This window comes from Calypte anna, chromosome 17 (assembly GCF_003957555.1).
Source record: "Calypte anna isolate BGI_N300 chromosome 17, bCalAnn1_v1.p, whole genome shotgun sequence".
NCBI lineage: Eukaryota > Metazoa > Chordata > Aves > Apodiformes > Trochilidae > Calypte > Calypte anna.
Window position 1 is genome coordinate 4,637,453 of NC_044262.1, and position 454,328 is coordinate 5,091,780.

The following is a 454,328-nucleotide window of genomic DNA, read 5'->3' on the forward strand; positions in this document are numbered from 1 at the left end:
GGCCTGTCGCGCCCCTCTCCTTCCCGCCGCCATCCCGGGAGCGCTGCGAGATTTCCCCTCCAGGGCTTGGCTGCGCATTTCCCCTGAGGGCGGGAGAAGGCACCGGGACCACCTCCTGACAGGGGCGGGAGCCTGGGCTGCGGAGGACCCCGCGGGGCGGGGCAGGGCGGGGCAGGGCAGGGTCGGGCCGGCGGGTGGGGAAGAGGAGGCTCCCCGCTCCCGGAGGGCCGCCCGCAGGCTGTTCTCCCGGGTCCGCACCCCACGAGAGGGCGCTGGCGGCGGCACGGCCGCTTCCCGGGGAGGCTGAAGTTTGAAAAAAGTGCCGGTTGTTGGCAGTGCCGTACGGAGCAATGGCGGCGGGGACCCCGCAGGTGAGCGCCGCGCTGAGGGCTCGGAGGGGCGGCGGAGTGGCGGGCGGGGAGAGCCTCGCCTCAGGCGAGCGGGGCTTCCCCCTCCCGGGCAGCCCCATCTGCACTCGTAGGGGCACCCAGTGGGTGGAGAGGGCCCCTCCATCCTCCCCCCGGGGAAGCACAGCTCTGCTCCGCCGAAGCCTTCGGCTTCCCTCCTGAGGGAGCGGTGCTTCCCGCTGCCTCCTCCGCCTCCCGCGCTGGCCGCGCCCCGGGGAGCTGTGCGAGGCTGTGCGAAGCAGGTGGGATCCCCTAAAAACGTCCCTTCTCGCCTCAAGGAAGTGGAGTCCGGGCCAAGTTGGTGCCCGCTGTGAAACTTCCCCGCTCAGCATCTAGGGGGGGGTGGGAGGCGAGGCGGCCTCCGGGGCTGGCAGTGGGGAGCTGGGGGAGGGCAGCCAGGTCCGTGCTGGGAAAAACATTCATTTCTGGAGTAAGCTCCCCGGAGTGGGAGAGGTGCCCTGCCTTCTTTCCTTGAGGCGTTTCAAGCCTAATCGGAAGAAGGGATGGAGAGAGCAGCACAAAGAGCCGTGGCCAGGCCGGGCTCTCGCCATCCCGGTGCCTCCGGGGCTCGCTGCTCCCCACGGGGTTTGTCTCCAGACAGGGTTGCAGTTGCCTTTTCCCAAAGTTTGCGGTGGCTTTTTCTCATAAGGAGTGAACATGGTTATCTGTGTGTGTCAGACAGGCGGGTCTTGTCCCTACAACATGAATCTGCTGTGAAAGATGCGATTTTTAAACATCCACGCGTGTGGTTTGTAGGATTGAGGGGAAATGATCTCTTCATCGCTAAAAATCAGACTGAATCAATTTCTGTGCCCCTGGTGAGACTTGCAAGGGTCAGGTCTGCTCTGGGCTTCGTGCAGGTGAAGCTCATTTCCAGGCTGGGCATAACTGAGGGGAGGGAATCTCCCTGGGCTGCAATGCAGAGGACTGAGTGCAGCTTTGATACTGCTGAAAGTTTATGCTCCCTGGGAAGCAGCCTGGATACTTTTGTACCACAGAGCTTATCAGAAGCCTGGGTTAGTTTTGGCAGCTCCATTGCAAGTATCAAAAGTGATTTCAGCTAGTGTGGGTATTTCTCTGCAGTGTGTTTTTAGGATTGTGTTGGAGACAGACCCTGAAGGACTGACCTTCCCTTGGGAACCCAAGAACAGCTGCAGCATGGGCTGTGGCAGTATCCCAGCACTCCTCTGAAATTCCTGGGTCAGAATGCAAAACCCGAATGCAAATTCAGCTTTCCTGTCCTCCTGAATAATAGAATGTTTTGTTTTCCTGGTGCAAACCATGCCAATGTTGTGGCACTCTGATCCATAGAGGGGAAGAAGGATCCAGTAGAATACATCATGCTTACATTCTAAATATATATACAAAAAATTCACATGATGCAATAACTGGTATTCAGACTAGCTTCTGGCAGAGAGTTATGGGGAGGAAAATTGACTTCAGAACTGCCCAGACTATATCTGTTCTCTGAATCAATACCCAGTTCTCTGCATTCAGCACCCTTGGTATTACTTTTGCACCAGTACTCATTCCTTTTCCCTGGGCAGATCCAGGCAGGGGGTGGACTGCTTGCAGTCATTTACTTAGTTTGGAGGGAAAATAAATCTCCATGCTTTTTCCAATTATCTAAATGAGAACTGCAACGAGCAACCTCCTTCTAATCACTTGCTACAGACTGGATAAAGAGCTTTCTGATTTTCCAACTTAGAGCTGGTTAAGGTTGCCTGTGACTCAGGAACTCCATGATTCAAGTTCTTCCTCACAAAACTCTGGATGTTTTTCAAAGCTCTGGCTCAGTTCCTGGCTTTACTAATTGGGCGAGAACTTCCTGGAATCAGGATGTTAATATGAACCTTTTTGTTTTGTTACCAGTCTGAAAAACTCCTATTTTGGCTATTGTGTATCTCTTGCAGACCCAGCTTGGTTTTAGGCCAATTCTAAAATAGATTTTTTTTTTTTCCTTCATCTTTATTTTTCTATTAGACTGAAACCGTAGGAAAAACTGCATGAGGATGTTTGGTTGGGTCTTTGAAGTGCATAACAAAAATACTAATATGAACAAATAATTATTTTTGTGTGAGTGGCATAGGCTTTGGATGCATAGCATGCTTTTTAAGTAACACAAACCCAGTGTGGTTTATTATTGGAAATATGGTCAACTGATGAAAGAGTGTGAAAGCAAGTTGGTATTTCTGAGTTCTGTCTTTAGTCACTGATGTGCTATGTGACATTAAGTTGGTTTGTGTAGTGGAGCTCCTAAAAAAGCTCTAATGTGTTCATCTTTGTCTTTGAACAGTCAGCATTGAGACACAGTCAGATAAAAATCTGTATCATCACACTTGTGAAATCTAATGTTGATCAGCCAAGGGCAAATGTTGATAATTGGCAAACAAAGATGTGTGTAGACATTAAATAACAAGGACAAGAGTAAGCTGAAGGTTTTTCTCAGTTATGGCTTAAACCCAGATTAGGCATGTTGAGATCAAAGTTGTGTTCTGTCTGCAGTTTAAAGGTTGGTCTGGTCTTCCTGAAAATTTGGTGAAAAGGCTGGCTTCAGGATTTGTGTGAGCCAGGTTCTAAATGAATGAAGGAATGGAGTTTTGTGAGGGTATTGCTAGATCATAAAAATGGCAGAACTGTTATCTCTGAAATCTTTTTGCCCAATGCTGCTTGATTGCAGGGCAGCTGCCTCTTGCAGCTGGGCAATGGTGTGAACTTAATGGATCCAAGTTTCCAGCAAAAACTGGAGGGTGAGAAGGAGCTGCTTCGCCGTGCTATACAGAAAGAACTGAAGATTAAAGAGGGAGCAGAAAACCTGCGCAAAGCAACAACAGACAGGAAGAATCTTGTTCATATAGAGCATGTGCTGAAATCTTCCAACAGAAAATTGGAGCAACTGCATTGGGATCTTCAGGAGCTCAATGCAAGGATTGTAATAACAGACAAAGAGGAGAGTAAGACAGGTAGGTCTTGGGTCATGATTGACTGGAAAGTTTATTATAGTACTCCAATATTCGTATATATTGAATCAATTAATTTTTCTGATGAGGGCTCACAAGCAGTAGGAGTTTCTGCTGTTGGTATTTAGCTGATGAAATTGTGTAGTAAAAAAGTTGAGACTAGTACAACAGAGGAGGGAACATGAAATCAGTGTAGGAGGAAACCAGAGGCACATGCTGGGCATGGGCAATAGAGTTTCTGGTTGAACACTCAAGTTTCTTACATGAGTATAGAGTTGGAATAATGCTTGCTAGGATGGGTTAATTGATAAAATAAGACAAATTTACATGATATGAGCTTGAGTATTTTGCAGTCAGTTTTGCAGACAAGACCTTATTGTACCTTGTTTACTAGCCTGACCTTCTTCTATAGAGTCACCCATCTATAACACAGTGAAATGACCCAAGAAAAGTTGACTGATTGTATTGATTGTACTGTTTGTGCAGATGGATCTGCATCTCCAGATCCTTGTCTCTGGGACAGAAACCCAGACCCCATGGCAAGAAAGGTTGAAGCTCTGAAAAAGCAGCTGCATGTTGAAATGAAAGTGAAACAAGGAGCTGAGAACATGATCCAAATGTATTCAACATCCAAGGTAAGCAGGAAGAAGCAACTATTTCAGAAAATGGATTCCTGGGTCAAAATTTGTATTTCAGTTCTATACCCAAAAACTCTCTGGTAATTGGTGTGTGAAAGCAATTCATTTGCAAAGCAGGCTTGGCTGAATCCTAGTGCTGCATTTTGGTGCCCAGCATAGTGACAGCATGTCACAAGCATGGGACAGGCAGCACTCTGATTGTGTGTCAGACTTGCATGTTACAGATTTCAGGAGTTTAGCAAGAATCATCAAGAAATTGGATGGTGCATATTTCATTTGTCAAGAACTTAAGCCAGTTGATAATTACCACATGTTAGGAAAAGGCTTTTCTGAAAGTTTGCTCCACTTGGACCCATGGTGTGGTTGCCCATGCCTTTTTCTGAAGCATCTGGTGGTGATCACTGCTAGGGAGGAGTTATTGGACCAGACAGACCAACATAGTCTGGCAGTTTTGATCCTTTTTGGCAGTTCTTACATGACAGATGTTAATTATACTTTGACTCTTGAATGTTGCTTAGTGATATTAATGATAGAGTTGGGAATGATGTTATTTAACTCAGACATGTAAATCCTTCTGTAGTCTCAGTGGAAGGTGCTGGGTACCTGTAGAAAAGCTTCTGTTACCATTATTAAACAGCTGATGGCCCTTTGGAGAGACCTGCCTTTCTCTGCCAGCTACAAACTCTACATTCAGTCTAGATGCTTATCTTAGCTGGTTAAATACCAACACAGGTCTTAATGCATTTAATTTCAGTCCTCATAGTGACTCTAGATTAGAGGCAGATTTGAGCAAGAGAAAAGTATCTCATAGGCAGTGGCATCTCCAGGGAAACTTGAAAGCCTGGGAAGGTAGTGAGGGTAATATAAGAGCTACATTCAGTCACTGACTTGAAGAAAGAAAGTTTAAAAAGTGCTGGTGTTGTACACTGAGTTGGTGTGATGTTTTGATATCACTAGGTTATTTAGGACAGAGCACAGCATGTGGTATCTCTTCATGTTAGAAAAAATTTCTGAGGTTTATTGGTTTCATATTTATCCTACTTTGTGAGTTTGACATAATGGTAATTAAAATTCAAGGGATAATTTACAAAAAAATCCAAGCTTATTATGAATTTTAATTCTGTAAGACTAGCAGTGTAGAGGGTTGTGGTGTTTTGATTTGTTCAAAATCTCAGCACAGTTAACCAGTGAACCACAAGTCTCAGTGACTGCAAGATTTGGTATTAACTGGACATGTCCTTGACCTGTCCTTTCCCTCTACAAATGGAGATGGTGATCTCAAAGTCCTTGATCTTTAGCAATGTCTCCTTTACATAGCTGCTTATTTCTGCCATTTCAGGATCATTTATGACCCTTCTTGCCAGTACCACCTTAACCTTGTTTGTGACCATGTTGTCATAATCCATTTTTAGTGAGTGTGGCTCTCTCTGCACATTCTTTCTCTTGTGCAGGAGAGGAAGCTGCTGGCTACAGCTCAGCAGATGCTTCAGGACAGCAAGACAAAGATTGAAATAATCCGCATGCACATTGTGAAAGTCTCCCAGTCAGCAGGAGGGATGGAAGATCCAGTGGATCCAGCAGGTAAAGTGTTTTTAACTAACTGATACGCAGCCCAGAACAGATGTGCCCAAAGCCCCAAGATCCAGAGTACTCCTCCAGTTTTCATCCTCATCATATTTTATCTCTAAAACGCTCAGTGAGGATGGGGACCACCATCAGTGCTTTGGAGCTGAGGATTGAGGAGCTGAGACATCACCTTCGTATTGAAGCTGCTGTAGCTGAGGGGGCAAAAAATGTGCTGAAGATCCTAGGAGGGAGTCGGGTGCAGGATCGCAAGTTCTTGGCTGAGGTAAGCACTCCTTCAGGCCTTCTTGGAGGGTTGTTTCATGCCCCAGTATTAGTGATTTAGCATGAATGGGTAGAGATAACCAAGAGTTATTAATTTGGGAAAATCCTGCCTCTCTGTGGGGACAGACAGACTGAGATCACTTTCCCTTCCAGGGATATAATTCCTTGCTTTGGTGAAATTTCTCAGGAACATCAGAAGTGATACTGATGGGGTGGCCAGGATCTATGGGAAACTATTTCCTCTTGTTTCCTTTGTTAGTAAGATGTTAACTGGTCTTTTTTTGTAGCTTGATCTGATAGTTCATATAGAATTAATAGTACCTGGACTGAGGCTGTACATTGAAAATTTTTATCTGCTTTCTGTTCTATTTCATATTGTTAGGCTCAGAGTCGTTTGCAGGAGTCTTCCCAGAAGATTGACCTGCTGCGCTTGTCTTTGGAACATCAGCTTAGTGAGCTTTCTCCTGATCACCCAAAAAGAGCACTCATCAAGCAGGAACTAGTAAATACTTCTTCCCTGGGAGCTCAGCATAGCAGCATCCAATCCACTTCAGTCATCAAACCTACAGCCCTCACAGGTGTGTAAATCCTGTATGTTGTTATGAGAACAGAGGGAACAATTAATTGATTTCTTCTCATAGTTGTGATGCCTGTTCTTATATGGACTTTCTATGGATTTGCTAGGAAACTGGCTGACTTCTTTAAGGCCAGCCAGTGCTTTCTGATCACATGGATTTGCAGTCTATTACTCTGCAGACTATTGCTCTGTTACTTCTTAACCAAGAAATCATTGAATCCGAGAAATTCTTGGATCCCTGTGGGCACGAGCTGAACGTAATCACTTCATCTTCTCCACAATAATATTCTTCACTCTCCTAAAATTCCTCAGGAACATTGGAAGTGAGACTGATGGGTTGTCAGGATTTATTGGAAAATGTTCCAGGACGTTCCCGAATGACGAGTTCTTCTCCCATCTCTGGCAGCCCAAGTGACCTGAGGTCTCTTTCCCGAGCGCGGGTTGGGCTGGGAATCCACGGCCGTAGTGTTGCAGGGAAGTACCTGAGGAATGAGGAGCCCTGCAGTGAGTATGGGGTTTCCTGATGAATCCTGGGTGGCACGTGGGAGCATGGGGTCTTCTCATCTGGGTACTAGGTTAGCCTGATGTGAAGGTAATTATATGAAACCTGGCTTCTTCAAAGCTGGGAGAGAATTAATTGCATTATACCTTGTCTTCCAAGTACTCAAAACTACATTTTATTGGGATATTCACCTTCAGCGTGAGACATTTTGATTTGGTAAGAGATTATAATACGTTTTCTCCTTTGTTCAGATGAGGTCCTTGCTGTGCTCAAAGTGGACAATAAAGTGGTTGGCCAAACAAACTGGGGACCAGTTAACAACCAGGCATGGGATCAGAGCTTTGTCATTGAGCTGGACCGGGTAAGTCTGTCCTAGATTCCCTGGTGTTGTATTTGTTTTTCCATTCCACTTTACCTAATTTGCTTGTTTAACTGCTATTCTACTTGGTTTAACTGTGTGTTGCTGCTGTCCCCATGTCCTTTTCTGTTCCAGTTATCTTAGTCTTCCCCTGGAGGCAGTGCAGCTCTGGCAGTGTTTCAGCCTGAACAGCATCTGTTGTCCTTCTCTCCTTATCTGAGCAGTTTTATTTCATCTTACCAGCAGTGTGGCTTTCACAGGGGTTTCTGAAATGGGGAGCCAAGACAGCAATCCCCAAGAGGATCTGTGGCTGAGATCATCTGAAAACAGCAGAGAAAGTGGGAAACAGAAGGATTATGGAAATTTCTTATGCACACTGTTTAATTTACTGAATTTTTACAGGATCTGTGTGCCTTGTTTCCAGAGAGTGGAGGGCAGTACATAACTCTTCTGCTTTTTTTTTTTTTCCCCTTCCCCATCCCAACAGTCTCGTGAGCTAGAAATTGCAATTTATTGGAGAGACTGGAGAGAACTTTGTGCTGTGAAGTTTTTACGTTTGGATGATTTCCTTGATAATGAACGTCACGGGATGTGCCTCTCACTTGAACCACAAGGAATGCTTTTTGCAGAGGTATAAATGTCAGCTTTGTTTCTTTCTCAGAGAACTCCCTCTGTTTAGGGTGCCTGCCCTGCAAGCACTTGTTCAACTCATGATACAAGGAGAGGAAGGAGCACTACCCTGGAAGGGTTACATCAATATCATTTATCAGAATAAGGAACAACATGATATAAAAGATATACACATGCCATAGCCTGAAGTGACTCTTCAGCAGCTCCACTGCAATTATATGTGTGTGTGCTGTGGAATCCTTTCATTTTTATTTGCTTTCATTATGAGTCATCGTTGACACTTTAATTAAACATATGGCTTAATGGTCAGAATTGAATCACAGAGCCTGTATGATCAGAGGCATTCCCTCTGGGTATGCTTATTTTATCATCTTTCTGAGGCTAATAATAGTTTGAAGTACCATCAATGAAGAGATCATCCAGATAATCCCTGAAAAGCCACAGAACATTCGCCTCTGTTTTGTGATGAAAGTTCCTGTGATCGCCTTTAAAAAAGCAGGATCTTGACCTCATGTACCCAAATTTCCCTTCTCTCCATACCTTCTTGGGGTTTTCTGTGGTTTTGTTTTGTTGGGGTGGAAAGTAGGTGTTTTTTTGTTTTCTTGTTCTTGTGGGGTAGTTGAGTTGGAGATTTTTTTTCTTTTTTGTGTGTGTGTGTTTACACCTGTGCCATGGACTACTAGTTTGGGGGTTTTTATGCTACAAATGGCTGTGTTCATTATGTTTGGTTTTATCAGTTAGATTAATTTCATTTGGAATATGAATTAGTTGTAAACTGGGGTTTTTTTTTTGCATTTCAAGTAGCAGAAAATTTCAACATCTAAAACCACAGCTGAAGTAACAAGTGTTTAAAGGCTGAGGCTAGAGTGGTGTGGTCTGGAGTCTGTGGGAGTGACTCCTAACTTACCTGACAGATACGAGTGGAGAACTTGATGGGAGAACACGTGCAAGTTTGTGTTCAGAGTGTAACTGAATTATCTTGACAAATCCCCTTTGCTTCTCTGGCAGGTGATGTTCTGTAATCCTGTCATTGAGAGAAAGCCAAAACTGCAGCGACAGAACCGCATTTTCCCCAAGCAGAAAGGTGAGCTGCCTCTTTCCTGTTATCCTGTGTGTGTAGGTGAGGGCAGTGGTTTGCAGAGGCAGCCTGGCATGCATCTTATCCCATTCAATTTGTCAGACATGGAAATGTTTGCTAATTGCTGTGTAAGTACTTTGGCTTCATCAGAATGTAAAAGTTTCTTCAGTCACAAGAAGTGCAAGCAGCCTGGCTGCAGCATAGTGTGTAATGTTGTGATATTGTTGTGGTGTTTCTCTTCACAATTAGCATTGTTACAGAGATCTAATTAGTTATTTAGTAGACTCCTCAGGAAGATCCAGGACTCAAGCTGTTCTAGCTTAACCAGCAGTGCTGTTAAAAGATGAATGGATATTGAAAGGTTTCGTGGAGAATTCTGAATTGTAAAAGACTGTAGTATGAACAGGCCACTGACTGTCTGTCAGGTCTCTGGCGCTGGCATCTCAGATTAATAGTTTAGGGAATGAGAAAAAATAATGAAAACATCCCAAATGTTTTACTTTTTTTAAGATGTCTTTGGAAATTTTGTGTTAACAGTCTGTGTGATTAAAATGCAGTGTTGAAACAGAAGAAAACCTGACAGAATAAAATAAATATTTAGTGTTTTATGCAATTGCTACTTGAGGATTGTTATGATATTATATGGAACTATTATACATGAAATAGCTGATCTGTATTGTCGTAATTATTAAACTTTCTTCCCTGAAAGAAAGCTCAGTCTCCCTGTGGTGAGCTATCTTTCTGAATAACTCGTGAGTGTTTGGCTGAAAATGATAATTTAACAGTATATGAGGTTGTAAATTGTCTGCTGTAATCTCACTGATGCTTTGACTCTGACTCCTCCAGGGAAAGAATTTCTCCGAGCTCCTCAGATGAACATAAATGTTGCTGCCTGGGGTCGCCTGATGATGAGTTTCCTCCCTCCATGTAGTTCCTTGAGCACTCTGAGTCCTCCACTTCATGATCCCATTCAGACAGGATTCTCTCCAGTTCCCCCACAAAGTCATGTTTATTCAGTGTCCAAACTGAGTGGGTAAGTCATATTCAGAGTGCTGGAATGTGAGTCCAACCCTCACCAACTTAATTTCTCCTTTTCATTCCTTGATACTTCACAGACTTGTGGTGTCAATCAGGCAGTTCTGTTGTCCAGTGTTGGTCTGAACCTTATACAGCAAAGGTGATACAAAGGTGTCTGTGTTCAGCATTCTGCCCTAAGAAAATCTTCAATTTTGTCTTAAAAATGCAGTGACTTTCCTGTGGCTAAGCTTACATTTGCTGATGAAGCCCCCCCCAAGCCCCCACGCCTTTTTCTGATGGCCAACTCCAAAGAATCAACACCATCTCCTGCTGATTCTCCGGTAAACATCTGGGTAACAGGGAGAATTTTCTCTGTTCTTGGTAGTCTTTCAAAGCCTTGTTCTTATTAATTGTTTATTACTGGAGAAATTAACTGGACTTCAGGCAGGCAGTGTTTTGTTAGCTGGCTGATCTCTGGGGATACAGAATGCAGTGAGCTGTTGTTGATATGAGGTCTTTACAGAAGTGTGGCACCTCTTTTTATTTTTAATGTTGAGCTGCTTTTCTTGCATAAGTAAGGTGGGAAGCAGGTCAGCATGGAGGGAGTGGAGAGGAAGAGGAAATCTCATGATTTCACAGAGAGAGCAGGGAAAGAGGGTTAGTAGGCTTTTTTAGGACCAGATGAAGTTCATTGTCATTGAAGAAACGGGGCAAAACCAAGAAGTGTTCTACTTTTATAACAAGAAGGAGCAGTATTTTTTTTTTTTTTTGTAGTGTAATGGTTAACAACCTGTGTTCTACCACATCTTGCCCTTTTTCATTTGGCTTTGGTGATAGAGGAAACTGCATTCTTTGGTCATTTTGACTCTTTCTGGGATACAAGATACCTCTTTCTCTAGAAAGGAATTATTTTCTCCTAGACTAAAAGTGTTTATTTTAAAGGGTTTGACTCTGTCAAAATAATATTCTACATGGGAATAGTTTTGTGTGACCACACAGATTTTCATGCTGCTTCCCTCCAAGCAGAGACAATGATCAACTGCAGGAACTTGTCTGTGGTTATGGTGGCTTATGACAGAGGAGGAAATTTGGATGTGGGTTATTCAGGTCTGACTTGGTGATTCCAGAGGATGAAACTGTAATTTTCATTCTGTTTCTAGTGTCTAAAGAGGCTGCATGTTGAGGAGAAGTCTTGCAGATCTGCTATTAGAGAATTTCCAATCCCAGCATCTCCAAGGTAACTCTGGGCTGTCTTGGGTCACAGATTAAAGACACAATGGGCTGAAATTTTTGAGCATGCAGTCTAAAATTCTGCTCAAGGTCTGCTTTGGTTTCTTAGCAGCAGACTTCTAGTGCTCAGTGCTTCTCTGAGGAGGGAATTGAGTCCTTCATGAGTTGGTACTTAGCCCTTCATTTCACTTGGAGGCATATGGAGTGTCTACTGCCTTTTAAAGATGATCCTGGACTCTAGAGCATTTAGGGTGTGGGTTGATTTTTTTTCTTTTTCTTTCTTTCTTATTTTTTTTAATTTTTTTTAATTTTCCAACCAATTCTACAGCATGGGTTTCCTTGGTAACACCTTGTGGTCGACACAACATTCTGTTGCCTCTCTTTAGTCAGCTACTTTTTTCCCAGAAACATGTTACATCTGTTGTCTCACCATGTTTCATTTCCAACTCCCGTTTGAGAACTTCTCCTTCTGCCCTTGTCCTGCCATAGCCCTTGATATAAACATGTTCATGTCTGCTTAACACAGTTACTGTTGAGCCTGATGAAAGGACTGTAGGCACAACTAAATTTTGTTATGCAAGGATGGGGTGGAGGGGAACTAAACCTTTTAGGCAAAGCAACAGACAGAGCAAGCCTCAGAGAGTCAGGATTGTTGCTTCTGTTTCCCATACAGATGGAAGTCACTGTGCTGCCACTGGAAGCAGTTTCCTCACCTTATGGTTACCTGCTCCTTTCTTCAGGGGCAGAACAGCAGCAAGCCTGTTTTCAGGATCTCTGCTTAGTGGAGGATTGGCTGACACAGCTGTTTGCTTTCCCCTTTGCTATACAGAGCTTCCCCTGGAGCAAACACACACACACTCCTTTGTTATCTCTTTATGCATCTTTGGGGTATTGTCTCAGCAATTCTTCTTCATATGTCTGCAGGAAAAGGACAGTTCAGCTTGAGGATTTTCACTGCATTGCTATGCTGGGACGTGGCCACTTTGGGAAGGTACCATGGAAATCTGCAGTCTGTGGGAGGAGGGCAGTAGGAGTCAAGATGGGAGTCTGGATAGAAACGTTGGAGTATGGAAGAGATGTGTTGCAATGCAGATGTAGCAAACAAACCCAGCCCAACCACACAAGCAGCTGATAACTGTTGTTAAAGTCAAAACTCCTAAAGATTTGTGGCTTCTGAGCCTGGAGGAAACCATCCTGGGAGTGCTAAATCATTTCATAAAGCACAGCATTACCATTCCTTTCATTATTTCTGTGATCACTAGTGTAATAGCTCCATTCCCAAGCCCTGTGTGCATAGTTGCTTGCTGTGAGAGCTCTGAGGTGCTTATAAAGCTCTGGGCCAGCTGTGATACTGCTGTTTGTGGAAAGAATATAACTTGCACTGACATCCTTCTGGAATGATGCAGCAGCACAAGGAGCAGAAAAAAACTGCTCAGTTTCCAGAGTTCCCTTAGCTTGGTTTTGAGAAGGAGTGTCTGGAGTGGATGGATATGGTCTGTGTCCATGGGAGTCAAAGCCATTCAATAAAGAAGTAACAAATTTGGTTGAGGTACAGCTTTTTTGTTGTCTTTTTTGTTCTCTTTCAGGTACTGCTGGCCCAGTACAAGGCAACGGGGAAGCTGTATGCTATCAAAGCCTTGAAGAAAAAAGATATTATTAGGAGAGATGAAATTGATAGGTGAGCTTTATTTAGAGATGGTGCTATTGCCAGAGGCTTACAGGAACACACCTGTAATCAGATGTTAGTAGGTATGATGTGTTCTGGTCATGGTGCTACTAAGGTTAAATGTGGCCTTAAGTCTTGGGTAACTGAAATCAGAAATAAGGAAACTTGTTACAGTGATGCTTTCTTACTTCTGGTGGAATAATGGCTGAAGAACACTTTAAAACTCAAGGTTTGGAAGTGTGTAAGATAAATATTGTACTAGCCCTCACCTTTTATTTCTCTAACTTAAGATGTAAACATTTTCTTTTACATCCTGTCTTCCTCAAAACAAGATTTCTGCTGAGTTTTAACACCAAGTTTAACACTGACAGTTTTGTTCTTTGAATCCTGGCAGCTTGCACTGTGAGAAGAGAATATTTGAAGTGGTCAATTCTTCTGATCATCCATTCCTTGTGAACATGTTTGCATGTTTCCAGACACCTCATCATGCTTGCTTTGTGATGGAATATACCCCAGGTGGTGATCTGATGATGCGCATACATGAAGATGTCTTTCCAGAGCACGTGGCACAGTGAGTTAGAATTAGAATTAGTCTGGTTTCTAGACATTATAAAGTTTTTATCTTGATTCTTGTATTTCTTGTAACTATTTCTCTCTTTTAGGTTTTATACAGCCTGCGTGGTCTTGGGGCTGCAGTTTTTGCATGAGAAGAAAATTGTTTATAGGTAAAATGCAGCAAAGAATCAAATATAAGACAGTTCAGCAACTTGAAATTTTTTCCTCCAGCTATATGCTATCAGTCTTGCTGGGGTTTCCAGTCCTTCTGTCTGTCTTTATTTTCCTGTTATTAGCAGCATGTTCTTTGTGCTTACAGTAAATAAAGTCATCTAGCAGCTATTCATCTGACATGCTGCAGGTGATTAATCCTCTGGGACATGTCACTACATCTGAGGGGGCACCTGTAAGTCACTGCTTTCTTTCTTACTGTGATATTCAAGTAATTTGTCATGCTGTTGTGGGATGCTCTTTTCCAGATGAATAAGCCCCACCTAGCTCCACATTGCTTTATGAGATTTTCATTGAAAGGAAAATACCAATAAATTAAGGGGTATCTTCCAAATAATACATTATTTAAACCAAATGTAGATTCTGTTCTGTTTAGATTTGTTTCTCTTTATTTAACATCCAGCTTCTGCCTCTTGCAAACAAGATGTTGAATGGGCATCCTCAGGCTCCACCATTCTCTTTCCTCTCCTTTGCCTCCAGGGACCTGAAGTTGGATAATCTCCTTTTAGATGCTGAAGGATTTGTGAAGATTGCAGATTTTGGATTGTGTAAGGAAGGTGAGTGACTTCGAAGCTGAATCAGTTTAGTATTGGGGCTTTAGCAATTTGTTCACAAATGCAGGTGGCTGTGTGTAGTATTTATTCATCCCTGTTTTAAAAATAACCCCCCAAGACCCCCAGCTAGCCAAAAAAATAAAAAACCTTCATCTGTCTGGCTATGGTGAACTTGGAAAGAGTACTTTGTCCTTTAATCTTCTGGAAACTTATGGATGAGTTTACAATGTGCTTGTTTGCTCAAAGGAACCAGAATATGGGACTACTAAATATGTATTTCAGCAATGAAATCTACAGGAAATCTACAGGCAGTTTCCTTTGTTTTGCTCTCTATTTAAGTATTACTTGTATATTCTTATTTGGAGTTCTTAGAGGCTTCAGGTTTCATACTTCATAGAATCATAGAATCATAGAATTGGCTGGGTTGGAAGGGACCTCAGAGATCATCAAGTCCAACCCTTGAACCACTGTTGCGGTTGCTAGACCATGGCACTGAGTGCCACATCCAGTCTCTTTTTAAATACCTCCAGGGAAGGAGAATCCACCACTTCAGTGGGCAGTCCATTCCACTGCTTGATCACTCTCTCCGTAAAGAAATTCTTTCTAATATCCAACCTAAACTTCCCCTGACACAACTTAAGACCCTGCCCTCTTGTCTTGTTAATACTCTTGTCTTCCTACTTGGCTTCATTGGCATTTACCAAGCACTGATGAGAGTCCTTGCCTAGTTAACAACCCTGTATTATCCATTTAGCAGTGGATTTTTAAAAAGTCTTCTTTTCCTACAGGAATAGGTTTTGGAGACCGTACAAACACCTTCTGTGGTACCCCTGAATTTCTGGCTCCTGAAGTCCTGACAGACATCTCGTACACTCGGGCAGTGGACTGGTGGGGATTGGGTGTGCTCATTTATGAGATGCTTGTTGGTGAGGTAAGGCCACCACCTTTCTCTAACAGAACCTCCCTTACTCCCTTACTCAACCACCTGAAATAAAATTTTTCTGAATGTAGCCAACTATTTTAGTACTTAAATTACATTTTTCACATTCGTAGAGCTTGCCAAACAATAAATCCATATACCTCCCTGCTATTCTCATCCCTGCTTAATAGTTAGGAACGGGTGCTATGTGGATTAAATAATAAAATCTCCCAATTGCAGTCACCATTCCCTGGAGATGATGAGGAAGAAGTCTTTGACAGTATTGTCAACGATGAAGTCCGGTATCCACGATTCCTTTCATCTGAGGCACTTTCTATAATCCGGAAGGTAATGGGCTTGATGGGTCTCCAGGAGCCTGAAGAATTTACATTTACACTGTAAGTGGGTCCAGAGGGACTCTGTTAGGACTGGATAGCATTTGTGTGAGTAATCTGTGGAGCTGCCCACACAGTCTAAGGAAAAATGTAAAATTTTAGACATATTTTTCCTTCCCTTCTCTTTACCTAAATGTCATCCCTCTGTCTGGGGGTGACGATGGAGGCTTTTTACTGAGGTCTGTTGCTGCTAACTCTGAAATGGAGAAATGATGATTCAAGGGCAGGAAGTGCCAGAGTAATTCAGTGGAGATGGCTTGATTCAGTGGTTGACCCAGTAGCCATAGGTGCACAATTAAGATGAGATGCTTCATGCAGTTTATACCAGGTGTGTTACCCATGTTGACAAGTTGTTTACAAGGAACTAGGTGTAAGCTATTACCAGCAGATGATGACCTTGCTGCAGAGTGAAAATGAGAAAACACCGAGGGGTCACTCAACCTCCTTCTGTTTTTCTCTCTGGAACATGATTTCTGTCCATTCTTTTACCAACTGTTTGATTTTGAACTGATATTTCCTTTAGCTTCTTCGGAAATGCCCAGAGCGTAGACTGGGAGCAGGAGAAAAAGATGCAGAAGAGATTAAAATCCAGCCCTTTTTTAAGGTAAGAACTCTGTTATCCCTCCCCCTCATCTCTTATGTTTGAGCTTAGAGTGATTTGTTTTCTGTTGGTAGAAAGAGATATTTCCATTAGTTGTCAGTGAGATCTTAGTGACAGCTTCTGTTACACCTCATTGCTCTATTCAGAGATTCCTGTTTCAATTTATGTTTGAAATTAATGCCTCAAGTGTGTTTTCTGGGATCTGTAAGTTTTCAGAGCCAGTTTGTGCTGCTTCTGTGTACAGATACTTTGGGGCCATCAACAACTACACTTTTTAAAATCAAACTGCAACAGTCAAAGATGCTGTCCAGTGATGACAGTCACTGCCAGTCAGTCTATTTGGTGGCGTCTTCATTTGCAGGATACACTTGAATCCTAAGAGAAAATGAGGTTAAAGACAGGTTTGCTTTGAGTCAAGGGTATAGTTTGTTCAAGGCAAAAGTGTTACTGTTGCTCCTTGTCATTACCCATCTGTCAGTAATTAGCCTTGTAGCCCCTGGCTGGCTTTTCAGGGGAGTTAAGAAAAGAACTTGGATGTCACTAGAAGTTGCTGGCAAGTCCACAGATCCACCTGGCCCCAGCTGGGCTTTAGTTCTGTCTCTCCTAAATATCATTTGAGCTGTAGCCTTGTTTCCTGGTGTTTTGAAGAGCAGCCTTTGATTGTATGGAATCTTTGTACTGCCTGGCCTGCACTCACTGGCTGTGCATTTTGCTTTTGGTGGTTTGGGTTTTCAGTATTTTATTTTTTTTTTCCTAATCTAATTTAAAATTAAATTTCTAATTTTATTTTCTAATTAATTTTTTTTCTAATTTTTCTAATTTTTTTTCTAATTAATTTCTAATTTGAAGACATGTGCAAACGATCTGGAAGGGAGGCTGCAATCCTCCCTCTTACTTTCATCTTTCATACATTACCTTCACAAATATCCATCTGGCTCATTGGCTTCTTTTTCTTACAGGGAATTGACTGGGGTGCATTGCTTGCCAGGACTCTGAAGCCCCCTTTTGTGCCCACTTTAAGAGACCCAACTGATGTGAGCAACTTTGATGAGGAGTTTACTTCACAAAAGCCAATCCTCACTGCTCCTGAGGAGGCTGCTCTGCTAACCCGCAAGGAGCAGACTGTCTTCAAGGACTTTGACTTTGTCTCCAGACACCTTTTAGAGGTTTGATTCTTGTGCTGTAAGAAACATGAACAGATTCTTACCACCTTGAGAGCCTGCAGAGAGGACTTGGCCTGAGCAATGGAAAAGTCAACAGAATTCCTGGAACTGGTGGTGCTGATGACCCCGGGACTCGGTGCCTTGCAAGCTGATTTAACCTACTGTGTTTTTTTCAGCCTCGTTGGAGGGCTGCTGGATGTCAGTTATCTTTAAGGAATAATTAATGTTTGACTGGATGTATCATCTTCTGTCATGGAAATTTGGGATATGAGATGGACAGGATGTAGTGGAATCAAATCATCTCTGCAACCCAGGTTATTCTTTGCAAAACACCCAAGTAAGTAGCACAGCTTTTTAAAGGTGAATAGTAATAAGGGGAATGGCCACTTCTCACCTATTTTTTTTAGAAAAAGCCATGCAGCATTCCATCTTTGTAAAGATTTTATGCCCATTCTGACTCATAATTATGTATTTCAGAGAAGGAATAGATTTTAATACAACCAAGATAATTTTAGGTTTGATAATGATCCAAGTGATGTATCTTAAGGAAAATGAGTCTCTTTCTACTTCTTTGAGGATGCTGAATCTTACTGGTTTTAATTATATAAAAAAGCCACTGCTTTGCACATGTTATTTTTTTGTAATTTTTTTTTTTTTACAATAAAGATTTCTTTTCTTATCATGAAATTTCAGCTTTTCATCTGCTTGGTGTTAACTGAATATTTCATATTAGGGCTAACCATATCCTGCTCCACAGGCAGGACTTTATTTTTCTGTGTAAATGTCAATAGTAATATTTTCCTTCATTCCTCTATCTCAAGTTGTCTCTGTGTGGATTGCTTGGTGTCATCAGCTGGCACATACAAATGGTTGGAGTCAAGTTGTCTCTCCACAGATTTTATCAGTGTCTATGTCCTGTATCTTTTGGGGGACAGATAAATGTTGAAAGTGTTAGAATTGGAAAATCAGTCAGTTGAAGGTGATTTTGTTTGCCTGGCAACTTATTTTGTCATTTTACTTTAAGATTTTAAAAAAAAATTCATAATGTTTGCTTGTTGGGCAAAAAAAAGGAAGGTATCACACTGACAGGGAGGCACAGCTATGACTTTCATTCTGTCTTCAACAGAGGTATACAGAAGTTGAACCAATTTGTGCTGCAGCTGCAGATAAAGTTCAGGTGCAGCTAATGAGTCATTATTAAATCCAGGCTGGTCTCAGTGCTTCAGAAAACAGAGGGGTAAGAGCTCTGTTTGTGCAAACCAGAAATAACTCAGAGCCAAGTACAAGTGCTTCTGAAAATTCCTGCATAACAAATATCCTTTCAACATCCTGCTCTGCCTCCCAGCCCAATGGCCCATTGAAAGCAGGATGCACATTTTCCTCACCCTTGTCTCAATGGTAGTGGTTGGCTTGCTCTGTGATTTGTGACTTTTCTAAAGGTCAGGGCCTCTGTAAAGTAGGAGGTAGCACCCTGGATTGTTAGCACAGGGAAAACATAGAACTTGGGTTTGAAGACAAAAGACCAAGAAAGTGTAAAAGGTATATTTATTTATTTTACAGTTTGTAGTAAGTTAAAAAGGCTGTAAATTACCATCCCAGTGCATTAAAAAAAAAAAACAAACAAAAACTGCCAAACAGAGCAAAACTGTGTTTTGAGTTGTACCTGCTGACAAATTTTTATTTGACTGATAGGTGAAGAACCAGAAATTGCTGTGTGGCAGATGAGCCATACTGACACAACTGCAGAGTCCTTTCTGGATGGTACACCAGTATTATGAAAGCAATTTAGTGTTCTGATATACCTCTAGTAGGAGTTTCTACCTTGAACAAAACCAAGATGGGCACAGATTACTGTAATTGTTCAAAAATGGGATCCTTCTGCTGTTTTGAAACTGCTTTTGGACTATAGTGCTGCATTCACAACTGCACTGTCCTTTCATGAGTGCTCATCAGCTTTAAACCCTGAGTGCATCCTGCCAGCTTGCCAGATGTGCTCCTGAGCTGGTGTTAATTCCTGAGCCAACACAATTAAGACAAGGTTTAACTAAGGTTTTTAACTAAGGTTTGTCTGTGGTGCTGTTTATTAGTTTTGTTTTTGGTTTTGTTTTTTTTTTTTTAAACAGAAAGGGTTAGGACTGAAATTCATATCACAGCCTCTTCTGCTTTTAAAGCTAATTTTGGTCATACCAAGTTTCTTTTTGGTTCCTAGTGGAAACCTGACCTTTTATTACAAAGGAAAACAAGCTTTCTTGCCACTACCTAGAAAGCTATCAGCACCCTCCACTTCCAAAGAAAACAACAGGACCTATAATCTTTCCTCTTGTGCTGAAACCTGTATTCTTTCATTTTAAATTTTCCTAGGATGTTGAGGTAGTAGTATTACTGACACTGTTACTTGCTCTAGGCAGGAAGTACCATGCTCTGCTGCTTGTTCTCTCCCCAAAATCCATAAGAAAGGCCAGAGCATGAAGTTATCCACCAAAAAAAAAAAAATTCAGTAGGCAAATATTTTTCTGTTCAAAGAAAAAGTGGATGGTATCATTCTTTGCTGACTTCACTTGAAATGGTCTATTAATTGTTAAGCACTATCAACTTACAGAAAAAATGGTTAGGAAGCTGGTCAGGGCACCACAAATTACAAATTTATTATCTCATAAGCTGAATTTGGTGCCTTACAGCTGTTTCTCATCCACATTAACACTATTAAGCCTCAAATCTCAGTAAAAAGCATTAAGTTGAGGCATGTGATCAAAACGAAGTTTGCATTTGACTGTCCAAATATTTACTCTAATATTTCTAGTATATGTCCAACACCACTGACAAAAGGCACCCTGGCTCTTGCAGTGAGAACTATGTTGAAGAAAGGCCACAGGAATTATATTGATTCTGGCTGTAATAGCTCCTGTTTCCTAGCAGCAAAAGGAGAGGGAAACTTTGGGGAACAGAAGTGAACATGGATGCTCACAGTCCTCTTGCATCTTTTCAGGAGAGATGTGGATTCAGTTAGCAAAGGAAGTGAATCTGGAAAGAGAACTCTGCTCAGTCCAGAAATCAGCTCTGCTGGCCTTCCCAGAACCAGTGTATCCCCTTTAACAGTGATATTGATATATAAAAAAATAACCCTGACTATCCTTGAAGTGTAATTTGCAGGATGAACAGGTATTGAACAGGTTGCATAGTTCATGGTGTACTCAAGTTCCATGCAAGGCAACAGCAGCAAAGGTATCAGGAAAGCTTCACCCAACCCCTGCAGCTGCATTGGCACTCTACCAGGTAGGTACCACTGGGACTAGACAGGCTCATTGCTCCTGTGATAGTAGATTTTCTCCCATGCAGTGAGGTGGCATGAACAGAAAAATCTCCAGAGGTTGAGGACTACCCCTTGGTCAAAGGGATTCTCCAAGTCTGAGTGTCTCAGGTAGGAGATGCGGTGATGTGACATGAACTCCCAGGTGGTGGTGTTGCAGGAGATCAGATAGAGGTGTGAAAGCAGCAGCAGCAGGACCACAGTGGTGAATATGACTATCAGGAAGAAGGATATGAGGAGGAGGATGTTGTGCTGCAGCCAGTCCCAGAACTGTTCAAAGGAGAGGCCTGACCTTTCAATTCAGAAAGAAGAAATAAGTTAAATGGTTAAAGGTGTAGAACTAGTTACATAAGCCAAGCAGACATGCTGGCACATTTAAGTGTGATTCATAACTAGTGAAGTTCTGAAAATCATGGACTGCATTGAGTTCATACACTGTAACCTCTTAAGAGACTGCACCAGTAGTGACTTAGTGACTGAGGTTCTAAGAAGCTGAAAAGATGCTGATTCCTCTGACAGCTGAGAAAGAAACCTCTTCAGTTAACTTCTCTCCTGAGCAGTCATACAACTGAAACCAGTATTTCCAGTACTTAGATCTGTAAACAAAGATCATATTCTGGTAACGGAAGCAAAACCAGCTTTTTTACTGCTCTTAATTTTGTTAGTTTAAGCTTAAAACAAAGCTGAACAATGAAATCTAAGCTATGAGACTGTTCAACTACTGATCAGCTGTGTTGTCCCTCAGCAGGTTGCAGGGCTTGAAAGAGGTCATCTCCATGCTGCAAAAGAGGGTGAAGACAGAAAGCCAAACCAGTCACTGCTATGTTCTACAGAACAGTGGGTCTCTAGGAGCACCACAACTCCCAGCAATCTCAGAAGTCAAAGTGCTGCCTCCAGGTACGTTGCCTTACCAAGCAACTTGACCTCCCCACAGCAGAACTAGAAGCTGCACGCTCAGGTAGACAATGAAGAGGGGGTGATTCCTCTCTCCTACACAGTTCTCAATCCAGGGACAGTGGTGGTCGTAGCGCCGCACGCAGTGCTGGCACAGCTGGCAGTGCTTGGCTCGCATTGGCTGCTGCAAAGAAAGAGAAAAACACTAGAAATAGTCCACTGGTTCAACTCAGTTCATCTCCCTGTTTGGGAGAAGAGGAGATAATGCCAATTTGTCTTCCTCCACAGCAGTGCTGTCCTACAGTCACTTTTGAGATAATAGCCCAACATAAACGATGCGAAAGGGGAATCACAATTCCCAAAGAAGTGACATCCAAATTAAATTACTCTCACACACTACTGCTATATGTACACTTTTTTATCTACCTATTTATAAGAAGTCCAGTGTGCAAAGCCAGCCTGTCCTATTCAGGAAAGCATGAGCAGTCTTGAAGTAAGAACCTAGGGCCACAGCTATTAAAGAAAACATGCAGGGAGGGATTGTCTTTAGGGGAATACACAGAGGAGGGAAGTATCTCTACTGGGTGAATACAAGACACTTGCCTAGAAAGCAGCTTAAGTACCAGGAACAGAGGAGATGAAAGATCTGGCTGAAGAAAGTAGTACAAGTGTGCTTCCTAGGATTTGTTCCCTGAAGGATATACACTTGCTTTGCCAGCTTCTCCTTTGGCAAGCAGCTGATATTTGTCAGGATAGGGAAGGTTATGGAAGTTGGGATAATGCTGGATTTTATTGAACTGATAAGGATCACTCTACAAACAGGCATTTCTATGCTTTAGGCAAACTGTTTTCAGAGCTAGTTTAAGTGTTCTAATTTTTCCTTCATGTTATCTTTTAAGAGTCAGACTAACGTTTTGTTGGGTTTAGGCCTCCAAACAAGCTCACAGCTACTGTCAGTTCTTGTCTATCTCATGCTCAACCACTTTTCTCTCTGTCAAGATACCTTCAAAATAACCATTTTTGACAATATTGTAAGGTCTGAATGGCAGTGAGAATGTAGAATACAGTTTTCCCACAGCAAAAGATGACCCTTGTTTCTGTGTGCCAGCAGGGGCTTGCTTCAGCCCTGGAAAACTAGCATGCATGCTGATGTCCATCACTCCTACATCTTTAGTTACACAATTCATTTGGATCACTTTTCCATTTCAGGGCTGCATCTGAATTCAATCTGCTCTTTGTACTTACTAGTTCTGTGAGTTTTTCAGCAGGAAGGTGACCCTAAGACAGAATTAAACAGACCTGCCATGCGTCTAAAATACTGAGCAGGGCAATGATAGAGCAGAAACACCACCAACAACAGCAGCTGAGTGAAGATATTGCCAAAAATAATGTAAGTTTGCAAATTGTTCATCCCATTCTCTTTCAGTGCATTGTGCATGCCTACCTTCACCATGCAGTAACCACAGCGCCTCAGCTTAATAAGACTTGGAGCCTGGGGTATCACCATGCTTTGTTCTTCACTCTTGTCTGCCTACAAAAAAGAGAAGGGAGTGACTAAGGAGGTTTTGTGTGCTGTGGTCTTGGTGTGGCTGAGCTGTCTGGATCCTTTTACTTAACAGTTACACAGTGTTATCTCTATCATTAGGAAGGTTAAACAAAAGAGTTCCTTAGAATTCCTACAGAAGCTGCAGACAGTTAAGGTACTGTGGGACAGAACAGGCTTCTGTAACCATCAAAAGAATGTTTGCACAGAGGCAGAAATAATTAAGATACCACACTGATCTCAACACTAAGCTTTGGGACAAAAATAAACAAGTTTAGTCTTTGCTTCCAAACATTGTCTTTCCAGTATAAGCAGTGCTTCTTGTTCATAACACAGCCAATGTTTAGATTAATGTTGATATTTTTGTCCTATGGTGTAGATGACCTCTCAGTGAAATGCTGCCTCTCCATTTACCTCCCTGTAACTTGTTTGTGCATGTGTCCTCTGAGAGGGCAACAAACCTATAAACAGTTCAATAAATAGAGCTGCAGAGAGCACTTTCTTCCAAGCTTGCCATTCAAGGTTTTTTTGCACGTGTACCACTTGGGAATGGTTAGTGTCATACTGGTCATGTATATATTCCATAGGGTACTGCAGCCAAGACAAGACTTAGACAGTACAATGTGGTTACAAGACGAGTGTGGTGTAACAGACACAGGTAATGTCTGTGAACTGCTGCAGTTACAGAATATGAATTGGGGACTGCATTGCTTCATCTCCAAAGCTCTGTGTAGGTTTATGCACAGCACAACAGAAACTGTTTCAGGTTTTTCTCATCTAGCAGAGTGAGGGGGGGAGGGGGAAGGAAATAAATAAAAAAAAAACCTACAGATTTTACATCCCCACCACTTCCATTCATGAAGTGATATACCTCCTCTTCTTCTTCAGACTTTACAAAACCTGGATCCATGAGAGAGACCTTGAAGTACAGCAGGACAGAGCACAACACCAGCAGGACGAAGCCCAGCGGCTGCAGCAGCTCTCCCCGCTCCTCTTGCTTCTGCAGGTCTGAAATGCACCCCCCAAAAAATAAATAAAAACAAACAAACAAAACAAGAGAGAGCAGCGATTCCTGGTGAGGAGCTTAGGATTCTCCTCTCTTTAACAAAGGGATCCCACACCTACGGGGAGAGGCCGCGGGGGTGAGAAGGGGAGAGAGGAGCAACAGAAGGGGCTCTCGAACTCCCCGCAGCCCTCAGGGCACCTCGGAGGGCCCCGAGGCCGGGGCAGGGCGGAGAACCCCCGGCATTTCCCCGCTTCCCCGGCACAGGACCCGCTACGCCCGCAGCCGAGGCCTCCTCCGCCGCCTCTCCTCGGGCCCGGCCCCCGCGGCCCCCCCGGCCGGGGCTGAGGGAGGGGCGCGGCGGCTCCGCCTCACCTGTGGGGTGCAGGAAGAGCCCCAGCGTTATGGCCCCGCTGAGGGCTGTGTGGGCCGCCCTCACCCACCGGCCGGGCCCCATGGCTCCCGGAAGGCGGGCAGCGCCCCAAGGCGGGGCTTGGCCCGGGCGGCTGGGCACGGCACGGCGGGCGAGAGGGACCCGCTGCGGGTCGGCTCCGGGCCGTGCCCTTGGGTAGTGTGAGAAGGGCGGAGGGCTCGGAGCAGAGCCGGGAGTCGGTAGCTCAGGCTCGGCTCCCTGGGGTGGGGAACCGGGGTCTCTTTCGTCCCTGTTTGCAGGGGGCAGCCCGGCCGCGGATCAGCTGGCTGGGTTTAACCCTGCGTGCTGGCCCCACACCCCGCGGAATCCTCCCAGGAGAAGGGCGCTTCCTGCAGCCCTTCCTGCTGTCCTCCCACCCTGACTGGGGGGAACCCCTTCTCCCCCGGGCTCTACCCCACTCCCCCAGCCCGGTTTCAGTTCAGTTCGGTTCTGTGGAGGAGCACGGTGCTGGGGCTTTTGAGGCGCTGGTACCGCTGAACCCACGCGTGAGCTACAGGAGGGGCCTGGCAGAGGTGAGGGCTCGGGGTGAGACCGCAGTTCGGGGCTGTCACCCCTGCTCTCGCCGGTTTTGTCATTCCCTGCGTTCATTTCCATCCCACCGGGAAGAAACGCGGAGCTTGCGCCCGGCTGAACGCCTTTAGAATGGAAACAAAGTGCCTGGTGCCACCTGGGGAGGAGGCTGCGGGGCTGAGGTTGGATCCAACTTCAGGTCCTTGCAGTGGAGATGTTGGTACCGGAGCGAGGTCACCGGAGTCCCCCGCCAGCTGCAGAGGGAAGCAGGAATTCCTAGGGAATGTCCACATCTGGATGCAGACATCTAAAAGCAGTTGAATTGCTCCCAAGGTGTGTCTTTATCTTTTGCTGACAATAATAAAACCAATCCAAGACGACTATCTTGGGTGTACACATTCACACTTTGAGTGACTGTTTATTTAGGGGAGGTAAATTTCACCACAGGCCTGCAAAAGTTCTGAAATTGGTGTTATTTCTTTAGAACTCTTCAGTTTTAACATAATTGTATCTTGCTGCTTTTCTAATCTTCTTTCTCAGTAAAAGTAGGAAAGAAAAATATTCTTTGCAAATTCATCCTCCAGCACCTGCAAAGCAGCTGATTCCTTGCTATTGTTTGACCAGAAATGGTCTGTTCTTGATTATTAAAATCATCACTTTTAAGTGACTCAGAGGCCACTTGCTAGGAAAGCACCTAGCTGCACAGGTCACTTAAATGATTTAACTGAAACAGATGTGTTGAAATGGTAATAAAAGTTGTAGTTAAGTTTTCCACAATAATTTAAAAATATTTCTTTTTTCTATTCTAGGTAAATGAAAAACCTCCAGAAATCCTCTCTCAGATGTCTTGTAGATTGCATCAGTGCTTGACAAATTGCACATACAGTTTGTGTTTGAGAGAGCCCCACCAGTCTCTGCCTGCTTTAAATATCATGAAAATCTTTCTGCTCCTTGAATTGCAGAGGAAGCCTTTCAGTAGGAAGCTCTCAGCACAATAACATCAGGCTCTCTACAGACAGAAAAGGTGGGTAGTGTCTTTCTGTTCTTTGCAGAGAGGTGTAAATGTTAAATCTTAATGAAGGTAATTTGAATAGTAATATTACCCACTAGAAAGTAGAAACATTGTGGTATTCTAGAATAATCTGTCCTAAGGAGTGACTCCTCACACTCTATGTGATTAGAGTAATTTGGTGCATGTTCTGCTTTTTATCTTTTCTTACAGTTTTGAAACCTGTCTTGCAGAGATCAGAGTTTGTCTCAAGGGTTTCAAACTAGGTGACTGCTTGAATTTAGAGTTTGTATGGCATTCCAGCTAGGAATTTCATGCTGCTGGAAGCCTACAGTATCTCTCTATGTTTACAACATTGCCCATTTGCAGATTCCTAGATGCAGTTCAGTTTCACAAGATTCCTCCTCCTACTTCACTCACCTACTGTCTGATCCTTTGGAAAGTTTACAATTACTATTTAATTAACTGCAGTTGAGCCTTTGCAGGACTAGAGTCTGTAGAAGAAAAGTCACACCTGGCCTTAAAGCAGAGTGAGTGTTCTAAGCTAATCTCAGTTTGTGCCCACTTGCAAAGCTTATGCTGTGGAATGCAAGCCACAGATCTGTCACAGATCTGTCATTGTTCAGAGGCAATCTGTAGAGTCAAATAATCTGTTTTGTTTCTTCTCCTCTCACGTAATTTCATAACAATACACTCTTCCTCCACACTTCTTTTCTGTTGACAAACAGCATTGTATCCCTTGGAACTCAACTGCATCATCACCACATGGCAGCTCCTTTCATTTTTAATGAAATAAATGACAGCAAATGGACTAATGATGTACCTAAGTCAATCACATTCATAGACCAAAGGAAGAAAACATTGTTAAGCACTAGGTTTAATACACATCAGGTATCCAATGGATACAACAGAAAAGTTAATTCATTCAGAATTGTAAGGAAACAACAATTGTGCATCATTTTTCTTTTTTTGCTTGGTTTCACCATGTACAAACATTTGAACCAGGTCTCTCACCATTGGGCAAGGTCAGTGGACAGAGTAAAAGCAGACACTTGTTCATTATAACCGAGGTTATTTTCATTAAGCAAAACAAAGAAATACATATTTGGTTAGCATAAAAACTTCTTTTAAAAAACAAGAAAAGAATTACAGAGAGAATCAGTGACAATTATAGGAAATCAAAATACAGCCTGCTAAAGCAGAAGTGTTTCAGCTTCAGCAGGAAATCTCCCTCATTCCTTTTCCAAGTGCTGTCTCTCATACAGCCCCCATGTTGCTTTTCCTCCATTCCTGATGGCCATTACCCTCTGTGCCTCATACACATGGGTGTGATGAAGATCAGATGTTTCCCTACTTAAAATTCTTTTTTTTCCAGCCCAAGCTACCCTCTAGTACCTGAGCTGTGGCAGGGTCCTCCCTGAACAGTCTCAAGGCATCTTTTCTGTGGAGCAGTGCCTGAAGTCAGTGCCCCTATAGCTCTTGCTCCACTGGTTATCAGTTCCCTTCTTCAAATGATGGGAGGGTAACAGCCTCACAGCTCCAAGACTTTTCTTCCCACTCATCTTTGGCAAAAGCCAGAGTGACTGCAGCAGAAGCACAACTAAGGACAGGAGCTGGAGAGGATTCAGTGCTAAACAAACAGCATTTTAGCCCATAGGTAGGTGCAGGGTTATGGCAGTCATGATGCAGATGGATTATCTACAACCTTACAGATTGCCACAAGTATCAGTGCTAAACTTTCTTGGCTTGGTCTAGGTGAGAAAGCCTGGTGCTGCTAGGTGTTAAGCATCACACAACTAGATGCCAGTTGTTATAAGCAATTCCTCACACAGATCTTGTGGATGGAAGCACTTGTGGAAAGTTGCCCACCAGTTTGCTCTTATCTGTTCCAGAGAAGGTGGCAAATATCTGACACCCTGCAGATGAGGGCTGCTGTACCACTGACTTTGGCCACCAGGAAGGAAACTACACACAGTCAAGGTAATGGGTTCCTTTGGTGGCACAGTCTCTGCACAGAACTACTGAATTGTGTTTGTACTCTGCTTGCCAAGCTTTTGAATATTAAAGGAAATGTAGTAGTGAAAACATGAGAGAGTCTGAGTGATACAACAGCTGTGGAGCACAAGGAGCCTCTGCCATATCTTTACACACTATGAACTTCTCTCCAGATGGATTCTTGTTTGACTGTTAGAACCCTCTTCTGGTTTTCTGGGCAGGGTTGGTTGTTTGCTCTACAGTTCTGTGTAGTGTTGGAAGTCTTCTGGTTCATTCCTTGCTCCAACAAAGCTGGAAGTCCTGAGAGGCTTCTCTGTAGCAGTCAAGTATTTCAGCATATCCAACTTCCCCTCTTAGATCAGACCTTCATAAAAAATCAGCCCCTCAGCCCTCTCCTCCTTTGCAGAATATTGGCAGCAGACAACTCTCCTGTTTTGTCCTGAGTGCTGGATCAATGGCAGCAATTTATTAACTCCTCTTTGCCTCCAAAAAGTTTCTTTAGGTCATGGTACATGAATTCTGCCTAGGGTGCAACAACTCCTCTTGTTTCAGTTAGGGAAACTGAGGTACAACCTAGTTTCAAACTCCTGATTACAGAATTTCTGGATTGTGCTCAGAGGATACCTTTTTCTCTTTTGCTTCTTACTGAAAGTAAATGTTATTTTCCAGCTCCCAAAGTCCATTCATTGGCTTGTAGACGTTGAACCTTATAGCCATAGCTCATGTTACTCTAACAAGGATGCTGTTTCTTTTTCAATGCTGCCTCAGGAATTTACTTTGCTGGTGGCTGCCTCAAACTCTTACGTGTAGCTAAGGACAACAGACCAGTAATAGTTCCTCTTTACCCCTGGGGTTGGTGACAGATTTCAGAAGGCTAAGCCTTTGGCTGGCCTGACTCCATTAATCTTTAGGTTGCTGGGAATTTGAAATCTTTTCATTCTGGTTCAGGCTCAGGTACAGCTTGATGAGGATGTGTGAGCCGTGAGGGACAGAGGTTATCTCCATAGTGTGAAACAGAGGTCTGATGCAGTTTGGATCTTCTTAGTTTGGAATACCACAGTCCAGCTTGAGGTGAGACCTTGGTAACAGCTGAACTTACAAGGGCATTGGTTTGAAGAACCCAAACCTTTGGGGTCTGGAGGAACCAAGTCATCACTTGTCCATTAAACTTTGTGCCAAAACCTCAGTGTAAAGCCTGACTGTTTGGCTCAGATACAATGCAAGGCTGAGGTCTGCTCCAGCTGAGATGGGAGCTCCTGAGCTCCAGTATGGCACCAGTTTCTGATACCTCTCACATCTGCCACGTGTCCCCTTCTGCTCCACTCCCACTTTGCCAACAGAGTCGGAACTCTGAGTGCTCTTTGTCATGTGATTCAAAGTTTTAGTAGCAGGAGCTTTCACTATATGGGCATTAGAAAGGAAGAAAGGCTGGTGGGGTGGCATTGGCATGTGAAACCACTTCAAAAGGATAGCAGCACAAAATGGAGAATTAAATGAGCAATGCTGGACACCCCTAATGCTCTGAAGCTGGCAGTACTTGCAGCCTCTCTTAGTTTTGCCTCTAGAAGGAAGATTAGCAAATGTTATACACAAAACAGATCTTGAAATAAGCTTCCCTGTCTCAAAGCTGATAGGGACACAAAATCTTGTGGAACAGGAAGAAGAGAGTAAAATACATTTCAATCAAACGACTGCAAAAAAAAGTATAATTTGTCAAGTTTTGCAAACCATATGAAAACAATTCAAAAGTGACACAAAAATATATATAAGTTTGAAAAATACTTAAGAAAAAAGTACAGATCTCACAATATCAAAACAAATGACGTATGGTTAAAAATAAAAGACATTGAATTAACACCATAGTGGCAGAAAAAGTAAACCTCTCCAGGGCAGCTGTGTTCTGTCATTTAAAGTGTCAGTTTGTGTATCTAGGATCTGTCTATATCGTGCTCAGCAATGACAGCATCAACTCTGAGCATTAGAAGAACCTCATAGCAGCGAATCAAATCTGAGAGCAATGTGTACAAGGGAAGAGAGCAGCAAGGCTGTGCTCAGAGGCCTGAAATGTCCTAACACACCTGGCCACAGTCTCCAGACACAAAATCTTTTCTAAACACCATTCAAAGGGAAGATTTGTGATTTGTGAAAGAGCTGTGGCAAGCAGAGGGCTTGGGTGTGCCCTGTGCACTGTGTTGAGTGTCTGGCTGTGAGGCAAACCTTGGCCTTTGGCTTCTTCAGCCTTTCTAGGTATGGAGTCTTACAGGTGAAGACCACCTCAGTGGGACTTTTCTCTCACCTTCATCACCTAAGCTGGAGTAATGCTGCTGATGTGAGCAGGTAAGTGCTAGTGGGAGTTAGGTAACAACACAGCCTTCTGCTTCCCAGAAGAGGGGAAGCTGCTGGTGTGGAGCAAGAGGTGCTGTTTCATGGGATCACACTCCAAAGGAGGTCTGGAGACTCCCCAGTCTCAGAAGAGGACTTTAGCACCTCCAGTTGCAGCAGCTGTGCTGTTGTGAGCTTTCTGTAAAGGGAGATGACTTTGCCACTGAGCATGGCTTGCATGGATGCAGGATGAGAGGAGCAGAACAGTTCCAGCCCATGACTGGGACTTGTACAAATGGTACAGGCTGCTCAGGACTGGGCCCAGCAAAGCTTATTATGCAGAGGGGAAATAACTCTCTCTGGAATTTTTAGCCCTTCCCCATCAAACAGAACACAACTAAAAAGGTGGTGAAGGACTGGAATGAAGATGTGTAGCCCTTTGTGAACAAACCTTGCTCCTTGATGTACAGGCCCCCTTAGAGAGAAAAACTTTATGTTGCCAAGGATGTGTAACTGGTTTTACTGGTCATCCCTGACCTTACCAGGCTGGGTGGGCTGCCAAAGGGGACAAAACAGACCTCTTGACTTTAATGGGAATGTTTTACTTCTGAATGACCTACATACAGTTAGCAGTGCTTCCAGTAATGAGTCTGCTATTAAAAAAATCCCTTAGGGGAGTGACTTGAAAAAATCTTTCTTCCTCATTTCCTCCACATTTACAAATACCACTAAAAAGGTCAGTTCTTTTTGGTCTAACTCTCTGGTATTGTGTCCCCCAACCTCTCCAACCAAATAAATAACTCCTCGCTGCCTGTAACCCCAGTGAGCAGCCAATTCAGGGCTGGTGTTCTTGCAGACATTACAGGACCTCATGCAATACAGCAAAAGGGGATTTTCTAAAAAGGGGGAAATAAAAATGTCACACTAGTGATCACACAGCTAGGTCTTCAAGCTCATGATCATTTGAGGCTCTCTGTGTGTTCTAAAATAAGAAGGTTAAATACATAATGTAGTTGTCTTGGTTTTCTTTTTATACAGAAATCATAACACACAGAACTTCAACCTGAAACTTCATAACAAAAAAGTCCACTAGTTTAAGGAAAGCATTTTGTTGTGCAAAAAGTCCCTCCCCCTTCTCCTCTTCACCTTCATCTACTGAGGGTCTCACACACACATAAAGTTTCCTTCCAACAGGCGAGTTGGTAAGAAAGAGTCCTCCCTATGTACAGTGAATTAGAGAGAAGCTGGATACAGTGCTGGCAAGAGGCATGAGATGATTGCCTCTATCTGGAAGTGTCCATGTTCTCCTCCTTAAAGTTACTGCAGTGCTCTATAACTTTCCTATGAATAAAACAAGGACAAGGAGAGAGGGTTTAGTTGAAAGAGTGACTCCAAAGGAAGATCAAGTAACAAAGTAAGCCAGGGAAGATCACAATGGTGTTGGACTCTCCTCATTTGGAAAAATCCTCTCATTTTAACTGTGCAGGCAGCAATTTTACTGGCAAACCAATATGATTCTGGACAGGGAGCCCACACAAACAGGGAAAATGACCATGACTGGAGACTAGTGGTGTAATTTGCAACTAGCCATGCAGCTCCTCTGTCCAACTTCTGTAACTAATTTGCCCAGCATCCATCAACCCTGAAAGCTGTGTCCACCTAGAAACACCTCTCTTCTATTTTCATCCTCTTTTTCCTGCTCTTTTCCTGTTTTACTTTCTTAGCCCTCATACACATCAGCACAGGCCTTTCCTTACTTGATGTAGAAGAATAAAAACTAAACTAAAGCTAAACTGAATGTTTGATGGCAGTGAATTGGTTTCCTACCGGGCCATTTCCTTGGTCTCTTGTCGTGCTGAGGCCATTTTAATCATGTCCTTCAGAAGGGGAATCCCTCCTTCTTTGATCAGCAGTGGGCAGTACTTGTCAGCTGCAGAGAAAAGAATAAATCAGGTCTTTGTGATCCTTCACAGGAGTGGTACAAAGGGTGTCAGGAGGGTAAGGAGAAGCCTGTAGCCTGAGAAGCTGTAAAGATTTTCTTTTTCATGGAGCCAGCCTGGTAGGGCTGCCCTGGCTGTGAAAACAACAGACACAGAATGGTTTAGAAAACAAAAGCATGGCCAGAGGGATCAAACCACTGAAGTCTCAGGAACTAAGTCTCTCTGGTTTTTGTTTGGCTGTGCTGCCTTGGACATTCTTCCATCATTCCAAGAAGGTTCTCTCTACCTACACAGCTAAACTGGGAAGACTAATTCTGCTACCAGGCTCAGATCCACACCCTCAGCTTCTACAGTGCAGTGGATGGGACTGCAAAAAGGGAACTTACGGTAGACAGAGACCAGGTTATAGAGTGCCCAGGTAGCCCAGTGCTGGCTGACTGGGGAGATCCCTTGTGGAAGAAGTCGAAGGATTGGTTCAAATGACCTGCAGAGAAATATTGCAGTTGTTAAAAATCAGCACCTTTGCCACTCAAAGCAATACAAACTCTGTCCTAGTAGAAACCCTGGCCGCAAATCCATTGGCATGTCAAAGATTCTGGCATCAAGGACTAAATGAGTGTCACATGGCACTGCTAGCAGGCTACAGGCTCTGCCACCTCAGCATAAACATGCTGCCCAGACAAAGAGCTGCAACAAACGCAACCGAGTCCAAGAACTGATTTCCATCCTTTCAACAGCTGAAACCCAGCAGCACAGATCTTTCTGTAGAGGGGCCAAAGCAAAACTACACCCAGCCAAAGCTGGCTGCTCACATGTGATGGTTGCTGTCTCTTCTGACAACAATAATGTGTCTGTGCTGTAGCTCAGTCATTGGAATGCCATTTGTTCTGGATCCCTGCCAAGCACCAAGAGGAATGAAGAGCACCTGATACCCTCCTACAGGAAGGGCTTTGGAGGACTCTACCACTTGTATTAACCCTTGAAGGGATTTCTGGGAACTGTGTCTAAAACATCCCCCAGGGAAGAGTGAGAGCTACAGCAGTCCACAGGACTTCCAGAAGCAAACAGATTTAAGGAGGTGGCAAAGGACAGCACTCTCAGAGAAAAATGTTTAGGCAGTCCCAGATAGTCAGATTGTGGTTTCCTAACTATGCAGTGTCACCAGAAACATGCAGGAGGAATTCTGTTGGGCTCCCACGCTTCTCCCACAGGAACTGCCAGGCAAGCTGTCTGATTTCAGCAGCCTGTGCAACATGTTTCAAAGGCAGCTGTGAAACTCACTAAGTGTGTCCCTGAGGATGTTTCTCCTTCACTCTAAGCAGAGCCTCTATGTTGGGCTATGCCCCTTCCCTCCTCTCTGCTGGTGCTGGACTCCTGTGACAATTCTGGCTCCTCGGTGAGTGGGCCAAACTCTTCCTCACCTGTAATTGATATTTCTCCTGGAGTTGATATCCCAGCTCTGGATGGCTGCCCACATCCTCTTTACAACTTCCTCTCGGGGGGGCTCACATATACCCCAAGCCTCTGGACCATCAAACATGATATGGGAGAGCACCCCACAGGCATTATAGGACACCTCAATCCCATCTGCTTTGCTCTCCAGCAAGTTGCTGCCAAGAAAGAAAAGATCATTTTTAGAGATGCTGATGCACCAGAGGTTTAAAGGTCTCCAGGTGATGCCAGAGCATTCTCCCTGCCCATCTGTTTGTTATCCAGGCACTCACCTGAACACACTGATGAACTGGGAGGTCATGAGCTGCGGGCGGAGCTCCCTCACCTCTGCCACATTGCCCAGGAGACCCAGCATGTTACGGTGCAGCTCCTGCTTCTCTGGGAATTCCTAAACAAGCAAAGAAGAGGATTGTACAAAACCAGGTCTGTGATAATGCTGAGAACAAGTCAGCCCTGGAGAAAGATTGTAAAGTGTGTTCAGAAAGGTTGAGTATTTTTGGGTAGTCAGCCATGGTTCTTTAGCAGATGCCAAATGGGATCACAGGTGTTTGAGATTTATGTGAAATGAGATAATTGAGTCCAGGGCCCACCCTTCCCTGCTGGTCTGCTTCAGGGAGCCTGCATGCAAGATGGGGAAAGAGGAAGATATGTTGAGTGTAAGTTTCTTTGTTCTTCTAGTTAGGTGGATAGATGTAAGAAGAAAATATGCAAGTTTTTTCTTTTCTGTTTGTGCAACTTAAGAAGTGCTGCATCTCCACTGGCAGCATTCCTCCAGAGGAAAGCAGACACACTTACTTTCAAGCACTCCAAGAACAGTTTCATGCCGCTGTAGTTAAGGAACATCTCACAGTTATCAGGAGTTTCATCAGTGATATTCCAGAGGGCACTCCAGGAGAACTCCATCACCTGATCACACTACGGAGCCAAGGAGAAAGGGACAGAAACTGAGCTTTGCTGATGTGGGAGCCAAGTGCAAACTAGCCACTTGTGTTTCCTCTCTGGTATCACCCTAGATGCCTCCAGAGGTAAGGAAACCTTGTCATTTACTTTCAACTTGTCAGTAAGTGGGATTTTTGTTTAATATTTTTGCTTGGGTCAAGAAATGCTGCAGCACCAGCTGAGATGTCTTGTGTTTTTAGAGAAGCTGAGCTGGTACATTGCACCGATCTCCATGCCTATGTCAGACTGAAAAGAAATTTATACATTTTGGGGGAAACACTCACCGTTTTATCAGCCAGCTTCTTCTGAATCAACTTTAGCATTGTCTGTGGGCAGAGGAAGGCAAAGAGTGAGAAACAGTTCAAGCTGCTGTAGTCCTGCAGGGCTGGCTGCAGCAAATTTTCAGGCATGTGCAGTTTTGATCTTTTGTAGAGAACCCACTTGGTATCTTTTTTTCTGAGCCAGTGGGACTGGGTTATGTTCAATGTTGCAAGCACTGACAGAGCTGAACTATGTCACAATTCCTGAGCTGCTGAGTTTGCAGTCAAATCAGTTTTGACATGTATGACAAAGTCTGGAATATGGTGACAAATGGTGGCCATTGCAGCACTTTTTCAGGTCATTGAAAAACCCTTTTCAGGTCTTTGAAAAAGTGAGGTATGGGGCGACACAAGTTGGGAAGCTGATGCAAACTCTGGGAGATGCAGAAGGAGCTGGTCACAAGGTAGTACTAGTTCTGGAAAGAATATGATGTGGTAAAGGATGGTGTAAGGTTACACTGCTTCCCTGCTCTCAGCCAGCCTGTCTCTGAGACATTGCTGGCAAGCCAGTAGAAAATGTCAGCAGAGGACAGGTTCAGGGGGGGTTAGCACTGCTGGGACACGAGTTCCCTCCTGAGATAGCGTGTGGTTGGATCACTGGCTGGATGCATTCAGTGGACTGCTGCAAGGGAAGTGTGCTAGGCTGGGTTAAGGATAAGGAGACACCATGGGACCATACCAACCATGACAAACCCCATCTTGCCCACAGCCTCTTTATGATCATTGTCCACTTGGCAGACCAGAGCATTGCAGAGGTGCACAGCGATGCGCTGGATAGACTCATCCTGCCGGCTCTGGTTGAGGATGTTCAGCAGCAGCTCATTGACCCGGCGGTACTGGAACTCCAGCTCCTCAGGAATGCTGAAGTTACACAGTGTCAGGCAGCAGTTTCTCTGCACCTGGGTGAAAAGGAAGCAAACACTGGGCCAAGTGGCTATGAAAACACAGACCATCACCTCACACTTCCTTGCTGCTTGGTACTGCAAATTTCTCACTTGACCACAACCACTAAAATTTGTTACCCTCCTATCTAGCACTGTCTTTGGTCATACCTCTTCTCTCCCTGTCATTCAAGTCTCAGGGGCCACAAAATGACCCAATGCCCATCACTTTCCAAGTAATTTCCTTATTGCCTATAAGCTCTCTACACAATAGTCACCATTCTCAGTCCCAGTGACATCATAACATCAGCCAGTTCCCAGGACAGGGGCTTGATTTAGCTTGCTTTCTGTTGACTCAACATCCCCAACACCTGCACCCCACAGGCAGTGCTGGACACCCTTTGACCACATCATAAAATAAAAAGCAGCCTTCCTATCATCATGTTCTTCCCCTTGTTCTGGAGAACATCACACGGATAAGGAGCACTCTGCATGTAATCCCCATCACTGAGTGAAGGCAAGGAGCAGATCTGGGCAACAGCCACTCTGATTCCTGCCCTAACTCTCATCCTGGAGATTTGGAAGACCCAGATGTTGACACCAGGGTGAAGACTTAATACAGGGAGGGGGAACTGGGATCTGAGGGCTGCTGGGCTGCTCTTACTGTGACTTCCTGGTAGGATTCCATGCCATTCAGCACCACCTGGATGACCTGGCGCCGCAGCTTGACGCTCTGCTCCATGCGGTACTCGGAGTTGGTCAAGTAGAAGAGTGCGGCGCTGCCAGTCACCTGGATGTTTTTGTCATCCTTGTGGCACTTGAGGGCTGTGATCACCAGCTGCAGAGAAGCAACAGGAAGCATCAGTGCCACTGACTTGCTGCGTTGAGTCTTAGTGTGACAGTTTATGGCTGCATTGGGCCAAGACTGCTACAGAGCCTGCAGGGAATGGGTGGCCCAGGGATCGCAGGAAGGTGTGAAATGAAGGCACCCGGTTCCACTGCACTACTGGAACTTTCTCCAGAATGGAGACCCAGATGTGGAGTCCCAGGGTAAAGAAAAGACTGGGAGTGCAAAATTTCCCCTGTGAGGTAAATGCCAGCATGGGGCTCACCTGAAGGGCTCTCAGCAGCTGGCTGCAGCGCTCGATCCGGGCAATGTCAAAAAGGAGGTTGATGGCTCTGGAAGTGATTTCTGGCCTGTGTTCAGTGTAAGCCTCAATGGCATTCAGGACTTGCTCTTCATTCTTGTCTCCACTCACCTGGCAGGGAAGGAACACGAAGAATAAGGGAAGAAATGGTCAAGGAGGAAAACCAACACGAGAAGGGAACTCTGAGGGTAGATCTGGAAGGCTGAGGGGTAAAACTTCCCTTTGCCTTGCTAGCAGGGTTAGGCCTAGTATGACAGCAAAGAGGTTGAGTCACTTCTTAGCCCAGAGGGAGAAGAAATGGCACCTCTGGAGCAGGAGTATGCTGTTCAAAATCACTCTTATTGTCTTAAATCCCTTTCCTGCTTTCACAGACATCCTGCTCCTTCAGGCAGGATGATTTTTCCATGCCCTTCTCTAAGAGGCATGGTCTCTAACCCCTGCAAAAGACACTTGGTCTTGCCTTCTGGCAGTTTTCCTACATCATCAATAGCTATTAAAGGTCAGAGCTCAGCCATCACACCTGAGACCCTAAGTACTCTACTACTGGCAGACAGTAATTTTCAAGTTCTACTAAGTGCCTACTGGCAATATTGTTACAGCCTCATTACCTTGTAGGCTGGAATATGTGTCAGGCGGCAGAGGGATGTTTCAAAAAGCCCCAAGAACTGGAGTGGTCGTTTCAGACCCCGGAAGGGAGCAATGCTGCTCTTTGCTGGCTCAATGCTGGTGGGAAAAAAAAAAAAAGAAATCACTTGTGTCAGAATTGTTGTTTTTTTCATGTCTCCTGCCACAGAAACAGCTATCAGCTCTCCATTCACTCTGTACTGCTCCATCACCAGAGTAATAGCTGTGCTTCAGTTCTGTTCCATACTGGACATTCATCCCAGGTGCTCCTAAATGAAGGACTGAGTGTTCAGCAGAAACAGCAGGAAGAATTAATGCAGACAGAATGCAGCTTTCCCAGGCAGAATTTGTCCTGGGAATTCACTAGCCAGAGTGAGCATTTCCTCTGAGGAAAGGGCTATGGGTTTCACTGATATAAAACTACTGGACTCTAGTTTTGCTGCCATATTCCTTATGGACCAAAAGCCAGTGTTTTTTCACCAGGTCTGGAAAGGACTGGGTTTTGTCTTACTTGTTTTGCTTTTATTCAGTAAGTGCTCAGGGAACAGGAGGGCAGAGCTCTTGGCTGATCTGGAAATCCAGACCTCTAGGTGTGCCCCTGCTGAGGTGCACCAGGATTTTCAGAGGTTGATCTGTACTATTCCAAGGTCAAATCTGAAAATCTGTCTTTAGGTTCTGAGTTCCTAAATCTTCTCAGCCCTCTTTTGAACACTGAGGTACAGACCCAGTGTAGAAATGTTCTTTCTCAGGAGAGCCTGGATTTCAGTGAGGCTAAGAATGTTTTGTGTAGAAAGTACATAAAGAATCCTGGAGTCCTTTCAGAAGAAGTGTAAACCACTGCAAGAGATTCTTTATTACTCTTAAAAGTCCCTAGATGTGTAACATACTGGGATCAGAGCTGATTCTCATACCAGTCTTTAGCATCAGGAGAAACCAGCAACAGCCATATCCTGTTTTTTTAGTATTAATTAGTTCTACAGAATTAAGAAGCTTGGGAGAGGGAGCTCTTCATAACACACACGTTTGACTGATCTATCCATCCAGGCAGACCTCAGCAACTGCTGTTTCCTTACCTGGTCTGGCCCATCTTCTCCTCCATGCTTGGGATAGTGCAGTTCTCCAGCATGGTGTGCCCTGAGATATCGAGCGAGGTGAGGTTGACCAAGTGTTCCACAAAGAGGCTTAGAACCCGCCGGGTCAGCTTGAATTTGTAATAACTGGAGAGATGGTCCCTGGAGATATCCAAGTGTCTGCAAATGACAGAAAGGAGCTCAGAGCCTGGAAAGCATTAGCTGCAGCTTCTGCCTCTCTACCAGAGGAAGATGACAAGGCAAGTGTGATTATAATTTTTATTTATTTATGATGATGATTATTTCCTCCACAAGATCCAGGAATGTGGTTCTGTAAGCTCTGGCAGCAGGATCTGGCCCTGTGTCTAACACAAGCACAAGAGACATCTGGTACAGGTCTACCTAGAATGGAGCATAATTAATCATTTTGGCCACACATCACAAAGGAAATTGCTCCAGGATCAGCAACTGCCTTTCCCAAGCTCCATCACAGCAGCCACCTGAGCATTTCTGGCAGGAGATAAAGATCCACCAGAGGATCTTTGCATCCCCCAAAACATATGTTGCTTCATCCCACAAATTAAGCTGTAAAAGTTTTTGTCTGCTTCCCCAGTCTTATATTTTTTCCACCTCAGGCTATTATTCTGCCCTGATTTAATTTATTTTAATGTATTGAAATACTTAAGTTTTGGGGAAACCCTGATGCTAAGGGAGTGGTTGGACAAACTGGCCAGCTATCCCCTATGGTTGGGGTCCCTTATAGGACAGGGGCTCCTCTTGCCTGCCTAAGACAGAAGCCAACATCCCACTCACAAAAAATGTCTTCTACCTGCTGTAGCCTAAGTTTAAGTGCAAATCATTGGGAGTTAAAGTACTTGGATTCAGGAAATGCTAGCAAGAATGTTTCCTGAGACTCCCAGGTCCTATGTTAACAGACCCTCTACTGTCTGTAGTCTGGAGAGATGACACTAAAGCCACTGCAAAGCAGCCTGCATGGGAACAGCAAGGCCTCTCTCCTTGGCTTGGGAAGTGCTGGATCCCTTTCCTAATACCACTGTGCAGTCTCAATAGCAATTCTCTCAGCTCTTATTTCAGGAAATCATTTCACTGTCAACACTGTTAGGTGGGGAGTGCCCATTTATTTACACTGCCTGTTCCCTTGGTGGCACCAGCCACGCATGCCACGATCCCACGGAGCACGGAGAAGACAGTAGGAGCTCAGAGTTTTTCCCAGTTTTATCTCAGAGCCAGGCTTAAACTTCAGACATTCCTGTTTGACAAGTGGTCCAGAGGACTGAGTTTCACAGTGTGATTATCCCTGTATTGGTGTATGTGCACATCTGTAGTAATTTTTCTGCCATCTCTCAGGTATTGTGCTGCTTTCTTTGTGTGGCTGGGGGGTGGTTGGTTTTGGTTTGTTGTTTCTTTTCTTGTGTTTTTTGTGCAGCTGTGGTTTGTGGGGTTTTACATGGTGTGTGTGTGTGTGCACTTTGTTTTTTCAAGAGGGAGTTTCTTTTAAGTGGTGTTGTTTTGTAAGGAAAATGCAGGCTGGCTCAAGACATGTCAGATACGTTTGGTGATTCAAAGAGTGAGCCTGTTTGTGGGGAGGTTTATGGCTTGAAACCAGCAGTGGGTGGCTCTCTGTTATCAGACAAGCAGCCCTTTCCCTAGCAGTGGGAAAAGGATAAAGAAGGAAGAACAGATCTGCTGACCTGAGCTTGCGAAGCTGCGCGATCACTTGGATGTGCTCCTCTGAAAGGTCCATGTTGTAAAGCACTAAGGAAACCAGACTGTCCTTCCACTGGGTCAGAAATCCCACATCATTCAGCTGGATCCCAGAGAGATCAAGAGCTGCAAGGGAGGCCAAAGGCCGGAGCAAGGTCTCCACGTTTACCCCTTCAATCAAGCGGCCCAGGTTCAGGAAGCGCAAGCGGCTGAAGCCTTCAAAAGTAAAGTCCTTGACCAAGACCTGACGAGTGGGGTTCACCAAACAGTCATCTTCACAGCCCCCAGGGTTCTCCTCCTCATAGAAGATATTGCAGCAGCCAAAGAGGCTAAGGGAGATAAGTGTGTGGCTGAAGCTCACCAAGGTTTGCAGACTCTTGGCTGTCAGCTTCTCACAGTTAGTCAAGTAGAGCTCAACAAGATCCTGGAAGATGGGAAATCAAAGTCAGAAATATTTCACAGGTAGAGTGCCCACCCTGTTTACTACAACCACCTCCCACTGGGAGAGTCTGGGACCACGGATCACTGAGCTTCACCAGGATCCCCCGTGCCCTACGCTGGCTCTGGGAGCTGAGAAGGGAGAAGCTGAGGTTCTCCCAAAGAAAATGTGACCAGTGAAGGGCAGAGTCTTGGGAATCTGTGGGATTCTAGCTGATGCCCATGCAGCAGTGCTGCTACATGAAGTGGCAGCTGCAGGCTGTCAGTGATATATCACCTGCTTCTTGATGGCTTCCAAGTCCTGGTCCTGCACAATCTGTTCCCGCAAGTGGATTCGAGCAAGCCTGGTGCTCCGGGGGTCTGAGAAGAGGGTGAAGAAGCTTTCATGGGGTTCAAAGATGCTGTCTGTCTTCACCAGCTCCACATACCTGTATTGAGGCAATGGTGTTAGCACAGCATGACACAAAGGCTAAGCTACAGCTCTAGCACCTTCTCTGGCAACAGGAAAACCTGACCCAGGCCACAAGCACAGGCAGAGTCCCTCCTGATTATCCACAACAGCCTTTGGGGTTACAGGATCTGGTCTGCTACCTCTTGCACAGAACTAAGGAAATCCTTAGGAAAATCTCAGGCAAAGGTTTGTGCAAGGTTATGTGTGTGTCTGAGCAAACTGGAGTCTGGCAAGCACAGACTCTGGGATTCATTCAGTCGTTTAAAGCCCAGTAATTTGATTTTTTCATTTTCAGAAAACTACTTGGCCAAAATTCTCTGCCAGACTTTGTGGGCAGGAGTTCAGCTATGAGAGATTGTGATAGGCAAATTATAAATCCCTGGAAACAAGAGGAAAGCTATGGGAGCAGTAACCTTGAAATTTAAGATCTATTAGCACTTTGAACTCTTATTTCTCTGACTTGAGAGGCAAGTCTTGTAATGCTCCTGTGGCTGTAAGTTGGAAGGCTCCTTTGTTGCTTCCTGATGTTTTTGGAAGAAGCTGTGACTGTGTGTTTCACTCTGGGTTTATCTGTGTGGAAATGGTGATTTCCATGGAAACTAGGATGATCTACAGCAGCACACCAACCCCTGGGGATGATTCCTTCTGAAGGTAACACAAATCCTTATTTCCAACATGAAACTGGAAAAAAACCAAACAGCCCTATGAACTCTTCCCTACTTTTCCCTTTTCCCCTCTCTGTTTCAGAGAACTGGACTCCCCCAGCTCCTCCCCAACCAGACAACAGCTCCTCCCCAGCCCGTACTCATTGACGAGCTTGTCACAGATCTCGCTCGGCAGGAAGATGTCAGGATGGAGCCGCAGGGTTTCGTTGTCCAGCAGGTAGCAGAGAGTCTCCTCCAGGTTCCGAAGGCAGTAATCGGTACACAGGGCCATCAGGGACTCGGGGCTGTCGGATGCCATCTTGAGGGGAGTTACAGGAAGGGCAAAAGCAAAAGGAAGCTTTCGATTCAGCAGACCCTTTCCTCAAATGAAGTTCCAGGATGATTTTACAGGGACATCAGGACAGCTGTGAGCAGAGGGGGAGAAAGAGAAAGAAATGCATTGAGAAAGGTGTGCTGGCACCTGTCCTGCAGGGCTGTTGCACCAGGAGGATGTCGATGGTTGTATTTACAGCCCACCACTTGCTGACCTCAAAGGAACCTGCAGCATTTTGCCCTTAAATTACTCAGCGTCCCCACCCCCAGGGGACACTGCAGGAATGAGTTAACGTGAAAGATGTTTGGAAATGAGGCTGCACAGGGAGAAAATGTTTCCTCCTTGCAGGGCTTATCTGGCTGACAAAGGCTCTCTGGAAAGGGAAGTGGCAAAAACCCACATTGCTCGGTTTTCTTCAGCGTGGGTTGTATAAACCACCAGAAAATTTATTGTTGGGACAGTTGTTTGTTACAGTCCCAGTGGGATGTGGTGAGCCCATACCTGGTGCCTGTAATTCTGTGTCATCATTCCAAGTGAAATTTCATGTACAAGCTGAATGTTCCTCTGTAGAGCCAAGCCAGGAGCTTCGTGCAAGCCCTTCAACTAGCCCATGAAGTGGATCAGAAGCCAGAGGGAAATGTACAGACCAGTCTGGCCTCCTGTTCAGTGCAGTGTAAGGTTTATGCCTGTGCTGCACACCTGCACATCCAGCTCCCTGGGATTTGCTCACCCAAACCATTCCAAATCTGTCACAAAAAAAAATATGAGTGGATGACCTGGAAAAAAGTGAAGACATTTTTTTCCCTTCTTAATTTTTAGACCAGGATGAAGAAGGGCAGGTGAGGCTGATAATTAAAGGGAAGCTGTTCCTGTCTATTTTCTTATTTGATAAAATGTCATGGGTCTGGTATTAAGCCTCACTCACTGGCACTGAAGGAGGGCTTGCATGAGCCTTGGAGGTGTTTAGCAGCAGTGACTGAAGATCAGCAACATCATTTCACTTCCAAAGGGTGAAATCACCCTTAGATAAAAGCTTAATGTGAGCTCCTCTGTGTATCTCCATGGACACACAAAAATGGGGTTGAAATGTTTATTTTTGAGTTAAAATCTGTGTCTTATCAATAGGTATGTCCACATATTGTCTGTGCCACAGCTGAGCAGCCACTGCTAGGGAAGTGGCTGCAAAACCTTCTTTATCTGCGTTCGGTTTCTGATCTTTATCCTGCAGCTGCAAAGATCAGGAAACTTGTCTGTGTCTCCAGCTGTCTGTTTCTCTAAAGCCACCAGTGCCCTCTCTTTCCTTCATTCCTGCAGAATCAGAGGAGTTTCACTCCCTTTCCTCACCTTAATCACTATTCCCGTTGGTAGCTGGGGTGGATCAGGCACCTTCCCTGCTCCCCCTTCAGATGCTCTGCTCGGGCCATGACACCTGTAGGAAGGCTCAGTTCAGGTTGTGGAGGAGAGAACCTTTCCAATTTGAGCACCCCATGGTCTCTGGGGGTGGCAGGAGCACAGCTGTGACTGAGCCTGCCCAGCAGACCAGGCTCCCAGCCTTCTGATCCCTCCCTCTGCTGATGATTTCCATGCAAACATGAAGGCAGGACAAATTTCCTCCTTCTGTGTTTCATGAATTCGTTTTATGAGGGTGTGTTTCAGAGCCAGGGACAAAGAGTTGGCCAAGGAATTAAGCCAAACACAGAAAGAAGTCTCTAAAAAAATCAAGTAGAGATCAGAACTTCTCCTTGCCCAGGGATGGAGGAATGACCATGCTGGGTCACTCCTGCACTGTGCCCACCACAGCCCTCACCTCCCCTGACCAAGCCATGAAGATGGTTGATGGTGGATCTCCAGTTTTGAAAAAGAAGGAAATCCATAATCCACAGCCTGCTCCTTGTGGTCCAGCTCATCCTTTACCTCTCCTAACTACAGAGTGCTGGGTATTGTCTCACTGGCCATGAGGTCCTGGCTAAGGGAATGCAGGTGGGAGGAAGCTGCTCTGCACTCTGCTTTGAAGACCAACCCACTTCACCTCCAGAACAAGTCCCTCTCGTAGATTTTGCCTGGAGCTTGCTTGAGAGAATCCTTCCAGAAAGGCAAGATCTACAGGAAGATCTCAACCAACTGGGAAACATGTTCTGCTCTCCCTACCAGTTCCCTGGTGCCATGGGACAGGAGGTCCCTGCAGCCAGTGCTCTTCCACTGTTTACTACTGATGGCCAGAGAACTCAAAAACAAATTCCCATTGACAGCCCATTGTCACGTGCAGCTGGAAATGGCCAGTGCTTGGGACTTGTCCAAGCAGCTTAGAGCACTAAAGGGCAAGGACTGCCTTCCTGTGGCTCTGACAATCCTCTGTCACCCTTCCTCCCCCTGCTGAGACCAGCACAATGCAGCTGGTTGATCCCAGCCCTGGAGAAATCAGCTGCCCTTTAACTTCCCAGCTCCCCGTGATCCACCAACAAAATCCCACACGAAGTTTATCTAGAGAAAAGGGGTCAAACTGTCTCAGTAAAATAACACCAAAGAAAAGTGTTTGTCCTCATGATTTACTAGGGTTATTTAAATAGCACCCAGACCTTCTGTGACCTTCTGTAGGGGACATGATCCAAGCTGGTCTTGGTTAGACTCAAGACACAACATGTGGACAGGGACAGATGGCAGTAGGAGTGCCAAGAGCTGCACTGATCAATATTGTCTCTAGTTACAAGCTCAATGTGTTGATAAAAAATGAACTAGAGATGCTGACAAGTCCTTAGCATTTGCCTCATCACTCTCCTTGGGCAGCTTCCCACAGGCACAGCTGGACCAGGACATCACCTGCCTCCCAGACTGCCCCCAGTGCTTCCCACTGAGAGGCAATGAGCTCCCCAGTGCTTATGTGGCTTGGAAGGGGCAAAGACAGAGATGTGAAAAAGGCTGAAAATTCAAGTGCAAGATCTGAGAAGTCACTTGAACTACTGCCATTTTTTTCCAAACAGATCTGTCTCCATCTTTGGCTCCAACAACACTTCAGGCTGCAGTGGCACATGAGGCTGGGGACCACTCCCGTGCCTTCCCATGCCAATATTCCCTACCTTGGACTTCAGACCAATCTTCTTTCCCTGTCTCTCTCCCTCGCTGGCTGCCCAAAGCCAAGCCTGACTCACCCTGGCTCCAAGCCAACGACATAACGTTTCTGCTGTTGCTACACACACACAGGACTGGCAGAGCTGACTTTTCCAGCACCAGGGCCTCGTCCAAGGAGAGGGCAAACAATACTCCCTGACGTGAGCTGATTGCAGTGACTCCAGAGTCACAGATTTAATGTAAACGCAGAGTTTGGCACTGGTTACCTCCTGAAGAAAAGCTGCACTGTCATTTGGGCTGGCAGCTGCAAATCATCCTCTGTTTATTAATCAATGGGAAAATGCTACCCCTGCCTTACAGCAGGGAAACCACAGCAGGAGCTGATTGAGCTGCTCTGCAAAGCCTGTCCCTTCCGAACTTGCTGGGACTGACACCCTACACGAGGTGACCCCTGCTCACCGGGGACACCTCTTGATCTCTGTCCCAGCCGGCACTCAGGATGCTCCTGGGGCTCACTGAATTCTCACACGGATTTTCTTTCCTGACCAAGAGGAGACCCCCGGGGAACCGCTCCCTGGGGATCCGCCCCCCGATGGTCTCTGACAGCCCCGGGAGCCCGGTGTCACCGGGAGCTTTGTGTCACCGAGAGCCCGGTATCACCGGGAGCTTTGTGTCATCGGGAGCCCGGTGTCACCGGGAGCCCTGTGTCACCGGGAGCTTTGTGTCACCGGGAGCCCGGTATCACCGGGAGCTTTGTGTCACCGGGAGCCCGGTGTCACCACCCCGCAGCAGCTCCCCCGACACCGGCCCCGCTCCCCAAGGGGCCTCTCGCCGCTCAGAGGTCACCTCACCCGGCAGCGCCGGAGCTCCTCCCGGGCGGGCTGCGGCGGCCCAGGGCCTTGCTCGGCGGAGCCCAGCTCCTCCCGGCAGTCCCGGGGAGAGGACGGGGGCTCCACCGGGCGGTGATGCCCCAGGGGCGGTGGTTCCGCGGGGGACGGCGCCTCGGCGGGCAGGCCCGGTGCCCCCGGGGCAGGGCGAGCCCCGCGGGTCGGACTGAGGAGAGAGAACGGCGGCACTCACCTGTGTGCGGGCCCCCGCCCGGCGGGGCGGATGGGGGGCGGCGGCGGCTGTCCCGGGCGGGCAGGGGTCGGTGTCCGGCCGGGCCCGCTCCCCCCGCCGCGGCCTCCGCTGTCAACAAACCCGACGTCACTTCCGCCAGCCGGGCCGCCCGCACCGGAAGAGCCTCCGCTACCCCCTCCCGCCCCCCTTCCCGCACCGGAAACACCGGAGACCTCGGGACGCTCGGGCCCTGCCCGCGGAGCTGGAAACAGCGCGGGGGTGTCGGCGGCTTCACACAGCGTGACGTCACCGCCTCCCGCGGCAGCGGCGTGACGTCAAGAGGTGACGTCAAGGGGTGACGTCAAGAGACGGCGTCACGGCCGCGGCGCTCGGGCGGCCCGAGGCGGAGCCACAGTGGGGGCGGTTCCGGGGGCGCGGCCTGGCCTGACCCCCCCCACCCGCTCCCCCTCATCCCCCCCGGGCAGGGTCTCGGGGTTTCCAGCCGGAGCGTTTATGCGGCGCGCGGGGCCGTGTCGCGGGGTCCGCCATGTCGCGACTGCACCAGAGCAGGTGGGTGGCGGGGCCCGGGCTGCGGCGGGGAGGGCTCGGCGGGGCGGGAGAGTGCCGGTGTCCGTGGGTGTAACGGGGGTGCCGATGTCTGCGGGTGTAACGGCCGTGGCTCCGCTCCCCGCAGGATCGCGGATTTCCAGGAGGTGTTGGGCGAACCCACGGTGGCTCTGGCCAAGCTCCGCGATCTCTGCTTCAGCGGTGAGCGGCCCGGGGAGGGGACGGGACCGGACCGGGCCTGGGCAGGAGGGAGGGAGGGAGGGGGGGACGGGTCTGGGGCTGCCTGGAAGCGCAGGCACAGGGTGGGGGGTTCGGGCCCCGGGAGGTTCGGGGGTCACCCCGGCTACCGCAGGGAACCCTCCCCGGAGCTGTCGGCGTGGGGGAGCCGAGGTGGCTGCGTTCTCAAGTCTGAGCCGCAGCGCTTTCCCCCGTGGTCTTTGAGCACAGCCCCAAACTTCACAGCAAACCCTTCCTTCCCCCTCTTCCGAAGCGCTGCTGGGTTCTGCTCTGCCCTCTCCATCACCTGCACGGTCCCCAGCTTCCAGCACCCACCTCAGGCGCCTTCCCCCCCTCCTCCCCCGGGGGTGCACCGCGGGTAACCCCTGTAAACTGCTCCAAAAACTTCTTGGCCCTTGGGGAGGAAAAGTGCTGCCTTGCCCGGCGGTGTGGTGAGGAGAGCGGGGTTAACATCGTTGTTTCTCTGCCTGCCGTTCCACAGGAATCCCCTTTGATGGTGGTTTGCGCTGCCTCTGCTGGAAGGTGGGTTTTGCTTGGGGCGCTTTTGTTTCTTGCCAGCGATGCTTGGGGTTGCTGGAGTGGATATACTGGGTTTGGGTACTTAATACTGTAAACAAACAAACAAACAAAAAAATCCAGGGCTTAAAAGCTGCTCAAAGTCAACAGTAATTTGTGGGGTTGAGTGCTGGCAGGATCACAACAGCACTTCCCAACACAGGGCAGGCATTGCTCTGGGTGGTAGGAAAGGACTGTCTGCTCTCTGCATCAGAGCAGCCCTCAGTATTGACCTAGGAGTGCATTTCAGTCAGGTTTGTTATTGATCACTCCTGCAAACAGGCCTGTGCCGAGAATATTCCCCCCAAAATATTCCTGACTGCTGCTTGGCAAAGTATGAGGCTTTCTGCAGAAAGCTCCCAGTGCTTTCAGAGAGCAGAGCCAGCTCTAGTTGCTGCATTGGGTTTGTTCATCTTACAGGTGTAACAGCTCATTCTCCAAAAACTAATTCATCTGTATCTGTTTTCTGGACAGATCCTCCTGAACTACCTCCCTTTAGAGAAAGCCTTATGGAGCTCTTTGCTGAAGAAACAGAGGTGAGGGTGTGGGCACTGGCTCCTTTGTTTCTAATGGTATCTGTGGAGAAGGAGAACAGTTCCTTAAATAATTAAGTACCTTCACAGAATGAATTTTTCTCCTGTGGAATGTACTGTTCTGTAGCCTGTCTCCTGGGTCTGGTGGATTGATCTCTTCAGCTGAAGAGAAAATGAAATGCCTCCTGGCTGAGGAAGGGGTTACTGAGAGATCTTCTGGAACTTTTGTTGACTTGATGTTCTGCTTCATTGCAAATTCCTCTTTTCTTCTTTCAGGGATCTGTATTCCCAGTTCCTAAAGGAAATGATCATTCAGCCTGGAATTGCCAAAGCAAACCTGGGTGTTTCAAGGGAAGATGTGACCTTAGAAGATCATGTAAGTACTGTTTTGCAGAAAATTCCCCAGGGCTATAAACTCTGGACCCCTGGACTTCTCTTGGCTCTGTTCTTGGACTGCAAACTTTGCCCTGCTAGCAGGAGGAATGGTTCCTAGGTACCAGTCTGGTGCTTGTGTCTCCATAGCCTTCAGTAAGAATTACTGGCAAAGCACTGATAGAAAAGAGCTGTTTTCAGCTATGCAAATCCCTTCTCCCCTCCTGTGGGGCTTGCTGCCCAGCTGCAGGTCTCCTAGGGAAAGGAAACTGCTGACAAGAGGTGCCTCTTGCAGAGACAGCTTCTGGGAAGTCAGGGGTGTGGGTGGACTCAGAGCAGGCTGCTCCAAACAGAGGAGATGAGAGGCAGGAGGGTCCAGTTGGGTTATAGAATGGAAGACAGAAGATTCACTTACTTCTAGTTAGGCTGCTACTTTTTATTTTTTTCCCCTTAATTATTTCCTGAGTTCCTTGGGTTTTTTTCTTCTCTGAAAGTGCTGTTAAGGGCTGTGTGTTGGGGGAGGGAATGAAGTAACTGATCAGAAGATGCTGTAAAATGATACAACTGCTTCCATGGCTGGTCCTGAACATGAACTTCTCTGCTAGCATGAGGTCCTCTGTGCTGCTGTGATCTCTGGAGACTGTCAAAGCAGTGTGTTTGTAACACCCCACTTGTTGGCAGGTTATGGTCATCTTTGGATCATTTGGGTATCACTTTGGAATGTTGCTTTTATTTTTTCCCCTCCTCTTGCTTAGTTGTTCACTAACTGTGCATGGATCCATCTCAGCTGTAGAGGTTGGAGCTGCAGTCAGGAGGCTTGTTGACAGGGGATAGGATTCCTGATTTGGGAACAAAGTCATGAAGGGGCAGGTGAAAAGGGCTTGGAAATGTTGGCTTCTGTCACTGCTTGCTCATTCATTCCACAAGCTCTGAGCCAGTTCCTGCACACTGAAGGAACAACACTACGTGTAGCTGGTGAGAGAAAAACTTAACACCTGAGGTGCTAGGAGTGTGCTGGCACTAGGCAACAGAGAAACAGGACAATTGTTAAATCAATGTGTATTTAACTGAGGATTTTGATACATGTGAGACATGCTTGTTCTCTTTCTGTGTTTTATTTCTTCAGCCTCTCAATCCAAACCCAGACAGTCGATGGAATACTTACTTCAAGGACAATGAAGTGCTTCTCCAGATAGACAAAGATGTCAGGTGTGTGAAGCACAGTGCCTCACCTTTCTGAACCCAGCTGGTTTGGTTAACCCTTCCTACTTTTATTAATATCAATATCACTATTAATATCAATATTAATATTAATAAATATTAATATTAATCTGAGCCTCCCATTCAGCAGAGGACACACGCTTCCTCCTTCTGACCAGTTTCCTTCTGACCATTTTCCTTCTGACTCCCTCCTAGGAGGCTGTACCCTGACATGGCATTCTTCCAGCGCCCCACAGACTACCCCTGCCTCTTAATCCTGGACCCCCAAAATGAGTTTGAGACCCTGCGCAAGCGGGTGGAGCAAACCACACTCAAGTCACAGACAGTGGCACGGAACCGCAGCGGGGTGACAAACGTGAGCTCTGGCTGTGGGGAAGGCACCTTGGTGATAAGGGGAAGGATGTTTCCTGGGTTGTGGGTTTTTTCCCTGTTTTGCTCTCTGGTTGTGGAGTTGAATTAAGTGTATACTGCAGCAGGTGCTGTGTGTTCTGGTGGCCAGGCAGCTTTATGGGAGCAGCTGTAGTGTCTGATGGTTGGTAGAAGGTTAAAGGTGTATTTAATTTTAAGGTTTGGGTTTTTTTTTTTCCTGACTTCTGGTGGAAGTTGGCATTGCAGGAAGATGTCAGAGTTTTATGCTTGGTGTGCCTGTGTTTGGATGGGAACAAACCACTGAAGGATGGGAGCAAAACACTGAGGGGTTAATTTATTGAAGTTGAATGTACATAATCTTCCAGAACTGTATCTCCTAAACCTGCAGTTAGGAAATGAGCTGGGTACCTGCTGGAATGTGTGTTGTCTCTTTCCTCTTTCATGAGCATTACAGCACGAGTGCCACACGCTGTTGGGGAAGGTGGGTTGCTACCACAACAGATCTATGCTTTTCCTCATACTTGTAACAAAGAAGAGGAACTGCTGTGGTTTCACACTGCGTGGGGTCAGGTGGTGCAGTGGTTCAGGGAACTGTTGCTGCAGACTGCTCTTTTCTTCAGGGCAGAGCCAGCACCAGGAGTTCAGTGCCTTTGTGATTCCCGAGTTACTTGTGGTTTATGTCAACACCTGCCTGTTTGGTATGAACTGCCCAAATCTTTTGGGGGCTCAGTCTAATAAAAGCCAAGCTTGTCATATGTACAGAATTACCCGTGCTGCTTGGTTATCCCAGATCAGCCTTAGTCTTGCCTTGCTCTTCAGGTGAGCTCCCCTCTTAAAACCACACCTAATTCTCTGAGCGAGTACGAAGTTCTGCCCAACGGCTGTGAAGCTCACTGGGAAGTGGTGGAGAGGATCCTGTTCATCTATGCCAAGCTGAACCCCGGGATAGCCTATGTTCAGGGGATGAATGAAATCGTGGGGCCTCTTTACTACACCTTTGCTACAGATCCTAACAGTGAGTGGAAAGGTGAGAGACTCTTTTGGCTGCTCAGGAACGGCCGTCGTACCGCATGTTCTCTGCTGTGGGAATAAAGCTCTCTTCAAACAGCTCTGTGTGGACTGATCAGAGCCAAAAAGCAAATCCAGGAAAAGATGAGTTCTGGGGGACCAGAGCAAGTTGATAGAAACTGAATGGGTTGTGAGTGGTGAAAACATGGGAAGTGAGGATTATTGAGGTGTGTTTGTTTGGGTTTTGTGGATCTAAGTCACACTTCCTGAGACTTAAATTCTCTTTAGAAGCTCTTGTTTGCTTGTACTGTATATGCCTGGCAAAAGAATGGGATGGGGGGTAGTTTGCCTTTTGCTTCTGCTCCATGGGAGCTCCAAGGGTGTGTGCTGTTAGCAGAGAGAGCAGATGGTGTTCTTAGGCACAGATAAATGGTTTGTGACCCCATGTCATGAAGACCTTGTGTTGCACACAGGGTCCAGGTCTGCAGTGACTCTGTAGATGTCTCTAGTTTAAAAAAAAAGTGTTTTGTCTTGTCCTAGGCCAAACAAGTTTAGATCTGGTGGGATCTGCTATTTGAATCCATTACAGCAGCCAGATTATGAAGTAGGAATAGATTTGAATCTCTCTGCCTCTATCAGTGAGGGCTTCCTCTAATACTTCCATAATTTTTTTTTTCTTTTTCTAGAACATGCTGAAGCAGACACATTTTTCTGCTTTACCAATCTAATGTCTGAAATTCGGGACAACTTCATTAAGAGCCTGGATGATTCTCAGTGTGGTATTACCTATAAAATGGAGAAGGTCTATTCCACCCTGAAGGAAAAAGATGTGGAGCTGTATTTGAAACTGGTGAGGAATTTGGTATTATCTCCGAGTCTTGGCTAGAAGTGGAGGAGTGGAGCTTAACAGTGCATTTGAATGTCAACCAGCTTTGTTAAACCTACTGAACAGAGGTTGAGAGAGTGTAGGAAGGGCTTTGCCTACAGAGCATGGAAGCTTTATCTATGAGCTGTAACAACCTCTCCTTGGAGTAAACCTAGAGCAAGCTGACACAGCAAGGTTTTCCTCCTCTGCCTGACTCTGAAAGCAAACAACAGTCATTGCAAAACTGCCAGCTGTGAGTTCAAAGTGATTTGGCCACAGTCCCTTGTCTTTAATGACTTCTAATTATCAGGCAGCAAAACGTGAGTTTTGCTGTAGATTTTCTTGGAATTTGAGGTAACAGGAATTGTCTCCTGTCTTTAAGAATAGAGCAGAAACCAGGCCCTCCCTCCACACATGCTTCTGTTGCCACTGGCAGCCCTAATTTAAACTGAATAGAGGTTATTGCAGATGTAAACTGAAATCCAGCAAACTGGACCATCCCACCCACCTAATTGTCTCATTCTCTTTCATCCAAGGTTCTCAGGGTGCTTTGGGTCAATGGAAGATTTTACCATATGCTGAAAACATCTTCAGGTCTTAGAGTCCATTTTGTGTGAAAGTCCAAGGAGAATTTGGAAGGGGAAGGTGTTCTTATCTCAGCCTTCACCAGATCACACTGATATATATATATTTTGTGTGTGTGTGTGTGTGTTAAGAAAAATCAGGATCCATTTCCTTTATAATCCAAAAGATGGTTTGTCAGCACAGTGACATGACCCAGTGTTGGTTGGTGGCTGATTCAGTGGAGAGAAAATGAACTGCTTACTATTTGGCTGGCAGGAAATGGTCTTGGCCATGCAGCAGCTGGTCCTTAAAGAATATCAGCAGGATCCTGTGCTTGTTTGACCTTGATTAAACTTACAGTCCTTAGGATTTAACAGCAGAAAACAAGAAAGCTTCAGGCTAGAAGTGCTTACAGTATATTTTACTGAGCATCACTGTGAACTCTGTTCCATCTTTTGTTTCTTTTTGTGAACAGTAAACCTTTTGATAAAGGGTTCTGGAAGGGAGAGGAAATCCTGACAAAACAAGTGCCTCTGCTAGAGGGGGAGGGCTGCTGCTTTGCAGATAAAATGCTGTTCAAATGGGAATGTTAAAATGACTTGGCAAGTTTAACAGAACTAACATAAATAGTGCCTTTAGGGAGAAAAGCTTCCTTTACTCCATGTTGTGGAGAGAAGAACATTTTTTTTTGGCTTGTCTGTAGACATGGGGCATGGCTGCACTGAAAATTTCTGTCTAGCTTGAGTGTGAGAGTCTTTGGGAGGAGGCAGTGGGTTTGCTGATGCTACAGCTTAGAGCTGTGTCAGGGTGGAGATGGGGATGGAAACACGGGGCTCATCTCTTGCTTGTAGGGAGTTGGCTGAGAGCACGTATTCATTCTTTGCCTGGTGCATGTCTGACAGCAAGAACAGAACATCAAACCCCAGTTCTTTGCCTTCCGTTGGCTGACACTGCTCTTGTCCCAAGAGTTCCTGCTGCCAGATGTCATCCGGATCTGGGACTCCCTCTTTGCTGATGACAAACGCTTTGATTTCCTTCTGCTCGTCTGCTGTGCCATGTTGACGTAAGTACACAGCACAGGAAGCCTTCCTGCTCTTCTTTTTCCCTCCTTTACCTAAATCCAGGGTTCCAGGAGGCCTCTGTAGGCATGTGTTAAGGCATCTGGTGAATAGGTTATGGTCACAATGGTAGCAAAAGTGATTTCAGGGGTCTGGGGTGCAGTGTAATCTGTTTTTTAAAGTTCCAGTTTAAAAAAGTTCAAAGTAGCTGGGATGATTTCCATCTTTCAGACTAATCCGGGATCAGTTGCTGGAAGGAGACTTCACTCTGAACATGAGGCTGCTACAGGTAAGGATTAAATACAATTGGCATGGGGAGCAAATTGAAGAGTCTTGAAGTAATGCTGTGAGAGCAGGATGTGCCTGGCTGAAGAGAGGTACCAGACTTCTGGTGCTTGCATGCAGAAAAATCTTCAGGGATCTTACAGCCTGCTCCTTACTGGAAGTGTGATGCTTTTGCTTGTGCACCCATTCTTTCCTACCAAGAAATTGTCATAGACTAGAGGTTTTTGGTGCCTTTTGGCTTGCAAAAAATAAGTGTTTTCCAACAAAGATATGCAACCCTATGTAAGAGTGTTAAGGTTATTGGCCAAAAGCTTTTGTTTAGCTCTGAGATCTGTGAGAGCTGCAAACAGCTGCATTGCATGGTAGGATATCTCTGCTTCTGCCAGTTCCTGCTTTGAGTTGTGCAAGATACTGGCTTTGATAAGGCTTTCTGGCATGAAGATAGCCCTTGTAGCAGGCCAGCTTGTACCCTTGGAGGACAAATTCATAAAGAAAAACCTTGAAGGGTGTTGAGGCTTCATCAGTTACAGAACAGGAAACTGCTATCAGTTAAAGGATTAACTGAAATGGGCTGTATCAAGAATGCTGTTGGCAAGGTTTGCCCTGCTTAAGTGAGTGTGTGCACAAGAAACCCTCCATGGTCACTTACATCACTTTGTTTCTTTGACCCAGGATTATCCAATCTCTGATGTTCATCTGATTTTGAAGAAGGCAAAGGAACTTCAAGATTCCAAATAGTCCATGAGCATAACAAAAGATGTCAGAGAAACTGGCAGTGGATCCCAGGAGATGCCCCCATGCAGTGGGGTGCATTAAAGCTCCTAGTGGTCTCTGCAGGACTTCAGGTTTTGTGTCTGGGCTACTGGCCACCTTGAAGACTTCTTCCTACTCTATTTATTAGGTCAAGGACTGATTATGTCCCCATCTACTTGGGTCCTGCACTCCAGAATTTTTCAAATCTCAAATGCCTCTGTGCTGCCAAAAGCAGTTCTTTGTATCTTTTTTTATGACTGAGTTGGGGAGAAAGGAACCATCTGCTTGGATATCCCTGAGGGGGTGGACTCCTTCCTGGAAGAAGCTTACATGGAGTAAGTTCTGATGGGGAAGGGACAGGCTGAGTCCCATGGATTTTGGTGGTATAGAAGGATCTTCTTTCTGTGAATAGAATGTATGCCAATCAAGTCACACATCCTGTCACTCAAATTGCTTCTGGATTCTTCTTCTTTGTGTCTGCACTTGGCCATCCCTGGGGTGTCCAAAGGAGATGATTGCATCAGCTTCTGGTGATTGTCATCTGTCTGTCTGGACCACTCTGCCTGAGAAAAAGACCTTGAGAAGCTGAGATGGGAGGACACAACTACAGCTGGTGGCTTTGTGCACTGAAACTGCCTGAATCCAGACTTGCCTTATCAACAAGGTCTCCTTGGAAGCAAGACCATGGTGGTTTTAATCAATGAGTCAAGAGTAGTTCAAAGTCAAGCCTTATTACACCCAGCCTTAGAGCAGGAGCTTGTTGCTGCAGGGAGGCCTCCAGCTGCTTTCCTGGCTCTGAACAGGAGCATATACAGCTACAGTGAGGATTCTGAAAGACAAGAAATGGGCATCTAGTTGTGTGCAATGGAGACAGACCTATTTATGGGCTTGTTACAGGCATGGCACTGGGGTTTTCTGCCTCAGTGGCTTGCACAGTTTTGCCCTGAGTAAGCTCTGGTCACAGTAACCTTGAAGACATGATACAGGTCCAATGTACAATTCAGAGTCCTGTTCTGGTATAATCCAGTGGTCATACAAGCATTTCAGTCATTAGCTGACTGCTGGGGCTGATCCACTTCTCTGTGTACTGATTCTGTTGGGAGTCACAGTTCTACGTTGGACACTTGTCCCTCTTGAGAGGGGGAAACTTTTCAGAGTTTCATTTCAAACACAGCAGAGCAGGCTCAGGAGAACATCACTTAATACAAACTATGGAGAGAACTGCTAACCTGCCAGCAGAGTCGAGCTGATCAGAAGCTGCAATCCTTGGAGGGAGAAGCTGCCAGCACCCAGGTGCTTAGGTGGTGCAGAAGCTCTTGGGTGAACACTAATCCAGCCTGCTTTTCCCTTTCTTTCTGTGCTCTGCTGGCTCACCTCTGCATAGCTGTTTGACACTGCAGTTTTTGGTATTTATGGGTATTGATTTGTTAAAGGTCAGTCTTCTTTGTAAGATCTGCTTAAGCTGCTGGTGGCCTAGAATTGCCCTAGCAGGAGGGATGTTGTCAGCTTTCAGCTTTTTTACTAGTGCTTTATCTTTCACTGAGGGCCAGTGCTTTACGTGCTATTGTTATTTTCACAAGGGTGGTTAGGGAGAAGAGGTTGAGGCATGTGCCTGTGTTCATATTGTCAATCCCAAGCAATCTCTGCCTCTTTAGATAAAAAGTGCTTGAGTGACACTGGTGCAGCCAGGTGTTGCTGCTGTAGTGGATCAAGAGCAACTGAAGACTTCAAACAATCTGTAATTAATACTTGTAGCTAAGTGTCCCTCTGCTGCAATCCTTTAAAGAGTAGTTTTTCTCCAAGAAACATTGAGTGGATAGACCAGGACAGCTGTGTGATGAAACATCCAGTTTGCTGTAACTGCTGGATAGATCTCTCTGCCTTCCAGGTGGTCTCATGGGCTCAGCTCTTGGGTCCTCTGCACTAGAGAGGGAGGCCCGTAGTCAGACCTCTGGTAGGCACAAATGTAGAACCAGAGGGCTGAACTCTTGGGTAGAATTGGATCTCCTCTAAGCACTTCTGCCTCAGAACTGCTCTAAATACTGTTTAGCTCTCACATTCCATGTAAAAGCTCTGCTTGCACCTCCTGAAGTACCTGGCCTGTCCATTTTGGGTTCCCTTGGTGAGTGCAGGGTTCCCTTATCCTGTGTTTTTTTACTGGTAACAGGATCATTCATGAGGGTTCCTGCTCTGGATAGCTAGAAATCTCCTTAAAATAACCTGAGAAGGTAGCAGACCAATCAGGATTAAAACTTTACTTGGGGGTCAACTTGTGCTTGTTTTCAGGGTAGTGTTTTGGGTTAACCTCCTGCAGTGGTCTTGAGCCAGGTGCTGGTCTGAAGTGTTACAAACACTCAAGGAAGAGAGCAAAGAGATGGCCACTCAAGCAGCAGTGCAGGTAGCTGGCTGGGGACAGGAATCATGCTGCCTTCTCCCTTCCTAGGTGCTGAAGGGCTTGTGTTGTGCCATCCTCTTCAGGGAGTGATGGTGAATTAAAGGGAGTCTGCAGTGGATTCATGGGATGTGATGAGAGCTTTGGCTACTGGGGAGTTCTCTGGGATAAATCCAGGTGGTGGCTACAAAACTGAGTTCTCTGGGGAGAACTTGTAACACCTTTGATCCAGGCAGGCTGATTCCTTCATGAAAAGCTGTTTTGTGCCCTTCTGTATCCCCACCTTTGTGGTAGGACTTCTGCCTGGCTGATGAAAGGAGTTGTACTTTCCTACTTGGGACATCAATTTCTTTATTCCAAGATTTTCTCCTTTCTTTAAGAGCAAAACCAGATGTTCGGAGGTGGCAAAAGAAAGCCTTGTTACCAGATTTTTAATGTCCTCGTGAGCTTCCTTGGTTTCATGCCTCAAAAGGCTTTTGGTGATTTTTTTTGTTGTGGATGTCAGGCAGTATTTAATGAGTGGTTCCCTGCCAGTGTGGCCAAGTAACAACTGCTGCACCCTTGAGAGGTTTCCACCTCTCATTTCTTTCCATCCTAATTCCCTGCAGGAGCAGCGGGGTCAACAGAAGCAGCATTTCTTTGGGTCAAGAGGTGTTAGTCAGGGGTGCCTTTAGGACCCTAAACAGAAGGTGTTTAAATAGCTCTTCAAACACATTCCCCACAGCCCCAATGTTGCCAGGCAGGGGAAGGGGGACCCGGATCCATCTCCATCCCTGGGAAGCAGCAGGACCTGCGGGAAGAGAGGAGCCTTCCCTGGGGAAAGGGGTTTGCTCTGCTTGTGCCTTGCTGTAGTTCAGGCTGTGGGAAGCTTTGTGGCTTTGCCAGTGAGGTGGAAGCAAGGGGACAGCAGAGATGAAGGTGGTGGTGGCAGTCACTCAGAACACTGGGTTTTGTGTTTGAATATTGTGACCTAACCTGGAATTATTCATGCATTGGTGGTGAGCAGGATGAAGGCACTGGGGAAGGCAGGGGCAGTTTTCCCTTAGAGAGTGTGGCTTCATCTGTTTAGAGCACTTCTGAAACTGCAGATCATTGTTGTGATTTTGTTTCGTTTTTACCTTGTCTGGAAAGAATTTCCAGAACAGGCTCTAGAGAACACTTCACCGCTCTAAACCTCTTCCTTTTATGCTTCCTTTTAAACACTATTTTTATAATGCTTCCTTGAGCGAAACGGGTGGCTTTGTGCACACATCTGGTGCTGTGACTCCCTTGGAGTTACCGCTGCTGCCGGTGATCACCACAGCGTTCAGCAGCGGCCTCGGACCGGCACCGAACCGCCGGGTTCTCCGGGGCGCGGTTGCCGGGGGAGCTGTGGCGTTCCCTGAGGAATCCCAGGGCTCTGGGGTGGGGTGGCCGGTTGGGACCCACTCTTTATTTGTGTACCCTCTCCTTCGAGCCCTCCCTGTACCCCCCCGGGACTCTGTCACGCTGCTCTCACTCTCCCAATAAAATGGTTCCTCCGAACGCCTGGGGCTGTCCTGAGGCGCCCCCTCGCCCTTAAAGCGGCGATGTCCCCGCGGCTGGCTCGGGGCGGAGCGGGGAAGCCGAGGCCCGTTTAAAGCAGTGGGTCCGCCGGGGCTGAGCGCGGCCATGCTGGGGGCCCGATGGGTGCTGCGGGACCGGTGGGTGCTTCCCGCCGCCTCCCTGGCGCTGGGCGCGGGGCTGGGAGCCGCGCTCGCCACTCGCCGCCGGTCCCAAAGCGATGAGGCTGAGGGGTTGCTGGCCCGCTTGCCCGTGGTGCCCGTGGTGGCTGCGGCCGGCCCGCCGGCGCTGCCGGGCTCCGGGCGGGTGGAGCTGACCAAGTACGGGCTGCCCGGGCTGGCGCAGCTGCGGAGCCGTGAGTCCTACGTGCTGTGCTACGACCCGCGGAGCCGCAGCGCGCTTTGGGTTGTGGAGCAGCTCAACCGGGAGACCCTCAGCGGCACCTCCGACCGCGGCGCCTGCGAATTCCTTGAGGATGATTCGGTCCACGAGTACCACCGAGCCACCAACGCCGACTACCGCGGCAGCGGCTTCGACCGCGGGCACTTGGCCGCTGCTGCCAACCATAAGTGGAGCCAGAAAGCCATGCGGGACACCTTCTACCTCAGCAACATCGCCCCGCAGGTAGGAATCACCCCCCTGAGGGGCTGCGGGAGGGATCGTGCCTCCCGGGGAGGGGGGAAAGGGGAAGGCGGAGCTACCCGCGGTCAAGGACGGGCGCTGCTCCCCGCTCCAACCCTGCTCGAAGCCTCTGCGGCTCTGGCGTGGGTTTGTCCTTGTAGTGTTTCAGGCAGAAAGAGTGAATCCATAGTCGCTGGAGGGTGCTGGATTTCCTGCTAAACCCAACCAGAGTGATCTGCAAATGGGCCCGCCTGAGCGCTGCTTCTCTCAATCTGAGAGAGACGCTGCTCAGCACGGGTGATTGCAGGAGCAAAACGGAACAGGAAGGCAGATTGTTGTTGCAAAAAATCGTGGTCTGAGGTGAATGGGTTCTGTTCTTGTGTATGCAAAGCAGGACCTCGTGTACACAGTGTCCAGAGCTGAAGCAATAGTGGAGATGACCTGGAACGTGCTTGGAGTGCTGTGAGATGTGTTATAGAAAAGGCAGGTGTTATTACTCTTCTTAACAGTGAGGAAATTCCCTACTGATTGACTTTGCTGCCTGTCTCACCCTGGTTGTATTTCTAGGATCCTCATTTAAACCAGCATGCCTGGAATAACCTTGAGAAGTACAGTAGAGGCTTAGCAAGATGCAACAAGAACGTCTATGTCTGCACAGGACCCCTTTACCTGCCCAGGTAAAACAGGAGGGCCAGGCTGGGATTGTGCTTGAAAGATGCATTGTGCTGGGCAAGGAAAGAGCAGGCTGAGGGGTGCAGCTCCCACATGGGAGTGATCTGCCAAGTCCCTCCTCTGTCAGTGAGACCAGCTGTGTGCAGAGGCTCTGTGGAAGGATACTTGCTTAGGATTGAGATTAGTTTGTGCATGTCTCATTTCAGCTCATTATTTCATGAGTAAAGGCATGTTTTCTTGAGTTACAACAATCACAGTATCATTTTTGTTTGTAGTCTTCAGCAATCAAGTGCATTACTAGATTATTAGGCTAACATTAGACTGCACACCCTTTTTCTGTAGAATAACGCCTCCAAGTTCTCCACTTCTGAGCTTGACTTTATTTGCAAAGACCTTGATGCAGCACTAAGAGCTGTTGTCTCGCATTGAGATCTCTTCAGGAAACAGCTTGGAGAGAGACTGCAGGAAAGGGATTGGGGGGAGCAGACCCATCACACAGCTCAGGCCCCCACCATGTCACGTAGCCTGTGTTTTAGTGGTGTTTTTATACCACTGCTTCTCCCCCATGCTATGGGGGCTCTTTTTGGGGGGGTAGTTGAGGGCTGAGGGGGTGGATGTGGCATCAAGCTGGGAAATAACATGGGATTTGCTGTTGGTGCAGAATGGAGGCTGATGGGAAGATGTATGTCAAGTACCAGGTGATTGGGAAGAACAACGTGGCCGTCCCCACCCATTTCTTCAAGGTGCTTATTCTGGAAAAGGAGAGTGGGGAGATTGAGCTGCGCTCATATGTGATGCCCAACAGCCCTGTGGATGAGAAAATCCCCCTGGAACGATTCCTGGTTCCCATTGAGAGCATTGAGCGAGCTTCAGGGCTCCTTTTTGTCCCAAACATCTTGAAAAGAACAAGTAACTTGAAAGCCATCACAGCTGGAAACAAGCACTGAATACCAACTCAACAAATCCAGGTATCCCCTGGGGAGGGACTCACAGCAGTTGTCTGCAGAATAATAGTTCCTTGTGTAATTTTAAATGTGGGAAGTAAGAATCAAACCAATGCCTCTCTTTACCCTTCCCCTTGTTTCATGTAAGAGTGAAACATGCACGGGTGGCAGGTCCCTAGGGAGGTCCTGCAGAAGGCTCCTGGGTACTTCACACCAGTACAATGTACCCCTGTAACTGGTCCTTTTATCTGTGGCTTGTTAAGATGCAAAGGGAAGTTACTGAATTTATTCTACTTAGCAAAGAAGGATGGGAGCAAGATGAGTACGGGGGAGGAGAGCTTCCTATTTTTCTGTGGCCAAAGGACTGTTTGATTGTTTACTTTCAAAAGATGGTTTTAGCAGTAAAGCTTTGAACCCCCAAAGTATTGGTTGCTTCTTATCTGCTATTACCAAAGCCCTGAATATCTCAGCAGGTGGGGGCAAGACAGAGCCAACTTTTCCATCTGTTTTCCTGTTTGAGCTCACTGTAAGCAGAGCTTAAGGCATTAGAAAGGGAGCCCAGCTGAAGCTCCAGCCCTTCCTGCTGTTGGGAAGGATGAAGCTTTGGAGTTGAAGAGGGAGCTGGGGAAGCTAAGCTAACTGTGACAGGAACAGCTTCCTGGCATAGGGATTAAGTTTTGACTTAGTTTAAGTCTGAAGTCACATGGCTTTGGGGGCACTGAGCATGCAGGATCTCTGACACAAAGTGCCCATTCTCTCCACCAAGACACACACAGAATTCCAAGGCAGCTGGGGTTCCACACTGCTTTATTCCCCACCCCAGGCTTGTCCCAGCTGCTGAAGGGCAGCCACCAGCCCTTGGCTGGCCCCTGCAGGCAGGAGGGCACAGACTTGCTGCACTGCCAGCTGTAGTCACGCTGTGCCTTGGCCCTGCCAGGCTCTTGGAGTGTTTTGACCAGCAACCCAGCTTCAGTCAGCCCCTTCCCAAGGCACTCCTCAGCTGATGCCAAGGTCAGTGTTTTCCTCCCCTCAGCTCTCCCGGGGTGTCTTCACAGCCTCATGGATGTGGGGTCTCAGTGCAGAGAGAGAGATCAGGAGCGCTTCCTGGAAGAGACCCGGGTGACAGTCAGAACCACTGGTGTCTTGGGAACAGTGGGCAAGCCAGCTGCTCTCTGCTGAGGTGTCACCACAGGGGACACAGGCTGTGTCACTGCCCCAGGCAGGACCAGTGCTGCTCTGCACACACAGGCACTGCACCCTGAGCCACCTGCCCTACCTCTGTCCGGATGGTTCGGCTGCCTTGGCTGGGACAAGTGTTCAGGTAGAAGTCAAACAAGACACTTGGGTCGGTGACCTCCAGGTTTGGATCCACATCAACCCCAGCTTCCAAACCCTCAAGACCTCCAAAGACAACAAGGGCATGCCTAGGGAAGAGCACAGGGACAAGGTGAGAAGGGTGAGCAGTTCTTACCCCTGTACCAAAGCAGATGCTACAAGCTTTAAACATCAAACCTTCAAATGGATTAAGAGTTGTCTTCACAGAAACAGCTCTGTCTGCTCTTGCAGGTGAAGCTGACTCATTTATTTTGTTCAGGTATTTGGGTCTGTGTTCAAACCCCTCTGTGCTACCTTTACTGGCCATGATCATTGCAGCCCCAACCCTAACAAAGCCCCAGAGCACTTGGCCAATGTGACAGTCCCTTCTATCAACTCCAGAAAGCAAGAAAAGAATTGGCTTTGTCCTGGGGTGCTTCTCCCAGCTTCTGACATGCAGCAGAATGTGTCTTGCTGTTAAAGGGAGCAGGGGAGCCTGTAGGTGAGTCTTGCACTTGTATCTAGGAGCATTCCTGCCTAGGAGAGCACTAAGGGCACAGGACAGATCTGCTACCCCCACCAGGCTCTGTGTGGGACCAAGCAGGCAGGACACAAACCTGAAGGAAGGGAGAGTGGCCTGGTCCACGGAGCTGCCCCTCTCTGAGGTGCCAATGGAGAGATCGTAGCCTTCCTTGAAAGGGCACTCTGAAAACACAGCACCTGGGAAACAAACACAAGATGGGGTTGCTCATGTGGTGCCCTTGCCCATGCTGTTTGCCTTCTGGATGGGCTGCACAGGTGAGTAGCAGCAGGAGGAATTGCTTTTCAGTGCCACTAGTGCATCAGAACAATTTCTTACATAATTTGGGTGCTGCAGGAGTGTCTGGCACCTTCTGAACTGCAGCACCTTTTCCTCAAAGCTCAAAGGGATGCTGGAGCCATTCCTTGACTAATGGCTTACAATTTTATTTGTAGGAGGTCAAATCAATCAGAAAATAGGAGAAGGATTTTGCAGGGCTCTTGAGCTCAAAGTTACTGCTGGCTTTGATGTGAAGGAACAGGAGGTAGTTGTCATGGAAATGGAGAGCACCAACTCATTTCCTGCTACAGCATGGACAACTGGTGCAATGGTGAGTGGAAGTACAGGGTACAGTACCAGTGGGTGACTGGGGTGATTCATGCTCCTAGTTTTAGCCCTTAAATCTGATTGCCATGTGGCTCCTAGCTGCAAGTGAGAGCTGCCTTTGAGACAAAACAAGATTGCTATAAGTTATGTCAGTGCGTGCTGCAGACATGCAACCAGTAGGCCTGAAATGGGCAGAGCCATGGCTAAGAATTTCTGCAAATACTCACTCAGGCAGGAGGCAAGGCGGACGCTGTAACCCCAGTACAAGCCTGAGACTGTCCGAGGGTGGTGGGAGGACACCACGGTGCCTTTCCTCACCTTGGCTTCTGGAAGGGAAGCAAAGAGATGGAACAAGCCCTGGGATCTCCTATGGAGAGCTGGGTTTGACCAGCCACATGCAGCAGTTTCTTCTGGGGCAGGGCACTGCTTGGGTGTGCAACCAAGAACTGCTTCTTTTGAGGGCATTCTGGAAAGGGTGTAAGTATGTTTGGTCTGTTTGTTGTTGGGCAAGGAGCTGGCAGTTCTTAACCAGTTAACCAGGGAGTACAGTAAGGGTGTATTAGAATTGTGTGTTGGGTGAAGGGCACATGCAGAGCTGTTGGGTGCTTTCAAACAGGAGGGATCTGAAGGCTGTTGTATGGAAGGACCATGCTGCAGGGCTGCAGTTTACAGATCCAGTAGAGCAGCAGGTTACCTGGGTTCTGGGGTTCCTCCAGGCGCACAGTGACTCGCAGACCAGGGTTCAGCTGTTTGTCAATCTGCACCTCCTGCAGGGACAGTCAGTATCAGTGCTGGGTACTCTGGAAGTACTGGGGAAGAAGAGAACCCTCTGGGGAAATGGGGGTCTGTCCTGGCCCAGGGCTGGAATGGCTGGAATGAGGAGCTCTGTGATCTGAGCCTGCAGAGTAGGCTCAGGGGGAGCTGGGTCAGCAGTCTGAGACTTATTTTGCTGCTCCAAGGTTCAATTCCAGCAGAGAAGGAATGATGTGCTGGAAGGGGAAGGCTCACCAGCACCTGGGAAGCCCCAGCCATTAATGAGCCAGAAAGGACAAGACAGTAACAGCATAAAACTTCATGCCAGCTTTCCACAGCCTTCAGAAACCCAGCAGTGCCCACCCTGCCTGCTTCACATCTGCCAGACAGAGGGAATTGTTCTGGGATTTGTGGGTTCCAGATGGACATACCTTCCTCATCCCACAGTTGACAAAAGAGCCTCTGCCTGGCTTAGTTGGCCGATCCAACACGACCCCTTCCCGGTATTCCGAGTCCTCATCCACACGCATGTGGTGGGGGCTGTCCAGGGGATTGAGGAGCCCTAGAACAGCACAGAGGAAAAGAGCTGCTAAGGAGAGGACACAGACTGTGGTAACACGGGGGTAAGTGCAACTGTTCTGCCTGCACCATGAGGTGGGGAAAAGCCATGCAGTTCTGTGCATCCCATGGAAAACAAGAGCCAGAGCTCAGGGAGGGACAGAGAGAATGTTACCTGCAAATTGCAGATCCTCATGTTTTGGAAAAAAGGATTTCCTCAAGTACCTGTTGTCAGAAAAAGCTGAGATGTGAAACCAGTTTTTTTCTCTTTGGAATCCAAGCCTCAATTCTAGCCCTGTATTGATTCAAAGTACTTTCTCCAAGTCCTTGATCTATCACTGACGTAGCATGCAGCTTGTATCCTGCACTTACTGTATTTCCAGTTAAAACTCCTGAACCAGACATGGAACAATCAGATCCTGCATAACTGTGCAGGATAAACAGTCTGGCTCCTGCTCCCATAGCCTCTGGCAAGTCAGTTCTGATGTGCAGTGTGACCACTGGGGACTTACTGAGGGCATTCCAAGTACTGGAGGATCCGAGCAAGCTGCACGCACGCCTTTCCTTTCCTCCCAATTCCTTCAAAATCTCCTTCTACAGTCCTGAAAGAGAAAGAAAGCAGCTTATGAATTCAGCAAGAGACTGCACAGCCCCACATAGCCAGGTTTCCAGAAAACCAAGCCCCTTGCTCCTTAATCTGAAAGGTGCCCTCCCTTCCTCCCTGAAAAGAGATGGGACCACTTGTAAAAGGGCTACTCCAGAGCTAGGGACTTAAGTTGTATTTGGAACACTCTGTAAACAAAACACCTTTTCCACTTTTGTTTTGCTTTTATCTTTGTGTATCTGTGTATTGATACATCTGTGGATGCTACAGAGCTCCACTGCTTGGCCAGTGAAAAGCTGAAGGAACAGGAATTCATCTCTATTAGCATATAGGCACACCTCATCTATCCATGGCAAGCCATAAGAGTACAGGGCTTGGTCCTCTGCTGCTCTGTCATCCCCATGCTGATAAATGATCCTAATTGCCAGGGCAGTTGGGTCAACATCTTTTCCCAGTGGCACAGGGATCTCTTTAATCCTGGCATTTAAGCATTTGCTTGAGAATGCACAGTTCTTCCCTGGTCTCAGTTTAAAAGACCGAAGAAACAGAGAGAAGATGCTTTCTGCAGAAGATGGCTCCTCCTTACTTTACATTTTCTCCCTCCTCGTCAAACACCACGATCTCATCCACACAGAAGATGGCACAGGCCCGAGCAATCTGTCCAGCAAGGTAGGTCCTTAGCTCCAGGGACTGAGCATTGTTCAGGATGGAGCCTGGCAGGGCAATGCTCAGCGTGTAGTGACGCCCTAGGGGAAGGGAGTGTGATCAGAGGAGAGCCAGTGGTATATAGACAGCATTTGATTTACTGCTTTAAATGTTCAGAGGGGAAGGACAGAAGAAATTTTCCCTTTAGGAATTTCTTCTCGGCCTCTGACTTGTCAGCTGTAAGGGGCAGGTATCCCTTTAAGGAGGAAACTTACTGAAAAATCAGTTTGTACCCTCTTATTCCAGGAAGTTCATAAAAATTCTGTCCTAGCTCAAACCAGGTCATGGGGAAAAAAAACAAACCTCAAACAACTGCTGTTTCTTAGCTTTTAGCCACAGGTTTTCTCTTAATAAGAGAACATGTTACACCATGTTCACACCTGTGGGATGCTCTGTATCAGACCTGGGCAGCAGAGCATCACCTCTCCTCTCCATGCACAAAACTGACTTTTCAGACCCAAGTTCTTCGGCTCTTCCAGCCCAGACCTCCCCACAGGGGCTCAGCCGCCTCACCTTTATCTTCCTTTTGCTCCTCCTCTTTCTTAGCTTGTTTTTCTGCCAGCTCCCGCATCCGCTGCTTTTCCAGTTTCTTCAGCAGCTTCATTTCCTTCCATTTTTTCTTCTCGGCTTTCCCTGCAACGCGGGATGTTTTGCACAACGACCGCACAGCGCAGGGCAGCCCCGCTTTCCTTGCCCTCCCCTCACCCCCCCAGGGCAGGGGGATGTCCCAGCCTTACTCTCCTGCTTCCAGCGGCGCCAGTCCACCTTCCTGTCCCCAACCTGCGGGACACAGACGCCTTTACCGCCCGGCTCCCGTCAGGGACCGCCCGCACATCCTCCCCTCCCCGCACCCCCCGCACCTCCACGCCTCTGGGTCGCTTCTCCGCCATCTTCCGCACGCTCTTCCCCCTCCTCCTCCGGGCACGCCCCTCGGCGGCGCTGATTGGTCCAGAGGGGCGCTTTGTGCCCGCCCTACAACGGGTGAGCCAATGGGGAGCAGGGGGCGGGGCCGGCCTGAGCCTCCCCTCAGAGGAGAGCTGAGCGCTGCGGGGGAAACTGGGGCAGAGAAAAGCCGGGAAGGGAAGAGAAGGGTTAAGGGAAACGTAATGACGATGTTCCAGTATTGGAAGGTCAGCTACAAAGATGCAGAGTCCCCATTGACAAGGGGCACCGAACACAAGTTGCTGCTGGGGAGGTTCCGTTTGAAGAGCAGAGGAAAATTTTTCCCCGTGAGGACAGTGAGACACTGGAATGGCCTCCCTGGGGAAGGGGTGGATTCCATCGCTTTAGGAAGTTTTAAGTCTCAGCTCGACGGGGTTTCATGTAAACAATGATATCAGAAGGGTTGGACCAGAGGATCCTTGAGGTCCCTTCCAACCTGACATTCCAGGATTCTATGAAATTCCCCTCTGCGGGGGAGCTGGGGTGGCCTAAAGCTGGACACCCACATCAGGATGTGTGTTGGAGGGTGAGGGGGGATGCACCCTGTGTGGTGTGAGCAAGGGTCTGCACCCATAGGGGTGTTGCAGTTGATCTGTGTGTTAGTAATGTCAACTCCTGGCTGTGTGTCTTTTCCAGGGACTGCAGCTCTCCCGGCATTTGGCAGGAGTAGGGAGGCAAAATGTCCTCCAGTAGCACCCTCACCCACCCAGGATGCTCCAGCAGGTGAGAGGGGAAGCCCCTGCCATGGGTGAAGGCAGGAGGTGGGTGTTTGCTTCCTTCCACCCCTCCTGTGGGACAGTGCAGCTCTGGCCCCAAGGGATCAGAACCACTGAAACAGAACATCTGTGGAGCTGCTACCCACTGACCCGGGTGGGACAAGCACCCACCACCACAGGACACAACACATGTGTTGCACAGGCAGCCCTTCCAGAGAGCTGTGTCAGTTTGGTAATCATTACAGAGCCATTTAGTCTTTAATAACTGCAGTAATTAATCTTTAATAAACCTCCACAAACATCGTACGGGCTGTTGCACATCACTCCTGCGTGACTGATGATGCTGGTTTACATTCTTATCCAGTTTTAAATCAAGAATGATGCAAGAATTACCTTCCAAAACACTGCTCGTGTTACCCCACCAACCTGGTGGGTGGGAGGCTGTGGGGGTCACCAGCAGTAGGAGCAGCCTGAGCCCTTCCTCCCCAGCCACTGCCTGTGCTTCTCAAGCCCTGACAAAGTATGGGGAGAGGTTTGGGGGTGCACAGGGAAGGTTTGACAATAGCCAGGCTATTTATGGAAGCCTTGGGAGAGCCAGTTACCAATTCTGTGATCACTTTCTTCTGAGATGCAAAGTAAAAAAAAAAAAAAAAAAGCCAATTATGGAAAACAGCATTCCACTGGGTTGATAATTTTCAGGTTCATAGGAATCAACCTGCTGATGAGCACAGTCCTGTGAGAATGCTGGTGGAAATGCTGTCCTGCACCTGCACCCTGGGGTATGTGAGTGAGGATGCGGAGCCAGAGAAGCCCCAGTAACCAGAACAGCCTTCAAGGTAGGTTCTAAAACATCTGTGCAGAATTTGGTGGAGAAAAAGACCCCAGGAGCCATCCTTACCTTGTGTTTTGCTGGATGCACCCAGAATTGATTAGCAAAGTCTTTAAACATACTAAGCAGGAACACTGAATACTGGCAGCAGATGTGGAGACTCACTCTCACAAAATGATTGTGAAAGTGCAATCATTTCACAGTGACAGAAAGTGTCCCCCAGACTCAGGGCCTGGCAAATCTCTTACCCGTTTGTCTGACAGAAAATGTAGTTGAAAGCACAAAAATAAGAATGTCCCAAAGTTTGTAGCCAAGCAAAAGAAGAGGAGGAAGAGCAGTTGTGGCAAGTGAGGATGAAGGAGAGTCTGGTTCACTCTCCAGTGTGCTCAGGGGCTGGTTTTCTCCTGTTTCCATTTTTGCAATATATCATTAGCTGCCTTCAGTGTGGCTTCCTCCTAAACAAAGACAGCAGGTTCAGTTGGTTCAGTTCAGCCAAACCCCTCTCCCTCTCTGCAGCCAACATTTATAAAAAACCCTCCTGTTCTCATTCTGAACATCACAAATGCCTTTTGTTCAGTATGAGAGGAACAGTACCATTGGGACAGGGACAGCCCCTGGGCAGTTAAACACACACCAGGCAGGCTGCTTGCCTTGGGATGTGGGATGCTGAGGGGAAAAGCTTAGGGTGGCACTGCCACACCTCTTGTCCCCGGGTTGATTCTTGTGCCTGCAGGAGGGGGTTGGACCATCTGTGATGCTCCTCTAACACCCAAGGCTCTCTGCATTACTTCTTGGCATTCATATCACTGAACCAGCACTGGTTGTTACTCCCAACCTCACCTTCCTTCATGCTGCCACAGATCTCACCTTTGCGAAGCAGAACCGGACAAAATGGTTGTAGTTGTTCTTGTGGGCCTCACAGTAGAAAGCAGAGAGAGGGATGGCAGCAATTCCCTAGGAAGGGAAAACGTGGAGCTGAGGTTACTCTTTCTGAGCTGGTGTTAAGCCATCCACTTACAGCTTGCAAGTCTCTCTAATGAGCTTGTAGGTGCTCTTGGTGCCCTGTCTGCTCACTCTGCTTGAGGTCAGGCTGCTGGGGTTGAGGCCAGCTGCTGACAGACACACACCCTGGGTACCCCCTGGATGAGCTGCAGAGCCCAGAAGGTGTGTTGTGCTGCTGGCTCCTGTGAGCACAGCCAGCAGGGAGGGCACAAAGCCACCCGGGGCAATTGTGGCAGAAAGGGAGAGATGCATTTACCTTGTTCTTGACCATCCACTTTGCAAATCTGTAGTCATAAGGCTCCTTGGAGTTGGGGACATCAGGGACATCAGATTCTGCAGAAGCACAGCAGCATGGAGGTTGGGGATGCTGCTTGGTGCCTCAGCCAAGCCCCAAACTCGTGGGAGCTTGGATGGGGGACACAACTATTGTTGGTCCCTGCTTCATTGGTGGTTTGTGCAGGTCCCTGTCCCTGCTTGTGGTACCACTCTGAGCTGTTCCCTCCCCATACTCAGCCCAGCTGGAGCAAAACCACTGCTCCACCACTCACTGAACTCAGAGATGTCTGCCACCAAGAAGTAGGTGCCCTCGGGGATGATGGGTTTCATCCCCACAGCATCCAGGCTCTGCACCAGCCAGTCTCTCTTCTGCTGCAGCTCTTTGGCTAGTTGGACAAAGTAGCTTTCTGGCTTCCCATAGAGCTCGAGCTCCCTCTGGAAACTCTGACCCACAGCCTCCTGTGAGGAGAGAGGAACGTGATGGGAAGATGGTCAAGGTGTGCTGGACAACTGAGGTCTTTGCTCTGATGCAGTTCACAGGTGATTAGGAAGCAGGGGATGATTTCTCACTGCACCAAGCTAAGCTCTCTGCCTCCAGCCCTTTCAAATGTCCCCTTGATTTTGTCAGTGCAAAATAAGGAATATACCCCAAGCAGGCTGGACTCTCCCCTTTCTCTCAGGCACAAGCCAATGGCAGGGAGAGGAAAGGAACCTCTCCAGGGCACCACACATCACCCTGGCTGTGCCTTTCAGATCAGCCATGGGCAGAAGGACCCTCCCACTGCTGCTTTGTGCATTTGGGAACTGCAGGCCAGTTGCAGGGAGCCACCTTACCTGGGCAATTGTGGCACAGTGGTACACTGAGTTTTGGTGCACGGTTCGGATGTGCTGCAGCAGCTGGTCAGGTCCCACAGTCCAGCCCACCTGCAGCCAGGAGGAGGAAGGGGATAAGTCTTTGGGTACCTGCTTGGGCTCCCCTTTATTTGCCTTTGCTGGCTTAATTGGATTTTCCAGACAGGGCTACCATAAATCAGCTTTGGTACTTTCAGACCTGACTCAAAGCTGAGGGTGTGGCAGCAGAGTGCCCAGTGCCACACTGTGGCAAGGGGACCCACGTTCTGGAGCAAAGGGATGGATGGGGTGATGAGGTGGCACACAGAGGAATTCACCTTCCATCCAGTGGCACTGAAGGTTTTCCCAGCACTCCCGATGATCACCGTGCGGTCCCACATCCCTTGCAAGCTGGCTGATAAGAAAACAAAAGAGGAATAATGATATCACAGCTCAGCATGCTCACTTCTGGGCTGCATTACTGACACGGTGGAAGCTCTTTGCCCACCATAACCCGTGGTGGCCTCTTGTGTTCATAGCACATCTTTCACCTGGATGAGCTCCAGAGCACATCCCGAGCAGGCAGCCAGGTTTCTCAAGAGCATCTCTTTGTAATGAAGTGTTTTCATACGCATGTACCCAGCCCCAGGGGTTTCCAGAGGTGCCAAGCACCTTCACCCTGCAACAAGGTGATTGCATGTTACTGCAACAGGAAGAACAGGCCTCTGAACTCATGTTGAAACGAATGTCCCAAAGCTAGAGACACCCAGAAAACTGTGGTTTTACAATGTAAGGGGGGAAAAAAATAATCGGCTTCACTGAAGCTAAAGGGCTTTTTGCTCTGGATCTCAGTCATTACCAGGAGACCCCAGCTAAATCAATTCAGTTCCTTCCCTGAAGATGCTGCACCCTGAGATGACACCCAGGCTGAGCTGAGCCTCTCTCCGTACCGATGCGGACGTGCTCCTTCCCGTCGTACACCAACCACTCGTACACCTCGTCACTGATGCACAGGGCGTCGTGTTTCACACACAGCTCTGCAATGAGCTCCAGCTCCCCTCGGCTGAACACCTGCAGCAGGCAGGGAGGGGAGCAGAGATGCAGAAGGAGCATTTCCCAGTCTCTGCCTGCCCCTTCTGCCTCTCCCTGCCAAGCCTGTGATGGTCTCACAGGGCAAAGCCACTGCTGGCACAGCAGGACGGGCTTAAAAACACTGTAAGAGTGTGTGCAGCATGCTGTATTCCTACAACACCCATTTTCCTTGTGTGCAAGGATGGTCTGGGACACTGGTACGCTGCAAATGTGGCTGGGTGAGCTGTAGCACCTCAAGCAAGATTTGGGATCAGCCCCAGCAAGCACAGAGGCATTACCTTGCCCAGAGGGTTGTTGGGTGAGTTCAGGACGATGGCTTTTGTCCGTTTGCTGAATTTAGAAGCCAGTTCAGCTGGGTCCAGCTGCCAGTCTGCACTAGACATCAATTTTTTATCTTTTGAAGGTTTCTAGAGAGAACAGAGGGGAATCTCGGCTTGCTTTGCTACTGCTGCACTTTGCTTACCACTCATCTCTTCACTGTGACTTTCCCCTCCTTGAGGGCTCTGCTCTGACCCACTCACCGGTCTCAGTGGGACAAACACGGGTGTCCCACCAGCCATTTTCACCATGGGCTGATAGCAGTCAAAGAAGGGCTCAATGATTATCACCTGGAAGAAAGGAACATGGCAGCACCCTCCTGGCCCTGCTCAGAACATCCCCAATGGGTGAAGAGACAAATGAGAAGGACAGGAAATTTTAGTCCTTTTTTTGCCATATGTAGGAATAAGGCAGTGCCTTGCAGCAATTTCTTTTTTTTTTTTTCCTTTGGAAGCTCAAATACTGTAGAATTGGAGATAAAATCCTCCCTGCTTTGCAAAAGGACTATGAAAACCTGCCCTTTGCTGACCCACAGCCAGGACGGGCTCTCCTGGGAAAGGCTGCCTATGTAACAAGCCCAGTTCTTGGATTACCTCATCACCTTCATCAACGAAAGCCTGGAAGCAGCAGAAAAGAGCCTGGTATGCCCCAACAGTCACCATCACATTGGTCAGAGGATCCAGGTCTCGTCCAAGCAGCTTCCCAAAAAGCTGTGCTAGGATATTCACCAGAGGTGGATGACCCTGTGGGGTGAGAGGAGAAGTGGGAACTGAGTTGCAGAAACCTCCTTAAACATGGAGGAGTCCTTGGAAGGGGCTTGGGCAGTCAAGCACCCTGTGACCAAGCATGCAGGGCTGCTGGTAAAGCAGGGTGTTACAGCCCTGGGTGCAGGGAGCCTGGGCTGAGGCTGGTGCATGTTTTGCCTTATATGGTTTGTTTTGTGTATTGCTGCCTGGTGAGCCCTGAAGCAGCCAGGGCTAACGGGGAGAGAGGGGGCATTGCTGAGGAGGGGGTCTGTCCACGCACGAAGACACGGGTGTACTGGTGCAGCATGTATTTCTCCTTGCTGAGGGCTCTTTCAAATGCTTCCTTCAGAAAATCTGGTGGTGGGAAGTCAGGGAAGCCCTGGCCCAGGTTCACTTTGGAGTAGGTGGCAGCCAGCTTTACAAACTCCACCCTGGAGAGAAGAAAGGGAGAGAAAGACAAGCATTTTGACGTCCAAGGAGTACGCTGGTGCCAGCTCCATTTGCCAGCACCCCTTTGGAAGTGAGTGAGGTTGGTGTCCCTGCTGTGGAGCCATCCTGCTGCTCACAGGCAGACAGGACCAAGCACAGGTCATTTCAAACCTGTTTCAATTTAAACAAGGATGAGGTATGATTGCACTGAGGGTGGCTTTGATTTGTTCTAGAAGGAAACAGCCATTGTGCTGCCTGGGTCTGTGGTCGCAGCTGAAGCTGCACACCACTTCTGAACAGTCCAGATTCAGCAGGAGAGGTCTTTTCAAGCTCATAACAATTCTACAAAATTTAGCAACTAGACACTGTAAAGGCCTCTGCAGATGGAAAGGCAGGCTGAGCTCTGTGCTTCTCTCACCCAAAAGCTGGCTCATCAGCAGTTTGTAGGCTGAAACCAGGCACAGCAGGGTTTTAGGGAAAACCCATTTAAAGATCTTCAAGCAAGCAGTTTCCCCACTGCCATACTGTGCCAGGCAGGCTGGGAACAGCATGTGCACCATCCCTTCTCTTGCCTCTCTGCTTGCAGTGCCCTGGAGTGGGCTTGAAGCAGACACCAAGCTGCAATCAGTGTGCTGCAACCACTTGGCTCAGATTTGGGTGCTGCTGGCATCATTCCAGTGGATGGGTCAGATGGAGTGAAACACACTCCAAGGTGCTCCCCATCTGCCTTCCTGCAGCATGGTGTGGAACACCTGATACAGCATAAAGTGTGAGCAGCAGGTACAGAACTGAGAGCAAACTCTCCCAGGACAAAGAAGCCCCGATGCACTTCCTGAGCAAATGCAAAGCAGCTGAAGTAGGCTGCTGCTCGCCTCTGCGTGGCTGTGGTGGTTCCTGTCTGCTGTGAGGCTGCCTAAAACCACATCTACCACCAAGGTAAACCAGATATTCTCTAAACTCACCAGATATTCTTATCTATGCCCTCGAGCCTCCGGGCTTGCACTGGTCTTGACATTTCTGCCTGCAAAGAGAGAGAAAGAGAGTGAGTTTGAAGCTTTTCCTAACGGCAATGGGGCCGCACGTGAAGGGGACGTGGCCTCCCCAGGTATGCTTTTCCCAACAGAAGGGGTGCCCTGCAGTATTGCTTCATCTGCTGTTGCTGACCAACCTTAGAGCAGGAATGCTGCTGCAGTGGTTTCTAGAAAAAGCTTCATACTCTTTTTATGAAAGATCAAACAGATGGGAACTGGCAGAGGAGGATGTTTCATTTACAAGTTTCAACAAGAACTGAGAAAACAAATGAACAAAAGCAGCGTGTGTACACTCACTGGGGAGCTGGCAATGCCATAAACCTCATTTTCAGATGGAATAAATCATAGAGTCAAATGAGCTCAGCTAAGCTGTAACAGCCAGGCCAATGTCCCCAGACCACAGGCTTTTGCCTTCCACAGCTTCTCTTGTCCTCCATTGGAAGGACCTTCCTGTTCTCTACAGTCTACCATCCTTTTTCCTAGAAGACTGGTTTTTTTTATTCCACACTGCTCTAAGGAGCAGCAGGAGTATTTACTACTTTGGCTTGCTGGAGCCTTTAGTGCTCTATATCTTAAAAATGCTCATTTCTGTACTTGAAATTCCTACCCCTACCACTAGGTAGGGGTAAGAGGAGAGCACAGCAGTCAGGTCACTCTGATGTATGGAAACACCAAGGTACCATTCCCCTGACTGACCTGCAATTTCCAAGTGAATCATGGCTGGGAGGGGTGAGAAGGACAGTAGGAAACGTTCAGAGCAAAATCCTCCTTCCAGATGGATAAGCACAGAGGGAGAATGTCAGATGTGCTCGGTGAGGAATTTATTACAAGGATGATGAAAAGCAGCAGAGGCAGAATTTAATAGCTCAACAGTGTGGGGCAAGGGTAACCAGGCAGCAAAGGGACTGGAAACCAGAGACAAAAGATGCTCAGTGCACCAAGAAAAGAGAGCGTGGGGACGCGAGGAGGGTGTCTGAAGCAACGAGCCAAGAAAATGATCGTCAGCACAGCACATGGAAGATATTTGAACAGGAGGAGAACACGTGAGAGCAGCGGAGATGCGAGATGCAGGCCTGGGATTTGTCAGGGTCAGGGCTCTGCCATGCTGGGATGGTGGGGGATACCAGGTCAGCCCTCCTCCTCCCCAGGCTCAGCTGCAACAGTAGTTCCCCACTTACCTATTCACCTCTTGTCGTTCCCAGGGGGTTGCACCAGACTTTGAAAAGTGACCCAACGATTTTTTGTGTTGAGATCTTTGGATTTTTATACAGCTGCAGCCCTCACTAGGGATCTTTGCAACTAACTTGCTGAGGAGCCCTGTGTTTCAGAGGGCACTGGGTGGACTCTGTGCTCCCCCGTCGTGCCGGGCAGGCAGCCAAGGGTGAGCAGAAGTCGCTGCCTCCCTGGGTTTAGGGGAGCCCCACTTTCTGCACAAGCTCATGGATACAGTTAGCAAGACCTGGCACCTGAGCTGATTTTGATGGGAGTAGAAGGATTCGTGGCTTGGGAAGCAGCAGATAGCTGGAGATGACATGTTAACAGCTCCAGCACTGTTCTCATGTGGTGTGGCTGCTGCTGGCTGCAGTTCAGAGAATTTAACAGCATTGGCAAGTGTGATGGGGGTCAGTGGGAGGAAGGTGCTTTAAGCCCAGAAATTCCCAGTTCAGAGGAAAGGCCCTGTCTCCCCCATCCCTTTCAGAAAGAAAAATGACAAATACTTTATTCTTTTGACATCCCTTCTGTTCCCAGCCTACATGATGGTGCCATGGGCAGCTGCCCATCAGGCTGGAGAGCAACACAGGCCATGCAACCTCCAAATCTGTTTGGGCCTGTTCTGCTCCACAAACCAAACGATGTATTTCTCCAGTTACAATCTGCCTGTTGAGTGGAAATGTAGAAGACTTAACAACCACAACCTTCCACCACTGGCTCCCTGATGCATGTCATTTCCTTGCTTGGTGTGTTTGTATCTCCAAGAGGAATGCTGATATTTCCCAAGTGCTTTGCAGCTCAAAAGGCTTTAGTAGAAGAGACTATCAGGTGAGACAACCCCACAAACAATGAGCTTTCATCTGTATGAAGATTATCCTCTTGCTTATGAGATGTTCCTTTTAAACAGGCTGCCTGGGAATAAGTGGGTACAGAGGAGATTGCACCAGTGTGGATTTTCCTGACGTGCCCTGTCTGCAATCACTGCCAAGGCCAACTCCTGGGCTCCACACCGCTGCAACCTGAGCCAGGGATCAGGCTGCTGGCCAGAAAGAGTCACGTTGGGCATTCAATACCTCATTGGAGTGTGAGCTATATTCAGCACTGCTCTTCCACTCCAGCAAGAAGTGACGCAGAGAGGGTCCCACTCTCCTGAGCATGCCACAGCTCCTGCTGTCTCACTCCTGCGGGCACGGACCTGTGTTCCACGGGGAAAAAAAACAAAACAACAAAGGGGTGTGAGATTCAGTCTACTGCTGCAGGGGCAAAGCAAATGCTCCATGTACCTGGGGATGCAGTGCAGGCCCAGACCCAAAGCTGTGGTTATTCTGCTACAGATAGGAAAAGGGGGAACAAGCTGCTTTGTATTTTGTCACTGCAACACCAAACAGCACCAAGATTGTATTTGTGCCCACGACACACATCAAGTCAGGATCACAAGCGCAGTGATGGTTTCTGCCTCCTCTGTCCCCAGTTCCAGGCTCCCCCTGCTTTCCTCTGCACCAGGGAAAGCATAACGGACACCAGTGAGAGGGCATCCTCTGGGAATTCAGGATTCAACATCATCTTCCCACCCTGTTTCATTGATCCCAGGTCTCTCTTGTTTCTGCCTTTCCTTCCCTACAGCACCTCCACTTTCCTTGCTGGTGGGGCTGTCACTTGGTGGGGCAGCTGGGAGTGAAACAAGGGGCCTTAGGGATGGGTGCTGGACAAACCTACTCCACATCAACTCACCTCTTCATCTTTCATCTTGTTCTTAAGGTTACAAAAAAGAAAATCAAAGCAAGAGTGCTGCTGTTTTTGGGAACCTCTTGTCTCTCAGCTGATGCAGCCACAGGCTGTTTAGTCACAAGTTTTATTCTGATTAACAAGATGTCACCTTCCATCTCTGAAGCTATTTTGGTGTTTATCTTTCCTTCAAGGCCCCAGAAAAATTAATTTCTGTGTCTGATGTAGCCTACAGGTAAGTTCTCAGTACTCTTAAGTGTGCTTCCCATCCTTACATGCAGGATGTGAGTCCTCACGGTTTATATTTTGTTATTTCTAACACAAGTGCAAAGCTGCTGCCAGCTGAGACCAGAGGGATTTCACATCTCTATCCAGGGGGGTAAAAAAAGCTCTACATATGGAAAAATGGGAAAGCACAGCATGGGTGCTGGGATGTGGAGGGACACAAAGTAAATGTCCTGGAGTACTGGAATGAGGGGACTAACCTTGAAGGTGACAAAATGAAAGGATGGCAGTGAAAAGGGCTTCACTGGATTACAGAAAACTACAGCTCTGGGCTAAGAGCTGTACACAGTACTCCTGCAAAAGATCTAGAGGCAGCACTGGGGTCAAGGTAGAGGACTAAGGGCAGAGGACTCTGCCTCACCTCTGCAGCCCTGGACAGTATTTTGGAGTGAGATCAGTCACCAGAGAGTCAAAAAGCCTGGGAAAGGCTCCAGGAGCCTCTCACCTGGTTGGGCATTTCAGACTGGACTGTACATATGCTCTCAGGAAAGGAGCCGGGGCTTGTGCTGCCCTGGTGGGGTGCACAGTTGGGAGCACCCTGAGGATTTCAGAGGTGACACCTGAAAGGTCACTGAGGGGACCTACCACTCACCACCTCCTGCCAGAGGTCACCACCTTTTGTCCCAGTGCTCCCCAAGCACCTCCATGGTGCTGGGGACAAAAAAACCTCTGTGGGGTCAAGGGTCTCCCTGGAGGGGTCACAGCGTGGGGTGGGAAACCACACCGGGAGCACGGCTGAATGCAGCAGCAACCGCACACATGTGGGCACAGGGCAGCTCCCAGAGGGGATTCAGAGGGGAGGGGGATAAATCCGACTTACATCAAGCTGGGCCACGCTGCCTTACGCTGAGAAAGTCTGGCACAACCGCCCAGGTTTCTTTGGCTCTCATACCGCCCTCTCCCAGGCCCTGGAATGCTTCATCTGCAGCGGAGACTTCCTGGGAGGAGTCGGGGAGGCTGCGGGGAGGCAGGAGTCGAGCTACAACACTGATGGGGAAAATCGTACCGGGGAGTGGGAGGGCTCGGGTCGCTCTCAGAATCACCGGGATGCAGGAAAAGAAGGATTTGGGAGCAGGTCCCTGCCTCCCAGAGGAGCCAGAGGAATTCGGCAGCCTGGGAAAATATCTCAGCGTATTGTGAAGGTGGAGGCTAATACTGGTGTGATTGTAGCAGGATAATTTTTGTGTTATGGGTATAATTACTTCGGCATGGCAATGGCAGGGAATTTCGCTTTGAGTAAAGCCTTCAGTTATTTTGAAAAACGAATTTTTAAGTCAGGAAGACACTCTCAGTAAGCCCACCCTATGGGCTTAGTATTATTAGGGAAGAGAATGGATCACAGGTAGAGGAGGTGAAGGTATCAGTGTTAGGTTCATCAGGAGATTCAGGCAGGGAGGCAGAGGGGGTTTCAGTGCATGGATGTGGGACCTGAACTCTCCATTAGTTCTTTGAGGGATGAAAATTGCTGCAATGAGGAGGAGAGAGCTGTCTCAGCTTCCCTCTTCCTTTTGTGACGAGGCTTTACGTGCACCAATGAGTCAGGTTCTGTAGATGAGTGGGTAACTACTGTCTCCCTTTCACAGCAGGAAAAAGTGAGCCACAGGGAAAGGAAGAGGCTGAGTTTGCTCTGCCAAAGGTTCCTGGAGCCTAACTTGATGTCCATCCCTGCCATGACTCAGCAGGAGGGAATGTCTGTGCAGGAAGATGCAAACTTTTTTTTCTTCTAAACTTCTCTTTAACTCAAACATGGAAACAAGCAAATACAAGAAAAACTTGTATTTGCTTCTGTCAAAATGTACATAACACTCAAGGAAAATGATGACTTTTTTCAGGTCGTTCAGTTTAACATCTAGACAGGAATAATTTTTCTGAATTATTTTTTTTTTGTTCTCTTTAAATCTAGCTATTACACTGGGCTAGTGAGTGTCTACAACACTGTCCCCTGGCAGGTGGGATCATAGGTCCTGTGCGTATGCTGACAGGAGGATGCAGAGAGCTGTAATGTTCCTAGAAAGACACCGATGTACTTATTTTCTATAGCAGTGATCACTGCTGTATACAAGTGAAAATTGGCTGCACTTTACCACTCAGAACTGCCTCTTGTACACTAATGAAATCCTAACAAATGCCTTTGAACCATCCCTTATGAATTTTTAAAACAATGATGGTGCCCAATGTCCTCCAGTGCATCAGCCAAATGAAAATAACCATTAGTGAATCAGCCTGCTTTTTTCAGGTCCCACAAAATTACTCTTGGATATATCCTCATAACACACCAGCGTTACTATTCCTGCTCTGAGGAAACAAACGCTGTATTTTTCCGTGGCCTTAGTGTGATGAGCTGTTGTTACAGAAATGGATGGGCTTTTCAAAATATTCCACTTCAGAAATGTTGCACACGTTGGCTCTTAAGGAAGAAAATGGTAAAAGCAGTGATTTAAATGATTTTCATTCTCTTATTGCTAATTAGCCTTTATGTTGATACTAGTTGTATCCCCTGTTTTTCATTTGTGACATCCAGTGAGAAGTCCACTCGATTTTCTCCACTCATCTGGACTGAGTGCTTCTAGTCCCTAAGTATGGATGATGTCTGTGGTCTTGGTTTATTGCTTGATTATTCAAAGGATGAGAACCAGGTGTGCATCAGTTTTGCTGTGGGTGTGTGCACATCCCATAGCCATGGAGTGAGGCAGACATAGCTGATTTAAACCATGTGCTGTTATTATATCTATTTAATCTTTGTTTATTTATTTAGGAGATAAGGGGAGATTTTGTTGTCACTTGAGAAGAGGATGGGCCCAAACAGTGGAAGAGGCAGCCTCGTGTTCTGTCTAACACACCAGGAGCAGCCGCTCCTCTCATGGCTTTGTATGGCTTGAATCACGAGCAGAGGGGCTGAAACTGCAGACATGTGAGGTCAGGGCATTGGTGCTGTCATTTTTTACTCTTCTGTGTTTTCACGGCAGGGACACTGGACTGAATCAGGGCCTGAAGCTGTCCTTGGCAGGCTTGGCTGCCCTCCCTTCTTCCTGAGGGACAGCGGCTGTCACCTCACCCCTCAGCACCACATGCTGAGAGTTGTGCATGGCCATGTACGAGGGATGTACATGCTGTACATTAAACTTTTTTTTTTTTTTTTTTACAAAATTAATCAGTCCTGGCCTCCAAAGGCAGCAGATAAGTGCACTCATCTCCCCATCTTTCCTTTCACCTGCCCTGCGCTGAGGCTGGAATTGCGGCGGCTCCTTTAAGTCTCTCACCATCTTGCGCGCTGCCCTGCACCAAGATGGCGCCCCCGCCCTCAGTTTCCCCTCCTCTTCCTCTCGCCCCCTCCTCCGCCGCCATAAATGCCGCCCCCTCCCACCCCCCCCAATGGGCCTCTCCCTGCACAAAGATGGCGGCGCGCCCTTCTTCCCTCCTGGCTATGGGCGGCGGGACGGGCTGATGGCCACCATGCCGGCAGGGTGAGGTCAGTTCCGGGGCGGAGCGGCCCCAGGGGCGGCTTGGCGAACAAAAGGAGCCGGAGTCGGCGAAAGGGAAGGCGGGGGCCGAGGCGGCCAGGTGGGTGCTAGCGTTCGGGCTCTGCGGCACGGCTCACGCCGCCCTCCTTCCCCTCAGCTGCCCCGGGTGCGGACTCGCGGAGCTGCGGGGACGCGTTTCCCCCCCCCCCCCCCCCAGGCCGTGAGAGGGGAGCGGGATGGGGTCCCGCGGTGGGCAGGGCAGGGCTGGGGTGGGGGGTCCGGCGCGGGGAGGGAGCGCAGCCCTGAGGGGAGGGCAGCGGCCACGCGTGGGGTCTGAGCGCTCCGCTGCTCCTCTCGCACCATCGGGGCAGGCGGGCGGGGAGAATTTGCTGACTAATTCGTCAGTAATTCGTTTCCTCCGTGCCCCCTTCGTCCCTCCCTTGTCAGGCGGCGGGGCAGGTGGGTGCCTCACGTCTGTGGGGCGAGGCAGGGGGATCCCGTCGGTGTCTGTGTGCCCGCTGTGCCCTCCGGGGGACACCGCTTCTCCGGCAAGGGGAGAAGTTCTGTGTTTGTTACCTGGCAGCAGTGCTGGGGGCGGAAGCTGGTTGGGTTTTTATTTATATCTTCTAGAGGTTGTCTTTTCTGTTTCTGGAAGGCTGAGGCGGTGTGGCGGGCTTGTGGGCAGAGGGGGCTGATGCGCGGGAGCCGGTGCCGCGGTGTCCGGGGTTTGGGCTGGCGCTGAGGCCCTTCCTTGCCTGAGGAGAGGTGTGGGGAGAAGGTCAGGGAGTCCTCTCGCACGGTCTGTCACACCTCAAATAGAGGAGCTTTGATCACAGGGATGTTCCTTCAAAATGTGTCATCATATCTTTGGGGTCTGGAGAAATATATTCTTGAACATCTTCAGCAGTACGGGATTGTTTTTCTTTTGTTTTTGCTGTTGTTGATGTTTCCCCCCCGTTCCCCGCCCCTCCACTGATATCTCTCTTAATTTTTCCTTGTTGACAAAATCCGTTCTGGGGTTCTGCAGTCCTCTCGCACATAGCTAGGAGGCTGAACGCTTGAGAGATCTCTCAAAGCTTTGGTCTGCTCCCTTGCCTGTTTTCCCATGCCCCTTGCTGACAGGCAGGAAGCAAGAAATAAAAATAAAACCCAAAAACTGTTACAGTTCTTGTTGGTGGTGCTAAATTGATGCCAGTTGAAGAAGATACATGTTGGTAGATATGTCCCCAGAGGGAAGGGGATAGTTGATTGACTAAAGTGGTTAGGAATGGGATCTGCCTTTCCAGATGTTCTTGATGGTAACATTTAAAGAAACAAAACCAAAAACATTTAGGCTTTTCAGAAACTAGGTAGCAAAACCATTAATACTTTTCCCATTTGAAAAATTTTGTTCTTTCAGGAGTTAAACTGTTTCTACCAGTTTAGGCTTAGTTCTAATACTAATGTTCAACATCTCCTTAGTTGCACACTTGCTTTTTTGGTGACTTGGAATAACAGATTCGAGATTCATTAGCAGTTGGAGATTCCTTCCTCCTAAGAGGTTTAGTTAGCTCCTAGAGCAGTTACCATCTTTCTAGGTATCAGTGTCTCTTTTGGGTTCTGAGCAATCCTGTGAGTTGTTCCTTGTTTCTTAGCTGTCCTTCAGCAAGCTTTTACATGACATGGTCTCTCTGCGAACTTGATCCCCTCTTCTTTGCTGATAATCTCTGTTTTGTTTCAGGGAAGCTGTTTCCATGGCGTGTGGGGAATGCAACGCTTCAGCACGCGCTCAGGATCCAACACGCAGGAACATCATCCACTTCCAGCACAGAGAACTGAAGTACAGATAGCAGAACCCAGCTGCAGGGTAAGGGCTACAGGCCAGCTCTGGAGTGGTAAAATAAAGCAAACAAACAAAACAAAACCCAACCAAACTAGTACGTTGTTTGAACATAGTTGCACATCACAGGGCCATGATGAGATTGCTGATAAAGAGCAAGGTGGTTGATCAGAGCATGAGTAGGTCCAGAGAAGAGCAACAGGGCTGTGAAGGGATCCAGCACATGTCCTATGAGGAAGGGCTTGGGGGAGCTGAGGGAGCCTCCTGAGAAGAGGAGGCTCAGGGGAGACCTCATTACTCTCTACAACTCCCTGAAAGGAGGTTGGAGCTGGGAGAGGTCAGGCTCTTCTCCCAGTAAGACACGAGGGCATGGTCTTAAGCTCTGCCTGGGGAGCTTTAGGTTGGATATTAGGAAGAAATTCTTTTCAGAGAGGGTAAGCAGATGTTAAAATGGGCTGCCCAGGGTTAGGGTTAGGATGGTGGATTCTCCATCCCTTGGAGGTTTTTAAGAAGAGACTGATGTGGCACTCAGTGCCATGGTCTGGTAACCATGGCAGTAGTGGTTCAAGGGTTGGACTTGATGATCTCAGAGGTCCTTTCCAACCTGGCTGATTCTATGATTCTATGATATGGGGAGAATGGTGCTATGCCAGTTATGCCCTTAGTCAGCTTGAAGAGGAAAAAAGTGTACAGGAACTGAGCACTGTCCATATAACTGTTCTGTGTTCACCCATACATGTAATTCCTGGCCACATAAACCCTGACTTCTCAATGCACAAAATGGCAAATACTTAAGACTGTCCAGTTAATGGTGTGGTGACTGCTGCCTAAAAGGGATGCAGCTGAGAAGCAGCAAGAACCATTCAGTTAGGTAGGTGCTTCCATTCCATTTCCTGCAGGGTGATGTTTGCATTGCTGTATAGGCATCTCCTAAGCAGTTTTTCACACTCAACTCTTAGGACTGCACTGACCAGTCACCTGTGTGGGTGTCAGGCAGTGACAAACTAGTTGCAAGAAGCTCCATGCTTCCTTGGGTCTTCACTAGAATAATGATGAAAGGTATTGTGAAATTCTGTGATGAGAAATGCTGTCCATGTTGTGTTCTGAGCAGCAAGATGTGCAGTATGTTGCTTCCAGCATGCAAGTATGCATTCTGGAACGAATGGTGTTCTTGCAGCTCACTCATCTGGTTTTTGTACTGATGGTATTTGGAAATTTAACTTTATTCATGTAGGTCAAAGACAATGTGCATAAACATTTCCTTAAAGTATGCCAGAAGCCATATATTAAAAGCTAATGTTTCTGTGTTTGAAATGTGGAGTGCCTGAAGCCTTCCAGTGATGACTTACTGAATGCATGGAGTTGATTACACTCTAGCAAATGCTTCAGGCATCCAGAAAGATGATCTGTGCTTTGAGGTTCTCTGATACCTGTTTTTTAAATTTTAAATAAGCAGTAGATGTCAAATGTGTAAGTTACTGTATTACTGCTGTGGGATAGGAGCAGGCCTTCATGTAATTGTTCTACCTTCTAAAGACGGAATTTTTGTTCAGTTAGAGCACTTGAAAAGGAAATGAAACTTGCTTCTGGTGTGAAATTGAGCCTAACTGGAAAACAAAAGGGCAGGTCAGGTGAGTGCTAGTGGAACACAGAGAAGAGTTTAGGAGTTTTGTGTGGGGCTTCTTAATATCAGGGGGAGAAGAGAGCATGCATAACTATTGTTTTGGTAAAGATTAAAATTTAACATATTCAGCTGCAGTGTGGGGAGCCTCCTTTATGCATTTTTTTGAGTGCTTTCAAAAATAGCTTGTTTGATATGCACACTAACACTGAACAGGTGTTCAGCAGTCTACATGCTTTTAAGAGCTTATTTTGAATGCTTTTTCTTTAAACTGTTGATGTGGTGCATGTATTTTGTATTACCACTTGTGTTGCCAGCTACATGAACTGGATTTCATATTCCTCTCCTGCTGCTATGAAACTGCATTTGAAACTAAAAGCTCTTCAGTCATGACCTCCCTGCTGAAATAATAGTTCTTCCCTCTCCTTGTATACTGAGCATTGTTAACATTAGCTATAAAATTACCTTGGCAATTCACAAAGCTCCTCTTGTGACAATTTGCAAGCTGCTTCTCTAGCTGCAGCCTGCCTCTGGGCACAGTAGAGCTGTGTCCTGATCTAGTCAGCAGCCTCTCCTTTGGGGTCTTGGTTTTATCCAGTCTTGGTGACCAAGGGTTAGATGTCCTACCCCTTATTAATCAACTCAATCAATCAGAAAATGTTCTGAGTTGGAAGTTGTAGTCATTTTGGAGCTCGTGGTCCTGAAAGCAAGGCTTAAAAAGTATGATGAATATATGAACAGGTTAATATGTACTTGTTCCTCTTCATTCTCAGACTACATATTGTTGTGATGATAGCTGATGTGATACATATCTGGTTTTGCTCTCATCTGTATCTTCTTTAATCTCAACTGGCTCATCTCTTTGAGCTTGAATACAGCTGTGGCAACACCCGTGGATTTGTGCATGTTGTGACAGTCTGTCACCAATCAATTAAGGTCGTTCTTGCTTAAAAGTTGTTTTTCTTATGTGGAGTCTGGTGTCTTGATTTCTTAATCTGATGTGAGTTATGTCAAAGTTCTGCTCTGTCTGCCATTTCTGTCTTTAGCTGGAAATAGCTGGTAACCTATTCCTCTTCTCAACGCTGAAATTAAATGCTGAAAACCTTCTTCTGCAGATAATTTAGTGCTTAAAGCTCTTCTGGTTGCTACAAGCTAGTGCTGTTGGTGTCTGTTTATCTTAAATAGTTACTAACAGAGTAAATTCAAGTGCTTACAATAGTCAGTAGAAGGGAGTGTTTCACAGGGTCCTGTTGGAATAAGGCAATCCTTTCCAGTTCAAGCTCCAGTGCCCTTGAAACATCTTTTTAAGGCAAAGAGAAAATACATTTTGGATAGGAAGCCTGTGATCATGCATGTTCATAATTTATAAGCTGACACAGCTTTTCTGGTTTACATCACTGTTGCAAGTCATCTTGTAGCACTTAAATTTACACAGCTGCATGACACCAACATACAGTTCCTGCTTCAAGTGTCAGTGATGCAGAAAACTCCAGACTGTGGAGTTCTGGGGCAAATTCTCTGAATTCTGTGGAGCTGGGGCAAAATGCTGTCAGAGGATATGGCTGGCCAGCCCAGGTCTCCAGCTGGGGTTGTTCTGATAGTGCAGGTATTCTAGGTGCAGGGAAGCTTGTGTGACAGTAAACAGGAGCTGTTACACTAGACTGTTATGAAAAAAAAAAAATTAGTCTTGGATCTGACAGGAGGAGTCAAGTAAGGGATAAAGATGATGAAATGCTATCCGTAGTGTGGGTGGGTTATTTTTTTTTCCATGAGCATCAGTAAAGATGATGTGTCCCTATTGGTTCACTTCATCCTGCTGTGTCTTGTGGCTTGAGTGGGACAGAGTATTGCATACAGCTGCTGTTGTGTGAAAACCAACCTACCTTGTCTAGTTCACTGGCTCTTCCACTTAGTGAAAAGTATAAGTTCTGTCAGCTGCTGTTGCACTGCTCTATCTGCTAGTTTAAATTATAAATGACCTCTTAAACTTCCCATATTCACTTCTCTATCTCAGAAGACATTTGTCCCACAGGAGGGAATTTTTTAATTTTTTTTTTTTTATAATGCAGAAGGGCCCTGATGTAGGGATAATGGTTGGTAGGGCTTTGGCACCTGGCATCACTGCTATTTATTTCTAAACAACAAAGGACAAAATAACTTAAATTGTACTATCTCTTGTCTTGGACTTTTCCAGTTGATTGCATCGCTCTCCTTGTGCTCAGATTTTTTTGAAGGGTGACTGAAAGCAGCTCTGTTTAGTTTCCCTTTTCCTTTTAATTCTGGACCTTATAAACATGGGGGAGGAGACACATAAATTCCCAGTACCATTTCTGACCAGCAAAGCTCTTACGTTTCCTGGTTTTTGAACAAAGAGCTCTGTGTCATGCCCTTCTTTAGGATTTCAGGTGGCAGCATGCAGTGGAGAGAAGCTCTGCTCTGTTGAAAATTCACTGTAACATGTTGTAGCTCGTTAATAATCTGGGCTATAGTCTCAGCATCATGAAGATTTTTCTTATCTACCTCTGATGCTGTCAGCACAAGAACAAATGTGTCTTTCTCTGGGCTTCTGAGAGGTAAGAAACTCTGTCAGCAGTGCCTGAATCCTGCTTTGCAGTCTCAATCTTACAAAGAAATCTGTTGAGAATTAAGAATATGTGTAATGGAAACTCTTTATTAAAGAGTTGCAAAATCCAACATACAATGCATCTGTGTTTAGTTACCTTTAGTAGCATGCAGCAGTCTCTTAGAGAGTTTTAGGTGAGAACTTCCCTGATTTCAAGCAGATCCTGGAGGTAAAGGGTGAAAACTTTTAAATTCTTGTGCATGTCCTGAGATGTTTTTGTGTAGTCCTGTTTTGTCAGTAGAAAAAGAATGGCCAAAAGAAAGAAGGAAGACTGGATAAAGTAATCAGTAAATGATGAACTGAGCTGACAAACTAGACAGTGAAACAGAACAGTGGTGTTGTTTCTGCTCACTGTCCCAAGCTGGATGTGCTGGCCAGCAGCTGCGGGCAGGAATTAGAAGTGCTGCTCAGCCAGGTGTCTGTCAACAGTAAGTCAATCTTCACTTGTTTAGGTTGGATGATTTTGGCTAGAGGAATTGTCCAGATCAGAGGATGTTCCTGCAGCTGTTGCTTTGTTAATACCTTGAACTTATTAAATATCTCTGGAGTCCTGGGCATTGTGGAGAGCACTCGTGCTCTCTGTCAGCCTTTATCTGGGTAGGTACAGGCTGCTTTCTGATGTCTCTGTCAGCCATATACGTTTAATCTTGTTCCTGGACTGGTTTTACTCTTTACGTGTGGTGTGCTCAGGATGTCCCTGTTCTTCTGACACAATTGATTATCTTCCCTCTCCAGGTGTGTCTGGTAAAACATAAGATTAGATTTTGGTGATGCTTATGGTCAGCTGCAGTCTGGGGAGGTTTGTCAGGCTGGTTACTTAAGTCTGAAATTGCTGTTTTCTTCTGTTGTCTCAGGTGGTTCAGCATTACCAGTGAGGTTGTGCTGCACATGGTTGGGATGTGCCCAGAAGGCTGAGGCAGGAATGGGTGTCTGGGAAAAGGAGCCCATGGTGTGATGGGAACTTGGACCCAGGTGAATCTATGGGTGCTGAAGAGCTACCTGGTATCTAAATGTATAATGTGCAAAGATTTGAGGAGTGAATTTATTTAGGCTGAATTGATCCAGCTGTCCAATAGTGAGGTTTTAGGGTACAGATCTTTCTTGGTACAGTCTCAGATACTGCTTCTAGAAGCTGTCCTGGGGTTGTTCAACATTGGATATGAATAGCAGTGCTGCTTTGGTGTAGCTGAATCCCTCAGAGGTAAAGTGCTCCCTCTTACTGTTGTTCTTCTAGGACTTGAACAGGGTCTCCACTGCTGCCAGGACACGTGGGGACTTGCTGTGAATGTCCTTTTCTTCCTCCAGTGACTCTGGCATTGTTACTGGAAGGCAGGAGATTTCCTGCTCCACCCAACCGGGGTTTAATCGCTGACACTGAGCTGTGGTGGGACACTCAGATGGTTTTTTTAATTTTCTTTAAACTGCCTTGTAGGTGCACACTGTAAAGGGAGATTTTCTACCCCATGTAAATGGAGCCTACTAATTTCTTGTTGTTTTCCCTCCTATCTATCTAGAGATATTAATCAAAGTGTGAGCACAAGGTAAATTTTTTGTGAGAAGAAATCGGGCATTTCCTGGATAGGGCAAAAGTAGCAACCCAGCCCTGCAGCTCAACTCTGAAAGTGCCTTAACCATGAGATCCCAATTGCTGAAAAGAGATCTTCTCTACTTCTTGAGTCAGTGAGGGGTAACTGTGAAGGGCCTGATGATTCCTGCAAAAGTTTCCCAGCTAAGAGTGATGAATCCTGGGAAAAGGCTCTTTGGGAAGAAGTTTTATTTAGGCAAGAGAAGGAAAGAGCTGTTTTTTTTTAACCCTCAGTGTGGGGTAGGAGGAGTAAGGAGCTGTTTTAAGAGGAAGCAGTTCTTTCATGAACAGCATCAGTATTTTCACTGGAAGTTTCTGAAAAGAGGAGCAGGATCTTGCACAGCATTTATGGAGAGTAACAAATGGCACGGCAGCTTTTGTTACCTCTTAGATGTAGTTTAGAAGGAGCCAGGACAAAAGCTTTCCATCATGTCTGACAAGAGTGTTTAAGAACAATGTGTTCTTGTTGGAAGACTGCCTTTAGACTCTGACAGAACCTTAGGGTGGTGTGTGGTAAGGTCTCTGGCTCTCAAAGCCCTCCCTGGGCAATGAATCTGGTAGAACTGAAGCTCTGCTCACCTGGAAGCATAGTTGGGTTTCAGAAGGCAGATACCTGTTCCAGCAGATAACAGGGTGGCTTTCAATGTTCCTCTTTCACAAAGCTTTCCTGGCTTTCTCTTGTTTGGACTTGGGCAGTGCAGGACTCTGCTCCCTCAGTCTGATGATGGTGGGAGGGTTGCAGGGTGACAGAGAGGACGTGTGTGTTCTTGTCTTTGTGTTGCTCTCTGGTAGAATGTTAGCAGTCTTGCCCTGGCTCTCAAAGCTTTCAGTAGCTGAACTTCTTGGTTTCTCAATTAATTGTCCTGCCTCCTGCCAGGCTGGTGTGCTAGGGGTGCTAATAAAAAAGCAAACAAAGAAAGAAAACAATCAGATATATGTTTTGATGCTTCTGAAGAAATAGAGAATAGAAGGGTGAGAGGCTTGGGATAGTGTAAGGCTTCTGTCAGTAGTGATTAAAAACCTTTGTCAGAGCTATAGATTCTGAAAAAAATGCAGAAATGGAGTTTGATTTGGAATTTTCTTGTATGTGTAGACAAACTGGGAAAACATGGGTCACTGGGAACTGTGATTCAGGGAACTGTTTTACTCCTGCCTTTATTAGAGGTGTTAGGAAGTGCTGGGGATGTAAAGAAAACTTCTGTACCCAGTGTTATCCTGGAATTAGTCTTTCTGCAGTTTGCACAGACAGTTCTTCTCAAATATATCTTGCAAATGGACTGCTCTCCCTGAGGTGGATGTCTTATTTGGGGAGGGAAGCTGAGGCATGACTGAAATCCATTGCATAAGGCTTTGCAGCAAGATAGCAACAGGACTGGCTGGAGGGCTCTGAACACCTTGTCACTCCTCTTTCCTCTTACTCAAGCTGCTCAGGTGGTGTTCAGAAGAAGTTCAGTTTTGCCTGTTCTTCCCTTTCTCTGGGAATGTGCAATCCTCTTGCCCTAATCTGCTCAACACAGTCCATCCTGCAGAGGCATGCCAGCCACGCTGCAGCCTAACAGAGCAGCAGTTGCTTCTGACAGTGCTGTATGGGGCAGTTTTCATCCCTTGTTTCTGCATCCAGTGCTAGGATTGCATGTGTTTACAGGCTGATAAATTAATAGATTAGTTGTTCTTCCTTGTTTTATAGAAATTCTGAATAGGGGATTGTTATCTCTCAAAATTCACCACTCAGGAAAAAAAAAGGTTTAAATTTGTACATAGAGTTACTCTAGTCTGTCTTCTCTGATGTGAATTAATGTAGTACTGGAACTGGATGGGCAGCAGGATAAATGCTGCTTCAGAGATTGCTGTCATCTTTCAGTCTGCCACCTCTAGTTGCTTGCAGCCTTCTCTAGTAGCACTAAGTCCAAGCTGGCATTTTACCATTTATTGTTGTAAGCAGCAAACCAGGGAATAGAGTTCTGTATTCAGTGTCCCCAGGGAATGTGGTGCTTGTTGAGTTCATATTTGGAAGGATTTCCTTTGCAGTTCTGGGCTGGAAATTAATTTTAAATACAAACTTGAATTCCATCAAAGCAGGTGGTGTGGGTACCCCACTTGTCAAAGAGCTTTCTCCCACCTAGTGGCATGCAGAAACTTGCTGTGAATCCTGCAGCCCCCTGACTTGTTGGGGCTTTCTGTCTAAATGATGTTTTATGGATTGGGGAAACCTGATTTAACTTTTGCTTTTCCTCCTTTTCAATTGAATTAATGGGAGTTTCAAAATGACTGAAAGATTAGTGCTTGTCCTAGTCTGGGACTTCTGTAGCAAGTATGATGTGATGTTACTGAACTTTTCACTGTCATTAAAACAAGTTACAATGACTTCAGGTTCTTTTGAATTTTGTGAGCTCATGGTTATCCATCAGCCAGGCTTCCAGGCTTTCCATGAAGAATGTGCTCCAAGTCTCATCTGGAAGTCTGAAGGACAGAACAAGCACTGCCATGAGGCCTCTGCTTCCCAGAACCTTTTGATTTCCTTTGTGACACTGAAGTCCCAGCTGAGATGAACTCTAAGTGGGAGTGGTTGGTCAGGGAAGTGAATTCTTTCAACTATGTCTCCCCTTTCCTCTATTTCTGAAGCAAGTAAGACAAAGAGCAGCTGTTACGGGATTTCAGTACAGATTCTGTCAGAGGGCAAGTAACTAATCTTTCCTTGGAGAATTAAGGCAAAGGAGGAAGCCAAAACTAATTACATGGAAGGAAAAGTCATTATATCAGGCAATTTTGTTTTATTTCAGTGGTTCTAGGAAATAAAATTATATTGTTTGTAAATCTTCTTTGCCCCAGCAGTTGGAGAACCACACAAATGCTCTGTAAAAACAGCAACCAACTCATGACAGCTGTGCTCTGTGTGTGGGTTTCGCCATTTCTAATGCTGCATCCCTGAAATAAAATCCCCAGGAAAAAAACCCAGTAAACTCCTGGTCTGGCTGGGGTAGTTGAAGTCTGTCCACAAGCTTTCTTTAAAAGTGAAGTCTTGCCCCACAGACTGCTAATAACAAAAATCAGTTGTGGTGTTTTGTGCCAGTTCATCTGTCAGGGAAGGCAGCAAAACCAAACTCCAGTCCCAGCTGTGGCAAATTACTCACAAGGAGCCCCATTCATTTTGCCTCAAAGCCACTTTGAAATTTGGCCTCAACTAATTCCAGCCTTGCTGTGGCACCCTGAGTTTCCTCCTGCCCTCTGAAAAGCCAGAACCCAAGAGTTCAAGCTCCTAATGCTGCTTCTGGTTTCCTTCCAGGTGAATCATGATTCCAGTCACTGAACTGCGCTACTTTGCTGACACCCAGCCAGCGTACCGCATCCTGAAGCCCTGGTGGGATGTCTTCACAGACTATATCTCCATCGTCATGCTGATGATTGCAGTGTTTGGGGGGACACTCCAGGTCACCCAGGACAAAATGATTTGTTTGCCCTGTAAATGGGTTACCAAAGACTCTTGCAATGACTCAGTCAGAGGCTGGACGGCTTCAAGCCCGGAGCGTACCTACTATAACTCTAGTCTTGTTCCTTCTGCTGACATGGGGCCCACTGGGATCCGATACGATTTGGACCGGCACCAGTATAACTACGTGGACGCGGTGTGCTACGAGAACCGCCTTCACTGGTTTGCCAAGTATTTTCCTTATCTGGTGCTGCTACACACTCTCATCTTCCTGGCTTGTAGCAACTTCTGGTTCAAATTCCCAAGGACAAGCTCCAAGCTGGAGCATTTTGTGTCTATTTTGCTTAAGTGTTTTGACTCTCCGTGGACCACTAGGGCATTATCTGAGACGGTGGTGGAAGAGAGTGATACCAAGCCAGCATTTGGGAAAATGAATGGCTCCATGGACAAGAAATCCTCCACGGTCAGTGAGGATGTGGAAGCCACTGTTCCCATGCTGCAGAGAACAAAGTCTCGAATTGAGCAAGGAATTGTGGACAGGTCTGAGACTGGTGTCCTGGATAAAAAGGAAGGTGAACAAGCCAAGGCACTTTTTGAGAAAGTGAAAAAGTTCCGCACACATGTGGAAGAGGGAGACATTGTTTATCGCCTGTACATGAGACAGACCATCATCAAAGTGATCAAGTTCATCCTGATAATCTGCTACACTGTTTATTATGTCAACAACATAACGTTTGATGTTGACTGTAAAGTGGACATTGAGAGCTTGACTGGCTACAGGATGTACCGCTGTGCTCATCCTTTGGCCACTCTCTTCAAAATCTTGGCCTCTTTCTACATCAGTCTGGTGATATTCTATGGTGTCATCTGCATGTACACACTCTGGTGGATGCTGAGGCGGTCACTCAAGAAATACTCCTTTGAGTCCATCCGGGAGGAGAGCAGTTACAGTGACATTCCTGATGTGAAAAATGACTTTGCTTTCATGCTCCACCTGATTGATCAGTATGACCCCCTGTACTCCAAGCGCTTCGCTGTCTTTCTGTCAGAGGTGAGTGAGAACAAACTGAGGCAGCTGAACCTCAACAACGAGTGGACTTTGGAGAAGCTGCGCCAGAGGATCACCAAAAACTCCCAGGATAAGCTGGAGCTGCATCTCTTCATGTTGAGTGGCATTCCTGACACGGTCTTTGACCTCATAGAGCTGGAGGTGTTGAAGCTGGAGCTTATCCCCGATGTGACTATTCCCCCCAGCATTGCTCAGCTCACCAGCCTTAAGGAACTGTGGCTCTACCACACAGCTGCCAAAATTGAGGCTCCAGCCCTTGCCTTCTTGAGAGAGAACTTGAAATCTCTCCACATCAAGTTCACAGACATCAAGGAGATTCCTCTTTGGATTTACAGCTTGAAGACACTAGAGGAGCTCCATCTGACAGGGAACTTGAGCGCTGAAAACAACCGGTACATTGTGATAGATGGACTGAGGGAGCTGAAGAGGCTGAAGGTATTAAGGTTGAAGAGTAACCTCACCAAACTGCCACAGGTGGTGACAGATGTTGGTGTGCATCTTCAGAAGCTTTCCATCAACAATGAGGGCACCAAACTCATTGTTCTCAACAGCCTTAAGAAAATGGTCAACTTGACAGAGCTCGAGCTGATCCGCTGTGACTTGGAACGCATCCCCCACTCTATCTTTAGCCTCCACAATCTGCAGGAGATAGACCTGAAGGACAATAACCTAAAGACCATTGAGGAAATCATCAGCTTCCAGCACTTACATCGTCTCACTTGCCTTAAATTGTGGTACAACCACATTGCCTATATCCCCATGCAAATTGGCAACCTCACCAATTTAGAGCGCCTCTACCTGAACCGTAACAAGATTGATAAGATCCCCACCCAGCTCTTCTATTGCAGAAAGCTTCGTTACTTGGATCTCAGCCACAACAACCTGACTTTCATACCACCAGATGTTGGGCTTCTTCAAAACCTACAGAACCTAGCAGTGACAGCCAACAGGGTAAGTGAGCCAGGAGCAGAGCCAAAGTAACTGAGTAAGTCTTATCTGTGTGATTAAACATGCTACAGTGGTGTGTGAAATGCTTCTGGCATTGCTGCTTTATTTTAATTCTCAAGCTTTTGTTTCTCTGAAAGATTCAAACAAGCAAGTGCAAAAAACTCCAGGGGCAAAGCCTTTCTTTGAGCAGCCCTGGTGCTGTAGGGTTTCTTCTCTTAACAGGGAAACTGCTTAAAAGAGGCAATTGGAGGCTGTTTAGAAATGTTTGCTTCTCAGTTGTTGTTCTGCAGTTGGGAGCTTGTAGTCTCTAGTTTGACATCAGTTTGGGGCTTAAAATGGACATCTGAGGAAACTAGTCTTAATCTAGAACTATGCACTTAAACCTGTGTACTTCAGACATGTTCATGCACTGTGGCAGCAGCCATCTAAATGCTGCCTGTTTACCACAAGTTGTTTCTTGGCTTGTGTCAGAGGGTGTTTATTTGCTTAAAGCAAACTGTACCCATGTTTTTTCCTGAATCTTGGTTCCTGAGTTCTAAATTAAGGAGACTTAACCTACTGTGTATCACAAAGGAGATCAGTCTGTGACTTTACAGGCTGGTGCACTGAGCTGTGCTGGGCTGGATGTCTTGTTGAAGCTTTCATTCATTCTGCCTGCAGTTCCTTGGAGGCTCTTTTTCTCTTGGAGTTTATTACCACCTGTAGTTGGAAAAAGGCTTTAATGTAACTCCAAATTGTAGACAGATCTAATTAGTGGCTTCTGAGCTCTTCTGGGAACAAGCAGTAGACTTGACCTGGAGCAGTCCTAGTTTTCACTACTATATATCAGGATCCTTTCTGTTATTGGCAAGATGTATTCATAAATGAACACTGTCAAATTTGCCCATGAGAGGCAGACAGAGCAGCTTGAGTACTCCTCACATGGGAAATGCTCTCAAGTCAAGTATTTAATTGCTAATGCAGTTCAGTATTCCACAGGGTTCCTAATACTCCAGCCAGATTTTGAAGTTAATGGCTGAAAGTTCAAGTCTGTGCTGCTGAGGAGTCTTGGCAGACAAGCAGGAGCCACCCAGTGATCCCAGTTCAGCTGCTGCTCACTTGACTGGGGGGCTGTGCATGTTGGTATGGGTCACTGCAGCTCTAGTGAACTCCATGATATGCACTCATCATTTCATATTAAGTTAAAAGTCATATTTTCTCTGGGCAAGTGGAGCTGAGTTTCTGAGGATGGCCTGAAGCAAAAATGATGGAGCTGGACAGATTCTTAAAGCTGCTGTTCAGAACTCAGAGAATTCTGTGCCATTTGTCTTCTGGCAACCTTCCCAGCACAGTTTCCTGAGGGTTAATCTGCAGTGTGTCCTCTGCAGTCTTGGGGTGGAGCTTCTCTTGGTTGAAAAGGAGTTGGAGGCAGCTCCATTTTCTGCAGCACAGTGTGGCACCACCCATTTCTGTCTGGAAAAAAAAAAAAAAGCTAATGCAATGGGGAGGCTGGAGTAACCTTCCCTCCAGTGTCTTTTTGAAGCAAAAGGTGGTGAGGACCCAGTGAAACAGCTGAGCTGCTTTGTATCCTCTGCAGGTGCTTGAGCCAGGGCCACAGTTGCCCTGAGGCTCTGAGGTTCTGGTTATTTGTAGTAAAGTGACTGCAGGAAACACAAGGACTGGTAGGCTGGAATTTCCCAAGGCCAGGAATTCTCAAATGTCCTCTCCTAGCTCTGCAGTCCTACCCAGTAGAGACTTCTGGAGCTGGCTGGTACCAGTGTGTCATTCTGGGAAGCAGGCTGTGTTCTAGCACATAGTTTGCTTCCTCAACTATTATTTGTCCCTTAAATAACCCTCTCAAGAGTCTGTGATCATTTGATTGCATGTTGCTGTTTGCAAACACTCAGCAGTACCAGTAACAATGAATCCAACTGTCTTTAACTGGTTTGGTCTTGTCTTGGCTTTTCCTTGGACTCCATCTCATTCAGAACTGATTACAGTCTAATTTAGCCATGAATGATCTCATGCATAATTGAAGACTTAAAGAGGACTTGGTTGCATTTAGAGGCAAATGGTGGCCTCTAAAATAAGGCTTTGAATTAAGGACATTGTTGAATTGCAATGTTTTTAGCAATTTCATAGCCCAGTGTTTGTTAAACCTTAACCATATTGTTTTCCTAGAAACTCTTCGGGACACCTGGACTATTAAGAGGCTTTAATAAAATAAGTCTTATTAAATCAGCAACTCATGGATACTTGCAGGTGGGAAAGCTAATACCTGGTGGCTCTTTTTGTTTTTTGTTGTTGCATTTTGGCAGTACCAAAACAACTTTGTGCTTTGGAGCCTGGAAGGTTACCTGGTGACTTTGCTTGGTATACTTCATTTTTTTTACTTTTTTTTTTTTTTTTTCAGATTGAAAGCCTCCCACCAGAGTTGTTCCAGTGCAGGAAGCTGAGAACCTTGCACTTGGGAAACAACGTGTTGCAGTCACTTCCATCCCGGGTTGGAGAGCTGACAAACCTGTCCCAGATAGAGCTGCGAGGGAACCGCTTGGAGTGCCTGCCCGTGGAGCTGGGGGAGTGCCCTCTGCTCAAACGCAGTGGGCTGGTGGTGGAAGAGGACCTGTTCAACACACTGCCCCTGGAAATCAAAGAGAGGCTGTGGAGAGCAGACAAAGAGCAAGCTTGAAAACAGGAAAAGCCTCTGACCAACTAGAAAGACACAAAAGGCTGTTCCAGTCCCTTTCCCTCCCCTCTCTTCCCTCTGATCACTACCAGACTAGCCAAGGAGTCCCTGAACAATCATGACTCTGAATGAGGTGGCTTCTTGCCTCAGATGCAGGATGGGGGAAGCTTGGAAACAGGATGAGGATGAAGACAGAGTAGTTGACCTCTGAGCAAGGGCCAGCAAGAGTAAGAGGTGTTGCTGTTCTTCTGGACTGGAGCTGGGGTGTGGTGGATGGTGCTGGTGAGAAGGAATGACCTTTGGAGGAGAAAGTGAAATGTAGGCATTACTCCAAATGGGGCTTGTGTGTGTGTCAGGGACTGAGTGTTCAGTGTCCTGCAAGCAAAGATCAAGAGGCTGGGAAACCTCTTGAGCCTCCATCTCTTTCTGTGACACCTGGTACTGTTCCACTCTGACCTGGCAGTTCAGTCAGTGAGGCCCCACAGTGGGGTGGAATGGGACACAGCTGATTTTATCTAGATGCTGGCATTAGTATTTGGGGGATAGACTTATCCCAGACATCAGCCTAAGTGCAAGATTTTTTTTTTCTACTCATCTTTCCCCTTTGCACTGCACACCTTTTCTGCTGCTGCTGCTGGAGAAGAAGCCAAAGTCCCCAAACTGTATCTGCTGGTTTAAGATTACACTGTTTTAACAGTTTCAAGCCACTTGTGCTGATAAGTAGATCACATAGCATCCTCCTCCAGCTGATATGCTGGAGGCACTAGTGACAATTCCAGAGATGAAGTTCATTCTGAAATGGGTGCTTATAGTGCAAGTGGGAGAAGATCTGGATAAAAAGCAGTTGAGCTAATTCGCTTTCCCAGAAGCACTGAGTTGCTTCAGTATCTGACTTTAAGATTTTAAGCTACCTTTAAAGTCCTGGTATTTTGTCACATATCAAATACAAACATAAAACAAGACAGTGTGTTGAGATTGTTCCTGAGCTTGGTGAAGTTAGTAAAGAGGAACATCCAGGTTTCCTCTGCACCTCTTGCCCCTCAGTATTCAGTTGTTAGATGCTTTGCCAGTGTTTTTCATGAATGCAGTTTACAGAGCTGCTCAAATGTTCTTTTCTATTGTCTTCCTCACTTCAACAGCTGTCAGTTCCTGTTGCACCTTTTGATCTAAATAAGAGGCTAATGCTGGCTCAACTTGGTGCTGGAAAAGAAACCTGTCCTTCTCTTTCTTGTCCTTTTCATTCCCTTGGTGTTAAGGAGCAGCATGGACTGAGCTCCCCATGATCCCTGGAACAGAGCAGTCTTTATTGAAACAAGTCTGACGTGTTGGGTGTTGTTTGGCACACAAAAAAAACCCCAACCTTCTGCACTGGTAGGGGTAGAGAACCTGTAGTAGTTACAGATAATCATGTCCTTGAGGTGAGGTAGTTTAGGTGTGCCTACAACCCACCCAAAGTCTGCTCTACTCCATCAGAAGGCAGAGGAGGCTCAGGGACCTGCAGGTCCTGGCTGTGATCCTGTGTCCAACAGGTTGGCTCCAAGGAGGAATGCTGCAAGCTGAGGCCATGGCAGCTTTGGAGGCTTCCCATGGGTACAGCTGGGTGAAGTTGCAGCCATCTCCAAAGCAATTCCTGGTGAGCTGCCAGCCAGGGCCCTGGCTTCAGCAAATCATGGTGATCCCTTTGATGCTGGGGCAGCAAAGCACCCTGTGGTTTTCTTCATCAGATGTAAGATATGAAATATATACACTAAACATGCTGAAACCATGGACAAATGTTAACTGGGCTCTGGATTTGTTATGTTCAGATGCTTAAATAAAGCTGCATTAAAATTCAGCAGATCTGTTTATAAAACTGCTTTTAAGAAAGATGTAAATTATGCCTCCCTTAGTCCATTCATTTTGACAAGTTTGAACAGGAAATAATCTCTTTATCTGGAAGGCAAGGTACTGTAAAAACTCTTCTTACTTCTAACAGGGTCAGGGCTTTGATATTATGTTAGAGTTGGGGCCACTGTTAAAAGGATGGGGAAGGATTGATGTGGATTCTTCTTGGATTGTACTTGTTCTATTTGCACAAGCATTTTGGATCAATAAAGAGGACAGACATTGCTAGGTGGGCTTAATGCTGCTTAAGGAAAGCAGGAATAGCCTGAGTCTTATTTACAGTAGTACTGTTTTCCAGTCAGTTCCTTGTTGGTGGGTGTGAGGGTCTGGATTTTGAAGGAAACTTAACTTTTCCTTACTCTGTGCCAAAATATTGTACTGGGGAGTAATGGCTGCTGAAAAGAGGCTTGGATTTTGTTTTGTATTCAAGACCACAGGGTAGCTTGATGGTTTACAACACATGTTCTAGACTAGGCAGTGCTGAAAGGGTGAGGTACCTCAGGATTTTCACCCTGCTTGCAGGAGCAGAGGTTTCTTCTGTATGTCTGGATCATTGTAAATGAGTACTTTGATTTTTTGATTCCAAGTGTGGTCTTGGTTACACAAACTGAACTTTACACAGCTAGGTTAAAAGTTCTCTTAAGTCTGCACCAGTGCTTCTAGAAGCTTCCAAGCCTCCTCAGCTGTCCTGTCTCTCAGTCCATAGGACAAGTGGACAACAGGCTATTCAGCTACAAGTCAGAGACTGTCTCTGACTTCTGATTAAATAACAAACCTATACTCCTCCTGCTTGCTAAGTAGAGACTGCCCTATGCCTGAGGTCTACAAAGCAATTATAAAACAGGCCAGTATTGATCATGCATGAAAACACTAGCTTTCTGCTGCTCTTACAATATTCTAAGCGGTTTTGGGGTTTTTTTTTTGTTTGTTTTTTTTTGTTGGTGGCTGCTGGGGCTTGAGATTGCTTCCTGTTGGGCAAAATTGGGATGAGCAGTTTGATAACTTCTACTAGAAACACAGGTGGCACAAAAATACATTGCCACTCTGGAAGACAGCAATATGCATTATTTACTTCTGATCTGTGCTTCTTGGTCTTCCCTCAAATAGATACTGATTCCAGAGTATCAGTCTCCTATGATGAGCTGGAAGAAGCTTTAAGACTTCAAGGACAGGGTCTAAAGAAAGCATCAGGTCCTGAATGTTTACTGCTCAGTATTCCTGCAAATCTCATCCCACAGCAGAGTGAGTCATCCCTTTCCTGTCCTTGTCTGGATTGCTCAGTCTTTGAAATCTGAGCTTCCATCATAAATCCTTCCTTATTTGCAAGTATTCAATCAGTTCATATTATATTTTTCCTTTTAGTTTCCATCAAACTGAAGGTTGAGTATTTTATTTCTGACTGATCTTTTAAGTTCAGAAAAACTGTTCAGTTTAAGCAGACAATCAACAGTCAGGTCAGTGTCTTGTTCTCCTGTCAAGTTTTTCAAAGCACTCGAGTAGTAGCAAACCAGATTATTTATTAGCTGCTAAACCATACAACAACTTGAATTAAAACCATTTCCTTAACAGCACTTCTGAGCTGAACAAGCTCTTGGAGCCCCTGTAGATAAGAATCATGCTCATCCCATGTTAGGATTGAAGGTTAGTAAAGTGTGATCATACCTTTCTTAATAAATAACCCAAAAATGTAATTAATTTCAACCAATTATTTTGAACCAGCTGAAAAGCAAGGAATACCAAACCTATTAAATGTGTTAAATCTTGCTGTATCTCTGAAACTATGCACTGGAATGTTAGCTGAAGTTGTTCTTTGTTTAAGATTGTTATCTGGTTTTATTATTTGGTCCCCAGTTAATTTGTCAGCTGGAATTAATTCACTTTACCAGTCTGAATGGTTAAATGGCTGTTACAGGTATCTTTCATGATGTGGTGTTTTTAGGTATTAATTGTCACTTCCTGATAATATCCTACCTCATTTTTTATTTTATTACTGTTTATACACTCCACTTAGCTCACTTCATTTTAATTAAAGTTCTTGATGTTCATTACCATAAATAGTATTAAGTGGCTTTCTGTTGCTGAACCACACTGAGGTCCTCTTTGTGTTTTTGGTTTGTTTGGGTTTTTTTCCTCTAACAAATGATTCTAGGAATTCTGAGAACAATGACATATCCTTTGCAGAGGATGAGGTATATGGAAAAACTTCAAATATTGATTCAACAGCTGTGACATAGTTTCCTTTCCAGAGCAGAAAAAAGGTTAAGAAATGGAATTGAATGGTTTGAGTTCTTTGGATATTTTTTTTTGTCCCCCTTTAGGGGGTGGGGGTGTAGCTTTTTTTTCCTCATTCATAGCCTTGCCTTCTCTAGAGGTGCATTAATGTAACTTCTCCACTGAGGGACTTGCTTCTTCAAGTGTGTTTGTAATAGTCTGCCTCAAGCCTGTTGTTCCTTCAGATTCTTTCAACCATGGAGAGATTTCTTAGTTTTTGTCATGACTTCTTACTGACAAAACCAATATTGTCACACCATAAACAGTGGAGTCATCTACTCTGAAATGTTACCTAAGGTAAGGCTGTGAATGCTAACTAGTAAAACTTGATTAAATTTAATTATTTTTTTTCTTGCTGCATTTTAAAAGGAAAATTTTTCCCCACTGCTTGGCCACACAGTGGATCCTGTAATTTTACTAAGCATGTGCCAAAACAGAGGGAGTTTTCTGTCCTACCTGCATTTTAACAGTATGCAGAACTGGAACTGGACAAGAGTATTGTTTGACTTGGACCTTCCTCCCTCCAGCTGCAGTGGCAGGTTAACATTCAACTTCTTTGGCACTATGAAACCTGCCAGAAATCTCATCTCTCAAATTGTTTTATAGAAGCTGTACTTGAATTGCTGGACCCCAATAACCAAGGTGAACTTTGTGAATTCTTTTGGATTTCTGGCATTGCTGTTCCTCCTCCTTGATCTCCTTTAAAGGAAGTTTATGGAACAATGAGGAAAATTTTTTCTGGAGGAGACTGAGTGAGAAGTGGGCTAATTAGCCTGAGTAATCTTTTACAGCTGAGAAACATGTCCATTTAAGTAAGACACTACTTGTGGCTTAATCATTGTTCACTCCCATTTTGTAAATGCATGAGCAGGGTTTGGAATCTGAGACCTGCAACTCGATGTAACATTTCAGAACCTTGACATTCACTTTGTATGGGGGATTGTTTGGGCAGTTGATCAACAGCACCTCCACCTTACACACTGAAGGCTGCTATTGTTTTCTCTGAAAGACTTGTAAGACTGGACACTTTAACAGAATAAAAGTTCTAATTTTTAATTTGCATTTTCCTTTTATGGCTGCTTTCTTTTAAGTTTCCTGTAGGCAAAAGCACACTTAGCCTTACACAAGCCTGCTTTTCAGAGACAGATGTTAATAATTCCAGCTATTGTGTAGGATTATTGAGGTTGTTGGGGTTTTTTTTACTCATCACATGGGTCCTTGTAGATGACATTTATCTGTGAATAAGTACAAAGGTGTACAGTGAAACCCTGCTCAGTGACAAGCCCAGACTGCCTTGTGTGTTTCACCATCACTTTAGCAGAAGGATACAGTTTACCTTGCCAGTTAGAGGGCTGCTGGAGGGTTGTCTTGTAGTCCCATGGAAGTTCATCTGGGTTTTCAAAACATTTGTTGTGTTCTTCTTCCCCAGGAAAGGGACAGGAGCTGCAGTCAGTGGAGAAAACTGCCTGTTGCCATAGGAGTAGTGTCTTCAGCCAGCTGCTAGTAACAAATAATTTGGGTTTCCTAGCTGTATGCCTACCCCAGGCACTACTTTTTCACCTGAAAATACTGGCAGAGTCTTTCCTACTTGAGCATGTTCATGATGTGTTATAGACAATCAACCTCTAACTTTTCAAGGTTGGTTTTGAGTTTCTGTGCAGCTTCTTTACTGCATAGAAATGTATTTCTTTTGCCTTCCCTTGCTTCCTTTGTGTGAGGGACTACTTGACCACAGTGACTGACCCTGTTTCAGTAGCACAATGTGAGAAGGGTGTGAAACAGGTGAAATGAGGGGACCTGTGGTGCTGCTTGTTGGCACTGATGGCTTTTAATGAAGCACTTTGTGGGACTGAATGCAGCAAACAGGACAAAATGTCCCATGTCATTTAAGGCTGACTTAGAACTCCAGCTCCTTTTGGCAAGGATTTACCAGCTCTGAATAGCAAAGGGAAAGAATGAAAGGTGCTGTCAAAGAAAACTGGTGCTTGCTGAATTCCTACAGGAGGAGAGGTTAAGAGTTGATCTTTGTTTTAAAAAGACTTAATCCTGATCATTCCAAATTTTCTGTGTAGCTCTCTGAAAAACAAGGATGCAGTACAGGCAGCTGGAAGTACATTGGTTTTATTCACTGCACCATAAACATTTTTCTTTGCTGTTTTTTGAAGAAAGTAACCATCTTATTTAATTGCTGCATTTGTGATGCTTCTACTAACTTGAAAGAAAGGTTTCTCAGCAGAGGGAAAACAGAAGTGTTCAAATATCTATGTAATTTTAAATCTCAACATACTCTTTATTACAATTTAAATACTCATTGTTCCTGTGCTCCTTGTTTCTCATTAAATCAACTGTCACTTGTTGCTGAGCAGTTTGAAGACTTCAGGAGAGGTGATGAGATTTGGCTGAATCTTTTCCACACCTGGCAGTCCAGCAGCAATTCTGGTGAGTGCTGAGCTGCTTAAGCTGGTTCTGGAGAACCCTTGAGCTGGCTTAGATCCAGATGGTTTCAATAGGAACTCATATTGAGGAAGAAATGAGGGTAATCATGCCAGCCAAAAAAAAGCATTTGAAACACTTGTGCTTTGTTTGCTGCAGGATTGTTCAGGTTCCAGATGTCACTCATTTCTCTACCTTTCATAGACATAGGGGATGGGCTTTGGAAGCCTTCAAAGGAATTTGCACCAAGTGCACTTTTCTTGCAGAGCTGGCAGGAGAAAATGTTTAATAGTCTGCAAAAGAGCTCTTGTAGGAGGAGGAAGGGAAGGAAAAAGGGGCCATTTCCCTGTTTTGTCCAAGTATTTTCTACCTTCCTTATTTAAACTTACTGGAAGAGAAGGTTTTTACAAAGATGACATCCTTATCTGTGACTTCTGTGGGGCATTATGTGGTTTTCCTCTCAGTGCAAAGGTCTCTCTAAGGCTCAGAATTGAAGCTTGTCTGGAGTGGCAAAGAACTGAAGGACTCAAGGACAGACTCATGAAGGCTCCTGTAACCAAGGGGGTTTGTCTCTCCTGGCTTATGCAGTCATTTATCTTCTGGTATTTGTGTTGTGGGCTGCTGTTTATATTGCTCAAAACAATCCATGAGCGGGAAAGCTGTGGTTTTCTGTCAGGCATTGAGCTAAAGGAGGTTCTGAAGTCATCGAGTGGGGGTAAGGTGGGGAGTGGAGAAAATGCCAGGCTAGATTGCTGGAAAAAATGTCTGGGAATGAGAAATACATCATGTTATGAATGAGCTGGGTAACAGAGGCAGACTGAGGAGTGGCATGGGAGTGTGTGTAAAAAGCAGTTTTCTCCAGGCTTGCTGCCATCCAGTGGGGTTGATCTTTGTGAGATCAACTTGCAGGCACTAGCCACAGCAGGGATGTTTTTTGTTTTTTTCTTTCCTGATGGTTACACATCTTCCTTAAAACCACTTCAGCTCTATCAGGTGGTGACACTCCTTTAGAAGGAAGGAGGAACTGCTTGATTACTTTGTGAGTTTTGCAGCATTGTTTCCCCTTCATGTTTGTAGTCCAGCAATTAAATCATCTTGCAAAATTTAGCTTTTTAAACTGTCAGATTCATATTTTGTGTGCAAAGAAGCTTCAAAAGCTGTAAATGCTCAAAACCTAAAAAGACTTGATTCCCCTGTTTAGTAAAAACTAAAGCCAACCTTGAACAAAGTGGGAAGGGATTCTTATCCAGAGTTGATTCCCTTCCAGAACAGAAGACTTGATTTTTTCAAACAGCATCTCTTCAAGATGGATTTTCAGCTGCTAGCAGATATAATTTGGCAGAAAACACCTTCCCATGGGCATTTTCCTCCACTTTGTTTTCTTGGGGTGTTAGTTGTTGGGCTAGGTCAGTGATGCATAACACCACCCCCATGGTGTTGTTTTTCCATGGAAGTTTTGCAGTGTTTCCCCCAAGAGCCAAACACTTTTTTCTCTGGAGAGAAGGATCTTCCCCAGGGGTTCCTGTGGGATGGGCAGGATGTGCTGGCAGGGAGTGCCACTGCTGGGCTGCCCTCTGTGCCTCCATCTTCTGCCCCTTCCATTAATTTTCTGCATTTTCTATCTCTGATTTGAACTTTGGCTTCAGCTATTTATGCACACATCTGGAGTGAGCTGAGGAAGAGGTGCACATCACCCAAAACCACCTGGGAGTGAAAATAAGATACACTCCCTATGGATTTTACCAAACCCTTAGTGGTTTTTCAGCTTTTTTACCCTGTTAATCTGACATTTGCTGGCTCCTGGGTTGCTAAAGTCCCCTTTAAATGCTGCAGCACTGGCAGGATGTCCTGGCTGAGCAAAAAAAAAAAAAAAAAAAAAGGCTCCGTGGGGAGCATGAATCACCACTTTCAATTTGCTTCAAAACTTTTAGATCCTTTCATCCCACTTGCATCTTACTTTACCTCCCTTATGTTTTACCAGCATAACCTCTCCGTTGTTTTAAGCAGGGTTATTAATTAATCACTGATAACTCCTTGGAGTGTGTCATCACATGGAAGCAGAACAGTTTTGTGTGCTTGAAGCTGACACCAAGAGTCAAAGCAAAACTTTGCATCCTCGAATGTCCCTGCCAGGGATGGATGGGGCCAATATTCCTGGAGCAGCAGCTCCGCTGGCTGAGCCTGTGCTGCTGTCACATGCTGGGGAAAGGATCACAGGAAGAGGCGGGGAGTCAGCCCTGCAGAGCCCTGGTGCCATCCTGCTGCTCCTGGTGGGGTCCTGATGGCTTTTGTAACCCAGTCTCAGATCCAGAAGGTAAGGAGCTGCACCCCGGGGAAGGAGCGTGTGGGGAGTGCAGACACTGAACTGCTTGTGAGACAGGGGCACTACTGGGTAGCCCTTGGCCAGGTCTAGCAAAAATCTGCTTTGCAAACACTATTTTTCTCAGCTACTCGTATTGCATTCATTTTGAGTGTGTGAGGACTCTGTCGTGGCTACAAACTCTTCTGGAGGGGAACTTATCCTGGAGAAATTCCTCTCATGTCCTCTCAGCCGTGAGCTCAGAGTCTGCCTGTCAAAGGATTATCTCCAGGGTGTTCTATATAAAGAAACAGTCAGAGTTCGCTTCATTTTGTAAGGGATTGTGTAGTCAACAGTGAGAAACCACCCAGGGGTTTTTCCCATAGCATAAACCACTTCCCAGCTTGAAACAGAGTCTCATTTTTAGGTGACATGTAGGTGTGACTGCTCTGTTCGTGTCAGCAGACTTTGTGATTTCATGGTTGCTGGTTGCACAGCTTAGATAAGATATGCTGAAACCATGAATGCTGTAGTGATACCTTCTCTGCTTTGTGGACTTATCTTCACTGCTTTGTGATATGTTGTTAACTGTATAGAATCCAAACCTGCTCATGAACTGTCTTTTTTTACAATAGCAACCACTCCTGAGATTAAAAATTAAGAGCACTTTGTCCAGCTGCAGGGAACTGTTTTCTCTTGCTTTGTGCTGCCCCTGCCCCCTCCTGCCTGAGGACTCTGGAGGAGGGCAACCACCCTGTCTCTTCCAGTTCCATGAGGATGGTTTCCTTGTCCTGGAGCATTTTTTCACCCCAGAGGAGTGTGACAGCATGAGGAGTCAGATCCAGAGAATCGTAGCTGAGATGGAGGTGCCCCCACACTGCCGCACCCAGTTCTCCACCAAGGAAGAGGAGCAGCTCCAGGCACAGGTACTGAGGAGGACAGGGCTGTGCCCTTCCCAGAGCTGAGAGGAGGGAGGGAAAAGCCAAAAAAGCTGCTCAGGACTCACTCTGCTCTCCAGCTCTCTGGAGGGGTCTGGTGTGGGTCCTAGCAGAGAGTGAAAGGAGAAGAGGGTACGTGTGGCACTGCCCTGCTCCCAGCAGCTCTCTCAGAACACTTTGTACTTGTTCTGCAGGCAGAAAATAGGTTGTTTTCCAGGCAGCCAGAAAAAGAAAAGCCTCAATGTGAGAGGTTCTTGTATAGTCCTAATCATTGCCAAGACATTTAGCATTGTGAAAAGCCTTACCATGAGTGATGCCCATGGGCTCTGTTTTGTTTGTGCTGCGATTTGATGGGAAAAAGATGCAGGTGAGTGTTAACATTCTGATCCAAGGTTCATTTATGGTTTTTCAAGGATTCTGTCTTTACTGGGCTCTTATCCCCTGCAGGGTAGCTCGGATTATTTCCTCACCAGTGGAGACAAGATTAGATTCTTCTTTGAGAAAGGTGTTTTGGATGAGAAAGGTAAGACCTGGCCTGAGCCACAGGGAGTGGACAGGAGAAAGCTGAGGGAGGAGTTAGAAGCCAGTTCTAGAGAGACAATTCCTGCTTGACAAACAGTGTTAAGTTCTGGCTTTGTTTTATAGGTAACTTTCTCATTCCAAAGGAGAAATCCATCAGCAAGATTGGCCATGGTATGTTTACAGGATGGGCTTTTGAGAGGGATGGACAAAAGGGATGTGTTTTTCAAATGTGAGGATTTCTTCAGACCAACTCACTATAACCTTGGTCATCTGAGTTTAAACCTTTCTGAGCAGGGGAGCAACTTTTTCCCTCTTCTCTTGCTTCTCTCTGCTTCCTGGGGACCACTGCTTGGAGTAACTCAAACCTCACCCCCTCTTGCAACTGTGGCCATGCAGCTCTTGTCTTTGTAACCTTAGGCTGGTTTAGTCTGATTTTCTGCATTAAATTCTTGAACTTTCCACACCCCTGCCTGCTTTGCATCACTCTGTCACTGTCTCTGCAGCTCAGTCCTTGCTGCCCCTCACTCTCATTAGTCTTAAAAATCTTACATTACAAAAAAAAGCCCTTCTGGGAGTTTTTTCAGCTGTGCATAGCTCAGACTCCCTGGCATGTGAAAGTTGGGGCTTTGTCTCTTTTTTTTTTAAGAGATTCTTCTAACAAATTTCCCACCTAAAAACAGTCACATCCAGTACAGATCAAACTGTCTGCTCTGTCCCGTGCAGTGAAAGGTTGCCAGCACCAGATCTCCCTCCTGGGATGTCACCAGCACTTTTTCTTTACCCTTACTGGTTACAATTTGTCTTATTTTGTCTCTCTCAGATCCCAAATTTGAGTTTTGATCCTTTTCATTTTCAAACAACAGAAGGAAGACACGAGTGAGTTTTGCTGCACCCCCAAGCACATGAACTTTGCTTAGATGAAACTTCACTAAACTTGTAGATTCAGTACTGAGAGTTCTCAGCTCTTTGGTTTTCTCAGAAAAACTCTCCCCTTTCCAGCCCCCTTGCCATTCTTGTACAGTTCAGTTTTTCCCCAGGGGAAGTGAAAAGCCAGTAGATTCCTGCTGACTCTGCAGCTTAACAATTCAACAGGCTTCTTCAGACTTATTTTGAGTAATTATTCCTTTTGATTGAGTCTTGCTTTATTTTTTGCTCAGGAGCAGCCCCTGCTGGACCTGCTCCTGTATCCTCGTGGTGAATTTGATGTGCACGGTTGTAGGAAGCACAAACAGCTCTGTCCCATGGGCAGTTCCTCTGTGAAGGGCACCAAAGACAGACCCTAGCTCATTTTTAAAGTAATTACTCTTTTAGTAGGTCTTCAGAACTGTGATTTGAAAGGGTGAATTTGGCTGTCTGCCTCAGGGCCATGTATTTGGTTGTCATTTTAGGAGGTACATAATACAATACTTCATAGCATAATACTGATTTTTTTTCTCCCTCTGCTCTACACTATTTTTTTTAAATAAAGCTGTGATTTGTGGCCAGTAATTATTTCTTTGTCCTCTAAAGAAAATTGTATAAATCTGCAAGTGTTGTACCACCTTAGGTGTGATTAGCCATCTGTGTCCACTCTTGGGAGGGATGGAGATTTCTGGTGGCAGTTTATCTTGCTTGGCTGCAGCTCATTGCTGTGTGCTGCCAGGTTCTCTTCTGTGAATTAAATCTCTTAGTCCAAAGCTTTTTCTTTCCCCTTAGCTCTACATGCTTATGATCCTGTCTTCAAGAAAATCACCCACTCCTCCAAGGTGCAGGTGAGCTGTTACTGTTTCCTAGAATAATCTAAAAAAAACCTAAATTATGGAGTAGTTAATTGAAGTATTCTAGACTCTGAAGTATAGTAATTTTGTCCTTAAAAGGAAATGTAAATATCTTCAAGGAATTATACTTTGTGGTGTCCACAAACCAGCATGCAAATTTTGGGAAGTTTTTTTTACAGGAATTGGGACGAAAACTGGGCCTTGAGAGACCAGTAGTTGTGCAGAGCATGTATATCTTCAAGGTAGAGTCATGCAAGTTGTCTTGACCCTTGAGAAATAAGACCCTGTTAAGTGGGAAGCTGTGAGTCTCCTCTCTTCACCCAACACCTTTCTTTCCTTGCAGCAACCTGGCATTGGTGGTGAAGGTGAGACTTGTGTCATCTCTGTATCACACTGCAGATAAGGCTCCTTTAAGGAAAATTACTAGGAAAAAGGCTCAGGATCAGACTTAAGCCTGTGGGTTCTGTGGTCCAAAACTTTCTAAAAAAATTATGAAAAAGCATCCATGTTTTCCAGAAATGTCTCTACATCATATGTACCTTGAACAGAAAGCTACTTTTATAGTTGCAGAGCTTAAGGTGGTGCTTTTATATATGATTTAATCCATGTGACAGCTGGGTGGGCAGAGTACCTCAGGTTGAGGAATCAGGGACAATGAGCCTGATGTCCTTCTGGGGGTACTGAGTTCCTCACGATGCCCTAAGGACCATCTCTCTTCTTGCAGTGACCCCACACCAGGATGCCACCTTCCTGCACACTGAGCCCCTGGGCAGGATCCTGGGGTTCTGGATTGCCCTGGAGGATGCCACACAGGAGAATGGTTGCTTGTGGTTCATCCCTGGCTCTCACACCAGTAAGAGTTGGGGTGTTTTGATGTGTGGCTGTGAAACACCTCCCATCTTCTTGTTTAAGGGTAACACAGACCATGTTAGGTTCTCTGCACTGCTCTGTGCCCTTGCTTGTAAAAAGGAAACTTTATTTACTGCATAGATCTCCTCCTGTGCTGTTGTCAAATCCACAACCATGTTTTTCAGCAGGTTCATAACTGCTTCACTTTGCTCTTAGCCCCTGGTTCATCAGGTGAGTTTAATGTTTAGTTTTGAATCAATACCTAGCCTAAAGAATCCAGGGCTCTGGGGAGGGGAAGGACAGGACTCCTGAGGTTTTATTCACTACAGAATCTGTTAGATGAAGCCCATTAAAACTGCTCCTAGATCTTTTATTTTAACTCTGGTATTATTTCAGAAGCTTCCCTTGCAAGGTTCAGACTCTGTCTTGCCAGACCACTGCCATTTAAGACTTTCATTGATAAAGAAGGTCCTAAACCTCTGGGTTCTTTCTCCCCATAGTAAACTAGGTCATTACTGCATGTGAGTGCTTCTTCCACAGCAGCCTTGGAAATGTCCATCAAGTCTGATCTGAAGTGCAAAGAGTAATAATCCTTCATTTGCCTTCCAGAGTAGGAGTACACTGAGAAATCACTTATTTGTTTTTCCACATTCACTCACAAAACTTTTTATTTTTCCATTTGCATCCCTTCCACAAAGACTCATCCCCTTTTTTTTTTCCCTGGCTGATTAAATGTTTAATCCTTTTATTTTTATGGAGGGGGAATAATAAACCCCCTCTTCCACAAGCACAATTGTCAAATATTGGTCTGAATTTCAGTAAATAAGGAATTCCTTCACACAGGTGCACAGATCACTTGGACATCACCAAAACCATCAGAGAACAGCCAAGGGAACACACAGACAGCACAGCCCTGTGTCATGGCTGTGGGGGAGACCCATGGTTGTTGCTGTGTGTGTGTAACCACCATTGGATCACCAACAATTTTCTCTTTTTCACTGCTTCTAATCACCTTTCAACTGTTGCTCACCTAAACTTTCACTCAGGGAGTTTCATCACAGCACATTTAAGATGTGAAGGCACTGATCCCACATAAACCCTGGAGTCAGCCACACTCCAATTGCAGTTGATGCTCTTGTAGAAAGGAGAAATGGACCAAAGGTTGGCTTTGCATAGATATATGACTGTGTTTCTAAAGGACCATGTTGCAATGCACAGAAAGGCAAACAGAAGGGAGTTGCTTATCAGTTTCTGCCCCAGATGGAAAATCCTATTTGCTGAATGAAAAAAACCCCACCCAAATTCCCAAGGAAAAAAACCCTCAATATACTGTAATAACAAAGTTCCTATCATAGCCAAAGGAAGTGACAGATCTTGTTCCTCTGTAGTGCAGAATGTAGCTGCCTGATTAATTTTTGTGTGTTTGCTTGTCCTGTGAATTTGCAGGTGGGATTACCAGGAGAATGGTCCGTGCAGCTTCAGGTGCCTCAACCTGTGTGGAGTTTGTAGGGTCAGAGCCAGCCTATGAGGACAGCCAGTTCACACCTCTGCCTATAAGTAAAGGTAAAAACAACCCCCAAACGACTCTGCTTTACAGCTCAGGAAAAGCAAGAGAGTTAAAATTGTATTTTAACACTTGCAACTTCCTATGTATTTTACAACCAGCACTCATGATTTGAAAAAAAGCAGCATGGGTGTTTCTTTCAAACAGGGGGGCTCATTCTCATCCATGGTGAAGTTGTCCACAAGAGTGAACTCAACAGCTCAGAATCTTCTCGTCATGCATTCACCTTCCATGTGATGGAAGCCAAAGGCACCAGTTGGAGCAAAGAGAACTGGTAAGGTCACCAGCAAGCAGCTGAGGGGACCAGAGCCTTTGCACTGCAATGGCCAGGATCAGCTTTCCTTGCTGTTCTTGCATGCCACACACTTTCTGTTGGTAGTGCCAACAGAATTGATTTCATACCTGCAGCACTGGAATAGTCTCTGGTTTGCTTTTTTTTACCTCTTTCTTACTTCCTAGGCTCCAACCAACCCCTGAGCTGCCTTTTCCACCACTCTACACTTGAAGCTGGTGATTGGCTTCTGGAGTCAATAGCTGATCCATATTCCTTTCTGATCATTTGTTCATAGTTCCTTTAAATATAACTCAGCAGATCAGCTTTCAAGATTAATTTATCCTCTGTCCAGAATCAGGACCCTCAACACAGCTGAATACACCTGTGTTAGACTGAAGCCTCTACTGCAGCCTGAGCCCTACTTGTAGGAGAATAGTTGTCCAGTTCTTTTGGTAAGGAAACTTCTTCAGTCTTGAGAAGAGACCATTTAAAACCACTGCATCTTGACTGGGACCAGTTGAGAATTATTTCTTCTTTCAGATACTCAGTATTTTCTTCTGTTTAAGTCAAGAGCTTATCTAGTGCACTTCTTGGCTCTGTTGATCCCAGCAATGGAGGTGAATATGTCCTGTGTTTTACCCTTAGGTCTCCATCCTATTGTTGGAATAATAGAATCATAGGATCATTGGGCAAAATGAAGCAGGAAGTTACTTTTATAATCAATCTTCTAAGTATTTCTAGCAAACTGTAGCTGAGTGATCTCTGGGTGTATTGTCCTTTCCTGCTTTTCTAGTTTGAAAGCTGTGAGCAGGGTGGAAGGAAAATGACTTTTAATTCTGGTGTTATTTAATGATGTTGATGGTGAAGGCTCATGATGGAAGCAGCTAAAGGTTTCTCTGTATCTTTCTATTAGGGGAATTAATAATTTAGAACGGAACCATTCTGCTGAGCAGGGATAGTCTGTCCTTTGATTATATGCACCACTGCCTGCAATGTATGAAACTATCTAGTTCAAGTGCATAAATAAAAGCAAAAAGCTGGACTGGATTTGCAGGATTTCCTCTTAAAAGTGAAGGAAACTCAGCATAGCACAATTACTGACTTTGATTTCCTAAGAAGTATCTGATAATTTATTGTGTAATTAAAAAAACAACTCTGGACAAACCTCAAGAAAAGCAGGATCAAACCTCAGGAGCTCTGCCCAGGCAGGTGGATAGATTGGGCAATGCTGCCTCTCAGCTATTGGAGTCTCAGTTTATTGCAGGGACAAAAACAATTATGGATTCTGGGTCCATACAGCTCCACCCTTCATCTTATTCTCACTCCTAAGGCACTTTCTCAGGGCTAGGACTGCAGCTGTCCTGGACTTGCACAAAACTTGTGAAAATTGTGAAAATAAAAAGTGTCAGAGGTGAACTTCAATCTGCAAACAAGAATACTGGACTGAAAATCTTCACTTGGACACTTCAGAGAGGAAGGGAAGAGGCAGGGAAGGCATGTGCTGTGCTGTGGTTTGTTCTAATGGACACTTGGCAGCCTGGCAAGAAGAGGTTACCAATACAGAAGGGTTTAATGCATAAAAATCAGGTGTTTTCCACAACATGGTAGTTAGAATCTGAAATGGGCAGCTTGCTGATAAAGCATTTTTAAAAGTTATTTTTAAATCTTCCTGAAAAAATGGACAAACTGCAACAGTTATTAGAAAAGTTTATTGACTTCAACAGCTTCTGCTTTTGTCAGATGTAATTAGTTCTTTGTGACTTTGCCTGGTCTTTCCCCACTATTAATTATTCCAAATGGATTTAGAAATTAAAATGTTGAAGATAAAGCAGTTTTTTTTTCTTGTTGCATAAACCTCCAGGGCTAAAACTGCAACCTTCTTGTTAGTACTGTTTGGAAGAAACAGTCTCTTTATGTTCCCAGATCTCCTGCACCTGCCCTGGGTAGACTCAGCTCTAGAGCCTGTGAGTTTGGAGCTGTGTTCATGCATCACTTGGTGCCAGTGTGGCTCTAGGTGATGGTGCTGGGACACTTGTCCTCCCTTGGTGTAGAGGGTGGCCACTCTTATTATAAAACATGCTTTAAATGGTGCTCACACAGAGGTGAGGAGTTGGCAGGGCTCAGGGCAGTAAAACAAGTTTTGGCTCTGATGCAACAGAGAGGTGGCACCACCTCTGAGAGGTTTGCTTACTTTTGTTTTCTCTCATCCACTTAACCTCTTCTCCCTCTACCTCTGAGCACCCAGAAGAGACTTGAAAATAGCATTTGTGTTTAATCAGTGTACAAGTCACATTTATATTCTGTTTCAAATGGGGGAGAAAATGAGACCAAAAGAAACCCTTTATTTTAAATAGGTCTTTTTCATTTCTCTCTTCAACAATTTTGTCTGCTGCACCAAGAGCAGCTCTGAGCTCTCATTACAGTGCATATTACCACCTTTTTAGAGAAATACTTGTTCCTGAAAGTGCTTCTATGCCATAAACATGATCTGGAGGTAGAGGGGCAACAGCAGATTATCAATCTGGGTTGTGTAAGCTTCCAGCAGAGAAACTAAGGTCACAGACACCAGAATCCAGGCATAGCTGGAGTTCAGATTCACACTGCTGTCAAAGATCAGAATAAGAGCCACAGCAATGATCTGAGCAAAAATAGCTGTCATGGTCCCTTCAACAGTCTTCTTTGTTCCTGGCCATTTGATTTCCCCCATTGTGCTGCCAAAAACAGAGGCAATGGTGTCTCCTACCCCTACTGCCAGCACCCCAGAGTAGGGGGCCAGTGCTCCCACCCCAGGCAAGGTACCCTTAGGAGCACAAGATCTGGGGAACAACCACACTGGGAGGGACATGCCAAGGAGGAGGTAAATATGAGTCAGGATGAGAGGTCCACTGTCTCTTTCATCCAAGAAGAGAGACAGCAATTGCCTGAGGGTTTGGCCAAAGGGTTTGATCCTGAAGTACCGAATGTACTCTAAGAAGATAAAAACTGCCAGACACAGAACTGCAGCAACGTGGAGAAGCTGTCGGTCGTAAATGAGTCCAGGAACATAAGTAGCTACAACAATGAAATGGAAATATTTCCTGGTTACAGTTGAGGCCTGGTGTTTTTTACATTCAGATGATCTCTTAGCATTCTGATAGAAAACCACACCGCATGCTGAAGCAGCCAAAAAGGTCCAGTAGAGCAGAAGGTAAACTCTGGCCTGTGTCTGAAAGAGAAACTGGAGCAGCCAGAACAAAGGGTTCCTCTGGATCAGTCGGTACAACCAAGGCATGATCACCCCTAAGCCAAGCACTGCTGTCATCATATGGAAAAACATGGAGGAGATCCAGGTGCAGGAATCCATGAAAATGAAGAGCACGGTGAAAAAAAGCCCAAGGAGAACGACTCCAACAACTGCTACCAGGAGGAAGAAGTCAATGGGATCCCCTCTGCCCTCCACTACATTCAGTGAGCGTTTAATGAGCTGATTGAGAACAAAACTGGTACCTCCCAGAACCAGCAGTGCTTCTCCAGGAGTAAAACATCGGGGCAGCAGGTACAGCAGGATCATGCTGAGGTAGACAAAGATGAGCAGCACTTCTAGGACCTCGATCACTTCTGAAACAGTCAGAGAGTGCTTCATGGTGTAGATAATTACACTGCCAGCAACACCAGTCAGGATGCAGGTGTTGGTGGGCACGGGTTTTGTGACACCCACTGCTATGACAGACAGAAAGAGAGCAACCAGCATGCCCGTGGAGGCCACCACGATCCCAAAACGTTCGAAGTAGACAATGCCAGCAGACCTGCACCTCTCCTTCATCACTATTCCCAGCAAGGGGATGACCATGCTGGCAGGGAGGAGGCCGCTGTTGGCTCCTGTACGGAACTGGAACACAGCTCCCCCCAGCTGGAGGAGATGATCCCATTTGAACTGGACATAAAAAGCCTGGAGGGCCAGGGCCAGGGCACACCAGGAGTACCTGTCCCACACCACCAGGTGCAGCAGGAGGACGATGGTGAAGACGAGCAGGGATTCCACCAGCACTGGTTTGTTTAACATGATTCCAGCCCGACGTGGCTCCAAAATCTTCCTGGAGAATCCTGGTGTGCTCAGCAGTTGTCCATTAGGAAGAATTCCCTTCCATGCTACTGCAATCCCTGCTTAAAAAAAAACACAACACAAGGCAAGGAATTAAAGGGACTACTAGAAAACCTGAAGCTTCCAATCAGCTGTTTTGTTCTGAAGCTCAGTTTAACCAGATAATGTGACAATTGTTTACATCAACACCCAGGTAAATAAGAAAAAAACAAACTCAGTGAGACAAAGGGAAGTAAACCTTGTAAGATATTCCTCCTCCTCATCTAAAGCTGCCAGTGCTTTCTCTCTCCCCTCCTTCCCTTGTCTTACTAACACTTCTGCACTTTACTTTCTCTGAATCAAGGCTCATGGCCAGTGACAGCTGCATTACAAACTAAACTTCCCTTTCAATTTTTGACCTGAGATAAAAAGCCCAAGTAATCAGCAATGCATGTAATGACTTAGGTTAAACCACACCTTAACTTCTTGCAGGTTCTCTGGATGTATCTGTTCCTGTATTTCTGTCTGGCTGATCAGTTGTGGTATCCCAGCTGAAACTCTGGATTGCTTTATCCTCTCTGGCTCACTCTGAAGCTGATTAGCAAGCACATTCTTATGAAATTCTGCTCCCCCTGTCCCATTATTAATGCCTACACCAGCTCCCTCGTGGAAGGCTGTAAGTTTATTTGAAGTTCTGCTTTGGATTTGCCTCCAGTGTTGAATCTTGTCACCAAATTACCCAGCTGAGGGAGAGCTCAGTAATATCCACAGTTTGCACTGCCAGACTCCATTGTACTGCTGGTCTGGAGAGTTTAGTTATTTATGACCTCGTACTGAATACTCTTAATTATTAATAGAGTGTTTTTTGACATCCTTATTCATAGTCTTGATTGTTACACAACTTATTGCAGTAAATGTCATGATTTTTGCCACCTTAAGCAGATCAGAAGAAGAACTGGTCATGCAGTCAACAAAACAGAACTGGCATGGGCAAATATCTCCCTCTGACCACTAAAGGCTTTGGGGTCCTTTGGGGTCCAGGGGAGGAGGAAGCTTAAGGCTTCTTTGAGAAGGAGGAGGGTGAAAACCCCACTGGAAAAGAATCAAACTGGCAGCATTAGGGTTGCAACCCAGCTCTTACTCAATCAGGACAGCTTCCCCCAGCAGGCAGCCTGCCAGCCGGGCCATGAGACAAGAAAAGAAGTCACCGTGTAACACGGAGCTCTCCTGCTCTGACCCCACACCCGTTCTGGGTGGGAAAGCTTCAGGAGGATCAGCTCCAGCCGGTAATGCTTTCACAGCTGCTGCCCCGGGAATCTGCAACACGATCCATTTCACAGCTGAATTATTCAGTTTCTCTGTCCCCGCTGTACTTCACACCTTCTTTCAGGTCCGGTGAAGCTCTCCAGCAGTCCCGTTCCCCCTCAAACACCCACCCCAACCCTTCGCCCCTCGTTTTCTGCCCCTTTCGGGCTCTGCAGCCCGGCAGCTGCCGGTGAGGAAGCTGCCGCGCTCCCAGACGCCCCTCAGCTGCCTCCTCCCTCTCTTCCCCGCATCCTCCGCAGCTCTGCGGGCTTCCCCCTCCTTCCGCGCCGCCCTCCTCCTCCTCCTCTCCCTCGGCCGCGACAGCCCGCAGCCCACCCTTCGCTACCGGGAACGGGGGGCCGCAGCGGGACCGGCAGCCGCAGCACCCTCGTAAGGGCTGGGAGCCTCTCGGAGGTTTTGCCCAGGTGAGCCCCGAGTGCCGCCGAGAGGCCGCAGCCTTTCCCGGCCGTGTCCCCGCCGCCGGACGCGCACCCACCTCTCAGGACGCCGCCATCTTGGCGCCGCCGCCGGTCACATGACACAAGGGGCAGCGGGAGGGGCGGGGCCGGGCCGCGGCCGCCCCACGTGACACCGGCGCCGGGCGGGGAGGGCGGGAGGTGGGCGGCCCCGCGGGGCGGGTCACGTGAGAGGGGAGCGAAGATGGCGGCGGGCGGGCTGCGCGCGAGGTGCGGGCACGCGGCGGCTGCCGGGGGGGGAGGGGAGAAGAGGAGGGGGAGGGGCGGTACCGGGGGTCTCGGTGTGCGGGAACCCCCCGGGTGAGACGGGACGGGACGGGACAGGGCCCGGAGAGAGGCCCGGTGGGGATCGGGAGGAGTGGGGGGGGGGGGGGGGGGGGGAGCGGGGAGGGTTAACGGCAGCGCGGCCCGCGCCGGCCTGGCCCCGCCCCCTCCCGCGCGCGCAGCGAGGCCCCGCCCCTCAGTGTGAGGGGAGTCGTGTCCCTCCCCCCCCCCCCCGCAACCCCGGCGGTGAATTCCGGTGTTATTGGTGGTTTTTGAGTGTTTTGGGGTGTTTTGTTTTCACGTTTTATGCCGCCCCGTCAGTGTGTGTTGGAGCGGGGGGTTCTGTGCGGGGCTGAGGCCTCGCGGGGCGGCAGAGTCTGTCAGGGACCTCCTTGTCCCGCAGTGGCTGCTCCTGAGGAGCCTGCGGGAGGGTGTTGGGGGTGCGGGTGGTCTGTCCGCTTCTGGACAACGCTTGGGAAATGTAAAGGTTAAAATAGAGACGTGGGAAACGTATAAAGGACTCGGTGCCTCTCTGAATGACCCCGGGGTCAGCGCTGTGAAGCGGTGCCTCCTGTGTCCTGAGCTCGTTTCTCTGGTGTTTGGTATAACGATTGTAGGCTGGGGTGTTCCTGGGTGTTTAATTTTATTAAGTTGGTGTCTATAACGGGAACAAGGACACCGCTGTTACATGTGATCCCATAAAGGGAGCTTTCCTTCCTTTGTTGTCTTGCAGTCTCATTAATGAACTGGCAGCAAACCGGGCTCTGGGTTATTCCCAGGAGAGCTTGGGAGGGAATGAGAAGCAGAAGGGTTTGGCTCTGCCAGGCTTGTCCTCACTTCTACAAAACCATTCTATTTGCAGCCTGATTCTGTGGCCTTTTGGGGGGGTTCTGTGTGGGCTGGAGAGGTTGTACCCCCAGCTGAGTCAGGAAGAGTTCTTTATCTTGGACACAGAGAGGGGTCAGCAGGTAGAAATGGTGTTGGTAGTGTACTGGAAATATTGGTTCTTTACATTCTTGTGAGTGGCACCGTGTGTCACAACTTGCAGATGCCTTTCAGTGCCATAGTGAGTTATTTTGATGAGATGGTTCTAAAAATAACCTAATGAGTGTTCCTGCTTTTGCAGACAGTGCTTGCGTGGGGAGCTGGGATGTTTAACTCCAGATTTGTATTATGTTGCTATCTAATCATGGTTTGTCTCAAGTTCCTGGAATACTCTTTTTGCAAATGAGCTTTTTCAGAGCTGTTGTAGGGAAACTCCTCTTTCTGGATGCCTAAGCCAGGGTCTCAGGGTTTGATCTGTAGCATCTTACAGCACAGATTGGCTTTTCTACAAAGTTCTCCAGTAGAAACCAGAAGCTCTGGGTAAATGCTCTCAAAATCTGTGGCAGATCTTCCTACCTTACGTAAAGGTGTTGCAGTTTTTCACTTCACCCAGTTTTATTTTCCACTTAAAGTGGGGGAGGAAACTGTTACAGAATAATTTGTTTGGAGCAGAGCATTGAAAGTAACTGAATAAATTATTGCTCTATACATTCATTAGCTTGCTTTTTGCTAACTTCCAAGTTGTGAGTTAATGGCAGCTTTGAAAAGGTGTGAGCTAAAAGGAGGTCTGAAATAGTTTGTCATTAAAATACTCTCTGCCTTTTCCTACTGTGTGCAGGAGCAGCAGAGAATTGTGGACAATTCTCCTGGGCAGATCAGCTTTAAGAGAACCAGTAAGTCCATGTCTTTCTAAGCAGCTTTACCTGTCACTGAGTGGGCTCCATAACTGAATATATAGTTTGTACATCTGGTTGAACATTAGTGAAAATATGTTTTGCTGCTTTTCCCTCTTCCTCAGTGCAATTTTTGTTCCCCTGTCTCTGCTACTTGTTCATTCTCCCACTCCTTGTTTATAGCTGCTTCATGAACTGCCTGGAAGTGTGCATGTGAAAAGGTGGTTCCCTTTCTGGAGTGGACACAGGTGCTGCTTTCTAGCCTGGCTGGCCTGGGGTATTCAGGAGTGGTACATCCTGCTTCCTTATTTTCTGGGATGGAGCCCGTGCTTTCAAGAATTTGGCCAGAGGTTGGAAATCCAAATATTTCTGAACCTAGCCCACTGCCCCCTGGTTATCTCCCTCCCTGCCATCAGCCAGGGCAGTGAGCTTGCTCATACAAGCTGCACCTTGAATCAGTCTGAATCATAGGTGTGTGTCTGGTGCTGTTCTTGTCTCTTTGGTGGTGGAATTTCTTTGCTTCACTTAAATTTAACAGATCTGATACTTGGCAGTGTATGTTTGAGGAGCTGCTTCATTAGTATTTGGTTCTGTTCTTTTTTTAGGCACAGATTGCAGCAGAATTGAACAAGCACTGGCAGAGATTGTTAGAGGGACTTTCATACTATAAACCTCCAAGGTATGGTAACTGCTTCATATTACAAGTTAAGCTTTAGAATGGGACCTTCTAATAAGTAAAGGAGCATGTTGAATATTTCTCTTTGATTACATAAAGACAGATTTTTTTTATTCTCTTGCATGACTTGAGATTTCAGAAGAGTAGTAAGAGAAAGTACTTAACCCACATAACATTTGGGGGCATGAAGTAATAGACCAGAAAGAAGTAAAATCCATTTCTGTTGTTGCCACTGATGTTGAGTAGCTCTTAGCCCTATGTTCAGTTGAAACTGATGAAACTGAAAACTTGGAAATTATCCTCTCTAGTTCATTTCTTGGGATTGCTGCATTTTTCATGGTTAACATTTATTTTTTTTTTTTTTAGTACAACTTCTGCTGAAAAAATAAAAGCTGACAAAGATGTAGCTGCTCCTCTGAAAGAGCTGGGTCTGAGGGTCAGCAAGTTTTTGGTGAGTGATGGTGCCATCTGCTTACCTTTTATCCTTTAAATTGGAATGCATTGGTTTGGGAGTTCTGGTATCTTAATTAAGCTTCTTGATGTTGATGAATAGAGGCAAAGTTAAGTTCCTTTCAGTTCCAGATAATCTAAAGGATGTTAGAAGCACATGTTGGGGCTGTGGGTCAGAACTTTCAAGTGACTGGTGACCTTGAGATGCTTTAGTTTTTCTGATTAACATCCCTTTTTGCTTAAAGGGCCTTGAATTTAAGCAGCAGTCACCTGCTTTTGGTCTTTTTCGGGTTCTTTCAAGACATCTGAAAGTGCTCAGCTAAAAAGCTGTGTCCCTTAAATCAGTTGTCATGTTTGGGAATGCTGTCAGTTTACCTGTAAGGTGATGTCCCTTTGAGCCAGCAGCTCAGAATTCAATGGCTGGTGTTGGGACTTTTCTTGTGATTGTTGTGCTGCTGAAATTAAACTGGCTGCATTGAAATGGATTTATTTTGCTTCAAGCAGAAGTGCTGACTAAAGGAAGCTTCTGCGTGGTGCATAGAGGTTTCCTTTGCCAGATTTTGGGAGTTACTTGATTTGAAGAGGACATTTGTAGACAATCTTTAATGAGATCAGTTGCTTTCTGTTAATTTCAGAGCATCTTTGTTTTTCAGGGTCTGGATGAAGAGCAGAGTGTTAAGTTGTTACAGTGTTACCTACAAGAGGATTACAGAGGAACAAGGGACTCCCTGAAGGTCTGAAGTTCCCTTTTATGTTTGATTTACTTCACAACTTTCCTTAATACCAGTGTTTTGTTGATGCATATGATCACATGTGAGTCTGAGTTCTGATTTGGAAGTGGCTTTGTAGCTTTTTGGCTCTGAAACTGTGATGCTTTAAAGCTGCTTGAAAGAAATGGGATAGCAGATATCCAAGCCTGCTTGACTGTCTGCAGGAACACAGGTCCTCTGCCTCACAGGAATACCAGAAACCTACAGATTTGTGAAGAGGAGTGAGTGCAGATAAAGAAAAATGCTTAGTTACAAATGAATAGTTTGGCTTTTTGTTTTAGGGATCTGTCTTTCCAAAAGAAATTGAAAAAAAAAATTGTCTTTAGTTTATTTCAGTCTGGTTTTGGGGAGGATGTATTTTGTCAGTAGATATTTGTGCAGTAGATGATTCTTGATTTTGTTGTGTTTTGCTTACAGACAATTCTTCAAGATGAAAGGCAGAGTCAGGCTCTAATACTGAAGGTCAGTCATTTCTGTTTGCATTTTCTGATGAAAAGATGTGTTGTCAGGGATCCAGAAAATCTTGGAATACCAAGTATTCCTTCATATAAAGAACAACTTTTAGAAGAAGCTTTTGTAACAGAGGGATGTGCATATAGATTTGAACAGTGTTAATGGTTGCTACAGAAAGGAAATTTTAGGCTTACTATCGGGGAGTTTATCTGGGAGGGTGTCTGAAGTGACAGCTCTGAGATGGAGACTGGGGATCATACCTACCAGAGGATAATAGGATGAGGAATGGCAGATCACATCTCTGTCTTTCTGCCATTCTTTTCCACCTTTTTTCATTTAGCAGAATAATTACAGGCACATCCCCATGGATGTGTTTTATCAAGCACATTAATTGTTGGTTTTTTCCCAAGAACTTAAAAACTGCTGAGTTGAAGCTCTACCTGTAGTAGTGTTTGAACAATGTATGTTCTTGTGATGAGGACCATTGTATGGGAGAGGAGAGGGGGAGCTGGGCACTCTCAAGATGTTGGTGCTGAAAACATTTGATATTCACAGGTTGCTGATTATTACTATGAGGAGAGGATCTGCATCCTGCGCTGTGTCCTCCACCTCCTCACTTACTTTCAGGATGAGAGGCACCCTTACACAGTGAGTACAGGGACCTTTCCATGGGTCAGATGTCATTAAAATAAGCTAAATTTGTAAGTTGTGTAGTAACTGTCTGCTTGTGATTACAAAAAGCAAGTGACTGTGTGTGTAAGGAGTTAATTTGTTTGTTTAAGGCACAGTACTTCCAGTGTGTTGAGAAGTTGGACAAGGAACTAGTTCCTAATTACAGGAAGCAGTTTGAAGCCTTGTACAAAGCAGAAGCTCCTACGTGGGAAACACATGGAAATCTCATGGTATTTTGTTTTCTTCTTCTGTTTATTAAACATTAAAAGTCTTTCCCTACATGTAGTGTATTGGAAAATGCATAGGTGCAGATGCAGTTAAGAAGAATGTTTGTCCTTGTCTTAGCAATCTAAAATTCATTTTCTCTCTAACAGAACACACTTTTACTCAGAAACAAAGAGAACTGCATGAAACTGTTCCTTGTAATAAATCCACTCAGATCCCTGGGATAACAGATCCATTTCTGCAGAGCTGTTCACTGCAGTCTCTGCCTCAGCACATTCTGTGTTTACAGTGGCTTTCCTTGCCACTGATACAACCTGCAGGCTACACAAGCTGTTGAAATGCTTCCTCACTTGTCTCAGTGCTGTGACTGAGCTGTGGGTTTCAGGAGGTGATGGTTGGACTTTTCCTCCTGCAGACGGAACGCCAGGTTTCCCGTTGGTTTGTGCAGTGCCTCCGTGAGCAGTCCATGCTCCTGGAAGTCATCTTCCTTTACTATGCATACTTTGAAATGGCACCTGAGGAGCTTCTGGCATTTGCAAAGATGTTCAAAGAACAGGGATTTGGAACTAGGCAAACCAACAGACATTTGGTAGATGAGAGCATGGATCACCTGGTGGATCGGATTGGGTGAGTATCATGTGTATTCCTGAAGTGAGGGTGGAGCAAAACTATTGCTTTTCTCAGGAAGAAAAAGCATTTAGAAGTCTTGCTGCTGACTCTTCAGATCACTGCTGTTTCAAGCTCAGCTTAGTGTGATGAAGGCAAAATAGCATTTCTGGCTACATAGGTTTGTGACAAAATGGAGGTATCTGTACACTAGCTTTAATCCAGTACCTAATCTTTTTGTAAGTGATGGCCTAGTGGTAAAGCCAAATCTTCACAGTCCTGTGCTGTAGTCTGGCTGCTCCCTGCCTGGGGGTGAGTGCTGTCTCTGACATGCAGTGTTGCCTCAGTTCCAGCTGCTCTGGAAACAAAACAGCAGCAATGTCTTTGTTTTGCTGCATGGGACAAAACTCAAGCTGCAGGTGGAGGAGTTTGAAAATCCTGCCAGGCAATAAAGAGTTACAGAGGTAGAAAAGCTGTCTTCAAATTTCAGTGCCTTTTTTTGTCTATTCAACCAGAAATGCTAGTTCTGGAGGTTCTAATCTATCATACACTAGCATTTCAAGACAGATTTTGGATTACCCACTGTTAATTCTGTATAATTTCTTACTGCTTCAAAGAACAGGTGAACAAAAGCAAACTAAAGGCTGGTTTTTTGAACAATTAATAATTATTTTTTTAAATCCCTTTTATAATTCTTAAATAAAATTTCTGACTTATTGTTTTTATTTTTTTCCTGCCTGTAGCTACTTCAGTGCTCTTATTCTGGTGGAAGGCATGGAAATTGACTCCCTCCACGAGCGTGCTTTGGATGACAGGACAGGGGAGCACAAGTTAGCTAACAGTGGGCACATCCACCAGGTAAAGCATGGGCAGAGAAACCCCTGGTCAGGCCTAGCAATACAGAGCTTCCTGTGATTACCCAGAGAGTGTTGTTTAAAGATGATGTCTGTAAGTTTCTTGGGTTTGTTGGCCAAGCGTAGGAACCAGCATCCACATAACATTCTGGGGAAAATAAGGATGAAATTAATTACTCTTTCCCTTATATTTCCTTGGTTATCCTGGGCCTTTCCCTATAGAAAGATGTGTGCCAAAAAAGTGGGTGGGAATGAAACAAATGATTTGTAGTGTAGAGAACATCTGAGGTTTGACCCACTGTAAATCATGCAGAAAACCAGACTGAGGTTGGAAGTATATAATTTGGTACATGTTTGAAATAATTAGCTGCAAGGAAGAGGTGAAAGTTAGCAAGCAGAAGCACTCAGCTATGATCTGTTCTCAGAAGATCTCAGTTATTTTGTTTTTTCTGCACAGGAGATGGACAATCAGCTGCTGCAGCTGGGGGATGTCTCGCATCATGCTTCAGTGCTTCTGGCCTGGGCTCTGCTCCGTCACACTGTAAACCCAGAGGAGTCAGCAAGCATCATCAGGAGGATGGGCAGCACTGCTATCCAGCTGAATGTTTTCCAGTACCTGACAAAGCTGCTGAGATCCCTGAGCAGTGGGGGAAAGAATGTGAGTTCCTTATGATCATATGCACAAACTCGAGGGGGTTTAACTACTAATGGCAAAGAGAGTGGTGATTTTGAACCAGTGTTCTTCCAAAGTAAAACTGGCTTTAAGCAGAGTATGAAGTAAAGCACCTTACTTTATTTTAGTTCTAGCAGAGGGGTTGGACTAGGTGATCTCCAAAGATCCCTTCCAACCCTTACTGTTCTGTGGGATTTCTAATGATAATGGCAATGGCAAGATTTCTCTTTCTGATGAAATATTTCATGTTATTGTGGAGCTTAACTAATGCCTGCTGCCTGTTTTGCTGTCCCACTGCTGACTGCAGCAAGGATGTGTAAATGTGGCTGCTACTCAGATGTGCCCATAGTCTGTAAAGCAGACTGAGCACTGTTACAGTGTGTTCTTTAATTCATAATATTTCTCTTAATTTCTTTCTGCTGTGTTCTTTCTTCCCAGTGTACTGCCAGCACAGCTTGTATGTGTATTTATGGGCTTCTTTCCTTTGTCCTGACATCACTGGAGTTGCACACATTGGGCAATCAGCAGGTAGGCATCCAAGGCTCCTTGTGTCTGTCACCTAATTTAAAATAACCAGTCATAACTGATGCTAATTAACTTTTCTTAAATTGTAATCCTCTATTTGAGACCAAACCTTTATCTGACTTAGATCTAAAAGAGTGATTTGATGTTTTTCTAGTGCATTTATACAGTGCAAACTTAGTAAATGCCTCTGCAGATCAGCTGTTTAATAATGGAAGAGTTTATCTAAAACTAATTGTTGATGGGTAATTTCTGAAGCAATGAAAATAATACATACTCCATTTCCAAGTTTGAGAAGAGATCAGAGAGCTCTTTGCAGATACAGGGGACATGTTTGTCCTGGCCAGTCCATGCATGATCAGGAGGATGTCTTTAGGCTGCCTGTTCTGGGTGTTTCTTTCTGTTTTGACTAGAGGAAGAAGTTACATCTTGGCTTGTAAGCATGGAAACTTAAATTCCAAAACTGTGGTGACACTTGGTGAGGATGATATTTCTGTGTGTAAAATAAAAGTTATTTTCTCTGTCCTGTCTTCCTTCGAAGGATATAATTGATGCTGCATGTGAAGTTCTGGCAGCTTCCAGCATTCCTCAGCTCTTCTGGAAGACAGTAAGTGCACTGACAACTACTTTGACCTGCCTTGCTTGTAACTAAAACCTGATATGAGATCCCTTTTCAGGAGAGGAGCAGACTGAGTATGTTTGTGTATTTAGTCTCTAGGAAGGCCAGAGGAGTTAGTGTTAATTTTTTTCTGTCTTTGATTTACTTTTGCCCTTTCCTGCCTTTTAGGTACAGCCTTGGCTTTACTCTTGAAGGATACTGGAACAAGTTTTAATATAGGTGATAGTTTAAACCAGGGCTGGGGTTGCAGGGATTGAACTAACTGCTGGCAAAAGCATCATGCTTATTTTGTTGTTGTCACAGAAATAGGATGATCTGTAATGCATTACAGTCTTACTTCCTGCCTTGTACTTGCACACTGCCTCCTGCTTTAGTCTGTGCAAGGACTGGAGTGATACTTTTGTGCATGTTTAATGTTAAATGTACAGCTTTGAAAGGAAATATCCTTGTGTTCTACTGACACCATTGTAGCACTTCCTGTTAGCAATAAGACACCTGTTTTCTGTTTGCACCACCAGGAACCTACTGCTGGGCTGGGTATTATCTTGGACAGTGTGTGTGGGATGTTCCCCCATCTTCTTACTCCTCTCCTTCAGCTGCTCCAAGCCCTTGTGTCTGATAAATCTACTGCCAAAAAGGTACAGCATCTCTCCTGGTGTTTGGGAGATGATTTATTTCAAGGCAGGGCTAACATGCCATGTTCTAGTGTTATCCATTAATCTGCTTATGTTAATTGCAATCTTAGATAACAGGAATTAAGTTTTTTTTCAAAGAATAGAGGACAGGGATCCTTTTTAGTCCTCTGCTGTTGTAGAACAGCTGTTTTCTAGCTTTTAGAGAACTTCTCAATTCTAATGGCTGAAGATAAATACACTGCCTGATTTTTCAGGTTGTAAGGAACTCATAAGAAGTTCCTAATTCATTAGATGAGACTCATCTGGACACGTGGACTATTTAATGATGCTTCAGTAGGGCTGATGTGTTGTTCATGTCAAGTGAACTTGTCTGTTCCTGGAAATGACCCCACTGGTGAATTTCTGAGAAGATTTGGCACTTTGGCTCTATTGTTTAAACTCTCTCTCTCTGCAGGTGTACAGCTTCCTGGATAAAATGTCCTTTTATATTGAACTGTACAAACATAAACCTCCTGATGTGATCTCTCATGAGGATGGCACACTGTGGCGAAGGCAGGCTGCAAAGCTCCTCTATCCTCTGGGTGAGAAAGCTGCAATCATAGAATCCTAGAATTGTCTGGGTTGGAAGGGACCTCAGAGATCATCAAGTCCAACCCTTGATCCACTCCCCCCGTGGTTCCCAGCCCATGGCACTCAGTGCCACATCCAGGCTCTTTGGAAATATCTCCAGACACGGAGAATCCACTACTTCCCTGGGCAGCCCATTCCAATGCCTGATCACCCTCTCCAGAAAGAAATTCTTTCTAATATCCAACCTAAACCTCCCCTGGCACAACTTGAGACCCTGCCCTCTTGTCTTGCTGAGAGTTGCCTGGGAAAAGAGCCCAACCCCCCCCTGGCTCCAACCTCCTTTCAGGGAGTTGGAGAGAGTGATGAGGTCTCCCCTGAGCCTCCTCTTCTCCAGCCTCAACACCCCCAGCTCCCTCAGCCCTTCCTCACAGGACTTGTGCTGGATCCCTTCACAGCCTCCTTGCTCTTCTCTGGACCTGCTCCAGCACCTCAATCTCCTTCCTGAGCTGAGGGGCCCAGAACTGGACCCAGGACTCAAGCTGTGGCCTCACCAGAGCTGAGCACAGGGGCAGAATCCCTTCCCTGGACCTGCTGGCCACGCTGTTCCTGAGCCAGCCCAGGATGCCATTGGCCTTCTTGGCTACCTGGGCACACTGCTGGCTCATGGTCAGCTTCCTATCAATCCAAACTCCAGTGAACCTTTTCTTGTTGAACTGCTTTGGGGAGTTGAGTTCTTCTGTCTCAGGAGTAAATTTATGACTTGGTTTCACCTGGTTCTTGAATCTTTAGGACTTGGTCAAACGAATCTGCGCATTCCTCAGGGCACAGTGGGCCAGGTGATGCTGGATGATCGGGCTTATTTGGTACGATGGGAGTATTCCTACAGCAGCTGGACACTATTCACCTGTGAGATTGAGATGCTGCTCCATGTTGTGTCCACAGCAGGTGAGATAAAATGGGATTATCAAAGAGAATATTTCATAGTTCATGATCATCGATTTGAGATCAATACTAGGATTGAACAGCTCTGAATAATTTTGAAAAATCATGGAATCCTTTCCTAGAACAGGATTTATTTAAAATTAAATTTAAATAATTTAAAATCTAAAAATTATAATGCTATAAAATTCACTCCAAAAATCCAAGGCCATGTAGTGAGATGAAATAAATTCTAGGTGTGGGAAAAGTTGAGATAGATAAAATAAATGTTTTTTGTGTGTTAAAGGGGATGTGTGGTCAGATTAACATGTGTTGTTCCAGGCTTGATTACTGCTGAAGTATGATCTTGCATTCTAGTGTTCATTTTCTTTGCTCAGATGTCATTCAGCATTGCCAGAGAGTCAAGCCAATAATTGATCTGGTTCATAAAGTCATCAGCACTGATGTATCCATAGCTGATTGCCTGCTGCCAATCACCTCACGGATCTACATGCTCCTGCAGAGGTAAGGACTGGTGTGAAGTCACCAACAGCAAAGGTATCTGAGAAGATGTAATGATCTGGAAAAACGGGTGGTTACTGATTTTGCCTTGCAAGAAGTGCATCTGAGTGCTTGAACTCCCCAGGACTGGTGTTCAGTTCTTAAAACTGTTCTGGCTGCACACTGCTAAATGTTTTGCTGCAGCAGAATGGCTCCTGTTCCACTTCTCTCCTGAATGTTGTGCAACTTTATCCCTCTAAATACATTTTTTTATTGGTAGCTATATTTACATGAAGGAGCAGTAAAGCATATAGTTAGATCAATAATTTCCAGATGTTAGGAAAGTTGTACTTAATTAACTCTGTATTAACTACCTGTGAGTGATTATTCTGCTGCATAACTGCTGTTGGCTGTGACACTCTGCTGTCCTGCCAGCCTCTTGAGCACCTTGATCTGACTCAGGTGCGAGGGGGAGGTGGCAAGTCTAGACTGGAAGTGCAGACTCTGGTGTCTGTATGTACCTGGTTAGGTTTTATACTTGTGTACTTCAATGAAAGAGAAGCTTTTTCGATGCCAACAACAGCATGTGGGCTAGAGCATGGATGGCACTGCTTTTTATGCATCATATTTCTTTTCCCTAGGCTAACAACTGTGATCTCTCCCCCTGTGGATGTTATTGCTTCATGTGTCAATTGTTTGACAGTGCTGGCTGCTCGGATGCCAGCCAAGGTGAGGAAATTAACTTCTGGCTTTGCTGGATGGAAAACTGGGAGTCATGGATAAGTGAATGAGAGGGAATGTCTGTACTTTTCTCTTGCAGGTGTGGACTGACCTTCGCCACACAGGGTTCTTACCATTTGTTGCCAATCCAGTGTCCAGTATGAATCACATGATGAGGTATTCATCACCCCCCAGCCCTTGCTTTTATATTTTTTTTTAATTTTTTTTTTCCTAACCTATTGATAATGTCATGACAACTTTTTCCCACTGTGAAATCTGTGCCTCTGAGATCTTTCACTCACATCAGAGTCCTGCTCTTTGTGTCATAAACCCTTTTGCTTATTTCCCAGTGCAGAGGGGATGAATGCTGGGGGCTATGGAAACCTCTTGATGAGCATAGAACAGCCTCAAGGGGAGTATGGTGTCACCATCTCCTTCCTGAACCTGATCACAACTCTTGTCCGGGTGAGTGCTTCTGGAAAGTTCTGCATGTGAAGTCAGCTGTGGGCTGAGAAAGTGAAAACCCAGCTGTGACTGAGATCCCTGTGGTCTCTGTGAGTGACCATTTTTTGAGATTCCTTTCCCTTCTACTCTGGGTGCTTTCTCTGCAGTCAGATTATTTCACAAAACTGTGTGGATTCATCTGATCCACAAAAGAGTAGAAGTTGTTTGTAAATCCCCATGCTCAATAATTTTTTTTCCTTTAAAAGACATAAGTCATAACTTCTGCAAAAGGTTTCTTGTCCATAGAAGTGGAAGGGAGACAATAACATTTCTGTTTCTCCTAGGGACAGCTTGGTAGCACCCAGAGCCAAGGGCTTGTGCCTTGTATTGTGTTTGTCCTGAAGGAAATGTTACCAAATTACCACAAATGGCGTTACAACTCTCATGGAGTCAGAGAGAAAATTGGTAAGGATGTTGGTGGGGGGAGTGAAGAAGGAGGGGATAAAAAGGGTCTTCTTGAACAAAATGTGTGACTTTTTACTCCTTTTTTATCACAGCTTTTCTAGCAGCCATTTGGGATTTGCTTTGTTGTATGTCTACCACTATTGCTAGGGGTTGTGATTTGATTGAAAATCTTAGGAACTGGGCAACAGATCTTCCTGAACTGAGCAGTCCATTTCTTTCCTGCTCTAGGATGCCTTATTCTGCAGCTGATCCATGCTATACTGAATTTATGTCCTGAAATGGATCCTCGCAGCAGGTAGGGCAGGTGATGCATTTCAGATCTGCACCAGACAGGTTTACAGTGCAGGAGGACTCTCTTGCTATGTGTTTGTTTCATTTTTTTTTAATATAAATGTCTAGGGATGAACTGGGATGGTTGTGTAGTTTTAAGGGCTAGGTGAGAAAATCCTGCAAGTGCTCTTAGTGCCACTGTCCTGTGTCTCTGCATCTCACAGCAATGCCCCCAGCCTTCAGTCCTTGTGCATCTTCAGTCTGGCCAACACTGAAGCAGGACAAGCTGTCATTAACATCATGGGGATTGGTGTGGACACCATTGACATGGTAATGGCCTCCCAGCCCAGCAGGTGAGTGGTGTGTTTTGTTTCAGTAGTGTGAGTACAAAGAAGCAAATGATAATTCTTGAAATGTAGCTCCAGGTGATGGCTCTTTACCTCCTTGTGTGGTTGCTGAAAGTTTGAATCTTCAGCTTTAACTGTGGTTGAATTTCTCCTCCCTCCTCAGTTTGGTTTTTTGGCCAGCTTTACTTGACACATGGCCAGACAAACTTGCTATCTGGTTATCCTGATACAGTCTCCTGTTTGATTTTCTTTCAAAACAAGTCTGGAAGGGAATCCAGACTTGTTGAAGGGGAAATGAGACCTATTTGAGAAGCCTTTTGACTTTGTTACCTTTCCAGAATGTTTATCTGATAAGGAAAATCTTAGGAAAATACCAGACTTAAAGCAAATTTTCTCTCAGTTTTGGTTCACTATAATTTCTGTGAGGTAGGATATCTAAATGTTTCTCCCTCTGCCTTAATACATTTTAAATCCCTGTATCCCAAAATGGGGGTGAAAAAAAGTGACTGTAGGCTGTCAGGCTCTTTTGTTTGATGCTGAAAACTCAGGGCTGGGTAGACAATATTTTTGGTAGGTATGTGAGGGTTTGTATTTCAGCAGCTGTTACATGATGTTGTGGCAGCCTGAGTAAAAATGAACCCCCTGACTGACAGAGATTAGAACTCTCTCTTGGAATGCTCTGCAAATAACAAATGCTGGTTGTCAGCACACTGACTGACTTTGGTTTCTTTTTGGAAACACAGTGATGAGTCACAAGGCCAAGGTCAATTGCTGATCCAAACAGTTAAGCTGGCATTCTCTGTCACCAACAATGTCATCAGGTTGAAACCCCCCTCCAGCGTGGTGTCTCCCTTGGAACAGGCACTTACTCAGCATGGTGAGTATTTCTCCCTGGGGGAAGCTCTGCTTTCTGTGAGTGTGTGTCTCATTACTAACAGGAGTTAAGATTTCAGGGTTCCAAGGTGTGGTTTCAAGTGATAGGAGAAGGCATATTTTCCCTCCTCTAGGGTGTTCTTCTCCTCTGGGACAGCTTCAAAAGTATGAAGCAAATGTGGCTTGTTTGCTGCTTTGTAATGAGAGAGCTGTAATTACAGACTAAGTAAATCAGCTGCCCCTGGCTGGGCCCATGCCTTATTCCTCTGGAAGACTGACCTAGTTCTTATTTACTGCTCTGGAAATTGGGTAGCTTGTTATCTCTTGTTGCAGTTTCTTCTCTCTAATTTTAGTTGTGCTCTCTCTCCAGGTGCTCATGGAAACAATCTTATTGCTGTCTTGGCCAAATACATCTACCACAAGCATGACCCTGCCCTGCCACGCTTGGCCATCCAGCTGCTCAAGCGACTGGCAACGGTGAGATGAGACCCTTGTGACCCATCCCACCACTGAAACTCTTTCAAGATAATTTCTTCAGGCTTGCTGGTGTCAGGGAGCTTAATGCAAGTCAGCTGAAGGCAGTGTGCACTGGAAGTGAGAGCACATTCCAAATCACATCAAGGGCTCCTGGTTTTTAAACATAATTTTCAGGAGTCCTGTCAAGAGGCTTCACACGAGTGAGGTGTTTCCTGCAAATTATGTACAGTTCCATTTGTTCTCTTTCCACTTTTTAAATAACTTGCTCAAGTCACACTCTTAAATACAATTCCTACATCTTCTTAACTGGAACTTCAGCATCTTCCTTAGTGGAAGTAAGATCCTGTTTTAAGTTTTAAAGAGATTTCAGCTTTGCCTCTTAGACTGTTTTTGTACTCTTCTGGGAACATATTGGCGGTGTTATCAGAGCATATAAATCCAGCTCTGGGTTTATTTATTTCAAGAAACATTTCTCTTTGTCTTTACCATTTTTGTCATAACCCTTGAGAAACAGGTGAAGGACAAAGCAGAATTGCCAGAGAGGAAAACATGGATTATTTTGCAGGTTTCTTACTGTTTAATGACAATGTCCTTTGGAGTTCCATCACCTATGTTTGTCGGTTCAGTACCAAATATTTTGGAGTTTTAATTTGAAATACCAAATTGCCTTTTTTAGAGAGAAGAAACATTCTGCTGGGTTGCTTCTGATGTTTCTTTCCTTTTGCAGGTTGCTCCCATGTCTGTTTATGCCTGCCTGGGCAGTGATGCTGCTGCCATACGTGATGCCTTCCTCACCCGCCTGCAGAGCAAGATCGAGGACATGAGGATCAAAGTCATGATACTGGAGTTCCTCACAGTTGCAGTGGAGACACAACCTGGGCTCATTGAGCTGTTCCTGAACTTGGAAGTGAAGGATGGCAGTGATGGGTCAAAGGTACAATAGCAGACGTTTGCCCAAAGAATCACTGGTCTTTTTTTGTAGCATTCGTAGTGTCCTCAGAGCACTAGTCTTTAAAATCTGGTAGTTCTTATGTGTAACCTGATGTGCTTAAGGTAAAGATAACTGCAGATTGTGCTGGCACTTTTGGTACTACCACAGTTTCACTTGTCCCTGTAACCAAAGAGAAACCTTCCCCAATGATCAGGCAAATACTGAATTAACATAAGAGCATCTGCTGGGTCAGAGCAAAGGTCCCTGTGGCCACTCTCTTCACTCTGGTAGTGGCTTGTCAGTGAGACTGAGGTACTATGGTCAACATCAGTTTGCCAGAGTACCCATTCCTCTGCAGCACAGTTCAGGGTCTTCTTGGTTTGGTACCTTTAGAAGGCTTAGCTCATTTTTTATTCCCCTACAAATGTTTTTTCTCTCTTGTGTTATAACTGAATTCTTTGGAGTTAAATACAAACTATGTGGTGGCATCATGTACTTGAGATTTATTTGCCTATTGTTCACAGAATCACAGAATGTTTAGGTTGAAAGATACCTCTAAGATCATCCAGTCCAACCTTTGACTAACACCACAGTCAACTACTAAACCATGTCCTTAAGGTCCAGGTCCAAACAGTTGGTCCTTAAGGCCTTTTAAAAATCCTTTTAAATGCCTCCAGCGCTCAGACATTTAATTAATTCAAATGAGGCATTTAATTAATTCAAACAGAATCAAGCACACTGTGGTTTCATAGGTTCTTCCGTGGCCCTGTAACCTTTCTGTTTTCCTTTTGCTTTAGGAATTCAGCTTAGGGGAGTGGAGCTGCCTCCAAGTAGTTTTGGAGCTGATAGATTCCAAGCATCAGGAGCGGTACTGGTGCCCTCCCCTCCTGCACCGTGCTGCCATTGCCTTCCTCCATGCTCTCTGGCAGGACCGTAGAGACAGTGCCATGCTAGTTCTGAGGACAAAGTGAGTTCTTGTTTTTATAGAATGCGTTTTCCTTCCTTTTTTCCCAAAATGCTGTTTCTTTAGTTCATCAGTTTGCAGTCATTTGTATCTTAGCCTGTGTGTGCGGCCTGGATGTGCTTGTAGAGAAACAAATATATTTAGTTGTGGTTCTTTCATACAAAGCTCTGTAAGGTTGTATTTACCCAAGCATGTTTTCTGTGAAGTTAGAAACAGTCAAAATGCTGCTAGGCACATAGCAGGGGTAGGTAACTGATACTTATCTCTATCTTTTAGGCCAAAGTTTTGGGAAAATTTAACTAATCCACTCTTTGGGACTCTTCCTCCACCTTCAGAATCATCAGAGGTGAGTGACATCCAAACAAACTGATGGTAGTTAAATACTTCCCAGACAAGGTTTCCAAGTGATGTGGCTCTTCCCTCTGCCTGCAGTTTTCTAGAAGAAAGCATGACCAAGTGGTTTAAACACAGATAGATGAGGTGAATGCTTTCTGGCTTTGCAGAGACTGTAGGGCCATGGAATGTTTTTTACAGTTCTCTGCTTTTTATTCATATATGAACCAAAAATTGGTGTTACCCAGTGGTAACACTTGCTCCTTGGAAGTTCTGCTGTCTGTAGTGTACCCATACTATAACTTCTGTGCTGTTCAGCAAAAGAAACTTGGGTTGTTTTTGCATAACTTGGGCTGACTGGTATTACAGAGGAATTGATTCAGTTCTTGCTGTTTTTCCTTTCTATGGGAGTTTTTCCCTTCATTATAAAAACCCTGTGCTCTCTCTCAGGCTGCTTTGAACACAGCATTCTTTCCACATTATCACCAGTCTACAGTCAAATGACATGACTGTTGTTATCATGGGAGAAACTAAACTGGAGTATCAGTTTATTCCAGTTTACTGGGTGGGGATAAGTCAAAACTCCACCCTGCACAGCTAGGTGCTCAGATTTTTTAATTTTATTTTGTTTTTGGTCTTTCTAGCTCAGTGTCTTGGATACCTGTGCCTTAATCATGAAAATCATCTGTTTGGAGATCTACTATGTTGTCAAGTGAGTCTTAGCTAGTCTTTCCTTCTTCCTTGTACTTTTTACTTACCTAAACTATGTGTGTTAAATCTTGATAGACCATGCAGATTTTGAGGGAAAAAGTACATGTGGATGTACTTTTCAAATCCTCTGAAAATGTGGGAGGAACAATGATTTATAAACAAATCCCAGATCTACATTTGAGATTCTTGTGATCTCCAATTGCAGAAAGAGATGTCACAATCTTTCTGCTGCCTGTAGGTGAGAACATTAGTTTAGTGTTTTCCTTGTATCCTGGAATGAGAATATACAGTATTTATTAAAACTACTTGTAAACTAAGCTAAGTACACCCACTGCAGTGATTGCTGAAGAGCATTTTGGTAGTGTTCTCTCACTCATTTTCCTGAAAATAACTGCCCTTTAATATTTTGAAAAGTCAGGATTAACTAAAACCTCTGGGGAAAAAGGAAAAAAAAAAAATCTCAGGTTTTCTTCAGGGCTCATGTGTTTCCTTCACATTTGATGCAAAAAGTGGGATTCCCTGCACAGGTTTAATCTGTGGAATAACCTTCACTTGCAAGCTGTGCCCTTGGCTTTCCTACCTGAATCTCAGAAGAAGTGTAACTTCTGACCAAAGAATAAATGAAGGTAACTTCTCCTCTTGGTTTGGTCAGGGGCTCACTGGATCAGTCCCTCAAAGACACACTGAAGAATTTCTCCACCAAAAAACGCTTTGCCTATTGGTCAGATTATGTGAAGTCATTGGCACATCATGTGGCAGAGACAGAGGGGAGCAGCTGTGCCTCTGTGACAGAATACCAAATGCTCATCTCAGCCTGGAGGATGCTGCTGATAATCTCTACTAGCTATGTAAGAGCTACCTCTTCTTTTTCCTGATAATCTCAAATTAACATTTTAAATAAAACATCATCATCTCTTTCGGGGTCTACAAAGCCAGAGTGAAGAATTCACTGGGTTTTTTTCTTCCAGTTTTCTTGTGTGCTTACAACACAAGTTGGGCACCAGCATGGTACAAGAGGTTAGAGTAGGTGGTGTTTTGCTGTTTGATCAAAATGAGCATATTGTCTGTCTGAGCAGAGGAGGGAGGTAGTAAATAATTTTTATAGCAATTTTAAGCAATTCTGTAAGCCTGAAGAGATTTTGCTGAGTCAAGTAAGACAGGAGTGCACTATTAGGGAATTTAGTAATTGTTGACTTTTTGTCAACTGTTGGTATAATACTTCAGTGATTTCTGTAAAACTGCATTATTCAGCAGGTAATTGTAAATTTGGTGATTCTTAGAGTAATAAATTAAAACAGTAGACTGATGTTAGGCTGCTAAGAAGGTTCATCTTTTGCTGTGCTTGATTGATCTCTGTCTTTGTGGCTCTTAGGCAGATATCATGCATCTGACTGATCCTGCAGTTCATCAGCAATTGTTTCTGGATGTACTAAATGGGACCAAGGCTTTGGTAGGTGCTGCTTCCTGTCCCTTCTTCAGTTTCCCAATTGCTCATCTTTGTTCTCTGAGGAGTTTTAGATCCTGTGAAACTGGGCTGAAACAAAGCCTCTCTCCCTGAACTGATGAGCTTGTTATAAATCTTTATTTTTTATTTGTTATTCCTGTCATTACTGGGTGACCCTGCAAGGGGTCCTGATTCTGGTTCCTTCAGTGCTGCTCTGGCTACTGAAGGGCAAACCTGGACATTTGGTGGTGGTGCTTGGATGAGGATTTAAGTGTTCTTTTATGTGACTGCTGCAGCTCTAACTCTTGCAATATTTCTTAGCTCCTCGTTCCCATGTCAGTATCCTGTCTGCAGCTGGGGTCTATGCTATGCACCCTTCTTCTGATCCTGCTCAAACAGTGGAAGAGGTGGGTATTTTGTTTGGATAATTATTAGCAACTGCAAAATATAAAAACTTGGGGGATTATTTTTGAGTGTTTTGCTGTAGTGAGATTCCTTCAGTGATCTGGGGAGTTCACTGTAGCCTTATCATAGTATTCACTTATGAGCCTTATCATAGAACTGCCATTTTGGGGTGGCAAATATCTGTAGGTTATTGATGAAATCTCTTGTAGTGATGCATTTATGGTTTGGCTTCCTGCTTGGTGGTGAAAAGTATATCCAAAAAGTTTTTGTGATAGTCCTGGATTCTCACTGGACTGTGGAATGTCTTCAGTGTGATCCAGGTGGTGACTTTACTTGGAAGAACTGCTTTTATTTGTGTGGATCATACAACTTATGATGAAAGAGTCAGCTGAGTCAAGCCAATGTATTGAGGGATCCTGTCTAACCTGAAGAGCTCTCCCTTTTTGTTGTCAGCGAGTTGGGTTCAGTGGATAAAATCATAAACTCCTTGACGCAGATCCTGGAGGGAGTGCTGCAGGCAGATCAGCAGATGATGGAGAAAACCAAAGCCAAAGTGTTCTCAGCTCTCATCACTGTGCTGCAAATGAAGGAGATGAAAGGTGAGGTGGTGAATACACAAGTGCCAAGAGCAGGGCTGTTGTGACACACCCTGACACTTCAGTGTTTCCAAGATGAAAATGCAGTTGGTGTTGGTAGTGCAGGGTGCTGAATAGTGTCACCATCTTTGGGACTTCTCTGCTTTTTTTCTTACTTGCTGTAGCTAGTTTTAGAAAGGGATGAGGTTTATCACTGACAATATGTGTGCTTCTTCCCTTGTCTTTCCCCAGCAATAACCTCTGTGTTTGATCAGTTGGATAGAGACAAATAAAGGTTCTTGAAAACAGCTCAGCAGGTGTGAGAGGGACACCAGCAATGCCATCCCACAGAGTGACTGTAGAGCTTTGATTCTGGCATGTATTTCTAGTTAGAGGTAACAGAAGATAAAACCAAAAGATAGATAAACCAGAACAGAAGATAACCCAAAACCAAGAAAAACTTCTGAGAGTACATTTTTGTTACAAGCCAGAGAAAGCAGTTTGGTCATTACTCCTGTCACTTGTTGAGCGTCTTGCACTGCAGTAGCACTTGGAGACCCTCAGTGGAATCTGGGCAGTATTTCTCTGTACCAAACATACAAAGACAACTGTGGTGTTGGGAAGTGCATCATCTTCCCTCTGCAGGTAGTCCTTGTCCCACTGCTTGGGCCCTGAAAGCCCCCAGGTTTTTGGAAAAGGAAAGAGAAGGATTATGGTTTTTTTAAATGTTTTTTTTTGCTGTTGATTTTGAGTTTCCAGTCATTCTGGTAAAAGGTGGTGCAGTTTATTATAATGGTTGATAAGAATGTAGTATTTATACTGACTCACAGAACACAGACTGCACCCAGTCTGGACACATGGGTGGAAGTGCTGTAGTGAGCAGTTAGGAAATAATCTGTCCGTAGTAGTGCTTGATTTGTGCCTTGAAATGCCATGAGTTAATGAGGCTTCTTGGTAAAACTACATGTTTTTGTTATAGAGATGATCATCTAATCCCTTATTATATATCCTCTCAAAATTAATCCTCCAGTTTAGTCACAGTTCCTCACATTCTGTTTTGTAGGTTTTGAAAACAGAGTAAATACTAACTCCAAGAAATGTGTCCCAGTGATGCTGTCAGTTAAACTGGAAACCCAAGCACAAGGACTGTGTGCTAACTGTTGTCTGTTGTGTGTGTCCCAGTGAGTGAGATCCCACAGTACTCCCAGCTGGTGTTGAGTGTGTGTGAAACACTCCAGGATGAGGTCATTGCCCTCTTTGATCAGACTCGACACAGCCTGACCTTGGGAGATGCTACAGATGACAAGGACAGCATGGAAACAGATGATGCCTCCAGAGTTAAACACAAGGACCAGAGAGATGGGGTAAAGGTTCATCTCCTTTGCAGCTGTGTTTCTTCTTTAAAAATTCTCTTGTGTGTTGGAACAACTTTCCCTTACAACCTCCTGCCTTGAAAGGCAGTTTTGGCAGTTTCTATTTCAGGATCATTCCTTGTCTTTTTGGCACACATCAGTCTGGGAACTTGGCTGTTGCTGCCTCTCAGATCTGTCCTAAAAAAGGTTATCACAATTGCTAATACAGGCAGGAGGTGTGCAGAGTGTAGTGTGAGGGATACCAGGTGCTTTTATTTATGATTCTGAGAATGACTGAACTTCAGGCTGTGCTAGTAAATGCTTTCAAGATTTTCTTGGTACCTATGTCAAGCCTGGACCTCTTTTTCCTTTCCTTACCACTGCAGGTGTGTGTGCTGGGTCTGCATCTGGCTAAAGAGCTCTGTGAAGTTGATGATGATGGAGACTACTGGCTTCAGATTACTAGGAAAGTCCCAGTGCTTCCTACCATCTTTGCTGCACTGGAAATCAGTCTGAGAGTTAAACAAAACCTTCACTTCACTGAGGCCTCATTACATTTACTGCTGACATTAGCAAGGACTCAACAGGTGAGAGATGCAGAGAAATGAGAGCATATAGCCATACATTTTTAATAGGAACTGTATAGCTCATTATTCTGTCTGCAGTGCAGCTGAACAGTCATCTGTAGATAAAAGGGATTTTTTAGAGGCTGGCAAGCAGAAGGTTCTGAATGTGTCCTGCCTGCTTTGTCTTGTGCTTCTGAGTAATGGGTTGCCTTGGATGGAAGACCTGAGCAAGCCAGAACAGTCCTGTAATTTAGAGCAGGCACTTTCACTAAATATGTTCTGCAAGGTAAATTTTCCCCCCCCAGATAAAACAGCATGAAGTGTTGGAACTGTCTCTCTTATTAGCTGCAGTGAAGTGTTAATTAAGTATTAGAAATTCATCTTTGTGTGAGGCTTTAGGTGAAAGCAAGGTCTCCCCAAAGCCAGCCTGTTTCAAATATTATGTATATATCAAACCAAGTGATACTGAAATGGAATTCATAGTTCAGTTGTGCAGGTCAGATTTTACCAGGCAGTGTCTCTTCATATTGAATTTATGACATGACAGAAGAATTGTGTGTCAATGAAAGTTCTAGAAGGGTGGTGACAGGGACAAAGATCCCTAATGCCAAGTGAGTCTCTTCAGTCTCAGAGAGGCCGTGCAGATTTTAACAGCAGTTTGTTCTGTGATTTGCAGGGAGCAGCAGCAGTGGCTGGTGCTGGTGTCACACAGAGTGTCTGCCTGCCCCTCCTGAGTGTGTACCAGCTCAGCACCAATGGGTCCATCCAGGTGGGTGCCACCTCCTTTTGGGTGGGAATGCAGGAGGAGAGTTCCCCACGCTGTGGTTGGAGCAGAACCTTCCTGGGCTGGGAAGGACAACAGCCACCCCTAGAGCCTGGAGGCTTCCAAAATGGTGCAGAGAGTTTGTGGCACATGCCACGCTGGGCAGCAGTGTAAATAATTAATTGTGGGTTTTCTCTGCTCTGTTCAGACCTCTGGTTCATCTCGGAAGTCCCTGGATGCCCCCTCGTGGCCAGGCGTCTATCGGCTCTCCATGTCCCTGATGGAGCGGCTGCTGAAAACGCTGCGGTACAACTTCCTGACAGAGGCACTGGACTTTGTTGGTGTCCATCAAGAGAGAATTCTTCAGGTATGTCACATTTCTCCTATGTGATGGTTCTCTTAGTTTCTGTGTTGGATGTTGAGAGAGGTCAGAAAGCATAATAGCACGGAAAAGAGGCTCCTGACCCAGGAAGATTTAGGGTAAAAATAATTCAATACAGCTGCAATAATTCAGTGTGATACTGGAGTACCTGTACTGGCTGTACAGTGTCAGTGCAGACAGGAGTCCTGTTCATGGGGCTGAATTACCTGTTGGTAAGCACACTCCCCAGGTAAAGACCTCTCTTCTCCTGTGACAGAATATGCATGGAGTGCATTGACCTCTGACTGAGACTATAAAGTGCTCTGAGTCTGACCCCTGTGCTGTGTGACTAATGTTGTGAATGCATTTGCTGTTCCTAAGGGCAAATCCTCTGTGTCTTCAGCTTTTTCTTCTGGAGAAGGGAATGGTATGTTCATGATCTAAGTGTAACCATCCTGATTTACTTCTCTCTTTTGCAGTGCCTGAATGCAGTCCGGACAGTACAGAGCTTGGCCTGTTTGGAAGAGGCTGATCACACTGTTGGCTTCATTCTTCAGCTCTCAAATTTCACAAAGGAATGGCATTTCCATCTGCCACAGCTTATGAGGGACATGCAGGTAGGAATCAGGACACTGCTGGGGGTAATTCATTGCCTTGGAGTGCAGGGATTTGTATGTGTGGAGAGAACAGCACTGTGCCACCTTTTTGTGGCTGTTCTGGTAGGAACTATTGCTGAGGTAATTTAAATGTCTGTTCTGTCAGTTCTGTGTCTGAATTGAGTGAGGAAAATTTAACTGTTGGGGATAGCCAAATGGAAAAACAACTTGAGGAATTCAGTGTCTTGCTTTCAGTTCTCACTGCCAGATGACTCCAAGAAAACAGTGGGAAATGAAGCAACTGCACTGATCCTTTGTGATCACAGTGGTTTGTTTTTTTAACTGGATTTTTTAGCTTCTACCAATGACAGGGAATAGATGGATTTTGAGCTTTCAGAGATTTCTCCTTCACCTTATTTATTTCAGGTGAATCTGTGTTACCTGTGCCAGGCCTGTACCTCCCTCCTGCACAGCCGCAAAATGCTCCAGCACTATCTGCAGGTGAGGATGGGGATGTGAGCCCAGCTGGAGGTTAGAAGTATTGCCAACTGTTACTCAATATCTAGGCACTTGGATATTGAATTAATTGTCTGCACTCCTGGTGGTGATTATTGGCAATCATCATCACTTAGGATGTGCATTTCTCCACAGCAAAAAAAAATGTGCAAAGAGTGGGTAAAATCTCTGGACTGTGTAAAGCCAGTCTTGGAGAAACAGCAGCCTGGGCTTGAATGGTGCTTTTGTCATTGTACAGCTGCCTGTGCTGCAGCAAGCAGGCTGCATTGCTGTAGTGCTCTGTAGTGCCATTAATTAAGCCACTGTTGACCTGCTGTCCTTGATCTGATGTGATTTGTTTAAGAGAGTGAACTCTTTGTCTTGGGGAATTCTTAAATTTATCAGGTGGAGACAATGCATTGCTACTGATGTGTTCTTTCAGCATGGCCAAGGCTTGCTGTGTTGATTGGAGATTCTTTTTCCAGAATGTGGGATCTAAATAGCCTCTGCAGCTGCCTCCCTGCAATGCAGTGCCTCCCCTCATGCACACTGAGCACAGATTCTTGTGCTTCTAGCAGGTGACAGACTTTGGGTGCCTTATTTCCTCATTCCTTTTGTTCATAGTGGGGTTTTTTTTTCCTGAAAATAGTGCAAAATAATCATAGCTGTATTCACGACTTTCTTTTTCTTGTTTCTCCACAGACAAAAAATGGTGATTCCCTTCCATCAAGTGTGACTCCACGAGTGCAGCGTAATCCCCAAACCTCCTCCAAACATCCCAGCCCTGAGTCAGAGGCAGCAGAGCAGAAGGCATTGCTCACAGTGCAGTACAGCCTCTTGAAAATCCTCAGCAAGTCTCTTGCTGCCCTGCGCCACTTCACCCCTGATGTCTGCCAGATCCTCCTCGATCAGGTAGAGGCAGAGGAGGGATTCTGCCCCTGACCTGGGGGTGGTTTCCAGCATTTCCAGGGATGTTCTGGGTCTGTGTGGTGAGGCAGTGGCACCACCACACCTCTGTCTGGTGTTGGGCTGCAGAGAGCAGGAGGGCCGGACACAGGGGATTCCTTTTAGGAATCAGGCACTGATCAGTGGAGGGTTTGGCTGATCTTGTGTGTGATCTGCACAACTCTGAATGTATAACCTTGTTGGAGCAGACCCAGACCCAGCTGGGATATTAATCTCATCCTTCTGAAAAGGTGGCTTCTTGTAATCCTCCTGTGTTAGGGTGACCAAGTGGCTGGTCTCTCAAGTTCAGAAAAGGGAGGTTTAATCCTTGGTGCTGGCAGTGTCCTGCTGCCAACTATTGGATAATTAGCCCTCCTATGCCTCTGGGTACATAGTTTTGGAAAACTATCCAGAAACAGTCATTCCTGAAGTTTGCCACTTGGTGGCAAGATGCACGGCTTGGGAGTTGGAAAAGATTGATTCATCTGAGGAGAGCCCTAAGTCTGATTGTGCAGCTCTGTGCTGCTCCTCTGTCTACCTGAGATGTGGGAAATGTTCTCAGTGCTTCTGGTTCTCCTCACAAAAAGCATGATACAGGGAGCAAGTGTTCCTAAGACAATACCATACTCATGGCCTTAGGGCTCACTCACTCTTTCTGTTTCCCTGCAGTCTCTGGACCTTGCTGAGTACAACGTGCTTTTTGTTTTGAGTTTCACCACACCAGCCTTTGATTCAGATGTTGCACCTTCCTTTGGGACCCTCCTCGCCACAGTCAACGTGGCCCTTAACATGCTGGGAGAGGTAGGAGCTGTTTCTGTGTCTGGGGGAGCACAGCAGCTGCAGTGATCTCAGGGCACTCATTCAACTGATACCTTGAAGAGTTAGGGGTGTTTGCAGCTCCTGTCTCTAATGCCTCTCTTTCTTTCTCTTTAAGCTGGATAAGAAGAAGGAACCTTTCCCTCAGGCTGCAGGGCTGAATATGCAAGAGGGAACTAAAACCCTCAAGTAAGTTTGTAGCATTTTGATTTAGTCCTGCCCAAGGAGCAGAGCCAAATGCTCTTCAGATCAGAGCTGAGGTTTAGAGGCCTCTGTGTAGCCTCAGAGCTGCTCACTCAGAATCCACGGAGTTCAGAGAGCCCACCAGAAGCTCTCTAAAGCAAGCAGGGACTTGGAGGGGGGAGGGGAGGGTGTTTGAAGCCATCCCATCGTAAGTAAACCACTGAAGATGTATGTAAGGAGTTGTTTGATGCTTATTTACCAGGATATTTAACTCAGTCTTCCCTGATCACTTTGGGTGTCGCAGCTCGAGCAAAACGTGGGCAGCAGCAGCAGCAGCAGCGTGTGTGAAGCCCTTCTGAAATTCTTTAACCTTGAAAGGAGAGTGCCCTGACCTTTCCACGGGGCTCCTGCTCATGTGCTTTTCTTTGCTTAGGTCTCTGCTCATGTTTACAATGGAAAACTGTTTCTACCTGCTCATCTCCCAGGCCATGCGGTACTTGAGAGACCCAAGCGTGCACCCCCGCGATAAGCAGCGGATGAAGCAGGAGCTCAGCTCTGAGCTGGTAAGCAGCTTGTGCCTGCATCCCTCCCTCTCTCCCTCTCTGCTCTACGTGTGGCTCGTGGGAGGAGGTCATCTGGTTTTGTCTGCCCTGTAGGGCCCATTCCTCAGTGGGCTGCATGCGCCCTGTTGCACCCTGTCTGGGGAGGGGGATGGAGGGGTGTTTGAAGGAAGCTGATTGCTCACCTGCTTCTCATTTCAGAGCACCCTGCTCTCCAGCCTGTCTCGTTATTTCCGACGTGGTGGTCCCTCTTCACCTGCCAGTGGGGTTCTGCCTTCTCCCCAAGGAAAATCTGCCTCCAAGCTGGGTCCTGAGGGGCAGGAGCCTTTGTTCCAGCTCGTGCAGGCTTTTGTCCGACACGTGCAGAGATAAATTCTGTCCTGCCCCTGCCTCCCTTTTCAGGACTTGCACCAGAATGATTCATGTCCACCTCAGAAGGCATCACCTGTGGCAGAGCTGGTGACAAGGAATGGGAATGGGAGGGAGGGCAGGTGTGGGCAGGGGTGTAAACTGAACTGGAACATCAGCAGCCAGATCCCCTTGAACTCTTTGCAACCCAGCAGCAGAGTGAATGTAAAAAGGGAAGCCAAGAGTGGCTCTTCAGCCATCAGCCCCTGTGCACAGCCCGCTGCTGTGTCCTGGCTGAGTGCAAGTGCTGAACAGTCAAAACCTTTATTTTTATAGCTTGTCCCTCAGCTGGGGAAGCTGTGGCTGGATGGAGAGAGGAGAAAAACTTTCCGCTGGGCATTAACTCTGCTCTTCACACAAGGTGCAATCTGCCTCTCCCTCCAGTTAAGGCACAACCAAGGGATCAGCCAGCAATTCAGAGACCATCTTTCTACTGCTATTTTTGTACTGAGTGGTTCAAGGCAAGATGGTGTATGTGTGCTCATGCCTTCCCTTCACCCTGCAGTCTGTGTGTTGTGTGTGTTTCTGAAGAGCAAGGCCTCACTCGACGTTTTTAAGTCAAAATTCCATTGCTCCAGTCTTGCAGTTTTTTGTAACTGTGCCCTATTTATACTGATATTAAAACCTTTATAGACAGCAGTTGGGTTCCTGGTTTTGTATTGAGTGCAGCAGCCTCCAGCTCCAGTCATTCAGCTGGCAGTGATGTGACTTGTGAGTGAGGACCCAGAGACTGTTGGGAGTGAGGATCATCTCAGGTTGATTCTCTTGGCTTTCCCACACCCACTTCTTTTCTCTTACTCTCACGGGGAACTTGTAGGAGATTTTAAGCAAGCATCACAATAAAATACTCCTCAGGAGTGGTCCTTCTGCACAGGATGGTGCAGGTGATGGGGTTTGCTCTGTGCACAGGTCCAAGCTGCTGCTCTGTTCAGCAGCAGCAGGGGAGGGCCTGGCTCCAGGAAAGGGAAGGTTCCACAGGGAAGGTGGACTGTGCTGCTGCAGCTTTCTCAAGTAGATCAGCAAACTTCCAAGGCTCAGTGTGTGATGGAGACAATCAGAAGATCAGCCTGAACTGATAGACTTCTCTAAGGTAAGAAATCAAATGTCAGTGGAGCTGTGAGCTAGCATCCTACCAGTTCTTTCCTAAAGAGGCACTTGATTGCTTTACCAGCCAGAACCTTTTTCATCTTGATGGTTTTATGAGACTGCAGCAAGAAAATGAATTCTGTTGCTTTGAGGTTGGTTTTTGTTTGTTTTTGTTTGTTTGTTTGTTTCCTGGTAAGCCCAAGTGATGGTGATACCCTAACACAGTTGTTTGATAGAGTTTTACTTGTCCTGAAATCTCTGGAGAGATTTGTATTAGCTGGGAGGGAGCAAAGTGGCCTTTAAAGAAGAGAGGAGATGGGTTTAATAACTTTCCAAACACTGAGGGGAGCTGCTGTGACAGTGAGGGAGGAGGTAACACCTCCTGCCCCAGGGCAGTATGAGTGTGGAGGTTACAAACTGGGAATAACAGAGAAATGGGGATGTCGCTGGCCTGAGGGGAAGGCTCACATGCTGTAAGGAGGAAAGGAAGGAGATCTGGCAGGGATAATCATGGCAATTGTAAAACTGAAACAGCAGCACAATGTGATTTCCCTGTTCCCTGCCATTTGAGTTTAGTAAATCTGAGTGCTGCTGCTACACTACAGAGCATTTCAAGAACTGCTTTTCCCTGGAGTTCTTTCCAAGCTTGGTGCTCAGGACAAAGCTTTAGGATTTGAAACAAGCAGCAGATCCAGTTTCCATAACAACAAAAAAAGTGTTAGATCTTAGAATAGCATTTCCAGTCTCTCAGCAGCTAAAGCCACACTGCTGCTGTAGCTTTGTGTCAGGTTCAAGAGGAGCTGTTGTTTCTTAGAGTTCCTGAATCTGTAGTGCTGAGGTCTCATCTGGGGAAGGAACTGCACAACCTCAGGGCATGTTGGCAGCTTCAGCTTGGACAGGAAGGATGAGCAGCTCTGTTTGGCTTTTACACCCAACTCCCAAGTCTGGGATAGCAGAAGGAAGCAGCTCCCACCCCAGCTGCCTCCCTGCCCCTGCTGCTGAACAGCAGCCCTGAACCCACACCAGATGCTGAGGCAAGAGGTCAGGCAGTTTGTTTATTGGCAAATAAGTGCTGAAAACCATGAGCCCTACATACACAGGTGCTCAGTGCCCTGTTACATTAGAGTGGTCACAATACCAGTGGGGAAAGTGCAAAAGATAAACAAGCAAAGTTAGTTGTGACATACCAAGGGGAAGGTTGTGAACAGAGAGCTTGGTGCAGGTGAATTTCTCTTCCCTCCAGCTTGAGTGGAAAACCAGTGACCCAGCAGTGGGAGTCCTTTAGCTGAGCTCTAGGTGTGAAAAAGCTCCTTAGGGAATTGAAAGATCTACAGACCCAAGCACTCCCTTTGAGCTAAACCAGCACAAACAGCAAGGGCAGCCTGGATTGTTGTGTGTGTGTATGGCCAAGAACAGCTCATTGGTAGAGACAAGTGGGACAAAACCTTCCCTGTACTGCACCAGATCTGTTCACTGCTGGGGGGGGGGCATCACTTAAATCAATGATCTGAGGTGAAAATAAAGTCAGGCTAAAACATGCCTGGAACAGACACAGTGAAAGAAAAGCCTGGACAATCAACACAGGGAGCAAAGCTCTGTAAAAAGGCTTGTAAACTGTGCAGTCCAAGAGCAGTTTCTCAGAGGAAATGCAAGCAAGATGCATGGTCCCTTGCACTGAGGTTCTCAGGTTGGTCATCACCAATTTCCTTCTAGCTACAGACAGTTGTACATGGAAGCCATCAGGCATCACAGGTGGCTCTTGGAAAGCCTCATGTGCCTGTTCTCCCACAGGTGAGCAAGGGAATGGGTTAACAGGCTCTTAAATTCAGCCTCCTCACCTCAAGAGCTACAACAGCTCAGAGGGTTTGTGTGGGACCCATCCCTGCTGGAATGCTTGATGGTTTGACATGGGCAATTCTGCTGAAGGAGGGAGGGTGGGAGGGGGGAGGCAGGCACTGACCCACAGCAGACACAAGGGAAGGGTAAGAAACTCCAGCAGCAGCTGCAGAGGGAGCAGCAGCTCTTTGGCCCTGGGAAAGCCACTGCCATACACACGGCGAGGGGAGGGAGGAGAAAGGAACCAAGGAATCTTGCAGCATCCAGACTGACCTCAAAGCAGGCTGCACTGGTAGTTAACACATTCAGTCTTGGGTGCCACCAACCCTTTCCCAAAACCTTACTGAAAGAGTTTTGCCACTTCTTTCCCACAATTCCCCTATTAGCAATGGAGTGTCAGCCCTGAAGAGAGCAATGGTCTCGGATGAAGAAATCCGTGTTGGAAGTGCCAGGAGATGAGGGGTGCATTCTGCTTGTACATTCTGCTTCCTGGAGATGTTTAACTCAACAGTTCCAAGTAAGTGACAGGAACTTTCCCTTTCTGGTTCCCTCTTTCCCCTATGAGCCAGTCTGGATCCATACCTGGCAGGCTGTACACAGTGATCATCTGGGGAGAGAAGAAAGCATTAGCCAGGAGCTTGCTCTGCAGACAGAGCTGAGGAGTTCAGTCAGATGGATCCTGAAAGAACAAAAATGCCTGAGGTTCATGTAGGGGACACCTGTGCCCTGTCCCTGGAGCTGTCTGCAGCTTTAATAGAAGAGCTACAGCAATTTGTCCAGTGTGTCCCTGTTGCCTTTTCATTCTTCAAATTGACTTTAAGGTGTTTTTGCACACAGGATGGATTGATATTGCCATGTCATCCCTTCTGGATGGTTCAGCCAACAAAAGAGTGCTACTTGCTGACTTTCCTTTTTGTCTGCATGCTTAGAGCAGGCCTCTAGCCAGCAGCTTATCTCCATCTCAGCTAAGGCAGCTCTATTTGAGGGTCACAGTGAAAAGACCAAGAACTGGGGTGTTAGTTGGGTTCAGCTGGATTCCCAACAGGACCAGAAGAGTTATTGGGGTGATATTCCTGAACAGCAAATGTCCATGAGCACAAGCTCATTGCAGCTCGGTGGTTGCCAGCATCAAGGAAAAGATTCTATTAGCACTTCCATAAAAAGGATTTTAGGAACAGGAAATGTAACAGAGATCCTGATGAGCATGCAAGGGGCTGCTGGGCAATTACAGCAAAATTCAAGAGGAGGTAAAGCCACCAACCTCGTCTGCAAGAAGTGCCAGCTCAGTGCTGTCAGCTGCTTCATAATCATAGAGGACTCTGGCCTTCCGTGTCCCACTGGCAGGAGGTTTGACTTCATTTGGGTTCAGCACACCCTCTGCCAGGGTGTTGGGCACCCCAACAACTGTGGGCACAACTGGAATTGTAGGCACAGTAGGAACTGTGGCAGCAGACACTGCTGGAGGAGAGGTAGCAGCTGCAGGAGAAGATGTGGAGTCTGGGTTGCCTATGAATGTGCCTGAAAATCTGACACAGGAGAAGAAAGCAGAATTCTGGTAAGGAACCAAGAAAAAACTCAATTCTTTCAGCAGTAACACTGCACAAGTGGCCTTCAAGAGCTCCAGCTGACAGCTGTGACATCTGAACTGCCCTGTGAGTAGGGAAACATCTTACTTACATTTCTCCTTTGGAGCTGCCAGCATGGAAAAGAAGGGAACAGGAGTAGTGAGTGAGCATGCAGAGACAACAACAACCCCTCCTGGGTCAGACCAGCCCCCCACACTGCTGGGACAGCCCTGTCCCTGTCCCTGCCCACAGGGTGTGCAGCAGCACAGAATCAGGACTGCACTTGAGCTTGCTGCTTGGCAACAGGAATTGGTCTCCCATGTGATTTAATTAATTTAGAGGAAGAGTGTTTGAGCTCTCACAGCCATCACGTTTTGGGAGGGATGTATAAAACCCCAGTGAATCCCATGGCAAAGCCTGCTCCAAACGCAGCAGTGGTCACCACTGGGTAAGCTCAGCAGCTCTGTCAGAGCTTGGAGGGGGCTTTAAAACTTGTACCCCATCTTATAATGCATGCTGGGGAAGGAGGCCTGAGCTTGGGGTGCCCAGTTGAGGGACCTTTAGAGAAATTAAAGCTGTTCTCTTTCTCACCTGCCCAGCTGCTTCTGCAGGTCCAGCATGTACTGGTAACACTGGGCATAGTAATTGGTCTGGGACTCTACAAACTCATGGAGACAACGAAGATGATTCACCTGGAGGGAGAAGGAGATCAGTTTGGGTGCCAGGCACAGGAACCCTCTTCCTGCAGCTACTGCCTCCCCCCACAAGAAGCAGAGTTGTGCACACCAGGATTTAAGTCACTTGATTGTCTTGAATACACTGATTTGTTAAGGCTGGGAATGTTGCATAGGCCCAAGGGTGGTCTCAGAGAGGAGGCTGTTCCTGGCACTTTATCAGTGCCCTTGTGGTTATTCCACAGCTCTGGTGAAGAAAAAAAAAAACAGTTTTTTCTGGCTTGGAAGCATTTAGAGGACTGCAGACGTGCAGGTGCCACAATGCACATACTTCACTATGTTTTTTGTTGGAATATTCCAGGATTTAGGAGGAAGTTGCTGTAGCCTCCAAGTTTCTGACCTCTCCTACCTCTGCTCCTAGTGCAGGGCTCCAGCATCCTCTTGGCACCCTTCAAGAAAGGATCCAGAGTCTCTGTAGTCCCTGTCCCCCCCCAGTTACCCAGGAAGCCACTCACATGTGTGCTGCTGATCCCCTCCAGCAGCAGCCGTGTCACCTCTGCCTGCCGATCAAACTCTGTCTGGGTCAGCCTCAGCTCGTGCTCTGCCTGTGGAACAGCACAGGGGGTTCAAGACAGCACCAGGCAAGGACCCCCCTTCTGCTTCTCCTAGCACCCACCCCTCCCACCAACCCCTCTTTTGGCACTGAGACCAAGTGCACCCTGTGAATCCCCTTGCACCCGTGACACTGAACATCAGGCACAAGAGACCCTGGGTCTCTGGATGTATTTCCACTTGATTCCTGCTTGAGCCTCCACTGGATCACTGCAGGATGTGGGATGGCAGCTCAAGACTGATGCAAGAGGCTAGGAAACTCCTGCTCCCACAAGACTGAATATGAAGGTGGAGAGGCTCTGGAAATCAGGAGGGATGTGGGAAGCCAGTCCCATGCCAGCTCCTCTCCTCAGTGCCTGCTGAGGGACTCAGAACTGGGCAGCTTGTGCTGCTCACTGATCCCTGCAAAGGCAACACTGGCAACTGGACCATCCCCAGGGTCTGCATCTCTCTGAGTGCTGCAAGAAAAGTAGCTCTGGGAACTCCACCTCTGAGCCTGCAGGCAGAGAAACAGAACATCCTCCTCATGCTCCCCAGAAGTGCAGCTTGGGCTGTTCTCCTTTGCACCACTGCAGCACAAGGGCTGAGGCCAGGGAGCATTGCACCCAAGTGCTGTTCCTCATTTACACTGCTCCACAACAGAGATGAAAATCCCAGCACAACCCAACCCAACCCAACCCAACCCATGGCTCTCCTCTGAAGCTCGTGACTTGTTTTGAGCTACAGAGTTAAACAATGGTCAACAGAAGGCTGCTCAGCAGCAGACATGGGTAATTCCAAGACAAACTGATATTGGAGACCCCATTTACCATACAGACAGAACATCTCTCCCCCACCACAAACACTGGGACAGTTTTGCAATACCTAGGGGGGTCCTTGCAAAAAGTTCCAGAAGCACAGGAGCAGTCAGGGGCTCTGGAACCTGCTCTCCCCTCCTGCTGCCAGGGGCAAAGGGCTGACAAGCAGGCACCTTGCTCCTCTCCAGCATCCAACACCAAGTGGAACACACCAGTTCCCTCCAGCTTCACCTTGCTGGAAGGAGGAGCATGGGCTCGGTGTCCTTTTCCCCTTCTCCAGGCAGTGCAGCAGCAACCAGAGGGCTCCCTGCCACCTGCACAGCTCTGCAGCACTTCTGCTGCTTTGGAAAGGCCCCGATGCTTTTAGTGTCTTTTAATCAGATTTGTCTCTCAAGCTGCAACTGATCTATTTTCTTGCATCCTCTGTATAAAAGGGATTATTTAAAGGAGAAGGGGAGGATGTAACAGGGGTTGTGTAATCCCTCACTGAGCACCCAGGGGTTCTTGCTCCTGGGAGCTGTGCAGATTCCTCAGCAGCAGCTGCAGAGCTGTGAGAGGCAAACCCAGACCCATTTGGCTCTGGATGTGGTTTCCCACCAAGCCAGGACCCAGGAGGCCCTTTCTTGTCCTTTGCTTCTCCAAGGCAGGGAGAACTTTGTAGTTTACTGACAGACCTTGGTCTATCCAAGCAGTACAGACCAAAGAGAGAGGAACAGAGCCTCACATGCTCACAGCTGCCTGCAGTCAGTTTGTTTGTTTGAGGGACTGAAGGATTTAAGGTACAGGATGAGCTGGGCCAAACTCAAGTCTGCTCTGGTGAGGCATTTGGAGTATTTGGAGGTTGGATGAGGCATTTGGAGGTTGCTCTCATGCACAGCATGCAGGAACCTTGCTGTTCTGCCACCCTGCAGCTCAGGCTTGTGTCTGCTGCTGGTGTTTGAGGTATGACAAGGAAACAGGATCCCAGAAGGTGTCTCTGGAAGCTCCATACCATGCTGGAGCTCCACAGAGCTCACCCTGCTCTGTAGCCCACTAGCAGCCCTCCATCTATCTTCATGGACAAGTCACACTCCTCTTGTGGAGCCCAGAAAATAACCAAAATCTGCTGCTTTGCCTCCAGAGATCCACTCAGAAGGGTAAGTGCAGCTCACCCAGACACAACAGGCTCCAAACCTCCCACCCTGCCCTCCTGACAGAGCTGTTCCCTCCAACAGCCAGGGCTGTTCGTGGGGAAACCCTCTGTCCATGCTCCAGCTCTGCTCAGAATTCCTGCTTGGAGCCAGCACAAGCAGGCAAGGGGCTCCTGGATGCTGTGATGCATGGCACATGCAGAATTGGAGCAGGCAGGGGCTCTGCCCCAGGAGCAAAGCTGAAATCACCTCACAGGGCATCACCTCTGCTCCTGGGATGTGGGTGCAGGGCTCCCAGAGCTGATTTTCATCACAACCCCCAGAGCTGCCTGGGCAATCCCACACAAAGTACAGCCAAGGTCTTCCCCAACCCATGGGTGTCACACTTGGAGCAGGGCTGACAACAGCAACATCCCAGGGATCCTTCCCTGCACAGGAGCAGGAAAGGAGCCTGCAGCCCTCTCACCCCCACCCCCTGAACCACCCCAGAAGGGCTGAGCACCATCTCAGCTGGGTACTTACTTTTTCCACCTCGTCGTTCCACAGCTGCAGGGGCCACAGAGCAACAGGAAAGGAGATCAGTGTTGGAGACGTCGAGAGGCACTCAGCAATAACACCAACTGGCAAGGATGCTCCTTGGACACAGCAGGCCAGCTCCAGGGACAAGCCAGCCCTTCACCCAGCAGCAGCTGCCACATCCCTGTCCCTGTCCCTTGGTTCTTGCACCCTTGAGCTCGGTTTCACAAATCCCTGCCAGCTCTGCTGCTCCCTGCCAGGGCTGCCACAGCAACTGTGTTCGTGGGGCTCCAGGAAGAAAAGGATCAATCAGCAACATCCCCTGAGCATCCAGAGTTATCCTGCTGAAGGCTGCAGAGGTTGGTGTTGCAGGACAGCCCTTCTTTTAGGATTAGGGAGAGGCAGGTGAGCTGCTTGAGCCCACAAATAGGACCTGGGAGCTGCCATGAGCTCAAGCCAGAAGCAATTCCTCATCCACCAGTTTAGAGAGCTCAGGTTAATGGGATCATAATCCAGCCAGGCCGTGCTGCCAACAGCAAGGAGTAAATAAAGGCTGGATTTGCAGAACGTTTCACTGCTCCTCCCTGCTCTCCTCACCCACAGGGGAAACTCTCAGGGCAGCACAACACTGCCAGCTGCTTGCTGGGATCTGGCTCCAGGACATGAAACAACTGACAAGAATCACACACAGTGATGGGACAGGGAGAGAAGAGGTAGAAAAAACCACATTGATCCTTCCCAGAGGTCCTTGGCTTGGCCATTCCTCAGCAAAACGACTCCCTCAGCCCCAGCCACATAAAGAGAAATCATTGTGATGGGAGCACCCCAGCCTGCCAGCAACACCCCCAGCAGTGGGGACAGGGGAGATAGCATCTGAGGACTTCAGCTTCACCCTGAGATGTCCCCTTTGCAGCTCAGGGAGGTTCCCCCCAGCCCTGCACTGCAGGCAGCCCCATGCTGGGTGCTGTGGGATGCAGAACATGACCCAAGCTCTCCCAGCTGAACCTCCCCAAGGTTTGCTCCCCAGGAAATGTCCTCAGGTGGGGCTGTGGGTGCCACCTCCAGGTGCTGAGACAACTCCACAAGGAGCACCTGGAGGAGCTGCCTGCTCTGGGGAAGGACTGGAGGAGGAAGGACTCACGCCAGGCTCCTGGGCTTGCAGCTCAGCTCCTGTTCCATGGTATGTAGCCTGAGTGGCATTTCTTCTTCTCTGAGCTGGTGTTGGAGGTGGTGTCCTTGGTGCTTTCTCTGATGTTTTGCTGGATGTTTTGTTACTGCAAACCAGGAACTGGTTCACACAAAGCCTGGGCAATTTCAGCCATGCAGATGGGGCCCTTTGTCAGTGTAAGAGCTCCTGCTTTGGAAGGCAGAGATGGGGAGATCCTTGCAGGCAGCTGAGGAGCAGTTCCCAGCCTGAACTGCTGCTCTGGCACGAGGCCTCCACCAGCAACTTCTCATGGTTCTGGGGGAAGGTTTATTCCAGGGGCCATGGGGCTTTTCCAGTCTGGCCATAGGTCTTCCTACTTAAGACAGTACTTAAGTCATTTCAGGCCCATTTAATAATTTCAATTCTGAATTTGTAGCTGGATTTATTTTCTCTCCTGTTTGCCTTGCTGTGCAATCTCCATCTCCACCCCTGTGGTGACCTGGGGCAGTTCAGCTTTGCCCAGATCCATCCCTGAGCCAAGGCACAACGTGGCTCTAGTCAGAAGTGTTTTAGGGAGCAGAAATGCCCATGATCTGCACTTGCCTTCCTCCCCCCACAGCTCAAGCCAGAGGAACCCTCTTTAAGGTACTCAATATGTTTTTTTCCTTAGAATCATTCCTAGGAGAACAGCACATGACAAGTGGCAGGGTCTGAAGGAAAGGGATATTTAGGCTTACACAGCCCACATTACACCTTACACAAAAACAAAGGTCAGTGTGGGAGAGAGGAGAAATGGCTCCTCAGCCTCCAACTCATACAAAAACAAGGGAGGTGCTTTGTCTCCAGGTGGATCTAATTCCACCCAAGCCCTCCTGTTACAGAAGGGGGAAAAAGAATGAAAGCACCATGTTATTCACCTCTCAAAAAAGAACCCAATATAAATTTAGAATCCAAATCAGAGCCCTGCTGTGAGGGCACGTGGTCCAGGAGAGAGCTGACCTCTCTGCTCACCTGTAAGACAAACATTTTTACCTGGGCAGAAGCAATTCCTCCCCCAAGAAGGGAGCAAAGCTCAGCAGCAAGGTGAGCAGCAGCCCCTGCTCTCCACTGCCAGCACTAAGACTAAAGTAGCACAAGGACTCTGGCCTGGAAGAGAAGCAGAGCAAGAGGATGAAGAGCTCCTACCTTGCTGACCCCTTGGGATGAATGCTGGGATTAGGGAGCTTCTTGCACAGTATTCCTGCCTGCAAAGAGCTGGGGAGCAGCCTGGGCTCAGCTCCTATTTTGCTATTTAGAGATGTCACTTGGTATTCAGGTCACCCCTGCTGGGCTTCAGGTGACACTTCCACCACCAGCTCCAACTTCTGACAGAGTTTTGGGAGCCCCCAGGAGCACTGCTGGCTGGGTGCTCCTCCTGGTTCTCCAGGTTTCCTCCTGGCACTCCTGTAGCAGGTTCTGCTGTGTGACCAAACGTGTTTAAGGGATCCAGGTCAGTGCTGGCTGCTTCCCTGGAGCAGTCAGAGCCCCAGAGCTTTGCTCCCTCTCTGGTATCACCATCACTGCTGTCAGAGCTCTACAGGGGCACCACTGAAGTGCTTGGCATCTGTTCCCCAGGCAGCTGGGTGATGGTTGGACAGGTCCAGCTGAGCATCTGGCACTCTGTGAGCTGCTAATGGATGTTATAGACAAACCTGCCTTCAGGTCTGCTTTAGAAAGCCCTGGGGAATGGTCAGGATGCTCTGTATTAATCAGAGCTATCGAGAGGCAGGGAAAGGCCATTTCTCTCCTCTGATTCTCCTGGAGCTCAGTATGAATCTGTTATTGCAATACCTGCACTCTGCTTGGAACACAGCATTCCAAGGGAGAAGCCAGAGCCACAGCTGCTGTGCCAGGAAAGGTGGAAATGGAGCAATTGCTGCAGCTTCTTCCTAAGGAGCCTCAACACCAGGCCAGTTATCTATGGAATGAGTTTTCTGGCTTTTGTACAAAGCTACTTCTGATCCCAGCATTGGTCTCCAAGAAGGTCTGGACAGATTCCCCTGGGAACTAACACTGATGCTATCAGCTCAGCCATTCCTCTTTCTTTCTCCAAATGGGGTGAGTTACCCATTAATCAAATCCAACTTGCTTCCATGATGTTGGTTGTTTGCTGGAAGGCTGGGCTATACTTTTTCCTCCCTACAGATCCCCTCCCCAGCCCTTCCACTCCCCAGTTATTCTATTAGCAGGCATCAGTGTTGTTCTGAATGCTATTTAGGAAGCAAGGTGACCAGTTTTCAACATTTTAATGAGAAATGTGACATTGTGCAATGGGGAGCCATGAACACAGCACAAAAAGCCCACTGCTTGACCACAACCACTTGACCAGTGCAACACAGAAGAGATGCAATGGGTTAATCACCCACCCCCAGCACATCTGACTGAGGAACAGCCATTGTCAGACAGGCCCCAAGATTAAAGGAAAATTGGAGAATAAATCAGCCTACACTGGCATGAGGGGTGGCTGAGAGATTCCTCTCCCTTTGCTTCTCTTGCCCAGCTCTGAGCACTGACACTACAGTACTGATCAGGCAGTGCTGTGTGTGATGCTGCCAGCCTACACCACCCAGAAAGGCCAACCATTGAGGGTGTTTTCCTTTTAATTGTTCCACTAGCAATATGGAACAGTTGGATGATTCCCATTGGAAACATGGACAAGAACTGGCAGAGAAACTGGGGAGCAAACTGAGCAGCAAAAGCTCCAGCCCCTGACCATGAGAGGGGTTTTGCATCCTTCCGACTGAGTCAGAGGAGCCCTGGGCAGCCCATGTCACATTAAAATGTTGAAAACAGCAGAGCACTAGGTCTGAGTTTAAGTCAGGTGAAGAGAGGGGCAGGAGGAGGTTGGAGAGGCAACATCCAGGAGGAGGCAATCTTACCGCTGAGGCGCTGGCGGAGAGAACGTAATTACGAGGTCTGGTCTCCTGAAAGTCAGGCACAGCCTGCAGTGGGGAATAGAGCTTCAGGTACAAGGCATGCAGCAGAGCTGGGAGGTGTTGGGTGGGCCATGGATGGAAGAAGGGGACTAGTGGTTTGTTGGTTTGTTTGTTGGTTTGCTTGTTTTTCCTGTCCGTGATGGGAGTTTAGTTCGAATTTACAGGGGGTGGCAGGAGGGGTCTCACAGTGGTGTGTGGAAGCCAGGATTGTGCAGGAGGTTGTGGCCTGGCTTGTGCCTGAACACCAGATATTTCTACTGCTAGAAACTCTGCCCCTACTTGCAGCCATCCCCTCCCACAGCAGCTACTTGGAGGGGAGATGGGGCAGCACAATCTCAAAGGTATTTCTCATCCCCTTGCAGCCAGCAGGTTGCTCACCTCATGTTGGCTCAGTCCAGAGGGTAGGACCTTCCTTTCCCCTTGTTTCCTGCCTACAAGTCCTGGATGTGTCCCTGGACAGGGCCTTGTCCTTTGGGCACCAGAGCATCCTTTTTCAGGGGCTTTAAAGAAATGCATCTACTTCTTTTCACTCTCACCAAGCTTCTGGGCATGTTTCCTCCTAACAGATCTATTTTCAGTCAGAGGCATGGCTCAGCCAAAGCAGATCTTGTCCAAAATCTTGCTATTGCCAAGGGTAGTGTATGAGCTGTAATCCCAGAGGTCAGGAAGCCTCCAGGCTACCTTTTCCACAGCTAAACCTCTGCCTTAGGGCAGGAAGACTTAATCTCTGTGGAGGCTTTCTCAGGGGGATCCAGTCCACCTCCCCAGAGGTGTGGGCTTGCTGACCATCACATAACATGGTCTCTTTATTTTACTAAACTAAGCTGAGGCCTTCTCCTGGGCTGGCCTTTGGCTGTAGTGTTGTCCAAAGAGATCACCCAAGCAGCTGGCTTACATCAGGACCATTGCACTGGGGTGCTGGGTCAGAGCATCCTCCTGGTGAGATGTTACAGTGCAGTGGCTTGGTGTGCAAGGCTGGCAAACAATCCAGCTGTCACCCAGCCAGGCTGTTAATCCCCTCAGGCCCCACATTTCTTCTCCCAGGTTATAATCTCTTTGTAGCTCCCCCCAGATCTACTTAACCACGCTGAGCCGATTCGCTGGAATGAGTGAGCACAGTGTGTGGAAGAGCAGCCAGGCAGTCCCAAAGATCTTTTAAACCATCTAGGAGGTTTGGGAATGGCTGGAGGAAGGAATAAGGAGGAGTGATTCCTAATACAAGTCAAGCCTGACTAGAGAGAGAAACATTTACAGTGAGATCTGAGGCCAGCACGGCCACAAGGCTTGACTGCTCCCTGTGGGGCCAGGAGATGTTTCCCAGAAAAAGCTTCTTGGCTATTTTTTACAGATCAAAAGCAGGTGAAGTAACCTCTCCTCCCATTCCTTGGTGTCCAGAGAGTCCCCAAACTAGTCATAGCACATGGGATGAAGGAGGCAAGCTGCTCCTGCACTCCTGGGCATGGACACGTTGTATTTGCAAGCAGTGGTGAAAATGGAGCCTCCTCCCTCCCCCTCCTGCTCTCCTAAAGGGGAAAAGGGGCAGAGCCCTGGAGCCTGGAGGACACAACAGCACCACAACCAGATCAACCTGCCTGTCATTGTCTCTGGGCTGCCTCCCTTCCAGGAGGGGGAACTTGCCAACCCCACCTGATCTCCTCCTGCCAGCAGCTGGAGGAGCCTGAGGGGGTGTTTCTGGGAGGCTCTTGAGCACTGCTTGCAAGCAGTGTTGCTGGAACCAAGCTCCAGAGAGGGGCTCCAGGCAGCCAACATGATCCCATCTTTCTGGGACACCTTCCCCAGGCAGCCACAGCCCTGACCATGCTCCAGGGCCAGTCCTGATGGGACAAGGGCAATATGAATTTTCATTTAAAATGGGAAAGAGACAATGAGAGGTATTAAAGGAAAAAAAAAATAATCACAGCACTGTTAGCACAGTCAATACTCACATCTCCCTCACACTGAGCAAATTACAAAGAAACAAAACAAGAAGGTTAGTAAACAAAACAGCATCAACAGGAAGGACAAAGCACAGAGTCTGAGGGAAATGCAGAAGCCCAGAGCAGCTCACAGGTCTGGGCAGCAGCGCATCTGGAGGGTCAGACAGGAGACAGAAGCTGTGGGAACAGGAGTTTGCAGGACAGAGAGGGGAAGAGCAGCAAGAGAGGGGTGAGCTGGGAGACGTGAGATACTTCAGGCCAGCTTTTGGGGAGAGGTCAGGCACCTGACAGGGAAGGTTGTGGTCTAATGGAGGAGGAGTTAACACCCCCAGAGCAGAGGCAGCACTTCTCCATGACATGCTGGAACCTTCCACCTCTGCTTTGTCCTCTTGAGGACAGGGACCCCACCTTTAAGCTGAGCTGGGGAAGAAGTGGGTGCCCACAACAGCTGAGGTTTCTCTTCTCTTGTGTTATCTCTGTTTTCAAGAAGCAAACAGAGTGAAATGTGGCTTGGGGTGAATACCCTGGAAATCCTCAGCTGGTTTTGCACCCTGCCTGGGGTGCTCCAGCCCTGCAGTTTCTGCAGGAAACCAAGCTTTGCTTTTCCAGCTACAGGGAAGTTTTTTATCCAAGAGTCTGTGGGCAGCTGAGAGGCTTTGAGATCACTTCATGTAGGAAGCAAGGTAAAGAGGAAGAGGTTGGAAAGGGAGAGGAATCACAGGAGTTGTCTGAATTCCTGCTCTGATTTGAGCTCAAGGCAATGGCCACCACTGAGACTGGGGGAGCCATCTCCTTCAGAAGGGGAGTTGGGGATCCCTGAAATTACCTTCAGTGGATCTACCTGACCTGACTGATGAAGGGAAGCTCTTCCAACAGGGCAACTACTGCTTTTGTCCACCCAAAGCTTTGTTCAGGGCTTTTCCACATAGGCCTGAGCACTCTGTTAGCCCTGATGGAGGTGTTTGAGCTTAGCACAGCTTCCCCATGTGGAAAAGGGAAACCACCCAGGGAGCTGCAAGGCCAGAGGCCCAGCTGAGCAGATGGCTAGAAAGTGGTCTCATGGCAAGGCTCCTAGGCTGGTATCCCAGTGTGTCCCAGAGACTGAGAAGGATTCCTGCCTATTCTGATTGCACACATTTGCTAGCTGAGCTTCTGGCTCCAGGCTAGAAGCAGAAATTGGCAAGTCCTTGTGCCAGCAGCCAGAGCACTACAGGATGGCAATCTGCTTCACCAAGGCCCTCCAGGGAAGCCATCAGTGCTCAGCTACATTCTCTCTGCCTTCTGCTCCACAGCCTCAGGCCCAGGGAGAGCCCAGCTCCAAGAGATCCCTCTCACCCAGGGGGTACCCTGAGCTGACAGACCTTGTCAGCCCCAGACCAGCACCCACTTGTCCCCACTGCTCAGACCTGTGGACAGTGACACTGACTCACCAGTCCCTTCTGCACTGCTCTGACCTGGAACCTTTCCTAGTTTGTGTGCCATGGTTTCCCTAAAGTCAAGAGGGCAAGACTACCTTGTATCTAGACAGCACCATGAATTAAGTGAACAGGAAGGCTGAGGGAAGGGCCTCTTTTGGCAGACAGTCTGACGCCAGCCACTCCTTAAGGCTCCCCCAGCATTCCTGTCTGGGGAAGACCAAGTTTAGCTGCAGAGCCCCAGCCTTCTTTCCCCTTTTGTACCTCCCAGCTCAGCTCTCTCTTGCCTTGCTTTGAGACCCCCAGGGAAACTGAGCAAGTCCTCAGAAGATGCAGCCTTTTAGTTACTAGCACAAATTGTCTGGTAATCACTAGGAGACAGGAGTCTGGTTCAAGTAGAAGTTTCCAGACTCTGGAAGCTCAGAACAATTTGTTTCATCAACTGCCCCATGGGAGAGCATCTGAGGAACCAGCACATGGCTCCTGCTCCAATTTCCCTTGTGTACAGGATGAGGAATACCCCACCCATGCCTGCCAGAGCCAGGACATAGTAGGGTAGCCTAATTTTTGTCCAGAGAACACGTGGCACTGCTCATGTGAGCCAAGCCCTGGGTTCAGAAGGACAGAGAGGTGAAGGAGGGAAAAGTTACCGCTGCTTTTGCCTCGGCAGCTTTGGCTTTCTTCAGCCTGGCTTTGCAGGCATCCAGATCCAGGCGGCGATTCTGCAGGATCCTCCTCTCTTTCTGGAAGGGACAGAGAAGGAGGTAAGAGCAGACTGGTCTGGGGAGGTGCTGGGGAGGGAGAGGGATATGGTATCATCTAGGAATCAACTGTATTTCCTTATAAAAAATGCTTGGGAGAAAGGGGCTGTTGCTGCGTTCACCTCGTTAGTAAAAGTTTCGGGCCTGGCTGCCAGGGACCCCAGGCCAACCTTCTGGAAAGGGGAGAAGGCAGTCTATGGGTGGGTGGTACCCACTAAGCTGCAGAAAAGGAGGCAATTTCCTCATGTACTTCAACTGACAATCCTTCCCTGCCCCTGAGGGAGCCCTGAGCAAATCAGGATTGGTATTCCCTCGCATTTCTTGAGAGTAGAGGTCTGGAGTCCCCCGTTCTCATTGGGAAGGAAAATGAGTTCTCCCAGCACTGTCTCTCTTCCTCTCCTGTTGCCCTCCCTGTCTGCCCTTCCCTGTGCCATACTCACAGAGATAGTTCTCCAGTCCCCTTCCAGGAAGTTGCGCAGTGGGGTCAGGAAGTTGATGGAGGCAGAGTGGATGAACTCCCGTTCCGCTGCACCCAAGCGCCTCTGAGTCTCTCCAACTTTTATCAAGGTCTTCCCTGCAATAACAGAAACCTTTCACTCCAGGAAAAAAACAATCAACCTTGTGGTGGCTTCAGCCAACTCACCCAGAGCTACCAGGCTCCAGTTCTGGGGGACAAAGGCACAGAGTAGCCTGGTTGGATGAGATGCCCGTGGCTGTTCCACCCCAGCTTCAATCCCAACTACGTCTGCTTTTAGCCTGAGCTCTCTTCTCAGCTGCTCCCAGGGCAGCTTTGATCTTATCTGCTGAGGCATTATTTCCACTGATGTCCTTTTACTGCTACACCTGCTTGCACAGAATGATCTTTGTCCCATAAAACAGAGGCACAGGAACAGAACAGCAAATTAAAAAGCACCAGAGCAGAAAAAAAATGAGTTGATTAGGCAGTGCTGGCTATAAATGCAGCTACAGCTGTTCTGCCTGTAACAGGACTCACTATTGAGCAGCTATTGATTTGGAGAGCAATAACAAAGCTCGTGGCAGAGGCAAGGACAGCTGGAAGTTGAGGCTGTGTTTCTGTGCAGCTCTGTTTCTTTGAAAGGGGCAACTGTTAGGATCTGAGAGCAGAAAGATGTGCTGTGGTCAGGAAGGGGCTTGTTGAGGCTTAGAGCCAAGCACCAACTTTCCCAAGATATTTTCCTATTTTCTTTCTGCTAGAGGAAGGTTTCCACTCTCACCTTGCAGGACACAGTTTAAAGGATGGTTCTGTTCAGAATCTAGAGAAACTCTCTGCAACAAGATACCACCTTAGACTGAAAATGAGCTCAAACTGGACAAAGCCAAAGCTACTCATTGCAGCCCCCTCTTGAGGCTAGTTTAGAAAGCCACAGAAATACCCCAGGATGGTTTCTGCATCCTGTAACCAGCTGCACTGCTACCCTGGCTCCATGTATCTTTATTTCTTCTCCAGCTCTGCCAGCCCTGAGGACTGTATTAGGAATGGGAAGACCCCTGCCCCTTTTCACTTCCCAGCAAGGCATGCTCCATGCTGGGGGAAGACTTCCTACTCCAGGTGGGTTGTTTGCTTCTGTGCTAGAGAAGCTCCTTCTCTGGCAACAGCTTTGACATACTAACAGGCAGACTGCCACCAGAGGAGCAGGCCACTCTGTCCCCTCCAAGAGGAATGCTGAGGAAGTTTTAACTCAAAACAGTGGTGGGGATGCTCTTAGGAAGGGATGGATTCCCAGGGCTTGTAATTGACTTACCATAAGGTGTCCCTGGCCCAAAGTCATTAGCTGCCTCTGTCATGTACTGTGCCAGCAGCTCCCCGTTGGTGACCCGGGAAGGAACCTTCCGGTCAAGCTTCTCATAGAGGAATTCTTCTACTCTGGCACCTGGGATGAGGATGTCACCAGTGGTTACAGGATGAAAGATGGGCCCTGGAACTGGCATTCTGGGTGGCCCACCCCCTGCAGCCCTCAGTCATGCACTGAGAGAATGTGTGAATGTGTTCCTTGCCCAGCCCTTGGGAGCTGCCCTGCACAGGCATCTCCCAGCTACACAGGGAAGGAAGGAGAGGCCCTGCAAAAATAGGTTTATTCCAGCTCCCAGAGCCTCAGTGGAATGGGGCTCCCTGCCAGAAGGCATGTCCTTTAACACTGAGTATTTCAAGCATTAGAAGAAGCTGGACTTACTAGGGTTTGGCTGTAGCAGGACTTCAGTCTGACGCAAAATCTTCTCTGTCCAATTCTTGGTGCTGTCTGCCCTGGCCAGGAGGTTTTCAAAGTGAGCATCTAGTTCAGTTTTCTCAGCCTGACCCAGCTTTTCTTCAGTAAACTGCAGGCAGGAGATAAGTCATGAAGGTTTGTTGTACTAAAGCAAAATGAGCATGCTACAGAGCTATCATGAGACACTGAGGCTTCTCCCATCTCATGCATTTGTCTTAAGAGTAGAGCTAAAAAGCCCTCAAGGTGTCATCCTTTGTTCACAGACATCTGTCAGGGTAAAAGAGCAAATTTTTGCTCAAGAGTTTAACAAGCATTGAGATAGAGTCCAGGTTTGAGAAGTGTTCTGGAATAAGTAACTTTTAATAAGGTCTGGAGGTGTAGCATGAGATGAGACGTCAGGACACTCCTCATTGCTTCTGAGAGAAGATCCCATTGCCTCTCATCCCATTCCCATTTTCCACTCACTCCTCTCAGTAATGTTGGCCAAATTTAGTGTATTTTTTAGAACAATTTCCTGCTCTTGATGGAAGCAGCATCTTGTTGGATCACAAAAAAATCCCCTTTAGGCACTGGGGATCCTATAGAGGTTGCAGTTGTCCTTCTATCCCCTTGTTTCTGGCTCCTGGTGCCACTGTTATCAGGACATGGTGCTACTGTACAAATACCTGGTGCAGTCAGGTGTCAAGAGATTAAAGCTTGGCTAAAACTCTTAAATGAAACACAGCTCCTGTACCCTCTGCCCTCCTGCATCCCACAGCTCAGCTCCAGATGGACCAAGATGCCCTTCATGGGCTCTGATGTCTGCTGCCCCTCCTGAAAGCCTTTCTGGCAAGCTCCATTCCTGTGGCTGCCCAAGAGCCCCAGCTGCCTTCCCATGCAGCACAGAGCTGGGAACAAAGTGAGATAAGGAGCACAGAACCAGGGCAAACCAACCTTTAGGAGTCCTGTTACCAGCCCTGTGTGCAAATGTTGCTAGATGTCCAAGATATACAAGCCCTGCAGGTATGTTTACACAGTGACCTGTTTGGGCAAGACTGGGGAGGCAAAGCCAGTGCCCTGCTTTGCATGGTGATGGTGGGGACAGACACTGAGCTGCAAGGACAGTCACACTCCCTCCTGAAGCCCCGTGGGGACAGGGGACTCACATGGCATGGCCAGGGATTGCTTCACAATTCCTGGTGCTCATTTTCATCTCAGTCTTGCCCTGGCTCTGTGGGTAAAAGCAGACTGGAGGTGAGGTGGTGTCTGTATGGCTTTGTACCTGGATGGTTGTTTTTGGGGGACCCACAGGACTGTCAGACATGTGTGAGCAGCTGAGGCTCTCTCTCTGTCACTGCTGGAAGCCCAGGGCTGTGTTCAGACTCTGCCAGGCTGGGCTGAGTCACGGCCATGCAGCAAACTGGGACTTCCCAGGTATTTGGCACCAATTCTCCAGTCATCTGTTTAAGAGCTCCCTGAAACAAGCCCAGACTCTTTGATGCTAGCATTACAGTCTCCTTCACCCCTCCCTTTCTCAGAGATCTTTTTTGAGGTCTCATCTCACTTTCAAATCGAGCTCTTCTTCCTGCAGTTTAGACTCATCCTGCACCAGCACCTGCCCTGGAGCTGTCAAGCCTAAACCCAGTTTCTGGTTGGCTTTTTACAGCATTGCTGCAGAGTCAGATCACTGCTGAAGCTCCAGGCAGCTACTGCTCATCTCTTGAATTGCTCCAGCTCTGGGGTCCTTTGCAATATTCACAGGAATCACTGTCCTTTGTGGGTGTTCTCTGCAACCCAGCCCTTCACCCACTGCAGTGGAATAAAAGGGCTCATTTTGCACAGCACTTGGCCAGGGAGCAGCCAGGACTTGGTCACTCAGTTCTTAGGTCAGGCACTAAAGCTTTTTGTCTTGCAAGAGGGCTGAGGACATGCACCATGGTCACTACAAGTCTGGGCTCTGCCAGAAGGAGAGGATGGGCAGGAATCTATCACACCTTGTGGCTCCATAAGGTCAGGCCAGAAAACAATCTTTATTCAGGCTTTCTCTCAGCTGGAAAGCAGGGCATAAATGTCATGGAGTGGGTGCAAAAGGCATGGGAGGCTGTGGTTCACATCCTGGAAGACTGATGCTCCATTTCCACCTAATTCCCTTAGTGTTGCCCTCACCCTGTCCAGAAAACAGCTGCAAAGTCCAGAGCTGAGCAGTTTTGGGGCTCTTAGTCCCACCTCACTGCAGGGTGCTCTTGTCCTCCCCTGTAACACACCCCTCTGCCTCACCTGTGCCTGGGGACACTGATCCAGCTCACTGGGACCTCTAACATGACTTTTTAGATGGATCAGAGAACTTGCCCAATTTCACAGCACTGCTGGGGATGTGCCATCAGGTGGAGGGGTGAGCAGGAGCAGCTTGCAGTGAGCTCAGCTGAAGCTTCTGATGACAGCAGAGCCAGCACTGGAGATGAGAGGTAAGTTACACTCCTCACCCTATCAGCTGCTTTGTTCTTTCTTCTGCAAGTCAGAACACAAGTGGAGGGCTGAGCTGGTAAGTGCCAACAGATCTCAGCTGCTAAGCCCCTCAGATGTTGCTCCCCAAGCCCATGTCCCCAGGGAAAAGCAGGGCAGCAGTTCAGGAAGTTGGGCTGCTCCAGCCTTTCCAGTAGAACTCCCCCCATTAATGGACTTCTGACCCTAGGAATTTATTTTATTTATTTCATTCTTTTTCCTTCCCTTCAAAGGCTGTGAGCAGGACTACAACCTGATGGTTGGGTCACCACTCCTGCCCTGAACCAATTCCAGGATCTGTATTGTGGGATCATGTGGCAGGTCAGAGTGTGCCAGGCTGTGCTGATCCTGTCCTGCAGGAAAGGTCCCTGCAGCTGAGCACCAGTCCCACCTTTGTGCAGGGAAGCTGAGGAAGTGATGAATAATGCAGGGCAGGCTTTGTCAGTGCCACTCTCCAGGAAGGGGAGAGTCCTGCTGCATTCCAGGGCATCAATAATTCAGCCAAAGGTTGGGTTTCCTCTGGGAGGCTTGGCTGGCAAGCAGGAACATGAGATGCATTACCAGAGCTTGTGGGCAAGCAGGCTGACAGGTCTGGGAGAGCAGCACTTGGAGGAGAGGACCAAAAAAAGCAGGATTAGTTCTGGACTGCAGTTATGGCAGCTGCACAGCTTGGGAGAAATTCCCCTTTCCCTAAGAGAGTTGGTAGAAATGCTGTTGGCAAGGAGAGCTGAGCTGGATGACAGCTACAATATCAAAAAGGTTGTGCCTACAGCCCTACAGCTTTGAGGCCCTGGAGGTTAAGCTTGAAAATAGGTTCTAATGCTTTGGTGCTTTCTCCCCTTTACAGGGAGGGCAGTAAAATCCCAGTGCTCCCACTGAGTTATGCCACCACCACAGCTGTTTTGCAGAGTGCAGCACGAGTTGGCTTCTGTCTCTGCCAGGCTTCTGGGATTTATTTTTCTTTTCCATCCCTCTCCCCTCCAGCTGGCCAAGGCCTGGGTGCTGGGAGCTTGGTCAGGGAGCTGCAGCCCCCTTGCAGAGGATCTGGTGGCAGAGTTCAGGCCCTTGTACCACTTGCAAGGTCCCCAGTTTTTCCAGCTGGACATTATTTATGATTTTCTACCTTAAATCATGAAGATCAAACCAGGGCCAGGAGTCTTAAAGCAGGAACAGTCTCCTGCACCTGGCAGTAAGTTTGGGCCATTGGATTTTCTGAAGCCTCTCAACAGCTCCTGCTGCCCAGGCCATGGTAATGTTTGTTCTTTTGGTGATCAGAGGCACAAAAAACCTCAACTGAGGCAAATCCCAGCTTGTGCAGGGTCACGTTAGGAGAGGAGCTATAGCCACTCTGTCAGCATCTAAAAACTACCTGAATTGCAGTGGCTCTGGACCAGATATGGAGTATGCTTCAAGTATTTGGTCACCAGGAGTCAGGAAAGCTGGGCTGGGAGCCAAGGGAAACTGTGCTAGAGGACAGAAGGAAGCCATTAACAGGACAGCTTGGTTAACTCATGAGCAAGGCATTTATGAGAAGGGAAAAATACTGCCCTTGTGGATCCATAGGGGTGTTTCACATGGAAACATGCTCTGGCCTGTACTGCTTGCCCTCAGAACCCTTATCTTAAAGTCATTCCTATTCTTTTGACTTTTAAGGTGTCCAGCACCCAAGATATCAACACCCCAGCAAGGTCAGCAAGCAGAGAAGAGGCTGTTTTATCAGCAGAGCTGAGAGATGGGGGAGTCTGTCTTCCTTCAAGGTAGGATAAGTCAGCCTCCAGAGCTACAGTAATTACATGAGCAGTGGGATAAGCACCCTGAGGCTGTATTCAAGCTTGGACAATTTCACCCAGAGCCACTTTACATCAGAAGTGACAAAAGACAGACACCTACAATTATTTCCAGACATCCCTGAGAGAGCCTGGCTTGTATTCTAAGAACAGAGACACCCAGTGTGACACCTCTGGAAGGAGAGGTGCCAGTTTAGTAGGGAGGTGGAGGTGTTAGCACAGCTTCCTCTGCAGAGGTTTGGGATCAAACCCATGTACTGGTAACTGGAAGGTGCAGCTGGTTAAAGACCTTGCTCTTCTTCAGTGAAGATGAAGAGAATGACCTGTTTGAAGTCTGTCTGCAGGTGCTGCAGTGGTCAAGGGCTGTGTGCTGGGTCCCCTCTGAGGACACCAATTTGATCATTGTGACAGGTGGTGCAAGAGTCAGTGCAGAGTGGGATGCTGAGTCCTACAAAAGCTCTCCAGCCTTGCAGCTGCCCAACCCTGGAAGCTTGTTCTCCACTCCCAAGATGGAAGAGATCATCACTGCCTTTCTCTTCTACATCATCTGCTTCTACCAATTTTCCTTTCCTGAAGGAGAGCAGGAGAGATGCCATGAACCCCACATGAAGCCACTAAGCTGCAGGAAAGCCACGCCAGAGGCTGTGGGGTGGAGACTCCAGTGTACTGACCATGCTCTGCCTCTTTCTCCCTTGCTGAGCAGAGCTACAGCCCTTCTTCCAGTTCCAGTTTAGCCCTTGTGTGTTGGGCAGACATCTCAGCCAGACAGCAATAGCTAATGCTGTCTGAGTGGCACAGCACGTAATGGTCAGTCCATTTATCTCCCAGTCACTGCAGTTCCAGTAAAACATCCCTTTGTTAAATGCCTGGAGCCAAAGAAAGCATTTCCAATACTACAGAAAGCTGAGCTTATCCTAGGCAGGTCTATGCTCCTCCTGGAAGATCTGCCCTGCTAAGAGTGCTACAAACCCAGTCCTTACTGCCAACAGCAGACCTCAACTGTTCATTTCTGGCTCTTGGTGGAGTTAGGGTGATGTTCACCCACACTACCAGCAGGACTCTATGGGGACAGCCCAAACAGACCTAATTCCCCCAGCAATTACATCTCAGAAAGTAGTTTTTAGCCTCAGTGATCCATTTCCTTCTAGTCTCTCTTCCTTATCCAAACACCTGCATGCTCTCCAGAAATCCACAGTGCCCATTTTGTTTCAAGAAATTACTACTGTGATTAGTCATATGAATATTCATGTAGCAGATAATGTGGAGTAGGTGTAGCAGGCAGAAGCCACTATTTATAAACGCCTCCTAGCTCTGGAATCACTGTGTGCAGACACTGTTCCCATGCCTGTCTCCTTCCTACGCCTTGAAGCTAAAAACCACTTATCAGAGACTTACAATAGGGCTTCTAAACATGAGATTTCTCCATAACATTTCTTCCTTTCTTCTGCTCCCAAGGTCATTTACAGCAGAACAACATCTTTAAGCTCTCCATCTGCTCCTTATTTTGCACCTGTAGTTAATATCTCTCTTTTTCATAACATATGACTCATTGGCAGAGGTACAGGAGGTGATATCTGTTTACAGGAGACCAGTTCTTAAGAGAGCCAGAATCACTCCACTGCACAGAAGGTCTGGAACAAGACAGCACCACTCTGTTTATGAACCCCCACACAATAGGTAGGGCAAGAAGCCCAGTCCCAGAGTCATCACCTGGACTTGACCTTTCAGGCAGGATCCCAACCCTCTCTGACTTACCTCTCCTCAGCTGTCCACCCAGGAACAGTTTTCCCATTATCCCACACCCAGGGAGTGGGCAGACTCAGCAGCCACTTGCTACACACTTAGCTCCTCACAGGTCACCAAGTTTCCTCACAGCTCTCGGGGGTCACTGCATCCCCAGCAAGCTCCTGCTCTCCAGTTTGTGATGGGTGCTCCTGATCCCACATCAGCCCTCAGGGACACTGCCTGCTCAGCCTCAGCAGCTCCTGCCCCTTCCTGGGTTTTCTCAGGGCCTGGGAGCTCCATCACCTCCCGAGGGACTGAAGCACAGACCATCTGCAAGGCCACCTCTCCAGCAAAAGGCCACCTCTGATGGCTCTGGGCAGGGCTAACAGAGCTGCTGGTTGCATGAGAAGCTTTCCTCTGAGAACAACAACCCTCAGACAAGCACTGTCCCTTCCACACTCCCCTCCCTCCCTCCCCAGCCACCTTACAGCTTAGGAGCAGCTCTGGGGCTCTTTGCCACATGATTCTCACCGCAACAGCACCCGTGGCTCCGGCACACAGCACGACCCAGTGCCCGGAGGTGGCCGTGACACCCAAGCAGTCTCCAACCCCTTCTCCACCCTCCCGGTGCCCCGGGAAGGCTCTGACAGGGCTAGGCCCGAGCCCCCCCTCCCTCCCTCCCTCCCTGCTCTGATGAAGGCGCCGTTGCCATGGTAACGCGCTAAGGCCCGGCCCGGTCCGGCCCGCCTCACCTGCATGGCACGGGAGAAGAAAACCCCCGCGTCCGACGCCAGTTTCTTCATGTTGAAATCCATGGCGCTGCCGGATCCGCCCTCGGCCGTCCCTCACCCCCGCTGTCACCGGAGGCCGCCGCACGCCCGCCCTTTATAGAGCCGCCCGGTGCCCTCCTCCCGCCGTCCCGCGGCCTCTTAAAAGGGCTCCGTGTCACCGGGAGGGCCCTACTGCCTCCCGGCCGGGCGAGCGGTGCGGTGCGGCGGTGGAAGGAGAGCGTTGTGGCGCGATGGCAGCCGGCGGGGGGATCCGGTGTCCCCGGGGATCGCCTCAGGAGGCGGGGGCGGGGGCGGGCGGGGGGCGCGGCCCCTTTAAGCCGGGGGGGGGAGGGTCTGTCAGCCACCGCCCAATGGCCGCTCCCTCAGCTCCCCCCGCCCCTTCCCCTCCCCGCTCCGCCGCACTCCGCGCCGCATCCAGGCCCGGAGAAGCGCCGCGATTGGTGAGCGGGCGGGCAGCTCCCCGCTCTTATTGGCTGGAAGGTGGGAGGTGGCTCCGCCCCTCCCTTCCACCGCCCTTGGCCACGCCCCCCGCCCCGGGTAGGCTGCGGCGCGGGGGAAGGAGACGCTGCCCTTCCGCGGCCATGGCGCCCGGCGGGGGGAGAGGGCGCCGAGCGGGGCCGCGCAGCCCCCCCCGCCACGGTGAGTGGTGCCGCCCGCGCTCCCTCTCCGGGGACGGTCCCGGTGGGCTGTACCATCGCGGGAAGGGGGGGTGTGTGTGGGGATACGGAGATGGGGACCCCCGAGTAGAACGGGGCCTGGGGGCTCGTAGGGACGCAGCGGGATGCAGAGGGTACGGGAGCCTCCGGGAGGCTCCGGGAGCGGGAGGGTTGGGGATGCCTGAGGCGCGGGTAGAGCTCGGGGGTGGAGGAGGGCGGGAGGCGCGGGGGATGCGCCAGGGGTGCGGGGCATGGGGGTGGCCGGGGGTGCCGAGGGCCCGCGGAGCTCTCCGGTTGCAGAGCTGTGGGGAGGTCCCTGCCTGGCCAAGGGGTTTGACACCCCCGGGGGTCCCGGCACGGGCAGGGCTGTGGTGAGATGCCCGTGATGGAGAGATTTCCCTGGAATTTCACTTCGGGTACCCTTCATCCCGGCATCGTCACCCCCATGGCTGTTTGCTGTGCCCCACATTTCTGGAGCTTTGCTCTCCTCATCTCTGCAGTGCCCAAAAGGTTGTGTTTAACCTTGTGGGGAGAGCCCATCACCCGTGTCTGGTCCCCTGGAGACTCATTCCAAACGTGGTTCCCAGGGGGGGTTGCACCAACCCAGGGTCCTTGGGGACCCCCAGGCTGGCAGGAGCAGCTCTGACACCCACGGTTTGTCTTGTGAGGAGGCAGCAGAGCCCAGCATGGCCACACAGGGGGTAGGAGCTGTGTCCCCTCGGGCCAGCTTGCTGCAAAGGTCAGCATGGCAGAGAGCTGGGACAAAGGGTTTGTAACTTTGTGGCGTTTAAAGGATGAGCATCCCTGGTTTCAGTGCATTCTTCTGTAGCTCTGTCCTTGATGTGAAGGAAGCACCTCCCTCCTCTCCAGCTCCCTGCAAAGCTCTGAGCAAACTCCAGCAGCACTGAAACCTCCTGGGCAAACGCTCTTTGATTGGTCTTTGATGTGCAATAAACTGTAAAAGCAGGGTTTTAACAATGAGAATGTATATTTGGTTATTTGGAATAGTGTTTTGTTTTGCTTTGCTTTGTTTTGTTTTGTTTTGTATGGGGATTGCAAACAGAAGCCCTCCAACCACGTGCAGACAGTTCTGGTGGATGTAGAAATGTCTGGCAGCTCTCAAGCCCAAGAATGTTGTTGCTGTTTGGGAATATTTGCCCCTGTGGTTGGCAGGACAAGCGAAAAAAATGCTGCTGTTGAAGAAGATACTGTGTACTTTCTGCTTGCCTCTCACAGCAGTGCTGTTGCAAGGCACCTGGTGTGTGCTCAGTGGAGTACAAGGAGCTGCAGCTCCCTCCATTCACCTGAATTTTCTCCTCTCCCTGCAGGAGGAGGATTGCTGGATGAAGGCTGAGCCCAGGACTCTGAGCCAGAAGTCAGAGAAAATTTGGATTTCTTTGTGAGCAGCTGACAGCATCCACAAGTGTCCTTCCCCTTTGTGGCTCCTGAGGTGCCGAGATCCTTGTTCAGCCATGGCTTTTAGAAGGACAGAGGGAATGTCCATCATCCAGGCCTTGGCAATGACTGTGGCAGAGATCCCTGTGTTTGTTTACACAACATTTGGGCAGGTACAACATGCAGAAAAGGCTTTTCTGTCAGGTTCCTGTGTTTTTATCTGTAGAGAGAGAAGAGTTTGTGTTAGTTGTGAGGGTCAGAAGCATGATGAGGAGATGCTGGGGGGGGGGATCTGGGCAGTTTGAGGGTTTGAATTGCATGGAGAGTTTGCAGGGGTGGATGATTGTTGTTTAGGGTGGGCTTGGAGCTGGGAAAGAAGAGAGAAAGGCTTCCCACATCCCTCCCTTGCGGAACGCCTGGGCTCAACCTTTCCCTTCTACAGAGACACTAAAAAAAGACTTTTGTGTTTATGATGATTAACACATCTCCCTCTTGTAGTAATGCAACACCCGGGGCCATAAAGCTCAGCTACATCCCAGGGTTTAGGAACTGAGTTTGCATAACCTGCAGAATCTGCTGGGGGCTGTGTGCAGGTTTCTGCAGCGTGTTCTGGAGCTGAGAACGGAGCCCAAATTCCTCAGGTTCTGTCAGAAGGAGGCTCTGCGGTGAACTGCGTAGCAGGGGCTTGTGTGGGTGGGAGGATGGGAATGCTGAGGTGTCTTAGGTTGAAGATTGCTTTAAAAAAAAAAAAAAATATATATATATATAACAAAAAGCGTGGTGGAATTGGCTCTTCATTGTTGCTCTCTTGTATCTTTTGTGTTCAAAGTCTGTCTTCTCTCAGCTGCGGCTCTCCCCAGGCCTCCGTAAGGTGCTGTTTGCCACAGCCCTTGGGACAGTGGCCTTGGCTCTTGCAGCTCATCAGCTGAAGCGTCGGCGTCGTAGGAAGAAGCAGATTGCTCCTGAGAAGTGTGGCTTCAAGGCTGGAGGGATCACAGTGCCCATCTTGCCAACCAGAAGGGTCTCCTCCGTGAAGAAAGGTTGGCTTTGCAGGGAGAAAAAAAACAAAACCAAAAGAAAGGGAAGAACCCCCCAAAAGCTTTTTGTGAGGGAGCAAAAGGGGTGTGCAAGGAGCAATGGGAAGTTCCTGACAAAGCCATTTGTGTAGTGCATTGGTGCAGAATTAAATTAGAAGCCTAGAGTGGAGTGCTGTGAACAGGGGGTTTGCAGGGTAAAGGGAGAGACCCTGAGCTCGAAGCCCTTGTGAGGAAAAAAAAGTGACACTGAGGTCTTCACCAAGGTTTGCAGTTCCTATCTCTCTTCCTACAGAAAGACCCAAAACCCCCCTCTCCCCTTGATGAAGCTCAGGGCACAAAGTGACCTTGTTGTCTATTGATCTGGGTGATGACAATAGGATGCCTGACCCAGGGGTTCTGTGTGCAGCTGAGTCAGTGAGGTTGGGGGGGAGTCTTTCCAGCTCTGCAGTGGCTCCAGGACCATGGGCAGGCAGTTTCTTCACCTGTTTGTATTGCTTTTTGTGGTAGGGCTGACCCAGGTCCTCAGCAAAGCACTTTGGGAAGTAAGTATTTGTTTTGTGAAAGGTGCAAATCATGAAGTATTTTAATAAGAACCAAGGGAGTGATGTCTGTGCTCTGTGTGGCCTGAGGGGAGCTGGAGGAGTTCTTCCTAATGCTTTCCACTTGTGCTTCATCCATAAGCAGTGAACAAATGCTCATTCCTCAGCCTCAGATCCCCACTGGTATCAGTTTTCTTAGTGTCTCAGAGCAAAACAGGAGATCCATGACTCATTTCTAAATATTGGATATTTCTTTATACCCATCTGGGGTCAGACCCGATAGGGTGACTTTCCCCTCTGTATTCACAGCTTCAGCTGGGCCTAAAATCCTGTTTTTGTGTGACTTTTCCAACTGCAGGATACACCAGCAGGAGAGTCCAGAGTCCTGGCAGCAAGAGCAATGACACACTCAGTGGGATTTCCTCCATTGAGCCCAGCAAACATTCCAGTTCCTCCCACAGCCTCGCTTCGGTAAGGACCCCCTTGGCTGGGCTGGGCACCCACAAGATCACCCACTCCTTGGGATTGCACTCACCAATGGATAATGCCAAAGCTGTTGGAGCAGAACAGGTTGCAGCTTAATTGTAGGGTGGGTTCTGATATTAACCTCACAGTTACTGTCTGGAGTTTTCTGCATGAAAGCAGAGCAGCATTCTCCCTGTGGATGAAAACCCCGGGGCACATCCCAACCCTTTTGGCACACGGGGGGCTGTGGGAGGGACTGGTGTGTGGGACATGGTCCTGACTCCTCAGGGCTCTCTGTCACCCCCCTTAAGAAGTGAGGCTGGCTTGTTCTTGGGTTTTGGAGCAGTGGGGAGCTTGTTTGCTTCCCTTCACAGCAAGGGTTTGGGTGGCCCAGCAGCTCCTCCTGTTCTGGGGTGTTCATGGGTTGTTTGGTTAAAAGCAAGTCACCTACCAAAATCTGACAGCTCTGTTTGGGAAACAGTGCAAGTTCTACCCCCTCCAAAGCCAAAAGCAACCTATAAATACAGGTAATTCAGGCTTGACCAGGCAGGAGAAGCTGTCATTGCTTATATCCACCTCTTGCGAGACCAAATGCAGAAGTGCTGGGGAGTGGTTGTGGCTTCAAGACTTGTTTTACATCCCTGTGTGCTGCTGCTGGAGCAGTGGGCAGCACAAATGAACTTCTGTGGTTTTGTGCTCTGCAACTTAATGCAAAACACCCTCTTGGTGTCACCCAGCTGGCCTTGGTGCTTGGTTACCAGTGGCTGGGGCAGGAAGGGGAAAAAAAATCACCCCTTTGAAGGGAGCTGTTGGCCAACAGTGCCCTGTAGCACAGCAGTGCTGTGGTTCTGATTGTCCTGGAAGGTTAAAACATCCCAAAGTGGCCAAAAAAATCTGTGCTGGCCAAAGTGTGTCTCCAGCAGGCGGCAGTGGTGGCACGTGCAGCCCTGCACCAGTATTCCTCTGGGGTAACTGGGATGTGATCCAGCCTCTGTCCCCTTCCAGAATGAGAAGAAGGACACAGCGAGGATGCAAGAAGGATGTAGGGAGGATTAGGTTGGATATTAAGAAAAATTCCTTTACTGAAAGAGTGGTGAGGCATTGGAACAGGCACAGGGAGGTGGTGGAGTTACCATCCCTGGAGGTGTTCAAGAAGCAGTTGGATGTTGCACTTCAGGAGATGGTTTAGTGGTGTGGTAGCTGGATTGCAGTTGGACTGGATGATCTTGGAAGTCTTTTCCAACCTTAATGATTCTGTAATGGGATGTGTCAGTGCAGACCAAGCCATGGCCAGCTCTGGCCTCCCTTCCCCTGCAGGGACTCTATTTAATTCCCCTGTGGCTTCTCCCTTCCCATAGATGCTGTCCAGGTTTTGTGTCACTTAACTCTATTTCTCTCTAGATAAAAAAAAAACTAAAACTTTTCCCACTGCACAGGTGGGGAGATCCACACAGTGAGGGATCTGTCCCTGTACCCCCTTCCTCGTGGGGGAGCTGAGCATCTGTGACTCTCTGCTTGCTGCTTTCATGTTACTTGATGGGAAGGCAGCTCATCCTTCACACAGCTGCAGTTTCTGCCAGTTCTCTGCTTCCTGGGGCTGCTCATTGCCATCTAGTAAGTCAGTCAGCAGCAGTGAGCTACTGATTTGCAGTTCTGGATCTCCAGGTGATTTGTTAATGCTCTGCAGAGATTAATCACTGGAGGCAGGGCAAGAATTCCATCTGTCAGATGATTGGTGTGGCTTTTTTCTAGTATCAGGCTCACATTTGGATATCTTTCTCTGAGCCACATGAAAACACTGGTCACTGACAGTGTTTGAACCCAGCACTTGATTGGGTCAGACTTTAAAAAGACATTTATGCACTGGTGTGAAACTGGAGAAAGCTGACAATGTGCTGTGGGGATCAGATTGCTCAGCCCTCCCAGGGGAAGGTTTGGTTACAAAGAGAAAAGCAAGGATGTCCCTGGTCAAAGTCCCTGGATGTATTTTTGCTGGTAATCTCTTCCTTGGTTTGGACTGTGGTTGCTTCCCCCTCCATTTCCAGTGTTTTTTGTAAGGACAGCTGGGCTGACAGGAGCTTTCTGTCAAAATCCTTGGACTTTTGCAGGGATCACTTTGGAGCTTTCTTGGGCTGCTGCCTCCACCTGTGCTCTCCTGTTAGTGCTCCCATTATGCAGCTCACCATTTCCTAGGGAAGCTTCAGTGGGAATTGGTTGGAAAGGTGTTTCCCACACAACTTTCTTGTGCTCCCAAGATGCTGGGTGAAGCAGAGGAGGACATCTCACTGTGTTTATCCTTCCAGCACTTTGCTGCTCTCAGCAGTTGCCAGCACAGTGTGAACCCAAGCAGCAGAGAGCTGGTAATCCTTGATACCTCCCCAGGCACTGAGGTGGGGAAGCACAAGGGCAAACATGGGGAAGAAAAAGGGTTTCTCATTGCAAAGCAACTGGTGGTGGTGGTTGTCTGGTCTTAACATTAATCCTCAGAGAGAATTAAAGAGGCACCTGGTGTTCTCTGCTCCCTTCCTGCAGATGGTAGCAGTCAACTCCTCAAGTCCAACCCCAGCAGGGATGTGGGAGGCCCAGGCAATGGGGGATGCTGGAGCCATTGGTGATTCCAGTGCAGAAAGCCTCTATGTTCAAGGTAAACAAGCACATGGGTAACACCACCCTGGGAAGGCTGTTATCACTGTGACAGCAAAAAGGAGGTGTAGATTGACAGAGCATCAGCAGCTCAAGCTGACCATGAGCCAGCAGTGTGCCCAGGTAGCCAAGAAGGCCAATGGCATCCTGGGCTGGCTCAGGAACAGCGTGGCCAGCAGGTCCAGGGAAGGGATTCTGCCCCTGTGCTCAGCTCTGGTGAGGCCACAGCTTGAGTCCTGTGTCCAGTTCTGGGCCCCTCGGCTCAGGAAGGAGATTGAGGTGCTGGAGCAGGTCCAGAGAAGAGCAAGGAGGCTGTGAAGGGATCCAGCAGAATTCCTGTGAGGAGAGGCTGAGGGAGCTGGGGGTGTTGAGGCTGGAGAAGAGGAGGCTCAGGGGAGACCTCATCACTCTCTACAACTCCCTGAAAGGAGGTTGGAGCCAGGGGGGGGTTGGGCTCTTTTCCCAGGCAACTCTCAGCAAGACAAGAGGGCAGGGTCTCAAGTTGTGCCAGGGGAGGTTTAGGTTGGAGATGAGAAAGAATTTCTTTCTGGAGAGGGTGATCAGGCATTGGAATGGGCTGCCCAGGGAAGTAGTGGATTCTCTGTGTCTGGAGATATTTCCAAAGAGCCTGGATGTGGCACTGAGTGCCATGGGCTGGGAACCACGGGGGGAGTGGATCAAGGGTTGGACTTGATGATCTCTGAGGTCCCTTCCAACCCAGCCCATTCTATGATTCTATGATTCAATGTGGGGCTCTAGTCAGAGGCTGTCTCCCATTCTCAACTTAAACACAGTCACTTGTTACTTACAGAATTCCCATCTTTTCCTAAGGAAACATATCACTGTTTTCTCAGAGAACAATTTACCCCCAGTGCAGTGTTCTTTGAGTAACTCACTTTGTGTGGGGAACAGTATTTTGGAAGTGGCTGATGTTGCAACCAGTTTGAGGGTGATCACTTTGACTTCTAATCCAAATTAAAATCCAAATCTAAAAGAAAAAGAAACAGAATGCATTTATTCTTTCTTGAGAGGCTTCCATCTTTGCTGAATTGCCTGAGTGAGCAAAGACTTGTGCTGTATGGCTTTGTTCCTGGGTGTCCTGGAACTCTGACAGTCTGGGTTTGGTTGCATTGCCAGGCATGGAGCTGTTTGAGGAGGCTCTGCAGAAGTGGGAGCAAGCACTGACCATCAGGCAAAGGGACAGTGCCAGTACCAGCACCCCTGTGCCCTGGGACAGCAAGAAACAGCAAGACAGCATTTCTGAGAACATCCCAGAGGTAGGACCCCACTTTTCCCTTGCTAAAATGTCAGCCTGGGTGCTGGAAGCAGTAATTAAATGAAGTTAAAATGAAGGGCAGAGTTGGGCCAGACGATTTAAGAGCTGTCTGTATCTCTGGCTTCTTTATGTAATAGGAGTGGGTGTTTTTAATTTCTTTTTAATAAGTCTCACCCCCTCATTCCTCAGCCTTTTTACCCACCCCTCAGCACTGACATGTCAGGCACTGTCATGCAATTCCTCCAGCAGCAGAGGCTCTGGTGGGAAAAGGCTGTAACCAGTGCAGCCCCAGAGAGGAAAAAATTGGTTTTTTTGGCTGGCAGTGTTGTGTCTGTAGCTTTTTAACACACTTAAAAGTGAGGATCTTGATGGTCACTGTGGCTTCCTAGGAAGCTGGGTGGAGAAGCAGAGGCCAGTGTGTATTAATGAGTGTGTATTAATGAGTAAAGTAAGTTGGCAGGAGCTAAATATATGTCCCTGCTCACTGAGATGTGTAAATTGTTCATTCTAGAGCTATAAAACCAATATTTTAGGACAATGCCTTGCTGTCTTGGACTTGAGGACTATGCAGGGAAAACCTCTGATAAGAGGAGATCCAAACTGGAATGTTTTGATGACAACCATGAGGAGCAGCTGTAGCTCAGGACTGTGGAAGGAGCTAAACTCCCAATTCTCTAGGAGTTATTGAGACAAAAAATGTTCCCTCTTATAAACAGGGCCTGGTGTAATAAGTCTGTGGCATATTTATCTTTTGTGCTAGATAATATTTATTCAAGTCAAATCTGGATTCTCCTGTTCTTGTCACTCCTTGGGGAATCCTATAGTATTTCTGAAAATGACTTAAAAATGATTGATCTGTTACCAAAATAAATTTAGTGCTTCTTGTTAATGCTTCTGTCTTCTGGGTGAGATGCTCATGCAGGCACAAGGGTATGAAGGCAAGATGCTGTCTTTGTCTTCCCTCCTTTTTTTTTTCTATCCCCTGTGCTGCCTACAGCAAACTTTGCTCCTGCAAAAGGACTTTTACTCTGTTGTCCAGTTCTGTGTACTCTGTTATATTCAACACAGATTTTCTGATGTGATTCGCTCTTGAAATGAGGCTAAAATCACAGATCAGGAGGATTAAGGGATCTGTAAGTCATTAAAACACCTGTTTTTCTGGATGGCAGTTAAGGTTTTCAAGTTCTTTCTTCCTTTAATAGAAAAACAAAATTGTGAAGCTAAAAAGCCAGAGGGTTTGAACAGACTGTGTAGAAATTTCCCTCCCCTTGATTAGCTGCATTGCAGGATTAATGATTTCTCTCTGTCTCATTTTTTTTTTAATTCATTTAATCTGCAAACTTAATCCCATTTTACTGAAAATTTCCTCCCATATTTGTGCTGTCAATCTGTCTCTGCCCAGCTGGCTAACTAAGGGTGACTTTTATGTATGTTCAAGGAGGAATCCCAGAAAAGAGAGTTTGCTGAGAAGCTGGAGTCCCTTTTGCACAGAGCCTACCACCTCCAGGAAGAGTTTGGGTCTTCACTTCCATCAGACAGCATGCTGCTGGATCTTGGTATGACACCTGCCTTAGAAATGCAGTATAATGCCAGGTTCCTGCCTGGTTTTATGGCTTTTCTGTAAGCTAGGCAATAAGATAGTAACCAAGTGCTGTTTGAAGGGGTGGGATAGAGAGCACAAGCTAAGAGGAATGATATTCTGTGAACTCCCAACACATGCAGCTGCTTCTTCTCCTCCAGAGAGGACTTTGATGCTTCCACTGGCGGATGGGTCGCTGCGGCTTCGGACGGATGATGAGGACAGCTCAGCTTCTGAGGATTCCTTCTTCTCTGCAGCAGAGGTGACTTTTAAGTTTTAGCTGTGTGTCACAGTCCAGCTGCTTGGAGGGGAGCCACAAAGGCAGTGGAAACAAACACATCTTGGAAGAGCAAGGTGGTTAAACATGGAGCAGCAGCCCCAAGCTGGGAGGTTCATGATGGGTGTTAGGAAAAACTTCTTAATTAGGGGTATGGTGCTGCCCTTACCAGCTAGCACTTCCATGTCATCTTCCTATCCACTGTGGAAAACATGCCACAACAGCTAGGGAAGTACTGCTAATCAAATGTAAATTTTAGGGGATATTGAGCTGTGTCAGAGATGAGCCAGCTGTGAAAATGGTGGGAGAAGAAAAAATCTTATCAGTGCCAATTATGTCATGCAAATTTGCTAGCTGCAGAAGGCACATCTTCTGTGTGGTCTTTGAGTATTTGCAAATATTTAACAAGGCTGTTTTGTTCTTCCTGTGTCTCTTGCCACCTCTGCAGCTCTTTGACTCCCTCCACTTTGAGGAAATACCATTCCCCCTCTCTAAGCCGGTAGCAGCGTACGAAGAAGCTCTGCAGCTGGTGAAAGAAGGGAAAGTTGCCTGTAGGACACTGAGGTGAAGTGCCAGCTGGAGCTGTGGGACTTTGTCTTTGACTATATATTGTCTGGAGGTTCCTTTGAGCAGTGTTGACACATCACTTGCCTTCCAGCAGCCCTGGAAGCAGAATAACCCTTTGGGGTTGGAAACTCTCAGCATCCGTCTCGCTGGATCCAACTTCCCAGGGAACTAGCCCTAGATTTTAAGACATGCATATTAAAGGAGGGGTAATTGTCCCAGGGAATTAGTCATGGGAAATGGGACTGTTCTGGCATAGTCTTGTGCTGTAAACAGCCTTTGCAGAGGTGCTGTAAGAAGGAATGCAGTTGTTACTTTCTCCTAGGCACAGACTGGGAATTTCTGGGAATTTGTTTTTTAAGGAACTGTAGTTGGTAGGAGCACAGACATCAGCAGAGCTGAAATTTATGCAGTCCTTTCCTTTTCCCTCTAGGACAGAACTCCTTGGCTGCTACAGTGACCAGGATTTCCTTGCAAAGCTGCACTGTGTCAGGCAGGCCTTCCAGGTGAGGACAGGTTGAGGCTCTCAGGTTTCTCCTCCACCAGCCCAGGTGTGAAACCTTTGCTTCTCTAGAGCAAGTAAAAGCAGCAGCCCAACTTCCCCCTGCTTAACTTCCCTGTGCCCAGCTGGGACAGTGGTTATGTGGCCACTGATGCTGGTTTAGTTCTGGGAAGTTCAAGTTAGGGAATCTGGGAGCTGCCCAGAAGCTGGGACTCACACAAGAGCTGGAGCTGGGCTGGAGTCAGACCTGTGAGGTTTCCTTCTTACCATAATCCTCTTCTTGGCAATGTATCTCTGGGGTCTGAACTGCAGATTTTGTGCCCTGGCCCTGCTGCCAGCCACTCTCTGGCTCCTGTGCTTCCATTCTTGCTGCTTCCAGTCTTTCAGCCTAATTTTAAATTTGCTTCCTGGAGAGGGCAGTTGTGTTTTCTAGACTTCAGCTTATTAAAGGTTTATGATAGTGGTGTATGCAGCATTCTGCTGCTTTTTGTACTGTCCTGTTTTTCTCCCAGATCAGAATCTGTGTGGGTGTAGCCACTCACAGGAGACTTCTTGTGTTCCCTTTGCAGGAGCTGCTGGAGGACGAGAGCAATCAGCTATTTTTTGGAGAAGTTGGGAAGCAAATGGTGATAGGACTCATGACAAAAGCTGAAAAGGTAAGGAGTGGCTCTGTGCACCTCCTGTCCACAGCCTGATGCTGTGCCTGGAGCAAACAGAGGGTACAGGCTGTGCATCAGCATTGGCATCATCTTGAGAAACACAGGAAAGGGAAAAGATAATCAAACTTTTGCATCAACAGTGTTCCAGTTCTCTGATCACTGGCTTACTCACTGCTCATCCCCTGTACAGGGAAATTGTCTCTTGCCCAGTATTAGTCTCTTAGGTGGCTCAGTTTGTGTACAGGTGTCTCTAGCTTGAGGATGTGTCTGTTCCTTGAATAAAGTGGAGCAAAGTAGGAGCTCTGAGTCACACAGCTGAGCCTGGGACCATCCATGCCTCCCAGAAAGAAATTCTTTCTGGACAGAGTGTTAAAAACTGCACCCAGTCACATGCACTGATATTGCTGTTATCTCAAAACAGAGTAGTCAGACTTTGGTGGAAGGTGTCTGCAGCTGTTGTATCTTCTGAAGTGTTTTGTTTCTCTGCTCTCCCAGAATCCCAAAGCTTTTCTGGAAAGCTACGAGGAGATGCTGCGTTATGCACTGAAGCAAGAGACCTGGCCAACTACTCAGCTGGAGCTGGAAGGAAGAGGGGTTGGTAAAGACATTATCTCTAGACAGTTGCAAAGGAGTTGGAAATTAATGGTTATGCAGGAACAGTCCAGGAGTGACAGAACTGCTGCTGAAATACACATAATTCAGCTTCTTACTTTTTGTTGCTTCAAACCAAGAGCATAAATTTCATCTCTCTCTTTTTTTTTTTTCTTTTTTTTTTTTTTTAAGAGCTCTTCCCTTTACAGACCGTTCTGCTCTCTCTGACAGGTGGTGTGCATGAGTTTCTTTGATATTGTGCTGGACTTCATCCTCATGGATGCTTTTGAGGATCTGGAGAACCCCCCCTCCTCGGTGCTGGCTGTGCTGCGCAACCGCTGGCTGTCTGACAGCTTCAAGGAGACGGTGGGTGAAAGGGGGGAGTCCTCGTGCTGAAGTGTGAGATTGCAGTGCTAAGGCTAGGAAAAAGTGTAACCTCAGCTGTCCTGGCCAAGCTGTATTTTTCTCTTTAGAAATACCATGCTTTCCTGAAGCTCTAAACAGCAATCTTCTGGTACTTGTAAATTGTCTGTAGGAAATGCTTGTTGCTTATTTTGAAAGCAGGTGGTTAATTGCAACAGGCTAGAGAGCAGCCTTGATCAGCAGCATCATGGAGGTATTAAAATATGAAAGCACATTTTCATGAATGAGAATGAGAGGATCAAAACACAAGAGAAAAACAACTGTTTGTTTTTTTTTCTGCACCCAGCCATTCACTCTGGTGATACCTCAGCAGACACTGAGGCTCAAATGGTGACACTTTCCTCTAGTCCTGGCCTCTAGCTACTCATAGCTTTACTTTCATCAGCTGAGATGGTTGGAGGGTGCCTTTTAACCACTGCTTACAGTGTATTTTCTGGGGTGCTTGACAACTCTGTCAGATCATATTAGCAATCTTCTAAACCACTTCGGCTTCTCTCGAATGGATTTGTAGTGGCTAAATCTGCTTCCAGTTCACCTTGATTTTGTCACTGATTTTACAGTTGTTGGCACAACAGGGACACTGCTTTGATGTTTTGATGGCAATGTGTTGGTACTTTTTTGAAAATAATCCCTGTAACTGATTGTCTCTCTCCATTAATTGTAGGCTCTAGCAACTGCCTGCTGGTCAGTTCTGAAAGCAAAAAGGAGGCTTCTGATGGTGAGCAAAAATAATTAAAAGGGAAAGAATCTAATGTGTTTGAAGCTGAAGATAACACCCAGCTCTTGACAAAATACAAAATCAGAGTGGTGTAAGACTGAACTAACAGCATTCTTTGTGATGCTTTAGAGCATCAGGGTTCTGCCATCACTGCACTGTTGATTTGTTTCCCCTAAATCTCTGGCTTTCTGAAGTATCACAGCAGATGAGTTCATGGGGAACAGGAAGCCACAACTTCACAGCCCCAGTTTTGCCACAGGGTCTGTGGACTTTGGCAAGTTTTCAGCTTCTATCCCACAGGCAGCTGGTACCATTGGGTTTGCATTGTGAGGAGGTACAAAGAGAAGTGAGAGCACTGGAAGATGTATTGGTGCTGTCATGATCTGTCTTGGATATTTCCATGCCTTTGCCTGGCTTGGTCCAGTGATTATAAGCAGAGTCTATAAAGACTGCCTGATGGTTGCTTTTAATTTCCTTTTATTTATTTTCCTCCTGAAATAGTAGTGTAGAAACACAAAGATAAAGCTCTTGTCATCCTGCAAGGGATCTGAAAGATAAATACAATTCTGAAGGAAGAGATGCTCTTCAGTAGCTCTGAAGCACTCTGAAGCACAGTTCTTTCTGGCAGGGAATTCACTGATACAGAATAAGCTGCAAAATCTGTCTGAGAACCAAGCCCAACCTGTTCTTCCCTTCCCCATGGCAGGTACCAGATGGCTTTATCTCTCATTTCTACTCCGTATCGGAGCATGTCAGTCCTGTTCTAGCCTTTGGTTTTCTGGGGCCCAAGCAGCAGCTGTCAGAAGTCTGCAGTTTCTTCAAGGTAAGATGGCTTTTCTGTACCCAATCTGTGTGGGACTTCTGCTGTCTTCTGTTTTAAAGCTGCAGATGTGTGCTTTTGGTGCCTGATGTGGCATTAAGAAACTTGGCTCTGTACACAAGCCTTTGAAAAATCACTATTTCTGGAGATACAGATTGCCAAATTCAGATTGATAAGAATTCCCAGCACAATTTGCCACAGCTGATAGCAAATCTGATGAGATCAATTCATTCCATCAGTATTGGAAAAGATTATAGGTGCATATGCTGAAAGAACACCTTGTCTAAGAGCACATGGGATCTTACAAGCTAAGTATTTGGTCTTAAAGCCTAAATCCTCTTGTTCTTGTAGATAATATTGTGAGAGGCTGTGTTGTGTTCATGAAATGCTTGCATGGATATTGCAGTGGGTATCAGCATTGCTTCTCTGACTTAAGGAGCTCTGCTGTCCTGCTTCATGAGGGGATTTAGCCACAAAAATCACACCCAGCCTGAAGCAGATCTTTCAGATCTTTGCTTGGATGGCAGATGCTCAACATTTTTTCGGAGCTTCTCCGCTTGCCGCAGTCCAGGCAGGTGGTGTTGGCAGGTGGGGAGAATCAGAGAATCATAGAATTGGCTGGGTTGGAAGGGACCTCAGAGATCATTGAGTCCAACCCTTGATCCACTCCCGCTGCAGTTCCCAGCCCATGGCACTCAGTGCCACATCCAGGCTCTTTTTAAATCTCTCCAGACATGGAGAATCCACTACTTCCCTGGGCAGCCCATTCCAATGCCTGATCACCCTCTCCAGAAAGAAATTCTTTCTAATCTCCATCCTAAACCTCCCCTGGCACAACTTGAGACCCTGCCCTCTTGTCTTGCTGAGAGTTGCCTGGGAAAAGAGCCCAACCCCCCCCTGGCTCCAACCTCCTTTCAGGGAGTTGTAGAGAGTGATGAGGTCTCCCCTGAGCCTCCTCTTCTCCAGCCTGAACACCCCCAGCTCCCTCAGCCTCTCCTCATAGGGTCTGTGCTCGAGTCCCTTCACCAGCCCAGTTGCCTCCTTTGGACCTGCTCCAGGACCTCGATATCCTTCCTAAACTGAGGGGCCCAGAACTGGACACAGGACTCGAGGTACTTAAGGAAGTCCCTCTAAACCTTCCTCTGTTTTTTGCAGCACCAGATAGTGCAGTACCTGAAGGACATGTTTGATTTGGACAACGTGAGGTACACAACAGTGCAGTCACTGGCAGAAGACATCCTGCAGCTCTCACGGCGCCGCAGCGAGATCCTCCTGGGCTATCTGGGCACTGAGACTTCCCCGGAGATGAATGGCACAGTTCCTGGGGAAAATGAGCCACTGAAGGAGCTCATCTGAGTCAGTCGGGGGAGGAAAACAGTTTTGTACAAGGACCTTCCTTCTCCCTGAGATGGATAAAATGACCTGCGAGTTGAAGTGGTGGCAGCAAGACTGTCTCAGCACACAGCAACCTGGTGGGACCATCTGCTTTTTAGAGCCAGTAGTGTTTGCTGGGATGGATCCAGGACCACTTGCCAGCTTATGGTTTGAGTTTCTTCTTTGTTCCACCTTCCTGTTCTTTTTATTACTGTTATTTTTAATGTGTCATAAACCACAAACTGCCTGGGCCCAGTTTTTTGCTCTTGAATAGGGCAACATATGTACCACTTTTGTCTGTGTGTTTTCTGGGAGATAATCCCTGATGTTTATGATTGTGTGTGGGAGCAAGAATATCACTGGTAAATTCTCCACTTGACCCTTAGCTTCCCCAGGAGGCTTTGTTTGCTTTGGGATTTTTATTACTGTTCTCTGCTGTGTTTCTGCAGACATTACTGCTGATTTTTACCTTAAGTGTTTTAACACCTGCAATGTAACTAGCAAAGATTTCTTTCCTAGGAAGGAAGAAATACTTCTAGAAAGCACTGAAGTAAAATGCAGGCTTCTCTAATGAGTCTGAAGCTCTATGGAAATTGGTCTGGTCCCTGATGCTGCTCTTTGCAGGCCAGATGATGGGCTCTGTGCCATGGTCATTGCTTAGGACATTGCTGAGGTCTGTGTTTGCCCCTAAGGCAAGTTAGTGGGAGGAAGGGAGGGTTTTGCATCCTGCTTGTGCATGCACAAAGTCTTTACCACCCATCAAAGTGCCTTGCTTGATTTCAGAATGAGCAAGCATCAATCTTTGCTGGGTAGGAGGTGTGGGGTGTGCCCATAGAAAGAGGGAAGCAGAATAGGGTGGTGCCTGTTCCTATTCTGCACAAGGCAGTGGGAGGTGGAGGTGTTGGATGTGGTGTCCAAAAGGGATTCTGTGTGCAAATAACTCTGGGATCATGCTGCTAGGGAGGAAATGGTCCTTTATAGTCTAGGAAATGTGGTGTAAGTTTTAGGTGTGGATCCAGTGCATGTGTGTGCATGATTTGGGCTCTTCTCAGGTGGTCAGAAGTTGACTGCAGAGCCAGCACCTGAATCCTGACTGCTGTGGGGCACGGATAAGCTGGATGTAGGGAAGCAGCAGTGGAGCAAGCTGGGCTTGAGGCAGTCCTGAGGTTTGTGGTGGTTTGCTGAGTCCTCTGTGAGTCCATCTGAGGGCCACAGAGGAGGGTTGAGGGGCCAGCTTGTGTTTTGTTCTGTTTCAGTCCACTAATAAGTTCTAGCCTCAGACTGAGATGAAAAAGGAGAGCAAAGTAATAACAAAACCATGGGATTTGGTATTTTGGTTTTGTTGTTTTTTTTTTTTCTCCAGACCAAGTAGTTATCCCTTGTGTTGGTTCCAGATTAAAGGACTTAAGTCTTACCTAGCCATATCTAGTCTTACTCTAGCAAGGGGAGGAAAAAAATAAATAAAAAAGACAATCTGGAGCTTCTGTACGAGTGCAAAGTCAGCAGAAGGGCTTGGGGAAACAAGTGTCTTCTTTCTTTCTCTTCAGCTATCTGATGGTTCTGGTGGTGAAAACAAGAAGGAAGAGAGCAGAGAAAAAGTAAAAAGGAGGATGTGGATGTAAAAGGAGCAGTTAAATGCTCCTGAGATGGTTGGAAGAGGGTGAGTGTAGAGCACATAACATCTGTTGCTGTGTCAGTTCATCAGACTGATCCTGAAGAGCCCATTAATGCACTGAGCACACGAGAGCTGAGGGAGAAGTGAGGAGCAGCTGAGCCCAGAGAGGCTGAAATGAAATAAAACTGTTGGGATTTAAGAGACAGCAATTGAAACTGGGGAAGGTTTCTGAGTTGTCTTGCTTCTGGCTGCATGCAGGAAGAGAGGGAACAGGGTGTTTTATTAGCATGACACATCTGCTATAGGTAAAGTGTGATCCAAAAGTGTGTTAGGTTCTGAAAGCAAGTTACTTTGCCAAAAATATGTGTTTATAGTGTTTTGTGCTCTTGTATGGCTGATTTAGAAGGAAGAGTAACTTTGTATAGTGGTTAAAAAGATGCTAAAATGTAAAGCTTGATAAGGTGGGGTGTAATTTTAAACAATCACTGCTGTTAATTTCTCAGTTTTAGAGTTATTTTATGTGTATTTATTTACTCCTTTGAGTGTCTTCTGGCCTCAGTGTTTGTGTACAGACAGCAACACTGGCCACTAGGTTTGGTCTTTCACATCCTTCTGGGGAGGCTAAAAGTCCCCACGAAGCAAACACTGACTTGCACTGTGGCATTTTAAACGAAGAAACTGTAAATTCCTAATCAGCTGAATGGCAGAGAGACAGTTTTATTACAACTTGCTGCTTTTCCTCAGCCTTTAGTGCAAACAGGGCATCCCAGTGGGAATAAAGAGGGATCATCCCCAAGAACATCTGCAGCTTCTTGAGGGCTGAGTTCTCCCCCTCCACCTCCCAATGCTCCCTTGCTCCTGCACAAGCCAAGAATGTCTGCTGAGATAAACTGATTTTTCTCTTTATTGGGGAGGATATTAAGCTTCTCTACATTCCCCCCCCCCCCCCATTCCATAGCTGCTCTTTCTCCCTCCCCAACCCCAGCATAACTGGAGAGGAAAGGCAAAAGGTGTTTTCTGAAGGGAAGTGTTAAGATCAGGGGGTCCAGAGGAGTTTTCTGGGTCAGAAGCTCTCTCTGACCCCCAAGGGGTGGTGGCCAGTGACCTGCTGTGTTCAGCTCCTTTGGCTGCAACCCCTGATCCCATCCCTACAGGGTTTGGCTGGATTGGCAGCCACCTCAGGCTCATCTGTTTTGCAGGGAAGAGAAAAAGGTTATGACAGAAAAACTGCCTGCCCTCTGGCTTTGTTAAGAGCTCACTAGAAACTCCTCCTTTCCCCCCAGCATTTTGTGTTTAGCAAAGGAAATTCTGCACTATTAGAAGCAGATGAGGTGTGTGTTCTGGTAGGATCCCTAGAGAGAAGAAATTTGCCTTTTTTAATAATGAACCCTTATTCTCAAGGGGTTAAACCATTCTGGGCTGTCACTTGCAAGATTTTAACACTGATGGGGATTTAGGGTGGCTTAGCAGCTGTGAAATAAAATCCTTCAACAGTTACTGATGCTTACACAGAATTTTCAATATGCATGACTTTTTTTTTTTAATGTTTATGTGAAGGTTGTAGCAATTTTCACCAGGAGGGACTCAGAACTGCAGTATGCACATAGAGGCAGCACCAAATGGCTCTGGGAGGGTCTTGGTGATCTAAAAAGAGCAAATGTATTAATTTAAAAAGTGTGGGGAAAAATCTGCTTTGTTGTATCTAGGAGATCAGTGAGGGTTTGAAGAGCATGACTTGTGCTGTCTCATACAAGGAGGTGGGAAAGCAGGATTTTATTTACCCCTCTCCTGTAGAACATTCCTCTGCCATATCTGAAGCTAATGAATGTAAACTTGTGCCTGTTTTTTTCTTGATTTCCTAAAGGTGTAAAAAATCTGTTTGTGTTCTGCTCCTTTCTTTTTCTTTGCAGCTATTTTTTTATGATTTATTTTTTTTAACACCTTTAATCTTAGGATCTGGGCATTGCAAGTCAAATAAAACTTTCCTCCATTATTGTGGTTTTGTTTCTAAACTTAATGGCAAAGCTTGCTAGAAACTCAAGTGTTTGGTTTCTGATTTAGGTGACAGTTGTGGTGACAACTCTGGCACTAGAGTGATGGTGTAAAAAACAAGGTTTGCTCTTGCTTAGAGTCAAAATTAAAAACTTGGAGCAAGTAAACTTAAGGGGTTTGTTGGCATGGGGAATTGTCCTGGTTCTGCTGAAGACAAGTCCATAGATTAAGCAGGCTCTAAAATAAACATCACAATGCCTGGCACTGGGAGCAGTGGTTGAAAACTGTGAGGTTTCATTTTCCAGATTTTTCTTTTTCCGTGGTGGTTTGGTTGTGTTTGGGTGTGGTGTGGGTTGGGCTTGCAGCCTGGGGTGAAGTGGCAACAGAAATCCCAGTCAGGAGGAGAAGCTCTTAAAAAATTGTCCAAGTTCTTTAAGCATATTTCTCTGCCTCCCAACAGATGAAACAAACCCAGGGGAAAGGCTCTTGTTGCTGTGTGTTGCTATCAGAGATGCCCATCTGCTGAGCAGTGTGGGGAAACTCTTCTCCTTCTTCTGAAGCAATTTAAATAATTCCATTTTCAAATGATACAGAAACCAGACTGAGCCAGACAGGTTCTTTGCTTCCTCAGTGATGAAGGTTTCAGCCACACGCTTAAAAAGAAACAATAAAAAAAAAAGCCTCAATGAGCATTAATGCAAAACCTGCCATGAACTGTGATGTATGCAGATGAAATGTTCAGGAAGAGGAAAATCTGATGTCTCATGCCACACCCTGAAAGAGTTAAAAGGAGTTTGTCTCTGTTTCCATGGTGTCAGACTGTATACTCATTGCAGCTCCAGTGCTGAAGGAGCAGAGCAAAGGCTGCTCTGTGTATTGACACTTTCTTCTCCTCTTCAGGAAGGAGTGGGTGAATACAGCAATGAAGCCCACAATTTTCAGTGCTTGTCATGGTACACAGATCAGGTGTAATCCACTCTGCCAGCAGAACTCTATATTCAATAGCTTGGAAAAGGAGGAGATTTATTTAACTTGAATAATGAAAGCAATATATCACTCATGCTACCTTGTAGCAGCCTGCTGCAAGGAACTGAACTTCTGCAATAAATATTTGCTCTTTCTTTCCAAATAGTCAAGACTTTAATGCTATTTTTCACCTTGAAATAGCAGGAAGAGTGGCAGCTTTGAAGGGGCTGGTGGAATTAATGGGGCATAATCATAGCTGCTACCTGAAAACAGGTTTGTGGCTGCAGGAAAGGAATATCCCTGTTTGAAATCTTACTTTAAGGTCAGTGTGTTAAGGGATTGGAGCCCTTGTGCTTTCCTGTCAGACAAAAACCAAAGTTAACTCCTTGCCTGTGTTTATCACTTCTCGAGCTGCTCTGGATTTCTTTTTCTCTGAGTTTTATTTACTTTGAAAATGAATTAACTCTGATGGTTTGGTCTGAAGTGGTGTGCTTGCCTTCTACAAGCTTTTCTGTGGAGTTCTGCTCACACCTCCCTGTTCTGAAGGGCTGCTCTTTGTGTTCTGCTTTTTTTCCTCAGGCCAGCACCATTCTCTAGGAATATCCATTTCGGTTTGGTCTTCAAAGGGGCTGATTTCAGTAGCTGGAGGTATTCAGGGAGGCAAAAAAAAAAAAGGTATTACCTGGAGCAGGTGTTTCCTGGGCTCCAGAACACCATTTAAGTTATGTGCAGAGAATCAGCAGCAGTTCCCTGGTCTCCCTTGAGACTCTGCAAGGACTTTATGTCAGGATTTATTTTCATGTGCATGTTCACACAGGAGCTGCTGATCCTTTACAGAGCTGTGGCTGTAAGAGCCCGGATTTCTCATCGTGGTATTTTTTAAAAGAATAATAAAAAGACCCCACAGTTTTAACAACGTTCAGCCCCTCATCACTGCTGTGGCAAGCAGGAACGTGTCAGTGATATGGAATTATAACATAAAACGCTCCTGTTTGTGGTAAGATCCGTAATAACACAATTTATCAAATGAAAGGCTCCCTTTTTAAAACCAAACCAAACCACTTTGCACCTCGGGAAAGGCTGAGAGGGACGGGGAGCGGCTTTGGGGCCAGAGGAGGAGGAGGAGGAGGAGGAGGAGGAGGAGGAGGAGGCAGCCCCAGGCTCTGCCTCCCAGCAGCTGCAGGAGCCCATGGGGAGGGTGAGGAGGAGTCCTGCCCTGGGCACTGCTTGGTCTGGTCCGGTCCGGTTCTGTTCGGTCCGGTTCCGTTCGGTCCAGTTCGGTTCCGTTCGGTCCGGTCCGAGCCCCCTCAGCCCCCGGAGCCATTTTGCTCCTCACGCGCCCCTTCCTCAGCCCCCCCCCGGTGCCACCGCCGCAGCTGATTGGCTGAAAGCCAGCAGCAATGGAAGGTGGTGATTGGCTAATCTGCATCTCCCCTTCCGCCAATGAGGACAGGCTCTGGCGCCCGCCTTTCTTCCGATTGGCCGTCACGCTACCTGCGTCCTCCTCTTATTGGACAGCGCTGCCGGCAGCCCATTGGCTCCGCTGCTCCCCGGGCTGGATTTTTAATTGGGTGTCCCTGGGTTGGCCGGCGCCTCACCTGCCGCGCAGCGTCATTGGGCCGCGGCTTTCCGCTCCCCCGCCCATTGGTCGCACCGCCCCTTAAGCGCGCTCCGATTGGCTGGGAGGGCCCGGCCCGGTATCCGGGTAAGATGGCCGCAGTCGGAGAGTGCTCGCTCCCCGCTCCGTGGCGGCCGCTCTCCCTCACTCACGTCGAATACCCCGCAGGTAACGCTCCGCTCCGCCTCCTCCCGGGATGCCGCCGCCGCCACCTCTTCCTCCTCCTCCTCCGCGCCGCTTTCCCGGGCGGGTCCCTCCCTCCCTGGCTGCGCTGCGGGGCAGCCTCAGGGCCGTGCTGGCGGCTGCCAAATAGTGAGCCCGGGGCGGGCCCTGAGGCGCCTGCGCGCTGCGGGCGCTGCCGGATCGTGAGGCGCGGGAGGACTCGGCACCGCGCATGCGCCCTGGCGGGGAGCGGGGCTGCAGGGGCTGCCGAGCCCCGCGGGCTGAGGGGCTTTATCCCGGGGACACCTTCCCCGCTCAGCCCCTGTCTCTCCCGCAGCTCCCTGCAGCCCGGGGTCAGCTCCTGGAAGGGGGGGTAGGGCTGCGAGTCCCCTGCCTGCCCTGCTGAGGGGGTCGGGGTTGTCCCTGAGGCTTCCCGGGGAGGTGGCCCTGTGGGAAATACCCGGGGTCAGCACTTGGCCCGGGTGGGTTTGAGTCAAAAGAGCGCTGAGTACGTGGGGTTGGGTCCCCAAAGGTCCCCAAAGGTCTGGTGGCACCGAGTGCCAGCAGCCTGGGCCACCCTGGGGGGAATCCCTGACCTAGCAGTGTGCAAGGACAGAGGGGGCTGTGGTCAGATTGCAGCTCTCTGCTTTAAGCAGTCTCATCAGCTGTGGTCTCCAGGAGTTCCTCTTCAGGTGCTTCGTGAGGGTGAGGTGAAAAAAAAATATTATATTTTTCTTAGCTGCTTGTTGTAATCAGAGCTGGTGGCCAAAGCAGGGTGTGAAGTGTCAGAGTGGTAGTATGGGAATAATTTGGTGTTAGCACTGTTCTCAGTGTTGTTGGTTGTAGCAAGTCCCCTCTCTTGCCATGAAGTGTTGCTCTGTGTCTTGTTCCAGTAGCTGCATTTTAGTTGCTGATGAAAGTTCCTCTCAGAAGTGTACCTAAAGCTTCCTAAATATTTGGGAGTTTTTGGGGTTGAAAATACTTATTTAGCCAGAAGACTTGGAAAGTGATAACACTGTAAGGATCTAGTGCAGGAAATACATTGTTTCTTGTGCCTCCCACCCCCCTGTATGGCTGTCTTGTGATTTTCTGTGATAATTTATGTGAAAGGTTGGCATTTCCTTTTCTGTCTGACATTATCCTTCACTGTCTATGTTCTTCAGCCGTCCCTCTTCTTTAATATATTCATCTAACAGTTTGGGGGAGATGAGACTAATTTTTCCAGTACTGATAAAGTATCTGTGTATCTTCTGTCCTTATCTGAACCTGTCTGTACATGTAGAGCATCCTGTGCACTTTTTCTTTGATTGGTTTGGGCAAGGAAGGTTGTTGAAACTGCTGCACCAGGGTGAGCTCTCAGATCTTAAGGAATGTGACAGAATGTGGTTATTTTCTCTCTGCTCAGAGTGCTTCTCTGCAGGCAAACAGAGAAGATGATTGTCTGTGGAGAGGGTAAAACACCATCAAGAGCAGGGTTAGATATTGAAGGGATGAACACTGTGTTTGTCTTGGGTAAACCTGGTAATTATGGAAGCCTATAAAGTGGAGACAAAGGACTGAAGCAACCAGAGGTGCAAAACTTGCTTTATTTTGGTCTGGCAAAATGAGCTGCAGTAAGATGGTAGGTTTGATACTTTTACTTGGATTTGGGGAAAGTGCTCTACCTTTTATTTAGAAAGCTGTTTACATTCTGTACAGCTTAAGCCCAGGTCCCTAAAGCTCTGCTGGATAATGCATATTTATAAAATAGTGATGCTGGCAGCGTGCATGGAGTCAATGGAGCCTTGTGCTGATAGAGATGGCTCAGAATGTGCAATAGATCCTGCTTTTACCCTCATCAATTATTAAGCTGTCTTGGCATGTCCCCCAGTGCTGAGTGGCAAACATCTTTTGCTCTTGGCTGATCCCAGGGGCTGCTGGCCTGGAGTACAGCACTGTTGCAATCTGCTCTTAAAATCTCACCTCCTTAAAGACTTCCCCTGGGGAGCTGCTGTCATCCCAGCTTTCAGCTGCCATCAGTGATGGTCCCTCTTGCTGTCACCAGGTGAAATCACTGCTGATTTCTGCCTGCCAGATGAAACACATTATTTGGCTTCTGCTGGTAGCTCTGAAGGGAAGAGGTGTCTCCAAAAGGGTGCTCGTCCTCCCTGTCTTTATCTAATGTTCCCTTATCAGCAGTGATACAGTAAAACACCAGACACCCATCCTTCTGCTCAGTTCTCCAGGGCTTTGTGCTGTGCCAACTTTGAGCAAGACCAAATAGGGAACAGTGGTTGAACTCTGTGGAAGTCAACTGCAAAGGGGTCTGAATAACAGAGTGATGGGAGACCTGACTGAAAAATTATTGATAGTAAATGTCAAGATCAAGCACAGGGAGAAGAAACCAACAGTGACAGCATAACTCATCTGTAAGGCAGGCAGCTGAAGAGGACAGTCTGTAAAAATAATATCATCCTGACAGTGCTTTCAGAAATGTTTGTTCCTGGTGCTTTTCATGCAGCTGTACCTTGGTGAGCCCAAGGAATGGTCTGGCATAGTGCTGAGCTGCTGGCAGGTAGGCAGGAATAATCCTTTTGCTGTGCATCTTTGCAGTAATGGGCTGGTGATTGCATCAGGATTGTTAAGGCCTTTGATGGATATCTAAATGCTGTGCTCTGAGTGGCTCTAAATTGCTCTTTGAACCCATTTCCCTTTTGGATCTTGGGTGTCTTTGGCACTGAGCTTTGTGACTCAATGCAGTGGTTGTTTCTTTTCTGCTTTTAAGTCCCCTGCTCAGTAATTTCATCAAACACTTATCTCATGTTCAGTGAGAGGTAACAAATGTTTGCTGTCTGTTTCTCCCTGGCATTCAGGATGACTGTGTCCTCTTGTTTTCCTTTTTCAGCTGGAATTCTGAGTTGCTCAGTATTTTCTGAGTGGCTGCAGTTTCATGCTTGTTGTCTTTGTCCCCTTTCTGTTTGTCTCTTCTGTGTTTATTATCTCTTTTTAAGATGGTTACACCAGAAATGCATAATAAATTTTTGCAGTGCTGTAACAATAACTTCTGTTTTGCTCTTAAAAATGTTCTTCTTGCCTGCTGCAGGGGTTTGGATGTAACTCTGAGGGTATTGGCTCACACAAAATCTGAGGAGTTTTTTTGTTTGGTAACAACTGAACTAAATCCTGTCATGTTGTCTGTATAATTAGGGTTGTTTTTTCCCTGTGTGCATTACTTTGCATGGGATGACTTTGTGTTGCAGACTTAGAACTCATCTTCAGGGACTTCCTCGCTGTATGGTGAGTTTCACCAGAGAAACATTGAGTTCCTGGTTTGTTGGGGGAGGTTTATTAGTACTATAAGGAAAAAAGAAATAAAAAAATTACCTCTCTTCTGGGATTCTTCAGCCTCTGGGACCTTCTGGAACTCCTTACATTGGACAGATTATTTAAGGAGAGAAAGCTGGTGTGCCAAATCCTTTCTCTGGGGAATGCCAGGGAATTTTCCTGTTTTCTCCCTTGTGAAGGGTGTTTCCTGCAGTCAGGGTTGGATGGGCAAATGTAGAGAAACATTGTCAACCAGGTGCCTTGAGTTTCCAAAGAGTGGGTGTGAGTCCACCTGTGCCTGATTAGGACAGGCCCCTATTGGGCATGAGCAAGACCAGGGGGCCAATAAAGGTGGGACCCACACCCACAGAAGGCACCTCAGCTCACTCTGGTGCGAGGCATGGAGAGGCCCGCAGCTCGTTGAGCCTCTGGAGCAAGAAAGGCTCTTCCTGCTACACTTCTACCCTGGAAGTGCTGTGTGGTGGCTGGAGTCCTGGAAGAGACCAGCAGCTCGTCGAGCTTCAGGAGCAAGAATGGCTCCTCCCGCTACAGGCAAACGTGCAGAATCAGTCAGTGAGAAGGTGCAGACCGAGGTGCTCACACTCTGCAGGTACTTGGGCTCAGCATTTTTCTTTGCTATTCAGTATCAGCACCTCTTGCTCCTCTAGAAATGTCCTGCTTCTTTAATGCAGGGCTTTTTCTGTTTCATTTTCCAGCAGGAGTTTGAGGTCTGATGTGCACCTCTCATGCCATAGTTTCAAGCCTCCTAGAGATAATTTTACTGCCCCACAGCTTGGATATGCAGAATTAGAGGAGATGACAGTCCATCAGGAATGTTTTCTGGTGTAAATGCTTGTGACACACACACACTGCATGTTGTCTGTGCAACTTGCACACATCCCTTTAGTCAAGAGCACTTGACCTGCAGCAGTGCCTCAAACAGATGCTGCAAGAGGAAGCAGTGGTGAAGCCAGAGCTGGTGCTAGGATGTGGTTAGAGTGCTGCTGGTTCACATTTTTACATTATGTACAGTCCAAGTGAGTGTGATCAAGCTTGGATATTTCCACTGAAAAGAATGCTGGGTAAAATGTTGAATTGGAGCAGAAGTAGATGCTGAATGAAGGCTGAAAAAAAAATTGCATGCTGCTGAGCTATATATAGTGCTCCACCTATTTATCTCTTGGGTGCCTAAAAATGAGGCAGTTGGGTTCTTTATTTTTTTCATCTCAGGCCCTAGAGGATGCCCAGAGAAGACTGGACTTTAAATAAAGCAGAACTTAAAGCAAAACAGACCTGGGGTATATATTAAATAGATTTTTTTTTTCTGGAGGGTTTGTCTCTGTTCTTACTGGTTGGAGGAATTGCTTTAAAATTCCCAAGTTTAGTGAAATGAAAAATGAATTTTTTAAGGTGGGGGATGGGGGAGGGAACCTGCTGGCTAGATCTGTCTGGATTTCATACTGTCAGCTCTCCTCCAAGTCTCACATTCCTGGGAGTGAATCTCTGAGCCACAGCAGTGCCAGAAGGAATCAGGCTCTGAGGCCCCAGGAGTGCTGTGCAGTGATCAGTGCTGCCCTTTCTCTCCCAGCTTCTTCCCTGGGGATTCCCAGTCATTTCCGAGCTGGTTTATTGAGTGCAGCTCTGCCTTGAGCTGTTCCTCCTCTACATTTCTGATGGCATTAGTGAGTTCCTGGGGTGCAGGGTGAGTGCTGCCTTCAATCAGTGCCCAGCTATTTATTTGCCTCCTGCCCAGGGCAGTCTGGCTGCAGCTTGTGATTCTGCTTGGTTGCTGTTAGCTGGAGTGATGTGAAATATTATGAATGCCATTTCTGTTCCCTTTTAAATGGGCTGTTTGAAATATCTGGGGAGCTGTTGTTTTAAGGCTGTCTCAATTAATTAAAAGGCTTGGGACCTCTGCCTGCAGGCAGCATCTGGGGGGGATGGTTTCTGGTTCTCCACCTCCGTTTCAGCTGTGGGTTGTGCGCTGGTGAAGTAGTTGGATTTATTTGGTTTGTTATCATGTATCATAAAGGAGGATCCTGAATATGGATGCTATGATGCTATTTAAACCAAAATACTTCCTTAAATATTCTTCCACCATCTACACAAGAAATAGAACCCACCTGAGAGGATTATTAATCTGCATTGGTTTCTTCTTGACAAAATCAGGGCTTTTGGTCTTGAAGTGCTCAGGATTAAGAGGGTGAATGATCTGAAACATGGTGGTTTCCTGATGGTCAGCTATCTTCAGCTGCCAACACCCGAACTGAGGCTGTTGGAAAGGCTTTCAGAGTAGTTTTGATTGTCTGGTGGTTGTCTCAGGAACTCCCTCATCACTGAAGATAGGCTTCATTTAGTTGGGAATTTGTGACTGGTGTAAAACCATCAGGGGCTCCATTCACTGTTGCCAGGTAACCCATCCTGTCACTTCACCCATGTGGCATTGCCATCATGCATTGCTGCTCTGCTTTGGGGGTGTTTGGAAGCCCCAAAGGAAGGAAAGTGCAAGGAAAAGTATCACATTCAAAGTCTTCAAACACTTTAAGGACAAAAGAGAACTTCCCTGCAGTCAAACCCAAGGTCCTTGGGGATTTTGTCCTCCAGTTCCTTGGAATTTCACTGGTTGCAAGTGATCCATGCTGATGATGTTGCTGGTTTCCAAATCTAACCCAGAGTCTGGAATTCAGGGGGGATGTGTGCACAGTACCTGATGTAACCACAACCCTGGCAATAGCATAAGGAGGGTGAACTTTTTATCAGTGGAATAATTTTTTTTTTTTTTTTAAAGGTCAGCTCCAGCATTCAGAGTTTGAGGTTCAAGTCCATTTTGCCAAGTGCTGCTTTAAAATGTGGGTGTGTGGGCTGGGGAGACTCAGTATCTTGCAGTGGAATTGATCTAGGAATGAGTCCAATGCTCAGCCTTGCAGAGGCATCCTGTTTCCTTTTGGGAGGAAGGATAAATTCATGTGGGGGCTGATCCTCTCGTGTTCAGTGGTCAGGTGGAGAAGATTCAGTTTCTGAGAACCAATACACAGAGTACTGTGTCTCTTAAGTCACTCCCTGGGTTCATACAGTGGTTTTTATAGCACTTGCTGTCTTTAAAGGTTTTTCTGGTAGATAGTTCTTACAAATTGCTGAGCTTGGAGGAAAATTACTCAGGGTTTTTTGTTTCCTTGGAATTTGTCTTCTCTTCCAATGCATTTGTATGACAAGAGAAAAATCAGATAAAAAAAATACATAGCTGCTCTTTGCTGCTGTGTGTCTGTGATAAAAGTCTTGAGGTTCCTTATGGGATCTCATGAGGTGCCATTGCTGCTCCCCAGTCCTCCCAGTGGGATAACTAGACTGGTAGCTCTTTGGGATGGAGGCCCCAAGTCCCTTCTGGGTGATACCAGGGGGCTGCTGGTTCAACAGCAGAGTCTCCTTTTTCCCCTTCACCTCCTGCTGTGGTTTGCTATTTATTTCCTCTCCACTTTGCTAATGGTAGTGTTCATGCAGACACATGGGGAGACAGATTAGGGAGCTGATCTAACTGAAAACTAACCCATTATAGTAAAGGAGTGGGAAAGGCTTTGTTTGGGGAGTGTTTGCTGGGATTTGCTGGCACAAGGAGGTGATATGAATGAGGGGGAGGGAAAGGGGCTGCTTCTTTTGCAGCAGCCTGTGCTTATGTTGGATTAAAGTGACTGTGGGCCCACACCCCCATGGTCATTGTTGCAGACTGGCTGGCAGTCATCTCTGCTGAATGATGCCACACTCCTCTCATCCCTGCTTTCCAGCCTGCATGGAGGCTCTGCTGTCTCTCATGCCTGAGCTCCCCTCTGGCTGGAGCAGTCTCTGAGATGGAGATTTGCTGCAGTGATGACTTTGCCTCTGCTCTCAGCATTTCAGGGCAGCAGCTGACCCACACTCTGATGGCACACCTGTGAAGTTCAGACTGATTTGTTTCTCTTGTTTGTTTCCTCAGGTGATTTCTCGGGTCAGCTTTTAGCTTATTTGAGTCTTGGTCCAATATTCATTATTGTTGGCTTTGTAACACTCATCATATTCAAGAGAGAGCTTCACACGGTGAGTCCTGCTTTCCCCTCCCAGCTTCTCCTTATGGCATGAGTGTTTTCCTTTGTCACCTGGTGCTCCTGTATTCACACTTCTTTTTCTCTCTTTCAAGAGCACTCTTAGGTAAGGTGATGTTCCTGTCAAAGAACAGCAGGAGACACTTAGCACCTGTACCAGGTTAAAAGACTGCTTAACCTTTGACTTTTCTGTTACTCTCTGGTATGTTTTGGGCATTATCTGTCCAAAAACATTGAGGGAGATGTCTGAGGAATTAAAGAATGCTGTTGCAGAGTGGGAACACTCCTAGGATCCAGTAGGATCATAGTAGGTTCCTGCAAGGTGGCCAGCTTCTGTAGGAGATGGTGTCTGTAACTCAGTAGGATGTGCTTTCTTTGAACTACTGAGGCAGAAAAGGGGATACAAAATAAAACCTACAGATTCCCAAGGGAGTGGATCTGTCTATAAGGGCTGCTTCCCAGCTGTGAATCAAATACCAGGGACAGAAGAGACTTGGTTTTGTCCAAATGACCAACAAGGGCTTTTTTTTTTTTTTTTTTGTAATACATAATGTTTTCTGTTTGCTCTGACAGGTAGGTGGGAGTCAGTGGCATGGATAAATACAGGTATAAACCTCTTGTAACATTAAGGTTCAATAAACAGATAAAACAGTGGCCAGTTAAAGGATTTTGGCAGCAGATTTCTAATACAGGGCCATGGTGTCATGGGAACCAGTGGCTCAAGAGACCAGGGAATGGGACTTAGAGGTTACCAAGCTCAGGCTAGCTAGGAGGGGCAGCTGCTAAGTTTTGGCAACCCAAAATTTGCTTGTTGAGCCAAACCAGAGAATAAACCTGAGTAACTATTGCACAGATGTGTAGGTTTTGGAATACAGGAGCTTGTTAGATATTGGTGAAGAGTGTGGGAAGTCACCACAGAGCTGGAGAGGGACAGCAGCTGACTTGCCTGACCCATAGCTGGGGACATGGAGTGAAAAATTGGCTCATCTGGAATGGGACTGAGTGTTAAGGAGAGTATCCTCACCAGCTGGGGGTTTGGTCACAGCATCAGCACTAAGTTAGGGGGGGATGTGGACTGTTGAGTTAAAGAGCAAAAATTAATGCTACCATGCTCAGTTCAGAACTGTGATTTTATTTGAGGTTGGAGGAAACGACTTCAAGATGAAAATGTTCACTAGGGAAAAGCCAGAAAGCCTAAAAAGTCCCCTTTTTTAAAGCTATTTACCCAAATAACAGTGTGTGCACTCCCCCTGTTGGTCGCCGGTGAATGACAATCCCTTAAAAGCCCTGTTAAAAAAATGTCACTTTCTACCCTTGCTGCTGGAAGTATGCTAACAGAATTGCTATAATCTCATTTTTGTCATGAATCATCTGCTGAAAAGCTGCATGTACACGATGTGTTGCCAAATACACAAAGTGGGCTGAAAAAAAAAAAAAAAAGCTTTTCTGCCTCAGGTAGAGAATTTTGAAGCTGTTTGTGTTAACTTTAGTAGTCTAAAAAAAAAATAAATTAGAAACATATCTTTTGGTGTTTTGTCAACCAAGTCTGGTAAGTAGATAGATCTTTTAGAGAGGCTGATGTGGGTTGTTTTGTCTCCACAGATCTCTTTCTTGGGAGGGTTGGTGTTCAATGAGGGAGTGAACTGGTTAATAAAAAATGTCATCCGGGAGCCTCGGCCCTGCGAAGGTATGGAGTGGCCTTTGGGGGTGGTGGAGTTTTAAGTGGAATGTTCACTGGGGAGGGGGTCAGAGGGGGTTTTCCCCTTTGCCTTTGGATGTTTGGGTGTGAGAAGGCTGTCAGAGGCATCTGAGCAGAGAGGTGTCCTGTGAGCTCATCTCCAGAGTCTCCAGCAGAGCAGTCTGGCTCTGTCTGGAGCTGCTAACTGCAGAGTGGACCCTGACCATGCTCTTTCTTCTTCTCTTCCCAGAAGCCCATTCAACAGTGACCACAAAATATGGGATGCCGTCCAGCCACTCCCAATTCATGTGGTTTTTCTCTGTCTATTCCTTTCTGTTCCTTTATTTAAGGTAAAAAAAACCAATCCCTGTCAGGTTTGGGCTGTTAGTGTGTTGAAACACCTGGAATAGATGGCTCCCTTGCTGTGTGCCACTTCTCTGGTGTAACAGAATTATATCTGGAGGACTGCACAATTTACTGTGGTTAGGTGGATGAAGCCATGTGTATCTTGATCTGAATATAGGACTAAAAAAACCAGAAGGGGATGGGTAGGACTCCTGCACCTGTCTGGGTTCAGGTCTCTTGAGCTGTATTTTCTAAGCCAAGATGATCCATCAGCATGAGGGAAGAGGGGAGGGGAAGAGGGAGGAGGAAGAAAAGAGCTGCTTTCTCATGTGTCTACTCAGTTTTGTCAGTGGGGTGTCTGCAGTCTTTTAGGGTAGTATCTGCTGCCCACTTGCATGACCTTTTAGTTCATCTCCTTTACCCAGGACTGGGTTTACATGCTCTGCTCTGCTTTTCCCCAGCTTCTTGCCGGGGCATGGCTCTGTCTTGTGGCTCCATGTGTGGAGGAGGACAAAACTCAGAGTTCCTCCCACCTTTGTGGCTGATGGAGGGACTCTGATGTCTTGGCTCCCTGTTGCATATGCTCAGCATGTGCCTCTCACATCAGATGCAGTAATTGTGAGCATTCTGCCTTCCATCCCAGCAACCCCTGGTAACCATAGGAGAGAGAGAGAGAGCGAGGAGCGTGGCTTTCTGGCTTCTTTTTAACCCCTGCCAGCGGGACAGATTGCTGCTGGGATGGTACTGAGCTGCCCAAACCCCACTGGAGTAGAGCTTTCCTAGGGTTTCAGAGCTAGTGAGGAGGTCAGGATGGCTCAGCTCCCTGCTGCTGTGCTAATGGCTCTCCATCTCTTTCAGAATGCACCAAACAAACAATGCGAGGTTTCTGGATTTACTATGGCGACATGTGCTGTCCATCTGCCTCGTCACAGTGGCTTTGCTAGTCTCATATAGTAGGTATGGAGCAACTGTTTGTCTTTCTGCTCTCATACAGTCCTGTGGCCTTTAGCAGCCAGCAGCCCTCTCATCCCTTACCCTGCTCTTCTGAGCTGACTCTTCAACGACTGCCCTGTACCACTCAGAGCTTCGTGGAAGCTGCTGTGTTGCCCTGAGACCCTGCCAAGAAGCAAAGGTGCTTCACCTGTGGGGCTTTGTGGAAGCATTTATAAAACCCAAGATGAGCTGAGCTGCTACCAGTTCCCTGCCAGCTCCATTGCCATGCTCCAGCCTCACTGCCTCCCCCTCTTTCCAGCACTAATCATGGAAGCATTGCACCATGCCTTGGCACAGCAGCATCTGCAGCACGAGGATTGCTCCAGTTGACCAGTCTGATTGTTTTGCTTGAGCTTCAGTTAATAGAAACATTTATAGCTGTTTGAATTGCAAGGCTTAGTTGCATTAAGATGAATAATGAAACTTTGATAATGAGATTTATTTTTTTTTCCCCCCTGTAGTAGCCTAAAACCAACAATAATAAAAAAAATACACACAAGCATACAAAATGAGCTCTAGCTATTGGAACCTAGACAAATTCAGGCTAGAAATAAGGCTGTGTTTTCCACAGGAAGGTAATTACCTGTTGACACAGTTGACTGTACACTAGAGCTGCTTATTACTGGTTACTTTTAAGATTTTGACAGGACAATTTTGTAGGAGATGTGGTCTAATTCAAAGAAAAATTAATTTGAGGAAATCCAGTGGCCTGTGCTAGGCAGAGGGGCAGATGAGATGATCTTAATGGCTTTGTGATACATGGGTGAAAATAATTTTGAATGTGACTCCTGTAGCTTGTGTGCACAGTTTAAGAGCCCATTAATACATCTCTCTGAATGGCTGCAGTCACAGTGAGCATGCTGTGCTAGTGCAGCCTTCATGCTGTCACATTTGAGTGGCAAAATCCTAACAAAAATGCTGTGTTCTTAAAAAAAAACCTGTTTTAGTGGTTTGGAAGGGACTTGTCCTGTGTCCAAGTCTCTTGTGGGAATCCCCTGTAATAGTTCCTCAGCTCAAGACAGATCAGCAGTGGAGGGTTATTGAGTTAAGCTCAGTAAGATGAAACTGCTATGACAAGGAAGTCTGGTTTTCCCATTTTTTCCCCCCCACTCTTTTTGCCAGCTTTTTAATGAAAAAGTCAGATATCCACTTGTAAAATCTGGAGAACTTCCTTACATCTGAGGGTCCAGTGAAGCATCAGCTGTTGATTCAGGCATCCTCTTGTTTTAAAGCCTGTCTGGTGACTCTTCTCTTCCACTGCAGGGTTTATTTGCTTTACCACACCTGGAGCCAAGTCTTATATGGAGGTGTGGCAGGCAGCATTATGGCCATAGCCTGGTTTGCCTTCACACAAGAGATCCTAACTCCTCTCTTCCCAAGGATAGCTGCATGGTAAGTCTCTCTCCAGTGGAGGTTTTATTCCTGCAAGTCTGCATTCTGTGGGTTTGCTCATTAAATGAGTCCCTTGCAATGAGCTTGGAAACACAAGTGTAGGAGAATTACCTGGCAAAAGAAAATCTTCCTAAGTGCTGTAAAAACTGGACCATGCATCTGAGGCACTACAAATGTCAAGATAATTCAGTCTCTAAAGTTGCAGTTGTGAGCCCCAGTGGTGAATCATCTGCTCAAGCTTTGGTGGGCTGCCAGTTACAGATGTTAGAAATGAGAATTCCTGGGTTCTGCTCCAGTTTGGCATTCTGACTGGTGTGTAACCAATTCCTCTGTGTTTTCTTGTTAATGCATTCACCAAGGATCAGATATCCTCACCTGATAGGGGTGGGGGAGAGAGAAGATTAAGCTGCTGTTGCATATGTAAAGCCCTCCTGAAGTTGTGAGGTGTGGCAGAAGCTTTCCAAGCTGCACAGACATTTCCTAGTGAATGTCTGATGACCTCATGAAACTGCAGAGCCCATTAAATGGGGGTAGTCTGGAAACATTGTGTAAGGATAGAAAAAAAAACAACAACAAAGGCACAGATGGGGGATTTTTGTTACTTAAGTTAAAAAGGATCTCCTTTCCCAGATGAAAGGGTAATAGAATAGTGATTTTAACTCTGGAGCAGTTTTTGTGCTATTTTTTTATTTTGATCAGAATTGTTGTGCAGAACAAGTCTAATTATTTTTCCCTTTCCACTCTCTTGTCCATTTCCAGGCCAATTTCAGAGTTCTTTTTAATCAGAGACACCAGTCTCATTCCTAACATCCTGTGGTTTGAATACACAGTCACCAGAGCAGAGGCAAGGTAAGTTTTATGGGGGGAGGAGGAGCTGGAGCTGGTTTGACCTGTCAGGTGGTGCAGTAATTAATTTATTTTCCAATCTGTAGCTAGCAGCTGTGGGTAGAACAGTGCAGAGTAAAGCAATACCAAGTTGTGGGTTATATTGGTTGTGGTTATATATGCGAAGATGAGTCTGTTGGGGGATGTTTGGGACTCGAGAATGTTTCATTTAAAGAGCACCTCAGCTTGCTGGCTCCTGTTCTTGGCAAACATTTCTGGTGTTGCACCCACCCGTGCTCACTTCAGATGGGATGGATCACAGAATCATAGAATTGGCTGGGTTGGAAGGGACCTCAGAGCTCATCAAGTCCAACCCTTGATCCACTCCCCCCGTGGTTCCCAGCCCATGGCACTCAGTGCCACATCCAGGCTCTTTGGAAAGATCTCCAGACACGGAGAATCCACTACTTCCCTGGGCAGCCCATTCCAATGCCTGATCACCCTCTCCAGAAAGAAATTCTTTCTCATCTCCAACCTAAACCTCCCCTGGCACAACTTGAGACCCTGCCCTCTTGTCTTGCTGAGAGTTGCCTGGGAAAAGAGCCCAACCCCCCCCTGGCTCCAACCTCCTTTCAGGGAGTTGTAGAGAGTGATGAGGTCTCCCCTGAGCCTCCTCTTCTCCAGCCTGAACACACTTCTCCAGGCTGATCTCCCTGTGGAGCACGGTGGGGGCAGCTTTATCCTCGTGTGGATCTGAGCAGAGCCTTCCTTTCATCCTCTGCTTTTTTGCTCACTGTTTTGCCACAAAACCCTGCAGTGGGCCTGGGGGGATCCCCTCTCTGACTCTGCCTTCTCTCTTCTCCTTGCAGAAACAGACAGCGCAAGCTGGGCACGAAGCTCCAGTGACGTGGGCAGCGTGGGGACCAGGGTGCAGGTTTTACCAGAGACAGACAAGAGCAGAGAGACCTGGGAGCAGCAAGGAGCTTTTTAACAGACGGACCAAAGGAACAGGCAGGGACCATACCCAAAACCTGAAAGCCTTTGCTCTGCTTTAGCAGCTAGCTGGATGCTCCCTGATGCATGTGGGACCGTGCAGGAGTAGAAACTCATTTTCAACACAGATGCACATTGCTGGTTGGAATGTACCATCATGTCTACGTCAGGGGAGGGGGGAGAAAATGCCTGGTGTCATGTTTGGGGGAGGGAAAAAACCAAAAATGATTCCTTTCTGTGACTTTTTTTTTTTTCCAGCATGAAATATACACACTATTTATTTATTTTTTTAAACGGAACTATTGTTTCTGGGGTGGGTGAGGCATTGATTGTGTGTTTTTGGTTTTGCTTTTTGTTTGGGTTTTTCTTTTTGGAAGAAGATGACAAAACTGATCTCGAGTTGGTGATGCCTAATTAGGGCTTTTTATTTTTAAAAACTTAGGAGGGAGGAGGGGAACTAGGATGGGGTGACCTAGGCAGATGGGTCAGGAAGACTTCCTTTCCTTTCTGCAACCAGTTTGGGAGATAAAATCCATTCCAACTGCACTTTGTACAGATGGAAAGAAAGACTAAAGATCTGATTTTTAACACTAGTGATGGTTCTGCAGGGAAACCTGCATGGATACCATTAAGGGGAATGTGTGTGTAAAACAAAGGAAAAAACTGAAATATACTGACTTTATTTTTTTTTCCACTGCTCCTGTTGTGTAATTAGCAAGACTGTCTTTCTCAATCTCTTCTAGGTGGCAAGATTATCACACATCTCACATTTATTCCATCTCTTCCTTTATACTTTTGTTACCTCAGGGTTGCTGTGATCTGTACAGCTTTTGTTGTACTCAGAGTGCTGCTGCTGGCACTAGAAAGCCCATGGTTATTAGTGCTGTGCTCCAGTAAGAGGCAGCCTGAAGCCTTACAAAATTCAGTTGCTAGTCTGTCTTAAGCACTGGATTTTACTTTTTTTTTTTTTTCTGTTAAAAACTTCAGTGAGGGATTTTTAAGAATGAACACAGTGACAACCACAAATGAGTAGCAAGGTGATTGATGGATAATTAGCTCAGCTGCTGTGTGAATTGTTTCTCAGAGTCCTGTTAGAATCCAACCATCAGCTCAGATAGTGGAGGCTCCTACCAGTTGTGACAGTGGCTTGGTGGGGGTTCTGCAGTTGTAAACTTGCATGCTGAACTCCTACAAAGCAAGTTCTGCTTTCCATCATCCTTCTTGCATTCTGGTTCTTCGTGTGGCCACTCAGCTCTCTGGATGCTGTGTCTCTGGGGGGTGTGCCTGCCATCTGTGTGCTGGTGATGCCTACAACTTCTGTCACTCATGAGTTGAACTTGGCAAGGGCTATCCTCAAAGTGCTTCAGGGCTGTGCATGGACACTTTTTTCTGTATTTCTAGTCTGTAATGCAGCAGTTCAAGTGTAACTCCAGAGAAGTATTTAATTCAAAGCACAACTGACTTGAACTTTCACAGATAAAAGGACAGCTTCTGAACTGGCTCAAAGGTGATCGCTGTGCCTTCGATGCAGTCATGTGAGCAGAGGTAAAATGACTGTCACATCTCAGTCTTGCTGCCTGTTTTACTATCTCCACTTCAGTCAGACTCCTGCATTACAAAGCTGCTTCAAGTGAGATGTGTTTCTGTTCATCTTGATTCTGATTGTTTTTATTTTTTTTTATTACTTTTTAAGTTTTCATCCGTGCCTGTCACCATAGGAGTTTGTGTGTTTGTATGGAGTTGGAGCTGCTGTTGGAGATCAGGAATGAACCCTGTTTAAACTTCTGTGTTTAGGTAGCTATGGGTAGTAAGCTGTTTTCAGTTGTTAGAGCAAATATATACATTTTTCAAGAGTTACTTAGTATTTAGCATACCGTGAACAATCCTGTTAACATCTGAAGGACCTGAGCACTGGATCTGCTTTCAATGTGCATCAGAATAAAGAGGCATCTCACAGCTTTCACAGAGACATTTGATCTTGGAACAGCTCCATTACAATGTGACAGGACATCAGATAGGCCACATGCTGTGGTGGTGCTGTATGTTGTGGGTTGAAAGCTGGTACTGATCACTAATGTCTCTCCAATGCATGTCTTTGCTCCTTATATCTCTTGTAAGTTAACTTATAAAGCCAGAGGGGAGATGACAGCTCTCTTCCCCGAGGCTGAAAGAGTGGATTGTTTCAAGAGTGGCTTAGCCCTTCCCTAGCCTCTCTGAAGCTGCTGTGAAAACTGTGGAAGCACCTCTTGAGAAGTAGAGCAGAGGGAAGAGGCTTCATCTCCTGGTGGAGAGCAGTGTAGTGGATAAAGCTGTTCCACTTCAAACCCAAGCTTCCTACAGTAATTCTTGGGAGTAAGGGAAAGGAAGAAGAGCTCTTGTAAGACACTGTAATAAACTCTCCCCTGTTCTCTGTGAGTTGTTTGTAATCTGCATCTTCTGCCTACTTTTGCTGTACCCTCCCAGAAATCTTTGCAATACTTGATATAGTAGAAATCCCTTAGTGATCCCATGGATTTTTCTTAACTTAATGGTGCTGTGCCAGACAAAGATTTGAGGTTTGCCTTATTATCCTACACCTGTATGAAGTCTCCTGCCACTAGTTTTCTGAAATGGAATGTTTTCTTTGGAATATGTGGCTTTGCAAGCAGATGCTTTCTGTTCCTCCCCTGTACTCAAGGGGGCTGGATGGAGATTCTAAGACAATAAAAGGAAGGTGACAGAATGCTGTGCTTCACTGTTCTTGCTGTCCCCACACAAACATCCTCCCATAAGGGTAGTTATGGAACTTCTGCAATATCTGAGAAGTCTTAAGCTGTTTTGTAGCACTTAGTTGTTTATTGCTTTTCTTTTTTTTTTTTTTTTTTTTCCAAAGAACATTTCAAAGCTTTGCACGACATGGATTACACTACTGAAACAGCATTTAACACAGCTAACCAGCAAAGCATGCAAGACTACCAGGCTGGGTCAGAAACTGCACTCCAATTGCACTCCAGCTGAATATTTCCAGTCTATGCATTTCTTAAATTATTTGCTCCAAATTGGTAGTTTTTTTGGAACTTAAGTTTCTTGTACTTAATGGGCCTTTAATGGACATCTCTTAACAGAGCAATCAGAAACAGGGAGGAGAAGAATATGCAGTCAGTTGACACTGAAAAGGAAGGTAGGAATCAGGACACCACATTTTAGAATGTGTGCAATAAGAAAATACTTATTAAAGGAAAAACTTGTAATGATTGTAGTTCCATATCCAAGCACTTAAAAAAAAAATCACCTTAATTCATCTGAATTTCAGCTCACCATGTCTTTAAGGATGCATTAAGTGGTTTAGGAGTCTTGTACCTCATTCAATGTAGGAAGTCTGCTTCTTGCAGCTGGACTCTGCTGAAGCTAGGGGGATATCCAGATTTAGTTCTGGAATAGATCAATCCCATCTTCTGAGATGGAGTCCCAGCAGCATGTACTTCTGCTTAATCTTTAATAGGCACTTTCCTTGGAGAGCCTTCCCTTTGATGAGAGGAGTAGAAATACTTAAGTGGTAACACTTTAGCATCAATGGTTGAAGGCATTGTAGCTGGGGAAAAATAACTCATCCCCTAACAAAAGAGGTTGATTTGAGCAGGCAAAAGGCATATTTTTCCAATACAAAAGGCTCTGTAAACCCAGATGTTATTCCAGCAAGGTTTGGTCTTTTATGAAGTGTTTGAACAAACACACTGTGATAATCCCAAGTATCCTCCTGCAGTTTTCAGTCTTAATTCTCACAGGAGTCAGCAGAGCAGGGCTGTGTGCTCACAGACTTGGAGTACTCCTGGTGGTGGCTTTTTTAGACTATCTCACTCCATTCAGGATTCTTCTAAAAGATCAACTAAATCCATGTAGATGATGTGAAAGTGGTGGCAGTTCATACAATCACTGGCTGTGCAGGTGAGTTTCAGTTAAATTTTCCTTTTTAAGGTTTATTTAGGTACATGAATGGTATTTCAAAGCTTTTTTTTTCTGTAGGGAAAAAATGCAGTAGTGTTGGCTTGGCTTTCAAGAAGGAAATTAAAGATTTTTTTTTTCTATTTTAAACAAATTTAGTGCAAATTTCTTCAGATGTTCACCAAGGCACTTTGATCATGTCCCTTGCTGTTCTGCCATCAGAGAAGTAGCAATGATGATTAAATATTTCCCTGTTATACAACAGGCCATCAGACTCCTCATCCTTCTGCTTTATGATGTCCCAGCAACCACATCTTGGAGGGTGTGTAATTATGTACTGAATTCCTGTTGCAGAAATAGCTCCAGAATTCTTCCTTACCCCATATTTTAAGGAATAGAAGTATAGTCAGGAGCTTGGATTCTGACAGAGCCACTGGAATTAGTGCTTACAAAAGTTCTTATGCTACAATTGGTAATTTTTCTCTTTTACTGCCTTCAGTTTGTCAACTGAACATGAGAACACACTTGTGGGATTGCTCTCTTACAGCTGGCACAAATCTGAGTAACATGGCAGTAAGAAAAAACTCCCCCAAGAGTGGCAAGAAAGGTGCTGTACAGGAAAAATAATTGCCACAATCATCTGCTGTGTTTGCATGGCCTTGGCTTTCTTCCTGCTTTTCAAACTCTTCAGCCTTGTTAAAGCAGAGTGATAAGAAATAAGGGTGATTCTGCAGCTGTTCTTCCTTTAGTTGTGAAAGATTGAATTCTGTGGGAAGTATGTTCTGGAAAACTCTTAATTGTTTACAATTTAGGCATAATTTATTCACAATATTTATTCATAATTTATTCATTGTTTCTGAAAGCAAGTTCTAAAACCACAGTGGGTTAAGGTGTGCCCTGAAGGAGATGAGGCATGTGGCCTTCTGGCTGCTGAAGAGGCCATCAGCATCTTGTTTCTTTTCCTTAATTCCAAAGAAAGGTACAAGGAAGCAAGTGTCCTGCTAAATGCACAGGCAATCCCTTCTCATCTCTGCACATCTTCAGGTGCATAAAGCAAAGCTGGCAAAACCTGTGTGACAGAGAAGTTCTGTGGAAGCTGTGTGGGGAAAAAGCTGAGCCTGAAGATCCACGGATAGAGCCACAACAGCAAGCTTAACAAAAACCCCAGAACAACAACAACAAACAAAAAACCCCATGGTAGCAAATTGGATTCTGTTGTTAATAGGGTCAGTGCAACAGAAAGGAGATCCCAGCATCATGAAATGAGGGGAAGGGAACATTCCCAGGCCTGTAAAGCATTCAATGGTTGGAGTGCCTGACAAGTAGTGCAGTGTGCTCTCCTGACACTGGGTCTGCTCTGACTGAAGAACTTCTTTGCCCCTTGCCAGAGTTCACTGGTGATGTTTTCCTGGAGCAGCAGAAAGCTCTTCAGTCAAATCTGAAAGATGCTGCACTCTTCAGAAGACTAAACCAGTAAAAAGCCTTGGTTTTACAGCAGTTCCATAATAAACATCCACTGCTTTCTCTGGAGAACTACCTTCCTCACCAAAAGGATTTAGATTCTGGTAAGGACCGTGCTTTCTGTATTCCTTTACAAGTAAGTTCCATGAAAATTGCATTTGGGTCCTCTCTGAGGACAGGAAGGTGCACTTGGCATTGCTGGCAGAGGATCAGTTCTGCTTCACTTTAAGTGTTTCATCTCACCACAAAAGTCTTAACATCTGCAGATGACCATTCTGCAACTTCTTGCTAAAAACAAATGGTAGATGCCCTCCTAGGTCCCAGTCTGGAGAAGCCATCCCCTCAATCATTTTCTGAGGAACTGGGAACTTCAGTGCAGGAGGGACAGCCCCTCTCCTTGGGAGTTATGCATCACGTTGGCCTCTTACAGTTTGGATTTTGGAGTGGACTGCAGCAAGGTCCTCATGTCTAGCAGGGCTTTCTCAAGATAATGTGCCATCTGGGCTGCATTTGTGTCAGCACAGCTGTTGAATGCTGAAATGGCAAAGTTGATGTGTTCTTCCATAGGGTTGTAGCAGACTCCATATCCATCTGGAACCACGGGACCAAAACACATCACACAGTCTGTCTTTGCTGGGACCTGTGGAGAGAATGTGATTAAAAACTTCAGAGAAATGGAGCCATCAAATGCTAATGGTGCTGTCAGCAGCAGAGGACACTGCTGTCTTCTGAAAATGTGCTAGCAGAGGGGCTGTTTGGTCAGACTTCTCTACCACCACACTCGTGCTGCATTCTGCCATTTAGTAGCAATGTGTTTTCTCACAACAACAGAGTATTTCTCCCCAAAGTAAGCTTGTAGGAAGTCACAAGCAGAGCTATTCCCAGGAAGAGCCTCAGCACAGCAGATGAACTTCAATTGGTATCACTTGGATTTAAACACCAAAAACTTCTGGTGGTCTTGGCCTTGGATATATTTGTGTTTTACAGGGTTGAGAGGGACAGTGGCAGCTTTAAGATCAGCTCTCCAGCTTTATGGGATTGGTAGCAGGCTTGAAAACTTCCGTCCTCAAATGAGGATCGGTTTTCCACAGAAGGGAATGAAGGAGAAATACAGAGAAGAAAGGCAGTGAACAGAAACACTTTCCATTTTTGCTCAGATGAGTCCTACCTGGCTGGTTGAGAGATTGAAGTGCATTGCAACAGCATAGGCTGTGTCCATGAAGAGCTCAGGCATGCTCACCAGGTCCTCAATAGCCTGAAGCTTCAAGCCAAGGAGGTGGCGATCGATGGCATTGCCCCTGATGGCCTGGAAGGAAGGAAGATAAAATGAAAATCTGTCTAGCAGGCAAGAGGGCAACACTATCAGTTGGTTAACCACTATTTTGGTTAAAGAAGTGCTTCTAAAAATCTCTAAATCTAAAAAATTCTAAAAAATCTCTAGAAGGAAAGTAGATCTTGCCTTTAGGACCAGGAGTCAGTCTTGTTTGGGTTGTAAAACTGTGAAATTAAACCCACCAGGGAAACCAACCTTACAGTTCCTGCCTACAGGCTCCCTCTGCTTTAAGGAGTCCTCTTGCAATCTTGGCATTGATCAGCAACAATATCAGTGAGAACTGAAGCCATTTTCATATTTGATTCTCTCCTTTGGCTGTCACAAGGGACAAAAACCCACCAGCTAGAGAGAAAGCATTCACTCTGTGGCCTAGAGCTCTGTCAGATGAGTTAGCCCTGTGCCAAGCAGTAATGGACACATTGCTGTGCCAGCAGAGAAAGCTCTTAAGGTTTTATCTTTCCCCAGAACCCTCACTTGCTCTGTAAACCCCACCTCTGCATGCAGACAGGACACTCACCATATCGGTGTATTCCCTGTGGGCCTGGGTAGCTCTCCTCAGCAAGTCTGCTTTCTCCTGGTCCTGAGAACACACAGATTTAAGTGTTACTTCAGAATGGAAAACCTCATTTTAGCTGTTCCTCTAGGACAGAGGGCTTTCCTGTGTCTATGCTAGACATTTTTAGATGTACTAAACTTAATTTTTAAACACTGTTTTTCAGCTGCCTTATTCTGTATGGAGTTGCCAATCCACCAGTAAGTAGCAGAATTTAGTTTGAGCAGCTAAACAGACTTTTAGAAGGGATAAACTACTTTCTGGTGGGATAAGAAATGTCCAGGTGTTGCTTCCCAGGTTTCCAACACGTGTGACAGGAAAGCCAAATGAAACCCCAGGTGTGTAACTGCATCCTCCTTCTCTTCGCTCGGGCTCCTATCGGGTGCGCTTCTGCTTAGCTGCATCCAGCTGGCCCAGGCTCAGCCAGATAAGCAGCTTCCCTCTTTTTTCTGGAGTCCTCTGACTCCTCTGACTTTCAGATCCTCACCGATTTATCCGGGCTGTCCATTGACTGCACAAACTTCAGAGAGGCCACAGAAGTGGAGCGGATGGTGTCGGTGCGGCCCAGGCGGAACATGCGCAGCGAGGCGCTCTCGTAGGTGGCACAGACGTGGCCGTACATCCTGAGGGGGGGAGAAGAAAAAAATCACAGAAAATTTGCCCTGGGAGGAACAGCCTCGAGTGAAGAACTGAGGGGAAGACTTCACGTGACTCAGTCCCACTGACAGCTGAGGTTTCCCTCCACAGGGCTGTACAGACACAGGGTAAATCTCGCCCGCTCCCTGGCAGCTGCCGCAGGTGAGATCTGCTCAGCCCCAGGGCAAGGGGACCAAGGAAACAAGAGGCTCAGCAGTGCCACCTTTATCAAACTCGCATATCTGAGCTCACTGGTGAAGAGGTGGAGAAGCTCTACCTGTTGGTGGTCTTACCTGTAGTATGCTAGCTGCAAGGCCACCTGGATAAAAGCATCAGGACTTATCTTCTCTGACTTGGGGAAGTTTTTCCCAAATTGATGAAAGACTGAGACTTTGATATCCAGGTCTTCAACCATTCTGCAGGGAAAGAGAGAAGTGTTTCTTCACCTCTTGTTTTTTCTTGGAACAGAAACTTGCTTTCACAAGGCTCAGAGAACATGCTCTCTAGATCTGACCTATGCAGGGACAGAGAGCTCCATCTCCCACAGATGTGTTGGGACAGCACCAGGGATGGGAGCTTTTTTTGGTCACTGCTGAAAGTCTTCACTTTGTTACAACAGGCTCTTATGTGTGTGTTTGTGGTCCAGTATCTCTAGTTAAATCCAGTAAAGCCTTGCTCTTTTTCAGGAAATGGGATGTATCAGTAATTACCCTTTTCCAGCACCTTTGACTTTATTCCTGGCAGGTGGCTGTAGTGTGCCTTTCAGAAAAGTCCAAAGTCCCTGGCTGCAGTGGGGGGAGCATCGTTTAAACCATGTTCCAAAGAGGGATGCGAGTTACTCAGTCACTCAGCACTCTCCACTGCTTCACACTTACATGTTGAGGTTCTGCTTTGCCTTCTCTATGTCTGTCTTGATTTCCGGGGTGATGTTAAACCTCAGCTTTTTGGGCATTGGCAATGGGACCATGGGTGATCTCACCAGCTCAGGCTTCTTCCTGCACAGAGAAATGATGATGTTTAGCCAGACCTTTAACACCAGGCTCAGCTAAGCACACTAGAATCTGAGTAAAAATGCTCAGGAGATCTTCCCTAACACCTCGTGCCACGAGTCACAGGCCAAAAATCCTTCACAGTGCCATTATAGTGTTTTTTGAGGGGTACAGATGAAACATCTGTGCCTTCTGCCCAAAAGAAATGCCAATTCTGAGCACTGCAGTTCCCTGAGAATGGAAGCAGCAGCAAAACTCATGGGAGAAGGTTGGCCACTCAGTTCTCATCATGACTACAAGAACTGCAATAGCTGATTAGCACACAGCTGCTCTTCCTCCAGAACAAATCCTGAGGTGGTGAGCTGTGAACAGGAATGTTCTTAGGTTTTAAACCACCTTATCTCCAACTTTGAGGAAAAGCAGAGGAGCAGGACTCACGTGTACTCCACGATGTGATCCAAAAGAGCAACAATGGGTGGGCCCTCAGCAGGAGCATGCTCATACACCAGCCCACAGGAGCCATCTTCAGCAATGATGAACTGTGAGAGAAGCAGGAGAGGACAGCACTGAAGACAGAAACCAGCATGTGGCTCAGGAAGCACCCAGGAGAGATGTTAGCATCATCTCCCTGCTCTGTATCAGGATGGTGAAACTGAGGGATTTATTGGTGTGCTCCTGGCATCACAGTGGGGCACTGGTTTTGATTTACTTGGATGCACACATAATCCAGGAATAACATCACCATGTGTTACCTTACCCTTACTTTTCAATTAGTTGGAACATTTTATCCCATCAATGAAGAGTTCCAAATAGGAACAAAATATCTGGAAACATGAAGAGTTCAGCAGATAGGAGAAAAATCCTTTAAAGCACCCTTGCTACTATCTACAAGCCAGGATGTGCCAACTCAAGAAGGAAAAGCTTGAATAGCAGCTGCTGTTGAAGGCTCTTGACAAGGCTGAATGGAGATCAGAGGGAAACTGCAGGATAGCAGCTTGTGTTTGAAAAAAACCAAACAAAAAGCCATGGGGCAGCTTCTGGCAGAAATGGGAAGAGTGACAAGCTGAAGGGAGATGGAAGGAACAGACCTCCCTGTGTTTGGGCTGCCTCCAAGCAGAGGAGGCATTGTTCACCGCAGGCAGAAAATTGATTTACAGGGAACACAAAGAACTCTGCTACACTGAACAAGTGTGGGCAGAGGGAGTAAAAAAAAAAATAAAAAAAATCCCTGAGGCAGGCACAAGAGTGTTTGTGGTGACTGCCAGGGAAACTGCAGGAACTCCTACAGTCACCCACCGCACCTCGTCTCCTTTGTTTCCTCACTCTCTTAATATGAGGAAAACTTTCCCTCAAAAGCTTTCTGGGATTTCTTGGACCTTTGTAGTGTCAGGGGGAAAATCATCTCCTCCAGGCCCACGTCTTTAGAGCAGCAGCACTTACTTGAAGGGTTTTGTCAAACCATCTGTTCCCACTGTTCTGCTGACTGCCGCCGCCGTGCAGCATCTGAGCGGCCACCTGGCTCTTGTAGATGTCCTCAGACACCCGTGGGATGGGACCATCCAGGCAGACAGTGCAAATGCTCTTCTCAATGGCACGCACAGATTCCTTGTTGGTCTTGTCTGGGAGAGAAAAAACCAGCAAATAAGGAAGGGGAATTGGCAAACCTTGGCTTTTAATTGGAGGGAGAGAGAGATTTGCGAGAGAGGTCTGAAGGAGCCAGGGTTGGATTCCTGTTGTAGCTTGGTGCAATTCTGGTCATTTAGGGGTGTGAATAGTCATGAAATTGTAACCAGCTGGGTGGGTAGAGATGTGAGCATGCTGAATTCACTCTTTTTTTCATGTTTCTTACATCCCACCCATTTGCAAGGCAAGAAAAGCTAGGATTTCAGGTCTAACAAAAACAACCCTCAGATTTCACCTGTCTCTAAACCAGAAATAACAACATTTTGCAACAAAATAAAGTTGTTTCTTCAGGATGGAAAACTCATCTGTCCAGGACAAGCTTTTAAAGGTAAGAACTGAGCACAGCAGTGGGGTTGGTAGTTCAAACACTCATGGTGTTTGTTAGCACTTGCATCTTGGGGCTCTGCAGACCTTTCAGAAGGTTGTTGTAGGCTTTTGCCCAGCTGTTCCGGTGGTTGGTGGTGAGGATCCCAATAGGTTCTTTGTTTGTCTGGAGGGAGGTGTTCCATATCTTCTCCAACTGAATGAAGATCTGGTCAGTGGTAAGGGGAGTTCCATCACTGTTGTAAACATCCAGCTCAAAGAACTAAAGGCGAGGAGGACAAAGAGGGAGAAAATATGAGAGAAAATCTATGTTGTCTAGACACAGAAACAGGAATACTACTTTGAGAGAAGGTAAGACATGGCCTAAAAACTCAGCTTGTAAGAAGCCCTTTGAAGGATGCTCAGAATTGAGGGACCTAAGTCCAACTTCCCTTGCAGGGCCTAAATACAGCCCAGGTTTTAAGATGCTCAGAAACCCCAGCAGGGAGGGCTAAAACACTAGAGGAATTCCTGTATCTGAGACTCAGCTGTGGCCAGGGGGTTTACTATCCAATTTCCACTTGGAATTTCCAATTCTAGATGTGATCTCTGGGCTTTGAGAGAAAGGAACTGAGGGAAAGAGTTTCTCTCTTAGTCTATTGCCCACACCTGGCAATCCCAGCTGCTGGCCAGGGAGCAGGAACGAATCCTTGGTGAAGCAAACCTTGTGGGCAGAGCTTTTCTCTTGTTCCCTTTCCTTTGGATCCCAGCTAGCTGAAAGGGAGAGCTGACTGCAAACCAACCTGCAGAGCTGCTGCTGTACCTGGAAGTTGTGAACCACTGTGATGTGCCTGGACTGCTTTTTGCCTCTGGCATAGTTGACGATGGAATCCCGCTTGGGCCCGGGGATGCGGCAGGAGGAGAGGATCTGGTAGTACTGGTTCATGCAGAGGGGCTTCCCACCCATGTATTCCACTGGGAGGGTCTCACTGGAGGCACAGCAAGGTAAGGAGAAAAAGGGGGAGGAAAAGAGATCAGTGAGAAAGCCATCACTCCCCACACCAGCCAGGCATGGGTGTAGCCATGCTCCATCGCTCTCTCCAGTCAGATCTGAATGGTGGGATAAAAAAGGGGGAGTCCTTTGCCATTGCCACCAGATTTCTTAGCAAGGACTACAGAAAGTGCCTGTTTGCCAGCCTTTCATTTGGGAAAAACACTGGGTGCCTGGAGCTTTCACATAGCACAGCATCCACTGTCATGTGCAGAGGAGAATCCAGGACACAACTGAGGTGTGTACTGGGAGATGTATTATTTCCAGTGAAATGATAGAAAAAGGGTTGAGGCTGTAATATTGAGTGGTGAGTGTCTGAGGGTCTGTCTGTGACTCATGAACTAGACTGGGAGTCACTTGAGCAGTCATATTCCAAGCACCCTTCTCACAGTTGGCCCTGAGCCTATTCTGGACGTGGATGTAAAGGTGTGATGTTGGTAATGGGCTGGTAAACATATTTTTGGAACATAAATAAAGCATGTTTAGCAGAGGCTTGTTAGTGAACAGAAGAAAAAGGGTCAGGAGGAAGAAGTTTCTCTAGAGCTCATCCTGTCTAGCTGAGAGGTGAGAAACACCAGAAACCCAAAATGAGGGAAGCAAATTCCTGCTGCCTGAGCTGTAGTTTGTTCTGTGGGCAAACAGAATTCTGTAGTTCCACAGGACTCAGAGTCAGGCTCACTCCCTCTAAGCACATACATGTGCCAATGAAAGTACTGATGTAAACAAAGACCAAAAAGAAAGTAAATTTGGGGTTTTTTTCCAGTGGTGGTGACCTTGTCAGCAAGCAGTGATGTTGATTAAAATAGCTCTTTTTGAGAGATATTTTCCTTTGCCTTTCTACTGGAAGAGAGAGGTATTGACTGGGCTCAGCCTTCCTATGGCAGCAAGGAACATGAGAGAAGTCAGGAGAGTCACTCACTCACTTGTCAATCATGGTCTTGAAATCCAGGATGCCCTCGATCAGCTTGGCAGCAAATCTGGAAAAATATCAAATATAACAAGTTGTGATTCCAACACAGAACATCTGGGGCTGAGGAACCAGCTAAGGAGGGTTAGCAGAGCTGCTTTCTGCTCCCTGGCAAATTCAGCCTTTCTGCCAAGCCTGTGTGGTGCCCATCTCTGGTCAGTTGATACAAGCACTCTGGGCTTGTCATCTGAGATTGATGAATAGTCCCACCATGTGGCACTTTCTATTTTTATGTCTCTTACTGTATAACCAAGGAACTCTGGACAGCTTTCAAGAAAGCAGTGTCTATTCCAGATTCAGAAATGACCCTCTGACAGCAGCATATTGTACTGACATGTTCTGATTTTATCACACCCTAGTTCTGAGTCTTAACATTGAACCAGCATCAAGAAAAGGGGATTTCTGCCCTTCCTTGGCCCTTGAATTTCAAACTGTGAAGACTCAGCACTCCTTAGTTCCTACCTGAGGAATATTCTGCTGCTCATGCAAGTCTTAAGATCATTCCTCTGGCACTAAGGGATCTGACACAGCTGCAGGGATGCTGCCTGTGACACTGAGGTGTTGTGTTTACCAGGATCAACATAAATGGTGCCAGTGCCAGCTGCCAGCAGGGAGGCTGTGAGAAGCCACATCAAACTGCTTGGCTGGGAGCAACAGGTTGGCTTTCTCTGACCTGGGAGCTCCCACCCAGGTGCGGGAGGCAGGAGGTCAGTGTGACAAGAGGGTGCTGTCAGCTGAGCTTTAAAGTCTGAGCATTTGGCATTTGCAGGCAGTGTCATCTGGAGCTGCTCAGCCTGCCCATCCCTAGTGAAGATCAAAGCCCAAGAACCTGGGGCTGTTAAGCACAAGTGTTCAGTGAAAAGCTCCCAGCCCTATTGCAAAACATCCGGGTAAGAACAGCCTGGGAGCAGCATTAGGGCTTGAGGGGGGCTGAGGAGAGGGAGCTGACCTTGTTGTCAGCCAGCAGTGTTGCCTGATTAAGGAATGGAGAACACTTCCTAAACTTGCCTTTTGGTTTCTGAAGCTTTAGGCTGAAGCCACTCTGTCAAACTTCTTTCTGCAGCCACAGACTACACAAACATGCATGAAAATTGTTTTATATGGGAGCCCAGATTTTCATGCAGCTGCTTCATTTCCCTGGCTGGGGCACTGGCACTCCAGATTTTATCTTCCAGTTGGATAACTTAAGAGTGAATAATATGAGGGAGAGTTTCAGAGATCTTTGTCTGGTCTTGCACTGTCCCTCTGGGGTTCACTCACCCTCCCTGGCCCTGCTCAGGTGAATCCAAGGGACTGCAAAGGGAGGATTTGTTCCCAGCTGGTTGGTAGTTTTGATCTGCCAGAGCAGTGATGGTAACTATGGCAGAGGGAACCCTGCATAAAGGTCAGTGCTGAAGTTCTTGTAGTTAAAAATTAAAGGGTGATCACAAGGAAGAGACAACATGATAGGGAAAAATTCGAGGGCGGAGAGATTCTGCTGACTGTTTCATTTTCCAAACCATAAATCCTAAATGAAATGACACAATAAAGGGACAGCCCCTGCTGGAACAGGCTGAGTGACAGTCCCTGCAGCAGGCTCCCCCAGCCCTAAGAACCAGCAAACCCTGGAGGTATTTCTGGTTGGTATCCCTTGTCTGCCTGGGCTACACTTTATCCCTTCTTCATCTGCACACAGAATCCTAGTGCCTCTCCAGTGCTAGAAAAAAGACCAAACCATAGATTTTTAGCCCCTGTTTAGTACCTGAACCACTGGACTCTTGGGTTTTCCCTCTTGATAAAATATTTGGTCTGGTGCAACCAAGATTTTCCTTCCAGCCTGGCAGCCTCTCCTTACCTGTCCAGCCCTCTGGCAGGGCACAGGCAGATACCAAATCTGGGCACCACGTAGTAATTTCTCTCTTTCCCAGTCAGCCTAAACACCCTCCTCCCTGCCCAGCAGAGATGGCTCATCCCACCTGAAACCTAGGAAAAGGTAGGAAAGGGCCTTACCTGAGCTGACCTTGTCGATCCAGAAAATCCTGCTTGGGTAAAACCACCCCTGGGCTGGAGTGGACCACAACAGGCAGGCGATACTCCAGGTAAGCTGTCTTCAGCCACCAGTCTGAGAGCTGGGATGGAGAAAAGCAACATTGCAGGCATGGCATCTGCTGCTGTTGGGACCCAAGCCTGGCTGAATGGGCCCAGCATCCTTTCCAGTTGTGTCGCCCAGTTTGGGACCAAACCCGTTTGGGTTTTACCCTTTGCACGCAAAAGGCGTGAGGGGGATCTGAGCAAAGCAGCGTGGGGGTTCTTGGTGCAGGGTTTGAGCAGAGGGTTTCCCTCAGTCTGGGGTAGCTGTGTGATGCTAATGGCTTAGAGACTTCAGACAGGGTCATGGGGACTCCCTCTTGGGCCATGAATCTCTCTGCTCACTCAGCTCCTCTCGAGGAGCTCGAACAGCTCGGGCAGGTCACCACCAGACTGCTCATGGAGGTGATCCCATAAAAACCCCAGGTTCCAGCAGGTGCAGCCAGGGCACTGGAGAACCCTCAGGCCCGAGTCTCAACCTACCCAGTTCTCTGTTTTTTTGGCTCTTCTCTCCAAGCCTCTCTGCAGCCTCTCCCCGACGCCTCCCGGCTTGCGGAACTCGGCCACCAGGTCCTGCGTGTGGCTCAGCTCCTCCTCACTGATGATGGGCTGCAGGGCCAGCAGGTACCGGTCCAGGGTCTGCTGGAGTGGTGGCACTGGGAGATGGGGCAAAGCTTCCTGATGAAGTTGGAATCTGCCTGGGATCTTGGCTAAAGCTGTGGTTTTCAGCAGGCTGTGGGGCCTGGCCTGCAAAGCACAGAGCAAATATTGAGACCAGAGCTTCCCCCCCACGTGTGCGGGAGGCAGGAAATAACCTGGAGCTGGGAATCTCCATCCCAAGCCCTCTGAGGGCACCCAGCTGGCCCAGGGTGGGAGCAGAGTACACAAAGAGCAAACAGAAGGCACGGGGCTGCTGACTGCAGGCTGGAGGTAGTTGTGGGACAGCCAGAAAAGCTGCAGAAGAGAAGCTCCATCTTCCCAAGACACCAAGTCTCGGATCGTGAGAGGAAATTCTGCCAGGATAATGACACATCCCAACCCTCTGGGTGCCTTCCAGTTGAGCCTCCGTGCATTTGGGAAAGTCAAACCCTTCCACCCTATGGTAAGTGGGAAGAAAGTAAGTTGTGAAAGGAATATTCTTATGTACTGTCAGAAAATGTCATTACAGAATGATTTTTGTTACCTCTTAGAGCAGCAGAAGGCTGGAAAGTTAAGCACAACCCTTGTGCCTAATCAAACCACCCTTGGGGCTTGAGGATGCAGAATTTATGTAAATTTGGGGCAGGATAAAAATGCCTCTTCTCTGTACACCACCAGTGATGGTCTGTGATGTGTCGGCCCTGGGGCAATGTTCCTCTGTGCTTGGGAACCTCCCAGTTACTGGAGGACCCAGCATTGGTACCAGTATGGGAATGGTCGGGTTATAGGATCAGTGAGAGCTGTTTGGGGACCTGTGGGTGATGCCAACAGGCTCCTGGGATCTGATGGGGTCATGTGGAAGTGAGAGAAAGGATGGTACTATTTCCCTGGGTGGAAAAATGAAAGAGAGCAAACCCAACTGCTAACCAGGAAATGAACTTGCTAGTTTTACCCCCCAAAAATAAAGATATCCTCTTGGATGAACAGGGTTGGACACCCTTTGGCTTGAAAATATCTAAATTGTACTCTGGAGGTTTTCAGTTCCTTCTGCTCCTTCCCCTTGGTTGGATTTACTAAATCAGAGATTCTTCTACAGGACTCTGGACTTTGCATCCTCAGCCCCAGTGAGAACATGCCCTTTGATTTCCACAGCACAGAGAAAATAGCTGTCCCCCCACCTCCTCCTGGCAGTCAAACACGGAGAAGAAGGAAAAAAGAGCAAAATATGCAAGGTGACAAAGCCTCTGCGTGGTGCTGAGCCCCCAAGGAAAACACCCTGTGCTTTGCAGGACCTGGTAAGAACTACAGAATCCAAGTTTGGTGGAGGAATGTTAAAAACAAGAGAAGGGGGGAATTACAGAAGCATGAAAGAAGAGTGGGGCTGGAAAAGAAGGGGTGTTAATCACAGCAGTGTGGGCATACTGTACCTTCTCTGCTTGCTTCTGCTTCCTATCCATGGCTGGAAGGACAGAAATGATGACAAACCTCTCCCTCGGCCTCTCTGGGTTTCCTCTTCCACCTGACCTGCCCAGGCAGGGCATCAGCCCGTTAGCAAACTGCCACCTGATTGCTCTGATCAGAGGGCTCAAGGCCAACACAAGGACCAGGAGAGGCCGGGGGTGATCAGACCATCACCTGCCATCAGGGCACCTTTCTGGGAGGCCCTCCCGTGGACATTGCCCCTGCTTGCTGATCAATACCACGTGGGCAAAGTCTCTCTGATCAATAGCTCTGGGCCTCCAGCCATGGCAGAAGTCAAGATACTGGGGACATTGAGCCCTTCCCTCAACCTACAACTCCAGTGACCACTTGTGAGAGCAGCCTCGACATCTCCAGGCAGGACAGACCCCAAGCTGTGTCCTGGAAGTAGGTGACACTGTGGGCTGGGACAAGCTCCAGGGAGCATTTCTGTGGGTGATGGGGAATTTAGTCCCTTTGCTCAGGAAAAGGGTCACAGCAGGTTGAGGATAATTCTCCTGCAGGAACTGGGCAGTAACCAGCACCACTGTAAGGGATGGAGGACTGGTTGGTGCAAATACAGTTTGGGGCTAAAGGTGATATCTTCCTGTCCTCATGCTGACAACTCTGTGGGATTCTCAGTTTGTCACCCCTTAAAAATAAAATAAAATGGGTATCTCCTAAGTGGGGGTTCCTAAGAACACAAGTGTGCAGTCACAAGGCAGATCACCCCCTCCTTGGTGTCTGCCTCATCTTTTGAGGGGCAGGGCAGTGCTAAGCTCAAATATGATGATTCCAAACAGGTTCAGCTTTTTCCAGAGGTAACAGTGAAAATCCCAAACCAACTTCACTGCCAGCACCACACAGTAAAGTGGGAAGGGGGGAGTTTGTATCTTTTTTTTCTTTTAGGTCCTCTGCTTTTTTGTTCTGAGGTGAAACACGACCTTTTTGTGGGAGGGGGAACAGCGATGGCAGCAAAGAGAGCAAAGCAGCTGCCCCTCTCCCCACCAGCACCAGGGAACACAAAACCCCCGTGGGGTGAGCAGCAGCTCCCAGCCTGGCACTGCTCCCCAGCCACATTCCCAAGCAGCAGCTGAGCTTTTCCCAAATCTTGCAAAGCTGGTGGGAGATCCACCTGGAGCTTGGGGTTGAGGAACAGGAGGAATTGCAGGGCAAGTGTCTGCTTCCCAGCATGGACCCCACATACAGTGTCAGAGGAGAGAGGTTTGTCTTTTCCTTTTATTTTTAAATTAGAAGCCAGACACCCCTCCAGCCCAGAGACAACCAGTGCTGCCTGGCTCCTCAGAAATTCCCTCTGGGATTGAATCCATCATGTGGCTGCTGTCATCCCACTCTGCCTCCTGCTCCTGCTCCCCCAGGATGGGTTTGGTGTTCGCAGTAAACACTTGCTGGGACCAGGCAGGGAGCTGGCAGCTCTCTGGAGCCTTCCCTCTGGGAACTGCGTGGTTTTTAAAGGTGAATCCCCCAGGAGCTGCTCCTTGGGCTTCCCTCGCCCGTGGCCACCAACATCCATCGGGGACAGCACGGGAAGGAACCGAGGCAGCCCGGAGGAGAAACTTCATCAGCATCCCTGCCCCCAACCCGGGACAAACTCCTCGGGCTCCTGGAGCCGAGGGACCGATGGTCACGGGGCTGGTGGCCAAGGGGCGAGTGGTCACAGGGCTGGTGGCCAAGCCCCTTCCTTCCCCCCCTCCTCTCAACGGGGACCCTTCTGGAGGCTCTGCCTCCCCGGTGCTCACGGAACCCGTTCCTCATGTCCCGCCTCTGGGTTCGGGGAGCGGTGCCGGACCCGCCCAGCAGCCCCGCGGGGATGGCCCCGGGATAGCCCCGGGTGCTGCAGCCCCGGCGGTGCCACCGCCTCCTCCTCCTCCCCCTCCGAACGCTGCCCGGCACCGGGAAGCAGCACCCGGTGCTGGAGCTGACAAACACCCCCAGGGCGGGGTCCTGGCCCGATGTCAGGTCCGGGACCGTGTGTCACGGCTCGGTACCGCCAGCCCCTTCCCTCCCGTCGCGCTGTCACTCCGGCGCGGCCCGGCCGCCATCTCACACGCACACACAAACACCCCCACACCCCTCCCGGCCCGGAGGTTCCCCCCCGCTGTTCTCCCGGTACTTTTCCCGGTACTCACCACAGCCCTGGCCGCCACCCCCAGCATTGCTCCGCTCCCGCCCGCAGCCCCCGCCCGCCCCAAGGACACCGGCGGCACCGCCACCCGCCCCGCGCGCCCGACAGGGGGCGGGGCCGCCCCGCCGCCATCTTGGGAAAGGGCAAGGGACGGCTGGGAGGGGAGGGGAGCACCGGCACCGGAGGGGACGGCCGGGAGGGGATGGGATGGGAACGCCGCAGTTCGAGCGGGGATGCGGCTCTCCCAGGGGTTGTAGAGAAGCGCCCGCCGGCTCGCCCAGCGGTGCCGCCTCCTCTCTCCTCCTCTCCGCGCACGCTTGGTCACTCTCCGGCGGTGCCCGCCACAAACATGGCCGCCCTGGCGTCCGGTGTGGGCAGAGGAGGCCGTGAGCCACAGCCGAGGTGAGGACGGTGGCCGGGAGGGGCCACACCTCCCCCTGACAGCGCCAGGAGCCCTGGGGGCGGGCGGACTGCCCTGCTCCAAGATGGCCGCCGGCGGCTTCGGTGTGTCCGGAGGTGAGAGGTGAGGGGTGGCGGCGGTGGCCGGGCTGCGGGCTCCGGGAAGATGGCAGAGAGCGAGCGGAGGACAGGTGAGCGGCGGCCGGGGGGGCTGCGGGGCCCTGTGGGCTGCGCTGGGCGCTCTGGAGGGTTCCTTAGGGCCGGGGTTGGGCCGCTGGGCCTCAGGCAGCACCGGGGTCACTGGGCCGGGGGTGCCGGAGCTCAGGCTGAGGGGAGGCGTTGGGGAGGGGGTGGCAGAGAGGCCGGGGCTGAGGCGGGGTGAGGTGGAGAGAGGCTCTGCTGGGGTTATGGAGAGGCCCCGGAGCCCCCGACCCTCGGCCCGTGGGGGGTTGAGGCCTGAGGCCTGCGGGGCCTCTGGTGCGGTGCGGGCCCGGCCCCGGGAGAGAGGAGGGAGGGCAGGGTCCCCGCAGCAGGAGGGGACGGCTCTGCAGGGATTTAGGCTTTGGAGCAGGCAGGGTTTGGGCTCCCCGTTTGGGCTCACCTGTAGCCCATTTTCTGGGGTGCTGTTTCTCCTCACCCCCTCAGGGTGGTGGGTGCTGGGGTGAAAGCTCCATTGCTGGGAGCCACGAGAGTAAGGCTGAAGTCCAAGGTGCTTCTCGTTGTTAGATGAACCCATTCTGCTCCTGGATCCATCACATCATTGTTTTGGGACTTTTGCTGATGTATTTGTTTCTATAAAAGGATTTGTAACCCCTGCAGCACGTGCTGTGTTTCCTTCCCTGAGTCCCCGTGGTCTCCTTCCCAAGGGGAAATGCACAAAATGTGCATCAGAAGAAGTGAGGGTTGAGAAACAAATGCAAAGAGATGAAACAAGTGCTGTGAGGAGACAGAGGGCAGGCTAACACTTGGATCCCCTTGGTCCAGGACACTGCCCTGGCAGCATCTCTGATCTTTTTGTATCATCTGTCTCAATGGACAAGTCAGTGTATTTGCCTTTTTGCACCCCTGCTCTGGAGTTTCCATTGGTTTCATGGTGTAGGTAATTTTAGAATAAAAGCTCCATTTTTAGGATGCTGTTCACTGTGAGCTGAGTTACCAGAAGAGAAACACCTGTGTCTTTTATTCACATTCCTCATGTGTTGTTCCCCTAATCCTTCTACCTGGCAGTGTCACTGTAACTTTTACTGTAACTTTAGTGTAATTTATGCTCAAGGATGAACCAAAAGCTGTAATGCCCCAGGCAGGTGATGAAATAGTTCTGTAGAGGGAGAGTTTAAAGGGAAGAATAATTCAATGGGTTTCTAAGGTGAGGTGAGGGGTCTGTAGCATATTCTGTTCTTCCTTTGACTCTGAATTCTTTTTTTTATCCTGATCTGCCTGCTCAGTGCTGCAGGAAAGGCTGCCCGTGCTTCTGGGTAGTATTTTCTATGTAAATGCAGACAATAATATTTTATAATAATATTTTAAGGATCTGGAGTTTGGTGTTTTATGTCAGGGAGCCAGTGCCTGAGGTTGCAGTTGCTGAGCAAATGCCTTCAGATTTTCTAGGATTAAGAAGATCAACTGGGTGACTCCTGCAGAACCCACCAATTCACACTGCCACCTGGTTTCCTTAATAATGGTTTGCTGCTCTACTTCTTGCTGTTAAACTTGCACTTAGAGGAACACATTCCACATTATCTCCAACCCCATGGAGTTTTTCTGGCTCTGCAGTGTCCCAGTGTGGGGACTGCTGAGTGAGAACAGAGCTCTGGAGAGCCTGAGGAAAAGCTCAGCCTTACAGAGGGTTGGATCCTGGGATCAGATGCTGGGGAAGGAGCTCCTCTAATGCATCCCCAACTTGTATTTGTGTTAAATGTTCCATCTTGGGCTCTGTGAGGCCTTTTAAATGAAAGTATTTTCATGGTTTCCACCTGGAAGAAGCTGTGTCCTGAGGGCTGCAGCTCTGGACTGCCATCTATTGAACTGCTCTAGCTCTGCCTTTGCAGGATTTGTCCTCTCTGGTGAATCCTTCAGGATGAACACACTAAAACCCCAGCACAGCTGATTTGTCAGTTCAGCCTCATGCTTCAGCACAGCCTGGAGCTTCTCTTCCCCAGACAGAAATAAACAAACCAGCTGGGTGCTGGCTTTTTGAGTTCCTGCACCTCCAGTGCTGCCTCTTTAGGAGTGAAAACAAACATGATGCCACTTCTTGCAGCCTTGCAGTGTCCTTAGGATTGTGATATCAGTGAGGGGATATTTTTGGGATATTATTTGGTGAGGAGGATGTGGTGAGCTGATGGCTCAGGCTGAGCTGGTTTTGTTTGTTTTCTGTCTCCTGAGAAATTAACACCATTTTTTTTACAAAAGGATTTCTTCTACTCCACACTCTTTATTTTACCTTTTTTATTTTTTTTTTTTTTTTTACATCCCCCAGGTGCCTCTGAGGAGATGGCTCCTCCCCTCCAACAGAACTTCATGATCCCCAAAAAGGAAATAAATGTGGTTTCTGACATGGGCAAGTGGAAACGCTCTCAGGTACAGCTCTGGGGTTAGGGAGCCCTGGGAAGGGTTTGTTCTGCTTCAGTGGCAGCCAGGCCTGGGCTGGGCACAGCCATGAGGTAAAGCAGGTGTGGGCAAGTAGTGGGAAATTAATTGATTTGTGTTTTAAAGCAGAAGGATTGCTGCCTGCTTGCAGGAAAATGCCTTGGCTGTGAGGTGTGGAGTCTGGCAGCCAGCAGCTTCAACAAGGAGTGAGCCAGGGAGAGCCCAGAGGTTGAGGGAGACAAAGGGTGTTAACAGATGTTTGCTGCTCCCTCTCAACAGTCTAGGCAAGGAGGTGGTAAATATTTCATCCTATCTAACCTGCACATTATATCAAAACTGGATTTACCCAGTGCTGGTTGAACTCAGCTTGAGCTCATAGCACCTGGCTGGGTTGGCTCCTCAGCCTTCCCACCCTGCTGTGCTGGAAAGGGCTCTAGAGGGCTTAAAGGGCTTAAAGTTTCCTGGGTAATTTTTATTTACAGCAAGAATGAAGCTGGTGGAACAGGGAAGTTCTTCCAGGCTCTGCCTTGGAGGGATTGGAGTGTTAACCCAGACTTGTCCCACCTCTTAGGAGCAAGTTCTGGCTTGATGAGTGTCTGTGATGTCTTAAGAGAGGCTGAAGTTATAGCCAGGTCTGAAGCAAACCTCTAGGTGCTGCTTCCTTTAAGTCTCCTGGATTTAAGGGATTACTCCTCAGGATTTCTGGGCAAGAGGTGCCCAAGGAGTGAGAGGGTGGCAGCCTGCTAATCCAGTGTTTTGAAAGACTCAGAGCTGTGGGCCTGGACTGGATACAATGCTTCAAACCCAGGAGATTTAAAGAGGAGAGTGGTGAGAAGCCTGGGCTGTTTCCCACTTCATGCATAAACATGGGAGAAGAGTAGATAAGGAGTAGGGAGTAGATAGGAAGAGCAGGAAGATACCAGTGCAGGTCTGGGAGGAGCAGGACCAAGCAGAATGTCCTGGCACAGCTGAGAATGCAGAGCCCAGGAGTTTGAATTTGACCTGACAGGAAGCAGGGAGCTGAGGGAAGGATTTTGAGGGCAGTGCAGGCTCTTTTAGAACTTTCCTCTCTGTCATTTTTGCAGTGCTGCAGAGTTCTTAGTGCAATCATCAGCTGCCAAAAATAGCAATAACCTTTCAGCCAGCCCTGCACCCTTTTTGTGTTGGGAAAGGTGCCCTGGGTGTGCTGGGGTGCTCCCATGCCATGCTGGGGTGCTCCCCATGCCATGCTGGGGTGTTCCCATGCCATGCTGCCTCTTCCAACAGACCATGGGCATTTCCTAACACCCTCTGCTCTTGGGTGTCCTTACAGGCATATGCAGATTACATGGGCTTCATCCTCACCCTGAATGAAGGTGTCAGGGGCAAGAAGCTGACCTGTGAATACAAAGTTTCAGAGGTAGGAGAAGAGTTTGGATGCTCTTGGTTTTCCTTTTCTGACTTTGGTTTGGTTTGAGTGTTGGGTTGGTGGGTTTTTTTTTGGCAATATTTCCTAGGTTTGAAGATGTGGTATTCCCTCCTGGCTGCAAGCAAAAGGCTGGAATGTCTGTGCTGTTCCTGCTGTCCCACTGGAATTTCTGTGGGACCTTTGGCCTGTCCCTGGGCTTCCCCATTGCTAAGATGGTGTCCAGTCAAGGGTCTGGACATGAGTCTTAGGATGAGTGGCTGAGGGAATTGGCCTTGTTTAGTCTGAAAAAGAGGAGACTGAGGGGAGACCTTGTAGTTCTCTACAGCTACCTGAAAGAAGGCTGTAGTCAGGGGGAAGTTGGTCTCTTCTCCCACATAACTGGTGATAGGATAGGAGGAAATGGCCTCAGGTTGTGCCAGGGGAAGTTTAGATTGGATATTAGGAAAAATTGCTCAATAAGTGTGGTCAGGCCTTGGAACAGGCTGCCCAGGGCAGGTGGTGGAGTCACCATCCCTGGACACATCAGTTCAAAAATGATGTGGACGTGGTTTACTTGGGCTGAGGGTTGGACTTGATGATCTAGGAGATCTTTTCCACCCTTCATGATTCTGTAATTCTGAGAGCACTCATCTCCTCACCTTGCTGTCCCTGAGCTGTGTGCCAGTGTCACTGGTGGGACCTGCTTCCCCCAGGGTGCTGGGGGGGCTGTGGGGCACACAGTCCTTGGGGCAGGGTCTCCGTTTCCCGGGGTGTTAGCAGGAAGGACCTGATGTGGCTGTCTGCCAGCTCTCTCTGCTGTTCTACCCAGTTTCAGTGCCTGTTCACCTTATCAGGGCAGAGCAGGATGGTTGGGAGCCAGGAGGGAAGGGGAAGCATCCTTGGGGGTGTCACTGCCTGTCCCCAGCTGTGCCTGAGGTCCCTCTGGGTGCTGCCATGGTGTTGGCCACCAGCTTTGCTTCTGTGCTGCCTGCTGGATCCCACTCCCTGATTCTGCACTGTGGTGTGGTTCTTCAGTTCATTTTTCCTGTTCAAACTTATCAGGGCTGTGTGAGGAAGCTGGGAATGGTCTGAAAAGGTTGGGCCCTGTGTGTTTACAGCTTGATTTTTGGGAAGGCAGCTCAGTGATGATTTGATCCAGTCATTACTGTTTGAAGGAGGCCAACCACCCCTTCTAGGAGCCAGTGTGTAAATGAGAAACTTGCTTGTCGTTCACTGGAGGGGAGCAGGGATAATGAGTCCCTCCCTAACAGGCTTTGTGTCCACCTTTTGTTCCTTCAGTTCAGGAGAAACTGCTGCCAAATGCTCTTCCTGCTTTCCACTGGTTGTGTTGCACCTTTGAGTTTTGCCTTTGTAGTGATCTCCCTCATTTCCAACCATTCACAGAGCAGCTGTAGGGAAACAAAAGGGGAAAAAAACCCTAAACAAACCTCTTCCACCAACCCCTTTAGGAAAAGCTGTTTCAGGGCTGCATTGGCACAGAAGATCCCTCTCAGAGTGAGTGTTTTTCATCCGTGGCAGTGCAGGTGACAAACAGGAGACACAACCCTGAGTGCCTGGGGAGTGGCAGAGGTCATGTCCCATTCCCCTGGCACTGAGGAGAGCAGAAGTCTGTGACTGGAGGCACAGGCAGAGCATCCCCAGGGTCTCCTTGTTGATGAGGTTGCCTGTTGGCTGGGGCTCGTTTGTAGATCAAACTGCTGATCTCTGCTTTTAAAGGCTCAGCCCCTTGTGGCCTCTGCTTGCATCTCTGCTCTGCTTTCTTCTCTTTTGCTGTACCTGCTGCTGATTTGCTTTTGTGCTGTCCCATCTTCCTCCCTGATCAAATGCTGGGGACAGCCTTCCTTTGGCAAATGACCCCCTGGAATCCTTTCTGTTGGATGTGTCTCCCTTCTCCACGACTTCCTGGTATTGCTTTGCCATGCAAGGAAAAAAAAAAGAAAAAAAAAAAGAAAAAAAAGAAGTATAGTCTGCTCTGCTTTGAAAAGAGACAGCTTAATGGTTTCCAGAGGAGTGTGTGTTGATCCCAAATTCTGCTGGAGTGAGAGCTGGATCCTTTGGGGGCTGAGCCCCCTTCTGAGACTTTGCTGAGTTTGCTGTGCTCTTCCTGAAAAATTACATGGAGCTGTCTGGGGTTTTGCTGGAGGCATCTGACAAGCAGTGATAGCTGAGCTGTTGTGCAGGGTTCTGGCACAGAGGCGGTGTCTGGCACAAGGTTGTGGTGACTGATAGGCTGTGACCTGCCTCCTCCTCCTGCAGGGACTGTTTTCCAGCTGGGGATCCTGGAGCTGCAGCCCCGAGCAGATTTTTCCAAGCTGTGGCTTTGATCGGGGGAGCAGTGCAGCAAGGAGGAGGTTAATTTGGGCCACGAGAGGAGGAGACTTTCCCTTCAAAGGTCCTTTGGGAAGCTGCCTGGCCTTGAGGCTTGCTCTGGGTCTTGCAGGGGAGTGGAGGAAGCAGCAAATGCCCCGATTTTAGCAGCTTTCCCCTCTAACGTGGCCCCAGGTGCCCGCAGGGGCAGGCTGGGTCCCCAGGGGCAGCTTTGGCTGCTGTGTTGCCTTCTCAGCACCTTTGCCTGCCTGGCCCCTGCTCTTGAGAGATGCTGACAGGTCCTTGCTCTGTAGGAGGCTCTGGGGTTTGCCTTTGGGACCAGTGGCAGACTCAGGGTCAAGGGGATGCAAAATCAGCACAATGAGAAGAGCCAGGATAGGTGGGGGGAGGGAGGGAGGGAGAGAGGAGGGGGAAGGCTGCCCTTGCTTTGATCACTGGAAAGGTAAAGCAAAAATAGAGCTTAAAAACCCAGTCAGGCAAAACAAGGCTGCAGTGGTGCTGATGGTTTGGTTCCTGTAAGCTCTGCCCTTCCCCTCCTTTTCCTCCCCCCCAGCTGGGATCAGCCCTGGATGCTCAAGTTTTCCTCTGCTGGACAATGAGGAGCTGCTGCTTTCAGTAACCCCCTTTTCAAAGGGCCTTGAGCCCAAACCCAGCTGCATCTCTTGAATTATTGATTGGGTTTGGCTGAGCTGGCAGCTGGGTTCTGCTCCCCCCTGTCCAGCAGGGATGGGCTTTTTAATCCCCTCCAAGCAAGCCAGTGGGGAAGGGGGGAGGTTGGGCTCCTGTGCTCCCCAAGGCAGATCTGGGGAGGGGGAAGGAGCCCAGTTCCTTGCCAGCCATTTCTCCAGGCAGCAGTGAGTGCTGAGAAGGGTTTGAAATATGGGAGCTGCTGGTAATGAGCTGCTGGTGCTGGTGGATAAATCACCAGCACGATTTAATTATTTATTGCAACCCAGTGCTGGCGATGCTGTTGCTTAATTGGAGGGAAATGCAATAGCCAGGAAGGAGGAGAACAGAGTCCAAACCTGGCCCAGTGCAGTGTTTTGGCTTTCTGCAGTGTTTTGGGCAGCAGGGATGTGGAGCAGAGGGGGCTGTGCTACCTCAGCCCATCTGAACCCAGGGCACTGAGTGGCTCCAGCTTGTAGCCTCACCAGGGCAACCAGAGCTCCTGCCCACTCCCTCTGTCCAGTGCCACTTGGGGTTTTTTGTGTGTTCTTGATGTGCTCAGCTCTCTTTCTCTATCCCAGCCTCTGGCCTGGCTCAGTGGCCAAGTGTTAAGGTCCTGGGGGGAGGGATAGGTGGATCCCTCCCCTGCCTCATCCCTCTGGTTGATCCCCCCATGTCCTCTGCTCCTGAGAAGCCTCTGTCCCGGCTGTGTCTGCCATGAAACCTTTGCTCCTGGGAGCAGAGGGCATGGGGTGGGATAAGGGGCAGCCTGGCTCTGCTGTGTCTGCCTCTCCACCCTCCCTCTTTGAGTGACACTTCAAGGGCTGGAAACTTGCTGGGCTCGGCTGTTTGCTCCTCCTCCAGGCAGGCAGCATGAAGGATTGAAGCACAGCCCAGGAGACCAGCTGGCTTCACACGGTCGATGCCTCCAGCAAAGTCAAACCATCCACTGCTTCTGCTGTCCTCTTTGTCCCCTTGAAGGAGGAATCCCCTCTGGAGACAGAGGAGCCTCCATTGCCCGGGGCCTGGCCAGCTGCTGTGGTGCCTCACAGCTCTCTGGATGCTTGGAGTCTGGTGAGGAGAATCACAGAGCCTCTGGCAGGCTTGACCAGTTGTCAGCAGAGCCTCTTAAAACCCTTTGGAGCTGCTCAAAGTGTTGGCTGAGGTGCTGCCTCGTGGTGCATGAGGTTGAGCCATTCCCCAGCTGTATGGACAAGGCAAGGAGGAGGCTGTGTGCAGCACTGCTCCTAGCAGTACAGCTTGAGACACCACACCTTACTGTCTGTTTTACCTCCTTTCTTTTCCTTCATGGCCACAGCAGGGCCTTCTCCAGCCACTCTTGTACATCCTACCCCTGCTTCTCACTGTCTCCTTCCAGCTCTAGGTGTAAGAAAGATGGCTCTGTTGCTTTGCTGTTGGATTTGTCTGCCCATCAGCTTTGCTTTTGTATTGAGACATTTTTCTGAGACAGGAGCTTCTCATGCTTGCTCTGATGAGACCACTGGTGGGCAATCCAGGCTGCCTCTTCCCATGGGGAGGTTTTATTTTGCCACGGGCAGTGGGTATCTCTGGGATGGAGCTGCTGTAGCAGTCTGGCTGGTGTGAGAAGGCTGAAGCTGCACTGGGTGCTGTACAAACCCTGACACCTTCACTGCTAATCCTGACTCTTAAAAGAGACTTCAGGACAAAGATTAGAGACCTTGAGAAGGGCCTTGAAATCCCATCAGCAGCCACTGGTGAGGAGATAGAGCCAGTGCTGTGCTGTGTCTTGGGGGGATGCAGGACCCTCGAGATGCAGAGCCTGAGTTTGGTGTTGAAGATCCCTGAATTGTGTAGCACTTCCCTGCTTCTCATCCCAGCTCAGCCTCCAGCCAGGAGCTTGCTGTAGCTCTTCTCCCAGAGGTTTTTGAGCACAGTGCTGTTACAGCACATGAAAGAGTGTGTGGGTGAGTGGAGAGCCTGCCTCAGGCTGGGCTCTGTGCTGGCCTGATCTTCTGAGGGAAAGGACACTTTTCCCCACTCCTCTGCATTTGGAGGAGGGTTGGCACATCCCAGTTTGCACTCACCAGCCCTAGGCAGGATGGTGTGGGCTTCAGTGGCTCCAATCCAGGGCAGGGATGTCAGAGCCTGAGGAACTGCTCAGATTTCTGTCACTGTGACCCCCTCCTCATCTTTGTCTCTGTAGCCCATTGAAAAGCTGGTGGCTCTTCTCAACACCCTTGACAGATGGATTGATGAAACCCCACCAGTGGATCAACCTTCTCGTTTTGGGAACAAAGCCTTCAGGACCTGGTATGCCAAACTAGACCAGGTGAGCACCTCTCTCATCTGCAGGGCTGCATGCAGCTCCCAGCCAGGGTGCCAGAGTGGCTCCAGCATTGTGTGGCAGCCACTGCAACCCCCACTCTGCAGCAGTGAGCAGAGGAGGGGGACTTCTTGTTCCTGTGACAGATCTGTGGCTACTCGAGGGATTCTTTTGTGTCTTTCAGGAAGCAGAAAAGTTGGTGGCAGCAGTCATTCCCAAGCACTTGGCTGATGCTGCCCCAGAGGTGGCTCTGTACCTGAAGGAATCCGTGGGGAATTCCACCCGCATCGACTATGGCACAGGTACTGGGAGACACTCTGGGCTCTCTCAGAGCCTGCTGACCCTTCAGGGCCTGGTGCTTAATTTATTCAAAAGTGGTGTTGCTACCAGATAGATACAAATACCTTCTTTCTGGAGCCTCTTCACCCCTCTGCCCAACGTGGGTGACCCTGTCAACCTCTGTGGGTGCTGGGGTGGCAGCAGGGCTGTGCTGCAGCTGGGACACCTTTTTCATCTCTTATTCAAGGAAATGTGGGCCAAGCTGTGCAAACTGTTCTGGGATAAGCTGGAGGAGCTGGTCCTGTTCCTGCTGGTCTGCAGCAGGCAGTTTAGAGGAATTAAATATAATTGCTTGAATTGGAATGAGAGGGGAAACCATGCTTGTGCTCAGTGGGAAGTGACTTGAGATCTGGTGCTCCCTAGAAGTGACATCACTGCTTAGAGAGGGGTGTTGAAATCTGGAGGCAGGAACAATTTGCACCTGAGGAAACACTTAATTACAGCTTGGAGTAACTACACTGTCTTCATTTAAATCCAGAATCACCTCCATGCTCTGCTCCCCTGTCTGGAGGACTGGTGGTGGTGCTGAGGAGAGCATCCTCTCCTGAAGGCAGGAGAGCAGGATGCAAGGAGACATGACTTTGGAGCTGGGCTGGGAGAAGAGGAGGACGTGGGTAGAAGGCTGAAGAGCTTGAGCTGTGCTTGGCAGGAGAGCTGCGGCTCGCCGGCACCAGGGGGAGATGTTGTCTTTGAAAAGGGACCCACTGGCTGGGGTATTGTTGGCTCAGGGAAGAAAATTTCGGCTGTCCTCCCCTCCTGTGTGTCCCAAGCCAGTGGCCCATGTCCCAGCACCCAGTGGCTGGGCCATAGCTGCCCTTTTTTCCTACACTGGGAGCTGCATTTCTTCATAGTGTGGAACTGCTGAGCTTGTACTCTCCCTTCTTCCCCTGGAAAACATTGCTCTGGCTTTGCTGGTTGTTTCTTTTTCTTGCTCTTAGCTGGGGGACCAAGCTGCAAGAGGCTCAGCCTGAGATCCCAGTACCTTCTGTGACAGACAGTTCCTGGCAGTGTCCTGGGATCTGCATCCTTCTGACACAGGAGAAAATCTGTTTACTTGCAGATGTGAGGCTCTTGCATCCCTCAAGCAGACAGCTCTGCTGTGTTCCACTTCCCTGCTGTGCTGAGCTCCTGGGAAGTGTCCTTGCTCCCAGCATGCCCAGTGTTGGAGCTGTTTTTCCTCAATAATATAATTTTTTTCCCCTCTAAGTTGACAATCACCTTATGAATGTCTAGAAGCCATAACTCTGGGTGGGTGCTGTGTGGGGATGAAATATTGCCAGCCCCTGGCATTAATAGGATGAGGTAACACCTTAAGGACAGCTGTCCCAGGGCTTTTGACACAGAGAATGTGACCACTGTTATTTCTGAAATTTTGGTGCACACAGAAAGGTTGTGTTGGGGACCAAAGACACCAATCTCTTTCTGTCTTTTAATTCCAGGGCATGAAGCTGCATTTGCAGCCTTTCTCTGCTGCCTCTGTAAAATTGGTGTGCTCAGAGTGGATGACCAGATGGCAATTGTCTTCAAAGTATTTAACAGGTGAGGTAATGGAAGGAGAAGGTTGGGAAGCACTGGGCTGTTTGTGTCCCCTTCAAACTGTCTGAGGTGTGTGAGATGTTCCTGCCTGCTCTGTACCCCAGACTCCTCCTCTAGTCTGGGCTGATTCTGCCCCTTTTCTTCCTCTCAACCCCATGTTTTTGGGAGGGAGGAATGGTCAGCAGAGCCTTCCTCCTGGGAGCTGGGCAAATCCAGGGCTTCCCATGAAAATGTGTAATGAGATAAGGTGGGTGCTGAAGGGCTTGCTGGCCTAGGAGAAAAGAGTACAATGGGAAAACTGAAGACAAAGTCAGGAAAAATTCAAAAGCAGATGCACTTTTTAATGAACTGTAGGGTGAACCATTATAAATATCTCCAAAAGAAGCAACAGCACCTCCTCTGTTAGAGGCTGAGTGGCTTTCTGGGAAGTTACTTTAGTTGAGCACAAGTTCCTGAGCTCTACAGAGGTGTGTGGGTGAAGCTCTGTGCTTTGTGATAGACAGGAATGTCTGATCAGAGGATCTAACATCTCTTCAGCCATTAAAAAAAAATAAATCTGTGAAACTGGCAGGTCTCCACTGCTTCTCTGGATGTGTTTCCAGCCCAGGAAGTTGAGTTGGTAGTGATGAAACTGATGGAATGGGTGTTTAGAGCCCAGAGATCTAATCCCAGTTGTATCACTGTTTGGTGACATGGAAACCATTTCCCCCAGTAGTACTCCCAGCTTTAATTTTCCACCTGAAAAGTGGAAGTAGCAATTGCAGTAAGGTAGAAAGCTTTCTGAGCTCTTTTAGAAGTTGTAAAAGGAGAGTGAAGTGTCAGTGTTTTCTAGCAATAGGGCTGGGGAAAGCTCTGCACCAGCATAAGACACTGCAGGTGCAATAAACCCCTGCCCCTTAACTTGTTAGTAAATTTGGTGTAAAAAAACCTCCAATATTTTAAAGATCCTGGTATGTGCTGCTCTGTGCACCATCAGGCACCTTGCTGTGGCAAAGGAGCTGAAAATACATTTTCTGCACTGTGAGGTCTGTGGAAGCCCTGCTTGCAAGTGATAAAGTTTTGTCCTTCTCCAGACTGGTTGTTCTTGTCCTCATGTAAGTCAATGAAGGGAGGCAGGAAAAGGCCTTGTCTGAATCCTTCCTTCTCTCTTTGGTCTCAGGTACCTGGAAGTGATGAGAAAACTTCAGAAGACCTACAGGATGGAACCTGCTGGCAGCCAGGGCGTGTGGGGCTTGGATGACTTCCAATTCCTGCCTTTCATATGGGGCAGTTCCCAGCTGATAGGTACTAATAAAAATTTTCTCTAGTCCCAGCCTGCCTCCTGCTCTGTCTGTCTAGGTTGTAAAGATGATGGGGCTTGGGACTGACTTTTATATTCAAATATGTCAAATTTGTGTGTATTCCAGCAGAAGAGTTTGCTTGGGGCTTGGATTTTTTTCTTTTTCTCTCCAAATGAAGTTAGTTGCTCAGGTTGGGAGGTGGGAGGCTTCCTTGTACACTACATCTATCTTCATTGCAATGACTGGAAGATTTTTAGGAGAGTCTTGGTAGAAAAACACATTTTTTGCTGCAGGGAGTTTACCAGGTGTGTTCACTGCTGAGGCACTGGAGTGGGAGATGAGATGGAAAGGAGCAGCTCTAGGCTGCCTTTTGAGGAGCTCTGAGGAGAGGATTGTGTTTCTTCTGGAAGAGGGGCAGGACAAGGCCTGGTTTAACTTGCTCTCAGAATGGGGGTGCCATACAAGTTACTTCCTGTTGTCTCTTACTCCTTTTAGACCATCCAAATCTGGAGCCTCGACACTTTGTTGATGAGAAGGTGGTAAATGAAAACCACAAGGACTTCATGTTCCTGGAGTGCATCCTCTTCATTACAGAGGTGAGGAGCAGGAGGTTTGTGCCACTGGGAAGTTATCTTGGGATTAGACACTTGGCTCTGTCTGTGGTTTTGCTCTTCCTTTTTTGCTTTCATGGAACTGCGTGGATGAACCATTGGTGCATGTCTGAGATGCTCTCCTTGATTTAGTTAAGACAGGGATGTTGAGGGGAAAGTCTGATTAAGCTGGATGGGGTGTGGATTGCAGTTGAAGGCAGCTGTAACAAGAGCAAACATATAACCTGGGATCAACACTTGGATCAGTCAGTGGGAACTTGTATGCAGAAAACTGGTGGAAGATGAAGTAGGAGCTGCAGAACTGCTGGGCTTGCCAAGATAACCTCCCTTCCCTCCAGCCCTTGGGTGCTCCCTTGCAGTCCCTGGGCCTCCCCTTGCTTAAGGCAAGCTCCCAAACCTCTGTGCAGCTTGGTCTGCTCCAGATTCTACCAAAAGAGTTGCCCTTTAAGTGTGCCTTAATTCCAAAGAATCTAGAGCAGAGGTGGTGTTGAGGTTTACCCTTACCCACTGACAGCTCTGTCAGGGCCATGTTTCTGCTCAGGGTGTGGAGAACCCTTGGGTGAGGGACTGGGGATGTTTGGGCAGTGTTTCTCAGGGAGGGAGCTCCTGGCTTTTTACTCTCAGCTGCAGGAGGTGACCTGGCTGTGTTTCTGCTGTCCCCTGTGCTCCATGGTCTGGGCAAGGAGAGCAAAAGCCACGTGCTCTGTTGTGTTGAGGGATTTCTTGTCTCTGGCAGGAGAGAGCTGATGGGATTAATTTTGAAGGACAGAGCACAGTTCTGTTTGCTTCTTGCCCCCCAGTCTCCTCTCTCATCTTGTGATTAGATGAGAACTGAGGTTACAGAATATGAATTTAACCTTCCATGTGGGGGATTTTCATAGCAACCTTTGGCCCAAACCCCAGGAGGTGCTCTGCCAAGTCCTGCTCAACGTAGTAGGGTTTGTTGGTAGGTAGCACCTCACGGGGTTTAACCCTTAATGAGGAGATAAATCATGTCACAGGTAGTAAAGAGGTGCTGGCAGAAGAGATCAAGATGAGGGTAGGAAAGCAGGAGCCAGGATGCTCCAAGACTGATTTCAATTTGTGCCTCTGTGCTACGTCAGTGCACGAGCCTCTTGAGAGCATAAGAACTTAGATCTCTGGACTCGTGTAGAAAATTCTGCAGTGCACAGATAACAGGTAAAGTTTCAAAATGCACAGCACCCTGCTGCTGCTTCAGGTGGCTCTGCTTTTCCCTGCAGAAAGCCATCTTTTTAATAGGCTTTTAAAATAAGTGATTTCACTTCTTTCCCTGCACATTTGTTGAGGCTCATGGAATTCGGGGTTTCTGCCGAGTTCCTCAGTGCCACCTGGTGGCAAGGAGCCCTCCTGGCGTCAGCCCCTGAGGGCTGGCAGCAGCCTGGCTTGTCAGGTGCAGGGGTTTTCAATCCATCTTTGTGCAAACGCTGTTTCTGGTTTATGAAGATTTTTGCTTTTAAGATTTCATATTTTTTTTTTTTTTCCTCTCCCGAGTTCTGGCAGGGCTGGCATAGCCACCAGGGGGGGCTGGGGCAGCCTCCAGTGCCTCCAAAAGGCTTTCTCTCCAAAATCAACAACACAACAAAATAGCAAGGGGGAAGGCAGAAGTGATTAAAAGACTTGAATAAATGAACGATATTCTTTTCTTCTGAGCTTGTCAGAGGGAAACAGCCTCTCCTAAAGGTGTGGAACACCCACCAAACACCACCACAGTTCCCATCATGGCTCTGGAAAGTCTTCTTGACACAAGAGCAGGTTTTGTTTCAGCAAGCTACAGCCAGAGGAGGTTGTTTCCTTTCAGCCAAAAGAATATTCTCTTTTCTCAGCCTCTGGGTGACATTTCAGGAGGGTGTTGTGGTGTTTGCCACCTCTGTCTTTAAAACTCGGGCTCTGAGAAGCAGCAGGGAGGTGATGAACCCACTGAGGCACCCTCCTTACAGCACCCACCCCCCTGCATGGGGCATGGCAGGGAGCTGGGACAATCCGTGGGGTTATTTGGGACCTGGATGTGAGGTTCTGGAAGAGGGTGAGCTTTATGGAGATGGATGGGACTTTGGAACTGTCCCCTTGCTGCCACCTTGCCTGCCAGAGTGTGCTGCAGGGGGTGTGAGGATGGGGATGAGGATGGGGATGAGGATGGGATGAGGAGGGTTTGGGAGATGGGGATGGGAATGAGGATGGGGATGAGGATGAGGAGGGTTTGGGAGGATGGGGATGGGGATGAGGAGGGTTTGGGAGGATGGGGATGGGGATGGGGATGAGGGTTTGGGAGGCTGGGGATGAGGATGGGGGTTTGGGAGGATGGGGATGAGGATGAGGATATTGATGAGGATGAGGACGGTTTGAGAGGATGGGGATGGGGATGAGGATGAGGAGGGCTTGGGAGGATGAGGATGAGGTTTGGCTGCTGTGCCTGGGGGTGTGGAGGGCAGAGCTGTGTGGGTCTGTGAACAGGAGGGGTGCTGAGTGCTCCCCAGTTCTTGGTGTGGATCCCTACGATCCCCCAGGTGCTTCTCCCAGGGCCCAGTGCAGGCAAGCAGGAATTTTCAGCTTCAATCTGGCTTCTAAATTTGGAGGTTTGGGAAGGGAGGGCTCGGGTTTCTGCTGGAAGGGAAGGAGCTGACAGGAAAGCACGGCCTCAGCCGTCCCCCTCCCCCCGGCACTGACAGAGGAACCATTTACAAAAGGCCGATTCTCTTGGGAACCGAGAGGCAGGAACGCCGCGTCTGTGAGTAATTTCCTGCTCAATATGGCTGCTCTGACTCACTGCCTTCCCCTGGGGTCACTGCGGGACTGCAGCGAGCTCGCTGCTGCTCTTCCCCCCCCCCACGACTCTCCCTCCTCACCCTTTGTGGCTAGGAGGAGATGGAGGCTTTTTTGTTTTGGTGTTGGGTTTTTTTTGTTGGGTTTTTTTGGTTTGTTTTCCATTTTTAAGGGTTTTTTTTATTTGTTTTGTGGTTTTTTCCTTCTCTTTCCCCCTCTCCCTCACACTCCTGTAATTTTTCTCTCTCCAGTCTGGAGCTCTGGCCCAGCCATCCCTCTCGAGGCACCCCAGCTGTGGGGCTGCTCACCTCCTCCCCATGCTCTCCATCACGCTGGCTCCAGCTTGGGAAGGGGGAGCTGCAGAGTGGCTGATGGAAGCTGTGCCCCTGCCATGCTGGAGGGAGGTTTGGTTGTTGAAACAGAGGCAGACAAATCCTCTGTGTGGAAGGGGATGCTTTGAAGGAGCTGCCTGGCACTGGGGTGCCCGCTGGGGCTGGTTCCTTGCTCTTTATAACCCTCCAGCCCAGCTGGGTAACCTCGTGCTGTCTGTGTCTGTGGGGTTCATCTTGGATCTGCCAGGAGAGCTTGGAGATGAGCTGCTCATCTGTCACCCCCCCAGCTCCTCAGGATCTCCGTGGGGATGTGGCTGAGCTCTCCCCGCAGCAGGCAGAACTGCAGACCCACTCCTCCTGGTGCTCCAGCCCCAGGGTTGGAAACTCATTGTCCTCCAAGCAGTGGGGATTTTGGGTTCTCCCCCATCCCCACTTTCTCCTCTTCCTTTCTTTGCTGCAGGCTGGTGCTACGCAGACCCTGCAGAAGGGCAGCAGCAGTTTCCCAAAGCAGATTGATCAGCCTTGCTTGCTTTTATACTAGGCAGAGAGGTGGTTTTGGAGGCTCTTTTCCCACCCTGGCTCCAGGCCTGTGCGTGCCTGGAGGGAAGGGGTTAGTTGTTCAAGCCCCAAGTTGAGGAGTCCAAGAGATTCCTCTCTCCCCACGCTCCTCCTTAGCGTGAGCTTCGGCCTTGTGGTTTCTGATGTCATGGGAACTTTGCTCAGTCAGAGTGGCTCTGTTGTATTTCTTTCTCTCCCCGAGGGTCTGTTTTTGTTCATGGAGGAGAAGAGGAGGCAACTACCCAGGGAATCAACATGCAACTGTCCCTGATTGCAGCTTCCCACTTCTCCTCCCTCCTCCGAACCCCTCACCCTGGGAGGAGGAACACTGGAGTGTAAAAAAACAACAACAACAAAAAAAACCATAAAGAGTCTGCTGCAAGCTCAGAACTCACAGCTCTGGAGCTGGTGTGGGGAGCAGGGCTGGAGCATTTCCCTTCCCCTGGATCCCCACTCCCCCAGAGGCAGGTGTGGAGTGGGCTGTAGACACCAGAGCTGCTGCCAACCCGTGCTGCCCTCTGCTCAGGGGTTGTCACTGTCACTGTTTGTTGTTGATCTGAATGGGGAATGAGTAATTTTCTTGGAAAGCCCAACAGTGCTGCACTGGGAGGTTTCTGGGTAGAACAGGAACAGTGTTGAGCCAAGGTCTGCTTGGAGGGAGAAGGGGATCTGTGTGGGGCTTTTTTAATGCAGCCATTGGAAAGAGAGGTGTGCAGGGGGAGGTCTGATGAGGGAAGCGTGATAGGAAAAGGTTTGGATTTATCAGGGAAAGGGGCTGAGGGGGAATATGATTGCCACAGTTTCGTGTCATGTGGCCACAGTGGAGGGAGGGAGGAAGGGAAAGCACAGTGAGGTGGCTGCTGCGTGGGTCACAGGGCTTGGTGGGAATGTTTGCTTGGAGAGAGTGTGAGCGTGAGTCACTGCTGGTGCATGAGCTTCCTGGCTGGCCCAGCTCCCTCAGCCCTGCTCCTGGGTCTCTTGCAGATGAAGACAGGTCCCTTTGCTGAGCACTCCAATCAGCTCTGGAACATCAGTGCTGTGCCCTCCTGGTCCAAGGTCAACCAGGGCCTCATCCGGATGTACAAGGCAGAGGTGAGCCCCGTGGGCAGGGGGAGGTTGCTTGGCCACGTGCCTCCTCCCTCCCACTTTGCTGTGGGTCAGCTCTTCTCTTCTGCAGCTCCTTGGTGTGGGGGCCTCGTCACAGCTGGTTGCTCCTCAGTGCTGATTGTGGCTTGAGAGTCCTTGGCAGTTTGGGTGCTGCTGGCTAAAAGTCTGCCCAGTGTTTGCCCCCAAAACAGACATTCCTTGCAAATGTGGCTTTTGCCATTTCTTGTCTTCCCACAGTACAAGTTGCAGGTCTCCAAATTAGGGCTAATGTCCTCACCTGCTTGTCCTTCTGGTGCCTGTGTTATCATTTTACATGGGTTATATTTTCATCTCATTTTTCAAGAGCCCCAGAACAGGCTGAACACTTCCCATCTCCCAGCACATGCCTTGTGCTGGACCAGTGAGGCCACAGCTACCCCCTGGGCTTGGCAAACCTCCACCCCCTCCTGGCTCTGCTGGCACTGCCCCAGAAGGTTTTCCTGGTGAACCCTGACCCAGGGAACCAGGCAGTTTTGGCTCTCCCTTATCTCTCCTTCCTGCTTGAACTAACCCTGAGCTTGAGGAAGCAGGACAGGAACTGGGTCTCCAGAGGGAACTGCTGACAGGCAGCATCTCTTGCTGGGAAGGATGGGACCCTGCTGGGAGTCACCCTGGGAGGAGCAGGGATGGCAGAGCAGGGATGGCACAGCTCCCTGAATGCACCTGGGGATGCTTGGAGGAGTAAATCCCATCCTGGGTCTCTGCCCCAGTCAGCCATGCTCCTCTTGCACTCAAGACTCAGTGCACAAAGGGTTAACTGTGCCGAGCTCTGTGCTCCCTCCCCCAGCCCTTCCTCTGCACTGCACATCCTGTGTTTAGGTTCCAGGCCACATACCTCTCTAATCTGTGAGGTGTCACTCCCAGGCCCGCTGGCTCCTTCTACCCCCAGCTCAGTTTTCCTCCGGAGGAGCAGAGCTGGGGGTTGATCACCCCTCCACCCCTCTCCACTGGCTGCTCCTGGGGGGTAGCTGCCCCCCCCCCAGGACTGCCCCTCACTCACGGGGGGGCTGGAGATGTGGGAAAACCTGAGCTGGAGGCTCTGGTATGAGGGCTGGGGGGGGCTGGAGGGAAAACCCTGGTGCTGGGAGCACTGTTGAAGTGCAACACGAGTCCTCTAAAACCTACAGCCTGAGCACAGTTTGCTGCTGCCTCAACAGCCCTGCCTTGGTTCTTGCTTTCATAATATCCTTGAGGTTGGAGAAGATCTTAAGAACATTCTTAGGATCAGGTCCTTCCCACGCTATTTGGATACTCCCCTGGCACCTCAAGTACCCCTCAGGGTTTGGGTTCTCCCACCTGGTGCCTCACATGTGCTGTGGGGTTACCCCTACCTCATGCACCACGAAGCTTGGCAGTGATGTGCCCAGGGTGCAACCTGCATGTCCACTGCATGGGGCCACCATGTGCTGGACAAGCTGCCTGGCCTGCTGGGGACCTCGAGAAAGTTGGAGATTCTCAGGCTCTTCTTAGGTGAACCCAAGATATGGACATTTCTGGAGGCTGCAGTCTATTATGAATAGCAGATGACATTCTGTGGAAATGTCAGATCCAGTACTGTTCAGTTTCTAGAAATATCCAGAAGGAGAGAAAAGGGGAGAAAGCAAAAGCTGCTAGGAAGAATAACAACACAAATTTAGGCTAAGGTGTAGAAAACACTGAGTCAACCAAAGCACTTTAAATTTAGGGGTTTTTTTTCTCAAAAAAAAAAAAAATTTGTAGATCTTAAAGTGCTATTCCTGAACACATGGTCCTCATGCAGCAAATGTCTTCTGGCACTGCATGGAGCCTGGGTTCACCTGGATGAGCAGAGGAGAGGGAGGACTCCTACTGAGGAGTCTTCTCTTGTTCTTTATGTCTGCTCTGGGAAGTCCCAGCTCACTGCTGGCTCAGCTGGTTCCTGGTGAGGAGAGGAGCCTGGACATGGCAGTGTGGCTGGACAGAGTGTTCAGTTATGGTGTGATTGCTTGGCCATGCAGCTGGCTGGCTCCTGGAGCAAGTTTCTGCTGTGTTCCCAGTTATGTTGCCTTCACCCTTCTGATCTTTCTCCAATTATCCACTGCCAGCTTTAGCAGAAGATAAATGAGCCAACAGACAGGGACTTCATCCAGCTCAGACAGGCAGCTTCTGGGGCAGAGCTCAGGGCATGTGGTGCTGAAGAGAGGGAAGTTTTGGGCTTGTGGTGTTGCTTACTGTCTGTCTGTGCAAGGTGCAAGATTTCCTTTTTTCTTTTTCTCCCCTCCCTCCTCCCTGCCCCTCTGATCACCCCTTGCTCTTAGATCAGGTGAAATCAGACACTCAGGTGGAGGCTCCAGCTCCTTAACACATCTGGGGAGGCTTGAGAAGTGCTTGGGGCTGATCAGACTTTGAGTGGAGGCAGCAGCAGAGCCAAGGGGTCACTGGTTAGAAGCAGCCCAGGAAAAATCAAATCCTCACTCTCAACCTGCTCTCACTTGGCAGAAGCAGAGCAGTCCCCAGACCTCCTGCATTTAAAAACCACTCTGGATGCTTTGTCTCTGCTCTGTCTTCTCTCTGGGGTGACTTTCAACAGCCAGCAGAGAGCTGAGGTGGGTGGGTGTGTGGCTGGGAGCTTGAGTCTGGATCAGACACTCCAGACCCAGTGTGCTTGCTGCAGGGTCTGTGGATGGGCAGCAGACTGAAGACAATGTGTGTTTATGAAGTCTTAAATGTGCCTACTTATAATATAAATATAATGGGTGGAGATGTGTTAGCTTGCAAGTGCAAGGGCTTTTCTAATTCTCTCCATCAAAAGCAAATGAAGAAGTTAACAGAATAGAGTGTGGTTAAAGCTGCAGCCTTGATGTTTTTCCCCTGAGCCTGCTTTTGAGTCTCCTGACCTTTCCTTCTCTGCTGCAGTCAGTCAGGAGATACTTTCCATTGTAACTAATCTAGTCCTAGGTCCATCTTTAAAGGTTGGACCTGATGCATCTTTCTGCTCCCTGGTTCAGTCCTGAGCACACCTGCGATGTGATCAAGATGATGGCAAGAATAAACCTGTCCCCTCCTCCACTGAGCTCGTGCTGGCCAAGTTTTACCCACAAGCATTGCAAGGAGATTCCTGTCTCTTGGTACCTCTTGATAATCCAGTAAATTTGTGCTAATGCTGCTGGATAGAGGAGGAAAAGTTTCTCCTCTTGTCTCTGGTTGGGCTGGTGAGGTGTTAAGTGGAATTGATGCCCATTCTTCCCACTGCTGGTAAAGTCTTATCTCTGGAGCCCAAACTCATCTGATCTTCCATGGCTGTCTTGGAGCTGGTTGGGCTGACATTTCTAGCTGTCAACATCCCCAGTATTCATTTTCTGAGTTCCACCCTCACATCACTGCTCTCCAGCACTGCTTCCTCTGAGGGTTTGTCTGAGTGGTTGTGCTGGGAGATGGCAGCTCCGAGCATCCCACGCAGGAGGAAGGTTTGAAAGTGATGTGTCCTGCTGGTCACAGGAGTTCTTCTTTTCTCCTTCCTGCCTTGCCCTGGAGGTTCATGGCTTTCTGCTGGCTCTTACTCCCCAGGAGCAGATGGAACTGTCCTGAACTTGCACCTCCTCCAAACTTGCTTTGGCTCCAGTGTCCTTTCAAGCAGTTGAGTTGTCCCTGCAGCAACGAGGTGGCCACCATCTCGCTGCCACCCTGGTGGATGGTGCCCTGTTGCAGCACCACGAGGTGATCTGCAGCCCTTGTTTAGCACAATCACAGGTGATGTGGATGATGTTGGCGTAGCTGGGCTGGTGCACAGCTGCTGCTGTACCTGGTGTTGACACGTGTGACTGATCTGGGGTCTCTGCTCTCTGCCCTTCCCAGGGCCAAGGAGTTGTTGGGAACAGGATCGTGTCCTAAACTATGGCTGCTTCTCTATCAAAAGACCTGAGAATCCAGAATGCAGTTTTGGGCAGCTCCTTCTGGCTGCAGGATGGTGCCTGGGGTGTGGGCACCATCCTGGGGAGGAAGAGTCTCTTCCCTAGGGAGTTTCTGCAGCTCTCAAAGGGTTTGTGGGGTGAAACCCTTCAAAGAGATCAGCTCAAGCAATGAGAGGTGGGGAGGAGAAAAAGCTGCTGACATAGATGTGGCTCTTCTCAGGCTTCAGGCCTGGATTTCAGCAAGAAAAAACCTCTGCTAAAAGGAAGGGGATGAGGTCATGAAGTGTTCCTGTGCTGAGGAACCTGACAGGAACATGGTGGGGGGTGACATGGGACTGATCCTTCTCCCTGCAGCAGAGCCGAGCGGCCCCAAGCTCTCTGCCCACTGACCCCGGGGCAGGATGTAGCTCTGGCTGCCTGCGTAAGGTGGAAACGTCTCCTGAATTCACCCCTCTTTATCTTCCCTCCTGCAGTGCCTGGAGAAGTTTCCTGTGATCCAGCACTTTAAGTTTGGCAGCCTGCTCCCCATCCAGCCTGTGACATCCTAAGGAGGCCGCAGGAGGAGTCGACGCGAGCAGAAGCGAAGCGCTCAGTGTTCTTCCTCCTCCTCCCTCTCCCCCTCCTCATCCCCTTGTCCCTTCATTCCTGCACATCCTCATCAGCAACCACGGATCCAAAGCACTCGCTGGCCTTGCACGGGAGATGGGACCTGGAGTGGCTCCTCCTGCACGTCCCCAGCACGGGGATGTCCTGCCAGCACCCGGGCCAGGGCTGTGCTGCTCTGCTCTGCTGTGTCCCCGGGCAGCACCATGGCCATGTACAGCTCTGCTTCCCTTCCCTGGGAGGAAGGGGGTGTGGAAGGAAGGCACGTGTGTATGTGTTGGGCAGTGGTAACTGTGATTTCCCCTTTATCAATGTCATTGAAGTTTCCTCTTGCTGGTTTGGTTTGGGAAACCACTGGGGGGGGTGAGGTGTGAGCCTGCACGTGTCCATAGGCAGCCACCTCTGCTTGCACAGGGAGGTCTGAAGTGGGAAAAGGAAATTGTAGGGAAGGTCTGTGGGTTGCTGGGGTGCCATGTCTCCCTTTTTCTGGGTAAGGAAAGCTCCCTCCACTCTTCTTCAGAGTTCCCTGGGTCTTCCTTTCCCGCTACTGCCTCTTCTCTAGGGAATCTCCTGGGCTGTGGGGGTCTGAGCTGGCTCTGGAGCTGGAGACAAGGTCCTTGGAGGGACCCAGCTCTGTGGGAACAGCTATGCAAAGACACTGCTTGAGCAGTGCCTGCTCAGGCTCCCTCTTAACGGGCACAAAACCTCATGTGTTGGCACATGTTCATCTCTGGGTCCAACCTCTCCTCTGTGCTCCCCGTTTCCTCCTCTGTGCTTTGCTGCCCCGGGGCTGGGCTGGCCTCAGTGGCACAAGGTGACTGTGGTTGCTACTGCTTGGTTGTAAATTGTAGTGAGAGCCCCACAGCAAAGGGATTTCCCCAGAAAAATGTATGTTCCTGGGGAGGCATCCCTGGAGCAAAGGCAGCATGGGGGCTGGGGGAGCAAGCATGCAGCTTTACATGCTTTTATAGACTTGTGCTGGAAAGAAAAAACCTAAATAGCCCAGGGCAGTGGTTTATACCTGCAGAAAGCTCTTTCCTTTTGTTATTCCCTGCTGAAATTGCTGTGCTGGACCTTGGGCAGAGGGACCACTCTTCCAGTGCCACCAGCAGCAGCATCTCAAGGGCAGGTGAATGAACAGGGACACAGCAGCATCACCAGGAGGACAGGAGCAGCTGGGGCTGGGTTTGAGAGGAGCTGTCATGCCCACAAGGTCTTCACCAAAGTGGTCCACAACTTTGCAGCTGGAGAGGAGATGTTTTTTCTTGGGGTTCCCAAGGTGTTCCCAGGCTGTGTGTGGGGGACAGGGCTCTGGGCTGGTGTTTGCTGGGGTTGGGGCAGCAGGAATCCTTTTGCTGGTGCACTGTTTTATTGTTGGGGACAGAAGAAAACCAATCCTGCCTGTGAATCTTTTTTTTTTTTTTCACAATTTTCTTTTTGCCAGGCTTGCTCCCTCCTGTAAAGGTTCTTGCAGTCACTCAGGGGAGGGAGAGTTGAGAAAAGAGTCTTAAATGAAGAGGCAGTGAAATGCAGGTGTCCACAGAGCTGAAGCAGAGCTTCCTCCTGCTGCTAATGTCCTGGCTGCTGCTGGCTTGGCTCTGGGTGGGGGGCAAGGATCCTTGGACCTGCCTGAAACAACTCTATAAACTTGCATTTTTAATGAAAATGGAAGAGTGAGGTTAAGTCTTGATTTACTCCTAAATGGGACATGTGTCTTGACTTGGCTTTCCAAAGGGTCTGCTCCTGGAGTGGTGCTGGGAGCAGTCAGTGCCTGGAGTGGAGACTCCAGACATCTCCACCAGAATTCCCTCATGTTGCTGTGTGGCTTCTGGCAAGTGTCACCATGCTTCAAGTGGCTCTGCAGCATGTGGCTGGCAATGGCTGAGCTCTAAAGCCTCTGGTTTCCCAAAGCTGCCCAAAGGTTGGGAGCACATCTCTCCTGCTCATCTTAGGGGGTTTCCATGCAAAAGGATGGGTGGAAATGTTGACATCCATGCATGGGAGGGACACCAAGAATGTCCAGCACTAAAAAAGAGTGGGAATGTGGGAATGTGCTTCCTTCCCCTGCAGTCCCTGGGCTTGGGACCTGCTGAGGAGGTTGGAGGAGGCTCACCTGGAGCTCTTGTTTTTTGCTTGCCTGAGTCTGCACATCTCTTCTGCTAGGAATTTTTGGACTTCAAGCAGCTAATTAATTCTTGTTGGAGAATTGTTATCAGCTCAATTGGGATTGTGCCCCTGTTGCATGGCAGTCAGCTCTTTGCCTTCCTCTGCCTCCCTGCAATGCCCGTCACTGGTTCTTGGGGCTCTGCTCTTCTCCTGGGGGGATCCACACACTCAGCAACCCCCAGGGCTGCTCCATCTCTGAAGCAGCACTCTCCCACTCCTCTCGTGTTGTGGTTTTAATTAAAGTCTCTGTGTTTTTCACTGCTGACTCTGTTGGTCTCTCTTGGGCTGGGGGTTTGTTCCCACTTTGGGAGCAGAGCTGGGAAGGCTGACAGGCTGGAGCCTTTGCTATGGGAAGAGGCTTTGTGGAGGCACTTTGTGTGTCAGTGGTTGTTCTCTTGCTTGCACCAAAGTTGACTTGCATGAAGCAAGCATCCCCAGGCTGTCTGTATCCTTCCCAGGTGTCTTTCTGTCCCACACACTGTGTTTCATTTATTTATTTCACCTTTTTGCTATGTGCACCCCTCTCTCTCTCTCTCTCCCAGCTTGGATGTGGCAGGTGGGTGATGGATGAAGCTTTGCTCCCAGGTCAGCAAACACCTCTTGAACCCCCCTACCTTGTTTCTGTGGCAGGTGAAAACGAAACTCTCTTTTTCTTCAGATGTTTTTCCTGTCCTGGTGTAGAGACCGACCCAGGACCTCCAGCATCAGTTTAACTCAGCAGCTTTGTGGGATTTAGACAGAAAATTAGACCTGGACCCTCTCACGGGTGCTTGGAGCTGGTGTAGATGTGCTCAGCAAACACCAGTGTGCTTGTCACTGGGTTAGATCTTCTCTGTCAACACAGGCCAACTGGCTGCATGTTGCTAAAAGTGGGAGCAGTGAGGAGGGATGGATGGATGAGCAGCAATGTCATCCTGGAGCTCAGGTGTTGTCTTTGAATCCATCTGGAACCCGTGTCCCTTGGTGAGGATGAAGGGAACTTGGTCCTTTGGAAGGGAAGCAGACGTAGTGTGGGTTTCTCAGCATCTTCCCACTGACCAAGCCAGTTTTTCTAAATTGGCTTCTCAGAACTTCAGGGCTGCAGTGTGTGGGCCTGTGCATGTTTCTGTTTTACAGGTTTTTCCTTTGCACGGGGCAAACCACTGACAACCTTCCCCCATCTCTTTCTTTGCACCCCTCTTTTATAAATGATCCTTCTGGCAGCCAGGAACAAATGAAGTAAGAGTTAAGAGAAGCAGCTTCATGCAGTGATAGTAGTAAAAAGAATAAAAAAATAGAAGTGTTTCATGCTATTGTTGCTGGGTTAAGTTGTCCCTGGTGTGCAGCTCAGTTCCATTACGTAGAGCTGGGTTCCTGCTATTAAATAAACAAAATCCCCACTGCAGGACCAGTGTTTGGGAAGCACCAAAATCTGAGCTGGCAGCTGCCAAAACGAAGATGGAGTTCATGCCCCAAGGAACTGGGGTTCCAACCCAAGAGCCCTGGGTGCCACACTGGGTCCCTGCAGTGGTGTTGACTTCTGAGAGGGAGAAAAAGGCAGAAATGGGGGGGGAGAAGGTGGAATTTCTGGCTAATGGTAACTCCTGATGGATAACTCAGCTCTCCTGCTGCCAGCATGCTGGTGGGAACCTTCTACAGTTGAGAAGCTCACAAGGATCTCGCTGCTGCTTCAACAAGGATGAGAATTTAGACTTGAACAGGGCTTTTGGGGGTTATTTCATGCTCTGGTTTCCAAGAGGAAAGGTCTTCATCCTTGAGCATTGCTTCCCCTTCGGGGGATGAGCACTCTTCCCATAGACATTGGAGCAAACCCTCCTTGTGTCCATCCTGGGGGGATGGATATGTCTTCCCCTGGTCTGATTTTGTCAAGATTTGTCCCAAACTTCCAACTAGGATGAGCCAACCTGAAAAGGGCTCCACATCAGACACAGCAAGGGCTGAGCCCATGAGGGGCATCTTTAGCTTGGAGATAGTTTTGTTGTGAGGAGCTCAAGGCTCTGAGCAGGCTTTGGAGGTTAGGAAAGGCTTTTGAGGGGGTGGGGTGGGTGCTTCTGCTTGCTATAAAAAGCCTGGGCTGGGGAAGGGCTGCACAGGGTGTAAATGCAGCTGTCACTAAAACTGGAACGGGTCACTCCCCGTGTTCCCAGTTGCAACTGGAAGAGAGAAAATAAATATCATGGAAACCCCTCATCAGGATTTGAGCTCCTTCGTGGTTGATGTTTGGAAACCCATGGTTTGTAAACCCCAGTTGCAACTGGAAGAGAGAAAATAAGTATCATGGAATGACACTTATGATGAGGAGTGTCAAATCCTCATCAGGATTTGAGCTCCTCCGTGGTGTTGGCAAACCCATGGAAATGGGAGGGGGTTTTGTGGGGAGCTGTGGGACTCTGGCCCAGTGGGCAGCAAGGTGTTTAAGTCCTGAGCACACACTCAGTGCCTTTTGTAAAACCAGGTGAAGGATGGACTCAGAGATTTGCTGAGCCTGGAAAAGGGGGAAGGAGAGAAAGGGGAGGAGTTCCTTATCAGTTTTGTTTCTAAGACCTTGGGGTGAGAGAAACCTGAGCAGAATGCACAAGTCCAGGTACCCAAAGTGCCCCTTGTTGTGAGATGAATCCCTCCCAGTTTTATGTGTGGGAAGAGTTTTATTTGTGTGGAGGGGGTGAGGGCTCTGGGCAGGACCCCAGCCTGGTGGTGGCTGAGCTGCAGAGCAGTTTTTGTGCAGGGAGTTGAAGTGATGCCCCAGGACTCTGCATCCCACATTTGGGATTTCCAGTCCTGGTGTGCTGGGTTATTGGTAGCAGAGCAAAGGCTGAAGATGTTCCTGAGAGCTGATGCATTCTGTGGTGGCTTCAAATGGTAGAAAATTGACTGGTGTGGTGGTTAGAGAGAAATTCCAGCTGAATGGTGAGATACTGGAGGGTGTTCTGGTAGTGGGTACCAGATGATCACTGAAAGCCACTGCTCTGCTTTGCCGTGTTCAGAGCCTTTACCTTTAAAAATATTAGTTTAGGTATTACACATCCCCTTTGAAAAAATTCCCTTGTAGGCAAGAATAAAACTTACAAAAAGGCTGTTACAGAGATCATCAGCTCTCTATTAGATAGCTTGGAATATGCTCCACTAGCACCAGAGTTTAGTCTTCTCCAAATTACTGTAGAGGATTTGACTGTATCTTGCTGATCCATCCACATTTTAATTTCCTCTGCACGGATACATATTGCAGGATGCTGGAAATCCCCAAGCCCACTGGAGCTGCAAGCCTGGATGTTTCATCCTGTAACACCAATAAAATGTTAATGCATACTAATAGCAACAGCAAAGGGGTTTATGGAGCGAGCTTGGAAGTATTTTAGAATTGCCAGGGTAGCTGTGTGGCAGAGAATTTGGGGTTAGACTCATCAAGTATTGCACTTTGGCAACATGGGGAAAGAAAAACCCCTCTCAAATATACCTCAAACCATCTTAATTTTTATAATTAAAGGGAAAAGATAGAAGATGAGTCCCTGGAGAGAGGCAAACAGGAATTGCAGATACATGAGAGAGCTGCCCACTGGGTTGGATGGATTCAGATGTGGGCTCAGTTGCTGCAGGACACCCCCTGTAACCTGAACTAAGGACAGGACCCCACCTTAGTGTCCCACCTGAAAGAGACCAAGAATAAAGGCACTGTCCCTCTTTATTGTCCAAATAAATCCAAGCACGAGGTGATGGATACATCAGTAGCATGAAATCCAGAGAGCTGGGGCACTGCTTGGCTTCTCTGCATTGCCCAGCTGGAGCATCTCCCAACTTCCAGCAGCTTCTTGCATTTCTTCTCAGCCCAGCTGGGTGGTGTGATCCTGTTTACCACAACTTAAGATTAAAAAAAAATATTAAAAAATCAAAAAATTTGAATTTGGGCTCAGAGGGACAGGGGTTCCTCCATCCTCCAGGGTTTCTGTGTGCTGCTCTGGCTGGAGCTGGCAGCCTTTGGATGCTCCCCTCATCCTGCCTGTCCCATGCCCCTTTGGGATGATTCCGTGGGTGCTGGAGGACACTGGGATGGGTAAAGCAGCAGCCCTGCTGGCAGCACCACTCCAGGAGCTGCTGATCCACCCTGTCTGGCACTCTGCTCTGCTGCTTTCTCACGCTGGACCCCAGCACGTGGGCTCTGTGGTCCAAGCAGAAGAGCCTGGGTGACCACAAGGCTGCTTGTTTGGAATCCATGTGCTCCAAAACCTGGGGATTTTCCAGGGTCAACAGCTCCCAAGCCAAGGTAGAAGGCAGAGGCATTGCCCAACCCAGCAGGCACCCAGGGCCAGGCTGCTCCAGCTTTGCCTCTGAGCTCTCCTTAAACAATGTGGGGCTGAGTTCATCCAGCAGGAGCCTTGGGGGGACAAACTAAAGGTTCAGTCCTCCCCCTTATCTCTGCTCATCACCCAGCTGGAGGATTCAGCTCAGAACTCCAGAGCCTGGGGATATTCTTGTCCCAGCTTTTGGAGGATTTAACCATCTTCTTGCCTTCTGGTTCATACAGAAGAAGAAGAGTTTGGGATGTTCATGGTGCCACAAGTGGGGCTTTTGTTGGGGGGAGATGCGTGAGGGAGGAGAGCAGGACATGGGCATCATTCCCTAGTCCTGGGGGTTGTCCCCTTACCCCTCAAAGTCCCCCAGGCTTTTGTAGGACCAGCCCCAGGGTGCTGCTTTGCTGCTGCCCGGGCTCATCCTGCATCCAACCCAAGTCCTCCTGGGAGCTGCCCAGCTTTCCCCTTGCCTTCCAGCAGCTGAGGGGTTGAAGTCCATCCCTGTTCACACCCAGATTTGGGGGGTTGGTGTTTCCTCCCCAGCACTAAAGCCAATGAAACAGGAGGTTTCTGTAACACTGCCCTGGAGCTCTGCATCCCACCAGCCCTGGCTGGCTGCTAGGGAGGAGTTTTTAGGAATATCCCTAAGGCTGAGCATCCTGACACCCTGTTTGCCACCAGCTTAGGAGCAGGAGCAGGTTCCTCCTCGGGGTGTTCAGCCCCAAATGGTGCCAAGAGAGTGCAAGGAGCACTGAGATGTTTGTGGCAGCCACGGGGAGCAGAGGAGAAACAAAAGCTGGAGCAGCAATGGGCACCAGGCTGGCTGGGTGAGAGGACGAGGGGAGAAAGAAGAGAAGAGAAGAGAAGAGAAGAGAAGAGAAGAGAAGAGAAGAGAAGAGAAGAGAAGAGAAGAGAAGAGAAGAGAAGAGAAGAGAAGAGAAGAGAAGAGAAGAGAAGAGAAGAGAAGAGAAGAGAAGAGAAGAGAAGAGAAGAGAAGAGAAGAGAAGAGAAGAGAGAAGAGAGAAGAGAGAAGAGAGAAGAAGAGAGGGGAAGAGAAGAGAAGAGAAGAGAAGAGAAGAGAAGAGAAGAGAAGAGAAGAGAAGAGAAGAGAAGAGAAGAGAAGAGAAGAAAAGAAAACAATTAAAAAAAAGAATTGTGCAGAATTTCATCAGGGAGCTTGAAAAGAGGTGATTTTTGTGAGCAAACAGTCACCTCCCAGAGCAGAACTTCCCCGTCTCCAATTTCAAAATTCCATTCACATCAACATACACTTTCATGTTGTAAAACCTGGAGAAAAAAAAAAAAAAAAAAAAAAAAAAGCAGCAGCTTCATGCTTTTCAATGCAAAAGCCTCGTTTTGGTGAGGAAAAGAGCAGGGGGGGAAGCACTGCTTTGGGGGTAGTTTTAAAAAAAAAACAACAGTTCCCAAAAATAAAAGTGTGGAATCACTCAGGGCACCTCCAGCTGGGGCTGGGCCCAAGGGGGCCATGAAACAACCACTGGAGTCCAGCCCTGAACTTTCTGCTTTATCCCACCTGGAGAGAATGAAAAGTGGATTGGGTGGGGGCTGACTCCAGAAGTGCCTCTGCCTTCACACCAGGGCCACAGGACCCGTTCCCCACATCAGGAAGGTGACACCAGGAGCAGAGGCACTGAGAGCTGTGAGTCCCCATCAGTTTGGCACCACAGGAGAAGGGGGAAAATCTCCTGGCCGTGGGTCTGGTCTGAGGGGAACCTTTAGAGAGGAGAGGGGAGCTAAAAAAAACCCAAAATTTAAAAAAAAAAAAAAATAGGGAGGGGGGTGTAAAGGTTGGGTTTGCAAAACAGGGGTGAGAGCACCTTTGGTGCCACGGGAGCAGCTTTTAGGAGGGAAGCAAGGATGGGCCACAGCAGCATCCTGGGTGGCTCCTGGGGTTTTAGTCCATCTGGGAAAGCCCTTGGAGTGGGATTTCCAAGCAGCACATACAGGGTTAATGCTCTGCCCCGTCTCCACAGGTGTGGGGCAGGTGCTGGGCTGGCCCAATCATGAGGTGATAATAAGAGCAGGGTTTAGGGGAGGACTCTCTTCTTCTCCCTCTGTAAGACCTGGAATTGTTGAGTGCTTTCCCTAGGGAAGAGCAGCCAGGGCATCTCTGCCTCCTGGCTTGGCTGCTCCCTCTCCTTGCTGACCTCTGCATCTTGGCACTGGGCAAGATCCTGGATGTGGCTCCTTTGCCTGCCCAGCACAGAATCCATGAGAGCAGCTCAGCTGGAATTGCCTTTGGCTCTGAGGAGCAGCTGGAGGAGCACTCAGCCTCCCAAGCACTGCAAACCTTCCCCAGGTCCCTCTGCAAGGGGACCAGGACCCTCATGGACAGCAGAAACACCTTGCCCAGGGTCAGGGTCTCACCCCAGGACAGCTGGTGGCCAGGAGAGCAGGTAAGACCACTGCTGGCTCATGGATTTTTCTTGGCTGAGCTGGATTAGCCCCAGTGCAGAGATGTTAGCAGCTGGATTTCCTCGGATCCCAGGTTGTGGGAGTAGCAGGTCCTTCTCTGGAGACCCCTTGGTGGGTTGATGTGGTAGAAGGGTGGCTGAGGAGGTCTGTGTGCCCCTGTTTTTCTGCAGGCATCTTCCCAGCTTGTGTCTCTGACCCTTAAAGCATTTGGGGTTGGCATCTTCCGAGTGCTGGGGGAGGCTTTTGCTTCTCCTTCTCTACAACTGAGATACTCCTGGGTCCGTGGTGGTGTTGTTGAGATGGCTGCTCTGCACTGAGTGGCTGCTGCTTCTGTGCAAAGTTCTTTTTACCCTGTTTTTTCCACAGCTTTGTTTTGCTGTTGGAAATAAGGTGCAGCATCTCCCATCACACAGGGAGCTGCCCTTACCTTTCCTGGTGTGTGCTGGTAAATCCAGGATGGGCTCAACTCAAGTGACATTAATAATCAAATCTATAAGCAGGATAGAGACAGGCCAAGTGTGAATAATTACTCCTCAGATGCTAATTACCCAGCCCCAGACCAAACCCAATGTATTAAACATGATGCTAACAGGAGGGGTCTCTCAGCCACCTCCCTGTGTCCCCTGCAGCTCTCCCACTGCTCTCTCCACAGGGGACTCCTCCCAACATCTGCCAGCACGTGCAGATCCCAAAATGTGCTTCTGCTCCTTGGTATTTGGGCTGGGGAGATGAGGTGGAAGGGGTGGGAGTTGCAGGTGGCATGGGGATCAGCAGAGCATGAAGTTGTTTTTCTGGGACTGGTTGCAGTCTTGCTCTTGACCCTCTTGGTTTAGGAGGCCACAGCCCAGCTCCATCTGTGGGTCACTGACTGGGAACCAGTGCCTGGCTCATGGGGCACGGGTGGGGTTTTTTGGGGTACAGATCCAACCCCTTCCCCTTCCCAGGGGAGCTGGGGGCAGAGCTGGGCTGGCAGAGAGGGGTTGGTTCTCCATCCCTATCCCAGTCCTTGTCCTTCAACCACAGAGGAACCAGCCAGGTGTGTGGTGTCCTCTCCCAGGCTGAGAGGACAAAGACCTGGCTGGGCAGGTGGCTTTGGTGCTTGGTTTGATGCACGGTGTCTGAGCTCTACAAACCCCTGTGGGGTGCTGCTGGTGGCTGTGCAGACCCCTGCTAATCCTGCAGCCACCTCTGCTATTGCCTGGAGGTCAGAGGAATGAGGGCAAGAGCTGTGCTGGACCCTCCTGGGCTCTGCAGGCAGCTGCCAGCTGCTTTCTGCCCCTCCTGCTAAGGTCCTGGGAACATCGGGGTGGGCTCAGGAGCTGCACCACCTTGGGGGTGAATTTCTCTCAGTAGGATCTCTCCCTGGGGCAGGGTGACTCTACCCCCAAACCAAGGGGGCTCAGCAGAGAGGCACAGAGGGCACCCCAAGAATTCGAGTCATCTCTGGGGAGCACTTTGCATGGTGAAGGGAAGGCCACAGCTGGTGGAACGAGCTGTGTGTGCAGGGAGGCAGCTCCCTCTGCCATGATGTGGTCCAGGAGCCCCCTGGCTCCCCTTGCCCACCCCCCAGCAGCTCTGTGCCAGCCAGACCCCCCCTGCCCCTCCCTCAGGACCCCTCAGTGCCTTGCTCCTGCTCCGGGGCTGCCGGGCACACGGACCTGGTGATGCCGATTCAGCCCCGGCCCAGGGAGCACTGGTGGGAAGCACATGGGAGGATTTTTGGGGTCAAACGTTTTGGTCTCAGCAATGCCAGCTCTGAGGTCGGGCAGGCTGAGCCCGGGGACAGCCATGGGAGCAGAGCTTGTGTCTGGGCTTGGGGGGGTCCGATAGTGGCAGTTGAACTCCCCAGGCTTGGGGTCTTGCTCCAGCCCATCTGTTCAGCATCTCCCACTGGAGACAGGGACCGGAGGGGTGGGGGGGCTGAGGCAGTGGGTGCCTCCTGGGGTGTGCGGGGGGCACAGCCCCCTCCCCAGCGAGCGCTTGGCAGGCGGTGTTTCAGCTGAGTTGCGAAGGGATCAAAACATTTTGCGCCTGGAAGACGAGAGGCGTGTGTGAGAGTGAGGATGGGCTTGTGTTGGGGGGTGCAACCTTCCCCTGTCACCTCCCTTCTAGCCTGAATGCTTCTGCCATCATGATTAATTTATCAGGTACTTATGAATATGCTGATGAGGCTCTGGTTTCCAGGCTCTGCTTTCAGGAGAGAAGCTGTGTGATGGGCTTTCTGCTGCTGCTGCCGCCTTCGTAAAGAGAGAAATGTCATGTACCGGGGGTTAAAATAAATAAATAACTGCGCTGCCGAGAGCGCTTGAGTCTCCGCGGCTCCGTGGAGCTGCGGGACCTCCGCGGTCCTCAGGGTCAGGGATATTTGTGAGTGTCCTCCTGGCACATGCACCCCCATTTCCCCCCCCTCACCAGTGGGTACCGGTGATGTAGAATCCCCTTTGCCAATCCCAACCTTTGGAACCTTGACTGAAGCCCCAGAAACTTCCACCAGGAGCCGGGGCGAGGTGAGGGCCCCCCGAGGAGAGAGGAGTTTCGGAGGGATGGGTGCGACTGGAAGTGGGGGGCTCAGGCCCTGCAGGAATTGGGGGGGGGCGGCTGTCTCCTGCTGATGGTCTCCTTGTCATTTGGAAACCCCAGGGTGTGGGAGATGGGAAGTGAGAGGTTTGGGAGGTTGATGGGTGCGTGTGTGGGGCTGCTGCCCTAAAGCAAGGTCCCCCCTTCTCCAGGAGGGGGGTGCGAGGGGCAGGAGGGGGGTGCAGGGTTTGGAGGGGGGTGCAGGGTTTGTCCTTCAGCTCTCGGCTGTGCTGCCCTGCGGGAACCCGCAGGAGGACCTGGGTTTTGGAACTTCCCCCCTTCACCCTCCCATCCCGTCTGCAGCTGCGGTTTCCCAGCCAGGGCCGCACATGCTGGAGCTGCGGGTTCTGCTCATCTCCTCGCCCCCCTCCCCCTGTGAGGGGAGACCTCGGGGGTCCCATCCCCAGGGCTTGGAGCAGGGACAGGGGCTTCTTGGATGGACCCCCCCACCACACCCCCGTCTTGGTAAAACCATGCCCCCCTGCCTTTCGCGGGGTGCACCCAGCAGCGCGGGGGCTTCAGGGGGTTTCTATTTTGAATTTTAATTTATTTTCGGAGGCTTGGGAGGAGCAGGAGAGGGAGGGGGGAGCGTGGCTCAGCCGCGCAGCCCCTGCGCAGGATGGGGTGTGGGGGAGTCGGACCTCTGCCCCTTCCTTTGCCCCGCAGTGGGGTCGACTTCGACCCCCGCCTCCCCAACCCGCCCCCTCCTCGGTCCCGGCGGGCGCTGCGCGTCCCGCGGCGGGCGGCAGGGGGCGCTGTGGCCGCGGAACGGGCGCGGGCGCGGAACGGGCGCGGAGTTGGGGTGGGGGGTGGTGGGGGAGCGATCCGCGCTTCGGCTCCTCTCCGGCTGTAAGGCGTCTGCGGAGCCCTCCCCCCTCCATCATCCCTTTTTTTAGGGGGTCTGTGGGCGGGAGAGGGGAAGGCTGCGCGGCCGCGGTGATGAGCAGAGCTGGGGAGGGGGTTTTGTCCCCAGAAGAAGGGGTTCTGGTGATGCTGAGGGGTCCCGGGTGGGGGTGCGGTGGGTAGAGGAGCGGTTCTGGCTGCGGGATTTGCGGTGGATGCTGGAAACTGCTCGTTTTGCACGGGATTTAAAAGGAATTAATTCTCGTGGGGAGGGGTGTGGGGGGGGTGGAAGGTGTGAGGAGCCCCCCGCGTTCGTTTTGCGTGAAGGAGGGGAAGGAAAAAACAAAAATACAGATACAAAAAGGGGAGAAAAAAATAATAGAAAAATAATAATTAAAAAAAAAAAAAAAAAAAAAAAAAAGCAACCCTCCCGCACCACCCAGCGGCCCCGCGCGGTGATAACAAACTCCAACTTAAAAAAAACTTCCCGAGCGCATCGGGGGACGCGGAGAAGCTGCCCAGGTGCGGGATCTGAGCAGCCCCGCGCAGGTAGGGGCAGAACCGGGGGGTCCCGCCGGCTCGGGAAGCGCGGAGGGGACACAAACCCCACCTGGGTCTCGCTGTGCGTGGCACCTCCAGACCCCCGGGGGGGCTTTTGTTGCCTCCTGCCAGTCGAGGGGGGCTCCAGGGTGTGTGTGGATGAAGCTGGAAGGTGTTGGGGAGGGGACAAAGGGGGTTTAGAGGGGCAGGAGGGGGGTGCAGAGGGGGGGGGAGGCTCAGCAAAGGGTCCCCGGTGCGAAGGGGAAGTGGTGGCTGAGGAGAGGGGATTCTGCGGGCTGCGGTGTGAAGGAAAAGGAGGGCAAAGCAACTTTATAATCGACTTTTTATTAAGATTATAAATTTAAACAAATCTGAACAGTTTTACCCGGTGATATACAATTCCATATGCACAAAAATACAGGATTACAAACAAAGAAAAAGGAAAAGGGGAAAAAAAAAAAAAAAAAAGACCCCAACAGACCATTTGCATCCTTGTTACACAGAGTGCTGATACCGTGAAGTTGAGAGTGGGTAGGCTGAAAAAATAACAAACCAAACAAGGGGGGGCACAAGCAGAAAACCCACCTTTTTACAACAAAAGGTTTTTTTTTTAAAAAAATTATATATATATATGCATATATATATATATATATAAATCAAGAGACTCTACAGGAGACAGATCGCTTCACAGGACCAAACAATGCTGTGTTATGATTCGTGAGGCTGAAACCAGAATAGTTGAACTTAAGAAAAAAAAAGGAAAGGTAGAAAAAGAAAAAGGAAAGATAAAGAGTGAGACCCGACACAGCACAGCGGGTGTTACACGGTTACCTGCGGCATCACAAACACACCCCGGGGCGGGGGGCTCCGAGCTACCGGGGGCAGCTCTCCCCCTCCCCGGGGAGCATCCCGGAGGGACCCCCGACCCCTGCTTTTCCCCCCTCCCCCCTTCTTATTCCCCCAAATTCAGTTCTTGTAACCCTCCAGCGTTACCCTGCAGAAGCGGTGGGAAGGAGAAGTCACATCGCACACGTTTCTTCTAGGAGGAAAGTTGCAATGTTTGCATTTCTGCCTTTTTTGTTTGTTTGTTTATTTGTTTGTTTTGGTTTTTTTAGATCTAGAACGAAACGCACGAACGGGTAGCGGCGGATTTCCTCTCCCCGCACCCTGAACGCAGCCGGCCCCGGAGCGGCGGGACCCTGCGGGGCAGCCCGGGGTGAGGAGGGGGCCGGGGGTCCCGGCTCTCACGTGGCGTTTCCCCGCCGCCAGCACCGGCCCCGGGAAAGCCGCTGTAAAGAGAACCCGAGCGGACACAAAGAGGATTATTTAAATAGGTGCTTCGTTGTTGCCTTTTTTTTTGTTTTGTTTTGTTTTTGTTTGTTTGCTTTTTTTTGTTGTTTTCGTTTTGTTGTTTTGTTTTTTTTTTTCTCTTTCGTCTCTGCAAAAATAAAGTCCCAAGATCTTAGATTTTTTTTTCTTTATTGTACAATTTATAAAACACTAGCGTGGCTCTGCCCTCCCCCGCCTCCCCTGCGAACCCCTCGGTACCCCCCAACCCCCCTCCCCTCTTTCCCAACCCCCCCCTCCCTCCTTTGTTTCAGGGTCCCCCCCCTTTGGAACCGCTGTCCCTCGGCTCTCACCCCCGTTTTGCAAACCCAACCTTTACACCCCCCTCCCTATTATTTTTTTTTTTTTTAATTTTCGGGGGGTTTTTTAGCTCCCCTCTCCTCTCTAAAACGCGACGATGGCCCGAGTCCAGGCTCCCAGGCTCGCCAGCGCCTGCTTGCTGCACAGCTGCCCGTTGAGGGGCTGCTCCGAGTCCGCCTGCTGCCGGCTCACCAGCCCCGTGAAACCGGAGCCGAAGATGGAGATCAAGTTGGAGATGTTGGAAGAGTCCTGGGGGTGCTCGGCGCTGTACTCCTCGAAACGGGCGCGTTTGGTGCACGGGGCGAAGGGGGGGCCGCCCGCCACCCCGCCTCCCCCCGGCTCCCCTTCCTCCACCCCCTCCTCTTCCTCCTCCTGCCCCGGGTAATACTTGCGCTTGGTGCCCGGCGTGGGCGGCGGGGAAAGGAGCCCCGGTGCCGGTTGGCAGCAGCAGGGGCACTGCGAGCAGCAGTCCTGGTGCAAGTACCCGTTCTCCACCGTGGTCACGACGTGAGTGTCCAAATCCAGCACCGTGGTGCGGCTGCTACAGTGCGGTGCCCCGCCGCTCCCGAAGTCACACCCGGCGGCATAAAGCAGCCCCGGGGCCGCGCTGCTGCTGCTGCTGCCGCCGCCGCCTCCTCCTCCTCCTCCGCCACCACCGGGACCGGCGCTGCCGGCCACCCGGTAAAATCCCGGGGACGAGTCTCTGCAGGGTGCTCGCTGCAGCTCCGGGCTAGCTGAGCACACCGACCCTTCCAGCAGCTCCGTACCGCCCCGCATCGCCCCGCAGCTCCGAACCTCTCGGTCCTGCGTGTCGGCGGGCAGCGGGAGCCCCGCCAGCTCCTGCGGGGCGGCGGCGGCGGGCGGCGGGCAGGCGGGCATGGCGAGGAGCGGGGCTCCGTCGGGGTAGTGCTGCTGGCGGCGGTAGAGCTCGGCGTAGCGTTCGCTCAGGTAGAGCTGGCGGGCGTTGCGGAGCACATAGGAGACGAGCAGGTTCTTGTGGAGCTTGATGCCGCCTCGCTGAGTGCGGGAGCTGTGGATCTTCCGCAGGGAAATACTGATCAAACTCTGCGCATCGAGGGTGCACTCCATCCTCCTCCGGCCCCTCAGCATCTGATCTCGCCACCCGCGCAGCCAGGCAGCCCGGGCCGCATCCACACGGCAGCCGGGGAGGGTGGTAAAAAAAATATTAAAAAAAATAAAAATAAAATAAAAAAAAAAAGGCGGATAAAGAGCGAGGGGAAGGAGGGGTGGGAAAGAGGGAAAACAGAAGGGGAAAAGGGGGGGGAAAGGGGAAAGGGAGGGGGGGAAGGGGGGAAAAACAAGAGCCTGAGGTCGCTGGAGAAAAAGGGGTGGGGGGGGGGGGAAGGAAAAAAAAAATTAAAACAAAACAAAACAAAAAAAACCCCAAACAAAACAGAGAGCGGTGTCTTTAGGGGGCGGCCAGCGGCGGGAGCGGAGCGGGGAGCGGAGCGGGCATCGCCGGTGCTGCCGGTGCTCCCGCTGCTGCTGCTGCCGCCGCGCTCCGAGCAGGCACGGCGCGTGCAGCCACCGCCGCGCGCGCCCCCGCCCCCCCCCCTCCCTTACCCCCCCCCCTCCTCGTTCCTCCCTCCCGGTGCCGCCCCCGCCCGCCCTCCCCGCGCGCGCACGCTGGCCCCGCCCCCTTTCTTTCGCTCTCTCTCTCTCTCGCTCCCCCCTCCCGTTCCCTGCCCCGCCCACCCCGCACCCGCCCGCTACCTGTCGCTCGGCGGTACTGAGAGCCCGTCCGCCCAACCCCCGCGTTTTATAGCGCGAAGCCGGCCACGCCCCGCCCACCCCGCCGGCTAGCGGCCCAACCGGGTTGCGGTTAAGGGTCTGACGGACGGGTGAGGCGGCCAATAGGAGAGAGGCGGGGCTCTGGCGCAGTTCAAATGCTGACAGCACCGAGCTGCCCGGGAAGGGCTGAGGGGAGGTGGCGGGAGACGGGAGAGCACCGGGGAAGGGGGGGAGAGCACCAGGGAGGGATGATGGCGATGATGATGATGATGATGATGATGATGATGATGATGATGATGATGATGATGATGATGATGATGATGATGATGGTGGTTGGGGCCGGGGCACCTCCTCACCGAGCCGCTCCCCTCACCCAGGTGAGCGGGAGGGCGTCCCCTAGGGACCCGGTACCGGGACCCCGCTCCCCTCTCACAGTGACACCGCCCCGGTCAGCAGCACCCGTAACCTCCCAGCACCTTCTGGGAGCCCCTCCCTTGGGGGCTGCCCCTCCTCCCGGATGCCCGAAACCCCTCACCCCCCCCCCCCCCCCCGGTGTTCCTCCCCCCGCCTCCGGCTGCCCCAGCCCCCCCGCCTTTAAGGGGTGCGGGGGGCTCCTCAGCTCTGCCCGTTGCCCCCGTCCCCCCACAGCGAGCACCCCGCAGCAGGAACCCCCTTGTTTCTCCCAGCCCGAGCTTGGCGGGCTCAGGTGTTTCCCCTCGGGGAGAAGCAAGTCCTTGCCTCAGCCAGTGCTGAGAGAATGCCCCAATCACACCTGGTTTTCCCCCAAAAGTGGGGGTGGGGACGGCGCAGGGGGTTTTGTTACCAAAGGGCTCCCCTCCCACCGTGGTTCATCTGCAGGGTGAGCGGATCCCGCTCCAGCGGGTGCCCTGAGGGGATGTGAGGGGCTGGGGGCTGCGGGGTCTGGGGGTTGCGGGGGCTCGGGGGTGCTCCCCGTGCTGGTTGCCCAAAGGATCTGGACTCCAAGGGACCCATCCCAAGGAGCAGCAGCGCTTGGAGAAGCCGGTGCCACCGCAGAGGAAGAACCCTTGGCCAGCAGGTAAGAGTTTGGGTTGGGGTTACAGCTAGGGAGGGGATAGGGGGTCTTGGGGGAAGGGGGTTGTGAGCTGTGGAGCTTGGGGAGGGGTTTCAGCATCTTGTGTAGAAAGCAGAAGGTATGGAAACAGGAAGGGGGGTTCCCCACTGGTTGTAGGGGTCCCCCGTGCTGGGTGTCTGCTCTGGGTGATGTGTTGGTTTGCATGCCTGATGGTGACTACAGGCAGCTGTGGGAAGGCCACTGGCTGGCAAACCTTCCCCCCTCCAAGCTGAAGAGGCCATCGTGTAAGGTGGTCAGAGGGCTTATCAGCTTTGGGGTGCAAAACCTGGGGCTTTGGAGGGATGCTTGGAGGGCTGGGGGCTTTGCTTGCTCCCCAGTCTGGCTGGACCCTCCTGGTTAAGTTCACCCAAGGGAAGGGTTCAGTACCATGGAGGATTTTCTGCCTGTGGAAGGGTTCTTGGAACAGCAGCGAGGCTGGGGCAGCTTATTGTCCCCTGAGTGGCACCTGGCAAAGTCCTCCTTGCTGGTGAAAAGTTGCTTGTGGAGCAACCTTCTCCACAGTCTTCCCTTGGCTGTGCAAACTGGGGGGGAATGACATCCTGTGTGTTCCCAGGCTCTTGTAGGATGCTCTTGACCCGATTTTCTTGTCTGGAATGTGGAGAAAAAACACAACCCTGTCCAGAGAGTGGCTGTAGCTCAAGGTGGTGGGAAAGGGCAGCATCTTAGGTGTGGGACTGTGCTTTCTCCTTCCTCTCCTCCACCAGTCTCTCCCTTCCAACCCTTCCTGGCTGTGCTGCAGATGGAGGTTTGGGAGATGATACCCAGAGCTGTTCTGTGCAGATAATATAGGGTGCAGCAGGGCTGAGGTTGGAGCACATCACACAGAGCAGTGTTGAGCTTTGGGTGTTTTGGTGGCAGGAGCCAGGCCTTGCTCCCACACAGTGAGATCAAAAGCTCTGCCCTTGCAGGGTGTTGGTGCTCCGTGGGCTGAGCCCCAGCTGTGGCCCCCACAGTGTTTTCTGTGGCCTCCTGGGCACTGGGCAAACAAAGCAGTGACTGCTGCTGCCCCTGCCAGCCTCTGCCACATCTTCCACCCAACCAGTGTGGGCAGCAAGTGCCTCTCTGGCCCATCTCCAGCTGTAATCCAGGCTCAGAGCCTGGATTGCCCATCCTAGGGGATGTCTTGGGCAGGATGGATGGTGCCAGATGCAGAGCATGGCCCCTGCAAGACCCCCTCTGCCCCACACTCCTGCTTGCAGCCTGGCCTGGAGACACTGCCCAGTGCTGTCCCTCTGCTCTTTAACCCTCACGTGGCTCTGCTGGCCTCGGGTTGTGGCTTTAAGCAGAGGCTCAGGTGGATTTTGCAGCAGCACCAGTTTTGTGGAGGTGCAGAGGGGGGTGAATCCTCGGGGCTGTTTGGTGGGACCAGGAGATGCTGCTGTCTCTGGCTGCCAGGGAAGAGCCCTCTGCTGTAGCTGTCTGAGAAGCTTCGTGGCACCAGGAAAACCCGAGAGTGCAGCAGAAGCCTCTAGGAGATGAAGATGGAATTAAAACTTTAATCTTATTTAGGCTCTGGGTAATTAATATGAAGGCTATAAACCACGGGCCTGATCCTCTCGCTGGCTGCCGGGCACCACGGTGTGGCTGGCAAGGCTGATGGCAGCTGCAGCATGGATCTCTCTCCTTCCTGCTTGCATCTCCTGGTGGGTGTGAGTGTTTTGTTTGCAGCCACGGTGGCTTTAATCCTGGAGCTGGGTCAGGCTGTGAAAGCTGAGCTGCTTCAGTTTGGCCAGTGGACTCCAAAATCTCCCAGAGACAGGAGTCTGGCTGATACCTGGCTTGGCACATGGCTCTAAGCTCTGCTTTTTAAAAAGACCATAATGAGTCCTGTCCTCTTTCTGGCTCTGGAGTCCCAAACTGGGGCAGGATGAGTTTGTTGGGTGTTTACTTTTCCCAGGAAAATCCCTATGTCTTCTCTAGCATCCCCATTCCCTGCTCTCCACTGGGACTCGTGTGCTCTTCCCATGGGAGAGGGCTCCAAGGACTCTGCTGCTGTAGGGGACCTTTGGTCTGAAACCATCTGGGTTTAAACGTAATTGCAGCTTTGAAATGGCCACTAAATGGAGAGTCCCATTATTTCTCCAAAAGAGAGGAGGATTTGGTGTCTGGAGGGTTGTAGGTGGGGATGGTGCAGCTGTCCTACACTGGGTCCAACCCTGCTGGTGTCCTGGTGCCAGGGCTGCTCTCCCAGCCATGGGTCCTGCAGCAGAACCTGGCGGTCCAGTGCTCTCAGCTGCAGAGTAAACAAGCTGGCAAGAGAAACCATTTTGCTTCAGCTAGTGGGAGAAACCCTTTTTAGGTAGCACTTCCAACTGGCAATGTTCTCCTTCCTTAACCCCTTCCTTCCCCTTCCAATGGAAGCCAAGTTGCAGCAATCAGGGCTCAGGTGCTGGCTGGTGCAGCTTTGCCACCCAGAGCAATGAGCACAGACGTGAATTTGCTGCTTGATCTCATAATTTCAGTGCAATTAGACTGGCTGCTAGAGAGCAATTTCCCCTTGAGCCTCAGAGGCCTGGGCCTGGGCATTGCCCAGCTTTTCTCAGACGAGGAAGCAGAGACATTTGGGTATTGGCTGAAACACAAGTTTTTTTGGGTGCACCTGGAACTCGACTCCCTGGAGATGCGTCTGCAAGTTGGAGCTGTGGGTGCCTGGCATGTCTGAAAAGGATCCTGCTTTTCAGGCTCACTTATTACAAGTCAGGCACCCAAAGCTAGTGGGGAAACAAGCCAGGACAAGGTTTTCAGGCTGAGCTCTGAGAGCAGGGCTGGCCTCTGCTTCCCCCTCCCCTGTGCTGGCCAAGCTCAAGGTTTCCTGGCTCCCCAAGCTGCTCCCCAGCATGGGGGGGATGTGTAGGACAGATCCATGGGGTCTGCTGCAGCAAGGAGGGGACAGAAGACAGGGCATATTGGCTCCAGGAGCTGTCAGCCCTCAGAGCAGTGTCCCCCCCACAGTGATTGAGGGGACTGTGGGTAAGGCTGTCACTCCACTGTCACTCCATTTTGTCACTGCTCTGGTACCACAGTCAAATGCATCGTGTAAGACCCTGGATAAGTTAGGGACAAAACTATATTGAGAAATCATCCATTTAATTAATTTTTTTCCCCCTTTGCTTTTAGCTGGGGAGGTGTATGATGCCTCCCAAGCACCATCATGGCACGGGGCATGGATCAGGTGCTGAATGCTTTGTTCTGATCTGTTCCTCTCTGACTACACCATCCCATTTCCCACATTTCTTGTCCCCTGGGCACCCCTCTGCAGGGTATGGGTGCAACCTGAAGCTTCCCTCTCACTGCTGTGTGACCAAGCACATCCTCACCCATCCTTGTGCCCAAAGTCATGTGGAAAGACACTCCTGGTGCTTTCTCTGCTCCTACCAAAGTGTTGTGAGGTCTCCTTGTCTGGGAATTGCATGGTTTGCTTAATCCAGGGAAGGTGGAATTGAGGAGGTGACTGCTCACAGGATCTTACTGCTGATTGCCTCTGCAGTGGGCTCAGCTTATCCTGCTGTGAGAGGGCAAATGCTGACTGTGTGGGGCAGCTGGGGATGTGACCCAAAGGAGAAGGAGCCCTTGTCTCTTTGTTCCTGGCATTTGGAGGGCATGGATTTCTTCCAAAACCATTGCAGGATGCTAAAGCTGCAGGTAAAGCTTAGGAGGAAGCTTGAGAAGAAGTGCTGAAGGTGATGTCCATTCCCTGCTGTGAGGTTGTGTTCTGAACCTTGGGCTTGTGCTTCCCTGGACCCAGGGAACTTGTGACAGCTCCCTGTTGGACGTGGTGCTCACCCTCCTGTGGAAAAAAACCCAAGAGAAAGGCCCCCAAATTGTTTGCTGCATCTGATGTCAGGTCTCCAGAGATGGTTTTATGGGAGGCTGTGGATGTGACCACCATTTCCTTGGAGAAGGCAGGTCTGTGTGCTGGGGGCTCCCTGGGTGGCAACTGGCTCTCTGGAGACATATTTGGGTTTTGCTGCTGCCATCCCAGAGCATCACTTCCAGGAGGAATGAGGTGCTGTTTGCTGTGGTACCCAAAAATGACTCCACTGAGCTGCTGGATCAAATATCCTGAATCTTTAGTGCTGTGCAGCCAAAGGGTGGTCCTGGAGCTTGGTCTGCTGCAGCTCTAAACGTGGCTGTACTGGAGCACAACTGGAAGTTCTGTCTCCAGCAGCAGTGTGAGGGATGTTACCTTCAGATCCCTGTCCTGTCTGTCCCTGGTGACAGCAGGATGGGACTTTCTGGTGACAGGATTTGCAGCTGTGTTCCCTACCAGCAGTGGGGCCAGCAGGTCCTCAGAGGAGCCTCTTGAAGCTGTCCTATAGTGATGGAGAGCATGGAGACCTGTGATCTAGGGCTAGTTGTATCTCTCTGCCTCAGTTTCCCCTCCTATCTCCTCTGCCCTGTGGTTTCTAGGTACTAACAGTGCAGCAGGGTTTGGTGTGAGGGTCATTGGGTGACTCCTGGGACAGGAATTGCCTGCCTTGGTGACACCAGCCTCCCAGTATCAGGTGGTGATGCTTGGCACAGAGAGCCAAGCAGATCCTTCCCCTTGGCTTCCCAAGCCTGCCAGGAGGGTTGGCAGGGCAAAAAACCCCAAACAAACAAAAAAAACCAAAAACCCAAAAAAGTATTAAAATCGGAGCTGCATCTCGGCTGGGGAAAGAACTCCGGGATGGTGTGTGGGACCTGCCCAAGGCACAAGGAGGGTTTTCCTTTCTGCCTAACCCTGAGCTGAGGTGTGTGCAATTAGTGCTGCCCGGTGATGTGGGGCTCTGAAAGGGTTAATTACTGCTTGTGATGGAAACTGCATCCTCCCCCCAGCAGAGCCCTTCCAGCAGGGAGGAGCAGCCTGGCCTTGGCGTGCCCTGGGCATGGATGGATGGAGGGATGGAAGGACAGAGGACTACAATCCCCGGCAGGGAGCAAACCCCCCCGGGGCTGCCCGCGGGATGCCGGGACTGGTAGTCCGGGGCTGGCGTGGGGGTCCCCGCTGCCACTCGTGGGTTGGGGCGGGGGGACCCGGAGGGAATGGAGAGGCTCGGGGAGGAGCCAGCGTCTTCACCCACTTTGTTGTTAAATACCTTAAAGGAGCAGCGGCTGTGCCCGAGCGAGCTCCCTAGCGGAGCCTCAGCAACCTGGGCTGTGGGCTTTTTAAAGATAAAAATCACTCGCGTGGCCTTCCTTATTAATGACATCTCCCGAGCTCGGTAACTCTTTCGCTGCCTCTGCGCCGGCAGCCGGGCCACGGAGGAGGTTTTGCCTGGGTGGGGGCGATGCTGGACCACGGCTTGTCCTGCATCCCTCCGGAGCATCCTCTGTGCCCCCTCCCAGGGGCTGCCCGGAGGATGGGGACAAAGCGGCCGCTGCTCTCCGTGCCCCGGGAAAAATCGGCGCCGTGGTTTTTGTTTTGCTGGCAGGGGAGGGAGAATCCCTGAACCCTGCTCTGTCTGGAAGGGGGAGCGTGGAGCTGCGCCGGCGTGGGCAGCGAGGCAGATTTTCTCGTGGCACAGCCGTGACCTGGAGATTTCTTCCTCCCTTCCGGCGGGATGCAGTCTGGCACCCGGTGCCTCCAGCCACACAACTTGGCCTGGCCCTGGCGTGTACCCAGCAGACACCCACATCAAAGCCACCGCCGTTTGCCTGGCCCCTCGCCAGCAGCTCCCTCCAGACAGCTTGTGCAAACCTGGAGGCAGGTGACAGGGAAGCATCCAGCACCCCACGGCAGCTGGGGATGGATGGATGGATGGATGGATGGTGCGTGGTGGGAGCCAGGGCTGGGTGGGTGCCCCTGTGTTGGGATGGTGATGGGGAAGGGGTCTGTGAAACATCAGCCCTGGCAGAGCTGGGCAGCAGCAGGCACCTGCCTGCCTCGGGTTGCTTTGTCCCTGTGCTCCCTCTCGGAGTGCAGGGGGATGGAATCCCTCTGGCTGGCAAACACGCCAGAGAAAGGCTGCTGGAGTGCAGCAGGAAAACCTCACTGACTGGAAAAGCAGGAATAACCACCAAAACGTGACTGGTAGAGAGGGCTGTGCCAGGGCAGGGAGAGGGCAGATGAGTTGGTTGGTGCTGGGTGCTGACCCAGGCCTGGGTGTCACCTCTGGCTAAGGGAGGGTTGGGTGGCAGGGCTGAACCAGGTCCTCTTGGTCCAACCTTTCTCTCCTGGGCTGTGGTGAGCAGCTCAGCCTCCTTGCAGCCCAGGGGTGGGTGATTACCTGCCAAGGGGCTGCACTCAATCCCTTCTCCCTCCTGGTTGCAGGTATCAGAGGGAATATTGGGCACACCTGGTCATAGAAGCATAGAACTGGTTGGGTTGGAAGGGACCTCAGAGATCATCAAGTCCAACCCTTGATCCACTCCCACTGCAGTTCCCAGCCCATGGCACTCAGTGCCACATCCAGGCTCTTTGGAAATATCTCCAGACATGGAGAATCCACTACTTCCCTGGGCAGCCCATTCCAATGCCTGATCACCCTCTCCATTAAGAAATTCTTTCTAATCTCCAATCTAAACCTCCCCTGGCACAACTTGAGACCCTGCCCTCTTGTCTTGCTGAGAGTTGCCTGGTCCTGTCTGGGCTCCAGTTCAGGGTTGTGTCCATGCAGCTTCCAGCCCAGTGCTTGGTATGGCACATCTGACAGCAGGCAGAGCTGCTGGTTTTGCTTGGATTTGAGGTTGCCTGGGTGAAATTCTTACCCAGAGCAGCTGAACTCTTCCCTGGGGTGCAGAAGGCTCTCGGCACATGTGTGGCACAGGGGGAGTGGAAAGTCTGAAGCCCATCAGAGTTTGTGGCTGCAGAGGGACCTGCAGTGCCAGGACCTGGCCAGGCCCCTGTCCTCAGGGACTTGTGTGGTTGAATGCTGGATCATAGCCTGGGCAGCTGTGACCTCCTGGATGCATCCAGAACAGCAGAGAGACCCCTCTGGGCTGCAGTAGGGGCTACACCAGCTCCTTTTCTTCACAGAAAGAAGGAATGGAGTGGGAGAGGCTGCCTGGCTGCTGCATCCAGCGAGGAGCCCATGGTGGTTTGGGGCACAGGGAGCCCATGCTGCTTCTGGACTGGGGTTGCAGCCATCCTGCTGCCTCATGGATGCTGAAATAAAAAGCTTGGAGGGTCCTTGTCCATCTGCAGCCAGCCCAGAGCAGTGTGTGTGAGCACAGAGTGAGCAGTGCATCCATTACAGAGAGGTGTGAATGGAGATGATGGTGTAGAGGGAGATAAATCCACCTTGCTTGGATGCAGGAAAGAGGCTGGGGGCTCAGCTAACACCTCCTCCTCTGTCTGGAGGCTCTCTGGGGGCTATCCCAGGGCCAGGTGAGGTGGTAAATGCTGGGCTGCATGGCTCCTCCTGCAGCCACCCTGCCTGACCTTGGGCCAGCCACTTACTACCTGTGCTCCTTGCACAGTTGCTGTGATGCTAATCCAGTTGCTGTGATGCTGATCCAGTTGCTGTGATGCTGACACTGGCTGCCTGGCAAACAGCTCCTCTGTTTGTCTGTGCTGTGCCTGGCCCAGTGGGGACCTGCCTGAGGGGTTGTGTGAGCCCTGATGCAGCATTTGAGGGGGGGCTCAGGGACCTGATGAAGCTGTCTGGTGGAGGAGGGCATGGAAAAGCTTTCCTCCAGGCCTGTCTAGCTCTGCTGTTTGTTTCTCTGCTTTTTTCATCCCTTGCCTGCCATTTGGGAGCTCTGTACCAGCAGCCTCCTGGTTGCCTAACACATTAGAATGGTTGTGTTGCAGCAGGTGCCTTGGAGGAGCCCTGCACTGAGCCCTCTGAGGAGTTTAACCCTTGTTCCCCTGAGCTGTTTGCTTCTGACCCAGTCCTGCTTGGACCCAGCCCAAGCCTGGAGCTTTCCTGCTCTGATGTTGGAGCAAAAGCCCCAAAGGATGAAACACAGCTGGGAGAGGAGGAAGCAGGAGCTGTGGGGTGGGGGTCCTGGAGGCAAAGCTGTTTGCAAACAGCTCCTGGTGCAGTGCCACAGGGGCATTCCCAAGGCTGCAGAGAACTTTTCCCACTCTGGAAAGGGTAGAAATGAAAGGTGGAGAGCATTGCTAGGCTAGCGTTGCTAGAGGAATTAAGATCCAAGCAACTGCATCCATAGGAACCTCAGTTCTTCCTTTATCCCCTTGCACATCCAAGTTAATTGCATTTCCAAGTGACACATCAAGCTGTCCTGCCACAGTCCTGCAGCAAAGTCAGCACGGAGTGGTTGCTCTGGGATATAAACCTCACCTCTGGTGTCTCACTCTCTCAGGGGGATAATGTCTTTCCCAGGGCTGTTTCTGCTCTAGCCAGGTCCTGGGAGCCAAAGGCTCAAGCTGAGTGGCTTGCCAGGTCTTTACTGGTATCTCTTGAAGGGGAGACTTGTCAGGCTTAAGCAATGGATGAAATCTTTTTAATGGGTGTTCAGCAGCCACTGTGGAGATGCTTAAGGGCATAAATTTTTGAAGAGCGTAATGGATGTTAAGCTCTCAAAAATAAATCCTAAGTCTTCCCTTGCTTGTGTTTCCCAAGGTATTGGTGGCTCTCTTGAAATGAGAGAGCAAGTGAAAGGTTTTCAGGTGGGGCAAAACACCAGTGTGGAGCTTCTGCTTGCTTTGTGGGAGTTACCACTGGGTTGTCAGGAGGCTGATGTCAGGACAGCAAGGTCTTAATCCCTGGGAGGTGCCAGAGAGCAGAGTTAAGGGTTTCCCCCCCAGGGGTAAGGCTGCTTGGGCAGAGCCAACACCACCAGGCTCTAAACCCCTCCTGCCCTCCAGAAGCTTTATTGATGGCATCCAGAGAGTCTGATGCCAAACTGCATGGAAACTCTCCTGATGAGCAGAGTCTGTGTGCTGGGAGTTGGGCCAGCACCTTCCCCCCTCCAGCAAAGGGCTGGAAGACCTGGACCCAGCAGCCCAAACTACCAGGATGGAAATGGAAAGTACCAGGACCTCCTGGTACCACCTTGTAGCAGGATCCTCCTCTTCCACTTTGGATGAGCCCTTCTTGGGGAAGTGACTGCTCCATCTGGGGGTTTCCCCCTGGTTCCTGTTGCACCTGGAGCTGGGGCAGCGGGAGGAGATGCTTCCCTCTGGCTTCTGCAGTGTCCTGGGGTTTGGGAAATGAGGAGGAAGTGGTTCCATCCTTCCCCAGCTGCTGATACCCCCCAGCTGGGAAGCAGAATTGCTCCTTCTCCTTCTGCAGAGGCAGCGATGCCGAGGAGGGCAGGAGGTGGAGGAGCTGGCAGGGGCTGCACTGCTGGGGGTGCTGCCAATCCCACAGCCCAAGACTTGTTGGCTGCTGCTTTGCTTTTCCTGCTGCTGGAGCAAGGCAGGATGGCAGGTCCAGGAGTGCTGAGCTCCTGCTTGTCTCCTCCTGCCCGGGAAGGTTGGGCTCAGGGAAAGGGGGAGCAGCTCAGATCCCCTGCACAACCCCGGGAGGGTACAGGTGAAAGGGAGCCCTGGCATCCTCCAACACTGAACCCTGGCTCCTGGAAATGCTCCTGCCTTCCCCTGGAGGTCGGGTCTGCTGTGACTCTGCTCTCCGAGGTCAGTTTGGAACCAGCTGAGGGCTCAGCCCTGTTTTATGGAGCTTTAACAGGAGGTGTGCCCTGGGGGTGCCCTCTCTTGGGAGATGAGCAATGGCACTGCCTTTGGCAGGATGGTGAAGCTGGGGTGCTGAGTGACTTGTGTCAGGTCTTTCTGCTCCTTGCCTGGGTTTTGGAGTGGGTGTTGTCCTGCTCAGAGGTGAGAAGCCCTGAAACACATCATTTGGGAGTGTCTTGCTGCTGGGAAGAGGCAAGAAAAGTGGAAGGTTTGGGAAAGAGGAGGGAAAATTGAGTCTGATAAGTTCACCCTGGAGAAGAGGAGGCTCAGGGGAGAGCTCATCACTCTCTCCAACTCCCTGAAAGGAGGTTGGAGCCAGGGGGGGGGTTGGGCTCTTTTCCCAGGCAACTCTCAGCAAGACAAGAGGGCAGGGTCTCAAGTTGTGCCAGGGGAGGTTTAGGTTGGAGATTAGAAAGAATTTCTTTCTGGAGAGGGTGATCAGGCATTGGAATGGGCTGCCCAGGGAAGTAGTGGATTCTCCGTGTCTGGAGATCTTTCCAAAGAGCCTGGATGTGGCACTGAGTGCCATGGGCTGGGAACTGCAGCGGGAGTGGATCAAGGGTTGGATTTGGTGAGCTCTGAGGTCCCTTCCAACCCAGCCAATTCTATGATTCTATGAAATTTACGTCTTTAAAGCATGGGTTGATGCAGAAATGTTACCTGCTGCTTCTCTAACCCTGTGTCCTGGTAGGGATTGGTGTGTATTTTTCTGGTATGGAGTGGGTTTGCTCAAAGGACTCTTGTTTACTGAACCCAACTGCCCGAGGTCACCCCAAGGGCAGCTCTGGATTCTGTGTCCCCATCTCTCCTGGGCCTTGGGTGGTCGATCACAGCTAACCCAGAGGATAAAACTCTCTCTGTCACCCTCCTCCCTGAAAGCTGTGAGGATCAGGGCTCTTGCTGCTCCTCAAAACCTCGAGGTGTGGCTGCCCCAAGAGCCTCTGGCAGGAGGCTGGCACGAGTTGTGAGCAGCCCCTGGTGCCTCCTTACTCTGCTTTGCACATCTGGATTTTCTTTCCTGTTTCTCCACCCTTCTCTGAGCACTCCTCACATCTGCTTGGCCTGGGAGAGCATTTTGCTGGAGAGACCAGGAGCAGGAAAATGTTCTCCCACCCAGCATGAGTTTGCAAGTTCTCTGAGCTCCCAGCTGCTTTGGCTGCTGCTGTCTCTTAAAGAAGGGAAGGACTGAACAGGACTGAGCAGGAGTCTCTGCTCCTCAGCACAGCTGCACCGGGGCTCTCAGGGGCTCCCAAACTCAGCAACTCTTCCCCAGATGGAGGATGGAGCCCTGGGGGTATTGGGCTGTCTGCTGCTTTGCTGCCCAGGAAGGTCTGGAGGTTGTTTTACCCTCCTGCTCTGCTGTTACCCACTGAGTAACACCGAAACCCATCCTCTCCCCTGTTATCCCTAAAGATGGGTGCAGATGACTCCCCTCCTGACATGTGCGTGATCTCTGCACGCTTGGCTCCCCTCTCTTCCTGGGCAGCTGGCAGGTTATTTTTGGTTCTGGAACGGCCCAGATCTGGTTTCTGCCGGGGTGAGTCCCTTCCCTGCAGAGCTCTGCATCCCCTGGGCTGGCAGGAGGTGTGACCATCCTGGATTCCCTCACCCCTGGCTCTGCTGGAGCCCTTGGGGATGCTCTGGTGCTCACCTGCTGGAGGGCTGCTTGAGCATCTCCACGGAAGGGCTGGAGAGAAGGGGACATTGTCTAGATCTCTGGGGACTCACCTGGATGTTGTGGCCTGGGAAACCTGAGCTCTGGGCCTCTTTGGGGGGGAGAGGGACAGGCAGGAGCAGCTGGTGCTGTCAGAGGGCTTGGAAATCCAAGCCAACACCTCGTCACGTGCATCCCCCTTGGCTGGCAGGCTGGAGGAACAGCAGCCCCTTCCCTTGGCTCCTGGCCTCAGCCCTGCAGTGGGAACCCCTTTGTTTTAAGGGGGTTGAGGGGGGCAGCAGCTCTGAGGAGATGCTGGGACCCTCCTGCCCTCCCCTTCCTTGGGAAAGGCTCTCAGGGGGGAGAAATGTGGGGGCTGCTCTTTACCCACCTCCCCGTGAGGATCATCCCTCCTCTTCAGCCTCCCCTGGAATTCCCAAGGTGTTGGAGCCCTGGCTTAAAATCCAGGATCATTCCAGCAGTCCCAGTGCAGGGTGGAAACTGGGGAGGGGGGCTGCCCAAAGCATCCTTCCCATATCTGCAGATTGGGGTGCTGGGGGGGTACCTCCTTTCCTGGAGGAGGAGGAGCAGAGGGAAATGCAATCAGAAAGGGCTTTCCCAGCAGGTTAGACACAGGCTGAATGTTTGCTGGGCACCTTGGGCCCCAGGGGAAGGTGGCTGGGTGCTTGTTCCTCAGCACCCAGCTGGCTCTGGAGGAGGTGGGTGCCTTGCTGGAGCCCACAGGAGGTATTTTGAGAGAGATTTACTGCCTTCAGGAATCTTTTTCCAAGGTTTTTAGTAGGCTGGTGGCCTCTGTATCCAGCTCTTTTCACCTGTTCTCTGTATGGATGTTTGAGAATCCATGTGCCTGGCAGTGCAGGTGGGGTCAGAGCCCATCCCAGGCAGTGCTGGCTGCTGTGGACACTGCATCCAAACACACTGGGTATCCAACAGGGAGAAGTGGATTAAAATCCTGGGGTTTGTACTGATTTACAGGGCAATGGCTGGCAGGGCTGAGCTGCCAGAGCTGCTCTGGTTTGATCTGAGCTGCCCCTGGGTGGCAGGGGAGGCTTCAGCAGTGCCCACCCAGTGCTCCCTGCACAGCTGCTGAGCCAGGACAGCATTTTCTCACTGAAAACTCTGCCCTTATCTCTGGGGAGGGAGCATCAACACATCCTCCCACACTCCTGCTCATCCCCTCTCAACAAAATGCTGCTCTGATGTTTCTCTCTGCTCCTGGTAGGGAGTGAAGCTCTTTCCAGTCTCTAACTATGGGGCTCCTGGGGCAGGCTTGCAGATTTGGGCTCCAAACATCTCCCCTTTCCTCTCTTTGTGGGCTTGCTGACTCTTCCCCCCAAGACCAACCTGGTTCCTAATTCTGCAAGATTGTCTCCTGCCAAGTCTTGTGTGGGAGAACTCCTCTCCCTAAGGAGCCTTGAGGGTCTCAAATGCCACCAAAACCAGACCCAAATCAGCTGTGAATAGGCTTTAACTTACTATTCAGGAATACAATAGAAAATCAAATAGGTGCTACATCTCCTTCCAGTCTTTTTGTGCCTGGGTTTCTTTGTTGCAGGTGATGGGGGGAAGGGGGGGAAGAAAATGGGTTTGTTATGAAAGCACCAGGTCCAAACTGCCCTGTTCTGTTAATCTGGGAAGCAGAGGGCTGGTGTGGCCCAGGACTGCTGTAGGTGGGAGCAACACGAGGCTGAGGTTGGTGGCTTTTCAGTCTGCAGAGGGGACCTGGGCACAGAGTTTGGTGCAGGTGGCTTCATCCTGCTACTCATCCCTCCCAAAGCCTCCTTGCTGAGTACATTTTGTGCCTCTGTGCTCACCCGTGCTCTGCTTTTTCCTTGCCACTCTGTTCTGCTGGACAAGAAAAAAATCACCAAGATTGAAACTTAAATGCACAAAGCAAAATATTTGGTGTGAAGCACCCAGTGCCACCAAGATGGCTCCTGGGGGGGGTAGGAGAGCCAGGGCTGTGCTAGGTTCTAACCTTAATGATGCACGAAGCTGCTGCCAGGGACATGGAAGCAAGGCAGGAAGCTCTTCCTTCCCAGCTGATTTCCAGGAGTTCTGCTTTTGGGCTGGGCTGGTTGGCAAGGGGTTGAATCCCAGCTTTGCAAAAACCCCCTGGATGATGCTCCACATCCCAACCTTCTTCTCATCTCTGGCTAACCCAAGCCATGGATGGGCAAAGAGACTTCCCAGCTCCGGCTGCAGGATGGGGAGGCAGCAGAGTTGTTGGGTTCCTTGGAAGTGACCAACTCGTTGGGTTTCATGTCCTGGGTTCCTGCTGGCCCGGGTGTGGGTGCAGGCAGGAGCCTGTGGTTAGGGAGCCAGTTGGACATGAATACCATGTGAAGTCAGGCTTCCCTTTTGAAGTTTGACACCCGGGATTTTCCCCACCCACTGGGAGGACTGGAGACAAAAAAAGAGCAGAAAAGAAACAGGGAGGGGGGGGGGTGTGGGGTAAAAACCCCAACCAAGCGTCTTGAAAGGGCTGGTGAGGGCACATCAAGGGGGCAGCAGTTAAAGGGGGATGTGGAGGAGGGCTTGGTGTGTGTCTGTGCAGGTCCAGCCCTGCTGCAGCCAGGTTTTGGGTTGAGCTTCTCTTCCCAAAGCTGTGAGGGGTTTGCAAAGGAAGGAAGTGGGGAGAAGGGAAGAGTTATCACTGCCTGGTATGGGATGGCCCCAAATCACGTCCCCTCTCTTGCCACTTGCAGGTGTCCTCTCCCTTCCCAGCTGCATCCCAACCTTGGGTGAATCAGGAGAGCCAGGATCTGGTCCCATTGATGTAAAGGTTCCAGGATCAGGCTGCCTTAGACACAAAGTCCTGCTCTGCCTGTCAGATGGATACCCCAGGGGCAGACTGGGAGGGTGTGGAGTGGAGGCTTCTCCTTGCAGAAGTAGGATGGGAATGTTTTCTGGTCCTGCCTGGCTGGTTTAGCACTCCTGGCTGGGGCTTGGATGATCCAAAAGGGAGCTTGATCTAAGACACAAGGCTGTGACTTCTTATTGTTTAAAACTTCTTAAAGCTTGAAGCTGAAAGTTGGGCCCAGATTCACCTGATGGACCTGATCTGCCAGGGATGGAGTGGTGGACACGGGGTTGGATGTGAGCCCAGCCTCTGGAAGGCTCTGCTGCTGCAACTTTGAGAAACCTTCAAAGGAAGCAACAGGATCCCATCCTGTCCCTTGCCTCCACCCAACTCTGGGCCTCAGCTTTAGGTTTGAAGTAAAAAAAAAAAAATTGGGATGTTGAAGTGGCTGCCTTGGCATCCCAAAACCCAGGCTTGGCTTTCCCAGGGTCTGCTGTGTCCTAATGGAGAGAAATGGGCTGAGTGTGGCCAGACGGGTCCTGCCAGAGCCTGAAGCAATCCCTGCACCCACACGCAGTGACTCTTGGTCCAGCTTGTCCTTCAGCACCATGAAAAGGGACAAAAGGTGACATTTCAGTCCCCTGCTTCGCAGGTGGCAGCTCTGAGGCTGTGCCATGGGTTTGTTGCTTGAGGTGGAGAGGAGCCTGATCCATGCTGCAGGAGAGGGGAGCTGAGCTGGGGAAGGATTCCTACACCTGGCAGATGCTGGGTTGAAATAGAAGGAGTCTCTTCCAAGGCAGCCCTTGATGGAGCTCAGGTGACATGTATGGTGGCTGATAAATTTAGGGGAACACCATTTTATCAGTTGTCTCCTTGTCTGGTGTGATCATGTCCATGGCTCACAGCCTGGGCCTGCCCCAAGCCTGTGAACTCCATGGTGAATTTCTGTGCCCATGATTGGGAGCAGTTTTCTCTCTTCCAGCTCCCCTTGTGTATCCTCGAGACCTTTAATCTTTCACACTAAACCAGTCCCCTTGGGGAAGGGGGTTGGTAATGAGCCCCTTCTCTCCTCACTTCTCACTGCCCTGGTGAGCCCCTCTGCAACGTCTCTGTGAAGCTTCTTATCTGCCCTGTACAGATTTCCCTGGTGGGAAGGAGAGGGGATGCTTCAAAGGCTCCAGCTCCAGTCAACGAGTGCCTGCTAAGGTGTGAGGAGCCTGGATTGGGAAGGAAATGTTGGGGCTGTTCCCTGGACCCAGATCCAAGATAAAGTGGGAGGATGTAGTCCTTGAGCAGTCTTGGTCCTGAGATAGTGCTGGACCTGGATGGGATGGAAGCTGCTTGTTCTTGTTCATAATGGGAAGGCAGGAATCATCCCTTGGATTGGTGGCACTGGCACTTGGAAAGGAAGTGGGATCCTTAAAAGCTGGGCTGCTTTAGGGTCTTCTGTTGAGTACCATGGGGAATGGTGGTTCCTCTCTCTCCTTGCCTGTCCTGTTCAGCTTCAGGTTGGGCCCTACATGAAACTAATCCCTAATAGGCTAAAAAGCAAACCCCTCACCTAGAGCTAGCAGCTGGCCTGGTCCCTGAGGGGATGAGGGGATGCTGAGTGGATGAAGGGTGCTGAGGGGATGAGGGGGGATGAGGGGTGCTGAGGGGATGCTGAGGGGTGCACCCTCAGCACCTTACTGAGGGTGTCAGAGGAGAGAAGGAAGGAAAAAGGAATCGGATCCATAGGTGAGGATCCAGCAGGAGCTGGAACTGCTGATCCTGCCAAGGGCCCCTCTCCCTCCCAGCTGTGTGTGTGTGCATGCAGTGGGGCACCCACACCTCACCCTGTGTGATGTGCAGGGAAATCAGCACGGGTGGGCTGTGCAGGGTGGGGTGTCCAGAAGAGGGGTGCTCTGGGTGGGCTCTGCTCCCCCTTCCACACCAGGGTGAATCCCCCCCCCCCCCAGCAGCATCTGGTGTGGCTGGGACAGACCTTCTGCAGCTGGGGTAGGGGAGGGAAGGAAAGGAAGGAGGAGGTTGTGCACTTTTTCATGGAAAGGAAAGGCTGAAAGGAGCAGGAAGGCTGCGGAGCAGAGGAGGAGCCCCGGTACCACCTGCCCCGGGTCAAGCAACCTCCTCCCGGTCCAGATGCTGAGCTCAGCACTGCTGAGACGCAGGGAACGGTGCCCCTTGAATCCCCCTCCCCAGGCAGCACTGCTGAGGGTTTGCAAGAAACCCGAAAAAAAAACCCCCTCCTCCTAGAGCTCCGGCTCCTGCCAACTTCTCTTATCAGCCCCGGCGCTCTCGCCCGGAGCCGGCAGCTGCGAGGATGGAGCCGGGGAGAGGAAAAGGAGGGGTGTGAGGGGGGTACCGGCTGCTGTCACGCTGTCGCCTGCAGCCTGTTTGCATTCCCGATTGCACATCCCTGCATTAAAGCCTTTGGAGCTCCTCGTTACCCAAGTGCAGGCTCTGAGAGTTTTAACGAGTCACCCCTGGGAGCTGGGAGTGGGAGAGACGGAGCCGCCGTCCTGCTGAACCCGAGGCAGAGCTTGACAACAGGCACCGCTGCCTGGAAACGGTGGGCAAAGGCTTTATTGACCACTGGAGGTCACTTTTTCAATAATGCAGTACAATCCAACTTTATTTTTGTCAGTACCTTTCATGCAGGCTGCTCCCGAGCTGCTCGGCAGCCTCAGTGCAAAAGGAGAGAGGAGGAGGAGGAGGAGAAAAGATTTCTTGCTGGATCCAGGGGGGTGGAGGCTGCTCAGCAGCTTGGGGTACAGAGGAGAAGGTTCTGGGGCTTCAACAAAAGGGTTAGAGGAGAAAAAAAAATAAATGAAGCAGTCTGGATGCTGCAGATGCACCTTCAAGCTCTTCGTACACAAATGTGTGTGTGAGGCAGGGCTGGGTGCTGGGTGCCACACAGGGAAGGTCGGGCTGTGTTTCTCAGCTGGAGCCAGGCAATGGTTGGGAAATGAAGGTCCTAAAGCAGCCTGGCCAGAAATCCAGCTTGCTGCAGCTGTTTGCTGCTTCTAGAGTGAAGGAGCTTCAGAAACCCTGTGATCTGAGCTGGGATACGGGCAGGCTCAGACCATGCCTGAGCCAGGAATTGTGCCTCAATCGTGCTCCTTTGCTCCCTACCTGGTGGCCAGCAGGTCCTGAGATGGGGCTGTGTCCCTCCTGCCTGCTCCAGGTGTTAAAGGAAGTTTTGTGCCTGGCTGGTACCCCACACAGGCTTGCTCAGGTTTGCAGCCCCATGCAGGCAAAATCCTGAATGCTGTCCACAGAGGAGCTGTGGGGAAATGGGAGGGAGTGTCATGGGTCACTCCAAAATCCCATCCCAAAGCGAGGAGGGGAGCCTGGGACTCTCTGATGCCAGCAGCTCTGCTTTTGTGAAAGAACTGAGGGAGTTTCTGCACTGGGGAGGAGCGAAGTCCCTGAGCACAGAAAGGGATGGAGGCTGGAGGTGGAAAACCTGGCAAAAGGGTTTTGGAGGACTTTAACAATAAGGATTCAGTGTCCATGGCTGGCACATGAGCTCTTCTGTCAGGCTGGGTGCTTCCTTTGCAGGGTGATGCAGTTTTCAGCCCTTCTGCCTGTGCTGAGCAGCTTGGGGTGCTGGATGTGCTTGCCACGGATGTGACCTTCAGGAGTGACACCACTTGTGGGGCTTTTCTGGAAGCTTTCTGGCCACTCTCAGGGTCACAGTGTGCAGCCTTGGCTGTGCCACAGGCAGGGATGAGCCCCATTTCCTGGGAAAAGGGCTCCTTGTCCTTCAGCCTCAGAAGGAGCTGTGGTGGGAGATGCTCACCTGGGGCAAGAGGAGCTCTTCTGCCTCAGAGCAGCCTGGGGACAAGGTGCCAGCAGAGTTCCCCCTTTCAAACAGCAGCAATAGGGCCAGAAATCTGGGATATTTGCACATGGGTGCCTGGGCACGTTGGGGGTCACTGGATGGGGACAGAGAGTGGCCCTGGAGGGAGCATTGAGGGGTCTAATCCAGACCCTGGAGGTTTTATTGGCTCAGAGGCATCCAGGGGACAGGTTTGTGTCCCTCTGCACCACTTCCCATTGCTGCCTGTCCTCTCCTGTGCATCTCCTTGCTCTCAGCTCTTTCTCTGGCAGGAATGTAAACTCTAAGCTGTGTCCACTGTGCTTTGGGCTCTCCTTGTTTTGGGGTCTCCAGCCTCTCCTGGGTGCCCAGACTTCAATTCCCACCTTCTGCCTGGGGAGCTGGAGGTCTCCTCCTGCTTTGCCTGAGCCTGCTGGAGCTGCTTGAAAGGATCCCAGGGTTTCAGCAGGACTTTGAGAAGCCCAGAGGCATCTGGCCTGGCACTGGAGGAGCTCAGCCTTCTCATGTTTCTTTTTGGAAGCTGCTCAGGAAGTTGGTTGTGCCAGGTCTGTCATGTGGGAACCACTTCTCTCTGCTGCCCTTTGAGGACCTGGTGTTCAGGCTTGGCCATAGGTGACCTGGGGGGTCCTTGAATCCAGACCCCCAGGGCAGATGTCAATTCTGGTGATGTTGCTGCTTCAATTTGCCACCCCTCATTTTTTAATTCTCTTGTAGCTGCTTCAGATGGTGATGGTTCCATCCCCAACATGAGCAGATTTGGGTGGAGTTGGCTAACTAAAAATCATCATCTTTGAGAGGTAAGAAAGAGATAACTGGTTTTCACATCTCTTTCTTCTCCAGCTTGGGGAGGAAGGGGCTGGGTTTGCATGGGAAAGGCAGGGTTGCATTTGGAGACCCTTGGGCTGGGCAGGGAATTGTTGCCAGTCTGGAGCCTCCTGCCCCAAATTCCTCTTGGGACCTGGATGTGCACGAGGACCTCGAGTGTTGAAGTGCCCCAGCAGATCAAGACACATCAGGGCAAATATTTAAAGATCCACTTTTATAAAGCCACTTTTTTGCCCTATAAACCACCTGCCCCACACCTCCCAGTGCCCATTGCTCTGAACTCCACTGTTTGCTGCTCCTAACCCAATGTGCTGCCATGCTTTAGGGATGGATTTTGGTTCTTTCCCCCAACCCAGGGTTTTATTTTATTTATTTATGTGTTATATTTATTGAAGGGATTTTCTTCCTCAGGGCAGAGTGGAATGGGAAGTGCTTGGTCTGGCAAGGGAGGCTTTATCCCACTCCCTGCCCATCCTTGTCTCCCCTTCCTGTCCATCCAACTGTTTTTACTGTCTCAGCTGCTGTTACTGGAGCAATAAATGGTGGATTTCTTGTGCTGGAGGCAGAAATGCTCCCTCCCTCTGCTTCCTTCCAGCCCTTGCTCTAGGACAGATGGAACTGGAGGGGATGTTGCTGGAGAGGAGCTCTGAGTCTCCCTTTTATCCCCTGTTACCACCCCATGGGGTTCCTAGGATCAGAGCCCAAGGCTCAGCCAGATCCTGCTGGATGACTTCAGCCAAAAGGCTGAATTGAGGAACGTGTCTCCAGGGGGTGGCAAGGCTGGGATGTCTTGTCCCCTTTCCCTCCAGAATAGGTCAGGCACAAGTGTCAGGTCCCCAGGAATGCTCCTGACCTTCTTTATGCAGCGTGGAGTGGTCCCTGGTTTGCTCTTCCCTTTGATGCTTCATCCTTCAGCCTGGGTCCTATGGAGCCAAGGACTGTCTGGCTGCTAACACAGGCAGCCCTGCTCCTGAATGAGCAAAAGAAAAATAAATAACATCTCAAATTGCAGCTTGTGTGCAGTGGGCTTGATTCCTGCTCTTTTTCCAGCTCTGCAACTCGGGGTGGTTCCTTCTGCCTTGGATCTGCAATCAAAGTGAAGATAGTGATGGGGCCCTGGAATGTTTTGGGTTAGACCCAATTGGATCTCCTGGTGCTTCCATTTCTGCCTTGTATCAAACCCTGCTCAAACTCCCCTAGGAGAGCTGCTAAGGGATCCTCAGGTGTGAGTGGTTTCAGCAGCTTTTAACAGCACTTCTGGAGCAAAAGTCCAGAGCAAGGGGAAATTCAGAGCTGATAAGAAAAGCCACGTTGGGATAAACCCAGAATTTTGCCCTCTAACTATTTAGTGGTGGCCTGGGCTGTGGAGGGATGGGTGAAGATGGGATGGTTGAGTTCTGCTGGATGGAACCTGGCCTTGATTTTAGTGCCTTTTTGATTGCCATGGGTATTGAAGCAGGCAGAGTGATATCAAACAGGTTAATCAGAAAATAACTTCAGGTTGTCTGACATGGATTTGTGTCCCTGAGCTGGGGCAGGCAGAGGAAATTGGGCAGCCAGCTGAGGGAGGTTGTGTGAGCCAGCATGCCAGCCACTTGTCCCTCATGAAATGGGAGGGATGTCCAGTGACAAAGGCATTCAGGGAGCTGGGATGGGGTGGATGGGTCAGGCACCTTCCTTCCAGACCAGGAGATCCAACGTGAGCCTGTGTCCCTCTCCCACCTTGTTCCTGAGTGGGTTTTAATGCAGAGGCTGCTGTGCAGGGTTGTGGTTAGAGGAGCTGACAAGGGAAGTGAAATTTGGGGTGATGTTGTGTTTTTAAGGCCATGCTTCCAGGCTTCTTGCTAGAAATAATTTTTTGTTTGTTTGTTTGTTTGTTTTCTTTGCAGCCCTTGGTGTATCAAGCTGACACCTGAAATTATTTCTGCTCTTTTGTAAACTGGGCCCAGCAAGAGGAGTGCTGGATGGGGAAGGATGTGCTGGGGGATGTCAGAGCTCAGGATGACTGTTTGGGGGACTGTTCTTTTGAGGCTTGAGCTTTCTGATCCTGGATCTGGATATGTTGGCAGAAAACCTGTTCTGTAGCATGGGGCATGATTCCTTTCCAAGGATCTCCAGGGAATTTTGCCTGGCTCTTGCAGGAACATGAGATGTTTGCAATGTCCTTGATCTCTCCTGCTCTGTGGCTCATTAGCACTGGGTTTCTTGAACTTTTTTTTTCATTTGGCAGTGCCTGGGATAGCACACAGTCATGAGCAGGGGCTGGGAGAGGTATTCTGGGCTGGGACACGGATCTGCAGTAGCTGTAGCATCACCCACCTCTCTGCTACTGAATTTATCTGCTGCTGGGGATGCTCTGCTGAAAGTGGTGGCTGCTGCAACGTGGCTGGCTCTGAAACAGCTCCTCCAGCAAAAACCTGAAGCTCAGGGTCTCACCTCACTTCTGCCCTTGCAGATGAAAGGTTTGGGATGTGCTGCTTTGCAAGGCTTGAAGCCCGATTCCTCCAATTTTATTCATTTTATTTTTTCCTAGCAGTTGCATTTTAAACCACGAGCTCCATCTTTGAAGCTTCCTCTGTTTTGTTTCCTTATTGTTAGGGGGGAAAAAAAAAATTGGTAGTTTCTTGTTGTGTGTGCATTTCATGAGGTCTGAGTGGAGTTTGCATCCCAGCCTGGCCCATTCCTGGCTGCAGGAATGTTATCTCCAAGGTCTCCATTGCCCCAGTAAACTTGGCTGGAAGTGGGGCAGTAGATTGAAAGGTTCTGGGGAGAGGTGTTGTGCTGGTATCAGCATCTGCACCATGAAGGCAAAAAAGCTGCAGCCAAATTCAAGGCACCAATGGAAAACTTGGAGAGGAAGGGAGGCAGCAGATGCAGAAATCCCTCTGGGTCCTCTCGAGTGTTTTGCCAGTGTTAAATGCTGAGTAAAATATAGTGTCTGAGAGATCAGATCACTGGGTATTCCCTCTGGACAGGGAGACCCTGCCTGGAATAGTTCTCCAGTGAATCAGCTGCTGGAGCTCTCGGAGCAGGGATCTGGCACAGGGTCCTTGCTGTGTCCTGCCTGCTGGAGGTGACATTGCTACCAGGCTGCTTGGGCAAGGCCACTTGAAGACAGCAGAGAAATAGCATCATGCAGCTTGCTGCTGCTAAACCTCAGTTTCCTGGATGCTTGGATTCAACAACAGCAAAAAAAAAAACAACCCAAAAAACCCTTCTGGGATGGCTTGAGCATCCAGAGCTTTACAGGGGAAGAGGCAACCAGAGGGGTTTGGGCAGGAGGCTCCTCTGCTGCTGCTGCTTTGGACTTTGGGCAGACCAAGCTGCAAATCTTGCTTCACAGAAGCATCCCTGGATTTTGCAAAGCCAAGCACAGGGCTCTCCAGACCTCCAGCAGCATTGGGTCATTTGGTTGGAGCCCTTGAGCTGAGAGGTGGGACCCTGGCAGCCCAAACCATAGGAGGTGACTACAAGAGAAGGAGCCAATTGTTGAAAGATCTTCCTGGAAGCTGCTGAAGATGTGTGGCACAGGGGGATGGAAAGCTTTCCTCAGAAGGAGATGGTCCAGTTGGATTTTTATTTTTTTTCCTAGCTTTTTCCTTTAATCTGTCACAGAGACTCTTCCAAAGCAGGGAACAGCTGTGAAAAGACCGTCTTATGTTGCAAGAAAGCATGAGAGGAGACAGAGAACCAATCAGCCTTCATGATGCTGTGGGGATGGGGTTTTCTTCTCCCCTGAGCCTGCTCCTAGGACATGTTGGGATGTCCCTGCTGCCCCTCTCCCTGGTTTTGGGGAGCCATGTGTCAGCTGTAGCTGGTTTGGGGGATGCTTGGCTCATTCTTCATTTGGGTTTTAGGAGTCAGAGCCCCTCTGTGTGGACAGACCCTCAGTGTGGACAGCAAGAGAGCTGCAGATGCTCTGTTTGCAAAGCTGGGGAATTCCTGGGAAGGGGTTGAATCCCATCTCCTCCAACAAAGCAGCACAAGTCTGGGCCTCCCTACCCCCATGGGTGTTTGTAGGAGAGCAAATCCAACCCAACCCAACCCAGCCTTTGCTTTGCTGCTTCCTGCTCAGGTCTGCCCAGCCTTGCACCAGGACAACTCGAATCCCCAGAACATTTATTTTCTGCAGCAGTGAGGGAAGCAAAGCTTGGGCTGTTCTGTTTGGAGTGCAGGCAGCAAGCTGTTCCTCTGCGTGGGCTCCCATGCCTGCCAGGAAAGCTCTTCTCATTCAGGAGAGAGAAAAAAAGCTGTGCAAATAAAAAAGCAGGCACATCTCTTGATCAGCATCCCCTGCCCTTCAACCTGGGGTCTGAAACAGGGGGCTGGCTGGGTAGGTTGGATACAGGGATGCTTGTGGGGTCACCCGTTGGACCATGCTGGTGCTGAGAGAGGATTTTCCTGGCTGCTGTGGCTGGATTGCTATTCCTGAGTGGGATGCTGCAGGAATTACCCCAGGAAGAGAGCAAGGCTCTGCCATGTGCCACAGTAGAGGACACAGTCCCTTGTGTGTCCTCTTGGTCTTAAAAGAGATGTCCCACTGCTACTCCCAGTGCATTTTCATCCCTTCTGGCCCAGAAAGAACAACTGTACAGAGATGCCTTGGGCTGCTTTTGGGGCATCTTTAGTCTCTTTAGTGTTTTTGCTTGGGTGGTGTTTGAAGCTTGCTGAGGATGCTGCCCTCACGCTGCACAAGGAAGGGATTTATTTTATTTTTTTTCCCAGCCCTTCTCTTACATCTTTCAGGAGGAAACTCCTGAGAGTTTGAAAAGAAATATCGACCTTGACCTTTCCTTTTTGGAAAATTTTGGCTCCTGGTGGAGGTGTCTGTGTGTTCCAGAGCCCTGGAAGCCACAGGCTGGGCAGAAGGTGCTGGAGCCTCTCAGAGCTCTGTGTCCAGGGCTCTGATTTTGGGCAGCACTGAGCTGTGGGAAGGCTCTGTGGTGAGCTGGTACCTCCTGCAGCTTTGGGATCTGCTGGAATGTGACTGCCCTGATGCACTTGGCTCTGCTTGGGCTGCTCAGAGGGTTTGTGCCTGCCCTGCAGTCCCTTGGTGGCTTTTGGAGACCCGTGGGATTGATGCCTCCCCCAGTTTGGCACTGGAGAAGAAGGCAAGGGGAGCCAGCCAGGGAAATGGGGAGATGCTGAGCCACGTGGGAGAGGAAAGCTCAATTCCTTGTGTCTCATTTCACCATATCCCCCACCTCCTCCCCCCAAAAAATCCTCCAGAAGCAACGCAAGGAAGAGGGAACCACCTCTTCCCCTTCCAACCCTGAGGATGGAGGAGACCCTAACTCTGCTCTGCTCATTGGGATGCAGCCCCCTCCTCTTCCTCATCCCCCCACCATGCTGGAGGCCCCTTCAGCCCCATACCCTCCCAGATGTCAGGGAGCCAGACAGGCTGCCCCAGCCCAGCTCCCAGCCCCAAACAATGGGACCATTGAGGGACTGGAGCTAAGGGTGAGCCTGGGCCAGCCCGGCTGTGGGCTGGAGCTAGGGAGGACAGCTGAGCCCTCTTGTTCCACCCTGGCTGAGTTACAGCCCCAAAATAGGCACCTGGTGGCCATTTGGAGGCTTGGGCCTCTCTGTCTGGAGGCTGCAGCTTGTTTGGGAGTGGGGATTTTGTGGAGTATTTATGGCTTGGAAGGGGGAAAGGAAGGAGGGAGCCTGGCAGTTGTGTGAACTTATTTTTATTTGTTTTTTCGCTGTTAAAAGGGCAGGACTGCTGGTATTTTTATCCCCACACCTTCCTGTAGGTGCTTACTCTTCCTCGTGAGCCAGACACCTCCATCCAGGAGCCAGAAGCTCATCCTGCAGCTGCTGTGATGCCTGGGCAAGGGGGACAAGGGACAGAGAGGAGGAAAACCCCATGGTGGGGTCCCAAAAGCCCTGATCCATGGTGAGTGAGATGGGGATGGGGAGATGATGCTGTCAGCAGCTGGTGAAGGTGAAACCATTGGAGGGGTTTGCCCATCTCCATGTGCTGTGCTGGTCACTGGTCCTGGGCTCCTCCGTGGCTGCCAGAGCCACCTCCTGCCCCGTGGGGTGTTTGTGGGTGTCTGCAGACAGCTCTTCCCCCTCCTCCCTTGCCATTCCCCCTCCCAGCCCCTTGCCTGGAGCTGAGATGGGTGCTGCCTGGCTCCTGTAGCATCTGCTGAGCCCAGTGACTCCAAAAATTGTCATTTCTATAGCCACGTGTGGATTTGAGGGCTGGAGGTGAGGTGGCTGTGGAGGTGGCCGTGGTTTGAGCCTTGCTGGTGGGAGCAGGGGTTGTGTCTGCCTTGGGAAAGGGTGAAATTTGTGTCAATCAGCTCCTTGACAAACTGGGCCTCTCCAAACCTTGCCACGGGTGTTGCTGCCAGCACCACCAACATTAAAACTCTTCCCCAGCACAGCCAGAAACAGGATTTGGCCTCTTTATATTCATGGTGCAAAAAAGAACTGAAGGATTAACTGAAGGAGCCCTGGGTGCTCATCTCAACAAAACACAGGACAGCCCAAGACAAAGCTTTGCAGCAGAATCCTCCCAGTTCCCTCTCCCACCTCCCCTGTGCTGGAAAATTCACTGGCAGCTCTGCCAGGGGCCAGCCAGCCCTCAGCCTGGAGATGAAACCCCTCCTGGTGCTGCTCCCAGCCCACCCTGCCAGGTTTTTTGGGAAAAAAAAAAAACACCTCAATCCCTCCACCTCACTCCTCTCCCCAACCTGGGCACGGTTTGGAGTCGTTTTGGTGGAGCCTTGGCTGGTCCCTACCTGTGCCTGTGTCTGAGCATCCTATTTCCCCCCCCCCCCTTCCCTAAAACGGAGCCTGCGCGTTGGATGCGGTTTCTATGGTTACCGCAGCTCCCGGGCCCGGGAAGAGCAGTTGGATGCTGGAGCTGGCAGGACCCGACGTCTCCCTCTGGATCAGCCAGAAACTTGACAGGGAGTTGGTGTGTGAGGGAGAGGCAGAGGGCAGGACAAAGGGAAGGAACCCAGGAGAGAAAGCTGGAGTCTGCTGGGATGCCCCCAACAGGTTATCCCCTGAACAGGCTTCAACCAGGAATTAAAAAAAAAAAAAAAAAAAAAAAAAGGGGTGGAGGGGAATAAAGGATTGTGAGAAAACTGCAGTTCTGGTGCTCGCATGAAGGTGACATTTGTTGTAGCATCTCTGACGATTCAGGGATCTGCACACATGGAAGTTTTAACTGTTGCCAGAGCCTGACTCTTCTACCCACGTTGTTTTCTCCCAGCCCTTCTTCCCTCTCATTCAATCCATTAAGGTGATGATGATGAGGATGATGATGATATTTCCCTATCCACCCAGGGCTCCTCCCCGTGCCCATTTATCCTCATCCTATTGGTTAAGCTAAAAAATTCAGGGCTTACTGAAGCCCTCCCCACCCCGAGTGCTGGTGGCACTGGGAACCAAGGGAACTTTTTTTGGCAGAGTTTTTCCCCATCACCACCTGGCTGCAGGGGCTGTGCTGGCAGCTCCTGGTGGATGTGAGCACCAAGCTCAGGGTTGGCAGGGGGTGCAAAACCCAGCTGGGTGGCTGCTTGGGGACCTTCCTCTTGTCTGCCCCAAATCCATCTGGTGCCTATGAAATTGGGTTCAACCTCACAGGCTGGACTTGCAAATCCTTCTCTTTCCAGCTTGGCTGCTTTGCCTCCTCTAAACTCCTGGCAGCCAGGGCAGGGCCTCTGAAATGTGTCTGCTGTAATAGACATCCTGATCCCTGCTGTTATGGGCAGGGTGTGGGGACAGGAATGAAAATAATTAGACCAAAGGCTTGGGTGATGAAGGGCCCTCATCCTGACCTGCTTGGAAGGTAACTGGGAGCACAGGTCTCCTCCCAGTGCTTCCCAGGTGAGGAAGGCTGCTCTGGGTGAGCCTTGAGCCAGTCAGACTGGCTCTGCCATCTCCCTGGGGCAGCTCTGAGCACTCCAGCTCCATCAGATGAAGGGTTGCAATGGGTTACAGATGGCCCTGGCTCCAAGAGGAGAGGGCAGGCAGAGAGGGGAAGGATTTGCAGGGTTCTGGTTATCTGCAGGACTGGCAAGCTGCAGGAAAAAAATCACTGCAAAGCCTGGAAACAACACCAGGAGTTGTGCACTGTCTGGAGCCCTGAGCCTCTGGGGTGGAGAAGGGATAGGGGATGAGAATGAGACCCCTGGGCTTGCAGCAGAGACTTTTGGTGCCCAAAGCAGCACTGCCTGGCCCTGCCTGTGCTGTACATAGGGTGGCAGGGACAGCATGGGTGGCAAATGTCATCCACACAGGGCCAGCCTTGCCCTCCCTGCAGAGGAGAGAGGTGGTGGTGGCTGGGGAGATGTTGCATGACCTTTCCCAAGCTGTGGCCTAGTTTAGAGGGAGTTGCTGCCCTCCCCTGCCTGTCCAGCCCTTTCCCTTTGCATTCCTGCCCTCCATTGGGCTGAGACCTGATTCACCCAGTCAGCATACCCTGGACTGGTTGGCTGGGCAGGTTCCCAGATCTTGGCAAGGTTGAGGATGCTTCTTCAGTGGTGTGGTTGCAGATGGAAAGTCTCTCTCTGTCTTAGGTGCATCTGTCTCTGCTGTTGGATGAGGACCCAGCATCTGTGGGTCCTGAGCTTTTCCCTCTGCAAACTCTGGACTGGGGTTCAGTGGGGTTCAGCTCTGTTTTGGGAGTCCCCATGTCCCATCAGAGCATCTGGAGGTGGTGTCTGGACACTGGGTAAGAAAAGCTGGTCAGGAGTCATCAGCTTATGTACCAAAAGCATTCAGCAAATTCTGGAAGCAAAATGGTCTCGTTTTTCTTGATTCCTCAGGATTTTTTGGGGTAGGCTGATGGAAGCAAAGGCAGAAATGAGCTTCTGCCTGGTTGAGCTTTGTCTCTTTCCTCCTGCCAAGGGTGAGGGAGCTGCTGATCCTGGGATATGTTAGTGGGAAAAGTTGTTGAGCAGAGAAGCTGCTGGAGCTGCTGTGGTCCCAGAGTAATGCTGAGGGAGCTGTGTTTCTGTAGGGGCATTGCCTTGGAGATGTCTGTGGGGAGGCTGCAGCAGGATGGATGCTTTGCTGGTGCAGGACCTGCAGCTCTGCCTTGCTCATCTTGGGTGGGATCAAGTCTTTGCAGGGAGGTGGTGAAGCAGAGCAAGAGGCAGGAATTTCCCCCAGGCCCTGCAGCACAGACCACCTCTGCTGGGCTAGTGATGGCCCCAGCAGCCAGCACCTTCCCCCCCTGGCAGTTCCCAGACCACAACCATCACCAGAGATGTGGTGGGGAGGCAGAGGACAAGGTGTCTGCAGGCCCCCAGCTCTCTGAACCACCCCAACCCTTCAGTTGCTGGGACTTGCAGCTGCCTGAGCTGTGTTTACCCTTCCCCAATCGCTTTTCTCCCTTCTCCCCAGGCAGGTTAAAGCCAGACAAGAAAGGGCAGATGTGGCTCCCCCTCTACAAGTCACAGCAGGTGAGCTGGGAGCTGCTTGGCATGCACACCTGAGCCACCTGGTGAACACCATTCTGTGCAGGCAGGAGCAGGGCTGGGCAGCTGGCCAGGGGCTGCGTGGGAGCAAGGGGCTTGGGGGATGCTTCAGGGAGAGGGAAGAACCCCAGTGAGGATCCTCTTCCTGCAGGCATCAATCCCAACCACTCCCAGTCTGGATGGGCGGCCCATGGCAGCCTTTGGAAATGGAGCATCAGGCCCTGAGTTTTTTCTCTTTCTGCTCATTTCTCCCCCTCCTCCTGCCTTACACTTTGCAGGAGGGAACCTCAGGAGAGCTGGGTCTGGCTGGGAGGAGGGGATGGGAGGCACTGGGGCAGTGAGCAAAGCTTTTGGCATCCCTGGGGCTGGGTGGGAAGTGCCACGTCTGCTCCTGGTCCAGCTCGTGTGTCCCCAGCTGAGCAGGACCCAGACTGGTCCCCCAAAAGAGCTGTGTCCTGGCTTGGCATGGAAATTGGAGGGCATCCCATCTCCTGGAGAGGATCACACCTCCAACACCATCCCCCTGCTTTCCTTGGGTTTCAGGGAGGCTCTGTGGGCAGCAGGAGGAACCCCTCAGAGCTGGGTTCAGCTCTTCTAGCTGCAGGAAAGCTACCTGGGAAGCAGCCCCTTATTCTGAAAGAACAAAAGTTGTACTGAAAACATAAGACTTTCCCCTCCAATCATTTTTTCCTTGTCACAAAGGAGCCATGGTCACTTCTGTTGATGGAAACAAAACCTCGTTTTAGTTCCATGTTCTGAGAAATGTTTGAAATACCATGGAGAACATCTCTGAATTGGTTCTGAGCTCAGCCAAAGGGCAGGAGCTCTTGATTGATTTATATTTCAAACCTCTCTCACCCCACTCCTCTTCCTGGAGCTCTGAACCCCCAAAGTGCCCTCGCTCCAAGGAAAGGAATATTTTGCACTTGGGATATTTTGGGTTAAATTCAGGGCTGTGTTTGCTTGAGGCAAATGTCATTGGGCTCCTTTTGGTGTCACTTTGCTGTTCCCAAATCAGTTCTTGGAGAAACAGTCAGAAGCTGAACATGTACATACATCTCCAGAGCACTCGGGTATTTCCAAGTGATGCAACTCCAGATTCCTTTCCCACCCCCTCCCCTTCCCCTTTGCTTCAAAACCCTTTTTTTGGCCTCAAAGATCAGCTTGGTGTTTTGTTTTTTTTTTCTTTTCTCATTGTTACAGATGACTTGAGGCAGAGCCTTGCCTGCTAGGAGGAGGTGATGCAGGAGGGTGGTTGGGAAAGGAGATGCTGACCCTTTGGGGAGACTTCGTTCCAACCTATGACTCTGGGACCAGCTCTGTAATTCTCCCAAGGTCAGAACCCACCAGCAGGTGAGAAATAATATCAGGTGTTTCCATGCTCATGGAGCAGGCTGGGGAACACACAGTTTCACACATGAGACCTGTTACCTTTCCCTGAGGAGACCTCCTGCTCCCTGTGTTAAACCAACAGTCTTAAAGTCATCCCCTGCTTAAATGCTCCATGAAACCTGGCAATTGCTTGCTGGGAATTCCTGCCTTCCCACCTGACCATCACCTTGAGCTGCAACACAGCTTCTCCCTGCCTGTTGTGGGGATGCTCTGCTGGAAGGTTTTGCTTTGCTTTCACCCAGGCTTTTTTCTCCCCACACCCTGCTGCTGAACCTGTGCTGGGAAACCAGCTTGGGGAGGGACCCTGCAGGTTTCTCTCTTCCTCCAGCCCTGTAATCAGCTGGCAGGGATGTCAAACAAGACTTGTCCCTGTAGATGAAGTCATGCTCGACATCGCCGTAATTAATCCGATTCCTCGAGGTCGTGGTTGGAACACAACCTCATTGTCTGGGGGAGGCAACGCCCTCTGGATCTCCTGGTGTTTCCTTGCAGGTGGAGGTACTCTGGGAAACCTGGGAAGCAGCTGAGGCTTCCAGCCCTGCATTCTCCCACCCATTCTGGAGACACTGGGAGAGTGGTTGGGGCTGGAGTGGAGCTGGGGGGGTTCTGCCTTCCTGCTGCCCACCCTCCTGTGCAGCTGGGTCTCCCCAGGAAAGATAAATGGAGTAAAATCTTTGCTGCTGGGAAAAAAAAAGGCAAGTTGGGAAGGCTGAATCCTTTGGTCTACTCTAGAGGGATGTGTGATTGGAATGGTGAGCTCAGAGAGGGCAAGGAGAGATGGTTTCCTGTCCACAAAAATCTTACAAGAATAGGAAGAAAAACCCTGTCTCTCACTGCATAGGACAAACCCTTCTGAAATAACCTGTCAGAAATTTCCAGTGGGACTCAGGCTTCCCGAGTTCTTTTCTGGGATAACCAGTGATGATGTCTCTAGCCCTTGTGTGGGTTGAGGGACCCAAGTTTCACCTCCTTGATGCTTTACATGGGCCTGATGTGCTCTGCTTGCCCTGAAGGCTCCATCCTCCACCAGACAGACCTTGGTGGATGTTTCCTGGGGTCCCAGTCCTGGGAATCTTGGGCTCCTGTTGTCCTGAGTGGCTCTGCCCCTTACAAAGGGGGACATGTGGTGGAAGGGATGGGAAAGTCCAGTGTCTGGGTTCTCTATTTCATCAGTTTTATTTATCCTTGCACAGGCAGTACCCTGCTCTTGGAGCCCTCAGGCTGACTGGGTGGTGTTGGGCCCTGATTTTTCCAGCTGCCACGCTCCTAAAGCCCTCGGGGGGAAGGAGTTTGGGCTCCCTGCTTGCAGAGAACAAGAGTCCCAGTGCCGAGGCTGGGATGTGGAACAAGCTGAGGGTTTTGTTTCCCAGCTCCATCCGTGGCAGCGTGGCTAAAGGCAGAGGCAGATTTCAAGGCACGGTCGTTTTAACTACACTGAGAACGTCTGATTCCAGGCATGCTTATTTCACAGATTTTAGTTGCACATTTCCTGGGCAACAGTTTTGCAAATGGAATTCTGCAGGTAGGCTTTGGGGAGGCTGAGGGCTGCGGGTGCAGCTGGGAAAAGGTTTGTTAAGCAAAGGAACACGAAACCCCCCTGTGCCCTGGGAGTTTGGTGTTTTTCCCTCTGAAAATGAAGAGCTAATAAACCTCTGTGACCAATATTTGGGGATGGAGTGGGAGGAAAGGGAGATTTTAAAGTCCTGGTCAAGTTAAGGGGGGCTTTTTTATTTATGGGCTGTGAGTTTGCTTTCGTAGCTTGGCTCTGGTTTGTTTGCAGGGAGCAGGGTTTGGCTCCCCCAGCCTTCAGCAGCAGCAAAGCTGGAGCCGAGCAGCCCTGGGTGCTTTATCTCTTGCTGGGCCTGTCCTCTTGCCTTTTACTTGGTCAAATTTTGGAGCTCTGACTCAGCCTGAACTTTCGGTGGCTTTTTGCACCTGGAGATTTAAATATCTGTCTGCAAGGGAGGTGAACACCAAACGGCATCCCCACTCCCAGCTCTTGCAGACGTTGCCTCCCCCTTCACCCCCTCCAGCTGTTTAGTATTTTCCCTCCCGTTGCCACCTCCTCGGCTGAGTCAGAGGAACGGGACGCGAATGCTCCCACCTCAGACTCTTCAGTACCAAGTCTGGCAGCCTTTTCCTTCCAGCTTCTGGGAAAAAAAAGGGGGTTTAGGCAAAGCTGCCCAGGAGGAGAGCCCCAAGAGCTGTTCCACCGGTACCGTGGAGCCTCCGGCAGAGGGGAGCAGATGAAGGAGCTGCCCGGGGTGGCAGCGGTGATGATAACATCGGGACCCACCCGAGGAGAGCACAGCTCCCCACGCCGTAAGTGCAAGGTTGGGACCTTTCGCAGCCGAGTTCACCCGGAGTTCAGGGTGCTCAGCATCTCCCAGGCGTGGGGTCCTGCGAGCCGCCGGCCTCAGGTTTGGTAGGAGCTGTGCCCAGGGGGAAAAGAGCTGGGACTGCTGCCCGGTGGGCTGGGCGAGTCTCTTTGGGTGCCTCCTGACAAGTTTTGTAGGCACAACCTACTCCAGTGCTAGAGGGAATCCAGCGGAGCCAGCTGCTGGGCTGCGAAGCTCTTCTTGGGATGAGAAGCTGGTTTAAAAAAAAACAAACACAACCTCAAAAAACCCCAAGCAGCCTTTAAAAAGGCGTAGCTGTAAGAACAAGAGTCCCAGAGGAGGTGGAGCCTCCATCCACCCCTCTTTGGTGCTGGCGGGGGGGCTGTGAGCGAAGCACCCATCGCACCCCGCAGGGCTCCGAGCTGGGGACGGTCCCGTCCCCGGGGCTGCAGCCAGGGAGGGATCGCTGCTCTGCCAGCTCCTTCTGCCCTGCCTTTCATCTCTCTTTCCTCCTCCCCTGGCCCCCCGCGTCCGTTCCCCGCCCCGGTCTCAATCCATCTTGAAAAAAAAATCTCAAGGCAAAAATCCTGCTAAATCGGGAGATTTTCGCCCAGCTGCTTCCCTGCCCTCCCCTGCTCTCTCGCTCTCCCTTTGCTGTTTCTGGCCTGCTGGGTTTTGTGTTTCAGTTGTTATAAATAAAGCTCCAGGCACTGATTTGGGTATACAATGACACCTTGTGTTATTAGACAGCACAGGACAGACTTTGCAAGGGGAATCTCTGCTCTCCCTCCCTCCTCTCTGCCTGCGGTCTGTGGGCAGCCTGGGATGGAGCTCTGGGGCTGCAGGTGCCTCCCTGCCTGCTGCCTAAAATCACAGCCCCCAGGAAAAAAAAAAAAAACAAAAACAAACCAAAGAAATAGGATCTCAGCCCTTGATTGGACCTGGGTTTAAAAACAGGTGGTAAAGGGGGAAGTTTTACACTTGAAGAAGGGAGCCTGGTGGAGGGTGCTGGGGAAAGCCTGGGGTTTTGTGCCTTAGAAAAGTGGTGGGGAGTGTTTGCTGGGGTGAAGTTAGGGGTAAATGTCACCTGGCACATCAGCCCTGGTGGGGGTATGTGTGTGTGTGTGACCTGTGTGGTCCCAGATTTCCCTTTGCTGTGGTGCTGGGCAGGATTTCACCCCTCAGCTGTGCTGCCCGACCACTGGGTACCTGGAAGAGATGGGGTCTGAGCATCTCTCCTCCCCTATCCCATCCCATCCCATCCCATCCCATCCCATCCCATCCCATCCCATCCCACCCCATCCCATCCCCACATCTTCACTCCCCTGGAAGGAATTTGTCTTGCTATGGCCACCTCATGTCAGCTGCTCTCTTGTCCCTTCACCTCCCCCCAGGGACATGGGGAAAAACTGAGGCAGATGTTGGGCCCCATGTGCCTCTTCTTTGGCTTCTCCCTTAGCATTTTCTCCCTTGTTTCCATTGCAGCAGCCACTAAGAAAGGAGGGAAAGGCAGCAAATAAATAGGGTAATGGCTCACAGGATGTCAGGACAGCAAGTGCTTGGGCTGTGGGCTCAGCCTTGCCCTGCTGAGGCTCAAATACTGCTCTATTTTCTTGTCTTGGATATTTTAATTTTTATTTTTCTCCCCAGCTTTAAATAAGAGAGGGAAATGCTGTGAATTTCTGCTTGGGGCATCCAGCACAGGTGTCCCACAGCACCAAAATGCAGTCACCTAAAGCTGCTCACCCAGCCCCATTGCTGATCCCCTGAGAATTCCTTTGCCTTGGGACCTGAAGGAGATGTCAAGCTGATATTTGGGTACAAGACCCCAGAGCAGCTCCTCTGAGCTCCTCCTGTGTTTCACCACTCATCTTCTCCCTGAAGGGACCTGGAACCAGGTTCTTGGTGCCCACATTGTGCAGTCTTTGAGGCAATGATGTAAAGGCAGATAAATAAAAGTCCAGCCTGCAGAGTGAGGAAGCTTGGCCTCTCATCATCAGGGCTGTGCTGACTTATCCAGGTTATTTTAATTCTTTTAAAGACTTTTAGAAGTGGGGATTTTGGTCCCTTTACTACATGGCTCTCATTATTACAATTTTGAACAGTGTTGGAGAAGTCAAAGATGGAAAATTCCCTCTTGGAAACTGCTTCTCTGGGGTTTTTTTTTTGTGTTTTAGCTTGGTTGGTTTGGTTGTTTTGTTTTTTTTTTGCATTTCCTCTCTTCTCTGTCACCTCTGGGTTTGGGCTGGGAGGAAGGGGCACCCCAAAACCTCTTTCCAGCCAGCCAAGCGATGCTTTGCACTCGCCAGCTGTCAACAGGGTTGGAAAACCAGACTGAGATTGCTGCTTGCAAATTGCCTGTCCAGATTCCTCCTGAGCAAACCTGTGCAGTGGCTTTGGTGCCAGGATAGCTGCTGGTCCCCCCTTCTCCCCCATCCTCCCCACCTCTCAGCAAAGAAAGATCATTTAGCAGGTGGGGTTTGGGTTTTATGGATTCTGTTCCTTCAGTTTCTGGAGCTGCAGACATAAGGAGAAAGTACTAAATATCCTCTTTTTGTGGTTTTTGATGCCCATGTTACTTTCTAAGGTAAATAACCCAAAATAACCAATAAAATTCCAACTCTGCACCTTTATAAAGTAATGCAGATATTTAACATATGCAGTAAAGCTGCTATTCCAGAGCCCTAGGCCTGCTTTAGTAGCTATAACAGGAGTGAATAAGATCTTTTCCTGCTTTTATTTATACACATATAATATCAAATATTACTGAGTTTTTGCTTGTTAATGTTAGCCAAGGGGGATAGGAGAAATAAAAAGGGATTTTGCAAACATATCAGGGGAGAAGAGCAAAAAGTAGGCCCATTAATAAATGAGGGAGCTGAATTCAGCAATGATATTGAAGTGCCTGAGTTACTGAGCTGCTTTTAAAATCAGTCCCTGGTAAAATCAGTGGAGACAATTAGGAGACTTTGTCAGATCCAATCATGGGCTCCTAACTAGAGAAGCAGCCCATGAGGGAATAGAGAGGCCAAGAGGAAGAGGAGAATGAAGGCAGTGGCAGCTGAAGCCAGAGGAAAGAGCTCCCTTTGGATCCCTGCTGGGATGTGGTGGGTTTGGGACATTCCCTGGAGATCCCTGAGTGGAAGGGAGATGCTGTGAGAGTGATGGGGAGCACCCAGCACCCACCCAAGGTTCTGGCTGCAGCTCCAGCTTCATTTAGGAGGTCACATCCTGCCTGCTGGGGTTTTGCTCAGCGTGGTCCATGTTGGTGCTCACAGCCCAGAGATCATGGTGAGCTTGGTCAGATGGGAGGAAAACAGAGAAACCAAGGAGGAAAAAAATACAGAGAAGGGCTGGGAAGCTGTAAAAGGGCAGAAAGAACCCTACAACCTCCAAAATGGCAAGTGGACCAGAGATCCTGAGGGAAAGAGCTTCTTCCAGAAGAGCTGAAGAGTTGGAAGACTTGGAGTAAATGTCACCACGGGACTGGTGAGTGCAGTGTAAGCACTGGTTAAAATGGTTTTGGTAAGGACCCAGGTCTGAAGCTGGCTGTGGTCACAGAAAGGCTGAAACCTCCTCTTGTGCAGACCTTGTGTAAGTGCAAGATCTGCCTTTTGATTATTTTAATTTTTTTTTAGATGGGGGACAACAACAAATGCTGTGGCCACGTGTCAGGCAGCCCTGGAGATGCTACCCTGGTCCTTTCTCTCTCCTTGTACTCACAGCACTGGTTTCCAGTGCCCAAACCGGGATCTGAGTGTAATCCCAGTGGGAAGGGGTTTGAAGGAAAGCACTGGAGTGACACAGAGCCTGAGGGAGAAGTGTGGGAGGAGAGGTTGGAAGAGTTTAGGTGCTGGGTGCTTTGCAGGGGTGTCTGGGGTGTGGGTGCAGTCTATAAAAGAAGGGTGTGAATGCAAGGAGAGAGGCTTGGGGGTGCTGAGCCTTTCAAATTCCAAGCTAAGGTGGGAATATGATTGAATTGCACAAAAGGGAATGGAGACTGAATTGTGGTTTAAAAAAAAAAATAAGAAAATAAAACCAACCAAGCAAAGGAGCCAGCAGCAAGAAAGAGACTCTCAAGTGAGAGGTTGGCAGTGCCAGGTTTGAATTGTTTACCAGACAATTATGGGAAGCTCTTGGATTGAAAGATGCTTTGCAGGAACGTGGGGAAGGGGTAGCTTTGCACCAGGCTTTTCTCCTTGCTTGCCTTGAATTCCTTTGGCTAAATTGTTTGGCATGGGAGGAACTCGTTCTGGTGGAGCTCAGCCAGGGCTTGCATCTGTGTGGAGGGTGGAAAAGCTCCCTTGGAGTTCCCCAACTCCTCCTGGATGGGAGGCAGGTTGGCTGGTTTGTTTATTTTGGTGCAGAAGGGTGGGATTTGGGATCTGAGCTTCATTCCCACCCTGTGGGCTGTGAAGTAAATATCTGCATCTCCATTCCTTGCCTCTCCCAGCTCTGTGATGGGGATGATTCCCTTCCCCTCCTCCTGAGGTCCCATCCAGTGCCTGCTCCAGTCCCTGGGGTGGCTTCTGCTCCCCTGGCCATGTGCTGGGTTGAGCTTTCTTGTGGGAGGGGAAAACTGGGAGAGTGGAGCCCAGATCTCCATAAAAACCTCCTTCCTCCTGACTGCCTAAACCCACCTGCTGAAAAGGTTTGAAGGCTGCTGGATAAGCTGCTTCTGAGTGCTGAGTGCTTCATTTGCTACCAAAAAATTCAAGGAGAAGAACTGGTGAGGTTTGGAGAGATTCCCCTGGAAAAGTAAAACCATGGAAGGGATAAGTTGTTGATTATATTTTTTTAATATCATTGTGAGGATCCTTGGAAGTATTGCAAGACAAGCAACCTTTTCTCTGGGGTATGAGACATAATCATGGAGCTGGGGTTGCCAATGCAGGGAGGAGCCCTAGAGAAGTCTTTGTAATGTTGGGGAGCTGCATCCCAGCTCTGCCAGCTTTTACTGGGGTGTCACAGGGGTTGCAATGGCCACACTCAACCCTTCCCTCCACTTTATCCCATCCTTGCTCCTCTTCTTCCTCTTCCACTCTTTGTTTAATGCATTTTATGCTGTGGCTTCCCTGCATGCAGGTTTCCTTCTTCTGTGCTGTGCAAACACTTTTCAAGCCCTGAATGTCCCTGAGCTGTACCCAGTGACCCAGAGCCAGCATTGCCCATGGGGAGTTGTCCCCATCCTGGGGACTTCTGAGGCTCAGTGGCTTTTTTTTTATTCTCCACCACGTGGCTGAAGTTTGTGTGAAGCTCTTCTGGTTTAAATCTAAAATATGCATTTGAGGGGTGGGAGGAAGAGAGGCACACAGACCTCACTCCTCCAAGCCCAACTCATCCCTGCTCTCCGGCTCCTTCCAAAAGGAAAGGCAAAAACCAACCCTGACCCTGGTTTCTTCCAAGTCTCATGATTTCCAGCAGAGCCTTTTTGGCTGCTCCACAGGGGCTAAACTTTTGGTGGATACAATTTTCTAGTGGTTTGTCCACCTGGATTGCCTCACAGAAGCCATCAGAGCAGCATCTTGGCCATGCACACTGGAGCCTCACGTGTGCCCCTGGGATGGGTTGGAAGCATCAGCTGAGCTTGGTCTTTGCGTGGCTGTCCTGCCTTCCACTGCCTCCTCTTTCTGGGTGGCCCCACCTGGGAACCAGGCCATACCAGATGACAAGTTCTGGACTTGCAGAGCCACTGAATTTTGCTCGATTTGGCCCCTTTTCTCTCCTCTGGCACCTGGCTGGATGGGTGCAACCTGGAGATGTCCCCACTCCCAGCTCCCCTGCTAAGGAGTGAGTGGCTCTTTCTGTCTCACTTGAGTTTCCCAGAGATGACAGAATCCCTGGGTGGCCCCAAAGGAGCTGCCTGTCCCTTTTTTCACCCCGCTGAGCACCCATCTAGGAGTCCACTCAGGAGCCCAACACTTGCCCAGCCTCCTGCCCTGCTCCCTGCTCCAGCCCCGACTGCTCCGGGAGCTGCCTGGTGAGCTGGGGAAAAAAAGAGGCTGCAGCAAAAGATGGAACAAACAGAATTTTTTTTTGCATCTAGAGGGGGAAGCACAGAGCTAAAAATAAAACGGGAAGATCAGTATCTGTCAGGCTGACGGCGGATTGGCTCTGTGGAAATGCATGTAATTACCAGGCTGTAGGTAGACATTTGCATGGAGCGAATAGCAAGCTACTGAGACAAGGTTATGCTTTAACCTTTAAGTCCTGAATCTGCTGGAAAACTAAGACAGAACTGCAGGAAATTAACGGAAATTAATGGAGCTGCTGTGACTCTGCCACACGTTACTCCTGTGCCTGTCACTTCATGGCACCGAGGGTCTCACTGCCCCTTCCCCCCAGCTCCTGGAGGAGGGAGATGCTTTGGAAGCAAGTTTGTCGTGTGTGGGTCTCCTCCCTTGTTTGGGAATTCAGAGAGAGGAGCTGAGGGTTTTTTGTGGTCCCTGAGCTTCCTTCTCAAGCATCCTTTGGGTTGGCTTGAAGGAATACAGGCAGAGGGACCTGTCCTAGGGGATGCTGCAGGGTTGGGCACTGGGTGCAGGTGAAATCCCAACTCTGCTGTTCCATGGCTGCTGGCTTGGAGGGCCAGGAAAGGGGTCATGGGCAGGGGATGGATGTTTTGTTGAGAGCCAAGAGCCTGAGCTCTGTGTGCAGAACCCTGCAGGCACCATTCAGTGCTGAAATTCTTCAGATTAGAGCAAAGAGGGTCCCTCAGTGTGTGTTTGTGGGGTCAAACGCCCTGAGTGCAAAAGGAGTTCAGTGAAAAACACACAGAGGAACCAAACCCGTGCCAGACAGAGCTCCTGTCCATGCTTCTCCATGCTCTTGGTCTCCATGCTACTTGCTTACCCCCCAGAAACTTTGCTCTGCCCCTGCCCATCATCCCCAGGTCAGGCAGGGGCAGCTGGGGGGGGTGTTTGGTGATGGGAGGAGAGGGCTCTGCACCAGGAGGGGGGATGGAGGTGCCAGGAGCATCTTTCTCATTCCCAGCTGGCACAATCCCTGGAGATGCTGAGGTTTGGGATGCAGGTGTGAGCAGCTGAGCCAAGCTGAGGATGGGAGGGGGAACAGGAGGCTTTGAAGTCCGCTGTGACACCCTGCCTGATGTTGTCACCACGCTGCCTTGAACTGGGGGTGTGGTTTGGAGAATCTCAGTATTCCTGGCCTCTCTGCTGGTTGTGATGATGAGACAATACTTGTTTCCAAAAATGCTGCCTTCTCCCCTTCAGCCTGGGGATAGTTTTGTCCCCTGTTCCTTGCCTCAAGCTGAGTGTGCTCCTGTTCCTTGTAGCAGAAGTTGAAAGTAGAAGCTGTGTGATGGAGTAGCAGAGCAGGACCCAAAGGTTTAGGCTACCAGAAGCTCAAGCTGCTCTTCTGGCTTCCCAGGAACATCTGAATGCAGTTCAAGGCTCTGGCCCTAAGCTTCAAAACAACCAATGGAGGAAGTGCCAATGGCATCAAAGGATGAAATTTGTTGTGATTCTGAGAAAGTCCAGAGCATGGAGTCTGAATGAAACCTAGGAGAGCAATTTCAGCTGGTCAGGATGTGGGAAGGGTTGCCAATAGTCAGGGCTCTTGGCTTGGATCCTGGAATTCTGGGTTTGGTTCTTTGCTCTGGGCCCAGGTTCAGGTGCCTGAACACAGTGAAGTCCTCAGCCCTTTGAGGAGTTTCTGCAGAAGGAAACTGGGGCTTTGTTTCTCTGCCTCTGGTGACCCAGCTGTGAAACACAGATAAGTGCTGCCTCACTTCTTGGGGCACCCAGAGGACAAGAACATTGGAAACTGGAAAGGCTGTGAGTTTGGTGGCAACCTAGGATGTGGTTTAGGCGTGAAAGGGATCAGTCTGCTGGATGAGACTGGGCAAATCTATATGGCACTTGTCATGGAACAACCCATCTTCTGCTGCTGTGTTCTTTTGGCAAATGGAAGGGACCCTCATACCCCCAAACTGGGCAGTGCTGGACCCCCAAAGGCAGCACTGCAAAGTTTGGGGGATGTTGTAACACCTGCTGTGGAAAGTGCTCCCATGTTCCAGCAATGACGTGGGATAAAACCCCAATTCTTTCTGCCTGGCTGTTGGGAGGTGGAAGATTGAATTGTTGGTGATCAAGGTTCAAGGCTTGGCTGTCCATGTGTTGAGTCCTTTTCATGCCTCTCTACCTGCTGGGAAAAAAAAAAAAAAAAAAAAAAAAAAAAAGAGTTAAAACAGCTCTGTGTTGGCTTCAAGGAAATTCTGCTTTATGAGGACTTTACAAGGAGAGTGTTGTGTAAAAGGGACCTGAGGTTCAGATCTACCTTTGTGCTTTGTTCTTAACTCCAGCTGAGCCACCTGGACCTGTGCAGAAGGAGTGGGGACTGAGGCAGCTCCATGCCCTGACACCAATGTTGTCTTGAAGTTGTCCTGGAGTCAAATCTTGGAAAACTTCCCCTGCCCAAACAGCACCCCACGCGCTGAGCTCTTTGGAAATCTTCCTTTGATGGTTTCTTCCCCACCTTTTTGGAAATCCCCCTCTTAGCTGCTTTCCTGTTTGAACTCAATGTTTTTTCCAGCCCTTCAGCCAGTGGTGTTTTTAACTCAGGGTGCAGCCTAGGAAAAAAAAAAACCAAAACTGGAACACCCTGTCTTAACTACAGGCTACTCCTGCATGCAAGAAACACCTTGAAGAAAGCCAGTTGTGCCCCAAATCGTTTTTCTGGCTCTGTCAGTCGGCCTGATAAAAGCTGTGGCCTCTGCCTGCAAGCCCTGCCTGCCTCTGATCCATCTTCTTTTTGGTTTTTTGGATGTTGGTTCCTCATCAGGAAGCAGCAAGCAGGAGCCTCTTTGCAGCAGCACAAGGTGGAATTGAAGGCTGTCGGATCTTTAGGATTAGGAGAAGTTTGGGACAGGTTTTGGAGAGGGAGGTGCTGGCAGCAGGACTGGCCACCAGCTTTCCAACATGTCTTTGTCAACCATACACCAGGAAAGGTTTGTCACCCTCACTTGTCCCTTGGCTGTAACAAGCTACTCGTTCCCACAGCCTTTACTATCGTTTTGTCACCTCCTTCCAGGGTTCCTGCTTTTGGCAACTGCTTGTGAAATCCTGGGAGAACTGAATTGTCCCTGGAGTCCCAGCCACAGGATTGTGCCCTGGAGTGGGGGAGGACAAGTGGAAGAGGCTCCTGCTCTGCTCACACCAAAGGAACACCCATCAGCACCACGCTGAGGACCCTCCTGGCGCTGTTGCCACCTCCAGCAACACCCACCAAGAAACCATCAGGTCGAGGTGCTGTGCCTGCAGCTTTGTGTTTAAATAGCCAAACTTATTTATTCTTGGTGGCTTGTGGCACTTGTGTCTCACAACTGCTGGGTGCCCGAGGCATGGAGCAGTAGAGCCTTTGCTGTCCCACCCATCGTGTCCCCAGCTCCTGGCCTGCCCTTTGCACATTCCCTGGGCTCTTCACACAGGGCTGTGCTCTGGATCTTCCCATCCTTAATCCAACCTGGTCACCAGGATCAGGTGCCACCACTTCAAACCCCTTGACAAGCCTGGGGAAAGCTCAGGTTTGACCCAAAGCACCCAGCCCTTGGTCCTGGCCTGGGTTGTTGGGTGTCCTTGTAACTTTGACGCAGAGCTGAATTTTATTTTTTTTTTTTTGTGTGTGTGTGGAAATGAACCAAAAGAATGAGGGGAAGTGCTTTCAAACTCATTTTTAATGAAAAACCTGACGTGTGGGCAGATCCTTTGTCCAGATAGGAATTTATTTATGCCAGTGGCACCTTGCCATCCATAGAGCCACTGACACATGAGAGGATGGAGTACAAAAGAGAGATCCCTGAGAGATCAGGGCTTGGTTTTTCCTTCCCCTGCTCTTTGTGGGGTTACACTGGCTGCTACCAGCTGGGGAAAAGGTGTCTTTATTTTTCCTCTTGTGTTTTTGGAGGAGCACTCAGCCCCAGTCTACACCTGAGGGACCATTGTGTGAGTGGTGCTTGGTACAATGAACCCCTGAGCTTCACTGCAGTCAGGATTCTGGAAAGAGGATGAAAATCCCAGCTTTCACCTTTTGTCACAAGTAGTACCTGAAGGAATTTGTACTATTTTTACTGTTTGTTTTTGTTTCTCCCCTCCCCTTTTAACTCTGCACCTTAGCTTTTTCTCTGGGCCCTGTCACTGGGCTATCTCCATTTGGACTTTGAACCAGATGACTCAGCTCCATGGCTGTTTAGAATAGTTGGAAGTTATTTTTGCCATCCAGCCCCATTTTCTAGCATCGTGTTGCTTCTTCTAAACAAATGGTTTCCTTTGGAATTAAAAAAAAAACAACAACCAGTTTATAGAAACATTTCTGTGGGCCTTTGATTATTAATTTATTGTGAAGAGTTACTAATTCTATTTTGTAAAACGTAATGAAGTCTTAATTTTAGAAACCTTACATTTGGAGGCAACTTTTGAACTGAGGCAGTTGCTGAAGCAGAGACTTTGGGGTGTGTGTGTGTTTCCTTTTAAATGGCAAATCTGCCTTTGGCTGCTGCTGTGTTATGTGGTTAATCCTGTTGGGCCTGATCTGATCAGACTGGTGCTGGAATGAACCGACTGGAGCTTAATACTGGTGTGGGACATCTGATCTTTACTGGGAGGACAACGTGGCCCTGGGGCAGCCTGACCACCCCCTGCCCCAGAGCTACTCTGGGTTTCGGTCATCCTGGCTGGGCTTGGGGGGGGGCTTTGGGTTTTCCACTTATATTTAAAAAAAAATTAAAAAAACCTATATATATAAAGAAAAAGTGTTTGCTGTCACGTGGGATCCATAAATGTGATTTTTAAGGTATTGCAACTCTGTCTGGAGACTGCTCAGACCACTCTGGTTTCCAGGTGGGGTGGCACAGCCTTGCCTGGGGTATTTTTATTCCATCCACAGTAACACTTGGGTGCTGCTTTGTCAGAGGTGAGCTGTGCTGGGTCTGGAGGTGACATGCCACCTCCTCCTGCCCCAGCTCTTGGGGACAATGCTCTGGTTGTGCCCTGCAAGAGGCCGGGGCTCTCAGGGGGGAGAGAACAAGAGATTTAAGAGCAAAATGAGAAAGGGGCTGGGAGTCAGCTCAGGGTGGGGACAGATTGGTTTTCCCTGGGGCACCTAAGGGTGTCAACTGGCTCTTGATGGGTGCAAAGTGCTGTTTTTGCTGGGGGATTCACACCCCCTGATGGACCTGAGAGGAAAACCTGAGCCTCAGGGATTTCTCCTGGGGATGTTGATGAGAAACCCTCCCGGCCATCACCACCATATCACACTGGGAATGGAGAAAACCCAAAATGCTGATTTCTGGGGTGCAGAATGAACCTGGCCAAGCTCTGGCTGTCCTTGGGTCCTCCATGGGACCCATCTGCCAGGGTAAGGGTCTCCCAGGGACTGAGCCTGGGTGTGAGGGTACCTCAGGCACCAGGGAGGGCTCCTGCGGATGTGCTGGATTCTGGGAGCACTGATGGCTTATGGCCAGGGGTCAGGATTGTCCCTGGCCTCCCAGGACCATGGGAAGGGGAAGAGGAGTGCTGCATTCCCAAGGATTTTTTAGGAGTGCTGGGATATTTTTTTTCCTTTTTTTTTTTTTTTTCCTTAAGGGAGGGATGCAGCAAGCAGGCTGCTTGGCCTTAGGGTGGATTCCTTTCTCCTGCTGCCTCCCAGCTTCTGGAGGAACCTCTTAGCTGTAGCAGGGAAGGGGTTAAGGCTTCCTGGCTGGCCTGGGAGCTCTTGCTGGCTGCTTCATTCCCCTTCCGGGGCTGCTGGGCTGAGGTTTTATGGTATGTGTGCAATGCGGCGCCGGCCAGCCCGGAGCACCCAGCCCTAACTCAGCTCTTTGAGAACCTTCCCGGCACGGCCTCCCCTCCCCTGGTTCCTTCCTCCAACGCTGAGTGATGGGATTTGGGATCAGGGACCCACCGGGAGGGCAAAAGCTGAGGGTTGGAAGAATCGAGGTGCCAAGGAGCAGCCTGAGCTTCACAGCTTGAGTCCTGTGTCCAGTTCTGGGCCCCTCAGCTCAGGAAGGAGATTGAGGTGCTGGAGCAGGTCCAGAGAAGAGCAAGGAGGCTGTGAAGGGATCCAGCAGAATTGCTGTGAGGAAGGGCTGAGGGAGCTGGGGGTGTTGAGGCTGGAGAAGAGGAGGCTCAGGGGAGACCTCATCACTCTCTACAACTCCCTGAAAGGAGGTTGGAGCCAGGGGGGGGTTGGGCTCTTTTCCCAGGCAACTCTCAGCAAGACAAGAGGGCAGGGTCTCAAGTTGTGCCAGGGGAGGTTTAGGTTGGAGATTAGAAAGAATTTCTTTCTGGAGAGGGTGATCAGGCATTGGAATGGGCTGCCCAGGGAAGGAGTGGATTCTCCGTGTCTGGAGATCTTTCCAAAGAGCCTGGATGTGGCACTGAGTGCCATGGGCTGGGAACCACGGGGGGAGTGGATCAAGGGTTGGACTTGATGATCTCTGAGGTCCCTTCCAACCCAGCCCATTCTATGATTCTATGAGATGCTCGGGCAACACTGGAGCATCACCGGGATCTCCTTGGACCAGCCCCAGGTCTTGGGGCTTGTTCGTGCCTCACCTCTTGGCCATGGGGTGAGAGGCTGGCAAAAAGCTTTGGCTGCTCCCCTGGGGTTAAAGCTGCTGGGGAGGAGCTGTGTTTTCGGCAGGCAGAAGAGAGGGTTTAGTGTAGGCACAGGCAGGAGGTGGAAAACTGCAGGCACAGCAGTGGTGTTTAAGGCAAAACCTTGTGAGAAGCCTTGGAGGGAGCTGCAGATTGCCTGAGTTTTTCTCTGCCACCAAAATTTATGTCCCTTATATAACTGGGGAAAAGCAAACAAAAGAAACTCATCTCCAAGTGGGAACACTGGGAGAAATCCTACAGCAAGGATCTCCGGGTTCCCTCTCAGGGCTGTTCCCTCCTTGCCAGAAGGACGGGGCTTTGGTCACTCAGATTTGCAGCTCAACAAATCTTAAATCTTCCTGAGGATGGGCTGTGGGGGTTGCCTGGTTTAGGCAAATGGCAGGAATAATTTTAGTTTGCTTTGGAGCTTTTTGGGGTTCAGTGTGGGGCCTGGGGCAGGGACTGCTCATGGTTTTGCTGGATCCCCCCCACCCCAACCCCTTTGCTGGGGCTGAAGGGCTGAGTTTTGCCTTTAATGTGCTGCAGCAAGGCCACTGCCCTGGGCAGGAACCTTCTTGCAGCCCAGGGCTGTTCTATGGTGCTAATTTTATGGTCTCAGATAACGGAGCCTCTTGAAAAATGTCATTTGGGGCCATTTGTGGGGTGAGTTTGACAGCGCTGAGTCCTGCTGGGAGGACACGGGTCCTGCGGGAGGACGTGGCACCCGTGGGAGGTGACACAGTGTGTGTGGCTGGGGGAGAAGTTTCTCAGCAAAAGAATTTTTCTTTTTTTCTAGTCCCTCTTAAACTATCCCAAAGTGACAAATAAAGTCCTTGGCCCTTGGTTGCTCTGGGATGTCAGGACGATGCCAAAATAAGCTCAGAAGTGTTCATGGGGGGTGGGTTTGGATTATGGCTATCCCATAACTTTCTTATTAATTCAAATTAAGTTAAAAAAGGAAATTGATTTAAGCAAGGGAGGCGTTTCAGATGCCAGTGGCAATAGACTTGATTGTATTTTTTTTTTCTTTCTCAGCACAGGCAATTATCAAATTAATCTCTTTTGATATGAGCCTAATATCAACACAACACTAATATATTTATACTTGCTCAATGACAGCTATTGGGGAAGTTGTTTTCCTGGTGTTTTTCACCTTCTTTAGCCTTCATCTTTCTCTCTCAAGGCAGGAGCCTTGTTCCTGGATGGAAATCCCCAGGTTTCCCCTTCAAGATTCTCACCACTGCCCTTTCCCAGGGAAAATCACAAAGATTTATTGGGAAAAAAAAAAGGAAAAAATGGAATCAGAATATAATTAACAGCCCCAAATGTCTCCAAATTGTCACTTGCTACTGGGAACAGGGCCACTCGTGTGCAGGGCTCCATAGAAACACTGGGGTGGGGATGAGCCAACCCTCCCCTGATTATTTGTGTAAATCCCCAGCAGCTGAGGCTGAGGGCTGGGCTTGTGGGGGGCACAAGAAATCCAACAGCTCAGCTGGTCCACGATGCCCCTGTAGTCTTATTTTGGTTTTCTGTTCCCCCTCCCCTTTCTTTAAGAGAAATGGGCCTCCAGGATCCAGCCTGTGTCTCCGTGGCTCTCTTTATCTCTCCATTTCTTCCCTCCTCCCCCTGTTTGTTTGGGTTTTTTTGTTTGTTTTTTTTTTTTTTTAATTTTTTTTTTACCCAGCAACGAGTTTCAATCACGTTTGGCTGAAGGACAGAGCTCTGGGATGGCTCCCACAAGGCTTGTGAAAAATGGGTGGGTGGGTGAAGAGGAGAGAGGCAAGCACTCAGCAGCTGCATGGGAACTCAACCCTTACGAGACACCAGAGAACCCCCCTTGGAAAGGCCACTGGGAAGAACATTTCATTTGCCTTCCCACCCTGGGACTGCCTTCTTTGGAGGGAAGCAGAAGGCAGTGAAATGCTGCCTCAAGTGCCCCAGGTTGGGTGGACCTGGAAGAAGGGAACCTGGAAGAACCCCAACCAGGGGTTGGTGGGAAGGGTTTGGAAAGGTTTGGGTTTGGAAGCCCAAAGCCAGGCAGGTGGTGCTGGCAGCATCTTGGTGTCCTTTGGGCTACAGGTGGAGGTGAGACAGGCACAGAAACATGAGGCTGGGTTAGATCTGGCCATAGCAGGGGAAAACTGGAGAAGGGAGGAGAAAGGAGGTCAGGAGGAGGAGGAGGAGGAGGTGGTGCCTGCACTAACAGGACACAGCACTTGGGGAGGTCTCAGCCCATCCTCTGTCTGCAGCTTTGGACCTGCAGGGATGGACAGCAGGTTCCTGGCTTTCCAGAAGGGAGCATGGCAAGGAAAAGCTGGGAGGATGTGATGGAAACCAGGAGCTGCTGATGCATCCCTGGGTCCCTCCTTGCAGGACCTTTACACAAATCAAGGTGTCCACACTGGACCCATCCTTGCCATTGCTGCCTGGGCCTGGTCCCACCTTTGCTCTCCACCTTGGTGGTTTTGGGTGCTGTGGTTGGGAAGTGAAACCTGACACAAGTAAATCTGTTGGCAGCCTCTTTGCAGGCAGCAGGGAATGCAAATGATCTCATTTGAACAAGGCTAAGGCAGAATCAAGCTGCTGGTCCCAAATATCCCTCGTAAGTGCAGATGAGAAATATTCATGGTACCTTCACTCCAGAATATTGCTTTTATCTTTGTGGCTCTTTGAGTGGCAATAGAAAATCTCCTGATTTTGCACTTTTTCTGCATCTGAACCTGCAGGCTTTGAAATCAGTAGGTTTGCCTCTGTGATTGGCCTCGTTAGATCTGTCCCTAGGAATGAGCTGCTCCTTCAGCTCCATAAACTCCCCTGCACCCACTTGGGGTGGCTGTAACATTCTATTTTGGGGATGTCCTTAACCAGGGCATTGGGACAACTGGAGGTGAGAGTTAGGTTGGGTCCTTCCAGGGCATGTGGGTGCAGTGTTGTTGTTGTGAGCTGCGTGGTGCAGTCAGATGGTGCCTGGTAGGGTGGATGAGAAGCTCCATGAGGCCAGCAATGGGATTTCCAAAAACTTTGGACCAAAGCCATTCTGGGGACTCCTGCTCCCTAGGTTTATTGCTTTGCTTTCTGGAGCTTGTGGGCCAAAGTAACACAACGCTCACTGTTCAGTTGGTGAAGGTGTTGGGATACAGAGGTTGGGTTTCTACAGCACATCCAGGTGTCACGCATTTCATCCATGGAGCCCAGCTGAGAATGCTTTAGGGAGCTCTCCCCCACCTGAGGGAGGGACTGATGATGTGAGAACATCTTCCTCCAGCTCAGGCTGCCTGAGGATGGGGTCCCACCAGCTCTCCTCCCCTTGGTGATGATGGGAAGGACCAGAGGCACCAGTGAGAGGTGGAAACTCCTCCTGGGCTCTCCCCCTCCTACGCCCCAGCCTTTGCAGAGCAGCTCTTCACCAGTGAAGGCAGAAGGTCAGATTGTCTCACAACCTTGACCGTGTTTGCTGGCAGACATCTCCCTGGCTTTGCTTTTTGCTCCCTAACTGGTTTTTTTTTTTGTGTTTTTTTTTTTCCCTTTAAGAAGGCAGAAGATTGATTCCCTTGCAGGGTGCATCGCTGAGGCGAGCCATGTCCAAATGGTTTGCACGTCTGCATTTTTTACTGCTCTCCTTTAATATGTATGCAAATGCAGGCTCTCCTGTCCTCACTCTCTGTGTGGGTTTGCACAGTCAGGAGCACATTCCCATTACTGCTGCCCATCTCCTGCTCCCTTCTGCATTCGAGGAGACTGCCTCGGCAAGGCTGATAGATGGAGGTGCAAGGGAGAAAGAGAGAAATGACAGATTTTTGTAATTTCTCGGCTGAGGAGGGAGGAGAGGTTTGGGGAAACCAGAGGAAGGAGGTTTAAATATATGCAAAATTGTTTATTGGGAGGGAAGAGGTGGGAGGGGGAGGAGGCTCTGACTTGGAGAGTCAGGAAGAGCATTCCGGCTGCTGTTCCAGAGCCTCAGCTCAGAGGATTGGAGCTGGAGGTTGGGGAAAAATCCAGGCACTGGCAATAATCTTGTAATAGCAGAAAGATTCAGCTTTTCTCCTGATAAATAGATGCCTGTTGTAACTGAAGTTGGGATTTCAGGCCTGCAAAGCATTGCTGGCTTTTTGTTTGTTTAATAAATAAGGAGCAAGGTGCCCGGAGTTGTTCCCTGCAAAGGAGCAATTTATGGCTGCTGCTACTTTCTTTTCCTTCCTTTTTTTAATGGCTTTATCTTTCCAAAGCAATTCAAAACCAGCACCCATGATACCTGAACACTCATACACCAACCATGATCTTTGTATAAATTAAATGGGTGTCTGTGTGCCCCAGCTAAGGCCAGAATGTGGGAACCACCTTTAGAAACACGACCAGGAGCAGGGGAGTTTCTGTTGTCCCCAGTGATGGCATTTTTTTAAGGTTTGTTATTTGAGGTTGGGGATCTCCACTTTTCCATCTGCTTGGAGGCAGCCAGGAAGGCTGAGGGGGTTCTTTGCTCTTGGTGTGGGAAGCAGGGGCTGACACATCCTGGCCAGGAGACTCTGGAGGGGAAACAGAGCCTCATGCTGCATCCCACCCTCTTTGCTGAAGTTGAGGTCTGGTAAGTGCCAGGGGACCTGATTTTCAGGTGTGTTTTAGGTGCTGCACACTGTTCATTATTTTAATCTTTAAACACCTTGAAGACCTGGCTAGTTTTGAGCCCCTTTACAGAGTGCCAAAGCTTTCCTGACTTCCCTTGGCTGGTGCAGGATGCAGGGGGAGGGCAGGAAGGCTTCAGGGAGCCAAGGGCAACGTGCCCCAGGGTGAGTGGTAGCCACAGGCAGCCCTTGGGTCACCCCTTCAAGCCTGGGTCTCTCCACATGGATATTGTGGCTGGAGCCAGTTCTTTTCCAAACTCTTCCAGGAGTTTGTAGGCAAAGTTACTTTTCTTTCTAGAAGCCAAAGGGCTCCACGTGCTGGGAAACCCCCTCTGCTGTGGCACAGACTTGCTGGATGAGTTTCCTTCTGCATCTTCAAGTTTTGCAAGAGTGTTTTGTGTCTCTGGTGCTGGATGTTGTGAAACCCCTTCCCAAGTGGTACCACCCCTGTCGGGGAACAGGCCAGAACCAAGGCAGCCCCCAGACCTTGCACTGGGGCTCTGCTCCCTGAAACTCAGAGCTTGGCCTTTTGGCCTGAAGTCAAAGGGACCAAGGGGTGATGTTCAAGAGGGAACCTGGTATTTGAAGGTGCCCAACCCCTAAGGTGATGGGCAAGAGCTGGTTTCATGCACACATCATCATCATCATCATCATCATCATCATCATCATCATCATCATCATCATCATCATGGCGTGGCTTGTGAATTTCAGAATTCAGAAAGATTTCAGAAGGGCTCTCCCCAGGCTTGCTGCAAGGCTGAAAAGGCCAACGTGGGACAGCAGAAAAGCCTCCTGTGAGGGGACAGCCAAGGTACAGTTCTTTCTGTGCTGTTTCTTCTCCCCAAGACTCATTTTCTGTGTTTTCCCAAAGGCGGCAGCAGGGTTATGGATGGTGTCTCCATGTCTCCCAACTGGAGGCCAGGGTGGACCCCTGATGGCAGTCAGTATGGCCAAGGCTGAGGGATGGTTTCAGGGAGTCCTTGGATCTCCTCTGTTGTGGCAGCCTGTGGGAAGTTCACCCACAGAGCCCAGTTTTAGGGATCCTCCTTTAGGATCCTCCATCCTGGAGATGTGTCCTGCCCAGCACAGCTGTGTCCTCAGTCCCATGGCCTCAGTACTTCTGACCCTGCCTGTTCAGGGACAGTGACATTGGCCACGCAGTCATTCCAGTGGATGTTTAGGATTTTATGGAGGCAGCACTGATGGAAGTGTTGAAGGAGGTGGTGGCAGCAGATGATCCCTGATTCAGACCCACAAGAAGCATGGAAAATCTCCCTGCTCTAGGGATGGACTCTGGGGGTACTGCCTGCACCTCCCATGCCCAGGGCAGCCTGACCTTGGCAGCTCCCTGGAGCATCTGGGGAGCATGGGTTGCCCCACTCATTGGCTCCACAGCCCACATTTAGGGTTGTTTCTGCTGCACAGGGCAGCTCTTGGGGCTTTTTTTCTCCCCATTCCATTTGGGATATTATTCATGTCAGCTGGGTCGCCACAACCATCCCAGCTCTGCCTGTCCCTCAATTCCCCTTGGAAGGATTTTTGCTGCAAAGTAAAGACCTGGTGTCCCCACCCGGGTGGCTTCGTGTTGCTTGTGATCACAGCCTGCAAACTTCCCTTATTACTGCTGCTTTTTTTCACAGCCTCCCTTGATTGGAGAGTGGCTTCGTGGAGCCTTTCTACTTCCTTCATCTCTAAATTGTCCTCTACATAAGGAAGAAACTGTTCTGACTACGTTTTGATGTGTTTGTCGCCCAACAGATGTCTGGGTGGTTAAAGTGCCCCCTGAGTACAAGTATCCTGTGTTTGTGAGTGCTTTGATAGTTGGTTCAGGAATCTTTTTGTTCTTTCTTTCTCTCCCCGAGTCCTGGGGGTCTGTAGCAGATGCCTGCTGCAGCCTCTCCTTTGTTTTCTGCTCCTGATATCCATGCCCACGCTGTTATTCCTTCACCACCTCCCTTATCAAATTAGATAATCTCCTCCTTGTAAGGACTTCTGACACGTGGGGCTGTCCAAAGGCACAATCAGAGGATTGGATTGTGCTGTTGTGTGTCCTTTATGTCTCTGGTTCTCTGTTGCACCTTGTCAGGACCTTAGGACCAAGGCCACACGTCACCTTCCAATGGTACCAGTGAAATAAGGCCAGCTACCTCCTCTTCCAGCTTCCAGCCAAATCCCAGATCCCCTTTGGGACACTGCCACATCACCCTGGGTCCATTTTGTCCCAGATCTTTGCATCATGTCACTCCAACCCTCATGTCATCACTTCTCCTCCCTGCTGGTCTGTGTCTCCAGCATCTCCTCTTGTGTCCTGAACTTGACTGGTGACACTTCAGTTTCTTCCCAGTGTTAGAGGCTGCTCCTTGGCTCCCTGCCTTTCCACTGGCTTTCCTGGTTTCTACGTGTGATCCAGAAAACCCTCTTTGTTATTCTGTCCTTCCCCCTCGTCACAAACCTGTGTTTCTGTTCCATCTTTCATGAAAAGGTCTAAGACTGAAGGTGAAATGTGATAACAGCCTTCAGAAATGTCAGTGGCTGCTGCAAACAGGAGAGGAATAAACGATTCTCCGTGTCCTAAGGTGGGTAGGACAAGAAATTATGGGCTTAAACTGCAGCACAAGGGAGATTTAGGTTTGGTGTCCAGATATCCTGGGGGTGAAGCACAGAAGGAGGATGCTGGAGGGGCAGGTCAGATGGGCAGCTGTCAGGAGAGACCAAAGAGCAGTTGAAGGGATAGCAGAGTGATCCAGAAGATCATTTTTCATCCTCTCCAGCTCTCTTACCTCCCCTTCCATGTGCTGGAAGCCTCCAGCTAGGCAAGGAGCTTTTTGTGCCTTGCTCAGCCAGGTTCGTGCCTTTCTCTCTCATTGCTTTTTGTCTCTGTTGCAGCAGTTCTGGCAAAAGCAATTGCAGCGAGCCTGAAAATAACCACAGCAAACCCCTCTCATCCCAGAACCTTTCCTTTGTGCTTGGTGCCTCTTTTCAAACCTTGTATATTGGTGGAGGGATTGGCAGCTGCAATCAGAGCATCGGGACGTGTGACAGTGACCCAAACAAACCACTTTGTTGTACCCAGAAGGGTCAAGACCATGTCTGGGGACAGCCTTGGAGATGCTCCTCAAGGTCCTCACTGGGGAACTCCTGCCAGCTCTGCAGAGGACTCTGTGGTGCTCGTGTCAGTGTGGAGGTGGAGATGCAAAGGTGAGGATGGCTCCTGGGAATTCTACCCCAGCCACTGGCATGGGGTCCCAGTGGGCTCAGCTCTTTGGCTGGCAGGGATGAGGACAGGAGCTGTGCCACTGCCTGCATGTGTCTACCTGGCCTCGGGGGGTTCAGTGGGGGGAGCAGAGCTCCTTGCAGAGCTCCCCATCCTCACCTTCTCCAAAGGACACTGCAGGGCAGCAGCCAGCCCGGTGGAAACTGCTGCTTTTGCCAAAACAAAAATCTTGGTTGAAGGCTCCATCCAGGAGCAGCTGCCTTGTTTCTGACACCTCTGGCCAGGAGGTCTCTGAGTCCCCAGGGCACCTTCATCCTTCTGCTCCCAACACCCACCCCTCCCGACCCTTCCCCATCTGCCATCATCTCGGGGTCTGGTTGCATCTGTGCCGTGTCCCCGTTTCCCTCCTCACCCCTCCCTGCCTCCTCTCCTTGGGGTGCTTGTGGGGGGTCCTGGCCAGCCCTGACCCCCTTCACCCACCCCTCACCACCCTCTCCCCTTCCCAGCTCCCAACCAGGAGAGTCGGGCAGGGAGAAAACAGCCCGATGAATAATTTATTATAACGATGCAAAATAGCGTTTTAAAACTCTCCCCGTATAAATATTTATTTTTGACTCGTTAGCACCACAGCCGCCTCCATTCCCCCCCCCCCTCAATATCCTCCCCCAAGCCCTTCCCATTCTCCTTTCTGAAGACCCCCCCAAGCAGGGCTGCTTCTCCTCTCTGTCCCTCTGTCCGTGTCCTTCCCGCTCTTCCCATGATCCCAGCGTTGGTGCCCAACGCTTCCCGGGGAAGAGAAAAGCAGCAAAAAACCCAACCCAACCCAACACAACCTCTTTCTTGTACACACACACACACACAAAACAACAACGGGAGGCGGGGGGAGAGATGGAGGAGCAGAGAGAGGCACAAAACCCTTTGAAGCCTGAGCAAGGGAAGGGCTGTTTCTGTGGTAACGGCGCGGGGATTGGCGGCGGTCGGCGAGGCCTCCATCCCGCGGCGGGGCCGAGTGATTAATGAGCCATGTCTGGGCTGCTGGGGGAACCTTCGGATGCCACTGGGCCCCCGCTGCCTCCTCATCCTCGTCCTCTTCACCTGGTGGTGCCTGACACCTCCCTCGCCACGCTCGGGGTCTTGTAGGGTGTTGGCGCATCAAGGGATGAGGTTGTGGTCTTCATCTCTCCAACCAGGCCTGGTTCCCCTGCACCAACGTTGGTCCCAAGGTGGGTCCTTTAGAGAAGAACCATGCTGGGACGTGGTGGCATCAGTTGAGGCAACCCTGGGATGTGGTCACAGGTGACATTTTGGGGAGCGTCACTCACAGCCTCACCTCAACCTGTACCCAGCTCACCTCAACCTGCACCCATCCAGCCTCCCAGGGCTGTGGGGTGGCTGCTGGCTGAGCAGAGACAGGGGTTGTGTTGTCCCCATCCCCTTTAGTGCCACCACCCCTCCACCCCGATCCAGGTGTCACCCTCTAAGCAGGACTCCCAGGGAACCCTCTGCATGGAACTTCCCCTCCTTTTGCTCTCTGTTTCGCAGAGGAGAAACCATTCCCATCTCTGGGGTGAGCAGTAACAATCCCAGCCAGCCCCTTTCCCACCTCTTTCCCCCCATAAAATAGCCAACCCAGAACACGCAGAGCCTTCCCCAGCCCCAAACAGATGTGCTGCCAGTGAGCAGCTATTTATAATGTGCTGCCTTCCCTTTCCAGCGACTCCCAACCCTCGGCAGCTCCTTTTGAAGCCTGGAGCTCTAATCCAGGGACTGTTCCTGGTGCTGCTAAAAATCTCCTCGTAAACCTGCCAGGATGTCAGGGAGCCAGAGCCCTGCCTGCTCTCTGTCATCAAAGGGGATTTATCACCCCCAGAGGCTGCCAGGGTGGGACTTGCCCCATCCCTGGGTGTCCCAAAATGGGGTGGGACAGCAAAGGGTGCCCTTTGGGCACCATGGTTCTGATGTCCTCCCAGCTGAAGGTTGTGCAGAGCATCCACCACCCTCTGCTGCAGGGCTGGGGCTCAGACCCTTTCCCAACCCTGAATTTGAGAGGGTTTGTCCTACAGAGGATGAGGGGGGGGTCAGGACACTGTTGCTGGGGGGCTGATGTGGGTTTGAGCCTGGCAGGTTTGCTGTGGTCCCCACTGATGGCTTGGGGGAATGCAAAGGGTATGGGATTAAGGAGGAAAAAGGGGAATCCAATGGAAAGGAGATTTGAGGGGGCTTGCCAGCTATGGTGTCCACACTTTGAGGGGATGTTTGCTAGCCTGGGGGTCCTGCAGCAACCCTAGAGTTGTGCATGGCTAGAGGATGGGCACCTCGGGCTACCTGCACCCCCAGGGCTTTGCAGGACCTGAGCACCCATTTCAGCCCCTTGCAGGGCAATGGAAATGTGCTGGTATGTCAGGGTGGGGAGGGGGGGTTCAGCAGCCCTACACCTGGAAGCTTTTTAGTGCCTGGGCTGCTGCAGACCCTGCTCTGCCCCCCACAGCCACCCCAAACAAGCCAGGCCAGGGGGGGAGCAGGGCCAAAGCAATTACTGAGTCTTGAGGCTGGTTGGGCTGAGGGGTTTGCTGCTATCACATCCCCTGTTTGTTTTTCTCCCCAGGAGGGTGTTTGGAGATGGGGAGATTGTTTGGTTTGGATCCCAGGCTCTGGGGATGGCTCAAACCTTGCTTTTCCTTCCTGGGTGGCCCAGAGCATTGTCCCCAGCCCAGCACAGGGCTGGCCAGGCAGATGGGTTTGGTGGTGAACTGGAAGGAGCTCCCTGCCCTTTGGAGAGAGAGATCCTGAGGAAAAAAAAAAAACAAACAAACCACAAAGTGACATGGAATGGGCTGCTTTGGCTTTGCTCCTGTGCTGCTCTGCAGATGCCAGGATATGGGGTTGTGTGTTGGTGGGCAGCAATCACCCCCAAACTCTGTCCTTTAACCTCCAGATCCCATCTTGAGGGGGAGCATGAGTTTGTCCTCCTGCCTGGCAAGTCAGCCTGGAGGAGAAGAGGGTGGTGATTTTAAAAGGAGTTGTCTCTAAGATATTGGGAAGGGGCTGAGGAGCCTTGGTGGGGCCCCCCTTGTCTCAGCTCCAGAGAGTGATGGGTCAGTGATAGGGACAGGAGAGAGGTTCTCACAAGGACAGCATCCCTGGCTGAGCCCAGAGCCTGTTTCTAGTGGTAACCAACAAACCTTTGCTCCTGGAAGAGGAGGGACTGTAATGCAGCCCGTGGCAGTGAAACCTCTTAAAAGCCAGGCTCGTTGCAGTTGTGTTAATTATTAATAGGATGTGGGGAAGAAAACACTGGAAAACCCCAACTGTTCAAGGCAAGCTGCCACTTCATATGCATCCAGCAGCATAGGCCTGGCTTTCCCCTGACCTGAGGGGACATTTCCTGGTGCCTTTTCCAGTGTCACTGGTGTCAGTGAGAACAAATGGAGAGGCTCGACCATCCCTCTGAAAACCACACAAGTCTGAAACCGAGGAGCTAAATGAGTAGTGCAGGGTTTAGCTTGGTCTGTAGCAAAGATTCTTCCCCCTCAAGAGGTTGAAGTCTCTTCAGGCAGAACTGGCAAGATGCTGGAATCACAGGGTCTGTCAATGTGGAGGAACTGGGGGATCCCTTTCCCAAGCAAGAGCTGTGTGAGCAGGCCTGGAACCCCAAAGTGGTGCTTGGCTGCACCCATGTAGTGAGCTGGGGAACTCAGCAGGCAGTTTGCATGAAAAACAAGGTATTGGGCACTTTTAACCAAAAAGCCTTGTGGACATTGAGTGTTTCTTCCTCCCCATCTGACACTTCATACCAGGGATGTCTCTGTTTCCATGGAGGAGCCTCCAGCACTGCTGCAGAAGCACTGATTTGGTGGGGGCTCTCAGGGCAGTGGTGCCCTGGCTCCATGGTGTGTAACCAGGAGACTCTTTTCTCTTCCATGGATCCTCCATGCAGGGAGGAAATCCCAAATCTCAGGGGCAGCAATGGCAGGAGGTGCCACCACCTTCCCACCACCCCCTCCCTCCAGGAGCCTTCCCCCGGCTCGCTCCCTTTTCTCCTCTCCCTTTCCATTCCCTATTCCCTTTCTCTCCCTTTCTTCTCCTTGCTCCACCCCCCTCCAGACCCCTCTGTGGGGCATTGATTTTTCCATCCGTCAGCACAACGCTTGAGGAAAATGAAAGAGCATCTTCATGATCGATCTGGAGAACTCTTCAGCCTGGGGTCAGGAAGGGTTGGAATCAGCTGCTCCTCTGCCATACAATCACCCCCCCTCCTCCTCCTCTCTCCCAAGCTGGGGCTTTTCACACGCTGCCAGGAGCAGCTGGCCCAGGGTGGGGGGATTGGAGAAAACCTCCACAGGGTGCATTGATGCTGGGAGAAACCACCCGTGGCGTGGACACCTCGGGTTTTGCTGTCACCTTTGGGCTGGGAAGGTGTTGGGGATGCCTGAGCCTCTCCCTGCCCGGCATCGATTGCTCCTTGTGTAGCTGATTCTGTGCTCTGCTCGGTGAGGAGCTTTGAGGCTGGGAGTTTAAAGAAGCTGAAAGCAAAGTAAATGCAGCAGGAGCTGGGTGCCCAGCTCCCTTCTCTCTTTTGAACATCTCGTTTGCAGGGAGCATCGGCTGGGGCGTGCCGCACATACAGACCGAGCTGTAGCAGCCTGGAGATGCCTGCTGGAAATGCCAGAGTTTGCCATCTGGTACCATGCTGGCCCCTGAGGTCCCCAGCACTCCCTGTCCTCCCCCGGAGAGTTGACAAAATAGCCTGAGGGAGCTTCTCATTCCACCGGGGGGGGCCTGCATGCAAATGTTGACTTCTTCATGGCAACCAACGTGAGTCATGCCGGGAGCCGGAGGGGGATGTTGGTGCCTGAAGCTCTGCTTGGGGACTTTTGCCTGGATCCAAGGGGCTCCTTACATGGAGGAGTAGGCAGAGACCTCCCAGCAACTCTTGCTGGAGCTCCCTTTCTGCTTGGTTCTTGTGCTTGGTGCTCAGCCCTTGGTGTGTGCCAGGTTTGCAGCGTTCGTGTCTGGGGTGGTTGGGTTCAGCGGTCAACGTGTGCCAGGCAACGTGGGTCTTGGGATTGGCAGGGGAAAATGCATCCTTTGGGCTCGTCTGAAGAGCCCTTGGGATTGCTTCCCCACCTCTACTTGGGGACACCACCACCCTCAGCACATCACAAAGCTGACAGGTTTGGTGTCACCCATCTCCGCTGACCCTTTGGCTCCTCACTCCTGAATTCTGCTCATTTCCCATGGATAGTGGTCACCCCATTTCCTGAGCTAGGTGCAGGGGGTTCAGATCTTGGGGGGGGGGGCACAACACGTGGCTGGCTGAAACTTTGGAGGTCCTAGAGTTGGTGTGTATCTCAGCTAACACCTCTCCCTGGGCAGAGGGACCATGGAAGCATCACCTTGAGAGCCATGAGGAAGAGTCAGAGAGAGGGGGAAATGCAAACCAATGCTCTGCTCCCTCTTCCTTCTTGGCTTCTGGCCCTGGAGGGCCTGGCTGCAGGTTGTACCTTCACCCAGCTGCCTCCAGCAGTATTTGCAGCCCTCTACCCTAAGGTCTGCAGCAGACCTGGGCTGGTTTTTGCTCCATGTTGTGCCCCAACCATGTGGGACCTCACATCCATTTCTTTCCCCTGGTCTTTCTGTGCTGGCCTGGGAATGGAAAGCAATGAGGACAATAAAAGGTCCTCATTGGGGGAGAAACCAGAGCAAGGAGCTCCTGCTCCCACCACAGCCAGTTCAGACCAGAATGCTGTAGGAGAAGACAATGCAATGGCTCTGGATTTTTCCCTGCAAAGCAGCAGGCAGGGGTTTGCTCTGGCACGGCTGTGATGCAGATGTGCTGCTGGCAGACAGCTGAGTGCTGAGGCTGCTGTGGAGGAGCTGGCTCTGGAGCTGTAGGTGAGGCTGAACTGGGTTTATCTGCCCCACAGATAATGTTTTCTGCTGGAAGCAGCTGGAGCAGCTGCAGCTGGGTTTGTTGCAAAGTTTATTTTAGGATGGGTAATCAGAGTTTGCCTCGTGTCCCTGGTACAGCCTTGCCTTAAAGCTCCAGGGGCTTTCCCCTGGTGGGATTTGGCATCAGGATGTCCATGGGGGGGACACTTTGCTTATCCTGGGAGTGTAGAAACAGGGATCCAGCCCAGTTTGCTGTGTGTCACTGTGATGACAGCAAGGGAGAGAGGGTGGTTGATGCAAGGGGGTAATCTGGGATCTTCCCATTATTCCTTGCAGACAGAATGGTTTGGTGAGCTGTCACCAGGAAATGTCACTGCTGGGTGAGGACAAGGCAGTGAGGACAAGGGAGACTCCCAGAGCCTCTCCATTGCTCTGCCACCTTCTTGCTGACCACCCTTAGTTATGTTCCTTGGTCTTCTTGCTGCCTTCTCACTCCCAGATCTATAAAATGAAGAATAAATGCTCTGACTTGCTGAGGAGCCCAATTAAGAAGGGCACATTAATTAAATGAGCTCCTCTGTTCCTGTTGATATCCCCTGCCCATTGATGGGGAGCTGGAAAGCTCTGGGACACGGGAGTGTGAGGTTGAGACAGCAACCAAACAATACCCTCTTAGACTGCTGAACAGAAAGTGGATCCATGTGTTAATCTGGGGAAAGCAGTGTGAAAATAACTGCAAATCCTTCCACCACTTTGTTGTAATTTCTCCCAGACAGGGTGCAGGCAGGAAAAATGCAGGCACCACGCTCCAGCCTCCTTGGTTCCTGAGTAGTTACTGAGCTAAACCTGTGGCTGAGGTGAGGGGAAACCCTGTCCAGGGATATTTTCCACAGCCAGAGCAGGACTAGAATCCCCATCTGATGGATTTTTGCACCTCATCCCCTGTCCTGGCTGCTGCACATGCCACACGTGTGCTGAAGGGCTGAGAGGTGCCTGGAAAGGCAATCATGGGCCCATGATCTCAGCAGGCACCAGAGAGCAAATCTGGGCTTCAAACTGGGGCATGATCCCTCCTTCAGGGTAGGTTTTCTATCATTAAGGCCTCTGAAGAACCCTTGTGTCCTTGCAGAAACAATCAGTAAAGCTTCAGGACTGAGGATGGGGGCAGGATTTGACCAACAGCTTTTGTACTTGCTCTGTACAGGGTTAAGAAGAAGCAACATTTTGATTTTGCTGCACATCTTCTGCGTTCTCTGGAAGGAGATGCTCTTCCTGGTGCTTCGGCTGTTGTAAAGTCCTTCTTCTTCCCAAGGTGTCTTCTGAAAATCAGCTCCAGCATGGCAGTGTGGAGCATGGCAGAGCTGATTATGGAGAAGCCAGCTGCCTGGCCCCTCCTGCCAGCTCCCAGCAAGGCAGCAGGAGGGGTGAGGGCTCCTCTGGGTGCTTGCTGCTGGCAGCAGATTTCCCAGTGCCTGATCCAGGCTCTGGTGGAAGTGGAGAGCTTCCAGCTCTGGCCATTTCCATCATTTTCCAAGGGCAAGAAACCATCAGGCAGTGCCCAGCTCCGGTGCAGCCTCCAGCAGTGATGGTTTGTGTTTCTTGCAATAAGAAAGTTGTACAAACCTTTCCCCAAACAGCAGCCCTGCTCAGGCAGCATGGAAGGGGTTTGGCTTCAGCTCCTGGATTGTTTTCTCTGACTGTCCTACTTCTTCATGCAAAAGGAGGGACTGGAAACAGGCTGAAAGGGAAGAGGATCTGGCTGGGTGCCCCAGAGACCTCACCATCTCCAAGGACAGCAGCCTGGCTTTAGCTTCCTCTCCCTCTGTCATTAGCACAGAGTTAATTTTATTTGGTTTATTACCCATGCTTCTCCACCAGGCTTCAAACACTGCCCCAGAAATGTCTGAGCCCACTGCTGGATCACAACCATCCGGGATGCTCCAGCCAAGAGGGAGCTGAGCTCCACACCTGCTAGGACGGGGGGGGCTGTTGCAGCAGATGCAAGCTCTTCCCCAGCTTTTCCTCCCCCTTCCCCTTGCCCTAGCCTCAGGCCAAGCAGGAAAAATCCTTCAGCAGGACCTCAGCTGGGGCTGCTGGCTGCTGGCTTTCCATGGCAACAGTCCATCAGGGGGTCGGAGTCGGCAAGGAAAAACTCTGCCCCCTCCTTCCCTGGCCTGGGCTGCTGGTCTCTTGGTCTCTCTGTTGATTGCATTCCTGGGGAGCTGAGCTGCAGATGTGCTCTCCTTATCTTGGGAAGCTCTGAGTCAGTTTTTCCCCGTGTGATGGAGCAGGCAGCTGAGGGTTGGAAAGAGGAATAAATAGCTCCTGAGGTGTACTGGGGACATCTGTCCCTGGGGACAAAGTGATGGGCCAGGAGCCTTCCACCACCCACAGTCCTGGACCTGTGGTGTCCACGTGGCAGGGGATGTGTGTAGGAGATGTGGGAGATTCTCCAGTGAGATGAGGAGATGTCTCCCTACATCTTAACCAAGGGAACTGGGGACTGGCTCAGGGGCACCTTTGCTGGGGGGCTGGATCCTGCCCTGAGAAAACCTGAGGGATGCATCCATAGGGAAGAAAGCAGAGTGGCCCCATCAGGGACACGTGTTCTTGCCACTCCTTGGCACACACTGATGTGTCAGCTCAAGAAATTACTCCCTCCAGCTTTACCCCAGTGTAACTGAGAGCAGGATCCAGCCCCGTGGACCAGAGATGTCAGATGGATCCAGGTGCCACCAGCAGAGCTCAGGTCATGGTGCACTGCCTGGCTCTGGTGTGAAGGCTGGGGACAGTCTGGTGGAGGTGGGACAGTCACTCTGGGTCCTTTGGTTGCTTTACTGGAAGGGAAGCTGCTGCTTTCTTCCTTTTTTTTCCTCATGGTCGTGGTGTCCTCTGATTCCTTCTCTGCTGAAGGAGCCAACTCCTGGCTGCTCCACATGGAGAGGTGATGTCTCTGTGCCCAGCAAACCTCTTGAGGTGAAGCCAGGTCCAGGTTTCAGGCTGTAAACTGAGCTTCTTCTGCAACCCAGGACTCATCCTGCTTGAAGCTGAGGGAAGGTTTTGTGGAAGGTGCTGGTATCAGTCCAAAGCATTGGTTGAGCACTGACTTGTTGTCAGTCCAACTCAGAGAAAAAAAATAATTATAACCACATCAGGTGTTAAACACCCTGCAAGTTTTCTTGTGATGGTGGTGAAAACTGGTGGGGAAGGGTGGAGGGCAGAAAAGACCCTTTAGTGATGGGAAGGACCTGGAGGAGGACAGGACACCTGGGGCTGGCTGGACCTGGGGCACCGTGTGCCATCCCAGTGCCACTGGGGCTTGAGTCTGAGCTGACTCCAGTCTCTCCTCTCTGAGCTGCTGGCAGGAGGGAGAGCCAGGGCTCAGGAGAGGGTTTCTATAGCAACAGCTGCCACTCACTCCCCATCTTGGATGTAAATTAGTCAGGATTTTATTAGTGTGCAGAATTTCAAGAGGCCTGCTGGATTCAGGACAGGAACATGCATGGGGAGCCTGTCCTGGCACCCATCAGGCAGGGCTGGCATGGGAGCATCTCAAAGAGTTGGGACCAAGGGAGGTTTGGGGTTTTCTGACTTGCCCCAATGGCCTGGCTCTTCATCCCAGTGCCAGCTCCAGTGCTGGGTGCTCCATGTCTCAGGCAGGAGGCAGAGAGGGCTGCACTGAGCTCAGGAGGAGCTGGTGTGGGATGGATTGCCTCAAAACTTGGGGAAGAGAGAGCTGTGGGGTGATCTCCCTGTGCTGGGTGCTGGGTGTGTGACCCTGACAACCCTGGGAGGTGAGAAAACCCAAAGCCCCTGGGAATCTCCATTGGGAAGGCCAACCAGGACATGGGAAGGGTGGTGGCTCTGATCGTGTTCCTAGGGAACTCATCCAGCTGCACTCTGGGGTTTCAGGCAGCTTGGTGCTCCTGGTCTCAGAGATTTTTCCAACCCAAACTGAAGCCTCAGGTAAGGAAGGAGTATGGGGTTCAATATGGGGTCACCTGGGGCATCCTCCTGCCTGAACTGGGGGGATGCTGGGCAGCCCGGAGTCTCCAGGTGGTTCCTCAAGGGTGTTAATGGTGTGAGGACCATCCTGAGGGAGCAGAGCTGGTGCAGCTGGTGCCTCTGAGGGGTTTTAATTAAAAGCTTGATGAGGAAGCTCCCTGGGGGTTCAGCAGAAGGGGTGAGGGCTGCCAGTGATCTCCTGAGCCACAAAGGTGAGGAACTGGGGCTGCTTTTTGGGAGGGGAGGACCTAGCAGGGGTTCTTGCTTGGTCAAGGGGTCTGCTGGGTGTTTGATCCCCCTGAGCCATGAGGTTTGTGTCTGGGGTTAAGGGGGGGATCAGCTCCTGCTTAGGCTGCTCCAGGTTTTTTGAAGGAGCTGGAGCTGTTTGCAGAAGTGGTCTTGGGGGGGATCCATCCTCTTTGCATCCTCAAATATGAGCAGACAAAGAGAGAGGTTGTGGTGCTGCTGCTGCTGCCCAAAGACCAGAAGTCTGTTGTAAAACTTGTGTAAAAAAAAAGAAAAAAAGAAAAAAAAAATGTTGCTTTCTCTGTGCTTTCCAGTTGCTGTGTGGCTGGGAGCCATGTTTTCAGAACTCATATTTTCAGCTCTTTGCCTCTAACCATGGGGGTTGTGAATTTTCCTTTTTAATGAAAGAAGAGGGTTTATTTTTTATTTTTTTTTTTAATATTTTTTTATTTTTTTCACTTTTTCTCTTCCCTAATTTCATGGCTCTGGGATCAGGGGCTTTGTGGAAGTCAAAAGGTTTCCCAGCCTCTTGTGATGCTGCTGTGATATTTCTCAACACTGGGTTGCAGTTCAGTGGTGATGTCTGAGGGTTGTGGAGATATAATATGAATGTGCTTATGTGCAGCAAAAAAAAAAGAAGGCTGGAAGAGTCCTTGAAATACTAAAAGTGTGGGGCTGGGCTGGCTGGTTGGCAAGTGCCTGCTTCATTTGGAAGGAAAGGGGTGGGGAAAAAAAAAAAAAAGCCAGAGTTTTGATGTTTGGGGAGTTTGTTGTGCTGCAAAACAACTTCCAGGGGAGTGATGGATGCTCAGCTCTGGGGGTTGTGCTGGGATCAGACTGGGAGTTTTCCTGCCTGCTCCTGGACTGGTGAAACTGGTTGTAGCCCAGTTGCAGTCAATGCTTGGGGACCCTTTTTGGCCTAATCTCGAAATACTGATGTTGAAATGACTACAAAAACCTTCTGGGCTCTTTCTGTCTGGGGTTCATCCTCTGGGCTTAAGCTTTTTTTAGGTTTTTTTCTAGTTGATTTGCCCCTTTCTCCTTACCCCCTTTCTCCTTACCCCTTTCTCCTTACCCCCCTTTCTCCTTACCCCCCTTTCTCCTTACCCCCCTTCTCCTTACCCCCCTTTCTCCTTACCCCCCTTTCTCCTTACCCCCCTTTCTCCTTACCCCCCTTTCTCCTTACCCCCCTTCTCCTTACCCCCCTTTCTCCTTACCCCCCTTTCTCCTTAACCCCCTTTCTCCTTAACCCCCTTTCTCCTTAACCCCCTTTCTCCTTAACCCCCTTTCTCCTTAACCCCCTTCTCCTACCCCTCAGCAGACTGTGGAAGCCCCAGTTAATTAAGGTAGTGGTTATTATTCAGGAACTGATCTGCTGGTACTGGTGGGGTGGTACTGGTGTGAATCACTGAACCAGGGAACAAATGGCTCAGGTGATGAGAAATCCAGGTGGTTGGTTGAGCTGGGGCTGGTTTTCTTTAGCCATGGAGGATTTTGGTGATGCTCTGAGGTTTGCCAGGACTTCTCCAGCTGAGCTGGCCCAGGCACTGCCTGCTGGAAGGTGCAGCCTCTAAGGCAGGCATTTGCTTTCAAGATAAATTGGCCTTTTGTAGGGGACCATGTCCTAAGCATGATGAAAATGCTGAATGTGCTGATAATGCAGCTTGAAACAGATCCACGGGGACTTGGGGCTGGTGGCTTGAATGTTAGTGTGAGCAGAAAAAGGACTGGGGGGATGTGGGGGCTGTGAACCCTGCTGGGGGGTCAGTGCTGGGCTGGGTGCAGGGGTGCTGGCTGGGGAGCTGCTCCCCTGATTTTGATGGATTTGGTCCCTCTGAGGTGCAGGAAAACAGCCTGGGTTGTGTCAGGCTCCTGGAGCTCTGGAGACTCTATTTGTGGTGTTGAATTTTGGGTGAAGGTCTTGGGGGTGAAGTGACACTGAGATGGTTGGATCTGTCCCACTCGTGGGACATTCACAGCTCCTGAGATGCAGCCTGGCTGGGAGCTGAGGGAGACCATCCAAGCCTTCATCCTCCTGATGCCTTCCAAAATTAGACTGAGACCTTCTGGGGCCACAGAGCTTGGGCAAGCAGCTGCTCTGCTCAGTGTCTGAGCTGGGGATGATGCAGACTTTTTGTGGGAAGCCTGGGGGGTTCTTTGTGCCTGGTGTTCACCAGGGGTTTAGGGGATGAACATACCCAGCAGCCATGGGCTTGGTCTGGATTTGCAGGAGGGAGCTTGGGGACATCTGGGTGCCCTCCTTGGGGTTGGGGAAACTGAGCCCTGACCCTTGCTGGCAGCAGCTGATCATGTGCTAACCCTTGAGCACGTCCTTCAGCTCCATCCAGGAACATGGACTTGAAGTGCCTGGTTAAGGATGTTCCTATTCCTGGGTCTTGGATAGGGTAAGGATTGCTGTGGAGAAGATGGATGGAGAAATCAGGAGATAGTGTGACAACACAGCCATGAGCTCACTCCTGCCTTGCACGAGGATGACTTCAGGGATTGGCATCCACGGCTTTGTGGCTCTGGATCTTCCCCACTCCTTTGCTGTCCTGGGAAGCCTCCTTGCATCCTCCTCCTCCTCACTGGCTCCATCCTCCCCTTCTTCCATGCATCCCTCTCCCCAAGGCTGCTCCATCCCTCCCCTGCCACCCTATTCACCGTGGCCCAGATATTTTCCTTCACATCAGCACAAACCCAACCCAAACCCTTTCAGAACCAGCCCCATGGCCAGGCAGGAAGGGGGAGACCCCTGGGGTGCCCCTGCCTCCTCACTCCGGGGTGGCAAATCCCATTCTGTGGCCATGCATCTGCCTGCTTTGGGCTGGTTGGGGAGCTGGAAATCAGCTCAGGAGGCAGCAGCAGCCTCTGCTTTTCCACACGTTGGTATTTTTAGCTCTGCTGTGCATTAGCGTGCAGGAGCTCAAACTGCGAAGCCTGGCTGAGGTTTTATCTGTTGTGACAGCCCTTAGGGCTGTAGTCAGACACTCTCTTGCTTGCTCGCTCCCTCTCTCCTTTTTTTCTCCTCCTTTTTTATTTTTTTTTTTTATATTTTTAAATTTTTTTTTAAGTTTGCAGCTCAGCTCTGCTCTCTCCCCCCGGACACACGGTGCAGGTGTCAAGCCGAGGGACAGAGGGTGGGGAAATAGGGTCCAAACTGTGGATCTGAGCCCCTTTAGGAGGGGGCTTTCTTCAAGTCCTTTCTGTATTTTTCCATTCCTCCTTCCTGCTGCTGCTGCTGGCAGGGCTGGAGTGGTGGGAGCTGATGTTGCAGGATCAGGCTCTGGCTCACATCTCCTGCCCTGCCCCAAAGGGTCTCCAAAAACCTGCACTGAGTGACAGCTACACAACTACTGGGGACAGCAAAACAGAGAGCAAGGGCCAGCCCAGTCCAGGGCTCAGCAGATCATCTTCTGCTCTCACTGCTGCTGCTTTTTTTTCTTTTTTTTTTTTTCCCAAGCTTTTTCCATCCACACCATCTGTTTAGAGCACAAACGTTGCCCCTTGTGGGGCAGTTCTGGGCTCCAGGCATCCCAGAGCACCAGGGAAACAGCAGAATCTCTTGCAAGCTCTGCTGGGCTTCAACCCCCAAGACTTTTTTTTTTTTTTTTTTTTTGTGCCTAAATGCCATTTCTGACCTCCCTTGAGAGGAGAGGACTTGTGAATCCACCCTGGCTCTGTACAACCCCCCAATGCTTTGGTTTGGTTTTTAAGGAGGGTTTTCTCCATTGCCTCTCTCCCTGGATACCCCTGAGCTGTCCTGGAGGAGAGGGACCAGAGAGCTGCCCAAATGTGAGGCCTCTCCTTGCCACCTCAATATCTCTGAAAAATTGGCTGGGAATGGGATGGCAGAAAGGCAGCACTGGTGATGCCCTTCAGAAGGGTGAGGAACTGAGGTGCTGAGCAGGCTTTGGTTTTCCAGCCTGCTCAGCATCCTCCCTGCCAGGTCAGGCTCTGCTCAGCTAAGTCCAGGCCCACATGGGAGCAGAAGTTGCCTGAAAAAAATCTGGTGCCCCTGGAATTTATCCAAGGTCACGGGGGGGAAGCTGGGGACAGAGGCAGGAATGGGATTTGGCTTCCTGTCCCACATGTCCCATGTGTTCCTCTGGAACTCTTAGCACGTGCCTGCTCCCTGTCTTTCCAGATGGAGCTTCCTGAAATCCTGCATCCAGATCTTGGGGTGTCCATGTGAACACTGATGTCTCCTGGGGGGCAGTGCAGACCCCAGGCAGGGAGGGCTGGGTCCTCCTGTTTTGGGTTTTTTTTTTTCATATTAAAGGCTTCTTCTGCGTGCTCAACCAGAGGGTGTTGAGGAAAACTTTTTTTTTTTAGGTAGAAAGCAATGACTTGGCATTTTGGGGGCATTTTCAGGAGAGCACAGTGGCCCTGCAGCTCTCCCAAGGTGTGCCCAGAAAGAGAGAGGTTCTGGGGGGCTGGGGGAAAGCAGGGAGGGGCAAGAAGGTTTTTTGGGGGGTTTTCCATGTTTCTTTCTGGAGTTTCTTGTGACTTCTTTTCATGTCACGAGTGCAGCAGGTGTAATGTGCCACAGCTCCCAGCTTCTTGATGGGGCTGGTGGAGACACAGAGGTTGCTGTGACAGGTCAGGGGATGCTGGGGGCTGCCAGGAGCCAGGCTTGTTATCCAGTTAGCTGGGTACAAACCCAGTGGGGAGCCCCAGATGTCACCCTGGGTCCTTCTGCTTGATTAGCATTGAGGAGGCATGGAGGGACATCCCAAAGTTTGCCTGGCAAGCCTGCATCTTGGGCAGCTTTTCTAATTAACTCACTGTGTTTGCTCTGTTCTTTCCACCTCCCCCCCTCCACACACCCAGTTCCTCCTTTTTTCTTTTTTTTTTTAGCTGGCAGCAGCCACGAAGCCCAGAAAATATCAGCACAGTGCTCCCAGCTCAACCTGCAGCAGGGATGTCTGGAAATAGCTGGTGCTTTACCCTTTGGCAGAATGTACCCAGGGATGAGGCTTTTGGAGCTGAGGTTGTGGTGCAGAGCAGGGGCTGTGGGGCTTTGCTCAGGCAGCATTTGCTTGGTGCAGTTTGTGTGTGGTGGCTGAGCCCAGAGCATGGCAGGCACCTTCCCACAGAGCTTTGGCATCCCCCAAACAGCCCCTGAGCAGCTCTGGGGGGTTGGGATCCCATCCCCTTCTCCCTCTTCTCCCTCCTTCTCCCTCCTTCTCCTCCTTCTCCTCCTTCTCCCTCCTTCTCCCTCCTTCTCCCCTCCTTCTCCCTCCTTCTCCCTCCTTCTCCCTCCTTCTCCCTCCTTCTCCCTCCTTCTCCTCCTTCTCCCTCCTTCTCCCTCCTCTCCCTCCTTCTCCCTCCTTCTCCCTCCTTCTCCCTCCTTCTCCCTCCTTCTCCCTCCTTCTCCCTCCTTCTCCTCCTGGGAAATCCCCACTTGTGGCTCCAGGAGATGGATGCAGATACCCAGCAGCAGAAAAAAAAACCCCAAAACCAAACCCCACAGTCCAAGAGCCCAGGCTTGGAGCTGCTGAGGGAAGCAGCTGGAGGTGGCTCCTGTCCCTCTGCCACTGTGGCATGGGGACAGGAATCAGCCTTCCTCCAGGGGCTTTGACACCTGGGTTGCTAGATGAGGTCTAGGAGAAATTAAACATTGCTCCTTTTATTTCTGGACATTAATCTGGGAGATTAAGGACTTTCTGGGGGTGATAGAACAAGCTGGGACTTCAGAGGTTCCACCCTTCAGTGCCCATGTGAATCCCACACAGAATCACAGAGTTGTTGTTAGAGGGAAAAAAACCCCAACCCTAAAATCACTAATTGTCAACCAAGAAAAAAACCCCACCATGCCCCCAGGAGCATGATGCATCTCCCTGTGTTAAGAGAAGCCCTTACAGACTTCCAGACACCCTAAAAACTGGAAGCAGTCTGAAGCCAACAGAAAATCCCGGTGTGCCCTGAGGGATGCTCGCTGCCCCAAGGTCCTTCCCTCCTCCAGCCGAGCTGTCCCCGGGGACCAGCAGAAGTCCCAGACTTGCCAGCCCTTTGTCCTGCCAGGGGACAAACCCCAACAACTCCCTGTTTGCTCGATTCCATAAAATTCTCTCCCCAGCTCCTTATATCCCGGAGCTCCACAAGCTCCGAGCGGTTCCCCCGCTCGCACCCGAACCCTCCCGCTTTATTTTTTCCTCCTCCCACTCCTTTGCCTCCCTGCTCCGGAGCTGTTTTAGGTTCTCTGTAGGGCCGATGCTGGCAGGAGTTTGATCTCCAACTGGTTCCCGGCCCCCTCCTGCATGTGGGCACCGGGAAGGGGGGCTGGGAAAACGGGGAAGAGCTGAACAGCGGGAGGGAAAAGTCTTTGGGGATGGGGGAAGGATGCAGGAAGCAAGGAGGAGGGAGAAAAAAGTGAGAACAGGGAGGAGGAGGAGGGAGAGAGGATGCTGCCTTGTCTCTTCTTGGATTTATGTCTCTGGAGTTGTCCAGGATTAGCCCAAAGTGGTGCAGAGCTGCCTTTCCCCCTCCCCTTTTCCTCCGGGCAGGCACTCAGTTTTGGGGTTGAATGCCTTAATTCACTTCAGCTTCAACCTGCTCCTAATTGACTTCAACCACATGGAAAAGAAACTCTGCTTTCTCAGCAAACTGCTGCAAAATTGCACCTTTAAGTCCCTGAGATCCTGCATAGGAAGAAACCCAGAGGGTGTGTGCAGGGAGAAGGGTGCCAGGGGTTGTGCTGAGGGGTCCCCAGCCCCCCAGGATGCTCCTCTCCAGCCTGAGCCTCTTGGGGTTTGGGGGGTGGTGGGGGGCTGTGAGTGGGATCTGGCTATCAGGAAAACTGCTGTTCCTTTGCATTCTTCTCTCCTCCATCCCTCTTCTCCCACTGCAGATGTCTGCTATAAAACAGAGAAGAAGAAAACCAAACCAAACCAAACAAAAAAAAACCCCCAAAAGCCCAACCCTCCCCAAATGTCGTGCTAACGCTTACTGGAGGGGCTGTTTCTGTTTCTGCTGCACATCTGATGTGTGTGACAGGGTCAGATTAACCCAGCCTCTGATTTCCAACCACAGCTATTCTGAAGGCACCAAAACTCAATGCAAACCCCCCCCCAAAAGGGGTCTTGGGTGGGCAGGAGGAGCTCAGGGTGCTCTGGGGATGTGCCAGCCCAGTGCTGGGCAGGGCTAAATGTTTGGCAAGGAAGATGGAGCTGAATTTGGTCTCCTTCAAGTCAGGCTTTCAAGGGGCCAGAGACTTTCCTTTGTATTTAAGGCTGGGGCTTTCAAAGGGGAAAAGGAGAGCAGGGATGTGAAGTGGGAGGAGGCATCTAATGCCACGGGGTGCTCCCAAACCCCCTCTTCCTTATGGATGGCTTTTGTGTCACACCTGGACATGCTGTCTGCACTGAGAGCAGGAAAGGATTTGCTTTTTTTTTCTTCCCTTTCCCTCCTTTTCCAGCTTTGCTTCATCCTCCAACACCATTTTTGCCTTGTTAGATCTCTCCCTCCCTGTTTAAATGTAAAACCACTGAGTTACCCATGGTTTCTAGCTCAGCTGTTGTTGTTTTGTTGGTTTTTTTTTAAATGAGACATTTAACCATCTTGGGCCCTAGAAATGGGGCTGGAGGGAACCTTTGCAGCCTGACATGCCCTGGACTTACACCCAGCTGGAATTTAACTTCTCCCCAGCCTGGGGCTTCTCCCTGGGGCTCTCTGGATGAGCTCTGCATCCCAGGGCAGAACCCCTCCTGCTAAAAAAATTTGATGCCTGCTTTTTTGCAATGGGAGGTGTTTTGGGGGCTGAAAATGCTGAAAGTGAGAACGTTTCCCATGGCAGAGGAGGGAAAGTGAGAGGTGTCTTGGAGCCCTTGGTGCAGATCTCTGCTCCCAGTGCTGGTGCTGAGCCCCTCCAGGATTGGGGCTCGAGGTAGGTGCCTGAGTGAGAAAAAGGGGTGGAAAAAAAAACCCTGCCCAAAATCCCCATGGAGCAGGAAGTGGAGCTGCTCAGCTGCTGGGGTTGCCATGGTGATGTGGCAGTGAGGAAGAGGAAAAGGCAGAAAATAGCCCAGTGCTGGGCTGAGACCTGTGGGAGCCCAGGCCTGGCAGCCTCCAGCATCCCTGGCCCTATTTCTGGCCTCCTTTCTTTCTCTTTTTTGCTTGCCTACCCTCCTGCTATTTGATTTTCCTTGGATGAGCCATCAAGAGAACCAGTTTTGTTGTTGTTGTGTTTTTTGTTTTTATCTGCAGCATTGGGGTGGAAAGCTGAAGGGGCACATGAGGGATCTTCTGTAGGGCTGGACATGACCAAGTCCATTTTCTTTGGGTGTGAAGGTGTAGAGGAAGCTCCATCACCCACAGAGAACTGGAATGAGTCCAGGATTAGGGTCACATTGATGAAGGAAGATCTGGGGTGGTACCTGGAGATCCATAGGTTTGGAGGAAATATTCTTCTAGCCGTGCAAGACAGGTTTGGTTTCCCAGACTGTGTGTGGGTCAGGTTGGGTTGTCTGTTGTCTGTTCCCCTGAAAGGTGATGCCCAGTGTTAAGGAAAGGGGTTTTGTTTCACGTGTTGGGTTGTTTTCCTCTTTGGGCAAGTGATGCTTTGTAACCACAGAGTCATTTCCCCTCCATGAGTCACTCTGGGGCCTCTTGCAGGGTTTGTCTTGGGACCAACTCTTGAGGACAAGCTTGCTGCAAAGGAACAGAAACCCAGGCTGGCTCCAAGGAGAGAGAGAATGTGTCCTTCTGCCAGGTCCTGAGGCTTTGCCTTACAAAATGCTGTCACCCACATGTGGTTTTTTTTTGGTTTTTTTTTTCATTGGCAGCAAATACTTACTTTAAAGGTCCAGGTCAGAGAGCCTGGTAGCCAGGAGATCTCAAAGAACAAAGGTGGTCTTTCCATCTCTTGCAGGCACAGCAAAAGCAAAGAAAGGCTCCTAAAATATCAAGAAAATTGCAGCATAAACCCCCCCCCCCCCCCCAGCTGAGCACTCTTTAGACACAGCCCCTCAGAATTTGGGTTAGGATTTGGCAGCTCTGGTCTCCAGTAACTCCAGTTGATGCTTGGTGTTCAGATGGTTCTGCTCACAGGGCTTGGAGCAGAAAATCCCCAGGGCTGTGCTCAAGTCTCAGCATCCTCCGTGTGGCCCTGACCCTCAGCTCATCCCTGGGAGGCTGGAAGGGAACAGGAGGAATTCCTGCTGATGCTGGGGATGCTCCTGGCCCAAAGGGAAGCCTTGGGTCCTCCTGACCTCATCAGGTGTTATTTTGGCTCCTCTAGGAGCAGTTAAGGTTGTTCCTCCTTTCCCTGTAATTCCCAAGGGTTTTTTCAGACATCCTGGCTCTACTTCCCAATGGAGCTGCCTGGAAAACTTTATCTGGAGAGCTGCATGAACACCCTGTAGAAACTGTCCCTGTGTTCAGGGAGATCCATGCACAGGGAGGTTTCCAAGCTGAGGTTTTTAATGGGAAAGCATCCCATGGAGGAAGGAGAAAACTCCCTGGGATTGAAACGACCTCAGGGCTGTGGCAGAAGGTGTGGGATCAACCATTATTTCCATCAAATTCCTCCCCACAGCCTGGAAGTGTTTTGAACACGAGGATTTCTCTGTGCAGTCTAAATATTAAGCAGAGCTTGGCTAAGAGTTCACTTCAACCAGGGCTGGGCAAATATCTGAAGGTCATAAACACTTGGCTGAGTAATTATTTAGAGTGGTCTAAGGGATGTAACTGGGTAATGGGATGAAAAGAGGAGAGGGAACTGCAGCCTGGTTATCAGAACCTTCTCCCCACCACCCTGCTTCGTGCTGCAGAGGGAAACCCAGAGGTCCTTGGGAAACCTGGAGTGGGGATTTATGGATTGGTGTCTGAAATGATGGTGAGGTCCCCAAGGAGAAGCAGGGAATGGCCCCATCTCCCCAGCCTCTGCCAAGGCAGCTTTGTAAATCTGGTGGAGCAGGGGACAAGGAGAGGAGAGGGGAGAGGAGCTGGGGGGTGTTTGTTGGCAAGGCACCAAATGACAAGAAAATGCCCACATGGAAGTTGAGGATGAAAACTCTGGAGTTGGTTTCTTGGGAAGGGAGGGATAAAGCTCCAGGCCAGCCTCTCTGGAGCAGGTGAAAAGCCAGTGGGTCTGGAGCTATTGGAGCTTTGGGGCAGAGCTGGTTGTGTGACCTGGATCCTTGCATCAGCCTCCAGGCAGCCCTGAATTCCTGTCCCAGGAATGTCCCCTGAATTCCTGTCCCAGGAAGCCCTAAATTCCTGTCTGCCATGCCCTGGGAGGCCAGGTCTGTCCTCCTGTCCCCAGTGTTATGCTACAACTGATAACCAGAGCTCTGGGGGACCAGCAATCTTCCTTGGCAAACATCTTGATGTTTCCTAGAACTTCTAACTTTGGTGGATGGTGCCTCTTGGAACATGAGGATTTCTGTCTGTATTTTGGGAAAATGTGCCTCAAAAACTTGCTGGCACTTGGCTGAGGGCTGGGCTGAGTTACCTGGGTGGGCATTTCTACCCAGGAATCTGCTGTCTTGGAGCTGCCCTCTGCCTGGCAGTGAGATGGGTACCAGGCACCCAGATGGACTCTTCTCATCTGATCTCCCTTTCTTCTAAAAAAATAAAACCAGGATGCTGTTTTTAGAAAGCTCTTTGTGCAGCTGAAAGAGTGGAGGACCTGTCCTCCCCTGGCATGGGATGGGAGAGTTTTCTCCTTGGGCTTTCTCCTCTCCAGCTGAAAAACATCTTGAAAAGACACAGGGGGATCAAGGGCTGCAGGGTGAGGAGTGAGGCCAGGGGCTGACATGCTCCTTTTTGGTGTCATGTTCAGCTTATCTTCCCTCAAGTAGGTGTGAGGGATGGGGAATTGATCAGCTTATAGCCCAGATGGGAGGACAGACAGCCTGGGACAGACAGACTGTGGGAAGTGAGGAAGGAGAAGGAAGGGACTTCAGGGGCTGATTCGTGAAGGTTTTGGTGTGCCCTGAGCATCCACACTGGTGCCTTCCTTGGGATCTTGGATCCTGGGTGGATCATGCTCCAGCTTCCCCTCCATCCCAGTAGGGTTTTAACCACCTGGGTTTGTGCCACTTTCCTGCTTCCCTGTCCCCACTGGTGTTTTGCATGTCACTCAGGTGATGCTCCGTTCCCTTAATAGTGTCTCCTGTGGGATTTTTATCAAAGGCTTTGGGACAATCCCAATAAATGATATCTCCTGATTTCCCTTTATCCATTGTTTTGTTGATTCCATCAGAAATCCTCTCCCAGAGCAGACGTGTGGGCTTGGCTTTTCCCTGCTCGTTCCATTTCCATTTGAGACATTTCAGGTTTCAATAATTAATTTTGAAATACTGAATTATTGTTCTGGAGAAGCTTTGGGAGGGACAATCTGAGGAGCAAGGCTGGTTTGCATGGAGCTTGGGACCTGAATGTAGTAATGATAATTTTTGGTCTTGGGCACTGAGTGAAGATGCTTTTGGTGGGACCTTTGGAGAAGCAGTGCTCGTGTTGGAGACACCATCTCAGCTTCCAGAAGCTGGGAATCTTCCAGCAGGAAAGGGATGCATCTGAAACAATCCAAGCTCCCCCAAAACCAAACAACCAACAACAATAACAACAAAAAAAACCCCAACCACAGCTCATTCCTCCCACCATTGCCTGAGCCCTGCACGTGCTCCAGCCTTGTCCTTGAAACCCAAAGCATGGGAGCTCGGCACAGAGCAGGGAAGGAGGCAGGAGCTTTGGAGGAGCCAGCCCATCAAGGGTTAATCATTTCCATTGCAATTGTGTCATCTCTTTGGGGACCTCTGGCTCATTTTCTGAGCAGGCTCTGGAAGCTGAGGCGTGGGGGCTCCTTCTTATTCAGCCGCACGCAGCTCCGGAGGCACCGGGCAGCCACGCAGCTGAGCTTGGCCACCACGGCCCCGTGGATGGATGGATGGATGGATGGATGGATGGATGGATGGATGGAAAAAAAGGATTTCTGTGCTCCTCTGCTTGCCTCTGTGTGTGTCTGAAACCTCACTGTCTGCTGTCTAATCCATCAGGCAGGGGGACAGCTTGCACCAGCCTTCTCCCTGGTCGATCGCCACGGCCCCTCCGCCATGGGGTTTTTTTGGGGATGGGGTTAGGATCTCCAAAGGTTGGACCCCTGGGTCCAGCCAAGCTGCCAGAGGGGTCCAGAGTCCTGGGAAATGGTGTTTGGGAAAGTGCCATGAGGGTAACCCCAGTGCTGGAGTGGGTGAGGTTAAGGGTGGCCGCGTGTCACGGTGAGCTGGTGACATCGAGAGTGGCACTGCCTGGTCCTGCTCTTATGAACTTTGCTTCTTGGGGAGGGGGGTTTTCTGCATCCCACAAGACTGGCCTGTAAACACACTGGATGCTGGGATTTCGGGATCATCCAGGGTGTGACACAATGTGGTGACTTTGGGGTGCTGGCTTGGAGATGTCCCCTGTCACCTTCAGTGTCAGGAGCTCTGCAGGGTGTCCCCTGCCCATCCCTCCCTTTCCCAGTGTCCAGCACGGATACATCTCTCCAGCCCTTCCCAACCTGAGCACATGGCAGCTGAGGGACTCCTGGGTCAGTGGCATTTTGTCTTTAATACCCCCCGATGGATTTTCCATGAATTTGGCTGGTTGATTTTTGTAAACACCAAAGCTTTAATCATCCCCAGAGAGCTGTGGCAAGGACTTCCACTGCTTGCATGCCACACGAGGAGCTATCTCCTGTTTCTTTTGAACCTGCTGCCTCTTAATGTTATTGGATATCTCCTAATTCCTTTATTGGGAGATGCAGTGAGCAATCAATCTCTGCTCACCTTCTCGAGGCCCCAAATGTGCCTCTTTAGCTGCTTCTTTTCCAGGCTCAGATCTTTCTTTTGGACTTGTCGTCCTGCTCCAAACCTTTTTCCAGCTTTGCTGGTGATGTCAGGACTCTGCATGTGGTGACATCCTCATTTTTTATGTAACTGAAGGTGATGTCATCATTACAGCAGATGGGATTTTGGGATTTGCATCAGCATTGGTTGCTTCGTGCATGTCAGGAGGTCCCTGTGTCCTGGCCAGTCATGAGAACTTCTCACAAAGGTCTTGTTCCTCAGCCTAGGGCTTTAATATAATAATGTTTTGCCTGTGAGTTCCTGGATGAAAGGGTCAGGACCCAGTTATTATTTCTCAGGGATCACTTGCTGGGCTTTGTAAGATATTCCTGACTTAGAGGAGTGCCACATCCATACCATTTCATCCACTAAATGCAGTCCCCTTCAGGTTGGTGCCCACCAACTCTTCCTTTGTAAACATCAATCAGGTTTCAGGATGGGTGATTTGAGGGAATTAGCAGATGAGGGATTACAGGACTTGGGCTCCTTCATGGCTGGAAAAGAACTGGGTGCTGCTGCTTTATCCCAACCTGCAGCAGAGTCCTGCTGGTGCCACAGGGTCTGGAAGCCAAAGGGCAGGACCAGGGTACCCAAGCCCAGAGCTGGGTCATGGTTTGGCACCTTCACCCTGTGGTGAAGCCCATGGCTGTCCCCTGCCTGGTGCTTGGGTGGGACCATGGTGCCCCAAATGACCCCATCCCTCCTCTTCCCCCTCCCTTTGCCCTCTCTTGGTTTCTCTTTCCTCACCTGCTCCTCTCCTTCCCTCCCCTTTTCTCCTTCCTTCTCCTCCTCTCCTCTATCCTCTTATCTCATTCCCCTTGTTTTTCTCCTCTCTGCCTGGCCAGCTGATTTACATGCAGGCTGCGTTGAAGCAGCTCAGCTGGATCTAATGCTCCTGCTGAGAGGAGCAGAGCTGTCTCTGGACTCTCTGTGGCCCTTCCCCACTCTGTCTGTGGACCCCACTGCCTTGCCCCATGCTTTGGCCCCTTTTTCAGCATTGCCTTTTGCTCTTCATCATCCCCTCTCCATCCCTCATCCTGATGCTCTGCCCTCCCTGCTCTCCCCATCTCTCCTCCCAGCTGCCTTTCTCCATCTCCCACTGCCCAGCTCTCCTCCAGCTTCCCTCCTGGGTGGGTTGCAAGGGGATGGACCCTCACTGCCAGCCCAAGAGCTGGGGGTTGCTTTGCTGTAACCAGGGCTGTTCTCGTGGCCTTGGTGCTACTGTTGACCTGAAAACTTGATGCTGGATATTCCTGGGGGTCCCCCACACCTCTGCACCTCTCTCCTGCACCCTCCTGGCCCTCCCTGCTCCTGGAGCTGTAGTGCCCACTTTATTCCCTGGCTCTAATCACTCCTCTTTCCATTCTGCTGATTTGCATTTCCACAAGAGGAAGATGCCCTGATTAATATCCCCTCAGAAGAGCTTTGTTGCGATGGCTCCTGCCTCTCTAATTGGAAAGTGGTCTTAACCTTTCATGCAAGTGGCTGGGACATTCCCTGCCTGTCAGAAACCCCAGGAAGGGTCTCACTTGTTCTGAATTCCAGGGTAGCGGGAGGTCTGGAGGATCCAGCTCTACCTCTGAAATGGGATAGGAGTCCCTCTGTCCAAGGGGGACATTGCTGGGCATCAGATCCCTGAGACCAAGTGATAGTCCCCAGCACAGTGGGGTTTTTGGGATGGAAGCTGAGGTGGGGATGGCAGCAAGGGGATGTGCTGAGATGAGCCAGCCCCTAGCTCACCCCCAGGTGCTAATTAAGGGCCCACGGAGGAGCACACCCAGGCGGTGGGGATGGAGCCGTTCCCCTTCACCTCCCCGCAGCTGGGATCTGAGCTGGCAGCCAGGATCCTCCAGCTCTTGCTCCCTGGGGAGTCCCAGGCCCACCACTAACCCACGCTGGCAGCTTGAAAGCCTGCCTTGCACTTAACTGCTTTCTGATCTTCAAAGGCTCCGAATGCCCAAGGAAATCAGACCTCGTGCCTTTGCTTCTCGTGCAGTCCCCAGATCCGGACTCTTCAGACAATTTCTCATCCCCGACACGTGCAGCTCCCTCCCCAGCCATGCATGGGGTGAGAGCATCACTCTGCCTCTCTTCCTGGGCTACCAGAGCCTGGCTGCCCTGCCTGTGGTGCCAAAGTGCTGCTCTTTGTGTCCTCCCAATGGCTCCCACCCGTGATGCTGGCGACAGGGACAGGAACCAGTGTAGGCGCTGCTGGCTTTGTCCTGGTTTCCCAGCCATGTGCCCACTGGCAGCTGCCTGCTCCAGGCAAGTCCCTCGGTCTCCTGCCAGCGGGTTTTGCTGCTCCATCCCTCCAGCTGGGGATGTTGGTCCCCACAGGGGTGACTGCAAAACCTTCTTTACCTGTGGCTGGGTTATTAAACCCCCGACTTTCCTTCTGTGGGTGCTTCAACCTCCCCTTCCCCAACCCCTCTCCTTCCAAGGTTACAGAAAATATTCTTCTTTTTTATTATTTTTTCTTTTTATTATTATTATTTCTTAATTTTGGTGTTTAAGCTGGTTTAGCAGCTGCAGCAGGGAAGGTTCCTGATAAACAGCCCGGGAGATCCAGAGAATAATCTCTCTGCTTGGTGACGGCAGAGGCGCCCAGCGCAGCTGCTGCCAGCATGCAAAAAAAATCCCTCCTCATCCCCTGCCTCCTCTGTCAGTCCAGGGAGGGGAGAAATTGCCTCCATCCTCGACCACGGAATTTGAAATCCCAGCTACTTTGCACCTTTTTATTCTCCAGGTCTGCAGGTTTTGCTGTGTGGGCAGGGGGAGGAAGGAGGAGCAGGAGTTGGAGAAGGGACTGGGAAGAGGTTGGGTAAGCAGCAGCTCCTCTCCCTTTTGCCAGGTTATCTCCTGGATTTGCCACCCCCCAGCACTTTCCTGGCAGCTTTCTCTTCAGGGAGGGGGGTTAAGGTTGTGTTTTTACTGCAGAGTCAGAAAACAGTGTGATGACTGCTGTGTGCTGAAGGTCTGGGTGACCCTGCTGTGGCTGGAGAGGCTCCGTGTCCCTACAGACACTTGCAGGACACAGAGAGGTGTCAGGGAAAGGTGGTTAAAAAAGGTGGATGAAAGGACAGCAAAACACAGGGAAGATGCTGGAGATGCTTTGCTCTTGCTTCAGATAAACACCCATCAGCAAAATGCTCAAACTCATCCCTGGGTTAGACACCAGGACACCAGGTTTGTGGCAAAGGAATGGCCTGGATTTGTACAGCTTGTCCTGGGAAGCTGCTGTGCTGGTGCTGGATGGTGAAATGCTGAACCTCTGCCTGGAGAACATGGGATGATGAAGCCTTAATACACCCATTAGGGGGTAGCTGTGGGGTGCAGGGCACCCCAATAACCTCAGGGTGACCCCAAAGCAGCCTGCGGGTGCCAGGGGCTTCTGCTGCCTGCTTAGAGCCACTAAAGGAGAGTGTGACACCCTTGGGCTGTCACTGGTGACAGGAGGGGCAGCCCACGGGTGGGAACACAAAACCTTCCATGCTGGAGATTAATGAGAGAGAGAAAGGAAAGTGCCAGGAGAAGAGGGGCTGGGGGAGCTGTGACTTTCCTGGGGTTGCGAACAGAGGAGAGGTGAGCACAGGAGGTGGGAATTTCATGTGGACTTGGAGCAGATGGGTCCTTCCCAGTGCCTTCAGCAGGGATCTCCCAGTTGGGTGCAGAGGAGGAGGGTGTAAAGCAGATGCTTTGGGTCTCCAGGTGTGTGATGAGCTCTCTGTTCTTTCCTCTCTGCTCCCTTCTCTGCCTGGGATGGGTTTTGAAAGCAACTTCCCAAGTGTCTCTCATGGATGCTGATGGAAATCTCAGGGCTGGCTGGGCCATTGGCAATCCATCCCAAACTTTCCAGTGAGTTTGCAGCATCTGTGAGCTATTTCTGTAAAAATCCTGTGCTGGGTCAGGAGGCAGGAAAGGAGTTTTTGCTCCAGCCAATTCTGTTCTTGAGCAGAAAGTGTTCAGCACAAAAAACAAAACAAAACCAAACCCAACAAAACCCACCTCCTGTTTCCGACCAAAAAATGTTCAGATATTGACTCTCAACGTGAGCAGCATTGCTCAGGCAAATGGTGTTTACACCCTGAAGCCTTCAGACTTTCTAGATTTCACCTGCTTCTCAGCAGAACCCCCTTGAGAAAATGTTACCAAACAAGGCAATACTTGGGTGGATAAATTGCCTGGAACAAACAAGCTGGAATTTGTACCATCCCATTCTTCATGTAAGAAAGATGTCACTCCTAAAGCAGCCCTTAGGGAAAGAGGAGCATTACCCAGGGCTGGCTGGGTTGCCCATCCCCTGCTTTGGACCCACTTGTTTGGGGTTTCCACAACCTGCAGTGGTTTTTGCCATCCCTTTCCTGGAGTCGTGGGGTGAATTGTAAACAACAGCAAAGCAATTTATTCCTTTTTTATTTCTTTTTCCTTTTTTTTTTATTTCTTTTTTTTTTCCAGACCTGGGTTGCAGGTACGTGGGGTTTGGGGAGTGCTCTAAGATCAGCTGAACAGGGGTGTGGAGAGGGAGGGTTTGGTGCATCCTGCAGGAGCTGATTCTGCTGTCAAAGGTGTTTTGGGTCACGTTCCCTCCAGCCATTATTTTTTGTTCATCTTATGGTGCAGCTATTTCTACCTCTACTTTCCAGCAAGCTGCCTCAAACACTTCCCAGTTTAAAACCAGGCTGGTTTACAGAGCTGGGTTCATCCTCCTTTCCATGTCTCATCTGCATATATTTGCATAGCACACAGGTTTCTGGGAGGGGAGGAGGTGCTGGAGAGGCACATCCTTTATTGGTTTTGTTTTCCTTTCCCTTTTCAGCAGAATTGTATTTATTTGAACCCCACTGCTGCTCCTCACCAAGTCTCAGGGGTGACTCAGTGGTGGACAGAGGTGTCTGCTGCCCCCAGGCCCCATCCTGTCACCTTTATTCTTCTTCTGGTCCCATTTCCAAAAGATTTTCCTGGTTCCTGCCCACTAAGTTAAACATCCTGAGGTCCCCAGGCTCCCACTATGGAGCATGAGTCCCCATGGGTGCTGGTCCAGCATCTTTCCAGATTGGAGATTTGATTTGGAGGGAAAGAGATTTGGGAGTTGATGGGCTGGGGAGATTGGCTTCTGAGAGCTGTATTTGTTTCCCATTTCCCAGTTAAACTGGAAATACAAACACAACCTTCCCCTCCAAACTCTGGGCAGGAGGAGCTCCTGTTTCTCTGGCAGTAAAACTTCCCTCCCAGGGATGCTCCCAATGTAAAATGCTTCTAGGACCAGATGCAAGCTGGGTGTAAAATTCCTGGAACTGCCTCTCACTCCTGGTGATGTTGTGGTTCCCAGTGCACACCTGCACCCCCATAGCACCTCCAGGCCTGGGCAGGGGAGGAAAGGCTTCCATTGCCCAGCTCCCACCTTGGGATGGCCTTTTGGGAAGGAAAGAAAACACCACTCTCCTTGGGTTTGATGTTTTTTCCCTTTCCTATCCAGTCCTCCTCAAGGTTTGGTTGCTTCCCTGGCCCCCTGAAGGGCTTTTCCAGCCCTCCTTCCACTGCAGAAGGAGAAGCTGAGAAGGTTCTTCCTCTCTGAGAAGGGAACTCTTTATTTCCCTCTTGCCAGAGCCCCCCTGACCTTGGGGTGCTGGGAGGGGGGCAGCTGGGACAGCACAGGGTCATGGGGATGTGACCCCCAAACAGGTTCATGGGGATGTGACCCCCAAACTGCTCCCTGTGTGGGGACAGCCACTGCTGGGAACCTCCAGAAATTGGGCTGAGAGGTCTTCAGATCTTGGTTCTTATTTGCTGGTGAACCCTGAGAGAGCTTTGGGGGTTGGCTTTGCCTTATGGGCCACCAGTTCAAACCTTTCTCTGAGGTTGTCTTGCTCAGCTGGGGGGGGTTCCAAGCCAGGGGAGATCCCAGGCTGGATGGTTGGCAAAATCCTGGGTGCTTTCATCCCTGGTGGTGCTTGGACACAACCCCTTTGCAGGGTGGGCTCATCCTGAACTGATCATTCCCAGTTGTGTGGCCATCCCTCTCAGGCTGTAGCACTGCTGGGGTAGAGCTAAAATTGCTCTTTTTAAAGAAATTTCAACAACTGGGCCCAAGCAGCTCCTTTGGTGGGTTCTTTGTCCTCCCATGGACATGTCCCTTCATGTCCCTTCATGTCCCTTCATGTCCCTTCGTGTCTCTGTTAAGTATCCTTTTCTGTAAGAGGATTGGGATCAAGGTACCTCCTTCCCTACTGAGGTGGAAGGGCAAATCAGGCAGAGAACATCATTTTTGGGATGTTGGGATGTCACCAACTGGGCTGTACAGGCACTGGGCTCCTTTCAGCTGGATTCCTTCCTCTTCCAGAGCAAGACAAGGAGAGACCAGCCCAGAGGCATGGATGGGGACAGAGAGAGAGGGGAGATGATGAGGGCCATGGGCAGATGGGGCAGAGGCAGGTAAGATGTGTGCTGCCTGGAGTGGGATGTTGGGATGGGAGAGGAACAGCCTGGTGTGCTTGGAGCTGCCTGGAATATCTCACAGCTGCCTGGGGTTTAATTTTTCATTTTCCTGCCTGCAGCCAGCATGGTCTTGCAGTTCCCAGCATTGCAGAGAGAGGAGAAAGGCTGAGCTGCTGCCTGGGCTGCAGACTGGGTTGGTGAGCCCTGCCCAGTGTGTCCCAGCTCCCACTGAAGGCTCCATCCATGGAGGAGGCACCCATGGGCAGGGCAGCCTGGGGGATGGATGCTTGGCCATCACTGGTCACAGCCTGGTACGTGGGATCTGGGCTGGCTTTGGGGGTATTCATAGACCTGGAGGACCTGGATTCAGGCTTTCTAAACCCAAAGCTCCCTTTGGGGCGAGGGCCACCAAGGCTCCCAACCCTATGTGGGACAGGACACAGGACATAGGCTGCTCTTTGCTCCTCTGCCCTCTGGCTGGTGAAGCTTTCCAAGCAGCCTTGTTCTGAGGCTGTTTGTCTTCAGCTTGACCGTTCCTCCTCCTCCTCCCCCCCTGTCTCCTCTGCTTCCTCATTCTCGGTGTCGGGTTGAGCAAGAGCAGAGCGGAGCCTCCTCGGGATCAGGGTGAGGCCGGGGTTGGGGGGGCCTCCAGTTCCTCCAGTTCCAAGTTCCTTTTTTTTTTTTTTTCCCTCTCTAATTTTTTTTTTCTCTAATTTTTTTTTTCTTCACCTTCTTCTCTGCACACAAAGCTGGGCTCTGATGAAACTCGGTCTTGCTCCCAGCATTCATGCACGGCACATGCTGGAAATAATTGTCCTTGGTGGAGCTCTGCGAGCTGCAGAGCAATTTAACCAAAGAAAGAGGTGGAATGGAGTTTTTATTCCCCCCACGCTGTGGTTCAGCCCTGGGTTCAGCTCCAAGGTGGATGGGAGGCAGGAAGCAGCTTGGGTTGGATCTGCAAGACCCCTGACCAGGGCCACGCAGCAACAAACCTGATTTAACAGATCTTGGTGCTCTTGATGTTGATGTTGGGCTTGAGATGCCTTTGATCTGCTCCCAAGCAATGCCCCACGTAGTGTGGGCACTCGTGTGAACCCTCCTGTTGGTTTCTCCAAGTTTGGGATCAGATGCTGCAGTGGGAATTGCTGTGGGTGCCAAGTCGTGCTTGGAAGGGAGATGTGTTGGGTGCACAGGGTTCCTCCCAACCTGCCTCTCCTTTAGGTGCCTGAAATAAATTGCAGATGATTTAGTGAGTGTTACTTTACGTTTTCTAGCTGGGGACTGCCTGCTAGGACTGACCTGGCCTTTGTGTTACTCCAATGGGCAGAGGGAAGCCTGGTAAAGAGCAACTCTCCTCTCCAGAACCTTTTGGAAGTGTTTGGAGCAAGGGTTTTGTCTGCACTGCCATAGGGAATGGGCTCATTTTTGGTAAAAAGGGGCAAGGCTGGAGCAGCCAAGGCTTCCATAATATCTCTCGGAATGAGGTTTTGTCCTGCCCAATGAAGTTGCATGTAAGGAGTGTGTGCTTAGAACCATTCAGGATATAGCTTGTTCTTCTCCTGCTTTGCTCCTTAGTCATCCCAAGTCCTCCTTTTCCTTCTCCTCCTCCAATTCACACAACAGTTCTGCAGTTTGTCAGGCTCTGTTGTGTCCACAAAACCCATTTTGTTTTCTTCAGACTTCTTTCTTTCTTTTTAAATGGCCAACCCATTCTTCTGTGAATCTCCATAGATTTCTGCTCTTGGTCACCAGGGATCTCTCTTATTGTCCATCTTGGCTTGGCTTAGGACTTTGTGGTTGGTCAAGGTCAGATGTGACAATTTTTCTGAGCCAACTGGAGAAAAGCCCAAATCCTTTTGCCACAAACACTTGGGGCCCAGCACCACAACCATCCACCCCTTGGTGAGGAGGACTGGGACCTCCTTGCCACTGCTTTTTTGGTTTCACCAGATTGCTCCTCATGCCAGCAGGAGCTCAGCAAACACAATGTGCAACCCCTGAACTGTTTTCTCCTACCAACTCAGTAAGATGCAATCTCATGTGTCCTCCTCAGAGCTGGGCAGAAAGAGGCTTTTGAATTATTCACTGTGTTTTGGAGCTGGAGCCAGACCTCACCCTGGTCTTACTCAGCTGCAGGCAGGGGGTGTAGGAGTGAAGCCCCCCCAGTAACAACCCCAGAGCCACTGGAACTGGGCTCAGGTTGCTCCTGGGGCTGGTTCTGGTAGCTCAGCCTTGGTGTAAGGCTGACCCCGGGATCTGTTTGCTCAGTTCAGCCCTGGTGTAGCTTTCCCAAACACCGGGTTTGTGGTGCTTGGGGTGCAGGAGCTGGGCTAGCCCCGGGCAGGCCCTTTGCAGAGCCAAATTCTTGACTTCTGCCCCTTCGGAGGTGGCCGGGGTCGGGGTGAGGAGGAGGAGGAGGAGGAGGAGGAGGAGGAGGAGGAGGAGGAGGAGGAAGGCTGCTGTGTCAGCCCCTTTTGCATTTCCCCCACCCCCTCGCCCATGGAAACGGTCCAGGGAGGTGCTTTGCTCCCCCGGCAGCCACTTTGTGTTTGCTAAAGGCTGATGAGTTGGGGGGGACGGGGACAGCCACCCAAGCCCAGCTTTCCCCTCCAAAAAAGAAAAAAAAGGGGGGGGGGGAAGAAAGGCGAATTTTTTCTGCCTGCTTTTTCTTGCTAACCTCCTCTTGCTTTGCCTCTCCTCCTCTCCATCTCCCTCCCTCCCTCTCTCTGGGGGGAAAAAAGGTCATTGCGCAAATGATTAGTCAGAGCTCAGTTGCTGTAGCAACCGGCTGCTGGAACTGGGACAGGCGTGCAGCGAGGACAACGGAGAGGTCGAGCATCAGCCAGAGCTGGGGGAGCCTTTGTATTTCCTTCCCAGAGCCGGGGGGTGCGAAGCCCCCCGCTCCCCACCGCCTACGGGGACAACCCCCCCGTTATCCCCCCCCATCCCCTCCCCGGCAGCCCCCAACTCGGCTGCGGTTCAGTGAATTGCGGGCAGCTCGGGGGAGTTGGTGACTGAATGGTTTTTTGGTGGTGGTGGTGGTGTCTCTCGGTGTGGTGACACCAGGCTGTGGGTTCTGTGCCGGGAAGGAGGGTCCTGTCCTTGCGTGGAGCTGGGGAACTTGGTGTTTTCTTCCCTGCGGGTGTGTGAGCAAGCCAAGGGGAACGCATGGAGCTGGGGTTCAGGGCTCCTTGTCCTCTTGCAACATCCCACACGTGAAATATGAAGCCAAGTTCCTCCTGATCCTTCACCAGGAACCGGCTGTTAACTGTGTCCTGCCCAGTTCCAGGGCTCTGCAGTCTCTCTGCCTTCCTTCTCTGAGCAGCTTTGGGGATGTTTCCAAAGATTCAGAGAGGTTTCCAAATCCTCCTCCTTGTCTTGCGATGCCCCTGGGCTGCTTGGCCTTGGAGGACAGAGCAAGGGCTCTTCTGGGCAGGGTTGGGCCATACTCATGATGGTTTCCACCACCCTGGTAATGATTTTCAAGTGGTTTTGTTGTGGAGGCTGCTGGATGCTGGGCTGGGTGCTGCACAGGTTTCACCCTGTCCCAGCAGAGATGATGTGGCCAAGGGCTAGCAACTGGGCCACTGGTGAGGCCAGCAGACCCCCCCTCCAGTGCCCTCTTGGCTGGTAGGACCCTGTGCTGGGCTCCAGAACCAGGGAGCTTGGAGGAGGAACTACATTTCAGCCCTTGCCCTGGCTCTGGAGCAGCATAGCTCTGCATGCAGCCCCCAAAACACTGCTGTATGGGGTCTTTGGGGGACACCCCATGTCCTGGTGTGAAGAGGGACTCATTCCCATCTGATGGGTTTATCTGCCTGAGCTGCTCCTCACTCTGGGTGTGTTGAGCTGTGTTGTCCCCTCAGTCTGGGACTTGTGTGTGGGTGAATGAACCTGAGGTTGTAGAAGGCTCTGAGAGACCCAAAGGAAAGGGCTGGGGGGGAGGAATGTGATGAAGTTGGAACAAGGAACAAGTTGGTACCACTGAGGAAGGGATCCAAACCCTCCCCTTTGGGAGAGCTGGGTGAGCTCTGGGTGGGATTTTGGGGCTGGTTTTGGTCTCCTGGTCAAGCTCTGTGCACCCATCTAGTTAGCTGTGGGATGGGGTCCTCAAGCCTAGGAAATGATTTGATTCCGGGTTTGCAGGAAACAGCAGGAAAAGGCTATTTATGCATAAAATGGCTTCCAATAAACACACTTCCTTTGGGAGAGGAGAGAAATTGCTGAGAGGTGCTGGAAGTCTTTCCACTTTCCTGGGACTGTCCTTGGTTGCCAGGAGCCAGCCAGGCAGTCACACCAGTGCTTGGTGATGCTCCAAAACCCCACATCCCATCACCCCAAGAGGGGCTTTGAGGACGCTGCTGCCTCTGCCCTGCCACTGATGTTCCCCTGAGAGATCCTCCAAACCTCCTGAGATGTCCCTCAGCTCCCAGCATTTCCTTCTTCCCTTTTTTTTTGTTTTTTTTTTGTTTGAAGCTGTGATTTGCAGAAGGGGGAGGGGGGTGTCGCTGGTTTAAGGGTTTCTTACCTCACAGTTGCAGGGATGTGCTTAGCAGCCTGACGTCAGAGTGGCCTAAAGGCTCAGAAACCAACAGGGAAATCAACACAAGGCAACTGGGCTCCTTTTTTTTTTTTTTTTTAAAAATTATTATTTATTTATTTATTTCTCTCTTGCAAATCTCAGTATTTTAAAGGCCGTTCCTTGATTTTTCCAGGGTCTGGAAAGCTTTAGGAGTTCTGGATGCTCATGGCTGTTCTGTTTTGCTGTATTTTTTTTTAGCCCTATTGTTTTCCTTTGGAGGTGGTGAGCAAAAACCTGCAGGTTCAGTCCAGCTGACTGATATTCTAGGTTATCGAAAATGGCAAGAGAAAGGAAGAATGAATGAATGAATGAATGAATGAATGCAAGGCCTCCAGGAGAGAGACAAAAAATCCCTGTGACTCACTTGAACACTATTTTGAAGCCTGAAAACACAAAATGGTGCCTGGTCCCTGCTGCCCCTTGCAGTGGGCTAGGAAATGGTCACCATCCAAAGCTGGGCTGGATTATGGGGCCACCAAACCCCCCACCTGCTGTGGGCTCCCACTGGGGACTATTTTCTTCTACATCTCCTGTCTCTCAGGCTCCTCCCTGTTCCTGAAGGTCTCCCAAGGTCCAGGCTGGGAGATGGTTGTGACATTGTTGGAGGGCACCAACCCTGTCCTCAGCATCTGCCTCTGTACTCAGCCCTGGTGAGGCCACAGCTTGAGTCCTGTGTCCAGTTCTGGGCCCCTCAGCTCAGGAAGGAGATTGAGGTGCTGGAGCAGGTCCAGAGAAGAGCAAGGAGGCTGTGAAGGGATCCAGCAGAATTCCTGTGAGGAAGGGCTGAGGGAGCTGGGGGTGTTGAGGCTGGAGAAGAGGAGGCTCAGGGGAGACCTCGTCACTGTCTACAACTCCCTGAAAGGAGGTTGGAGCCAGGGGGGGGGTTGGGCTCTTTTCCCAGGCAACTCTCAGCAAGACAAGAGGGCAGGGTCTCAAGTTGTGCCAGGGGAGGTTTAGGTTGGAGATGAGAAAGAATTTCTTTCTGGAGAGGGTGATCAGGCATTGGAATGGGCTGCCCAGGGAAGTAGTGGATTCTCCGTGTCTGGAGATATTTCAAAAGAGCCTGGATGTGGCACTGAGTGCCATGGGCTGGGAACCACGGGGGGAGTGGATCAAGGGTTGGACTTGATGATCTCTGAGGTCCATTCCAACCCAGCCAATTCTATGATTCTATGATCCATGAAGAAGGGTGGAGAGGCCATTGTAGGTTCTTTCCCTTATGGACAATCCCAGTGTTGAATTCTGGTGAGGAGCAGTGTCAGGAGTGGTTTGGGAGCACATCCCTGACTGGGAGAGAGCTTGTGGCTTTGGGAATGACACAGCAGGGGAGAGGCTTGGGGACATCCTTGTCCCTCCCCAGGCACTGATAGAGGTGATGCAGTTGAAGGGGACGGAAAAGCTTTAAAACCACCCAGCAAATGGCTTTAAAACTGGAGGAGCAGCCCTGGCACGTGGTGTCTCCTCTTGGCTGGAGCCCATCTCTGGGAGGTCACTGGCAGATGTTGGCTGTCCCTGAGTGGTGGCCTGGGGACACAATGGCTCTGGCCATCTGACCTCATCACCCCAGCTCCCTGGTGGGTGCTTTCTGGCTCGGGCTCTGCCATGCCCAGGTGGGTGATGCTCCTCCTGGGGGCTGGGGAGGGGGATCCAGCAGAGAGTTAATTCCTGCTCTCTTTTCCACTGCCTTTTGTTAAGGGCTTTGGCCCAGTGCCACGGGGGAGCGTGGGCAGGCAGTGCTGGAGGCCAACGGGGATGGGTTTGGGTTTTTTTTGTTTTGTTTTTTTTTTGTTGTTCAACATTGTGGCTCCTGCGTTGGCCAAAAAGGGACAGGGTGGTGGCTCTGCCTGGGGAGGAGCTCTCAGGTCCCTGGGGAGCAGCACGGGGAAGCTGCTCACTCCCAAACCCTGCTGGGGATTTTGCTTGTGCTGGGACAGTGGGTGCTCAGGTGTCCCTTGGGTGACACCCAGGGGAGATCTGTCCCCAGGAGATGGGGTTTGTTTTGGCAGTGGTGGTGGCCAACTCGAGATGGACCAGGACCCATGTCCAGGTCCTGCTTAAGCCCAGCACCATAAGCAGACTGCTGGATTTGGCCATCCCTGCTGGAAGCACTCCCTGTTTCCCCCAGCCTTTGTTCCCTTGCAGCTCCTTGGTATTTTTCATGGCTTTTTCCCACCCCTTCCCCTCTTAAATCTTGTTCTGCTCGAGGTTGTTGGTGCCAGCTCAGCTTTTGGGCTGGTGCTTCCTCAGCTGAAGGTTTCTCCATGCTCCCTGAGTTATCCTCCATGCTTCCTGGGTTATCCCTGGGTTATCCCCCCCCCTCCCTGGTCCCCAGCAGGCAGGCTCAGCAGCAGGGGACAGAACACCCACCTGAACCCCAAAAAGACCCACGGGGAATGACACAGCAAAGGTGAAATATCAAAGGAAAAGAGGGGGAGAGGGAGGGAAGTGCACGGCAGGGGAAAGAGAGGAGAGAATCGCCGGAGCTGAGCTCAGCGGGGCGGGGAGCTGCAGGCACGGCAGGGAAACGGGAAAAGGATACAGCTGGGAAACAGCCACGGCTCCCCTCCGAGCTGCCCCAACAGCTTTGCTGCATCCCCAGGGATGGGCTGAGCAGGGAATGACCCCCCCTGAAGCTCAGGGTTCCCTAGGGATTGCAAACACCCCCGCTGGGACAGCTCTGGAGCCACCACCCACCCAGCCACGGGTGGCCAGGGATGCTCTGGGACATCCCCGAGTGGCAGGAGCTGAGTGCTCGGGATCTGGTGGGGATCAGCCCCGGTTCCCTGCACATCCCACCTGGATCCTCCGGGTTTGTTTGAACCCAGCCTTTCCCCAGCACACACAGCCAGAGCTGGAGGTGTCACCACCACTGCCTGTTGAGAGGCAGCACAAGCTGTCCCTTGGTAGCTGCTGTCCCTGCAAGCACTCTCAGCTGTACCCAGGGATGGAGGATTTTTATTTTTTTTTTAATTTTATTTTGCATGTGGAGTTTTTATTTTTAGCTGGAAAAAACCCCAGCCTTTAAAAAAAAAACAAATGCACACAAAGTTTTTGTGAAAAAATCTCAACATAATAGGATTTTTTTTTTCTCTCTTCTTTGCAAAACTGCCTTGTGACATTTCTAAATGAAGGGTTCCTGCTGTCCTCCTGCTTTTTCAACCCCCCGCCCCATCCCTCAATCTTGGGGGGAAATTTCTGCCTTCCTTAAGCTGCCCTGTTTTCTTCCCCAAGATTTGCTCTTTCAGGAGGAGGCACAGCAAATGTAAAATCTGCTTCTTCTGGAATGTTGTTTCTTAAAATCAAAACCGAGGAAAATGTGGTAGAAACTTCACAAAAAACGTTGCCTTTTGTGCCCATGGAATGGGATTAATCATTTCAGCTGTTTCCCCCTTCCAACCAGTTCTCATCTGTCCTTAGCCAAGTGGCTCCTACTCTTTCTTTACTCAATGGGAAGATTTTTTTTCCATTCCAGTTGAAGTCTTCCTTGGGGGCTAGAGAGAAACTGGTGAAGCTTTGGGCACCCAAAAGGAGGTGCTGATGCCTTTTACCTTTTCCTCTCTCAGGCAGAGAGATGTTCAGAAGTCATTGGGATTCTGTGTGACCCAGGAGTAGCTCAGGGTAGATGAGAGGAGTTGGGACTGGGACAGCAGAGACCTGGGGTCTGTTCCCAGCTCTCCAGCAACGCTTTCCAGGTGATCTTGGGGATGTCACTTTGTCCTTCTTGACTTTTATTTCCCCACCTGGGTGCTCAGTCTTTGCACCCATGGGCTCTGGGGGGGAGTTTGTACCTCTGGATTGCTGCAGGGACTGGGTCACCCACTCTTGGCTCTGTTGGAGCAGGGACAGAGATTTTCCTTCCAGGTTGGAAATATTTGGTTGCTTTTCAGGAGCAGCTACTTGGAGTTGAAGGCACCAGAGATGGGATCATTTCTTTTCTTAGACCATATGGCTCTCTGCACCCTCTTGGCACCCAGAAACATCTAGACCAGCAGCTGTGTTTCAGAAATTTGTCCTCAGGGTCTTGTTTGCCCCAGCCCAGGAGCCTTCACACTGCTTGGCTGGGGAAGTAGAGCCACAGGGCAGAGCTTTTGGCCTTTAGGTAAAAATATGAGGCCTTGACAGGCTGGGGCTGCACCTTCCACTGCAGGATTTGTTTCCTAGAGATGTTTCCAGATGCTACTGCTCTGCCCCAGGTACCCAGATCCATTGGCTGGGAAGGGGATGAGCTTGGGGACATCTTGGGATGGGGCTGGTGCTCCTGTGTCTGGCAGGAGCCACTGCCCATCTCTTTTTCCAAACTTTGGGGGGAAATCTCAGGCTCTTAGGCAGTGGCTGTGGCAGCCCCTGTGGGAGCCTCGCTGCCCCTGGCTTTGCAAAGGCAGAACTGGGAAGGGGAGCAAAGCAAACACCTTTTGTCCAGGCTATTTAGTTTGTGCTGGGGTAAGGGATTTTTTTTTTTTTTTTCTGACATGCAACGAGTACGTTACTCAGCCATGACTCCAGAACTTGTGAGCAATAAAGTCATCCTGAAGTCTGCCAGAAAAAAAAAAAAGAAAAAAATCTTCTTAGCACACCCACCTCATCACACGTTCCCACTGCAGCTCTTTTGGGGAGATCTGCTGAAGGGTGTCTGCCTCGTGGGGAGGCTGTGGGTAACCATCTGTGAGCTGCTTGTGGCATCAGCCCATGGACAAACCCCTGTCCATCAGCACAGAGCTGTGGGGTGTCACCTGCCTGGTGATGCCAGAGGCATCCCAAAGATGGTGGGGCTGGGGTTTGCTCCCAGAATCCCAGAGAAAACAGAGCTGGAAGGGGCTGTGTAGTCTGGTGTAAGCTTCCTCCTGCAGTTTGGGTTGTGGAATTGGGATGTTGGGTTTGACTTTTTGGGGTCAAGATTGACCTGAAACCTCCATGAGGTGGAGGAGCCATGGACATCGTCCTCCTCCTACCCTGCTCCTGACACAGCTCCACCAAGGCTGGCTGGATGTGGGGTAACTTGGGGCTCTGGAGCCCTTCCTGGCCACTGCTGCCCTTTGGGGTGGTGCTGAGCATCCCCCAGGCTATGGGGAGAGGTGGCAAACCGGGAAAGGGCTGTTGGAAGTGCCTGAGAAACAGCATCTTGATGTTAAATTTGCATTCCTGAGGGCTGAGGGGTCTCCTGGGTGAGGGAGTCGGGAGCTGGGTGCCTGTGCCCTCGGGCTGCCCACCCTGCCTGTGACATGGTGACATGGCTCGTTTGGGTACTGGATCCGATGCTTCCAGGACTGGAATGCTCCTGGAGGTGGCTAAAAGGGCTCTCTGCAAAGGGGAAACCCTGCTCTGATTAAGGCAGGAAGGGTCAGGGTGAGAAACAAGCCCGTATCGGTGGGGTGGCTGCAAGGGACAGTGTTGGGGACACTCTGGGGGCAGCGGGGAGGGAGAAAAGGGGTGGCAGAAACCCCTCGCCTGAATTCCCGGGGTAACAGCCGCCTCTGCCACGGCCTCTTCTCCCTACCCCTTCCCTCGCTGGGGCTCTAAATAATTGATAACGCTGATAAATAATAGATCTTGTATTTGCTCCTTCGCTTTTCTGCGCCAGGGCGGGCGCGCTCGGAGCCCGGCGGAGCCGCGTTGGGGTCCCGGGGCTGGGGAACCGGGAGATGTCGGGCCGGGGCATGGAGCTCTGCAAGAGGGGAGAGCATTCCGGGGAGATAAAGGGCTGGTTTGATGTGTGTTCATGTGGCGGGGCTGTTTTGCCTTGCATGCCTTTCTCTTTTGCTTTATTTTTTTCCTGGAGTGAAGCCTGGCGCCAGCAGTCTGGAACCAGCCTGACAAGCTTTTGAGTTATGGAAAGGGGGAGGAAGGGGGGAGGAGAGAGAAAGAGGGAGCGAGAGAGGCAGGGAGGAGGAGGGCGAAGGCAGAGGGAGGCAGCTGGGATGTGGATTATTGGGGGAGAACAAGAATACACACAAGAGGCTGGTGGGGTGAGGGCTGGGGGGCTACTGGGCAGGAGGGGAGGGGGCTGTGCCGGCTTCGAGCAAACCTTGCAAAGGAGATTTAAAAATTTTATTTTATTTTAATTTTTTTTTTTTCACGGAGGGGGGTGTGGGGGAATTGAGTCATTTTGGGCATGAAACGCAAACCTCGCCGCGTCAAGGAACAAGGAAGTTTTTTAAAGCGCCAATTAAAGGGCTTGGAGAGGTCCGGGGCTTTTAAACAGCCTTGGGAAGGAGAGAGGGGGGTGGGGAATGGAGGGGGTGGGGGGGTCCTGGCCGGCGTTCAGGCTGCCGTCCCATCAGGACATTCCTTTCTGCTGAACGCTGCTGCTCCCGGCCCTCTCCTCCTCCTTTTTCCAAGCTGCCGTCGAATCCTTTCCAACTCCCGCGTCCGAACCCGGGGAACTTTGCTCCGTTTCATCTCCCGCCGCCGGCCTCCCCCCCCCCCACCCCTCAGCCCGGGGCTGCTTTCGGTGCTTTGATCATGAGTTGCCTGCACAGAGCCACCCCCTCCCCCGGACCCCCACCCACCCTGCACACACCCCGAGAGCCAGCAGCCCCTCCAAGCGCTGGCATTGCCAAAAAAATCCTTCCCCCCTTCCTCCTCCTCCTCCTCCTCGGTTAATGGAGACCCCCGTCTGCCATCACCTCCCAGCTCGGGGAATGCAGCTGCTGCAGCAGCGATTCTGGAGGAAAAAAAAGAAAATGGGGGGGGATGTGCTAGGTGATGGGGTGCTGCACCCCAAAAAGGGAGAGGGTGAACTCGTGGGAGCCCCGTTAAGCCACGTGGCGACCACGAGGGCTGCTCCGGGTGGGTAGGGGTGGGGGGGTTTGGTGGCACTGGCAGCAGTGTGGGCAGAGTCCCCAGGAAAGCTTTTGGAGGCAGAGGTTGGAGTAGCTCTGTGACACGTTTGGCCCCCCAGCATCTCCCCTCGTCACCTCCCGTGGTGGGAGAAGCACAGGAGCAAATGCAGCCTCGCTGCTTCAGCACCTCGTGTTGGCTTTGGAGCAGGGAAAGTGCCAGGGAGCTGCGTGCCCAGGCCCCTGGGGATAGTGTGTGTGTGTGTGGATGTCCAAGCCTGGCGAGGGGAAGGGGATTTGGAGCTGCTTTGCGGGGGCTTTGTTTGGTTTTGGTTTGTGCGCAGCCAAGGAGTGCCGGAGGCTGGGGAGAAAGGAGCTCTTTGTTACAGGCTGAACAGCCCCAGGTCTTGAAGTCAGCCTCTGAGAAGAGCTGGGAGAAGTTGAGAGAGCCCCGGGAAATGGTGGGGTTTGGGGTAAGCAGATTTCACATCGTTCCCACCTCCAAAGGGGAGCACGAGAGTCGTGTACCCAGCTCCCAAAGAAAAAACCTCGCAGAAGCCCTGTGAAGCCCCAGCACCATCTGCCAAGTCTTTGTCTTCACGGAGGAGGTGGAAGGGGGAACACCCAGTTTTGTGAAAATCTCCATTACAGGTTGCCTATGAGCTGCAGCTCTTCAGAAAAAAAAAATAACTTCTTTTCTCTGGGTTTCCAGGAAGCAAAATGTTGCCCTCCGCTGTTTGCAGCAGAGTTGGAACAGGGAGCTTGCTGCATCCCAGCCTGACCTGCCCTTTGCTCTGGTGTTGGATCTCCTGTGGTGGCCAAGACCATGGGGTTTGGAGAAGGACAACTGCTACCCAGCCCAGAGATGCTGCAAAGAGCTGTGAGAGGTCTGGTCATCCTTCATTAGCCACCATTAATGAATGCATCCCAGTCCCAGGGTGACCTCCCCCAACCCTGTCATCTCAGCATGGGGTTGAGAGGTGGTGGTTGGCCATGGATTGGCTTGGGTTGGGTTCAGACTGAGAGAAATCCACTGGAGAGCAGCTGCCTCGTACCTTGTGTTTGACAAAATAACAAGGCCAAGCAACTCAGTTGTGCATCTTTAGTCCTAACTCCTCATTTTCTCACTTCTCTTTCTTCCTGGCAACTCCTGGAGCTCTTTCTGGTAACTGCAGAGCCACACTGGCAAACTTGTCCTCCAGCTCTTCCTTGCTGGAGATGCAGTACAGATGGATCCATAATGCCAGTTGGCTTTTATAGGCTTCTAACATCTAAATGTTGAGTCTTGAGCTAGCAAGGAGAGAGAATTATTACTCTTCTCTGTAGATGCAGAAACTGAGTCACGAGCTACTTACCTGAGTGGAAAAAAAAGCCAGATTTTTAGGGCCAAGTGACATGTTTGCACATGGAAACCTTTGCTGCATCAGCTTCTTTGGCATCTCTGGCTCTTGAGATGCTTCCAAGAGAGGTGGGAGCCTTTTCTCCTTCTTCTTGCTAGGAAAGGAGCAGGGGGACAGAGCTGGGGACACAGCCCCAGTGGCCTGTCCCCAACCCACCACCTCCCCGCTTACACAAGAGGCAGAAATAAAACCCAATTTGGGGCTGGTGGAGGCAGGGGAAGAGTGGGATGAGTCTTGGTGGGGAGACCAGCTTCACCTTTCATATTCTAATGCTTTTGCCTTTGCCTGATTTGTGAGCTCTCGGGAGTCCTGCTGGGAATTCGCTGGAACCGAGGCACACGCTGCCGTCCCTCGGTAAATTACACAGAGATCTAATGAAGGAGGAGAAATCAGTTACTCTGTGACTGCAGCTCCCCGGGGGACCTTAATTCAAATATTTGTGGAGCTGAGCAAGTGGGGTGTTGGGGAGCCTCCGGGTTGGAGTGTCTCTCGACAGGTTGTTTGCAGGTGGTTGGCGATGGGGAGGCTGCAGCATCCGTCTCCAAAAAGGGGCTTTAGGCTCTTGGTGGTGCTTTGGGTGGTGGTAGCCCAAAGGAAGATGCTGGGGGGAAGGTGGGAAGGTGGTCTGGCAGTGGCTGCCTGGAAAATGGAGGTGGGCTCCAGGTTGCAACTGGTGGTTGGTGGGATGGGGCTGCCTTGTGTGGCCCTTGGCTGATGGCTTCGAGCAGTGTGGAGCTCTGCAATGCTTCAGAGCCAGCCCATCCCTGAGAGCTGAGGATGAGGACATAGGAGGTGACAGCCTGGACCACCTGTGGTTCCCTCCAGCAAGGGGGGGAACAGGGTTTGGAAAGCCAGATGAGCTCTCTGTTGCCCATGTGGCCACCGTTTTTCAGTAAGGAATGCAGAAAGGGTTAAATGCTGCGTGGCAGTGAGGAGTGGGCAAACCCCACACTCACTGCTCAGCTCAAGAAGGAGAAAAATCGATTTCCCTCCAGCTCTATGGCCAGCCCATTCCCACTGCATGCCCTGGAGCCAGGCTTTCTGCCCCCTCTCCTCCCAGGACACACAATGCTATCGACCTGAGAAAACAAATGGGACCCAATCTGCAAACTGGGGGTCACCCCCTTGCCGGGTGTGTGCAAAAAATCCCATCAGGTCCTGCTTCACCCTGAGGCTGTGGATCCAGCGAGGATGTGGTGGTCCCTTGGCTGTGCCATGGTTCTCTTGCCTGATTTTGCCCCAGCATGGAGAGCTGGGGTGGAGGTAAGTGGGGTGCAGGGTGATCTGGGGTGCAGGTGAGTTAGTTTCAGGGTGCTTTGTCCCCACGGAGACATGGTGGGGTGGGGGCACCCTGACCCACGGCCATTCTGCCATGCTCTTCTTGTGAAGGTCCTGCACCACCACCTCAGCACTCCAAAGCGATGCTGTCACCAGGAGTTGCACACGGGGGTGCCCCCCATCCCTGCACCCCCTTCTTGTGCCCCCCCCCCCCAGCTCTCCCACTTCCCAAATTCTCGCTCTGCTCTTGTGCCAGCATCACACCCTGAGCACAGTGCTCACACACACAGACACACTCACACAAACACACACCGACACACAGAGACACACTCACACACAGACACACACTCACACAAAAACAGACAGACAGACACACAGGCACACTCACACACACAGACACACACGCACAGACACACTCACACACAGATAGATACACACACACACACAGACACCCACACACACACTCACACACACACACACACACAAACACACACACACACACACACAGGCACACACTCACACAAACACACACTCACACACACACACAGACACACTCACACACACACACACACACACACACTCGCTCCGAGATGCAGCACCCCAAGCTCAGCATCCCGAAGTTTTTCTGCCACGTGTGGTGGGGGTGATCCTGGACCCCCCCCCCCGCACCCCAAGCTGTGCCACCAGCCCACGGGGAGCCCCGGCCGTGTCCCCGAAGCCTTCGGGGCTGCGAGCAGAGGTTCGGGGATGTGCAGCACGGCAACTGTTGGGAAGGGGAAAAAGGAAAAAAAACAAACCAACCCAACCCTCAGATTGAGCCGAGAGAGGTTGAGGAAGAGGGGGGGGGGGGGGGAGAGGGAGAGAAAGAGAGAGAGAATGACAGACTGCAATCCCCCTTGAGTGCCGAGCCTCATGAATATTAATAAGGTGGTAATTAAAATGCAGGGACACAGCAGGACGGATGCAGGCTCTGCCTTCGGAGCGCTGGGAACGGGGGGAGCGCGTCTTTCCAGGCAGGTTTTGATTCCGTTCTCTGATGAAAAGAAGAAAACGGAGCCTTCAACTTTAATCAGTTTAGAGTTTTTTTGACACGACATATCTTTAATTGCTGATATTTCTGCTCTTCTCAAACCCGGCTCCACTGACTCCAGCAGCAGCAGCAGCAGCAGAGATAACGAACCGCGCTGAAGTGCCGGGGATTCGTGTCCTATTTACACCTTCACTTGTTTGCTACTTTCCTGGGGTTTTGTCTCTTTGCCCGGGGTCGTAGGGCACAGCCCTGCTGCCGATTGCTTCTGTGGCCAGGTGCAGGGGCTGGAAATGCAGCCCAGCATCTCTTTGTTTAACCTTCCCCTCCCCTACACACACCACAGCCTCCCCCCTGCAGCAAAATGAGGGAAATCTACCTTTTTTGGGTGCTAAATCCATCTGCTGTATGGGGAGCTTGGGGTTGAACGGGATGCCAAGTGGCCTGGGGGATGGAAGTTGGGCTGTGGATGGTGGCAAGGAGATGGTTGGGTTGGATTGGGTTGGATTGAGTCAGGTTGAGTTGACTCAGGTTGTGTTTGGAGAGCTGAGAAAAACACCTCCCAAAGGAGGTTCCTCCAGTGGGAGAGTAGAGGTGGCTCTTGGTTGTTGAGTTATTTTTAAGGAGGCTTCAACCTCTTCCAATAATCAGGGTTTTGAGGTCAGGTGAGGCTTCTGTGAAGGATGCCCAGGGCATGCTCAGGGGTCTGTGAGCAAAGTGAACCAAAGTGTTCATGCTCCTTGGAGGAGATATTTACTCCAGTGGGTCTGGCCATTGATGGAGAGGCAACCATGTTGCTGGAAAAATGGATGGAGAGCATTGGTTGGTGCCCAAAGGGAACATTTTGAGTGTGGGAATTGGACTGTGTCAACCCAGAGCAGGGATGGAGGATGCAGGTGATGGCAAAAATCAGAAAATAAAAAAAGAAGGACCCACAAAGTGCCCCATCCCAGGGCAAAAAGTTGCTTGAGGCAGAATGTTTTGTCTCAGCTTGCAAGGTTTTTGTTTTGTTGTGTTTGGGGGTTGCCTGATTTTAACTAAATCTCTTCTTTTACCTTGAGATCATTTTTGGAACTGGACAGATTAAAATGAAAAAAGTCAAAAAGAATTTTTTTAGAAAATGTCCAAACCCAACAATTCATCGTGTGAGTGATGGAAGAAGATGGTTTGACATCTTCAGGGCCTTCCCCTTGCCCAACACACGTATTGCTGGTTTTCATTCCAAACAAGTTTTCACCCCCACCCTGAGTTTCAGGATGATTCAGCCTTTTTGAATCTTCCAATTTTTGGTAAATCTACTGTTCTTCCAACACCAAGCAAACAAAATCCCCCTCAGCTCTTAAAAAGATGAGAGATAAGTGAGTAGAGCAGAGCTGAAGTCCCCTTAGAGCCCCATACCTGGTGCCTCCATGCCAGGGAAAACATTCCATCTTTTCTGGGCAGTGGAGACATTCCTGGATAATGGATGGAGGAGCAAGGTTTTGCCCCACCTTGGAGATGCTGCAATGCCCAGAGAGCAAGTGTGATGTTTCAGGGAGCTGCTGTGATGTGGTTTTTTTGCTCCTTCATCCTCCTGGGTCCAGAGAAATGTCCTGCACTCCTCCTTCTTCTTCCCTGCAGTGGGTTGGGTGTCCTGGGCAAGGAAGCAGCTGATCCAACTTTGGCCTTAACTGGATTCAGCTGCTGGATTGATCCCCTTGTTGCTGTTTTTCTTCATCCTGGTGCAAATAATTCCCTGGGTGGAAGGAAGGCTGGAGAAACCCTTGTGTAGGTAAGGTTTTGGAACTGAGCTGAACTCCTTGGCTGGAAGGGCAACCCCCCTGAAGCTGAGCTTGATTTGGGGTGAGCTGCCACATACTGAGGATGTCTCCAGCCTTGCCCACTGGGGTCTTTGGGTTTTAATGGTTTAAATGGATTTTTGGGGTGGCGAGGGAGGTTTCTTCGCTTGTCTCTTCTTGCCTTGTGATAGATTGGGTACAGTGGCTCATGTCTGGGGTTGGATCTCTCCTCCTGAGCAGGTAATTCTGCAGGAGGAGCAGTAGGGTTGGCTTTCCTTGGCCATTCTGGAGCTATGAAAGGTGAGGATGTGCTGGAGTCCCCATCAGGGACCATGGCACACAGAGAGGACGAGCAGAGGAGGGAGAAGGAGACAGGAGCTGCAGGGCAGACAGGGAAGGGACCAGCTTGGAAGCAGCAGCCTCAGCCAGGGAAGGTGGTGGGAAACAAAGCAAAGCTGCTTTGGGTGTTTAGCAGGGAAAACAAATATTTCTCCTCCTGTTTTTTGTTTGTTTTGTTTTGTTTTTTTCATTTTTTCTTTGCTTCTCCTCCTCCATCTTCTCCTTTCACCTCTCCTGCAGCACTACAGCAGCTGGTTTGAAGCAGGACAAGGGCAAAGTCCAACCAGTGTCTGAACCCCCTTTGCCCCAAACCTCCCACCAGTGCCACCCAATCTGTGCCAAAAAAACCCCAAACCTTTGGAAGTACCAGGTTTGCCACACGGGTTTGGGGAGAGGGCTGGGGCACTGTGGTGGCAGGGACAGCCCCGGGGTGAAGGGGACAGCTCCAGGAAAGGTGGCAATGCAAAAGAGAGGGAGAGGGGATGTCCTTGTTCTGTTACCAGAGAATTTACGTGGTGGTGAAACACGGTCAGGACCTGGTGTTGGGGAGCAGAGGCTGCGGGGTGCTACGCCGTGAGGAGCGTGGGACCACGGGAGGGAGGGTACAGGATGGGCCCCAGGTACCGCTTCCTGGTGACACCCTTCCCGTCACCCCCGAGTCACATCCTGCTTGTGCTGGCTCCTGTCTCATCCTGCTGCCTGCAGTTGCTCAATCCCTGTACCTCCTGCCAGCATTTCCTGGCTGCTGCAGGGCAGGCAGGGCCGGAGGGAGCTCCCAGGCCCTGGGGAACTGAGGATGGGGAGGGACAAATGGGAGCATCCCTACTCCTCTAGGGATGGTCAGAGCCTGGCTCTGTTCCACCTCCTGCTGGCACTTTTCCACATGATGTGTGGGGCTGCAGGGGCTCTGGATTAACATCTCCTGGTGCCCACCAAGGGTTCCCAGGTCCTCCAGGCATCCATCCTGCCTCGGGAGCCAGCTGAGGTGGGAGTGAGTTGGATGCTGCTTCCCCTCCTCAATGCAATGTTTTTGTGTTGGGTGCTTGTGAGAGCTGAGCTGGGGCTGCAGAAGGTGTTGGGGGCTGTGGGTGAGGAGCCCAGGCTGGCCCTGCAGTCCCGGGCTGAATTGCCTTCAGGTCCTGCAGAGAAAACAAACCACCCAACTCCATCCTCCCGTTTTACAGCAGAACTGCCATTTAAGGGAGGGTTTGGAGAGGAGACATCTTCCTCTTTCAGATCCTTCTTGCCAACACAACTCCTCTCTCCATGGTGTGTGCTGGACCCTGCAGCTCTAGGGTCACCCTGGTCCGGCTGCAGCTTTCCTGTAGCTCTCAGGGTCCTTGCTTTGTGCTCACTGCCCTTTCCTTTTCCCAAGCTCCACTCCGGAGGGGCCGTGCTTCCAGCTCTCCCGGCAGTGAGCTCCGGGAAGGGCTGAGTCCTCCTCCGGGACTATTTGTGCCCTGGCACCGATGGAGTTGGGCTGAGCCAACCGGTACCGGGGTTAGCGGTGGGCGAGCTGGTTCCTCTTGGCCGTGCTGAGCTCTGGGGTGCTGCTGAGCTTTGGATTTCTGGCCTTGAAGTCTTTCTGCCCTGGCCAGGGAAGGGGGAGCTCAGCTCAGAGGCTCTCTGGGATAACCTTGGTCAAGGCTTTTGTGCTCTCCTGGTCCTGCTGCAAAGCAGAACCGCAGCTCCCACAGAACCGCAGCTCCCGCATCTCCCAACCGGGCTGGCAAGGGGCGGGATGCGGATGGGATCTGCACCAGCACCGGCTTTTTTAGCACCGGGCTTTAGCCTCGGGGGAGGATCTTTCTCCCCTCCTGGTTTTTACCTCGCTCTGACACCGCCTTTGCTCGCCCCCTGTGCTGAAGGAGAGGCCGAGCCCCAGCTCACAGGGGGCTGCGGGCTCCTGCCAGAGCTGAACTGCAGCGGGGATGGCCCGGGGGGTCTGACCCCCCCCCTCCTGCAAACCTCGGGGCTGTGGGGATCTGCCAGCCTCACTGTGAGCCCCCCGCCCCCCAGCAGCGTTGCATGGGACCCCATCTCCCACCCTCACTGCGGGGAGCACCCATGGCTAGATGAGGAGCTCCTGGGGGGAACCCGAGGGGAGGGAGGGGGGGGCTGCGATTCCCCTTGCCTGCCCCACGGGAAGACACGGCATCTCCGAGGGTGTCCACGAGGGCTTTGCACCCACGTGGGGCTCGGGGCTAGGACCACCAGCGTGCATCCCTCCTCCTCCATCCCCCTCCAGCCAGCACCCAGGGGGTGGCCGGGCAAGGACCCAACGCCGGGGGATGGAGGAAGGGTCTCTCCTCTCCGGGGGAGGTCCGGGCTCTTCTTTCCTTCCCTCCAGGCCAGGCAACGGTTAAATTCCTTTCCAGCTGAGCTGGCAAGCAGAGCCCAAGCATATTAGTCAGATCCCTGTAGGGGGTGGGGAGGAGGAAGGAGCGAGCAGCGAGGAGGGGCCGGAGCGGAGAGCCGGGAGCGGAGCGATTCTCCGGGGCGAGTGGAGGGAGGCAGGCGCAGCAGGAGTTGCTGCTTCCCAGAAACTTGATTATTTTTAACCCAGGAAGAAGAAAGGAAGGAAAGGGAGGAGGGTGAGGGGGCAAAAAAAAAAAAAAGAAAGTAGGAGAGGGTAAATCTGGAGGCAAACAGGCAGCTGGCATTGGCAGATAGATTTGCAGAAAGGAGGGGGGTGTTGGGGTATGGCACAGGGGGCATCCCCCTGCCTCCCCACATGGCCCTGGCACAGTGCTGGGGACAGGAGAGTGTCCTGGCAGTGCCACCTCCATGGCCACAGAGCCCAGGCCACCTCCGGTGGTGTCACCCTGGCTGCGTGCAGGGGATGAGGATGGGACCGGTTTCCCTTCCTCCCTCCTTTCCTCCTTCCCAAACACCAAGAGGACACCTACACCCGGTTGTGGTTTCCCAAACCCCTCCTCTCCACTCCTGCATGGGACTGTGGCTGTTCCAGAGAGCTGGGGGATAATAGGGGACTCATGGAGGGGGTGATGAGGGTACCCCACATCTCTGCAGGGCTGGGTCTCCCAGGGGCACTGTGGGGAGCTGGGGCTCCCCAAGTTGTTCTGGAAAGCAGGTTAGGGTTCTGCTGGGGGTACTGTGGAGGAGGAGGGGGGATCTTTCTTCTTGCATTGCCTCACCACACTTCAGTGGGGTCCTGGCACCTGAGAGCTGCAGAGAAGCCTGGGTGGGTGGCAGTGCCCTGTGTTGGGTGTCTCTGGTCTGTGGTACAAACCCCTGCACTGGGTGGTAGTTTGATAGTTTTGTAGCCCTACAGATCTGCAGGGAAACACTTCCCCAAGCCCATGAGGCACATCACAGGTCTGGGCTCCTTGTGGGAACAGGGCAGCCTGGCCAAAAGGTGAAGGTCAAACGCCTCCTGGCCTCTTCCACTGCTCAGATCAGGTATTTATGTCTCTGGAGCAGCCACACTTGTTGGGAATCCTCTTAGAGCTGTAGCATTCCAAGATCTGGGTACAGGGCTTTGCTGGAGCTGGAGACCCCATCCCTGAGATGCAGAAGTGGTGCTGGCTGGGAGGGAGCTCAGCATCACAGCTCTGGGACCCCAGGGCACCACTGCAGCAATCTGGTGATTGCAGCCCCCAAAATTTCCTCCTCTGACCCTCACTTGGGAACCCTCTGCTAGGGAACAACAGCAACCCTGCCAGCCAAGGTAAACCAAGAGGATGAGGCCCTCCCTGGGCATTGTCATCTTGGTCCTTTGTGGGACTCCTGCTGTCACCTCCTCTGGTCTCCCAGATCCTGAGTGGAGCTGATTTTATCCACACAGTAACATCAGTGCCATGTACCCAAGGGCAAGGGAGTCCTTGATTTAGCAGACATGACCAGACTGGGCCAGAAAATGGATCTTGTTCCCCAAAGGCAGAGAGGGGACAGGGACAGACAGCTCAGCTGGGCTGGTGTTGGGTTGGGCACCTCTCAAAGTGGCAGAGCATGCTGTTGGGTTTTGTACAAGAACCCCTTTTGACAGAGGTGTCCCTGCTCTGAGGGGTCCAAGTGAGGGTCATGAAGAGTATTTGCCATGTTTTAGATCCCAGAGCAATGTCACATCATCCCAGCCAAGCAAGCTGGAGCTGGAGAGCTTCCCCATCCCCAACCCAGCCTGCTAGTGAGGAAAACGTGTCCAAGCCACTGGGTATTCCCTGGAGCCTCCTTTCCAAACATTAGAAGTGCTAATTAAACCTGAGCTGTGCTCTGGCATCTGGAGGGATTGGCCATTCCCAGCAGACCAACCCTGGGTCTCTGGGGGGATGGTCCCTGGGGCCATCCAGCAGCAGAGGGGGGGTCCTTGGGCTCTGCTGCTCCTTGCACCCAAATTTTGAAGATGGGGGAGCTGGGGATGCTCCCAAGGGGGTTTATCTGTGTGGGATTGTCACCACCCCAAAAGTATGGGCATGGTGGAGCCTGGGTGTACAACCTCTTCTCCTGACCTCTTCCCCTCTGAGGTATTTGGGGCTGGCTCTCCCCAGGGAGATGGGGTGGGCATGGGGGGGGTTATTCCAGTGGATGGCAGGAATTCCTGACTCTCAGCCAGTTCTGGGCATTAATTCTCTCTTGGGAGACTCGGCTGCATCTCAGACCTCCAAAAGCACAAAAGGCCCTCAGAGGGCAAAAGGCCCAAGAGGGGGGAAAGAGGGATCCTCCAGGGTTAGTGGGGAGATGAGAGAGATGAGAGGAGGGAAGATTTTTGTCCCTATTATTTTGCATCAGCAGCTTCTCATTTCATTTCCTTGAAACCCAAGGGAGCTGAAGAGCTTTCCCTGCTGGAGCACTGTGTTTTGGGGTCTCCAAGCAGGAGGAAGATGCCTGGCTCCACAGTTCTCATCCCCACTGCCCAGAGGAGGTGTTCACATCCCCCAGCTCCATGGTGTCCATCTGAGCATCCACCCTTGGCCTGAGGAGCAGCTCCTTGGCCACCTCCAGCCAAACACTGCCCACTGGAGAAGCTGCCCCTCCACTTGGCCACCTCTTTTCCCCCCAGCCCTGCACCCCTTGCCCTCAGCCCCATAACCCACAACCCACATCTGCACCCCCAAAATGAGCCAAGGACCCCAGTGCCACCTGGGAACTGCTCACACCCCACAGCCACCTCACTCCACACAAACTCCTTGCTCCCCCTCTGTGAGGGCACCCGGGTCTGGGGCTCATCAGGGGCTGGGGGTGATGGGGGGCCCTCCGAAGAGCCCCTTGTGCTGGAGGCAGACCAGCTCTCTGCCGGCAGGGTATTTTTTCTTTTTTTTTTTTTTTTTTTTTCTTCCTCGCTCTTTGTTAAGCTCCCTTTCAGCTGAAATGGCAATGCCTGGGTGTTCTGAGCTGACAATAATTGCTGCAGTCTAGACACTGTCTGGTATGAGGCACGGGGAATCAAAGAGGCCCCTTCTCTCACTGCGACTTTCACACATGCTCCCTTGCTCTGGCTCCTTCCTTCTCCCTCTCCCATGTTCCCTTGGTCTTTGCCTTTTTTTCTCTTTCTTTCTTTTTTTTTTTTTTTTTTTTTCCCCTTTTTTTTTTTTTTTTCCTTCCTCCCCCTTTCCCTTGCTCCCCTCTCTCTGCCTCTCTCCGAGATGCAGGAGAAGCGTCAGCATCTTCCCCCCCACGCTCTCCCTCTCTGCCGTCTGTTCCTCTCCCCTGCTCCCCCTCTCCTCAGCTCCTTCTCTCATCTCTCTCCTCTCTCCTTCCTCCACTCTTACCTTTATGCAGTTCCCTTCCTCCCAAAGTTACCAGAGAAGCAGGAGGGGGATGCTGGCAGTGCTGGGGATTTAACTCCTTCCTTACCCTCTCCCAGATTCTTCCCCACGCAACCCCAGCCCCTCACTGCTGTCCCAGTTGCTTTGGGATGCTGGGCACCTCTCTGCCACCCTGGGTCTTGCCAGAGGTCGAGGAGGTCTCTGGTGGGTTGGTCTGGGTCGTGTGTAACCTGGTTGGGGTGACAGGGGAGTGATGCACCCTCCTTCCTGCACCAAAGGGATCCACCAGCACCCCAGGGCTCATCCGGGGTTGTCCTCTCCAGGGAAGTCAGCACAAGGTGGGAGCTGGATCTTGGCCTGGTCAGGCAGGGATGCTCCTTGTACCACGGGCAGGAGGAGGGTGGTTGCCTCTCCCACACCTTTATGGAGATCCCCTTTGCTCTCCCCTTGCCTTCCCCACACCTCCCAGCCAGGAGGTCACCCATCCTCCAGGACATAAGTTGCTCCTTCCAGCACTGGAGAAAACCAAAACCAGATTTTTTTATTTAATTTTTTTTTTCCCCCAGACCTCAGCAGATCTCATCATGCTGCTGGGAGGGGAGATTCAGCCCAGTTTGCTGCTGCTTTGAGCCCAGCTCAGCCACCCGGGGCTGCCCCATGTCCCGGGCAGCCAGGCCATGTCCCAGTGGCATTTTGATGAGATGTCATGTGGGCACTTCCAATCATGCTCAGGAATTAAGCTTTTCTGCTGTAATGCTATTAACAGACATTTCCAGCTCAACCCTGGACTTCTATTAACCTCTGATCCCCGTGTGAAAGACCCTTTTTTCTGTCAAGCCCAGCAGAGAATGCCAGGTTTGGGTTGGGAGATAGCCCAGAGGATGGACCAGAAATGCTTTTAGAAGCAGGGAAACTGAGGCAAGAGGCAGTGAGCCCCATGGGTCAATCTGCTGAGGCCAAAGCTACCATGGGACCTTGGGATTCCCCTCTGTGGGACCCAAATTCGGGGCCAGGCATTTAGAAACCAGCAGATCAATTCTTTTGGCCACCCCCAAGCAGCTCTCCCCAAGACCTCCAGCATCCCAGTGGTGCTTCCCATGGAAAAGTTGCTTTAGGAAAGTATGTGATGTATTTTTAACTGGCTCTAATGCAATTGAACAGCTGGAAAGGAGAAAGGGAGCCAAGCCCCTGCAATCAGCCAGATCTTGGGTACCCACAAACATGGACTCGGTAGACTCAAAGTTTTTTGGTAGGGTTGGGGACTTTTTTTTGGGGGGGGGAAAAGGGCAGGAAGGAAGCTCATCCCTGAGCCAGGCTCTGTCTGAAGGAAGGCAGTAAATGCAGGATGGAGACAGGAGGATCCAGCAGCTCCCACCATGCCACATTTGTCCCCAAAAGCCACCCATGCACTGAGGGGCAGGAGTGTCTGCTCCTTGTGTTCTGGCCTCCAGGGTCCTCTCCCACCAGTAATGAACCTCTAATGGGGCTGAACCCTAATGTGGAGCCTCCATGGGGTGGGGGTTCTTTGGGCAGCAGCAGAAGGGCTTTCCTGGGGTGTTTGGCTTGGTTTGCTGCCTCCAAGCAGCTGGATGCTTTGAGGGGCACCTCTGCTGTCACCCCAATCCTTCTCCTTGGAGGGTTTCCCTCCTTGAGCCCCAAAACTTAGGGAAAAAGAGCAAGGTTACCCCCAGCCCTGCCCCAGGGGACACCCCCATGGCCAGGCTTGGGCCAGGAGCTGATTTCCCCTGCAGCAGCTGGTTCCTATATTCAGGGCTTTGCACAAACACCATAAAAATGAGCTGTGGGACAGCCTGGAGGGGAGGGGGCTCAGCATGGGGGGGTCTGGTGAGCACTCTGAGGATGCAGGACCAATGCTCTGAGCTGCTGCTGTTTCCACACCTTTGGGGGAAAGGGGTGGGGGGGGAAATAATCTAAATGGGATGGAGACTTCTTGGGCATGGCTGGGCTTAGGAAAGGCTGAGAGCAGGAGAGCAAAGGGAAACCCAGGCAAAGGGAAGGGAAACAACTCTCTGAAGGTCATCCCCAGGCCAGCAGCAGAAGCAGGAATAAAATCCAGGTGTTCAGAGCTGGTCCTTGGGTTGTGCTCATGCAGGTGGGGGCATTAAAAGTTCTGTCCCCAGGCAGGGCCCAGAATAGCTTCCCAGTGCCTTGCTGTGGGGCTGGTTTGCATCTTAGAGAAGGGGCAGGCTGGATGTTTGAGGTTCCTTTTTTCCTTGGAGCATCTTCCAAGCCCAGCTGGGTGGCTGGTGAAGCCTTTGGATGGTGGCTGATAAGGCCAAGTGGTTAAAACCACTTTGCTGCCTTTATTGGGAAGCTTATCTCCCAATCCTAATGAAAACAGACACAGAGGGAAGCTGGGAACAGCAGAGGGGGAGGACTCACACCCCAGTAAGGGGACTGGGGCTGTGGGATGCTCAGCTGGGGAGGACCTGGTGGGGTTTGGAGTCTGGCTGGCTCCAGCACCCAGGGGGGTGTAAGACTTAAAATTTTGGGAGCAAAACCAAGGAAGTAGGGCAAGAGCACTGGGTCCCAAACCCAGGGAAGAGGAGGCTGCAGGGTGGCTGCAATCCCCCTCTGAGCCTCTCAGCACCCTGAATCTGGGAATCTTAGTTGTTTTCTTTTTAATTAGGGGCTCAGTGAGGGAGAAAAACCTTGAAACCAAGGAAACAAGGGAGACAAAAAGGGAAAATGTTGGCTCCTGCAAGGCAAAGAGAGCTGGCTCCAGCACCCTGGGGTGAGGTGGGTGCTGCCCTGACCCCTCTGTGGCTGGGAGGCAAAAAGATGACCAGGCTGAGGTGCAAAAAAAAAAGGGAATGTGAAAGGAAGGTTCTTGTGTAGGGATGGACAAAAGGCTTCATCCCAGAGGGAGCTGAGCTGCTCAGGAGGAGACTGCTTTGGTGCAGGAGGGATGATGGAGCAAGGTTTTTAGGGGATGCTGTAGGTCAGAGAGCTCCTGTGGTGGGCTCAGCAATCCCTTGAGGAGTTGCACTTTTCAGACATCAAAATAATATTCCTAGACCATAAGTTATAGGCTATTTGGGCTGGGAAAATGGGGGACGAGAGGTGTTCCTGTGTGTGGATCTAGCCATGGCTGTGCCAAACCCTGCGAATCACTGTGCTGCACACTGAGGCCCCATCCAAGGAAATTCTTCTTTGGCAGATTTGGAAATTTCACCTCAACCACCTCACTTCTCCCCACCAGGCTGCAGAGATGTGGGATCCTCCTGTGGGCAACTGCAAAACCCTCACTGGGGTCACCCCAACATCTCCAGGGGATGCTCACTGCTGCGTGGACACAGCCCTATTTATTTTTCCCCACATTGGGCCTGATCCAGAGCATCACTAAAGCTTTGGAGATGCTCACTCCCCCCTCCAGGACCCCCAAATCCCCTCCAGGACCCCCCTCCATTCTTCCCTCTCATTCCTCCCCCTCCCCATCCTTGACCACACTAGGGGGGACACACAGCTTTCTATTTTCCTCCGAGTCCCCCCTCAACTCCAGAGCTTTTTTCCATGACCCAGGCAGAGAGCAGAGCCCAGGCAGCCCCTCACACCCGGCTCCTCCTGACTGCAACTGCAAAACCCTCACTGGGGTCACCCCAACATCTCCAGGGGGTGCTCACTGCTGCGTGGGCACAGCCCTATTTATTTTTCCCCATGTTGGGGCTGATCCAGAGCATCACTAAAGCTCTGGAGATGCCCACCTCCCCTCCATCCTTCCCTCTCATTCCTCCCCCTCACCATCCTTGACCACACTAGGGGGGACACACAGCTTTCTATTTTCCTCCGAGTCCCCCCTCAACTCCAGAGCTTTTTTCCATGACCCAGGCAGAGAGCAGAGCCCAGGCAGCCCCTCACACCCGGCTCCCCCTGACTGCAACTGCAAAACCCTCACTGGGGTCACCCCAACATCTCCAGGGGGTGCTCACTGCTGCGTGGGCACAGCCCTGTTTATTTTTCCCCACACTGGGGCTGATCCAGAGCATCACTAATAGTCTGGAGATGCCCAGCCCTCTCCATCCCTCCTTCTCATTCCTCCCCCTCCCCATCCTTGACCATCCAGCCACACTTGGGGGGGGGGGGGCACAACTTTCTATTTTCCTCCGAGTCCCCCCTCAACTCCAGAGCTTTTTTTCCATGACCCAGGCAGAGAGCAGAGCCCAGGCAGCCCCTCACACCCGGCTCCCCCTGACTGCAACCTCTGGCACCGCTTTTCCAGCGGCACATTGTGCAAATGTAACCTTTCAGGCAGCCGCTCCTCCGGCAGGGAGCCGGGGGGCTCCGTTCCTGCCAGGAAAGCAGCCGGCGCGGAGCTGGAAGGCAGCCCGTTAATCAGAGCCGCCTGACAGCGAAGCACATCCTGGGCAACAGATTTCTGCTGCTTCTCCCTCTTTTCCCCTCCCTCTTTTCCTTTCCCTTCCTCGGCATCTCCTGCCCGCTCCCAGCGGCTCTGCCCCACTCCGGGAGCACGGGATGGGTTTGGGGGTGAAGGGACCTTGGGAATCATCCCCTTCCAAACCATCTCTCCCTGCCGTGCCCAGAGATACATCCCACCAGCTCAGGGTGCTCCAAGCCCCATCCCACCTGGATGGAGATGCTGCCAGGGATGGGGCAGCCACAACCTCCTGTGCCACCCGTTCCAGGGTCTCCCCACCCCCACGGTCACCCTCTTCCCTTATGCCTAACCTAAATCTCCCCTCTTCCAGCTTAAAACCATTCTCCTCCTCATTCTGTCCCTCCAGGCCCTTGTCCAGCTTTCCTGGAGCCCCTTCAGGCACTGGAAGGTTCTCTAAGGTCTCCCCATCCCTCTGCGGGGTGAACACCCCAACTCTCAGCCTGGCTCCAGTGCAGAGCTGCTCCAGCCCTCCCAGCATCTTCATGGCCTTCTGCAGGACTTGTCCTCCATGTCTTTCTCCTCTTCCTCCCCATCCTCCTCCTCCTTCCATTCCTCCTTGGTGTCAGGGATCTCACTGTGGCCTTACTGGGAACGAAAGGCCACCAAAATGGTCACATCCAACCCATCCTTCCCATCTCTTCACATCTGTTCAAGACCAAGTGTTAAGGTTTTTTTTTCCCTCCTGGCCAAATTCCCCTCCAGAGGCACCAGAGCCCCTCCAGCCAGGGACAGCCACACAGCACCTTGACTTCAGGGGCAGGATTTATCCCCCTTCTCATGGAGAGTGCATAAAAATCTGTCTGAGCTGGTTTGGGGTTCTTTGGCTCCCAGATGAGACCAAGCAGAGGTGCAGGGGCACCTTCATCCCTTCCTGAGGTGGATTTGCTTTGCTGAGGATGAGGAGGATGGGATTTGGGGCTGCTGAGCCTGCAAAGGTCTGGTGGGGGGGTGCCAGGGCTCCTCCAGCCACCTCCAGGCCCCATCCCCAACCTGGCTGGTGGGGCCAGCAATGCAAACAGCCCCCTGGTTTCTGCCTGGCTTTGAAGCATAAAAGTGCTGTGTTGTAGCATCTGTTTTTGTGGTATTTCCAGCCCAGCTGGAAGCAGGAGGCACTCGAAATTCAGAGATGGAAAAAATAAAATAAAAGAAACCCATGGATCTGGTGAGATTTCATCTTCCTGCCAAACTCACCAAACCCGGGATGCTGGGAGAGCTCTGCTGCAGGCTCAGCATCCCAGGGCCTCAGCTCTTCCCACTTCCCAGTCTTTGCTCATCCCATACCATCCTCTTATTTCCCCCCACCCCCCAAAAAAAAGAAAAAAAAAAAAGATAACCAAACCCAAAACACTTTCAGGAGGCTGCACAAAGCCTCACCCTGCTGTTGGAGCCAGGAGTGGGGCAGATAATACAATCTCTGAATTTATTTCACCTTTTTCCTCTGGTTGAGAATTGTCCGGGAGCAGATGGTGATTTTCTCAAGTGGATCCCTTATTCGAAGTCACTCACTGAGACAACGATGGCTCAAACAAATCCCGGGCCCCCTGCAAAGCCATCATTTGCTCTTCCCATCTGCCTGGCCACTGCTCAGCCTGCCGGAGGGGAGTGGGGAGGCAGGAGAGGGGCAAACCCCCCCTCTCCCTTCTCCTCTGCTTTCCTTCCCCTTCATCTCTGCTCAGCTCCCAAGGAGTCTGAAGCTCTGGAGATGTCAGGATCCACTTCCCAACTCTGCCCAGGTTTGGGGCTTGGAGGGTGCTTTCCACTGCTAGGGATGGGGTGAGGATAGGAGGGAGCCCAGTTGCAAACGGGGAAGCTGCTCCTGGTGGGAAGGCAGCAGTGGCTGCTCCTGCTGCACCTTCCTGCCCAGCCTGGGGGTGGGAAATGGGTGGTTTTAGGGTGGTGAAGCACCTAAAGAGGCCCCAAAGAACTTGTGTTTGCAGCAGCCCCCGGGGCACATCCTGGAGGCACTCAGGGTTTGGGCTGGGATGTGACAAAGGCAGCTTGGGGACAGCTGCTGGCAGCCAGAGCCCTTCCAGTGCTGGTGGCATCTTGCTGAGGGACTTTGTGCAGGTCCTTAAGGGCTGAGCTTTGCCTGGCCAGTGTCTGCCACCCTCTGCAGTCCCTCCAAGGGGAGCTGTGTGCCTGCAGCCTGGCTCTGAGTGCTGGCAGGTTGGGAAGGGGCCAGGCACTGGTTTTGATCCAGCCATAGGATGACAGTTCCCCCCTGATGCCCCCAACTTTTCCCCCTTCCCCCATAATGATGAGAATGGAGTCAAATGGGGAGATCCACACGATGCTCCTGGAGCTGGGACATCCCTGACCTCCCCACCCAGAGAAAGGCTGAGCTGGGAAATGCTCCCACAGGAATCTGCTCCCTCCTCCTGCCTGGACTGTCCCGTTTTGCTTTTCTCATCTTTTCTCTTTATCCCTCTTGAAAACCCACAGGGAAGGAGCTGGGCTGGCCCCAGGGGACCCAGTGTCCTCACAGGGGACAAGTGGGGACCCCACTGTAACTGGAGCCATCTGGGGGGGCACTAGGGAGGGGTAGGGGTGCTTTGAAGGGTTCACAAAGGGTGAAATGCTTTGAAATTCAGTTTCCTCTCCCTCCCACTCCCCCCAGGCTAAACAAATACCCCTGGCCGGGAGATGCTTCCCCATCCCCATCCCTTTTGTTCCCAGGCCTTTGTCCAGGGCTGGGGAAGGGGCTAGGACCACCCTCCCACCCCCCACCAGGGACACCCATGCCAACAGGGTCCTGTGCTGCCTGGGAAGCTGAAGGTGACAGCTGTGCCCCTCACCACAGGGCTGGGGGACACCCCATGCCCCACCTTGGTGGCCCGTGGCCACCGTCCCCATCGCCTTGCTGCCACTCCATGGCTGGGAGCTACTCAGAGGTCTTGGTCTGTCCTGTCCCCACCGTGTCCCCTCCTGGCATCCCAGCACCAGCTCTGCACATGGGCAGTGCCACCAACTCGTGGCACCCATCAGTGACCCCCCCCAGATGCACCCATGGGACCCTGGAGGCAGAGGGGCTGTGTCCCCATGGCAGGGACCCCACAGAAAAAGCCCAAGCAAAAACCTGGTGGCTTTTGCAGTGACCTGGCCCTGGGACCCCTCAGGTGGCTTTTCATTTACATCCCCAAAGCCACTTCAGTGCCACCCCGGGGAGGGATGGCTTCAGGGAATTGCTGTCTGGAGCAAAGAGTTGAGGGGAAAAAAACCCAAAAACCAAACAACCACACAAAAAAAAAACCCAAACCAACCCTTTGAACTATCAAACAACCTCGATGTGACCGAGGAGACCCCAATGCACGCCTCAACCCACCTTGTCCCTGCTTGTCACCCCCTTGCTCTGTGCCCACAGCAAAGGTAACACTGGGGCCAACCCCTGGCTTTGCCCCAGGATGAAGCATTTCTCTGGGAGGAGAACAGGATTGTTTGAAATGTCCCCTGTTGTTCCTGCCTCACACAAGGAATTACCAGAAGAAAATAAATACCTTTTTGTTGTTGTTGAAACTGTGAAAGTGTCCCCGGGATGGGCAGGAACCATTTGTCCCAGCCCTGCATTGCCCTTGGTGTCCCTGTCCCCCTGGGGTCCAGCCAGGGATGTGAGGAGCATTTCCAGACAACAAAAGCTCTCTGGCTGCCTCCTGCCTTATCTTCCTTCCCCATGGCCAGGTTATCTGGAGGTGGAAAAAGCCCCAGGACACCCTGATCCCATTCCCTGGGAATCTTGGCAGGAGCAGGGAGTGGGAGGGGGGTTCAAAGCCAGGGGCTGTCAGCACTTAGGGTCCCATCCTGCGTGGGGCAGAGCCCTTCTTCTCCCCCTGACATCTTCATTGCCTGCAGCAGGGTGGGCAAAACTCCCCCGGGAAGCAACTTTGGAGCAGGGGGGAAGGGAGGGATCAGCCAGATCTCCATCCCCCTTCTCATCACCTCCCCCTGTGGGACAGCCCCGGAGATGCTGAGCCCCGGAGAGGCTGAGCCGGCGGGGAGAGCAGCCCCGGGCTCAGCCCCGTGCTTGTCACCCAGACAAGAGATCAATAACTAATTTCACTGCAGCAGCAGTGCCGGGTTTTTTCCAATAATTGTGAGCCGGCAGTGGGGAATGAGGCTCTCAGCACCAACCCGCGCCCGATCAATCGCCACACTGCTGGGGCAGCAGGAAAACTCATTTTTCTCCTTTTCTTCCCTCTCTCCCACCTCCTCCCGCTCCATCCTTCCTCCTCCTCGTCCCCCCGGAGCGATGCTGGCTGAGCCAAGGGCTGTGTCCCCACGATGTGGGCTCTCCTGAGGTGTCCCCACGGTGCTGGGGACGATGGTTGAGCCACTCCTGCTGCCTCAACAGCCCTGAGCACTTCTGTCCCTGTCACCTGCAGGACAGACCCAGCTCCTTGTGCAGAGCATTGGGCCCAGCAGCTCAGATGAAGGTGGCAAAAGGGCCTTGGGTGTCCTGGACTTTTAGTGGCCTGTTGGTGGCCTTTATGTGGTCCATAACCTGACATTTTCTTTGTAGGAATCCAGAGGGAAATCCCCAGGTTTTCATCCTGAGCTCTGCTGGGTTTTTCCCAGAACTATCACTGATCTCTTCTGCTTCTGCAACCCCACCGTGCCTCAGTTTCCCCTGTAGGTATCTATAATCTATGGGGCTGAGAACATCCATCCTCTCCTGCTATGAGCCACCACAGGCTCCTTGTCTGGGGCAGGAGGTGTTGCTGGTTCCCAGGTTTTTGGGGTCCCCAGGCTGGTCCATGTGGTCCTGTGATCCATGCACCCAGAAAGATGGAGAGATGCTCAGACAAGGTGGAGACTAGGAAACCCCTGGATCTCCCTGGTATCTCCAGTGGGGTTTGGATGGGGTTGTGTGCTTGGGCTCTGCAGCAAGGAGGGCTCAGCTGTGGCTTTGTCACCTCAGCATCATCCAAGCACCCACAGCCCATGCAGAGGGCAGCAGTGTGGCCCCTTGTCCTCTCTCTCTCTCATTTCCCCAAGAGCACCCCCATGAATTCCACCTGCCCTTCTCTGCAGAGCACCAAGCCCTGCCTGCATCATTTCAAAGTTTTATTACTTGCCTTGAAGGCTCTTATTGATTGGGGTCCTCTCCAGCTGATGGAGCTTTTAGCATGGGCTGGGCTGACTGAGCGAGGCTGAAATTTCAGCTTGGCCAAGCTGTGGCTTAAAACCTCTGTGCCACTGGCTCAGGGGACACCCCTGTGCCCAAGAACAGAGAGGTCTCCATGTGCATGTCCACACCAGCCCTGTCTGCCCTTTGAGATCCTTTTTTTGACCCCAGTGAGGGCCAAAAACTTGCTGGGAGGGAGGGGGTGCAACCCACAAGCCCACCTCCCCTGCACCTCTTGATGATGTCCCCGGGCTCCCCCCTCCCTGAGTGGCACCAGCAATGGGTACCACGCTCCAGCAGGGGCTTTGCCTACCCCCCCTCCTCCCACAGGGCTGGGGCTGGTGGCCAGGAGCCCCTTCCAGGGGCTGTTTGAAACTGGTGGTGGCTTCTGGGTGGCTGAGCAGATGCCAAACTGGTCACTTCCACCCTCTTCCAGTTTTTCCACCTTTGCCCCCTCCCCTCCCCTTCCTTGCTTTCACTCCAGGTCCCCCCACATCCCTGGAGGTGCCAGTGAGTGGCTCTGCTGGGTTTTAGTGGAGCAGGGTGGGGGGTGGTGGGAGCCCCCACGGCTCCTTTAAGAAACCCACAACCGGCTCCAGAAATCAGCTCAAGGTCACAGCGAGAACCTGCGGACTTGGCAGCGGCGCAGGGAGGAGGGAGGGAGGGAGGGAGGGAGGGAGGGAGGGAGGGAAAGAGGGAAAGAGGGAAAGAGGGAGGGAAGGATGGAGGGAGGGAGGGAAGGAGCCCAGATCAAAACGGAATCACAGCCAGGGAGAGGGAACTGCTGGGAGGAGGAGGTTGGGGTGCAGCGAAGTGGGGGGTGCAGGGGGGTTCCCACCCATGGGTGCCTCACTCCCCCCTCCCCCGGGATTGCTGTGTCCCCTCGAGGTGCCACCCGAGGTGCTCGTGGCTGTCCAAGACGAGGGAAGTCCCCGTTGTGTCCCCAAAGCCACCTCGGGAATGCTGGAGCCAAGTCCCTCCCACGGGACTTCCCGGGCTCCAGGGGAGGTTTTCCAGCTTGGGCAGGAGGAGCTGCTGGTCCCGGAGGGTCGGATCCTGCAGTGGGTCAGGGAATGGGCCCAATCCCAAACTCTTACCTTATTTTCTTTTTAAAGCAGCAGCTCCTGGAATCCCGTGACCGCTGCCGAGCCTCTGCCTTCGTTTGGAGCCAGGGGGATCTTTGGAGCTGTCCTTGCTGGTGGGGAAAAGTAAATCTTTAAAGGCTCAAACCCCAGGAAATTAATAAAAATAATAATAATAAAAAAAACCAGTTAAGAAACCCTCAACGCTTCAATTATTTAAAAAAAATCTTTGGTATTAAAACAAACTTTGCAATTTTGGGTGCTCTGACTTCTCCTCTGGGCAGGTGAAGGCACCAGGGATGAAGCAGCTCAGCCCCCTCCGAACCAAGATGCTCACAGCTGGGTCAGCCCAGCCCCGGGGCCCGATCCTGCCCCACAAACTGCAGCACACAGACCCCTCCGAGGGGACACTGGCACCTGGGGGCTTTCCAGGGGACAAAGCTCAGGCAGAGTCACCCCTGGAGGTGGCAGCAGCCAGGCTGGGGCTGAGCATCACTCCCAAGCAGCTTGTTTTAGGGTTGGTTTGGTGATGCCAGATTCTAATTCTCATCAGCAGAATGAATCTGTGGAGTTATTTTTCTCTTCCTCCCCCTCCCCTCTCTCTCCTGCCCACTCTGGATGGAGAATTGGATCATTTTTCCCAGGAACTCAGCACCATTAACATTCACCCCTGACGCATGGGAGCCGAGCTGCATCCTAAGGGGTACCCAAGCCCTCAGAGGGGACTTGGGCATCAATTTATCCCTCCCATGGCTTGGGCAGAGAGATTTCCCCTCCTGTCCCCCTGGCACAGCAGGGTGGGTGAGATCCTGGGCACCAGCTTTGCTCTGCTGGACATTGGGCTTCCTGAAAAAAAAAAAAGAAAGCTGAGAAACTCTGGGAAGAGCACCCAAGACAAAGGGGATGGCCAAGTCCTGCTGGATTTGGTGTTTTGAGTCATGTAGAATGGGGACCTGGGGCTTTCCTGCGGCTAACTAGATGTGCAGGCTTTGGGTTTTCCTTAATAAAGGTTAACAAAATGACCATCATCATCATCATCATCCCCCTCCTCATTAGGAATGTTATTTAGTATTGCAGACCAGGCAATAGCACTGGGGAGCTGCAGTCAGCACAGCCTCATCCAGCCAGCACCACACTGCCCGTGGTGTGTGCACTACAGGTCTGTGTGTTCCAGCTCCACGTGCAACCTATGGAATCTATATGTGGAGCAACCTGTGCTAAGAATGCCCTTTCCTTGCTTAGCTGAGGTCTGGAAAGGCCCCAAGACCTCGGGCAGCTGGAATCCCAGAGCCCCCCAGGTTTGATGCTTGGCTGAAGCGTGGCCATTAGCACCATTGCCTGTTCCCAAAGCCAGCTGGTTTCCCCAAAAGCCCTTTCAAGCCCTATTTCAGCCCCATTTCAAGCTCCCCCAAACACTAACTCACACCTGCAGCCACCAGCTCTGCATCCAGCCAGGGAGGCAGCAGCCCCGGGGAGGGAAAAAGGACTTTTGCAGCAGCCGCTGCCCTTTGGATGTAATTGAAGGCAGCTCCTGGCTGTGTGGAGGCACAAAAGCCCACCTGAGCCCACCACCCTTAACCATTTCCTTCCTGGACACCAGCCCTGTGCTGGGGCATCCTGCCTGGGAAAGGAAATCAGCTCCGCTGGGAAGCGCAGCTGAGCCTGGGACATCCCTGGGAGGGGAAAAAAAAACAAACAACAACAACCAAAAAAAAACCCAACCTAAAACCCACAAATGTATCTATATATAAAAAAAAATTAATAAAATCAACCAGCAAAAGAAAAACAAGTTGAGAATGAATGGGAAATCAAGGTTAAACCCTGTGTGTGCTGCCACCTGTCACCCCACAGTGGTCCCAGGCCGGAGCTGAGAGGAAGGCAAGCCTGGGATGGTTGGTTTGTCCCACCAAAGCTTCACAGAAAGGGCTGCTTTTTAGCTCCAGCAGGAGGGCTGCTTCAGTACAACCCTTTATTTAAAAAAATAAAAATTAAAAAATCTCCTTTCTGTCTCTGGAGAAGGGGAGCAGCCGGGTGCTGAGCCCAGGGTGAGGGCACAGAGGCGTGAGCTGAGCCCAGCGCTTTATTTTTAGCCTGAGTTTAACAAGTATTAATTAATAAAGAGTGTAAATGCTAATGCTGAGATGACACAAACTGCCTTGCCTTGAAATGAATGCTTGGGACTTGTCTGTGCTGGGATTTACAGCCGGGTGGGTTCGTGGGGGCTAAATCATTGCTCAAAGCACAAGGAGCAGCTTGAGCTGAGCCCAGCATCAGCCGTGCTGCAATGGGATGTGCTGGGGACTCAGGGTTGGAGCCCCAACACTGCCCCACAGGGCTACACCAGCTCATCCCTCCTGGCAGTATTTCCCAGCAGGTTTGCAAGGTGTGGGGAATTTTAGTCTCCCCCCGTTGGGGCTGAGAGGTTACCCCTTGCTGATTTGTCTGCCTGGTGGAAAGCAATTCTGGGGAAAAAAAAAAAATAATCTTTTTGTTCCTTCTCCTTTCTCTTCTCAAACACAGGCGGGCAGGAGCTGCTGCCTGCAGGCACCTCCTGCAAGTCCTGATCACCTGGTGATGATAGTGATGGAGAACAGGAGGCTGAGTAGCATGACCAGTGTGAACTGGGAGCACTGGGAGCCAGGGAAACTGCTGAGCATGCACACTGCATCCTCCCACTGCGTCCTCCCAGTGCCCAGTGCAACCTCCCAGTGCCCACTGCATCCTCCCACTGCCTACTGCATCCTCCCACTGCCCACTGCATCCTCCCACTGCCCACTGGATCCTTCCAGTCTGTTTGCTGCATCACCCAGCCCAGGAACCACTGGGACTGCAGATATCTCAGGAGGGGCCTGGGGTCCCCCCATCCTTCCCATGTCAGGAAGGTTCCTCTTCACCCAGGGGTGCTCAGCTGCCATTTCGGGGAAGCTGGAAAGGTCTGAGCTGGTTTTCTTCAAAGGTCTGGCAGGGTACAGCACCTGAAGCATGCAGGGAATTGTCACACTCTGGGAATTAGAGCAACTTATTTAATTTCCATCCAAGCCCCACTCGCTCCAGGGCAGGCAGCAGAGCTGAGACACAGGGGGAGGATGCTCCAGGCTGGCCCCTTGCAGCCCCTCACCACCCCACGAGGACCCCACTGGGGAGGAGACCTGAGAAATCCTCACCCGTGGCCTCTCCAAAGCACCCAAAATTCCTCCCCATGGGCTGGTTGGGCAGGGTGGGTGTCTGTGGGTCAGGACCCTGCTGGGGTGTGGGGTGTGCTCCCCCCCCCCAGCGACCTGCCAGGCTGCTCTTCAGCAGCTCCTTATGATGGAATTTTAATTTAGTTAGTTGAGTTCTTTAAACAGTGTGAACTTGCTAAGTGCTTTGCATATTTTATACTCATGAGTAACATTTATCAAACAGAAAGTCCAATTAATCAAAGAGGGGAGCTTTTGGAACTCAGAGCAGTTGGTGTTCTCCCTCTTTCTCCCTGATGAGAGCTTTGCTCTGCCTCTCCCTCCTGCCCATCCTCTTCTCCTTCCTCTCCCTCCCCACTGCCCTGCACCAACCCCAGAGCCAGGGCAGCTTCACTGGGCACTACACACACACAAAATCTCCTTTCCTCCCCCCATACCACACACACCATACCTCTAAGTATAAATGTACAGGTTTTATACATATTATACATATGTGTGTGTATATATGTGTATAGATACAGATCCTTGCACATCTATCCACACACATCTACCTGCAGCTCTCTGGTGTGTAAATATATGTGTAGATATCCAAATAGGCCTAAAAGGTCCATGTACACTATATATACAAGTATATCCACACTTACACACAGTTCTACTCATATTATACACACAGTACATAGATTTTTTTTTTCTTTATATATCTATATATACCACACACACCCTACCTGTAAGTACAAATGTAGAGGTTTTATACATATTATGTGTGTGTATATATGAGTATAGATACACATGCACACATCCATGCACATCTATCCACACACATCTACCTGCAGCTCTCTCTCTGGTGTGTAAATATATGTGTAGATATACAAACAGGCCTAAAAGGTCCATTTACACTATGTATAAAAGTATATCCACACTTACACACAGTTCTACTCATATTATACACACAGCACATAGAATTTTTTTCTTTATATATCTATATATACCACACACACCATACCTGTAAGTACAAATGTAGAGGTTTTATACATATTATGTGTGTGTATATATGCATATAGATACACATCCATGCACATTTATCTATACTCACCTACCTGGAGCTCTCTCTCTGGTGTGTAAATATATGTGTAGATATCCAAACAGGCCTAAAAGGTCCATGTGCACTATATATACAAGTATATCCACACTTACACACAGTTCTACTCATATTATACACACAGTACATAGATTTTTTTCTTTATATATCTATATATACCACACACACCATACCTGTAAGTACAAATGTACAGGTTTTATACATATTATGTGTGTGTATATATGTGTATAGATACACATCCATGCACATCTATCTATACTCATCTACCTGGAGCTCTCTATCTGGTGTGTAAATATATGTGTAGATATCCAAACAGGCCTAAAAGGTCCATTTACACTATATATAAAAGTATATCCACACTTACACACAGTTCTACTCATATTATACACACAATACATAGAATTTTTTTCTTTATATATCTATATATACCACACACACCATACCTGTAAGTATAAATGTGCAGGTTTTATACATATTATGTGTGTGTATATATGTGTATAGATACACATCCATGCACATCTATCCACACACATCTACCTGGAGCTCTCCATCTGGTGTGTAAATATATGTGTAGATATACAAACAGGCCTAAAAGGTCCATTTACACTATATATAAAAGTATATCCACACTTACACACAGTTCTACTCATATTATACACACAATACATAGATTTTTTTTCTTTATATATCTATATATACCACACACACCCTACCTGTAAGTATAAATGTGCAGGTTTTATACATATTATGTGTGTGTATATATGAGTATAGATACACATGCACACATCCATGCACATCTATCCACACACATCTACCTGGAGCTCTCTCTCTGGTGTGTAAATATATGTGTAGATATACAAACAGGCCTAAAAGGTCCATTTACACTATATATAAAAGTATATCCACACTTACACACAGTTCTACTCATATTATACACACAATACATAGATCTTTTTTCCTTCTAGATCCATACAAGCTATTATTTACACACAAGCTATTATTTAGCATGCAGTTTATAGTCTATCACCTCTATCACACCATGTCTAATAAACACACTTATATTTTGGGAGGTTTCAGCACTATCAGTGATGATGCTTCAGCCTCCCAGCAAGAGCCCATGGCTGAGGGTCCATGGTGGGATGGATGCTCCCAGCCTCAAGCCATGCAGGGCAGCTGTCAGGCCAGCAGAACTTCCCAACTTGCTCCCTTTGGAGACAAAAACCAGTGGCAGAGCCACAGGAATCCCTGAAAAGCCTCCTGGGCAGGAGTTTTTCTGCAGCCCATCCCACAGATGGGCATCCCCCCCACAGATTCTGCATCCCCCCCCATCCCACATCCCCTCTGCTGGGTGCTGGGGATAAGGTATGGACCAGGGGTTGCTTTTGCCACCAGTGCTGGAAGATGAGAGGTGCTGGCAGGAAGGGAACCACATCCCTGCCACCCCTCTGAGTGTCTTGGTGGCTCTTAGTGAGGAGCTCTGACCTAATTTATTCCGACTTCCCAAGCCTTGGCCATGGCATGGTGGAGACAGCTGGAGGAGCTGGGCAAACACGGACAGGGGGCAGAGCAGATGAGATGGGATCATCCCAAATACTGGAGGGTTTTTCCCAGGGTCTCAGAGGGTTTCGTTGCTCTGTTAATTGCCCTCAATGGCAACAAATGGGTTAGGAAAGGGCCCCAGGTTAAATGGTGCTGATGTGGTAGAGCTGCAGGACCTGCCTTGCAAATCACCTGTAACAACATGTGCCGTCCTGGTCACCTCTTCTCCAAAATGATAGTGCAAAATTAATTAGAATTAATTAATCAGAAAAGGGTAATAAGGATGATTAAGCACCTGGGGGAAAGAAAAAAAAAATAATAAAAAAAATTCCTGAAGAGGAATTGCAGAGCCGGTGATTGCCCTGAACGGCACCAAGCCAGAGGGAGCAGGAGGAAAGTGTGGAGGAGAAAAAGGGTCTGGAGAGGGTGTTCTCTGCCTTGTTGCACAATTACTGAGTGACAAAACTCCAAGTGCTCAGAGGAAAAGCATTTCCCGGCAGCAGCAACCACGGGGAGGCAGCGGAGCCGAGGAGGGGAGCGGGAGGCTCCACGGCGTGGCCGGAGCTGTTGCTGCTGCCATGGGTATGGTGGGTTTGGTTTTTTTTTTTTTTTTTTCTTTTGTTTGGTTTTTTTGGGGTTTTTTTGGGGTTTTTTTGGCAAACTTGGCTCTGCACGAAGTTAGCCCCGAGGTTGGCCTCGTCTCCATCAGAACGTGGGACCCAACAGGGTGTCCTTGGTGGTGGGACCCTCATCATCCCCTTTGCCGGGCTCAGGAGCTGAGAGGTGCTCAACCCGTTTCTTTTCCCTTAATTTTCAGCCACACGCTGTTGCCTTAATAATAAAATGAAATCAAAGGGAACTCTTGCAAGCAGGGTTGGTCCCCGGTTCATCAAAACCTGAGCTCCAGTGCTGGGAGGGACAGAACTGTCCCATCCCTGCCACTGCAAAGGGCTTGCTGGAGAGGGCTTGGAGGAGTCCCCAGGGCAGTCTGATGGGAAAAAAAAGGGGGAAAATGGGCTTTTTTGGGAAGCAGAGGGAGCAAATATTGCAGGTTTTGGGAAACAGGTGACATGGATGGGATGTGGGTGCCTCACAACCTGTTTGAATCTGCAGGCAACAGCCACAGAGATGCAATGGCCACTGGTGGCTTCAAAACTGGTGGGGTTTGGTCATTCTGGTGTCCAGGCATGGGTTGAAACACCCTGTCCTGGGAGCTGCTGCCCAGTGTCCCCTCCCCAGCACCAGATGGCCACATGTCTTTACAATCCAGAACACAAAATGGGGCAAGAAAAGTGCTTTCTGCTCTGAGAGGCTCTCACCACATCCCCAACTCCACAAATCACTCACTGACAGGTACCTACCAGGCCCCTTAGGACATTTTTGGGGTGTGAGGGGGTGCTGGCTGGGTAGAAATGGGCCCCACTCCACCTGTGCCCATGTCCAGACTGTTTTGGGTGATTTCCAGCAGATTTTGTTCCTCCAGGTTTCCTGCATGTCAGGAGAAGGTGAAGGAGCAACTGGTGCCCTGCTGAGGGAAGGACAGAGTCCTATTAGACACTGGAGAATCCACCCTGCCCTCCTTTTCCCAAGATCCAGTTGTCACCAACAGCTTTGTCACTGTCCCCACAGTGATCCCCTTTCCATAGGGCCCCAACCCAAGGGTGTGGAGGAGGTGACTGGGATGGGAGGCAATGGGGTGGGATATTGTCCCCCCCCACTGGAGCCCCCAACAGTGGAGAGTGGGTGGGTGGGTGGGAGGTGACTTCCCCACCAGGGCCGGTCCCAGCTGCATCCCAGGCTCTGGGGGTGCCATGAGGAGGGGATCACAGCTGTGATGAGCCTGTCAGGTCTCAGCTCCCTGTGTGGGGTGCAGGAAGGGCACGGGAGAACCGTGGCCATCACCGTGGGGGTGGGCGTGGGGGTCTCCGGTGTCCCCCACGGGCAATGGGTCCGGGCAGAGGGTGCAGGTTCCCGGGGCGGAGTGCAGGGCTGGGGGTGTCAGAACCGGGGAGGGGGTGTGTGCGGGTCCCGTTGTTTCGGCCCCCCCAGCCCACAACCCCGCGGAGCTCCGCGGCGGCGGAACAAGAGCGGAACAACAGCACCTCCGTGCGGCCACGGCGGGTGGGGGACAGGACGGGACAAGGACAGCGACAGCAGCGGGACGGGGACAGCGGCAGGACCAGGGGACAACCCCCCCCCTCCCCGGTACCAAATCCCGATGTTCCTTGTCCCGACACCCGCTGTCCCCCCGCCCCGACCGAGAGCAGCGGATGGCACGAAGCCCCCGCGGGCAGCCCGGGGCCGTTGCTGACACTTTGGGGGGGGGAGGTCACACCACGGGACTCCCCATCCCTCAGCACCCCCCGAACCCCGTCCCGGTCCGTCCCACAGCCGAACCCCCCCCTTCCCGGTGCCCCCCCCGTCCCGGTAGAAGAGCGGCGGGAAAGCCCGCCCCCCCGGTGTGATGGCACTATGACGTCACCGCAATCCCGCCGCCTGATTGGTTCCCTTGGCCGCCCGTCACGGTTGGGGCTGGGGGGGAGGGGGGGAGAGAGCGCGGCCGCCGCCTGAGGTAACCGGGGGGGAGCCGGGGGTCGCGGCCACCGGGAGGGAGGGGGCGGCACCGGGAACCCCCCTGCCCGGCTCCGGAGCCCGCTCCACCGGTCCGTATAGCGGCGGGAGGAGCTGCCGGGGCCCGGGGTGCAGCCCGGAGGCCTGCGGAGCTCCCCAGACACCGCAGCCCTGGAAGGGAGGGAGGATTGGGGCGGGGGATGGCCTGGGGGGGGGGGGGGTGTCCCCAATGGGGTGTACCGGGGGAACGGGTGGGGTAGGCCTGGAACCAGGGACACCCTGCCGCAGACCTCGGGGTGGGACCCCTGTGTGCCCCCTGAGGTGCGCACACCCCCCCCCCCCTGTGCCCTGGGGACCCCCGGACCCTGCAGGTGTCCCCAAGGGTCGGGGAAAGGGTCCCACGTTGGGGTGACCCCCACCTCGCAAGCGAGCAGGGCCAGGGGGGTGTGGGGTGCCCTGGGCTGGGGGCCACGGTTGGGGGGTGGGGGGTTGTTCCTCTGGGTGTTCTCAAGCTGTGTTGGTGGTTGGTGACACCCAGAGGGACACCCAGAGGGTCACCCAGGTGAAACTGGGGGGGGGGGGCCACCCAAGAAAGGGTGACAAGGCCTGGAGGGGAAACTGGGGTCCCAAGCCATGAGGAGATCAGAGCAGTGCTGCCTAAAGCAGGGACAAAACCCCCCCCAGGTCCTGGCAGCCCCCCCCAGCTCAGCCACCTGCCCCCCAAACCCCCCAGGAAGATGCCCGAAGGGTCTGGGGTAGTTCTTACATTCAGCTCCCTGGGGCAGTGGGGTTGGCTTCGCTCACACTTGCTCACACACACCACCGTCTTTTGGGTCTAAAAATCTCTCCTTTTCTACCTCTAGATCGCAGCACAGAGCAGCTCCCAGCACCACTGAGCCAAACTGGATTTCAAGCGGTGATTTGTCAGGTGAGGTGTTGTGTCCCTCTGCTCCAACTCCGGGCTGTTCAACACCACACTGGGCCACCACAACTGCCGAAGAGAAGAGGTTGTGTGTCTAATGGGATACTTGCCAGCAAATTCAAGCCCTGAACACTATATATTTCTTTTATTTGTGAAGGTGTTTGAAGTCCTTGAATTTACCCTTTCACCACCTTAAATCCAGTTTCTAATCCCCAGCACAGTTAATCACATCCACAGTGGTATGAGATGTCTGGGGGGGGATTTATAGCTTGTATTGCTGATTATACCTTGACTTTATTATTTTGCAAATATCTAACTTGTGGTCACAGCTGAGATTTACAGTCCTCAGGCAGGTGCTTAGGATAACTCTTAGCAACTCCAGATGTAACTGGAGGTGACTGATGGGGCTGCTGCTGCTGCAGATAAACCTGTGATCTGTGAAACGTTAAGATGGGGGGGAAAAAAAGAGGTAGAATAGGTGTAAAGGGTGAGAAAATAATAATATAATGGTGTATTGCAGGGTGAGGCTCTGGGCTGCCTGGCCTGGCTGAGCCATCCCTATCCCAGGAGGGGTTTTGGGGCATTTTTGGTCTCTAGAATATACCAGGATTTAGGTTTTTGTTCTTTCCTGCTCTCAGCTGAAGTTTTTTTGGGCTTGGAATAGCCCTGGGGAGGGGGTGATAAATAGAAACAGGGATACTCACAGAGCTGCCTCCCTGGTTTTGGGGGGGGATTTTGTGCCTCCTGCTCTTTTGGACCTGACTGGTGGTTTCTCCCCTGTCCTGGAGGAGCAGCAAGTCCCCCGTGGGCACTGCCTGTGGGCCAGCATGACGAGTGAAGTGGTGGAGAACGAGTTTGAGTTTTACTCCAAGGCAGAGAAGTACTGGAAGGATGTGCCCCCCACGGTGGATGGGATGCTGGGGGGCTACGGCCACATCTCCAGCATTGACATCAACAGCTCCAGGAAGTTCCTGCAGAGGTTTCTGCGGGTAGGTGGCCAAGTCTGTCGTGAGCCCAAAAATCCTTCTCCCAGCATGGAGCCCAGGCTCTTCCAACTCGCTCTGGGGGGATCTTCTGGTGTGTGTGTGTCTGTCTGTCTGTCTCTGACTGTCTGTCTGTGTCTTTCTGTGTCTGTCTCTGACTGTCTGTCTCTGACTGACTGACTGTCTGACTGGGTGTGTCTGCACCTGGGGGTGTCCCATACCCCTCTTGCATGGTTGCCCCATTTCTCCTCTCTGGGTCCCTCCTGGTGAGATTCAGCCCCTCGTGTTTCTTTTTCCAGGAAGGTCCCAACAGGACAGGCACAACCCGTGCTCTGGATTGCGGGGCGGGCATCGGGCGGATCACCAAGAGGCTGCTGCTGCCTCTCTTCAAGACAGTGGACATGGTGGATGTGACAGAGGATTTCCTCACCAAGGCCAGGAGCTACCTGGGGGAGGAGGGCAGGCGGGTGCGCAACTACTTCTGCTGTGGCCTCCAGGACTTCAGCCCCGAGCCCAACTCCTACGATGTCATCTGGATCCAGTGGGTCATTGGTGAGGGTCACTTGGAGGTCTGATCAGTCCTCTGCCTGAGGAGATGTCCCCAGACCCTGGGGAGAGCTTTGGGAGGGAAGAGCTCTGCCTGAAGGATGAGCATCACAGGAGGGTGGGAGGATGCAACTGCACCCAGCAGTTGGCCTGCTGTTCCCTGTCCTTACACAAAGCTGAGGAACATCCATTTGTCTGGTTTGGAGGTCAGCACCTCAGAGATGTCCCTTGGTGGATGCCTAAGGCACTGCTTCATCCACCAGGGATGGGATGGAAAAGGGACAAGCTGCCTGTCCCCTCACACCACCCCGACCACCCCACAGCTCTCTGCCCCACTGTGCAGTTTAGGGCCTGCCCTCTGCAGGGTCTCTTCCTCCAAACCCTTGGAGGTCAGGGCGGAGATAGAGAGTGGGTGGGACAGAGCCACGGGGACACAGGTGTCCCCTTTCTGCTGATGTATTCCCCAACCTGTAGCCTCTTGCTCTCCTTTCCTGCTCCCCTCTCTAACCCCTGCTCTGCCCTTCCAGGACACCTCACTGACAATCACCTCTCCGACTTCCTGAAGCGGTGCCGCGCCGGCCTGCGGCCCAACGGCATCGTGGTCATCAAAGACAACATGGCCCAGGAGGGAGTCATCATGGATGATGTGGACAGCAGTGTCTGCAGGGACCTGGACGTGGTCAGGAAGATCATCCGCAGGGCTGGGCTGCACCTCCTGGCTGAGGAACGTCAGGAGAACTTCCCTGATGAGATCTACCACGTCTACACCTTCGCCATGAGATGAGAGCCCTGGCGGGGGGAGGAGAAAGGTCTCTCCAGGGCCAGCTGGGAGCACGGCAGCTCCTGCCAGGGCTGGGAGGGGTGAGGACTGTGCCTTCAGGGTGGGGTGGCAGGCAGCAGCCAGGGGAGTTGTCACTCCCTCTTCTCCAGGGCTGGTGGCAAGGACGGGGCTTTGTCTTCCAAGTTGCTGCTGTTTGTGAAAAGAGGCGTTTGCCAAATACATTTTCCTGCTGTTGCACTCCTGCACCTGGGCTTTGTCAGGCACAGCCAGGGCTTGATGGCATCTTCAGGGGCTCTGGATGGGAGCAAGAGGGTCCCCCCGGGAAGGGGGGGCACCAGGAGGTTGCTGACCACATTCACACAGGGCTCCAAGTGGAGAACAGGAGCTTGGAGCACCTCTGGGAGGGGCTGGGCTCCCTGCCTGGCACTGCTCTGTGTCCCTTTCCTGCTTCTGAGCTTGCTGCTGGTCACAGCAAGAATCTGGGCAAGGCAAGCAGCAGAAATCTTGGTTTGCTACAGTGGGGAAGAGGCAACACCAGGGTCTGGGGCTTTGTGTGGGCCTCTTACATGGAGCAGGGCTCCCACATGTGGCTGAAGAGGAGGTGGATGTAATCCAGGGGCCTCCGTGTCCTCCTCGGGGATGGGACAAGCCCAAACAGAGCTGATGTGCATGGGGTGTTACTGGGGAACCCACCCAGAGCTGCCTCCAGCCCCACCTCAGCCCCTCCCCACAGGCTCCAGGTGGTGCCCAGCCCCAGCCCAACACCCAGACTGGAACACACCCATCTCCATTGTTCCCAGCCCTGGTCACCTCCTTGTCACAGCTGGCCAGACAGGCAAACAGACCCCATTTACAGCCTGTCCCACACACAGGTCCCCTTCCTCCATCCCTGAAGAGCCCTCTCCTCCTCCTCCCCCCTGCAGAAGAACAAACCCCTTGTCCTTACTATAAAGGCCTCATTTAATTGTTCATTTCCCATTCCAGACAGCAGGGGAGAATTTGATCCCATTATTATTTTAAACATCAATTTATCAAGATGTCCAGCTCCGTGGGGTGGGAGAAGGTACAACACAGATGCTGACAGGGGAGCAAGGGAGGAAGACAACCCCTTGTGCAGGCAAACTGCCAGGGATCCCAGATCCCACCTGCTCTGAATTGTACCTGCTCAGAGTAGCTCTTTCCTCTTTTCATCTTCTACACCTGTCCCCCATGATAAGCACAAAATTAAAAACCTCCAAAACTGAAACCCTGTGGGCTTCAGCTCTGTGGCCAGGCTTTGGCACACCACAAGGAAAGGGGGAGAGCTAGGCAGCTGTAGGCTCAGGATCTCCATGTCCAACCCCAGAGGTTGGAGCCTTCCAGCAGCAGCTTGGAAAGAAAACCCCAAACCCTGCTGCAACTTTTTTGTTCCTGGGAAGGAGGCAGTGGAGAGCACAGTCCTGGGAACAGTCAGCAAGGAGAGACAGGGAACAGGGAGGCACAAGGCACCCAGCAGTTGGCCTCCTGTTCCCTGTCCTTACACAAAGCTGAGGAACATCCATTTGTCTGGTTTGGAGGTCAGCACCTCAGAGATGTCCCTTGGTGGATGCCTAAGGCACAGCTTCATCCACCAGGGATGGGATGGAAAAGGGACAAGCTGCCTGTCCCCTCACACCACCCTGACCACCCCACAGCCCTCTACCCCAGTGTCCAGGGGCTTTTTTCACCCCCTCCCCAGGACACAACCCAGGGTGACCACAGACACATGGAACAGCGTGCCCAAAACAAACACAGTCCCAAAACACAGCACTGGCCCAGCCACAGGCACAGGGACAGCAACAGCTCTGGCTGGGGAGAAAAACTGCAGCACCCCTGGCTGGGGAGAAAAACTGCAGCACCCCTGGCTGGGGAGAAAAACTGCAGCACCCCTGGCTGGGGAGAAAAACTGCAGCACCCCTGGCTGGGGAGAAAAACACCTCTGGCTGGGGAGAAAAACTGCAACACCTCTTGCTGGGGAGAAAACACCCCTGGCTGGGGAGAAAATCTGCTCCTCCAGAGCAGAGATGACATCTGTGTGGTGGCTACAGGCACACCATGACCATGGAGGGAGGTGACAGGGGGGGTGTGAGTGTAGCTCAGAGGTCCTCGTGGGTGGCAGCAGTGTGATCAATGAGGAGGTACCACTTGAGCCTGTTTGGAAGAGGTAGAGCCTTGATTTTGACATCTACTGGCCAGGGTTTAAGGTGCTGCCTGATAAACACCCTGCAGAGATGTTTGAGTGTCTGTGGGGAGCGTTCCAGCTGCTTCAGGGAGCAGAAGAGAGTCCTGATCTTCTCCCCGTGGTACTTACAGACGCTGGTGTTGACCTCAAAATTGGTGGGCAGCTGGATGGCTTGTGAACTGGCCATCATCAGCTCCAGCAGAGTCTGACCTTTCTGAACGAGCTCTGTAGAGCAGCTGTCATCTTCAGAGATGCTGAGGTCTGAGCAGAGGCACTCGAAGACGACGTGGAAGCCCGACCAGCAGGAGGGACCATGGAGGGAGCAGTTGTAGGCAGCCCCTGACTCCAGTAGGAAACGCAGCAGGGGAAAGTGGCATTTGAAGCTTTGGAAGCAGAGGTAGGTGAGGGACTCAGGAGCTGGGCACTCACTGGGGTTGGCACCGTGGGCCACCAGCAGCTGTGTGACACGGAAGCAGAAGTGGTTGATGGCCTGCACCTCCTTGGTGCTGCTGCACACCACCTCTCCCAGGAGGTAGATGACATAAGTGAAAACAGTGTCACCATCTTCAGTGGTGGCTCTGACATCTGCACCTGGAGGGAAAGAGAAAGGGAGGATCACGCAGGGAAAAGGAGGGAGGGTCAGGCAGGGAAAAGGAGGGAGGGTCAGGCAGGGAAAAGGAGGGAGGGTCAGGGAAGAGGAGGGAGGGTCAGGGAAGAGGAGGGAGGGTCAGAAGGTAACTGACACTGCTGGTGAAGTCAGGACAGCACAACGAGGCACTGCTGGGCTTTACTCCTGCTCCAGTGGAACACAAAGGAGTTGAGAGGGGAGTGCTTGGTGCTGTACAAAGAATGAGCCTGGAGGGATTGTGGGTGGAGAGAGAAGGTTTCCCTCACCTCCTTCCAGCAGCAGACGGATGCTCTCAGTGTTGTGGATCTGGACACCATCACTGCTGGCCAGGGCATGCAGCAGGGCTGTCTTCCCTGGAATGGAGGTCAGATGAAAACAGAGGGACACCTTGAAAGGAAGGAAGGAAAACAACCCACCCCCACCAACCAGACAGCCACGTATGGTGAGAAACAGCCCTTCCCTTCTGGCAAGTTCCTTGCTGTCCCCATGATGGTACACAGCTGTGGGGACAGGCCACACATGCAAGGTGGGTGATGTCCCCAGATTACAGAATCATAGAATTGGCTGGGTTGGAAGGGACCTCAGAGATCATCAAGTCCAACCCTTGACCCACTCCTCCCGTGGTTCCCAGCCCATGGCACTCAGTGCCACATCCAGGCTCTTTGGAAAGATCTCCAGACACGGAGAATCCACTACTTCCCTGGGCAGCCCATTCCAATGCCTGATCACCCTCTCCAGAAAGAAATTCTTTCTAATCTCCAACCTAAACCTCCCCTGGCACAACTTGAGACCCTGCCCTCTTGTCTTGCTGAGAGTTGCCTGGGAAAAGAGCCCAACCCCCCCTGGCTCCAACCTCCTTTCAGGGAGTTGGAGAGAGTGATGAGCTCTCCCCTGAGCCTCCTCTTCTTCAGGCTGAACACCCCCAGCTCCCTCAGCCTCTCCTCATAGGATCTGTGCTGGATCCCTTCACAGCCTCCTTGCTCTTCGCTGGACCTGCTCCAGCACCTCAATCTCCTTCCTGAGCTGAGGGGCCCAGAACTGGACACAGGACTCAAGCTGTGGCCTCACCAGAGCAGAGTGGCTTTTAGAGCATGTGAGGACCTAAGGCTGTGATGTGACAGCCCTGTCCCATCTCCCAAGGACTGCACAGAGCTGGTTTCAGCCCCCTCCTCCCACTGACATGGCCAAGACAGGAGGAGAAAGCACAGAGCACCAGGGAGGTCCCCGCAGCCATCTCCCAGCCCAGGCTGTAACCAGAGGGCATTTGCAGCAGGAAGAAGGAAGGACCCAGCCCCCTGTGCTCCAGCCCAGCCATGAGGTGGGTGCTGGGGGCACCCAGTGGGGCACACAGACCATTTTTATCAGCAGCATTGACATCAGCTCCCAGCTGGAGCAGCCTCTGGAGGCACGGCAGCCGCTCAGGCTCCTCGCTGGCCAGGTCGAGGGGGCTGCTCTCATGGATCTGTGCATGGGGAAAAAAAAAACAAAACAAACCAAACCACCAGTCAGTGTGAAAACCTATTTGTGAGTACCTCCAGAGAGTCACTGCTGGGGTTTCACCATGGCCAGCAGAGCAGGTTTCATCCCATCCCCCAAAATCACGGAATGGTTTGGGTTGGGATATTAAAGCTCATCCAGCTCCAAACCCTCTGCACGTGCAGGGAACACCTCCCACCAGCCCAGGCTGCTCCAGGCCTCATCCAACCTGGCCTTGAAATCCAAGTTGACACTTCCCTGGTGGATCCCCAGGGAGGGGTCTGTCCACCTCAGCCTCACCCCACCCGTTGCTCTGCAGCAGACACGGGGTGTGCTCCCCAAAGGCAACCCCAACTTCTGCCCCAGCACCTCAGCACTCAGGACAACAGCACGAGAGGTCACCAAGGGGAAGCAGCACACAGCAAGGGCTCTCCCCACAGCCCCAAATCCCAAGGGGGCTCAGCCTGCTCTGGCCTTGCTCCTGAGCCCTGAGCCCCTACCCGGTCTCTCCGGTTGATGTCGGCCCCGTGGTGCACCAGGAATTCCACCATATCCGGTTGGTTACGGAGCACAGCGATGTGCAGGGGGGTGTAGTAGGTAACTGGATCTGAGGAAAAAAACCCACAGAGTCAGGGAGAGTCAAAAGCTTCCCCAAAACAGCCCCAACACCTGCCAGAGTGGGAGGAGGAATCTGGGGAGGGCCCCGTGGACACAGTGATGAGAAAGGAGCTGGCACAGCCCTCCCTCCAGGTCCTACTTTTGTCATGGCTCCACCTCTGGGAAAAGCCCCCCAGAGATGCAGATTGGCCCCAAACCCCCTGGGCCATCCCTGGGACTTGGTCTGGAAGGAGGCTGAAGCCAGGGGGGGGTTGGTCTCTTTTCCCAGGCAACTCTCAGCAAGACAAGAGGGCAGGGTCTCAAGTTGTGCCAGGGGAGGTTTAGGTTGGAGATTAGAAAGAATTTCTTTCTGGAGAGGGTGATCAGGCATTGGAATGGGCTGCCCAGGGAAGTAGTGGATTCTCCGTGTCTGGAGATCTTTCCAAAGAGCCTGGATGTGGCACTGAGTGCCATGGGCTGGGAACCACGGGAGGAGTGGATCAAGGGTTGGACTTGATGATCTCTGAGGTCCCTTCCAACCCAACCAGTTCTATGATTCTATGATCTGGGCTAACCCAGCAAGGAGTAGGGGGCTGAGCTGGCCCCAGATGTCACCCAGAGCAGCTCCTCACCAGTTGGTTCCTCCCCAGCTCCCAGCTCCCCAGCCTCACCTTCAAAGCTGAGGTCAGCTCCAAATTCCAGGAGGATTTCTGCAGCAGGGAGGAGCCCCAGCTCGGTGACCTTCAGCAGGGCATAGCTCACCCCTTCCTGATAAAATGGGGAGTGGGTTTCCCTCTCCAAGACTCGTCTCACAGCTGAGAGCTGGCTCCTGTCACTGCCCAGACAGACACAAAAACAACTGGGTACTCAGCTGAACTGCAGACATCTCGGGTGTTTGCAAGGGTTAACAGAGCACCACAGGGGAAATAAAAAATAAAAATCCTCCATCTTGTCACCACTGGGTCTCCCACCTGCCAGCTGAGGGATTCTGGAGCAGCAGAGTCACAGCTGAAGCCCAGCTCAGGTTCTGGTGCCCTGAGTCAGGCAGAAAGAGCTGTTCCTGGCAATCACGTTGTCCTGGTTTGGGTGTTAAACCATGACACACATGGAGTGCTGCTGTTTGCTCCTGTTCCCAAAGAACAGCAGCAAAAGGAGAACCCATGGGATGAGCTCCTCACCCGGAGCAGGATTTATTCCCAACCTCAGCTGCAGAACCCACCCCAAAAACACCCCACGAGGGTTCAGCCCCTGCTCTCCCAGCCCTGTTTCCTCACCCCGAGCAGGAGTTGTGCTGTTCCTCATCCTGTCCCACCAGCAGCCCCAGGATCTCATCTACCAGGGGCTGATACTCGAAGATGATCCTGCGGAAGCCGTGTAGGAAAGGCATCGTGCTCTGCTCTGCCAGGGGCCTCCTGCATGGCAGGGCTGCCTCGTTTCCAAAGGGCTTCTCCTTCCTTCCCAAAGGGCTTCTCCTTCCTTCCTTCCCAAAGGGCTTTTCCCTCCTACAAAAACAAAACAGCAGTTTTGCACACAGGAACAGCAGTCCCAACCCTCCTCCTCCTCCTCTTGAGCTGCTAAAACAAACACCCCAAAACAACACCAAGATCTCCTCCCCCCCCCCACACCCCTCCCGTAGCCAAAATTCCCTCCCGTGCAGCCCAGTTATCTCCTGCCCGCAGAGCTGCGCCCTGGGGCTATCGGGGGGCAGCAGAAACACCCGAGGGGGGGCTCAGAGCATGGCGGGGGCTCTGCCACAAACCCCTCCGTTTGAGGGGCTCCGAGGCATCACCAACCCCCCCGGATTTCAGGGGGAAAGCAGAGCCAGAGCAGCTCCCGCAAGGCTGAGAGGGGAGGAGGTGTAAAACCCCCACAGCAGCCCAGGAGCCACCAAATCCCCCAGGAGAGACCCCAAACCTCACTGCCCCCCCCAACGCAGAGTCCTACGGACCCCGACAGACCCCCGCGGGACGGACCCCGGACACCTTTGAAGCCCCCGGAGCCCCGCGGCGAGCCCGGCAGTGGCCGCAGAACCCCCGAGGCTCACGGGCAGGGAGCCCCGCAGCGCCGGTGCCCGACATCCCCGCACAGGGACCCCACCCCGCACCTCAGCCCCGCCGCCCCTCACCTGCCCCGGGCCCGCTGCCGGAAGCGGAAGTACCGGAGCTGTCTGTGAGTGGAGCCTGATATGCGCGCGGGGAGCTTGGAGGCGGGGCTTAACGAGGGGGCGTGGTTTGATAAGAGTGGGCGTGGCCCCGCGGAGGGGCGGGGCTGCCGCGCGGCCGGCAGGGGGCAGCACGCGGCCGGGATTGGCGCGCGGGGAAAGGGGGGAGCGGGAGCGCGCGCACGTCCCGGAAACCGACCCCCCCATCCCCATCCCAACCCATCCCAACCCAACCCCCCCCGGTTCGACAACACCCCCCCAGTACAACCCCCGGTGCTCGCATCAGCCCCCGGTTTGACACTCACCCCCCCCGGTTCGAACCACTCCCCCCGGTTCGACACCACCTCCCCCGGTTGGACAACACCCCCCCCGGTACACCCCCCGGTCCTCGCATCAGCCCCCGGTTCGATACCACCTCCCCGGTACAACATCACCCCCCCGGTTTGACACCACCCCCCTGGTTCGATACCATCTCCCCCGGTTCGACACCACCCCCCCAGTACCCCCCCCGGTCCTCGCATCAGCCCCCGGTTTGACACCACCTCCCCGGTTCGACACCACCCCTCCAGTACAACCCCCGGTGCTCGCATCGGCCCCCGGTACAGCCCCCGCCCTCCGGTGCACTTCCCCGCTGCACCGCCCACGGGCGCTCCTCCCCTCATTCAACCCCCCAAACCCTGCACATCACCGCTACACCCCCTGCTACCCCCTCCCGGCACACCCCTCCCGCTACACCCACACGGCACACCCATCCGCTACACACCCTGCTACACCCTCCCGCTACACCCACCCGGCACACCCTCCCGCTACAGCTCCCCGCTACACCCTCCCCGTACACCTCCTCGCTACAGCCCTCCCGCTACACCCCGCGCTGTACGCACCCCTCGGGGTCACCTCCTCCCGGACACTCCCCCCGGGGACACCCCTGTACAGAACACCCCCGCCTCCCGGTACACCCCCGGTACACCCGGGGCACAGGTGCAGCCGACAGTTCCCCCAGCCCCGGGGGTGTCACTTTCGGGTGGCAGTTTTGGGGGTGTCAGTGTCGGTGCTGTGCCCATACAACCCGATCCCTACCCCCCACCCCATGTCCCCCCCCCTGTGCACCCTTCCCCATCCCGCACCCTCTCCGCAGCACCCACCACCCAGGAGGGGCCGAGGAGTTCCGGGGAGGTGGCACCCACGGATGTCACCCCCTGGGGGTTCTGGGGAGGTGGCACCCACGGATGTCACCACTCAGGGGTTTTGGGGAGGTGGCACCCACGGATGTCACCCCCCGGGGGTTCTGGGGAGGTGGCACCCACGGATGTCACTCCCCGGGGGTTCTGGGGAGGTGGCACCCACGGATGGTGGAGCTCTTCCAGGGCGTGCAGCAGGCGGCCGGGGCCCGGGGGGGCATTTTTCTGACGTGCCGTCACGCAACCCCCCCCCTCGGTTCCCACCCTTCCCTTCCCCACGCCACGTGGGGTGCCCCGCGCTCACCTTCGCAGCGTGGTGACAAGTTCTGGTGCTGTGGGGACACGGTGCTTTGCGGTGTCACCTCGCCGGACAGCAGCGTGGAACCTAGGTGGGTTGGGTTTGGGGGGGGCAACACCTCCGAGATGTCACGAGTGGGGTGGAAATGACCCCGTTTGAGCGCACAGGGCAGGGAAAAAATAGGGGAGGGGGGGAAAGCAGCGGGGGGAGGAACCAGGCAGAACCTGGAGTCCCCCCGGTGCTGTGAAACCCCGGACCCTGTGGGGGTGGCAGCATCGGGCACATTGTCACTGTCCCCAGCTGCGTGGCACTGGGGGGACCCATCAGACACCTCTCGGGGGGGACACAGACACCGCTTTGGTGTCCCCCACTGCTGGCTGGGACAGTGTGGGTCACCCCACTGCCACTCCTGGCCCCAGCCGTGGTGAGAGGGGACCCCAAGCTGCCCCCAAAGCCCTGACAGCCCAGCCATACCCCCCCAGGGGCTTTGCCCCCACCCCAATAACCCCCCCAGCTCCAAAGGAGGTTTTGGGGGTGCAGTGCGAGCCCAAACCTGACCCAAAACCAACCCTGGGAGGTGCCAAGCCCAGAGAACGGGACCGGGCACCCAGGATCCCTATCCCGGAGCATCCCTGCCACCATCCCCAGCCTCCAGGGAGGTGACTCCTCGTCCTCACGTTTCTTGGGCAAAAAAGATCCCGGTTTTTGGAACAGGAAGGTTGGTGGCACGGGCAGCCCGGGCATCGGAGTGCTCAGCTAAAATACCAGCGGGGGGAGATGTCCCCTTCCTCCCCATTGCCTTGGCGGGGAGGAGCAGGAAGAATGCGAGCTGGCTATCCATCAGGGAGCCAGAGCAAGAGCCAGCCGGAGAAAGAGGGGCATTTTAGGAGGAAAGCCAGGGAAATTTGATCATTAAGAAATCCTCCTGGCTGTCTGGGGGAATTTAATTAAATTGCTGGAAAGGGCTGTAAGCACATCTGGATCCAATATGTGCAGCTTTGATTTTTTTCTTTCTTTCTTTCTCTCTTTCTTTCTTTTTTTTTTTTTTTTTTTTTTTAAGTTCACTCTTTTCCCATCTCACTGTTGAAGGGGGGGGTGTGGAGGTTGGGGGTGGGGGAGAATAAAAGGGAAATAGCAGAGCCACGGAGTATTGGTTCATCTGGGACTGGGATTCCTGGCAGGGAAAGAAAGAGAGGGAGAGAAAGAAAGAGCAAAAGAACGAGGCAGAAAGACAGGGAATTAAAAAAGCTGGGAGAAAAACCTTCAGCGAGGGCCCTGGGTGTTTTATAATGGTGCTGCTGACTGCAGAGACAGGGAGCTGGGAGGGAGCTGGGGAGGGGGGGGAGAAGGGAGGGGAGGAGAGGAGCTAACCCAGGGCACGCTGAGCTTTTGGGGCCTGGCAGGGATGGAGGAGAAATCAGGGGACAGAGAAAACACCATTCCTGTGAGGAAAGGCAGGGATGGGCAGGAGGGTCTCCTGCAGCAAGAACCCCCCGGCTGTCACCCCTGTGGGCATCCCCTTGGAGCCTGGGGATGTCCCCAGGAAGGACACAGGGACACCCACCCCAAGGGATGGTTGTGGGGTCCTGGCTGGACACCATTAATCCCTCCACCATCTCCTCTCTCCTTGTCCTTACTATTTCTTTACTCCACACATCCTCCCTGTGGCAGAGCAGAGGTGCAGCTCCAGAAGGAAAATCCTTAAGGATGTGGGCAAGCCAGCCTGGTTTCTCTGCACAACCACATCCTCAGGGCAAGATTTGGGGAGGATGAAGGAGGAGGATGAGCACCCAGGGAGCATCTCCAGCCCAAGTGATGCTCCAAGGGTGCTGCCCTGCCCTGCTCCAGCTGGAGGGATCCACCAGTGGATCCATGGCATGGCCAGAGCTGGGAAAACCTGAGATATTCCCCCAGCATGAGAGAAATATCAGGGAACCCCTAGAAGGACCCAATGAGACATTACCAAAAAGTCATCTTTTGGGTCGTTTCATTTTTATTTATTTATGTTTTTTTAAGAGAGGAGGCTGAAGACCTGGCAAACAGAACTATGTCCATCCCAGGGCTGCAAGCTACAAACCCAGCCAGCTCTGGCTGCCCAGATCCTCACCCCAAAGAGCCTGGCACAGCCCTCCCAGTTTGGTGCCACCCTGTCAACCCAGCAGCTCCAGCTCAGCAAACCCCACATGGGCAAACCAAACCTGTGGGACTAAACCACCCCAATCTTGCCATAAGAATGGCCCAGAGTCACCTTGACAGCTCCAAAGTTGTTTTATTCACTTAAAATATTATTTAAAAAAAAAAAAAGAGAAGTTTAGGAAACACCAGGAGGGGGTTTTTAAACAACTGAGTCTTGCTTTAGATGCCTGGTGTAGCTGGTGGAGTGAAAAAAAAAATAATGCTGGGAAAAAAAAAAAAAAAGGCAAATCCTACAGCTAAAAAGGAAATTGCATTAATACAGATTGTTTTATTTAAAAAAAGCAAACCCTGACCCCTACTTCAAAAAAGTCATTAGACATTCTCCTTCTGAAAGGCCGACAGGGGATATTACTGAAAGGCCAGTTAATTTCTCAATGACTTACTGTTCTTGCTCTGCTCATGGAAATGTGTAAAGAGTTGGAGGGTAATTTAAGGCACCCTGCAGAAAGGTGTGTAAATCTTTGCATGTCTAAAGAAACTTTACCAGACCGCTAGGATTGGGAAAAAAAAGAAAATGCTTGCCCTTTTTTTTTTTTTTTTTTTATTTTACATCTTTTTTTTTCTTCGCTTTCCTTTGGAACTCTGATCCCCTTTGATCATAAAAAAGGTCATATTTCACCCAAAAAAATATCAGCAATCACAGGGCCCGAGGAAGTGCGAACCCAAGGGGGTTTCAGCGACGATTATTCCCTCCATTTAATTATTTAATGCCCTGAACTGAGGGAAAGCTGTCTGCCCTGGAAAAGCCAGACAGTTCAAGAACAAGGTCTGGCCCTCAACAAGGAGGAGGAAAAGGGTTATAAATGGGGTTGGGTCTGCTCCACCCCCCCCCCCTCCTCTCCTCCTGCCCTTGCCACTTCATGGGCCAAGACCAACCTCCCCACAGCCCCCCCAAAATAATCACAGCAAGATGTTCCCAGCTTCTGGGGCCAAGGGGGAAATGTTGGGGGGAGGGATGAGGGTCTTCATTGCCCCAGCCCCCCCTCTCCAGCTCAGGTGGGTCACTGCCTTCCAATAAAGGACATCTCTGTCCCCCAGGTTTGTCCCTGAGCTGTTTTTCCTGGACACGGTGTCATCCCTGTCCTGGGAATGATTTGTCCCCACAGCCATGGGGGGAAAAAAATCAGGATGAAATGGTCACCTAGGGGAGGAGGAGGGGGGACCACGGGGTGGTGCTGGGTCCCCAAGGGCCTGGTGGTCCCAGGGGTGACACAGGCACCTCCCAACTCAAAAAGCAGCCAGGAGGGGCTGATGCAAATGTATGCAAAATATATTTTAATCTATGCATTGAGCACATAACCATAGCTCCCAGAGTCCACCCTAGCACTGCTGGGGACCCATCCAGCTGGGTGCTGGGCTACGGCAAAACCCCCATCCGTGGGGAGCAGCCCCGGGGGTGCAGGAGCAGAAAGTGGTGTGACACCAGTACACCAGTCCCTGGTTTACACAGGCAAGGACCAGACACCAACGCTGACTCCTGAGGTGTCCATGGGGCCAATAAATTGGGCTAACAGAGCCAATAAATGAACCAAACCCACAACCCCCCAAAAAAAAGAAAAGAAAAAGGAAGGGGGGAAGGGAGGTTGGGCTGACTCATTTGCACACTCGGGGAGCCCCCCGCGGAGTCGAAGAGAGCCAAAAGCTGCCTTCAGCTACACCCCTTCCAAGCTGGAGAGCTCTGGGAAGCCGCTTCCCCGTCAGGAAGATCAGATTTGGCAGCGCTGCCTGGCTGCAAACCCGCACGCCTCCGACTTGAAGGGGAAGGGAGCGCAAGAAAAAGGCTTTCGACAAAAAAAATGTTAAAATAACTCAGCCAGGGGTTTGCCTCCCTCGGCTGCGCTGGAGCCGGGATGTTTATGAGCTCAGAAATGAGCTGAAGCTTCGGGCCCAAAGCTTTCGGGTCCGAACCTTTGCGTGTGTGCAGCCCAGACCTTGTGTGGGCAGGGGGGCACCGGGGGAGAAATAACACCCCCAGCTCTGCCCTTTCTGCCCATCCCCTCGCTGGGCACCAGCATCCAACTGCCGGCTCTATCCCCCCTCCCTCCCATCCCCCTCCTCCCGCCTATATGTGTCGATATATATAAATATATATATATATATATGATTTTTTAAGAGAGGAAAAAAAAAAAAAGCAACACACCAAACCTCCTTTTTGCTCTCCCGGTGGCTGGTTTTCATTAGGGAGGTTTCTTTCTAACCCCAAGGGAAGCAGCCCAGGAGTTTTTAACCGTGGTGCAGGACGTAATTATCTCATTAAGGCGAGAGAGCCAGGCTGCTCCCAGGAGAGGTGACCTTGCTCTGGGGTTGATGGGGACCGAGGCGGGGGGAGAGCTTGGAGATGGAGGGGGGGCCTTATCCCCCTCTAACCTGGGGGTCACCTCTCCCTCCAGCCCCACTCGGGGCTCGGGAAACCCGGCCCCTCTCCCCCCCACCCCCCCATCCCTCCCCACGGAGCGCAGCCACTTACACTTGTTGATAGAAGCACTTAAAGCAGAGCTTGGGGGGGGGGATGATGTGGATGGGGTAAGGGGGGGAGTCTCCCTCCTTCTCTTTTTTTTCCCCCCCCACTTCTTTTCCGTGGCTTGGCTGCCGGTGGGGCTCGGCCCCTGGCAGGGGGCAGGTCGCGATGCCGGGGGGTTGAGGGGGGGGGGGGGGGGGAAAGAGGGGCCGCCCCGCTCAGCTCGGAGGCAGGGGCGTTTGTTTGAACAGCTCCAGAGCAAAGAGCAGGGGAAGAAAGTTTGGGGCTGGGAGCGTGGTTTTTTTCCCCAAGACGTCAGCACAAGGCGGGAACAGGGGCTGGGGAGGGAGCCGGACTCATAGGGAAGCCGGCATTTTTCCACACACCCCCCCATTTAAAAAAAAAAAAAAAAATTTTTTTCTTTTTTTTTTTTTCTTTTGGGGGGTGGGGGAAGTGGGGGAACGGGGGCCGGGGAGCGGCCCGGCACCTCGGGGTGGCTGGGGTGGGAGCCATGGACTCGGCGCCAACCTTCGCCCATGGACAAGGCCGTTTGCCCCAGCGGCCGTGCGCGGTCCGGAACCACCCGAAAATCCTCAAAGCCGGAAAAATCTTCAGCGTCAGCCACCTCCTCGACCTTGGAGGAGGTAAGCGGCCGGTATGAACGGGACCCCCTCGGCCGTCCCCCAACCCGCCTGGTGGCGGCAAAGCCATGCCGGAGCCCTTCGGGAGGCAGCAGCGGCAGCGAGGCAGCACCCCAGGACGGTGAGTCCCGCCGCCCGGGATGTGCCGCCCCCGGTTAGGGGGCAGCTTTGGAGATGGGGTGTCCCCGCTATGTGTCCGGACCGGGCACCGCGGACAATAAGGGGTTCGGTGTGTTCCCCAGCAACGGTGTGGGGGGGCATCGGGAGAGGGAGAAGGAGACCCCCGGTCGGGGCGAATGGAAGGGGTGCTGACACCCCGACTTCTGGGGCAGAGGGACATGGCACCGGGAAGGGGGACATCGTACCAGGGGACTGGGATATTGCAGCGGGACAGATGGATATTTGCGCGGAGAGGGGAACACCCCGGCGGGGCCAGAGGCACCGCACCGGGGGATGGGGACACCGCACCGGCTGCGTCCCCGCCCGCCACCGGAGGTGCCGGCTTCGGGACAGTCCCGGGCGGCCCGGTGAGTGCCGGGGATCCGCGGCCTGCGGGATCCCCCCTTCTCCCCCTGGGATCGCCGTCCCGGTTTCCCGTCCCGGAGAGTGGAGCCGGCCCGGCGGGGCCGTAGGGTCCCCTCCCGGTGCCGCCCGCTGCGTTACTCCGGGCCGGTAACACCGGCGGCAGCAACGGGCCGGCGGGGGTAGAGTCGGGACTGGGAAATGGGACGGGGACCGACCCGGGACACGGGTTCGTTGGGCGATTTTAACGGGACACCCGTGGCTGTCGCCGCATCGGGCAGCGCACATCCCTCCCGCGCCGCTCCCACGGCCCCGGCGCATCCCGGCTCCGGTACCCGAAGGACGAGGAGGATTCGTCCGTCCCTGTGGCCAAAGTCCCGGTCCGGGGGCACCTGACAGCCCCAGATCCCCCCTGGAACCGAGTGTCCCTCGGGGAGCAGAGGGCAGGCAGTGATGGAGAAGGAGGCAGAGTGTGGGCTTGCAGCCCCGACAGATTCCCTTCCACTCGAGGGGCCCCTGGGGGTGGGCATCCCCCAAGCCTGCCCACCGGCTGGGTGTTGGTATCCCGAATTTGTTTTCTGGAGCCCTGGAGCACAGCTGACCCTGCCAAGGGCCTGACCCGGTACGGAGCCACCGGGGAAGCTGTGGGGGTGGAATGGGCTCAGCCATCCCAAAGGTGAGAAACAGCCCCATGCAGGGTGCTCCCTGTGCTCCCTCCTCACCTGCATCGTTTTCCCACCCACCTCTGACACCCTACACAACCTTTCCCTCCACGGAGAAACCCCTCTGAGCCCCCACCCCCCAACCTGCCTCCACTTGGGGGTGCTGAGGGCTGGGTTAGGGGCTGGGCAGTGCTTTCTGGATGGATCTGGTATTTTTTGGCGTTATTTTCCGCCCTCCCCTCCTTCCCGTTCCTAGGGTTTTGGGTTGTGGTTCTTGCATTGCCTTCCCTTTGGGACTGTGGGGAGGTTTTCACCCACGGAAGGGACCTCTGGGACACAACAACACACAAACACACAGACAGAGTACAGCGTGTGGGATGGTACAGCTTTTGGAAACCCAGCCAGCAGCCAGCTCAGCTCAGCTCAGGGCTATTTGCAGAACTGTGGAGAAACCATCACCCTGTTGAGCTCCTAATGCACCCCAAGGAGGCTCAGTGGAGACTGTGAGTGATGCAAATACCAGAGAGAAAGAGAGGCAAGGGGGCTGGCTGAACCCCACAAGTCAATTTTTTCACCCTAAAAGTCCATTACTTCAGGGGACAGAGGCCCTGTGGGGGTTTGAGCTGCTGATCCCACCATGGGGGATATTCCATTAGCACCTTTCCAGCGTGGTTGCAGTGATGACACCAACAGATCTGGGATTTTTCCAGCAACTTATCCAGGAGTGGAAGCATTTTCCCCGCCTGGAGAGAGAGAGAAATACCTGAGTGATGGGGACCGAGAGCAGCGAACAAGGAGAGAACAAGGAAACAGTGAAGAAAACCTCTGTGTGTGCACACATGGACCTGTGACACCCGTTACCCACTGCCTAAACTGGGATTCAGTTTCCCAAATCGAGATGGGGAGACCCTAAACACGGGGCAGATGCCCTGCCTTGGCGAGCATCAGCCTTTTTGCTCCACATCTGTGATGCTCTCGGCATCAGCGTGATGACAGCAGAGGAACTTTTACTGGTAACATTAGCTTTTATTGGTATCCTTGAAGTAAACCAGCCCCTCAGCATTTTCTCATTGTCTTCTCCAGCACCCTTGTGGTTTGTTTTCCTGCCAGATGCAAGTTTGGAGGCCCGCAGGTCCGTGGTAGTGGTTATGCAAATGGACCCACACGTACCATGTGCAAATGGCAGTGTTCTGTGTAGGATGGGGCTCTGTGCTCAGGTTATCAGGGTCATTGCTCCCGTGGGATGGAGGAGGAGCAGCCCCAAGCCTGCAGTAAAGCCATTGTCACCCCCTCTGTGAGGCAGAGCCAGTGCAGGGATGCTCAGCAGACTGCAGCCTCTCCCCTTCCCCAGGTGGAGAAGCAGCAGGACGCTTCTGGACCCGAGGATGGCAGAGCTGGGAGGAGCTCAGGGCAGGGTTTTATTCTTTGCCAGAGTGGGATTCAAACTCCCCTCCTGCCCTCACTCACCATCCCCATCCCACAGCCCTCCCCACCAGGGACAGAGGGGGGCAGTCCCTGGGCCATCAGCACCCCATCTCCTCCAGGAGCAGCCCCTCTGGCGTTCCTTACAGGGCCGGCACATCCCTGCCTGCTGCACCACGGGGGACCAGAGCAGTCCCCAGCTCCCTCTGCAGCTCAGCCTCTGCCTTGGCCCAGCACCAAACTGGTCCTGAGGGCACCCAGCACATCCTTGCTGAGCATGGATGCAGATCCCACCTTGCTCTTGTGACACCCAAAAATTAAGAGGCAGGAATCACCCAAGCCGAGCAAGAGCGAGGAAACCCCAACAGGATCCTCATCTTCATTATCATCTTCATCCTCCCCTGGAGCAGAGCAGAGCAGAGCAGAGCAGAGCAGAGCAGCAGCCTCCCCTCCAAAACCTTCCTCACAACTTCTGAGGTCTTGAAAGCTTGTTCACCTCCTTTCATTAGACTAACAAATAACGTGTAACACGAAACATCTGTTAACAACAGCCCTTAATGTTCTCAAGATGATAAAGCAGGAGGGTAATTTTAGCCAGCAGGCCTTGACTGATGCCTTTTCAAAACAATGAACTTACTTTTGGTGCCGGCCTGGGATGGGAGAGGGACTCGGGTGCTGGCTCTGGTGGTGGCTTCGGGGCTGAAAACTCAGGAAGAGTCACTGGAGTCATGGTCAGGCTCAGACGAGGAGCTGCAGCCACTCCAAAGGGATCCTGGAGCCCAGGACAGACACACGTTGCCTGTCTGGCTGCAGCCAGGTGATGAGGAGAGGAGGGGGGGTGGTCCCTGAGCACCCCATTTGCAGGGCAGCTCCTGGAGCCCCTTCCTCAGCCCCAGGGCAGCCAGGACCCCCTGGCCCACACCAGGGTGTTGGGTTGGTGCAGCAATGAAGAGAGAGGAGGAGGCTGCACCCGAGAGGGCAGTGGTTATTAAAGTGATGTTACAGCAAATTGGGGTTTAATTACATAAATGAGGGGAGCTGAAAAGGGAGAAGTGAGGCAGGGACCTGGTAACAGTGGAAAAAGGGAAGGGACTTGCTTTTGGGGTCAAGTGGTGGCTAATTACCCCAAGCAGCTCCCAGGGCTCTGACACCATCCCCCTGGCAGGACCATCCCAGCTGATGTCCCCATGGGAACCCAGCCCCAGGGTTGTGCTGCTGCTGGCTCACAGGACACATTTTTGTGTCCCAGATAGCACCTGTCCCCTCCAGAGAGGAGGCACAGTTTGGGAACACTTCAACCCCCCAGCTGTGGGGACAGGAGGCAGGCCTGGAACACTCTGACTGCAGAAAAAGGGATGGGATGTGCCCCAGGGTTCATCCAGGCATGGACCTGGTGCAGCTGGCACCTGCTGCAATTAAACAGTGTCATTAATTAGTGACACCTCAGGGAGGGACATGGCTGGTGGGACCTTGACTCAACCCCCACAGTTGGTGAGAGGCTTTGAGAAGCATCTGCAGCTCTCCAAGGAGATTCCCTCATGCTTTTGTTCCCAAGAGGAGGAGACATCAGAGGTCCTGGCTCCTCAGGGTGGCACCAGGACCTGCTCAGAGTGACACCTGGCTCCTCAGGGTGGCACCTAGCTGCTCAGGGTGGCACCAGGACCTGCTCAGCCCAGCCTAAGGGTTGATGTTGGAGGTGGGACACGACCCACCTGTGGGGTGTGGGGTTTACAGCACACATGGTCCCACGCTGCTCTCCAAACCAGCATCAGCTGTGGGTGCCCGGGCACAGGAGTCTCCTTTCCCTCTCCATGGTTTTCTCCCAGGCTGGCAAACCCCCTGGAGAGCAGATCTGGGGAATGGTGGCATCCAGAGCAGGGGGGAGGTGAGCAGTCTCGGTCCTTGTAAGGCCAGCGCAGCCGGGCTGGGGTGGCACCCGGGACAGGACCCATCCTTGCATGGGCCACGACTCTGTCACCTTCCCGTCCCCAGAGCCTGCCTGGGGACACCTCCCTTCCTGGGGAGCTTTGAGGGCTGCAGACCCTAAGACGTGAGGTTTATCTTCGTGCAGGAGTGGTACCCACAGGGCTGCTGAAGCAGGACGGGAGGGGACAGCAGAGTGAGGGTGTGCCCAAGACCAGCACTTGTCTTGTGCCCGGTGGTGGCAGGTCCCGAGTGTCGCATCCATCAACGCGGAGGGTGTGGGTGCCAAAAAACCCCTCCCCGGCCCGCCCCCAGCCACATTTGTTAGCGCTTAGCTGGGGCTGGCAAACAGGGGAGGGATGGATGCAGAGCCTGCTGTGTCCCAGTTTACCCAGACACTTCCCAGACCTTCACCCAGCTTGGAACAAAAAAATGCTCCGGGGACCAGACCCCCCCTGCACCCCTCCGGCTGCTGTAGGGGACAGCCCCAATTTGCAGAATGACCCCTCCAGCTGGGTCTGTCACCCTGTGACACTGCCACGGGACCTGCATGTGGCCCCCTGTCCCTCGGGTGGGTGGAAGTTTGTCCCTGGCTCTTGCTCATCCAGACACCATGGGGTGGGGGGGTGTGAGTGATGCTTTTCCCCATGGCATGGGCAGGATGAGTTGGGTGACAGCTCTGCCAAAATGAGCCAGAGCAGCACAAAGCCCTGCCAGGACAGGCAGGGAGGGACCCTGGGGTGGGGTGACAGTTGGGAGACCCCAGGACTCATAGGGCTTCTGATATGGGGGTCCACCCTGGTCCCCCCACTCTCTGCTTCCCTGTCCCTCCAGTCCCCAAAGGTGCCACTCACACCATCCCCATACCCTCAAATTTGGGGGGGGGGGGGGTAGGGGGTGCCTTTGCTGGGCAAGCCCAGGAACCAGAGCATCTTTGGCTGGGCCAGAAAGGCAGGAAAATCACTTCCCCCCTAACTTCTCACCGCTGGGATTTTCCTCCTCTTGACACCTGCAGTGAGCCAGGTTTTTGGCAGCGCACTGCTGGGGGGATGCTCCTTCCTATCCCCGGATTTTTCCAGTGGGGAAGGAGCTCAGGAGCGTGGGGCAGAGCTGCAAAAGCCACCTCTGACAGGAGCTGGAGGGCACAATATGGGGTGTACCTCCATGGGGGCCATGGGGGCTTTACCCCACTCCCCTATGGCCCTGGCAGCACCCACTGATGTGCTCTGAGCACAGCCATACCCAGCCCAGGAGGGTGCCAGGGCAGGGACACCTTGCCTGTGTCCTGTCCCCCCTCTGACCCCCCAGTCTGTTATGTCTAGCTCGACCAGGAACAGCTCAGTGCAAGACTATTTTCCCCTCTCCTTTTGGGGCTGTTATTTCAGGGAACGGGGCTGATTCACAGGAAAAATATGAAATTTCGACTCCGTGCAGGCAAGATGGGTGAATTTCAACGAATCAGCATTTTAGGAGAGCCTGGCGTGTGTCTGGAGCTGGGAGGCTGATGAAATGATTTGGGGCTTTGAGGCTGCCTCGTTAGGAAACCCTCCTGATCACCCTTTCTCCTGGCACTGCTTTCCTTCAGCCACGGGGAATTATCCTCCCAGTGAGCCAAAGGGATGGGGTTTAAAGGAGGATGGGATCTGGGTGCTTTGGGGCTTTGGCAGAGCCTTGGTGTCCCCTGTCCCTTCCCTGAGGCACAAGCAGTGGCTGGAAGGGAGTTGTTCTCCCAAGGATGATGGGATCCCTGAGCCACGGGGGCAGGCTCAGAGCATCCTTTAAAATTCCAGGGCAGTGGTTGTGGCCAGGCTGAGCTGGAACCAGGAAAGGATTTGGACCAGGTTAATGCCAATAATTTTTTCTTTTTTTTCCTCTTGTCTGAAAAAAAGCAACTGGGGAGAGGGTGAAAGTGTAGAGGGCAGAAACAACCACCCCTGCCCTGCCCTGCTGCTTGCATGGGGACAGCAATGCAGCTCAGGGAGGATGGACTGGTTTGGGAATTTCAAGGTGGTTTTCCAATGCCTGTTTGCCAGCGCTGCCACAGCACTGCAGAACCTGGGCAGCTTTCCCATTGGATGTCCCTGAATTTCTAAGAATCAAAAAGAAAAGAAAAAAATAAATCCCACCCTGCCCCATTCCCAATGTTCTCGCTCACCTGAGGGATGCAGGGGCTGTGGGAGAGGATTTCCAGCCTTCCCAAGGAAAAATGCCCTTTCCCAAACACTTCCCTGCCCTCTGCTTCCCTTAGGATAAACCTGTCCAGCTCTGGGGACACGGCTGAGGGTGCAGGGGGTGGGTCTGGTGCCCACCCATGGGACATCCCCCACCCACAGCTTGTGCCGGCAGCTCTGGCTGGGGATCCCATAGGAGGGAGGTGGGGGGTTAATAGGATGCTGATGTTGGAGGGCTGGGAAAATTGTCCCAGCCTGAGGACACACACAACCCATCTCTAGGGAAAGATAGGGTTCCCTCACCCCTCCTCACCCCCCCAGAGCCCACACCAGTGGCTTTGGCTGCAAGTCCCATAGGGGGGGAATAAGGATTAAATAGGATTGCTGGAGTTGGGGGAGATTGTCCCTGCCTGGGGACATTAGGGGTACGGATGGGGTCTCCCTGGGAATGTCCCCAGCCCTGCACATCTCCGGGTGCGAACAGCAGCTGGGGAGGGGGCATTAATTAAGCGGAGGCCGTAACGAGGCCACAGCGCTGGTCCTGCACCCGGGCTGGGGGAAGAAAGCTTCCAGGAGATGGGCAGAGCCGAGGATGGGGGTGGGACAGCTCAGGGCTTTTAGGGGACACCGCAGCCTTCAGAGAGCAGAAGCAGCCGCCGCCGTCTCCTCCCCTTCCTTCCCTCCTCATTCCCCCCCCTCTTGGAGCGCGTATAAATAAAGCAGCTTTTGAGCTGCGGCTGAGCGATGGCTGAGGAAGAATGTCGGGGGCTGTTCCAGCCTCTGTGTCTCGGGATGGAGCCTGTGGCTAAGCCGGCGCCAGGCAAGCGCGTTGAAACCAGATGTGGAGAGGCGCCATCCTCCCCCACCCAACCCCAGGGCGGCCGCTTCACACGCGAGGAGACTGCGGAGCACATGGCCGGGGAGCGGGGGTGCGGGGGGTGCGGGGGCACCCGGCAGGGATGGGGGGAGAAGGGGTAGAGGGTGTGGGGGCACATGGCAGGAATGGGGGGGGAGAGATGGGGGGGTGCAGGGGGCACATGGCAGGAATGGGGGGGGAAAGAGGCAGGGGCAGGGGGCACATGGCAGGAATGGGGGAGAAGGGGTGAGGGGCACATGGGAGGATTGGGGGGAAGGAGTAGGGGGTGGAGGGGCACATGGCAGGAATGGGGGGAGAGCTGGGGGGGTGGGGGCACATGGCAGGGATGGGGGGGAGCTGGGGGGCACATGGCAGGAATGGGGGCACATGGGAGGATTGGGGGGGAAGGAGTAGGGTGCAGGGGACACATGGCAGGAATGGGGGGAGAAGGGGCGGGGGGCACATGGCAGGAATGGGGGAGGGAGAGGCAGGGCATGTGGGGGCACACGGTAGGGCTGGAGAGATCGGGGTGCTAGGAATGGGGAGAGCTGGGGGGCTGCGGGGGCACATGGCAGGAATGGGGGGAGAAGAGCTGGGGGTGTGTGGGGCACATGGCAGGGCTAGAAAGAGTGGGGGGCTGGGAAGGGGAAAGCTGGGGGGCTGCAGGGGCACATGCAGGAATGGGGGGGGAGAGGCAAGGGGTGCAAGGGGGGCACCTGGCAGAGCTGGAAAGAGTGAGAGGCAGGGAAAGGAGAGTGGGGGGCTGCGGGGGCACACAGCAGGGCTGGAGAGAGCGGGGAGCTGGGGGGGTAAAGCCAAGGGATGTGGGGGGCACCCGGCAGCATTGGAGAGGGTGGAGAGCTGGGGGCCAAAGTGCCAAGGGGTGTGGGAGCCCCACAGCAGTACGGGGGGGTTGAAGAGTCGGGGGTGCAGGGTCAGAGTGGGGAGGTGGAGGGGGGGAAGCAGAGCCAGGAGATGTGGGGGACAGGGTGGGCAGAGGGGTTGGGGCAGCAGGAGAGGTCACCCCAGGGTGGGGCTGCACCCCGAGCTGTGCAGGGCACTGGGGGCTGCATTGCACCCTGAGCTGTACAGAGCAGTGAGGGGGGGGGGCAAAGGGGGGTTTGCATTGCATTGCTCTTACCTCTGCCTGTGGCAGCTTGCTGTGAGTCCAGGGGAAAAGAAGAAAAGAAAGAGAAAAGAGGAAAAAAAAAAAAAAAAAAAAAGAAAAGAGGAAAAGAAAAGAGAGGAAGGAGTTAAAAAAAAAGGGCAGCAGGGATGTGAGAGAGGCAGAAGGATGGATGCTATCCCACCAGAACAGCACCCTGGGGATTGGTGCTCTGTGACCTGGGTTCTCACGTCCCTGTAAAGGTGTGAAGCAGAGTCTGTCCGTGGTGCTGTGGAGGGGACGTGGGTGACATGGGGATGGCCACCAGCACGGTGCTGGGCTCAGGCCAGGGCAGCCTCAACACTCCTTCCTCACAGGTTTCACTTTCTTGGCTGGGCTGGCCACATGGCTGTAATTTAGGGGTTGTAAATACCTCTGGGGATTTTTTTTTTAAATTAAAAAACATAACTGTTTTCATTTAAATTAAAAGACACTGAGCATTGCTATTAGTATTAGAGGTTTGTAAAACTTGAAACAAATGTCAACTACCAGGCCCTGTCCCCTTTGTGAAGCCTTCACGTGGTCAGCAGGGGCTGGTACCCACCTGGGGTTAAAATGTATGGATTGGTATGAAAATGCCCAGAGGTCCTGAACTGCACCCCAGGCCCAAACCCTGGTGCCAGCCTGCTGCCCACTTTGCTTCTGGCTGGGCTTTGGGGTTCATCCAGCAGGGTTCCAGCATGGTGTGACAGGGACACAGGGTGGGATGAGGACTTAGGGTGACAAGATCAGGCTCTCAGTGCCACTGGGTTTTGCAGCAGTGGGACTCCAAGGCAGCTGTCCCCACCCTGCTTATCTCTGAGGTGTCCCCTGCAGCCAGCACCTGTCCCCAGCAACCTGCCTGCCATCCTGGTGTCCTGTAATGCCATCCCTGGTGTCCTTCTGACCCTGCCATCCCTAATGTCCCTGTAGTGGCATTCCTGGTGTCCCTTCTGACCCTGCCATCCCTAATGTCCCTGTAGTGGCATTCCTGGTTCCTTCGTCCCTGCCATCCCTGGTGTCCCTGTAATGCCATCCCTGGTGTCCTTTCAGTCCCTGCCATCCCTGTGTCCCTGTAATGCCGTCCTGGTGTCCTTCTGTCCCTGCCATCCCCACTGTCCCTACTGTCCCTTGTAATGCCATCCCTTGCCCCATCTGTCCCTGTCATCCCTGATGTCCCTGTAATGTCATTCCTGTGTCCCTTCTGTCCTGCCATCCCTACTGTCCCTGTAATACCATCCCTGGGTCCTTCTGTCCCTACCATCCCCACTGTCCCTGCCATCCCTGGTGTCCCTTCAGTCCCTGCCATCCCTGATGTCCTCTGTAATGCCATCCTGATGTCCCTCTGTCCCTGCCATCCCTGGACCCAGCTCTGCTGTAAGACCTGCAAACAGTTAACCACCACAGGCTGGGTAAAAAAAAAAAAAAAGAAAAAGATAGGAGCCACTTATTAAAAGAATGTTTTTACAATAAATTTGGCGAGAGGCATCGACCTCAAATGAAACCAGACCTGAGGACAGGGATGCTGCTCTCTGGTGAGGGTTTCCAGGATGTCTGTGCGTGCCTGCACCCACCAGGGTCTCCTGGGAGTGGTGATGGGAGGAGATCCCAGGGGGCTCCTGCACCCTGGCCAAACCTGCCCGTGTCCCCTGGCCAGAGGGACAGGAAGGGGCTGGGGAGGTGCTGGCACTTGCGCTAAAATGGGTGCTGTGGCATTTTGGGTGGTGTGTGAAAAACACCTGATTGGCCTCAAAAATGGGAGGGGAGTCAGGAAGGAGTGGCAGAAGGGACACTGGGGGGTTCCCAACATTCCCCCCTCCTTGGCAGGCCACAGTGGGTAGCAGTGGTTGGGTTTCAGTGCTGGAGGTTTGCCACCTCTCACGAGGGGGTTTTTGCTCATAAATTTCAAGAAACCATTATTCTGGAGGGCAGACAGGCTGGGATCACCATGGGGAGCACAGAGTTCCTGCCACCCAGCCCTGCCTGATGACTTTTGGTTTCCAAAGGTCCCAGGGAGCTTTGCCACCAGGGTGCTCTGAAGGCACCCACCCACCCAGCTCCTTCCCCACCCCCTGGGGAAAAAAAAAACCACTTTGCAGTGAAGCTGAGTTTTGGTGAGCTCTGCAGGCAGCAGTGGTGCTGCACAAGCCTCATTAGCATTAATTAATAACACATCCCCTGCTGGCAAAGGGGTACAAACCGCTGTGTGTGGGGGAGCAATGGTGGCACCTTTTGGGGCTCTAAAATATTTGCAGGGTGGGGGAGAAGCAGCATCTGCTACAGTTAACCCCACATCAGGATCTGTCCCAGCATCACCCACCTGGCACTGCCCATCCCCAGGGCTTGGGTAGCCACTGTGGCCACCCCTCTGCCCAAAGACTGCCCCAAACCCCAGTGTTTTGGAGGAAGCCCAAGGTGCCCCTTTCCCTGTGCCAGTTCACCCACCTGCTCCTCAGGTCCCTGCTCTGCTGTTTTTCCATGGGCACAGAGGGTCCTGGGCAAAGCTGGGAGGCTGCAGGGCCAGGGGATCCATCCCTGGGTGAAGTGCAGGGTAGACCAAGTCCTGGGCTTGTCCCACCATGAGAAGATCCCCTGGGCAGGAGAGATGAAAGCAAAACCCCCAGGTCAGTGCCTGCTCACTGGGGAGGCTCCTGGCAGCTGGTGGAGAGCCAGGACCTTTGGTTGGTCCCCAGGTCCCCACAGGTCAGGGGCTGGCAGGTTGGTGGGAAACCAAAAAGTCTCAAAATGCTCTGGCTCAGCACTTCAAACCCATCACCAGGTCTTGTCCCCAGGTACTTGGATTGGGCTTGCCAGATCCTTCCACCTCCAGCCCCGTGGCCACCAGCATCTGGCCAAGGAGCCCTTTGGGGTGGCCCAGCCTCTCAGAGCATCCCTGGGCACAGCATCCCCCACATCCCTGCATCCCTCCTGTCCCCCCTCTTTGGCATTTGCAGGGGACATCCTCTGACCAGCACCATTGCTGATGAGCTTTTGGAGTCTTGGGGTGGCCCCAACCCCATCTGGATAAAAGGAGACCCCAGGAGGGTGGGAACCCCCTGGAGCTGTATTCTCCTTCCATCAGTGGGGAAGATGCCAGACCACGACCACAAATCCACCACTGTCCCCAGTGAACTAACAGAGATGAACCTTCCCCAGGACGTTTTTTTCCTTGCTCTGCCATCCTGCAGGAGGGAAAACCAGGGCACCCAGCAGGCAGCAGCACCCCATCTCATCCCCCCTCATCCCCTTTGCAGCTCCATCCCTGCCAGGACCTGACACAATGAGGGCCACGGCAGCGCTGGAGCTGGGACAGCCCATTGTGTGGGGCTGTGGTTGAAGCCTCCCCCAAGCACACAGGATGCTCTTGGCAGCTCCTGAAAGCCCTTTCCCAGGGCTGGACTCACCCTCTGCACGGGCACAGCCCCAGGAGGGAATTTTGGCTTGCAGATCCCTGAGGCCAAGGGATGCGCTCAGCATCCGGGGTCCCGGGCTGGATGCCCTGGGCTGGTGCCACTTGGGGGTGGTTACAGCCAGGCAGTCGGGACCCTGGGGCCCTGCACAATGGCTGCTGGGACACAGAGGAGCCAGGCAGCTGGGAAAGGACAGCCAGAGGCTCTTTCTGGAGCAGTTGGGTTCAGGGGATGCTGGCAGCACCAGGCTCTGGGAGCTGGATCCTGCTGAAGGGCTGGGATGCATCCAGGAGAAGCTCAGCCTGGCAGCAGGATCTGTCCATGTCTCCTTCTCCAAGGTTGTTCCCACCCCAGGCAGAAGGTTGGGGGTGGCATCATCTCCCCAGCTGCCTGGGAGAGGGGGAGAATTTCTTGTGCTGTTCAGCCCTCTCCACCAGACCCTCACAGCCAAAGATGTTCCCCAGCTCCTTCCTGAGGCTTCACAGCATCCCCTGGACCCTTCCTCCTCATCTGGGGAATGTGGCTGCAATTAATTCATTAAATGCTTCCAATGACTCAGGATTTGGCTGTGCCAAAGTGCCATTCCTTGGTATGGTACCATTCCTAGGGCTTGGCCTTGGCTGGGCAAGCACGAGCATCCATGCAGAAGGCTCTGGCATGCTGGGAAAGGCTGTGAAGTCTTTGGGAAGGGCTTGGCACTTCCAGAGGTTGAGGCTTTACCTGCTGCAGACCATGGCAGCCCTGTGGGTCTCACCTTTCAGGGCATCCTCTCTACATCCCAGTGCATGACTCAGCACGGCAGGTTTCCCCTGGCTTCTCCCATCTGGTTCTCCTCTCTTCACCTTCTGCCTTCATCCCTCTCTTCCTCCCCTCTTCACTCTGACATTTTCTGAGCCTGTCTGTCTTGGGTTTTCCAGCAGAAAAAACACCTCAGCCCTTGCTGAAGAGCCACCTTTAATCCACTCCTGGCTCTCACCTGTGAATTTGGTGGCTGCTGCTGGGCTGGGACTGTCCCTAAGGGAGAGACAGCATCCTGCAACACAGGATTCCTCCTTCCCACGTTCCTTCTGGTCCCCAGAACCCAGCTAAACCCCACATTTGCTGCATTAATGACGAGGATGAGCTGGGAAAAGGCTGTGCCACAGCTGGGTTGCAAGCCCAGGTTGGACCCCTCCCAGCTGTGCTGCAGGGATGCTCAGCCAGCCCTCCAGGACTTCTCAGCTCAGATTTTTTGTCAGACAGAGCACAGGGTGTGCCCAGACACCACCCACCAGCCCGGGGCATCCCCACGGAGCTGCAATCCCAGCTCCCGGAGGTGCAAAGGGAGAAACCTCTGGATTCAGGGACCTCAGGCTGGGCAGCCCTGGGATGGATCCTCCCAAAACTCAGCTCTGTGCAGGGCTGGGGGCAGCAAACCACGGAGCTGGGTGGTTTCTGGCTGGGGTAGCAGCAGCTCCATAACCATAAACCAGGCTGCTGCTGCCTGTCAGTGAGCACGGGCTAAGGCCCCCCCGGGACAGCTTTGGCCTCTTTCTCAGTCCAGGCTTTTGCTTCTCCTTTTTATTTTTTTTTTACCAGAGACACTTTTCCCCAGCAAAACTGGCAGGCTGTAAAAACGTGTCAGCGTTTCAGTTTTTTCACAATTAATGAGGTGAAACATCCTCGGAAACATTCTGCTGTAATGTTTCTCCAGTAGCTGGGACTTGCCCCTCTCTTAAATTTTTCATGTTCACTGCTGCAGCCGAGAAAGTTTCCTTCGGAATCAGCACATTTGGACCACCCCCTTCCCACCCCCCCAACTCCTCCTTGGTTTCAATCCCCACCTCCCGGAGCCTCTGGCATTCCCAGGGTTTTTGGAGGCTGGGGCTGGATGCAGGGGAGCAGGGAATGGTGTTGGGGCAGGATGAGGAGGTTGGAACTGGATCCTGGCAATGGGGAACTTGGCAGCCCCGTTCCCCAGGGATTCCCTGGCTCCTTCTTGTCCCCAGGATGGGTTTGGATCCCTAAGCAAAGCCTTGTGGCAGGGTTGGTGGCCCTAAGGGTAGTGGGGTGAAACCCCAGAGAAATGAGGGTTACACTAATAAGGTTTTGCCCCCAAGCTGTGATGGTCCCCACACCCACTCCAGCCTCACCAGTGGGTGCAGAAAAGGCACCAAATCTGGGACACCCAGCCCCCAGCTCCCCCCAGAGGATCTGGGGAGATTAAAGACCCACAGTGGCAGCTCCCACCATCACTTCTGCAGCAATCCCTGTCCTGCCAGCAGGGATGAACCCCCAAACTCCCCCCCCCCGAGGGTCCCTTCAGCCACATCCTTGCTTGGAGGTCCCCCAGGCTGCCTCCAGCCACATCCCAAGATGGGGAATGCTGCTGGGAAATGGTTCAGCTGCATTGAGCTGCCCAGTTTCGGGTGTCTTAGGTGGATTGGGATCCAAAGGAGCCCAGAGAGAGGCAATTCCCAAACCTGAGACCTTTTCCTTGGAGCCACCCAAAGGGAACCTTTTCCTCCCCATCCCAGAAATTAAGGGAAGAAGTGAAACAATTGCACATGAAACTCTGGTTGGACATCATCAGGGCTCTCCTCGTTTCCCCTGAGCACAGAAAGGGATGGAGGGAGTCCACATGTTTACCGAGAGACCCTGGGAGAACCGACAGACATTGTTTTTCCAAAGGATTTCTTGGCTGTAAAAAGCTTCCACCACCCCGTGGCTTCCCTGATGAAGGCCCAGTGTTAATTTGTTAAATCCACATCAAGTGCCCGGAGAACCCGTTGTTTATTTTCCCTAATTCAGCCGGCTGAGATCAAATTGGGGTTTTATTTGTTAAGGATAAACTTTAATTAATAAAAGCTATTTATTTGGTTTCGAGCCGGCCGCAGCCTGAGGGTCAGATATGCCACGATCATTATTTCAAGTAAAACAAACCCAAAATGTCTCTCAACAGCTTGAAAAACGAAGAAACTTAGAGGGCTGAATTTATTTGTCTTAGGAAAATTTACAGCTAATTCCCTCCAGGCTATTCCAAACCCTTAAATTATACCCAAGAAAAAAAAAAAAAAAGGGGGGGGGTGGAAAGAAAAAAAAAAAACAAAACCAACAAAAAACCCATTCCAGGCAGAGAAGGGAAATAAATGGTACGAGAGGTTTGATTATTTGGCTGGGGAGGAGGAAGGTGAAAAAATGTAAAGCTTAAAAGGTCTTTGGCAAAGTGCTCAGCAAGAAATGGAACGCGTGAAATAATTGAACAGCAGAAAAGTCTTTGGGGGCTGCAGCACAGTGGAAAATGAAACACTTTGGAGGGGATGTGGCCTGGGTTTTTTTTTCTGCAGGAGAGGCTTGAACTTGGTCCCTTCTGGCACAAAAAAGAAAAAAAAAAAAATAAAAAGAGGGAGATTTGCACCCCAAAGCCAAGGGGCAGAGCTGGAACCAGGAAACCCTTTCCCAGGTCACAGGGGGTGTTTGTGGCATCACCTTGGGACACCCCAGCTTTTGGCTTGCTGAGGTGACCACCCTGGTCACCATGCTCTGGGATGAGCATTTTGCCAAGAAACCCCCCAAAACTGGGTTTTCTGCTCCACAATGGAGCCCAGTGCCAAGGAAGCCACTCCCAGGGCTGAGCTGCTGGGATGGAGCATCCCTGCCTGGGGACACCGTGGTCCCCAGGGCTCTGAAGTGGATCTTGGGGTTGTTTATCACACGTTGCAAGTCAGAGCTGAAGCCTCAGTGAAAATCTAGGGTAAATTTACCTCTTTACAGCCCCAGGAGGCTGCTGCCAGAGAATGGGGCCCTGCCAGCATGGGCCCCCTTGGCAAGCCCAGGCTGAGCCCTACCCCATGGAAAACTGATGGAAGTAGAGTGGGAAAAGGCAGGAGCTTGGGAAGTGGGTTCCATGAACCTGCAGAGCTCTGCCCTGTCCCTGCAGAGGGGACAGGACCAGTTGCTCCCCAGTTCCTGCATAGAGAAAGGTCTTGGGGTGACTCCCAGCCCCCACCCATAGGGCAGAGCTGTGTTACCTGAGGTTGGGCAGCACAAAGGGAAGGCTGGAAGTTCCTGGAGCTGCATCCAGGCCCTCTTCCAAACTCATTCACATCATCAGTGAAGAGACTTGTGGCTTTCCTGATGTCTTTTTTTTGGGAAGCACACGGGGCCCGTCCTGCTCTGCTCAGACCCCCTGTGCCCCCCTCTCCCATCCTCCCCCAGCTCAGCTTTTGTTATTCAATAACATTATCATCACCTCCCCCCAGCTTTCCCCCTTCCCCTGGGTATTTTTTTTCCTTTTAGAGGAAACTGTAATCAGTGGAAGATAAATACACCAAAGAAAAGGTGGCTGGGGGGCTCAGGAGTCCTCTGACCTCGGGGTTGGGAAATGGAGCCAATGCCTCCAGCCATGCCCCAAAGAACCCCCCCAAATTATAACTGACACAAGGCAAAGCTTGGGATTTCCCCATATCCCACCACCTCCCCCAAAGCAATGTTTTGGGGTAAAAGGGACAGCAAGGAGCTGGTTTTGAACTTGGTGTGATTCCAAACTCTTATTCCTGAGAGCTCATCAGGGGGGGAAATGGTTTCTGATTTCTCCTCTAATATGTCATCAAACTCAGTTAAACCCAAATCCTGGGGCTGGCAGGGATGTCCCACCCCATCTCCTGCTTCTCCAGCTCTGCCCACCCAGTGCTCTGGGCTGCCCAGTTTTGGGGTTATTAAAGCATCTTCAACCAAAGGGATCCCACCCCACTTTGCCCTCTGTAAAGCTGCCACCAACCATCAGGGGGACATTTGTCTGGTCCCCAAACCCACCCTGGCTGAGCTAATGGGGTCAAGGGCTCTGTTGGTACCAAGGCTCATCCTTGAGCAGAGGATTCCAGCTTGGAGCTGCCAAGGGATGGAGGGGAGTGGAAAATGAGGGGCTGGGGAAAAGACCAAGCTGGAAGGCAAAGGTTTCTGTGGGGACTGGGGAGATCTGAGCTACACCAGAGGGGTTGTGTTTTAGGGGAGGTGTGAGAAGGTGGGGAAGGGGTTTTGGCCACCGGTATCTGCCAAGAAGGTCCCTGGAGCAGGATCTCCAGCAGAAGGAGGTCCTTCCATGAAAAGCAGCAATAAGGGCTGAAGAAAGTGGCCCAACCTGAGCACAACCCAGGGCTTGCAGCTCTCCAGGAACCCCCAGCACCCAGGCACATCCTGGCCCAACCCCATCCCAGCCCCCTGGCAGCCCCATACAGGAATTGGTTGGCACTGCCCAGCTCCCACTTAGCTCTTGGCTCCGTGGATTTGGGGAGACAGAAACCAGCCAGAAATGGAGCCAGATCCTATGGAGGTGGTGTGAGAGTTAATTTAAGAAACCTTTCCTCCCCTGCGTTGCTTTCAGCCAAATTAAAAGTGGGAGAGAAGAAGAAGCCACTTATGGAAAGCCCTGCAGCCAGGTTTTAAATTGGGGAGGGACCAAAGGGGGTTCATAAATGTTATTTATACATTTACTGGAGTTCTGTTGAAATCATTGCTGGTCTGCTGGGGGCAGTGGGTGCCCTTGGTGACGCCACTTTTTGAACCAAGCCCTGGTCTCTAATTTCCCCCTGGGGTGGCCCTAAACCCTCAGGGAATCATCTCTTGCCCTCTACATCCTGCAGCCCTTCCCAGCCTGATGGTTCCCATTTTGGCTCCCAGAAAACTCAGGGAACAACCATGGCTGGACTTGGTGTATTTTAATCCAGCAGCTTAGCTAGCTGAAGGAAAACAGGACCAAAAAAGGAGTTTAACTAAAAGGGGCAACTGGAAAGCAGAGACTGGCAGAACATTTGAAGCTGCAGGAACCAAGGGCTGGAGGAATCTGGAGAATTTTATTTGTGAGCCTTTAAACACAAGGGCAGGGAAGGGCAGTCTGTGGTTTCCTGGCTGGGAAAGGGTCTCAGAGCCACAGGTATTTTGGTATGGTGCCATCCACCATGTCTTTTACCCAACCAAGAAGGCCCTGTCCCAAATACAAGAGCACAAGTGTTTCCAGCCCAAAGGATCAAGGTCCAGAGGCACTTAGGACACAATAAAAGAGCCAGAGAAATGATGGTGGCTACAGAGAGGCCCTGGGAGGTGGACAGAGATCCTTTTCCTCCCTTATCATCATCCAGAGAGGTTCTTCCCTCCTCATGGTTTCAGCAGTTTGTCCCCATCATGGTCAAAAGGATGCAGCATCCCTGTGTGTGCCTGGGAGGTGGCCCAGGTGCCACTTCCATAGCCCTGCAACTCCTCCCAGCCCAGTTTCATTCCTTAATGGCTCAGGATTTTAGAAACACCCAGTTCCTGATCCTGGCACTGGTTCTCACCATAGCAAAACACCAAAAAACCATCTGAGCTTTCCAGGAGGCCACTTCCAGCAGGTATTGGGGTCTTTCTGGTCCTCATGGCTCCTCTGAGGATGAGACAGCTCCCAAGAGTGCTATACTTAGGAAGAAAGGACCTTAGGGACTCGGTGCAGAACTTATTGGTAGAGATTTAATGGCCTGAATAATTCAGAATTAAGGCTCAAGGAGGTTTTTCTGGTCTTAAAGATCATAGAACCCATAGTTTCCTCTTTCTCAACAGCTCAGCAGTGCCTTGAAACAGGAGATTTAATATTCCTGCCCTTAAATTTTTGCTTGCTGAAGTATCATTTCCAAACCTTGCCATCTATTTAATAAGTATCAAGATAGCTCATTAGCAAATCCTTTCTGGAGCACACTCAGGGAGCAGTAATTCCTCCCATCGTGGCCTCTGCAGTGATACAGAGCAGAAAAGCCCAATATAACCCTGCCATGAATCAGAACACCATAAAACCATTAACATTTCAAATAATTCCCAAATACTTTCCACCAGTAGGTACAGATTGGATCCAGATGCTTCATTAGAGAGGAAGAGTGAACCAGTACCCCCAGAACACCAGCAAAACGTGTTCCCCATGAGCTCTTTTTGCAGGCAGCTCCTTGGGTACCACGGGGAAAGACCCCAGAAACTTGCCCAAAACCTGATGATATTCTTGACAAAGAGGAGAATAATCTCTCAGCCTGGCTGCAAGCTCAAGATCAATACTGAGGAACCAAACTACACCCTGAGCTTCGTGTTTCCAGGAGCCAGAAATAAACCCGGGAGGCTGAGCTCAGGGAGATGTGATGGGGTTTGCGTTCAGGCTCCAGATCAGCACTGGAGGAGCAGATGCTCAGCTGCAGCCCTGTGTCACCTTGAGGACATGGCCATGGCTCCAAGGGTGTTGAGAGGTGTTTGGTGCTAAATTTCCATTGCTGTCCATAAAAACTTGAGCTGAACCTTCAGCAAAACCCAAACCCAAGAGAATCCGTGGCCATGGCCCCATTGAGAGGGGAGGGTCTGAGACGCAGTCCCAGAAGTTTTGCCCCACAGCCCACTAAGACTGGTGTTTAAACTCAGGTCTGGGTGGTTTCAGCCAGACACGAAGCCACCAAAGATCTTTCAAATATTGGGTTTCACTCTTTAAGGTCCAGCAGGTGCTGAAACACATTTTGATTCTCAAGGAGAGCACGGGGCTGCTCTGCTCCTCAGGGAATCCCAGGTCCCACAGGGATCAAGGCAGTGCAGACCCCCAGAAGGGCTTGAGCTCAACCAGGTCCCTGCGTGGGGTCTTACATGGGTCTGGTTCTGATGTGGCTCTCCTGTGCTTTCCCACAGGTGAGAGCCTGAGCCCAGGCCGTGGGGCAGCCAAGAGGAAGAAGAAGCAGGAGGAACCGCACGACCTTCAACAGCAGCCAACTGCAGGCTCTGGAGAGGGTTTTTGAGAGGACTCACTACCCTGATGCCTTCGTGAGGGAGGAGCTGGCCAGAAGGGTGAACCTCAGCGAGGCGAGGGTCCAGGTGAGCAGAGATTTGTGGGGGAGAAACCATCACCCTCTGCCTCCTCCCCAGGAGTAGGGGCTGTCCCCTCTCTCATCTCACCTTCCACATGACCACAACCTGTAGGAAGGATGCTTGGGACATCCCTGCTGGCACAGGTCCCCCCACTGACCACTTTTCCCTCCCCGTGCAGGTCTGGTTTCAGAACCGAAGAGCCAAATTTCGCCGCAACGAGAGGGCGATGCTGGCCAACAGATCAGCTTCACTCCTCAAATCCTACAGCAAGAAGCTGCCATTGAGCAACCCATGGCACCACGACCCACCACCCTCACCCCAGAGTATCTCTCCTGGACCAGCACCTCCCCATACAGGTAGGTGCAGGCACTGGGGAGAAGGTGGCCATGAGACCACTGGCCTGGGGACTACCCCAGCACCCCAGGAGCACAGCCCTGTGCTGAGGACATGGGGGGTTCTGTGGGGCTCATCTGGCTTGCTCTGGGAACCTCTTTCAGCCCCATCTGATCATCCCCTGCCTGGGGCTGGGCAGGCTTCCCTGTCTCCATGCATTTTGGGGCTGGAGCAGGGGCCCTGATTGTCGGCCAGGGATTCACTTGGCCTCGTGCTGACCCTTCCCACATCTTGGCACAGGAAGGGACACGGGTCCCTTCTGGTTCCCAGCTCCCCACATCCAGCCATCTCATCCATAAAAGCTCAAGGCAGGGCCTCCTGGTGCATAGTTTGAGGGGTTCCCCACATAAAAATGCTGCAGCCTTGAGTGCTCTTTTGGGAGAGGTCTCCCAAGGGAACCTTCTGGGAAGCCAGCGGGACCCGTGGGGTGTGGGGACTCCTCAGTGGGCCCTGGCCTCATTCCTCCCCTGCTCCCTCCCCACAGCACTGTCCCCTCCTACAGCTCCAGTGGACCTCAACCCCCACCCAAGGGTGAACATGGCCAAACAGCATCGCCAGCCTGCGCCTCAAAGCAAAGAGTTCAGCCTCCATCAGAACCAGGTGCCAACCGTGAACTGAGCAGGGCAAAGCCCTCCCTGTGGTCTCAGCTGGGATTCAGCAGGAGCACCCAAGCCAGTCCAGGATTGAGTCCACCACCCACCCACCCCACTCATCCAGTGTCTCAGCACCTCTTCTTTCCTCTTCCCTTCTGAAGGTAGAGTCAGTCCCAAGCTGCAGGACACAGCACACAGCCACATATGGAGCAGGACTGGTTAGGAGCTGGCTTTGCTGCACACCCCTATAATAAAGGCTATATATACACACACATACCCCCCGCCGGCTCTTCGAGGACAGACAGACTTGCCAAGGGAGCAAAGAATTTGCTTCCAAACATGGAAGGATCTTGGGACTATTGGATTTGACCAATTTGGGTATCTTGCCCGGAGAGCCAAAGAGTTATCGGGTTTTCTCCTCCCGCGGCGGAAGGGTCCTGAGCCCACCAGCCCATGGTGCTCAACCACACCTTCTGAACCCGACCCACACCTTCACCTCCTTGTGCATCCCATCTGCAACCTTTGGGAAAGACTTTGAATGCCAACAGCTCATCCTTGCCATGGACTGTCCCCGACCAAGCACCGTGCTGCTTGCATTTAGGAGCTGCCTCTCCCCATGGCATTGGGATTTATCCCATCCCGGAGGTGCCGGGAGGGTTGGGGCATCCCGGACAGATTTTCTGGGAGCTTGGAGCATTTCCTACCAGCTGGAAGGAGGGGGGATGAGCACGGCCGGTCCCCGGCAGGCACCACTGCCCTGCCTGGGTGGGTTTGCCAGCGATCCCGCAGAGCCCCAGGGCATTGAACCAGCCCGGGGAAAGAGCAAATTGGAAAAAGCTGTTGGGTTTCAGCTGAGTAGGCGGCTCCCAGCCCTTCGTGCCAACGGCAAAGCAGAGGCTGAGCCTTCCGGAGGCACAAACCCTCCCCCCTCCCGCAATGCCGCAGATGTGCGGGGCTCTGGGGCTGCCGGCTCCGCAGGGGGGGGGGGGGAGGAGGCGGGGGGGCTGCTTTCGGTTTTGCTGAAAGGAAATTGGTTTCCACCCTCCCCCCGCCATCATCCCACCCTGCATGCAGCCTGCTGAGGGCTGGGGGATGGGTGCAGGGTGGGCAACTTCACCCCGAGCTACTGGGGGGACCCCCCAGCCTGTGGGGCTGAGCCGCAGAGGACCCCACGGGGGATGAGCCAGAGTGATGGGGATTTTTACCTTGTGGACAAAAACCCTCTAGAAACCAGACCACCCTTTTCCTCAGCCATTGCTAAGAGCCACCAGCCCAGCCCGGGGACCACCCAGCTCAGAGGGTGGCCTGGATGGAGGGACACCAGCCCTACCTGCCTAGAAGGGTTTAGCCCCCTGGGCACTGCAAGAGTAGAGCTGAGGAGGAGCACAGATCATTGCTAAGCTGCTTCTGCAGATAAACACCCTCCAAGAGTGCCCAGGCTGAAAGTGCCCAGCTCCAGGTGCCCACCTGAGTTCCCACTGGTCCCAAGAGCATCCTCTCCCTTTCCTGGGGGGGCTCTCACTGCATTCACACAGCACCCACAGCACCAGGACCCTCAGCTTCATCTCACCTGCCCCAGGGGGACTCACACAGCACCTGGAGACCTAATGGGAGAACCAGGAGAGGACCCCATCTCCTCTGGGTAGGGGGGAACCAGCCCCTCCACCCTGCCCCCAGTCCCCCTTCTCTCTGCATCCCACTCAGCAGGCAGGGAGGGACCAACCCTGCCCACCCTATCCAGGGAGCAAAGTCACCCTAAAAAACCCACCCTGTGCCCCTACCCCTATTTCCAGGGCTGGTAATCCCCCCATTTGCTATGCCAGAGGGGAGCACACAGCCCCCCCCCTACAAAACCACAGCACGGAGACCTGACAAAAGCTGTAAAAAGACATGAAAAAAGAGAAAAAGAGACATGCCAGGCTGGGGGGAGATGGATCCACTGCGGATCAAATCACCCACCATGAGAAACGCCAGGAGGAGGAGGCCGGGGGGGTCCTATTCTCCTATTCCCATGGAAAGCAGAGGGCTCTTTTTTCAGTTATCCAAGATGAAACCACAGGGATATAAATGTCGCTGCCTCTTTGAGAGCATTAATGAAAATAAACCCATTTAATAGTTTGCAGATGCCGTTTCTGTAAACCTAAAAAAAGCAGGGAATAAATATTTCTTCACTAAATATCTATATGTATATATATATTTGAAAACATTCACTCCTAATCTTAGGGCCCCTCCTTCGCCGTGCTCTTTGGCAGCTTATTGCAGTTTGTCAGTCAACACCAAAACCTCCCTGAGATGAGCTACAAATTGCACCCAGGGAGGGGTAGCAGGAGGGAGGGATTATTGTAATCTAAGCTCCCTCTCACCCTTTCTATTTGTACATTTCAATTACTTGTAACAAGATCCACAGGGATTTTTTTTTTTCCCCCTTCTTCTGCATGTCTGTGTTTTGGAGGATTTTTGTAAGGGGTTTTTTTTTTGGTTTGTTTTTTTTTTTTTTTTGTAAAAACAACTCTTGTGAAATAATGGAGGAATAAATATTTTACTGAGTAGGGCTGTGTCTGTGCACGCCATGGGGACGTGGCATTTTCCTCATCACCTCCTGGGCTTTCTCCACCTGCTCTGGACAAGCAGCACAGGCAGGGGACAAACTGCCCAGGGCATGGGGACAAGGCCATCTTCACCTTATGTGGTGGTGGCATCTCACAGCTCCTCCCCAAGACCTGGATTTCATTCCCAAACACCAAGTGGTCCTTGCACCCCAGGAGAGGGGCAGGAGAAAAGGGGGAGGGGGTCCCTGGGGAGCTGGGAGGGGACAGAGGGACCATGGTGCCATAGCAGGGTTTCCCTCTGGCTTGGGGACTCTCCAGCTGATGCCTGGAGAGGGTGGAAACTCCAACGGCACAGGAAAAGAACCTAAGGAAGGTCCTACATAACAGTTAATTGCTGGGCCTGGCCAGATCCATCTTATTCCATTCCAAGATAGTGGGTGTGGGCTGTTGAGGAAGGAGTGGCAGGGAAGAGGCTGCCTTTCCCCTTCAGGATCCCACTGGGAGTGGCAGAGTTGGCCCTATAAGCAGTTCACAAACTCCCCACCAAGCAGCAGGTCCCAACTCAGACCCCCAGCCTTGGGAGCAGCTCCCACCTTTCCCCCCCAGCAGCAAGGGAACAGGCTGAGATGGGATGTGGCCAGGAGCAGGCAGCAGGGCCCCTTGCTGCTGGGTTAGGAGGTCAAATCCAGGCTTGGGAATAGGGGTGGAAACCTGCAAACATTAATTGATGCTCCACAGGGATCAGGGATGAGCATCTGCTACAGGCATCCCATCCTCCTGGGACAAGCAGAGACCACCAGAAAGTGGTCACCAGAGCTGGAAACAGGTGAGGGGGAGGTCTGGACATGGCTGGAGAATCGGAGACAGTGGAGAAATAAGGAGATTTGGCTCCTCCACCATCACTGCAGGCACAGCCAGGCACTCAGATGCTGCTCAGTAAGGTCTGGGCAGCACCCACAGCAGAACCGTCCCCATCACACTGCTCTGGAACCCCTTAGTCATTCAAAAAGTGACTTGCAGATCATTAAGGTCATTTGTCCAACCTCCTGCCTAGCCCCAGGCAGAGAATATCACCCAAGCAGCATCCTTCTGTCCTCAGCATGTGGCCAATGCAGAGCATCCCTTTGGAGGGCATCCAGCCCCGAGTCAAAAGCCCCTTGGAAGTGAAGAGCTTGCAGATCCCTGGGGCAGATTCTTCCAGTGACTCATTACTGTTAACTGCTGGAAATATGTCACTTATTTCCTGCCTCAACTGTCCCAGCTTCAGTTCAGCTCCCACTAGAGCACAAGGTCCCAGCCCATGGTCTGCTTTGTCCCAGGATTTGATGGATCTCTGCAGAGGATGCAGATCAGAAGGCAGACAAGCAGGGAGAGCTGGGTGTGCACCCCACAGGGGAAGGATGTGTCAGGGGGAGGTTCTGATGGAGAGGAGCTCAAAGGCAATGTGCTACCTCCTGCTCCTCTTCCCACAAGATTTTTTTCCTCCTGGGAAGTGACCTTCCACAGACACATCCACCCTCAGACCTGACTTCTGCAGGAGAGCTGCTCTCCCACCATCCACAAACCTTCAGGTGGGATGGAAGCTTGCAAGAACATCATTTCCAAACCGTGTTTCCTTCCCTAAAGCAGACTTCCAACCAGTTGATTCCCAAAAGGCAATTCCCAGCTGCTGGAAGGACCTCCCTCTACCCCCTGTCTTTTCCTCCTTTCTGACCCCCCCCCAGCCCAACATCTTGACCACGGCTTTCCCACTGCTGAAAAGTTGAAGTTTGCCCCCACGCTGCTTTTAATGAGCACAATTTTGGATTGTCAGCAGCAGCGGCTGCCACGGCAGCGAGACAAAACAGAGCTCACATTTTCCAGCTCGCAGGGATGCCAGCCAGGTTAGCCCCCTCCAGAATGGGCTGGACAGACACCCCCCCCTAACAGCATCCTCCTCTCCTGCTACCCTTGCGCTGAGCCCTTCTCCCTCTGGTGGCAACGAGAAGCTTCGGAATCCCTCTTAAGTTTTGCTGACACCATCCAGGAGCTGCAGAAATTCAGCAAGGTGTCATCTCCCAGCAGCTGAGCTCCTCCTGGCCCGGGGGATACGAGGGGCACCTGAAACTCTGTGCTCTGTTTGTTAGGAACATCTCCTCCCTTGGCAACTGCCAAGGAACATCTCCTCCCTGGCAACTTGGTATTTTGGTCACTGCTCCTTCTTTGCAGACTCCCAAAGCTTTAGAGAAGCTGGGTGGTGTCTGCCTGCTGGGGTGTAATGCTCTGTAACAGCTTGGGAAGGAAAGAGGAAGCACAGATTTCCTTCATAGCAGGTGTTACAAAGCCAAGGAAGGGTTATTGCATGCAAGGAGGAATTACTGTGTGTGGTGTGGTGGGGAGCCAGGCAGAGCATCACTGCTGTCTGCTCGGGGGACACTGAGGGACACAGGAGCAGACATGAGCCACCTTCTCAACCCAGTCCCCAGGGAACAGCACATCCACCCATCCTTCCATCTGTCTGTCCATCCTTCCTTCCTTCCATCCTTCCTTCCTCCCATCCGTCCCAGACCCCTGAGTCTTCCCCCCCCCGAGCCAGCCCATATCCCCAGGGGTCTGGGGGCTCTTGGGGTGCAGCCCCCCCCGCAGCGATGCTCTCAGCCACACGAGGGAGCTGCAGCCCCGCGCAGGGACCGCAGCGCAGCCCGCGGTACCCGGAGTCCCCCGTGATGCTGCTCTGCACCCCACGGCGTGGGGAGGGGGTCAGAGACCCCATCTGCAGCTCCCACGTCCCTGCCTGGAGCCGGGGCTGGCACCCACGTCGCCAGCAGAGACATTTGGCTGCTCAGCTCCAGAACCGGGGAGGAAAAAATCCCAGTGGATGAAGTGTTCCTTGGGCCGACTTCAGCCTCGGTGTTTTTCCAGGGAAGCGGCCTCTGGGATATCTGTACAGGCAGAGCTGGTTCTGGCTTTCCCCACCAGCCACAGGAATCCCAGTTCCTCCAGAGGGATACGGGGAATGGAGTGACAAACCCTGCAGGACAAGCTGGAAGAGCCCTCCACGTCTGCTAGAGAAAATGGGAAATTTGGGAAGGGCAGAGAAGGCTGAGTGAGCTACAAGAGGTGACCAAGGGGAATCTCGGTCCCAGATTAAAGGGGGAAGACCTGGATTGAGCAGGAGAGAGCCTGGAAGCAGCGAGCCTGAGGCTCAGGGATAGGAAGGATCCAGGGGCTGAGCTGGCTGGGAGCTGGTGGGAAGGGAGGTGGTTGTGCTGGGTCCCCTCTGGCTTTTCCCCCACCTCCAGACAGGGTGGAGGGCAGACACGTCTCCCAGCTCCATGAATCATATTCAAATCCTGAAGCACTCAACCTGTTGCTTCCCAGGGGTTTCAGTGTTCCTATTTCAGGTGTGAAACCCAACTTGCTGACACAGACCTGACACACATCCCCAAAACCCCAGGGACTGGGAGATGCAACCACCATTCCTGCTCTCCCGGAGCTGTGGGAGATCCTGGGCACATCTTTCCCCTTCACCAATTACAGAGCAGGAATGGGGGAGCTCTGGGCTTTAGGATGATATTTAGGGGAAGGCAGGGGATGCTTTAGCTCATCCCTTGCACCCCACAGAGCAAACACCACCAGGGGGGAGCCAGGGGCTCCCAGCACCTCAGTCCCAGAACCCTGATGGGGCTGGGGCTGAGCAGGCAAGGGAGAGCCAAGCTCTGTCCTGCCTCCCCCCAACCTCCAGAACATTTCAAAATAAGCACAATGGTTGGGCCTCTCTGGAGTTTGCCCTTGTGGGCTTTTTCTGTTTGTTTTTTGGAGCCAGGAGAGTTCACATTCCCAAGCTTTTCCCTGCAGCCAGTACAGCAAGGTTTATTTATTTTTTTTTTTAATCAAAAAGAAGAACACAGAGCTCTGCGTGTAACCTCAGCTTCCCTGAGCAGGGCATCAGCCTCAGGCACCAAACAGGCAGTTTAGAAGAGGCTGGAGGAGCTGGCAGCTCTAGGGACTCCACTTTTTCCTTTCCATGCAAAAATCTGAGTCTCAGCTACATCTCTTAACCACAGCAACATGCATTGGAGAGAATCCATCTTAGAAAGCTGCTGCCTTTCTCATTCAAATGCAAAAAGCATAAGGGAAAGAAAAAACTCCCAAGTGAAGCCATTTTGTCCATCCCAACCAATTCCCACAGACCCCCATAGGGCAGCCCCAGCAAAAAGGCAAATTTCTCATCTTGAAAAACCCAAGCACTTGTTTTGATGGTCATAAGCACAGATGAGAGAGCAACCACCTCTTACCTGAACCTCTCCAGGCCTCCAGGATTTAAGCACCAGCTTTGGCTCCACAGGCAAGAAGCACCCAAAGGAGTAGAGGAAGGGTGGGAAGAGCTGGAAGAAAGCAGCTCACCCCATCTTATGTTTTGGGGGAAACTGGGATGGAGGAGGCCTGGGTGGCCAGTAAGCTTTACAGCAAGCTGGTGAGAAAAACTGAGCAAGGCAGCTGTGTCAGCCCCAGCTCTGCTGAATTTAAAGGATCAACACAAATAATGCACACCTGGGAAAGAGGTTCCTCTGCAGGGCAGCTGAGTCCAGAGGAAAGGGACCTCTCTTTAGGAGCCCCAGGGCACTCCAGGCTTTGCAGCTGGGAACCATCCTGCTGGGGCTGGGCCCAGCTGCTCCCCAGCTGCATCTGCTGCTCCAGAAGGAAGGATGTATCAGAGCACAATGATTTGTTTTTATTGGAATATTTGCTTCCTGCCACCAGGATGCATGTGCAGCAGCAGAGAAACGTTCAGGGGTTCGAGACCTTCTGGATGTGAGGCAGAAAAAGCTTGTTGAGAGGAGGGGGGGGTGTTTTATTACTCAGACATCTGTTGGGGCTGTGTAAATGAGAAGTGGCCAAGAGCAAACTGCTGAACCTGCAGTCCCCTTCCCTTCCACAGGCAGGAAAACTTTCTGCTCCAAACCCCACCATGGCCACATTCTGCACTGGGCTCAGGAGTTACTGGTGCTGAAGCTGCTGCCCAGGCTGGGGAAGGGCTCAGGGCATCAGTCTGAGCTGGTGTTTCACCCCATGCTTGGGGCACAGAGGTGCTCAGTGAGGTCTCAGGAAAGCACAGAGGGATTCAGAGAAGAGCTCTTTTTTTAGGATAGATGGAAGGGGAATTAATTTTTGGCTCATTCTGGTTTCCCCCTGTGATCTTAGTAAACATCAGCATTGTTCTCAGAGGCACTGAACAGCAGAGGCTTCTTCCTGCCTTGGGGATGCTCTGTCACGTGTGGCTGTGGCCTGGACCAGCCCTTGGGACATCTTTGTGGCACAGGAGCTCAGGAGGGCTCCTCATTCTGTGCTACCCTGGTCCCAGTGAGACCCCACTCTGTCCCATGGGGCTGCTCAAAGCCACTCTGCTCATTTCCAGAGCTTTCTGCAAACACCAGTTCATCCAGGCTGCACACGGACAGCAGGAAACAGCTGAAAGAAAACACCCCCAAAGTGGTCACAGCACATTCCCCAAATACCAGTGGTCCATTCTGTGGCCAGAGAAAGGCTACAAACAGGGAGAAATTCAGTCTGCTGCCCCAGGAGCATTTTTTAGCAGCACGTGAATGCAGACACTGCCCCTGGGAGAAAGCTCTGTCCACAAACTGCAACCCCCCACGTTTTGGGTGAGCTTCTCAGTCTTTCCAGAAGTCCCAGAGCTGTATGTCCAGATTTTTACAGGGTAAAGGATTCCTGTTGGCTGCTCCAGGAATGTCCTTCTGCATCCTGCTGTGGTGGGACTGAGCTGGAAAAGCCCCAGGTGCTGCTGGCTGGGATGCTGGGTGCAGAGCATCCTTGCTGGGACAGGCAGAGTCCTGGAGGCAGTGAGAGACCCAGTGGGGAGGTGCAGCCCGTGGTGTGCTGAGAGCACTGAACACTTTGGTGTCTTCACAACATCACCTCTGAAATCTTCATTTCCACCTCATGCTGTCTGGCAGGCACCTGCCCCCTGTCCTCCTCATGGGAGAGGTAACCTAAGGGACCCCCCCCCTCCCCATTTACCCATGTGGCTGGGCAAGAAGAAGGCAGAAGTTCTGTAACCCCCCCTTTGCTACCACCCATCAAGAGACTTCATGGGACCACCATGATTTCCCCTCCTGATTCATGGGGTATTTATGACCAAGGGGAAAGAGCACAGTTCTGAAAGTAGTTGGGTCAAAAAACCCTTCTTCCCTTCAACTAACCCCTTCCTTCAACTAACCCCTTCTTCAAGGGGTTGTCCAGGTTCTTTCCCCCCCCTCACCCTTAACAGAAGCAAAAGAAACCTCCCTGCACACCCCCCTCCAGCTCCAGGGGGAGATGTGCTCCTTTCTCAGGCTGACTGAGACTTGGGACTTTCCAAGGCTGCACTGAGCATTCCCAGGCTGCAGGCACCTTCCCTGCCCACACCCTCACTCACATTCCCGGGAAAACCAGCAGAGCAGAGGAGCAGGGGGTTGGGTTGGTGACTTTTGTTGGGTGTTACCAGTATGGGGTGGTGGCAAGGAGGATCTGCAGAGCCATGGAGAAGCAGGGGAGCTGAGCTACTCCATAAGCCAGGGACCGGGTGGGTGCCCTCAACGCCAGGAGGTTAGGCGATGGTGTGGAGGATGCGGCCCAGGCAGAAGATGAGAAAGTGGATCCTGGCCACTGCAGGGCTGGGATCCAGCAGGAGTAGATGGCTCCAAGAAAGAGAAGGGGAAGATGTTTTCCATGTCATTACGGTGGGCCCTGGAAAGGGAGAGAAGGTTGTTCCTTCCATCAAGCTTCCCTGCTGTCTCCCATCCCTTTTAGCCAGAGTATCCAGCCTGGGGTGGAGCTGTCCCTCTCCTCCATCAGATGTGGTTTTAATAAATCTGTATCTCTATCTGTATCAATATCTATAATTATATTGTATCTATATCTATAGCAATATTTTATATCTATATTTATATTTACATCTGTATCTGTATCAATAGTTAGAATTATATTTCCACCTATCTTTATATCTATATCCATTTATATCAATATCAATATTTATACCTATATCAATATCTATATCTTATCTATCTATATTTATAGCTATATTTATATATATCTATAAAGCTCCTATCACCATACTGATAAACATTCTTTGGAACCACTCTGACAGCAAGAGTAAGAACAGGAGTCAGCCTGTTGGTAACCTCAGCACTTCTGCTTCCAACCAATTTAAAAATTAAAAAAAACCCCACACAAGACTTTGCTGCCAGCCTGCTGGCTGGCTTGGTGTTTGGTACTGCTGCTCCAGCAGGATTCCTGCTCCTCCCCATCAGGCTTCCCTGCTGATTCCCATCCCTTTTAGCCAGATTTTCCAGCTTGGGGTGGAGCTGTCCCTCTCCTCCATCAGATGGGGGGGATGCAGCCCCTCAAGGGATTTCCCACCCCTTGTCTCTGCCCTCCTGGAGCTCTCCCTGGGTGACAGGGACACCTTTGCTGCCCCAGGTGACAGCTGGAGTGGTGAAGAGCTTTTTCAATAAACAGAGCAAAACAAAGACCCTGCAAAAGCTGCAGAGAGCTCAGAGCTGGGGTGGTGCAGCACAGGCCCAGATGTGGCCTCATTACCAAGAAGGAGGCAGCTTCCAGAGCACAGTTTTCTTCAGAGGAGAGAAACTTCCAGGCTGGGAATCTCTGTGGATTTACCCTTTTCTGGAAGAGCATCCCCAGGGTTCCAGGCAGGAGCACCCTGAGCACCCCTGTGCTGTGCCAGCACCTGCTCCATCACCTCCCCACGATATCCCAAACCCTGGAGAGATCCAGCAGCACAGCCAGCTCCGTTCCCTTCTTTCCCATATTTCTGAAGGTTGGGAGGCAAAGATTGAAGCCTTGATGAGAATCACCCTTGCTCCCCCATTCCTGTGCCCCAGGATGTTAAGTTTTAACATTTAACTTAACCCTTTAAGTTCACAAAGCCCAGAGAACCTTTAATTAATTTAATTAATTTTTTTTCTTCCCTGAAGCAAAGGCCAAGATTCTGTTTTTCTGTGGGAGCTGAGAGGTGGCTGGGAAGTTTTAGTGTAGGAAAAGGGTTGGGATAGGCCTGGCTGGAAAGTGACTTATAAAGGAAGAGGGCTGGGTTTTAAGCCCTCTCCTGCCCCTGAATTAAGTCTATGGAACAGTGTCCATCCTGGGAACTGCCAAATACTGATTTCTTCAGGCCAAGGTTTGCCAAAAGCTTCTCCATCCAAACTTTTCAGCACCAAGTGCCTAGGGTTTTTTTGGAGGGTGACTGCTCCAGGCAGGATCAGTCTCTGGAGGAGATGCTGAGGGTGTTGTACCCAGGAATCAGCTTCCCTGAAGAGCTCTCAGCACCCCAGTGTCTCCCCAAAAGGTAGGAAAGCAAAGGGCTTTCTCCTACCTCCTCTTCCCACCTCCATGGAGAGCAGAACCCTGCTTGAGGGTCCCAAGAGTCCCCAGGAGGGTTGTGTGTGTCTGTGTGTGTGTCTGTGTGTGTGTCTGTGTGTGTGTCTGTGTGTGTGTCTGTGTGTGTGTCTGTGTGTGTGTGTGTCTGTGTGTGTGTGTCTGTGTGTGTGTGTCTGTGTGTGTCTGTGTGTGTGTCTGTGTCTGTGTGTGTGTGTGTGTGTCTGTGTGTGTGTGTGTGTGTGTGTGTGTGTGTGTGTCTGTGTGTGTGTCTGTGTCTGTGTGTGTGTGTCTGTGTCTGTGTGTGTGTCTGTGTGTGTGTGTGTCTGTGTGTGTCTGTGTGTGTGTCTGTGTGTGTGTGTGTCTGTGTGTGTCTGTGTGTGTGTCTGTCTGTGTGTGTCTGTCTGTGTGTGTCTGTGTGTGTGTGTGTCTGTGTCTGTGTGTGTGTCTGTGTGTGTGTGTCTGTCTGTGTGTGTCTGTGTGAGTGTGACTATGTCTGTGTCTGTGTGTCTGTGTGTGTGTGTGTGTGAGTGTGTGTGTCTCTGTGTGCGTGTCTGTGTCTGTATGTCTGTGTGTGTCTGTGTGTGTCTGTCTGTCTGTCTGTGTGTGTTTGTGTTTCTGTCTGTGTCTGTGTGTCTGTGTATGTGTGTCTGTTTGTATGTGTCTGTCTGTGTGTCTGTCTGTGTCTGTGTGTCTGTGTGTGTCTGTGTGTGTCTGTGTGTGAAGATGGCAAAGATCCTGTGGGAAACCCTTTTTCCACTGCTCTTTGGTGTGGTTTGGGGACAGCACGGAGGAACTGGTTTAGAACAGACACTAAAATGAGTCCTGCTGTTGTAGCAGTGATGCCAGGAGGACTTGGGATGAGCTGATCAGAGACTGAAGATGGAAGAACTGGGAGGAGAAAGGAAAGGAAAGCCCAGGAGGCTTCTCCAGGAGGAAGGGAGGAACCTCCTGCTCACTCTCTGCTGCTCTGTCTGAGAAGAAACCCCAACATCAGCCTCATTTAGGGGGATACCTTGGGCTGAATCTGTCTTCCCCAGGGCTGTGAACAGATCAGCAAGGACTGAGCATGTTTGTAACTCCACAAGTCAGCTCCCAGACTTTCCCAGGTCTTTGCTGCAGCTCTGGTTATTTATTTTTATGGCAGTTTCCTCTCTTCTGACTAATTAAAAGAGGGTTATGATGATGATGATGATGATGATTACTATTATTTTCTTTCCCTAGCATAGAATCATAGAATCATAGAATCCTAGGGGTTTGGAAGGGACCTCGAAAGATCATCTAGTCCAACCCCCCTGCCAGAGCAGGGCCACCTAGAGTACCACCTAGCAAGGAAACAGCTCATTTGCTGCTCTCCTCCCTCTGGAAGCTCAGGGATTAGGTGGCACTGGATGGTGTTTAAAGGAATTCTTGCAGTCAGTGAGCCCCCACCCGGAGCAGAACTGGTGGCTGAGGTCTCAGTGACAGCAGGACATGGCTCCAGCCCCTCTCCTCCATGTCACAGCTCTCAGGGAACCTTTTTCTAGGTCAGGGGAAGGGCAAACCAAGCCCTGGGGCTGAACTGCTCCATGTTTTGTACCTCCCAAGAACTGAGCCCATTGGAAGAGGAGGAGGATTGCAGAGCTTGCCCTGGGAAGCAGAAATTCCTGCAATTATTCCTACCCTCTTCCCAAATCCCCAAGGAAAGCAGCCACACACAGCACTGGGATCAGTCACACAGTGTGAAACTGTAAGAAGCTATAGGGCTCATTAATTAAGTCATTACCCTAATGAGTGGAGTGTCTCGGGACCCTGAGCTCCAGAGCAGTTTAATCTGCTGGGAGCAGGGGGGACTTGGGGCCTTCTTGGAGTAGGGCAGGAGGAACCTTTGGGTGTAGATTTGGGCCAAGTCCTCAGGGGCTTGTAGGTCCGTGAGCAGGGAGGAATGAGCTCAGTTGTGTCCCAGTGGGATGTCAGCCCCAGCCCCAGCTCCTTCCACCTCCTTGCTCCAGCACACCCCATTAAAGATTAAACAGCTCTGGAGTGCAAGAAGAGCTCCAGGCACTCCACTCATTAGGGTAATGACTTAATTAATGAGCCCTGTAGCTTCCCACTGTTTCTTTGCCGGGCAGGGATGGCCCCGGGATGGGGGGGGGATGTCGGGTATTTACCTGCGCAACCGCTCCACATCGGGATCCTCCCGGTAGTACTGCAGCCCCCCGTTCCGCAGAGCATCCTCCGGGTTTGCAAACGCCTGCAAGGGAGAGAATCCCCGTAGGAGGTAAGCTGAGAATGTTTTCAGGAAGTTCACAGGTAGAAGCTTTGTCCCAGACCTCTAAGAACGGGGGATTTCTTCCTGCCTCAGTTTCTCCCAAAGAAGAGCAACCTCGCATCCATGTCCCCTGGGGTTTTACTTCTCCTTTGAAAGACCAAACTCTGCCCACCAAGCAGGTCTCAAACCAGGGTCTCCAAGGGAGGTGCAGCCTCATCCCTGTCCCATTTCTCACCCTGAAACCCACTGAAAATTCGCCAACCCCCAAGTGAGACGGTGGCTGGCACAGAGCATGAGGACCACTGAGTGTGGCATCCAAGAGGTGACAGAGACTGACAGCTCAGCTCACCCTCCTAAGAAAGGACATTTTCTGGCTGGGCTTTTTGGCAGTGATACCTGAAAAGCAGCCCCAGAGAAATCTGATCCTGCAACTAATAAACTTTCCAAATAATCGTGATTTATGTAAGCTCCCCACCTATGCTCAGAGGTTGATCCTCAGGGACCTGGTTACTCGTGTTTCATTTGCTGCCTGGAAAAGATCCTGGCGTTTTCTTTAATCATCTTAAAAGCCCAAGACTGGAGCATCATTTAGCAAACACCAAACAGAAGAAGCTAAATAATCCATTACAAGGATGCTACAGCAAAGAAATAGCTACCTTTTTTTTTTTTTTTTTTTTAATCTGAGAGAAGAAACTTCTCCCTCCTGCTGCCATCCTTAAATCAGATTTTACAGGACAGCAAGTTTTTGGGTTGCAGGCAGTAAAAGGCTCCGTTTAACCCCCTTTCCCGATGGCACTTAGAGCTCCAGGTCCTCCCTGTATTTCCCTCTAGGCTCAAAGAACCATTCCTCCAGAGGGGACTGGGGGGGGGTTTTCTGCTCTCCTGGGAGCATTCACAAGCGATTCCGGCTCCCCAAGCACCAAAATTTCTGCTCTGGTGCAAGAAAAAAAAGAGCATAGCAATGATTTCTTTCTTAAAACTTTCCCCTCTCCCTCTTTTTCTTCCAAACTTGGCAAATGAACTGTAAATAGTCCAGAAGCGTTTCACCTGCGTGGCATTTTAGATGTGAAATGAGTATTTAGATTAAGATTCAGAAATTATAAACACTGAGCTACAGATGGTAGAAACAAACAAGAAGAGCCAAGAGGAAGTGAGATATTTATCTGCTGCAGCTATGAAACGTGTTTTGCTTTCAGCTGAAGTGAAAGAAAAGTCGGCTTGCTGCAGGAAAACTTTGTTGGCCTTGATAGGGAGAGAAAAGAAAAAAGAAAAAAGGAAAAAGAAAGAAAAAGAAGAGAAGAAAGAAGAAAGGAAAGAAAGAGAAGGAAAAGGAAAGAAAGAGAAAGAAAAGGAAAGAAAGAGAAAAGAAAAAGAAAAGAAAAAGAAAGAAAAGAAAGAAAAGGAAAGAAGAAGAAAAGAAGAGGAAAAGAAAAAGAAAGAAAAGAAGAAAAGAAAGAAAAACAAAAAGAAAAAAAGAAAAAAATGAAAAAGAAGAAAAATCACAGAAACCCAGAAAAAAAGCAGAAAGGGAGAAGGAAACGGATTTTACCTTCTTTCTGAGCCTCACTTGTCCCGTAATGATGGCAACAAGGTACATTTTCAAAATCAAGACGGGGCTGTAGAACGTAAATGACAGGAACACTTCGGTTTCCATCATTTTGGGGGAAGGAGCCCGCTCGGTCGCCTGCGGCACTCGGTGGCCAGAGGGAGAATCCCTGCTGGGAATGCCCAGAGGGCTCTGAGGAAGAGGGGGCAGGGAACAGCCACGTTTAAGGACACCCAAAAATCCACCAACTGTTCCCTCGGGCGGAATTCCAGAGCCCCTGGCCGGGGACAGAGAGGGAAGAACATGATGAGAGCTGCGGGTAAGTGAAGCCCAGCCCGGGCTGCTCCTGCCTCCTCCACCCAGCTCCCTAGGGATGCGATGTTTCCCAGCTGGATGCAGCCCCCTCGCCCCTCTGGGCCACAGCTCAACCGCTTCTTTCCCTGGACCAGCCCACCACGATCCCTCGTCCCACGTCCCTCCCTGTTTGTGTCCAGAGGGATGGAGCTGCCCAGAGCATCCCTGAGCCCGCCGGGCAGAGGAGCTGCTCAGCCCCGGGAAGGAGTTGGGGAAGCAGGGAGGTACCAACCCTTCCTGCATCCAGCCTCTGCTCCTCTGCTCCCCTCGGCCCCGATCCTACAGCCCACCCTCCGTGGCAGCGCTCCCAGTACAACCCAGTCCGCCCAGTGCGGGCTGAAACCTCAGTGGCAGAGCCCTCCCCTGAGCAGGCACCTGCCGAGGGATGGGGGCAGAAGGGACCGAGTTGTCCCTTGCCCCCCGCCCAAGCACCCATCACCTGGGGGGCCGGGCTGCTCTCCGGACCCAGTCTGGGAGCTGAAGGGAAGCAGAACGGGAAATAGCCTCAAGGATGGAAACAGAAAAGAGCCCCAGGCTGCCTGCCCCAGAGACACTTGGTTCTGGTGGGTTTAGGACAGATGGGTGTAAATGCTGTGTTCAGTTTAGAAAGTGCTATATGGAATTTGGAGCTGGTTTCCCCAGCCTTCAAACACTGCTGAAGAAAAGTGGGATCTCAGGCAGGCTGGGCTGCCTGCCACGATCAACCTTTAAACTCCTTCGTTACCCCAGCTCCTGGCAGCAGCAAACCTCCAAGCAAACCATGGAGCAGTTGGGGGCTGAAGAGCTCTCCAGGTTTCTTAGTGGTTGTAAGGGCTGGATTTGGGGTTGGGTTCCTTCACTCAGGAAAAAAAAAAAACAAAACCAACAAAAAAAAAACCCCAACAAACTTTCCAGGCAATAGCAACCTTGTCAGAGAATTGGAGTAGAAAATGAAGTGTTCTGAGGATGATGAGCACCTGTTCTAACTTTACACATCAAGCAATGATTTAAAAAATGGTTTCAAGCCCCAAAAAAGCCCCAAAACCAATAAACCAGAGTAAATGACAGCTTTGAATTTACAAACCCAGTATCAAAGGTTTTGTGCCTCTTACGGAATTCCTTTCCAAAAAGGGTCCAGAGCAAACCAACACACAAGCATCTCATCAGCCCAAGACCTGTTCTGGTCCTGTTGCTACACCTGTGTCAGGGGGACTTGCAGAACAAGTCCCAGCTCCACAGTCAGACAGGGAATGTCTCTTTTGGGCTGCTTCCAGGGAGTGGGAATGAGGACACCAGGAACACGTGATTCAAACACTGCAGGAAGGGCTGGGGATGTTCAGCCCAGGTCCCAGGACAGCATTCACCCCACTGGTGTTCTCCTGGAGCTCAGCAGAGCATTGGAAACTCTGGAATGCCCAACACAAGTGGGTTGGTGACAATGCCACATCCAACCACTGCTCCCCTCCCATCTCCCTCCTGTGGGTATAGGGAACAAACCCCATAGTGGGAGAAGACTCGATGCTGCAGGATGAGCCAGCACCCTGCAGGGATGAGGCTTTTTCCAGCAGCCCCTTCCCCAGCTCTCTGGGGAACCTCTTAGGGCAGGCAGCCAGACCCTTCCCCACCCACCGTCCACACCCTCCGTGGAGTTTTTACCAGCTGAGGCTCCAGCTCTCAGGCTCTTCAGCAGCAAACCTTTTTCCCTCCATCCACCTTCCTCCCCTCCCAGGCCAGCCAGGACTCCTCACTGAGCAACAGGAATACACATCAGCTGGGTTCCACCTGCAGACAAGCCAGGACTTCTCCTGCTCCCCATCCTGACTTTCACCTTCTCAGCATTATTCATGCACGGGCAGGGAGCCCTGGGCACTGTGCACCATCAAGGGGCACAAATTTTTTTATTTAGGCATAAATCCCTGGGGCAGCCTCAAGCCTGGGTGTTGCGTGCAGTGGGTGGGCTCTGGGGAATATAAAAAAAACCACGTGGGCAAAGAAAGTTTTTCTTTCTTTGTATTTATGCATTTCAGACCCTTTCACCCTCACAGAAAGCCCAGGGGTGGGAGTGAGGGGCAGGAGCTGCCTGTGGGATGCTCCTGGGATCCCAGCTCCCAGTGGATTTCCCAAGTTTTTTGGGGGCTCAGACTAGGTAGGACACATCCAGACTCCCACTATCCTGGCTTTCCTGAGCCTTGGCAAAACAGCTGCCAGGAGCATGCTCAACACCCCGTTAGATCTCAGGGGGAAGCAGGCTTCATATTCATGTCTGATCCTCCCCCATGGATCACATCCTGCTGGGACGAGCCCAATCCTAAATAGGCTTCCTAAAGGATGGCTTTAAACTCCAAGCTGTGCCTTTAGCAGAAGAAGGTCTCAGTCCAGGACAAGACCTACCAAAGCCAACACCACTAGCAAAAAACAACAACAAAAACCCCAAACCCTACATTTCTGGAGAAATGATTAATAAGAATTAGGGTTAGGGCTTTGAAAGATTTAGTAATCTAGTTAGGCTTTCTCCAGAGGGGAAAAGATGAAGGGATTTCTGGAGGGAGACTGAGCTGCAGCAGGCAGAAAGTTAAAAATTTATGGGGACTACTTGAGAAAAGTACTTAAAAATAAAAGCATCTAATAACAATCCTGCTTTGGAGGAATTATGAAATAAAAATCACCCTCAGATCCCACACAGGTTGTTATTATTTGACCAGCTGAATCACTCTACAGTGTTATAACTGCATGTTTCTCCACTAGTGCTGGGCTGGGGAATTTCCTGCTGGTGGATACATGAGAGGGTTGGTTGAGTAATAAATCCTTGTCAGGGGAACAGAGGCACGAATGCTGGGGTGCATGGCCTGGGCTCCAACCCGAGCTCAGAAGGGCAGGAAGATGCTCTTGGGGCACTTAGAGCTCAGAGTCCCCCCAATTTCCCAATTGAGCAAGAACCCATCCCACATCCTGGGCTGGGCAAAGAGCCCGAGGGGGCTGCTCAGCCTGGAGGAGACAGGCAGGGGGGTGACACTTCTCCAGCATGTTTCCACCTGGAAAAGGTGCAGACTCCAGCTGATTTTTTTTCTCCTGCCCTGTGCTCCTGGCTCAGCCCCATGGCTCCAGGCAGTGCTGAGCAAACATTCCCAGCCTGTCCCCGGTGCTGCTGCGGGGGCTGGTGCCCCTTCTTTCCTGATATTTCTTCTGTTTTTCCCTAGTAAAAAGCAGACGTGCCCTCCCCAAAGATCACTTGCCCTTGTGCTGCACCCATTCCTGGGAAATCCGGCTGCCCACAGGATCCACGGCGATGGATTCAAGGCTGGGGTGGTTCAGCTGCTACAGAGGAAGGCTCCCCCTGGCTTTTCCAGCCTGCAGGAAAAGTCCCATCACCGGGACACACCTTCTCTCCCTGGATGAATGAAATCCTCCTGTTCCACCCCCAGCTCCTGGGCTCCTCACTGCTCTCTGCAGCAGGCAGGAGGATGCAGGAGAAGATGCTGGGAAGTCACTCAGCAGCAAAACCCTCTGGAATTCCCATCTCCCGAACAAATGGGATGGCTCAGCCTTTGGCAAAGTCAGGCAGATCTTTTGTTTTGCGTTTTCAAGTGGCTGTACTGGCTGGAACTGAAGGCTCAGGCAGGAGGAATGTAGGATCTGCCTCTCCCAAATAGTCCATCCCTCTCAGAGGACCAGATGCCTGCAGCAGGAGAAAGCCAGCAGGAGAGGCCCAGGGAAGGGGGCAGGGATGCAACAGCTCTGGGATGAGGCTCTGGGACTCAGGAAGCAGAGGAAGATGCTGTCCTTCAGCCAGTCCTGGGACAGGAACCAGGCCCAGGGCCAAGTGAGAGGCAGTGGCACATCCTCCTGCCTTCTCCTCCCAGCCCATCCATCACCTTCATCCCTCCTCCTGCCTCCTCCCAGGCTGCTACTCAGTTCTCAGCCATCCCAAGCTGTCATCCCCACCCTGGCTGCAGGGGTGTCACCCTGTCCCCTGCTTCTGTGCCAGCAGGGAAGTTCTGGAAGAGAGACAGGAGGCTGTGGGAGGCAGATTATCTTCTGCTGTTCTGAACCTCCTGTGGATTCAGGCCTGGGGTTTCTCTTAGAGGAAAGAATTCCTTGGCTAGGTTTGTGCCTTCAGGGACACAACCCAGCTGGGAGAGGGCTTGAGGGCTGAAGGAAATTATTCCTCCTCCTCTCTGCTTACTCCCTCTGCCCCAACAGGTCTAAAAGTTGATTTTAGGCAGAGCTGCACCTGCCACTGAGGCCACCAGGAAAAGTGGGAGACAGGGAATGGTGTGGGTGGGAAGCTGACATCTCTCCCTGAGCCACACCACAACAACCCAGGAGGTGTTTCTCTTCCCAAGAACCAGATCCCATCAGCTGTAAACAACAGGAAAACCCCACTTATATTACTGCCCAAAAAGAGGGTGTTTCCTCGACAGGCTGGGAGAGCTGAGAAACAAATCCTGCTGCCAACATTTTCCGAATTGGGAAAGAGTTCCCAGGCTTCCAGCACTTCACTACGAAGTAAATACAGATTCCCTGGTGGGATGCTCTTGAGCAAGAGCAAAGGTAAAGGATGTTGCTTGGTCCTGCCCCCACATGCTGTGTTTGGAAGCAATGGGAAGCAGAACATGTCTTACAGCATTAGGGGCACTGGCTTGTTAGCAGGGAAAGCAGATGTGGCCCCAGCTTTCAGCCTTCTGGAGACCTGATGTTCACCAGCAGATGAGCAGCTTCAAGGAGAAAAAGTAGAAAACAAACCAAGACAGCTTTTCTCTTCCTCAGTGCCTGAGCAAGGGTTGTGATCTCCATCTGTGCTGATCCACAGGGCTCTGCTCGCTCTCAGGAGTGCAATGGGGTGCCCAGTGTAGGAACAGGGACTGGTTTTTTTCCTGACACCCAAGGAAGGGCAGCAGGCTCCAAAGCTCAGCTATTTGGAGGTTTGTAAGCCCTAGTTTTAACAGAGGGGCTTTTTCAGGTTGTTAAAGAGTCACAGAAACACAGCACAAGAGAGAATGGAAAGGTCAGCACTTCCATGTCTACCCTGGCCCCATCATCCTGGTGACACCAACTCTGAGCTCAGTGCTTCATGGTCTTGCCACAGTTTCAGCCACCACAAAGCTTTCCAAAACTTCTTTTTAAAAAGTTCCCTCTGTCCCCTCCATCACCCCTAGACTAAACAGCAGCAATTCCTCCCACCCTTCCTTATAGGTCATGTTTTCTAAATCCCTTTATCACATATGCTGATCTCCCTAAGTGCTCTTAGGGGGTGGATCCTTGGCAGGAGAAGGGTGGTTGGGCTTCCTACAGCAGACCAGAGCCCTCCTCCTGACTCACGCAGAAGTCAGAGCTTCTCAGCAGTTTGAGGTTTGGGATTTAGTTGAGTCACTCTCAGCCCACAGCCTATTCTCCAGATGCAGGGTTAAAACTTCCCTTTCTTTTCCCTGCACTGCAGGATGCTCAAAGGTGTCTTTCAGGTTTGCTTCAGTTGCCAGGAGCAAGGTGGTCTGGCTCTTAACCTTGGGCATTATTAATAACACCTCCACATTCATGGGGGGAAAAAAAGCATTCCCAAATCAGCCTGGAAAGCAGGGAGTACTTGAGCCTGCAATCATTAACCAACCCCAATTGCCCTGGAAGCTTTTTGGTGTGGTGGTGTCCACGCTGCCCTCTTGCTCACAGTGTTGGAGAGCAGGGATCCAGCGCTGCGCAGACATCATTCCTGAGAGCAGCAAGGGAAGCGAATAAGGAGAAGGGAATGAAGCTCACATCAGAGCAGGGATTCCATACCCATCACTGCACTTCAAAAGTTATAAACACCTAATGCATATTTCCCAATCCCACAGAGAGGAAAGGGAAGAGGATGTAGGACCATACAACCCCAAAGAGCAATTCCCTGACTTTACCAAGAGCAGAATTTGGCCTGAATGATGCTAAGAAGTAGAGGAACCTCCCCATGCCACCCCCAAGGCAGTGATGCTTGAACTGTCCCAGGATTTCTTCCCCTCCTGAATGATCCATCAGGGTCCCACGCTTTGCTTACTCTCTAGATTTGCAGGCTGTGTCCTCGTGTCCATGCTATGTGCCCAAAAATCTGCTCCAGCCTGTGTTTATGCAACACTGACTGCTCTCCACGAGGAGATACACGCTCACTCCAAATATTTACAAAGCAGCAGAATGCATCTGTCTAGCACAGCACGTTTCTGGTGACAGTGCCACCAACTCTGCCAAAAACTGAGCAAAAAGGGCTCGCCCTCATCAGCAGGAGAGGAGGCTGGATCCAGGTGGGGAGGCAGTGGGGATGGTGTATGGGACAGGAGCTACAGGATGCTGTGGCCATGCTGGCAGGATTAGAGCTGTCACCCACAAGCAAATGGGGCAATAGAAAAGGGTAGGAACTGTGCTGCACCTTCCCATCGTGGGGGAAGTCTGTGTGTGTGTCCACTGATGGGTGGGAGCTGCTGCTCTTCAACAAGATCAGGCCTTTTGTGGTTGCACCAACTGAGGTGGTTCCAGAGAGCACAAGCTCCCATGGGAGTCAGCTCTCTGGCCATACACCCCTGGTTCAATTCCTGTTTTTAAAAGCCAGAGATTAGTGAAGCTGCTGAATCACAAGGTTTAATTCCCTTTCTTGCAAATAATTGTCCATACATGAGAGCAGCAGAGCCTGCTAATGTACATGCGTCAAAGCACTCTCCAGGACTGCTGGGAATCTATTACTCCTGGGACAATAAATTCCATCATGGAAACCAATTTAAATTGAGATGCTGATGATAGTAATACTAATAATAATTTTATGGGATCTCTTCCCCTCTTGTACATGTCACAGAGACACGCAGAGGGTCAGGAAGAACAGCAATTGGTGCTCAGCTTTTTGGAGCACACTCCTCCTGCAGTACATGGCTGTGAAATCACCTCTTACTGAGTTTTACCCCAGTCCCATCTGCTTTCATCTCTCTCTTCAAAGGAGATTCCTCCATGCTTTTGATTACCCCAGTCATACTTTCTTATTCCTTTCCAACACTGAAGCAAGCAGATGACCAGCACATGACTGCCAACTCCTTTCACCCCTTGCACTCCAACTCTCCTTCAGCCTCCTAATACCTCATTTTTTTTTCTATTCAACACACAAGTCCTCACTGAGGGGTCATGACATCACCGAGTTATTTAGTACTCTGGAGGGGTTACTCCCAAGCTGCAGGAATTCCAACTATGTTCTTAGAGAAGGCAGAGCTGGGACACTCACTCAGCAGCATCTGGCAGTGGATCTGCCTTGCTCATCTCTGTTCCTCCAGGGCCTTTCTGTATCCTCCAGCCAGTCTCCTGTTTGTGTTTTTTAGAGCACATCCCTTCTCTTGTTTTCAACTCACTGCTGGCCACAGGGTCTCAGCTCTCAAACACCATTTTAACAATAGCTGGAAATGGAAGTCCTGCATGCATTCTTTTTAATTTTTTTTTTCCTTCTTCCTGTTAGATAACACATCTCCTGGAAAAAAGAAACCAACCTTTTCAAGTCCTTTCCTCACCCTCTATCCTTATTCCACATCTAGAAATCTGTCTCCACATCAAATATAGGGGAATGATATTACTCATTCAGGGTAAGATGGGAGGTGTAAATTAACAGGTATTTCAGCTGGGCACTGCAGAAATTAAAGATTTAAATACTTCTTAAACAGAGAGACCTATTTCTGAGCACCAGGACTTAGTGCCAGCTGTTCACTGACCTGTTTTCAGCAAGGCTTTCACTTACCCTCCCACAGGAACAAATACAGGACATGTTTCCTCCAGCTCCCAGGAAGAACAAACCGTGTATGTGGCCAGACAAGCCTGGGAGCTGGAGCAAGGGGACTGGGAAAGCCACCAGGCCTGCCTGATTTTATACTGGGAGAGGGTAACCCCCACAACCCTTCCCCACAAAGCCAGACCTGACCTGCCTGAAAAAATGGGGAAATTACAACAGCAGGAAATTGCTTTCTCCTGGTGAACCTACTTCTTTCATCTTACTCCTCACCTCTTACTACTTCTCACCTCTTGGCTACTCAAGCTGATCAACACCAGGCAGAGGTTTTTATGGACTAAAAGTGGTGCCAGGCAGGGTAGCTGCTTTGCAAGGTTAATTTTAGTAACCTGTACTTAGGGTTCTCCCACAGGAGGTGGGGTGGAAAAGCAGGGTGTTTGGTTTTGCAAAACCCCAAGCCAAAACACAGCCTCTGATTCTAATCCAACTTAAAACCTAGGGAGCACTTTGAAATCCTCTTTCACCCAAGGGTTCCAGAACGTTGGATGGGGATTTCTGCTTAATAAAACCACCTCCTTATGTGCTTTGGATGAAATACAAGCCCCTTGCCACATCAGAGGCCAGGACTGGAGCAAGGGCACAGGGTTAGTCATGCCTATAATCCTCTTCCTGTAGCAATCCTCCCCCACCACGCAAGCACAGTGTTTCTTATTTCATCAAGTTCCATTTTCATCCCTTTCACTAATTTTATCCCTAAATTACTATTTGCAACACAATGAGACAGAACATGGGCTGAAGTTTTCCGATCATTCCTTGTTCTGGCCCTGAGAGCTGGTGCTGCACACAGCAGCCAGAAGAACAAAACCAGAAAGCAGATCCCAGACCCAGACTGAAAGCCCTGACCAAAGCCAAACAGGAAAAGTTTCCAGTTGCTGACTCTGGGCTCAATTTTAAAAAGAAGGCAAAAAACCAAAGGCAGGATGGAGGTGGGTGAAATCCAGCTCTCAGTGTTTCCATCTTACCAAGGAGGAATGTAGAGCACAAAGTTTCATTCTCTGTCTTGCAAAGTTGTTTGTCAGACACTGCTGGTAATGCTTGGTAATTACACCTGTCCAAACCAATAAAATCAAATTACTTCCTGGGACAGTAAGTTCCATAATGAAACACAATTTAAATGAAGATGCTGAAATAATTTTATGGGATCTCCCTTTCCCTTCTTGTCCATGTCATGGGGAGACACATGGGGGGATTAACAAGTACAGAGGGTGTGACTTGCCCAGTGTTGCTCTGAGCTGGGTGACAGCACCTTGGCTTGACCCTGGAGTCCAAATGCAGTCCCCGATGTAATCACTAAACCACAGAGGATGTCTGCACCGGGAGTGTTTAGTTTACAAGTCAAAACAGAGCCTAACAGCCAGCATGCAAGTGCAACCCGATAGCCCATCCACTGCCTCTCTCACACCACTTCATCCATTATTCATCCCCAGCTTGCACAACAACACAGACCTTGAAATCAGAACCCAGGGACAATTAGGCAGGACCAGAGCCAGCTCTGCAGTGAGGGGTGAAAAGGCAAAGCTGGAAAAAACCGGTGCCCTTTTGCTTTCCATGCCCTGGGGTGCCTCTCTCAGCTGCCAGCCCAGGTGGATCTAAAAGTGGTCCATGGGTGCTGCTTATTTGCATCTGGCTTGGGTGGTACCTCCAGCCCATGAGCTGCTCTATATCCTCTTGTCCTGTGAGAGCTGACACCCAAGTGTCACCAAATAAACACCCACCTGGGCCCAGGTGTCCTTGCAACGTTGGTATTTAAATACTGCACAATGATTTTCTCCAAGCTATACCTGAACCTCTTCACTCCTGGCACCAAAACCTAAATGAGCTTCAAGTCCCATCGAAGTCCATCTCAGAAAGTCCATCTCAGAAAGTCCACCTCAGAAAGGGACATCTATTAAGCTCACCCAGCTACAGAATAAAAAACCTGTTCTCCAAGCATGACTATGGCACTCTTGGTGTCTCCTGTTCATATGAGCAGACACCTCTCATTTTCTTCAATCCTAAGGGCTCCTTCCTCCATCCCTTTTCCTCTGGAGCACCCAGCAGCCTGGGGAGGAGCAGAACCAGCTTGGCTGCTGGGGGACTTTGTCACTCCCTGTGCTTGTCCTGAGAAAAGCCACCATCCATCATTGGCTGGATGGAGTGGGTAGGGCTGATCTGGTTTCAGGACCAGCTCTCACCCCACAAAGAGCAGAGAGGGGCCCTGCCAGCTCTGTCACCTTGCACTTACCCCTAAACCATTGTCTTTCTAGGATGTTCCCATGGGAGGCAAGAACTGGGAGCTGGCAGCTTCCCTCCTGCACACGGGGAGCTCAAGCCTGGCCCTGAACACCTCCTCTCCCCTACCTTTCACTGCTGCTCCTATCAGGGAACACAACCTGCTGCAAACCACTTGCTATCAGATTAAAAATCCCATTTTTCTCCCTCTGCAGAGACTCTCAGTGGGCACCAGCAGCATTGGCCAAACCTTGCTTGGTCCCCAGCTGCTCTGGGGAGGTGCTGTACCAGTGCAGCCCAGTTAAGCTCTGGTTTGGGACCATCCACAGGCTGGGAGATCTTTGGGGCTCAGGGTTATTCACCCTGTGCAGCACTCTGAGGCTCTGGTCCCTGCCTAGAACACAGGCTCAGGCAAAAAGGGCTTTAGGGCTGGGCATCCTGGGGGGAAATCCTTGCTCTGCTTGTAGGGAAGACACTCTTAATTGCATAGTCTTGAGACAGCAACCAGAACAACAACAACAACAAAATAACAAACCACTCTACTGGTGCTGCAGAATTTTACAAGGGTTCAGAGATGATCAAAGGGATTATTTCACAGAGGTTGAGATATCTGGACAGGTATACAACGTTCTACTTCACCCAGATCTCATCCCTGTTGGGCTGTCCCTCTTCACACACTGTCCCAGGGGACTCTCTGATTTTGTCCCCCAGACAAGGATTTTGAAGCCTGCCCAAGGGAAATCATGGCTCAAGCTCTCCAGCAAAGATTTCAAAGCCAGAAAAAAAATTGCTAAACCCTGAACTACTGTGTCAAAAAGAACTTGAAGCATCTGCAAACCTCAGTTTTCCTACCTGCAAGAGAAGGATAACAGGCTCTTGCCTCCCTGGGTGTTGCTAGGATTGGACAATGTTTGCTCAACATGAATGTAGATTTGGGTGTTATTTTTGCTGTCACGTCCCAGTGATTCAGAGCCTTCTCACAGCTCTGTATTTGGATCAAGCCCACCACAATCCCACCCTTAAAAGATTCCAGTGTACGTCAGTGGCAGCCCCTTCCTGTCACTGCTTCATCTCTCTGGTTAAGGATAAGGAGCACTTGGAAGATGATGCTGGAATGGAAGCAGGGAAAGAAAACAAACCCAAACCACAGACAGGAAAGAAAAAAAAAAAAAAAAAAGGAGGTAAAAATAAATGAAGATACGTGCTAAGTGGAAATTAAACTGAATGTAGGGAAAAATGAGTCTCCTCCTCCTACTTCCCCAACTGGAAACCTCTTGCCAGCCCAGCACCTCGTGTAAAACAGCACTCACGTTACCAAACCTCTTTCAGAAAGCACTTGGAGATACTGAGGACTTTCTACATTCTCCAACAAAAATAGAGGCTTTTTCTGGGAAAAGCATTGATTCATTGACAATTCTTACCGGGAAACCTCTTGCACTCCCATGAACTCCAGGCAGGGCTACAACTCTGATCCCTAACACCCTGTCCCCTGGCTGGAAACATTATGATTTTTGGCTAAGCAGCCACCTAGGAGGTTTGCTGCCTTCTGACCAGAACACCAGGCTAACCAACAGTATCCCAAATTCTCTGGGCTCCCTGCCACAGAGCTGTGAGCTCAAAGTCCTGGGAATGCTGACTTAAACCCAACAAGCCAAAACTCTGTGTGTGTGTTTCAACACACAGAAAGCAGAATGAGGCCAATCCTGTTGGGGTTTTCTTCTCTTTACATCCCTGGCCTGAGGTATTCCACCTCTGCATCACTTCTCTCCCCCTTTGCAAAGCACACACCCAACCCACTACCTCCCCATAGCTTTTATCCCCACCAAATTATTCCCTTCAATCACCCCAGAATCTCCAGTTCATACATTACTCCCCCAAACCCTTTGCCTTCCTTCCTCCTGTCATCCCCCCACCTCCCCAGACCCTCACTTTTCCCCCACACCACTTCTGACCAACACCACCACTCACCCTGCCCAACCCTTTTGCACCCCAAAAAGCTTTTGGAAAGTTCTCTGCTCTATATTTTCCATACCTTTAGCTGATTCCAGATGATCCAGAGCATCCCCACTCCCTGTGCTGCTCAGGAGGGCTGAATACATGATGCCAGGATGCCAGTTCTGTGCCCAGGAGAGCATGGAAAGGGAAAAATAAGGTGGTTATCAGACACCAAGGCACTGAACTGGGGGTTGCAGGGTCTGGGCTCCACTTGGAGCTTCCAGACAGCTGCTTAAAGGAAATTGCCATCCATGTCAGCCTCACCAGGGCTATTAGACATCTCATCCATGTCTGGGCCCAGCTTGAACCCATTTAACTTGTAAGGGATAATGAGATAACAGCATGACATGTTGCAGCTGAAGGTTATTTAAACACCCATCTGGTACCTGTTAGACAGCCTACATCCTATTGTTGTATAGGAAATATATGCCACCTCCCTCCCACATGGAAAGGAGAAGATCTATAGATGTGTTCCATGCTCCTCCTTCTTTTTCTATGGATGAGGGAATTTTCTGTCTCTGTAGTTTTTAGCCTATCACTTTGCAATTCCCAGCTGCTTTGCCTCTCCTTTCCAGGCTGGTGAGACCTTGTGAAAAGACTTAAAAGCTCAATAAAAAAAAATTACTGTGGGCATCTCCTCTTCCTACTTCACACAGGAGTCAGAAAAGGCTCCACGCCAGCCAGGTTTGGAAGGATGGACCATAAAAGATGCAACTAATTCCCTCTTTGCAATACATAATAACTTGGGACTCCTCTTTCTTCTGGAGGAATTCAGAGTCACAATCCATTTCTCTTTCCATGGATGAATGATGAAATATCTGCTGAAGTCTGTGGGGTGAGCAAGACATCCTGCCTGCACCTTTCATTCATCTGTAAAGCCAGGAAAAAACT

At 50.5% G+C, this 454,328-nt stretch overlaps 21 protein-coding genes and 1 long non-coding RNA gene across 51 annotated transcripts; 11 read left to right on the forward strand and 11 right to left on the reverse strand.

The window, feature by feature from the left end:
• The first annotated feature begins 350 nt into the window (after window positions 1-350).
• PKN3 (protein kinase N3) lies at window positions 351-17,938 on the forward strand. The gene is made up of 22 exons (XM_030461238.1): window positions 351-371; window positions 3,088-3,370; window positions 3,854-4,002; window positions 5,457-5,586; window positions 5,703-5,854; window positions 6,236-6,431; window positions 6,743-6,934; window positions 7,184-7,293; window positions 7,778-7,921; window positions 8,929-9,004; window positions 9,845-10,031; window positions 10,245-10,356; window positions 11,176-11,252; window positions 12,170-12,236; window positions 12,832-12,923; window positions 13,306-13,482; window positions 13,574-13,636; window positions 14,178-14,254; window positions 15,040-15,182; window positions 15,411-15,518; window positions 16,089-16,169; window positions 17,126-17,938. The coding sequence occupies exons 1-22, from the start codon at window positions 351-353 to the stop codon at window positions 17,336-17,338; spliced, it is 2,850 nt and encodes a 949-aa protein (XP_030317098.1). The 3' UTR covers window positions 17,339-17,938.
• A 919-nt stretch (window positions 17,939-18,857) lies between these two features.
• On the reverse strand, window positions 18,858-24,553 carry ZDHHC12 (zinc finger DHHC-type containing 12). 2 transcript variants are annotated; one of them, XM_030461473.1, is made up of 5 exons: window positions 24,452-24,553; window positions 23,945-24,081; window positions 22,975-23,061; window positions 21,548-21,711; window positions 18,858-20,928 (listed from the first exon to the last, which is right to left on the reverse strand). In XM_030461473.1, the coding sequence occupies exons 1-5, from the start codon at window positions 24,531-24,533 to the stop codon at window positions 20,619-20,621; spliced, it is 780 nt and encodes a 259-aa protein (XP_030317333.1). In that variant the 5' UTR covers window positions 24,534-24,553; the 3' UTR covers window positions 18,858-20,618. The 2 variants fall into 2 exon arrangements, with proteins under 2 accessions (XP_030317333.1, XP_030317332.1); XM_030461472.1 differs by having other exon boundaries at window positions 21,548-21,714.
• Window positions 24,554-26,887: 2,334 nt separating this feature from the next.
• Window positions 26,888-46,604, reverse strand: ZER1 (zyg-11 related cell cycle regulator). Of its 2 annotated transcripts, XM_030461082.1 has the most exons (17): window positions 46,458-46,584; window positions 43,656-43,740; window positions 42,139-42,402; window positions 41,160-41,310; window positions 40,432-40,868; window positions 38,723-38,899; window positions 37,634-37,748; window positions 36,990-37,136; window positions 36,542-36,715; window positions 35,680-35,895; window positions 34,961-35,002; window positions 34,533-34,652; window positions 34,010-34,125; window positions 33,707-33,895; window positions 32,672-32,769; window positions 32,173-32,275; window positions 26,888-31,686 (listed from the first exon to the last, which is right to left on the reverse strand). In XM_030461082.1, the coding sequence occupies exons 3-17, from the start codon at window positions 42,294-42,296 to the stop codon at window positions 31,629-31,631; spliced, it is 2,301 nt and encodes a 766-aa protein (XP_030316942.1). In that variant the 5' UTR covers window positions 42,297-42,402; window positions 43,656-43,740; window positions 46,458-46,584; the 3' UTR covers window positions 26,888-31,628. The 2 variants fall into 2 exon arrangements, with proteins under 2 accessions (XP_030316942.1, XP_030316940.1); XM_030461080.1 differs by lacking the exon at window positions 43,656-43,740 and having other exon boundaries at window positions 46,458-46,604.
• Window positions 46,605-46,638: 34 nt separating this feature from the next.
• TBC1D13 (TBC1 domain family member 13) lies at window positions 46,639-58,760 on the forward strand. Of its 2 annotated transcripts, none has more exons than XM_030461085.1 (12): window positions 46,639-47,006; window positions 47,131-47,204; window positions 47,722-47,762; window positions 48,270-48,331; window positions 48,605-48,704; window positions 49,827-49,909; window positions 50,117-50,276; window positions 51,110-51,317; window positions 51,985-52,148; window positions 53,630-53,790; window positions 54,017-54,074; window positions 54,743-58,760. In XM_030461085.1, exons 1-12 carry the CDS (start codon window positions 46,984-46,986, stop codon window positions 54,806-54,808), a joined length of 1,200 nt encoding a protein of 399 aa, XP_030316945.1. In that variant the 5' UTR covers window positions 46,639-46,983; the 3' UTR covers window positions 54,809-58,760. The 2 variants fall into 2 exon arrangements, 1 of the variants encoding a protein (XP_030316945.1); XR_003988255.1 differs by having other exon boundaries at window positions 46,894-47,006; window positions 53,694-53,790; window positions 54,743-54,774.
• Window positions 58,761-58,832: 72 nt separating this feature from the next.
• On the forward strand, window positions 58,833-61,416 carry ENDOG (endonuclease G). The gene is made up of 3 exons (XM_030461087.1): window positions 58,833-59,381; window positions 59,946-60,055; window positions 60,712-61,416. The coding sequence occupies exons 1-3, from the start codon at window positions 58,866-58,868 to the stop codon at window positions 60,995-60,997; spliced, it is 912 nt and encodes a 303-aa protein (XP_030316947.1). The 5' UTR covers window positions 58,833-58,865; the 3' UTR covers window positions 60,998-61,416.
• Window positions 61,417-61,479: 63 nt separating this feature from the next.
• Window positions 61,480-66,973, reverse strand: SPOUT1 (SPOUT domain containing methyltransferase 1). Its single transcript, XM_030461086.1, has 12 exons — window positions 66,915-66,973; window positions 66,792-66,834; window positions 66,568-66,687; window positions 65,936-66,095; window positions 65,258-65,347; window positions 64,921-64,970; window positions 64,619-64,749; window positions 64,129-64,201; window positions 63,662-63,760; window positions 62,926-63,028; window positions 62,271-62,418; window positions 61,480-62,098 (listed from the first exon to the last, which is right to left on the reverse strand). The coding sequence occupies exons 1-12, from the start codon at window positions 66,942-66,944 to the stop codon at window positions 62,024-62,026; spliced, it is 1,122 nt and encodes a 373-aa protein (XP_030316946.1). The 5' UTR covers window positions 66,945-66,973; the 3' UTR covers window positions 61,480-62,023.
• A 999-nt stretch (window positions 66,974-67,972) lies between these two features.
• Window positions 67,973-78,436, reverse strand: KYAT1 (kynurenine aminotransferase 1). Of its 2 annotated transcripts, XM_030461083.1 has the most exons (14): window positions 78,309-78,436; window positions 76,552-76,673; window positions 74,198-74,256; window positions 73,087-73,237; window positions 72,654-72,803; window positions 72,264-72,350; window positions 72,021-72,149; window positions 71,601-71,721; window positions 70,989-71,065; window positions 70,654-70,743; window positions 70,092-70,278; window positions 69,800-69,876; window positions 69,409-69,495; window positions 67,973-68,996 (listed from the first exon to the last, which is right to left on the reverse strand). In XM_030461083.1, the coding sequence occupies exons 2-14, from the start codon at window positions 76,633-76,635 to the stop codon at window positions 68,928-68,930; spliced, it is 1,368 nt and encodes a 455-aa protein (XP_030316943.1). In that variant the 5' UTR covers window positions 76,636-76,673; window positions 78,309-78,436; the 3' UTR covers window positions 67,973-68,927. The 2 variants fall into 2 exon arrangements, with proteins under 2 accessions (XP_030316943.1, XP_030316944.1); XM_030461084.1 differs by lacking the exons at window positions 76,552-76,673; window positions 78,309-78,436 and adding an exon at window positions 75,445-75,985.
• A 2,421-nt stretch (window positions 78,437-80,857) lies between these two features.
• Window positions 80,858-101,923, forward strand: LRRC8A (leucine rich repeat containing 8 VRAC subunit A). Of its 4 annotated transcripts, none has more exons than XM_030461193.1 (4): window positions 80,858-81,049; window positions 82,670-82,795; window positions 91,881-94,044; window positions 96,434-101,923. In XM_030461193.1, exons 3-4 carry the CDS (start codon window positions 91,888-91,890, stop codon window positions 96,707-96,709), a joined length of 2,433 nt encoding a protein of 810 aa, XP_030317053.1. In that variant the 5' UTR covers window positions 80,858-81,049; window positions 82,670-82,795; window positions 91,881-91,887; the 3' UTR covers window positions 96,710-101,923. The 4 variants fall into 4 exon arrangements, with proteins under 4 accessions (XP_030317053.1, XP_030317054.1, XP_030317052.1 ...); XM_030461194.1 differs by having other exon boundaries at window positions 80,858-80,957; window positions 96,434-98,441; XM_030461192.1 differs by lacking the exon at window positions 80,858-81,049 and adding an exon at window positions 81,072-81,169 and having other exon boundaries at window positions 96,434-98,441.
• A 3,580-nt stretch (window positions 101,924-105,503) lies between these two features.
• On the forward strand, window positions 105,504-112,147 carry PHYHD1 (phytanoyl-CoA dioxygenase domain containing 1). Of its 2 annotated transcripts, none has more exons than XM_008491436.2 (11): window positions 105,504-105,608; window positions 106,361-106,519; window positions 106,979-107,054; window positions 107,177-107,224; window positions 108,749-108,804; window positions 108,990-109,052; window positions 109,154-109,175; window positions 109,535-109,663; window positions 111,106-111,222; window positions 111,371-111,497; window positions 111,683-112,147. In XM_008491436.2, exons 1-11 carry the CDS (start codon window positions 105,576-105,578, stop codon window positions 111,726-111,728), a joined length of 876 nt encoding a protein of 291 aa, XP_008489658.1. In that variant the 5' UTR covers window positions 105,504-105,575; the 3' UTR covers window positions 111,729-112,147. The 2 variants fall into 2 exon arrangements, with proteins under 2 accessions (XP_008489658.1, XP_030316858.1); XM_030460998.1 differs by having other exon boundaries at window positions 105,526-105,608; window positions 108,978-109,052.
• A 1,034-nt stretch (window positions 112,148-113,181) lies between these two features.
• DOLK (dolichol kinase) lies at window positions 113,182-117,416 on the reverse strand. Of its 4 annotated transcripts, none has more exons than XM_030460994.1 (2): window positions 117,359-117,416; window positions 113,182-115,637 (listed from the first exon to the last, which is right to left on the reverse strand). In XM_030460994.1, exon 2 carries the CDS (start codon window positions 115,537-115,539, stop codon window positions 113,968-113,970), a length of 1,572 nt encoding a protein of 523 aa, XP_030316854.1. In that variant the 5' UTR covers window positions 115,540-115,637; window positions 117,359-117,416; the 3' UTR covers window positions 113,182-113,967. The 4 variants fall into 4 exon arrangements, with proteins under 4 accessions (XP_030316854.1, XP_030316856.1, XP_030316857.1 ...); XM_030460996.1 differs by lacking the exon at window positions 117,359-117,416 and adding an exon at window positions 117,209-117,218; XM_030460997.1 differs by lacking the exon at window positions 117,359-117,416 and adding an exon at window positions 117,199-117,217.
• A 59-nt stretch (window positions 117,417-117,475) lies between these two features.
• Window positions 117,476-145,107, forward strand: NUP188 (nucleoporin 188). Its single transcript, XM_030460992.1, has 44 exons — window positions 117,476-117,548; window positions 119,266-119,320; window positions 119,926-119,999; window positions 120,363-120,447; window positions 121,100-121,180; window positions 121,634-121,678; window positions 122,225-122,317; window positions 122,452-122,571; window positions 122,982-123,193; window positions 123,916-124,030; window positions 124,484-124,684; window positions 125,138-125,227; window positions 125,763-125,828; window positions 126,359-126,478; window positions 126,930-127,056; window positions 127,835-127,990; window positions 128,362-128,488; window positions 129,106-129,193; window positions 129,285-129,361; window positions 129,535-129,649; window positions 129,973-130,093; window positions 130,322-130,388; window positions 130,588-130,716; window positions 131,454-131,587; window positions 131,954-132,060; window positions 132,788-132,994; window positions 133,789-133,958; window positions 134,232-134,301; window positions 134,933-135,000; window positions 135,652-135,847; window positions 136,372-136,449; window positions 136,765-136,850; window positions 137,302-137,447; window positions 138,606-138,787; window positions 139,162-139,362; window positions 140,018-140,110; window positions 140,313-140,471; window positions 140,945-141,082; window positions 141,488-141,562; window positions 142,259-142,468; window positions 143,171-143,302; window positions 143,436-143,506; window positions 143,934-144,063; window positions 144,262-145,107. Exons 1-44 carry the CDS (start codon window positions 117,523-117,525, stop codon window positions 144,430-144,432), a joined length of 5,214 nt encoding a protein of 1,737 aa, XP_030316852.1. The 5' UTR covers window positions 117,476-117,522; the 3' UTR covers window positions 144,433-145,107.
• Window positions 145,108-146,598: 1,491 nt separating this feature from the next.
• Window positions 146,599-170,210, reverse strand: SH3GLB2 (SH3 domain containing GRB2 like, endophilin B2). Of its 7 annotated transcripts, none has more exons than XM_030461134.1 (13): window positions 169,890-169,952; window positions 166,017-166,230; window positions 163,112-163,253; window positions 162,683-162,811; window positions 161,360-161,493; window positions 160,809-160,901; window positions 156,750-156,812; window positions 152,691-152,714; window positions 150,145-150,234; window positions 149,547-149,647; window positions 149,068-149,082; window positions 148,652-148,916; window positions 146,599-147,997 (listed from the first exon to the last, which is right to left on the reverse strand). In XM_030461134.1, exons 2-13 carry the CDS (start codon window positions 166,113-166,115, stop codon window positions 147,890-147,892), a joined length of 1,263 nt encoding a protein of 420 aa, XP_030316994.1. In that variant the 5' UTR covers window positions 166,116-166,230; window positions 169,890-169,952; the 3' UTR covers window positions 146,599-147,889. The 7 variants fall into 7 exon arrangements, with proteins under 7 accessions (XP_030316994.1, XP_030316993.1, XP_030316996.1 ...); XM_030461133.1 differs by lacking the exon at window positions 169,890-169,952 and adding an exon at window positions 166,995-167,069; XM_030461136.1 differs by lacking the exon at window positions 166,017-166,230 and having other exon boundaries at window positions 169,890-170,210.
• A 230-nt stretch (window positions 170,211-170,440) lies between these two features.
• MIGA2 (mitoguardin 2) lies at window positions 170,441-189,054 on the forward strand. 4 transcript variants are annotated; one of them, XM_030461270.1, is made up of 16 exons: window positions 170,441-170,567; window positions 171,913-172,152; window positions 172,809-173,019; window positions 173,914-174,026; window positions 176,553-176,664; window positions 177,801-177,940; window positions 179,378-179,495; window positions 179,680-179,780; window positions 180,244-180,359; window positions 180,793-180,865; window positions 181,431-181,517; window positions 182,016-182,114; window positions 182,343-182,477; window positions 183,199-183,252; window positions 183,959-184,075; window positions 185,228-189,054. In XM_030461270.1, exons 2-16 carry the CDS (start codon window positions 172,057-172,059, stop codon window positions 185,426-185,428), a joined length of 1,773 nt encoding a protein of 590 aa, XP_030317130.1. In that variant the 5' UTR covers window positions 170,441-170,567; window positions 171,913-172,056; the 3' UTR covers window positions 185,429-189,054. The 4 variants fall into 4 exon arrangements, with proteins under 4 accessions (XP_030317130.1, XP_030317131.1, XP_030317133.1 ...); XM_030461271.1 differs by having other exon boundaries at window positions 170,465-170,567; window positions 179,381-179,495; XM_030461273.1 differs by lacking the exon at window positions 185,228-189,054 and adding an exon at window positions 184,509-184,653 and having other exon boundaries at window positions 170,465-170,567.
• A 2,578-nt stretch (window positions 189,055-191,632) lies between these two features.
• Window positions 191,633-205,928, forward strand: DOLPP1 (dolichyldiphosphatase 1). Its single transcript, XM_030461173.1, has 8 exons — window positions 191,633-191,805; window positions 199,070-199,170; window positions 200,778-200,862; window positions 201,104-201,203; window positions 202,057-202,155; window positions 203,455-203,583; window positions 204,343-204,432; window positions 205,278-205,928. Exons 1-8 carry the CDS (start codon window positions 191,730-191,732, stop codon window positions 205,312-205,314), a joined length of 717 nt encoding a protein of 238 aa, XP_030317033.1. The 5' UTR covers window positions 191,633-191,729; the 3' UTR covers window positions 205,315-205,928.
• Window positions 205,929-208,216: 2,288 nt separating this feature from the next.
• Window positions 208,217-224,897, reverse strand: CRAT (carnitine O-acetyltransferase). Of its 4 annotated transcripts, XM_030461169.1 has the most exons (15): window positions 222,640-222,661; window positions 222,432-222,523; window positions 220,849-221,112; window positions 220,288-220,406; window positions 218,255-218,308; window positions 217,104-217,269; window positions 216,389-216,563; window positions 215,735-215,913; window positions 214,733-214,833; window positions 214,181-214,300; window positions 213,599-213,721; window positions 213,157-213,292; window positions 212,634-212,696; window positions 211,952-212,089; window positions 208,217-211,423 (listed from the first exon to the last, which is right to left on the reverse strand). In XM_030461169.1, the coding sequence occupies exons 1-15, from the start codon at window positions 222,644-222,646 to the stop codon at window positions 211,208-211,210; spliced, it is 1,953 nt and encodes a 650-aa protein (XP_030317029.1). In that variant the 5' UTR covers window positions 222,647-222,661; the 3' UTR covers window positions 208,217-211,207. The 4 variants fall into 4 exon arrangements, with proteins under 4 accessions (XP_030317029.1, XP_030317031.1, XP_030317028.1 ...); XM_030461171.1 differs by lacking the exons at window positions 222,432-222,523; window positions 222,640-222,661 and adding an exon at window positions 224,613-224,897; XM_030461168.1 differs by having other exon boundaries at window positions 222,432-223,342.
• Window positions 224,898-225,018: 121 nt separating this feature from the next.
• PTPA (protein phosphatase 2 phosphatase activator) lies at window positions 225,019-251,718 on the forward strand. 2 transcript variants are annotated; one of them, XM_008491441.2, is made up of 10 exons: window positions 225,019-225,198; window positions 227,487-227,587; window positions 228,909-228,995; window positions 234,184-234,309; window positions 234,488-234,605; window positions 236,082-236,181; window positions 237,338-237,462; window positions 237,954-238,054; window positions 242,725-242,832; window positions 247,229-251,718. In XM_008491441.2, exons 1-10 carry the CDS (start codon window positions 225,174-225,176, stop codon window positions 247,301-247,303), a joined length of 966 nt encoding a protein of 321 aa, XP_008489663.1. In that variant the 5' UTR covers window positions 225,019-225,173; the 3' UTR covers window positions 247,304-251,718. The 2 variants fall into 2 exon arrangements, with proteins under 2 accessions (XP_008489663.1, XP_030317032.1); XM_030461172.1 differs by having other exon boundaries at window positions 225,052-225,124.
• Window positions 251,719-261,936: 10,218 nt separating this feature from the next.
• On the reverse strand, window positions 261,937-263,081 carry IER5L (immediate early response 5 like). The gene has a single exon (XM_030461251.1). The coding sequence runs from the start codon at window positions 262,961-262,963 to the stop codon at window positions 261,938-261,940; it is 1,026 nt and encodes a 341-aa protein (XP_030317111.1). The 5' UTR covers window positions 262,964-263,081; the 3' UTR covers window position 261,937.
• A 112,132-nt stretch (window positions 263,082-375,213) lies between these two features.
• On the reverse strand, window positions 375,214-389,186 carry LOC115599256. Of its 2 annotated transcripts, none has more exons than XR_003988254.1 (4): window positions 389,160-389,186; window positions 387,184-387,347; window positions 380,021-380,118; window positions 375,214-375,345 (listed from the first exon to the last, which is right to left on the reverse strand). It is a non-coding gene; the product is annotated as an uncharacterized LOC115599256 (long non-coding RNA). The 2 variants fall into 2 exon arrangements; XR_003988253.1 differs by having other exon boundaries at window positions 387,184-387,350.
• Window positions 388,302-391,864, forward strand: NTMT1 (N-terminal Xaa-Pro-Lys N-methyltransferase 1). Of its 4 annotated transcripts, none has more exons than XM_030461078.1 (5): window positions 388,302-388,394; window positions 389,257-389,321; window positions 390,104-390,304; window positions 390,598-390,850; window positions 391,372-391,864. In XM_030461078.1, exons 3-5 carry the CDS (start codon window positions 390,143-390,145, stop codon window positions 391,626-391,628), a joined length of 672 nt encoding a protein of 223 aa, XP_030316938.1. In that variant the 5' UTR covers window positions 388,302-388,394; window positions 389,257-389,321; window positions 390,104-390,142; the 3' UTR covers window positions 391,629-391,864. The 4 variants fall into 4 exon arrangements, with proteins under 4 accessions (XP_030316938.1, XP_030316936.1, XP_030316939.1 ...); XM_030461076.1 differs by having other exon boundaries at window positions 390,110-390,304; XM_030461079.1 differs by lacking the exon at window positions 388,302-388,394 and adding an exon at window positions 388,396-388,485.
• Window positions 391,865-392,349: 485 nt separating this feature from the next.
• Window positions 392,350-398,024, reverse strand: ASB6 (ankyrin repeat and SOCS box containing 6). 2 transcript variants are annotated; one of them, XR_003988252.1, is made up of 7 exons: window positions 397,801-398,024; window positions 397,198-397,361; window positions 396,430-396,536; window positions 395,807-395,915; window positions 394,720-394,806; window positions 393,579-394,416; window positions 392,351-393,493 (listed from the first exon to the last, which is right to left on the reverse strand). XR_003988252.1 is itself a non-coding variant. In XM_030461075.1 (6 exons), the coding sequence occupies exons 1-6, from the start codon at window positions 397,911-397,913 to the stop codon at window positions 393,740-393,742; spliced, it is 1,257 nt and encodes a 418-aa protein (XP_030316935.1). In that variant the 5' UTR covers window positions 397,914-398,024; the 3' UTR covers window positions 392,350-393,739. The 2 variants fall into 2 exon arrangements, 1 of the variants encoding a protein (XP_030316935.1); XM_030461075.1 differs by having other exon boundaries at window positions 392,350-394,416.
• Window positions 398,025-405,328: 7,304 nt separating this feature from the next.
• Window positions 405,329-427,448, forward strand: PRRX2 (paired related homeobox 2). The gene is given in 11 exon segments (XM_030461266.1): window positions 405,329-405,352; window positions 405,355-405,426; window positions 405,428-405,535; window positions 405,537-405,579; window positions 425,234-425,279; window positions 425,281-425,416; window positions 425,589-425,673; window positions 425,676-425,766; window positions 426,288-426,313; window positions 426,316-426,372; window positions 426,375-427,448. Coding segments are annotated over 11 exon segments (735 nt in total). The 3' UTR covers window positions 426,422-427,448.
• A 5,942-nt stretch (window positions 427,449-433,390) lies between these two features.
• PTGES (prostaglandin E synthase) lies at window positions 433,391-443,358 on the reverse strand. Its single transcript, XM_008491451.2, is given in 6 exon segments — window positions 433,391-435,536; window positions 435,538-435,628; window positions 435,630-435,674; window positions 439,472-439,554; window positions 441,122-441,395; window positions 443,108-443,358. Coding segments are annotated over 6 exon segments (657 nt in total). The 5' UTR covers window positions 443,161-443,358; the 3' UTR covers window positions 433,391-435,425.
• Between the last annotated feature and the right edge of the window lie 10,970 nt (window positions 443,359-454,328).

What these genes read in the sequence shown, in the direction of transcription:
- PKN3 (XM_030461238.1), top strand. Translation starts at nt 351, where the DNA reads ATGGCGGCGGGGACCCCGCAG. An exon ending in CATTTTCCCCAAGCAGAAAG is followed by an intron (nt 9,005 to 9,844) that starts GTGAGCTGCCTC and finishes TGACTCCTCCAG; the next exon opens with GGAAAGAATTTCTCCGAGCT. An exon ending in GAGAAGAAAATTGTTTATAG is followed by an intron (nt 13,637 to 14,177) that starts GTAAAATGCAGC and finishes CTTTGCCTCCAG; the next exon opens with GGACCTGAAGTTGGATAATC.
- ZDHHC12 (XM_030461472.1), bottom strand. Translation starts at nt 24,533, where the DNA reads ATGGGGCCCGGCCGGTGGGTGAGGGCGGCCCACACAGCCCTCAGCGGG. An exon ending in AGTCTGAAGAAGAAGAGGAG is followed by an intron (nt 23,062 to 23,944) that starts GTATATCACTTC and finishes TCTTTTTTGTAG; the next exon opens with GCAGACAAGAGTGAAGAACA. An exon ending in TGGGGAGGTCAAGTTGCTTG is followed by an intron (nt 20,929 to 21,547) that starts GTAAGGCAACGT and finishes CTGAATTGAAAG; the next exon opens with GTCAGGCCTCTCCTTTGAAC.
- ZER1 (XM_030461080.1), bottom strand. Translation starts at nt 42,296, where the DNA reads ATGGCATCCGACAGCCCCGAGTCCCTGATGGCCCTGTGTACCGATTAC. An exon ending in GCGCAGCTTCGCAAGCTCAG is followed by an intron (nt 38,900 to 40,431) that starts GTCAGCAGATCT and finishes TGTCATTTGCAG; the next exon opens with ACACTTGGATATCTCCAGGG. An exon ending in CAGTTCATCAGTGTGTTCAG is followed by an intron (nt 33,896 to 34,009) that starts GTGAGTGCCTGG and finishes CTTTCTTGGCAG; the next exon opens with CAACTTGCTGGAGAGCAAAG.
- TBC1D13 (XM_030461085.1), top strand. Translation starts at nt 46,984, where the DNA reads ATGTCGCGACTGCACCAGAGCAG. An exon ending in TCGCGACTGCACCAGAGCAG is followed by an intron (nt 47,007 to 47,130) that starts GTGGGTGGCGGG and finishes CGCTCCCCGCAG; the next exon opens with GATCGCGGATTTCCAGGAGG. An exon ending in GTCTGCTGTGCCATGTTGAC is followed by an intron (nt 53,791 to 54,016) that starts GTAAGTACACAG and finishes TCCATCTTTCAG; the next exon opens with ACTAATCCGGGATCAGTTGC.
- ENDOG (XM_030461087.1), top strand. Translation starts at nt 58,866, where the DNA reads ATGCTGGGGGCCCGATGGGTGCTGCGGGACCGGTGGGTGCTTCCCGCC. An exon ending in TCAGCAACATCGCCCCGCAG is followed by an intron (nt 59,382 to 59,945) that starts GTAGGAATCACC and finishes TTGTATTTCTAG; the next exon opens with GATCCTCATTTAAACCAGCA. An exon ending in GGACCCCTTTACCTGCCCAG is followed by an intron (nt 60,056 to 60,711) that starts GTAAAACAGGAG and finishes CTGTTGGTGCAG; the next exon opens with AATGGAGGCTGATGGGAAGA.
- SPOUT1 (XM_030461086.1), bottom strand. Translation starts at nt 66,944, where the DNA reads ATGGCGGAGAAGCGACCCAGAGGCGTGGAG. An exon ending in GCGCCGCTGGAAGCAGGAGA is followed by an intron (nt 66,688 to 66,791) that starts GTAAGGCTGGGA and finishes CCCGCGTTGCAG; the next exon opens with GGAAAGCCGAGAAGAAAAAA. An exon ending in TCAACTGTGGGATGAGGAAG is followed by an intron (nt 64,202 to 64,618) that starts GTATGTCCATCT and finishes CTGTCCCTGCAG; the next exon opens with GAGGTGCAGATTGACAAACA.
- KYAT1 (XM_030461083.1), bottom strand. Translation starts at nt 76,635, where the DNA reads ATGCTCAGGAGAGTGGGACCCTCTCTGCGTCACTTCTTGCTGGAGTGG. An exon ending in ATAGCTCACACTCCAATGAG is followed by an intron (nt 74,257 to 76,551) that starts GTATTGAATGCC and finishes CTCTCTTTGCAG; the next exon opens with GCAGAAATGTCAAGACCAGT. An exon ending in ACCAGTACACCCGTGTCTTC is followed by an intron (nt 72,804 to 73,086) that starts GTGCGTGGACAG and finishes CTCACCCCACAG; the next exon opens with GGTCATCCACCTCTGGTGAA.
- LRRC8A (XM_030461193.1), top strand. Translation starts at nt 91,888, where the DNA reads ATGATTCCAGTCACTGAACTGCGCTACTTTGCTGACACCCAGCCAGCG. An exon ending in TAGCAGTGACAGCCAACAGG is followed by an intron (nt 94,045 to 96,433) that starts GTAAGTGAGCCA and finishes TTTTTTTTTCAG; the next exon opens with ATTGAAAGCCTCCCACCAGA.
- PHYHD1 (XM_030460998.1), top strand. Translation starts at nt 105,576, where the DNA reads ATGGCTTTTGTAACCCAGTCTCAGATCCAGAAG. An exon ending in CATCAGCAAGATTGGCCATG is followed by an intron (nt 107,225 to 108,748) that starts GTATGTTTACAG and finishes CTTTCCCCTTAG; the next exon opens with CTCTACATGCTTATGATCCT. An exon ending in AGAGCATGTATATCTTCAAG is followed by an intron (nt 109,053 to 109,153) that starts GTAGAGTCATGC and finishes CTTTCCTTGCAG; the next exon opens with CAACCTGGCATTGGTGGTGA.
- DOLK (XM_030460994.1), bottom strand. Translation starts at nt 115,539, where the DNA reads ATGTTAAACAAACCAGTGCTGGTGGAATCCCTGCTCGTCTTCACCATC.
- NUP188 (XM_030460992.1), top strand. Translation starts at nt 117,523, where the DNA reads ATGGCGGCGGGCGGGCTGCGCGCGAG. An exon ending in CACCTTCAGAATCATCAGAG is followed by an intron (nt 134,302 to 134,932) that starts GTGAGTGACATC and finishes TGGTCTTTCTAG; the next exon opens with CTCAGTGTCTTGGATACCTG. An exon ending in AGCTTATGAGGGACATGCAG is followed by an intron (nt 141,083 to 141,487) that starts GTAGGAATCAGG and finishes TATTTATTTCAG; the next exon opens with GTGAATCTGTGTTACCTGTG.
- SH3GLB2 (XM_030461134.1), bottom strand. Translation starts at nt 166,115, where the DNA reads ATGCCCTGGAATGCAGCAGGACTCTCCCCTTCCTGGAGAGTGGCACTG. An exon ending in CCTGCTACAGCCAAACCCTA is followed by an intron (nt 162,812 to 163,111) that starts GTAAGTCCAGCT and finishes TCCTCATCCCAG; the next exon opens with GTGCCAGAGTAGAAGAATTC. An exon ending in GGAACGACGAGGTGGAAAAA is followed by an intron (nt 150,235 to 152,690) that starts GTAAGTACCCAG and finishes GCTGTTCCACAG; the next exon opens with GCAGAGCACGAGCTGAGGCT.
- MIGA2 (XM_030461270.1), top strand. Translation starts at nt 172,057, where the DNA reads ATGGCTTTTAGAAGGACAGAGGGAATGTCCATCATCCAGGCCTTGGCA. An exon ending in CCTCCCACAGCCTCGCTTCG is followed by an intron (nt 174,027 to 176,552) that starts GTAAGGACCCCC and finishes CCCTTCCTGCAG; the next exon opens with ATGGTAGCAGTCAACTCCTC. An exon ending in GTGTCAGGCAGGCCTTCCAG is followed by an intron (nt 180,866 to 181,430) that starts GTGAGGACAGGT and finishes TTCCCTTTGCAG; the next exon opens with GAGCTGCTGGAGGACGAGAG.
- DOLPP1 (XM_030461173.1), top strand. Translation starts at nt 191,730, where the DNA reads ATGGCCGCAGTCGGAGAGTGCTCGCTCCCCGCTCCGTGGCGGCCGCTC. An exon ending in TCACGTCGAATACCCCGCAG is followed by an intron (nt 191,806 to 199,069) that starts GTAACGCTCCGC and finishes TTGTTTCCTCAG; the next exon opens with GTGATTTCTCGGGTCAGCTT. An exon ending in TTGCTAGTCTCATATAGTAG is followed by an intron (nt 202,156 to 203,454) that starts GTATGGAGCAAC and finishes CTTCCACTGCAG; the next exon opens with GGTTTATTTGCTTTACCACA.
- CRAT (XM_030461168.1), bottom strand. Translation starts at nt 222,545, where the DNA reads ATGCCCTGCCTGGGCAGGTCAGGTGGAAGAGGAAACCCAGAGAGGCCG. An exon ending in GATCGACAAGGTCAGCTCAG is followed by an intron (nt 218,309 to 220,287) that starts GTAAGGCCCTTT and finishes ATATTTTTCCAG; the next exon opens with ATTTGCTGCCAAGCTGATCG. An exon ending in GGTTTGACAAAACCCTTCAA is followed by an intron (nt 214,834 to 215,734) that starts GTAAGTGCTGCT and finishes CTTCTCTCACAG; the next exon opens with TTCATCATTGCTGAAGATGG.
- PTPA (XM_030461172.1), top strand. Translation starts at nt 225,094, where the DNA reads ATGGCCGCCGGCGGCTTCGGTGTGTCCGGAG. An exon ending in CCGCATCGACTATGGCACAG is followed by an intron (nt 234,606 to 236,081) that starts GTACTGGGAGAC and finishes TTTTAATTCCAG; the next exon opens with GGCATGAAGCTGCATTTGCA. An exon ending in GGGCAGTTCCCAGCTGATAG is followed by an intron (nt 237,463 to 237,953) that starts GTACTAATAAAA and finishes TACTCCTTTTAG; the next exon opens with ACCATCCAAATCTGGAGCCT.
- IER5L (XM_030461251.1), bottom strand. Translation starts at nt 262,963, where the DNA reads ATGCTGAGGGGCCGGAGGAGGATGGAGTGCACCCTCGATGCGCAGAGT.
- NTMT1 (XM_030461078.1), top strand. Translation starts at nt 390,143, where the DNA reads ATGACGAGTGAAGTGGTGGAGAACGAGTTTGAGTTTTACTCCAAGGCA. An exon ending in TCCTGCAGAGGTTTCTGCGG is followed by an intron (nt 390,305 to 390,597) that starts GTAGGTGGCCAA and finishes TTCTTTTTCCAG; the next exon opens with GAAGGTCCCAACAGGACAGG. An exon ending in CTGGATCCAGTGGGTCATTG is followed by an intron (nt 390,851 to 391,371) that starts GTGAGGGTCACT and finishes CTGCCCTTCCAG; the next exon opens with GACACCTCACTGACAATCAC.
- ASB6 (XM_030461075.1), bottom strand. Translation starts at nt 397,913, where the DNA reads ATGCCTTTCCTACACGGCTTCCGCAGGATCATCTTCGAGTATCAGCCC. An exon ending in AGCTGACCTCAGCTTTGAAG is followed by an intron (nt 396,537 to 397,197) that starts GTGAGGCTGGGG and finishes TTTTTTCCTCAG; the next exon opens with ATCCAGTTACCTACTACACC. An exon ending in ACATCAACCGGAGAGACCGG is followed by an intron (nt 395,916 to 396,429) that starts GTAGGGGCTCAG and finishes CCCCATGCACAG; the next exon opens with ATCCATGAGAGCAGCCCCCT.